This window comes from Numenius arquata, chromosome 1 (assembly GCF_964106895.1).
Source record: "Numenius arquata chromosome 1, bNumArq3.hap1.1, whole genome shotgun sequence".
In the NCBI taxonomy this organism is placed as follows: Eukaryota; Metazoa; Chordata; class Aves; order Charadriiformes; family Scolopacidae; genus Numenius; species Numenius arquata.
The window spans coordinates 69,200,063-69,765,907 of NC_133576.1; the positions used below are offsets into that span (position 1 = coordinate 69,200,063).

At 39.8% G+C, this 565,845-nt stretch overlaps 7 protein-coding genes across 8 annotated transcripts; 2 read left to right on the top strand and 5 right to left on the bottom strand.

Annotated features, from left to right (window-relative positions):
• Positions 1-8,572: 8,572 nt before the first annotated feature.
• On the bottom strand, positions 8,573-83,569 carry VWA3B (von Willebrand factor A domain containing 3B). Its single transcript, XM_074152505.1, has 28 exons — positions 83,530-83,569; positions 81,705-81,923; positions 79,734-79,828; positions 77,122-77,372; positions 75,000-75,159; positions 70,868-71,037; positions 62,534-62,658; positions 55,723-55,839; positions 52,844-53,040; positions 52,172-52,326; positions 50,251-50,389; positions 48,697-48,828; positions 45,461-45,559; positions 42,993-43,175; positions 41,413-41,540; positions 39,702-39,877; positions 38,930-39,067; positions 37,769-37,808; positions 37,492-37,648; positions 33,022-33,140; positions 30,139-30,189; positions 27,728-27,947; positions 21,731-21,851; positions 20,730-20,854; positions 19,527-19,664; positions 18,908-19,005; positions 13,934-14,175; positions 8,573-8,811 (listed from the first exon to the last, which is right to left on the bottom strand). The coding sequence occupies exons 1-28, from the start codon at positions 83,567-83,569 to the stop codon at positions 8,573-8,575; spliced, it is 4,074 nt and encodes a 1,357-aa protein (XP_074008606.1).
• Positions 83,570-126,086: 42,517 nt separating this feature from the next.
• On the top strand, positions 126,087-229,066 carry TMEM131 (transmembrane protein 131). Its single transcript, XM_074159905.1, has 41 exons — positions 126,087-126,246; positions 147,699-147,760; positions 160,418-160,458; positions 166,627-166,695; positions 175,787-175,910; positions 177,346-177,462; positions 178,273-178,395; positions 179,110-179,190; positions 181,334-181,484; positions 181,600-181,656; positions 182,568-182,629; positions 187,960-188,068; positions 189,988-190,096; positions 190,922-191,075; positions 191,177-191,347; positions 191,669-191,779; positions 191,866-192,000; positions 192,453-192,557; positions 193,927-194,013; positions 198,378-198,530; positions 198,695-198,770; positions 198,872-198,989; positions 200,942-201,080; positions 201,192-201,301; positions 201,697-201,763; positions 202,698-202,849; positions 204,152-204,294; positions 205,451-205,637; positions 207,158-207,343; positions 210,827-210,985; positions 211,535-212,130; positions 216,520-216,695; positions 217,934-218,061; positions 219,469-219,593; positions 220,212-220,370; positions 221,127-221,301; positions 221,646-221,767; positions 221,870-221,966; positions 223,068-223,165; positions 224,287-224,450; positions 228,004-229,066. The coding sequence occupies exons 1-41, from the start codon at positions 126,087-126,089 to the stop codon at positions 228,298-228,300; spliced, it is 5,655 nt and encodes a 1,884-aa protein (XP_074016006.1). The 3' UTR covers positions 228,301-229,066.
• Positions 229,067-246,240: 17,174 nt separating this feature from the next.
• On the bottom strand, positions 246,241-379,528 carry INPP4A (inositol polyphosphate-4-phosphatase type I A). 2 transcript variants are annotated; one of them, XM_074149348.1, is made up of 28 exons: positions 379,432-379,450; positions 372,138-372,275; positions 326,903-326,962; positions 303,201-303,263; positions 300,750-300,968; positions 299,861-299,905; positions 298,242-298,360; positions 298,010-298,126; positions 296,890-296,969; positions 294,153-294,264; positions 293,091-293,181; positions 292,293-292,440; positions 288,014-288,144; positions 287,551-287,655; positions 286,624-286,732; positions 284,926-284,943; positions 282,122-282,305; positions 279,414-279,632; positions 278,133-278,271; positions 274,414-274,446; positions 269,984-270,156; positions 268,383-268,506; positions 267,416-267,542; positions 263,948-264,088; positions 262,482-262,579; positions 260,749-260,861; positions 260,239-260,393; positions 246,241-249,263 (listed from the first exon to the last, which is right to left on the bottom strand). In XM_074149348.1, exons 5-28 carry the CDS (start codon positions 300,853-300,855, stop codon positions 249,131-249,133), a joined length of 2,820 nt encoding a protein of 939 aa, XP_074005449.1. In that variant the 5' UTR covers positions 300,856-300,968; positions 303,201-303,263; positions 326,903-326,962; positions 372,138-372,275; positions 379,432-379,450; the 3' UTR covers positions 246,241-249,130. The 2 variants fall into 2 exon arrangements, with proteins under 2 accessions (XP_074005449.1, XP_074005457.1); XM_074149356.1 differs by lacking the exons at positions 246,241-249,263; positions 284,926-284,943; positions 372,138-372,275 and having other exon boundaries at positions 259,628-260,393; positions 277,998-278,271; positions 379,432-379,528.
• A 7,055-nt stretch (positions 379,529-386,583) lies between these two features.
• On the bottom strand, positions 386,584-389,915 carry COA5 (cytochrome c oxidase assembly factor 5). Its single transcript, XM_074149369.1, has 3 exons — positions 389,814-389,915; positions 389,297-389,380; positions 386,584-387,284 (listed from the first exon to the last, which is right to left on the bottom strand). The coding sequence occupies exons 1-3, from the start codon at positions 389,913-389,915 to the stop codon at positions 387,243-387,245; spliced, it is 228 nt and encodes a 75-aa protein (XP_074005470.1). The 3' UTR covers positions 386,584-387,242.
• Positions 389,916-390,062: 147 nt separating this feature from the next.
• UNC50 (unc-50 inner nuclear membrane RNA binding protein) lies at positions 390,063-395,401 on the top strand. The gene is made up of 6 exons (XM_074155216.1): positions 390,063-390,144; positions 390,691-390,974; positions 391,872-391,992; positions 394,215-394,354; positions 394,431-394,532; positions 395,095-395,401. The coding sequence occupies exons 2-6, from the start codon at positions 390,695-390,697 to the stop codon at positions 395,229-395,231; spliced, it is 780 nt and encodes a 259-aa protein (XP_074011317.1). The 5' UTR covers positions 390,063-390,144; positions 390,691-390,694; the 3' UTR covers positions 395,232-395,401.
• A 4,699-nt stretch (positions 395,402-400,100) lies between these two features.
• On the bottom strand, positions 400,101-478,623 carry MGAT4A (alpha-1,3-mannosyl-glycoprotein 4-beta-N-acetylglucosaminyltransferase A). Its single transcript, XM_074169021.1, has 16 exons — positions 478,449-478,623; positions 474,820-475,134; positions 449,882-450,049; positions 447,174-447,314; positions 445,031-445,164; positions 431,285-431,331; positions 430,575-430,688; positions 429,888-429,963; positions 428,856-428,970; positions 417,827-417,957; positions 417,068-417,175; positions 416,473-416,666; positions 404,335-404,413; positions 401,980-402,046; positions 400,928-401,040; positions 400,101-400,793 (listed from the first exon to the last, which is right to left on the bottom strand). Exons 2-16 carry the CDS (start codon positions 474,911-474,913, stop codon positions 400,767-400,769), a joined length of 1,608 nt encoding a protein of 535 aa, XP_074025122.1. The 5' UTR covers positions 474,914-475,134; positions 478,449-478,623; the 3' UTR covers positions 400,101-400,766.
• A 17,106-nt stretch (positions 478,624-495,729) lies between these two features.
• CRACDL (CRACD like) lies at positions 495,730-520,595 on the bottom strand. Its single transcript, XM_074156938.1, has 10 exons — positions 520,529-520,595; positions 519,394-519,556; positions 516,382-516,517; positions 515,883-516,047; positions 515,184-515,252; positions 511,734-511,964; positions 507,957-509,574; positions 498,589-498,788; positions 496,700-496,835; positions 495,730-495,875 (listed from the first exon to the last, which is right to left on the bottom strand). The coding sequence occupies exons 1-10, from the start codon at positions 520,593-520,595 to the stop codon at positions 495,730-495,732; spliced, it is 2,931 nt and encodes a 976-aa protein (XP_074013039.1).
• Positions 520,596-565,845: the final 45,250 nt, after the last annotated feature.

Below are 565,845 nucleotides of genomic sequence, written 5' to 3' on the forward strand. Positions count from 1 at the left end.
ATTTATGGCTACAGTATTCATGACCACCATATCGATACCCTGAATCACTGGATTTTCCTCCAGCTCAGCTCAGTTAGATGCTAAATCGATATCCTGGACACACACATACTCCTCACCAAGTGTTTGCATTTAGATTTCAACTCTCAAACGAAAATTCTCAAGTGTGGGTCTTACCACTGACTTGGCTAACTTTGTTTTGTATGGTTTTGTTCATAAAAACCCATTTAGGTCAAAAATGAGACACTTTTTTAAAGCATTATATAGTGATAAGTATCAGGTGAATATTATGGGAATTAACAGAAGTCATGTATATTTGTCTGGGGGCCCCAAAGTTATCTGGGGCCACTGCTGGAAAGATCAAAACTGCAATGCCATTAGGCTCAGTATTATATAGCTTATAAGGAGCCCTTGTAGAAGTATTCATACTTTAATTCAAGAAAAAAAGGCAAAATCACAGTATAAGTGCATGTAGATACAATGTATAATAAAAGAAAACTTTCTTATTGATTACCTACTCCACCTCAGCCACTACGTGAAAATTCTCACGTTTGTCTTTGCCAGTTTCTGGGAAGGAGTGGAATGGACCTCTCAGCTTCTCCCTGACTCCTTTGAAGTTAAAAAGCGCTTGCCAAAGCACATACAAACCACATACACACAGGTTCACATATATACAGGAACAAAAGTTTCAGTGGGAGACACAGTCAATGGTGGGAGGCGAGGAATAATGTGTTCAGTGCTTTGGAATGCTCTGAACTTCAAGACTTTTGCGGTCAGATGGTATGGGTTATGGTTAAAACTGGTTAGACCATTATTTGAATGCGCTGATCTCTTTTTAAGCAATACAGAGTAGGTGGGCTTGGAAAACGGAGAAAAATAGACCACAAATTACTAGTCAACCACCAGCTTGTCACTATGAAAGTTCCTCTCGGTGGACTAGATTCCATCCTGCACAAAGTGTCACATTTATAAGAGGGAGGATGCCCAAAATGCCCACCAACTACAGAAAACAATGGGCCTTTGCTCTTTTGTGCCATTTGGAAAGCACATCCTCTTAAGCTTTTCTCTTGAGTGTAACCCATTTCTCTGTGGCAGTAAAATACACAATCACCTCCTGCTGCTCTTACAGCCAGAATTAAGCAGAAGATCTATGGTACAAAAAGGAGAGAGAAGAGGCAAAGAAATTTAATTTTGACAAGGAAGACATGAAGGAAGTCTATGTGTAGCTTTTGTGCTCGGGATGAAAGCGCACGGTGACAGTGTATAGCTGCTCTTTGACCACAAGGGCTGGCAGAGCTGCATGGGACTAGCAAGCACAGCACCACTTGTCCCAGCCAACGCTAACATGGCTAAATGCATTTAGCCATATATTTAATTAAGAGAACAAACAGACCAACGCTCAGCTGCCAGCACTGCAGGCATACTCACAATGTAATTGTCTGAAAACATATTTCTAAATTCATGTGCCAAAAAATATTTAAGCACTCAGTACCAAGCTGTCAAGTTGAAGCGCTGCCTCTTCCTTGGCAAGGATAGGTCTGAGTTTCCTTCGTGCTGTAAAGCAGCTGCATAAAAGCAGGGTTGATGGCAAACCTTGGCAGGAACTTGCGAAACATTTTTTCTCTGCTGATAAACCTCTTATAATATATCCACAGGCAAGTTACATATGACCCCATGTCACCAGTCTTGATGTGAATGAAAAACTGGCCAGTAAGTACCTCAATATGCTTCTGCTCAGAAAAAAATACAGATACCAAAATAAGTACTGAAAGCCGTAACACCCTGCCTTGGTATCTAGTCTGCAACCATTCTATGACTTATCTATTCAATCCAACAGCATCTTGCCTTTTTATGGGTGACTCAGATTCAGTATCCATGACCTCCTACAACAGCAATCCCTACAAAAACTTGCCTAGCCCCTGTGCTTTGTATACTTATTTGTATATTTCTATTTTTTAATACTTTAGTACGCCTAGCAAGGGCAAAGCTCTTTCAGTTCAAGGTGACTTTCATGTTAGATCAATGAAAACAACAGGAAAGAATAAACAGGCAGCATCTGTGGGTGGTAAATGAATGCAGTATGTGGGAAAAGACTTTCAGAACAAAGCCAGGCTCTGCAGACAGGCAGAGAAGATGAAAAATGTGAAGAATAGTAGAAATAAACCAAAACATTTTCAGCTATATTCCCCATCTGTATTCGCTGCATTGCCTGAATTTACTCCCAACACACATTTCTTGGTAAAAGATTTGGTTTTTGCATTTTAGCCATGGAAAGTGAGTAGATTCACAGTATGTTGTCTCAGAAAGAGCATGGGGAAATGGTAATCCTACAGATTGCTGGTATGTAAGGACACCACAGCCCATCAGAAATCACCACTCATAGAATCATAAAATCATCTAGGTTGGAAGGGACCTGTAAGATCATCGAGCCCAACCATTAACCACACTGGCACTGCCAAAAACACCACTGAACCATGTCCCTCAGCATCCCATCTACACGTCTTTTAAATACCTCCAGGGATGGCGATTCAACCACTGTCCTGAACAGCCTGTTCCAATGCTTGATAACCCTTTCGGTGAAGAAATTTTTCCTAATATCCAATCTAAACCTCCCTTGGCATACATCCTTTTGGCCTATTGCTTGTTACTTGGGAGAAGAGACCGACTCCCATCTCGCTACACCCTCCTTTCAGGCAGTTGTAGAAAGCGATAAGGTCTCCCCTCAGCCCTCCTTTCCTCCAGGCTAAACAACCTCAGTTCCCTCAGCTTCTCCTCGTAAGACTTGGGCTCTAGACCCCTCACCAGCTTCATTGCCCTTCTCTGGGCATGCTCCAAACATGTTCCCAGCAAACACAGTCCCATTTCACCTCAGCAAGCAGGGAAACTAATGTCCCACAGACCAAAGGGCCCCGTACTGCAGAGCTAGACCCTGCAATAGAGCTGGTTGGAGTGGAAGAAGAACTGGGCAAAAAGAGCTGGTGTTTAGTTTAGGCCACAGATGTGTTTGTATTTGTTTGCTTCTAACCTTTTCTTTCAACCCTTTAATTAGAAGACCAAGCTTACAATGTGCTGAAATCAACCTTCACATGGTTTTGCCCTTCAGCATGTTTTCTACTAAATTGGAACCTTGGTACTACTGAGCCCGTTTGAGGTGTGTCTCTCCAGAAGCAGCAAGGCTTCCTCGGCAAACCTCATCTCGTGACTTGGTCAGGGACAGCACTTGCTTAGTGCTGTTGGCCTGGCTCCAGGCCCAGCGTGAGGAGGACTGTCATTGTTAACTGCTCGGTTTTGAAGAGTAGCCAGCATAAAAGCCTGCAACCTTTTCTGCCAACCACCCCCTCCTCCCAGGAGAAGCATCTCACAGCTGGGGGGAAAACCTCAGGTTTGATGCTAATACCTCCATTTATCAACAGTAGGTAGTTACAGGTGACCCCAGATGCACTTGGAGCAGCATGAATGTGTGATTAAGAGCAGCTATGTGATTTCTCATGGTGTCGTTTATCAAAGGACTGAGCCCTTTGGAACTCAGTTGTATTTATGCAGCAGCCAAGCTAGCAGTGTTCTCACTAGGCAAGAAAGGAATCACAGAATCAACAAAACACTTAGGTTGGAAAAGACCTTTAAGATCATCAAGTCCAACTGTAAGGAAATAGCCATGGAGGAAAAGGTCCTTTGCATACCTGTGCAGATTGACTCAAAGTTTCCTATATAAACTTTTTTCCATGAAGCTGTCCTTATACACGGAAGATAGGACATTGATCTGATTTCATGGTTCCACAACAGAGTAGGAGGTTACTGATGACTTTCTAAAGGAATTAAATCTCAAAAACTTTTCCACTTCCTTCAGCTGGTCTCATAAAAGCCTTTACACTCATTTCCCCTTTATCCTCACTTCCCTTGGACCTCAGGAGTTTCATGATCACACTACCAATATGACAGTTAATTAGCAGGTTTTCTCTTCCTACACCTTTCTTTTGCTCAACTGAGCAGTCCCATATGAAAACATCTTCTTTACTTTCTTATGCAGCACCAATGAATGCATGTAATGCTGAATGTCAGGGGCCAAATCCCAATCCCTGGAGTCCGGAGTTTGATCCAGCATGACAAATACAGGTGGGGGCGAATATAACTTTTTGTTGTTGTTGTTGTTTTTTGTTTTTTGTTTGTTTGTTTGTTTGTTTGTTTTATAGGCTATTTTTCTGTATCAAAAAGAAACAGAAATGTGGAGGGAAGTGAATAGGGCAAGTACCATCTCAGTGGTTGGAAAAGAATCACATAGAAGAAGTCTGAGCACAGCCTTGGCCAGTCCCAAAGCCCACCACTGCCAACTTTGTATGAGGCAGTGCAAGGAACCAGCAACCTGGATTTTCAGTGATCTGGTTATGCTCTGTTGACAGAGCCTGAAATTAGGCCGTCCTGGTCAAGCTCAGCCATCTGGCAAATCTAATTGGAAAATTCATCTTGTTGACAGACCACTAGAATAATAGCTGCCTCTTTAAAACAGAGCAGTGGAAAGAAGAAAGCATATGAAAGTATAACCTTCCTGGACATCTGCAGCATGGTGTGGAACTCAGGACAGAGCTTGTGTTGTACAAACGGACCAATAGGAACATTCCAATGAAAAGAATAAATCATCCTGACAATCCCCAGGCTTAACACAAAGCAATGCAACAAAACGTTTAACCAAACTCAGGCAGGAAAAAGGTTTTGTGGGCCGCAGTAGGGAAAATTAATAAATGTGCACCATGACAGGTGCTTCTTGAGGTCAGACTGCGTGCCCAGAAAGGACCAGTGAAATGGATCCTTAATAACAAGTGAAAAGGGAACTCATTCATCACCATCCATATCTCTATAATATATCAATCTTTAAACGTAGCTTGTCTAAGGACCAACAATGATTGATGATCACCCTTTATGCAGAAGAGAAATTTGCCATTCAGACTACCTGTGCTGCCAGTTTTGATCCTGTGCTTGGTTAACCTTGCTGTTTGTATTTCTCACAAAGTTGTATTGCACCCAGTGGAATGCTAAGGGAACTTCAGACATTTTTTCAAGGGAATACCAGTCTTTGTCACTGTGGGGTGGTGTACAATCTATCTGCATATAATTGACCAATATGTACTTGCAAAATTAGCCCACACTCCAGGTTCAGGTCATTGGAATTGCACACATTCAGCCTCAAATACACAGTAGTCACAAGAGACATAGGTGAGATGGTCATGTCAATGCTGAATTAGTCTGATTGAGATGTATCTTCTTCTCTAAAAATGTGAGCTTGTAGGTTCCAAAGTTCATGCGATTGAAAGCTGTACTTGAGGGAAAAGTAGATTTTCTGTTCAACAAACTTTTCATTGAGATGTCTTTTCTACCCAAATTTATAGGGCTTTTCTGTTCATTGGTAGTGCCATTTCCTCCAGAAAACCAAGCTGTTCATATCCACAATAGAAATACTTCTTCCCAGCTATCCTCGCTTAAAATTTCATGGATGCTGTGGTATAATGATATCACTTCCAATTTTCCCTCTGGGTAGAACAGATGATTCCCTATAACAGTGACTCCCTATAACCAGTGACTCTGTGTGTGTGCCAGCACCATTTTCTAAGAGAAAACTCCAGAACATCATGGAGTAAGTAAGGAGCCTGAGCTGCAGAACAGAAGGTAACATGAACTACTCCAACTGCAACTTCCAGAACAGACCATTTCAGAATTACAGTTTTTTCCAGGTTTGAGTCTTCCCTAATCAGGCTAGGCAGAAATTTCAACAATCTCTCTCACATCCCATTGAAGTATCCTGGCTGCAAGGTCATTCTCCATAAACTCCATAATTCTCCTTTACTAAATAAAAATATCTGTATGCCTTTTTTTCTGCTCCACACTGAGACAGAAACAGGTATCAAAACCCTCAAAATTTTCCCAAAACTGATATCTCAGTGTTGTCCTGGGAAATACTTTTCTGCACAGACAGTGGGTAGGATTTTCCTGGCCAAGTGTACACCTGAACTAGCTGCCTAGAGTAGGCACTTGTAATATGCCTAAAGGAAGTGCCCGAGAGGAGATGTCTAAAATATATCCTCAAAGACTCTGTTTGCCTCCATCGACTACACAAATACAATTTTTTTTATGTACTCTCTCCTGAATGATGGCATGAGGCTATTCTCATTTCAAATTAATGGCTATTAAAAATGTGAAGCACAGAGCGGGGCTTGAGATTTTCAGTGTGCTTGTATATAGAGGCACAGCCAGTAGATCGAGCCCAAGAGAAGCAGGGTATTAAGTATGGTACTTGTAGTTCTCCTACAGCAGGGGACACCCATTCATCTGAAAATGATGAAAATAACCTTCTCCTCCTCTGGTAGCTCTTTGAGTTTTGGGAATAAGCACCACAAGCAGCTTCAGATGTTGTCTCCACACTGGCCTCAAGGGAGACTCTACCAGCTTTGCAATAAACCAAACATGATCTTCCTGCGTCTGTAAAATCCAAACAGAATGTTTCACGCACTCCATTGTACTGGGAATCTACCGCAGAAGAACAAGGTATTAGCAGCATAGAAAGACCTTTGGTGGGAGCTGAGCATTTCACGGTGTTTGGAACGTCTTCTGTTCATTGCTCTGTCTCTATTAGATGTCAGGGCCAAAAAGTCAATGTTCTTGCCATCATATGGTTACATCATGTTAACTGAAATATTTAGAGTTCAGGAGAAGTGTGCTGCACGAATTAGAGATCCCTCATTGAAAGAAGACACTTCCTCACTATTATTCCAAATGGACACATATACATAGAAAGACCATAAGAGAAGCTGTATGGTAAAACGCCTGGGTTCCAACCAACCCCAACTTAGAATATTCTTTCTTAAGCAGAGGAAATGTCTTCTGTATTTCTGTACCACTCATTTTGCCACTGATGGAAATTATTTCCCCATGTATCTATGCAAAAGCCTCCCTAACAACATCCAGAATTCTATTCTCAGCTGCAAGAGATGTCCTTGGCTCACCATATCACTGCCTGTCAGGGCCCTAGAGTCCCTGGGTACAGCTGGTACAGCTATTACAGCACCCCTGTCACTGCCATTTGAAATCTGCAGTAACGACGTCGCACTCTAGGCATCCAGAGGAGCCAGGACAGCCAGACACTGTCTTGTAAGGTGAAATTGTCTCTATTACTCTTTGTTTAAGCATGCAGCAATCTTTAATATTTGTTAATTCATTCAGAAAGATATGTGGAACACAATAATGAAGCAATATTAATCTAAGAATAGTCTTAATCTGAAAAAGACATCTAAAAAGAGAGAATCAAAGTGTGGAGGAGGTAACAAAGGGCAAAAAAAAAAGACCTGAGATATTACTGCTACATCAAAGCAGAAGAATATCCTCGCAGTCAGATCCAGTTATAAATGTGTCATTTATCTGAAACACAAAAAAAGGTCTGTGATTAAATTGGCTATCGTAAAAGCTGGAATTCACAGAATAAAAACGTACCACTAGATTACAATATATACATGTGTATACATTTATTGGCCACCTTCTGTTTCTGTTTGGTTAAGTGTATTTTTTCAACTTCATTTTACCTCAAATGTAAAGATGAATACATACCTCTGCCTGGAAATTGCATGGGTATCTAAAGTCAAGCTTGTGAGAATCTTTAACATCCAATCACTTTGATATGCCAAAAATATTAGGAATCTATCTTCACCTTCCTAACCGAAAGCCCTAGACAACCATACAGTTGTGTCACTACATCCACAAGTCATACTTTGGTTGAGGTGAGGATATAAAGTGCTAAACACACTCCATTCTCCCGATTCTTTGTCATTTCAAATGTCATGTCTTGGACAGCGAATATCACATTAAATTTGTTAGAGAGAGAAAATGAATCTTTATTTGGATTTTTTTTTTTTTTTTTTACTGGGTTCAGTCACCTATCTGTTATTTGGGAGCTAAGGGTAAAGATGCTTCTAAACGTGTCTAGGTGCAATTCCTGCTTTCATTTATAGTACCATAACACTGAAGCAATTCCTCTGCCTTCAGAGTAGCCCTGGCTTTACATCCAGTATCATAGAGAAGAACTCAACCTGTGGTCTAACCCTGTGTTACTAAAGTTAGTCTTCAAGGGCAAAGCACCTCATCTGTGTTCTCATGGGACAGTCCCCATCAGTGGAAAAGCTTAAGACAGATACATATAGAAGTCAGCACCAGTGGAAAACCAGGTAGGCTCCCTGCAACAGGTCTTCCGAGATTCCTGGCAGACTGAGTCTGTGAAACAGGAGTTTTGGAAAAAGGCATTTCATAAGAAAGGCCAATGGTTAATAAATCAAATAGGTCTACTGCAAAAAAAAGGATACTCAGACAATACAATTTTCCATTCTCTCTTCTAATATTGATACTTTTCAGTAGAACAACTGAAATTCTGACACTGCTTTTCTTTCATACCTCCAAAGAAAGTCTGCAAAATCATAAATAACTTAGCATTAACTAGCCAGTTTATTTTTTATTCAAGAAATAAAATTTCAGTTACAGGTGCTAAAAATCTTTCCTATCTGCAGCCTCATCCGTTCCTCACAAACTCCATCACGCACCCTTAACGTGGCTTCCTTTGCTCTGCACTGTGCTGCTGATGCTGTCTTGCCAATCCTTGCTGCTCAATGTTGACTCTAATAACTCTGGTGATGTTGCTTTTGCCAGCCTCCGGAGACTTTTCTACAGCTGGACTGTGCAAGCAACTGGGATGTTTTGGTGAGCTGGTAGCTGAAGCGCTCAGAGACTGTGGAGTTTGATGCCTTGATGAACACCAGGATGATGAAATGGAGAATGAAGATGCTAGGAGAGAACAGATACTCTTTAGTTAGAGAAAAAATTAACCCACCTTGAGTGTAACAATTCAACACCACCCCAACACACACCCTGAAATTTATCATGGAACAAATGACTCCATGAGTATGGCAACAGAGCAACAGTGTTGTGTAAAGAGGCTTTTCACCGCTTTCCTTTTTGTTCTCATCCTCACAAGTTCAAACCAGTCTCCTTTTAAGTATTGCCATTTTCTAAGCTTGTAGCTGTTGTTATTCACATGCCAATCTTTGTTCTTACTCCTCCTCAGGAATCATCTTTTGGCCACTGGTGGGGACAGTATCCAAGCTGCATGGACCGCTGTCTGACCCAGTACAGCCATGCTTATCTTCTCTGGTTTGCTATTAACAATACTGTGTCACTGAAAAGTCACTTTTTACAATCATATCAAATGACACCACCAACTACTAGGCATTCTTCTGGCACAAAATTATGACAATCATAATGAATGATTGGCAAAAAAAACCAGAAGCTGGAGGAAAAATGAAAGAGAATAAAATAGGAAGAAACAAAGTAAACAAAATCATATACTCTATTTTGCTTCATGTATTTCTTTAGGGGGGACTTGGAGGCTTTAAATGATCATATAAGGAACACTGGTGTAGTAGAAAACAAAACTGTGGGAAGCATCTGAAGAATAAAAACATGATATACAGGGTGGGGAAGCAACAACACAGATTGAGTACATAGAGAGTATGAGATTTAAGTATGCTTAGTTTTAGGAACGTTGATCATTCATAGCTACCACTGAAAACCCTGAAGCTGAGGGTTTAAAAATCAAAAGCATGCCTCTGAAATTTGTCTCACACATGCATAACAGCAGCACTTAGATGTACAAAAGGAACATTCTGACTCTTCTTGGGCAACCTAAGAGACAGGAATCTGGAGTTCACCTGTGTGAGGGTCAGGAAATTTCTTGTCTGTATCCTATAAGATGACAGTATCTGTTTGCAGTACAAAAACATTGCTGGAATAAAATACTGAAAGGTATCGTGGCCATAATGCTACCTTCAATGAAATGAAACATGCACTGTTAAATGAGTGTTCCCCATCACACACAATTCACTGTTTATTTTCTTTACCCACTGCATGTGCCCTCTATGTACATTCCCAAGATGCTGAAAGAAACCATTCTGGACAGAATTGCCCTTCCTCTCCACCCTCAGATATCTCAACAGATGCCTTCTTCACCAATGGAATTGCACTTTCTTCCCTTGCACGTCTCCATGTTTCATTCATTATGGGGAAAGAGACAGTAAGTTTAAAACATTTTCCTCTTTCAATAAGTGGAAACCCCGACAGAAGAGAGAGTCATTTAGGCCAAGTTGTAACATGCTATCAACAGAAAAACAAAAGCTAAATCTGGAGGCTGTTGGGGAGCCCTTAACAACACACAGCTGCAGTAAGTAACAGATGCAAGCATAGCTGAATTGACATCAACTGCTTATTAAACAAGCCATGACCAACAGATGGGAACACTGCTTTATTATGATAGCCTTCTCCAAAGGCTGAATGAACTAACTGGAAAATGAGATTGGAAAACAAGTGGGTGCTAAAAATGTGAAATCCTACTGTGGGAAATACAGCTAAACCACTAGACTGCCAGGTGCCACAGCTGTTACACTCTTGAACCCTATTCAGAGGAACTAGATTTGCCACAGAAAAGGCTAGAAAATTATCATTTTCAAAGGTCTCCCACCTACTCCACAGTGGCAGTTATAGTAATTATCAGTGCAATTACTTCAAGTTACATCTTATTAAAAATTAAAAAGCAGATTTGGGCTCTGCTAGCTATGATTTGCTAATGCATCAGGCAATGCAGTCTATCACTGTGTATCATACATGTACTTCACTCTGATTTTTTTTTCTGATTTAGTTTTTCACTAGATCACCATTATGGAAAATCAGCAAGGAAATCATGTGAAATGAACATTGATTTCAGGCATTACCAAACAGAGGGAAGACTAGAAAGACAGGGAGAAGAATTTTTCTATAGAAATAAATACATCGTTTTTAAAGTATCTATAAAAACAATGATTGCAATAACCAATGACGGATTTAAGTATTGATGATCTTGTTCAATCTAATAGTATTATTCAAGTTATTTACACAAAGAATCATGAGCCCACTAACAGTCAATGAGAATTTGCCAGGACTTCATTCACTCCCTTATAAACATACAGAGCTAATACAATAAGAGCAGCAACCATATACATTAAAAAATAATGTGTTAAATATAATAGTTCTGGAATAAATAAGACAAAATTACACATCAAAACAATAACGAAGCCAACATATGCTAACTAGCTAACACAATCACTAAATCTTTATTCACTCCTGTTAAAGTTGTTTCCATGAGTGGGAACAACAGGAACAGGTTGCTGATTCCTCCTAACAACCAGGAATATTTTAGTTGAGCACAAACCAAACCACAAACATTCCAAAATGCTCCATTATTTCATACAGGACTCACAGCTCTGTGGAAGTATAAGGCTTCATGTAAATACAAGGCTTCATCAACCACCTATATAAGAGCGATGTAGCTGAATCCACATTATCTAGGGGAGCACAAAAATCCATCTCTATATTGGACAATGGTCATTCAAGGTCAGGAGTACTTACTTCCTCACTTAACAGACAACTGTTATATGAAGCCAGCAGAACTATAGGAAGAAGTGTTGATTAACACATGGAGTAGTTACAAAACACAGCCCAATCAGCTTATTAAAAAAATATATATTTATCTGGAGAGTTCATAAGAAGTGACAAGACAAACCTTTGGAAATGAAATGTAGAAATTGCTGATGGCATGGAATGCTTTTAACACATTACACACATACTAACATTCACAGAAAACTATTGTGCATAAATATGAAGAAAAAACCTTTACTTCAGGCAAATAGATCACGAGTACTGAGCTTTTTTGAAAGTTATTCAGGTACTAGATATTACAAGAAAGAGAATATGTGAGAAGATTATGCATCTTTCAGATAAAACATTTCCCAGTTTTACAGACTGCTTTTAGAAATCTTGAAGAAATAAGTATAACCTAGTTACTGTAAAAGATATTTAACTACCAAAGTTATTAGTTTTAACTGTTAATGGTATTTATAGGTATTCAGAACATTTCTCCGAGATGCTGACTATTTTTAAAAAAATCTGCCTTTGTTACAAATACTCAAGAAGTATTGGAAACAACTACAACGAAAATCAGGTAAGGGATCACTCTGATGAACATTTGTGTGTGCAGCATACGAAGGGCAATAATCAAGATTTCAGGGTTACGTAGGTGTCTGAAGATGAAAACAGGGTGTTTCAGCTCATAAGTACTTCTGCAATTTAGGCTCCTGACTTGAATATCCAGCCTTCTTTGAGCATTATGAAAACTCCTTGAAGGGAAAGTGCATTACTAGGTACCAAAGATTTTCTATATCTTGTCCATAGAGACTAACTGAACAATTCTATGGCACAGTAGAGCTTTCCAACACCTCACTCATGCTATTCAACACTTATTCATATCGATATAATTAAATATGACAACTTCTGAGGGTAAGTGTTAACCTGTATAGGTGAATCTCACAAGCCTGGTCCACAGCACATATTGGACTGCCAGGCAGTAAGTGTAAACTAACAGTTCATACTAGACTTGAACCTTGAGCAGAAGGAAAAAACAATGCCAGGCAAATTTGTATTCTTTACTGTCTTCACCCTTTAAAATTATGTCCAGTATTAACACCATTAAAATAGATGTGTGTCAGGGGTCAAGTAACACATTCGATATAATTTACAAAATTATATACACAAAATGCTATTAAATACTTAGCATAGTTTGAAAATGGAACAAATATCACCCAGAGAGGGTGCACCCAAATACACAATCACATACAGAGACTGGATAGTTATCTGACAAAACTCTGTGAGCATGACCATACAGTCTTATTTAACACCTCCATCAGCTCTCTGACTTTCCCTTTTCTGATAAAACACAGAGGACCTCTAAATGAAAATACATTTAAGCTTAAAAAAAGTCATATCCAAAGTGCACGGTGTCATCAGAAGAGGACAAGGTTCCCTCTTTAGTATGTTTGACCTGCATACCACCTTGAAGTCTTGTTAGAGTCTCAATAGAGTACTATGAGATTATTTGGTAAAGCTAGGCAGGATTCAAGTGCTAGATAGCCACTGCTCTCATTTAGTATTTCCTTCAACCTGCATGGAATCAGTAACAGGACTTGCTGGTCACATTCTGACCAGGCCATTCCAAAAATGCAGTGGCACCATAATACCCATTATAAGCAATGTAAGTGGAATTTGCAATCTTTAAAAGATGAGTGAGAACATAGAAGGAAAGTTCAGAGGAGCCAAATCAAGTTGATTGACAGCATGATGACTGAGTGAATCTATAATTCACTGCTTCTGGAAGTAAATAATTAATGCAGATGTTGAGAACATGTTTAGTACAAGGAGATACAACTAGCAGGTATGGAAAAAATCTTGTTATCTTTCTACTGACAGTAGGATCTTTAAAATGAAGAGTTGAATGTGGCATGTAATGGCATACCTACACTAGCACAAGTCTCTGCTGCAGAGTGACAGGGAGCGTTAATACTGATGTCAGCTTTAAATAAGCTAGCTCAGACACTAAAAACTCTTTAACCTCTGAAGCATCAAGCTCTATATGCAATAATTCAATGCCTGCAATATAGACATACCTTTAATCTAATAAGTAACAAACAGTAGAGGTCCTGGAATACATATTCTCCTTTCTAGCAGGTACTAGGGTTGGTGTTACTGCATCTTTGTTGCTACTATAAGTGTTAGGGAAATTAAGACAGCACATGCTGGAACATGCTTTATTCAGTTCTTTCCTTTGCTGTGGAAACACATGCTGAGAATGATCAGTGTGAAGAATGGTTTCCAAAGGAGGTGAAAGAACCCCATCACAAAGGACATGTGAAAGCATCCAGAAAAGATAATGCAGAACCCTTGTTCCTTGTGTGGGGATAAACCCAGGCCTTGTGTGGGGATAAACAAGGCCCACCAGAACTGTTTAATCCATAATATTTATGATTTTCCAGAGCTACTTCTTTACCTTCAAATTCTTTTTCATTGCTAGACAGTGAATTTCTTTCTCTCTCTTTTACTTTCCTTCTGGAGACAAACAAAACATCATCAGAGTCTGACATCCTCTCCCTGGGATGTCTTTTGTCTTCAGCTCTTCTCTTCTTTTTCTTTTTTCCCTTATCTTCTTTCACAATAGTTTCCTTTGCTTCTTCTCCTCCTTCATCTTCCACAGATGAGTGAGGATAGGGCTTTGTGGTCTCTCTGTCCAGGCTAGAAAATCAGAGAAGGAAATTCACTAAGCTAAAAGCGCACATATCATATACTATTTTAAATCCTTTTTTATATGACATAGATTTCCCCTTTTCCCACACCTCCCAGTACTAACAAGGGAAAGGCTTATCACACCCTTGACCATTTGACAGGGCTATAAATGTCTTACAATTCAGCTTCCTTTTTATTTATAAAATAAGTAAAGAAGAACCTAAAACACAGCATGCACAGTTTCACTCTCTTATTTCTGTAGGTACTGTATATCTTGCTAGCCTATTGCATACAATGTTTCCTCTTTAAAAAAATCTGGATAGTATTCCTGGTAATCTCAATTCTAGTATGATTCAGCAAGAATTCATACCCTTAGTATCCTTCATAGACAGTCCACCACCAGCCCGCTCTTAAGATTTCTAAAATTTGTAGAATAGTTATGAAGCAAAACACAGTTACAGATGTCTCCTTTCACTGCACTAAGGCCCAAATTATCAGAAGTGCTTTGGTACCTAAAATTGAAACAAATATTTAGGCACCCAGCTTTACTGACAAGAGAAAGGCTCCTAAATACCCTTCTGTCTCTGGCCCCTAGTTCTGTCTACCTCTTATGGCCCCAAAAAGATTTGGGCAAAAATTGTCTTTTATGGTGTGGACCCAGAGCCTGTGGTGTTTTACTTTGCATATGGAATTTGTTAGTTACATTTGCAGACTGCTTGTTCTGCCATAAGTCTTTCCTTCCACTGTGATGGTAGGAAAACACCCCAAACAGATGTTAGCATCCATTATTAAAATTATGAGAGCTGCATTAGTACCTCTAATGATTAGTGGATGAAGCATGACCCCTAGTACACACCACTTAAACATCAAAAGACAATCCCAAAGAACCCAGAGCTAAAGATTCAGCCAAAGTATTGTAATACAACATCTGTGTGCACTGTGGACCCCTTGGCAACAGGGGACCCTGGGCTATCCCTTTTACTTTTTAGTCGCTTACTTCTACAAAACTTAGCACACAAAGATTGTATCTTTTTGAGCTTCTAATATCGCATTGCATTCAAACTTCTTGTTTCCTTTCAACTTTCAAGTGTTGTTTCTATCAACAATATCAGCATGTTCTTATTATATCTGCATGCACCAATGAGCAATATGCTGCACTGTTCCCCTCTGATAAGTATGATATAGAAGGTAGGCATCTATTTTAGAATATAATAAATAATAAGTTTCAGTGCGAAGCACACTTCCATTTCCCCTGAAAGGTAGGACCTCTACTGGAAACTCCAATTCAATCTGGGCTGGAGCATTGCCATAGAATTTCTAATACTCATAACTGATTAACGTGTAACGAATGAAACAGTTGTTTGATGGCTTTAAACATACACACCTCCTCACAAAAGCAAAACAATCACTCAACATGGCATACTGGTTACACAAAGAAACAAATATAAAGTAAAATCATGGACAGCACCAGCTTTTTATGATGCAGCCACTGAGTCAATGCCCAGAAGAGGACATTATGTATGTCTATGCGATACTAAAGTGACACGTTAAGCAGCAAGAAAGAAATGAGATTTCACTTTACAAGTACATGGCTTTACAGAGAACTCAAAACGTACCTGAGAATGTTACAAGCAGAAGATAAACATTCTGAATTAGTAAATGCATTGTAAGGGACTGTATACTCAAATCTTACAAAGCCATTTACTGTAAAGAGTTACAGATCCAAGAAGTAGGAAACTTAAAAGACTCTTAATTATAAAAGCTCTATAGCATCAGGCTTTTATTGCTAATTCTTGAAAAACAGACTAAAAATTCAGCAGAACCAGATATGATACATAATGTGGAAAAATATGAAGATAAATATATTGCAGTAGATGATAAAGTTGGGAGTGTGAAAAAGAAGGTGCTGTGATTCTGGCAGCAGAATTGTGGAATACTGTGGATCAGTAGTGATCACCAAGGTTTTTATTGGCACACCAATGCACTTCATCTGGGTACCTGGGGATTAGGCCTATGTTGCCAATATGCTAAAAATTTCTATTTATGTAGTTTATCCTACGCCAACAGAGGACCCTGGGAATCCCAAAGGCTCAAATATGTCTAGTTCAGGGCTGTAAGTGGGTATCTAAGTTAAGAGAGTCTCAGTTTTACATGCTCAGCTCTCTCTGTCATTTCTTATTAGCTGTTTTACACATTTCATTGCACTCTGGGCTATAAATCTCAACATTCAGTATACATCCATGGAGCCAAAGCATCTAAATTGCATTCTCAGAGCTGCCAAATGCTCAGATGTTACTGCTCTGAGCCCCATGTCGTTCCTTTGTGTATCTGGGCCTTGGTGTCCTTAAAACACTAGCAATCAGATGCAAGTAACAGCATTTGAAATAGCATTGTTTGGAGGCACTTGTTCCTTTAATGGGGGTAATGTGAGGACAATCTGAATAGTGCTATCCTCAAAAATAGAGACATTTTGCAGTAAAAATATTGTCATTTCAAATATGGTGGTTTGTTTCTAAAATCTACAACTGCTGCAAGAAAAACCAGAAATGATGTAGTGAAAACTTCAGACATTAAAGCAAGTGTAACACATTGGTATGCTCAATCAGTGTGCTTGCAAAATTTGTGCTCTATTCCAGGTCATGCTAGAAACTGTTTTAGTTTGGTTTAAGGGGGATAAAATGAATGCCTTAACTGAGAGTCCATTATTTTGTGCTGTGGCAACAATATTGTCTGGAATATTTTATTTAGATTTCATTAATTTCAATCATCTGCTATACAAATTGGCCAGTGCATTTATAACCAAATCAGTGTTTAATAGCTGGAAACACTTTCTAGAAATTCACATTTAATATGACTTGAATATGCAGTTTGACATACTATTTTACCTAGAGATGTGCCAGATTTGATATCACTTCATCTAAAATTTAGATCTAATGAGTACATTTATTTCTCGTTTGCAAAAAATTAATGCATTCATTTCAGTCACTTCTCCAAAGAATTCCTCTGTTTGCCAGTGAATAACTCAATTTTCTCATCATTTGTACTAACAACAGTAAGTCATCTTGCCAATAAAGTCTGTTTGGAGAATTAATATTAAATTTGATATTAAAGCACTCAGTCATGAAAAAAAGCATGTAGAATAGAAGCCACTCTTATTGTTTATGCATTTAGTCACATCTTTTCTTAATAAGGTACTTCATTTAGAATATAATCCAACTCAGTGGAAGGGAAAAGCTTCCACTGATTTTGCTGGAACTCAGCTCAATTATATACCTGCCTGTTTTCAACTGGTTGTATGTATTAAGTAGGAAACCATGGTCTTCAGGTTTACTTTTCAGTGAAAAGAGGCTACTATCACATAGGTGATCTGGCCTGGAAAAAAGGCATTGATGCATTTCCAGACTTGGAATTCTGCTCAGTTAAGTGGGGGTATCCATTTGTTTATGTGCTGTGGCTGCAAACTGGCAGAAGAACAAGCTACAAACTGTGCTGGAATCACTATTAGAAAATGCGTGGGAAAGAGGGCTTGAATCAGTGTTGCTTTTTTGGTCCATCATTCTCAGGTAATCCATAGATCAGCCCACAACTGGTACACTCACCCACCATTTTTAGATATAATCTTTAACACTGATCATCATATTAGAACATTTCAATAAAAACAAAGAACTTCTGAAATTGCCTTTAAAGGTGAGATTTGTCCTGTTTGTGCAACCTCTTGGGAATAAATCTCCCATGACAGAGATTATACAATTCTTTGGCAGTGATGCCCATACTATGTTGACATACAGAGAAGAGGAAACCCTTCAGTCTAGAATCCCCATGCGATGTCAAGGCAGATAGAAGTTTCAAATCAAAAGTATATGTTTTCTCATACAAAACATGAAAATGTATAGCTCCTTCTGGGAAAAGGCTATGGATGATAAAGGTTTACATGCTTCAAAAAATAACCACACAAATTTGTGGAAGAAAAATCCATCAAGGCTGGCAGAGACTCCAATTCTGCTTCAGAAAATCCTTAAATCACAAATTGCTGGAGGTTAGGAATGTATTCTGGAGAAATATCACTAGATGATTATTGTGATCTTATTCTGCTTCCTAAGATCTGTTGGTGCTAGCTGTCAGAGTTTGTTGGTGCTCTGAAGGTTATCACAATCCAATGCTATTAGAACTTAATACAAGATGAAAACATAATCCACATTCACTTGGAACCATTGCACATTCAGCACACACTTCGCATCGGAAAAATGTTACCCCTGCTGTACGTAGTTCTGCAGAACTTAAGCAGGGGCTCGTATTTATCCTACATGCTCTCTCCCCATCATTCCCCAGATTTAAGGCCCGTAGAAGATACAGTATCTTAGAAACAACTTGCGATTTAATGTATAGCTTTACATCACCATGTATATCTTAACAGAAAAATAAGGTCTACAACAAATAGAAAGCCCGTCTCCCCTTTCAGCAATCCTCTAACAGCTTCCTGTGGCTAAGCTTCAAACCATCACATCCTACCAATGTTTCCACAGTGAAAACAGGGCAATAAATTGCCATATAATAAAATGGTAGGACAGACCATTAATGCTCTTCTAATTGACATGCTTGTGGGTCAAATCCCTTGGTTGCATGTATAGAGCAAGTCAGTTCACAACAACTAGAGTACTACATACCAAAATCTGACAGCATAATGCAACATTTACAATTCTCATAAAATAACTTTTATAAATTTACATTCAAGCATACTCACGTCATATAATCCACCATCTGCACCATTTTTATATACCGACAGGAAAAGGCATACTTTGTCTGGCTGATTTTAATAAGCCCACTTCTTACACATTGTTCCTGCAATAACACAATCAACATTCATCTAATTTAAATCTAAATCTCAAAAACAATGAAGATACATATGTATAAAAAGTCAACTTAATGTTACTATAATCAACTTCTAAACATCAATGATAAAAGTTTCAAGTGCAAAGTACATTTTCTTAATATGCACTATGAAAAATATAGTGAAATTATCATAATGGCTTACAAACAAACATACATAATGAAATGAACTGAAGACTACACTGAGTGTGATAAAACACCCTGTGTTTCTCATTTTGAGCAGCATGGAGCTTGTGAAAGCCACCAAATGTATTATAGAGGAAAAACCAGTATGATTTAAGAAAAAAATATCCTACAGAATTCCTGGTTCATGTCTGTTACAAGAGCTCTTCATTGAGCCCTCAAATCTGGTTAGCTGGAGACAGGGACTGGGACAGTGTGCTTATTAGCTTGGAAAATTATATCTGCCTCATCAGAAACAGAACAATGGTCATACCATTGCCAAATTGGTATCATCTTCTAGGTCTACTTACTTTCCTGTTGTTGAACATCAGAACTGTGTAGAGTTTATCACCTGGTTCCACCCTCTCTGGCGTTGCTATGACAATGGCAGGTGCATAATATTCATTTCCTGTCTGTGTGCCTGTTCTGGCAAACACATAGTCTCCAACCTGCATACCAGGAAAGCATCGGTTTGCAAGAACCGTGTAACTTGTAAGTTTTACGAGACATAAAAGGTAAATACAAAGATGTTTTTACATGAATCACCATTCTAACACGTTCCTATGCTTTAATATGGATCTCTAAAAGAAAAGAATAAAAATTTGGTCCTTGCATGTACTGATAACTCACAATTTCCACTGAATTCTGGCTCAACTACAAAGTCAAACTGAATGAGGAAAGTCTTACAACTCTTCATTCCCTTGGACTTTGCGCAAATTTATAAATTTTTAGTAAGTTTTTAACCAACCTTGGGAATTCCAAAAACTGACACAGAAGTCACAATTTTCTATCAAATTCTGCAGATCTTCTCTAGAATTAAATTCCCCCCCTACAGAATATCAGGAACTACCTGATCCATATTTGCCTTCATTTCAAAGGGAAAAAAAAAAGCTTTAAGGGTAACAAAACAGTTATAAAAATGCTTTTTGTATTCAAAACAGATGAGTGAATTCTGTACCCTTTCTGTATCCATCATCACTCTTCTGTGTAAAATAAGAATCATCTGAAAAACCAACTGTGATTACAGATAGTCAGCTGATAAATTTTAAATAAAAGTAGAAATGGAATATGAATTAATTATTTTTTTCATTACTGTTATTTGCCTTAGTATAAGGTTATTTGCTGGATTTAAAATATTCTGTGAAAAACAAATGCTTATAACCTGCTGCACATCACATTATGTGTAAAAGGCTCTCCTTGATTTGTAATCTACGCGCTAGGAAACAATCATTCTGCTCACCTTTCTTCTAGACGTAGCCAGATATTCATTTTTTATAAAGAAAATAATATAGACTTCTACTAAACAAAGGAGTAGGACTACAATGAAAACAAGCTATAAACAGTTGAAAAATAACATGTTGAAAATGGTATGATATTACTATCACTAAAACCTCTTCTTTCAAATGAATAGATGCATTTAAAATATTTAAAAATCTATTCTTTATTCCATGTGTGACCAAATGAACAAAATCTAAAATGCGTATTTGCTGTCATAAAAAAATACAATTTTTCACCTGCAGATATGGGCATGGCATAGCACCTCCCACAGGTATGGTGAATTTCACAGGTACAATCCAGGTCTCCCCATTGCTGAAGTCAACAAGTGCACAGGTAGAACTGATATTCTTTATCACTGTTCCTAAAAAACAACACAATAAAATACTCAAACAATTTTTCTTTTATCTCTTGTGGAAATTGTTTAAAGATCCTATAGGCCGTGACACATCACTGAGGTCAAACGTGTCTATAATATACATTCTCCATTTTCATTTAGCTAGGGCAAGCTGTGCTAGGGCAATAAAGAAATTTGTACCTAAAAAAACCACAGTCTTAGTAACCATTATGAATAATGCCATGAAAATAAAATGAAGAATCATTTTCAAGCCCAGGTCTAAAATCTGTAAGCTGATCAGGTGGATGACTGATGACATAATGAAACTATTATCACAGTTAAGAATATGCAATTTTAAAAAACAAACAAGTAAAGGTAACACAAAAATAAACACACACACACAGGATTATTTTTTTTTCTTTGTGAATCAACAGGACACAATTTTACCTACTAATCATTCTGGCCCAAAACTCAGCAAAGAGGCAGAAACATTTAATGAATTCTTTGAATACACACAAAGACTTGGCTTTTGCCAAACGCTCAACAGAAACATTCAAGGGAGACATCGAAGAGGGATAGATTGATACTCTCGGATACTCAGTTACTTATAATCATAGAATCATAGAATTGCCTAGGTTGGAAGGGACGTTTTGGATCATCTTAAGGATTTCCTTCTATACTCTTCTTATATAAATGTATCATTGCTTTCTCACTTTACAAAATGCAAATCTTTTTATAAAAGTATATATGTGCACAGAAAAGACATATATTGATTTTTCATGAATATGCACATGTAATATTAAATCTGATTAAGGCAGAAGTAGTTAATTATGACCAAAACTAATGTTTTATCAGTATTAAGAAACTCTAAATAATATTTGAAATGTGGACAAAAATATATACCTGGATAATAAAATCCCGTGACGTCTGATCTTGCAATCACCTTTTGCCTTTTGTGAGCCACAAATACTTGGCCTTTTTGTCTTTTTTTAGACTTTGACTTCACAGTTTGTTCTTCAGGACCCTGTAATTCGATACAATTATTTTTTCCACAACAACTAAGCCAGTCACCCTCAAACTATCTTTTGGAATTAACTAATTAGCTAAAAATTTAGGCAAGGTAATGTTATGACCCCTGTCAATAATTCACAGTAAACTGGAATTATTTTAAACATTCAGAATAATTATAAAGAGAGGAAGTTATGTTACAGGAAGTACTTATGGATAAGATAGTCTAAGAGTTTTCACTATAAAATCCTGTTTTACGTGGTCATAACAATACCTATATTTTCAAGTGTTCAGGCAGGAGTTCACTTACATGAATTATAGCTCTGGCTGCTATTTTCCTAAAAAAAACATTTTATAAAGTTGTACAATTCATATTCAAGGATGAGGTTAGGAAAAATCGATTGATTTTGCAGAATAAGTGAAGGTGCTACACACATCCATTTTGTCCAGTTAGGTGGGTCTTCACAATAATCTTATTTTCATTAAAAGTACCTCACTGTATGGAATAACTGATTAAACAAATCAAATACAGAACCAAAGAATTTTAAAAAAAATCTTGGAGTGTCTAGAAAAAATGTTTATTTACAAGCTATAAATCAAAAATTAAAATTTTCAGCCGTTCTAAAACATTCCAGCTTAGCAAAATATTAAACCATGTTTTCCAGAGCTGCCACTATCCATCATTCTGCTCTACTAGTTTGAGTTCTTCATACCCTAATTCTCCTCTTTGGGGCCCAACTGCCCAGACTACAGCTCCTGTAACATACCACAGCCGCACATAACACTGGAGCTTACTGCTGAATTGCTCATAAATAAGTCTGGGGGACCATGCACCAGACGGTGAGAACTGAAATACCAATGGGGCTCGCTGTATGTGGACCAGCTCAACTCCTAGTTGAAGTCAGTGACTGCAATTAGTAGTAACTGAATGAAGAATGCAAAAAGCACCACAGATCTCACGCAACAACTGAGGAAGAGGGCTGTGGGAAACACAGTATGTGAAAAATAGTTCAAGACTGACAAATCCCAAGTGGCTCTCTGTAAAAATACACTGTCAGGCTTTCCGAGCTTCTGCGTACTTGACTTTACATTCACCATATTCTTTTACCTTAAAGCCTTTTATGTCTCGCACTAACATTGTATGGAGTCTCAGTGTTATTTGCCTTTAATGAAATCATGTTCCGGAATCCCTGTTGCTTTGTTTTTTCTTTTTTTTAACAAGAAAGAATTTCTTCCCATTCACGGCATCTCTCTTACAGGAAGTTTTGAGACAATCAGAATATTGCACGCATATGTCAGAATGTGAACGAATATCTTACATTTTGTTTTCCTGAGAAAATTCAGAAAACTGATGATATAAAAACATTTTCTTTCTAATATTGAAAAGTCTCTGAGTATTTTTATAAGTACATTTTAATAATCTTTGAGAATAACACTATAATTTATATTTACCACAACAATAGCAAATTAATTCTAGAAAAAGTCTAGTATTGTCTGCATACAGTTCATAATAATATTTCTAAATATAAATAATAAGCAAATTCAAAGCTAAATAAATAAGTTTCCCCATTAATTTTTAAAACACATATTTATTAGCCTATTACCTCGTAAACAACTTGGAAGAATCCATCTCTTGTACAGTTCCTTTGAATGATAAAAACACACAGCTTGAAATCTCAAACTTTTACACAGATCTACAGACTGTTCTGAAAAACAACCATAACTCATATGATCCTAAAACCCCCTGCTTGCTAGGGTATGTATGACCTGCTTCCTTGTCTGACGATATTTTTCTTCCTAAAAAGATGTATTTGATTTTGATACTTGATTTTCCCTAACAGTCAATAATGATGGAAAAGATGGGAATAACTTTGACTAAATTGTTTGTTCCCAGTTTCACTATAACTACCACAAACTCTTCTCACACACAAAAATCACAAACAACCCTAAAAAAAAATAAGTCCTAAAAATATGTAAAACACACACACAAAAAGGCAAAGAGATATTTTAAATGGGAGATATGTGAGGGTTTTCTAGTTTATTCTTTACTCCTATAGAATATAAATTATATCAACAGTTCTGTTTTTAAACTCAGTCCAAACCAGAGGCTCTTCATACCGCTTAACTGACTGCTTGAAGTACAACCTAACAAAGGCTGATTTGAGTGCAAAGACTTACATCTCCACAGACACAAAAAAGGTATTTAGGTAAACCATTTACTTAATTCCTCAGGCTCCAAAGGGACAGCTGCTGCTGAATATTTATTATCAACTAATTTGTAATGCTTGACTAATAACTTGGGCAACTTCCAGCACTCTGCTTTAATCCAAATACTAAAGACGGCACAGGCATCCACAATGAGGATGCCGAGTCCTGCAGAATTCAGATGGCTCAGAAATATTGTCTAAATTCAAATCCACCTCTCCTTCCTCTCACACAGCCTTTAGGTGTTCAGTGTGATTGTCACAGACACTGTCAGAGTGCCCGTTTCTGAGATATTGTTCTCCAGTATTTTTATTACTAAAGAGCCCCGTCTGATTCTCAGGGATTTTCACCCTGTTCAGCTCTGCTTCTGTTGAAAGCAATGCATTAAACCGCGTGAGGTGAAGGAGACTTTGTTTCTCCCTGCCACTACCTGCTGCATTTTAAAATTCTTTTTCAAAGGGATTACTTTTTGCATTTTCCTACTGTGAGTGAGAGTACATTGGAAGACTATCCACAGATCTCCATGTATCTTGGCTCTGACTTTGGCTTTTCACAACCCTGATGCCTCCAGAGCCAAGAAACCACTGATTTTTCCAGGCTGTCAGTGCCAACAAGCTCCTTCTGTCTAAACCACAGTCCACTTTTATGAAAGTCTAACTTATTGTAGCTACACACTGTTTGTCCAACAGGTTACTTCACTGATGACGATGGAAAATTTGACCAAACATTTCTAGGTAGTTATAACTTTTTTGTTGTGGTGCTATTTGGCATGCTTGTTTTGCCTTGTCTCCCTAAAGAGACACTAGAACAAAGACATGGAATGCCAAGCTGTTTAGGAAACATAGGAATGCAAAAAAGGTATCAACAGTCAGCGATTAGTGATCCTTAAACAGTGAGGAAGAATGAGGAGTGTAAGAATTAGGACATCAGGAAATAGAAGAAACCGCCAAGGGAGATCCAGAATTTCTGTTCTTTTAAGGAATCAAGTCTCAGCTATAAATATTTAATTAGGAATAGTTAAATCAATTGTACATGAAATGCATTTTTCAGAAAGAACAGATTCAATGAGCCACTAGAGGTCCCTTTCCACCCAAATAAACATGCTTTACAAAACATGTTATGCTTGTTAATTATTTGGTACTTTTATCACATGGTGACCATTCAACGGGATCACAAACAAGTATAAGCCTTGCACATTCCAGCTCATCCTAAGGGAAACACAGTACTTTTAAAAGTATATTCTTGATGAGTGTGTATCCTTAGCAATGAATATGGCTTTATCTCTCTGCAGAATCTGAAATCCATTCATATGCAGAAACAGAAATATTTAGTATGATATTAAATGTTCTCCATCCCTCTCAAAGGCCAGATTGTGACACTTAGGGAAAGAAATATTTTCGATTAAAATGTTACGGGTATTAACAGAATGCTCCAAACTGCCCTGGAAGCTATCGTGCTTGGAGAGCAGTAACACCACGACCCTAGTAGACCTAAGGTGATCTAATGAGAAGTGGATAGGCGACCCTGAAAAAGTCATTTTACTAAGTGACATCTTGTTGTAAATAGCTTTATAATTCAGTGAGAAAAAACATAATGTGAAATTACGGTTGACTGTTATGCCTGACAAGTTCAAAATAGAAAACAGATACAATATTTTAAGTCAAAGCAATTACTTATTAGAAAAAACAAACAAACAAACAAATAAAAAACCAAAGTAAATGATACATTCCTCATTTTTAATATCTTTAGAGGAAAACTGAGTGCCACCCTGAAGAGGAAGACTTTTCTTAACCCATGCTTTAATCTGTACAGCAAAACGAACTGAGTAAACTAAGTAAAATATGGGCCTACAATTAGCCCTCCAATTAGGTAATCATCAACGTTCACTGTTTTATATTTTGCGTGATAATAACTAAATGCGCTTGCTCATTTCCCCAAGCATTTATTTCTTTTGCATCACTACAGGTCTTCAGTTCATCTCACTGCCCTGTGCAGATGGATGTCTACCTACTTCATCCTCCTCCAATAAGGCACTGGCACACCCTACCTTCCACAGATATGTGCAAACGTTAACAACCTGAACACAACTCCCAGAGAAGGTCAGAGGACTAATTCAGTTGTAGGCTTAAACAGAAAGCTCCCCTAGCAAGGACATCCAAAAAGGATTACTAATTCTTTTAAGAAGTTGTGAAGGTAATTAGGAAACCTTAAAAGCTAAAACTAAAAACTTAAAACCTAACAACTAAGGGGTTTGATTTTGAATTTAGTAAAAAAATTAGCCAGCAATTCCAAATTCTATGCTTTGTTGCATAGACCTCCAGGATAACTGTGGTTTTTCTACCATCTCACAATGACGATTTTCAGTCAGTGCCATACCAGCTACTTCCTTGCTGTAATGTATTTCAGCTGGCAGTTTATTTTTTTATACGCATTCTGTAGGCAGAAATCACAGTTGGGAAAACCTCCAACAGCATTTTTAAAAGGCTCCTCAGGTTTTTTTTCTGGTTTTTTTCACTGTTTTTTCTGCCACATAAACAGAATTCTAATTACATCTGCATTTCTGCCTCTCACTCTTAAAGCCTTTCAGTTGCAGATTAGCAATTACTGAAGATGGTGCACTGATTAGGCTCCTAAAGCAGGTTGACTCAGGATAAGTGATTGCACAATGTTAATCACGTCTGAGAGCACACACTGGGCAACAGTAAAATCACAGTCAACAAATGAAACATGAACATGTTTCTGCTGCTCTTGTATTGGGACATTATATGGCAGAGGTAAATCAATAATCAAAATAGCAGTATGAGTAATGTAATATTTTCAGACTAATGTAAAATTAATCAAAATCATCTGGTTTCGAAGACATTAAAATGTTTTCAAATGTACATTCTTAGCGGAGGAAATTCTCCAATGTTACAGAAAACTGAATGTGAACATGCCCATAGGAATTTATTTTCATACACGGCCTGCGTTATCATAATATATTCTATTCAATTTAACACAATTTTTTTTTTTTTATAACTTCTATCATAGTATGTAAAATGCTACAGCTCATTATGAAAACTATTGCTGAGCTCGATGAAAAGAGAGGCATATCTTAGTCAAGGAATGTCAAATAAAACAAAAGATTGCCTTTTTAAAGAATACTGGCACATTTCTAGGCATGACCTTCCAGGTAGAGTATATAGATACTTGGCAAAATTTACAGTTGTCAATTCCAATTGCACATTCCCATTCATTCCCGAGAACTCACAACGTTAGTTTGTACTCTGTTCTTAGAAGAAAGATCCCACGGAAGATTACAGCGAATTACTCCAACATTACAAGATCTTTTAGTCTCATTTATCGGATATTAACCCAACCACAAATCTTATACCATAATTGCCTTTCATATATCTCTTCTTTCTCTTATTTCATGTATATTTCTGCTGTCGTTGCAGAGTAGGTAAAGATACCTTGCTCATATTTGTTTCTAAGAGGCTGGAGTTCTGTGGCTCTCAACACCAGAACTTTTGCTTCCCCAGTACTTCCAAAAAGTCATTGAAAGCTTGTTCTCTTTTTAACTACGTTCCTTCCTCTATCCATTTGTATAACAACATCATGCTAAACATTTAATTTATCAGCTACTACAACAGAACAATATTATTCCAGAAGCACATACTGAAGAGGAATATCTGGAATATCTATTACCTTTTTATTGATCCTTATGTGTGATTCCAAGCTTTTCTCTGTTTCCTTTTTGACAGCTTCCTGAAGATCAGAGGCTTGTTGTATATATGTTAATGCTGCCAGTATCTCATCTTCTAACAACACTACATCTTCATAGGAAATTGGCCATCCCAAATTCTCTAAAGCCTCCAGCAACGCTTCTTTATGTTGCATATATTGGACTGGCCCACGTTCTTTAAATCTTTAAAAAAAATAATAATTTTTTAAAAATTAGTAATCACAAGTAGGAAAAAATTCAATTTTGGCAGTACTTTACAAATAGAATCACAAAGCTTAAAGGCAGAATAAAACATCAGATTCTTCTTGTCTATCTTCTGTATACCAAAAGTTCTTGTGTTTCATCTAGCTACCATCCAGTCGTGTTTAGTCACATCTGGCTTAACCATATCTCATGGAAAGACATCTACAGAGCAATTCAAGTAGCTGAGCATAGATGCCTGCTGCCATTTTAGATGTCCTAGAATATGTGAAGCATCAATAAAGAACTTGGAGATATGACTGGGAAACTATGGAAATCCCTGGCCCTTCTGGAACAGCAGCTAGGGTGAAGTGTCAAGCATCTAAACGCCTATTAAGTCCTGATTTGCCACATCACTCTTGACTGATCACATTAAAAAAAAGATACAATCTCCTGCTGTTTATTCCTCTGTCATTCCTGCACTGCTCAATTTTCACTCAATGATCAGGAGTTCGCTTCCATCCAGGGTTCAGGTTATGTCAATGTCCACTGGACTAAAAAGCCATTTGAACCTACGTACTGAAGGTATTTATACACAGAAAGGTGAATCAGATACAGTCATCTTGTTGATAAAACCAAACTAAAACCCCCCAGATCCAGAACAGGTAAAATTATTTAAATTTTGAATTGGAAGTAACATACTTCTTTCTAGTATTCAAATCATTCCTGTGGCTCTTCTCTACAGCTTTGCCAGCATTTAAAAAATGTGAAACCTAGACCTGGAGGGAGTATTTAAGTGTCTGTCTTGCCAACACATACAGCCATGGTGATGCCTACCTCGCTGCCCTACTCTTTGTCACTGCTCATCTCTCTTCTCCTCTAGGAGCTGCTTTGTATTGAAATGACACTGACTGGTATAGTTATTTACCTAGATTTTGTTCTCTGAGTTAATTATTCATGTATAGTCAATGTCAAGTTAACCTGTCTTCTGGGTTGGATCTCTCAACCGTTTTGAGCTCAAGCACAATATTACCACTTCCCTAGTAAACCTGAATTTCCCTAGTATCTGACACAGCCTTTTAATTACACACTAGTGAACCAGAGACTCCTCAACCAATTCTTTCAGGACTCCTGTGACCAAGTTAATAGACTTCACTACCCTCTCCCTTCAGATTATTAATGAAAGTAATGTTGAAAGCATGTTATTATTCTTTTGTAATACACAAACATGATCAATCAAACTGTAAATTCAGAAAAGAAAATGGATCAAATATTTCAATTTCTACGTACCAATATTAACAATTTTAATATGCCCCTCTAGCAACAGATTGTACAACTGCTAGGACTTTTTTTCCTTACATACATAATTGGCTACATAATTGGCCATACATTACCAACAATACAATATTTTGGGTACTACCTTGTCAACTTTCTATACTCTATAACGCATTGTCTATCAACAGACATCTATTTCCTTTTTCCAATTATATGCTGTTCTTTTCTTCACCAGCCTTCATTTCCTCTCTGCACCAGAATGGGGTTTTAGTTCTCCTTACTTACGATAGAACTGTGTATTTTTTGCTCATTAGCTTAGGTCTTCTTAAAAGCATTCTACTTTTCATTCCCTTTTTTCTGCCTAGAATATTTCATGCCAATTCAGTTTTCATTAATTGATCTTCAATGTATTCTCTGAATTAAGCAGACACTAACTTCACTGATGTCAGTCCTGTTTATACAGCTGCTAGTTTTCTAAATCAATATACAGAAACAGGCTAGTTAAAGTAGTACAAACCTCCAATGTGATACACAGTTCCAGCAAATGCTGTAAAGGCGCTTATTATACCTTTACAAAACAGCCACTGAAGTGCTCTTTACCAGATGAGAGATTTACTTTGATGACAAAGGTAATGACATACTGCCCTCCCAAGGCCCTGCCACTTAATGCTGATTAAGAATAGACCAGCACCATTCAAATGGAATGCAAGCCTTTTCCTTTAAAGTAATGAGCACCGCAAGAAGGACGTCTAGAATTTAATATTACTCCATATCACAAATACATTTTTGAAAGTAAGGTACAGTTCTGAAATATTTGAAAATAAAACCAGTTGGTTGCAGAAACAGAGTTAAAAAAGTATCAAATATTTATGACCAGCCTTTCAGAGGTAAGTCAGAAAACCAAAAGGTGCTAGCTTACTTGTCTCTTTCCTCCTGAGATAGTGCTCTCCAAATTACTAGATTTAGATGCCTATTAAAGAAAGCAAAACAGTTTTTGAGGGAATGCAGTTTCTTGTGCATCTGATCATCTCAAAACTAGCAAATAAACACAGTTTCTTAAGATATCTGCACTGATTTGTATTCCAAGAGCTCTGCATCATCAAACGGTATCCTTATCATTCAGCTATGAAATTATCAACTGCAAGAGAAGATGGGAAAACAGCATCTTCCATCAAGTAGCAACATGTCTATTTCAGGGTCATAGAAGGATTAATGGCAATCACTGCTGCTTCCTGCCAGGATTTTCTATGGATGATTCTCTTCAGCACCAGCAAGATAAATCAAATAACAAAACTGCTTAAATGCCAGTTAAGCTAAGCACAGTTCTTCCAATTAAACAGTTTCAGAAAACTAGCTTGAAGACACATGGAGAGCAATGCTAATTTTTAATCTTTTTCTCCTAAAATAACCCTTGAGTTGTGCTGTTCAGGTTTCTACTTCATTAAACTCTGGCTATGAAGAAAAACTTCCAACAGGAAAACAGAAGTGATTATCCCAAAGCAATGCAGTTCTGAGATCTTTTAAAAGCACCACTAAACTTTCTGCTTTTGCTTTTTAGACATAAATTATAAACTCTTACTAGGTCATCTAGCTTACAGTTTTCTCTATTTATTAACATCTCAAACAATTAAGCCATCACTCAATTACTTCATTTCATGCTCTAAAATAAACCTCTACCGATGATCCTAATTGCTGTAATTATTGAAAAATTGTCAATCTTCCTTTGGAAATACTAGAACAAATGAATTGTTTGGAAAAATTCAGATTGTAGCTATTAGACTTTTAATAGTCTTTCTAGATTTACTATTGCATGTACAAAAAAGCTCATTAACACCAGACTTTGAATATGAATTTCTTGTTGATTCATTTTATCTACTAGAAACCAACCCCCAGCATTTTTAGAATGTAAATTACTTCTTTCACAATCTGCAGTCTCAGCATGCTTCACTGCCTATTTCATACTTCTAAATGTGCACACTAGTAACTAATTCATTTGTAAAAGCCTCTGGCTATACAAGTTCATACACATTTTGAGGCTTCCAGTTTTTCTCCTTCGATATTAGATATTCTCTTTGTCAGAGCACAAAATTTCTGCCCTTGCCACTTTTTACATTCTTATCTGATGCTAACATCAATCTACGCATGGGGAAGATATTGTCATGATTGCTTCTGTTCTTGAAACCTGCATGCCCTGACGTATTGCCTCATCTGTAGAGGTCAGAATAAATTTGGGACCAATCACCATTCATAAAGCTGAACTGCAGCCTTTGCAAATTCCATTACTGGAAAAAATACTGTGGCATTTACAGCAAAATAAATTTGACTGGGTTGCTGTTTCACATGTAAAGGAAAATCAATGAGAAATCTTTTTTACATTGTCAATTATAAGGATATTCAGGCAGATCTGTCTTCTATACATCTTTTTCACAGAAGTAGGGAACTCAATCCTACTATTGTAAATATACTGATTCATTGACCTCTACGGGTAAACATAAGTAAACCATACTTCCAATCATCAGAGTTTTAGGGAGACTGTGAAAATGCTGTCAGTAGAAGATCATCAGAGTTTAACCAGAAAACACTTTTCTTTCCCTCAAAATTGAAGTCAATAAATGTAAAATATTCAATGGTACGACACAGCAATGAAAAATTTGAATGTTTTTTTCATAAGTCACCATCCAAAATATACCACTTGAACTTTCTATCAAAATGAGAGACAAATCCAGATTTCTATGAGTTTTTCATCAGCCTGATAATAACAGTACTATCTCAGTGACAGAGCACACAAACCCAATAGATTTTTCTCCTGTGAATTCCAATTAGGAATTCCTATACCATTAGGTATAGGAAGCAACATTTGCAAACCATAATTCTTGATTTTTACCACAAAAGATAGATACATTTAGAAATAGGAAATTGGGAATGAAAAAGAGAGCTATTACACGCTTTAAAAAGAACTGATATGATCATAGAGCTACAGAGGAAAAAAACCCCCAAACCTTAGAGGGTTTCAGTGGAATTCATCAAAAAACAAAGACTAAACACTTGTCATCAAGGGGTTTTTGATCACATACAATAATTATATCTGTAAATGTTATTAGAATACAGCCTGAAAGGATATCTCATTTATTAAAACAATTGTAGTCAAAGCTCTCATAAGGTTACTGAGTGACATTAGTAATCAAATAATTCCATTACTTCAAAATAATGCACAAAGTTAGATTAAGGAAAGAAATAGCTTAGAGATATAATGTCCTTGTCCTGTTTAATTCTGATGTGCTTTTACCAACTTTTAATTAATAAGCTCAATGCATATCTTTCTCAAAAAAAAAAAAAAAGTAAAATAGTATCTTATAGGTGCCTCAGTTACACTCTTGCATCATAGTTAGGTGCTAGGCAGCTGGGAGCAAAAAGCAGGCCACTAATTTAAATGTCAGTCTATGGATCTAGAGCTTAATTGAAAGTTATAAATCTGGCTAGTACTGTATGTTATAGGGGGATTCCTCCCCAGGTTTATTCCAGGAAAGTAAAAAAAAAAGTAATTTATTTTTTTGTCATTGAACAAACATAATATGAGCAATATATTATTTATTATCTCCTTGACTGTTATCTGTTTTTTTTAATTCTGCATGCTTTTTTGAAGAAAATAAAGGTTTCTCCTACAGGTTGATGGTGGATTCAAGTGTGTCAATGAGCAGAATTACCAGTATTGAGCAAAGCATGTGTGAGCAAAAACCCCCTACTTAAGAAAAAATCTGAAATTAGACTTCAAACATCATAAATTTCTGATGAGTAGACTTGCCTTTCATAGGATTTAATTGCTTGTTCCAGCTTCTCTTTATAGGCATCAAGATTCAATGCCTGAGGATTAATTAGTGTGATCTGCTTCTTGTCGTTGCTAACGTGGGCAAATGGTAACATCTATTATACAATAAAAGACAAATACTTCGTTTATCATACCACTTCTTCTCCATCAGAATAACTGAATGTCCATGAGTCCATGTCCAAGAATCAGAACAGACAGAAGGATCACTGGAAGGCTGCAGAAAGAAAGATCTGAGCACCCTAAAGAAATGTCAGAATTAAGACATAGTTTTCAGCCTGTTAATAAAATCTTCTGAAATTATACAGAAGTTATGCAGAAGTTGCAAATTAATACTCCTAACTACTAGTTAATTCTAACCAAATTGGTACTGTCAAAAAAGTCACTGGGTAAGTCAAGCGTAGGTCAGAAGGGAGACAAGCATGTCTAGATCATGACCATATTGCAGATGGTATTGCTTTAAAACAGCATTGTCCTATACTTATTAGCATCTAATTCTAGCATACAGGTGTGATAGTTACTAATTTAAAAGTATTCAATACTCTTATTCTGGAGGACCATATTTTCTATAGAATTAGAGTACTAAAAGTAGAAAGAGATGTTCTTCATCATCACACTGATCACTAAAGAGTGAACAAGGTGGATATTGCTCACTGAAACTAGTCTTAATTAACTACAATAACACTTAGGGATATAACCCGGTTGGTCAGAATCAGGAACTTCAATACCTTTCCAATCTCACAATACAGCATCTACATAAGTCAACTTCATTATAAAACAGAAAGTCATACACTTAAAAGTAGATCTCCTAAAGGTGGAGAAAAGGGTACAAAAGGATGACAGAGGAGAAGAAAGATTCCCTCCCATTTCTAAGTCCAAATCCCACTATCATTCAGCCTCTTAAATTACACAGCAGTTCCTATAAGAAAAGCTATTTTATATATCAATGTCCTGATGATGATTATAAACAGAAAAAAATCCAAGAAAGAAATGGAGAAGATGGAGAACGTTACTCTCCCCAAAACTGTCTTCAGTACATATGGTTGAGTGCAAAGCTTCTCCAAGTGCCTGTCTGAGATCAGGATATAGATGACAAAAAGATGGATTAGGTTCAATTTAAATTAAATTAAACCCCTTGTTGGGGGAATAAGACAAGCAGTCAGAAAATAAAACAACAAAAAGACTTCTTTAATTGACAACGTTTTTCAGTGATGTTTTATTTGTATTTGAATCATTACAGCCTAGCTAGATTCCAAATTAATGCTGTGTGAGCATTTTTTCAGGAGCAGTGGTGTGACTTTATATTCCCCTCTCTTTCTGAGGACGTCTTCTCTCCGATTAATAAATCTGTGTCACATCAGTGCCAGACCACATCAAAGCTCCTCATAGTAAATTAATGTTAAGATCACTTAGAAGCTAAAGTTAATGGGAACATGTCAGTGGAGTATTTTGCCAAAGACAGATGAGGTAAACCTCTGCCCAGAACTGTGAGCCATGAAATCTGGCTACCTGTCATTTCTAGGTGGAGTTTGAAAGCTGAAAGGGAAGGAACTGAGAGTGCTTGTCTTCTAGTTCCATACTGCCACGGTTGTTGTCTGCTAAGTTACTCAAACCAAGTTTATAAAAGTTCAGCAGGGCTTTGTAGAAGCTCTATCCTACGTTCCCTTACGAATTCCCAGAGTACAAACTATCATTTTCAAAATTAATATTTAATACAGTTTATAAAACACTTTGAATAGAATATGAGGGGCAGACAAACCTAAACACATTGTTACAGTATTGAAGAATAAAACCAAATTGGAATATGTTCTTAGCAAATAGAAAACTTGAAATATTATGCACACTTTGAGTGCAACGAAAACTGCTCACAAAGTAAAATGAAATTTGACAGATTCAGCTTGAAGAAATCACAGGGAAGCTTTTTTAGTGCCAAAGTGTTTTGTCATTTTTCTAAATCAAATACTTAAACTTTCATATCAAAAGAATTCACTTGTTTCAAAATGGCTCTTACTTCAAAACCAAAATTTCAGATTTTTAAAGACAAAACCAAAGCAAAATAACCCTAGAAAAATTTTTCTTCTTTTAGATCAAGCAAGATGTTTTGGTTGGCTGAATCTGAACTTGATTCTTCTGAGCAAAGTGTTGAGTCAAAACTCCATGTCTTGCGAAGCTATACTTAAGATGCCACAATCTGCAACAGATACTCAGATGGTTCTATGGGAAGGTTTGCTCCAAATCTACCACAGTGCAATTTAGACAAGCCCACAGACCAATTTTTTTTCCGGATAGGAATCTGATGGGCAGTTTAATGAATTAACCTCTTTGAAATAACTCAGGTGAAACTGACAGGTCACATAGAACTGACATCAACAGATCAGCCTCTTGTTAATGAACAGTTGTCATGGAAACCTTTTGCTTGCTGCATCCCCAAGGTGAGACAACTGCTCATAGCTACTCCATCATAACTGCTAGCAAAGACCGAAAATAAAAATTTTACTATCCCCAGAGAAGCAAACAAGGCTTTCTGCATTCCACAATAAGAAAACTAAGATCTCAGAAGGAAGAATGCAAAAACGCCTGTACATTTATTATCTTCAATGAAGTCTTCTGAAGTATTGCAATAATCAAGATTCTTAATTAATTTGTTAATGTCTCATATTCAAGGTCTGTGTCTAGTCCAAGAACCTTTCTTCTGCTTTTCCTTGATATGCTGGCATGAGGCTTGAGGGAGAATGGGTTCCATAGCTCATAAATTCTACTGGTTCTACTTTGTGTGTAGCCCCCAACCTTCTTTTTCCTTTCAATATCCTGCTTCACATCCAGAAAAATCCATACTCATAGAACAATAAATCTCCACTGCCTGAGAAACTGAGTGTCTCTATACAACTAATGGAGATTAGCAGGTACAAAAAAGTGGTAAAAATGGTATATTACTTCGTGTTTATATCCCCAAATCTAAAGAAAACCCATGGATCACTGTTCAGATTTTGTACAGCAGCTGTTCATTCTAGAACACTGAACTTAATTCAGGCCTGAAATAGACTACCATAAGCTTCCATGAACTACTGTTAAAAATTACCTGTATCGCCTGCTGAACCATAGCTTTGACTATTTTCAAAAGACCATTATGTTATACAAATAACTTTTTTTACAAATAGCAGGGTAAATGCAGCTCAGGATTGTTGGGAAAGGATTCGAAGATGTCTTCATTTAGAAACACAGCAGAAAGAACTCTTCTTGGTAGGACTACTCAGAAGAAAATGGAAAAAGAAGTGTCTGTTCAGAAATCAGTCGTAAGAGTTATGTAAAAGTCACAATGTCTTTTGTTTAACATTTCACTTAGAGTAGATTGTTTTGTACAGTTTAGAACCATTGAATATCTGGTTTTTTTGAAAAATGGCTATTTTACATCTGAAATGTTAAATTGTACAATTTTTAATGCTTTAGATACAAAAAGCCATCTTTTTATAGCATACAAAAAGCCACCTTTTTATAGCATACAAAAAAAATCACGCTTTAAAAAAATACTTAAAGATCTTGGGTTTGACTTGCTTTTAGTAAACCAGAGGATCTGGTTTTGCTTCCACAATCTGCATGCTATAGCAAAAATTCCTGTTCCTAAATTTAAAAAACAAACATGAAAACTTTAAAATGTACAAAAGTGTACATCTGTAATAAATATTTTACTCCGCTGTATATCACATTCTATTCTAAACCCCTTGCTTACACCTTATTATTTAAACAGATGCTGTTTAGCTTTTACTTTGAGTATTGTTTAATTAGTTTTAATTATTAGTTAAAATGAGATGCAGCATATTCATAGGACTTTCATAGGATGCATCACATAAGAAGAATAAGAGCAACTTGCCACAAAACGGATTTCCTTTAAATGGAATGGAAATTAGAGCTTCATGATACACAATTTATCGTGAATTTTGCACCTCCAGAATCTCACAATAGTCTACACCTATCAGAATTAAATTCTAATTACTGAATTTCAATACTTTTCAAAAGGTCTTAGCGGACACATGTAAACCTTGAGAATGCACAAATCCACAAACTGCACCTGCACAGTTTTCCAAATGTCTTTAAGGACCTAAAATACATACTCCAATGACTTAATACATATCAGTAGAGGCTGTGGTGCTCATGAAATTGCTGAACACCTGATGGCTGCACACTGCCATCAGCTGGTAACTGTGAAAGAAAAATATACAGTTCTAAAACTTAAGGGTAAAGTCTGCAAGAAATGCTATTAACTATCAGTTTTATCTTCTTACTGATGCATGAATGAACATTCAGATATGCATTATACATTTAGTGCACATCAACCATCTACAATGAACACTAGAGAATGCAATTACGACATTTATAGAAATGAAGTTTAAAAATCCTTTTGAAAAAAGTACCAAGTTTTATGTTTGCTCTGAAATAGTGTAAGAGTTTTACCTCATCAAATACTTTAGAAACCACATGCTTGTCCAGAACTGGGATGAATTTGGTACCACAAGGGACAGCTGTAGGAGCTAAGGCATCCATGATGGTGAGTCGCCTAGCAACTAAGCCATGAGTCTTTAACCAAAGAGCTGAAGGGATATCTAGAGAACTAGAAAAAAGAGACTGTAAGATGTAATACAAGGTAGAAATACATTTGAGAAGTTTGAAATTACTGAAGAAAAATATAAACTATAATTTTTGTGACATATCGATATATGCATACACATACCTTTTAGATGTCCTTTTCACAGCTTTCTGCATTCCCAGATCTAAGATAAAGCATTTACATTTCATTGTCTCACAGTTTTTGTGCACACAACAATATACATAAATAAGCTGACATATAATAGCATCTTTTTTTTATTTGAGTCTACTAGCATTGTCACAAAGACTACACATTAATGTCTATTCAATTACTAAATTAATCAATAAGAATTATGTCTCCTGCATTTGTGCTTGATCAATAGTAACAGTGTTACTATACGCCTCATGCGTCCTAATTAATCAATGACAAAATTTATAAAATAGGTGGAGAATAATTTAATTTAAAAAAAAAACCTGACCTTTGTATTTTTTTATTTCTTACAACCCAGAAAGAAAGATTAACCAGTTTATTCCCTAATTCAAGATATGATACCAAGTACTACCAGGAGTGGCTAATTTAAGGTATACCACTATGAAAATTTTTATAAAAGGTATATAAAGAACTAAAAATAAGACGGTGAAATATTTAAAAAGTCAAACATCTTTAAGTACCATAGGTGAGGTTTTACAACAACTTAGAGAACCTACCATGAAGTTCAGAGCTGCATTAATTACTGAGAGAAATTAAAACTATCTGGATGCGTATACAAGCCCCATTGGAGATACTTCTGTCTCTACACGTGTCTGTCCCAGAGAGCATGTTTTTCGCAAGTCTAAGCATATTAATAAAGTGCAACCTGTCTTACATTGGTACCACATAATTAGAACAACCAGTCCCAGCTTTAACCTCAACAATGAACATAACTACAAATTACTACATCACAACAATAATCTATTACTGTAGAACAAGAATCTCAAGATCCATTTATTCTGTTGATAAGAAGCAACTTGATATCCTTTCAGCAGTCTTAAGGCACGACTGTATCACAGCTGCTGCACACTGTGGACATAGTTAAGCTGTTGTAAACTGAATAGTTTGGGCACTGGCAGGAGTCTGGCCACAGCTTAAGGACCGTGTTACAATACCCTCCTGCATGTCCAGCCCTCTGCATCTTTGCTGCATCCCAGTCCTTTCTACTGCAGGTCTTGCATGGTTATGCCTCAAATGAGATGCCATTAGTTACAAATGCAGCAGGAGAAATGTTATCGTCTGCCCCACCCAGAGCTTCCTGTTATGTCAACTTGCCTTTGAAAACAGTTGTACACTTCACATTCTTTTTGACAGAAAAACTCTTCTTTTTAGGAGCTACTCCTTCCTCTGGGCTTTCTTCCCTAGATTTCGCACTATGGCTCAGGATTCGCAGCAGACTTGTCTTTGTATGCTCTGTAGGTGTTGAAAGGGAAAGAAAGGAAGAGCTAACTTACTGCTCAAATACATGCCTGGGATTTTTGAGTTCCTCTTTGGTATCCAGTCGCAATTTTTAAGGTACTGCCTACTCAAGACCTCAAATATAAAATTACTTCAGCACTGATTTGTACTTTGTGCTTTCCCAGGGATGAAGACTTTTACATCAGCTGGGTAAACTTGGTTTCATACTGCCTACAAAGGATACTTCAAGAGAAATGTAGCGTTACAGGTGTAGTAAGTTAAATATTAGCTCAAGTAATGCTGTAACTAGTGAAACATAGATCAGCTCTTCGTTCTTCCCAATGATGTACTTATTTAGAATAAAAAGAGACAAGGGTTTAATATCTACTGTTAAAAAACTATTTACAGAGCTTTCAAAACATTCTGTCAAAATGGTTAATATTTCATTTGTCTGATTGGGTCAAATGAGTAAGATGCCTGAAAAGAAAAAATGAAGATAAGTTAGTTAAAGTTTCAGGAAGATGGTTATTTAAATCATCAAAGGCTTCATTTGTTCCTGCAACAAAGCATGCTTCTTGCTATTTTTAAAAGAATCTTTTCAAGTTAGTGAATACATTCTGCAAACAACTACAGTTCATTCTAGTCTTACCTGCATATAAAGCTTTCTTCCTTCGGGCTGGACTGTCAGCGGTGGTTTGCCCGGTTTGCTGATGAGGTGTCAGTGCTAGCTCTTCTGAGGCACAGCACGGCCTACTGCTAAGAGCAGTACTCAGCTCTTCAACGTCTTCGGTTTCACAAGACACAGTATGTTTCTGTTTGTGATTACTGATTGTAAGTGACAAAAAGAAGAAACAAGCAAGAAGATATTCAAACATATATCGCTGGTTTACAAAAAACAGTAAGCTTAAGTCTTTTGGTAATTTAAATACTCATTTCAAATGCTTCCAACAGTGGAAAAATATTTTCTCTATTATCCTAGTCTGCATTTCAAAAGGGAGTTCAAAGGAGGTTAAAATATTCTTAGTTTTTTAAACTATTTAAAAGTTGTCTCTTAGTCTATTTAAATGATGTTGATTACTTTTAAGGCGACATCCTCTTATATTTTAATAAGGTTAGAATGTTCTGTAATAGCCACTTTGAATCCTGGGGGAAAGAGTAAATCTGTCATCAACAATGAAAACACACACACATATATATGCATATATATATATACACACACACACGTAGAAACCTATGTCCCAGCATTAGTAAAAGATAAAATGTGCAAATTCTGAAATAAACACTCATACACATTTTTATACTGAACATGCTACCTGCACTTACACACATATGAAATTGTTCCACAGCACTCTCCATTTCCAATTTACTTTGTTATTTTTAATAACTTTATTTTAACTTACTGTTTTTAATAAATTTCTATCTTAAAAATACTATATATTTTAATGTACTTTTTTGCTTTTGTACCATGACTGCACAGATAAGGCACAGGACAGGCTATTTTTTCATTAAGGTTGTGCTCCTGCAAAAATTGCAAATAACTTCATGTCTGAAGCTACTGTTTGTTTCTGTTTCTTCCCCAAAGAGAAACTCAGTATATTCAGACATGCAGAAAACTTTTCCACAGTGGCTTAGGAGTCTGCCTTCAGTATGTTGTGGAAGGACCTCTTTTTGAATAGTCATTCTCGGCACCGAGAGATTTTCAGCATGTTTTTCAACTGATGCTGAACATGAAACTATTTTTAATTATGAGATTACTCACCTTTTGATAAAAACCAAGGATAAATATGAGATGAACACATAGACACACTTTGTAAAATCAAAAGTGTGAAAAGAAGTAAGCTCAATTTCATTTATGGTGATTGCCACCTTTTAAACAAATACATTTGTATGTAATTTATGTTTCAATTGGCATATCCAAATGAGCAGCAATTTAGTCATGAAGTACCAAGTCAGCTCTATCAATAAGACAATTATTTTTTGTGAATTCTCTAGGTCAGAGGGAGCAACTTAACTTTACTTTAGCAACTTTACCAGAAAAACATTTTTACCTCTTTGCTTTATTTCTAATAATTTGAGACTATTGAGATATTTGAGATCATTTTGTTTCAGGCACCACAGTATTGCCGTGTTTTTCCAGATTTTTCTTTTTCCATTACTGTAACTGTTTAAACAAAAATAAAAATAAAAATAAAAATAAAAATAAAAATAAATAAATAAATAAAACAACAACAACAACAAAATCCCCAACAACCTTTCTTTTTAAAAGAGGAGAATGGTTAAAAATGCAAGACAATGAAAAAGGAGCAATGTAACAAGCAGCTCCTATATCTTATTAACATAATAGCAGTATGAGGACATACTTATTCTCTGGATCTTTTTCTCCATTATAGCAATCCATCATCAGACATTTGGCATGAAAGGTCTTCACTGTCTCTAGGTCTCTTTCTCCTTGTTCAATCTCTCTTTTCAAAAGATGTATGTCTTCACTCTAACAAAAAGAAAACCAAATGTTTTATTACAATTACTCCTAAACATGTTTAATTTCTGAACTGGAACTATGCAAGCTCTCATAATAATTTTGAATATGATTCAGTTAGGACAGGTGCATAATTTTGTATACTTTTCAGGTAGTCTCTCTTCTTCCTAAATCAAATTTTGATTTGTTCACTTTCTTTATGTATGAACAAACTTACAGAAAACAAGATTAAAATGTGCTTGGCAATACAGCCTTTCAAATTATTCTTCCTTTTTAGGAAAAGGATGAGGATTCCCTAACAAGCCAGTTACCCCTTGGGATATGAACAGCCATATTTCTGAATGATGCAATGAGGTCAGTAGCTCCCCTCATTCCAAGCAAGTAAGCAAATGAGTAAGCAAATAAAATACAAGATATGGACACTACAACTGTTTTCATGTCATTCTACAGATCACAGCCGTATCACATACTGTCCCTAAAAAAATGGGAAGTAAAAACCATACTCTTCAAGTAAACATTGGAACTGACTGGGCATCATTTGGACTGCAGGAGAAAACACGAAGGAAATTCCAGTGATGATCCCTTTACAACTCCCACAAGGCCAGAAACCTGGAGATGGACAACACATACTCTGTCTCTCATCTTTCCAACATACGCAGTGTCACACCATCCACATCAGCAGAATCACTGAAATTGCCCAGTACACTCTCTGGTTGTCTTCCAAGAACTGGAGTATTTTCACATCTTCCTTCTGATTGGTGTCTGCAAAGTTCTAAATTTCCTGCTACTGCCTTGTTCCTGGTTCTTCTCATTGTTCTACTGCCACCATTTCTAAAATTTCTGGAACTAATTAACTGAGTTTTAACTTTAATCAAAAACAAGAATATGCTTTAAATGGGTGTTTCTGTTACTCTATTCAGAAATTTCCTATTGGGGATTGTTAGATTGAGCTGCTTAGTCACACTTGATAGGTCACTTCTAGTCATTTTACGGATTATAAATCTCTCCCCAGTGGCTATTGTAGAGGAAACTTCTAGCAAAATTCATAGAATCATGCATTCATCTCATCATTCAAGTTCAGTTCTGCATTCTCTCATTTATTAACAGAACACAAACCATAGTTTCATTTTAAACAGTAACATTGCTGAGACAATAGAGATCACATATGTTTCTTCCAGGGCTGAATTTGGTCTATATGTTTTTTTGGGTTGGAGGCAGAGGGAAGCAGTTCTGCAACAGTAGCAGTACCAATGTATGTTTCGTGATTTATTTGGGTATTTTTGTTGTGGTCTAATAAAATTTCATAAGCAAAAAATGGCACACATTATTTTCACAACTTCAAATCTGACTAGGATTAACAATCTTTTTTTAATAATCTATTGTAACATGAAATCACAATAATGCAAGTCCTGTGATTCCTTCAATAGCATGAAGAAACAAACACATTTCTTTTCAAATACTCACAACAATAAACTCTGCAGCATCAGGATCAGTCAAATAAATGTTGTAATAATGAAACCGTCCCCCTGCTTCAGTAGATAGTTTGTATAAAAATTTATTAGCTTCTGTATCATCACAGTTGAAGGATACAGTATGGATGGGAATATTACGATGAAGCTGGACTTGAGCCAGAATTATTTGGGGGGGCTGAAAATGGAAAAATGTATATTAAACATGTGACATCTAGAAATGTATTTGTCAAAATATGAAGAATTTGTAAGAATCTAAACAGTCATACTGTTGCTTAGAGACAGATACAGATCTGTTAAAGGCATACATTTTATATTAATTGCTATTTCATAATCATATAAAATGACCTAATTTAAAATTTACTTTGAAACACTGATAATGCTTTAAGGCACAGGATACTCTAATAAATAAAATTTAAATGATAATATAATCAGTACTCTCTGTTTCTGAAGTCTTATAGGAAATTACTGGAGTATAGGAAATTGAACTACTACATTGGTGTTTAGTATCACTGGATGTATATAACTGAATATTTTTGGATGCATGTAACTGTTGCTTTTTTTGTTAAACTGAATTAGTTCAATGGTAAGTTTATTCAATACCAGAAAACAAAATAGAGGCTGAGAACTTAGGAAAGCTAGTGTTCTTCCTCCAATAAGTAAATTAAAATTAGGTGAGGAAGTAAAAGATCTACTATGTCTAAAAGTTTTGAAGGATCTGGTAGAAAGAAATTCTCTAACTTCTGACAACACTTTGGTTGTTCAGAATACTGCCATAAATCTTGATAAATTTAGCTTTCTGCTGATATTTGCAATATATTTGGTTTTTGCACTTTAATAGTTAAAAGCATTCTTGGTCATTTCCTCTTTTTCATCTAAAAAGTATAATATAATTCATAAAAGCCATTATTAATTAGGAAAAAAGAAATGAAGTGTTCATGAATTTCTAACTTTAAAAAAATATTAGGATGAAGAATCTGCATAAGCATATGTTTAGGCAAATTATTCTTTGATAAAATATGAATATACACTCCTAGCTAGCAAAACTGTGAAACAATGCAAAGATTTTGATCAGTTTTAAATTGAGTTTTAATGAGTGACAGTCAATAATAATCAACTTGTCTTCAGAAAATATCAAAGATCAAAACTGAAATTAAAAACAATATTAAAAGATATAAGTCAAAGTTTCTCATCTGCTGATTTAAATCAGGTTTACATTTTGATATTCAAATGACTTCGAAGCATATAAATCCACCCTTCCTCATGGGCCACTTTCCTTTTATCAAGGAAAACAGAACAAAAAGAAAAGTGAGCCTTTATGACTTTTCTTCCTTATCAAGATTTAAAGATATTATTTCTGAAAGTTTATACTTCCTGAATCCTACATTTATTGTATATGCTTCAGTAATTAATTTTATGAGCCCTTCAGCCCAGCTATTTACCTGTCAGAGTTTTGCTGCATATCTGCCATTACAACCAAGCCAAATTTTCCATAGCAAATAAAGTATTCCCAGCATACCAGCTAGTTTTCACTGTGCATTACAGCTTCTAAGCTCAGTTCTACCTAATTTGCATCATTGTATCTGACCAACAAGTGGGTTTTTTCCAGTTTTTAGTTGGTATTATATAATGCAATACAACATGAAATAGTATCATTTTAAGCCACAGCAACAACTCATTTGATTTTATTATCCACTTAAGCACTTGAGACTTAAAGCAACTCCAGTTCTCTGCTGCTCCAGAATTGCACCTACATGAGATCAAATTTGACTCATTAGGATAAAAATGGAACTTGGTATCATATGGAGACCTAATGGAACAATATTAATGGTAACATCTTTATATGAAAATAATTTAAATTAATAATTAGGCCCTTACTCCTCAAACATGACATAGCCTTTGCATAAGCTTTGCAACAGAATGTAGGAAGGTACTTATCTATAAATTTGATGTGTTCTTTGGGGAAAAATGTTGAACACACACTTGGGTTTTGTTTTTTTTTTTTGCTATCAATCATTTTCTTTTTAGGTTTTCAAGCCATCATACAAGATTGCATGGTTTTAATATTTAAATCCAACCATATCATGGGACCATCATTGTTTTCCGATTTTTAATTCATGAGATTTTTGTACTAAGTCAGGGAGATATTTTATTTAACACAAATCCTAACCTTGATACTAACATACAGCTTTAATGTTTAATCAGTTACCAGATCTTTCAAATAATTCATGGTAAATGTCATGAGGTATCATGCACCAAAGACTAGACTGTGGGCAGAGAGTTTTAATCAAAACCCCTTCACAAACAACACATACAATTCTTCACATACAATTTTTCAACATTATGACAATGTCCGAGAGACTCAGCTCTGCAGGAATGATACTCATCTCATACTTCAGTCTTCTGACACCATCACTGTAGCACCACATTACTGCATTTTCTATTTTCCCCTTTCAGAAATACCTGGTCAGGTCTCCCATCAGTCAAGAGATAAATAGCCTGAGTGTCAGTATCCGCAAAAGCAATCTGGAGAGCTTTGAGTGTATTTGTGGAACTTCCAGCCTAAGAAACCAAAGAGAAAAAAATAAAGAAATAGTTATAAATACTAACAGTTCTTTGCCTCTGTTCTTAAATTCACATGACAGTGTACTGATTCAAGGGATATTACAGCACTGAAATGAGTAATAAAATGGTGAAAATATTTATGTCACATAGCTAGAAAAATCAAATCAAATGTCAAAGTAGCATAAATTGGTACCAAATTGGTATTCAGTGCTTATGGAAACACACATAAGCAAAACACTGGCAACAGAAATAGGAGCTGTAAAAGCAAAATCAATCACTAAAAGACTATAAATAGATTGCAAGATGTGAGATAAAATTTATTCGTTTATATTTCCCCACTGCTGCTCCTGATAGCCAACTCATCACACTCCCTTGAAATAGATATTTTACTTAAATAATTCAAAAGGTCTACAAAAGAGTTGCACAAGTTTATTTCTCAAAAATAGATAAAGAACTTCCTGGTTTTCCAAAGACTTTTTCCAGACTATCTCCCATCTACCCCCTCAGCACATCAGTGTAAAAAACATTTATTTTTTAGCACAGACATTTATTTTTTAGCACAGATGTTAGCTATCACAACAAAACATATGCAGTAAAGCAATATTGTGCCCCTTAAAAAATCATATTTGAGTAATACTAACATTTCTCCTGTGTCATTCACAAACTTAGTGAACATGATCTTACTTCTTTTTGGACTAAATGCAATTCCACACTCACTGAAATGCATTTCATGGCTTATGGGAACATAAAAACTACAGTTTACATCTTCAGACTTCCACCTTTCAAAAATTCAGTGTACAAAACCTTCCAAATTTAGGGAAAAAGCAAGGTTTTATCAGTATGCAGAAGTGTTTCATCAAGTCTTAGTCTTAGCCTTTCAATGGGGCCAAAGCAAAATCCGTGAAATGGTATGAGTGTGTTTTATGCTAGTGTAACACCCTGAGTACCAGTCTGGAAGGCAATGAGGATTGCAATGGTGTAAGTAAGAAGAGACTCAGGATCTACATATATAATGCATTACAGAAAATAAATATAAATCACTAACATTGACCCATATGTGCAAAAATATGTTTGGAGATAGCACTATTTTTTCAGTCCGATTAATTGTGTTAAATCTTCCTCCAATCCATCCCTCCAGCAAACACTTCAATTAGAAGGGGCAGAGTAAGAAAATCAGGTGAAATGCAAAAGGAGGTGCGCTCTGAGAGTGACTCCATATGGCTGTGTAAGAATATATGGGCCAGACAACAAGACAGTTCAGATGCTACATATTCCTATCTTCTAATCCACAAACAATCCTTACTAGTACAGTCATAAGAAATAACTAGCCTGAGCCATTTTGTTTGTTAAATATATCCAGTATTCCTAATGTTTTAGTAAGCATTATAAAGTTTTAGGCACACATCACTCATTATGTGTAAATTGGCCATCAATAATGGTACATGGTTTTGATCTGATTTGAAACAAAACAACTTCTTCCACTATATCATGAGAAAACACTGTGGATGCTGATGGTGTGAGGGAAATAATTATGTACCCTATGATAAAAGCTGGTAATTTTAGATTTCTCAGTTGTGATTGTTACAGATGGACACTGTTTTTATCAGCGTTTTAAATAAAGTTGACACATTTCAACTACATGGCATAATCACCCCTAAAATTTTAAAGGTTATCACCTCTAAAGGATTTTTAAAGAACAGTTAGTTACTGTTTATAGCTCAGCTTCCTTATTCAACATCCTGGAACCAACGTGTATAAAATAAGATCAAAGGATCTACTCTGATTAATATTCCAGAGCAATCCTCTGTTCATTTCAGCTTCACTGTAAAGCCAGCTTTCTGATCTCAGCCTTATGCTTGCACTGCTTTAAACAGACTAAAAGGTCAGCAGCAGATGCCAACCCCCCTCAAAAAAGTAGCCTGTTTTTGTACCGTTCTCTGTACCATTTCAGATGGCTAGATCTGAACATAGAAGGAAATTTATAATCAACAATTCACAACTTCATGAATAATAATGAAAAAGGCCATTCCCAAGTGCATATACAAGATGGTATCAAAGTATAGTAGTTCAAAGTATTATTGAACTTGCATGATGCTGTACCATGTATATGGCTTAAACGGAGCCAACTTTTCAAGTCTGAAGAAAGGCAGTAAAATTAAGTTTACTAACCTCAGTTATAAGTATTCACCAACTACTCAGCGAGGCCACGCTAATACTTTCTTTTCTCCATGTGTTTGTCTGTTAGTACTTTCTGAGAATATCAAGTTATTTATCTTGCTTTGTAGTCTCAAAGGTATTCCTTAGCTTACCTAATTCCCTCATCCTCAGGAGCTTCATGATTAAGTTTGAGGAAGAGCTGTCGTAATCCTGAGGACTTTTATTATATAAACATGTTTCTTGTGTTAGAAAACATAACATGGGATATATCTGCACTGTTGTATGACTGATTTTCAGTCCTGTGCTCATAACATTGCTGTCTACATTTGACACATTAACTGGTCCTAAAGCTGCTGACAGTTACAGTCTAGTGGCTGACTGTGGCTAACTACCAGCATTTCTACTCTGTTTCAGGGAAAAATCCTCAGATTTTGGCCACTGTCAGAGAAAGAATATTGGGTAGACAGACATTTGGTTTGAGTATGGTTGATCTCATGTTGCTATGAAGGGTAAAGTCAGCAGTCTATCTATGCACCAAAAGGGACTAGAAATGCTCCTCCAGCTGGCTGGCACCAGTTTCCTGTCCCACCTCTGAACTGTAAGCCTGCCAGTGACGGCCCTTGTCCACGCAGCATCCCTGCAGCAAGAGTGACAAATTTAGATGCAGGATCTGAGCACTGTCATGGTTCCTACAGAAACCAAATTGGACGAAGTTTGCATCATGACTACTAAACATAGCAGGCTGCAAGTTGAATTAATATGATCTTATAAACAGGTCCACAGTCAAAGGATTATTATACCTGACAAAGATAGTATGTTTTACTCAGATCTGCTAAAGTCTATACACATCATCTATATTTTCAGCTTACTCAAGTCAAATGCTTAGTCAATCCAAAAATAGCCTAGCCATACAGAAAGAGAAGACACAAATATAACTTTGTACAAACACGCTTTGTGATAATTAGTTTCCATGTTACCTCAAGCCCTTTTATCCAAAGCCAAGCATCTTGCAAATTCTCCTCATTAACTTCAGCAAGTTTCTCTTGCCATGCCACTGCTTGGGCACTAAATTTCACAAAGTTAAATCTCTTTTTGCATCTCAGTTGCTCCTGCAAGAGACAGCATCTGAATTTTGCTCAGTGTTAACAGAAAGAATACTTGTATCCTGAAATACTGACTAGTAGGAGTTGGTTTCATTAATATATAGTTGATTATAAGGTTACAATAAGTTATGATAGCATTCAGCTATGGCATACAGAGAGACATACAGAGAGAGAGGCAATTACTGCCTGCAACTATTAAGATTACTTGAATTTCCCAATGTGAGTTCCCATTTACTCATCTTTCTCAAACTACTTCAACAGCAAATATCTAGGAGGGCAAGAAAGAGAGAGATGAAACTGGGTATGAACAGTGGTATAAGGAAGTGATTATGACTGCTGACCAAAGGAAACTGAAAGCAGAATCAAAGTAAGATATGTTTAGAGGAGGAGAACAAGAATCAAATGTAGAGCACTGGCAAAGGGAACTAGGACAGCAAGAGAGAATTAAGTTAAGAATTTGCTGAAGTTGCTTTTGGACAGAAGTTATAAGGAGGGAAAGATTTGTGCAAGCTAGTACAAAGTTTCAGAGCCTGGAATCTTTGCTTCCCTTTCATCACCATTTCTGTGCAGCTGCCCGTGAAACCTTCTGGCACAGTACCTAATCATTTTCTAGTGCTGATCTGGCCTAGAGGACCACACCATACTACATCCTATCATTTGTGCACTTAGCTCAAAAAATCTCTGTTACAGTTTCACATTTTCTAGCCCTAATAATGATTGCTATCAATGCCAGACTGACGGAATTTCTGTCAGTTAGTCCTCTCAGGTCTAAAAAAGTTAAGATTAATCATGTTTTAACAGTGCCTGTTTCTCTCAAATATTAATGTATGCTTATAATCGTAGATTTCTAAAACTAGGTGAGACAAATCCTATCTGTGGTGTGTCTCCCAGTACTCTGCTTTTTAGGTACTTCTGCACTTTGCAAGTCACTTTGCAACGTTCTGAGTTACTGTAAGATGCAAGCAAGCTCAAAACATTCTACACCCTCTATTGTGAAAGCATGAAAGCGAATCTAGAACACACATTACAAATCACAACATGCCAGTGAAACTGGATGGCACTGCTTAAAAATAAAAATGAAAATGCCAAAAGGTGTTTGGTTGCATAGTTTTTTGGGGTTTTTTTCTATTTTTTTCTCTTAGTTTTTTTTAGGAGGGAGATGCCTTGAGGGAAAGAAGAACTACTTAAACTTTTTTAATTTTTAACATTTTCTCCAGAATTTTTTCAAATGTTTGTACAAATAAGGAAAAAAAATATAATTTTTTAACTGAAAAATGAGCACACCAAGAAAAATAAAAATATTTTTATAAAGCTGCTGTTTTTTAAAAAAATAATTAAAAAACAAAAAACCTAGAGTAATAACCATCAAGAAAAGACCAGCCTACTCTGAAATGCTCCTCAGTCATCAAAATCATCACTTTATCACACCTGTATGAGCTGAAATATTTTCTCCTTCACCCATGGCAGCTTATCCTTCATAGACTGGGATGTATCAATAAGAATATAGACATCATCTTCAACCATATTCCCAAAGAGCCCTCTGCTTCCTTGTTGAAGCCACTTGATCCTGGGGGAGGAAGAAAAAAATCAGAATCCAGTCTGTAAGATCTTTGGAGCTTTGCATATCAGAATCTAGCAGGAAGGATCTTTTTATCACTGCTGCACTTCTTACTCTCTTTCCCTAAGCACCTGTTACTACTCACTGTCAGAAGCAGTATATTGGTGTGGATGAACCAATCCGCTGTCACTACATAACAACACTTTTATTTTCTAATTTCAGTAGGAATCTAGAGACAGACAAAACAGACAAAGCAATACAGCACCTTTATAAAGCCAATTATTAGGTAGTTTGAGCTGGGAAATCCACGAGGAAGTAACTATAACTATTGCCCCTGTAACTATTCTCCAGTCTGAACTTGGGAAATCATTTAAGCATATGCTAACATGCTTCCCTTTTGAGGGAACTGCTTGAGAACCTATTCTGCAAGGAACTTGAGCACTTTGAAGAGTCTTAATATAACACAGATGCTTCGATGTTTTGCTGACCTTGAACCTTAAATACAGATTTGTTTTACATTTTAAACAGGATTTACGCATGCCTGCCAGTTAAATACGTGCATCCATACTGCTGTGTAAAGAACATTTCCTCAGTAATGGCTGCAGCAGGTCCAAATCTGATTTCCCTTGAGAATCATAAACTACTTGTCTACTGTGAAACAGAGACATTTAACAGAGAGAATATAATGGTCCTGGGAAAAATATTACTCATCTCCACAGAGGTTTAAAAAAACGATATCACGGAAATTCAAAGGATACTATTACATTTGCTGCTGATAGTCATTTTGCCATTAGTTATATCCCCCAAAAGTGTTTGATGACATCTACCAAGACTTTTTACCAATGAGATGAACTATTCAAAACAGCAAACCCATAATCTTGGCTCAGATTTGAAAAATACAGTAAGATGAAGGTAAACGAAAAGGAGTAACAAAATTCTGTTTGACCTTGCTAAATGTATTCAGGCTATTATACTTTTGGTAGAGAAGCAGCAATGAAATGAAAGTTCGCATCCTGCTTTTTTCAGTGAGACACCTCATTGTCCTAATATACAAAACAGAGGACAACATTTATTCTTCATTTCGGTTCTACAATATCCATTTTGCAAGTTTCCTTCTTCTCCTAATGTAGATATGAAAGCCAAATTACTTTAGGGCATCTTTAGGACAGATGAATCAGATCTTCAGATTGCCTATTTTTTTGTAGATGTCCTACAAAACATAAGAGTGTATCTATACAGCTGCAGAAAAGTAAACTACAGAGCTAGCTAGATCACTGAACTTTTGATCATACACATTACATAATAGCTCATGCCCCGAGGCTGATCTAGACTATTCAAACTTGTCTTCAACATAAAATTGCAAAAAGGGTAGATAACCAGTAATGGTATGAGCACAAGCCAAGCTGTGCTACTTGTTGTTGGAGGTATCACAAGCTATCCTAGGTACACAGGATGAATGTTTACCAAGTTTTATTGATGATTCTAGAAGTTATCTGCTACCTTATGTCCCAATGCTTTTTGGCACTTTCAGCGGTATTTCAGTAATGTGCAGACTGACTTTCACATTTGTGTTCCAGAAGGAGAACAAAAGACAAAACTGTTCATTGGTTTTCTTACATGGCTACTAAGAAATCCTACCTACAAGATTTTGATCTAAAAAGGATTTCTGGCTTAGCACTGCTAAGTACTGGCAGTTGACCAACCACTTCAGCTTATTATGACAGTAAATGTCAAACATTTCAACGTCAATGTAAAATAATACAAACTGATTTTGCATGACAGAACACTAACCTGCCTTCCACTTGTCTGAGAGCCGCCCTCATTTTCTCTTCGTACTGCTTTAACTTTTCTGTACTAACATATACGTGAACTACAGATCCATCTTTCCAGAAGGTATGTACAAACTTGTCACAGTATTTTGCATGAATTACCTTCTTCTTTGTCTCCTACAGCCAAGAAAGACACATTTCATGTTCCAAAACACATTTTGCAGTGCCTTTAATATTTGGCGAGCAAACTTCAAAGGTACATGCTTGTTGCGCACGAACAGGTGCAGAAATAGACATGGAATAGAGTGGTCACAGAATTTGCTCCTAGCAAAAGTCAGTATAAACTGTTTTTATTCTTGTAGCTACCAAGAACAAAAGCTTACCAAACAGTGTAATTGTAGAGCTTCAGAAAAACAAATAGAAGATAAATGAATCCAAATTCAAGGACCTGAAAACACTGGAGTCGCAAACATTTTTCTAAAGAAAACTGAAGATGACAAGCAATAAAAGCCCTTTGAAACAGTCTTATTTATGACCATCTTTGTCTCATTCCACTAATAAGCTGATTTTAACAAAAACTACAAAACAACGGACCATACACTTTATCATAAATTCATCTATCAGTCAAGTTTTCAAGCCTTAAAAGAAAAAACAAACAACTGACTGGACGTGAGGGAAAATTAACAATACTCACAGCATCAGTTTGTGAAGATTCATCCTCTGGTTTAGTTTTTATGTCAACAATCCCATCTGCATGGCGAAAAGTGCAATCAGCAAGTGCATCGTACAGTGTGAGCTTCTGAGCTTTCAAGCCATACTTCTGCAACCACTTCTCAGAACTCAAATATTTGTCAGATGTGTGCTTTTGTAATGGATGATTGGTTTTCGTTGCTAATAAAGAAAATAAAACAAACAAAATCTCCTGTATAACACGGTTAATTTTGGATAAGCTATTTTCAAAACCAGGAGTTTTTGAAAACTGGAGTTAACATTTTCAATGTTGTTCTGTTTGCACTGACAGCATTCGAGTGAGCAGATATTCTGACTAATTTTTAATATTCTATACATTCACTGTATTTTTTTTTCTTATCAGACAATTCTTTGCAACTAATTCCTTTTTAACTAGGACAAACCCACGAGAAAGAGAGTGAAGAAGATAAATAGCTACAGGATCAACATACAAAAGGAATATTCTTATTTGTTGAATCACAAAATGCCAGAAAAGATTCCCGTATAAGATGTCTAACTTCAAGGAGAATCATTTGAGAAAATGAAATAACACAAGATATAATTGAAAATACAGTCGAGAACACTGGTTAACGCTGCCATTGGTCTTTTTCAGAGAAGGCCATTTAAAGTAGGAGGCAAACTACAATGTCTTTGGGAGAGATTTTACTGTGTTTCTCTGCAATATTGCCTTTTTATATGCTGAATATTGCACCATGTATCCCAAGCCACAAATCATTTTGTGTACCATCTTAACATTTTCTCTAGTTCTATACCCTCCTAGTATTTTTATTTGATACTGAAAGAAACAGGGGTTTAGTTTTTTTGTCTGATATGGTATGACTGTTCTCATGTTTACCTTTTTATGTCATATTGTCTTAGAAATTTTCGAAGGACCATCTTAAGGTTGGGCACTGCACATTTCTGGGTACTGGATACAGGGCTCAACACTCACTCATGGCTAGTTCAATAAATCACACCTAAACCAAACGACCCAGCACTGGGTCTCACAGCAGGGTGACTTTATCTTGTCACACTTTAATTTTGGCGGACCCGGGTGGTATAAATGTCTACTCTGTTTAGATGCAGCTACACTGACAACAGTACTGAGGTCCTGAGCCTGTAAGCAAACCTATGGAGACATCTGCTGCCTTAACACACACAGAGATCAGCCAGCATCAGGGCAGGTGCAGGGTCAGAACCTGTTCATGTGGAAACATTTGCTTTCTGATTGCTTGTGGTCCTTAGAACAGCCAGTGTGGCAAGCGTCACAAATGCACTCACATAATTTTGAAAAGAAAACTGTAGTTTTCTTTCTTCCACGTGCTTTATGTAAAAAGTCGTGTTGCAGTTAAGGTAACTAGTGCATTAGCTGGAAAGTCAGCAGAAAAATTGTGTCTTTTTCTCTGTTTTTTCTCCTGCAGAACATTGCAGTCTTCAGAACAAACTACATTTTGCAGCAGAGCATTTTAAACAGATCAGGAAGGCAAAACAAGGAAGAAATGCAGGCAAAGAGAAAGACTGCCGTTATTTGGATCAATGGGTAACAGTGAAATAATGCTGAAGAAATGACAAAAGAAATCACGCTGTAATTTAATTTCTTTTAATTTATTTATGAAGTGATTATGTATGAAGGCAAACACTAAAAGAACACTAAAGCTGCATAGTCAGGAACACATAAATAAACACTGAAATTAGGGCTGCCCTTGCAGCTTTACTGTGGTCTTTTTGTTGATATGCATTACGGTATAGCTGTTTAACTTCATATGGGAAGTCCCGGTAATTCAGAAGATGCTATTATCAGTGTAAAGAACTGTATTATGCCTTCACAGAAGAAAAAACCTCAAGCTTAAGTCCTTCAGAGTTATGTTATTGACAGATGTGCAAACCCAGCGCAGGCAGCTTCAAACCTTCACCATCACCACCCTAGTCACACATCTCAACACACCGCTGAGAGTTCAAGTGACTGACAGAGGCACTGACAATCATAGCTATCATCCTGAAAATCTACCCCCTCAGTTGCAGTCCAACATTGAAGCTGCCTAGACTCTTCAGATTCCTAAGTTTTCAGTTTTTAAGTCTTGTCAGTACGATCACTCTGCTCCAGACCATGCCAGAGCACCTCCATCTTAGCAGGGCTGAGTAGCTTCTCACCATTCCCTGTTTAAACTTTCCAGAGATTCAGAGATCAGCTATGCTTCTGCCTCCAATAGGCCTCAGTCCAATCGATATGCACAGAACAACAAATGGATCATGTTCTAGGCCAAACATAATGGTGGGAACTGTTAGTTTAATGAACGAGTGTGGGTGTTCCTCCATGTTTCTTAACACAAGAGTTGTCAGAGCACTTTTCCAGAATTGGATTCAGTCCTTTACCCTTGACTAAGAGGTCAAACCCACACTTCTTCCCTTTTAGGGGAATGAACTAGCTACCAGGTTGGAGGCTATCCCAAGAAGACCATGAGGGGAGAGATGAGGTACTTACGCAGCACTGTGTAGAATGAAATTAAAGATTGACTGGCTGAGCCAGAGAGGGAGAGACCACAAAAAAATTAATTTCAATATCTTGAAATCTAGGCAATTTCTAACCCTAGTCACTGTCGAACTGAAAATGATATGTTTCAGCCTTAGCTGTTAAAATTCAGCAAGCCTAAGCAGTAGTAAACAGAGATTTGTAATGGAAAGTTTTAAGCAACCCTGAGTTCAGATGCCAAGTATAGGTGCTACCTGTATACAAACATTTCTGAGAAAGTCATCCCCAAATTGACATACAATCAAAACTGTTCACAAATAAAATATTGATCATGACTATAACGGTAACTCTCTTGAAAGAAACATAAAATATACCGTCTTGAGAAGCAGGCGGGTCAGATTCTGATAAAATTTTCTGAACTTGTGTCACTGTACTCCTGGCTTCTTCCAACTCCTTCCAGATCAAGAAGACATCCTCACGGACACCAGCTACTGCAAAAATAATAATAAAAAGAACTTGAAATTTTGAGAGAAGTTCTGCTTTTTATAACTCCTCAATTGCCACAAAGTCATTGGGTTCATGCAGATGTTGCCATATAACCTTGTTTTCCTTAGGTCCCATTGTAGTGACAAGTGCTGTTCTTTGATAGACTTCAAAAAAGGGCTCAAAGCTGGCACAAGGATATAACAGGTGCTTAGCCTGGTGGAAGCAACCTCCAGAGTTGGCCACAGATTGTTCCCACAATGGAAGCAAATCCTTTTTAACACTTTCAGATAATAATAAGGGAACTCCACAAAGAAATTCACATGGTGTACCCTGGAATTCATTGCAAGACCTTGGCTCCAAATATCAGACCCAACTTTTAAAATTTAAACATACGATATTTTCACTCTTTCAATACCCTTAAAGTACATAAATACCTTTATTTAAAATTAAATCTTCTTTTCCTGAAAAGTATGTGATGAAATTTTGTTAAAATAAGTTTATTTTCATGTTAACAATTCTCAACAGTCATAAATAAATGCTAAATAAAATAAAATAAAATGTTTTACTATCAGGCTATATTCTCAAAAAATTGGAAAAAATCCAAACCTGGAGTTGATAAAAGGTTTCTTAATCTCAATGGATAAGTTTGTCTTGATTTAAAAACTTAAAATGTGCATTTATTTAGTAGAGTAAGATTTTTAAAATTTAGGCACCATGTATACCTAAACAGTATGAACATTACTAAAAAATGTGTAAAATTAGGTTAGTCTCAGAGTTTAAATTGCAATATAGGACAATACAGACACCCTGTGTATAGTGTTACAGCAAAAATACAAAAGAAACTGAATCATGAGCTATCCTAATCATAAATGCGGATTACAGCCTACTGCAGATTACAATCTATTACTGAATTGCACATAAAGATGCTGAACAAGGCAAACTGTATCTTATCATCTAGTGGTTCAGTTAATATACATTGGTGGTTCACTGTATAAAAGATAAGACATGCAAACATGTCTACTGAAGTAGGCTATCAGTAAGCAAACCAACCTGATCATTTTGTTCTTTGATAAACTTCCCTGAAATAATAATATGAACATTTTACAAAATAACAACTCAATTTTAATTGTGAAATGCTTTTAGTTTCCAAGAAATATTTTGAAATACGTTATTGTACACTGCCATCTCCTGGGACCTTCCTGCATTTCAAAAACATCTGTTTCAGCCATTAGGACAAAGATCAACATTCCCCAAATCATAAAAAGCTTTTGTAAAGCAGATAATTCCATAACATAAAACACAAAAGGGAGAAAAAACCTCCGTTTGTTATCATTACCTTTCAAGTTTAAGAAAAGTATTCTGTTCAAATACTTCAGAAAGAAGTCAACTTTTCTTTTATAAACAATCCCCCCCCAGAAATGTAACATATACAAAATCTGAGCGTTGGCAAAATTCCAGAAAGTAGAGAGCTAGAGATTTTCTGATGAGTAGTCAGCCATTGAATATATATAAACACACCTGTTGACACAGTTAAAACCACAAAACACATGCATTCCTACTACACATGCACATATTTCTAAGTTTAGGACTGTTGAGAATGCAATTCCAGTGGAGTTGTCTCCAAGTAAATCTGGATATCCTCCATAAGCTATCACATACTGGAATCCAGATTTAATTTTATGAACGTTTTTAATGTTATGTTTGAAAATATTGAAAGAAGTATACATATTTCAACTACCTTTAAAACAATACTGATGATATTGTTGTGTTGGTTCATTTCCCCTTAAACTGATGCTATGGACTCATCAAATGCACAGGATTATTGTTACTGTCCCCAGTAAGACGTGTATTGAATTGGTACTACACAAGAAGGTATTTTTTTCCTTATTTGTGCTGCAGCACAGCAAAGTAAAACTGCATTCACTTTCGAGGCAAGTATGTTTGATGACGCTTATTATACAGGACAAACGCAGGCATCAGCAACTGCACATTTTGAAGGTCAAGTTGCTTAGAAAACCTTTTAGCTGCCAACAGCTTTTCCTGGATTCAACTGGGAGAGCAGGTTGCAAGCAGTAACAACTGAAGTAACTTTCTCTCTATATACCGGAGGCTCACCTCCGCTTCCTCCACCTCGGCCTCTTTTCCTCTCCAGCTAAGGAAGAATGGCAAGAAAAAGATGTGGCTTTTGAAACTGAGCCCCCAAACTCAAAACAGACATACGCATACAACATATAGTATCTTCCAGGTGTAGTTCTCAACCTCCGGCCCGTCCCTCAAAGTGCATCAGTGAAAAATGACCAAGAAAGCACAAACCTCTCTTTGGTTTAAATTCCCTGCCCTTGCACCTCAGCTGTGCCATTCTGGGGGGGCCACCAACAGAAAAGCAGCTGAAATCCACCACCCCCCTGGGGGGTGCAGTCCCCAACCGCTCCAGGCCCGCTGGCTCTTGCGCTCCTTCAGGCACCCGCGCACCAGGAAAAGATGTCATCTTAAACAAATTCACTTTATCCCCAGAGGCAAAGGGCCCTCTCAGTCCCCCCCGCCATGAAGTATTCGCCCCAGCCACACTGGCTGGCAGTTTAACGGCCACCGGGGCTGAAACCCTGGGGAACCCCCCCCCCGGTTCCGATTCGAAAGCCACCACATGGCAACAGCAGGAGGGCGGCCACCAGACACGCATGAGGGAAGCGGCCTTAACGCCCTGCTGCCTGGCCCCTGGCTCCTGTTTCAGCTCTCGCAGCGGCCATCGCAACCCAGCAGAGCACCTCACACCGGGTAACGCTTCAGAGAGGTGCCCTGCCCTGGGTTAAATGGCATTTCTGCTCTGAAGGAAGGGGGCTCTGGAAAAGAGGAAGAGGATGGGGAAGGGTGCGGGGAGAGCCTGCAGCGAGGGGCAGAAGGATTTTGCTGACACTGGCAAATTGAGAAGCAAGATGTGGGTAGGCCTAAGCAAAAACACAAACACACTTGCACATGTACACGGAAACTCATAACTGCCCTCATTTCCATTTCCCAGTTATTTAACGCTGTCAGGCAATCTTAAAAGAAGCAGCTTTCCGCACCTACCTTCCAGCAGACAAACTCATCCAGTTTGACAAGTCACTGTAACTCATTTGATTTCATACTCAAGATACAAAACCTGCTGAGGAAAAAAGCCCATACACAAAAAAAAAAAAAAAAAAACAAAAACCCTGGAAAATCTACAATATCTTTGAACCATCAAGCAAATACCAACGCAAAAGCAACTCATGGAAAGCAGAAGCATATCATACTTCTCTGATTATCTGACTTAGACCGTGGAAGCAAGGGAATCCAAGTATAATGGAATAAGATCTATTTTAAACTTCATTTGCCTGCAAGGCAAGATGGGCAATTTAATTTCTTCATTGCTGGTCCCTTCCTCAGCCTCTATGTGGCAGCAGAACATAGCAATATTCCCTCAAGCGTTGATTTTTAAAATCCCCACTTAGAGGGGGGTGAACGGAGGGACAAAGGAGCACAGGAGGGGAGTACGCAGCTTTACCTGCGTACCTGCCAGGTCAAGCGGCACTGAAACTCACTGTAGCCCGCTCCTGCCCCTTTCCCACTGGGCAAATGGACAAAGCAAATGAACTTTGTATACCATGTGGTATTGCAGAGCGGCTGTCTGCAACACTCTCTACACATTAGCAAAGAGATTTGCCAGGCCAAGGTTAGGCTGCTAAGACTAGACAAGGCACATGCAAGGAAAAAGTAGAGGTCATGATCTTTGCTATAGCTTGTAGGCAAAGCAGCTACTCTGAAATCATCATCCTGGCTTTCCGATGGGAAGGTTTGGTCTCTCCCACGTCTGTGTACATAGTTCATTGACTTCAGTGACATAGAGGAGGCTGGAGCTTGTATGCTTCCCATTTTACACACAGTAACCTGAAGTTTTCCCTGTGATCATAGGTAAATGTGGAAAATCAAGTACACCTAAGAATACAGCTTTACACTCTTCACAAGGAGGTCAGACACATCCCTCTTTGGATTTGTCAAATGAGTCAAATCCTGATTTCAGTCCATTTGCATTTTCTTTACACATACCCTTCCACCTATTCCAACACACACTGCGCAGAGATTTACTGTTGTTTCTATTTCAGCCAACAAGGACTCATTATTCATTTCAGGATCTAGTTCAAAAACGTCATTGCTTTCCAAGCCCTGTTTATCACTTATCTCCCTGTCACTCCAGCAATGACACAACTGTGCCCCTTTTCCTCAAGAACCTTCTTCTCCACAGCTTTTACCATCACTTGCCCTCTATATCTTCAACTTCCAAATTAAATTTGACCTCCCTTCTGCTTATAATTTTAACTACATAACAGGATTGCTTAATTCTGCAACTTTTTGCAGATGAAGAAGCTATATGAAGAATGTAGGCACAAGTGGTAACAGGATAATCAGTGCTAGATGAGGAGATATTACCACATTGGTGAAATTAGGCTTTATGTAAAAGCCTTAAGTAAATCTGAGTCTGCCATCATAAGAACCTTAATTCTTTACTGGCTTACACCTTTTTTGATCTCGAGCACCCACTCAAAATGAGTGTAAAAAAAAATTCAAATTTGGCAGTTTCTCACGCTTGCTTTCTAAATGACTGCTCAAGATGCAAAACAGGGGAGAATGGAGCTCTTATCTGAAGTTTTAAATAGTTCACTTCCGACTTGTTTTGGTTAAGCAGATGAAAAAGAGTGAACATGAAGATATTCTGTATTTGCAAAATGCTGTTATCCAGTGGATACCCAGAAAACTATCAGATGTCCTTAAAATGGCTTTTCCAGTCCATAAAGCATAATGATGAGTTTCAGTTTCCAGCTGTTGCGTTTGTGATGCAAAAAGAAACATAATCAAAATATTCCTGTGCCTCCCCTTATTTTCAAGAAACACTACATTTGGAAGATTCTCTGGTTCATTTTGTATTCATTTCCTTGTATAGTTTGTGTCAAATATCCAAGAACCAGTTTCAGAGCCCATTAGTGAGTAATCAACACTTTTATTTTTATTACCTTCTACACCCTTGAAGGAGTCTCTGAAACAAGAGACATCAGACACAGACCAGAATAATGTCTCCAATGTGTTTTCTTTTCTGAAAGGACTTTAGATTCTGCATATGACTGAAATGCTCCGATTGGCTGACAGTGATGTCACGACTGGGCTTATAATACCCTGTAAATGCAGAAAGCTAATTGTGTTCCTTTTTAATGTGTAAATCCTACTCCATAATAGCAATAAGACACAACAGACAATGCACTTCAAGGAGATTACTGCCCTTTTGAGCGATTAAAGCTATTCAGCTTTCAGCTTTAGAAACAGTGGTGAGGAAGTAATTTCAGTCATGCAGGAGCTCTGGGCCCATCTATTGACACAGGCTGGCTGCCCCAGGGGGAAGAGGAAGCCAGCTCCCCCTATGCACACCCCCAAACGGGGTCCAGCAAGGAAGCACTCGTAGCAGACTGAAGGCAATCATTATACTGCGCTGAATTAGTATGAAATGAGAGACAGAGTTTTGAAGCATTCTCTGCTGTTGGTTTCTAAACCCTGAGTGGGTGAGGCTTGAGTGTCCCTTCATGAAGCAAAAAAAAGCAGGTGATACCTCCCTCTCTTAATTCTTGCCCCCTAGTATGGTTCTCTCATACTGTTACAGTCACAGCCCTAGTGAAGGATAGGCTAGTAAACAAGGAACTCAACTACAACCCAGGAAATATGGGACAGTTAGTCCAGGATTGACAAACAACCTTTGGTGAGTCACTAAATCCACCTTATGCCATACATTCCCTAGCAGTAAGAAGAGGATAAAACCGTTCTACCTCTGGGGCAACACTAATGCTCCCCAGACATTAGAATAAAGAGGTCTTATGCCTCCTGATATTTAAAAGAAACAATGTTTTAATTTAACATCCTGCTGATAAAGATATCAGACTTGACACACACAACTTCACTTCACAGCACAAGCTGATCTCCTCCCGACCTGGCTGAAACTCCAGTCCAGTCCCACTGAACAGTAAGGCTGACTTATCCCAGAGGAAGTACCACTGTGACTAATAAGAAACACACTGAGGGCTTTCTGCCCAGCTCCACCCCCCAGTAAAACTGTTTCTTTCTGTTATTTGTTTTCTCCTGAGTTTTTTTTTCATCAATTTCTGCCCCCTTCACACACACACACCCCCACACACCTATTTGCACTTTCTTCTGTATGGTTATTTTACTGTGCTCGTAGCCTGTCTTTATGACAAATTCAGATCTTGTGAGAAGGAAGTCAACCTCATGTGGATTTAATCCCCTTATATTACATATGAACTTGGCCTGTATTGACATGGCTGTTGTATCAAATGGTCTTCCACATTATTCCTCTTCCTTTCTGCCATTTCTCTCTACCTTTCCACAAGGTCACTGGCATAAGCACACCAGTACCATTCTTCATGTCCCTAAAGAAATGTTCTTCTCTGTTTTTTCACTTCTCTCAATTCTCACATGCACACCCTTATTCTTTTCACTTCTCTCTTTTCCTTTCCCTCTCCTTCCCACCCACAGAATTTCCATTTGACCAGTCCTGTTGTCACCCCACCCAAGCCTACAGAAGGCTTCTTTGATTTTACACTTAGCAAGTTCCTATATTATATTTCTATTCTGAAATCTCACTGAAAAAATCAGTATCATCTTGGTTTCCATATTGTCTACCTAGTGGCATTCGCCCTCTCACTTTTCTGGAATTCAGGGCAATTAGACTTTTTCCATCCTCTTCACATTTTGGTGCAGGTCCAGTAGCATCTCTATAGTCACTCTTCTCAGCAAAAGCATGGAATCTGTAATACAAAATGTGTTTTCACCAGTACGTAAAATACATAAATACTTTTCTAATTTTAACAAGATGTATGTCACACATGCAAGATCATAGTGGTGTACAACTTCAGAATTATTTATCTATGCAATTCAACTACAAGAACACTCTGAATATTATCAAACCTCATATATGCATTTATGTACATTCTGAAGTCTTTTCATGAGAACATCCTTTCAGTTTGGTATCATTTACTCTGAGGCACCTTCCTTTTCATTCTCCTGGAAATCTATTCTTAATTAATGCTTTTAACATGCTGAGCAAACATGTCATTTGAGATGTCTGAGATGACACTAACACCTTTTTATCAGATTATCCTCCCAGTTGAAAGCCTAACAGAAACGTTTATTTCATTATCGACATACAAAGCAGGAAGTCAAACAGACAAGTCAAAATAGAGAAGCTCTCAGAGCAGGAAAAAGATGCATTTCTAAAACAGAACTACGCTAGAAAGAGTCTCAAGTCATGAAAAGCCCATGAACTTGGCCACTCCTATGGGAAAACTGACAAACTTATAGACAGTTATTGGGCAAATACCCACCACCAAGATATTAATTTGCCCAATACCTCTCTGCACCAAAGCTAGACTTATGCAAAATGAAGATAGTGGGAATCATACCAAACAAAGTGATTCATCTCAGCTCCCTGCCACAACCCTTCATGCCTCTTTCTCTACCATACAAGTGTATGGGAGCACCCAGCCAAACCGGTTTCGGAGCACAATAGGTGAGATGCAGGGGGTTGTCATCCGACTCAGCTTCATCTCCGCCTTGCCTTGTCTATGCAGAGATAACTTGGGGGGAGCTGCAAAAACGGCTCAGCCCGGGGTTGTCTCAAGATTGCATCACAATAAGAACCGAAACCGAATGGAGCCTTAACTCCCTTAACAAATAAAATGCCCTGAGTCCCATCCCACCACTAGTCCCATGACTTTGAGTGCTAGACATCACAAAATTGGCAACAGAGACTTGGCCATCGCACCACCAGAGGTAAACATCCCAGATAGTGTAATCCACTCAGGCATAATCCTGCACCCCCACAGAATCAGGAAATATAAACCTCAAGGTTTGAGGAGGAAAATGGGGGGTAATCTTCCAACGATACAGCTGGCCTGTAGGAGATTCGTCCCCCCCCTTGTCCAGGACGCTGTACAGGGTAACTTCCCAGGGATTGAGCGACCTTACCTGAGAGAAAGGGTAAGTGATAAAGAAACATACGTATGGTATATGGCATGCTATTAAGATCGTGATTTGTGCACTCTTTTAAGGTATTAATATCTAGCGCGCTTGTGGTTTGTGTTGTTACTTTTCGGGATCACTTGTAGGTTGCAATAGTGTATTCCGTGAATTGATTTTAAATTGCAATAGTGTAATCGCCATTGTACACATAGAACTCGCAATAGTGACGTATTGGACCTGTGAGTGAAGTCCAAATAAATTGTTAATTTGAACCTCTCAGTGAAGTCCTTTTTCCCGTTTCGTCACAAAAATGGCGCAGCGAGCAGGGTGTATAATGGACGAGCTATTGCAGAAACATGGTTGTAAACCTTCTCCGGCGGATAGGGAGAAGGCTAAGAGGTTGTGGAAAAGTGAGGGGAAAGTGGTGGAATGGGTAGAGCAGTGTCAGAAGGAACAAAAGAAAAAAGACGGAAAAGGTAAAGGTGTTCTGTGTACTGTTTTTGGAGCATGTTTAGTCTGTGCACAGGAGGAGGCTGTTAAGAAAATGGTTGTAGCTAACTCGGAAGCAGACGCGCTGACTAATTGTAGTAAAAAGGTGTGTGAATTGCAAGCTGAAGTTGAGGCTACCAAAGCTGCTTTAGAGGAAGAACGAAAGACAAAAGAGGCCTTAAGGGCCCATGAAGGACAATTGGAAGTTGAAAACATGTTTTTGAAAGACGAATTAGCTGCTGAAAGGGAGAGGAATCGGAGGTTACAGGAAAAATTAGATCTTTTGTTGTCAAGTGCTCCGACCCCCTCTCCCACCCAAGTCAGGAACTTAATTATGTGTGCCGACCCTGATACTTGGGACGGGGACATCTGGGGTGACCCAGATGTGGAGCCCGAGGGGACAAGTAATATTGAAATTCGACCCCTCATTAAAACGGAGGTGCAGTCAAATGATAGAAATGATCGGAGATGTACTACAACACGTATCACCCCATGGTCCGGACCCGAGCTTGCCCGAATGCAAGAGCAATTTTCACGCAAGCCAGGGGAAAGTGCAACTGAATATTTATGGAATGTTTCGCTAAAAGGAGGCGATCGTATCTTGCTGAGTGAGGAGGAAGCAAGAGGTTACTGGGGTCCTGGCGTATTTCTGGATAGGGGTCCGGTAGGGGATCAACCCTTAACACTTAGAGTCGCCCACTGGGCAGGGGGGATAGATTCTAGAGAGCGGGGCGAGCCACTGGCTATTAAAACTGCTGGGCTGTCTGGGCTAGCTGAGTCCGTACAAAAGGCTGCCTGTATACAAGCCATGTATGAGCGTGGTGAGCAGGGCATTCCCCTTGCCGCTCCGGTAGATCCGGTCCACCTTAAACCATTGATTAGAGGTCTCCCTGATTCCGTGAAAATGTATGTGCAAAACCTAAAGGAAAAGATTGCACAGGCAATTAACCATAATACTCGCAACCCGCACCAGCGGCAGCAGCCTGTTTTGACTTGGGGGGAACTATTACAAGAAATAGTGATTTTTGGTAGAGACATGGGTTGGTTAGAGGAAGGCTCACATTTACAGCGCCGGGTCCGGCGGGCACAGTTTGTTGGGCATAATAATCCTCGTCCTCCCCGACAAACTAATTCTCGCTTTGACCCCCAGCGTAATGAATTGTGGAGAAAGGCTTTAGCATTAGGAATACCCCGATCAATGTTACATGGGCAGTCCACAGAGAATATTCGTATTATGGTAAACCTGGTGGAGCAGCCTATTAGCAAGACTACAGAACATACTGATACTGCTAAAACACAGAGAGATAAACCCTCTGCTCCTGCGAATCCTTTCTCAGATTTAAGGAAGGATTTAATAGATCTAAAAAACTAGAAAGCGCGGGGGGTATTTTAGGCCGACCCACCCGCGTAATATCTAACTTAGAATGGCCTAACCATTTAAGTGACCCACATATTACTTTAGCTACTGGCCCCAGACGAATACCTGTAAATTTTCTAATTGATACTGGAGCTCAAATAAGTGTCATCACTGAAAAAACAGCAAAAAAGTTAGGTTTAGTCCCCACACGGAAGAAAATAAATGTAATAGGAGTAACTGGAGTCCCTGAAATCAGACCAATTGGTACGGTGTGTGTCTGGCTTCCAGGAGAAAACCGAATGACTAAGATAAAAGTAGTCATCGGTCCTTATCGTAATAACATTTTGGGATTTGATGTATTAGCAAACAAAGTCTGGAGGTTGCCAGACGGGACAGTGTGGAGCTTTGGAGCCCCACCATGTGAAGTTCGGTTACTGGAGACAGCCATTAGACTGCCTCCTTCCCAGGTAATGAATGTTAATCAATATCCACTACCAGCCGCAGCCAAAACGGGGATCAGGGAAGTTATTAAAGACCTGGAAGCCCGTGGCATTATAATTAGGACACACTCACCCTATAACTCCCCAGTACGGCCGGTACGTAAAGCGGACGGTAGATGGCGACTCACAGTTGACTACAGGAGGCTTAATAGCAATGCAATGCCCCTTACGGCCGCTGTTCCTAGCGTTGCTGACTTGGTTACCCAGATTCAAGCTAACCACCACACATGGATGTGCACATTAGATGTTAAGGACATGTTTTTTATGATTCCTCTTCAGGAGGAAGATAAACCTCAATTTGCATTCACGTGGGAGGGAGTGCAATATACCTTTAATCGGCTCCCACAAGGATACAAACACTCTCCCACTATTGCCCATAATGCATTAGCAAAAATATTGAAGGAGATAAAAGTACCAGATAGGGTAAGCATGTACCAATACATTGATGACATCTTAATAGGTGGGGACAATGAAGAGGCAGTCAGAGAAGTGTCCAGTAAGGTCTGGGACACACTGACTTCATTGGGATTAGAAATCCCTCCATCCTGGTCAACCAGTAATGGTCAAAATACCTCAAACTGGAGTTATGCCCCTGACATTGACCAATCCAAGGGGATCACATGCATGGGAAGCAAAAGATAACTCTGACCGCATACGTCGAATAAGTAGTAGGTGGATCATACCAGATTTTTAACTGACTCATTGTCGATCATATATACGGTCGAGCAGCACTTTTCCATTTGCTTGCAGGTGCACCTCAACAAAAGGAGGGACGAGGAGTACGACGGGGTGGAGACCTAAGATGCGTCGACCCGAAGTATGAACTGTGCTTGCATGGAGTGGACAAACTGTGCAGAACTTGAAAGTGGAAAGTTTTTTTTTTTTTTTTCTGATCTTTGTATATTTGTTTTGATAAGAATAATTTTGGTTGTTTGTTAACCTAAGTTTTAATATTAGATGCTGTATCATGGCAGTGATTGTAAGGCCTTTTGTAATAATAGTCATTAGCTCCATAATAATCATAGGTATAAGTAGGCAATCTGGAATATGGAATAGACAGCCTCGGGCTTTTGAACAACATGTTGATGGATCCCCAATTATAAATCACGCCGAACCAGACAATGTGATCTATAAGATGATACAAGGCTTTGCCCGCATGCTTAATTTTTCTCATGTAACTACCTGTCTGCCTCTACCACATACCCCCACTCAGGGGCTCCCCATAACAGCTCTCCCCGTGGATATGGGTAAAAATTTAGACTGGCTCTGGAATCAAAATAAGTCTATTATTTGGGGTGAATTTGAATGGAGGTGGCCGTTTAACAATACACTAAATCGAACTTCTGTTTGGAGTTTAAACTGTTCCTATGCCCCTCTTTGTCTGGACAATAAGACTGTGGGATGTAGAGGTAAACAACCACAATTCTTCCAACAGCCGTGCTCCAAACACCCTTGGGCAGATACGCGTTATGGGGAGAAACCGTACTGGGGGAAACGTTTAGTCCTGAGGTATGTGGAACCGGTAAACACCCAGTGGTGCTTTGAGTTTCCTTCAACACCCAGTAATTCATGTACATGGTTCAATGTAATGCAGGGGCCACCTGCTGATTGTTTATGGTCTCACGTCCATGAGGAGAAAAGAGATGACAGGAAGGATTGCTATCCATGGAGGTCTCAACAAAAGACCTCTACACAACCCAGTGTAAAAAGCCCACTGTGGAATTGCACAAATATTATCAATTGTACCACTGGTGGGAATCTACAAAACAGTTGGGTGTGGTTAATCCCTTCATTACGGCATTTAATTAGTGTTGCCTGCTTATGTCAAAATTACACAAAGCCATATCCTCCAGCAATGGGGTGTAACACCAGCATAAGCTATAAGGACTTAAAATATTCAGAAAAATCCTCTTGTCGGATCCCTCGAACCATGGGCAATTGCGATGACTCACCTATATATGCTCCTCGCCAGTTAACTTGGATATGCTCAGATGGGACTATTACAGATATGTTAAACCCTATTCATCCTGGTCTGCAATGTACTTTGGGAGTACCATCATTATGTCCTTCTTACTACTCTGAAAAATTTATTTCTCAAGGACTGTGGCATCCCCGTACTAAACGAAGTACAGATGGTACTGGTTGGACTGTATCCCAGAAATTAGCAGTATGGGCGGAAGGATTCTTCGGATTAGGAATAGGTCACCTTAGAACTAGAATTATGTTGTCCAATTTAACTGCACAAGTAGAAACTTTAGCAAACCTTACTAATGACAACTTTGAATTGCTCAATGCCCAAGTGTAAGCTGTTTCGAAAGTTGCACTTCAAAACCGACTCGTGCTAGACATGATACTACTCAAAGAACAAGGAGTGTGTGGATACCTAAAGGCAAACCACAAACAAGAAGAATGCTGTGTCACAATTCCTAATGTGTCACTACCTCTCCGGGAAAACCTCCAGAAGATGAAGAAGATAGCTGAAGTGACACATGAGCTGCAGGACCAAATGAAGGACACTTGGTTGGGAAATATTTTCGCTAAAATAGGATGGGTATTTACTGGATGGATTACTAACTTGTTGCAAACATTGTTTGTTATCATAATTTGCATTATTGTAGTATGCATTGCCATTAGTTGTGTCAAAAGAATTATTGTAAAATCTATCTCTCAGGTAAGGGTCCACCTGGAAACTGGGGAATACCTGCATCTACTTAAACACTCAGATGAAAATTATACAGACACATTGGGTGATGATGACATATCCGTGGTGGATCTGTGACTCAGGTCACGGGGTGGAATGTATGGGAGCACCCAGCCAAACCGGTTTCGGAGCACAATAGGTGAGATGCAGGGGGTTGTCATCCGACTCAGCTTCATCTCCGCCTTGCCTTGTCTATGCAGAGATAACTTGGGGGGAGCTGCAAAAACGGCTCAGCCCGGGGTTGTCTCAAGATTGCATCACAATAAGAACCGAAACCGAATGGAGCCTTAACTCCCTTAACAAATAAAATGCCCTGAGTCCCATCCCACCACTAGTCCCATGACTTTGAGTGCTAGACATCACAAAATTGGCAACAGAGACTTGGCCATCGCACCACCAGAGGTAAACATCCCAGATAGTGTAATCCACTCAGGCATAATCCTGCACCCCCACAGAATCAGGAAATATAAACCTCAAGGTTTGAGGAGGAAAATGGGGGGTAATCTTCCAACGATACAGCTGGCCTGTAGGAGATTCGTCCCCCCCCTTGTCCAGGACGCTGTACAGGGTAACTTCCCAGGGATTGAGCGACCTTACCTGAGAGAAAGGGTAAGTGATAAAGAAACATACGTATGGTATATGGCATGCTATTAAGATCGTGATTTGTGCACTCTTTTAAGGTATTAATATCTAGCGCGCTTGTGGTTTGTGTTGTTACTTTTCGGGATCACTTGTAGGTTGCAATAGTGTATTCCGTGAATTGATTTTAAATTGCAATAGTGTAATCGCCATTGTACACATAGAACTCGCAATAGTGACGTATTGGACCTGTGAGTGAAGTCCAAATAAATTGTTAATTTGAACCTCTCAGTGAAGTCCTTTTTCCCGTTTCGTCACAACAAGAAACATTCACTTTCCTTTTATAAAGGAGGTAAAAACTGCCAAAAGAAAAAAGGATGGTAACCGGCAACGTACCTGGTATCATGGAAGTACCATGGCTCTAAATGACCACGATCATTTCAGACACACATCAGACGAGAGCAAACATAACACTTTCCCACAGTCTTGTTTTTTGGCAGACGCTCCATCTCTTAAAAGCTACTTCTAAACACAGATGGCTATAAAAAGAGCTAAGCAGCTGCCATCTTACCAATTGCTTTGCTGTCATTTGGAGATTTCTACTGTTGGAGGTCTTCCCACTCTTGCACAAACAACAGTGAAACAGAAAGAGCTAGAAGCCATTTCACAGCTCTGTAACTGTACAGTGACTTCTGTTAAGCAGAGAAACACCCACTGACTCCTATTGCCCTCCTGCTGTTCAGCGTGAGTTTGGTATTGTGGGATTTGGTGTTTGTTCATTTGTTTCCCTTATTTTGATATCAGAATCAAGATTAGTTTTATTATCCCATTCTACCGAAGGCTGATTCTCACTACATGACTGATTCCCAGGATGCAGTAGCCAACAAGCCATGTGGAATATATCAGTTTCCACCACCATACCAAATAGATGCTAGAGAGCATGGTACAGAACTGAATTTCCACACAACAGGGCCTGATGGATAACACCACATCAATTTTCCATTGTTCCAGGAACTGCCCACGTAAGACAGGCATTACCTTTTCAGTACATGTCTTTATGGCATTTGATCCAACAAAACTCTAGATCCTTTGCTGATGCCTGTGGGTATCACCAGAGTACAAAGCAATACAATAACAACTTGCTTCAATTTATATTGTGACCCTGTGACTCTGTTTGAGTAAGTCCTGCATTTTAGTCATAGCTCTTAAGACTATTTCCCCAGTTTCCCCAGATCACTTACTGACCTGCTTTGTCTCATTTTCCTCATGAGTAAAACAAGGATTACATTCAGATATCTTCAGATACCATTCCTAACAACAAAGCACTTTACAAGTACTTAGATCATTACTGCGCTGCTTCTTTGTCATACCTGCCAGAGGCCAAGTGGCTCAACTCTTTCAGGAAAATAATAGTTTCATCTTCCCTAGCATTGAAAGATACCGTGTTGACCGGACAGGGGCCATGAGAAACCTTCTCAAGGAGTAGCTGCTTTGTGTCCACTGGAACATCACCCACAGCAAAGTAGTAAACAGCTTCAACCTGTCATTAAAGAGAAAAAAAATTGGGAATTGGAAGACATTGTTCTACATAGCTGCCTGGTACTTATTCAAGTACTGTCCTGTGCTGAGTACTGGTATTTGGTAGAACCAATGCATTACTTGGGCTATAAGATTTTCAGATCTTTGGTTCTCCCGCTCATTTATGCTAGTAATTCAAATGAAGTCCACACAAAATTTCCTGAAGTGAGAAGATAACCTGGCCCACAGCCCCTGGATCTGATTCTGCCCTTTCCACAGAAGTTAACTGAAACCAAAGAGAGGTGTAAAGAAGGACAAACGTATTATTAGCCAGGAAAAGGCTCTGTGCCACGCTCCAATTTTATGAAGAGAGATGCTACGTTGGTGCCTTGCCAGGGCTGAAAATCAGTAGGAACTTATATACTAGACATACTTTTACTGGCTGTATGTATTATGAGAGAAGGAAAGATTTTTTTGAATGCTACTGCTGGCATTTACAGATAATTTGGTTTTTTTATACTTCCCAAGGCAGAGGAAGCTTGACAGGTTTATTATGACCGCACACACTTATATTCTGAAAATGTTATTGCAAGAAGAGAGAGAAGCTGAAGAAATGTCCTTTAGTTATTGCTTGAGTATTACATTATGAGGAATTTGATGTTACTTGCACTTATCCATGCTAACAGTCCTCATGGGGATTATGCTTCTTGAATCTTTACCATCATTAAAAACAAATGAAACGACATCTATCCCATGCTGATGTTCAAGACAGTAAGTATAGCTTATCAGTCCTATGGCATGGTACATACCAACTGATAAGTATCTGATAAATAGTGGTTTAACTGAAAAACTACACTCAAGTATGACTAGGAATCCTGGGACACGCACCACAAAAGAGAGGACAACTATTTGAGTCTGGGATAGCATTGAGGAAATGTTTCTGCACCCACATAATTTCATGCAGTAGTAAAGCAAATTCAGTATCACCTGAAAGTGAGTTCATGCATTTCCACTACTGCTGTTGATATTATCTTTCAGCTCCCTGAGGCAACAGACTGGCACACGAACATCTTTTGTCCAGTTTGTACTTGAAGCTTCCAGACTGTAGACTCCCTGTACTGTCCCACATCATAAGCACATTGATACAAACTGACACGGACTTCAGGATTTCAAGCTCTCTCCCTCCTCTACCTTTTGCCACAAATACTTGGGCTAATCCTCAGCAGTGGAAGACGCCTCTCCCAAGCAGCAACCCAATCTCAAGCTAGACCAGACAAATTAACGAAGCAGCATCTTGCCACCTCAGGCTTCCCTTGGATCTTGTAGAGGGGTTGAGACACTCTGTGGGGGAGGCAGGGCCCATAGTTGCAGACCACACTTGCTTGAGAGCAAGCAGGTCTGTGGCCAGCCAGGTGTCCTGGCATCACTGTTAATACTAGACAAATACTAAGGTTAAAGAGAAGAATGAATGTGTTTCATTAAAGTGCAAGATTAACAAAATAGTTCTTATCTTTGGAAAAAGATGCACAGAAACATAATGAAAGAACTCTTGCATCCATCTGTGCTTTAGTTCAGTTTTACAAGGTTCCCTCTCTCTTTCATCCAAATAAAAAGCCACCTGAGCATGCACACAGCTCTTCCAGCTGAGACCCAGGCCTTGGGTAATGCCTTGTTTTCTTATTCCTTTTGCTGAAGAGGCTCCTGAAGTGGGGGAATGCATGCATATTACACAACCACTTTTCCCTGTGTTCCTTCAGATTCACATCTTCTCCCCCTCCCTCCTAAGATTGCCAATAATTCATAAGCTTGATATTCAATAAGTATATCAATTTTCACACTTCCTCCAAAGGATTTACTGCCTGCCTCTGCAATTTTTGAAATGCTGATGTTTCTTGGACATAGCTGATGCAGAATCAACTCCTCACAAGAAAATAAACAAAATTGCTAACCACAGACAATTCACTCTACTTAACTACAAAACCAGCAATACCATGCCACAAAGGAAATGTTCCTTACAGATTAGTGGGGAAAGGTTAAAACCTTTACATTTAGTCCTTCATATTTTGAAAACTATAATTTATGCAGCCATCTAAACAAACAAACAAAACTTCATACAAGAACAGGAAGGAGAACAACATGAACAGCTCCTCACAGTCTTTACTTTGGTGGGGAGGTGTGTTTTGGATGGGTGACCCACACTTTGCAGAGTAGCACCTGTAGAGAACTGCAAGTTAAACACTGCGAATGCATCTGTGGCAGGTAGAACTCAAAGGACTGCAACCTTAGCAGAGTCATCTTGAGCTTGGGACTGACAGGTCATGAAGAAAGGAAATCTAGGCAGTTACCCCACATGGGAGGAAAAGCTCAGCTAAAGGAATGACAGGAAGAGCCAAGTCTATGGAAAAAAGAGCCATTGTTTTGGAGCAACTTCTGTTGATGAAGCCAGTTCTGAGGAATGAGTCATTTATGACTCTTCAGTGACTATGCAGCTTTTGCTTAGGACTGAATGGGATCTCTCCCAGCCTCCAGTACAGTGAAGCTTGCACTCAAGTGAACTGTCAGTTATGAATGACAATGAATCATAGAATCATAAAATCATAGAATAGTTTGGGTTGGAAGGGACCTTTCAACGCTATCTAGTCCAACCTCCCTTGCAATGAGCAGGGACATCTTCAACTAGACTGTATTCAGGAGTAATTGAAGTTTGTTTTATCTTGAGCATCTGCCACAACTGACTCCACAGATTACCCATTAGCTCACCAATGTACAGAAAAAAATAACAGATGTCTCACTGTTTGACGGATTTTAATTTCTGTTTATTCATACAGAGACCCACCAGCTTCAACAAGCCTTTTTTTCACCCAAACAATACTGAAATCTAAATACAGTCTTTTTTGTTTCCCACCAGGAAATCAGTAATATACTGCAAATTGAAAATGTTAATAAAAATTATGAAGGAGGCATTTAAAAAGGCAGTCATAAAAAATCTCATTGTTGCACAATTTGTTCCTCACCCAGTTCCTTTTTAATATCAGTTTCCAAACATCAAGGTTCATCTGGATAAGAAACAACCAGCACAGGGAACCAGAAGGAAACTCAAGCCAAATTTACCTTCTCCTTCAAACAGTGTATCAGAGATTTAAAAAGGAGTTTGGATTGGATCTGTGCATAGCTGTGGATCTTAATGGCAGTGAAAACCAATGATTCTAGTCCACACACAGTAGGCCAGATTCTCCATTAAATTTGGGTGCTGAATTTGGGTTTCAGTGAACTGAAACCATGTACGCTGTAAGCAAATTTCATAAAATATCTCTTTAACAACACAAGTTTTACGTGACTAGCTGAAATGATGGTATATATGTTTTAAATCTTGTGACTCTGCTATAATTAATATAGTAATATGGCACTTTTAGAAACAGACAGAATTTAATTGCAGCAATACTGTGCATGCTTTGTCTTTTTGTCCAGGAAAATACTCTAGCTATAACCTGGCTGATGAAAAAGGATTTGCATATCCCTACCATGACTTAATGCTTAAATAAATCTCTGTACTTACTATTTTGGATTTTAAACCTAATTTTTCATGAGCACTTTGGATACATAATGAAATAAAAATGGTTTCCCTGTCTTCAATAATGTTGATACTAGCAATTTCCTCATAAACTGGAAGCCCTGAAAAACATATATGGCAAAGAAAGTGGAAGGGAAGATGTTTCCTCTTTCCATTAATGACTGAATATGTAATTTGTTCTGTGTACTCTAAAAAAGAAAATAAACAAGTTTCTGCATTCAAAATGCAGTACATTTACATAAACAGACCATCAGTAAACATAGTATGCAGCTACACTTGGGGAAAAAAAACTTTCCAAATGCTGTCATTAATATTTATCTTTGCAATATTCATCAGGGCAAATCACAGTAGCCAGTCTGGCACTGAATATTCTTGGATTTACTTGAGGCTTCTGAAAAGATGTATGAGCTTACCGCCTCATCACTCATGGCTTCCAGCAGGGCTTCAACAGAGCTGGTATGGCTGGCAGCTGTCACATGGTCCAGCTTCCAGAGCCACGTAACAGCAGACTTTACAGTATGCTCAGACACAGGAGTAGATTTCTGTTGCCACTTCGTAAGATCCTGAGCAGCCCTGAAAATTACATTAATTATAAATCAGGAGTAGTGAGAATAATGCTGGCAGAGTAAGAGAGTGGAGCTCTGCTATTGCTACTATTGTTTCTATTCTTAAGTAATAATTACAATAAACCACAGATACTAAATCTAGACTTGCAATAGAAGAAGCAGAGGAAAAATGAAACCACTAGGAAAATAAAACCCTTAGAAAAATGCTGTCATTTTATTAAGAATTTTTTTTGAGACAACTGTTTCCAAAACAGGGTCAAGTGAGCTAAAGTACTTTAAAAACTGTTCCTGATTCATGTCTCCAATTAACATAAAAACACAATCAGGTTTTTAAATACGTGTATGAAAAAAAACTGGCTTCCGTGGGTCTCTTTCCACAACTTGTTGCAGGACTTTTTGTCAGACCATTTTAATTGACATGCTTTTTTTGTAGTAGGGCTGATCTTTATCTACCCATCAAAATAAAATTCATGATGCTAAGCTTTTTGATATTTTAATTGATCAAAGGCCTTAGTCTTAATGGCAGTACAGAAGTACAAAATATATGAGCATGTATGCCTGTGCATACATGTACATAAAAAGACAGAAAGCAAATAAAAAAAAAAACTGGTTCAGGTATCTGTGACATTCCATCAAGCACTATTTTGAAGATTTTCCTGCAAATCTAAGAGACAAGTAGGTTTTCCAAGATTCTTCTAAGGTAATAATTTGTATGCTATATTGTCCTTTGTCTCCTTCCTGCGCAAACAAACAAATCGATGAACACAATTATTGTGCCTCAAATCTGACTTGGCTTTGTAGATCACTTTTAAAGAAAACGTTTTATGTTCTTCTCAAAAGCTATGAAAGTTATCTTCTGCTTTTCAAATCTCAGTTGTATCACAAGCTAGAGAATTAAGAAAGGGCACCAGAATCAAATCTGTAGGACAAAGCGTGGGTAAAACAACTTTAAGAATCACAGCATAGTTGCAAGTTATCATTGTGGAACCAATTTTAAAATTGTACAACCTAATTTCTGCATCATTTTTTTTCATAGTCACAAAATTCCACTCATCCGTCCAAACCCAAGCTTACATGTTCAAACCTTTATGCATATACAAGAATTTGCGCAGAGATATAAAAATTTGAATAGCTGCTTCTATTCTTCTGTTTGTAACTAAACCCAAATTCGTTTACTCATGTTAGGGAACAAGCATTTGTCTTTTGTTATGGAAATCTAGTATTGTTTCCTAGCTCTGCTACTGATTTCTGTGACCATGGAAATCTATAGAAATACAAATGACTATGCCTGTGCCTTTGGCACTTGGGGGAGTGTACATTTAGCTGTAAGGCAGGCACCTGTAATGCCTAAAGACACAAGAATGCCTAGGCAGCCAGATGGGACCTCACTGTTTCACTCTATAATACTTAGATGCCTGAAGAGCATTACTGCCATTGCAAAGTCCCCCTTATCTTATAGAAGGCATATATCAGTATTTGGGTTCTGTTAGTCTTTATCTGTTCTTCAGGGTAACAATGGTCTTCTGTCAAATGGAAGTAGCAAGACCAGCAAGATTGTGGGTGAAATTTGGTGGAAAATCTATAGATATTACCATGAAATGAATCACAACAATTTTCCCTACAGAAAGCATATTATTCAAACACATGTCTATATGATATAAGACTCCTTTTTATTCTGCAGCAACAGACAGACATGGACTTCTTTGTTAGCCTGGAGAAGAGAAGGCTCTGGGGGGACCTTATTGCAGCCTTTCAATACTTATAGGGGTCTTATAAGAAAGATGGAGACAGATTTAAGGGCTGTAGCCCCATCCCTGGAAACATTCAAAGTCAGGTTGGATGAGGCTCTGAGAAACATGATCTAGTTGTCCCTGCTCATTGCAGGGGGATTGGACTAGATGGCCTTTAAAGTTCTCTTCCAACCCAAACCATTCTATGATTCTACAATTCTATGATTCTCTCTGCTTACCGAATGAGGTTGAATTTGGCAATTTGGGTCACCTGTTCCACAAGTACCATAGAAAGTGCATCCCGACACAGATCAAATTCATTTGGAGATGCAGTGCCAAAATCCAAAACAATGACGATGCACTGTTCTTGAATCACTCCAAATATCTGCCGGCTCTCACTGTTTAACCATTCCATTCGCTGCTTATATAGCTCAATAGCTCCCATTAAACAATCCACAAAATGAAGAATCAGTTCTTTTTTGGCTGTCAGCTTTATGTAAATAAGGGAGAGAAAGAAATTGAACATCAAAACAAATAACACAAATGCAGCCCCAAGCTTAGCACAGCTGCAATAGCTGGTTCGCAAGTGCCAGATATGCCAGCCAAGGTAGCAGTGAAAACAACCCATTTTCTTCCACTATTTCAAGAGCAAATACTTGACAAACACATCTAAGCTATAGTAGAAAAGACACTGCATTTTGTCCTAATTGCTTTTCATAATCTTTTTATACAAGCATGGGACAGTGCCAATGGGCTGTCTGACTTGTCTGTCTCAAGACTGAAGCAATTAGAATGAGCTGAACACAGGCTAGGATGTAGAAAGGGCTGCAGAGCAGATGGGGGAACAAACAAGAACACAGAAACTTTGTACCTCCTTAGACTAGAATTTTGACTGGCTCTTAAAATTTTGGTCCCCCATACAAGGAGCATAAGGTTTGGTTCTGGGGCACTTCAATCTCCACCTTGTCTTTAGCATTTGAAAGGAAAATGTAAAATGTTTCCCGCCCAGCATTTCAGCTTAACTATTTGTGGGTAGGTGCTTAGGCAAATTTAGTTCAGGCAGCTGCAATCAACAACTAAAACATCCTATACCGTATCAGTAAAATAACAAAAACCTAGATTCAGGATTAAAATGAAAAACAGCCAACCCTCCCTATGAATATATGTATATATGTTCACCATGCAAAATGATTTGTGAGTTTAAAAATTCACTGCAGGTTGCAGTAAAGACATTCCCCCAGTTCCTTTGATCCATGTAAGCTAATTTACTGGCTACCTTCTATCTCCAGCTACCTTTTCAGGACTGAGTACAAAACCTTGGAGATACAAGTGTATTTTAAAAAGAACATTTGTCAGGAAGAAGATATTTTGTGTGTCAGTCTGCACACTTATTCCTCTAATTTGTCTTTTTCTCTGTTCTTTAATGTCAGCTAGGACCCTGTAATGTGCCTCCCAGATACAGAGTCTCAGGCTGCCTGCCAAAGCAATGTAGGCCTTCGAAGGAGCACTTAGAAAATCTAGTTTCCTCCTATGACAGCCAGACTCATACAAAGAAGCTTATTGCACTACACCGACCAAACTCCATCTTAAAATAAAGCAGTTTTCTTGTACCACGCCTTCACTTGAAGCTGCCCAGTCCAGATTCCCATTTCTCTGAGGGCTGGAAAACTTCTGACTGTCCAGCCTAAATTTATTCATGGCAGTTCATACCCATTTATTCTTAGACTAGCGTGCCTTTTAGCACAGAAAACTTTAGGTTTTCCCTATCCCTGTAATTTGCCTTTGTGTAGGCATTCAAGAGCAATAATGCTACCCTTTGTCAGTCTTCTTCAGTGTCACATACATCAACATCAACTAAGCCCTCATATAAGGTCAGCACTCCACTGCAGTTCATCCTAGTAGCTCTTCTCAGTACCTGCTCTGGTTTTAATTGCTTCTTCTCAACCTGTGGTAACTGTCCATAATATTGTACACGGCCTCCTAAATAAGATCTCACCAGATCTTGAATAGTGCCATTGCTACCTTAACGCTACCAGAAATGTCTTTCCTACTGCTCCCAATGTGCCCTAAAAGATATTATGTAGATATTTCATATGGAATTACTGGGGAAAAAAAAAAATGAGGGGAAAAGGCCCCCTGAAATGATTCTTTTCTCATTTTTAAGCCTTGTGCCTCAGAAGTGGCTCTGTTTATCAGAAGAAAATGACAACCCATTTGTTTTGTAAAATCCTTTATGAATTAACTCTTTCCCCTCCTCGCTCACATGTGTATCTCTTCAATCAGAATCCATCCTCTTAACAATGGGGCCGCCAGCAGCTGTTGCTAAGACATTCCTTAGAACATGAGCCTGGGCAGAGATCCAGCTGGCTGTCTCTATAGAGTAGGCTGAGCCTTTTGTGACCCGCTGGCACTAAGAAAAGCAGCGCTTTGCATTGGCAATGACAGCGCATTATGTCTTCTTATTTCAGCATCCCCGTTTGTTTTATTGACTACGATTTTATTTTTTTTTTTAACTCAGCTGAGCATCTTCTTTTTAACTGTTCCCTCTTTCAACACAGGGTAAATGTTGCTTAGAAACTACAGTCTTGTCTGGGAAGATTTACTGCAATGCTGCACCAAGGCAAGAGCGTAAGACTTCGCAAGGAAAAAAAAAAAAAGCTATCTAGCTTCTCTACCACTGACTGTCGTTACCAGCAGTTTGTCAAAACAGAAAAAGATCACGAGATAAAGTTCTCACACAAAGAATATAAGTATTTAATGCCAAAGGGAGACATTTTAGTCACATCATTCTGCTACAGCAATAATAAATTCTAAGTGCACAGGGAAGTTACCACAAGTCAGTCACACTTACATTATACACGCTGCCATCTTGCGCTCTCTTGTATTGAGGAAATAGACCATCCGCATACCGAGAAGCCACAAGTTTCCCCAAAGTGGTCACATAATCTACAGGAAAGGTTACAAAAGATCAAGTTGCTTATCATAAGGATTACTTCAAACAGGTATTTTTCAGGTTGATGCGCATAACATCCACCTGTGAGGTACGTGCATCTGTACTGAACTCCAATATCTAATTACATTTTTGTTTTACATTGTTTTCTGACTATGTTTATGTTGGGGCCCTAAGGGCACCAACAGGCCTTGATCGTCCAGCCATCACCTGGGGTTTCCACCCACAGGGTGCTTAGGCCTGGGCACCCAGTCTTTGCTTTAGCTGTGTGGTGGTAGGCGTACCTGTCTCAAGTTCTGCTAGTGGACCTCTCTCCTGGATAGACCTCTCAGCCCCATCTTACAGCCTTGTCTCCAGTTCTGTTTCCTGGATGTGGCTCTTAAACCTATGTTGTGGCCTTGTCTCCAGTCTTGTCTCTGGCTGCATCTCCCGCTGCTCCTGGCTGGACCCTAGACCTGGTTCGTCACATCACCTTGCCTGGGACTGTCTGTGGATGCTGTTAGCAGCACACTGCTCTGCTTGTGATGCTTGGATACTGCAGGACTGCATCCTAGTCAGTGAAGGTACTACCTGGGCTGTGGTCCCCCAGGGGCTCCTGGCACACTTTCCCCCCATGGAGCAGCCCTGCTCTTGCTGCTCCCTGCCAGCTTAGTCAGAAGTGGGGGAAAACCCCACATTTAATTACTTATAGGCCAAAAACCTACATGGGTCTTTAATAAAGGAAAGGTTTAGGCAATTAAACTTCTGTATTATCCATTTACCTCACGACAGGACTTGCAAATATTTGTCCATCAAACAAAATACAAAATCTGGTACAGATAATGCTGTCCTCTTACACAACTAAATGGGTGCAGAAGTGGGTGCAACTAAGGAAAAGGTTGCACTCTGCTCTTTCAGTAGCTAGAAATCTTCTACAGGATCTCCACTGATAGGAAAACATTAGGGGTGGGAATATTTAACGTCACAAAGCAGTTATTCTGTACAGCATGCTGCCCTGATAAACTAGTACATACTGCTCCTAAAATTACACTGTAACAACGTTAACCCTGCTTAACAGCTTCTTCATCTACAGCATACAGGATTTCAGGATCTGCGCTGTTGATCTTTGAATGACCCATGGACATGAGCCAGCCAAAATCTTAAATTATGCAACCTAGAACAATTGCAATACATCACAATTCCTACTTCTCAGGCAGCAAGCTCTTAAAAGAAAAGAATATCTTACCATGCTCTGCAAAGCACTATTATGGCAGTGATTAATAATTATTAGCAAACTCTTCCCCTCCAGCTGTCAGATAACTGCAAAAGAACATTTTTCTATAGTCTGACTTTACATAAAAGCAGCCTGAATTCTAATCAAATTTAACTGTGTCCTTAAAGCTGGATCCCTGGAAATAATATACTATTCCCAAGCAGACTGGCTAGCCCTGATGATCAACTAGTAGATCACAGATTATGGTATGGTATGCCTTATATTTGCCATCTAAAAATGGACAGAGATCTTATGGTTTTATTTGCAGGAAAAAAACCCACAAAAACTAAGAGCCTCAGTAGCACAAGTTATTTCCCAGCTATAGCTAAATTTGAGAGGATTTCGACTGGAGCCTAGGGTAAAGCAACAGTACAGTTGAGTAAGGAAAGCCGTTCTCAGATCCTAAGTCCTTCTCAGATAAAAAGGAGATGGAGTTCCTCAGTTCTCTGTACTAGCAATGTCAGCAACTATGGATACAGCTTCCCTTTCTGCCATTATCATAAGATAAGAGACAATGTGAAAATCTCCTCTATGTACACTGGGGTGCAAAATGAGCATGACCCTGAAGACTATTCAGGGTTCATTTTTTTTTGTTGTGTTATTATTGATTTGTCTTATACCTTTCCTATGCTGGAATCCAACCTGTGACAAAATCTGGGATAGGGATAACTTCTTTCTTTTGAGCCCATGAAGCTGAAGCCATTTAGAAGATGAAATGAGGGTTTGTACATCCATGTCCCACTGACTGACTGTGAGTCTCCTTTCCTTCTCTTTTGATTTCTTCTTCTGCACCCTGTGGGAATCTTCGGGATCTCGTCTGTGCTTTGAATCAAAGGCAACTGTTGCAAAGAGAAATAAGGGAAACACAATGCTTAACCAAAAGATTCACTTGAATTGTCTCTTTCCTCTACCTGTATTCCGTTGTACTCTGTACACAAACAGCTCGCCTCTTCTTTTCTTTTGTTACACTGAACAATGTTCTTAATCTGGAAAGCTGCTCTCAGTCCTACACATCTACTTGCTGTTATGTCTTTTTATTCATCCATACACATTTACCTTCAATTTATTAAAGAAAATGTCTCTTGTATGCTGAAATTCAAGCCCTGAAAGCTGAGTTTGCCAAATGGCAATTCTTCTGTCTCCTAAGACATCTCTCCTAAATCTTGGGAATCAGAACTCCTAACAGGCATTCAAAGAGTGCCAGACCATCACTATATATGCATTAGAAGCATTATGCAATAAACAAGGATTCCTTAACAATTATATGTTGAACTCCTACCATGAGTAATTAACAGTGTCAGCAGCAGATCCTGACTTAATTGCAAGGCTGGTGAAACTCCCTCTCCTCACACCATTTACACTTGGGGTAAATGGTGGTTCTGGCAGTATCTGCTCCATGTGCATGCGCAGGACATGAAGACCCAGTTTCATTTTAAGTTCTACAGAACAACTAACATATCTCAGCACCAATGCATAGTTGGCTGGGCCACTTGAAACTGGCCACAGAAACAGCCCAGAGCCTAGAGTGGCTGAGGCAGAAATGGAAGTGATGACAACAGTAATGCCTCTGTTCCTCAGCACAGAGGTTCTAGGACAACTTTAGTATTTCCTGTTTATTCCCAAAATACTCTGCATGAGCTAAACTGGCTCTAGTTGATTAAATATCCATGCTATAGCTAAGTTTATTTTCATGGACTTTTGATATTTCTGTCCATTTTCCCCAGCATCAACATTACTCGGAGTATCCCAGTGCCTCATTGCCCATATACTGTAACCTGGCTGTAAATCTACCACATGGATCAAACTGGTCCAAAATACAAAGAAGGGTACTTCTGTCTTTAATGACAAAAAAGTAACATTCAGTCTAGTATGGAATACAATCAGAAATGTCTGCTAAGATCAAATATTACGACAACTGACCTGGTTACAAAGAAGGTTCATTACATAGACTGTTTCTCAGTTAATAATACATAAAGAAAATGAGACTGTATCTTCAGAAATCATCTCTCAGTGCCAGTTGCCTTCTATATGGTGCAGGTTGGCACCAGCTCTTTCACACTCATCAGTCCTACAAGCAGGGCACTGGGCTGGCATACCTGTAGAGGTTGGCATTTTACCAGCCCTCCTCCTCTGCTCAATACAGAAGCAGCAGTGACAGATGTGAGCTCTAGAGAGAGACAGGTGAAGGTTTGCAGCTCTTTGAGCTTTGTATATAGTCAGGCACTGCTTATAGTCATTTGAACATTCATTCCCAGTTCTCTCCTCCAAAAATGCAGAAAGGCCAGCACAGCACCCCGTATAGAGCACAGGTGAGAGTGGCACAGCTTCAGCTTCAGAATGGCTTGTAACACAGCTAGGAATGTACACACCACAATGCTGCAAAGGAAACTGGAAGTTATCCAGGAGAACACAGAAACCATGCAAAAATAGTCCTGAAATACTCACAGTCACCCCAGGCAAGTCTCTTAGATGGATTGCCAGTCATGATAGATCTCAATTGGCAGCTCCTCTTTGATTTCTTCTTAAAAACCTGAGGAATTATTATGTTTTAAAAAAATTAAAACTTTCCCATGCACACATCAATATGAACAGGAGATCAGCTCCACAGGCCTAGGCAATAATAAACTGAAGAAGGTTAAGATCAAAATTGAGGAAAACAATATTATAAATTAAAAACAATAGTTGCTCCCCATGTCAAAAAAAGCTGAAGTCAGTTTTGACAGGGAGCCCCATACTCAGAAATGGAAAAGTGGGAAATCGGTAATGTGTTTTCCCTTCCTTCCCTCTAACTTATCATAAAAAAGGGTCACATAGATAAAAAAGTTTCCACATAGATATACTAGAAAAGTGAGTGTGGTGTTTGGGCCTGCTATTAGCCAGCTGTATTATATTCTATTATTGCTTTGCAATATACCTTACCTTTGCTATAATCCAATTTATGACTAAACCTGGGAGTATCTGAGACACAATTTTGTGAAGAGATTCATAACTTTGCCTATAAGTCTACAAGATGATTCACAAAGAAAAAAAATTATGTGTATACATGTATGTGTATGTGGTGTAAGACCCAACTGTGAATAAGATACAACATATGAATAAAAAACAAAACACCAGACATAGCATACATTGGCTGACTGTATCACTTTGAGACATGGTGTTTTGCCACTTTGCAACTTATTTGGTCCTTCTTTTAATAAATAAGATGAATGAATGAGGGATATTTATGAATCACTAGCAGGCCAGCTGCTAGCTATTGTCATCAAGCAGTTTTTCCTACAGGAAAAGCAAAAATGGGATAAAATAATAACCCAAAGACTTAGCCTCCTCCCTCTTTCTTTATTGCAGAACTAAACATGCTATTTATTCCTCTTACATGGTTTTAAATACCCTTATGGGAAGATATAAACCATTCCAGTCTTTGTCCTGCTCATGCAGAAAGACATGAACGGTGTGAAAGGCAGGGAGAACTTTAAAATAACAGGACTCCGTTCTCACCCTAACATCCCAGGCATTGCTCAGATGTCCCCCAGCAGCATAACCCCTGAGTAGCTTGGACTTGGCATCAGCGCAGCCGAAAGGAGCCCTTGTCCCAGAGGACTATGGCAGACAGTGCCCATAGTGAGCTGCCACAGCAAGCCACCGGACCCGTACCATTTCTCTTGGGCTGCAGAACTAGTGCCACAGCTGAGACATTTCAAGCAGCAGCCTGCATCAGAGAATGAATCCCAGGTGTCATCTCACCTTCAAGGTGCCCAGGGGGTGTGGTGACAGGATTTCCCTTGGGATAGCCTCCAGCACCAGCCCGAGCCACTTCAACAGCACCTGGACCTGAAATGATGATGCTGCACAAAAAGGAGCATTCGAGAGGATACAAGGCGACTTCCAATGGAAACAGTTAGTTTACCTCAAGTCTTGGAAAGGCAAGCAAGTCAGAAACGGTGACAGCCAAGATAACTGTCAGCCCAAAGCCTGGATCAAAACAGGTTATTTTTGAAAGGTGAACAAGAGTTCATCTGGGCACCTCTACCCTTCCGCTCTGGCCAGTGCAAACAATCTGCTAAAACCTTCACCCCCCACGTGCTTTGAGGTTTTAACAGATTTTTAACAGTGTTCGCCAAGGCCATATGACCCGCCTTGTCCTGACACATGGGAATGCCTCGGGAAAGCCCACGTGCCTTACAACCACCCCACGCCACCCAAAGCCCTGAACACCAGGTGAACGGTGCGTGGAGGGCAGAGGTGGCCAGCTGCCCGCTGCAGGGAAGGGGCAGAGAGTGTCATTGGCAAAAACCACAGGGGGGTGGCGAGGAAGAGGGGGGGAGTAGGACAAGGCTTGACCTGCCGCCGGGGCCACCAAAGGTGAAGCGCGTCCATGCCACCCACATAACCCACATGTCCCCAGATAAACTGCATGGAAACGGGCGGGGAAGGGTAAACACGGGCCCCTGGGGTGAAGGACTAAGGGTCCGTGTCACACCCCCCGAACCTGCCGGCCAGCGCCGGGGCCGGGCGGCCCCCGCCCGCCCTCACCTGCCTCCGGCCGCCCCGACGCTGCCGCCGCCGCCGCCCGCCCCCGGCATGGCGTCGCCGCCGCCCCGCTGTTGACCTGGAGACCGCCCGGTTGCTACGGCACGGCCTCGTTGGGGGAGGAGGAGGAAAAACGAGTGGGCAGAGCGGCCCGAGGGCGGCAAATGTTGCGGACGTGGGGACGGGCGAGGGCTGGGATGCGGGGACGCTGCCGCGGGGAAATACGCGAGGAATAAACTCATCGCCACGACAGACGCGACAACGACGATGCGCGTTCCGTTCTTTCGGAGCCAAAAAGACGCGAGCCAACTCGTGAGAGTCACAGAAATCTATATATAGTGGATCCGAGTGTTCTGGTCTTGTTAATTCTTAATTTAGACCGAGCCACTGACAGTATTTATACAAAGAGCAGCCACGTGTCCTTTGTTTAAGTCAGAGGAGCGATACGCACTGCCGGGGAATTGCTGTGCTCCTGGAGAAGCCTAACTAAAAATTATTCTAGTGTAGTAATTATTCTATTTGTGTAGTAAAGTACACAAAAAGATGTGCATCATAAACCTGAACTTGATGTTAAAAAGCTCCTGTTGATGTCGAATAGCCAGAAACCCAGGTCTGTATATGCAGTCTTTGTAAATGTTTGTGAGCATAAGAAATAATAGCACTGAGCTTTGCACTTTCTCTGTTTTGCTTTGGTTTACTACGCAATCAAAAAGTAATAAAAGATCGGTCACTTTATAGGATCAACTGACTGGTCTTATCTACGTATTGATGTTTAGATGGAAATACACACCGCAGGCACAGACGGGGCCGTCCTGCGGCATGCCAAAGCGTTGGCTTCAGCTCTCTGAGATGGCTTGGTAAACAGAGATAGGAAGGAAAAGTTCCTTATAAGGCGTGTGGTTGGGATGGAGCTCCAGCTTCTCGTACAGTTGGAACCGAGGGTTTAAAGACTAGTCTAGGCATGGCAAATCATTCGGGATTGCACAACTGTTCCCCTCAGGTATAGAAAAGGCATTTATTTCTCAGGCATGAAATAGTTTCCCATTATATCATTAAAAACAATAGGTACTGAATGTTCTCTGGATACTTCAAGACACCGCGACTGCCATAGCAAAGCTTCTTTAGGGACCCATATTTTGGGAGGGGGGCACTTTTAAAAATTCTCTTGAAAGCGCGAGTGCAATGGATTTATAAGTAGGTGCCCAAAAATCAATATAGTTGATGTCCTGATTTGTTTTGCTGCTTCCAGCAATGGAAGTTTTTTATCAAACACCTAAAATGCCTTACTCTGGTAGCTTTTTCTGCACTGTACAGAACAAGCCCATCTATCCTCGTGCCTAAACATCTGTAAATGTAGTAATTACAATTTAAAAAAGAAAAAAAGATTATATGTGCATAACTTTCTATGCGAAGAGTCTGCCAGAAAGCTTCACTCTAGGCTTGGCTACGCTAAACAAGAAGTGTTGCAACGAAACATTCCTTACAATGCTTTGAATTGAGGCGCTTGTACAACTGCCTGACAAGCCCAGGGGCAAAGGCTGGCAAATGCAAAGCCACTTCTAGCTCCCACAGGCTTCATGATCAACTGGCTGTGGTCTCTTAGGTAAAGTCCTTAGGAAAATAAAATGCTCTCTGCACATCAGATAAACATTGTTCCTTGTTCATGTGGAAGCCCTGCCTTGGCCACTGTCTGCCCTGCAACTCGTGCGGAAAAAGAGGAACGTATTCTCCAGATGCTGCCTGCTGAATGAGGCAAGGCTGAATAATAAAGGAGGCGGGGTTCCAAGTAACTGGGAAGTGGGAATAATTCCATGTACAGGGATGATAAAAATAAATCTTGAGCCATTCTGCCGTCTGACCTTTAGGCTGAATGACAAAGTGATATTGAAGAGTGGAAAGCACATTATTATGTCATTCGTTAGAGAATGCATTGTAACATGAGCCTGAGATTGCATTAGCAAGTATGACTTTGCCCTGACTCTATTTCACCTATCGATAAACATATTTGATCACTTTTTCTTATGGCTAAAAATCAGTATTGTCAGCATTTCCTCTGTATTGGTGCTTACAACATGAAACTGTTGGCTTGGTTTTTATGACGATTCTTTTTCAACCAAAATAAAAATCCATCATTTTTCTGTCTTCCATTTAAAAGAAAAAACCCAACTCTTTAGCATAGTCTCGGTTTTTTTTTTAGATCATTAAAACTACATTTAACATAAATTTGCAAAAGTTCTTTATCCATGCAAAGCATTGTACATGGTACATCCAATCTAACTGCTCTTGTATTAAGAAAGAGACAGTCTTCTACAGTGGTACTTAGTAAGTAAGGATTATTGCACTGATGCTTATGGCTATGATAGTACCAAGAATGGAGCTTCTCCAGGAAGTTTAACGCTGTCACACATCCTGCCCTGTGGTGTCATGCTTCCTGTTGACTCCCTCTCAAAGAGAGACAGGAATCAGTGGCAAGGGGTAAGGAAGAAAACAAAAGCAAGTTGGATAGAAGCTGAGTTAATGCTGTCCTTACTAGACACATTTTTTACACTGATTGTCTAAAAAAAAATTGCATACACCTAAAAAACAGTTCATCAGCACAGGCACAACATAAAAAGCATAAAAAGAAAGCTAAAGAAGTGGAATATTTTAAATACTCCTTTCGTGCATATATTGTTCTCAGCTTTCAAGAGCCTCCTAAAAAAATTTCTTCATCGTATATCTACAGAAGTCAGAGGTAAATGAGTTAGCTGTAGAAGAGCTGACCCTGGTATCAGCAGTGTTGTAGCAACATGAGTGTGGGATTTCACCTGTTCCTGCCTAGAAGGCAGGCAAATGAAGCAGGACACAGCATTGGCCAGAAAAGCTGGATTTGTACACTTACTACAGACAAGTATTTTAAATTTCTATATATTTCTTAAATTTTCCTTCAGTTATTTAAGGTATTCCTTAAGTTCTGCACACCGGAACTGTGCAGCCTGGAGCCTGTGATTGACTTACAGCCCACAGACACCCTAGTCTATCTAATGTGAACATAGAAAGAAGTAATCACATTTTTGGATGGGGACGTTCTAGGGAGGTGGCATGAAATTAAAAAATAGGCACTGTGTAGTGGGAGAGTGGAGGATAAAGGGAGCCATGAGAAAGGGCAAATGGGGATAAACTAAAATTTTAGGGGGAACAGCTAGGGACAGGAGAGGGGGCTAAGAGATATGTGACGTGCGAGGGTAGGGAGAAGCAAGAATTCAAGCTGTGTAAGTGAGATCTGCTTTAAAGAAGTTGGTACACATAATAGGAAAATGGGGAAGGGATGGACTGGCATGGTGGAAGTGATGTGTACAGGAATTTTTTACCCTTTGCCCCACAATCTGCATAACAAATTGGATATACAGGGTAGACTGTGAGTCCCATGCTGTAGGAGCACTGGACTGGAGGAGGAAAACATGGGAGTGGGAGGCCAATGCCACTTCACATAGGTCTAACCAAACTGTAATAGCTGTAGGACTAAACTGTTAGCCATAGTATAATAATAAAAAGCTGGGCATCTCCTGTGAATGTCTAGTGCCCGTGTTTAAAAATCTACTTTCAGGCCTTGAGGAGAGAGTCACATATCCAACAGAGGCCAGCAACTGGTTGTCTTCAACAGCCCACCTGTGTTTTTTGAGTTGTGCATCGCTTTGCTACATAGTCATCCTCTACTGTTTCCGGAATCTGCCATGTGCAGTCTTGCAAGGATGGTTGCTGACAATGCATGTACTATTCTGTGGCTTTTATTTTTTTCTCTTCTTTTTACTTTTCTTTAGGTCTATACTTAACTGGAAGGAGTAAACAAACTTCTCCATCCCTGCAAGTTTCTGTCTTCCAGTTACTGCAGGTAGCATAACCAAGGTGCTAATGGGGATGAGCTTGTCACTGAAGAAGCAATGCTACTTGTGACAGTGCATAACAGATCAATCAGAATTTAAAATTAAAATTTAAAAATAAATAAATAAGATAGCAGCTCCATGACCTTTGTGTTTAAGACAGGGGCAGCACATTGAGCTTTGCCACTCCCTGGTACCCACACAGTGTTTGTGTCTTCTAGAATGGAGGATGAAAGATACAAATGGTGCTGATTCCTCACTGCCCTGCGGTGATATTGCCTTACCTATATCACACGGATTTCTTTCCAGGTAGCCTGCTTGCACAAGCACAAAAGCATGCTGGCAGGCACTGTGCCCGTACTGGGAAGACTATACTGAAAAGAGGAGTATGAGGCCTAAGCTGCATGTAAGTGATTCCCGTTTGCCTCAGCAAATAAAGGAGAGGCTGTCACAGTCCTTGTTCTTCTCTGAGTCCACCGTCAGTGGATTTCCCCTTTCTGGAGTCACTCTTGTCCTCGAACTGAGTGGTTCTTTTTACGGGGAGTGAAAAGAAGGGGAATTGGTTTATGGTTCCAGTGAAGAACTGGAAAAGAATGCCTCATCGCATTGCCTCTGTCCATTGTTTTCCGATCTCTGTCTTTCTGTTCCACGATGATTTTTGTTAACATGAAAAGAAAATCCCTGCCTGCTACCACAAACATCTGCCCACTAATATCTTTTGGGCTGTGAACTCCCAAGACATAGTATATCCACCTTGGAAGATCTGGAAAGTGTTTTGAACATCATAGGCACTGGTAGTCTAGAAATAGTTTAGTGAGAAATGAGGAAAGCCAGAACAGGTAAAGAACCTGGGAAGCTTATAGAGCAAAAATGAGAAAGTAAGGACAGGAGGTCTTCCCAATGCTGGTGCAACAGGCAAATGAAGTAGACTAAACTAGCCATTAATAATTTTAACTTAGAAAACACAAGAAGGTTCTTAAATGTCAGAACAGTGAGGACCTGGAACAGACTTAGAGATGGAGTATTGGTGGGACATAAGCTGTTTTTAAGATATAGGTGGATATCCAAAGCATCAAAGTGACCAAGAAGGTCCTGCCCAGTCATCTGTTCTCACAAGTACATATGCAAAAATTATAAATGCAAGATATAAAACAAAAGAGAATAAAGAGGAGTAAATGGAGAGAGATGAAGAGTCAGAGAAGGAATGAATGTGTAAATTAATTTGCATTGGAGGGGAAACTGTCAATAGAGGAGCTGGAATAAGAGCAAGTAAGACATTTATTAAAATTCCCTTTGGGTTGAAACACTCAAACACCAGCATAGAAACACCAAATGTGGAGAGACATTTGGGGCACAGCTCATACACGTATACTGACAGCAGAGGCTTGGATTGTTTGGGTGCCAGAAGAGTTCAAAAATCTAACAAAACTACTGCAGATACATTTAAAAGCTAGATGGAGAATGAACTGTTTCCTTCAGTAAGGGAAGGTTTGGCTTGTCGTAAGCACTAGGGAGCAACAGCAATAAGTCGTGCAGTGGTTTGTGGAAACCAACAGATTCAGTGTTGGTAACTAATAAATGACAATTGTGCAAATGAAATGAGTGTCATCAAAACCACCGAAATCTTTCTGGCAGCATCTGGTGTAAAAGGGTAGAGGGAGGTCATGTATGACAAAGCTACATCAGAGTCCCTGGGATTACAGCCAGGTTGGAGGCTATTTTTTTGATAGTATCTAGAAGCTGAATTCAACTCAAAGGACATTCATTTATAATGAAAACAGCCTTTATGAAAGTCAGGTATTTTTATTTATAAATAACTAGACCCACACTGCATCCATAGAAATGTAGCTGTGCCATGATCCTGCCATTCATACTCAAATGCATGCACAAGGAATTCTGGGTTTGCATTTTATTTTCTTAAGTGTTTGCCAGGGTGCTACATATATTTCTATCATGTTGTCTGCCTTCCATAGAGAAATATGCATTCCCTAGAAGTCCTTTTTACAGTGACTAAGCCTATGAGACCAGGGAATGTCGGGAATGCCAGAAAAAAAGACCACTTATTGTTAAAAACAAATACTTTTTTAAAGAAGTTGCCCATCTTGTATAGCAGATAATGCAGGAACTTCACTGCAACAGCAAACCAAAGTGGGTATGTTAAGATTTCTAATCAAGCCTAGACAAGTGCTATTGTAATATTATTGTATTACTGCCAAAACTACAGCAAGGGTGGGGTAAGAGACGCATCAACTGAGGAAAATAAGTCCAAGTCCCTGAAGCAACGGCTGCTGCAGGTGGAGGAGGCGTGAGAGTGAGCCAGAGGCAGCTACAGATGAATGGAAGCACAGCAGGAGACAGAGGAGGGGAATCCAAAGGAATGGGAGCTGCCCCAAAGTATCCTGCTGCCGTTCTGCAAGGTATACAGTATTAAGTAATAATAAATTCAACACTTTAGTGTACAAATGAAAAGCCTACACCAGTAAACTGCTGCAGTGTAGACCAGACTGGGTGTTTTACTGTGGGCAGCTGTGAAAGCAGCTTTTTCCATTTTGTGTAAAGTTGATCTGGACTCATTTGCTCTTCAACCAGTAAACATACAGCAAGGGGCAGTGCATCAGCTTGAAAAATTATTTAAGCTAAATAGTATCGCTTTCTTTCATGCATAGTATTGTGGTGTTATTAAAAGGGATAATTGGAGATGAGAATTGCAGGTGGCATGCTGCTGGCCACTTGGGTTCACAGAAAGGGATTTGCCTCACGTGACTATGAAATCTCTCATGTCATCTACGAAACGGGTGATTAACCAGAGCTAGTCACCTGGTCTCCTTGACGAGCCAGTGTGAGAGATGGGTAGCCATCTCCCCTACCCATGTATGCTCTGGCTGTCCAGGCTGAGCATGCCAGCTTGCACCTCTGCCGAGCAGGAGATGTTTGGGGTCTGTCCAGCTTCAGAAATGATGTGAATGATGGACAGGTGTGGTCCCACCAGCAGGCTCAGGCCTGCGCTGGCAGCCGAAACAAGACACACCTTCACGCGTCTCAGTGAGAGAGGAGCCTGTTTTTAGGCACAGTGGTCTGTGGCTCGCTGTTTGCTGTGCTCCCACCATTTACAGCTGCCCCAACCCTCCATAAGGCAGCAAGGGAGGTAGGACTGACAGCTTGGGTGAGGGCCTTGCAGCTCTGATGAACCTGAGCTGCTGGGGGTTATGTGCCAGAAGGAAAAGTCTCAAAGCTGACTCCTAAATCTTAAGCTAAGATTGCAAAGCTGGCAGCTAAAAGGGGCAAAAAAGATTTGTTTCCATTTGTAAATGCAGCATCACTCCAACAACAGTCACTGAGACATGATACATATTGATCCTGAAAGCAACATTGATACCCAGTCACTGTGTTTATATCTGTGTTTTGAACAATAAATGAATTGCTCTACATTCATTCATGCTAAGGGTCATTTGGCAAAAAGAAATATATCATAGACGACAATTCTTTACCCAGCAGGATGTACACTGGACAGTTATTTCATATAGAAAAAATATCTAGTGTATAATTTGCAAAATGTAGAAGAATATTTAAGGATTGGCTTTCTCTTCATTGGCAGATATGCAGCCTTTTCACATTATATGTTACATCAGGTTCTACTGAAAGGAGACTTTAAACCTATTGATGCTACATTTTAAAACATTTTCCTGTCTTTTAACAATATAAAATAGATTTGGTGTTGATAAAACCCTGCACAACAGGAAAATACAGGAAATGAAACATGTTAAGCAATTGACATGTTTTTCAGCTTTTATTTTTGATATATTTCCATCTTACATTTGTGATGGGCACGTTGCTTAGAATATTTTTAGGCAGGACTTTTTGTTAAATAACTTCATCTCTCTCCTCACTTTAAAGCCTTTTAAAATACTCTACTATCACTGAGCTCATTCAGAAGAGATCAGTAACCTCAGTGCATTGTAATTATTTTTCCAGTCCAAGCACAATTGAGATAATACTTCTCAAGTCTGAATAACTCTTTGCAGCATATTTTCGTAAATACTCTATGGAGTTAGGAAATAATTCATAGATAAGAACTTTCATGAAGTACTTGCTGACATTTTAATCCCAAGTTGTCACTATGGGCAGGACATGCCTCTTAGAGATAGCGCAATTGGGACATTGCCCAGGTGATTTATAACTTGGCCGCTGTTCCTCCTTTTGGGATTGTCATATGATGTCCGTGAAAATGACAGTGACACTCGTCATTCTGTAGTAACCACCAAAGAAGCTGTATTTAATGACATCTGCACCCACAGTCCTCCAGGTGAGGATTTTGAGTGCATGTGGGTTTAGCACAAGGAAAGAGCCAGAGAACTGATGCTGGAGGGAATGTTTTATAGCATCAGGGAAGTGCATTTTGTAAGGGCTTTGAAAGGCGATTAATAGCATTAAGGCAAAAAAAAAACCAAAACCAACATTATGTACTGATGGTGGAACCTGCCGACTAGGCTTTTTGTTTTAATCAGTGCCTTTTGCTGCCTTCCACCCTGGCTGACAGCTTCGTCCCACAGAGCAGGAGCCGGGATGTCGGCTCATGGCTGTCTCGCTGCACGGCTGGCAGGAGGTGCTGATACCGAGCTGAAACCAATTCGCTCCCTGCTTTTGGAAACCAGATTCATGGGTGTAATTATGCTAATCAGTGGAGTTATGCCCCTCCCACTTCTCCCATCACTTCCAGCGGCAGTACTTTTATTGTAATTGAAGTAGTATTATGTCACATTAATTTTAATTTTCCATAATACCCCCTACAGTTGGTGTGTGTCTTCATAACTCAGGCCCCATTTTAGAGATGACTCACATAATAGTCAAAGTTATTAATTTATTACAAGACTGCCTGCAATCCCAATTTTTACAGTGTTCCTACATTGCTCACAGATTTAAAATCTGGAGCCACTCATATTACTCATTTGTCAAGCAAAATAATTGGAAGCGTTAGTGTAACTCTGTTTTATAGGGCCCCGGGCCACGGCATTACATGCTGGAGAGTCAGTGGAGACTCTTGTCCCATCTGGGTGGCTCGGAGCCTTCGTCTGGGCCAGGAGGCACCTTGCTTCATGAGCAGTCCCACAGGCCTCGATGGAGCGACTCTGAGGAACGCCTCCATGCCACATGAGTCAGGACACCAGAATGTGCCCCTTAGGTGCTAATTAAGGTCCATTTCACGCACAGGAATATACTTCCAATTAACATAGTAGCCCTGGAATGTGTTGTGGGATGTGGAGAAGAGCAGAAGCTATTGCAGAAAAAAGGTAATTGGAGCGTTTAAATGACAGGGCCCTCGTGATTAGTCTTTGTCAACGTATGAATTATCCCACAATAACCCAGCTCCAGGTTCCAAAACAGATGCTCACATGAAGGTTCTTCCAGGACTTCCAAGAGCTGGGCCTCAGAGCAGTCCAAAAATCTGAGGAAATCAGGCTTTTTTGGTTTCCTTGCTTTTGAGCTTCCTACATCACAGCATGGTCAAGAGCCAGAGCTATTGGCTGTTTGAAGACCTTAAGAAAGAATTTGTAAAGGACAAACAAATATGTCATTCAGAATGCTGTCCTGGAAAAAAAATTTGAAAATCTCCTTCCATGGGAAATCTCAAAGTTTATTTTTTTGTTTTGGAATGACTTTTTATTTTGGAATTTCACTTGGAATAGAGATTTGAAGAGCCTGCCAATTCAAGTCTCAGTTGTGATTCAGCTGTTACTCATGCATAAAATCAGTAACTTTATGTCCTGTTTCTTAATTCATAGAAGTTTATACTCAATTTATCATTACCCTTTCTCATCCTTCCTCAAATAATATGCAAAGCGCTATTCAGGAAAGAAATAAGAAGGAGAGAGAGTTTGTCTGAAAGACTGGTGACGCCCAGGATGTTCGTTTTCCTATGGAGAGCTGGTATATTTTGCTTTTTATTCTGTTGTGCTTAAGGAAATACTGTAACAAGCCCTTCCATCATTTTGCACCTAAAAGCTGTGAATCCTGTACCAAAGATCCACTTCAACAAGAAAACCTGTGCCATCAGGTAATCCCCAGTATGCCCAGGATACTTGCAAACAATAATCACATCAGACTACCTTTCCTGCAGCTACCTCCATTGGCTTCAGATGCAGTTAAATTGTCTGTCTTGCAGTGGTCTTGCAAAGAAAATTTATTTAAAGCTGTGATTACACACTGTGTCCACAGTTTGTGGTCTGTGCCAGCAAAATAAAGGCTCTCAACCTAAAAGAACTTTTTAAGTTTAGCCATAAAAAGGAGCACCAAAAGCAGTTTAAGTTGTAGCCAACTAGGAAAAAGGGTGTTGGCACCTACAGTTCATATTCTTCTTGCTAAATCATTTACTTTTACAGGTATTTAAACAAGCACACAGTGACAGGTACACAACAACTTTTGAGTAGCTTTGGGTTTCTGATATTGTCATGTGACAATGGTAAACACAGAAAATACTGTAGCCTCCAACAGCAAACAAGGAGCTCTTTGAGCGACCTGCTACAGAAAGCCCTGCTCTCCCTCTTTCGGCTTCTTGGTAAAGAGTCTTCCCAGAGACTCCATCAGCCTTCCCCTTTCAGGTCTTCCCAAAGCAGACTCAAAGAGACAGAACAAATCTCACTGCTGTAACAGCTCCTGTTCTACCTTTGGACAGAACGCATAATATGCAGTACCAGAATCTTGCCCCAAAGTATCTGGTTTTGAAAAATATTACCAGCATCCTGGAAACCAGAAGCCAGGATGACCCAGTCTTTAGCCTTGGTTAAACATGTTGAACTGAGGGATCATGACTGATGGGCTGAATGAGAAGAGCCCATGAGTCCAGAGCAAGATAGAAGCACATTTTGTCCCCTCTGCAGTTCACAGACTTTGATGGATCTGCACATGGCAAGTAAAATAGAATTATTTTGTGCTGCTCCAACAGTCTTCTCTTACGGTTATTTTGATACTATACTTGCTTTGCTTTACCTTGTCCTGTAATTTCCATCACTCTGAAGAAATTCATACTTGGAATACACAACTATATCATTGGAATTTTTTGGGAAAGGAAGAGACTGAGGCAGCTGGCAGAGGAGGGCTAATGGTTTTGACAGACAGAAAAATGCTTAAGTCAGCACAGCTTATTGGCATCTTCAGGTACTTCACTATTTGTATTCAGGGAAGGGCACACTTAATTTCTTCCTCCCTGTTTTTTGCTTGTTATTCAGTAAAATATTCTTGTAATAATAAAAAATGTCTTCAGCATATGCTTCACTAAGTGTATATATTAATCACTTCAGCACATATGTAAAAACTTTCCAAATAGAGATGGACTTTTCTTAAACAGGTCTGTGAGAGGAAGGAAAAGTCACTGTAATTCCATACATGAAATTTAGTTAGTCTGAAAATACAACCTGGAGTACCGATAAGGATTTCCCTGTCTCCAAAAGGAACTCAGACTTTCTCCACTGTATTTTTCACACCCTGTTCCTTTTAGAGTCAAACCCCAGTGTCTTGTCTACACTACAGAAGTGTAAATGTTTAACTTTACAGTATATACAACTGATAAACAATCAACTTTGTAATTTAGCTGGTAATAAGAGATGAACATAGAGCCTGTCACTTTTCCTAATTTATCTTTTTGAGGATCAGCTTTTAAGTACGAGCATTCATCATAGGTATGCAAAAAGGATCCAAACTTTTACTGAGAGTGTGTTATTCTTCTGGTTGAAGATTAACTCAGCCATAAGCTCTTTCTTCCCTGAGAGAAACAGCTTTCAGATTTTTGAAAACATGCAAAATAAAGCTCAGCAGCTATTCTTCTATTTGAACACCTGCTTTACTTTTCCTGAAGCTAAAGATTATTTTGCTCTGTAAGAAGAAAGTATTCTTTGTTTTGGCAGCCATATACATATATAGCCTTGAAATAATTTTGATTTGATTTAATTTTGATTGTAATTTTAATTTGATAGTTTAAAATATAATAGAAAAGCAGGCTATTACTTCATACTTCTGCATATATAAAAATAACATTATATGCATGGCCTGGTGTATGGCTTGGCTGGTGCTAACGTTCAGAAAAAAACAGTGCAATGAGAAACACGTGACGTACATGCAGGTGCAATTCAGATGTTATTCTTCATCTATTGTTGTTGACATCACACAGGAAGGAAAGGAATAAGCGTCAGGACATTTCTATGCAGAACACCCAATCCTGCTTTTCTCTGTCCCTCTCAGTAACATGGAATGAAATGCACTTACATTCATCTCAGGCTGATGTCAGATTTACTCTCCAGTTAATATTTGCAAAGGGCAGTAAAATGGAATATGCTAGACTAGGGAGCTGTAGAATATTCTTATTTATTCATTGCCACATCTGTGGCAGCCTTTTTGAAAATTATTCATCAAACTATGCATTTATAATTATATGGTTATTAATTACAATGGCAGAGGCCTGCATGTTCTCTTTTGTTACATTTTTTTGTAGAAATATGAAAAAAATGTCCTTTTTTTTATTATTTCCTTTTTCATTGGTGTTAACATTAATGGTTTTCTTATGCTATTGCTCTCTCTCATCTCCATATACTCAGTAAAACTAATGTAAAAATGCACAGCTCTGGCAATTAGTACTGATAACTAAGTTCCCATAAAAACACTTCTCAGGCAAAACTTTAAGGAGTGCAGTAATAGGTTCATTTAGTAAATACCTAAGGAATTTCCCAGATATTATTATTAAGATGTTACTATATTTTAAAGTCAGCTAAAATTCGCTTGTATGCTCTTTGTTGCTTTCCCTTTTGATTTATTTTTTTTTAATGATGCACACTCGAACTATCAGACCTATAGAAGTGATAAAAGAAAGCTTTAGAAGAGGTTAACATTTGGGAATGAAGAACCTAACTATTGCAAACACATGATGCATATTATCTATTCCTGTAAACCTTCCTAGTTGATCAGTCAGATGAAAAACATGTGAAAATGTAAACGGGAGTGACTGCCAGCATTCCCATGACACAGAATAACAGCAATATGTAAGAATCTGCTCTGATGGAAGGCATTGTGTTTGGAAGATGATTCCTGGTTTAATTTTGAGAGGGGAAGCTGGGTCCACGGCCCATTTCATTGTATTGTTAGGAGCAGTTCACCCCTCTTTATTCTGTACAGAGAGTTTGTCCTCTACTACCATCAGTTTCACAAATGGAGGGCTGCAGGAACTGCAGTCATTTCTGAGATTCACTACTGAGGGTAGGCAAGGATAATGAGGGCTGATAGAAATGGCTGGAGAAAATGGCCAAGATGTAGCAATTTAACAGACTGTATATAAAAAACAACTTGGCACTTAAGAGCTCTGGCTCTTGGCAATTAGTGAAAGTGCAAGGTGATTATAGCTCTGTTATGGCAGAGGTCTTCCCCTCTCAGTACTCCCAGGTTACCATTCCGCACTTTAACATACCTGCAGCACTGCACAAATTACCATCCTTTGCTAGGAAATCCCTTTCATTTGCATCGAATTAGGTCATTGCCCAGTTGAGTTTCCCACAAGCGCAGGAAAATGCATAGATGCTTAGAAAAAGAGGGAAAGGAAGCTTTCCATTTCCCAAAGAAGCAGAGGCGGGCAAGTAAAATGTCTGAGAAATGACACTAAGCATAAAACAACCCCGCTCTTCTACTTTTAACATGTTTTCTTATTCCCGCTGATCAATGCTGCTGCTCAAAAGATAATCCTGCTCAATATAAGCATAGCCGCAGAACCAATCGAAGACAACAATATATATACAGCTGCATATTAAAAATGAGAGGCAGAGCAAATTTAGCCGTAATTAAAGTACAGCATAGCCTCACAAAGGTGGCTTCATACATTAATACAAGCAGGAAAGCAGCTACGGCTCGCATCCCTCTGCTGCCTGCCGAAGCCCTGGGTGTCGAGGTGGTGTTGGAGGCAGGAGTGTAGGAGTCCTAAATAACACTTAGCTCCTAATCTTGCCACAGTGCTTTACAAACATGAAGCTAATCTCACGGCAGCATGGGGATGTAGGTGTTATCTCCTTCTTCCCAAAGTCAAATGACTCGTGTAGCCACACGTGGAGTCACCAGGGCAGGGCCAGACAGAGAACACAGAAATTGCTGGGTTTTTTGCATTATCCCAATTGCTCTCTATTGAAACCATCACTAACTGCAGACCTAGTTTCTTTCCTGAGAAACTAAATGGCAAAATTCACCCTGAACGCCATGAATGCCAGACAGTGCCTTAAATGCAGCCCCTTCAATCCAACACTGAGGAACATCTAGCATTTAAGGATTATTTTATTGCTAGTTAGGGCTTGTTGCCTACTATGGTTTCAACCAGGCTTTCCATCTCAGACTGTAAAACTGAATTCCTCTGACTATCTGAAACTGGCAGTGGCACTAGCTAGTTTTACACATCAGAAAAACCTATTTTCCAGCTGGTTTTGCCAAGCAGTGAAGTTCACCAGCAGCAAAATGGCTGCTTATGTAATCAGCCTCAGTTAACTGGGGCTGGGTGTACATATTATTATTTTTAAATATGCAATTAGCATTTATAAGAACCTCCCACATGTTGCACTTCAGTTGCCCTTTGTAGATGAGACTCTAAGAGAATGAGCCCTGTAGCCGTTTTGGAGAGAGAGACACTGTCAAATGTAAAAAACCTGTAGCAGAGTTTCTTACACTTTTAATGTAGCACCTGTTTTACAAGTGCGTCCCTCAAGCTGTTAAACAGCAGCTGTTTTCTTACAGGCACCACAGCAGAAGAGGGACTTGAAAATACATTACAGGAAGATGTGGTGACCTCAGGGGGGCTTCTTCCGTGCAGAAGATGATGCCACAGAGGAACATGTTATGGAGGGAAAGGAGAGAATAAGGTATCATCACAAATATCACAGATAAAAGGGCTGCAAGAAATGCATCCTACTGACATCAAATCTTCATTTTCCTGACAGGTGTTTGCCTGTTAAGACAGGAATATTTGTTGATTTTCAGTTCAGTTTAGAGTCGGTGAGGTCTTCTTAGCAAAAGCTGTAGGACTGGCTTGAACTAATACATTCCCCAGCCCAGTAGCTGTTAACTGAAGCAGAAAATATCTCTTGGAAAAGTCTTCCATTAGGATTTTGAAGTTACTTGTGAAGGAGAAGAAATCTTTGGCAAGTTGTCCAGGGGTTATTTTCCTTCTGAGTTAAGACAGTCTCAAAGATCTATCGGGACCAGTCTGGGATGCTTGTGCAGTCCTTTAAGCTTGTTTTTCACACTGCATCCTCCTTCTTGCTTATTACTCTAATGGCATTTTCATAAACATTGTGTTTCTCTCAGCATGTTCTCAGCCTGTAAAGACCTGTACTGGGCAACTGTCATAAATGACAGGACTGCAGCTGAAGACAGCAGCAATAATATCAGGCTCTGCATACAGAGTCCTATTTTTAAATCTTTCTTTGTTGAGAGGGGAGGGGGTTTCCTGTAAGTGTAATGAAGTGGTGGTTGGCTGCATGCTACAAATAATTTCTCATGCAAATTTTACCCAAGGTTGTGTGTAAGCTTCTCTTATAGCCTTGAATGGAGAAAGTAGCGTCATGCATATAAGGACAATAGTTTATTTAGAAAAATAAAATAAAATAGAAAAAATAAAGTGATATGCCAACTTCACGACAAAAAGGATAAAATAACTTTCTCCAGAGAAATAGGCATATGAAAATAATGTACCAAAAGCAATTTGTGCAAGACAGCTCTAATCCATTTAATCCAGAATCTCTAGGAATCTGTGGGAACCATCCCGTAGCCATTGGTGTGCATGGGGCCAGGCTCAGGCGTTTCTGAACAGCAGCTACTGAGAACCTCAACTCTAATCCTGCTCCCCTACTGCAGGAGAGCAAAATCTCTGTAGTTTACTATAGCACAGCAGTGAGATGTTCACATCTTCAAAGTTCTGCAATAAGCTTCCCAAGACATTATTATGCCGCTCAAGAAACAGTGGGAAACAATACTCTAAAATAGTGTTTAATTTAATCATTGAATCTTTCTGCTAAATACAATGACGAGTCAGTTATTCATGATTTACTCTAAAAGTGGATTAAAATATGCCCACCACTGAAATCAAAACAAAGCTTCTAAAATAATCTCAGTAATAAACAGTCCAGTCATTTCTTTTGGGTATGAAAATTTATGTGCTGCCGTCAAAAAAATTATTATAAAAGTTAATTAGCTCAGTACAGTTAATTGATGTGCTCTGTAGCATCCTTGGAATTTAAATTCTGTAATTTTAAGTCATAAATTAAATAAAATTAAGAAACATACTTTAATTCTTAATCCCATTAAATTTGCACTGTATTTTAAGCATGAGCGAGCCTGAAATTCACAGTAGACATTTAATGAATAATGAGAACTGGAAGATATAATTTGTCATAGCCACAGAAAGAGATTGGTAAAAACCAAGCCTGACAAGTTAATTAGAGAAGTCTGAATATACTGGATGGTAAAAATATTTTCCAGCATTTATGTGTTGTTTTTTTACTTTAAAATTTATTTTGGCATCTAGAAAAAAAGCAAAGACAAATAAGAAAATCTACAGCATATGGAATTACAAATCCTGACAAAAATGTAGTTAAATATTTGATGCCTACTGGATGCAATTCTTCAGGCTTTTTATACAAAATTTCCTTCTCAGAAAACTCAGCCAATATTTAAAGGCATATTTTCATAAATGGCTCGGCCTTACAACCCTTTAACCTGATGAGTCATTCCAGATCATGCTAAAGCTTACTCATGAGGAAGAATGTAATTTTCTGACCTCACAAAGTATGATGCAAACTTTACTACCATGAGTGAGAAAACTAAGTGCAGTATCAGGGTGCTGGAATTTCTTGCTGGAAGAGACGGAGCTCTTGTGCTCCTTCATGAGTAGCTCATGTTCCCCACTGACTACCACCTCCATCCACATGAAAAACTGCTCAAGTGGATCAAGTGCTTGCAAGTGCCAGCCATAAGTGTATTGTCTCCTAAAGGACCTAGTCTGGCAGCATGCTGAGTCTTCTCCAAACCAGCTATGTACCTCCAAATTTTTACTAAGATTTTTTATTAGCAGGATGGCATTGCCAGTGACTGCCTTCCAAAAAATGAAATCCTTTTCTTCACAAAGATCATGAGATGTTTTTGTCTCTCTCTCCCTCCCTCCCTCCCTCCATACAAATAGACAGATACACATGGACACACCCATCCATACAATATATATACATATACCTGTGGGTGTATGGGTGTATGCATGTGTATGTATGTACACATTAAAGGTGGGTTTGTTTGCTTTCTCTTTTTTCAGGCTTCAGGAAGCCTGCGGTTTCAAATACTTCCATGATGGCTGCCAACATCATCCTTTGACAAGAGGGGATGGACAAGAGGGAAGAATCTCATAAAATCCCAAGACTCGGGACACTGGAATTCAAGATAAAACCTTGTCATTCGTAAAGAACCTGTGAACATTGGCAGCAATTGAACCAAGCCCACAGCACAAGTTAGCAATGGTTACATGTTTTCTCATTTTGAACCTTTGTATTTTGAGGTATATTTTTGCTACTACAAAAGAACAGCTAGTAAGAAACTTGGTATTTCTGTGACATTAAGAAACTGTCATAATTTAAGCATTATTGATCTTTCAGAATAATAACTACCTACCAACTATTTCACCAAAAATAACATTTTGGTGCAATTGCAGGTAAAGATTTGACCCCTGGCCAGTGGTTTGTTATCATACAGCAGAAGGTGACACCAGCTGGCCACATCTCTAGTAGAACCGCGTGGCCATAAAACCTCCCTGCAGCTGTTGTGTTTGCTGTGGACCCTGTCCAGATCTTCCCTCACAGCACAGAGGACATAACAGAAAATATATTGCATCCCAGGATGCTCTATTCTATAGATAATTTTTCTGCTGCGATCAAGGCTGACAATGAACTCCAATGTCTTTTCGTGCTCTTTCCTTGTAATAGTTCCCTGACTGCAGATGAGGACTCTTCCTCCTGTTTCAGAGGAGAGACTACAATGCTGGGGAGATGAGCAGTACTTTCTCCACTCACACATGCGCTCCCAAGGCAGAGTGTTTACCCCCTCTCTTCTGCCACGTAACAACTAGGGGCTGCATTAGTAAATAAAGCAAGCGCCAGGCCTGGAATGGGAGGTTAATCATCCTGGAAAGTCAGCAGTTTTAGTCATGGTGTAAAATCTCCCGTGACGGCATTCCATTCTGAAACCTGATCCCAGAGAGAACAGCTTACAGAGCTGAAGGGATGCCAGGCAATGATCTACAGCCCTGGCCTTCCTGAAATGTATTCCTCCCCAGCATCTGTAAGCTGTCAAGTCATCTGTGTAGTCCTTACGCATGTGTAATACATCCTTGAGCCATGACTTTTCTCCTGTGGTTCAAAGCCGTGTTTTCATGTGGCTCTGAGTGCTTCAACTATGCACAACGTTGGGATGGGATACAGGTCCAAACAAAATAATATTCTATCGGCTTCCCTGGTCTTGGAGGATAGCTTATGTCCTGCTTGGCTGAATGAATGGAAATGTTTGGGAATCGCCCTCAACAAACTTCTTGTAAGCTGGAAGTCTGAATCTTACAGCTAAATCTGGGCAATCACACGATTATGAGCGTAATCAGGACCATACATCTTACGGATGTCTTCAGCAGTTTCCGGGAAGTTTAGATCTGTCACAAGAATTGCAAAATTTTTAAAAACTGAGTACTCTTTCTGTTCAAACCTGTTATTAAATAGAGTAAAATTGTTTCTAGCTAAATAAATCTGTAAACCTTTAATGATTTGGGGGTTTTTCTTCCAGATTTTGGAACCAGCAGTGGGGGAAGGAGGGAGAGAGAGGACTTCTCTTCAGAAACCTAGGCATTTAGACTTTTACCAGCATTAATCTGATTCCCATAGAAATTGTAGCCTAAATCATAAATCAACTAAAGTAAATGAAGTCATTTTCATAAGAGATTTTGGTGCTGAAATGTTTGATCTGTGTTTGGGATGGATGTACCACGTTCAGGACTTTAAGCCAACCTCTGGAATTAATGTGCATTTTTTCCATTTGAGCTGTTATGCCACAAATTGAATGTCACCGTTGCAATCACAAGCGGCACAGAGAGAAAAGCAGCACTCAGAAACCGAAAGTAGCTCTTCTGTATGGGATGTAGCTGGCTGCATATAGGAAAGGCACGACTGTCTCCAAGTGCCTTATTTCCTGGATAAAGGTGGACAAAAATGTAATTACTTTTGTGACTTTATCAAATGTTTTGAAAGGCTTTCTAAGGATAGCACTGCTTATAATAGCATTTTGAAATGCCAGCTGAAGGCAGTGCTGCTAGCAAGGAATATCTGTATCTTATTGTTCCTTCTTTTGCAATCTGGTTACCAAACCCAATACTGAACCTGCTGTGGTTTCCCACAGTTGTTGATCCTAGGATTTAGACATAAGGTACACCTTTAATTACTGATATAATTATTTCCACCAACGTATGGGTTATGTTGTAGAATCCCATAAACTACATAATTGCCTACAGGTAGCATTCATGTCATTATCCATGTATCATAGGCACAAAACCACATGATCTTTACTGAAGAAGTCCTTAGTGTCATTTCTGTACACTTCTCTCCAGAAATTCTCCTGGAAATGCCCTTCAAGATTAAAAAAGGTACAACTTTTATTTGCCGGCTTTTTCTTGACTTCACATGGAACCAGTGACTGCCTCGTCTAAAAGCAAAGCCCAGCCCTTACAACCAGCATAATTCCTGCTCCACATTAATTCTCTCATCTCCATCAAGCATTAGGGGTGGCTTGTCAGAGGTAGGATCATTCTGGGTTGCAATGATAATTCAGGGAATTTTCAGCACACAATGATATTTGATTTTTTTTTTCCTGAAAAAACAGGCAGTGAAAGGTCACCTTACATTCAAGGTTGCCCTACAATTTGGTAAATATGGTAATCTGTCTGAAAAAAAATCAGCTAATTAAAATGCTGTCGGTTTTCTACTGAAGAGCATATTTTCAGTTTGATCAGCATGATGGCCTCCCAGGACAGATAACATATACTACTTGGCATTTACATTAGGATCTTCCCTTCCTCTTTCTGAGATTACTGAAAACTTGACATGTCTACAACATTCTCTGTAGTCTTCAAAAATTATTTACAGATGACAGGAAGGGATCTGGTGGCCTCTCATATTTGTCTTGAGTCTTTTCCAATTAAAGAATTCAGGCAGCATTAAAACTTCAGCTTTATCTGCTTAGTCAAAAAAAGCCCGTGATCAAAAGCTGTTCAGCAGCCAAGCACAAAAAGTGGTGGGACAATGAAGATATGGAAAATCATCAGAAGAAGATGAGCAGAAAGCACAACTTTGTGAATACCCAGAAAAAGTTGATGTCCCTGTTGTAGCTAGTTTCCTCTTCTCCACTTCAAATAGTTGTATTTAAGTGATTTCTTTTAGCATTTTTAAAACATAGGTGGTTTTATTCTTCATTCCTGGCTCCATAGGAATGGAACAGATTGAAGAACTGAAACACGTATGTATCAATCCTTCAGCAACATGAAGCATTTAGCTGCTTATTGGTTTCATATAAGTGTCTAGCAGCTGTAAGAATGAGTAAGAAGAGCAGTCTATGATTGATCTCATTATCACCTTAAAAAATAGTTGCTTTTATAGTTGGGTCTTGTTTTTGCTCATATAACCTCCTGGGTTCCTCTTTCATCAGAGACTTTTACTGATAAGAAAAAGTTTACAGTATGCTAGGAAAGAAGAAGGCACTTGGATTGATGGGATTAGGGCTAGTGGCTGCCAAAGCACCATCTCCCTGCTCTGCAAAAGGAAAGCACTGGAGTCCCACCACAGGGATGGGAGGAGCAACACCACAGTCCCAGAGGAACAGCAGAGAGCTGGGCAGATCTCAGATATCTTTGGCAATGGGGATCAATAACTCTCATCCTCAGAATGATGGAAGAAAATTAAGAAAACTGGCCTTCCTTCAGCAAGAAGGGTACAGGCACAGATAGAGGGGTCTCCGGCTTGCATCCGGTATTTCTATTCATGAGCCCAGAAGGCCCTGCTTACTAAGCATTTCCCTTCAGGGAATGAAAAAAGGCAGAGCCTTCTGCATAGAGCCTATTAGACCACACTCACTGTTTAGAGCCAACTGATACCCTGGGAGAAGAAGAAAGCATTTAAATATCTGAAACCATCAGAGTGAGGACTGTATAAGAGAACAACTATGTTATCAGGTGATGGCATATGCTATAATTGCTAGATCGTATTGAAATGACATTCAGCAGCTGTTATTTTACCAGCATTACTAACTCTAGTTCCCCCATAGACATAAATGAATAAAAAAGCTGTCTGCTGCCTACAAATCTGAGATCACAAGCCACAGGCCTCAGAAAGGACATTTGCCCTAACTATCTGCATTTTATTAAAGTGGTAGATATACACCATAAATAAAACAAACTAAAATACTCATTTGCTTGGCCACTAAAACTAGTCATCAATATGCTCCTCAAAGTATGAATAGAAGTTGGAACTAGATGATCTTAAAGGTGCCTTCCAACCTAAACCATTCCATGATTCTATGTGGACTGATGTCAAGTGAGTCACAGAAATAATAAAACAATGTTGTTTATCTTCACACGTCAGTCGTTGTGCTATATGAAAGTCATTCTACATCACAGAGCTTATAAAGTTAAATGAGATTGTACTGCCACAGTAAGAAATTATTCTAGGCCTTTCTTTTCTGTGAAGAAGTAAAAAAAAACAGAACAAAAAACCACTATGCACAATTCTAATGTTAATCTTCATAAGAACATCTGTTTTACTTGAGACAAAGTCTTCAACAAATGTTTTATTTCAAAGGTATTGGTAACACACCTGGATCAGTGCCTTAGATTACCCCACTAATCTTTGACCACACAGTAACCATAAACCAGGTTGGCAGAGGTATGAGTCAATATTCCTTCACTCTGACAATGAGGACAAGACAGTTTGGCAAACTGCCTTGGTTGCTGTTTGTTTACTGAGAAAAGTATGTTAGCAGCAAGCCTGGTCACCTCAAAGCAGGACTCTGCAGGTCTAAGTCTCAGTTCAAGGGCCAGATTCAGGCTCAGAACAGTCCTGTGAGTCTCTCGTCATTGCCTTGACTTAAGCCTTCTGCAAGCAGTCACAAAATCTGCATGGCTTTAACTCAACTACTATATTTCTGGCAGCTCAGTTGCCTCTAGGTTACAGCCCCCAGTCCCTGCTCTCTCCTAGGTAGGTGAGAAAATAAGTAGTTTAAAATGATTAGGCCAGACAGCACCTCCTCCAAAAGACGGTGCTGTATTTTATTACTAACATGCTATGCAGCTTTATACTGTAATTGCTGCCTCTGAGCCAGCAGCAGTGAAGGAAGGCAATGCTGCTCCCCGCTCTGGGCACGTTACTGCCTTTCCCTGGTAGCCTTTGCATACTTCGCACCCACAGCAGTGGGCTCAAAACAGAAAAAAGCATTTCTTAGAAGAAATCTATTGGCCTTGAGTAGGAGGGCTTTCCAGTCACTGAGCTAATACTCTCTGAGTGTAAAGGGAAAGCAGGACAGCGTTTTGACAGTGCTTCTGCATGGCAAGATCAAAGACTTTTGCCACAATTTTTAATGTGTAGGCTGTGCATCTTGCAAAGCACAGTCTTATAAAACTTTTCTTGATGTGATGGAAGGAAAAAAGCAGAAACGTGGCTCCTTGGAAATGCCAAATAAAGAGCAAACTGAAAAGCAGCAATAGGGCAACCTCCACACAGGCGGTTATTTGCATTGAGGAAGCTTTTGCTGGGGGTTTCCCTCTGCTTCTGGTCAGAAGATGGTTTAAATGAGGCATAACTTTGTGTATTGAATTCAGAATGAGTAACACAGGGAGACTGTGTGCCCAGGGGGAGGCCATCAGGAGCCCTTGTATTAACATTTACTTTGAAAAGAGTTTGCACAAAGGCAACTCATAGTTTGTTAGCTGAGGAAGATATCACTGATAATGCCCTGGACAGGCTACTGACCAAGTTCTAAACACTGAGACAGAAATTTAGGGTGTTTTTTAAAGGTATCAGCTGTGAATTCCCAGCCTCAGGGTGAGTCATTTAGACCAGATGCAGCATTTCAAGGAATCATTTCTAGTGAAGTGACTGAAGAGTTGGAGGAGGCCCAAGTGCAACGCATTCACATCCCATGGGTCAGATGAAAGAAGCTGTTTCTTAAGGGGTCCTGGGCCAGATGGTATTTGCAGATGATGTAGAGACAAAGGCCAAAGGGGGTGGAGTTGCCGAAACTGGGGAAGCCTCATCCAGGAAAGCAGGAGCTGCAGAGGTGTTGGCACACAACGACCAGAGCAACGCGTGTCAAGAGCTGTCCAGGCACCTGCTGCTCTCTGCAGAAATCAACAGCTGAAAAGGGTTATGATTTGGTGAAAATACAATCCATGAAAAATACTTAGGAGCTAAAGGGGAAGAACTTATTGCCAGAATAACATTGGGAGCTACTAATGATTGGCTGATGCAGACACCAAAAAAAATTCATTTCCTGTCAAATTTGGTGTGTGTGAAAATTCAGTGGATTATGTTGTGTGATCAGTATTTCTATTGCTATTGTACTGAGAGTTGCCTTCATCTAGGGACCCTGGAGGGGTTCTGGGCCAGTGAAGTGAGTAAACGTGCTCTGGAGCAGAACTGAACCCCTCCACAGAAAGCTGGCAGGAAGAGACATGGCTCCAGGGACTTCTTTGGGCTTCAGGTGCTTCTAGAATGAGTATGGAGTGACAAAGATTAATTGCTCCCTGTGATAGCTCTAAACTAGGTGATTGTGCAATGGTATGCCTAAGTGAACCTGTTGGAGTATTTGAAAATACAGCTGACTACAGTCAGGTTTTCTCCTTGTCAGGACGCTGCCTCACGCAGCATCAAAAGTTGAGCTCTAAGTAAGAATAAAAAATGTGATTGACATTATCAGACCCTAAGGACAATAACTAAGCATGTCATGTTTGTCTATTTTTGATAAACATGTCATGTTTTGTCCCAGCATGTCATGGTAGAGAAGACTGAAACATTTGATAGACTTCTATGACGGCATTACAGTGTTGGTGAATATGGGAAGAGCAACTGACATCATCTACCTGGACTTCTGTAAGGCATGTGACACTGTCCTGCACAACATCCTTGTCTCTAAATTGGAGAGACATGGATTTGATGGATGGACCACATGGTGGATAATGAATTGGCTGGATGGCCGCAGTCAAAGAGTTGTGGTCAATGGCTCAATGTCCAAGTGGTGACCAGTAACGAGTGGCGTTCCTCAGGGGTACAAACGGGGACCGGTGCTGTTTAATATCTTTGTTGGTGATATGGATAGTGGGATTGAGTGCACTCTTAGCAAGTTTGCTGACAACACCAAACTGTGTGGACTGGTCAACGCGCTGGAGGGAAATAATGCCACCCAGAGGGACTCGGACAGGCTTGAAAGATGGGCCCGTGCAAACCTCATGCAGTTCAACCAGGTCAAGTGCAAGGTCCTGCACATGGGTTGCAGCAATCCCAAGCACAAATACAGGCTGGACAGAGAATGGATTGAGAGCAGCCCTGAGGAGAAGGACTTGGGGGTGCTGGTTGATGAGAAGCTTAACGTGAGCTGGCAATGTGCACTCAAAGCCCAGAAAGCCAACCATATCAAAAGAATGAGCTGCATCAAAAGAAGCCTGGCCAGGTTGAGTGAGGTGATTCTGCCCCTCTACAACACTTTGGTGAGACACAGCATCCAGCTGTGCGTCCAGGTCTGCAGCCCCCAACATAAGAAGGACATGGACCTGTTGAAGCAATACCAAAGGAGGGCAATGAAGGCCATGAAGGTGATCAGAGGGCTAAGGCACCTCTCCTATGAAGACAGGCTGAGAGAGCTGGGGTTGTTCAGCCTGGAGAAGGCTCCAGAGAGACCAATTCTGATATCTGCATTCCAATATCTGAAGAGGGCCTACAGAAGAGATGGGGAGGGACTCTTTATCAGGGAGTGTAGTGACAGGACAAGGGGTAACAGTTTTAAACTGAAAGAGTGTAAATTTAGGTTACATCTTAGGAAGAAATTCTTTACTGTGAGGGTGGTGAGACACTGGAACAGGTTGCCCAGAGAAGTTGTGGATGTCCCATCCCTGGAAGTGTTCAAGGCTAGGTTGGATGGGGCTTTGAGCAACCTTCTCTAGTGGGAGGTGTCCCTGCCCATGTCAGGGGGGTTGGAACTAGATGATTTTTAAGGTTCCTTTCAACCCAAACCATTCTATGATCTCACTTTTCTATAAATTAGGGAAAAATTCACAGAAGACAAAGACAAGACTGTAATGCTCTAGTACAACCCATTTTTCTTAAACTTGCAAGGGTTTGAGCAATGCAACTGGTGTAGTATCAGGTGACATACCACAATGTGCCCTTACACCTTTTTTTTTCCTTGTCACAGTGGGTAACTGTGAGGGATTACATTGGGTGGTGGAAAATGGCCTGACCGCATCTGCATCATCTTGAACTTCCCATACTGCAACAATTAAAGAAAAAAAAACCACCCCCAACAACTTCCCCAATAACTGAGTCAAAGCTTTGCAATAACTACAAGAAATGCAATTCAAAACAGTGGCACACTTTCCTGCTGTCAAGAGCAGAATGTCTTATTGGTCTTGACTGGGAGTCTGGGTCATCCAATTACATTGACACTGACAAATTAAGAGCACAAACCACCAAAAGTTCTGCAGAGCACCTTTCATATTCATGCATATGCCAGAGCTACTTCAGAGGATGATAAATTATCTAACTCAAAATATGAAAACTGAAGACACCCAAGAAAATCCACAAGAGAAATATCCAGCCCAGGCCAAAAGAGCTCTGAAGCTTTTTTAGAAGATTATTTCAGAAGGTTTAATTCGCATGGGGTGTCATTGGCTTCTGCACTGAAGCCTTCAAGAGACAAATTGCATCCAATGGATGGGCCTGGTCAGCAGAACAAGCATTTGTGTCTCACCGATAATCTAGAATGAATAATGTGGGGTATCTCCCAGACTTGAGCAGGAAGTTCCACACTGGAGCCTGCGACAACTGGTGGGCTTCCTGCAACCACAGAGATGACAGCAGTGACCAAACTGCTAGTATTTTCAAATTCTTCCTAAACAAAATAGGGAAAAGTTGCATGAGGAGTACACAGAATGCCTGATGGTGATGCTGTATGGTTGTCTTAGTGGGAAATTGCTGTTTGTATTACGTCACACTTTTTAAGTTTGACAGGTGAGGACAGGCGAATGTGCACTGGGACAGAGCTTTTACTCACGGTGTTCCTCTAAGTCTTAGACTTCTATGTGTGAATGATAAAACAATCTAGTAGAAGACAGCTTTACATAGATAAAACAATGTCTATTATACAGTTTTCCATGCTAAAAGTATTCCCAAGATATTTGCTTTATTCCACATATGGTCTCGGCCAACTGAGAACGCAACAACAGGAGTTTCACCGTACCCCATGCAGGCTCTCTTTGAGAAGATCAGTCCTGTAAACTATAGGATCTGTGTGTGCAAGAACTGTGCTTTATGATCATATAACTACACAGATTTTTTATTTATTTTTTGAAAGTTCAGACTACAAATTGACACTGTTGTATAAATAAAAAACAGCCACCTGAAATAAGGCCTTATCTATCACCACTTGTTCAGTGAGGGAAAGCAGCACATCTGGTCTCTTATCCTGCAGCTGCCTGGCTGAACAGAGCTTGGGAGCACTGAGGAGCTACTGCTGCCTAGGAGGAAGGGAGTGCCTGGCATTACTCACCAGAAACCGGGTCTGAATCAGTCCATGGAGTCCTGATTCAGCAAGTTAAACATTGGTGTGAAACAGGAGATGAGTCCTCAGCACTGTGCACTGAAGTGGAAAACTCCTGGGAAACCCAAGGGCATGCCAGCCACGTGGCTCTGGAGATCCAGTGGGACCTGGGACCAGAATGGGTTATCTGGGTCTCCATTGGCCTTGATCTGGGGGTGGGACATTGATGTGCTGGGGGAATATGTGCTGGATATCCTACCTCTGGGGAGGGCAGTGACCCCACAAGGAGTATGAAGTGGCGCTGAGAGCCCATGGACAAGTTGAGAGTTTGCTCTTCCCCCATCTATTTTTGCTCACCCTGGGTAGACGATACAAAGGCTTACACTTAGGCCTCCCGTGCCTGAGAACGACTGCCCACAATTACGCAAAGCAAATGTGCGCTTGGGGAATGCCACATCAGCAGTCCTCCTAGGTTGCACGGAGGATTAGTGCCAGCCTGGTATGATATTTACATAAGAGGATTTGATCCGTGCTTCCTAGAGTGATTCACAGGGCTCTGCCCTGCTGGAGTAGCTAAAAGTTAATTCCTGTGCTGCTGTACCTGGTCCCGGTACTCTGCTTTCTACAGCAACTGCATAACAGTAATATTGCAGCAGGTGTTACAGTCCAATTTTAACACAGATATTTTAAATCGTGATTTTTGTTTTCCACATATATTTTCTAACTGTATTTTTTTGAGCTTACAAACTTAATTTTCAACTGCAAATCCTGCTTTCTTTATTTAGATGAAAACCAGAACACTAGCATTTAGAAATACAAAGTTGCCAGCACTGTTTAAACACCCTCCTTTTAAATACATAGGTTTACAAAAATGACACTGGTGCCTCTGTATTTTGAAGAGCTAAAAATGACACTGGTTTCAAAGATATGAAGCATGAAAAGAAAAGAAATGTTAAACTATACAGAACTCAGTTTTCACTGGTGCTCCAAAAACTTGCATAGCTTTCCATACAGGTAGCCACTAGGGCACCAACTTATTTTTCAATGATCAAATGTACTAACAAGTTTGAGAATTTCACAGTATGTCACTGTAGCACTAATTATGGTTTTTTTATTAAGGACACTAATTTCAAAAATATGGTTTCACATCTCTTCTGTTAAAATTTTATAGGTCTTCTATAGAAACGACGTGGTGTTCCCTCTTCCTGCCTTTCTGTCACTGTAACCATTATGCATCTCATTTTTCCAACTTTAAAAGGATCACAAGACTTATGAACTGCACAAGAATCTAAGAAAGCTTCACTTACCAATATTTTCAAGTGTTTTGCCTTCCCATGGACATGCAGGTAAATCAGAAGGGATGGTAAATAACCATGTTCCGAGCAGGATCAAGAGTTTAGTACTCGCAAATTCTGGACGTGACCAGCCCCCATCAGGCTCAGACTTTTGATTACAATACCAAATAATCTTTGCTCTCTATATGGCATGACTGCTGCTATGCAACATTTTCATGCAGCTTCATTGTTAAAATGCAGGTTATCACAGCAAGGATGTACTTTGGCAGCTAATTTGTTATCTTGCTTTGTTCTTTTTCTTCTTGCAGATTTATTTGTTTGTTTCATTTTTAAGTGTGGTGTGGCTTTCTGGATACTTCCAACACCAGCAGATGTTGCTTAAGGGAGAAGCTGGACTCCCCAGATCCATCCGCCGTCGTTGTTTGCCCAAATGGTTCTCTGGGGATATTTCTGTTACTAGTGTTTCCATGAAAGCAGCTGATGGCTGGCTGCACAATCCCTAGCCAGGAAGTCTCCTTGGCTGCTTTTCATCTAATCCCTTTTTTCTGACACGTCCACAGCATTGGTGGCCTACAAGGAGGCAGGCCTCCTTCTGGAAGAGCTATTGAGTTCACTTGAGACACACAATTGTGCTGTGTCAAAATACAACAAGAAGCAGAGAAATGTTGGCAAGAGATAATTCTGTATAAGCTATAATTAACATTAACAGGATGGTTTATTACCTAGTTTTCTATCACAGCAACCAAGATCAGAGGTTTTGTCTTTTATTCCCCTGTGAAAACCTTACATGAATCAAGTTGAGTCATAGTCAGTTTACAGATTTTCTGCAAGACTCCCGACTCCCTCCTACTTGGGTTTTGCAAGAACTTGCAAGTTCAAATTCAGCTCAGCCCTCCATGACCGCCTCCTCCCCATTCACCACCTAAATCATTTCTGCACAACTAAGTCTGGATTTTGTTGCTTACTGTCTGTTTTGGAGCCACAAGAAACCCATTTGTCTTTGAAAAGCTTAATTTCATTTCAAAGTAATTTTAAATATGTCAATTTAGAGCTGCTCTGGTTGTAATTTTTTTTCCCTTTGGTTTCAATATATTGTCATTTTTACATTTTGCTTGAACGATCCAAAAGAGATTATATACTATGAAATATGAAATTATGTAGAGTGCTAGCGCTGTTGTCACAAGAGCAGTTTGCTTCCACTGTGCAACAACTGCCAATTCGCTCATGTATGCATATATGGCTGCTGCAGAAGCTATCGTGAGAGCCAACTACTGCAACTAACCAAAAGTGTCCGTGCAGAGTGGTGCACGCAGTTGCTTGTGGTCTGAGCTAGCTGGATGTAAGCCAGACGGGTCTGGATACTAGGGAGCTGCACTAACCAAAAGCTCAGAGCTGTGTTGGTAAAACCTGCAGAGAGAGTGTTTATAATAAATGCGAGCACAGTGTCACACCACTGAGGTTGCAGTTTTCATATCAGAGCTGGCCTGCATCCTGGTAAGCTCAAAGAGTTAAGAGTAGGCAAGCAACTCTCCACACCCATCCATGTAGACATAACCCCTAAAGCATGTATAAGGTCCTTTAATGGGAGTGCTTGTGGATGAGAAGCTCAACATGAGCCAGCAGTGCGCGCTGGCAGCCCAGAAAGCCAACCGCATCCTGGGCTGCATCAAGAGAAGTGTGGCCAGCAGGTCGTGGGAGGTGATTCTGCCCCTCTACTCTGCACTCGTGAGACCCCACCTGGAATACTGTGTCCAGCTTTGGAGTCCTCAACACAGGAAGGACACAGACCTGTTGGAACGGGTCCAGCAGAGGGCCACGAAGATGATCAGAGGGCTGGAGCACCTCCCCTATGAAGACAGGCTGAGAGAGCTGGGGTTGTTCAGCCTGGAGAAGAGAAGGCCCCAGGGAGACCTCATAGCAGCCTTCCAGCATCTGAAGGGAACCTACAGGAGAGATGGGGAGGGACTATCAGGAAGTGTAGTGATAGGATGAGGGGTAATGGTTGTAAACTGAAGGAGGGCAGATTTAGATTAGATATTAGGAGGAAATTCTTTACTGTGAGGGTAGTGAGACACTGAAACAGGTTGCCCAGGGAAGTTGTGGATGCCCCATCCCTGGAAGTGTTCAAGGCCAGGTTGGGTGGGGCTTTGAGCAACCTGCTCTAGTGGGAGGTGTCCCTGCCCGTGGCAGGGGGATTGCAACTCGATGATCTTTAAGGTCCCTTCCAACTCTAACCATTCTATGATTCTATGATTAATGTTCCAGAGAGCACATCAGTAGCAAAATGTTCTGTCTTCTTGAGGCTCTCAATTCTCCCCCCTGTTCTTTCTGTTAGATGAAATTCCACCTCCATCCATGATGCATGCCCAGACATCTATACCTCAGTTTGGACAGGCAGGGCTGACAGCTTTTGCATTGTTGATGGGAGAGTAGTACCTGGAAAAGCAGCTGCTTCTTACTAAAAACAAACTTCTTAAAGAAAATTGACTAGTTATTGAGGAGCCTCAGCTCAGGCTTCCTTGGTCCTCCAATGTACTGCAGCTCTTGATCCAAGGCAGCGCTGCATCTTTTTGAATCTTTTTGTACTCTGACATATTTTGGACTAGATGATCTTAAAAGGTCCCTTCCAACCTAGGTGATTCTGTGATATAACAAAAGACGGGGATGTCTCACACTCAGCCACACCTCAGCTTATGCAAACTGGGATTTGATAGACATTAGATACAATTTTGGAGGACAGTAAGACGTGCTAGCCCAGTTAGGATGAGCTTGCATTGGGAACTGCAGCCAATTCCTGAACCACCGGCTATATCCCGTTTGCGGGACTGCTCAGCCCTATGCTATTACCAGGCCTCTTGTTACTCCTGTCCCGTTCAGCTGGTGCCACTTCTGCTTTTTCTGCCCTGACAGATCTGGTTTCTCCTCTGAAGGGTGAAAGGGATGAGACAACACTCATGATCCCCCTACCTCAGCTCTGCAGATCCCATTCTCTACAGCACAAAAACAACATCACAGCACATTTTGAAATAACATGGGGAGGTCACAAATAAAAGTGGAACTGAGGGAATAGAGCCTTGAATGATCATACTAGTACAGTCTATAGACCCTGGGGCTGACCCTCACCCATAAATATCTCTGTACAGCTTCTTGTGGGCCTTTATTTCCCAGCATGAGAGATGAGATAATAAGCACTTGGAGACATGTTAAAGTGATGTCAATCAGTCCACAGCAATAACATACCAGTGAAGGTCTTTCCAAAGCTACAAAGCTGTACCATGAGAGTCTACCCTCGCTTTTGGTCTCATCTATTTTCTTTCTATTTTAACATGCAGAACTGAAAGAGATGCTTACCCACAGCAGCAAAGGGGAAGTCAGACAACAGTGAAGAGCCATCATTTATACACTCCAACCCAGAAACAGAAATGAAAGAGACAGCAGAAGACCAAAAAAGAAGAAGTGCACACACGAGAGCCTGTACCCAGAATGCCAGTACTAATGATAACATAGGCTACCTGAAAGGACAAGAAAATCCAGACATCCACCTACTCAGTCTTCATATCATGTAGCATATGACTCAGTTAAGATGGAGAAAATATCTAGAGCTGTCTGAAGGGCAAAGAGAAGACACTAATCATTGAACTATTCAAGCTCCTCCAGAAGCGAGATTTTAAAAAGACAAAGACGACACACAACAAGCACATAAAGCAGGAAGAAGCGGATGGAGCTGCTTTCAAATTTTAAGGCATTTAATCAAATTCGACCATCAGAATTTCATCCTGCCTCATCTTGCAAGTTGATCTCTGTGCACAGATGTCTCTGACTTCAGTCTTCTTCTTTGAGGACCAGAGGCCTAGGCAGCAACCAGAATCCACAGTGCCTGATGTGTGCTCTCTTTGCATGCTTCATCTATTGCTCTGTTCAGCTTGTGCATTGAAATCAACAGCACCACACAAAAATGCTCTCCTGTGCCATAGGGATATCTGGCTTCCACACGCATTGGCAGGTAACCTGGGACTGAATAAACTCTGGCCAAGAATTTCAGATGAAGGTGTCTGTGGCTGGGCTTCTGAATCCGCATAGAGACAAACGGACAAATGAGCAAGCATGCTGATCATTTTCAAATTGCCATGAAAATCGCTCACACTTCACCAGTCTGAATATTAACATCTTTTCACCCAGACATGGATACTCTTTGGCACTGACACATCATTGCAATGTTGTTGCATGTTCTCATCAGAAAAGATACACATAGCTGAGTATATCACCATTTTGGTAGAATCCCATTTTACTGAAAGAACAGATTTACAACGAAGTTTCAATACTCAGAAAAGCTTTAGGGACTCAAGAACGTAGTTTGTGTATATTTGGGTAAACAGGGCATTTGGTTGCTCAGCACTCTGTTCAGGCCCATTCATTTTCTATTTCTTCCTCTTTTCTCTGTCTGGCTAATGCATCAGTGGATTGTTTCTGCAGTCAAGGGTGGTTTTACTCTAGATGCCTCCTTTCCCAGCAGGAGAATCAATGTACAGAACTCAAAACACAATTAGCAGCTATCTAGCATGATTCTGTGGGTACCACATTACGATACCATTTTAGCAGTCTTGGTTTTCTACCAGGCTATCATAGAATCATAGAATCATAGAATGGTCAGAGTTGGAAGGGACCTTAAAGATCATCGAGTTGCAATCCCCCTGCCACGGGCAGGGACACCTCCCACTAGAGCAGGTTGCTCAAAGCCCCATCCAGCCTGGCCTTGAACACTTCCAGGGATGGGGCATCCACAACTTCCCTGGGCAACCTGTTCCAGTGCTTCACTACCCTCACAGTAAAGAATTTCCTCCTAATATCTAATCTAAATCTACTGTCTTCCAATTTAAAACCATTACCCCTTGTCCTGTCACTACATCTCCTGACAAAGAGTCCCTCTCCGGCTCTCCTGTAGGCTCCCTTCAGATATTGGAAGGCTGCTATGAGGTCTCCCCGGAGCCTTCTCTTCTCCAGGCTGAACAACCCCAGCTCTCTCAGCCTGTCTTCATAGGGGAGGTGCTCCAGCCCTCTGATCATCTTCGTGGCCCTCTGCTGGACCCGTTCCAACAGGTCTGTGTCCTTCCTGTGTTGAGGACTCCAAAGCTGGACACAGTATTCCAGGTGGGGTCTCACGAGTGCAGAGTAGAGGGGCAGAATCACCTCCCACGACCTGCTGGCCACACTTCTCTTGATGCAGCCCAGGATGCGGTTGGCTTTCTGGGCTGCCAGCGCGCACTGCCGGCTCATGTTGAGCTTCTCATCCACCAACACTCCAAAGTCCTTCTCCTCAGGGCTGCTCTCCAGCCATTCTCTGCCCAACCTGTATTTGTGCCTGGGATTGCCAAGTCCCAGGTGCAGGACCCTGCACTTGGCCTGGTTGAACTTCATGCGATTTGCACGAGCCCATCTCTCAAGCCTGTCCAGGTCCCTCTGGATGGCATCCCTTCCCTCTAGCATGTCGACTACGCCACCGACCTTGGTGTTGTCAGCAAACTTGCTGAGGGTGCACTCTATCCCACTGTCCATGTCTCCGACAAAGATGTTAAATGGCACTGGTCCCAGTACCGACCCCTGAGGAACTCCACTCGTCACTGTCCACCAATTGGACATTGAACCATTGACCACAACCCTTTGAGTGCGGCCATTCAGCCAGTTCCTTATCCACCGAGTGGTCCATCCATCGAATCCATGACTTTCCAATTTTGAGACCAGGATGTCATGCGGGACAGTGTCAAACGCTTTGCATAAGTCCAGGTAGATGACGTCTGTTGCTCTTGTCCACCAAGCCTGTGGCAGTATTGTCAAAGGCCACCAAATTTGTCAGGCACGATTTGCCCTTGGTGAAGCCATGCTGGCTGTCTCCAATCACCTCATTATTTTCCATGTGCCTTAGCAGAGATTCCAGGAGGATCGGCTCCATGATCTTTCCAGGCACAGAGGTGATGCTGACTGGCCTATAGTTCCCTGCATCTTCCTTTTTTCCTTTTTTGAATATCAGGGTTATGTTCCCCTTTTTCCAGTCAGCGGGAACTTCACCAGATTGCCACAATTTCTCAAATATGACGGAAAGCGGCTTAGCAACTTCGTCCGCCAGCTCCCTCAGGACCCGTGGATGGATTTCATCAGATCCCATGGACTTATGCACCTTCAGGTTCCTTAATAGGTCTCGAACCTGATCTTCTCATACTGTGGGCAGTTCTTCGTTCGCAGAGCCCTTGTTTTTGCCTTCCGTGACTTGGGCAGTGTGGTTAGAGCCCTTGCCAGTGAAGACAGGCAAAAAAGTTGTTCAGTAGCTCAGCCTTATCCACATCCTGGGTGGCCAGGTCTCCTGTTTCCTTCCGGAGAGGGCCCACAACTTCCCTAGTCTTGCCTTTATCCCTGACATATCTGTAGAAGTTTTCTTATTGTCTTTGATGTCCCTGGCTAGATTTAGTTCTGCCTGGGCTTTCGCTTGCCTGATCTGGTTCCTGGCCACTTGGATAGTTTCTTTATATTCTGCCCATTTTACCTGTCCCTGCTTCCACCCTCTATAGGCCTCCCTTTTGGTCTTGAGCTTGTCCAGCAGCTCCTTGTTCATCCACACAGGCCTGCTGGCTATTTTGCCTGACTTCTTTTTTGGGGTGTACCTCTCCTGAGCTTGGAGGAGGCAATCTTTGAATGCCAACCAGCTTTCTTGGGCCCCTCTCCCCTCCAGTTCTTTCTTCCACACTACCGGGCCAATCAGATCTCTCAGGAGACCAAAGTCTGCTCTTCTGAAGTCCAGGGTAGCGAGCTTGCTGCACACGCTCCTCGCTTTCCTATGAATCTTGAATTCTACCATTTCGTGGTCACTGCAGCCGAGGCTACCCTTGATGAGTATATCATCAAGAGGAGTCCTGTGTTACAAAGTTCCAGCATTGCTCAATCAGTGTGGAGTACGGGGGAAATAAATATCACGCACTTTGCTGTCACACCAAAATACCTATCAGCTACACCAGAAATTGTGCCAAGTTGCCAACATTGAGGAGGCTGGCAGCAAAAGGGGGCTGTATTGCTGCACCATTGGGGAATGAATCTGGAAAGTTTGGAGCATTCTAGCAAGGCATCGAACAAACACATGGTCAAACCAGAGCAGTTCCCTTCACTGACAGTAGCTGTGCACAGAGCTAACCTGGAGTTGAAGTCTTCTGCTACATTGGACTTTGTGGTGGGATTGAGCCCTTTGTGCTGTATCTCCCGTTTGCTATGTCCCAGCGCGTAGCACCGCATCTAAACTGTGTGGCCACAGTTCCATCTAAACATGAGGAGGAACTTCTTTACTTGGAGGGTGACAGAGCACTGGAATATGCTGCCCAGAGAGGTGATGGAGTCTCCTTCTCTGGAGACATTCAAAACCTGCCTGGACATGTTCCTGTGCAACCTGCTCTAGGTGGACCTGCTTTGGTAGGGGGGTTGGACTAGATGACCTCCAGAGGTCCCTTCCAACCCCATATCATTCTGTCATTCCGTGATTCTGTGAAATGTGAAGTGGTGCTCAAATTAATGAGTCAATGCTTATTGCATGCGACTTTCCGGGTAGGTATCCACAGCAGCAGTTCGCAATAGTGATACTGCAGCCAGCACTACTGCCAACAAAATACTGCATTGTTTATTTTATTAGAGGAAACCAGTAAACCAAAATCACACAGAGTGTCATGGTTTTTATCATGGCAAAGCTGAAAGCAGGCTCTAATTGGGCAAGTGTGTATCCTAAATGATGAGCCCGATGAGAAGGTGATCATCTCTTTCTCTGAGAAAGTAACTTCTGGATCATTACATTTAGTTCATAAACTGTAAAATTCTTAAAGAAATGAAGGATATCTTCTCTCAACAGGTTAACAAAAATTTTACCACGTACCTTGGATTCTAATTTAGGTGTATGATCATATGAGTGATTAAGTGATCAGAAAACAGAAGTAAAACAAATAATAAAAAAGCAAACTGACCACTATTTATCTAGAAAATAAAATCATTAACATGCTCTGGGCAATCCTGCTTCAGCAGGGGAGTTGGACTAGATGATCTTTATGGTCCCTTCCAACTCTAAAAATTCAGTGAAATTCAGTGAAATTAAGTAAAAAGTAACAAAGGTTCACTGAAAATAAATCTACTAGACAATCTTGAATATTAAAACACCAATATATCATACCTACTCTCTTTTCTTCATGCACAAGTTTCGCAATGCCACAAATAAAATGCTGGAAACAAAGCCCTCCAGTGACTTGAAGCTGGCATGGACAATGAAGTGGGGATTGTGTGGCGCAAACCCTGAGCCACTTGTCCTCATTGCAGGGTTGCCTTCAGCACACAGGTCCATCTGAGTATCAGAGCTGCAAAGTACAGGCAAGTAAAAGACACAGCACAGATCCACAGGGTGGTAAATCTGAGTTTTAGGGTGCTCAAAAATGTAGCCAAGTGATGCAAACTCATTTCGGCAGCTCCAGCTTATTGAAACATTTCTGAAGGGACAACTTTCTCCTAGCAGACCCAGTGCTGGTATGTGCATCATTTCTGTGCAATCCATCATAACGTCAAGGCAAATGAGGCAATTTAAGGAACAGCAGAAGAATTATCTGGAAGAACGGTTTTATAGAGAAAGGTTAAAAGAGCTTAATACATCTAGTTTTGTTAAAGCAGAGGTAGATGGAGGCATGTCTCCAGCCAGTAAATGCTTAAGTAATGCAAACCTTAAGGATGGAGGAAATACTTGTGCTTATACATATGGGAACAAGTAGGATTAAATTAAAAGAGGGTGGGGAAGGACTGAATGTCAGAAAATCTTGTTGGCAGTGAAGAGCAGAGCTTGTGCAAATTTTTCAGAGGAAGTGGTGGGAATTCTTTCAGTTAAGTTATTTAAAAAGAATTTGAAAAATACTAATAAACAAGCTACTGGGAGTAAGTCTGTATTAGCAGGAAAGTTGATTGGATGATCCAACAACTTCCTGTCTCCCCATGTCTTTCTTCACTTGGTTTATTTTCAACCAATTAAGCACATACAACATTTGGTAAAAGCAAAGAGAAAGTAACCTGGGGTACATTCATGACAAAAATCTCAATGCCAGTTTAAGAGACTATTTCCCACTGCAAGTTCCTGATCTCCCAGCAGAACCTAAGAAAGGGATCCCACGAACATTTCTCATTTCTTCAAGTGCAACATCACCTGGATTTGATCCATGTCCCACAGAAGAGGTAAGCCCCTGCAGAAGAGACAAGGCTGCTCAAATATCAGGTTATTGCTTTTGGAGTCTGTCAGGCAGAAAACCTCTAATGAGTACCAGCAGTTGAAGAGGTTACAGCTTCTAACTAACTGCTCTGCCACTCTCCCAGAAGTTTCTGCCTACATAGCGAAGGTGGCAGCACAGAAAAGACACATCTGTATTTTAGCAGTTCTGGTTCCTTGCCCAGAAAAAGATAAACTATCAACAAAGGTAGCTTCCACAAGAGTTGAATGCTGACACTTGGGGTGTGTCTAGGAGAAATACCTTAAACTACCGTAGCTCAGTAAATGTCACAGTCTTTAAGTACACACATTTCCACTGAAGACAGACAAGACTAGAGGTGAACCGACCATACCTCTTCTGGTATTAAATTTACTCTGCTTTAGCAATCATGCTAATGAAGTTGATAACAGCTGCAGAATTCAGAGTATGGCTCCCCATTTCAAAGTCTTTCTGATGTGTTCTCCAGTAGAACATGGCACTTCATCTTATGAGTCAGCTGTTGAATTTTATTGTCTAAGTATTCATGCAATTTCTGTTTATCAACACATTTCCATAAGAACTATATTCTATGTCTCATCATAGTTTATTATAAAAAGGTTTTTTTTCATATAGGAATTGTTTTTAAAAAAATTGTTCAATAGGCTCAAGCAATACTGCAATATCCAAATGTTAATATTTATATGCACTGCATGCATAAACCAAGCACTTGAAGAGCTTCAAACATGTATGAAATAATATAACCCAGATTAATTCAGAAATAAATTAACAGAATGCTTTTTGCTTTATCGTTTACAGACATTGGGCCATATTGCATTGTGTTTTCCTGCACAGAAAACAGTGGGAGTTCTGGACAAAGATGAAAGGGAGAATATGTACTGCAAGCTATTTGTTTTCTACAAATCTAATAATATCTTTTGAAAAAGACATTCTGTATATAGAACAATTAAAAATTACTCATATTTTAATGCTGTAAGGTTTTGCCATAATGGTAGGACGCACAGTTGTTCTCTCATTTATATCGTGGGCTCTTTTTTTTTTTAAAAAAAAAACACAGTTGGCATTTCCATTTTTACTCCGAGGCAGATTTTGCCACCCTTACATCTTAGCTTCATTAGAGTTCCCATTCATTTTAGTGGGTAGGATGCTCTACAGCATGAATTAGAGCAAGAAAGTCTGGCTGCTCAGTTGTGCAACACTGGATTTGAATTACGAGAAATAGAAAAGAGCTGACTTCTTTTCCAGAAAAGTAATGCGAGCACAGCAGAAGCCTAGTTAAGAAGGTAAAATCAAGATCGTACAGGGTCCGCTGTAATAATGAAGCAGCACTAACTGCTCTTTGTCTTTCTAAGTTCTTTACTTAGATTTGATTGTGCTCTTTGGTGTACATACCTATATCCCACAGAAGTCAACATGCAGGCATCTGCTCATAGCAGCGATCAGGCTTTATACTTACTGTGGTTTGGGCGGTTCTGAGGACTGTGAACAGACTCATGCTCCCAAGTCGCTGATTCATGTATGCCCTTTTTCAATGCAGTGGTCAAAAGATTATGCATTTGAAAAATTAGTAATTATACACAAGCCTTTAACTTGGTTTCTCACACGTCTTCTGGAAATCATCACTGTTGCTGGGGAAAGCTTCAACTCAATGTTTCTAATTTTCTATTTCTCCCTTGAAAACAAACCTAGTTGATGCTGTGGCCATAGTTCAACAAAACAACGGCATCCAGAACTTCAAAGTGTCTTCAGGGTGTTCTGACAGTAAAGAACAGTGTATGTTATGATTGTGTAAGAGCCATAATAAATGTTACTATTTTTAGTTAGGCCGTGTTAGTCAGTCCCTCAGAGACTCTCGATCTATTACACTATCCAAATCTGTTATGCTGTTGTGACAGCTAAAATTCAGCCACGTGCTTAAGCACTTCAAACCAAATTTAACATGTTGATCATGTTGGGAAACACGTAACGATTAAGGAAGAAAGCATGGGTGCATACAGCCTTTTACTCTAAAAAGCTAAGCCAGTTCATTAGTGAACGGAGACTATTTTTACTACACACAGACTTTTCCCTCTGCTGCTTTATTCAAGATGACTTTGGCAGTATCAGTTGTGATCTTGGACAGCCGATATCCGGAGCAAACTACGGCTGTCGTTCACAACTCTTTATTGGCAGCCTCACCACGCCACATGCCTGGTACCACAGCTCCTTTGAGCATTGGTGAAACGGCTCCATTTGCCCACTGCAACCTTGCATCAGCTTGACAGACACCAGCCTCCTACTTGCAACAACGTGTCTTCTCCCCCATTGCAAATTCACTTCATGCATTTCACAAAGGCTCTATGGCCACCCATGTTGCTGAAACACGTGGTGACAGGTCCGTATCTTTCCTCCAGAGCGGCAGATGCGTGGCATCACGCCCTTGCTCTAACACAGGGCCTCACACACCGCCTCAGGTGTGCAATACCTTGCTGTCCTCTGATTTTATTGCTGGTGATGGTGCTCTGTGGACAGGCCTGGCAGCTGCAGCTGGTGGGTTCCCTCACTGGGAGGGCTGCCGACACCCCTGCCCTGCAACAGCAGCACGGTGGGAAGATAAGGTAGGGGAAAAGGACGCAAACGCAAGAAAGTAACGTCCCTGCTGTGAAGCCGCTGCCCCCGGGGCCAGCGACGCCCGGCGCGCAGCCACTCTCCCGCCGCCATCTTGGATGCGGGCAGGAGAAACCCCCGGCACCCTCCATAGTGAAACAATAACAAGCGACACTCCCAAACCCTGCAAGAGACGGGGAAAGGACGAAAGAAGTGGGGCGTCCCCAGCGCGAACAGCCAGCTCCTGTCGTAAAGTCACATTTAAAAGAAATGAAACAACACGCTCTACAAACTCTCTGCCCCGGACAAGGGTAAAAGGGCGGCTTGCCCGCACTTAAAATGGCGCCGGCTGCCGCGCCGCACCGCCCCCCTGTCTGAGGGGGCGGGGTTACCGGGAGAGGGCGGACGGCCCCTCAGGCAGGGGGCGGGGGCGGGGGCGGGGGCGGGGGCGGCAGCGGGGCCGCCCCCCTGCGTGACCACACGTGTCAGGAGCGACGCAGCGCGCCGCAGGGGTGCCCCGCCCCTCTCTCCCTCCCCTACCACCGCCCCGCGCCCCGCCCCTCCCCGAGCTCCTCCGCGCGCGCACCGCGGCCCGGCCGGAGAGACGGCGGACCCGCACCGGCTGCGGCAGCGCGATGGCGGCGCGGCGGGAGGCGGCGGCGGTGCCAGCGGCCAGCGGCTGCCGCCCCGGCTCCCCCTTCCCCGGCGCCGGTAGCTGGACGGCTGGTTGGCGGGGCGCGACGCTGTGCTTGGCACTGGCGGTGCTCCTCCACACGGCCCGGGCCGAGAAGGAAGGTGAGACCCAGATTTCCTTTCCTTTACTGGCCTGCTCCGGCGTCGGTTGCGGGGCCGTTGCGGCGGTTGCGGCCCCGGGGGTGGGGGGTGTGTATGTGAGGCTCCCGGCCTCTCCGCCCCTTCCCCCCCGCCTTGGCGGGGCCGCCGGGTCCCGCTGCCCGTCGCGCGACGAGTCGCTTTCGCTGTGGTCCCCCCCGTTGTCGTCCCCCGGCCCCGCCGCGGCTGCCGGGGTGCGCCGGTGTGTGTGTGTGTGTGGTGGCGGGGGGGGGGAGTCACTGTCGTCGGGGGGAACTCGGTGGGGTTCCTCCTCCCTGACAGCGGCGGGGATGGAGCTGGAGCTGCCCTTTAAAAAAGGGGGGGGGGGGAAAGAAGAAAGGCTTTCTGGCGTGGAGCTGGTTTCCCTGCGGCAGGCTTCCAGGCAGGAGAGCGAGCCAAGCCAAACAGACGGGCAAACCTGCCTGAGAAAGGGCAAAAATGCCCGCTGGGATGTGACAGCGAGAGACCCTCCTTTCGCCTCCTTGAACTTTTGACAGGTGTCGGATGCCTTCACCGTGTCGATGGCGTTTTCTCCAAACTTTAGTGAAAGTCGGACGGGGACTTTCTAAGTTTTAGAGTCTTTGATTTTGGCACGTTGTCTTTTCATTGTGGTTTAACAAGGGGAAAAAAAAAAAAAAAAGCCCCGAGCGAAACACCTAAGCGTATTCTGTAACATTGCTGAGAACGGCTTTCAAGCATTTCCAAGGTGCAGACTCATGGTCTCCTTAAAAGTGCGTCTCTGTGGCAGTGTTAAAAAGCAGCAGATAAACGTAATGCATTGCAGAAGTTGGTGAAACAGATTTACTTCGACTGACGCGAGAATTTACTTTTCAAGCAAGTTGCTGCGCTGGAGGAGGGTATATTGGAAGGAGATTGAAATGTTTCGTGCCAGATGAGGTCCAAGAGGATGAAACAGAATAAAAACAAAAGAATAAAAAGGATATGGAATATGAGTTTAGCGAGGAGGCTGTATTCATGTCTCTGGACCAGACCTGAGGGAAGAATAAATGTAGATAAGCCTTTTGTTTCCTAATGAAAGGCTCAATTTGAGTGATTTCCTAGTGACTTGTTTTTATAAATGTGATGATGTTGGTATTAAGGTGATAATAAAATACAGTTAATTTTGAGTCACAGCCACTCTTGTTTACTTGACTTTGTCTTCAGAGAATTTAACATTTAGAAAACAGTGTGAAGAAGATACAATATCCTTAGAGTGATGAGAATTTGGAAGGCTGTCAGCTCGGTCTGTAGTGTCTTGAGGTACTAGAAAAGTTCAAATGCTTCAGAAATACCTATTTTTTAACTCTGATTTTGACTCCATTCCTTCATGGATAATAGTTTGTATGAGTTAATGAGCTTTATCAGTGATGTCATACACCGGTATGATGGAATTGATTCATACCTTCAAAGTTGTGACAGCTGGGGCCATGGTCTGGCTTTGTTCATTTGTGGAGGAGATACTGTTTTTTTCTCTATGGACTTTCTTGGCATTCCTAGATAAACAAAGACAGGTTTAGATTCACAGAGTTTGAACGGATGATTGAAGCCCTTCAAGAAAATGGAACAGTTTATACTGATAGCGTTTCCTTCTATTGATACAGTCTATTACTTAAAACTTATCCCAGCAACACTTATGTCGTTTTCAAAAAGTTAATTTGATTCTCATACAGAACATGGATTTTTTCAGTCTTTTCTGATTTCTGACACTCATTTTTCTTCCCAAGATTTCTGCTGCTCGAGTGTAGTTTATGAGTAGTGCATTTAAGCTTCCTAATACATCTTGGTTTAGTGTCTCAGGTTTGTGTTTGGTTTGGGGGTTTTTTTTGTGGTGGTGGTTTTTTTTTTTTTCCTTAGAAGAATTTGATGATGATCTGCATCTGTGGATCACATTGAAAAATGTTGTCTTGGAGTCTTCTTTTTGCTGAGTGCAATGCCTGTTTATGGCCCGGATTAAAAAACAGTGGTGTTTAAAGCAAGACGAGTTGGATAGTGACTTGTGAGATCCAGTCCCACTGAATTTAAACTACAATCTAAGTGCCAGTCTGAAGGGGCAGTAACTGAGCATAGGCGAGGAAGGATGGGTTTGTACAGTGGGCCTTTAGACCAGGATGGGAGCTCAAAATGAAATGCTACTTCAGAAGAAAGGAGGGGAGGGTGTTTCAGGCTCTATCCTTGAGCGCCTTAGCTTCTACCAGGTTGTGTCCAGTTAAATATAGTAAGGCACAGTTTGAAAAAAGATAATCTGGAAGTGAGGAAATAGCTAGGAATACACTTTTCATTCCCCAAATGCGGACATACATGTTTCACTACAGCTGCAGGAAGGAAGCTGTGGAAAGGAATTAGAACTGAGGTTGTGCATTCTTGCTCCTGTACTGTTTCTAAACTGCTGAGTCGAAGGTGACTGTAGTAAGACACAATGCAGTATATATTCCAGACAAGTTGCTACAGAAAAAAAGTTGATAGAAGCAGGTGCTCAAATGAACAATAGGAGTGAGAAGAATAGATCAGAATATCACAAAATAAACTGAAACATGAAGGTGGAGGACACTATTTTCCTCTTACCTTGCATGTACAGGAGGAAAAAAGGGGAAAGATGGAGCTGATGCACAGAAGAGTAATGCTGGTTTCATGCTTCTATGGAGAAGGAGCAGCAAGCAGTTCTTTATGGAGCTGTCATGAGTAGGAAGAAGACTGATGCTGGAGTATTCCAGATTGATGTGACTGCTTTTAGTCCCCAATCTTAGTTAAAGAGTTTGAGGGTAAAAATGTAACACAAACAGCTTTGCCATTTGTCTAACAGAAAAAGCGAAACTGAAATCATTTGTGTACACAAGCTGTAAATCAAACTCATGGGAAACAGTGATATTGCTGTACACTCTCTCTGTGCTAGAGAAATAGAACTTGTGGAAAATATCTGGTGTCTGAACAAATATGAGAGCAGAGAAAACTGCATGTGAACCAGCCAAAAAACCAAAAAACCTTATCCGTTTCAGACTAAACACTGATGTGTGACTTTTTTTTTTTTTTTTGGTTTAGCTGGGTGCCCATGTATTGCTGAGGAATGAGTAAGACTGAGAAGGTTGTAAAATTTTTTGTTTGTTTTTTTTCACTTAGGAAATCTGTGAACCCATAGCAAAAGAATGACATGGCAGGAAAAAAAATTCTGCATTCAGTCTTAAAGAGCCTCCTGCCAGCTAGGAGGGGCAAAAATAACTTAAAAGTTTCTTTTGCATATAGATACGATTGTCAGGCTTTTTGTGGGCTCATATTTTCTAGTGTAATTATTACGTTCTGTATTGCCACATGGATTGAGACAACTTTCAGTTTATATTTGAGCATGTGTGGTTTTTGTTTTGGGTTTTGTGTGTGTGTTTTGGGGTCTGTTTTTATTTTTTAGTTGTTGTTTTTTGGAGGGACATACAACAGCCTTCTGGGTTTCAGGTTGAAGGAAGCCATAGTAATGCCATAAGCGCCATGGTCAGTAAGATGTTTTGAAGACAAATGTCTAACATCAGTGTGCTTTTTTACCTGAGAACTGTTTTGTGTTTGTCCCTTTATTTATATTCATTTGTACTTACTTATATTAAAATATGTCTTCATTTTATATGATGATTTTTTTTTTTTATTTTTTTTTAATCACTTTTTTATTTGGCCAGCTGACTGAAAGCCTGTTGAGACTTATTTTGGTAGTTCTTTTACCAAAATACCTGCTCACAAGATTGGTGCAATTAGAGCAAGGTTGGTAATTAGGCTGGGTTCTATCCCTAACTGTAACTTTTGAAGTTACATCTTAGTGCTGGATCCGGGAAAAAAATTCTATTTAAGCATCTAAGATCTGATGCCAGATAAGTCAGTGAAAATGTGGAATGTTCTTTTTTTTCTAAGGCATGACATATTCTCTGCTAACATCCTAGAAACTAAGATAGTTACTGAGTGTAAATGTTAGCTAAAATAATCATGGAAGAGTTGAAGGGAGGTGTTGTCATTAGAACAATGCACTGGGATGCTGGAGTTCTGGTTCCATTTTTGTCATTCTGTCTAATCTCAGGCAAGTAGCTTTTCCTTTTTGCTTTTTACCAATATCTAAAATGGCAATCCTGGATACTTCATATGACTATAGAAAGTAGGCTAATGCTGGAAGGTGATGTGGGAGAAAGCATATATGTTCTAAATAACATTATAAAAAAACTCTTCACATATACTGCTTGTTTGTCATATCCAGCTGTCAGAGCTAATATAAAGCATGCTATCATTTATTTTAATGATAATGTTTTGACCCTGACTTAAATCAAAATGTGATCCAGAAAGAATGACCTCAATCAAACTGAAAACACTCTATCAGCTGAAGTAGCATGTCAAAATCATGAACAGTGTGAGGAAAACACAGTGAATGAAAATTGACCATGCTGTCTCACTGTGTTTTTGAAACTTAAGTATGGGAGAGCTGATTAGGTTTGCACTATGTCTTTGCTCTTGTGAATTATAAATATTAACCGTGTGTTTGGATTGAAAGGTCTCATACTTGCCTGCAGAATCTTTGGGCTAAACTAAATATAAGGACAAATTATAATGCAATAGACAGGAAGTTGAGACCCCATATTCTCCATGACCTTCTGTGTAACCTTGAAATGGTTGCTATTTCCTCCCCTGCATCTCACTAGCATCCAGTTATATTGCATGTGTGAGGCCGACTGAGGTACCCTCACCTGTAGAGGTCGATTGAAGGATAATATGCTGCACTTTACAGTCTTGGATTGTAAACTCTTGATGGAACTTGCTGTGTATTTGTATAGTGCCTAATATGATGAAGCCCCTCCAAAGTTTGCAGAAGTCTACAGGCATAACTTTATTTAAAGCTTTCAGTTGTGATTTTTGTGATTGACTGCCAGTATTGCAGTATGGGTTGCTTTGAGTCATTTGGATGCATTTGTGCATGTTAAAATTTCAGCTGTTTGCAGTAAAACTTGGACATTTGCTGTATGTCGCTTTATTTCAAAACCTACCCAGTTTTGTTCTGCTTAAAAGATACGTGCTATAATTCCGTAGTGTGATTTACTAAGTTTATAAAGAATATTTCAAACTGTAAACTTGGTAAATCACCTGGGAGTTTGACAGTGAACGGTGGATGGTTGTGGTTCACGCATAACGAGCAGTAAAAGTTGTCTGACTGCAGCACAGGCTAGAACCAGTTTGGTTTGTTCCTGTCTGTGGGTTCGGCAAGAATAAAAGTCAATAAAGATCCATTTTATTTGTCTTGCTAGTAACTGCTATCCAGTGTGGTGCTTCTGACTTAGTGTACAGCATGAACTTACCTGGGTGTAACAGGAGCTGCAAGAACGTGTCTTTTTTTTTCTCTCAAAGACAGCATTTGAAGTATATCTGCACTCCTCAGGGTAGTAAGTGGGGGTACTCAGGACTGGACTGGGTAATACCTTGAGCAGCCTGCTCTAACTGGACCGCTCTGACTAGGCAGATGCACTGGAGGCCTCTGGGGTCACTTCCAGCCTGCATTTTGCTATAATTCCAAAAGGTGGGCACACTGGCTGCTTATTATGGAATCAACAATGATTTGATCCATTCACCTGTGGATGTTGTTTTAAAAATCCTTTTTCTTTTTTCTAAAAATTTGTGTTAGTATTTCAGCATTTTTAATTATTAATACCAAGATTAAGGTGTGTGAATTGGCACAGGCAGAGTGCAGGAGCAACCAGAAAACCACAACTGAAATGCGAAGGGTAAATTTATTTTTGTTACCTCGCCAACTGGGGGATCTCCAAAGCAGCACCTGGGTAGAGGCACAAGCAGGGCTGCAGGCCCTGCAGAGCTTGGTCCTTGCTAGAGGATCACCAAGCCTGCTGGTTTTGCCTATATATTTGGGATTTGCGCAGGTGCAGTTTACCACCATGTTCTGTTCTTTTCCACAGCAGGCAGGAATCTCAAGTGTGTTTGATAGGGTGCCTCTACTGCTATCACAGGCCTGTGTTATCTAAACACAGATGTTCTACTTGTCCAACACACAAGTCTAAACAACAATTAGTATGATATGTGTTTTTTGACACCCCAGCAAGTCAATTGAGCATGTTTACAATCCTCCTCACTCATCTTCTGTTATTTTCCCAAAAGAGGATACAGAAATTTTCTTGCATAGGGAGTATATCAGTGCGTTGCTGCAACGGCCTTTATTTTGTGATTGACTTGTTTGACATTAGTAATCTAGCTTGTTAGTTTGGAAATGGGAACCTAGTTCAACTTTGTTCACTGTCACCCACCTTTCTTGTATGGAGAAATTGTTAACAAGCAGTCCAGATGTGGAGGCAGTAATTCTTGCCACCAGCTTCCATTTTTCCATTTCGTAAAGCGTGTAAACTGAAAACGTAGATGCTTGATTTAGGAAACCAATGACCATGAGAGGTATTTATCTTTCTAGTCATAAATACAGGCAAAGAATAATCCTGTGTCAGATACGGGTTTGTTAGAGGCAGCAGGTAAAATTTTAACGTGATGCAGGAGTGTTGGGTATATCTGTTTTATGAACTGTCTACGTGGAATAATTAGTGATTTGCTGACTGTAGCAAGGATGTGATGCAGCGTCTTCATTTAACACTATTTAAGTCTGTTTTTTACATTTTCTGATAAGCAGGCTTGGATAACTTCTGCGCTGGAATATTAAGGGGACTAAACCAGGATTGTGTGCACTCGTGCTCTCTCTCTTTTTAAAAACCTTGGATGTAATGGGGAAATAGCAAAGAGCTGAAGGATTGCAATGCAGTTCCACTCTCTGAAAAGGAGAACAAAAATGGGGAGTTTTACACTAGTTTGAGATTTTCCTGCTACACTTATGAGATCTGTCTTCTCGCTGAGACTATCATAAAGGCATTTTTAATACCTCTTCTACTGCCTGGCATCCGTAATGGTAGAGACCCATCCAAGAACAACTGGAGTTCTACTGTAGTTATTGAACTGGTTTTAAAGATACCTGAATGAAACTTAATAGAAGATGATGTACAGGAAATGAAACTATGTACTTAAGAGCTCCTTCTGTCTATGTACTGTATGAAGTTACAAAATGTCATTTAATAGGACTGTTTAGCTGGCTCTAATACAACATGCTTAGGTTTCTAAAGTTATTTGATCAATGTATCCATTAGCTATTCTTCATAAAGCAATCTGTCTTAACAACTATGTCTTCAGGCTTGTCTGAGGGATTTTTTCCAGTTGAACATCTAGATCTGTAGTTTTAGTCTATGTTGGACTGTACAGACTTGGTGTAATAGAACATGCACAGACTTTTTAAAATTACTTAAGCTTAAAAAGATCCCAACCAACCCTTGATTGTAGTTCTTTTTAAAAAGTTATACAAGTCAAGAAGTACAGCTAATAGTGGTGTTAAACAGGTTAAATCACCATTTGAGGGAGTCATGATAGAATAGGAGACGAAGTTGTAGACAAGCATGGTACTACTGATTTAAAGAATTTGAACACTTATTACCACTAAACTTCTTATATACCCATTTTTCATCAACTTGACTTTTTAGATCTGTAGATCTGAAGAAGAATGGGGGCCTTGTAGAAGAGGGTGGTAGCGAAGAAAAAAAATGCCTGAGAAAAGTCTTCAAAGAAGAGGTTTTTAAAGAGGGAATTTTAGTTTTTGAAAATTGAAAGCTTTCTCATTTCCTTACAGACATACTCAGTTCAAAACATCTCAAGGTAGTTTACTCAGTGTGAAATTGGATGGCTTCAGCATAGTTTGATATGACTGGCTTATGAAATGTCTTTATTTTTGTAATAGATAAGCTGCAGACTGAAAATGTCTGGCTCAGATTAAAGATGATAAAAGATAGAGTAAAGAAATCAGCTGTTTTTCATGACATCTGCTTCCAGTAGGAGATTTTTGGGTCCTCCATTTGAGATGTTGATATAGTATGTGAAGTGAATTTAAAAATTGGTTATCGAAATCATCTAGCAATACAGAAAAATTCTTAATGAATCGACGATTTACACCAAAATACCACAAAGATATTTGCACGTGGAATTTGTAGATAATGGTAAAAATTATCCAGGCAACTAGATAAACTGCAAGGTGTTCGATTTTGGTTTATTCCCAGCAGTGGTTTGTGCACTACCTCGGAGGCCGGTTACAGGGAATTCCTCCTGGCTCTGTTCTGGGACCTGTCCTGTTTAATATCTTTGTCATTGATCTGGAGTTGGAGTATACCAAGTCTGGGGAGCAGTAAGTATGCTCAAGGGCAGGGCTGCATTTCAGAGCAATCTAAACAGGACAGAGCAATGACCTGACAGGACCTTCATGAAATGCAAAAAGAACAAATTGGAGAGCCCTTCATATGGGACGCAACAACCACTTGCAGGGGATACAGGCTGGAAATGCTATATATGAGTCAGCAATGTACCCTGGCAGCATACAGGAGTGTAGCCACTAGACTGAACAAAGTGTTTGTTCCTGTTTACTCAGCACTTAATAGACCACACCTAAACCACTGCATCCTTTTTTGCTCCCTACCGTCCTACTGGAAGGCTGCAAAGATGGTTGGTGGGCACATAACCTGTGAAGAGAGGCTGAGGGACCCAAAGTTGCATGGAGATGAGGCTTTGGAGGGACCTTGTGGCAGCCTGCCAATATCAAAGTAGAGGTTATGAAGAAAATGGAATCAGACTCCTCACGGAGATGCATGGCAGGAGCCTGAGAGACAATGGTCATAAAGTGAAACAGGGGAAGTTTTGTTTTCTACCAGGAGGTGCTGGTCGGTGATGATCTGAGTAAGAAAGGCACTCGGACACTGTAAAATATGATTGAAAATGCTGTTTATTAGAGCTAACACTATAAAGAGAGAATAGTATAGATAATCTTACATCTGCTTTGATGCTGGGAGCTCTGAGTTGTGCAGCATCAAACAGGCCTACGGTCCATGTGCAACATTGTGCAGACCCCATCCATAGAAACGGTTATCCGATGTTGGTCCTTCAAGCTATTGTTGGATTTCCTTACAAGAAAACAACTCTATTCATAACTTCTACTGTCAAGCAGAAAGGATGCTCACATGAGAAATTCTAGCTGTATGGTTAGATAAAGGCAAGGCCACCCAGGTGGCATAATTGCTGGTACCAAGTGGGAGCTGCCTGCAGGCTCCTTCATTACATTGAGCTGGCTGGACTCCTCCTGCAGCCAGGGGGTATGTGCAGCACAGCACGGGCTTGAACGCAAGCCCACACATGCAGCACAGCACAGGCAAGGGCCTACTTAGGTTAGCTCTTACTTGGACCACTGACTCTGCGATGTATTATGGTCTTCTGGTCAGGATCACTACAATATTCTGGCTTGACATAATGAGACCATATTTCACCATGAGGACAGTTAGGCACTGAAACAGATTGCCTAGAGAGGTTGTGGAATCTCTGACCTTGGAGGTTTTCAAGGCCCAGCTAAACAAAAGCTTAAGCAACATCATCCAAATTCAGCATTCACTGTAATTCAGCAGAAGGTTGAAACGACATCTTAAGGTCTGTTCCACCCTGAATTGCTCTGTATCTGTGTTTTGGATCTGCCTTTGTGATCTTAAAAACTTGGTAGGAAGTTGTGATAACTTTGTCACAGCTGATGGGAATATCCTTAAGACAGGAGAAATCTGGGTTTCCACATAACTCTATGGTGAAATCAGTTTTATGGTAGTAGTAATTTAGATATAATTTGATAGAAGTGGAGTTGTAATTGGATCCAGGAAGTTTCACATGTTGCTGCATCACTGAAGAAATGTGATCATAGAATAAAAAAAAGACCCCGTCGGCCATTCCTTGTTTCTATAGTCATGCATCACATAAGCTTTATTTGTCTCCTAGTTTTCATTCTTTCTCTTGAAAAATTTGTTTCAACAGGAATATTTGTATCCCATCTTTCATGTGGAGGATAATATAGCCATGAGTTTCCATCTTGGCTAGCTTGTGGTAATAAGACAATAAATTAGATTGTGGTTGACATGTTAATATACAAGATGTATTAAAGTAATACTTATCAATCTGTGCAACTTGTGTATCTGAGGAAATACTGAGAGATCTGGATATTGACTGTTGCCAAGTTTGGCTGTTCCTTTCTTGCAGCAGGGGGGCATTGAGTACTTGATCCTTACTGGTAACCGTTTCCTTCTTGTATGTTTGCTTTGGTATTCTGGACCATCAAACTGAAGTTTGGTGTAACTTCAGTCTATGGAGCAAACAATGGGCAGTCTAGTGGTACCAGAAATGACCATTGTGTAGTGAGACCCTAACCCCAGCCATCCTGCTCCTTAATTCAGTGATAGAAAGCACTAAGACAACTCTTGCCCTCTAAGTTGCCATCTAAATATAAGATGATAAGGAAGGTGTGTGTGTGGGGGTGTCATGGTTTAACCCCAGCTAGCAACTAGGACTACACAGCTTCTTGCTCATTCCCCCTCTTGGTGTGATGAGGAAGAGAATCAGGAGAGTAAAAGTGAGAAAAGTTGTGGGTTTGATATAAAAACAATTTAAGTAAAATAAAAGTCTCATACGCAAGCAAAGCAAAACAAGGAATTCATTCCCTGCTTCCCATGGGCAGGCAGGTGTTCAGCCATCCCCAGGAAAGCAGGGCTCCATCACACTTAATGGTTACTTGGGAAGACAAACAGCATCGATCCAAATGTCCCCCCCCCTTCCTTCTTCTTCCTGCAGCTTTATATACTGAGCATGGCGTCTATGGCATGGAATATCCCTTTGGTCAGTTGGGGTCAGCTGTCTCAGCTGTGTCACCTCCCAACTTCTTGTGCCCTCCAAGCCTGCTCACTGGTGGGGCGATGTCAGGGGGAGAAAAGGCTGGGACTGCTTAGCTTTGGTTGTTACCAAAACCACCAGTGTGTTATAAACACCATTTCTCATCCTAAATCCAAAATGTAACACTATACCAGTTGCTAGTAAGAAAACGCTATCCCAGCTGAAACTATGATAGTGGGGAACTTTTATATTATGATAAAGCTGCTTTTATATTATCATATACCTTGTCAGTTGCCTTTCATGTAGCTTAACTAGGTCATGATCTGCCCAAATAGCATTAACTGAACTGTATTTTCCAAAATAATGAAAAGATTAATAAATTCCTTGGTTTTGGAGAAACCTGATTATATCTGATGCCGAAGGAGAGATCGTTTTCATTGACAGAGACTGAATCTTCACAGGTGAAGTTACTCTGCTAATTAGTACTACTGAATATCATTATCTGATGGAGAAAAGACTGAAAGAAACTTCAAGTTCATCAGGGAAAATTTGGTCAGAGTTCCAGTACTTGATGAGTCCCATTAATTCTTCCTTTGATTAAATTGAATTTCTCTAGGGAAGAAGACATTAGAGTAAGGCACTTGGAAAGTGAAAAAAAAATATATTTATTTAGCATTATTTAATTGTGGTTTAAAAGTATCTGTATTGGAAAAAAAACCTTCTAATGCTGAAGGGCCATTTAATCTAGCAAAGGTGTGCATATTTATGTTGAGACAGTGCTAGACATATCAAAGTAGAAATGAGAGGTGTTCTAAGTTGCAACTTAGTGATGTGGGGTGGTTGCAATCTTTAAATTAGAATTAGATGTCTCTCCAAAACATATTATATAGCTAAGCCTAAGGATTTGGAATTACTGGGTGAAATTGCGATCTGTGTGGCACAGGATGTCAACGTAGGTCATCATAGCAGTTTCTGAAAGATTCTGACCAGAAGTGATTGTTTATTTGCTTCTGAGGCATAGCTGCATAAATACTCAAAGGTATTTTGGATAGCCGGACTGCATTTCTGCAGTTTAACATACCTTGGCATTTAATTTCTAAATGCCTACTTGCACCTTTAATTTCTTACTAATGTTTTGGGATGTTTTCCCCAAAACTGGAATTCCCCTATTCTGTTTCATTCTTCTTGCCCTATATTTTATCTTCTTTCAGAACTTGCTGCAGTTCTTCTCCACCCATTTCTTTTCTGGCTTTATCAGACATTGCGGCCAGCCTTTTCCTGCTGGTTCCCACATGGCAAGTCAACAGGCTGCTTTGCTAAACAATCAACAAGTAGCATTACTGCCACATCATTAACATTAGGGCTTTAACATTAGGCTTTTCCTACCTTTTCTTGACCTTTGATCGTTGTATTTATAGCATTATCGTGCTGCTCTTTCACTTGTCCTCCAGGATTAATAGCTGTTTCCAGTGGACACTTGAGTGTTGCCACACGAGCATAGACAGGGTGGCGATACTGTGCTCCTCCCTCCCAATGGTTCTTCTCTCCAGTTGTAATTTAGTCTTAACCAAGTCGGAACTGTTATGCAGCAAAATCTAAACTGATGTGTTGTCCAAGTTTCCTTGTTATTAAAATAAATTCATGCAGTTCCACCCTGATAAGTGACTTAAAAAAAAAAAAAAAGGGTGGGGAGGGGGCATCAGGACAGGGAGGAGAGCAGAACTCTGTCACTCGGCCACTGTTTCCGTGCCATAACATTGGTTAAGATGTTAAGATCCTGCATCCTCTGTAGCTGGTAGCAAGGTAGGAGTAAGGACTGAAAACTGAACAATGTCCATAGAGCATAAGGTGTAGCTCTTATCTATTTGCATTCACATTACCAGAAAAGCATTTAGATGTTGGGAGGTATCTGCCTGACGCTGTCGTCTTCCCCTTCTGTGGGGTTTTTTGGAAACTCTGAAAATCCCATCCTCCTTCCTCTTTTCTACAGTGTAAAGAACAATTCTTGCTCCCTGTGTAGGTTTATTAAGGTCATTAATCAGCCTGGATGTACCTTCTAAGTAGGTCTTTGCACTGTGTCAGCACAATCCATTTTTTTGAATAAGTGGGTTTCATGGGTCTGTTCAGTGGCTAATTTCATAAGAGTGCAAGTTTGGAAGGCTGACGTTAACGGTAATAGTTACAATTATTGTCAGCTAATGCATTGTTCTCCTGAAGCTGCAGAATATATGATCTGACTGTCACAAGAAGTACACTGCATATTAAACGTTTCTATATGCTAAACAGGTTAGAATTCTAATAAGTCCATGTTATCTGTGCACGCATCAATTTACAGTGCAACATGAGTAGTAAAATGTATTGCCACAATTAGAAGTTTCTGATGTAAAGTTTGAGAACTGAAGTGTGATGAAGGTTTAAGAATAGTTTGGAGGGGCTGCTGCTTTCCCCCTGTCTCATTGCAGGAATCGTTATCTTGTTTTTGAGTCTAGTTCCAATTAATTTTATGTCTGTACAAGCTCAATAACAACAAATTTATAGAGGTATAACCTAATTTAGCGTACTGAAATTTTAAATCGGCATCATGAGAAAGAATAAAAAGGCCATAATTTGTATGGCACAAAGCCAGAAAAATGGATGCTATTTGCAGATGTTGGGTTTCTCTAACTTCCTTTTAAATTTTTCCCTCTCTCTAAATGATTTATGAAAAGTTTCCATAAGCGTCAGAAGTATTGTTCTCTTTGACTTAAAAATAACGTGCACTAAAGTTTTTCTCCAGATGAGAGATTTATTTTTCTTTTTTTTTTTTATTTGAAAATAAGTGTTCTCTTTGATACCCCCCCCTATGAAATTTTCATGAAAAAACAGAATTGGATATGATTTCCTGAGAAGCATTTTGGAGCAGTCAAATGTCTTTGGGTGAACAAATGGAATTACTGAAACGTTTAAAAGTAAAGCACCGACTTAAAGCAAATGTTTTTAATAGTTATTTTAGGAACTTTTCAAGTAGTATTGTATTTCTAATTTTTTTAAGTGAAGTTTTATGGTATTTGTTACTGCCATCTGAAATTGACCAAAATGGTCAAAGACACATAACTTTTTAAACTCTTACAAAAAAGTCAGACTAGAGTAAAAATTACTCTAGCTGAAGTAGATGAAAATGCAAATTTCCGTAAGGTAGAAATGCAGGTTGAGTACAAAATAAGCAGCTGAGAATAAAGGTATTCGAATAATGTGTGATACTTTTTTTCTGTCCATCTGAAATTTTCTAAAAAAATTACTTTAGATTAATAACTAAGTAAAAGCAGACTGCTACGTGCAGTATGTGTTATTTTCAGTGAGCTTTTTTTGTTTCTAGGTATGTTTCTGTAGTTTTATTGCAAGAATTTATCTATTACACAATGCATCCAATCAGTGCAAACTCCATAAAAGAAACCTTCAAGCAGTTGCACCGTCTTCTGAAGCGTGAAACAAATGTTGTGAGCCAGATGTGTGAACTGTGTCTTCAGGACAGAGACCTGCTTTCTTCCTTTTTCAGACTAAGTGGAAGCTTCATTGTCTGTCTGGGGCTTGTGTGTGTTCTGAATCAGAATTGTGCTGTCACTTTCTGTTTTGTGGCTGGCTTTAAAAACTGAATTGATCACTGAATTCCTAAAAATCTGAAACAGCCTTAACTAAGGGGAGAAGAGATGAGTAGATGAACACAATGTGACATCTTGCCTTACTAGGAATGGACCTTGCTGTGTAAAGAAGCTTGTCTTGCGTCTACAGTCAGAAATTACACAAGTAAGTTAGCAAAAGATTATAGCAGACTTAGTTGGGTAACAGTGTATACACTCAAATTTGTGCTGTTGTGTGCAGTAAAATGCAAATTATTTGACCATTTTTTCACGTGGCTGTGGAATAGCGAGTTGTGTTCTCAGGTATTCAGTGCAAGTGATCTACTGTCTCTGTTTAGCTTGTACTAACTTGAGGATAGGTAGGTGCATATGAACTTACTTGAGTGTGTGCTGTGTAAAGTCATAAAAATAATTCTTTATAATCAGTAGTACAGACCGAGGTTTTTGATGAAAATTATATCTTTTTGTTGTTTAGCTTAATATATTGCTTTTATGTTTCACATGATGATTGAAGTGCATTATCTAGGAATGTTTATTTCAACTTCAAAATGTAAACAAAAAATAAAAATTTGGCAAGCTGGCTTTTTTGAGGCATGATAGTTAGGAATTCTAATAAAGAAAAAAGAATGAATATGTTTCTGTATAAAAGGACTTGAAAGTAAGTTATTTTTGCATGTGATCCTTACTACTTAGTGTATATTTACCATCTTGGCTGTGATGACTCTTCCTGAGGTCTGTTCGAAAAAGGATTAATTTCCCTTTGTTATGGACTACCGGAAAAGAAACAAACAAATTTACTATGTAGGTGCAAGAGTATTTAGCTGGAAAGGAAGCCTGCTGGCTGGTAGTTCTCTCTTGGAGCCTCTTGCTTGAGATTTGCTGGCTCATAAGATAATGATCTTTTACATTTCCAGTGAACAGTCACCAGTTGGGACGCAGGCAGAAATTCAGGCTGATAGCTGCACCAGCTCATCTTGGAAACGAGCCTTTCTTTAAACAGCTTCTATTGTGTTGAACACTGAACTGGGACGTGTTTCTTGAGGCTCACCAGACTTCCATCTTCTCAAAGCCGATAAAAATGGTTGCTTGCATTACAGCATAATACCATGGGGGTTTTTGTGTGGTATTTAATTTTTTACAGTGTAGTTTTCCTTTCATAATAATGTTATTTTATCATTCTGTATCTACTTGCCTGTATTTTACATGCTGCTCAGTTTTCCACTGTTCAGGATGATTGAAATTGTGTGGTTGCACATAAGCAGTTAATTCATAGTCAAAGCTTTAAAACCAACTCGTCCAGTTTTAGTTGTGCTGTTTAACCAGTAGGGATAAAAATGCTGTAATTACAATTACATAGACAGAAGTGAATGACATTTAGCATATTGTAATTGGTTCATGTGGTTATAGTTACCTTGAAGTGAGCTTAGTCATTAAGACAAAGGGTTAGAAACGGGGCTTCTAACAAACTTAGTGTAAATTAGAAGAGATGTAAATAATCGGTCTGGCCCTACTTTAGTAAGTTGGGACACTATTTCCAGAATTTGGAGAAAATTTGTACACTAGATGATACTGGGTTGTATAAATACAGCTTATAAGAAAATTTAAAAATTGGTTTAGACAAGAGTTAAGGGAGAAAACTGGTCTTACAAGCACGTAAGAGGATATATAATGATGATTAACATAAAAATAAATGAAAGCGTTGTGTTTATGGAGTAGCTGTTCCAGAACCAAGTAATGCTTCAGAATAGTGTTTTTATAAGCATATATGCCAGAATACATTCCTATTGAAATTAAGAAACTGACAGTGGCTAAATGAAAGAAAAATTTGCAAAGCCACCTTAAAAATCAGAGCTCAGTCAGAGCAGGCCTCATAACCTGTGAACCATGGAGAATTTTTTTATCCTTGCACACCAAGAGTCTTGGCATATTCACTGGTCTCACATTACATGCAAATTTATTCTGTTATGTGTGGTTCAGGCACAACTGAAGACTGGTGTTGGCTAGAGTGATTTTGATAGTAAGTTCTGTTTACTTTGGAGAAGTGTAGGATTTTAACATTTTCTTCTTGTTACTTGATGCTTTATAGGTCTGTACTTTTCTTATTTTAAGCTAAAACGTAAAAGACTTGGACCGGAGACAATTAAAATAGGAATGTGTTTGAGCAAAATTTGGCTGCTAGCTATATAAACTTGTGAGAAGATGCTGCTTAAGCGTTGAAGAATTTAGGTGAATTCAGTATCTCTTTAGGCCACTATTGTTTCTAATTTTATTACTTTAGGTGTTTACCATCAAACCCTGTGATATTGTTGGAGAGGGCAAGGGAAAGCATTTAGAAATCTACTGGTAATAATGACTAGATAGTGTTTTTACTGTTCCAGAAAATTGTGGGTTGGGGGGCAGGGGTTATGGCTGTGGTGGTGGTTTTTGTTTTGCCAGTTTTTAAAGTGTTTGGTAAAGCTTAGAAAATGCTCTCTATAGAAAAAGGTGTTTTGGAGCAAGTGAAAAGACCTGCATTCATAGTCTTTTTCTGATATCTTTTATGGGCTTTTCATAGAAAAGCTGACTTCAGCAAAGAAGTTGTATTTTAGAGGCTGTGAATCAAAAACAAACAGAAAATGAAACTTACAGTATTTTTTGCATTTGCTGTTGCTTATATCACTCCTGTTAACAGTGATCTACTGCCTGAAAAGAGGAAACCAGGATATGCAAGCTAGAAGTTGGAAAAAATTGATTCTGAAACCACTTAATATCCTAGTAGTGAGAGTGACTGAAATTGTCATGGATTCTCATGCATCTGATAAATTTGCTTCTTGTGGGCACTTGGAAGAATAAAGGTTTTCTGCTGTGAGGGATCTGTCTATACCTCTCAGAAGAAAATACTCTGTTCAGCATAGGTGAGGAGGAAAGAAGACTGTGATTCTTCTGGCCTTGAAATCTGGAGATAAGAAACTTCATCCTCCTTCTTTGGGCCGTGAACATGCTAATGTTCATGTTAAAGTTTGACAAATAACTATTATAATCAGCCTTCAGGGCTTCAGTTGCCTGTAGGGTCAGGAAGAAATTATTTTTCTAACGTATAATTTGGCTTCTTGGCTGCTGATTTGTGCAGTGGCAGATCACGCTGAGACAGCTGAAATGCTTCCTACCCCAAGTGTTATGTTCTGCCCCTCTTGCAGCAGTTGCCAGTCATGTGGCAGGCAGAGGTGACTGAAATGGTACAATCATCACTTCTTAATTTGCTGCAGTTTACTATTCCAGAGCATTGAAGTATTGGCTACAGTATTAGACTGACAATGGAGCATGATGGTATCAGCCCGGACTTTGGGAAGAAGTTTTTCCAGGAGAAATTGTTAGGGACTTTGCAGAAACAGTCATCTTCCTCTGTAGCGTGGGGAATGGTTCACCTAATAAAGCATGCCCAAGTGATCTCATACTTAATTGCCTGCAAAGTCTTTTGGCATTGGTAATAACCTATTCTCTATTGGTGACATACATATTTTGTGTAGAAGGACAGAAAAGGCTATTTTTGGACTTGCACTGCAGAAGTTTGTGAACTTGTTTAGCTCAGGTAGTACAAGTGCAAATGGTGAGCAACTGCTTCTAATTCTGGAATGGGCAACTACCCAGAAGGAAGCATTCTGGTCTTTGGGCACTGTCTGTATTTCGCTTTGAAGAAGCTTTTGTCCTCTCTGTGGTCCACATTGGACAGTTTGAGGGCTGCTCTTACAGAGGATTTGGGCGATTCTTTATGACTCGTCAGTGGAGCTTTTTTAAATTGTAATTAGCTTTGCCTCATTTGAATGAGGTGACGCGTTGCTTCATCCTGCATCAAGAGTCTGAGAAGTCACTTGCAAAAACAAACTTTCATCTGAGAAAGGTGTAGGTATTTGCTTGTCGTTTCCTTGCTTTGATGAAATAACTGATAAAGTAGAAACAATGGCTTGAAAGTTAGTCTAAAATGAAGTAAAAGGTATAACCACAGAAACTTCATCACAGTCTCAGTTGAGATGCAGTTGCTGCAAAATGGCCAGCAGCCAGGCTTTGCAGTGCATCTGACTTCACCTGGCACTAACTGTCATCTGCTCTCTGAAAACATTTCTTAAATGATATAATGATGAATGGCACTTCTATTTAACAGTGTCATCCGCTCAAAATGTTCTGTAACATCTGTTGCTTTGTTCATAAGTTGCAACAAAGACGAAATAACTGAAGAGTGGCTGAGAAACTGTTTGGGTTTTACAGAAGGGCTGCCTTCATTCAAGCTGCTTTGGCAGAAAGCTTTGGCTAGTTTCTGTGAGCTGCTGTGTGTGTTATCCTTGTGGAGGAATTGTTGCTACTTTATGCTTTTTGTACCTACAGCATGTCATATTTAAAACGGGAAAAAAGCCTCAAGAAAATACTAAGAATTTGTGATTTGATACTCTTTTTATGTTTTATTGGTTGTTGATATATTATGAATATAAAAAGCTGATTTCTAATAAATTTTTTTGTTTGTGCCTGATGTCACAGTCAAGTTCTGCATCCAAAACAGAAAGGTAGAAAACAAAAAGAATGCCCCACCTCAGAGGTGCAGTTCCTTTTGACTGTTAGGAAGGTGTGCTCATATTGATAAATTCTTTTATTGAATTGTGATTGTTACACTTGCAATAAATCAAATACATGAGAAAACATAATTTCATTCTGGATTTCTCCCGAAGTTAAGAATTGAGAATTTCTTTCCTGTATCAGCTAATCTGTAATTTGGATTTTTTGCACAAGAGGCTAGACATGACATTTCTATGAAACTGGGATTAACTGTCATACTTTGCTTTTTAACCTAACATGTCAAAACTTCATTTTCTTACGTCTTGTGCTGCAATTCACTTAGTTCAGATTTTTTTGAGTGGTTTTAAAGACAAAATTAAACAGTGATTTGAATGTCTTACAGTGTCTTGGCAGTTAAATTGACAAGAATCCACTTTCTCTTTTTTTCTAGGATTAAACTTTAAACTGATAGACCTACTTCAGTAATTTAAGTTTTAAAAGACCAAATTTTTATAAGCTATAGGACTTGATCTTGAAACAGTTGTTTAAATGCTGTTTTGTTTTGGGTTTGTGTTTTTTTTTTTAATCTCTTGCCTTATGTTCTGTATAGTTCTTCAATATAAATGGTTGACCAAACCCCCAATTCTTGGGTTAAGGATCACTTTCGCTTGTTTTGGAAATCATTAAGATGATACACAAAAAAAAATTCACAATAAATACACAAAAAAAATTTCTAAAGTATTGCTGACATGACTGACTAGTACTGCTCATGCCACTGTTAATACTGCAGGCCATGCATGTTGTTTATAGTCTGAGCCCCCCCTTCCCCTCTGTGGTGCTTTTCACACTTCCACATGAGCTGGGCTGCTTTCTCAGCCTGTGTTACTAAACATTAGAATTTTGAAATGTGCTAGCTTGGAAAGTAATGGTATAAAATTTTGTTGTTTGGGGTTTTTGTTTATTTCTTTGACTTTTTTTTTTAAATACTGAAAGAGTCTTTTGGATGTGATAGCAGCAATCTTTGTTTTATGTTAACTTTTACTTTTGGTCACATGAAAGCAAGGTTGTGGAGTTTGTACCTTTTAGGAGAAGGTATCAAAATGCAGGGGGAGTTGGAGATGCAGAATGGGATGTGCAAACAGTGATATGTTAAGTAGGAGATTGCTTTGGTGACACCTCAGTCCGCACCCAAAATTCAGCCAGTGAGGAAATGCTTGGGACAAAAAAGCATCAAAAATAGTGTTACTCTGTGGTAGGTGCCTTTACTCCTGTCTGCCAAGAGTACTTTTTTTTTTTTAATTTTAGCTTTCTGAAAGTAATATCACTTTTTCTTTTAAAACATCATGAACACAAGTGGCAATGTTGGTGACCTTATAATAATTGTTCGTGGTAGAACAGTGACCTTCAAAGTGGGAGATGAAGTTTAAATCTTATTTTTCAGACTGGAATTCAAATTCCATCTTCCAGAAGCGCATATTGTGCTTCTATGTGCTGGGAAGTCTTTAACTTCTTCCTGTTGAAGTTGTTCCTCTTTGCAGATAGAGGGGTGTGTTATCACTCTCTCAACTTCATCTAGCTGAATGGTAAAGGCAGTCATGGAAAAAGGTTATAGGGTAGGGGAGGAGTTATTTGTAGGGACTTATTTTTTTTAATACAATTTTCTGGTTTGAGGTTGTTACTGCATTTTATCCTAAAGACCTGCTTTTGTGTGTGGATAGTCTTTTGGGGAGCAAAATTTAGACCTCTTCGCACTTTCTTTCCTCTCTAAGTTGTGTTGATTCTTGTACAGATTATTATATTTTACAGGAAGGGCAATGCCTTATTTCTTTGTCTTTAAAATAAAGTAGAATTCCCTACATTTTGAGAGGAACTGAAGAACAATTGCCTGACCAAACATTTGGAGGAAGTGAGTAGAGGAGGAATGCTTAATTTGAGGATCCTGTATGTGACTGAGGCATGAACTTTTCATCAAATTTAGTCATATGGTGCAAACGCTTCTAAACTGTTTCAAATTTTATTATGTTACTGTTAAGGTGGAGAGTTGTTGCCACAATGAGGATTAGGGAACAGTGTGCCCAAGGCTTTCTAGATGCACAGTAAAGATTTTAGGTGTATAGGTAAAACTGTAATTCTCTTTGTAACTGTCAGAATTCTTTGTGGACTTGCATGTATTAAACTCAGTTGTTTAGGTACCCAGTCAGTCATATTGGTTGAAGTACTGAGTTAGCTTGGTACAGCCAGTCTTTTTAGGGAACCTAGTAGTTATTCACTTTGGAGTTAAATATTTTTGTGCCAAAAGACTGATTTGTGAAGTGTGGTACTTATTAATATGCATATCTTGAAATTGGAGCTGTCAGAGGAAAATTAGTATCCCAGATTTGTGTTCGGTATTTTGTTAGACTTTGCACTGTTATTTTGGTTTGTCATAGCTCTATCTATAAAACAAGGTACAACAGGGTTTAGATGTTTAAGTTGCTCTTTTTCAATTTAATAACAAAATATTTTTCTGTTAAGTTACTTTTTTGTTTTTCTTTACAGCTTTCATCCAGTCAGATGGCATAATAGAAATGCTACGTTTTGATGAAGGAGACCTATTGCAGGTATGTAGTCTGAGTAAATCATCTGAATTAGCAATGTTTAATCTTCTTTTTGATAGCTGCTTTTTTTAAACTTTTTTTGGTGAGTGGATTTTTGAAAATAAGCAAGCATCAAACTTAAGTCCAAAAAACATTTAGACCTTTTAGAGTTATTTTAAACAGTATGCTTTGGTGTGTCCTGAGGTTCTGGTTCCCTGATCTTTTGTATTGGGAAACTGGTGGAGTTTACCACAGGTTCTGTCTGTCCTTTTTGTCCAGGACTTTTTTCCTCAGAAAAAATGGAGGATGCTTTGTGGTTAAGACTCACCTTGATGTAGAGTTGGGATGCAATTGGATAGCAAAACTAGAGGAACTGGGGATTGTTGCACGATGCCCAAAGGTAAAGGTAGCCCTTGGGACCAAGTCACCACTGGGGTTAAAGAAAGCTTAAATTTCTGCAGTGAGCTAATTGCTGATGCAAATACAGATTTTTTCAGGTCTAATGTTGCCATTCTTGTCAGCTTTCTTTTGGCATGAGACAAAACAGACAAAAAGTTAACTTTAAAGAATGCATGCTGAGATTTTGAGATGGTGGTAGTGGTTGGGATGAAATGCATAGCAATATGGAGTGATACTTTAGAGCCATGCAGTTCTGAAGTTCTGTTGAATAGAATTTCATACACATGGATTTTGTTGATTGTATTTATGTTGGAATATCTGTTAAAATTCTTTTATGTTAGTCCTGATAGTTGAGAGGGAGAAGGGGAGAATGAAGAAAGCAATTAATTGTGTAAATTATTAGAATATATGGCATGTGACTGTGTCTAACTTCATTAGTTACCAGTGCAGTGCTTCATTTACATTCCCTACCTTCTATGTAAAAGCTGTATAATTCTGGGCTCGTGATAATATTGCTTGTTTCAGATTTATGAACGTGTTTTTTCTTTTCCCCCCACCTACCTAAGTTGTTTGGGTTTTTTGTTTGGTTGTTTGGGGTGTTTTCCCTTCCTACACTGCATGGTCCTTAATGTAAATCAAGAATAACTTCCTGTAGATTTTAAGATGATAATGTATGAGGATAAGATCCTTCAAAACGATCTAAACTGGTGACAGAAAAGGTTGCAGTTAAAAACAAACAAAAAAACAACAAAAAAAAACAAAAAAAAAACAAAAAAAAAAAAACAAAAAAACAAAAAAACACACCCCACCTCCCAAAAACCCCCACCACCAAACAAGCAAACAAAAAAAGCCCCAGGTTCCTCATTAAACAGTTGTTTAGATGTCATGTGCTAAACACATTCTCATAATAGATATGTGTACGCTTATTTTAGGACATACTGAGTAGAACAGTGGAAGTTTTCTACATAGTAGTTACAGTCTTAATTTTTGCAGGTTTTGACTTAGAATATTTCTTTAACTTGCATGGAGATACCACATATCAGTATAGATATAAGAGAAAAAAATCACTGGCAATAATTTCTTTTCTTTTACATATTCTATTAGAGTATATTTTCTTCAATGAGTGGTTTAATAAAAATGAGAGCCAGGTGTTGGCCCATTTTTTTAGGATAAAAATTATGTAGTCAAATTCACTTACCTACATTTTAGGTGGGTTCCCCCCCGATTCTTTTTTTTCTTTTTTAAATTAAAATTAATCTTACAAATATGAAATTATTTATTTATTTTTGCGCTCTTAGTTACTGTAGTTCTCAGGACTAGAAAGTAATGGTGCTGCTGTGAACCACCATCAACAGTTCACATAAAGATGAAAAAGTAAAACAGGTTGCTAATAATTCCGGTTTTATTGCAAGATGCAACAGAGACAGGAAAATTAATTTAAATGTTATGGTGGGAGAAAGTCAAACAATTCTGCATGTTGCACTGTTGACTTTGCTATGCCTTGGATTGCATTTGGTTGCAACTTATTCTAATACACTGCTGAACATTTGATTTGACACAAAGCCAGAGAGACAAAACTTCTAATCGTTGGTTTATATGTTTTATATTATGGTTGTGGCTCTTAAGCCAAAAATACCTATGTAAGTGAAACCAGTTCCTTTTAATCCGAAAGATACAGCATGTTTTCTCTAGCTTACAATTTATTTGGTTTTTTTATTTCCCTGTAGATTTTTATATGGTGACCTCTTGTGACTACTTTCTGCAATTAAAAAATAAAACCAAAGCAAATATGTTTTATTGTAAAAACAGATTTACATCTTGTGAACAGCAGTTACTAAAGTTCTAAACCTACTGTAATGTCATTGAATGTTTCTCTTTCAGGCTTTCTGTAAGTTTTCACAAGTGTTTGTTGATTGTAGGTCATCCATCATTACAGCACAAATACGGTGATGTAGTAGTAACTCAGTGTTGTCTAATCTTATGTCACCTTCAGGTGATTTTTTTTTTTAATATAAAAAAATAACAAATTCAGTGCCTAAAGCGATTAATAATTGTTGAAGTGTCAAAGCCATCTCCAGTCTTGGTTTATTTCCCCCCCCTCAGATAATTTGGTATCTTTAAAGTGGAAGCAGGCCCTTTTCTTGTTTGAAGGTGTTGCTTTCCAAGTAAGACAAATAAAATGCTGAGTCTCACGTAATTTAACCAGTAGGGATTCCTGTCACCTCCCTCCAGTTAGAGTATATGCTCTTGATACTCTTTTTTGTATGTATTTGGACTACATACTATTGGCAAAACACTCCTTATGTGTTTCAATCTCATTTTTGGACTTTTGTTGTAAAAAATGAATTAAATGTGTTGGAAAACTGGGTTTAACCAGACTGACTTAAAACTGTTATATAAAGAGCATAAATCTTTTAAATATTTAAGTAAAAAAACCCTTGCATTTAGTAAAAGTAAACTGGCAATGAAAATTTAATTAGTTCATGCTAGTGGATAATGCTAACACAGTAGAGACTTTTTGTGTGTGGATTTCCAGTATGTGGATTAGAAAGTGCTACAGCATGTAGGTTTGCCCTCAGTCTTAACAGAGAAAAAATGAGAATTTTGTTCTTTAGCATACGTGTTTAGATTAAAGGTTTTTATCTGAATAAATTTATGCTACTTCTGTCCATGGATTAAATTACAATAATGATGGAATTTCCTAATTCTGTCTATTCTTCAAATGAATCAGTCCCCTTAAGGACTCGACAACTTTTTGAACTCTTCAAATAATTTATTTAGATCCTGAACATAGGTTAAGAATTGTATTATGTAAATTTTCCATTGCTCAATGTGATGTAGGGTTTGTTTTTTTGTTGTTTTTTTTTTTTTTCTTCAATAGCAAGCAATTTGCAGATGTCTATATAATTGTTTGGCACTTCAGGGTCATAGGTTTGTTGGGTTGGAATTGGCCTCAGGAGATCACCTAGTACTTTCTTCAGGTAGTGTTGTGTGTCGATGGACTAGCCTTGGCAGATGCTTGACTCTTCAGTTCTTAAAACCTCTAAAGAAGTAACTTACATGAGTTTCCTTAAGTACATATTTGTTTCATGCCTAAGCTGGTTTTGCTGCTTCTTTTTTCTCCAATATATATTCAGTTGGGGAGGACGGTGTTGGGATTTTTTTCCCTCTTCATGATGACAATTTTGTACTAAAGACACCTATATCTTCTCCATGCAAATTTTTAAAAACACCCTGTAACTTTCTTTACTGGATTTTTATATGTCTACATACTAGTTAAAGCCTAGCATTTGTTTGGGACATTAGTACTCTGAGGCTTTGCAAAAGGAGAGAGTAGTTGCTTCCCTGCATAATAACACTTGTTTTAGTAATTCCAAAATGAGTAGTAAATTTTTGGTGGCATCTTGTTTTGGTCCTATAGTTTGTATTTCAGTTTGCTCTCCAGACACATTGTTTTCTTTAGTGTACTACCACTTAGTTATTCAGAGTTTTCGATTTGAGCTCTCCTTCAGCTGAACTTTGCCTTGTCAGTGTCAGGCATTCTCTTCTGTGTGTCCTGATTATTTGAACCCTTGTCCAGACCTGACAGATGCTTCAAGTCCCTGAAGATGATGTCATCTGCAAATATTAGGAGTGCTGAAATAAACTACAACTGTACAACTGTTACTTTTAATAAATTATGCTTTCATGTTAAGCCAACATACTGGCTCACTTTTTGAGGACGGTATTTTGGAAAGTGAACAGTAAAGTAAAATTTATTTTTCAAAGCAAGGTTTTCATTTGGTTTTAGTTCATAAAGGACTGTTTCCCAGGTCATTCTATTTATTGTTGGAGCTCTTGCCTTGGATATCTAATGTTTTCCTGCACACTGTAGTTGGAGCCACTATTTTCAAGAGTGAGAGATCTTCTATTCAGACTAAGTATTTGGGAAGTACTTCTGCTTATGTAGTAGTATTTTTGAAGTAGCGTATTCCTACAATGAAAAAGGACAATGGTAAGACTCTTCAGTCCAATTCTCTTTAACACAAATCACTACAGTTAACTGTGCTGCAATAATCTTAAGTGTATGAAATGCTTTTCTATAGGTGAACTCCTAGAAATTATTTTACTGATACTTACTGGTTTTCGGAATAGCTAAAATAGAGGAGAAACAAAACCTGTGTGCTTATGTATACTTAATATATATTTACTGTCTTTGTTCATAAGCTGCTGCAAACTGCTCACAAAAGCTGTTAATGAGAATTATAATGGTCCTAAATGTCAAAGAGACAGAACCTTAACATGACTTGTGGTGGCTTTGCAACAAGAAAGCTACAGGACTGAGCTACAAGCGTGGGAGTCAGCAATGCTGATCTCTTACTGGAGGAAGTTCGGTATTTTCTGCATGATCTGTACTTCATTCCGTATCTTAACGGAAGTGACAATCATTTGGTTTTGATGTATCAGCATTAGTGTTTTCAGGGTGTAAAACTTAAATGTGGCTTATCTTTTTTTTTTTTTAAATTACCTCATATTTTCATATTGTATGTTGACTTCTGAAAGGGTTTTGATATGATCTCCATTAATATCAATATAGCCAAACAGCTAAGATACAGACAGCATGAGTGGGCAATAAAGTGGCTGGACCTTTGACCTCGATAGGTGTACTCTACAGTACAAAGTTCAGCTGGCAGTCAGTTACCTGTGATGGAGTTTGGTACCAAGGACAATACTGTTTAATGTCCTCATTAACAGCCTGGATGATGGTATAGAGATTACTCTCCCTAAGTTTGCAGATGCTACCAAATTGGGCAAAGTTGATACACTGGAAGGCAAGGCTGCTATTCAGAGGGACTTTGGCAGGCTGACAAGAGCCTCATGACATTCAGCTAAGGCAAATGCGAGTCCTGCACCTGGGAGAGAATAACCCTGTGTAGCAGGACAGGCTGGGCAGTGACTGGCTAGGTAGAAGCACTGCAGAAAAGACCTGTGGGGTTCTGGTAGACAAGTTGAACAAAAGTTAGCCATGTGCCCTTGTAGCAAGGCAGCAACTAGCCTACTGAACCGTGTGAACAAATGTGGAGCCAGGAGATAAGGTGTATGATTTCCCCCCACTTAAACATTTGTGGGACTGCGGCTGGAGTTCTGTGTTGGGTCTGGGCTACCAAGTACAAGGAAAGCACTGACATACTAGAGCCAGCACAGCAGAGGGATACCGGGATGATAAGGGGGCTGGAATGATTCTCACGTTAAGATGTGTTTCTTCAGCCTTTAGAAGAGAAGACAAAGGGGAAAACGAATTGCTATGGGCAATGTAGAGTTGACAAGAGCCAGGATTTTCGTTGTCCATGGTGGAAGAATGAGATGTTTTGGACACAATTTCAGCATGGGACATTCCAAACCCATGTAAGAAAAAAAGCTTTTAAATTTAAGGGTGATCAAACACTGGACCAGGTTACTCAAAGAAGTTGTAGGATTTCTGTCTTTGGAGATATCCAGAACTCAACAGCCCAAAGCAGTGAGCCACCTGCACTAACTGGACCTCCCCTGAGCAAGGATTGGCTAGATGGCCTCTGGAACTTCCTTCCAATGTGTGTGATTTTCTAAAAGAATAAAAGCCATCTCAGTTCATTGCAATTGATTGTGAGCAGCTGAAGTCCTGCTGCTGCTCAGAAAAAAAATTAATTTTCTTCTTGTACAGGAAGAATTGCCATCCCTAGGCTTTAGTTTAAAAAGAGTTAAGTGATGCCCAGAAGTAAGTGACTGTTTCAAAGCCAAGGTCTATAGCATGTGTTGCATCAGCTAAAGTCAACTGATGTTTTTGTTTCCTTATGTGAGTCTGGGTCATGAAAGAGCATGGCAAGAATGACTCAGTGCAGTCCACTTTCAGCTACCTTTCAGATTACAGCATTCATTTTTTTTCATTACCTTAAGCAAGATATTCATCATTAATTATGTTTCTTTTAATTACCTGACTTATTAATATAGAGCTTATGAATGCAGCAATGAAGATTTAAGCTGCCATGTACGGATCGATTTTGTAGCTATCTCTCAACATTTAATTGCAAGCTAAAAAGCACGTAGCTTTTCTACAAGAAGGAACCAGCCTTACTATAAAATAATAGTATGTAAAATGTTCTGAAAGAGTCTTTCAGACTGAAAGTTTTTTAAATTAATGTGGATACTGTTGTGTAGGAATACAGAAAGCTTTGGTTGTTGAGAATTTTGGTAACATAAATGTATTTGGTGTCTAGAAACCTCAAGTCTTGACTAAGAGGGCATCCCTTCTTTGTTCTCAGCGGTCTCCCCTCCCCTCACCCTCTCCCTTGTTTAAGGCTTTAGGTCTTTAGTTCAGGTGCTTAAACATAGGTGACCGGTGGTATTTTAGATGCCCTGGGCTGTCCTGGACATCTACGTGGATCTGGCAGAGATGGCACAGGAGAAACTGTGCCCTTTTGGATGTCAGTCTTAGAGCAGGCAGGTTGCCCTAGGATATTAATCTTAAGTGGCAGCAGATGCCTATGTTTAGATGACTGAATGTAGTGCTAGGTAATACGACCTCTTACCAAGAAGTGAAGAATAGCTATTATAACAAACTGGTGAGACATTAAAATTAACCTTTTTGTTGGTGGTGGTTGGGTTTTTTGGTGGGATATTTTGGTTTTGTGTTTTGGCTAAGGTTAACAACCATGGGCATGTCTTTAGAGTCAGCCTTCAGACTGTAAGGTGTGGGTTTTGATTCTCCATGTGCGCAAGATAGTTGTGTGGTATTGTTTCACAACTGTACTGAGTCTTTAAGGTGTGCTTTCAGGTACAGATTCTCTATGAAACTTGTCTCAAGTATATGACCCTCTGGAAATAAGTTGGTTTAAGTCTTGAAACTGGTGCTGGCTGACTGCCTTCAAATTTTTTTACTCACTGTGTGCAAGTTGTCTCAAGATCTTTATTCTGAAACCCCTTTGGTTTATTGTTTAATCCTTCTAGGGTTATATAAGAGATAAATTAAGGCATGCAACTGTTAGTAGCAACAACCTAAATGCATATGCTAACCTTAAAAAAAAAAAAATAAAAAAAAAAATTAATAAAATCAGTTTCCAAGACTTGAACGCAGCATTTTGGGTGGAAGGATAATAACCCCCTGTACTGGTAGAAGGGGTGATTTTTCCCTTTCTTGCTTCTTTTTCCCACTCAGCTGTATATTTTTACTGTTTATTTTGTGCTGACATTAGTTTTTGTTGTTAGGCAGTCAGTTGGATCTGGAAATTATTCCAATTGAATTTTTTTCTCTGTAACTTTGTTTATTATGTCTCTTGAAATATTAATAGTGTGCACATGCAGCCTCCTTGATCTGTAAATTACAAGGTAGTATTTTGTTATTTGTACTACTTCTCCCATACAGATAAGATATAATAAAATTTTTCTATAAATCATATTTTTCTAATGCTCCTCTATTACAGATGTATCCTTTACAGGAGAAAAGAATAAACTGTATTTATTAAAGAGCATAATTTTATTTCTCTTTACCTGATAAACTGGCAGTATTCAAAAAAAACTACACTTTAAATAGTGGATTGATCTGTTACATGGTTTTAGTTCTTGACATTTATGTTTTACAGGTTTATACAGTCACACAGGAAAAATAGCATGCCAGGGTGCAGCACAGTGGGTCCACAATTTTACTTGAAGATCAAATTTTTTGAAAAAGTATTTTGAATATGTAACTGAACACATTTGTATGTTTTTATTTACTACACGACTCTAAAGATTGACGTGTAATAAAAATGAGTGGTAATTATAGAAACTGCCACATGAGATTTATTTTTGGTTTAGTTCCATGATGCTATGGTTGATGAGCTGCTGAAGTTGGTATGCTATTTCTTTGCTCTTGGTTGACCCTGATTTAAAAAATAAATTAAAAAAAAACAAACCCAAACAAACCCCCTAAAAATACCAAAACAAAACCCACACAACAAAATACCCACAAAAAACCCCAAACAAACCATAAAGCAAACAACCCCCTGCTCAAAACACAAAAAGTATCAGTGAAATGAACTTATCATTGTGCTTGTATTTAACAGACATCTGAAAACAAAAGCCAGGCTTTCCCTTATAAGCATGACTCTGATGGATATTTGCTCTTAAATATATTTTGGACATATGATGTCCTGCCAAAGTGATTTGTGATTTAAAACTTTATGTACAGATATTAGACTAATATTTTCATAGCAAGAAGACTGTGTGATCAGCCAGATAATTTAACTCCCAACAGTTAACTACAACCATGGCCATGTAGTAGTTCAGCTATTGTGAATTATGTGGATTTCTATTTGTTTTTGTATTTTTCTGGAGTTAAATTCGATCTCTGGTGCCCTCTGTCTAAAAGTTGGCTGGGGTGGGGTATTGACTGCCAGTTATTATGCTTAAGAGCATCTTTCTGTACTGAATAAAACTTAATAGAACGTGCTCTCTTGTTAGAGCCAAAGCTAGTTGTCAAGGATGGACAGTGTTGGTAATGACTATTTTGGTTGCCCTGTCATAGGATTTTGGTTGCCCTGTCATAGGATCTGAACCTGTTAGCTCCATCATCTGACTGTCGGGTAACTGCTGGTAGTTTTTAATGTGCTTTAGTTATGTTTCTAAAGAAAAAAAAAAATTACTGAAAGGAATGTTGTATTTAATTGTAGCGAATAATGAGCTTTCAAGGACATTGGTAAGGGTGTTTATACATCTGTTAACTTCATAGAGTAAGTTTGGTTGTTGTGGTTCAACCCCAGCCAGAAGCCCAGCCCCACATAGCTCCTCGCTTACGCACATGGGGAAGTGACTTGGAAGGGTAAAAGTGAGAAAACTCATGGGTTGAGATAAAAACAGTTTAATGGGTAAGCAAAAGCTGCACATGCAAGCAAAGCAAACCAAGGAATTCCTTCCCTGCTTCCCATGGGCAGTCAGGTGTTCAGCCATCCCCAGGAAAGCAGGGCCCATCACACGTAACGGTTACTTGGGAAGACAAACACCATCACTCTGAATGTTCCCCCCTTCCTCCTTCTTCCCCCAGCTTTATATACTGAGTATGGCGTCATATGGTATAGAATATCTCTTGAGTCAGTTGGGGTCAGCTGTCTCAGCTGTGTCTCCTCCCAGCTTCTTGTGCAGCCCCAGCCTGCTCACTGGTGGGGTGGTGTGGGACATGGAAAAGGCTGGGACTTTGTGTGAGCACTGCTCAGCAATAGCTAAAACATCCCCTTGTTATCAACGCTGTTTTCAACACAAAAAAACACAGTACCATACTAGCTACTATGCAGAAAATTAACTCTACCCCAGCCCAAACCAGTACAGTTGTATAACGATATTTCACTGGAACACTGTCTCAGCAATTTTTGGTTATCTCCCTCCAGTAGTCAGGAAAATCAGTGTTGTGCATGCATAGCGTGGAAGAATGGAACTGGCAAAATCAAGGAGAAGAATGGCTTAAAATGACTGTGCTGTAGTAAAAAAGAAAGGGATATATGGAGTTGTTTGGTAGGGACAAGTAGCAGATTATTTCAGTTGGTACAGAAATCACAAAATGGACTTGGGTCATTTTTGGGTACATCTGCATTGCTGATTGTATTGCATAGATCTTTGGATTCAAAACTTCCTCATCATCAACACTTGGAGCATACCACTTGCTACATCAGAGATGTGCAGAAAGCTCACGAATGCTGAGCTCTACTGAGCAATTTGTCTGTTAGCCTAGATCAATGGTAGCTGGCCGTGGGGAAGATCAGCATACCTCTTTGGCTGCGGTCAAATAGCTCAGGCTCTTTAGTCCTTATCATCAAGCACTAGTCTTTCTACTGAGTAGGCTGCACAGCATCTCTTGCAGAGCTCTCAGAGCCAGGTGTAGTCTGATGTGTTTTTACAGAGAATGGGTACATCTGCAAGCTCTAGGCAATAGTTACAGAGTTTAAAATAAAAAATAAAATTGGAAAGGCAGACAGTGACTCATGGTCGTCAGATTTATGAGAGAAAAGTAGATAATAACAGTAAGCATATATAATTGTAAGTAGCTGTTTGAAGCTTATTAAAACAATTTTTAAAATGCTCAAGCAATACGTATTTTCCACAGAGCTTGTAGAATCATGCTCTTGTGAACTAGAGGAAATCATGGGCTTAATATTTTGAACAAGTGCTTCTAGGAAGTGTTAAGCCAACTTTTGAGAGCGTAAATCCTTGGATGGAGAGAAAATATTTTCAGCTGATTCACTTTGATTCAGTTTCCTGTCTATTTTTTAAGTTGAAAAATTAATGGGTGTTAGTTTAAAACTGGAAGGTTTGCTCTCACCTTTCCAGTTTGAGGAAAAAATAAGGTATGGAAGGCAGAGATCTGTTTTTTCTGATTAAATTCTTTTGGAGCTAATCAATTAACTTGTTAGGCAGTAGTTCCTAGGAAGTTTTAGATATAAAACATTTTGTATCTTAAGCATTTATCGATTAATTAAAACTGATTTTAAATGTCTTCTTTCTTAATTTTAATTGAATTTCCCTTCTGAAACTATTCACTATAGATTTTAAGTATTTGCTTATATCTTAGAAAATGGAGGGTGACATCAGAAATTAAGGAGCTGAACTAAAAGCTTATCAGTATGCCAGTAGTATGCCTTAGCTAGGAAAACTTAATGGAAGCATTTGCAAGCCAGTGTATTTTAATGAAAAATAAGAAGTGTCCTATTTTTCTAATTAAGATACAAATGTAATAGGTAAGCTTAAATAAAAGCTTGTTAAGTTTAAATGAAAACCTGCTGATTTTTAAATGATAATAAAATTGGCAATATAAAACAGCTTACCATGTCTCTTAGCATTCTGTTCAGTGAGGAAATACTGCACTGATCATGTTGTACTGCAAAACATAATTTCATGTGAATCCCTTCAATGTCCCTTTAGCGAGGGTGTCTGCCCCTTTATTTCAGAGGTTTTAAACCAAAAAAGCTAATTGATACTCTGCCTAGACATTAAAAATTGGAAAAAAAATCCTCAAGTTGCAAACAGATTAGTTTTATTTTACAATGATAAATACATTAGTAAATATAATAGTACACTTTCAACTTTCTTTAGTTTGATACAAATTGGAGGGTCAATAAACCAAATAATGCCATTTTAAATCTGAGACACTACTTAGATTTATAGTCCCGAATTGATCCTTGATATGAATCAAACATTAATGTTTGTGGATTAAGTGATATAATAATTATAATTATAAAATGACAAAGAAGTGTCTCCAAAATGCAAAATTAAAATTCCTCTAATAGAAGAATCTATATTTTAAGTAAAAATAATTTTCTTTTATATTTTTATTTTAAGAAAAAATACTTTTATCTTAGGAAAAGCAAAGAAAGAAAGCGTAACTTGTAGTTGAAATAGAGAGCAGTGAAGGACCCAGCCAAGGGACTTGATGTTAGTTCTGAAATGAGAAAATACGAAAAATTCACATTCCCCTTGCAAACAAACAACATCCTTATACCAGAGGTGAACTGTGTCAGATGAGCCAAGGTGCATCATAGACTTTATTGGACCTGTAAGCTTTCTTTCCACTCCCAGAAGATAAATATTTGTCTTGGCCATGATTGCCTTTAAGAGAAGGACTGAAATCCTCTATTTGATCCCCAAATGCTGTGGGAAGACAGAATTTTTCAAAGTCAGGTATGTTTTAACATTGGCTGTATCAGGAGGACTTTCCATACGCAGCCTTCTGAACCAGTTGGAATTTCCTAGACAACCTACCCTCCTTGTTTTCACGTAATTAACTGTAATGTCCAGCAGAGTGGTAGTAAAGGTATGAATAATAGAGCTTAGAAGATCATTAGCAGGGAAGGAGATGAAGTTTCCTAGGCAAATGGAGATAATAGCATTCTTTGTTTTCCTATTCATTAAATTACACTGGTGAGATAATTGCTTCACTGTTATTTGTTTTATATGCTTTCCTTTATAGTTTGTTTCTTACATCTATGCTAGGTTTTTCTTTTGCTCCCCACAATGTTATAATTTCCTGGACTTTTTTCCTCCTCTCAATTTTTAAGTTGTTAGGTTAATGTTTTCTTATAGTTGGTACGAGTTCCTGCCACTGGAGCTGACTGCAGTTCTGCAGGGCTGAACAGTCTTTTGGTAGAGGCTTAGTTTCTTTAATTGGAAAAAGCCAGTTTGCATTTTCTGTTCCAGATCAAAACTTCTCCTTCTGTCTTTTAAGATCTGATCTACCCACTTGTTCATGGTTGTTTTTTTTTTCCCCAGAGGGAGTATATAAAATTATTTTTTTTTCTTTTACAGACTGAGACAACTATAGGCCTCAGTTCATATCAACAGAAAAGGTAAGCATGATTTTCTACAAGTTTAATACAACCATTCTGTTGCGAAATTTGTGATATTTTTCATAAGAATAATAAAGTTTTTCTTAAACTGAGGAAATTTAAAATGTAAAACAGTTTTTAATATTGGACAGCTAAATCACTTCACATGTGGAATTAGAAATGAAACAATTTTTAATTCACTTTGTAATGTATACCACAGAGTAATTCTGTATAAATAAAGAGGAAGTAAAATGAGCCTTTGCTTGTAGATTATTTTTTTAATCGTTTTACTAAAGTTTAATTGAGAAAGGAGTGGATTTGTTTACTTGCTTCAAAAGTTCTTGGGGTCCTTTTGAAGAAAAACTTTATGATGTTACTTTCTATAGATTCTACTCCATCTGTCTGTGTATTGTCCCCCTCCCTCCTTGAAGACATAATCTGTTATCAAAGAAAATGCACATATAGTATCTGAGAAGGAAAAGAACCTGCTTCTTTTTTTCACTGGTCCCTACCTTTTCTCTGGAGACTCCTGAAATACTCATGTGTGTTTAATGTGTACATTGAACAGTAATAATGAAGCTTGTTTCTTACACAATAGCATTCCACAAACTGTCATGTAGAACGTAGTTATAAGATAAAATAAAAATAGTTTTTTAAAGATCAAATTAAAATTATGTGCTTGAAATAATTTGTTGCTAGGGGTTTTCCCCATTTTGCTATCTTAAACTGCTTGTGTGAAGCCCTGCACTTGTTACCATGTAGTGCACTCAGACCTTGCACAGCAGTTAAAGAATCTCTTAAATTTCATTATCAAACTTCTCTTGTATGAAAAATAAATAAGATGATCCTTAATGCTTCCAGAAGAACACAATCTAAGCAAATAGGTTACAGAGCAGTATAACTAATAGTAACTTCCAAAACGTCTGTTTCTGTAAGCTAGGTTGCTTAAGCTAAGTGATCATTGTGTTTTTCCCTGTCATGGTTTCTAATATTAAATCAACTGGACTTTGGGTCATTCACAAGCAACACGAGTGGTTTAAGATGCTAGTACCCCAGTTGTTGTTTACCTGTCCTTCCTGCCAAGGATTCTCTCTCCTGTGACAGAGAAAGTGAGTATGTGTGCCTGTGGCTCAGCTGCTGCAGTTCATGGTCCAGTCACTTATTTTACTCTGGCAGAAATTATGGGTTTGTACATGGAGCGTGAACTGGAGCTGTTGTGCTGTAGGTATTTGTTGCATTCTTCCATGAGCTGTTGGGGGATTGCAAAGTGGTCGTGGACAGGAACGTAAACAGCTGTAGCTATGTGCTCCAGTATGCCAGTCAGATTGCAAGTACGAAAGCATGAATTTAGGAATTACAACTGAACTTGGGAGAACCATGATTAGTGTATTTTATGTCTTGTGTAGAGTCAGACTTAATGGAGGTAGTTTAAATGGAATAGTACCTTGTTTAAATTGTTGAGTCTCAATGGCAGAAAGAAAGTGCCTTTATTGGGAACTAGGGATTGTGTGCAATTTTTTTGTTTCCCAGGAAACAACTGAGTTTGGTTTTTGAGAATGAGGCAATGGATTAGATGTGCTTCCAGGATTTTTTATTTTAATTTTTTATCTAAGACGACTGCTTTCTGTGTTTGAAATTTCAATGAGCTAGAGTGTGTTCTGATAAAACACTGGTTTACAGATTTGAAAAATCTTCAGGTTTGCCAGGTGAAATAGTCTGTTCCACTTCAGAGTGCTGACCTCTTTGGGGTTCAGTCACAATGTGATGAAGATCTGCATCACAAATGCCATATTAGAAAGTAAATACCAAATTTGCTTCTATCTGTTTCTCTCTCTGTGTCGTTATTGGTTTTACATGGGTCTTTCTTTCAAGTATTTTTCTAGATCATTTTTTTTCAATGGCTTTGTTAAAAACTTAAGTTTTCTGGTCCACATGCTTAACTTCTTAAATAACTTGTCTTTCATTGTCCTTATTAGAGCTTATAGTATCTCCTTAGTATAGCTTGCAGATATTTCTTCCCTATCTAGACAGTTTATTCAGTTCTTTGATCTGCTTTTTAACACTAATTGGAAGAAGGGAAAAGAACTAGCCATTTAATTTGTTTTGTTCTTGCCCATGGTCAGGTTACAGTGCATCTATTCAAGCTTCTCCCTGTTCTTTCCTCACCCTTTCCCCAGACAACCCCCTCAGGAAATGTTAGCTTTGAAGTTTAACGTCTGATATCATGAGTGTGTTTTCCTGATACAGGGTTAATGGCGTAACTGAGCCCATTAAAACAGAGGTTTTTTTAATGAAAAACTTTTGTTGCTGGTGTTTTTGTTCATCTGCATTTACAGCAGTGGGTACTGCCAGATACTGAAGTGTTCAAATGTTTCGTGGTGGTTCACTTTCTCACTGAGACTGTTTAATACCCATGTTTCTAAAGTAACTTTAACTGTAAAAATTTAAACAAATTTTCTGATATATGCAGCTCAGCCTTATTTTTAAATAATAAGTCATGGATGCACTCAGGGGAGTATGATTGGCTACTCACTTTTTTAGCCAAAAATGTTCTGTCTTTGAGGTGGTTCTTTCAAGGGCATTCTGGGACACAAAGTACCCACTGTGAGGTATTTGCCTGTTTGTCATTTTAAAAACTCACATGGTTATTTTTGGACACACTTTCATTTTATTTTGCGGTAATAGAAGTAACAAAGTAGTGGCTTTCTAAGAGTTTGTGTTGCTAAATAAAATCATGAGTTCTTTTGCTGTTTGGTGGTTTAATGTTGTCTTCATTTCTTGATGATTTATCACACAGGAGAGGAAATAAAACCCTTTAAATGACTAGTAAAGCAATGTGGGAAAAATACATGTGGAGTAAGGCTTAGATTTGAATTTTCCACAGTAGCAGTTAAAGATGGTACAGATAAGATTCCACAGAGCACAAACCTCCTCCAGAAATCCCAGAACAGCTAGAAAGGTAAAGTGAGGATACAGAGAAACAGTTACTGCCTAACTTTGCATAAATCTTTAAATACTGTGTTTGACAAGCATTTCTTCATCTCCAAATACAGAGATGTGCACAGATTATTTTAAAATTATGAATGTCTAGTACTCTGTGATAAACAGTAAAACATTATGGAAGTGCTGCAGAACGTCCTTAGACATCTCAGCACAGATGGACATCCATATCACCTACAGACTTCCCAGGCATTGATATTTTGGCCATCTTTATAACTGCATCTGTGACTAACCTTATTCAGACCTGAAGTTGCGCTTCAGTGAATTGCATCTGGTAGTAGATTGCTCCTGAGTAGCAGCAGTACAGTAGTTAGTAGTTGAGGTAAATGCCTTCTTACTTGGATGACAGAGTGGATGGTACAGCTAGGGTAATGATCATGTCAGGCACTGTGTGTAGTTCACTCTCAAGTCTCATTTTTAAAATCAAGATTCTTGTGGAAAGGAAAAAGTGTTGGGACCATGTTAAATCATTGCCAGAAACTAGTCATTCCTGAAACTTCATAAGTTCAGATGACTCCTGGCCAATTCTTGATCTGCTGGGGCTTGTGGGCAGATGTCAGTAGTCCTGTCTCATTCAGACGTATCTTTTCCTTTTCATGTTCTTCTTCTTGACTTTGAAAGTTAGAAAACTTGAAGGGGTAGGGAAAGAAAAATGTTTAAATTCTGATATGACTGGGAGCCATAGCTCTACATGCATACAATAGTAATTAACTTAAATGACATCTATGCTGTTAAGTTGCCCTACCCATGGGTGTATCCAGCCTTCAGTGAGCAAGTGCCCAGCAGAGCAGACATTATCATCTTTTTGTAAGTCTGCTGCAAGTTGACTCTTGTTGGGCCTCTCGGTAGGCAAAGTTTGGGAATTCCAATATTGCTTGTTCCCATTTGAATCTTGTTACAGTTGTTACTTTTATTATCATAGTTGGCATTCATTATGATGTAGCTGCCTTTACCAAACTTTAGCCATTTAAAATTCTGTGTGGTCTAAATAGCTATCCAGGGTAATATAGCTATGCAGGCTGAGAAAATGTTGCTTAAACTTCTCATAGATGTGGAGAACTGTGTATGTCCTGTTTGTTCAAGTTAGGTCAAGTTACTCTAGACTGTATTATCAATGCATTTGAAAGAAAGATCATCATTATCACTTCTGTAAATAGTGCAAGTATTTCTGATAACTTTTCTACAAAAGGAATTTATATGTCCTTTTACCAATAATTAATTGTCAATAGAAAAGAGGTGCTGGCTGACTGTTCAGAATTTTGAAATTGGAAAAAAACTGACAGAACAATTTTAAAAATCATTATTGAAGAAGAGTAGTTTCTGTTTAGTGTTACCTTGACAATGGAGGTACGTGAGCTTTTTGTCCTTTTCAATTTAAAAATGGACTCTAAATGTTTTTTAAAATTGGACCATAAACTTTGAAAAGTGAGATGATCGCTTTGAAGACGTATTGACTTGTTTTATCCTTTCAAAATATCACTACTAATGTAGTTTTCCAACTTTATTCTCTTATGTTCAGTGTCTCTGTAGACTTCATTTTGTTGAGCACTTGTTCCACAAGGTTTGGTTTTTAGCCTGAGAAGCTATACCCAAGCTCTCTCTTATTTGATAGCTGCAATGAGTCACAGCAGCACTTAATCATAGCGAGAATTGTAATTTTCTGTAGATCTGAATACAGTTCTTCTTTGTGTTTCTTACACCTTCAATTCTATTGTTGATATTCAGATCTATTGTAATCTGTATATACACACACATGCACATATGCACGTGCGTGCACACACATGCTTATATAAGTATACACCAAAGCTAACTGTACTATGCCTACTTTTGTACTGATAGTGTTCTATTATGCGGATAAAGCCATTTGTAATAACTAAGCTCTAAGTAGTATTGAAGATGTTTCGATGTCCAAACTTAATTTAAATCAATCAGCATGGATAGATCTCCCTATTACATGTGTATTATACCTGAAGTGTGAAGATTCAGTTGTGGAGTACTAGAGTGAATCATTGAGACATTGTATTTTTATTAAAAAGCTGTTGATTTATTATACTGTTGCTGTTGCCCAGATCAGTGCTATTGGAGAATACAGTTAAGGTTTCATACCCTATTCTTAAATTTTTACGCCTGTAATTAGCTCCTTCTTGAAGTAGTTCTGAAGTATAGAAAGACATATGAATTTGGTCAATAATTAGTTTTCCTGAAAGTATGCTGGATGGAATTAGATTGACTGAGTTCACTTGGTGGTCTTGAGCCATTCAGGAGCCCTTGATCTTAAGCCATTCTCTAGCCTTTCCTATTTATTTCTTTTACATTATTGTTTCCCTGTTTTATGTTTTATTTTATGGATACGATTTTTACTCAGCCCAAAATAAAGTGTTACTGAGTTACAGAAACACTTACATGTGGTCACAGTCATATCATTCTGAATATGAAAACTTTTCAGTCAATGAAGCTGTTTTGTATTTTTTTCTTGTAACTTTTATTGTAGGTTATTGATTGTGCTCTATGTAACTGTACTGGTAAAATAAGCAGCGGTAAAGAATGTTTCCAGATACTTCGTTGTTTTTGCTGCTGGATTGTTTGAGTATTTGAGTTTTAGTCTTCATCTACTAGCATTCTCCTAAATAGTTCCCAGTGGGAAGTTAGTAGAGGCAAAGCTAAGGAATGTTTCCAGAGCAGAGCATCTGTCTCCTGGAAATCGAGTTTTTAACAGTATAGACATGGGCTGTTTTCTCTCATGTGGCCTCAATATCATCAAATGGGTTCGAGATTGTTTATGTACTAGTATAGATGTAGCTAGAGAAACTCATAACGTATATGTAAATTACTGTTATACATTGAGGAAGATGTTTGGATATTGCTATGAAAGATGATATAAACCTGTTTAGCTTACTGTTTCACTTAGCCATCACTATATAGGGGAAAACTAACATTTCAATTATGTCCATTTCCAAGATGTGTTCTCTTGCATAATTTTTCTTGGAGACACTACATAATCATGAAGTGGTTGGTAAAATTACAGTATTCTGACTGGACAGGTTTGTCAAGCTGTTTCTTCTTTTGAATTACTTGCTCTATTATTAGTATTAATTAATGTTTTGCTAAGAAAGGGCAGTTTGAGATGGGAAGGGAGCAACAATGTATCATTTAACAGTATCTTTTACAGTGTCTTAATTTTTCTTGCAGTGTATCCCTATATCGGGGAAATTGTCGACCTCTCCGGTTTGAGCCACCAATGCTGGATTTCCATGAACAGTAAGTTGAAAAGTCTTTTGATCTGTTTACTTAGACAAATAGAAAAAAAAAAAAAACATCTCAAGAGCATTTAAAACTGATGGTGAAGGTTGTATACGTAAATTGCATCCATAGATTGTCCGTAGGCGTCGGTTGACCTACTTGTTCCAGAGAGCTGGTGTACTCAGTCTTAGACACATGTAGCAACCTATCAGCTCCCATGGTCTTGGTAGTGTAGGTACTTGCATTTAATTTTTAGGTACTCGTACAGCTGCTCTGTAGGGTGGAAACAGTTTTAAGTCTATAACTTAATGTACTGAGGTGAGGTTACCTTCTTGCTTGTGCATAACCCGTGTCAGAGAGCATCTATTCTAGCACGTCCATTTCGCTATTGCTTTGGTGGCAAAAAAACTTTTGTCGAACAGTGTCTGGGAACCTAGCTCCATGCTCCATGTTGCAGCTGGTTGCTGTTTCGATTCTCAGTAACGGTATGAATGTAGTGGCTCACAGCAAACTTATCTGTGACTTCTCTAAAAGAGAAAAGAAAGGCGGGAGGAAGGAAGTGTAACAATATCAACAATGTATCTGTTTGTAATCAGATCATCTGAGAACTACTTGTCTTAACTTTTCTTACCAGTAACTGGTTACTGTGTATAAGTAGCAACAATCATTGATTTTGTTATCAGTCAAAATCAGTTTCGACTTGGCGTACATGGATATGGCCTCTGTGCATGATTACTTTGACACAATGTAAACTGCACTGAGGACGTTTCAAACATTTTATTAGCAGTTCAACCTGGAAGTAAGGAAACAGTCCAGATGTGCTTTACCACAGTGTTACTTCCCCCATCCTCAACCAGCACTGCTGCTGGTGGAACAGCTGCTTTATTTACAGGAAAACCATGGATTATTAATAAAAATATAGTATCCCTTGTCTGTAGGAAAGACCATTGTACAGTACTACAGGGATGTGCAAGGAAGCTCCTGTGTATTGGTGTGGTGTATACTTATGTGTTTCTGAAAGCAGAGAGGCTGTAACTGTATATTGTTTGCAGAGACTAGTTTTCCAAAAAGAACCTTTATTAAAAACAAACAAAACAAACAAACAAACAAAAACCCCACATAATGCTACTAAATAGCAAAGCTGTATGAAAATGCCTCATTTTACAGAATTTGTGTTCAGTCTAAAAAAAAATTGTAACTTCCTTCTGAGTAAAGGCATAATAAATCACTCCGTCCCCTCTTTCTTATTCCTTCAAAATTTCAGAATCTCTAGCTTCCGATGTGTGTTTTTGTTGGTTTTGTAATATCAGTAACTGGTCCTAGGTAAGAGCTTATTTGAGCTTCTAAATTGAATAGTAAAGTGCCTAGTGGTAAGCCCTGCTCTACTGCATCTCTGCTATAACAAATTAGGTTAGAGTTAAAAAATTATACTGGCGATTGCAGTAGAAACTCAAACTTTTGAAGCAGTTTGCTCTTTGTTAGAGTTACTGTAAACTTACCTATTGATTTAATTTTAAGTGGTTTTCTCTTAAAATTCTAAAAGTTTTCATTTCATAGTAATTGCAGGATTTGATATTTCAAATGTATTTTATACACCTTTTTCTAATATGAATAAAGTGCTGTGTTAATGTGCTATGAAATATCTTGCTTTTAAAGGTCATCTGTACTTTGCATGCTTATCTGAAGAACTTTGCTTTAGAATTTCCAAAGATGCTTTTTTAATTATTTTTTTTTCTAAAAATAGACCCCAGACAGTATCATAAATTCTTTAGGCTGTTCTTCATTATATTTTGGCTTTTTATGTAAGCTGTTCTTGTCAGAGCTGAAAGCACTGAAGAAATAGTGTAGATCCAGTACACCGTTGAAGTCGTGCAAATCTCTTAAGAAGGGCTCTGTACAGTAAATGCAGAACTGCACTAGGGGATTGCTGCCTTCTGTCAGATAAAATAGGGTACCCATTTGTTAAATCTTGGTTCTGTTTTTTTTTTTTTCCTAACAGTATAATATATGATAATTAATGTATCTGTTGTAGTTTACATCATAATCTCAGGCAGAAATTGTCTTCTGATTTATTTAAACTTCAGTGAGATGTCAAAAGCAGTTTTAGAAAAGGTTTAGATATGGAGCCCTAAAGTTCAGTTTAAAATCTGTGCTTAGGCATTTAAATAAGTGAGCCAACTCTGAGAAATGCTGAGTAACTAAACCTTATGGTGGGAACAAACTGCAGGTGCCAATCACCTTGGAAGTCAGATTATGCAGATTTAAGCTTTTTGGCTTTTTTGCCTTTTAAATTGGAGAGGGTTTTCACATTCAAATTCTGGGTTTTCTTTCTTTGTTAATTATGGGCTTCAGGAAAGGCATAAAATGCATTTTTAGTTTCTGAATAAGTATTGTACCTAAGAGGTGTTTTGTGAATAGCTAGCACGTAGCATTTAGTAGAGCAAGCTTGTTCAAAATTCATGTTTATGCTGAGCTATCATCATGCATCATTCCTAGGCTAAAGAAAGTTGTGATATTTAATTTCAGTTGTACGCTAATCCATTCCTCGTGACATTTTTGGTCTACTAAGAGTGTGTGGGTTTAATCAGATGTTTCAAAAACACGCCATCTTGAGCAGCAGTAATATTTATTGAAAGTTATTTTATCTAGGGAGCTCAGAAAATCAAAGTCAGTATTAAGTTGATAAATAGGTGCTGTAGACACACTTCCTGTGCTCCACCTGGAGATGAGATTACAATGGCCTAATACTTCTGTTTTATAACAGTTAGGGGGTTTTTAATGCTGTTTTAATATAAAATAAACACATTTGAAGGCAATCCAGGTAATCTCTCATTTATCAAAGGAAATGTATGCTGCATGTTAGGATATGCAAATCTTCAGTTCACTTGAAGAGATCCCAAATGTTCTCTGTATACATTAAGCCTCTGGGAATGGGGTGGAACTGTTGCAGGTTCTTCTGTATCACTGCTCCAGGGGACTGCTTGCACTAAGTGGAATACTCATTTGGTTATTTAATGTGGAAGCCTCCTGCTTGTGTTTCTGAAGCAACACCAGTCTTCCTCTGGAGTGAATTCTGCAGTATGTTGGGTATTAGAGATTTGGGGCTTCAAAGAGAACAAACAAGAAAAAACCCTCCACCCGAAGCCAGCTCCACAACTAGCTGCCTTTATTCTTAGCTGCGTTCTGTTCCTTTGTAATCTCTCTTTGAATCTGTTACTCTCCCCTGTTGTTAAATGGGAACGGAATAATTGAGGTGTTCTAACACCACAAACAGTAACCATTACGTCGTCTTCCATAGTTTTGGGAGTTGGCTGCTCAGAGGCTATTTTGGCAGAACAGTCATGACCAATACGGCTTTCCGTATGAGACAAGTCTTCATATTGGAGCTCTTGCAAGTGGCCCATCTGGGCAAAGACTGAAGACAACTGTTGCAGGGCAGTTTATATTCAGCTCTTGCATCTGCTTTGTGGGAGAACTTGAATCTTCATAAATCTTGATACATTGCCTTCATCTGTGTTAATTCAACTCTGACTATATCAAAAGTAAAGTTTTTAAGTTCTTCACACTTAAATTTTTGGTAGAAGTAACTTTTGGTAATGGAGCACTAAGGTATTGAGTATTTTAGGATACTAGCACAACATAAGCTAGAACTGCTTACCATCAAAATTTTTAAATGTGGAATTATTTTGAAGATGAAGTTGATATACTTCCTCTTCATAGAAATGATTGGTAGTGTATGAAATTTTACTTCTAGCAAAAGTAGTATTTTAATCCTTGATCAACGTATGCTTCTGTGGTGAATGAAGATTCTTGCTTTACTCAATTTAAGCAAGGTCCCATTCTCTAGACAAAGTTTTCTTGTTGGTAGTTTAGCAAACTGATCTATTTTCTTCAAGAACTGTAATCTTCTAGCAGAAAGTAGGGGGCAATTTTAGCAACTAGAGAGTTTATCCAAATCACTGGTTTTCTTACATTTTAAACAAACAAATTTACAAATTGTGAAAGGATCTATAAGGTACCTATAATGTGCAGCCAAATGTTCTCATGGTACATTTGTTACATTTCTACTTGTGAGAGTCTGAGATTGATTTGATTATTTTCTTTCTTTAAATGTTGCAAAATGAAAATTTCATTTCCCTTGGAGCTTGCTAGATGTAAGAAACTGTTGACAGTAAATTGACGTTTAGTTCAGTTCTGCCCGTGGTTTTATTCACGTCATGCTAGACTGCAAAATGCTGCCAAAGCAAATAATAGTTTATTACACTCTTCATTCATTCAAATCACAGTTGGTGACATGATTGGATAAGACTCTGTTTTGTATATGGGGTTTTGCTAACTGTTTGGAAAAGGTATGGTTTGTTGTATGGGATCTAAGTTAGATTCCTACCATACAATGGGGTGTTTGCTCTGTTTAGTATGTTACGTGGACACTAACTTTTTGTCAAGTGTAATATAAAATAACTTTCTTAATTTGTGAAAGTCAGTGAAAGCTGGAAGCTGAGAAACAATTGCTCTATATGCTAGTACATATATAAAAATAAAACCATTGTCTTTTCTTTTGCTTTTCCGAGTTAGTGATGCATTTGCATTCTCAAACTTAAGTGCTTCAGTTACTCGAACTTCAGTTAAAGGAGCCACTTGCCTGTGTCACTCAACCAGTGATGCATATGGTTTCATGTGAAGGAGGAAGAACTCTGTAGTCACTAATTCTCTAGTCTTGTATACCATGCAGGCTTCCTTCACATAAGAAACTAGTATTTCCTTCAGAATGGGGTAAAAAGGCATTCCTTTTCAGTCTGTAGAGGTAACCTTGCAAGTCCAGCTTGTTTCATTTCATTAAAAGTATCTGAATACATTACAAGTCAACACCCAAGTTCTTATTGTTGAAGCACACTTTCTCTGATCTTCTGACTGGAGAACCGCCTACATTGGTTCAGGAAGTTCCCAAGCTGCATATATTTGGAGACTAGGAGAGTTTTTCTGAGCACCTGACTTTGTATGCTTTCCAAATTATTACACTTTTTTCTTTTAGGCGTCTGCTGTTCACTCCTGTCTGACACAGGATACTGATTTAGCCTACGTGAAACTTTTTATATGCTCTGTGGCAACTAGTTTTACAATTGTTTCAGCAGTTGCCAAAGATACCAAAATAAATAAATACTTAGGAGAAAATATATTTGTAAAACTCTCAAATTCATGAGGAATTTACCTGAACTGAATCTTAAGTATATTTATCTATATTCCCAGCATGCCGAAATCTAAGAGGGAAGCTTTTGTTTGACTTCAGTTCTCTATCCAGTCTCATAATAAAGAATAGGAGATGGAAGAAGAAGAATGCTTCTGCTGAATTTATATCCTTTGCTTTTCAGTAATAGATTTGTATCGGTTTTCATAAATCAAGTGAACATTTTACAGAGGTGTCTAAACTATATGCAGTAAGAAAAAATGTAATTACTCTTTTAAAAGGGCATTTTCTCAATCCATATTTGCTTCACAGTGAATAGCTAGATATTTTTGCAAGTTAGGTTTGAGCCAATAACTCAAGGATTCATCTACCCAGCTTTTTGCAGGATCTGGTTTCCTGTGTTAAAAAAAATCTGCCTCTTGGTCCCTAGAGCAGCAATGAATATCATTGCAAGGACATGCTTACAACGCACTGCAGATACTAACAAAGACTTTGGAAAGAATTGAGTTGCAGCAGTGAAGAACATGAACACAGGCTTCTTTACCCATTTGAACCTCACCCTTGTTAATTACCATATTCTCATCTAGGTTGTGGTATCTGCTTTTTTTATCAGTGTAGGTGGACCTAGCATTATACAGGGACAAAATCTTACATACTTTGACAGTTCATGTTTGCCCGAAGGTGTGTGTGTACCAGCTTCTTGCAGTGAAAAGTGCTAGCTGTGACAGCTCCAGGAAATTCTGCTGTAAAATTTGGCACCAGGTAATGCTATACTTGTGCAGATCATTGTGGCTTGATAATCCACAGCCTGGAGAGCATCCCATATGCGATTCTTTCTTGGGATGTAGGTTCATTAAAGGATGCCTGGTGCACACTGCTTTACCTGAATTTTACCATGTCTGATGGCAGAATAAACAAGTGAGGTTTGTCCTATTTCTGTAGATTCGGCTATGATCAAGCTCAAAGAATATAAAGAAAGCTGTATCTGAGCAAAACATAATACTGGACTTATGGTTTCAAAATCAGAATGGTCAACAAAACAGTTAAATAAAACATAGTCCTGGCAAGAGAATTCCCTTCTAGTGACTTCTGCCTTTATCACCTATAATTATACTGTGGTGGTTTAGGCTGGAATCTGAAGTTAGTGAACTGTGATGTCTGTCATGGCCGCTTCCCTACTTCTTATTTTTATAGGCTTTAGCCTCTCAAATATACTGTCTTATATTCTCCTCTTTTCAGAACTGGAAAAGCATGAAGGTCTTAAAAGATTGTTAATATTTGAACTGTTTCCTGGGATAATGAGTCCTACTTCCAAACTACCTTTCTGACACGAACAGGCTGGCACTTCAATATTACCAGTCCATTCAATATAGTTTTCTTGGCTTTGTGGTGTTTCCCACGTTATGCATGATAAAAAGTGTCTCTTAAGTCAACTCTGATCTTAGATTTTCAGTACACGGCTGGTTTCTCTGTAGAGAACCACAGGTGATATGCTAGTCCTGTCATTTGCTCACATGTAATACAGTGCTTAAAATCTACCTCATCTTCTCTCGCTTCCTGCTCTTGTGGTTGGTGGGAACTGTTTGGCTTGAGTCTTGTTTTCAGCTCTTAAGCTCCTTTTATGAAGGCTGGGTTTGAGTGCATTGTAATAGAGGAGGAGGATGGTTTCCCTGTCTTGGGGAGCTACTGAACATGCTCTGGGGAAGAGAAGTATCCAGAAAGTGCACTTTGGCAAGCAAAAGAGTTGCAACAAGATGCTGCTGGCAGCATGTCTTCCAGTGAAGAGAATGAGAAACTGCAGTGAGAACCAGGGAAAAGACAGCTGATCCTCAGGAGAAAATGAAATAGCTTTCTTCGGTTTTGGAGGAGTTGGACCATTGTATTTTTTGATGTTGGTAGAATCAGAGAGTACTTCTTCAAGGCACAATCAATTTATCTAAAAAATGAATTCACTGCAAAATTGCTGACAGTTACAAAAGCTTGCTTATGCCTTTCACAGTTACCAAGCAGATAAAATCCTCAAGCCCATCTGTACTGACGTCAGTTTGAAGCAGTGGGTTCAGCATTTGGGGGGTCCTGGTTAACTCCATAACAGCAGACACTTTTCTCAGTTGTGCTTTTGTGGGTGGTTGTTTTTTGCTTTTGTGTTTTGGTGTTTTTTTTCTTTTTTGCTGGGGATGGGGAGAGATAGGGAACTTTGGAGGGCTGGCTCTCATTCAAATTCCTCTGGTCTGATAAGCTTTTCCCTAGCAAACTGAAAACAGGTGTACAGGTTTACTGTTTGATTCCATTGATCAACAATGTAGCAGTTACAGCAGTTAATGCAAAACATCACAGCTGATAAACCATTTCCCTTTCTAATATCCGTGTGTATACTGGCAAAAGATATGAATATTCATATGTTATGGGTTAACCTGGTTTTATATGGGTTTTAAAAGCTGAGGAGGGAAATGATCATCTTTATTACAAGTTAAGTTGGAGAAGTCAAAATGACACTTTTTTGACAGTGAAAGGAGGATCAAGAACAAGTGTTTGCTGACGGAGACATGAAATTGGGAGGAATTAGCAAGCAAAGCAAAGAGAATTACAGTAGTAGAGTGCAGACATATTTTACTGTTAGTGATGATGCAGTTTATTTAACGCTCGTAATTGTCATTGAATTAACGTCATGGTCTTTAGCATCTATCTATTTAGCCTGTGTTTCATAAGTAGGAGGTTCTGTCTGCTACCGCAATCGCTTTCTAAATTGTGGTATAGTTTGATTACTGTCACTAAGTCCTCCATTCAATGCAACCTTTAATTTACAGCAAACTTATGTTGCTCTGTCTATTGAGACACACCCTCCCCCTCACCAAGTTGAAAAATGTGCAACTAGAATAGCACTTACTATTTGGCCTGTTAAAGTTAACTGAGGATGGCAGAACAGCTGCCTGTTACTGGTCATCGTCACTTCAGGTACTATGGATAGTAATTCTTATCAATACTATTGTGGTCCTTGCAATGTTTGGAGCAGGTGACATGGAAGGGAGTGCTACACAGAACACGTGTAGCCTGAAAGTTAAGAGTTAACTATTTTGAATTAGAAATTTAATTTGGAGCAAATTGCAATCTACATGCTTTATTAGTGCTTTGGTGCTGATTCTTAACACATATGTGTTAAAAGGCATGAAAAAAATTCTGAAGAGATACCAAAGTCTGAAAAATAATTGTTCAAACTGAAGCATTTATTGTCATGTCAGTGGTTGTAAGCAAAAAGGAAGAAGCCTAAAGCTTGTGTGGAACAAATTATTAGTGTGCTGTTGTTTAACTGTTTGACTTCTGGGTTTTAGACTTCTTAAATTCTAGAATTTATCTCAAGCATTTCTTATTTCTTTTCCTTAAGGTATGAATTCAAATGCAATATACAAATAAAATAGTTGTTGTTGTACATGTTTGTGTACTTCGTTCTGTAGAGCATATTATAAAATATAATACCAGAAAAATTCTGGGTTCTGGGGAAGACTACTTATAATCGATCAGGAAAAAAATTATGCTTAGACTTTTGTCAGTGTTGTGTTGATTATTTTAAGTTGCTGTGTGCAACCTCACTTAAGATAATTATTTAAAGGTTCTAGCACAGCAATAGAAAATTTTGCCTCTTCTGATGCTGAAGTAAAAACCTGAAAAATAGAATTTAATTTTAGAGGATGATACAATGTTAAGTAATCCTTAAGGAAAAGTAATCAATAAAATAATGGAAAAGATGTTAACTAAGTAATTCTTCAAGGTAGAATTTATATATGTTACTTGAAAAAAGATTTAACACAAAGTTCTCTTGTCAGTGTTTGTCACTGTTACGTTCCTATCTGATTTAATGGCATAAAGCCCAATGCTTTATTATCTAGAATTCTAACAGTTTAAAATATTTTCTCTCTGTTTTGACAGGCCAGTTGGAATGCCAAAAATGGAAAAAGTTTACCTACATAACCCTAGCTCAGAAGAAACAATTACATTAGTATCAATATCTGCTACAACATCACATTTTCATGCGTCATTTTTTCAAAATAGGGTAAGTTTTTCTGCTTTCTCAAAATGAGCTTTTTCTTCCCCTTTCCCACCCCAAAAGGGAGCTTGATCTCCCTCCCTTCTTTAATTGAGCTACTTACTGCAATAATTACATACCTAAAAGAATTAAGGTACTACAGTTCTTGATCTCATGTCAGTTTCCAAGCAAATTTGAACTGAGCACGGAAACACACACAAACCGTGTATTGTGGTTTGACCTGGCAGGCAGCTAAATACCACACAGCCGTTTTCTCACTCCCCCCCGCAGTCGGATGGGGAACAGAAAAGGAAGGGGAAAAAAGAAAAATTATTCAAAACAAATGATGCACAATGCAATTGCTCACCACCTGTTGACCGATGCCCAGCCGGTCCCTGAGTAGCGGCTGCTCCTTAGCCAACTACCCCCAGTTTATATGCTGAGCATGATGTCATATGGTATGGAATATACCTTTGGCCAGTTTGAGTCAGCTGTCCTGGCTGACCCTGGCCCCCTCCCAGCTTGTGCATCTCCAGCCTTCTTGCTGGCAGGACATGAGAAGCTGAAAGGTCCTTGACTTAGTTGTTGCTAAGCAGTGCTTATACTAAAACATCAGTATGTTACCAACATTATTCTCATCCTAAATCCAAAACACTGCACTATATTAGCTAGTAGGAAGAAAATTAACTCTATCCCAGCTGGAACCAGGACAGCCTACTAGAAGAAAAGGAATGAAATATAGGAGTTCTGACTATATTGGAAGTGTATACTGTAACTGACGGTTTAACAGCCAGTCTCCTTTGTTGCTGAAGTGATAAAGCGTACATTGCCTTAGAGCACATACAGGAACAAGCTGTTCTTATAATTTTTCTGCAAATTGTCCAGTGAAGTGGTATTAGTGTGAAGCAGTCACTCCAATGCATTTATGATTACTGCAATCGTGTTACAGGAACTTGCAAGTTAAAAATTATGTTGTCAGCGGGGTTAACTTTTAACCACATTACTGTCAGATATAGTCTTCTAGTTTCAGTTTTGTCTGCAGGGCCTGTGGCTTAGCAGGGGCCATGTAAACACTAAAACTTCAAAAAACCTGTCTATAAGCAACCTTTCCCACTTCTGGAAATCTTGTAGTAATTGTCTTTCTCCAATATTCTGTCCAAAATATTTGTGTGGTAAGCCGAACTCTTAAGTTCAGAATTTAACATTTAAAAAATGATTAAATATGTTCCTGCACTAGGTAATAGGTGTAAAATACTGGTATTTTTGTTACTTTATGCATTTCTATTTGTGTAAAACTTCTATTCATTTTTTTCCAAATCTGCAGTAGACTTTATAACTTCAGTTTTCTATAAAGAACACAAGGAGGTCTTCTGTAGCACAAAACCTGTTGTTCATTGCAGGGTGGAATGTCTTCAATATGGTTTTGCTTATTTCTCTGCTTGCTTGCTTTTATTTTTTCCAGAAAATTCTTCCAGGAGGGAATACGTCTTTTGATGTAGTCTTCCTCGCAAGAGTAGTGGGAAATGTAGAGAACACTTTATTTATTAACACTTCTAATCATGGGGTATTTACTTATCAGGTAAGAGAATTACAGTCTTTCAGAAGTAGTTGTGAAGTGTGAATCAACCAGAGCGGTATCTATTGTGGCATGTTTAACCATCCAAGGATATTTGCGCAATAGTGGTGGTGGGGTTTTTTGTCAGCCTAGTTGAAGAGGTTTCCATTCCTGCTGCTTGTTGTAACACAGCGGTATACAATTGTAAATATCTGTAGGGAAGTACTGTAAGCCAGGTGATGAAATTATGTAGGGTTTAAAATCCTCCCAACTTCTTTGCGTGTTATTTTAGTGGCTTATTGCAGTGATCTAGATCTGATCCAGTGGCAAGACAGTGTTACTCATTAAGCTGGCCAAAAAATTACTTGCTTGAGATTCAGAAAGATAAACCGAACAGATGAGAGAAATCCTCTTGTTGAAAGAATAAGACTCTTACCATGACAGTGTTTTGAAAACAACAACAAAAATGTTTCCCATAGGGATAGTCTGTTACATAACAGTATGTTTAAAGGGTATTTCACATCTTTTTAACCTTTAGCCGGTATCTGGTGTTTCAGAGTATCAGAAAAAAAGATGACATTTTGACTTCCTGTGTTCTAAATATGTCAGTGTAAGTAGTAGCTATGAGAAATGCCCTTTATCTGCAGACTAAACCAGCTTGTTTTTTATTTCAGTGCTTTAGCATGATACTGGTTTTAAATGTTTGGTTAGAAGTATGTTATAAAATTAATTGAAAAGAGTACTTGGTAGATTGCTAAAACTGACACGTATATGTTAGGTTCTGCAACCATTACATATAGCTAATTAAGTTTGTTTTTCTTTTTTCTGAACCAGGTGTTTGGCATTGGAGTACCGAACCCCTATAGATTGCGCCCATTTATTGGGGCACGAGTTCCTGTAAATAGCAGTTTTTCTCCTATAATAAATATACATAACCCTCACAGTGAACCTTTGCAGGTGAGCCTAAGAGAAAACCATTAAATGCTCATTTATGTTTATGATATTAAACTGAATTTCTGTTTATTTTGGTACTTCTTAAAACTCTGTTTGAACTTTAAAGCTATTTGAGGCCAAGTCTTTCATATTATATAAATGTTTTTTCTGTTTAAATGCAAATCAGTTCTAGAAATTGTAGATTATGCTCACAAGTCTCTTAATTTGCTGAATTGAGGTCTTACTGTGAAATTTCCATTTTTAAATTGGTCATAATTACTGCAAAATAAACAATTAAACTTCACTGGTAATTAGGAAAAATACTGAAGCAAACAAAGTAGAATAGATCTTGTGCTTTTAATCTTAGCTTCCTTCTGCTTGTTTTGCAGAGCATAAGGTGTCTCTACGGTGTACCCTAGTATGTAACACTGGCAAGCATTCTTATGTTAAGGCAGGATTGATGTCTATACCTGTATGTTGTCTTGTAACCAACAAGTGCGTGAATAGTCCACTGATATACATCCCATTCTGTTAAGTGATCCACAAGCTGTGAAATGCTACAGAAAGCACAAAGTGTAGCACTAGCAAATGGCTGTATCATCATTAGAATGTGAATTTATAAGATACTACAACGGTCACATAGTTGCTAACTGATGCCATTGCACCTTATAACACCTGATAACTAAAACAGGATCCCTTTAAAGCTGAGTCTTAACATTTTCCCATTATCCACCTCAGGTGGTAGAAATGTATTCCAGTGGAGGTGATCTCCATTTAGAGCTTCCAACAGGTCAGCAAGGAGGTACAAGGAAGCTATGGGTGAGTAGTCATATCTTGCAGCATTCGTTGTACTTGTTTGGAGTTGTTGTACTTGTACTTGTGTCATTGTATTTGTACTAAATTGGAGAGACGTGGTTTTGATGGATGGACCACTTAGTGGATAAGGAATTGGCTGGATGGCTGCACTCAAAGAGATGGCTTGATGTCAAAGTGGAAACCAGTGTTGTTCCACAGGGGTTGGTACTAGGACTGGTACTATTTAACATCTTTGTTGGCAACATGGATGGTGGGATTGAATGCGCCCTCAGCAAGTTTGTTGATGACACCAAGCTGTGTGAAGCGGTTGGCACTCTCTGGGATGCCATGCAGAGGGACATAGACAGGGTTGAGAAGCGGGTCTGTGCAAACCTCATGAAGTTCAGCCAGGCCAAGTGCAAAGTCCTGCATGTGGGTCAGGGCAATCCCAAGCACAAATGCAGGGTGGGTGGAGAATGGATTGAGAGCAGCCCTGAGGAGAGGGACTTGGGGGTGTTGGCGGATGAGACGCTGGATGAGCTGGCAAAGTGCGCTGGCAGCCCAGAAAGCCAACCATATCCTGGATATATCATGTTTCAAAAGAAGCCTGGCCAGCAGGTTGAGGGAGGTGATTCTACCCCTCTACTCCACTCTGGTGAGACCCCACCTGGAGTACTGCATCCAGGTCTGGAGCCCCCAACATAAGAAGGACATAGACCTGTTGGAGCAAGTCCAGAGGAGGGCTGCAAAGGTGATCAGAGGGCTGGAGCACCTCTCCTATGAAGACAGGCTGAGAGAGCTGGGGTTGCTCAGCCTGGAGAAGAGAAGGCTCAAGGGAGACCTTATAACAGCCTTTCAGTACTTATAGTGGACCTACAGAAAAGGTGGAGAGGGACTTTTTACGAGGGCATGTAGCGATGGGATAAGGGGTAATGGTTTTAAATTGGAAGACAGTAGATTTAGATTAGATATCAGGAAGAAATTCTTTACTGTGAGGGTGATGAGACACTGGAACAAGTTGCCCAGAGAAGCTGTGGATGCCCCATCCCTGGAAGTGTTCAAGGCCAGGCTGGATGGGGCTTTGAGCAACCTGCTCTAGTGGGAGGTGTACCTGCCCATGGCAGGGGGGTTGGAACTTGATGGTCTTTAAGGTCCCTTCCAACCTAAGCCATTCTGTGATTCTATGATTGTGCCATGGAAAATATGGTGTGACCTCCAGAATGGATTGGTTTGTACCACAGAAAGCACAGAGTAGGTGTATAAGACAGTCTGCACCTGTATGGATTGCATCCTGTCCAGTTAGCTTCATTAAAACATAAAAGATGGAAGCTGTTAACTGAAACAACGTCAGTTGATCCAAGGACTACTCAAAAAATCCTACTTTCTGCCATGTTTATTTGCATTTAAAGTGGAAGAAGTGCCAGGTTTCAAATCAGGGTTTCCTCCTTCTATTAAAAAAAAAAAAAAAGAAAAATCCAGTTCCCCAACCCTTCTGTAATTAGATGGGGAAGAATATGCAATGTTAGTATTTTAGCTATGGTTCTAAAGCTAGTCTTGTGTTGCAGCTGTCTCCAGCAAATACAGAAAGAGTTGTCTTTCAAACCCTGAGTGCAGACTGGAGCTGATGGAATAGGCTTGGTACAGAAGCTAAAACAGATTTTGACTTTTTGCTGTAAATTGCCTGGTGACTAATATATCAGCAGCTCTGAAAGCTTCTGGCTAGTTGCAGTTCTGCACTATTTCGGTTTGTGTTTAGCACTGAAACTGTATGCCCTGTGTCTGCTTTGGAGAAAAAACAATTAGAATATGCAAAAGCGATCTTTGATGTTACATCACTCAAACATTTTTATGAATCAATTATATTTATTGATAGATTCTGTCAATTTAGTCTGCTGTCTTTTTAAAACAATTTTAATACATAAAACTTAATCAAATGGGATGTAAAAGTCCTCTTGCCTATAGCTATTTTTAATCGGTGTCATATTAGATGATTACAACTACCCTTACAAAATTTAACGGTAACTTTAATAACATGCAGCCTATCTGTTACTGCTATTGCAGCTTCTTTTCTTAATACAATTGTACTCAATGCTTCTATTGTTTTGTTGTGTGCCAGACTTTTTTTATAATTACTGCACTCTCATAATGTGCTTTGATTGTTTATCAGGAAATACCTCCCTATGAAACAAAAGGAGTGATGAGAGCCAGTTTTTCTTCAAGAGAAGCAGATAATCATACAGCCTTCATTAGAATAAAAACAAATGCCTCAGACAACACAGAATTTATCATTCTCCCAGTTGAAGTAGAAGTTACAACAGGTTTGTAGAAGAGTGGTTGTTTTGTTGTTGGTGTTTTTTAAGTTATTCAACTTACTTAACTTTTAGTATAATAAGAAAATAATAACTCTTCCTTTTTTTTTTTTTTTCCTTAAAGCGCCAGGAATCTATTCATCAACAGAAATGCTAGATTTTGGTACACTACGAACACAAGGTAAACTCTCCTTCAAGTCTCTAAGTATTTATAAGGAGTATGGTGGGGAGAGGAAAGCCCAGTTATCTTTGTACTGTTCAGGGTTGCTTGTGGAATGATGCTTTTAAAAGCCAGACTTTCAAAAGCAGGATAACAGTGCACAGCTGTATTCACCTGCAAGTATACTTGAGATGTGTACAAGCAAACAGTAGTTTGCACATCCAGTAATAATTCTAGTACTAGCATTAGTCTTACTGTTGCACATGACTTAGTCTGAAAACTATTGTCAGTTTACTTCATTTGTGAAGCTTTAATAATTTTCAGATGCAGGGAATAATGGTAGTGTGCAAACTTAATCAAATTTGTTACTTATGATCTTTTTTTAAAGTGCCACTTACACATTTGAGCCTGACATTTTACATTTTAAATTAATATTATGTAGTGAAATAAAAAAAAAAATATGGCAGAAAGTAGTAAAACTGAAGGTATCTTTTGAAATTGTGAAAGGGACTCATTACTGAAGGGTAACTGTATATATGTTCTTTCAATTAAAAAAATAGCTTCTAAGGTACTTTTCCTCACAACTTAGTTAACATGTAAAGATTTTTTAATAAGATTAGTTTCTGCTGAATATTCGTGCATCTGGCAAAATCATTCATTGTAGTATTTTTAGCCTGTTCATTTCTTTATGTTTTGGAAATATGAGTGGTTAGCTGAAGCATGTAATACCTACTAATACACAAAAGTGCAGTTTTTAAGTGTGTCAGATTCTTGGGAGTAGCTATTTTGACTGGCTATACTATCATGTTAGTCTAACTTAACTCTGAACAACACTGGATTTATATGAGAAACCAGCTAGTGCAGATGACTTTGTATAAGGTTCTTATATGAAAACAGCCTAATAGCCAGGTGTGTTTTTTGTTCTTTAACAGATCTGCCAAAAATTTTAAATCTGCATTTATTAAATTCAGGAACAAAAGATGTGCCAATTACAGTAAGTTTTATTTCCTTTTAATTTGAAACTTTCTGCTTGGATATTCTTTCTCTCATAAAAATTGATCATTCACAGGTTTACCATGTAGCGTTCAGAATTAGAAGCTAGGTGATGTGTGACTGAAAACATAACTTAATTGTAAGACAAATAATCTGTATGCATGGTAAAATTCATTTGCTTCATAGCTTTCTTTGAATGGCTGTTTCAGAGTTTATAGGCTGTGCCTGCAATATCTGAGCCTCTGGAAGCTTTTATACTTGAGAACAGTAACTCCTGTTCAGTGAAGAGAGATTAATTGAGAGTCTATGGGATTCTTTGTCCTCATCACACACTCCATAAGAGTGTATAAAGTGGTTGCCCAACATAATCTTTTAAGATGAGCAAAGAGTAGCTTTCAAGAGCAGACTGTAAAATGACCCTTGTTTTCTTGAGGTTATCTGCTTTGTAGCTTGAAATGAGAAAAAAGCCTGCAAACACTCTAGAGCCCTTTCCAGTGAGATCACTGCAGCTGCATGTAAAGTGCAGCCAGCTTCAGAATTCTAGGTTTTGGTTTTTCTGCTTTCTCTTTTTATTACAGAATTTTGGCTCTAAGCAGTAGCCTGCCTTTGTTCATTCATACCTTTTTCCTGTGTAATTTTTCTCATTGCCCCCTATTTTTCTCACTACTTCCTCCTCCCCTTCCTTGTTTTCCAGATTTAGTTGTATAGCTAGCTATACCTTGTCCCAGTGCACTTCAAAAATTGTTGAAGTGTTGAAAAGAAACCAGAGGAGCCAGAGGAATGACTGAAGGATTGGCAAAGGTTCCTTACTGAGCTCTTGGAGAGCACTTCTGTGTTTTCAAAGCTTGTAGCTGTAACTGTAGGGAATAGTATTTTAATAATAGAGCTCTAACAAAAACTTAAAATAAGATACTGAGGAAACTGAGGCTAGATGAATTGCAACTAGAAACAGGACACATTTTTAGTAATGAGGATAACTTTCCACTGTGATAATAGTCTATTGCAATGCTTGTTAAGTTGTTACTTGCTAAAAATTTTCAAGTCAAGAGAAACTCAGTGTAGTGCAAACAGAATTTAATTCATCGAAGTCCTAATGCTTATTGCATTAATGAGGTCAGATGATCCTATAAGGTCTCTGGTGGACTTGTAAGCTATGAACCAGCTTCCATGGAGAGTTTTTACATATAAAAAAAAAAAGGACCTGTATATGATTTTTTTACAATCGGAGGGTTGGTAAATTTATTAAGTTATTTTTCTAGCTATGTCTGCTGTCTTATCATGTCTGTCTTCCTAGATTTGCTGGGGTTTTGGCATAGGGACAGTTTTTTGTGTTGTTTTTCGTTTGGGTTTTTTTGTTGTTTGTTGGGTTTTTTTGTTGTTTGTTGGGTTTTTTTGTTGTTTGTTGGGTTTTTTTGTTGTTTGTTGGGTTTTTTTGTTGTTTGGTTTCTTTTTAAAGTGTGTAATATACTTCCTGAGTACTATGCAAATAGCCATATATTCAAACCATCAATATCACTTCTAATATCTGACAGTGTAGTCCCTAATTCATATTCCTCCATTAAAAAAAAAGTTACCCTTATTTTTAAGGTATGGTTTTTGGACCATAGACTATAAACCATAGACTGCAGTCTAATGGAAGGCTATGATTTGATAACCATTATACATGTCATGACAGAACTTTTCCAGATGAATTATTCTTTCACAGTGTATCAAAGCAGTAAATTTGGTGGTCTCAAAGCTTTGAGGACTCACTTTTGCATTGATAAAGTTACCTCATAGGTCCAGATATGATGTATTTTTCAGTGTATCAGATACGCCACAACAAGGCAATTGTTCTTCTCATTAAGGCGCAGCTTTGTTGTGAAGTTTGTAATCTTTCTAGCATTTGAAGCACTATGTGAATTTCTGCTGCTGTGCCAGTCAAGGAATTTCAAAGTGGTAAGCAAGAGCACAGAATTTTTGGAAGGAACCTGGTGAATAGCTTTCTTCTAGGAAAGTTTGAGAAATGGAATTCTGACCCTTTAGAGCTAGGGTTTAAAAGCAGTGAGACAGAGTACTGTGACAAATTTCATCTTAATGTCAGAAGAAAGGCCAAGGCTATATTTAGCATATATTTAAGCTGGGTGCTGGAGGAACTAAATATCTTCAGGTCATCTGTGTGTGAGAGAGTGCTAATACTGTTGCCAGAGTTGTAGTTGTTCTGCCTTTAAGTACTTAGTCATGCTGTGGTCCGACAAATTGGTTGAGGAGAGTAAGAGGGAGTCACTTGACTTTTTTGAGTTCTAAGACTCTTTATAAAAACTTCCTTAATTGCATTTTGTAGGATTTTCTCCGTTATTAGTGAGAATCATGTTTATTTCATGACTGGATGAACTGTTATCATGCTGCAACAATTAAGCCATGCTGTCAAAAATCTAGTAAATGTAGATTGTTGAACACTTTCTTTTACCCCTTCTCTAGAATGAATATTTTGTGTTTCCTTAAGGCAGTTTAAGCCCATTTGATTGCTAAAAGCAGAGGCACACTTTAAAATTTGATCTCCTGATCGTGTGTGATGCATAAAGAACCAGGAACTTCAGGACAGCTGTGTATTGAAGCTGCATTCTATCAGTTTGAAAATAAAAAAATGTTTGTATAAGAAAGTATTTACTTCTGTTACAATTCACATACTTTAGAGCAGATATTGTTTTTCCTCCTGTCAAGCTGCAAGAAGGCGTTTATTTTTGCATTATGTTTTTGGCTTGCGCATTTGAGTGCAAAGTTCCCATTAGCAAGGGAAAGTTTCCTTAAAGGATTAAATTCTAGTAGTAGTTTATTCCATGACTGTTCTGGATGGTGCCTTATGGTGCAAATGAACTTTCATTAGTTAGCTGTGTCCGTGTTTAAGCTGAAGATCAAGTTATGACTGACAAAATGGTGTCTGTAAAAGCAACTGAAACAGTACAGAGGTGGTTCTGACACTAACTCAACCAGCCTTAGTCTGCTGCCTGTAGCCACAGGGCTTTTTCCTCTTGCAGCAGGGTAGCTGTGTCTTCACTACCTGTAAGCAACAGTCTACAGCCTGCTCAGTCTTTAGAGCAATATGCTAGGTGGACAAGACAAAACTATGTTCAGGAGCCTGCTGACAGGTAAACAGTATGGATGAACATGTGCCAGTGTTTCAACCCATACTCTTCCTCTCTTTAGTTCGTTAGAATAGGTGTAGTTCTTAAACCTTCAAAGTCTTTTCCAATAACTGCTGCAATAGCACAAAGCTTTCTCCCCGCTCTGTGTTCTCTCGAACGTTTGAGGTCCTTGTTTTCTGCTCTTATGCTAAATATTGAATGTGTCTTCATACAGCAGGGTCAGGAATCTTGCCTGGGGCACTGCATGGGAGAGCCATGTGTTACTGAAGCATGTCTATTTTAAATTCTTCCCCACAGAAGTTACCGTTAGATTTTCTGAGAAAATTGGTGTTACTAGATTCTTGGTAGAACTTATTTTGCATGTATTCTCATGGCCTGTCTATATTTGGTGGTTCTTAAGGCACATCTCAGGACAAGTTTTGCATGGGCTTTATTTGAAATAGGTTAAAATTTGAGAAAAATTAAGTTGAAAGGATTTTTAAGGATGTTTCTTTTTCCTTTAGTTGTCTTAATCCTGTATTTCCTTTTAGACTGTGTAATCAAGCAATAAATGAAAATTAAGAAATTTTCAACAAAACAGTGCTAAATTTCTTCCTTAACTAAATTCGTTATCTGTAGCCATTTTTAGTAAATATGTCTAGGTTTGTTACACTTGTGGTTTAAGAGATGCACCTCTGAAACCTCCCATTTTTCTGGTAACAAGCTGTCCTTCTGAATATTTCTGATTTGATTTACTATATGAAATCAGCATAATTTCAAGCTTAATAATTAAAAACCAGCCTTTTGCATAAAAAGAGCTATTAGAAGTTGTTATCCTTTCTGCCTTGCAAAAGTTGTCAACTTGATTACAGCTTTGGTTTTGTCTGCTTTAAGAGATATTTTTTATTTAAAGACACCTCAAGATCTCAGTTTTGTAGTATGGATTTCATTAGAAGAAAATAGTGATAATTATGAATTGGCTCATGAAGAAAAACAGCAAATATCTGCACCACGTGTATGCAGATGGTTGACAAAGGCCTGTGCTATAAATCCAAAATACAAAACTTCTAGTTGAGTTAACAGAGATTATTCATTAGCTGCAGGAGCAGCACTGCTTGTTTCCTCTAAGGATCACATGGACTGCAGAACTTCATTTTGTATGCACGATTTTATGGCTTGAATTTACAGTCAAGGACAGCTTAGCTTGGAAGAACTGTAGTTGGTTTGTACCACTAGCTGTCTGCCTTGCTCCTCTCTGACCAAGAAAGGCTCAGCTGCTTGTGAAGCAGGTGCTAAACCTCTGCAGCCCAGCATAAGGTAAACCAGTACTCATTTCAGTTTCCTTAATACAGCATCCTATAATTTGCAGTAGTTTAACAGCTGCTACATGAGCAGCTGAGCTGTTCTTACAGCAGGAGGAGGCAGCTGGGGAGGAGGAATCATGGCAGCCATCCTAATTTTAAGCAAAACAAGAATAAGAGCATTTAAATGCTCAATGCCTGGTTTCTTTCCATGGAATCTGGATAAAGAGTTTGCTAGCAATCTTTATAGAGTCTTCAGATGTTGACACGGAATCCATAATCCTGCTGCATAACAATGACTATGTCTACAAATCAGCTCTGGCTACTAACTGACACATTTGCTATGCAAGTAATGCCCAATTTACCTTTTCCATTTAGCTTAAAACAGTAATCCTCAGATACAAAAGGTGATCTTGTTAAATGTTGGTATATAATGAGTGTCATCTCAGATTTACAAATATATAGTTAAATTTATTTTTTTGTGTGGCAGCTCTGCAGACTTAGCATGGGATCAGAGACAAGTAGATGTCTGTATCGTCACCAGTAGTTACACGTCAGTTAACAGCTTTGTTAATGAGTGCACCAGAAACAAATAGTCTAGTTATTGTAAGCCTGCAGCACTAACAATGAAAAATGAATGTTAGTTTAAATAAAGCTTCTTTTCTACTTTATTAACGTGTTTCTGGCCATACTGTCACTTTATCCAACATTCTAAGGAGAACTCTCTGCCCGCTTTCCTACATTCTGCCTGAGTAACGTACAGGACCTAAAAAAAATTCTCTTATAATGCTGCTTTATTATAAGAAAGACAGACCTGTAAGAACTCAGCCAAAACTAGTTGAAGTTGTATCACTCTGAAGGATATGTGAAGGCACAGTGTTAACAGTGATAAATTTACGGGTGCTTCATATTTTGATTGTTTGCAGAGTGTTAGACCTACACCACAGAACGAAGCTATTACAGTACATTTCAAGCCAGTTACGTTAAAAGCCTCTGAAAGTAAATATACCAAAGTTGCAAGTATTAGCTTTGATGGTAAGTACTGCTCCTCTCTTCTTAGAACTTGTCAAGTGCTTCTTAGAACTTGCTGAAACTTCATGAATTATTTTCACTCTCTTAACAAAATGTTATTTGTAATTTTGAGAAGGAAATTGAATTTTCCTACCTGGAAAAGGATTATGGTTCTTCTAACTTCAGTTATTTCTGAAGGAATTGTCTCTGGTAGTAATCATCAAGTAACTTAGACTGATAAATACTGGTGAGAAGTGAAGGAATTCTTAATTCTTCTATTAAACATAAGCAGTATTCCTATGTTAAGGCACTGATTATTTAAAATGTATTCTTAGTCTAAACAGGCATCGAGAAATAGGATTTTTGAGAAATCCTAACAAACCAGGATGTGTTCCTCACAGTAATGTATATTAAAGGAGAGTATATCCCTTGGATTGCCCTTTGATCCTTCCAAAGTTAAAAAAAATTAGAGTCCAAAATCTTATTTCTAAAGAAACTACATTTTATGTTGGAATGCCTATGGAAATAGAACTATGTCATGCTCTTGAGAACCTCACTGTGAAAGCTGGCTTATTTTCTTTTGCTGTCTTGAATTCATATTAAAGAAAAAGGAAGGTGAAGGTGGAAAAACCTTTTACTGATACCTTTCCTACAAAGATATGTTATGTATGCTGATACTGGCTTTCATTTACATCTTTATGAAAGAAGTGCTTGGTTGTTTTCCTCCTACATAGTGTGACTGTAAATACTATGCTGACATTTTGTAGAAAGGCACCTCCATCTTTATAGAGATTTTAATCAACTGTCAGAATGCTGTTGACCTACTCAGATGTTACTGCTTTAAGATACTAGTTGGTGCTGTAAGTCTTTCTGCCTGGATTGCTTAAAAATGGAAGTTTAGAGATGAAATGTTCTTCATTTTAGAAGTTGTATGGATAGAGAGGAGAGGATTGATTTCTTTATTGTTATTTATTGATTAAGACTTTAGATACTTAACAGCTTACAGTTTGTAAGATGAGTGAAGTATTTTTTAGCCTATAAAAAAATCCTGAAATAGCTGAATTCTGTCAACCTGAGGTGTAATACGTTCAGATTTTGAAGCTGGAGAGAATGTGGGGGCCTACTGACTAACGTAAAGTAAATCTTGGAAGGAATGGTAGTTGAGAAAAAATACCCTGTCAAGCTGCTTAATGTGTTTAAGGGACTGACTTGGTGAATTCTTTTCCATGAAGCAGCCAGCCCTAAATATTTGCTGTTTCAGCTGTCCTAATACATGCAGGGCTTTATGGGGATGGTAGTTTCTCCTAACTAGTATTTGAATGCCCTGACTTTTCTGGCAATATTGCTACCAGGCTACCATTGCTTGTTCTGTAATCATGGAGCAGGCCTGTAAGCATCATTCTTTGTGCTTGTGTAGTTTGAGTTCTTACATGGATTCTGGTTCTATTTCTCTAAAGTTTGTCTTTGATTTCTTCGTTATTAAAATGTTCCTGTGTTCTTGGCCCAAAGTCCTGCTGGACTGGTAGTTCTAAGTGAGGAGCCCAGCCATCTTAAGTGTTTGTTCTCTTAGTGGAGGGATAGGTGTATTCCATACTCTTAAGTGGGAAATTCAGCTCTCTAGGATCTGAATTATCCTCTGGACACATCCAAGTTATTTATTTGACAGGAACAAGCAGGCTTCCCTATCGTAGATAAGCTTACTAACTCAGGCAGGTCAACTAACTGGTGTTAAGAGGGAGGAATTCAGAACTCAGATCTCTTACTTCCTAGACCTATTCCATGTCAGTTATTGAAATTTCCTTATGATCCATTTTTCTCTTTCATGATACTTCATTTCTGGGTTAGCTCTGTGCTTTTATTCTTCCACTCATGCTAGTCTAACATAATGGATTATTTTTTTTTTTGTCTGCTTAAACAAACTTCTTATATTCTTGTGTGTACAGCATCAAAAGCAAAAAAAGCTTCACAGTCTTCTGGGAAAATAACTGTTAAAGCGAAAGAAAAGAGCTACTCCAAACTTGAAATACCGTATCAAGCAGAAGTATTGGATGGGTAAGCTTACAGTAATTGAACATAGCTCAGAAACTAAGTGCTGTAAATTAGCTGATGTAGCAGGTAATTTAACCTTTTTAGGGGGAGAGGAGATATAAAGAGGTGATACCCAAGTTTTCTGAATCTGGAGCTCATTTAGAACTACAATTACTTGTTTGAATTTTTCTGGTTTTACACTATAATAGATGAGGTAGTCTTAGTGATGCATAAGCTGGTTTCAAGGCTCGGGTTCAAAGTGACCTTGGTTGTTTCAGAGCAGTTGAAGGCTGCAGATGAGACATTTTTAAAATGCAGTATTGGAAATTTTTCCAGTTTTGCATTTGCTGTTCTATCAGTATATGGAGTAATGGTAGAGAAAATATTCCTGGTTTTAAGCAAAATTTTGGAGCAACTGTCAGTGCTTCCTTATTTTTTGTTACTTATTTACAGAATATGGCTAAGGTGACTTTAAAATTATTGTTGAAATTGAGGTGCTACTTTATCAACAGAACTTACTGAGTATTTTAAAGGCAGCGAAACCAAATCTTACCTTTCAGAACTTTTTGTGCTCCAGATGCATGATTTGGTTAATCAGGAATATGCATGATTTGCAAACTGTCTTAATACTTCAACACTTCCTTTTAGTCCTCCTAGTATGCTGATTCACATATTTTCTTACCTCATTTGAATTACTTAATTATCAATGTCCCTGTAGTGATTATAATGAAGTTTCAGCATGCAGCGGGGTGCGTACGTTTTTTGCTGTTGAATGAATTCTAGCCTTTTGTGTAAGAAAAAAACTTTGAGGAAAATCTTGCTTTTTCTCATACTCTTTTCTTTTAATAGTTATTTAGGATTTGATCATGCTGCCACACTCTTCCACATCCGTGACAGTGCTGCTGATTCCGTGGAAAGACTGATCTATCTAACAAACACATTCAGTTTTGCAGTCCTTATACATGATGTTGTGTTACCAGAAGAAGCAAAACCAATGTTTAAAGTAAGCTCCATTTCGGTGAACATTTTTACCCATTAATAAATATTTAAATGTGCTGCACTTTATTAAATTGTAACATTGATCTTCATTGTTCACCGATCTAGGTCCAGAACTTCAGTAAACCAGTCTTAATTCCGCCTAATGAATCCAGATATATTTTTACACTTCATTTTATGCCTTCCACATCATCTGTTCATATAGATAATAATATTTTACTTATCACCAATGCTTCTAAATTTCACCTACCTGTCCGAGCATACACAGGATTTTTAGATGTAAGTATTTTCCTTTTTTTTTTTTAGCTAGTCTACTTAGAAGCAGACTTCATAGGACTGTTTTTAATTCTTTATTCTACTTCTACGGGAGGAGTTTTTTAATTTCAAAATGGTTTTACCAGTTTGTTCCTTAAACAGCTTCAGTTACTGCTGAAAATTTATTTTTTTTGTTCTCCTTAGATTTACATAGGAAATGTATAGAATGTTGAGATTGCCACAGTACTGCAGTATTAGACTCATTAATGCATTTGTCAATGAGCTTAGAGTTTGAGCACATTCTATATTTAATTCATGCTAAAATACCTTTATCAATCTTTCTAGTACTTTGTACTGCCTCCAAAAACTGAGGAACGATTTATAGATTTTGGCATATTGAGTGCAACAGAAGCTACCAGCATTTTATTTGCAGTCATCAACAGCAATCCGATAGAGGTAAGGATGGATTTATTTTTAGTTTGCCTTTTAAAAAATTTACATCAGTGTTGTTACTGAAAACAGTACCTTTTGTTCTTTTTAAGCTGGCTATAAAAAGTTGGCATATTATAGGGGATGGCTTGGCCATAGAACTTCTAACAACTGAAAAGGGAAACAGAACAACGATAATTGCAAACCACCATGAACTACAAAATGCCAGTGCATCCGATCAGTCTTCAGTAAGTAATCATTTGAATCCATTGCTTAAAGCTAGATTTAGGAGGGGGGGGGAAAGAGACAAATCTGTGCAGCTTCTTGTGGTTTTATTTTAGCAGGGGGGAGGAAGGATAAGAATTCTTAATTTTGGCTGAATTTGATTATGATAAAGTATGTAGAATTTCTTAAATTTATTTTAAGAAGCAGTATTATGTTCAGATTGGTTAGATTTTGAAAGGGGAAACTTAGATACAGCAACCCCCATGCCCTCAGGTGGTGCTCAGAAGAGTTGAATTTATAGATAATTCTTGTGTTAGTAACTTATGTGTTTGAATTTTTTTTTTTTACCACTGACAGTTCTTTCAACTGGATTTTGATTCAGTTTAAAGAAATAAGAGGATGTTGGGTATGTTTTTTGGTGAAATTTCTTTCCATTTAATGGAATACAATGGATGACTCTTTCTATCATTTACAGGTGATACTAGCATCGGGTTATTATGCTGTGTTTAGAGTAAAACTAATAGCGAAAGAGCTTGAAGGAATTCATGATGGAGCTGTACAAATCACGACAGATTATGAGGTATATTTATTGTATATTCATGGGTGTTGCCCAAATAATATATTCAATTTTAAAGTGCGACATTTTAGGAGTTGTATTAGTGGACAGATTGTAATATTACGGAGAAGTTGAGATCGGAAAGGACCTTTGGAGGTCAAGTTATCTCTCTGCAAGTTAACCCTGCATCAAACAACAGTAATGCTACTTTTGCTGTGTCTTCTCTGAAGGAATGAAGAATGACTTTCATTATGATTTTCATCTGGCTTTCAGAAAAATCTATTCAAATATGACATAATGCTTTGAGGTATTGGTTCTTCAATGACTGGACACATTCTCAAAGCATCAATGCATGGATCTTTTGGCATAACACATGCTGACAGTGTCCTTTTTGGTACATTTTTAGTTACTGAAATTGAGCTATAATTTCAGAGGGTTTTTTGTCAAAACCCAATGTGAAAGTTGTTTTGGAGAAATTGTAGTTTGCTGACAGTTGATGAAGCAGAGTTCTTACACTAAGATTAGTAAGGGAGAGAAGAACACCAGTTAATTCTCAACTTCACGTGTCTTTCCTGTTAATAAACTATTTTGCAGAAGAGAGATATTCTAATACATAGTGAAATCTGTATTTAATAACTCTGGGTGGTACATGTAGGGGAAAAAAAAAGGTGATGCGCTGTGCTTATGAAGTCAGGAAACTATACAGCTTATTGTGTTGTTCTAATGAAGCTACAGAAAATGGGAAATTCGTAATTTCTGCTAGTTATCTGAGATTTTAAGCTTTTTTTAATATGTCCATACGTGTATGTGACCCTTCAGTTGTAGAATCTGAAACGTTTCATTTTCTTGCTCGTTTTTACAAGTTATTCTACTTGTATTGGTAGCTTCAATAATACACAGAAAGGATCTCTTTGCCATCCCCTCCATGCTCTTTTTTCTAACTCTACATCTATCTCACGGTCTTAGCATGATTTCTCATGTTTTTTGAGAAGTTCAGTATATCCTCTTCCCTCATATTCATTTACTTTAAAGATGTTATCCTCCTGTTTTCCAACAAAGTAAGCCCCATTCAAGTGAGACCTATATAATGTTCCATAGGAGAAGTTGTATTTTAACTGTGCTTCTGTGTTCCATGTTGAATGGTGCTAAGTTTGACTGAGCAAAGGTGTGCTTCCTGACGATATGGGGTGACTGTTCTGAATATGATGATGAGTTGAAATCTTAATTCATGTCTCTATGTTTTAAATGTGTATATAAACCTGGACTACGTTAATTGTAGAATTTCAGGGGTTTGTTATTCTGTGCAATTTAAAAGCAGAAGAGATATCTAAAGGCTGAAATTCGAGGGGGATTTTTTCTGAACATTTCTTGTTCTTTCTTTTTTTTAATATAGATTTTAACTATACCAGTGAAGGCAGTGATTGCTGTAGGCTCACTGACATGCTCCCCGAAACATGTTTTTCTTCCACCTTCTTTTCCGGTAAGAGAGTTTGCTTTTTGTTTTCTTGCTGTGTTTTTTATCTGTCCTGCTCAAGAGGAATCACTGTCTTGAATTTTTGCACGTCAAATTGCTGGAGAGATTGTGCTACCAAACTGTTAATGATTCAGTTTCTCACTTTTTGGGGTTTTTTTTCTTCCCCGTATGTCCCAAGCATGAGTTACCCCTACATCTCCTCTACTGGCCGCTTGAATGGGATCTTGGAATACTGATATGATCCCAAACCTGATTCTTTGCAACTTCATTCTAACATAGCTGTGGTCACTTGGTTATTACCGTTTCATGTGCATTAGCACCAAGAGTAAGAGAGACATGAAATTGCACAAATGCATTTTTCAAAATGCTGAAGTGTAAAACCAAAGACAACAAAGTCAGCTAATAAAGTGATGATTTAGTATAAAAAGTCCTTGATCTCTGTGGAAGCATTATTGTATTGTTTCCACACTGAAAGTAGATCTTCTCAAGGGTACATGGTGGAGTACATGAACAGAAAAGCAAGAAAGCTATGTGGGCCTATAGCTCTCTGAAAAAAAAGCTGTTTTCATCCCTGCTCCTGCAGTAGCTTTTATTCAGTGAGTGCTGAAAGCAGCTGCTTTGCTCAAGGCTACAGACTCAAGCAGCAAGCTATTAACCAGATAATACTTTCTTCTCACTCGGCATTCAGCATAACCATAGAAGCATGGGCAGTCAAGGCATATTGATGTGGCAAATCGTTATTTCATTGAAGTCTGAACTTTATGTGACTTTCTGATGAGTGGGGAATTGTAATACGATAGAAAATCACAGGGAGAGAGAGGTTGAAAACTGGGAGGGGGGGAAGTAGCAAAAGCAGATAAAGATGGCAGTTTTCTGAAAGGATAAAACTTTCACCAACACGCATAGAGTTAATGGTTTTTATTTCCTTGTCTGCCCTGCATTGGCTCAGTCTGTTGTAGAGCACTGCCTGTTCTCACCTCCTCTTCTGATAACTCCTTAGAATCTCCTGCTTATCTTACAATTTGCATACTCTTAAAATAGTAATTTCTCACTGGCACTTTGTCAAATGCTTTACCTCATGTCTAGTAGATCAATGATAGTTTTTTGAAAAAGTAGTGCAGTAGGTCTTATCAGAGAAAGATAGGTCATTCAGCAGGGCTTCAGTAAATCATTGCTACATTTGCCCCATTATCCATTCCATCTCTCTTCTGATCTCTTACTTCACAAAGTTCTGAAGTCTTGCTACTCTTGAGGTCAAATGGTCGTGCCTACCTAATGGTCATTGCGGAGATCACTTGTTATTTTCTATCTTTAGGATCTATGTTTCCAATTTTACTGTGTGGTTTCACCATTATATGGATATTTATTACACTGACTACCGTATCTGTAACTTCATCTATAAACTGCTTTATAACCCTGTGATAAACTGAAATAACTTAGAGGTCTGTTTTCCTTTCTTTTGCAAAGATAAAGCAATTTCTATATTCTGTATCCTAATTTATATATCCTAATTCCTGGCAAGATCTTTGTCTCTCTTGAATACCACATTAAAATATTTTGTTCTATTTTGGGCCTAAAAAAGTAATTTATATTTTTTAAATCTCCCTTTATTTTGTTCTAACTGGAATGGCTAAAGAGCTTATCAGTGTATCTTGATTTTTTGATGTTTGTTTGTTTGCTTTTGTTTTGTTTTGGCAGGTACTACTTCTTGTATCACCTGCGTTTCTCAGCCTTTAAGGCTGTCATCATTCTTTCTCATCCCCAGACTGTTGTGATTTTTATTGCCTTCATGCTCTTTTCTAGTGATATTTTCACATAATTATTCATTCAGGGGACTTTGGCCTCTTGCATTTTGTTTGGGACTGTAGATTCAGATGTAATTATCACCTTTGACAAGATTCTACTGTTTTCTGTGTTCAAGCCCCAAGCTTTTCAGAGCACTCAGCTTCGCTTATTACTTCTGTTACTTGATCACTTAGCTCTTTTGATATTTGAGAACATTGACAGCAGACGTACTTTTCTTTTTTCTTGGATTCATTTCAAACTAAACTTGTGATCACTGAATTCATGATATTCTTGCATCTACTTGTTCTGTAATGCCTCCATTACTTATGAAAATAAGCCAAAAATAGCATCAGTTCTTCTTGTTTCAGTGTTTGGTAGAGAAATTTGACAGCTAGAACATCCAGAAGTAACTAGGCGCTACAATTTTAGTAACACTTGCTTTTCAGTTCATATCCAGGATATAATTCTCCTGCAGCTGCCTGGTTCCCAGTGCTGTCTGTCTCTGTTTATAGTTATAGTGTATTTGCACCTAGGTCTGATTTCTTGTATTCTGTCCAAGTTTGTCAGCAATACACTAACAGCATATACAGACCTTGTAAAGATCCGTGTCCTGATTTAAACAGATGTTAGCTGTGTTGACTCCTGCTTCATAATGGCATTTGTAGCTCACAGTGCCCACCTCTCAACTTCTCTGATCAAGGCATGAGGACATGTATGCTAAATAGCACTGTTCTGTTTTTCTTATTACTGATGGGTCAAGTCGTCTTCCCTTATCTCTTTTTTCATGCCTAAATGCTGCATAAGTGTCTTAGTAAAATACTGCTCATTTGTTCTACAGAGTTTAACAAACCTTTATCTTGCCCAATCGATGGCAGTTTGTTACTCATAGGATTCCATGGATGAAGCTCAGACATACCTCCTATTCAGTTTAACACAACTGTGCTGTTTAGAGATTTATTCTTGTAGTTTCTTTCTCCCTGCAGTTGCTACTGTTGAGACTCTTACAGTACGTGACAATTTCCTGAGGCCACAGTCAAATTTTGACTGCATTGCTCCCATCCCTCCACTTCAGTCTTTACCTTAGAGAAGTTTAAAAAAAGCTGAAAGTGTTGATTTAAGGCAAACATGAAAAACTCTACTCATGTCCTAGTCTCGGGTGCTTAAATTTGCTTGTATTTATTTATTTTATATAAATCTGAAATCTTGTCACTGGTCCCGAGTTGTGCTTCTTTGTTTGTTTGTTTTTATTTATCCTTTATTCTATACTTGTCAGGGTTAGGTTTTGAGATACGGTGAAAAATACAGCCACAGAATCATTGATTTACAAGTGGGGTCACTTGTAAAGAGAGCTTGAGCATTGTAATGATTCCAATCGTAACAAAAAATTAAACTACATGTTCCGTGCTTAAAAGGTGAAATAATGTTGGACTCGGAAGAGAAAGCAGGGTGTAAAGGTGTGGGGAAAAACTTGCACTGTTTTCTTGTTAAATGTTTTAATTTTAGTACCTGGTATCTTAATTTCATTGGGAGTGGGAGGGAGGGTTGTACACATGTTTTTAAATGCCCTCTGTCACCTGTAGTGTTTGTATTCTTGCAGCTTCACTGTTCTTTCAGGTTCTTTCTAATTACTAGCAACTATGTACTAGATCTCTTACAAGCAGGTTGTTCCTCTTTTGTAATAGGAGTTTCTGAAGTTTCCTTTTGCCTTTCCTCCTCTGGTACTTTTTAAACATGATTTGATTAAGCAGAACTGTTGTCCTAGCTCTTCAAGGCACTGAATCACAAAATCACAGCATGGTAGGGGGTGGAAGGGACCTTTGGAGATCATCTAGTCCAACCGCCTTGCCAAAGCAGGTTCACCTAGAGTAGGCTGGACAGGAATGCTTCCAAGCGGGTTTTGAGTGTCTCCAGAGAAGGAGACTCCACACCCTCTCTGGGCAGCCTGTTCCAGTGCTCTGTCACCCTTAAAGTAAAGAAGTTTCTCCTCATGGTGAGATGGAATTTCTTGTGTTCCAGTTTGTGCCTGTTGCCCCTGGTCCTCTCACCAGGCACCACTGAGAATAGTCTGGCCCCATCCTCTTGACACCTGCCCTTTAGATATTGATAAGCATGGATGAGATCCCTTCTCAGTCTTCTCTTCCACAGGCTAAACAGATCCAGGTCTCTCAGCCTTTCCTCGTAAGAGAGGTGCTCCAGTCCCTTGATCATCTTTGTAGGCCTCTGCTGGACTCTTTCCAGTAGTTCCTTGTCTTTTTTGAACTGAGGAGACCAGAACTAGACACAGTACTCCAGAAGTGGCCTCACCAGGGCAGAGTAGAGGGGCAGGGTAACAAAATTAAGGTGTACTTAATTTTGAAAGTGGGATGAGCTGTGTTTGGAAGCAGATGGAAGAAAGACTACAACTTCACAGAAATTTACCATGAAGTGTTACAAGTGGCATTTTTTTGAGATAGCATAGTTTAAAATCTCAATTTAACATTTTGGCTCTGTTGTGGTCTTTGCCTGCATAAATAAATACATATGGTAGGGAAAATGCATATCCTGCAGCCCTTTTTTTCATCTTTTCATCCTTTCCTTTTCTTTAGGGGAAAGTAGTTCACCAGAGCCTGAATGTTATGAACTCCTTTTCTCAGAAAGTGAAAATACAACACATACGGTCGCTGTCAGAAGATGTAAGGTTTTATTATAAGAGGCTAAGAAGCAATAAAGAAGATTTAGAGCCAGGAAAAAAATCAAAGGTTTGTTTATGCCTTATTTCTGCATGTTTACAAGTTCTCTCTTATATATAGCATATGTTAAGTTTCTGTCGTTGTCAGAAATTCTCTTTGGGTTTTTTTGTTTTCTTTGGTCATTCGATTTACTGTGCTGTTTCTTAATTGATACACTCTTATCTCTTTTACAGATTGCGAATATTTATTTTGATCCTGGTTTACAATGTGGAGATCATTGTTATGTAGGATTGCCTTTTCTATCTAAATGTAAGTAACATTCGACTTCATCATTAAAATCTTAAAAAAAAAGTTTCTCCTTAAGCAACAACTTTACTTGAAGAGTTTAAAAACCACGTTATTTCTTAAAGCGGAATCTAAAGTTCAGCACAACATAGCAATGCAAGAAGATGCATGGGATTCTGACTGGGATTTGCATGAGAACTTATTCAAGGAATGGACAGAAATAAAAGAAAACTCAAGCCATAGGTAAGTATTTTATCCCTGTTACTTTCACAGGCGCCTTAAATCAGTAGGTAATTCTGTGTTGTGTGCTTTTAAAAAATACAAGGTAAATAATATTGTGGTGCTCGTTGAGAGGGGGCTAAGGAGTTAGTTGGCCTTCTCTGCAAAACATTTAAAGAGAACGTTTTAAAAGTTACAAAACAGTTAACAATTTTCTCATGTCAACCACAATACTGAAAGTTACTATTCACTGAAGTATGCTGCAGTTCTTGAAAAGATGGCAACATCGAGGCAGTCTCTACTCTCCAAAAATTTCCAAAAATAGATTATACTGTTAGTGCAGTATCCCTGCTTAATCTGTTTTACAGTGTCAATATCCCTCCTAAGATTTTGTAAGATTTTCGATTGGTACTATTCTGACATTATTGCATTTCAGTGAATTATCAAATTGTCTGGTATTTTTCCATGAGATTTGCTAAATAAAGGGTGATTAATGATTGCTATTTTATATTTAGGAAAAAGTCAAAGTCTGTAGGCTGCTATATGCCTTCTAAACATCTGCCTTTTCATATGTAAAGTGATTTATTCTCCAGGAGACATAAGGTAGCATTAACAGCAAGTGTATATGTCTTTTGTGATGATAGCATCCAGACTACTGTTTCAAAAAAGGCATGCATATTTGTGGAGAAACAAAATGACTGTATGTAGTTAAATACAGTAACAAAAGCACACCTCCTTTCTCACTTTTTTGTTATAATGCTGATATAGCAATAACTCCTGAACAAATTTGATCTAAACAGAGTATCTAGCCATGTGTTCAAGAATGTCCTATCACATACAGTAAGAGGACGGTAAAAAGAGATTCTGTTAAAAACTACTTCTAAATAAGTAGCAGTTCTAGCTAGAATATACAGTGCTTTAATATTATTTAATATAATATATAGTTTAGAATATGTAATGCTTTTAAGGGGAGTTAAAATTAACCAGCTATCCAAGGTAGCATTCAGCAAAGGAGAAACTACTCCTTCTGGATACGAAGGGGTTCTGACTTGGTCATTTGGAGTCTCTCCAAAATACTTCTCTAGGTTTGAAGTCTAGCGTTTCATTTGTTCTGCTGACTGGAGAACTCAATACTGTTAGTCTTGTTTCAGCTCATGGTGGAGAGCTTGTAGGACAACAGGAATCAAGTCTGTTCCAGAGATTAGTTAATAGCAAAGAACTTCATTTGCTGATGGAAATAGTAGCTGGCACCAGGTGTGACTACTTCAGATTTTCTTTAGGTTTGTTAGATAGGAGTATAGGCACATAATCCATGTATCCATTGCAGCTAGAGCACACGTATAGGTTTACTGAACATTACACACGTGCAGGCACAATACATTTTCTGGATAGTGGATGTCTGGATGTTGTATTGGAAACAGACTGTATCGGGACCGATATTTTTCCTTTCTGCTGTTTATACCTTTGCAAATCATCAAATATATTTTGGGTTATTTTTCTTACTGATCTGAATCTCGGTTATATTCTCAAAATTTATTTCTACAATAGTAAGAGCTTTCCTAATGATAGATAAAATTTGTGTTTCACTGTCCAGAGAGCAGAGATTTAAGAGAAATGTGAATACCAAAAGATTTGTGACGCACTGCATAAATTCTACCACGTTTTTCTGCTCACATTTATCTATAAGTAGGTTGTAACAGAACTTGGAATGGATGGATGTTGACAACAATATTTAATAGAGAACATCTTTAGAATCTTTGGGTTGGTTTTCTATAGCATGTTTTATTTCTGTTGTGGTTTTTAATAGCAGTACATATGGGCAGAGCTCAATGGGGTTTTTTTAATTGCATATAAATACACTGTACCATGCTGTTTCTCAAACTTACATTGTTTTCAGGGTGCATTTAAGCCCTCTGCTTTTCCCAGGCTTTTCCTATTTTACTCCTGTAAAGCAAGTTTTATAACTGTTTCTCCAGACTGAATGCTGTATTTGAAGTAGACACAGATCTTCAGAAGGATGTCCGGTTGAAAATTACAGCAGAAATGTCCTGGCCTTCCATACTTAGTTCACCACGCCACCTAAGCTTCCCTCTTACCAATACAAACAGTTCCTCAGTAAGTTATTTTGTTGATAGTATCATTTTGTAGGGGCTGCATTTTAATAGATATTTTCTAATTGCATTAATCCTAATGTAAACTTTTTTTTTAAAAATTGTTTCTGAATAGGAAGAAGAAATTTTTCTAGAAAATCCAGCTGATGTTCCTGTGTATGTTCAGTTCCTTCCTGTAGCTATGTATTCTAACCCATCCACATTTGTTGATAAAATGTTAGAACGGTAAGTATCGCTTTAGAGTACTTAGGGCATTCTCACTCTACAGCAAAATTGCAGTTTTACAAAAAATGCATGCAGGATTTGGCAGCTGGGTTGGAAGTTACAGTGTTGGCCACCTCTAGAATTTGAATCATTAGGCCAGTTGAGAACTGAATCTAGGCTGATTACCATTGAATGCACATCTGTATTTGTTGCTAAGCTTAAAATGATGTTTACGTTTCTTCCTTAACTTGATGTATGAGGGGGGGGAGAACAAGAAAAAAATTAAATTATACTTTCAGCTGCATATTATTTGGGTCCGATCATAAGTTCTTGATTTGTGCTAAAATCTGTAAATGCAAGTATATCATTATCTTCCCTGATCTGGGGGGAGAAAAAAAACTGCATGTCTGTTTCAGGTTTAATTTGAGTAAGCCAACTAATTTCAATCTGAGGACTCTAGAGTTCCAGGTCTTCAGAAATTGCGTAAGTATTTCAATACATTCTTTAGATTTTTAAATTTAGATATTTTAATGTTTTAGTAAGAGTGCAGTCATACATGCCTTCAAGTTTAGGTATTAATATGTGGAAAAGTGATGCTTCCATTGGATATTTTCAAGGAAATGGGAAAAGAAGTATTTCTTTAAATGTAACAGTGTCACTTTTTCTGTATGTTTACATGATAATAGGATTCTAGAAGTTATAGAAAAACTGCATTTATTCATTCTCTTACTGATAGAGTATTCTTTTCCTCAGTATAGTGGTTGCTAGTTCTAAAATTAGTAAAGTATTGAGTTTTCCGTTGCTTCATTCTTCATTTTAAATGATTCAAGTTTTGTGGACAACTGTAAGTGTGTACTTTTTCATATAGACCATGCCACATCCTGAACACTTTCTTTTATCATCCAGTATATACACCTTTTCCCCTCCATTTGCAGTTTGTTTTAGATTAGCATTGGGATACTTGCACGTTATCTAAACGCAAACTTAAACTTTTTTCAGTAGTTCTTCTATTAAGCTTGCTTTTTCCCCTTCCCATTGTTAAAATATTTTTAGAATATATAGTATTTTGAAGATAGAAAATGTTACATAATGTTAATGCTAATTTAGTGTTTAAAATGCACATTTAAGAATTTATGAACTCTTTCTTCTACTGGAGTTTTACCAGATCCACACGGGTGTAGTTTACCTCAGTTCTGTCTTGCCATGTTCTTCCACTTTTTAATAAACCCAGATCGTTTACTAAGCGGGGAAATTCTTGTGCTATCAGACTTTCTGATTTTAAAAAAAGTATATGCCATTGGGTAGCACACTTCTCTAACAAGACCAATTTTCTAGCTAAAAAATATGACTTCTATCAAACATATGTAAAAATTTCCTATTTTTAAAAGTGTTACTTTGTTTTCCCCACTTTCTTAAGGTCCAGCCACTACAGAGCACTGTAGGACTTACAAAGGGCCTGGCTCGTCATTCGGTTTTAAGCCTAATATTAAAACCTGGTGAGAGAAAGTCTGTCAAAGTAAAGTTCACTCCAGTTTTTAATAAAACCGTTTCATCATTAATTGTTATCAGGTATGACAGATATTTCTGAAATGAGTGTGAGTTTTTTCTGATGTTTTTTGTTTATATATAAGATTGTACTTGTGATCAGCGTCAGTAAGAAACTATCGCTCTTACAAGAATAATTGTAGACTCATATGTGTCTGAAGAAAGATTTAATTGAAATAATTGTGATATGTTCTGCAGTAGTTAAACTGTATTCAGTACATACTTCCTAATAAAAATATATTATTACCTTTATGATAGAATCACATAGTAGTTTGGGTTGGAAGGGACCTTTAAAAGTCATCTAGTCCAACCCCCCTGCAACGAGCAGGGACATCGTCAACTAGATCAGGTTGCGCGGAGCCCTGTCCTGACCTTGAACGTTTCCAGCGATGGGGCATCTACCAGCTCTCTGGGCAACCTGTGCCAGTGCTCCACCACCCTCATTGTAAAAAATTTCTTCATTCTATCTAGTCTGAATCTTTTAGTTTAAAACCATTATTCCTTGTCCTGTTGCTACAGGCCCTAGTAAAAAGTCTGTCTCCATCTTTATTGTAAGCCCCCTACAGGTACTGAAAGGCCACAATAAGGTCTCCCTGGAGCCTTCTCTTCTCCAGGCTGAACAATCCCAGCTCTCTCAGCCTGTCCATGTAGGAAAGGTGCTCCAGCCCTCTGATTGTCTTCATGGCCCTCCGCTGGACTCCCTCAAGCAGGTCCATGTCTTTCCTGTGCTGAGGGACTCCAGAGCTGGACACAGTACTCCAGGTGGGGCCTCACCAGGGCAGAATAGAGGGGCAGAATCAGCTCCCTCGGCCTGCTGGCCACGCTGCTTTTGATGCAGCCCAGGACATGGTTGGCCTTCTGGACTGCCAGCACATATTTTTTGCTCGTGTCCAGTTTTTCTTCCACCAGTACTTGGAGACTTGAATTCTTAAATACATACTATGCTATCTTGAAAGTAGGGCCCGTAGTTATAGATGCCATGTGCAAAATCAAGCTGCAATGCAAGTTCAGTCTTTCTAGTAAAGAGCTCTATTTCACTTTTGTATCAGGTGTGATACATTGTTATGATGATGAAATATAAACTTTAACTAGTACTTCACTGGGTTTTTTGTATGCTATATTGTAATTTCTTAAGTTTTTGTCTTGCAAACACTATGTTTGAGACCCCACTATTTACATCCATATTGTGGGCAATTATATGTGGAACTGCTTATATTTCTGTCCACCAGATTTGAGATATAACTTTATGGTCTGTAGAGAAGCTTGCAGGAGCAATCCACTGCATAATCCTTTTATGTGTGTTTCCCCTTTTTTCTTTGTACACAGAAATAACTTGACTGTAATAGATGCCATAATGGTACAAGGACAAGGAACGACTGAGAGCTTGAAGGTTGCAGGCAAACCTCCTGGTGCAGGGAGTTCTTTACGCTTTAAAATCACAGAAGCATTATTAAAAGACTGTTCAGAAAGTGAGTATTTCTTGACTTACTGTGTGGAACAGAAAAGAAATTACATTTTGCATGTACAACTTGAAATGTGTGGAAATATTTTTCTCTTATTCTGGTGCTCCAGAAATTTGATTCCTTTAAATACATGAAAATTGCTTCTTCATTTAGGCAGAAAATGAAATATTTTACCTTTTTCATTTTCATGTGAAAATTGGGAAAGATGAAACAAAAGCCCTTCATCCACTAAAATTCAAGACAGAAGAGGGGAAGATCCTAGTAAATAGACTAGGATAATCTCTACTTCCTAAACTTAAGTCAAACTGGATCACAGGTGCAACTTTCTGTATATTTGTGTTTTTTTCCCCCCTCACACCTTCAGAATCAGTATACACACAACCAACAGGGAAAAAGGCAGGGTGTGTTCCTTGATGAAAATGAAATCCTAGCCAGATTCTACTCTGGAGTCAGAGGTTTTCTGCTCTGTGGCCCCAGGCTTGCTTCTGAACAGAGAGCTAAAAATACCTGTATTACCAAAGTAACTGGTAAAAGAGGTTTATCTGGTATTAAAATCAGCTTTGTTATTTTGCAGATTTCCAAACATATTTGTAAGGTGCCATGTTAATTATTATCTGAGATTATTCTGCTTTTTTTGAGGTATGAGTAAGAAAACTTAGTAAAGCTTAGTCATTACCTTTTACATGTTGTGGTTTAGCGATATTTTGGGTGGGTTTTTTTGCTAATAAGATATGTGTAGCTCAGCCACGGATTTTTTTTTTTTTTTTTTTTTAAGATAGAAAAAAAGGCTTTAATTCTCTTCATGCTAGGACTTTTCACAGAATACCACAACACTAAGCAGTACGTCAACAAACTTTACAGCTTAGATTAATTTTTATTTTTTTTTTTGTGAGGCAGCAGTGCTATCAGAGGTTTGGGGGTTTGTGGTTTTTCCCTGGTGAGTTAAGAGTGCTCTGGAATTGTGTAAGTGCCCTACCTTGACAGTGATGAGAACCTGGCTTCAGAGATCTGTTTCTGCAGGTTAAGTAAAGATTTCCACAGGACTCACTAGCCCCCTTTTCTGCTATTATACTGACAGAACTCTCTCCTACTGTAGACCGTGAATATAGTGAAGGGTATCTGTTTAGCTTAACACTAACCACTTTCTGCTGTTTCTTTCTAGAAATGAAATACAAAGAACCAAATTTCACACTGAGAAGAACATTTAAAGTGGAAAATACCGGGCAGCTGCAGATTAATGTGAAAACTATGGAAATCAGCGGCTATACATGTGAAGGATATGGATTTAAAGTAGTTAACTGTCACGAGTTTGCACTAAGTGCCAATGCCTCTAAAGACATTGTCATATTGTAAGTGTTTTTTCTTACATCTAAACAGAGTCTTGCATTAGGAGTTCTGTATACCTAATTCTGTTTCAGAGTTTTCTGTTGGTTAAATTCTGAGGTTTTTTACTTAAGCTGTGAGTGTTTTGGGGTTTTTTTTATCCAACTTAAAAAAGGAAATTTTTCTCTCTTCTTGAAAACACTATTTGATTTTTAAAAAACTTAAAGTTTTCATGACTTACTATCCAGTAAGTATAACTTACTGAGTTGCAATAGTGTTACTATATGTTTTTTTAAACATTTCCTTCATATTTGGGTTGTGAATGCACGAGATCTAGATTTACGTATGCTTTTGGTGCATTGCAGTATGTAGAAAAGAGCCTTTAGACTATGGATTATTATCATAATGCACAGCATTTTAGTCTTGAGTATTTTTTCTGTTGCCTTAATGATAATGATTAATCCTGTCAGTTTTTATTGTAAAAGATCTCTGCATCAAAACCTGATCTTTTAACAGTGCTTGGATGTAAAGTTAACTATTCGGAATATAATACCTAAGAAGTTGAGAAGATGCTTCTGCTCTATAAGAGGGTGTACAAGATATTGCAGGCAGTGAAACTTCACTAGTATTTCTGCAGCAGTCTTAGTTTGTGATGAGACAGGAACATAGTGGTGATGTTGAAAAGACACGCAGTTGTGACTTAAAGGTGAAGTGTTTAAAAACTTTGTACCTCACAACTGTTGATAACACAGGGATGTTTTAGCTGTTGCTGAGCAGTGCTCACACAGCCTCAAGGCCTTTTCGGTTTCCCACCCTACCCCACCAGTGAGCAGGCTGGGGCTGCACAAGAAGCTGGGAGGGAACACAGCCAGGACAGCTGACTCCAACCGATCAAAGGGATATTCCATGCTATATGACGTCATGCTCAGTATATAAAGCTGGCGGGAGGAGAAGAAAGGGGGCGACGCTCAGACTGATGGATGGTGTTTGGCTTCCCAAGCAACCAGTATGCTCAATGGAGCCCTGCTTTCCTGGGGATGGCTGAACACCTGCCTGCCCATGGGAAGCAGGGAAAGAATTCCTTGTTTTGCTTTGCTTGCATGCAAGGCTTTTGCTTTGCCTGTTAAACTGTCTTTATCTCAACCCATGTGGTTTTCCTCACTTTTACTCTTCTGATTCTGTTCCCCATCCCACTGGGGAGGGAGGGAGGGAGCGGCTGCGTGGTACTTAGTTGCTGGCTGGGGTTAAACCGTGACATGTGTATCAGGGATCATCTAGTATGAGATGTGTTAAGCATAGGTGTTTATGAACTCGGTCAAACACACCTTGAGGTATTTGAAAGATACTCATAAGTGTTTTAGGCTAATTACATGGATGATTATTAGTTGTACTACGTAGGGCTATTTGTTATAAATGTTTGATGGGCAGTTATGGCAGTAATTTGTGTAGTTTGTGGGGTTTTTTTAAATTTATGAATAATATAAATTATCTCAAACTTTTGTGCTGTTCATATGAAAAGTTCTAACGTGCTTTATGTTGTTTTCAGGTTTACACCTGATTTCACTGCTTCCAGAGTCATACGTGAATTAAAATTCATCACCGCAGGAGGCTCCGAATTCATATTTATCTTGAATGCATCCCTTCCATATCACATGTTAGCAACATGTGCAGAAGCGCTACCCAGGCCCAACTGGGAACTGGCACTGTACATAATCATCTCAGGAATAATGAGGTAGTGTGTGTGTGTTTTTTCTTATTGGTATATGTGCACAAACAACTGCTGCTTGCAGGGAAGTATATATATATTCAGAACATGCTGTAATTGTTGTGAAATAAACTGGGTGAGGTGAAAAAGGAGAAAAACATTAATAAATGCTACTATGGATTGAGTGTGAACAGTTGAAGGCTGAGGAATACTGACTTTCTGCTCAAAGTGAGGACAAAATAATATACTTCTTGCGTGGGCCTATTTCCTTAAGTGACATACCTACTCCTATTAACCCTGGTAATTTGTAGTTTTTTGATAAATAATTAAGCCAAACTTGATTCAAGTTACGTTAAAGCACTGCTTGCCGTGAATTCCCATAGAAATTTAAGCATCCTTCTGGAGTATTGTGCTGTAGAGAGATATGAAGCAGTGACTGTAATGAGCTTAGCAGATGCCTCGGATGAATTTAACTTTGCTGCCACTTGTATGTGACAGACAACTGGTGCTACTAATAATGGGATTTCTGAGAACCTGGAGGGCATTGTCTGCGGCACTGCACACTCGGAGGTTATGTAGTAGCATATTAATGCACTTTTTTCTCAGCAAAGCCGTCTGTTAGCTATGACTGGTTGAAATATGAGTTGAAAATTCCATTGCGTTTTCCTAGTCTAACCTCTACCCAGCTTTATTTGAAATCTGAGGTTATAAACAATATGTCCTTGCTCATCTCTTGGATGGGAGGCAATTTCCCCCACTGCCTTTATTCAGAGGAAACCCTAGCACAGAAACTTATCAGTAACAGCAAATGCTGTTTTTCCTTTTTCATTAGTGTTAAGCTTATATCTGAGTGTCAGATGAATTGCTGCTGTAGATGCCTGTGATGAAAAAGTGGTCTTTCTGTGTGCTGCAAATCCAAAGCATTATCATAGATAGGTAATATTCCTGCATTACGGAGTTTTTTCATATTAAGATACTGGCTCTTCCACGTTGCTGTACTATATTACATAAATGTTGTGTTATCTTTCCTTCTAGGGATTGATAAAAGAAATAGAGAAGATAAAGTTGCAGCCTCCTTCATTTTCTTTTTTTGACTCTTCAGCACTTTCCTAAGTAATGCAGTGTTAACTTAGCAAACTACATTTTCCTAAGTAGCAAGAAAATTTCTGTTACTTAGGAAATTCTGTTTCCTAACGAATATTGCATTACTTAGGAAAGTGCTGAATAAGTACTTAAGTGGTTTTCTTCTGTATGTTTGCTAGAAATTTATAAGCTTAGTTTCTCTTTAGTTTATTGACAAAGTGAATAATGCTTGTCAGCTTGTAAGTGTAGTTTGTGTGGATAATTTTGTATGTACTGTACTTATTGATTAGACTTTACAAAAGAATACAGAATACAAATCCTTTCCCTCACTGTGTCTTTTTCCTGCAAGTACAAAACATCCTTATTAGCAGCAAACTTGAGAAGAGTCCTAATGTAACCATTTCATAATATTCCAAGGATCCTGTGCACAGAGCGCCTCCAACTTTTAGGGTGCCAACACGTAGGGGTTTGCTAGTTGCCACTAAAGCAATACTCCATATTGTTGCAAATCTATCCTTAGTATCTAAGAATGAACAACTCTATGAGTTTGTCCAGTTCATTTTTTTAATATGGTGGTATTTATTGCTGCCTTCCCTAAATCACTATTGGTTTGGATTGCTACCGTACTTGTGGCTCCAAGTTTTGAAGTCCCACTCGATAGGATATGTGCAAACATGACAAAGGAGCCAGCTCTTTTAACAAAGAACTTTGCAACCAGGCATATGTGTGTGCCAGGGCCAAACCATGCGGGGAGAGAGGGATGTATGGAGATCATTCTTGGATGTCTGGACCATGTTACTCCCCGCTGTAGGATGTTCCTCACACTAATTTGTTTTGAAATTTAAATGACATGGCCACTTTAGGCTAGTTATATTTTTCTTTTTTTTAACAATTTTTTTTTTTAAAAAAGAAAAAAAACCTGAACTACCACTGCTCCCACCACCACACCAAAACCAGAAGGTACAGTTAAAAAGACCACAAAACAATATTTGTTCCGTTTTTCATTTCAAAGTTGGTATTCATTTATCAAAACACCAAAGTTGGCTTACATAGAGGGAGCAGAGTCCTTACCCAGAGAGTGGCTGAGGAGGAGAAGCCTTCAAGGGGACCTTTTGCTGCAGCCTTCCCTGTAGGACCTCTGCGGAGCCCAGCATTGATACCGTGAGGGGAGCTCCGTGGGGCTGAGGGGGAAGAGTGCCCCCAGCCCACCAAAACCCGGTGCCCTCCACCCTGGGTTTGTATAGCACCGTGGTGGTTGATAGAGATGTGATGCTCTTGTTGGTATCAGTCTTGTGAAATGCTCAAATAACATCAAAGATTACAATGAACAAGTGAAAGAGATTATACCTTATTCCTTATGTCCCAAAAGTAATTCCATTTTTGATGGCATGGGACCCAAGGCAACATTACTCTTTTGAGTAAAAGTTTGTGTAAACTTGTCTGAAAAAAAAAAAAAACAAACAACAAACTATTTCTTTAACTTTTCTATTGTTTCTTAACATCGTGGGTGAAACTTATCTTTCCTGCTTTCTGCCATCTGGTTATGCATCTAGAATACTTTTTAATCCCTGGGGTAGGGAAAAAAGCACTGATAACCAGCTATCACCAGCCGAGTTGGTCTCCAGAGTTGCTTCTAGTTTTGGTGACGGTTAAAAGGTATCTGGACTAGATTCTTTCAGCTAAAGTTAAGCAAGAGGTATCTTATCCTTTTGGGTCAATTGATGCTGGTTTTCATACATTTGGCTTAGAAAACCTGACAGTAAGAACAGGGAGGAGATCAGTAGCTTAAGTTGCTAATTTAAAGTTCTTTTTTGCATAAACTTCTTAGGGTAGTAGACAAGGCAAGCTTTAGTCATCGTCATTGTGTCTCCTCCCCCCAAACCTCCCACCTGTTAGAAGATGAAATCCATGGCCCTGTGATGAAGGTCTTTGCAGTGGTTTCATTGCTTCATTCAAAAATATAGTTCACTGCAGTGCATTATGTAAGTGGAGAACTCCTAAACACGGTATTGCAGCAGATGCAGTTAGTTGTAAAACTCCTTGAAATAATAGTCTTAAAATTTGCTTCTCCACAAAGAATTTAAAATACTTTTAAAATGGAATTGCGCCAACGAGCTGTGAGAGCTGCTGACCGCTTGGATGCCATTTTAATTTTTTTTAATTATATCCCTTTTTTTTTCCTTTGGGTTAATATTCCTCACAGCTGCATATCTCACTTGCATCTAACTTCCATTCTCAGTATTAGTGATGTATATATCATGCTAAACTTGTGTATTTTATGTTTCTATCAGACAAAGTTGTGGTTTGGATGCAGTTTTCAGCTTTTTGGTATAAGATACAAAGTTTTTGTCTTGTGTGATTAATTTCATTAACCTTAAAATGCTCAAAACTAAGAAATACTCAGATGACTGCCTCTCTTCTCTGCAGTGTTCTCTTCCTCTTGGTAATTGGAACAGCCTATCTAGAAGCTCAAGGAATATGGGAGCCATTTAGGAGACGCTTGTCCTTTGAGGCCTCAAACCCTCCCTTTGATATGGGAAGGCCACTTGATCTCAGGAGAATAGTTGGAATTTCATCTGACGGAAAGTAAGTAGGAGTTTGAGTTTTGTGTGGGATGTCTTTCCCCCCCTTCCCTTTTTTTTCTTTAGTTATAAAGCCAGTATGAAGGTGATACTGCTCTTCAGGCGAATAAATAAAGCTCCCCCCAGTTACTTATAAAAACATGGTTTGGATAAAAAGATGGATTTTGTGATTGTAGGGAATATTCAACTTCTGGAAAAAAAGAAAGAAAAAAAAAAAAAAAAACCAACCAACCAAAACCAAACCCTGTTTTTGACCAGGCCAGAAGTTCTTACCTTTGGTGTATTCAGTTAAAAAAAAAATATCTTCTCCTTTCAGTGTTTCTTCACCATATCTATTGACTGTCATTTTACTGCGTCTGTGTTCACACATGCAGTGAGCAAGTGAACAGGAAATGGTAAAGGCTACTGACTTGTCAGACAAGTTTTAGGCGTTTTGTTGGTTATACGCCAAGAACAGTGGAGTTCAAGGATTCTTTTTGACACAGCGATTCTTTTCTCATGTGGAAGAATGGAAACATTGTAGAGTCTATTTAAACACTTGTTGCTCTTCCAGCTTGAATGCGCTTGGATCAGATTCTAATCACAGTTCATCCAGAGGGATCTATGGAGCCGGCAGTTCGTCTTCACGATCCAGTGCAGGGAATCATAAACAATGCAATGCAACAGCACACCTTCACAGCAATAGAAATGCACCTGATGTTGAAAACATCAAATCCAAACCCAGTTCAAGCATACCTAATAGGACTTCAGCACAAACAGCTTCCATGCAGTCCGTGAACAGAGCGGGCCCCTTTACCTTGGATTCAGGTGCCACAGCTCAGAGTCACGCCGCGGGCAAAAGAGCCAAGGGGACGAGGCAGAACCAGCAGCCGGCACAGCAGCAGGCGCCAGCTTTGGCAGAGCAGCCCCTCCAGCAGCCCCCAGCATCCGGGCCCCAGCAGCAGGAGCAACAGACTGAAAGTTCTTTGCCACAGCTACCGCTTCTCAGCCCGCCTCACGCAGAGTGTGCCAGCAGCAGAAGACACAGCTCGGAGGATTCAGATCTCACTGGGCTCATAGAAACTATGGAAAAAGACTTTGACCACCCCGAATCCCCTTGCCCAGATGTGTTTACAGAGCAGCCCCCATCTCCACTAGCAAAAAACAAAGGTAATACAATTCTGCTTTTTTTTTTTTTTTATAACAGGATGATTCATTATGTAAGCCACAGAACAAGATTTAATTGACTGTAAAGGTCATGTTTTCATAGCGTGGAAAGTGATAGCGTCTCAGCTGTTCCCTACCCGGCTGTATGTGCCTGTGTCTTGAACACTTCCTTTCACAGAATCACAGCATGGCAGGGTTTGAAAGGGACGTCTGGAGATCATCTAGTCCAACCCCCCTGCCAGAGCAGGTTCATCTAGAGCAGGCTGGATAGGAACATGTCCAAGCAGGTTTTGAGTGTCTCCAGAGAAGGAGACTCCAAACCCTCTCTGGGCAGCCTGTCCCAGTGCTCTGTCACCCTTAAAGTAAATAAGTTTTTCCTCGTGGTGAGGTGGAATTTCCTGTGTTCCAGTTTGTGCCTGTTGCCCCTGGTCCTCTCGCTGGGTACCCCTGAGAAGAGCCTGACCCCATCTTCTTGACACCTGCCCTTTAGATATTGATAAGCATTGAAAAGATCCCCTTTCTTTTATGGCAGAGAAGTTCTCTGCAATGCTAGGTTCTGATTCTCCTGCAGAATTTTTGTAACATTTTGATGAAAGCAAGTGTGAACATTTATACATCTGACACCCTGAAGAAGAAAGATGCTTTTGGTTGCTACTCCTTTGCCTTTGGGTTGGCATCCATCCCTCCTCCATCATTTGTAGTTGGGGCTGAAGATTGAGGGAAGGAAAAGGAAGTTGTCCTAATGTATTACGAAAACTGAGACGGAGATAAAAGGGAGCAGGGGAACAGAGAGATGTCTGTAAACCCCTGTGGTATCATTTGGGAATGGAATTCTTCATGCCCAGACTTGCAGATGTGAAAAATCCCTGATGTCAGGTGGTCAACAAATTAACATATGGCACCTGTGTTTATAAGTTGCATTCATCTTTGCATGAGGTTAGAGTGAGTTTAAAATGTTTGTGCACATTTTCAGTTGTCGAATGCTTAAAATAATGTGTTGAATTTTGTACATTAGATAAATCGAGACATTTAAAACTATGTCATGTATTTTCCTTCTTATAAACTTTGTTAGAGTAGGACTTCTAATCGTGTTATTTTTGTATTAGCCATTTCACTTGTGTCCCAGAGTTATGTGGTTATAAATTTAATCTTAATGTGTTTATTTCTAAATAATTTTTCACTTTTTTCTAACAACAGCGTTGTACAGAAACTGTACTGATACGGTGTTGCTTATTAGAAATAGAGTTAAGAAGATGAACAGTGGGAAAGCATATAAATCATGAGGCATCTGTATGATCATGCACCACCAAAGAGGAAAGCTTCACTCTGTTAAGGAGTAATGAGCAGAAAGCTCTTAATTAGTTCAGAGTGGATGTGATGATGCATCTGAACTTTCAAAGTGGAGATTCTGAAGTGATGAGAGGTTTGGGGATCCTGCTGAAATAGGCTACTTTATTTCTGGGCTGTTTGGTTTTTAGTTTAGATGAAGGACTGTGGTTGGGGGAATTAATCCGAAGAAAATTATGACCAGTTTGTCAGGTATTCGTTTCATAAATTAGCTAACTGGTACTCCAGCAGATGACATGACTGTAGGTAGGTTTCATGAGCAGCGTCTGTGTTAGCAAATAGTGTAGTATTGGAACTCCAGAGAGCAAAAAGGCTGGTGGTGAAGGTGCAGCGTCCTCTTGGGGTGTGTCGGAGTGGATTTACAGTGGACCCATCCAGTCCCCATATGGAACGCCTGGGAGGGCTTCTGGAGCGCGTCTTCCATTTGTAGTTCAACCTAAAAAGAAAACAGCTGCCGCACTCAAGTACTGTGTACAATGCAGCTGCCGCGCAGCATGTGGGGACCACTGAGTTTGGTTTCAAAAGCATATTCCTGATGCAAATAATGTGGTGTGCCTGTGTTAACATTTTTTTTGTACCTATAGCAATTTCTAGCAGTCGGTGTATTTGGAGCTTGTCTTAGCAAACAGCTGCTTCTAAGTATTGCTAGACTTTTGATTACATTTTTTCAACTATACTTAAATCCATTTTCTTCAGATGGGTGCTTCTCTTGATTTGTCTATCAATTTCAAAAGCAATTTAAAAGATGATAAAATACTTAGTCACTTACATGGGTTCCATTTTTTGGCATTACTTTTCCTTTTTATAACCTTCTCCCAATTACAAATTCAGATAAATTCATATTTTTCCTCCTGTTACGGAGGCTTTGCATCACTTGGCTTTGACATGGGGGTATACTGAATATTTAAACATGCTCTGTACTGCAAAAGTTATTACAAATGGTACATTTTGCAATCCAGACAGTTTTCTTGACCTCTTCATCTTCTTAGATCAATAAATTGTATTTATGCGTGTAGACTTCTTTTTGGATTAGCTTTAAAAAAAAAAAACCAAACCCAATGTTATCTGTAAAGCGTAACATGACTCACAGAAGCTCAGCGCATCACATAAAACTTGCCCTTCTCCATTTGGCCTCTTTAAAAATGTATAACCATAGGGGAAGTTCCGTTATCTATCTGGATCTACATACACACACTGACATTAGTCTTTAGATAAATAGCTAGAGTGAGTCACAAACGTTTGCAGAAGCAGCAGCTTCTGGACTAAAACTGGCTGGCACAGTATCCTGTGCAGGATTCCCACCTTTATTGTCTTCTGTTTCAGCTTCCTAATACTTGGGTCCTAGCAGACCTGTGGAGGCTACATTAATTTTTGTTAAACAGCTGCTTTACGTATTTTTACACCATGATAGCATTTTACATAGATTTTTCTAATGAGGAACGATAAACGGTTTAGCAGTCCTGAATGTAGACTAAATTTGAAGCAAATCTTAGAATAAGACCTTCTGAGGCAAAGCCAGAATACTCCCAATAAGCTGGAAGCTGACCTTTAGAAAATTTCCATACAAAGATCTACTTGCAGTTAGACTTTTATTTGCATTCACACTAAAAAGAAGATTTTTATCTCCAATGTTTTTGTTGTGCTTGATACTAAAAACATGGATGTTAAGTCTGAAGAAAACAAAGTTTGAAGGCACTGCCCTTTGATGTATATCTAGTATTTGCCAAAATACTGACGGCAAATTTATGTTTTGGTACAAACTTTCCCTGAGGAACACTTTGCCAAATGAAATATGACAGCTACCATTGTCCTTCCAGACTCGATTCTGACCTGAGCTGGTACAAATCCCAGAAGAGGCTGAATCCACTTATTCAGCACGGGTTAATCGAGTCTTTACTTGAGGGAACTATTGCGTCTGTCCTGGGAGCTGGATGCAGGCACTGTGCAGCGTACAAATGAGAATGCTTAGTCTGAAGGGCACTATCTAAGAAAGATCTTATTGGTAAAGGGGTATGTTACATCCACTGAAAGACAGAAGAATATTGTGAATGCTCTCATCCTGTAAGAGAGTAACAAGAGGCGATGGTAAGATAACGATGACTCCACACACGCGCAGGCACAGTTTCTCTGCATTGATGCTTTTTGTGATAAATTTCTTATTCCCCGGGAGCCTAATCCTGCCTATTTTGCAAGCCAGGATCTCTGGCTTGATTTTGAAAGTTCTTAAACCTCTACATTTTGAACTTACACTATGCTATATTTCAGTTAGCCTGTAGAAATTGCAGGAAAAACATAATCAATTGTTCAAGTAGCATTATTTATTTATATGTGGATCGCTTCAAGAAAATTGATTAAAAATCTCCTGGAGTGTTTAACGCATTGTTTTCCCTACTTTGAGATGCAGTAACGCCTTAGTGTGTCAAGCCAAACTATTTTACACTCCACTTAGTGACACCTCTTAGAATAGTACACTCTGAAAGAATAAAATCTGTCAAGGGGAGAAAGTATACTTGGGGGTGAGATTTCTGGGTTTGGTTCTTTTACATCTTTGCTAGATAAATACTATTGGTGGTTTTTCTCATCCACACTAGTCTTACTGTTGGGTGGGTGTGTGTTTTTTAATCTGAAGAGCATGCTAATCATTTCTGTCCTTCGTTTGTTCAGATGATAAAGCTTGTACCAACTTCTGAAGTTCATGTTTAAATCTAGTCTTGTGCGGTGAAACTGTCAAATTGCATTCTAAGATGTTTAAATGGAATGCCAGGAACAGAGCAGAGAAGAATTATGGGTAGCCAGGTGCCCACCATCTCCAGGGAGGCAATGGAGGTAGGGCTCAGGAGCATAAATGCGATGGTGGAGATCAGGGTTCTTCAGGTGTGATGCTGTTGCTCATATTTGGTGTGAGGTGGTTGTTAAATGGTTGGTGTATCATAACAGATGATGAACTTGAGAGGCTTAATCATGTGTGTTAGCCTCTAAAATAAATTAATTTAGCCCACCTTGGAGGACTGCTGCTGGGAATCTGAATTATCCTTATCTCCCTAGGGAAAGGGAAAACGCTTCAGCGCAAGGCTAAGCCACAGAAGAAGCGGGAAGAAAAGGATAGAAGAGGGAAAGGAAAGCAACAGGAAGATGAACTGAAGGATTCCTTGGCAGATGATGACAGTTCTTCAACCACAACCGAAACCTCCAACCCAGACACAGAGCCACTTCTCAAAGAGGTATGGCACTGCTCATAAAAGGAGGCTCCTGTGTAGCTGGTGGGTCACCTGTCAGCAGGAATATGGTCTCTTCCCCTCACCCCTGCCTTTCCTATACTATAATAACAAAAAGAAGAATGTTAATTAAAATACATCTTTCCTAATCCTTGCCTTCACTTCTCCTCTGTAAAATTTGCTCCTCTCTGAGTGTGAACGTGCTTGAATCGTACAGTCTCAGGACTGACAGTGCCCGAGTGACTGCGACTTGAATAAGCCACCAGTTGTCAGCAGCATTGTGGTAATTGTTTCTCCGCACACTCCTTGCCTGTTCTATTTGCAGAATAAAACACAGAAGTATGGACACTAATTTTAGGTAATAATTAAGGTGCACGCTAAAACCGTGCATCAGTTACAAAGGGTCAGTTCACTGGTGGTAACTTGTCAGCAGGTAGTTAATTACCTTTGACAGTACCCCTACCTTTATTTTACTTGTTTGGCTTACATGCTTCTAGGTAATAAACTAAAGCTTTAACAATTTCTGTAGTGGTCAGGTTGTCACAAATACGATGTCCTAAAGCATGCGCTAGGGAACCAAACAAAGCAGAGGTAGTCTCAAAGAGAAGAAAACCAAGCCTGAATTTGGACATGTCTTAAATTTGAACTTTCGAAAAGATAAGGATTCTAGCTGGGGAAACAAAGAAAAGAAATCCAAGTAATATACTTCAAAAAAAAAGTCACCGTTTAGTAAGTTTCCATTTGAAAATCACCTTTAATTTTTCAAGATGGCTATTTGACAGTGTACTTGTATTCAGAAAGTCTTAGAAGCATGGTTAAAAAAAAATAAAAATAAATTGAATGGTGAAGTTGCTCATTTTTTGCTTTGTTGAAGAATCTGTTTTAGACGGTCTGGAGTGCGTACAACAGCTGCAGTATCGGTCTCCCTACAGAGTGAGCATCTTCTTTAAAGGAGACTCAGAGGCTGTGGCCTGAAGAGTTGTGTATTTGCAAACATCAGATCTGCTTGAAGTTCATTAATTTGCTAGGCATATTGATTGCTACTTCTCCAAATAGGAAAGAATAGATACCATGTTTTATAGGTATACTCACTAAGTAGTAAAAAGATACCTTCTGTGCTGCAAAAACGTTCATGTTTTCAAATAGCATTCTTTCCTCAGCCCTATTTATACTATGTATGTTGTGATGTAAGAGGGACTTTACTTTTCATGAATATTAACATGTTATTATAATGTCTTTTATAGGAACCTGAAAAACAAAAGGGAAAAGCTATACCAGAAAAACCTGAAAATGAAATAGTCCAAGTAAAACAGAAAACTAAAAAACTGCTAACAAGTATCAAGAAAGAAATCCCTGTAGATATGAAACCCAGGTAAGCATAACAAAAGTTTTTTATTAGAGAAGGCATCGTGCTTGAAGGGAAGATGGATTGATAAAAATCTGAGTGTGAGACTGTTGTGGCTTCCAGTCTGGCTAATGCCAACAGCAGATACCTTGAAGCAGTTTCCTCTACGTTCCTGATATCGGGGAATATATGAAGCTTGTAAATGACAAATTTTTTAATGGGAGTACAGTGCAAAATAAGAATTAAATCCAGAGAAGAAAATCGGGTTAAGCAATGTTCAGCTTTTTGTGACAGGCATTGCATACGCAAAATAGGGTTAATGTTTCTACAGGAGCTTGTAGTGGCAGCACAGGAAGCCGGCACTAACATGAGTGACTTTGGTTGCCCTTGGTGAAATTACAGCCTTTTTTGTATCATAGAGTAAGATCAGAGTCTTGGATGTGTTATTAAAGGAGGCTGCTGCTGCTGCCAGTCCCTTTCCCTTACTGGCAGGTGGCTGATTGGAGATGATAGAAAGGGAAAAAATGAAGAATCTTAGTCTTACTATATCTAGTGCATTCTGAAATAGTATTCTGAAATCAGATCTGTATCCAAGTGCCACAGAAGTAAACTACACCAAACTGAGGCGTGGTATATTGGCTTGCATTTTCCCTGTTGCTGTAAGTAATACTAGACTAACTGATATTAGTAGTTAGTATAAATTAATTTTCTTCAAAATATTTCTGAAAACGTTGCGTGGCAAAGTCTCCTCCTTATCTTATTTATTTGTACCATTATCTACTTTCCTTTATCATATAAATCACAAGTTCATTACATGCGACAGTGTTCAAAGGCCACAATGACAGCTTGTTTGGAATTCTTCCACAAGAGATGGGTAAAATAGTTCCTCCCTAGAAAGTTTTAGAGACATAATCAAATAATTGGAGAAAAAGAAGAGTATATAGCCAAATGAATTTGATGGTGGGTTTGAATAGTTTTATGTCATCAACTAAAAGATGATCCTGTACATTCAGGGCAATAGCGTATCAGGAGCATGTGATCTAACAAGAGCATGTAGGGGCAGAGTAGAAAAATGGCAGTTGCCATCTCTTGTTGCTTCTGTATAATCAAACAGGTTTTACAATCCTGGAGCTCCAGGAAGAAAGCTTCTTCTGGAAAGTGAGTGAGCTCTAATAAATGTGCAGAGCAGTGTGGGTAGAAAATGAGCCAGAGCTAGGAAGGGTGGAGTTGCATAAAGGAGAAGTACAAACCTCTGCTTATGAATAGCTTTGAAGACAAGCACAAAGTTGACATTAAAAAGCCACAGGAGACCAGTCTTCTGTAAAACCGTATGGCACATATATATATACATATATATATATATGTATTATCTATATATAATCTCTTCAGTGCTTCAGAGAGCTTAAAAATAAATGTATCTCTGTTTTCATTTAGTTCCTTGGAATTGTCTTATACTCCCCCACTGGAAAACAAGCAGCGCAAAACCTTTCCATCCAAGATACCTACACAGCACCTTTTGACGAATGGGTCTAAATCAAGAAACCTCCCCAAAACGAGAGGTAGTGTGAGGCTCTTTTTTATAAAAACCTCGGGAATTTTATTCGGTTGTTTGTAACCCCTCTTGAGTGCTTAATTCTAAGTCTGCTGTGAGAAGAAAACTGTTCAGTTTCCCATCCATGGACTTAGAATCATAGAATGGTTAGAGTTGGAAGGGACCTCAAAGATCACTGAGTTCCAACCCCCCTGCCATGGGCAGGGACACCTCCCACTAGAGCAGGTTGCTCAAAGCCCCATCCAGCCTGGCCTTGAACACTTCCAGGGATGGGGCATCCACAACTTCTCTTGGCAACCTTTTCCAGTGCCTCACCACCCTCACAAGAAAGACTTTCTTCCTTATATCTGATCTAAATCTACCCTCTTTCAGTTTAAAACCATTACCCCTTGTCCTATCACTACACTCCCTGAGAGAGTCCCTCCCCATCTTTCCCGTAGGCCCCCTTCAGGTACTGGAAGGCCGTTATAAGGTCTCTCTGATGCCGCCTCTTCTCCAGGCTGAACAACCCCAACTCTCTCAGCCTGGCTTAATGTAGTTAAGTCTGTTTTAAAAGTGAAGTAAGCTAAACAGGAAAAAAAAAAAGAAAAAAAAACAACTTGCTTTTCTTCTTTTGTTTTAATAGGTCCAAACAGTAAGTTAATGGAGAGCAGGCCATCAGTATTAGCAAAATTTCTCCCTGGGGGTTCTGGACAGGAGCTAGGAAACACCAGCAGCTCAGAAGGTGAAAAGGATTCTCCACCACCAGAGTGGGACTCCGTGCCTCTTCACAAAGCTGGCAGCTGTAAGTAATTGCTAGAGGATGACAGAATTAGTGTTCTGCAATGAACATCTGTAGGTAGGCTTGGTCTGTTTATAGATCTTCCTGTCTTTTTTTCACTGCGTAGTTGTGCTCCTGTTTTCTGCCGTGGGCCTCATTGATAGCATCTGGTACGATTGGGAGGTTTGAAAACCATGTGGGCAGAGCACGGGCTGTTCCACAGTTCTTCAGTGATGGACAGGATTCAGAAGCTGCTGGGGAGATTGAGGAAATGAGAATTACTACTCGGAAACAAAATGTATTTTCTAGAGCAGATGGGGGTTTTACTTGGTCAAGTCTGCTGCAGCTAAAGTTGAAACTAATTACATTATTTGTCCTTGAGAGGAAATACTGAAAATGCCTTAATGCAGTGGTTTGCGTGGGGCACTGATAAAAGCTTTTTGGTTGCGTTGTAAATCCCTTGTGTGGGAACCGAATCACCTTCCTCTTGGTTGCACGCGAACAGAGTCATCCCTCTCCACAGCACTCACTTAGAAAGGTTCTTTCTTCTGTGCAAATCAGTTTATCTCGATGCTTTTGTTGCAACATGATCTCTCTGAAAATAGGTAGTAAACCTGAATACTGATAGGTGAATATAGAGAAGGAGCTGCTTCTGCCATCACTGGGAACAGCCTTTGCCATCATCATTCCTCAATCTGAACAGAAAGGGTAGCAGAAGTTTGATAAGCCTTTATTTTAAAGTAAGTACTACAGGAAAGTGTTTTGTGTTTCTCTTTATAGCTACGGACAACCTTTATAAACTCTCTCTACAAACCCTGAACGCAGATGCTTTCCTGAAACAGCGACAGCCCTCGCCGACACCCGCCTCTCCGTCTCCTCCTCCTCCTCCCGCATCTTTAGCTTTTGGTCCACGAGGAGGCACTTACAGCAGCATCGTGAACAGCAGCTGCAGCAAGTGAGTCCAAATCTGCACCTCCTACTGATTTCCCAAGCCCAGAACGCTTGTGGAACCCATGTGCTTCACATGGTGTATCTTCCTTCCTCTCAGACCTATTTCCTCTTCCCATGGAAACAGCTTTTTTTGCAGATATTACTGTATATAACTTACCCCATGCTATTTATATTTTTCTGGGGTTTCTTACAACTTGGTAGATTGGAAAAATGCGCAATTACGTGAACTGTTGAGGTGGTGTTAACATTTTCATGAATGCTGGCTTAAATTGCTGCTTTTTTTATCAAACTGCTGAAGTCCAAAACCTTACTCTTTTTTTTTTTTTTTTTCTCTTTTTCTCCTTTAAGTGAAATGAAAAGCAAGCAGCCTAATGGTACCAAACATAAGCTGGCAAAGGCAGCTTCTCTTCCAGGCAGGAATGGCAACCCTACTTTTGCTGCTGTAGCTGCAGGTTATGACAAGAGCCCAGGTATTAGAACCATTTTGGAGTTCTAAATATTTTTGAATATTTCCTGAATATTCTGTTGGGTTTTTTTATTTTACTTGGTTTATATATTATATATTCTTGCAGGTGGCAGTGGTTTACCAAAGGTTTCTCCAAGCAAGACGGATGTTGCCAGCAATATCAGCATTTCCCACGCAGTTGTTGACAGTGATGGCTCTGACAGGTAATTTTTATATTCTCTAGGCAAATGCCTAGGCCCCTAGAAAAGAAGATTGTAAGCTGCGAATGGCATTTTGAAGGTAGTGACAGAATTCTATTTTGGTCCTATTTTTTTTTTAACTTTTCTAAAGTCTGAGCAAAGCATCTCTCACTTTGTAAAAAAGTTTAGAACTTACAAGTGACTCAAAAGTAGAAAGCAGGATGTTCTGGATGCGATGGGGGCTTTCACCCCCTCATTCCCAGTAACCCAACAATCTTGTGTTTCCAGGGCATCCAAACAATGAGAAATCAGCTTCGCTCTTTCAGTATTGAGGAATGTGAACCGAGGTCACTCGAAATAGTTTACAGGCAGAATATCTTGCTGTACAGCAGCATCTTTCACTCCCAGTTTTAACACTGAGACCACAACTATCACTGGGCTTCGTGTTACGAGTAGGAGCAAAATAGAGCTGCGCTCAGTTGTGTTCCCTAAGGCGTGCTGTCTTTTCTGACTTACTTTGGCGGTGCACATCTGTCTCGGTTGTAAAAAGCAGTAAGCGTCTGGTAACCTTTCTGAAATAAGAAAGAGACTTGAATTCAAGTTTCAGTACGCAAAGGAATTGCTTTTCGGAGCAAAGTTTGTGGGTGGGGTTTTGGTTTGTTTTTGTAAATGCTTATCACTGGTTCCAGTTAACTCATCTGTAGTTTCAAGAAACTTGCCCACGAGCTGGAGCGTGAGCACTTGTATCCCTTCTGAGTGGTTCTAAACTTTATCTGCTTGTCAAAAAAACCTACGCTATGACTTAGACCCTTTAAGTTTTCTTAAAAACTGACCAAAAGAGCTACTTTCAGGTTTGTGTTGGAGCTCAGTCTACAAATTAAAGAGCATTTTGTCTATAGCAGTGTGTTGCTCCGAGATAGGTATATACACAGGAAAATGGTATTTCATTGAAATCTTTTGTTAAAACAAAATTTAGCTGATTTCCTAACTCTTGATCACCGTTAAATATATACACACACATACATTTGTACATATACATTTGTGTATAGATCAGGAAGTTAATATTGTCGATATTACTGTGTTAATGAGTTGTGTATTGCTTTCCCATTACTCCATAATATTTAGTTCGGGTTTGTGGAGCCCTATCAGCAATCCCAGCAGTCCCGATTTCACACCTCTGAACTCATTCTCTGCATTTGGACATTCTTTTAACTTAACTGGAGGTGAGTTTTTGCGGGGTTTTTTTCAAATATTTTCCATATTCAAATGCAGGTAAAGAAATGGTGTGCCTCCTTTCTGTTGGTCTAAATACAGGCAGTGTTCCCATCCCTGCCCCCAGAAAAGATGACTACATAGGAAAGTGTGTTAAAAATTTGGTGGTGTAGTCTGTGTTTCAGCCCAGAGAGAGTTAGTGGAAATTCTTTAGAGTCTTTGTTGGGCTGGAAATATTGGTTTTGAAGGTTCTTTGTTTCAGAAAAATTTCTTGATGGCTTTTTTTTTCCTTAGTCTTCATCCCCTCTGTCGCTTACCCTGAAGATTTACTGTAGGTCTCAAAAACGTGCCACTGGGCCTGTGGTTTCCTGAGCGCTTAACGCCTGCATAAAACCATTGCCCTGGAACTGAGGCCCATCCCTCATGTTGCTTTCCTTTTGTGTTTTCCTCTAGTGTTTGTATAGCTGCATGGTGAACTGATGCATACCAAAATCAGCCATTAATTCCTGTATTTAAATATTTAGGTAAACTTTCCATAAGTAACTGTTGAGACGGGCCTTGATGCAGGCAGGCTATATTGTAGGGCACGGATCTGCACGCTTTCTGTAGGTTTATATACCGTGTTCGGAGATGTGTAGTGTGGTATTTCTTAAGGTGTCTGCAAAAGATGATAAGCAAAGCAAAGCTTCAAACATGGCATTTGCAAAATGGATTGTATGTCTACTGAAAAAGTTGTATGTCTACGGAAAAATGCTGGGGGTGTGCAATCAATAGCAGCTGCTGCTGTGGGGTTCTTTCATCTTCCTCAGCAACACTGGGCACCAGCAACTCTGAGGGCTGGCAGTAAGATGCCTGGGATCAGTTCTGTGTGCAGGGACCAGGCAAACCACAAGTGCTGGTGCTGCCCTCTGCTTCTCCAGCAGAGATGGGGTCTGGGCTGGGCACGTATCTCATACAGGGCATATGAGATGAGGTCTGTATTACTGTGTCACCTTCTCTAATCCCGGTTCTTGCACTGCAGCAGGACCTGCTAGAAAAACATGGGAAATTGCTATGAAGAGTGTTAGTCTGCTGTGGTTCTTGGAAAAAGACGATGCATAATGTACTCAGTCTTATTTCGTTTTATTTTTAGAGGTTTTTAGCAAACTTGGTTTAGCTCGATCTGCTTATGGGCAGGATGTTCAGAGAAACTGGAGTGAATTCAATAATGTTCCATCATCCATCTGGGATCCTTCAGCTACAGATTCTGTACCCTCCTGGCCAACAAGCTCGAGTTCCCCGACTCACACAACTGCAGTAAGTATTCACTCCTATTACAGCATGTTATTACTATTACCACCCATTTCTGCATCTGCCATCTAATTTCATTTAGACAATTTTTAAATTTGGGTGAAAAATATCAACTGAAGAATAAAGGAAAAGGGAAGCTACGTGTATTCATCTTTCTGTGCAGTTGAGTTGAAATGGCTGTTGGACAAAGAGCGATTAGTCCAGTCGCTTGCAGATGATGAATCCATGTAAATCTCTTCACATAAAAATACTTCTCACGAGAGCATCTTGCAGCACTTAGAAAAGTGTGTTCCATTCCCATGTGCTTCAGGATGGTGGAAAGAGCCGTTCTGTTCCTGTGCCATGGCTGGACACTGCTTCTGTCACTTCCAGTTTGATAGTTTCAAAGTAGCCAATACGATAACTTTCACGTTTGGATTCTGCTTCCTGAGTCCAGTGTTGCATCTACTTATAAATTAACAAAAGGTCAAAAAAAACCACTTATCTAAAAGTAAAAGGCCTCAAATGTATTATTTTCAGCTTAGGAAAAAAAAGCCCAAAACACTAAAAGACTGACCATAAGGTGAGGACTTTAAACTAACAACTAATTTTGATGGAGATCTAGCATATAGCCAAAGCTGGTTTTTGAAAAGCTTTTACACAGATTGTAGTACTTGCTCTGTCATCCTTGTGCCTCTCTATCTGTCAGAATAAAACTTACACCACAACAGCTGTCTTCAGTGCCAGCTGAAATCGTTCTTCATCTTGTCTTCTGAAAATGTTTCTGTAGTGAGTAAGAGGCAGTGTTTACTTCACCTGGTAGCAGTTCAGATGGAGTGGGGGGAAGATGAAGAAGGTCACACAGCTTCTTATAGACACACGCTCACCGATCGCGCCCTTGTCACGCGGTTACAACTGTAGCTGTAATGTCACTAAAACTACGTAAGGAGAGAGTTGCTTTTTGGTCACACGGAGGGCACATTTCTCAGGATTTATAGAAGGGAGGGATTGAGGACAACCAGAACAATCTCTCTAGCTTCTAGCCTATTTCCTGGGTGCTTCTGACAAATACCTGTAAGCATGCTTCAGGAAGCATCAAGACGGAAGCCAGACAAACGGTATAGAAGAATTGTCAGTCCCTCCCTTTAAGTACTTCGATTTTGGGGAGAGAAAAAAGCATTTTAGGAGGTTATTCAAGGAGAAGATCACTTAAGCAGCAGCAAACATACTGAAATGTTCAAAGCCTTTTTAATGATAGCCATTTTTTTTTCAAGTGCTCATGGTGTGCCAGAAGAGGAAAACTTGGCCATTCTTGCCACTGAACCTCCTTGCTCTAAGTGCTAGATAAGAGAGCAGGTACCACACCAGGGCCTTGTTCTTTTCTCCTTTCTGGCACAAGAGCCAAAGCCGTTCCTGCAAACAGCACTTGCATAGTGGCTTCTGTGTTATCCTAAAGTTTCTGGGGAGTTGATTTTGATCATCCTCCTTCCTTTTTCCTCTTGCTTCCTCATTTTATGCATAACTCTTTGCTTCTGTACTAAATTGAATTTGACTTCTAGGTCCTGTCTGCCCTCGGGCCCTGCTGCACTGCTGACACTTCTTCCCCACTTTCTTTCCAACCACAGTCCCTCATTCCTGTTTCTTCCATTTCCCTGTCTGTAGTTCTGACAGCCATTTTGTACTTCTCTCCACCAGCCTTGAAAAGGAATAGCAGTCTAACCCAGAGTATTATTCTCTGCTACTCCTTTCCTGGTTACTTCTACTTTTTCAGCAATTATCTATCAGGCTCTCCCAAATGTAGGAATAGTTCCTGGCGCTTGCCTGCAGGAAGAAATAGGGTGGACTTTTAGTGTGCTAGGGCTGGTGTCTGAGCGGCAGAATTAGTGTTTCCTGCTGTAGGCTTAGTAGTCCAATGCTGGTATAGCTTAAATATAACCATTTATTTATATAACAGTAATAAACGGTGACCCTAGTTTGGCTCAACTTCTCAGTGACATTGGAGAGTCCTAATGACGTTGGCCCAGTTAACCCCTGAGTATGCTCAAAACTCCTGTCCAACCCTCGGTGTCAGATTCTATGAGGACACTTTGGGTAGTGTGTTAGTGTCTGACCAATTTCAGGTATGATTAGACTGAGCACATCATCTTCATTCCAGGGGAGAAAATAAAAACCTGAAATTAAGACATTTTCAGGGTCCACCTTGTTTACTTTTCTAAAGGGATTTTTATTTTAATCTTCAGATGCAGAGTCCACTGATACTGGTTAACCTTTAGTGTGCAACCCTTCTCTGGAGATTTTCAAGACCCGCCTTGATGCAGTCCTCAGCAATGTGCTCTAGGCAATCCTGCTTCAGCAGGGGAGTTGGACTAGATGATCTCTAGAGGTCCCTTCCGACTCTGACAATTCCGTGATTCTGTGATTAGCTGAGGGCTGAGGTCTTGGGAATAGATGCCCTATTTGCACCCAGTAATCCAAACAAGGATGTTTGTACCTTACAGCACTTACTCAACAAGTCCACTGCCTTTTCGATGTATCAAGTTTACTGTATATTTGCAAATTGAATTTACAGCATATGTACATTAAATCTATTGGCGCTGAGGTATGTAGTGCGTTAAGCCTACATGTAGCAGGTTCTGTGCTAATATTAGCATGAAAGTTATGCTAACCTTTCTCATCTCCATCTCTGGCTGCTTCCGGGTATCACTTTCCACCACACCATGGGTTAGATTCCTCTGCCTGTTGCTTGCTACTGTTTGAGCTTTAAGAGTTGACACAACCTGGGCCTTGTTAATTTCTGCATGTGTTCTCTAGTCTTGCTGTACCTGTCCTATGCATCCCGAATGCATTTGTGACATGTTGTAGCACATCTGCATCTGCACCATGACCATTTGTCAGAGATTTCCAGACCCCTTGAATCAGGAGAGATGTATTGGAACTCCATGACAAATGGCCAGTTCTCCAATCCCCTCTCCCTTCATCTGGAGGACTTTTGGATGGGGGGAAAAAAGTATATACTGGGAATATGGGGAGGTACAGTGGGGCTGAACACAGGTAAGTTCATCCAAAATGTTCAATTTATAACAGATAATATGTGCATACAAGGAGATAAATTTGCAAACAGCTAAAAAAGGATCAAGGAACAGACTTTGCTGCTACCTTGAGTTACAACTTTAGTTTTGTTGTTTTTTCAAGATGTGAACCATGTTTATCTACCTCATTCTAACTAGTTTAATTAAGCTTGAGCTTTTTGGCCCTTGTGTTAAAGCTTGAATAGTAGAAGTGCTTAAATTAGTAATGGTGTGGGGATGTATAAGCTCAAATGAAAACATCTTAAAAGCCTGTAATGTAATTGCACTCTGCAGCCCATTCCATTACTAGATGTGTTTGGTGAGCGTTTGTAGGGTGGCTCCTCTCTGCAAACTGGAATAAAGGGAATTCAATACTGCCCGTTGCAGTGAAGACAGAAGGGGTTCCACAGCAGGCTTGCTGCTTCTTAGATACTTTTCTTTTGGGGTGCTGTAAACAAGGTGAAAATAGAGGTTGCCAAACTGCTACTTACCTGGCTTTTTCTTTACTGCAGTCGATCCTTGGCAACCCAAGTGGCCTGTGGTCCACCACTCCATTCAGCAGTTCCATTTGGTCAAGTAATCTCAACAGTGGCCTTCCCTTCACCACTCCAACAAACGCGTTGTCAGGCATCGATCTCATGGGTAGCGAAAACTCCTCGGCTGCTCCTCCTCCGCCCGCTGCCGCCGCTGTTGCCAATCCTGCTGAAGACATGGGACAGACCTACAATCCTTGGAGAATTTGGAGCCCAACAATTGGAAGAAGAAGTTCAGATCCTTGGTCTAATTCACACTATCCTCACGAAAACTGAAGTTAAGCAAAAGGAAAGAACTCTTATCCGGGTCATAATACAATTCTGAATGCAAAGTTTTGAAACATCATTTTCAGGCTCTTGCTGGTCATTGCTTTTTTTCTTGGCCCCCCCCCCCGGCCCAGCCCTTCCCTCCCCCCCAGTCCTGCTTTCATCACTTGCTCCTTTTTAAAGCCTGTCCTGCAATATGGTAGTGTGAGATTGCAGATAAGCTTGAAAGAGTCTGGGCGTGGTCACAAATCCCCAACTACAGCTCAAGCCTGTAAATCTGAACAATTTCACTGGTTTCACATTTTACCATCTGCCGTCGTTATTTAGGAAAAAATTTGAACTATAAAACAGTCCTGGCATGCAATACTTTTATGAAAAAGTACCGGTTTGGGTTTTTAAATTTTTTCCAGTATTATCCTCCAAGTTCTAATTTAAAAATCAAAAGGCACTTTGTGCTAAAATGCAGAGTATTTTTTTAAAATAAGGCTGTCTTTGTTAACACAGGTTCTAAGAATGTAAAAAAAAAAAAAAAAAAACCAACAAAAAAACCAACAAAACCAACACAAAACCTTAAGAGCAAAATGGCTGAATGTAAGAGCATTCTGTTGAGACTGTAATACACTTTCTGTGCTGTTTGTACATTTGTAAACCTGAATGCATTTTTAAGTTGAACTGAAATGCACACAGCCAAGACTTGTGGAAGAGACAAGATACCTTGTGCATTTCTTACAGATACAACTTTGGGTTGTACTTTAAAATAAATACTGCTTTTTTCAAGATCTGTCTGCTCTAATTTTGTTCTCCTGGCATTTTCTAAACTTGTGCATGCATGAATCCACTCAGCGGTGATAGCCTTCAGGCCAAAATCTACTGCATACAGGACCTATATTAACAGAATATAGAATATCACCCTGCAGATGAAACGTGGCTTCTCGACAGTGTTGGTTTGTGTAGCAGTGGGTAATCAGAAATTGTGTTCAGGGTTATACAGTGCCACCCACTCGAAAATTGGCTGGATAGCAAAATGCTGGGAAAAGGTCTACACTGTTTAAGTTTCCAAGTATCAGGCATAGTAGCAGCTGCTGCTGTTTATGCTACGCCCATACCTTTGTAACACTGTTCTTGTAGAGGTCTGAACAAGAACTTTACTATTTTTAGATATGATTTATCTGTCCCTTTAGGGTGTCTGTTTCCCTTCATTAACAGTAAGGCAAGCCCCAGTGACTACATATATTCATCTGAGCGAAAGCCAGGTAAAAATAAACCCTTCCATTACAAGAAAGCATTAACAGACACTAGCAACAAATTCACTTATGACTCAGTGGCACTGCTTAAAAGTTACAGCAGCAGATTTTTATCAGAATCCATCCTTTAAAAGAGTAAGAACTCTGTATTTTAGTTAAAGCCTTTACATTACAGGGAATAATGTATGCAACAAAATATGAGGGTTAAATAAGCAATTGAGACTATGACCACTTTCCCGGCTTGCACTATGTGAAGAAAATCTCTACAACTGTCAGATGGCTGTCTTCTTGATGCCACCAGCAGAAGCTTGAAGATACAGATCTCTGGAGTAAGAACCTGCTGGAACTCCTTTGTTCTTAAAATGTGGGTATTTCTAGAACCATGCATGGCCATGAAATGTTCGACTTGGATTTGTATGCAATTTCCTTCTGAGTAACTGGGCAAACAAGTCTCCGACTGCATGCAAAATAAAGAATAAGTAGTTAAGCTGCTGACATGCCAGGGCCTGCTTCTCTGTGAATGGAACTTGGGAAGATAACTAGCAGTAACTTCAAGGTGAAAGGAGCTGCTTAAGGTAATGTGCCACCTCTTTTTCCCAGCAGGTGTTTTATATTAGAACTTATTCCATGGAGGATAGAAGCAGAAACAAATTCCGAGATACTAATAGTCCTCAGTGGTTTAAGCAGTTGTGAGGACAGGAAAAATTTTCTCCTTTAAAAACATTTGTGTTTGAATAAGACAAGGCAACACACAAGTAATTTAGACATTTTCCCCAAAAATGTGAACCGTTCCCTTGTGTTAGTGCAAATAACCACTGCCACCTTTAGAATATTCTCAGTTCTTGCTTTTGAAGAGTTTCCTCTTGAGCACCAATTAAATATTACTTAAATTCCAAGGATGAAACAACCTGAACTATCAAGGTCTTTGACACACAGTTTTCAATTTCCCAAGAGAGGAAAAAGCCTGTCCTTCTCCTCAAATTTATAAGGAAAATGTCCTAGGCCTAAAGACTTCCTACTTCTGAGTGTCCCATCTTCCCTCTACTCAAAGGTTATTTTGTAGAGCACCTTCAGTCTGCTCTGCCAAGTTAAAGCAAGCAGAAGAGCTGCCTTAAAAAGAAATTCTAATTGTAGTTGGCAGAATTTAGGTGAAATAAAATCTGGGCAAAAGTTAGGTGTTTCTAAAGAAACCTCTGTATGTACAACATGGGTTTATGCTGGCTTCTCCCTGAGGTTAGTCACTCTTTACATGCATTGAAAACACTTTTAAAATTACTGAAAACAGGAGGGAGTGATGAGCCAGAAGCCTCCTCAGGCATCACGGGATAATAGCGAAGACAGACCTCTTACGAGATAAAAAGAAAAGAAAACAAAGTTTTGGCAAAGCACATGTAAAGAAGTCTTAGATAAAAATCTAGATGGGGTTGAAAACGCTGTGGCCTATTGGAAGGACAACTTACGGTAAAAGAACACAGGGAAAAGTAAGGTCAAAAGCTCGGAAGCAAGGGTGGGCTGTGTTTTCCAAAGCAGAATGAACAAGACTGAAGCTCAGACCACGAGAGAAGTTCCATCTCGAGTAAAGAGACTGGAGGAAAAAAAAACAGCTTAAAGCACTGGGAAGACAGGTTGTCCTGGAAACCAGGGAGACCACAGCCCTTCTGATAATGTAAAACATTTCTTCAGAGTAGCGTCAGGGCCAAACTACCATGAGTCAGCTCTTTTCTTCCAGACCTGGAAGCTACTGGGAATAAAGTTCCCAGCAAGGAAGAGAAATAATTACTGTTAATTTTGGTAATTATTTTGGTGCTCCTAAAGGGCAGTTCTATTCTGCCAACTCTAAAAAATAGACTTTAAAAGCTGAAAAATTTCTGGCTTGTTATTTAAAATCAGAAAGCCTGAAGTAGGTTACGTGTGGTCTTAACGTGAAATTAATTTAATAGCACAAGCTCTATTTCAAAAAGCTCTTGAAAGGCATTAGAGATTTTGTTAAACATATCGGAACAGGTTATAAAATTCCAGTCAAAGGACAGTGTTTATTTCACAGATATAGAGACACTTGGAATGAACGAACATGCCAAGGAACAGGTCTGGGCCCAGCCCTGGCCGTGGCTCTGTCAGCAGCTTGGTCACTGCCATGTGAGAGAAATACCAAACTGGGGAAAACTCTAGGACGACGTAGGATGCGGAATGTGAGCAAACAGCAGATTCTCAACACTGGAGCATCACAGCTAAATTGTACTGAAGTTGTCCGCTGCACTCTAGCTGACCATAAACTGTCTGCCTAACCTAACGAGAGGTAAAATTAAGAGTGCACAAGTGTTTTACCTTCATGGGGTAAGAAGCTGTCTTTTACTGAAATGACACCTGCGGTGCTGTTTTACACTAAATATAGCTTTGACTGTGCCTTGCCTGTTTTCCCAACCTCTAATTATGAGCAAGTTCTCTGAGCTTCAGTACTTCAGCCTCATGAAGCAATGACAACTGCAGCTCATGATGAGTCAGTTCATTAGAAGAAAGCCACGCACTGGGACTGGAAAGAACCCAGCTTCTACTGTATGGTTGCTGTAACTGGAAGAGCATTCAGTCACCTCATTTTAAACAGGTTCTGCTTCAAAGCTGAGTATTTTGCCCAGTGTTTGTTTTCATCTAACACTGGTCAAGGATGGACTTTATGGTCAACGGGTGCTTTAGTCACATAAATACTAAAGCAGTCTTCAGGATGACTGGCCCAGTCCTCTGAACACAACTGCTAACCATACTTACTACTGCTAGTTTGCTACTTAGACACTGTGTGATCCAAGAGCAAGTGGAGCATGAGAGCAAAGAAGAAATCAAACCACCAGAAAGCAAAGCCACAAGCATCTGCAGGAGCCAGAGAAAATATAATAAAGCACTAGCCTAAACTCTGGAAGACTAATGAAAACTGAGAGTCTTAAGAAGCAATGAAAACCCAAATATCACTATATTTACTGGAACATGAGGACTGTCATGTTTTGGAGCAGAACTGTGTAAAGGTACCTGCTCAGATCCAAAAACATCAATTGGATGAGTTGACCTTAAACAGCAGATTCTGTGGTACCAAGACAAATGCAGAAAGTGGAAGGAAGTGTCAAGAAAGATTTTATGGCCGCTTCCTAAGGAAACCCCCTTGAGGTGTTTTTGTCAAGCTAGGATCATCAAATAGTGGTTCTTCAGGAAGGACCCTGTATCCGAGACCTGACTTCACTCTCTATCTGCCTACTGTGAAGCAAATGTTTGAGTCAGAGTGTCATTAACACTGGATAGTATGGGAGCTTCAGGGGGTATGCTCTGTTTCTCCTGAAGTTTTACAAGATAACACTCAAGTAGTCCTTGAGTGGCACTGAGAAGCGAGTGGGACATTCTAGCACTGCGATAACAGGATTCACATGGGATACATGCCAGAGAGTACTTAAAGGAGGTGAAGCAGACTGTCCTGGAATCCAAGCCGGACTCCCTTGCAAGCTGTGAAAAAAAATCACAGTTCCATTACTTGCTCTAAACAAGACAGAAGATCTGGAGTCTGGCATCCTACAAGAGACCAAAGGTATTGGCTGGGGAGGTTGCAGGGGGAGAGATAGCTATCCTCTAGGAAAGAGGTACAGGCTGTCCATTTTATAATTCTGGGGCTAATGAATTATTCCCATGGAAAAAAAGTAAATAAATAGCTCTTTTGGGAAGTTTCCTGGGCGTTTTTTGGTATGGGTCCATGGCAGGATGAAGTCACTTGTGGTGTTTTGGCTCAGTTACAAGGAACTTCCTGGGAAGCAAGTGTACTGGGAAAGCAAGCACCTGGAGCAGTTTCTGCCTTGCCCAGTATCACTCACTGGCACATTCTGGAGTTATTGTCAGGGAGGATAATACTCACTGGAGAAAGGCTGTTAGCCTAATTTATGGCAATGTAGAAGACAACAGAAGCTAGGGAGGATGGCTCACTGCCTCTCAAGAGGGAAATGCACAGAAGCTGGAATCAGATGAGCAACTGAAATGCTCCTTCACTGGCTGTTGGCTTTCTGGAAGGGGCAAGGACTTCAGCCCCTTCAGCTTTACATTGCCCATCCTCCTAGTAAAGCCTGTCCTTATTGGTCAAGTTAATTACCAGCAAAATCCTGCCAACATTGAAGAATTTGGCAATGAAGAATGAAGAAAGTCCCTATAAACTATGCAATGTTACATGAAATGGGTATGACGCAGCTTATGGCTCGCAGGGAAATTCCTGTTGTGCTGTATAAACTAGGAATCTTTTGGACAACAGTAATTTCAAGGAATACTCATTTATGTCTCATTCCAAACCAGCAACACAGAAGTTTCTTCTTATGAGCTTTTGATGCAGGTCTAACTGCCAAACCTTGCTCGCATTTGCCTGCCTGTCAAATTCTGTTCTATGGCTGAAAGCTCAACCTCCAATTCAAGGGAGGGGTGGGGTGTAAATTCAACAGAGCTTAGGAAAACATCAATAATGCCTTAATGCTTCAGTTAAACTAAACAAAGGCCATGGTACAATGGAATATCTTAATTCTTTGAAATACTGAGGGGGGGGAAGAAGACATAAGGAATAAAACACTTCAGCTACATTTAGAAAGTTAGTGACAAATTCAAAATTTCATGTATGTGTGAGGAGCAAAGGAGGGAGGAAAGATGGGATAAAAGAGGGTTCCTATCTTTGAAGAACCAGAAGCTGAGTTCAGCTGCTTCAAAGTCCAAAGAAATGCTCCAGAAGGGTAACTCATCACAGCTCCAACAGAAAGCAAATGTCCATGCTACAACAAGTGACACACATAATGTCCCACAGTAACGCAGATCTTAATTTCAGCTGTGGGACCTGGGCACTAGCTGTGACCTGAACCCAGGGTTCCAGGTACATGGAATGAGAATGAGGCGCACTGTGTGCTGACTTAGTGTCCTTGCATCGATCAATTGCACACAAAAATCCATATGATGCAGCTATTAGAAAAATAAAAACTGAATATTGCTGAAGTCAGCAGGTTCAGCACCAGAGAGCTTCCAAAAGTGGACCGTATTTGTGCTGGCTTTGTTTTTAAATGGAGCTTCCTTGTGAAAAGTCACTGATTTGGTCTACACAGCAATATCAACTCATAGGGGAAAAAAAGGCTTTCAGGAATTCTGGTTAAATCAGCAAACTGGAAAATACTTCTCCTAACTCAATAAATTTGAGTAATGCCATTTCCTCTCTCTGCACAGTGAAGAAGGCGAGTCCTGCTATGTAGATAAACAGCACCCCTCTGTGGCTACAAGCAGCATTCATCACAGCAGTGCCAGCCGCCCTTCAAATTTCCTCTATGATTTATCCTGAAACTTTGAAAAAAAATCTCTGCTATAGTAGTAGCATTTTGCTTTAGCAAGTTGTACATTGGGAAAATTCACACACACCCCCCCCGCCAGTCTATACACCTATCATTCCTCAACAGTAATGTGCCAAAAATGCTAAATCAAGAGGAACTGGAAAGTTCTTCCAGTTCAGTAATGAAAGTCCACAAATCAGGGCACCCTCTTAGTCATATCAGGCTTTGCTTCTCTTCAAGCATAGTATTACAACATGCTAGACTAGCCTAATGCATTCAAACTATTTATTTCCTATAGTTATTTTAATATTTTTTCATCTACAAATGAACTACTTTTCTTTCTTTCCCCTTCTACATGCTTTCAGTATCTTTTCTTCTACATCTGCTCACCTAACAAAATTATTTCCCCAATACTGAATCCTTTTAACCTGTGATGTTCAAGACGCTCAGCTCCTTCAATTCACACAGAACTTTTTTACAACTAATTTCTACACCCCCTTCTTGAGGAATTTTATGCAGTTATTTTGTATTTTTGTTCAAATCTCCACCACACTGATTTCTTCTCTCCCTTCCCATCTTTCAGTCCACCTTATCCTTGTGAAAGGCCTTTGCTGAGCCTTTTTCCGGAGCTCTGCATTCTCTCCCCTTTGAGTATTTCAGTTCTTACTGTTTGTTCTGTCCCACTAACTAGTTTCAATATTAAAGCCCTGCCGCAGCCCTGCTCTCTTCCAGATTGTATTGGGAGCCTTGCGGAAGATGTTGTTTTCAAGGAGTTAGTGATGTTGGGCAAGCCATGCCCACCCTGCTGGGCCTCCTTCTTCAGGACAGAGAAGCCAGTACGTTGGCATGAGTAACCGCTGTGTAACCCCATGTACGCAGCACCGCAAGGGGACCTGCTGGAATGCCCTACATCTGCAGGTGTTGTGCTCTGGTGAACATCATGAAAGAGAGGACAGGACACTCCTACCTGCCAGGAGGAGATAGATGGGTTTGTTCCTTATACAAGACAAAAAGCACCATGGTGCATGGTGTGGGAGGGGACTGACTCTTCCCAGGGAGGGGATCTGCACTGCCTGCATGGGAATCCGTCTGGGGTCTGTCCAATGCTGCATGGAAGCAGGGTTCCCAGCACCTGACGGGACATGAGTTTGACCAGCTATCTATATTCCTCTTTTTATTCTACCTTATCAAAATGGCAATGTTATTACACTATGTGCTGTTGTGCCTTACTGAGATCCGAAAGAGAGCCGTGCCTCCCCCGTGCAGAACTCAGATCACCATAAGTGACCTACATATCAAGATTCATGAATAAATGTTATCATAGAATCATAGAATGGTTAGAGTTGGAAGGGACCTTAAAGACCATTGAGTTCCAACCCCGCTGCCATGGGCAGGGACACCTCCCACTAGAGCAGGTTGCTCAAAGCCCCATCCAGCCTGGCCTTGAACACTTCCAGGGATGGGGCATCCACAACTTCTCTGGGCAACCTGTTCCAGTGCCTCACCACCCTCACAGTAAAGAATTTCTTTCTTCCAATCTAAATCTCCCCTCTTCCAATTTAAAACCATTACCCCTTGTCCTGTCACTACATCTCCTGACAAAGAGTCCCTCTCCAGCTCTCCTGTAGGCTCCCTTCAGATATTGGAAGGCTGCTATGAGGTCTCCCTGGGGCCTTCTCTTCTCCAGGCTGAACAACCCCAGCTCTCTCAGCCTGTCTTCATAGAGGAGGTGCTCCAGCCCTCTGATCATCTTTGTGGCCCTCTGCTGGACCTGTTCCAACAGGTCCATGTCCTTCCTCTGTTGAGGACTCCAAAGCTGGACACAGTATTCCAGGTGGGGTCTCATGAGTGCAGAGTAGAGGGGTAGAATCACCTCCCACGACCTGCTGGCCACACTTCTCTTGATGCAGCCCAGGATGCGGTTGGCTTTCTGGGCTGCCAGTGCACACTGCTGGCTCATGTTGAGCTTCTCATCCACCAACACCCCCAAGTCCTTCTCCTCAGGGCTGCTCTCCAGCCATTCTCTGCCCAACCTGTATTTGTGCCTGGGATTGCCACGTCCCAGGTGCAGGACCCTGCACTTGGCCTGGTTGAACTTCATGCAATTTGCACAAGCCCATCTCTCAAGCCTGTCCAGGTCCCTCTGGATGGCATCCCTTCCCTCCAGGGTGTCGACCACGCCACCGACCTTGGTGTCGTCAGCAAACTTGCTGAGGGTGCACTCTATCCCACTGTCCATGTCTCCGACAAAGAAGTTGAACAGCACTGGTCCCAGTACCGACCCCTGAGGAACTCCACTCATCACTGTCCACCAATTGGACATTGAACCATTGACCACAACCCTTTGAGTGCGGCCATTCAGCCAGTTCCTTATCCACCGAGTGGTCCATCCATCGAATCCATGACTTTCCAATTTTGAGACCAGGATGTCATGTGGGACAGTGAAAGTGCTTTGCATAAGTCCAGGTAGATGACGTCTGTTGCTCTGCCCTTGTCCACCAAGTCTGTGGCAGTATTGTAAAAGGCCACCAAATTTGTTAGGCATGATTTGCCCTTGGTGAAGCCATGCTGGCTGTCTCCAATCACCTCATTATTTTCCACCTGCTTTAGCAGAGATTCCAGGAGGATCTGCTCCATGATCTTTCCAGGCATAGAGGTGAGACTGACTGGCCTACAGTTCCCTGGGTCTTCTCTTTTTCCTTTTTTGAATATCAGGGGTTTGTTCCCCTTTTTCCAGTCAGCGGGAACTTCACCAGATTGCCACAATTTCTCAAATATGACGGAAAGCGGCTTAGCAACTTTGTCCGCCAGCTCCCTCAGGACCCGTGGGTGGATTTCATCAGGTCCCATGGACTTATACACCTTCAGGTTCCTTAGGTGGTCTCGAACCTGATCTTCTCATACTGTGGGCAGTTCTTCATTCGCAGAGCCCCCGTTTTTGCCTTCCATGACTTGGGCAGTGTGGTTAGAGCCCTTGCCGGTGAAGACTGAGGGAAAAAAGTTGTTCAGTAGCTCAGCCTTATCCATATCCTGGGTGGCCAGGTCTCCTGTTTCCTTCTGGAGAGGGCCCACAACTTCCCTAGTCTTGCCTTTATCCCTGACATATCTATAGATATTTTTCTTATTGTCTTTGATGTCCCTGGCTAGATTTAGTTCTGCTTGGGCTTTTGCTTGCCTGATCTGGTTCCTGGCCACTCGGACAGTTTCTCTATACTCTGCCCAGTCTATCCATCCTTGCTTCCACCCTCTATAGGCCTCCTTTTTGGTCTTGAGCTTGTCCAGCAGCTCCTTGTTCATCCACACAGGCCTGCTGGCTATTTTGCCTGACTACTTCTTTTTTGGGATGCACCTCTTGTGAGCTTGGAAGAGGCGATCCTTGAATACCAATCAGCTTTCTTGGGCCCCTCTCCCCTCCAGTTCTTTCTTCCACACTACAGGGCCAATCAGATCTCTCAGGAGACCAAAGTCTGCTCTTCTGAAGTCCAGGGTAGCGAGCTTGCTGCACACCCTCCTCGCTTTCCTACGGATCTTGAATTCTACTATTTCATGATCACTGCAGCCGAGGCTACCCTTGAACTTGACATTCCCCACCAGACCCTCCTTGTTGGTAAGGACAAGGTCCAGCACAGCTCTTTTCCTCGTTGGCTCCTCGATCATTTGAAGAAGAAAGTTATCATCAACACACTCCAAGAACTTCCTGGATTTCTTGTGCCCTGCTGTGTTGTCCTTCCAACAGATATCGGGGTGGTTGAAGTCCCCCATGAAGACCAGGGTGTGCGAGCACGATGCTGCTCCTATCTGTCTATAGAGGGCCTCATTCTCCCTGTCACTCTGATCTGGTGGTCTGTAGCAGATCCCTACTGTAACATCACCTGCCCCTGTGCTCCCTTTAATCCTGACCCATAAGCTCTCGGTCGGATCTTCATCCCTCCCCAGGTGGAGCTCCACACACTCCAGCTAGTCGTTGACACAGAGGGCAACACCCCCTCCCCAACTGCCCAGCCTGTCCTTCCTGAAGAGTCTGTAACCCTTCATTCCAACAGTCCAGTCATAAGAGCCATCCCACCACATCTCAGTAATGCCAATAAGATCATAGCCCTATTGATTAAAGAAAAAAGCACATATTTTAAAGCAAAACCCACCCTAGGTCTAAGCATCTTCAAAGCTTCTGCCTAAGTACTGCTTTTCTACTCAGTTCTCACCCTGACTGCTGGCTTAGCTCATCAACAATCAACCGACAGCATTAACACAGTGCCCAGCGCCTGCGAGACACTGAAGTGGCACTCGAGTATTAACACTGTTGGATGACCCTGAACCACCCCAGCATGCCCTCACATGGTCCTTCTCAGTCTCTGCAAGTGCAGACTTTGGACTGCCATGGAATCTTTCATGAGGTTGATAGAGTAAGGGCTGGGACCAGAACAGCGGTTGACTCCTCTCAGTCTTTTGAAACTACCACGAGTTCAAAAGTTTTCCTTCCTCGGAAAAGCTGCCCACTTTTTTAGTAGCACCATTCAGCAGTTTTGTATTCTTTAAATAACTATCAACCTTGATTTACAATATTAAAACAAGAATAATGACCAGATTACTCTCTATCTAGATCCATAGTCTGACAGTAGACAGGAATGTATCAGTAAAATACAAAAAAAAACCCCAGCTACAGTTTGTTGGCAAGCCATTAACTTTCTAGTTAACTGCCTCCACCATAACGGCAAACTCATTATTTAATTTAGGTACTCCATGCATAAACTGCATAAACCTCATAATCCTCATTCTCTGAGGACTTAAACCATGGGAGCCCAAAAACAAAGAAAGAAATGAACACCCAGAGAAGGGGAAGTAGAGACTATGTGACACAATGGAAAGCACCATAACGGCACTATATAAATTGTTTCAGAGCTAACACTTCTGACGCAGACACTTACGAAAATACAAATCGTAAAAAAATTGCAGAAATACACTTGGAAATCCCACACTATGTTTATTCTGTCCTTTCACAGTGATAAGGTTAAAAGCCACTGTCAAAGACAGAACTTGAGGCTGGTTTTTCCTATCACAAAGTAAAGATATTTTTGAGGTTCCTAATTTAGGTTGGTAAGCCTCCAATCTAGCTGGCTGCCCAATCTTACCTATTAACTGCCTGTTAAATTAAGTAATTCTCAAGGCACCTAGAACTACTTCTGTGCCTGCCCAAGCAGGACTTGGAAAACAAGCTTTTCTCTGACCCCTGGGGAGCCCCACCAGTACCAGAGCTCCTGGAGCAGACAAAACACCAGCAGAACCGCACTGCTCATGAAATGTAAACCTAATTATGAGAACCCTGTACCCGGGGAATGTTTGGAATTACAAACAAGAGGCTGCTTTCTTGCATTCGCCTCAAACTGTGAAAAACAGGTAGCTAACCTAGGTTAAGTTCACTCCAGGAAACAATTTGCACCTGGAAATGACCCCTAGCACTCAGCCTGCCTGTCTTAGTGACAATCCCTCATGGCAAGATGACAAATCACTTGCCCATCTCTCCACCTGGTAAAATCCCCACCAAGTTCCCACAACCTAAACCAGCAGCACTTCGCCACCTTACTGGAAAGATGCATGCCAGATAACAACACATGCAGGGAAAAAGCCATCTGATGCTTCTGGATTTGTCTTCCAGGGATGACCAGGGGAAAGGGAGGTACAGAAGAAGAAAAGAACAAGAGCTCAGTTTTCAGCATCCAGTGCAACCAGCTCATGCAGCGGAGCTGCAACAAGGATCCGAGATTGGTGCACACTGGTCATTGGGTTCCTTGGGGCTGCAAAGCAACAGAGAGCAGAGGGTGCAGAAAGCAATCGAGGACCCTGTCCACATCTGTGTTACTTAACTGGGTGTGACAAATGCAGCTGGGGTAAGGCTGTGGCTGCGCCTGTGAGGCTAGAGGTACAAAGCCCTCTCTCTTCTCCCAGCTCTGGGTGGGAGAAGGAAGCCGAGACCAAGGTGAGTCTCAGCGATAAACTTCCTGATTAGCTACTCCCAACGTAGAAAGCCTCAGGAAGCTCAACACCGTATCAGGCAACAAAGACACCTACAAATTTGGGAAGCTATAGGTGGCAAGCGTCCATTGTGGATTTAGTCAAAGTGGCTTTTGCAAAGCTGTACTGATCAGAGCCAGAATCTGTAATGTGCAAGCACTGCGGAACCAGCACACACAGCTGAGGATGAAATGTGGATTTTGTGTGCTGAGCCAGCCCATGTTACTGTACAGAACCAATTCAGATACACATAGTAAAAACATTCTCCATTTTCCTTTTTTTGCTTATGAGGGAAGAAGGCAGGACAAACAAATCTTTGGTCCTCCTTAGATGTGTCTTCCTCTTCCCCTTCATAACATCTGATAGTTCTCATTTCCCTTGTGCTTTGCAGTGCATCCAAAGAGAAATGTTCTCAAGTGCAGAGGTACAGACATCTGGAGCTGAATTACACTAGCCTGACACAGGGGGAAACCAAATCCCACACCTTCTCTTTGCATCAGCTTCTTGGGGGCAAAAGTTGCCGTCAGCTCTGCAGGCAGGCCATGACACTGTTGCCATGGAAAAAGACAACTTAGGGGATGCCACTTTTCCCGTTGACTTGGGAAATCCAACCAGTGCCTCAAGAAGCAGCTGCCAGTCGGCTGCACCACGCTGCTTTGCGCCACACCACCGGCTGCTCCTGCATGCTTACCTCCCACAAGCACTGTGGTGCCCACTGCCCCCTCGGCAGATGAGGGAGTACACCTGCATTTTCTGAATTACTGCTGAGCTGGTGAACTTTCTTAGAGGAAAGGAGCTGCGACTGAGGAAAATAAGGCAGATGAATTTTTAGTAGCACTGCCATATTTCAACTCAATAATTAAATGCTTCTACCAGCTAATATTTCTCAATAAGCTTTAATCTAGATCTTGCCATGAACCATGTCTCACAGTGGTGTTGCAGTTATCTACTTCCAGAGTCGACTCCCACATAGGTATTGTAAAGCCTTATTTTCCATACAGAAAGATCACTTTTTTTTTTGGAATATCTAGAGGTTTCATGAAAGCATTTCAAACCTGACAAGGAACTGAAAAAAGTCAGATACACATCTTCAGCCATTTGCCTACAGACAACGAAGTTGTGGATACTGCCACAGCATTTCAAGGAACACCCACTCTCTCAGACAACTAAAACTAAAGTTGATTGAAAATGTAACTTTATGTGCAGTAACCAAAAGTCCTGTCCAGCTTATAGGAAATTTGGTCAAAACACAACATGAAGAACATGCAATAAAATCTTACAGTTTTTAGAATGACTGTAACAAATGCTATTCAAGACCTGATTGATGTCTCTCACGCATCTGGGATAGATCCCTTCATGTTTGTTACAAACCTATAACATGAGGGCGTTTTAGCATTTCCAGAGCATTTCTATAGCAGCAGGTACTCTCCAGGATTTCCATGTTTGATGCCAGAGCCATCATCTGCCCAATACCCACATCAATCAGCCACAATTTAATAAACATTCTGAAATACCCCCTTTCTACCCCTCATCCCCCCCTCAAAAAAGCAAATTATTTTAATCTTGCTTTTCAGGTCTTCTGAAATCTGCACTATTTGCAAACAGCAGTATTTCAAGTCACGGCTACAATTTAAGCAATTTGTAGCCAAATATGAATTTTGCTTCAGCTACTTGGTACATTTCTATTTGTGTGCTCGGTTACAGCATCTAACTAATCCTTACAAGTACCCTGGAATGGCCCAGAGACTCTGGTTTACAAGAAGCCATTTAGGTAAGGAGAACCGAATTGATGGTAGACTGATAAGCGAACAAAGGACGGTGGAAGGTGATAAGTGGATAAAGGCCACCTGGGGGGGTGACTGAAGAAAAGAAGGATATGGACACTAGATCAAGAAGACGACCACCAGGATGGTTTGTAACTACTAACATTAGACAGTAGATATTAGCAGAGACTGTGAAACAATGTATTGTTAATTAAAGGTTTGTGTCTTTAGACGGTCGGGAAGAATGTGAGCTCCAACTTCTCAGCCAATGAGAAGAGAGACAGGTATTCAGGCGGCCGGGAAAGAAAGGTATAAAATATCTAAAAAACTAAAGATGTGTGTGCCTCTACTTTGAGATGCACCCGATTCAGCGCTGCTTCGTACAATAAACCTTTGCTCCAGTGACTTCGTCCTCTTTAAAATTTTAAGTGTGAGCCGGTGTTTCTCACACCCCCCACCCCCCCATCCAATCACAGCATGGCAGGGGTTGGAAGGGACCTCTGGAGACCTAGTCCAACCCCCCTGCCAGAGCAAGTTCATCTAGAGCAGACTGGGCAGCCTGTTCCAGTGCTCTGTCACCCTCAATTGTGGCATACTTCCAAACTCCCTCCCAAAGGTTTTTGCCGGGAATCCCTGTGAGGTTCCAGCAGAAAAGGTTTCTAATGATGCTGATGGGAGCACTAAGCAAACAAAACCATTCCCACCCCGAATCACCAATTTCAGCCACAGCGTAGTTCCTTCATGTTCCAGGTAGTACCTTTCCCATCGGACTTTTAACTTTTCAACTCTATAAATAATTGAACATTCAGTGAGCCTGATGGGCAGTGACTGACTCCAGCCTTAGTGATTTTGTCTGGGGTTGCAGCTCCTGTTACTGTTGGAGACATTGGGAAGGCTCCTCCACCCTGCTCCCTCAGGAACAGTCAGCAAGCTTAGTGATTTGGGGTTAGGCACAAAGTGATACACCTAAGTGATAAACAGTGCAGTATCTCAAGTATTTTGACCACAAGGACCAAAATTTTACAATAAATTACATTAGGAGATGTACAGTATGTTCCTTACGCTGTAAAATCTGTAAAATGCAGATTTTCAGAAGTTTACATTCAGAATACTTAGAGTATATGCACAGATAGAATAGCCACCACAAAAAAAAAAAAGGATTTATTGATGCTGAAGTCTGTGCTGAATAAGAAAACATCCAAAATCATAGGGCCAGACTGGCAAATAACATACAACTTAATATTGGCACGACTTAAGGAAAAAATAGGCTGCTCAGCAGGGATACCAGGCTCTTATAAGCTGTATTTTCATACCATCAGCTGATCATGTTGGACACTACTATGTGAGTAAAAGAGACTGCTGTTAAGCTTTCCTATTCATAGCCTGAAAGTCTTGTATTAGGGAGAGCTATTTTAAACAAACCCATATGCATTTAGCAACAATATATAGATACAAAATTTCTGAGGTGGGTCTTAAAAACATTTAGGAATTCACAAACTGGAAAACCCTGAAAAAGCATACTCTTGGTCACCAAAATTACCTACAGTTTCTTCTGATGAGTACTCTTTTTGTAGTTTAAACAAGTGTTTTGTTATTTTTTATTCTTCTTCGTTTTCCAATATATCTCGTGCATGTTTTTGTGTTGCATCTACTAAAATTTATTCTCTTTTGTCAGAGTACACGTTTCGAACTCTTAAGATGTTACATTTGCGACATCAGGTAAGCCTTTCTGGAGTGCAGTCAGTGCCCGTACGCAGAAGGCTGTACCTGAGCTTCAAGTCCTGCCTGAAGGCTGTCGTACAGCAAAAGTGATGGCAAAGAGATGGAAGGAGCGCTGGTTTCACACCGAAGCACACGGTCATCGCTGCTCCCAGCAGCTCCCCACGGCATCATTGTCCTGTGTTGAGAGACACAGGACTAACTTTTCTTCTAATGCTGGGGAAAATTACACTTTTAGAAGACTCTAGTGTCTGAATTTGTGAAAATATTTACTTTATAGCCAGCCAGGCTCTGTGGGATTCAAGGTTAGTGTTTTCGAGCCTTGCCAGGTGCAGGGACAAGGAGGAGCAAGGCCTGGGCATTTGACCCAGGCTGGCCAACAGGAGTGTTTCATACCATGAACGTCACATCCAATATAAATTAGAAAAGTTTGCTGCGTAGCGGGCTCTCTCCCTGATGGCGGCGGTCCGGACAACTCCTTGCCCCAGTGCCGGAGCCCTGAGGCCTTCCCTTCCTCCTGAAGCCATTGCGCTCCCAGTGTCCGATACTTGCTGTCCACTGCTGGGAGTGCACAGCTTCCTACTGATATAGATGGCTGAGTATAATGTCTGTATATCTTATATCAGTATTGGGATTAATACTGGTTCTTTAGTATTATTGTTAATTATTTAGTCTTAGTCTATTAAATCTATTTATACTTCAACCCTTGTGTTTCTTTGTGTTCCCCGATTCCCCTTTCCAGGTGGGGAGGGGTCATCCGGTGATAGAATAATTGTCTAACGACAATAGATTGTTATGGGTTCTCTCAAACCATAACAATCATTTACAACCCATGGACACGCGTATGCCCTTCATATAGTTCCACAGGCAACCTGGATTCATGGTGCCTTGGGTTTAGAATGGAGTAATCTTTATGAAGTTACATACGCCAGCTTCAAACAAGTGACAATTTCTCTAATAGCTCAGAATGCCTTTTAAAGATGTTAAACCTTCAACCGTCTTTTAAAAACCTCACCTTTTTAAATTAAAAAGAACACCTGTAGATACTTTTTTGACACCGATTTAAAAACAGATACAGATATGTATATACACACACATGTATGTATATGGTTTTTTGCACTTGTAATTTAGGAATTCCCACCTGTCAAGCATCTTCTTTTTCTGCATTCTGAATGAAAACAGCGCAAGTTTTTTTTTCTGATACTGTGTTTCTTTCTGCGTAACTAGAAAAACCAATTCATTAAACACCACCTGTGGTCCTTAGTCCTCTTTCATGCAGATAAAATTGGCAGTTCTCAAACATCCAGTGACAGTAGAATTACATTTTTAAGTTCTAGTCTTCGTATTTTATAAAAAACAGAATGCTCTGGATTATTGTCTTCTACACTATTATATAAAATTTATTTAACTTGAAATCAAAATGACGATCAACAATGACAACCTATCCCTGCTGAATTTAGCACAGCCACTAAAGCTGCTGCAGGGATGAGTCGGCTGAAGGGGAAGCAGCAGCAGAGAAGGAATTGTACTAATGGAAGGAAGAGTGAAAAACAGAATGAAGCTCAAGAAGGCCTTGTAGCTACAAAGATTCGTGGAGAAAGTATATAAACTTAAAAAAAAAAAAATCTCATACTGCTGCTTTGTTTAACTGTTGTTGCTCAATGTATAGCATGTGGGACAAACTAGTGCCTGACAACTATAGAAAATAGATAGTAGCTGTTTAGCAGGGTTTAGAAGTAAATACTTCCTGACTTGCATATCTGTGTAAAATACCTCCATACATAACTTAGCTTTCCTTAGATTCTCCAACAGATAAAGCGTATCGAGTCAAGGAACCTGAAAGTGTTTATTTCCATTTACCACAAACGCATTAAAAGTAAGCCACCATTTGTTACTCTTGTCAGTTCTTTATTGGTTTTCATCCTAAAGACTAGCACATTTACAGCATACATGGATTGGATGAACTAGAATATATAAAACAGTAGCCATATGTTTATGATATATTAATACTGCTTAAAAACAAATAAATAAAAATATTTCAATGCACAAAGCTTGGCAAATACAGTCGTGTTGGGACAAAACAGTGTTGTATTATACAATAATTTTTACATGTATAAATGAAACAAAAGGCAACTGTGCTGTAGGTACTTTCACAGAACATACACAGAACATACTTGGCAACAGTTTTCTTTTTTTACCTTTGTATGTTTTATAATTTAAAAAATGTACTCAAAAAAGAACATTAGACAGAACTTCATTTTACAGTAATCCTTAAATTTTTCCTCTCCTGTGCAACAGAAAAGCTTACTTCACCCTTGTGAAGCGTCCTATGTGGATTTCAAGTTTCACAGTTTTTCTTTTTTGATGAACTGCTCGAGATCTTACTGTTCATTACGCCCTTTAAACAAGCCCGTTGATGTGCATGTACCAACAATGTCGTGTATATAAATGTTAGCTGGACGACAACGTTTTACACAAAAGCATACTGAAATCAGAATATTTTAAACAAAATAATGCAGTACTTGAGACTGGTATTCCACCACTTTAAAAAGGTGAGCAAAAACCATGCACATACAAAATTCAGCAACTTTTCCTGATTACACTGGTATACAAAATAAATAAAAGATCACTAAGCTCTAGAGTAGATCTAACGATTGTCGGCCACAGTCTAAGAGAGTGGCCCTGTTAATTGTTACAGTAGACCTCTTGTTATTTTGTTGTGAAGCTGAACATCGGAAGATTTTTAGTGTAACAATATAGGACTTAAAATATAATTAACTATGCTTGAAATATACAAAATAAAATTATCAACTCATAAAAACTAAGGGATATAAAGAGTACAGTTTATACAAAAATAAATGTAGCATTTAATAATGGGCCAGGGACTGAAGGTTGAGCAGAACTAATGGAGTAACATGTCTAAAGAGATCCCATTGAAAAGCTTTTCACCGTGCATTTGTTTACATATTAGCAAAAAATAAAATAAAATCAACACTTGTTTATTAATTGGCGAACAGGGTTTGTAAAATTTCCAAGGGACTGTTCTACTGTAGATGATTTGTTCAGACCTGGGATAGGTACAGTGATTTTGCACAGAATTCAGCGGTTTGTTATCCTAGAGAGACTGAAATAATGGTAACAACCTGGTTCAGCAGAAGTCTCTGACCTGGCTTTGTGACATGCTGCTCGGTGTTAAACTGCAACAAGCAAAATGCAAAAACTGCTAGACCTGTAACCCCCAAACCTGCATGGGAGCAGAATGAACATGACTGATTGATAGAGCAGTGACAGCACAGACAAACATCAGTGAGAGGGAGAAAGAAATCAGAAAACAGCCATATACTTACCTGGCTGTTGCTACTCTCACAAAAATAAACGGGCAGATTTTTCTATTCTAAAACTTATATCCTTGGAAACCAAGAAGGAAAGGGCACATTGTGCTGAACGAAGCTAGCTAGAGATGACTTAATCCTGTTAGAAGTTGGAAATTAATGTTTAGCTGCTTTTTAAAAGGTATCTTAGCTTCAAAGGCATTCTTTGGGAGATTATTTCCAAGGAGATCTGTTGAACCTTTTTTATCAAAAGCTATCAAACCGATCACCTTAGTCATAGGCTAGAACACACCTGTGGTTCTCGCGCAATAGCAGTAGCACATGAGCAGTTCCTTTCTATCAACACGGGGCAACCCTACCTTCCCCAGAAATTCCTTGAAAACAGTCATAGTTCCCCCCGGGATTCTGAACATCTGCCCAGGTAAAATGCAAAGGTAAACAGAAGCCAATTTTGGTTATGCAGTAACGGGGATGCATTGGGCACTTTGGGCATATTTGTATTGACATACAGAATTGATATGGGGAAAAAAAAAATCAACACCAATCAAAAAAATGTAACCCTGTGAGATACTAATGCTTACAATCCAGAAGCGACATAAAAAACCACGGGCAAAAATGTGTTAAATAATATACAATACCATGGAACATACTGAACATGTCACGTGCAACATTAGCAACTTGCTTGTTGCACTTGCCGTGTAGTAGGGAAGGGCAGGGGGAGCTCTTGCTGGCATTAATGGTTAAGCATCATCTTGTTTCTGAAACACTTTTTAAAAACGGTTAAGATGTGTGCCCAAGTCCTTACCTGCCAAAAATGACAGGAATTGGTTTTATTTGGACAGAACTAGAAACCAGACCTCATATGCTTGGCCTTTTATGCATTGTTAATTTCATATATGAAGATGGCATCCTATATACAGTAAAACAATTTATACTCCTGGCTTTTATTGTGCTGATTTTTTTTTTAAATTTCTGTTTCTTGATTGTGACAATGCGCTCTACAGTTATTAGACTGTCTAGGACCCAATCCGTTTTTTATTTACAACTTTTGAGTTTTACTCTCGGTTTTAAAAAGTTTATGAAAAGCTCAATCTCAAGTCAACTCAGTATAAAAAGATGTTATGTGAAACAGCTGCCTAAATGCCGTTCCTAGAGTCCTTGCCCATCCAGGAGGTACCTAGCTATTTGCATATAGGTAATTATTAAGTAGCACAATATCTGTTCATCTTACATACACTGAAGGCTATTTAAACGGGCAGAGTCATCACACTATTCTCAAGCTAAGGTGTCAGAATAATTGTTACTATAGACTCCAATTCTGTAACATGCTCTGTATAACCTAGTGAAATGTACAAAAAGGTTATTTATCTGTTCTGGATGACAAAATCATGTATTAATCTAGAGCGTATCCACATTTTTGAATGGAACAGCAATTAAAGGACATAGTATGCTTATGTTTCAACTTTTCCATAAGTTCCTTCTGGAGGCCTGTAATACTTTGGGAAAGCCTTCAGTTGCAGGGAATTAAATGCATACTTGCGACATCCAACATTCTTCATTGTATTTTCTCGCCGACAACCCTCACTGGGGAAAAAAAACAAGCACAAAAAATGACAGCAGTAAAAAGGAAAAAAAAAAAAAAAGACTTAAACTAAGATGAAATGAACTGGTTATTTTATAGCATTAAAAAAAAGTTGCTTATATTTAATGAGCGTTTAATTAATTTGCCACTGCAAATATTAAAAATGATGACTCATCATACAATGCTAGTAAGAAGCACACAGAATGGACACATGCTATGTCTGATTGCTAGTTTTGCATTTCTAAAAAGCAGCAGCACATCTACTGAAAAAGTTCTTTCACGATGGTTTCATGTATTTCAGGGTACACTGTTGTGGAGTTCACATGCCGCTTCATTGCACAAGGGATCCCAAGAGATTGCTTAAAAGCAGTTCTGCTAATTTATTAATATATTAAGCTGAAAAAGAAAAACTGCTGATCTCTCAGTAAGAGCTTTAAAGCAATTTTATTGTTCCCTGTATGTCAGTATTATCAGTACTTACTTAAAGATTAGAGCTGATACAAAAATAATTACTTTCTGGTTATCTCTGCATGCATAAATTGACTTGAAAACCAACATACTCAAAAAAAAAAAAAAATCTTAATCATGAAATAGCAGCTTTGTGTGGGTGCAAAAAAGATTGGCTGGATTGACAGTCATCACCCCAGTGAAACAAAGCTGTGCAGAATTTAATTTTTACCCAATGTTTTGGTGCAACTGCCCCACATTACAAAGAGGTTCTGCGCTACAATAAAAAACTACTCCAGTTATAAGGCTTCTTTACACTTGTAAATGTACTTCAGAGTTCCTTTGATTATATCGAAAAACAGACATACAAGGAGGAAGCACTATCTTTTAAATATATATTATAAATCAAATCAGGCTTGCAGGAGAATATCTTTCCCTGATAGAGAACTGAAACCTAAACAATGATTAAATATTAGAACTTCATGGCAAAGCGTACAGTACACCATCTGATGGTGGAAATGTCATGTTATTCCTGTCTTGGAGATGGCTGCAGGATCTATCAGGCAAACTGGGATCATCTGATTCACAAGGAGATTTTGGATTCTGGGTCAGTTTGAAAGCGCTCTCTTCTTACTGACCTCACTGTTCTTCTAATTTTGGTTAATTAAACTGACTGTAACTGTGTTCTTTATGTACCATCTAGCTTAACTTCATAAAACACTGTAACTTTTTGCTCTAAGAAACAGTTTAAGTAAGTTTGAAATTTGTCTCCAGAGCACATTCTGCGACTGCCTTTATAGAATCCGTCGTATGTGATGACACTGGTTTATCATTGTTTTGTGTTTTACAGAAACCCCCCTAAAGGCTGTTGCAGTCAAATAGATTTATCAAAAAAAATGCACAAAATATAGTTCAGAGTATTAATAAAACCAGTAAGTCTAAATAGCATACATGGGATGCCAGATGAGCATTTTCACTCGGAAGTGAATCATTCTGTTCATAATTCATTCCACTGCATCTGGTTATTGCATATGTCCCTCTATGGCACAGGGAGGCCATAGAGATGGTGGCAAAGATTTATTTCACACACCATTTCATGTGCCACGTTTCTTCTGCTGGAAGCACATAAGCAGTATGCACTACAGCATTTTAAATCTGAATGTCTGAACAAAAGCACAGACCAAGCTAAAAAAGAAAAAACAGATGAAAACTTGTCCCCACCAAAGTTTAAGGAAAAAACTACATTGTTTTCAAAAAGCCTGGGCTTTCATTCTAGATGAATTTAAGGGTGGTCCCACTGCAACCCTAATGATAGTCATGAGTAAAGCCTTCATGCTTTATTTAAACAGATTAATAATCTTGGGAAGTTCAGTGGAAATACACCTACTAGAGTTACTTTCACATCTTGTTAGACTGAACCAGGACAGTCACCACACTGCAAGAACAAGGCCACAGTCCAACCTGACATTTGTTTACTTTATAAAAAGGTAGATTTTGGTACCCATAGCAAATGAACCAGTGTTAATCAGAAAGAAGAGATGATTTGTACGGAGACACAGTGCTACTAGACATCAGCACAGGCCATGGATATGTCCAATACCATCATACCATGATTTAAAATCTCAGCAGCAGCTAGGATTTACCTAAATTCGTTACAACTTAAAATAAATAGGACACATGCTTCAATATATATATATAAAATATATGTCTTCTGTCTTTTTTTTTTCTTTTAAAAACAAAATTGGAAGAATAGTGAGGAAAAATACCAGAAGATACTGTACTGTACAGTCTGATTTCATGAAGACAAAAATATAACCACATACTTTTTTTTTTTCTTAGTTAGAATATTCACCAAATTTAGGATTTAATTCTTGTTTTTATTCTAACTGTACTTTTTTCTTTTTTTTAAGCTTACTCCTCAGAAGCTTTCAAATTCCATTAAAAATTATAATAAAAGCTATAGCTACCTATGCGTTTTGAGCAAGTTAATAATAGTAGAAAATAGAAATCACAGTACTAGAAGAATTCTCCTCAGAAGCCCAATTTCTGTCATCTCAGGCACCAAGCGAAGTAAATCCCTTCATGAATTTAGCAAAGTACATTAAATGAGGTTAGTTTTTTTTTATCAGCTATTGCTATTGACAAGCTCTGCCAGACCACTGCATCAACAAAATCTTTCAGTTTACATAGGCCTCCCCCAGTTTGATGTCATATATAAATGATGATCAAATTTCATCTGCAATTATTCTTTGTTACTAAACTAGGTAAGCCGCTTTAGTCTCACCACTTAAATAAATGTTAACTTACCATCATTCCTTTATCTCTAAATCACTATCAACATCATAGTTTATTAAAGCTGTCCAACACTTAAAAATGGAAAAAACAGTAATATTTAGTCTAGTGTAATTGAAACAAAGCCGGATGGAAAACCTCAAACCCACCTACTAAAGGAGCTGATACCTCCCTCTTCTTGCCTGAAACATTAAAGACCAGTATCTTTAACCTCTAGGATGATAATGACCCTGTTTCAGAGTAAGTTCTATAACAGAGCACCTGAAACAGATCATTAGCAGGCTAATGCTAATCACATCCTCTTCCTAACCACAAGTCACTCTCTTCATGTCTTTAATACATTACAAAATGCAGATCTACAAACAGAATGAAATAATTCTGCATGCAGCGCACCGCAAGTTGTTTTTTGAGTGGGTACACTAGTCTATTAGAACATACTTAACCATGAGAAAGGAACAAGACTATGGTTTTACAAACTGTTCAGTAATGTAAGTTGGATATTAGGCTTCGAAATGAAGGTAGAAATTTTTATATTTCTTTAAATAAATTTCTTACAATTTCTTATAAACCCCACCCATGTTTTTGTTTTTCTCTTCATACCTCGTAAAAATGAAAGGCAAGATTAGCATACACCTTAAATATACAAAAAGATACAAATTCTTTTCAGACAGAGTTCCTTTCTCTGGAATACATGAAACAAGTAACACAAATCTGTATTTGGTAAGAGATCTTCAGGCCGGCTAAAGTAAAGAGGTAACAGGCCAATGTCAGACTATGTTACAAGCACTGAAAGCAGAACAATAATTTAAAGTTTCAGTACAATTCTTTTTGATAAAATAATTTGATGTATATTTACAGTTTAGTACAATAGAAACGTAAAATTGTAAGGCATAATAATAATTCTTGGCAGACAATGCTATGACACATTCCTTTGTCCAGCAGGTACCAAGTGGCAACACACATTCAAGCACTTTTTTTGTTTTTGTTTTTTAACCTTATCTTCACTTGCAACGTAATCTGGCCACCAGGTATGCTATGCTCAGAAACAGCCACACAATCAGTAAATTGGGGCTGAGAGCTAGTAATGGAATAGAGTAGAGGAGGCTGGGATCTAGTCTGAAATCTCGGATGGGCACCAAGCCACTCAAGTTCTTCTGGGTGACTACCTCCCGTGTTCCAATGCTGTGAAAAGGAAGAAGGTTGGGAGGAGGGAAAATCAAACAGAAAGGAAGACAGACATGCAAATGAATGTATAAAAAGAGATGGCAACACAAGGTGGTCAAGAAAATGAAAAAACATGGAAGAAAGCACAACAAAACCAGAAGATGAAGTAAAGAAAGCGTGGAAAAACATCTCAAAAATATGTATCAGCACAATTACAGAAATAAGGAGAGGGAAAGAGAATAAAAGAGAAAAATAAGAAAGAAGTACTGTAGTCTACTGAAAATAAACACATGTAGGTTGAACATAAATGGTTTTCCATGTTCACTCTTTCAGATTACCAACCAATAATATCCCATGCTGCTCTGCCATGCTTCCACATGCTGTAAAGAAGTGGAGCTCTGAAAAGCAAGCTGAACATGAATAACCATTGTAGTATTTGACCCTTTCAAACATCTTTCCACGTAGACTGCAGTGAAATAATTTAACTTCTTGACTGCCTGCTGAATATGTAAGCAAAAAACCCCAAACCACCCACTTATCCTTCTGCTTCAACATGAATTCAAGCATGTATCAATATCCTTTGCAAAATGCATGTTTCTGAAGTGCCTCAATATATGCATGCATCTCTTTATGCCCCTGCTTCCTCCATTGCTTTGAGCACCAAAGGCCTACAGTGAAGAACACCTCTTCAGGCAACCTGAGGCTTTGTAGTGTGGTGTTTCACTTTGGATCACTCTTATACCCACTGCAGTTCAACTCTATTTTTAGTTTACAAAGCAACAACTAAATGCAACCTGTGAGCCTGATCCTGTTAGAACAAGTGCACTCACTGCATCCACAAAAGGTGATACATAACCTTGCTGGTTGCGTAGCAAGGTTAGGGAACCAACAGACAAAGTCTTAGAAGATATCAGAGATACCCTGGAGGTGATGAAAAAGAACCTTCAGATGCTGACGACACTTCAAGTCAAATGGAATTACGTGGGCAGACAACTAAACCAACTGTATTTCTCATCTGGATTAACATATCCAAACTGGTGATCAAAATAGGTTTTCACTCCTGGTGCCTACACTGGATGGTGCCTACAAATCCCAATTATGTTTGTAGCAGTGGGGAGGAGGTGTGTGTGTGATCAGGAGAATCAGTAAGTGGAAAGTTAATGCTGACTGGAAAGTGGGGGATAAAGGCTCAACAGAATAGTCCGGAGGAAGAGCAGTGTTTTAGGATATAGATAAGGAAGTAAAATAATGAGAGAGGGAAAAAATGAAGGAAGGCTCAAAATGATGAGATGTTATGAACATCACATGCCACATCTCTACCATTAAAAATTAGTATCAAGCTACTCAATTTTACACAAAGACATATGCACAGACACATACAGTGGGAATGGAGGCAAGAGCTGGAAAGTGCTTTCCTTGTCACTGTTGGCCCATGTAGATGCTGCCACCCAAGGGGTGAAAAGTAACCTTTTGGAAATACCAAATATACCAAATTGTACAGTGTCTTAAAACATTTGTCAGCAGACTACCTCTAGGAGAGGACCAGGGTAAGAGACACAGCAAATTCCCTGCTAATCCAGCTTGCATATGGCAATCCTCTCTGCAAGGAGCAGCCACGGCTGCCCTGTGCTGGACACAGCTGGTTCCAGCCAGCTCAAACTGACCCACTGCAAGCACAGCTGAGCCCCTCAGGTATGGTGGTGGTGCGTCAGGGAAGGTGTGAGTAAGAAAAGGCAAAACACAAAACACTGCATGGCAGTGAGGAGTAATGGGAAAAGATGTGAGGAACAGCCCTGCAAGCACCAAAGTCAGGAAAGGCGGGGGACAAGGTGCCCCAGATGCTGGAGCAGGGATTCTCCTGCAGCCACGGAGACGACCACGGTGGATCAGATACCCACACTACAGCCTGTGGAGAACCTTGTACTGGAGTAGGTGAATATTTCTTGAAGGAAACCGGAGGTCATGGAGAGCCCATGCAGGAGCAGGTTTATTCTGAAGGACTGCAACCGTGCGAAGGACCCCCGCTGGAGTTAGGGAAGAGTGTAAGGAGGCAAGAGCAGCAGAGAAGAGCTGTTATGGACTGACCTCAAACCCCCATTCCCCATCCCCTGTGTGTTGCTCAGAGTGGGGAGGAGGTAGAGGAGTTGAGAATGAAGGAGTGAAGTACTTGGGCCTGGGATAAAAGGGGTTTTTGGGGAATGCGTTTTAATTTTTGTCTTCATTTCTTACCATCCAAATTATTGGCAATAAATTAATTTCTCTAAGTTGGGTCTGTTTTGTCTGTAACAGTAACTGGCAAGGGATCTCCCTGTCTCTACCAAAAGCCACGAGCTTTTTCATCGTATTTTCTCCCCGTCCTGTTGAGATGAGGGAGTGAGAGAGCATCTGGGTGGGTGTCCAGCAGGTGGCCAAGGTCAACCCACCAAAATTTTATTCCTAAAGCTGATCAACCACTGAAGAAATGCAACCAAGCTTCTTATCATGGCTGTTTTATTGCAGTGAGTGGCCATATCGGAACATGACTGTCAGAGCTTTATCATGTAGTCTTTTTAGCAAGCACCATGGCAACTAGAAGAGATTATTTCCCTCACTGTTTCCAGCTGCTTTTCAAAAGCCCCTATCAGAGACAGGTCTTCTCCGTTGGCTGAACTGCTTATGTCGCAACTTTCTAATTGGTTTAATGAAAATGAGCTGGGCTACCTTGAACATGTAAAGGATTTTGCTACCTAGGCTACTTTTGACTGAAACTGGATTAAAGCATATTCACACAAACTGTCTTCAATAGTCGGACCAGCTACCCCCAGGGTGTACAGCCTCCTGGGCTGGAAGATAAGGGTGGAGAGCAGAACAACCCCCCTGTAATCCAGGCGGAAGTAGTTAATGATTTGCTTATGCACCTGGACATGCATAAGTCCATGGGGCCGGATGGGATTCACCCAAGGGTACTCAGGGAGCTGGCGGGAGAGCTCACCAAGCCTCTCTCCATTATCTATCAACAATCCTGGTCAACAGGAGAGGTACCAGATGACTGGAGGGTGGCCAATGTGACGCCCATCTACAAGAAGGGCCGGAAGGAGGATCCGGGAAACTATAGGCCTCTCAGTCTGACCTCGGTACCGGGAAAGATCATGGAGAGGATCATCTTGAGTGAGCAAGCACAGCAAGTGCAGGGCAACTGAGGGACCAGGGCCAGCCAGCATGGGTTTATGAAAGGGAGGTCCTGCTTAACCAACTTGATCTCTTTCTATGACCACGTGACCCGCCTTCTCGATTTTGGGAAGGCTGTGGACGTTGTCTACCTGGACTTTGGTAAGGCCTTTGACACCGTCCCCCACAGCATTCTCCTGGAGAAGCTGGCGAATCATGGCATAGATAAGTGTACTCTTCACTGGGTAAAAACTGGCTGGATGGCCGTGCCCAGAGAGTTGTAATTAATGGGGTGAAATCCAGTTGGCAGCCGGTCACCAGTAGTGTCCCTCAGGGCTCAGTTTTGGGGCCGGTCTTGTTTAATATCTTTATTGATGATCTAGATAAGGGGATTGAGTGCACCCTCAGTAAGTTTGCAGATGACACCAAACTAGGTGGGAGTGTTGATCTGCTTGAGGGTTGGAAGGCTCTACAGAGGGACCTGGACAGGTTGGATCAATGGGCCAAGGCCAATGAGATGAGGTTTAACAAGGCCAAGTGCCGGCTCCTGCATTTCGGTCACAACAACCGCAGGCAATGCTACAGGCTCAGGGAAGAGTGGCTGCAAAGCTGCCCAGCAGAAAAGGACCTGGGGGTGTTGGTGGACAGCCGGCTTAACATGAGCCAGCAGTGTGCCCAGGTGGCCAAGAAGGCCAACGGCATCCTGGCCTGTATCAGGAATAGCGTGGCCAGCAGGAGTAGGAAAGTAATCGTGCCTCTGTACTCGGCCCTGGTGAGGCCTCACCTCGAGTGCTGTGTTCGGTTCTGGGCCCCTCACTACAGGAAGGACATTGAGCTGCTGGAGCGTGTCCAGAGGAGAGCCACCAAGCTGGTCAGGGGTCTAGAGAACATGTCATATGAGGAGAGGCTGAGGGAACTGGGCATGTTTAGTTTGGAGAAGAGGAGGCTGAGGGGAGACCTCATTGCCCTCTACAACTACCTGAAAGGAGGGTGTAGAGAGGTGGCTGTTGGCCTCTTCTCCCAAGGGAATAATGACAGGACCAGAGGAAATGGTCTAAAGTTGCGGCAGGGAAGGTTTAGATTAGGTGTTAGGAAGAATTACTTTACTGAGAGAGTGGTCAGGCACTGGAACAGCCTGCCCGGGGAGGTGGTAGAGTCGCCATCCCTGGAGGTATTTAAGAAACGTGTAGACATGGCACTTCAGGGCATGCTCTAGTGCCTGAGATTGTGGGTGGGTGTGGTGTGTGGTTGTGGGTGTTTGTTTTGGTTTGGTTTTGGGTTTTTGGGTGTTGGGTTTTTTTTTGTTGGTTGGACTCGATGATCTCAAAGGTCCCTTCCAACCAAGAAGATTCTGTGAATCTGTGAATCATCTCCACTGGCGTATCTGACAGGACAGCAATCTGGTAGGGGGAGGGAGGGCAGGGAGTCACAAGTCTAGTGCTGCGGATGGAAGAAGCTACGTGATCCAGTTGGACTTCAACTCTTGAGATGCCTTTACTAGCCAGGTAGTCATTTCCTCTGTAGCTTGTACTTCCAGACGTATCATCATGATTTTACTGTTTACAGGCTGTGAGCTGCCATATATCCGATTTGGGACTGGAAAAGCTGCAACTTATTTACAGAAAAGTGAGTTTATTCTAATAGGAAATTTGTTTCTAAAGTGAAAGCCGCAAACTTGTACCTGTGAATTTCTACAAGAATCTACAATGAGCACTCAATGTTCTCTCCTTGATGTCCATGCTCACTGAACATAACCATCTCGGATACATAATTATCACAAGACTAGGAAGGAAAGGAAGGCCCTAAGGTTTCCACCTCTGAAGACCAACATAACATAGAAGAAGAGGGTGCTTTCTTCATTTTTGAAGAACAGTGTAAGCAACGATGCTTTTCTTCTCTGGAAAGTTACCAGCAGAAAAGAGATGAAATATTTTTGAGTCCCACAGCTTAACAGTACTTCTTCCCTGTCCTTCCAACTGCCCCAGAAACTTCAGAATTCTTCAAGACTCAACCAAGCCTTCCTTTTCCAGTACAGTTACACAAATAAAAGACTCAAGTTAAATGTAAAAGCAAGTTTTCTGAATGCCCTGGAAGTAATTTATCTGTCATCGAGGTCAGGTCATCCTGTCCCAGCTGAAATGGTGCGGTTGGACTCCTACATATTTGTTCTTTAATCACTCCTATCTCTCTTGTTCAGCTTTGTTAATTCTGTGCCATTGTTCCTGAGTAGAACTGGCAAATAATTTTAAAAACTCAACCACCTAGCCCAAAGAGCAATAAGGAAGAAAGAGTGATGGGCTTGAAGAATGGTCTAATCTTAGTATTCCTTCAGGACTAGTCAGTATTTGTTTTGCACAATCTCTCTCAGTCAAAGATTTAACAGAAGAGAAAGTCATGTCTTTTGCCTCTCAGAGCAAGTCCCTAATGTTGCTAGAACATATGAGCCAAAGGTTTTGATTAAACTGGCCCTCTTCCAATATCCCTGTGTAGGCCAACATAAAGCAATGCGTTTCTTGGGTCAATATTTTATCTGATCCTGTGTTATATTAAATCGATAGTCTGAAGGTCCAAAACAATGTTATTATTAACCTCTGTCTCTACTGTGTCCAGGACTGCATTAAAAAAGAACTAGATTAACTCAGTAATTAACTCAAAGAAAGTAACAAGATTCACAGTATTACACCCATTCAGTTTTTATTCTTACTAAATAAACAACTGTGCAACAAAGCTTTCTTTCAGATGTCTAAGTCGACAAGTTGCATAATTTAAATAAAGCTATTTGAGAGCCACTAAGCTCCATTTTAAGTTAATAACTTCTCCCTCACAAAGCTGTTCCATGTTTTCTTTCTACTATCAAAGTTTAATTAGTCTCTGAATGCATTTTTCTTGTACTGTACTAACTCTGTAACAATGCAGCAAAAAGTGCAGCAAAAAAGTGAAAATAAAAAGGTCCAGTGACATCCAATTAGATATAGATATAAAATCCAAATCCTTAGTGTAAGAAGCCGTAAGTGCTATTATATGAGACATTTTCCTTCTAGGTAACTGAAGAGTCAGAAAGGGTCAAACAGCAAAAACATACAGAAAGGATAAGAGAATTAAACACTCTACAGAATTTGGTGAGAAGACACACGGTACAGTACATTCGGTAAGAGTGAATGTTGAAAAACAGGACTGAACAGCATTGTTGAACTACATTGATAAAGACTAAAGCTAGATTTCTTATCCTTTCTTTTGGTATGTGACTTACGGAGTTTTCCAGCAGTGCTTGAAACAAGGCATTGAACAACAGTAAACGGATTTTCTTTTTTTTTTTAGTACAGTATTTAAACATCTCTGCTGCTTCAGAATACAGAACATCATTATATTGATACGACAACAGCACACTGACACATTGTGATGAAATTTGGTTGCTGTATTGTGAAACACTCGTACTGACACTTCGCCCAGTGAGCAGTGTTTCATTGCTAAAGAAGACACGTGGCAAACCAGTGCAAACTGCAGGTGTCTCTGTTTCCAAGAACAAAAGACAGGTCATCCCTGAGAAATCTGTCTGATCTAGAACTAAGAAACCTAGCGCTATGATAGTTCAGGTAACCTCATCATTAAACAACTTTCAAAGAAGCACCAGTTTCCTGTTCTGTAAGCTCAGCATTACTTGAAAACCCATTTTCACGTGCTTCTCTGAAAACTCCTGATTCACTACTGAAAACTAAAGCCCATCTGATACAAACCTGGTAACAACCAGTTTTGGCATATGCAACTCACTAATACGTGCAAGGGAGGGATGAATTCTAGCAGCCAGTTTTGCTGTTTTCTGACTTTATTTTGCTTTTTTTTTTTCTTTTGATAGAAACAGAGACCACTGTTCCTCTGCAGTTTGCATGGTGCCTCATTTAGGAATAAGTGACGCAGTCAAACTCTTACCTCCTCATACACTCCAGAGCCTGGGTGAAGACCTGTGGAGCCATTCCATGTTCATGCTGTAGGATCAAACACTGCTCTAGGGTGACCGACATGGCAGTCCTATCCTTGGCACTTTTACAGCTTGTAAATCGAACACCATTTAGTCTGCGGCATATCTAGAAATGGGATATACAATTCATCATTCCTTCCTCATGCATAACCTTCTGTCAGATAACACACCTGTACTTCTCCTTAGAGAGACACAAATGCTGTGTAGGACTTTGATGTCAAAAGTTGTCATCTTTGAGAGAGCAGAACTTCATTGCATGAGTTGTAGGGAAAATACTGTTGTGGAAAATACATTTTATCTCCCCATGTCTCATTCTAGATGAGGTTTAACCTGGCAGCATTTCTAAGATACATGCAAGCAAATGAAGGAATTCAAACATATCCATAATAAAAAAGGGGAAAGTACATATGCATACAGAAAATCAACTAAACTATGCAGAGATGCTCCAGATTAATAAATACCTCAGCAGCTTGCCAAAGGATATCAACATTCTTATTTTTCCTTGCATGTACATTTTGCCCCAGAAATCTTAACAGTTCAGGCAGGCACGTCTGACTACGAGATCGAGGTAGACCTATAAAACAAACAAAACAAACTCCATTTCTTTATCTGTATTTAACACTTTCACAAAGATAAGTTACGTGGAAAGTGTTCTTACATGCCTGTTGCAAACACAGTCATGTTTTTTTGAAACTAGGAAAGCTTACAACAATAAATCAAATTCTTAATTACTTAGTACCATCAACAAAATAAATTCAGGTTTAATTAAACTCAACTGGAAATATACATTCAGGGGCTCAGAATCTGACAGCAATATAACAACAGAGTGAACAAAGGCAGCATGACTGGTATAGTATCTTGGTTTGTATGTCACAGATGTACTTGCTTTCATACACTGTTCAGCACTGTATATAAGCATGTAACTGCCTGTATTTTTGCCCCTCAGGTGCTAGGATATCATGCATATCTCTCCATAGAAACTCTGAAGATATTTTATGTTCTGCTCATATTTTCAATTTTAAATTTGCAAGCTGGCCAGTGTTCAGTTACAGGAAACACTCTCTTCAACCAAACAAACAGTTTCAGGAAAAAAGGTAAAAGATAAAAGGTGACTGGATCAACATGGTTTGGGGATGAGGGAAGAGACTGAAGTAAAAGAAAAGCAAGCAAAATCCTAGAGGAGAGGAAGAAGCTGAATGAGAACTATTGTTATGGAAGACTAGACAGAGACATAAAGTAACAGGGAGAAAACAGAACAAAAATTGCTTTATTTTTGAACTTTACAAGAAAGTCTGATGCTAGACTACTATATGATAAAAAATTAAAATTTTACAGCTAAAATTTCAGAGAATTAATTATGCAGGATTACGAATTCCTGGAAGGAGGGAAACAGCTACTGCTCTGAGCTGCATCAAAAAAAGTTCAAGGTAACTGAAAGTACAATAAAGTACTTTAATAGGCAGAATTCTTACCATCCTGCTGCATGTTGCTGCATTTGTATTACTGCAATAAAACTGCAATTGTGGGACCCATGAAATTAGCTTACAAGAAATTTGATACTAATAATAACAAATCAATGAATTTTCACCATTTTTGTAGTCACATGTAAATAACATTTATGCCACTGCCTCCCAAAAAACAGTAACAAGCAAGAAATTTTCCTATATAACCAGTAAAATTCAAGCTCGTAGCTATTGTCTCTCTTCCAAATGCTAGACTTCTCTGTTGCTGGCTGCAGATACAACAATTACAGGCAAATGCCAAAGGATAAGCAGAGGGAAAGTGATTAACTTCCTAAAAACTGGCAGTTGCTCTCTGTGCAGGTTATCATAAGTCCAGAGAATGTGACCAAAAACTGGACATAAAAGTGCTGCTGCTATAACCTGTCACTTTTATGCCTTCCCCTCACAGCAATCTAATTGCCTAGCTGCATGTTTATACAGCACAAAATGCCACTTAGAGATGTAAAGTAAAAGTAAATTAAAAAAGGAAAGTTAATCAAACAGACCTTTAAACCTCTTGAATCTGCTCTACTTAGTACTAATGTACTAAAATAGAGTTGCATCATTTCTTGGAGGTTACTAATGCTGGCATATCGTTAACATTAAAAAAACTGACACGAGGCAAACAAATGAAAAAATCAGCCTGAATTGTGCTGTTCAGCCAAATTTGCCATTAATTACCAAATACTTACAATCATCAGGCAAAACTTCTTTGAACTGCTCAAAATACGAATTCAACCGCACTAAGCTTTCCATGTTAATTACTTCTTGTAGTGAAGTGTCTCCAAACCTTTAAAAGGTGAAGAAGGGAACAGTTATACCCAAGGTAGAACGTTTCTCGTCTTCTTCAAAACAACTGCACTTGGAAATACGACTACCAGAAAACAGTTTGAAGATTCATCCCATGACATTCCTAATCATTCAAATGCAGAGTAAAGTGTAACAGAGAAGTGTTGTAGTGATTCATTACAGAAAAACAAAATATGTGAGTGTGAGGGGAAAAGCGTGAAGGAAGGTGAAAGAAGAATCTTGTAGAAAATAGTATTTAAAATGTCTTGGCTTTTCTTTGTCTCTTTCAATATTAAATACCCATCTGGTAAATCATTTTGCCTAAATTCAACCTTTTAGTAATGGATTTATTACTTTAGTTCATAACCCAATAATAAACATAACCTCAGTAGGTAGGATTGAGAACTTTGACTTCAGATATGTAAATGAGAAATATGGATCTAGGAGTAATATACCATGAATGTAATAAATATTGTCAACAATGCCATGATTCATCTCATCTAACTGTAACTACATACATAGACACGCACACAAAGTGTTGACGTCTCTAACTATGTTAATCACCTCAGGCTCCCTTTATAGGCAACAGAGGACAACAGTAACTGCTGGAATGCCTTTGTTAGACTTTTTTCTAGCTGTCCACCATCATACAGTACACTTTACCCCAGTACCAGGGCTGCTGTCACAACACGCATGTGCATGCACTGGAGTTCTGCATTAGAGCAATGCTCTGTCAATGTATTCTTTACAGGTTATGGCCATAACAGAGAGAAGCTCTAGTGGCTCTTCCAAAACTGAACAGTTTCCCTAGCAAATATAATTACATAATATATTTTTCAGCTTTCAGAGAACACTGTTCCATTACAGAAGTACTGCAAAGATACGTTAAAAAAAGGTCCATCTAGCCCATTATCCTGGTTTTTGACAGTGGCCAGAAGAGGGAGTGCATGGGAGAGTGCAAAACCCAGAGGGTAAATACACAGCAATACTCAGAATGATCTTTCCACCTCTAGTGATCTGTCACTCACAGAGGTCTCGAGTCACAAGCAGCACCTGTGTTAAATAGCCCCTGGCAGATTTCCTCTTCTGTAAATTCACTTCTGAACCACATAAACCTGCTCTAGACTCAACGCCATGAGATAAGGAGCTCCATAACTGTGTCACATAAAGACACACAGTCTTTATGTCTTTATGTCCTTTTGTTTGTTTTGCATTTGACAGCTTCATTTAGTATTCCTTTGCTTGTCTATTGGAGAAACTGAATCACTGTTAGTAATGCAACAGTGCAACTCCATAGAGACATACTTCCCTCAGAACAGGAGATTGCTGAACTGCCATTAAGGTTGAGCTTGCATGACTGAATACATACTTCTCTGCGAGGGTTTGCTGCTCATTGATTCCCACATTGAAAAGAACAGGCTGAACCCTCAGTAACATGCCACTTTGAATCTCTCGCGGCAACAAATCAAACAAGGCGCTTGGCAAAGGGATCCTCACATTAAATCCATCACTGCAAATAAATAAACAGCTATTAGACATAAAGATCAAAAAGCTACACTCTGAGAACGTGTTATTTATGTAAAGAGGGATAACATTTAGAACATAATATGACTATTAAAAAATAAGTATCAGTCAAAACTGAGGACTTCAAGGAACTGCCACAGCTTGCTCCTAATCAGAAAAGCTATTCTAGTTCAAAAACAAACCTGCAGCAACCTGTAATGTTGATTTTACATCCTCACGGACACTTCAATCAGATCTACCAATTTCCTGACAAAAGCTGATTTTGCTCTGCTCATTAATACTGCACCTCTTGTATAACTTGGGTAGGAAAAAGTCATATTTTGGCATGTTCCCATCTCATCAAGAGTAAGCTAGATTTGATTATAAAGTGGTAAAGGCTCATGATGATGCATATGCATAAAAGGATACATTTTTGGACACGGTCAGTAGTGCTGACATTTCTGAGCAGAAGGATAGAGGCAATGACAGTAGCGACCCAAGCATAAATTGAAGGGGGAGCTAACAAAAGCACTGATACAGAAACTTACGACTCAGACCTACAAGCTCTTCCTGCAGCACAACAGGTTACCTTGGGTCAGCTGAGCTACCGCAAAGAGCACTGTGTATGCTTTATCTCATGGCAAATGTGAGGTAATGCAACTTATCGTATAACATCGGTGCAGGCCAAGGTATGTCATATTACCCTATGTTGGAACTGCCAAGACACAAGCTATCGTGGTTTGTGTGCTGGGTTATTAGCAGCCATATCTTGGTGTTACATCCAAGGCTTTACAGTGCAGACCTCTCAAGTGCAGCAAAAAACCTTTGAGAAGTATATAATAAGGTAATCAAAATTGGTCTGTTGCACATTTACATTGGATGGACACACAAATCCTATGCTATGTCTGAAAGTAAAAAACCTATTGTCACCTCTAAATGTAAAGCTTCCAATAGTTTGCACAAAAATAAATATGCATGATTTCTTTCTTCTTTTTCTTGAGTAAAGTCTAGACACCAAAATAATGAGTAATAGTATCAGATCTGAAACAAATGAAGACTGGTTTCCTGCTGATTAGTGTCCTATAGCTGATGGCAAGTTTCAACTAAATATTTTCTTTGAAAGGGATTTTCTGTCAGCCATTTCCACAGCTCTCAGCAATTTCCATAACGTACATGACTGTACTACAGAACTCCTTCAGCTAGGGCACATTTAATTGCCTGTGAACCTTAACTTAACAAAGTTCCTCTAAACATTTTTATCTTAGAGAATTCTAGGTCTTTATCAGATGTGGACAAAGCTGGGCAAAGCTCCAGTTGAGCTTGGTACAGCACACTGTAATCAAATAAGCTTTATTTCCTCCAGAAATCCAATCTGAAACTAAAAGATTCTAAAGACTCTGAAATAAAGAAACATTAAACCATCGACTTTCGTGAGGCCTCTGTCCTTCCACAGCTTCATCCCCATCTGTGAACTGGCTCCCCCTGGGCAAGAAGTCTATTGCAGGGGCCCATCAGCACCATGTCAGAAACCAGAGCAAGGCCAGCTGATAAGAAGGCTTCAGCATTCATAATGAAGTGTGACTCTGTTGTAAATGCTTCCCATTGTAATAAAGCTGTAACAGATCAGTCCCACTCCACTTTATGTGAGGATATGAATGTTTGTTACTTCAGACTTTTAAAACAAAAATTGCTTTTAAGCTCAAACTTGAAAATATCTGTTTTTTTCAGACAAGTGGCCAAACTGAGCAGCAGTCTGGTGTTTCACAAGCATCTGTAAGTTAAAGCCAGCTTGGCCCTGATAGTTTGGAAATTGATCCTAAATAGGCCTCACCCCAGTAGCAGCCCGTCAACTACCTGATACACGTTCTATGTCCCATTGTGCTAATTTCACTGAATTTCACTGAATTTTTTTAGAGTTGGAAGGGACCATAAAGATCATCTAGTCCAACTCCCCTGCTGAAGCAGGATTGCTTAGAGAATGCTACTCAGGACTGCATCCAGGTGGGTCTTGAAAATCTCCAAAGAAGGGGACTCCACAACCTCCCTGGGCAGCCTGTTCCAGGGCTCTGTCACCCTCACCGTGAAGAAATTCTTTTTCATATTCGAGTGGAACCTCCTATGTTCCAACTTGTGCCCGTTGCCCCTTCTCCTGTCACTGGGAACCACTGAAAAGAGTCTGGCTCCCTCCTCCTTCAACCCACCCTTGAGATACTTATAGGCATTAATAAGGTCTCCCCTCAGCCTTCTCTTCTCCAGACTAAAGAGTCCCAGCTCTCTCAGCCTTTCTTCATAAGGGAGATGCTCCAATCCTTGAATCATCTTTGTTGCCCTTCGCTGGACTCTTTCCAGTAGTTCCCTATCCCTCTTGAATTGGGGAGCCCAGAACTGGATGCAATACTCCAGTTGTGGCCTCACCAGTGCAGAGTAGAGGGGGAGAATGACTTCCCTCGACCTACTAGCCACACTCTTCCCTATGCAGCCCAGGATTCCATTGGCCTTCCTGGCCACAAGAGCACATTGCTTGCTCATTGTCATTTTGCTGTCTATCAGGACTCCCAGATCTTTCTCTTCGGAGCTTGGCTCCAGCAGGTCCACGCCTAACCTGTATTGGTGCCTGACATTCTTCTTGCCCAGGTGTAGCACCTTACACTTTTCCCTGTTGAACCTCATGAGGTTCTTCCTTGCCCAGCTCTCCAGCCTGTCCAGGTCTCTCTGGATGGCAGCACGGCCCTCCAGGGTGTCAGCCACCCCACCCAACTTGGTATCATCAGCAAACTTGCTGAGGATACACTCTGTCCCCTCGTCCAGGTCACTGATGAATATGTTGAACAGGACTGGACGAAGTAATGACCCCTGGGGGACACCACTGGTTACAGGCCTCCAGCTTGAACCTGTTCCATTAACCATTACCACCTAATGGTGGCCCATTAGTGGCATACAGTAAAGCACTGACCAACTGATCAACAGCAGTGAATTTCAAACAATGAGATCAGCTTCAAAAGTCAGTCTTAAATTTAAAAACAGCACTAGTGCTCAAGAAAAGACTGAATACTTCTGGCTTATTATTGTGGAAGACTAGGTCAAGACAACATTTATTCATAAAACAATCCTGCCATGGTTTCAGCCTTGACATATATTTCTTTTCAGCTTAGCTCCCTGTAAAATGAAACATCAGTAAAAACGAGTAAGTCCACTTCAAAGCATTTCTTTGAAGTTCTTGGGAGAAAACCAGCACAGTACAAAAGCACGTAATTCATCTCAAGTGCAGTATCACTGCTTCTCCCGTCCGCAGTCCCACTCCACTTCCTGCTCCCTCCCCCTGCATGTTTTTTACCGATTTCCAGTGATGACTGGCAGCATGTCAGTAGATGTATTTGATGTGGCCTGAGTTACTTTAAAGGTTACATTCCTCAAGTCCATGATTCCCAAACTCATGTCCTCCAGCATTGCCAACTCCTCACCTAAATCAAGGAGGAAAAAGTGAATTGTAATCATTAGTTGTTACATACAACTTCCCTTTATCGATTTGATGATGACTGTAGGTCATCACTCTCATAAAAAAATTCTATGGATGAAGAGGCTCTGGAGTCCAGGCCTTCACCTTGACCTACAGACTACAGACAATATCATGATTGACTTTATGAGTTTAGCAAGTTTAGAAAACACCAATTCTCTAGCATAGTCCAGACTACTGTTCTTCAAGTAGGTTATATGCTGATTTTCCAATTTAGATGATGCTAGTAAATACTTCTCAGCATTGTCATAGCCATGATATCCTTTCTCTTGGAAAAGTTACAAGATATTCTGGATTTGTACAGTAAAGCATTCCCTAATTAGATTCCAGATGGCTGTTCAGACACAGGAGTGAAACACTTTCGCGTGAAGTACTTTCCCTTTTTGTGTTCTCTCTTCAATCTCACTTCGTACTGTAGGATAACAGGAGATCCAGAAAATTCAAAAAACATACTTTGGGCAGTTTCTCCCAGCTTACCAGAACTTTAATCCACTTCTTTTCTGAAAAAAATTGATCACTATGATATGTTTTCATTTTTTAAAAACCTTTGACATTATATTATAATGCAAGTACACTTTATCTTTTAGAAGTAATTCAATGTGAAGAAATTCAGAGTTGTTAGCTAATTAAGTACTCCAGATATAATCTGGTTTTGCATTTCAGTTTTCAAAATCATTTTGTAGCTGAGCTGCAGATTGTCCCAAACACTCATTTTCTGCTGTAGCCAATTTAATGAAGAATTTGCTGACTCGACAGCTAATACCACCCACTTGCTCTTTGCCTTTACCATAAGTGCTCAGCAGGCTCTCAAACTGCGCCAGCAAGCCAATGGTGTAGAGCTGTCTTAGAAATCCATCATCATGCAGGCAGTTCCTCAGCTTGATAATGAAGCCACAAATTAGAGCTGTAAGCTGTGGGAGAGAAAACAGACTAGAGTGAAATGATTCAAGACAAAAAAGGCTCTTCAGCGCCAAACGGAAACAATATCACATATAAGAGGTGCCATAAAATCTGTCAGACTGATGCTCTTTTCCCTAAATTCTTCTTTTTCTTGCAGCTGAAGAGAGATAACCAACTAATAAAAAACCAAAACCTTCATAAAAACAGATTTAAGGCACCCTGCCTCCATCTTGCAAGCTCTCCCAAAATGGGACTGCTGTTCATCTCACATCTATTTGTTTTCTGGAAGCTATCACTTACATTAGGGTCTACAACTTACAAATTACAAAAAAAGTCTCCTTGGAGAATTGTTTTAGTTACAGATGGAAAAGCAGCATAGCTAGTTCCAGGTCATGAATTTTGATAGTATGAACAAATGATATTTTGTTTTAAAATGGCATTTTAAAAAAGCTTAAAAATGCAATACCTGTTTGCTTTACGCAAAGATCCAACCTCTAGTGTTACAAGATATTCAGGACAAGGTCCTGAAGACCTAGTACTATGATCAGTACTAAGATCTAAGATTAGTACTAGTTTTAATTCACTCTGTCAACAAAGGAATTTCCCAGGTGATTGTCATATGTTATGCACACAGATATATGACTTTGCTACAGAATTAAACAAAAGGGAATAATAAAGTTATGTTTAGGATGGGTAAACATAATCAATGCACTAAGTTTAAAATTTATCTGCAATATGAAGTGGGTTTTGTACAGAAAAAAGCCCTTAATTTATCTTTATGAGATATTACATTTTGGGACAACAGCCCTACCAAACAATGTCCAATACATAAGCTGTTTGAAATAAATAAATGAGATACTGATTTCACGTGCAAGTAGACACACTACAGAAGTCTAGTGGGCAGAAGAAATGTAGAAGGTTTTTTTAAGTGCAGACAGCCGTTCGTCAGTGGCTGACGCAAGAGACCCAAGCAGGCTCAGACACAGAAATTCTAGGAAAAAAACCTAACCAAACAAGCAAACAAAAAGCACTCGTTTCTCTCCCTGTAGCTGGACTTCTCTCCTTAGGTACTGCAGGTCCTGTTGGTTTTCTCCATGCACAAAACAACAAAAGGTAACCAAGGCAGTACACTTTCTGTTCATGGGTTGTTTTTTCCCCCTCTTTCACATTTTAGTTCTGGTTTTAGTTTAGTGCCATTGGAAGGCAAAGGTTGTTCCTGTAAACAGCAGTATATTTTCACTAGTTCTGGGATATTTTTTTTTTTTAAATAGAGGACATATATCCAAGGGGACACTGAAGTTATATATTGTCAAATGAATGTAAGTGACCAGTAAGGACAGGATAGCACAGCCTGTGAGAGGAGATCACAGTGTTAAACCTGAGAGCAGAATAGGTCTGAAAAATTCTGAGAACAGTCATCTCTTGTATTTCATATAAACCCCACCACATGTTGAAGTGCAATTAAATCATGCATATATGCTTGCTTACAGTTTGGCAGAAGACAACATCCCTGCGATACTGAAGGCTCAGGCAGAGCCCTATTGTTGGGGCGCTGTCCTGCATTAATAAAAAGACCATGGCTTTCTTTGCCTTGTCACTCATCATGGCTACGCAGTCTGTGAGTGTTGTCAGCAGGGGATAAAGAGCTTCGCTCCATTCTCCTGGTTACAAGAAAAAAATAACAGCACTATAAGTACTTTATTTGAAACAAACAAACACGCATTAAGAAACTTCCTGTTGCACGTCAAAGCTCTTGATAATTCACATTTAGAGCCTGTTTTATTTCGGCTGGCTGGCTACTCCGTTCTTGTTATTAATTAAATAATCTTACAGAGTGGTTATCGCATGAGGAAAACATGGAGAATTTTACTCTGTAAGGCTGTTACGACTTTCCCGACCATGTAATAGCTCCCAGATTTGTGCCCACAGAACAGGCTACACAATAGCTGATTTGGAAAGTATAACAAGATGAATATCTATATACACAAGTGTATATCACTGCCCGTGCGTGTTCAAACACACCCTTTCATAGTGCACACATGGACAGACAGTATGGAGTCCATTGTATAACAGAAATAGAGAACATCTGCTTAGCCATTTCTGTCAATGAGATTTCTCCCAAATACCTTGCCTTTTAATATTTTGTGGACCCATAGGTGTATCATTCAACTGCTTCACCATCTTATTAATCCTTGTTGCACCCCAGTGAGGTAAGAATAGGAATAATAGGAATAATAAGACAGAGAAGTGAAAAATTCATGGACTACTCTTTTAAGTGACCTCTGTCTGCTGAGTGGCTTTGAAGGCTTAGAGCTAGCTAGCAAGAAACACTAAATATAGTGAGTTAGATGGGAGTAAGCCAGGTCCTTGGAGGTAGTTCGGAGCTTGACTTCCACTGAAATACACAAGATATGTCCCAGAGGGACTCCGTTCAAGGTCCTACACAGGAAGCACAGAAATGAAACTGGGTTGCCAAGGTCCTATTTTAGTAGCCCAAACATGGTGCCTCCCTAAGAGATTGCTCTGCCTTAAAATTCCCTACAAGCTCAGTTTCTTTTCTTTCCTTCTTTCATCATTTGTCTTAATCAACCACCAATTTTAAAAACCCATTTCCATGACTGTACGAAAAATAATTATACCAAAATCCATTCTCTCTGCAATATAAAAAGAAAACAGAACAGTGCTTTGGTTTTGCCCTCCTTAACAAAGTTGAAACAGAAGAACACTTCACCTTTTAAAGGGAAGGACAATATGTTTTATTTTTAAAAAGCACCAGAGCTCACAAACAGAACACACAGAACCGCCAGCCCAGTTGGCTGTAGGAACAAGGCAATGTACAGATTAGAACCTGCATGAATGAGACACTTCAAGCCCCTGAAAGGAAGTTATTTGGGATTTTGACTCAAAGGCAGGACTAAGAGCTAGTAATAATAAACATTTCTTTGATAACTAGCCAAAGAAGGGAACTTTGGAAGTTTGCTAACAGAAACGTAACTAACAAGATTAACAGACCTATCCTTTTTACTTTAGTTCTATGCAGTAGATAGATAACCTAATAAACTACACGCAGGGGAAGTTGTTTGGCTCTGTTCCATTGCCATAAAAAAACACAGGAAACATGAAAAGAACAGGCAAGGAATTACAGCTTTTCTTTTATATTCTATTAAATATTTTCTCTCAAAATAAATCAGATGCCATGACATGGCCCTGTGAACAGTTAAAAAGCAAAACACAGATGATACTAACAGTGTTTCTCTTGCTGCACTTAAGAGCTTTTATATAAACAAATGAGAATGACAAAAAGAACTGAAGAGATCTTCCAGCACATCATCATCATCTCATTGCCTGGATATACATATATATATATAGTTATTAACTCAGTGGAGATTTAAAAGTGTAGTGTGCCTGGCAGCACTTCATTTGAAAGATATGTTTATCTGTGGTAATCACAAAGCATACTGGTGGTATATCAGCCTGCCTGAAGATAAAGCAATTGTTTGAAGCTTTTTTTCTACCAGTACTCACATGCAATGCAGTGGCTCATCTGGGGTAATGAGGAAAAAATCCTCTGTGCTGTGTATTTTCTTGGTTTAAAATTTTGGCCATGAAAAAAAAAAAAACCAAACCTTGTCAAGTCTGCAAAATTCTAAATGTTTTTTGCTACCTAGTTCACAGAGGTGTCACCTGTGGTCTTTTATTTTTTTTAGTCAATGGTAGTTGCTATTAACAATAAACAAGAATAAAAGGAATTGCACTCCCAGGCTCAGATCAGGTTGCAACATTTCACTGGCAGCATTTCAATAAACGTGAAAGGACTCTAAGTGTTCGACTTTCACCTGGATTTTCCTGTCCTTCTGTCTTCCCCTCATTAATTTTCCTAGCAGAACTTTATTACTGAAACTATATTTTCTATCGTATCTATCAACGGCACCTTCAAACACCATGAGGCACTAATTCTTATGTGAAATCTACCCTGAGCTCTGCTGTTATGTTCTATGAGATGATCAGACTCAACTGGGCAGATCCATAGGTAGGATGACTTGACGTAGGGCTTGAAACAATGAGATGCAACAAGTTGTTACAGATTTACAACAGCTGGAGACCTCGTGCAAGCTAGCTGTTGGTATGTCTGGGACACAAATCCCGTTTCTAATTCATGTTAAAAGTTATTCCATTTAAAAACTGGCATTACACAAACCAGCAGGATGCTTATAATTTGCTTTAAGTGCTTTATATTGTACAGCAAGAGACAAACCCTCCTTGTACAGCAAGAGACAGAGCCTCCACTCTGACAGCTACAACTGAATTCTGGCTGGTAAATAAGGGCCCGTAAGCCTTTGCTATTTTTCTTATGACTGCTGCTGACCACAACCTTAATGTACACTTTGAAATGTGGCATTTTGAAAAGGGGTGAAGGGGGGAGCGAAGGAGGGAGGGACGCTGGGAAGGCCTATAAGTTCACATAGTGGGCCTTCTCTCACTATGTACTACTGACTATTTTATAAAAAAATAATGTCTTGTTAAGAGAACCTAATACATAAAGCCTGTATAAATAAAGGACATAAAATCAGGCAGGAAAAGGTTTTGCTTTTTCCTCCCTAAGACCAGAGCAATAAAAATATTATTAAAATAAATGTCCTCCAGAGCTTTGAAAAGATATTTTTAGTCTTTTTGTACTAAAAACCCCCTAACATTCATAAATCAAAGTACTGGGGATCTGCAGCTGCCCTTGGTTTAGGTCAAGGTTGCAAGGACTGATGATCTCTAAAAAGAGATTTATTAAACAAGTGGTAGTTGCTTAGCCCTGATCCAATAAAGTATAATTGGTAACCCACTTAAGCACACAGTCAAGTCACATTTGGCTTCAGAGGGAAGCAAGCATTAAGTGCTTCACTACACTGCAGCTTCAGCCACTTAAGTTTAAGATGCAGTTTTGGGTATATCTGGGTACCCAGTTGGGGTGACCTGACTGCTTTTAATTACTCTCATCTTAAAAATATATAAATATTATTCATTTATGCACCACGTTCATATTTTGCAAAAACTAAAGGGATGTTCCAAGAATTAAAAACTTGTGGAGTATTTTATTGTTTTAAACCATTTTCTCAGTGATAGAAGGAAGCAGGGTGGATAGCTGAGAAGAACATTAATATACTTTGTGAAGATGAAAATCATACCTGCACCGAGGCTTTATTTCCCATTTGTTTCACTAAACCCAGGAGCCCATTCTGTAACAGTTCAAAGACTGATCCTTCACTGAACTCAGATAAAATTGCTCTCAAATGGGAGAAATTACAGCCATCTAGCTGTGAGAGAGTGGTATTACAGAGGCGTATTATTATTCAGACCTTGTAAATGCAACACAAGTGTGTGGAACTACAAGGACAGAGGAAAGAAGGCTAACAGTGGGATGAAAGTCTCCTAAATTCTGTGTTCTGAAGCATTAGATTTGCAGTGCCCAACATTGCTTTGTGTGTACCCACTACAGAGATTTTCCATCATCGTTGTTGACTGCTCCTTGTTCTGCTCGAGTTCTCATTCAGAAAGGCCAGCTCAACAGCACATATAAAAGGGTATGTCTGAAACGTCTGAAATGTCAGACTCCCACAGATTTCAGTGACATTTGGAAGAGGCTTCAAATCATTGTCACCTACAACAGTTTGCTAAAACACATCAACTGGAGAAACCAAAGAGACCATGAACAAGTGCTCTTCCATACCTGGACATGAGAAGTTACCAGATACCCCCATGCACTATTATTTAGGAAATAATAACTTCTCAATATGTTTAGGTAACTCATGTGGTATCGCGCTACCATTTCAAAATGGTCAAGCTTAACAGCAAGGCACTTGTTCAGTTCTTATTATGAACAAACCCCTGCAATTTTCAGAAGAAGCAGAAGCCATGAATGCACATACCTGGGCCAGATTCTTCCGGAGTGGGGCTGCAATCTGCACAGAAATGGAGGGGCAACATGCATGATTAAGGAGCAGCAACATAGTCTAAACATAAGCAACTAAAATGTTCAATGCCAGGGTTCTCAAACACTTTCACTGAGTGAAGAGGAGCTCAGCAGAGACACTGCTTTGCCTGCAGGCACCAAGGGCATGGGCTGTCTCCTCCACTCCACTGTCTCTGATCGGAGGAACGCCTGGCTGGGGACTTGGAGGAAAGCCAGTACCTGCTAGCTCAGGGGCTCTCTGTGGATTACCAGCAAGTGTACTGTCAATCCCCAGCGATCCACAGGGCACAATTTGAGAACCACTGGTTTCGTGCAATTATAGAATAAGCTGGCAGTAAGGCTGCTAAACAGAAGAGCAAAAGACTAGCAGTAAGTTCAGTGCACTTAACAGAAAATTACATTAAGGCACTCACGAGGCAAGAGTAATAAAGAAACAGTACTTTGCTATCTTAGACAAATTTATGTTACACAATTTCTGAGATAGTTAACACAAGCATTAAATTTTATATTAAGGGCTGAAACCTCACCAGTGAAGCCTGTGACTGTTCCACACTGACTTCAATGGGAGGAACAAGCTGTCAGATGAACATACACTACAGTGCAATCCAAACAGTAAAAAAATAATATGCACCCTGTTATAACAAGCCTTGCATTAATGAAAAGTAATTTATTAAGATAACAGGATTTAAACTTCTATTGTTTATACCTAGATTCACTAGTCAGTGAATTATGAATTTGAAAATAACAAGAGAAAATACCAAATTCAATTGTATGCATTAGGACAATCAGCTGAGCTAGACAATCCGAGATAAAAACCTCTCAGTAAATTAAAACTCATCATGTTCATTAAAGAAGCTATATGCCCCCATGCAATTTTAGTACCTAAGCCGATAACAAAAATAAATGTTAAAAGAATTTCTTAAATCTCCCCTCTACTATTTCAGGCAGTATTTTCTTTCACAAACATTCATTTCTGGAGAGATCCTCTAATGTCCTTCAGTAACATTGTACTGTCTCTCTCTTACGAATTCTGGAACTATCTTGGTTTGCTAGTTTTTACATCGTTTTCAAAAAAAATTCTGGCTGCACTCTGCTCAGTGTCATCTATTCAAAACTCAGAATTACTAACAGAAAAAGTGTTAGTTCTTTGAATACATGACAAACAAAAACTTTAAAATTATGTGATTCTGAACTTAGGCAAAGGATCTTCTTTGTTCCTCAATTATTCCCATGATCAGTTGTGGAAAGTGACAGTGAAAGGCAATTCATAGAATCACAGAATGGTCTGGGTCGGAAGGAACATTTAAAGGTCAGCTAGTCCAAATCCCCCTGCAATGAGCAAAGATATCTTCAACTTGCTCAGAGCCCCATCCAACCCGACCTTGAATGTTTCCAGCAATGGGGCATCTACCACCTCTCTGGCAAACCTGTTTCAGTGTTTCACCACTCTCATTGTAAAAAATTTCTTCCTAATATCTAGTCTAAATCTACCCTCTTCTAATTTAAAAACATTTAACAAGCCAGATTTGGTGTGGAGTCAAGGAAAGTAACTCAAGGGGGAAATACCCACTGATTTCAGTAAGATAAGGGTTTTTTCATAGTATTGAACCTGTTCCTCTGTCAAAAATACTGACCATTATTTAGGAACTCCATCTGATGAGATGTAGATCTGATCAAATACTCAGCTTACTCTGGCTTACAATAAATTTCCCAAGTGCAATTCAAATTGCTCATTAAGACCTACAAACACTGTTTGCCCCAGATACCTAAGAAACAGGATTCTCTCTACAGGATTTTTCAAGTAAAATTCACCCAACATTGGTTGACAGTCAGATTTCAGATCTAGTCTTCACACTTAGGTAGCACTGGGAAACAAGCCCCTTAGCTATAAAACTTGCTACATTTCTTGATTTAATGTTTCTATTCCAGGTTCTGTGGATTAAATGGAAAGGTTCTTTCCTATTTTGGAGGAATTGCAGGGAAACGTTACGGAAACTCTTGGCACAAACAAAACCTTTGGCAGGTAAGTGCAGCTAATTCCACTTTTATATAGCATAAGTGTCAAGATCCAGCGTATATTTAAAAGATTGACTGAAAATTAAAGGAAATTATTGTTCTAAAATGCTTTTAGCGTCAAATTGTCTTGGGAAAAGCTTCTGGTATCATCCACCAGAGATTTTTTTCTATTCTTTTTAATATTAAAAATCCACAACTTTTCATCATTGATATGAAGGTGCATTGACGTTTACTGATAAAACTTTTGTTTATGTGTAAATATATATAAAACAATGTAAATTAGCTAGCAAACAAAAACATTTAAATGTACCAAACTGGTAGAAGAAATTTAGTCAAAGATTAATAGAGAACACATTCTGAAACAAGAATCAACTCTCCTGTTCCTTAATAATACACAAAAATGTCAGTCTAATCCAGAAAAACATGGTCATTTAAGACACTAAGCAAATCATACATAACACGTACAAAGCTACACAAAAATATATTAACATTTATTTTAACTTCCTTCTTGCTTTCTTTTTCTTAAGGTACTGCCTTCAACTGCAACATTAAAAATGGGATGGACATGAAGTCACAGACACACATTAAGGGACAAAGGGCCATCAAACGATAAGACAGAACAGGAAAAGGAAATGAAAACACAAATCTTCCTAGAGCTTTTTGTGAAATTGACAAATCTTTCTAGAGCTTAGCTTGGCACACCTGCTCTATAAAGTGGCTAAATTATAGCGACGACATGCAAAGAATGTGGCAATAAATCAAATAAGTACATATGTAAATTAAATAATTCTGAATTTTAATGCACGGCTGCAAAACTGTCAACCTAAACTGATAAGGATATCTTTCATTCACATGCTCATGGCATTATGCCAGATTCACTCCAGCACCCACTTTACCTCAAATTTTGGTAGGATTATTCCACTGAGAGCTTGCACTGCCAATTCCTACCTGCCACCTACAAGAAGTCTAACCAATCAAGTGCCTCAGCACCACAGCTTTTGACAGTTTGGGCTAAAATTTGCTTTAAACTCCAGCGGTTTCATCCAAGTTCAGCTCAGACTAATGGGACTTCTTGGCTCCCCTCCTATGCTTTGGCAGCCCAGCTGGGACCATTAGTGTTGCAGTAGTGCCTGCACTTCCCTCATGTTTTATTCATCTTTTATACAGGTTCATTGTAATAAGCTTTGATTGCTGCAAAGAAGGTGAAGCCAACAGAAAAGCTACCAGAGGTGGTGTTTGACATACGCTACCTCAAACACCTGTTTTACCAGCTTAAAACACCCAGCGTGAAAACCAAATGCCACTGTCATCAATGGGTTTGGCAATGATTTCAGTGGGATCAGGATTTCAAAATAAGTAATGAGCTTAGCAGCTCGCAGTACACCACCCTGCCTTTCTGCCTGACATCAGTGCTTAACATCACTGCTGAACTAAAAACACATGGAAGGATGTAACAAAGGCTTAGGAATGATGCCAGCGCACAGCAAGAGAGCAGCAGTGAGAAGCAGTGTCTGGCATACGCACTTGTCTTTCTGAGAGAATGGCATGCACAGGATGGTGAGGATGATGGTGGTGGTGAGGATGATGAAGGTGGTGAGGATGATGAGTTCTCATTTAAATCTTCTGGATTTATCCAGTAGGCACGAGTGTCCCGATTACCTTTCTTACTAGTACAGCTGATGTCGCACTGGAAAACATCTTCACAGCTGTCACTTTGCAAGCGCTCCTTCTGGAGAAGTTTGTCCACTCTCTGTATAATACACTCCAGACTTTTGTCAACATTCAACCAAACTTTCTCCTTAAAAGAAAACATTTATTTCTCAATTTAAAAAGACATTGGGTAACAAATCCCTTAGCAATGTATTTCCTCCTGCAAGTCTAGTCACAATTTCTCTGCAAATTTTCCTCTGGACTATCGCGTTTACATTTGTGCACACACAAACTCTGGATATACAAATAATGTATACCAGCAGGTTGACAATATGTAGCAACGTGACTTGTGTGATAAATTGCAAAGCTATTTCCTAAGTAAATTTGCCGAACAATTTTAAGTGCTGCTTCCTGCATTATTGTTCCAATTTCCAGTCGGCACTATTGTTTATTCTTGAAACTCATGTTTGACATAATAATTGTATACAATCACACATCTTTTTTCCTATATAACTCAATGAATACAGATGAAATTACTGTATTGTATTGCTATCTAAATAACTGAATTGGCTTTATTGATATCTCATTACTGTGAGTTTGACCGTAAGCCAAAGTATGCCAAAACAATTAAACTAGCTAGGATCCATTTCCAAAATGAACTGGATCTCCTTTCTAAATTGATACTTCACAATATTAATAATGGTTTTAATTAATCTTGACTATTTTTGAGATTTAATTCACTTCTGTTTATATTACACAATGACAGAATTTCCACAGCCCAATTCTCATTTCAATTGGCAGGCTGGTAAGAAAAAACATTTTAATTCTTTGTGCAAATGGTTTTAAAATGCTGTTTGTAATCAAAACAGAGATGGACTGCAAGTTCTAAATATTTAGATGAGAATAAAAGTCAGGAAGGCTGAATTCTACAGCTAACACGCAAAACATGCTTTATCTTGGAGAAGTGTAAGAGCCCTTTGTAATATGGTCAGGTTTTTTTACTTTAAAAGCTATTTACTTTCCCTTGGAAGTAGCTTCAGAAAAGCCATGCACCTACTGTAACAATCTTCACTATTTAAGAGATCCAGAATATTAAAGCCTGTTTGTACCCCCATGCCAAGGAGTAACTGAGCACAGGATGGGGGGAGTGTCATTGCTAGTTGACCAGCATCTCCAAACTACTTATCCTATGCATATCTGGTGAGTAGTTACAGAGCTTATAAACACAAGAAGACATCAAACAAAAACTAAAAAGAAGAAAATATTCATCACTCCACTAAGCAAACATACCCATTCCTCTTCATGCCAATCCACCTGCAGAGAAGATCGGCTATTTCTTCCTGTCCATCTGGCCACAAGTGTATCTTGATCATTCCTCAGCATCACTTGCTCCCCTTCTCCAGAGGTTGGAGATGCTTTTGAAGCTATATAGTCTGGCCTTGCAGCATTAAGTCCATGTATTGAATTTGCCAACAGCTTGCAGTCACAGACTGTGACAAGTTGCCGGGTCTAAAAAGCAATAAATCCCCTACATTGTAACACCTTTTCATTATTCTGTACACAATTTATACTGTATTCTTTCTCAGAAAGAAAAAAAGAACTCGCATTCTGTAAAAGAAACTAACCGTTGTTTAGGAGTGTCTAAGGTGCCTTTAAAATCATTTTACAGAATGGCCTTAAAAAGCAATATAGGATATCAAAACACAAATGGTACATTCCCAGAGTCTGTACTACTATATGAGCTTCACAATCATTGAAAACTTAATAAATGTGCGATTCACCTTTATTTGCACTTCACTTTCCATTCATCGACAGCTTAGAAAAATGCACAGACATTTTTATACCCCACACAACAGTTGCCACACCAGAGAGACCATACCTAACCTCCACCATTCTGTCTAAAATTACAACAAGACCTAAGAGTAGGGCTGAAGATATAACCCACTAATCAAGGCAACTTGTTCCCTATCTTATTTAGTGGTGTTGTATCAAAGGATTTCTATAAGTTATGTGAATATGAAAAGTACCTGGCCTACATGTCTATTAAAAAAACCCAACCAACAAACAAGCCCTTCTATGTTATATATACACGTTGTCCAGCTGTAGACAATCCCACTGATCAGTTCCACACACTGTATTCATTTAGAGTCAATATTATAATAAATAATACATTTACATGGGGTCACGTTACTTTTTGCACTCTACAAAGTTGTATCCCCTCCACTGGGAAAATTTATGGCAAGCTGATTGGCCATTATTGTCATTTACAACCTTCAGATCTGCTTCAAGGACCAAAGAGATCAGTAAAACAGTATTTGGTTTTTTTGTCCCTGTAAATAAGATTCTGTTCAGTGCAGGTCCAGTCTGGTTTCTCTTAGCATCCATCAAGAAATAACTAATTCACATCACAATAATTCAAGCACAGGCTTGAATTATAGTGATGTGAATGTGTAAACTTTATTCCTTATTTCACCAGTGGAAAACGACAGAATTGTTTCATTTACTTAAGTTTTGCCCAGTTGCTGCTGCTTGACAGAAGACTCGGGAAAAAAAGCAGGTGGTTATGGAAAAAAAGGGTATGAAAGAAAGCGAAGAATGCATATTTCTGAAATATGATGAATGAATACAAGGAACCAGAGGACATTGCTCTCTACTGCACTCTCAAGAGGAGATGAAGGCAAGAGTGTGAAAAGTAGGAGACTAAATAAAAAGCAGCAAATTTTAAAGGCTGGTCAGATTTGACTTTTCTTTAAGACTGTACATGATACAATATGCTACTGAACAAGGTAAAATAGATGTTTCAAGAAAACCTACTAAAGCTATAATCATAGAATCATAGAATAATTTAGGTTGGAAAAGACCTTTAGATCAGCAAGTCCAACCGTAAACCTAACGCTACCAAGTCCACCACTAAACCATGTCCCTCAGCACTACATCTACATATTTTTAAATACTTCCAGGAATGGTGACTCAACCACTTCCCTGGGCAGCCTGTTTCAATGCTTAACAACCCTTTCGGTGAAGAAATTTTTCCTAATATCCAATCTAAACCTCCCCTGGCACAATTTGTCGCCCTTTCCTCTTGTCCTATCACTTGTTACTTGAGAGAAGAGAGTGACCCCCTCCTTGCTACAACCTCCTTTCAGGTAGTTATAGAGAGTGATAAGGTCTCCCCTCAGCCTCCTTTTCTCCAGGCTAAACAAATCCAGTTCCCTCAGCTGCTTCTCATAAGACTTCTGCTCCAGACTCCTCACCGGCTCTGTTGCCCTTCTCTGGACATGCTCCAGCACCTCAATGTCTTTATTGTAGTGAGGGGCCCAAAACTGAACACAGTACTCGAGGTATGGCCTCACCAGTGCCAAGTACAGGGGGACAATCACTTCCCTCATCCTGCTGGCCACACTAATTCTGATACAAGCCAGGATGCTACTGGCCTTCTCGGCCACCTGGGCACACTGCTGGCTCATATTCAGCCACCTGTTGACCAGCACCCCCAGGACCTTTTCTACCAGGCAGCTTTGCAGCCACTCTTCCCTAAGCCTGTAGTGCTGCATGGGGTTGCTGTGACCCAAGTGCAGGACCTGGCACTTGGCCTTGTTGAATCTCATACAGTTGGACTTGGTCCATCCATCCAGCCTGTCCAGATCCCTCTGTAGAGCCTTCCTACCCTCAAGCAGGTCAACACTCCTGCCCAACTTGGTGTTGTCTGCAAATTTACTGATGGTGCACTCAATCCCCTTGTCCAGATCACTGATAAAGATATTAAACAGAACTGGCCCCAGTACTGAGCCCTGGGGAACACCACTTGTGACTGGCTGCCAACTGGATTTAACTCCATTCACCACAACTCTTTGTGCCCACCCATCCAGCCAGTTTTTTACCCAGTGAAGAGTACACCCATCCAAGCCATGAGCCGCCAGTTTCTCCAGGAGAATGCTGTGGGAATACAGAAAAAAAAATACACTGTGCTTCAGCGTGGAAATGTATTATTCTCCTACCTTGTCTGCTAGAATGGCAAGTGTTCTTTCAAGGCCATTAGCTGATCTATCCTTGGCAGCTCTTGAGAGCCTTTCTGCATAGTAACTCACTTGCGTTTTCAGGGTGTTGATCTGTGCAATAATTTCCTTTGCTCTAACAATGTCCTGTGGGATGTATATTATAGATTGGGAACCTGTTGAAGTGCTGAAAAAGAAAGACTGATTTTAGGGGAAAAATTGATCTAGAGGTATACACATTACAGTAGCATGCTGGGGAATTAATGGCAGACAACAAAAATTTACCTAAGATAGCAATCAACAGTGAAAGGCCAGTGGGCAATTGCACAGCAGGAACATGATCCTAGAGCCTTCTCTGCCTTTACTGAAAGCATTCAGATGCAGATTTACTAATCCCTTACGCAAAGGGACTGTGGGCAGAACTTGTTTACCAGAGGGACAGTTTTGCTGTGGGGAATGTGGATGATAGATTTGCCATCAGAGACAGAACCACTGTTTGCAAAGACAGCTTGCCCCACTCTCCCTCTCCTTACAACACAGATGCTTCACTGAGGCCTGGTTTACAAACCTGTTTTATCACATAGCTACTAGCACCATGAAAAGAAAATCTGCACTCCTTCTAACACAGAAATGTCACTCAGATCCGTGATGCAAACACTGGTATTAACAAAAAATCCTTCTGCTAGTATATCCCTTCCTCTATTGCAAGCCTGATTCAAGCTACACCAGCAAAAGCATTCTTATGATACATAAAAAACAAAGTATATCTCCAGGCTAATCCAAGGACTCTGTCCTTGGTGTAGCTTCTGTTAGTACACACTTCCTATACTAAACAAGGATAACATGATACAACTCTCCCTATTATAAACTCAGCTGTAACAATATAAAGTAATACCCAATTTTGGCCTTTTCCAAACAGTAAGGGAAATAAACGATACTACTAAAACTTTATATTGGGATACTGCAGCTCCACTAAGACTGCCTACTTGGCAGTGGAAGAGAATAGTTTATGTCCTCTAAGTTTAGATGTCTACAGAAGTTGCTTATCCAGCCCAAGACAGATGCTTGGACTCTCTCTGTAACTACTGGAGAGAGAATAGAACTTCTAAAGGGTGACTTAACGCTACCTGAGAAGAGCTGTTCACAAAAGCTGCCTTTTACCTTAGAAAATTACTTTTAAACTGAAGTTGTGCTCTTAGTCACCTATTTGGAATCAACCAATCAATACTCCCTTTGCCAGGCAATATGCTTTTTTTTTTCCTCCCAGTAAGAAAGCTATACAAAGATCAGGCCTTTACATCAGCTCCAGCTGTGGTAAGTATTCATGACGTGGTATCAAGTGTTCATGCCCGTTCATGACATGGCATCAAGCATGAGATAACACCAATTGTATATTATCTTAATTTTATTCATTTCCAGTCATGAATGGCTTCAGCATAGTAACAGCATACAAGAACCTAGTGCTTGCACCAATCTCAGCACTGTTTGATGGACACAGCTACTCTGAGAGACTACATAGAGAGGAGTTTACTTTTCAGGCACAGTTACCTCAGATCATGACCTCTGATGAGTGTGAATTCCTCTGCTACCCCTAGAGCAATGCTGTTAATTTCTGCAGTGTGTCTGTGAGGTAAGACAGGAGGGTTGCATGAGGCATGCTTTAAAATCATTGCCACAAATACCAGTTCTTGTCCCTTAACTGATATTAAGGCAAGGGGGGAGCTTAATCCCAGTATCTGTCTGAGCTCCATTACAAGAGAAGATGCGGGATTTGTTTTCAAAGGATACAACACAGAAGTGATTCTTGAAAGAGTTTCCTTATTTGTGTCCCTCTGGTCACCCACCTGAGTGGAGCAGAGAACAACCACTCCCCAGTACTGCTATGCCATACAGCAAATTAATCTCAGGTTTTAGGATTTTCCCTGTACATGACTTGTGCTCTCTATTGACCAGTGATCTTAGTGACAATTCCTCTGAGCAATTTCTTTCCACGACAGTGTGGTTAACATGCATAAAGACGTATTTGGCAGGAAAGGCCATGCAACATATTGAAATCTGATTTAGAATTACTACTTTTTTTTTAATCACAAACATTTGCTGGGATGATCGGGGGAAATCTATGGTGTAAAGTCCACATATATTTGCTTTCCAACCTGCAATTGCTTTTTCAAATGAACAGCTCTCATTGCAATATATCAGCAAACTGTAAAACAGCCTTAAGCTCTCAGTGAATTAGGGGTTCAACCTTTAATATGAATAATTTAGAGCAGAACTGCGCTGTTGATCCATCAATTAATGTTTCCTTTTCATAGCACTGAATATCACAACATGAAGAAAAATAAAAGTTAAGTGAAAATGCTTAAATGAAGACACAGTTTACAAAAATATAAACCATGCCCGATCTACCACCATAAGGATTTAAAAATATGTAGAGTTATCTTAATTATCTTCCATCTCTGGCAGAAAGTTTCTCTCTCCAGGCAGTTTTCACTGGAAATAGCAGAGGAAAAGATATAAAATTCTTGTGTTCTGATCTTCAACTTTCTAACTTATATGATCAGAGAGAGCCAGGAAGCTAGCTGTTCATTAAAAACAAACATTGCAGATGAAATTCATTCACACATCATGTTCTACAAAGCAGATACAATTACTTAGAGCACAATTAGGGATATCATGATGCATGACATTAAAAAGCCCTGCACACTTTAAAACACACCAGATCTTTGCCAAAGAAAAGAAAGAAAAGAAAAATAAAACCCAAAGAACAGAAACCCTCTCTACAGAACTCTCAGAAACAGAAAACTCACCAACACTCCTCATAACTGCTAAAAAAACAAAAAACCAAAATAAAATTAGCAGATTGTTAGCAAATACCAAAAGCAGAAAACAAAACAAAGGATGTTTGGGGAAATAACTTATTTGAGTCATCTTTTCAACAAGGCGGGTACATAACGATTAAACTTGTAAGCAAAAAACCACAGATTGCCAGATGCCCATGTGTTGTTCCGGGGAAATGTTGTGGATGCACCAAGCACAGTTTTGCCAATGAGAGGAGAAAGAACTGAATGATACCTATGTCACAATGAAACTGAGAAGATGGATCTCACAGTTCTACTATACTGACTTTTATGATAACATAGAAGTACTTAAAAGGAAAGTTATTCTTCAAATGTTGAACCTGCAGTTTTCATGGACCCAGGAGGAACAGTTCTGCAAAGCTTAGAGGAAAAGTACTGGATAGAAATTAAGCTCTCCGATCAGCTTAATTATAGGGGAGGAGGGGGAAGGAGCAAGACATGGCAACTTAGATATTGCAGGACTGAGGCCCACTTCAGTAGCTAAGCTGACAGAAGGAGGTTATTTCAGAAAGTAATAGTGGTATCAAAAGAACAGGAAGGGTGAGCCTAGCACACCAGTGTTTCCAGCTTCCTCTAGTCCCATCCTAGTGCACTCTGTAAGTCAGGAATAATCACACTAGGCATATTTTTGCACCAATCTTTTTATCAGTAAATATCTGACCGATATTCACAGGATGCCTCTATTCACTTCTCCACTGCCAAAATTAATTCTGCAGTTGGCAGAGCCTGGTTCCCACATCACTCCGTCCTCCCATCAGCTCCAAATCCTACAAACCCTTTCTTTGGAAGGGTGTTATCAAGGTCTCCTTTTCCCTGGCTACAATGATTCCTTGTCCTGCTGCTCTCATTGTTCCTTAAATTCTCCATACTGCAGGCAAAGTAATGCAGACCCAGACAGCACTGTCTCTTCCTTGGGAGTTGGACTGGATGCCATGCTCATATGCCCTTTAGCATATGTGACCTTCCCAATTTCTGCCCCTTCCTCTAGTACACATGGTTGCACTTCCAGAGAGGTAACTAGACAGTCCATGAAGACAGGACTGTGGAGATCAAGTATTCTGCTTGTAGAGCAGAGTGAGGCCAGATTCGGAAGCCAAATCCATGCATAAACCTTGAGGCAATGCAGAAAAGCCTCCAGCAATAGTCCCAGAACTAAACCCAAGTTGTCAACAAGGAATTTCCCTATCAGGCACAGCCGTTCCATACTAAAGAGAGTTCAGCAACAGGACCTCGAAGCTGCAAGAGGGGTGAAAGTCTCCTGAAAATAATGGGTTGAAAGAATGTTGTAGTGCAGCTGAGGAGGTTCTACAGACAAATTTCCCAATCCACAATTAGGCAGAACCCAAACCCAACACCTAAAATAGCTAAACTAAATGAACCAAAAAGTATTCAGGAAAATTAAAGATTTCATTAAAAAGACTATTAGAAAGAGCACAGCAGTAAATAAAAAAAATGTTAATATAAAGGCAAAACTGTTTTGCCTCTTCTTCTTTGGGAAAAAAAACATGGAATAATCTTCACATTGTATAGTAGAACTATTGAATGAAGTGCAACAAAAACATAGAATGGAGTGATTTTCCAAATCATTGAGCATGGACCAGGAGAAAAAGGCATGATAATAGCTGACACAACAACATTTCTACTTACTGTTTCTTTGCCTCTTCAAATTTATGCAGCTTTTTCCGCAAGCCACCTGATTTAAAGCCTTGACAATGAGCTGCTGGTGCTCCTATGGTGACTATGTCGTAGTTCTGATCTGGGATGGATAAAAAGGACTTACAAATGAAAGCGTGTCATCTTTAATGTGGACAAACAATTGTGGAAATTCAAAAACTACTCTGAAAGTAATTTTTTGTAAAACTTTGTGCCAATGTTTTGAAGGACATGGAAAAGTGAATTGTTTTAGAGGCCCTAGAAATCCATCAAGTACTTTTGAGGTGAAAGAACTGTACTTGAATGCAGGTCCTGTGTTTTTTTAATCTAGAATACTGACAGTGAAAAAGAAGCCTTGAACATTGGTCTTTACACAAAACCTGCCATTACTGGAATCCCTCACATTGATATGTGGCAAAAGTGTGTGTCCAATTGTTAGTGGGAATTACTGTTAAAAGAAGGGAAAATCTAAATTATTTATGAAGAAACAAGCTTGATGTGAACAAACTGGTGTGACTTTGCATGACCATACACAATGGTTCCAGAGAAAAAGCGCACAAGCTTAACAATACAACAGTCAGAACCTTTGCTATTCTGCTACAATTCAAAATGACTGGAAGGGACACAGCAGCTTAATCCAATATATTCCCTAGTACAAAGGCAGACTTCTGTCACCTAGGGTACAGTTAACTCCAGAACCAAGCTTTGTCACCGGTAGAATAGTGATAATTATACTTACACCTCTTCTTTCACAAAGAGATTTGGAATCCAAGGAGAGAAGGTGCTCCAAAAACTGCAAGTAGCACTAGTATTACAGAGCAATAGCTTGTAGAAACTTCGCTAAATGGTTGAGGATGGAAATCAAAAAATTGAGAGAAAAGTAACAGAATAAGGTGAACAAAGAGAGAAAGAAACAAATACCTGATCCTCCATCATCCTGGACTCTCATTCTCTGTATATGTAAATTCGTAGGAACAAATTCCAATTTTTTATCAGCTTTCAAACTACTGGCTTTAAATGAAGGACCTGAGAAATGCAGGAGAAAAGTAAGTATAAAAGCCCTTTGCTTCTGCTTATGCTAAAACATTCAAGGAGCTTCATTCATCATTTGCTATGTGCTGAAAGTAAAGCAGAGAAAAGAAAAATCTTTCTGTTACTGTTCATAATTGTTCTCTACTTTTAGGGTAAAATAAGAGAATTAATAAAGCAGAAAAATATTCCCAGATCATTAGAAAACTAACTAACAATAAATATAAATAAAGAAAAGACATCTAAAATTAGTATTTTTTTACTCATCAAACCAAAACATTCTGGGTTCCCAACTTCAGAGAAGCCCTAACAGTCACAGTTGAGAAGTATCATGTTATTATGAAAAAGAAATTACCTTTATACTGGTGCAGGTCAGTTAGATTTTCCTGATAAGTTAAAATAATTGTTTGGTACTGAGTAACTATTTGTCGACGAAGGCTTTCCCAACAAGGAGACAGTTCTCCCAACTCTTCTAGTTCACAAACCCTAGGAGGGGGGATGGAAAGGAAAAAGAGAAGTGTTTAATGCTCCATTGCCCACTTGACCAAGAATGAGTTCCACATTGTATCTATGTAGCACCATCCTTAACTGACACATTCTCAATTCACTCTGGTCTACCTGGTCACCAGACTGGGAATGCTTCCAAACATACATCCCAAAGCACAGCTGTTGAGCTCTATCCCCAGGTACATACATTCCTTACAGGCAGAATACACTGTATTCCCCTAGGAGCCTCAGGTGCTGGTAAAAACCAAAGCTTCCCACCTTTCTGCAGGAGTTCTCAAACTATATGATGATTTGCAAATGATGGGCACTATCATCATGTCAGGTGACTTAGGACAAGGAGGACCTTTTTAGGCTACTGCACTGAACTTTGGTGGCTCTCAAATTAAATCGGAACTGTGACAGAGTTTAGGTGGGAGATTATCACCTCTCTGACATTAGGTGCAAGGAGTATCCACGCTGGCCCGGTATCTACACAACAGTTTAGAAGGCCAGGCAGGGAAGGAAAGCATCAATAAGGGTTTGGAGAGACAAAAGATGAGCCAACAAAACCTTCATCTGAGATTCTGGATTTTAGGCATTCAAGTTTCACTGTAGGCTGAATAAAGGACAACTGGGTACCCCTAAATATGAACAGGAAAACCTCTGGCTTCCCCATTGCACCCTTACTGCTAGGTTTTCACTCACACATGGCAATCCTGTGTTACCTAGTGCTCCCCAACAGCACTGCTGAGAAAATATTCAGTGTATTTCATGTCATGCTTGTATTACTGTCTTCTTGTATTAGGATATTATTTGGAACAAAGAAAGAAGGGAAAAAGTAAACAAGTCAACACCAGACACAATTCAACAGCACATTACCCCAGAAAAGGTAGAAAAATAATCTGTCAAAAGAATCCAGCAATTCTTTTTGCAGTTCTCCCAATATCCCTAATCCATAGTTTTAATCAATTGTCTGTATATAATTTAAGACAACATTTCACAGAGCAATTCTCACTCCACGCTATTTAGGATATTATCAAAAGGAAGCAAATTTCAAAGAAAACCCAAGATTTCCAGGATTTGCCAATAGGCAACAGTGTAAACTATATTTATCAGTGAGTTAGAAAAAGACACTTCTAATTTCATTTTGTAAACTGCTTCTGCATAAGATGCTGTTATGACTACCTTGACAAACTCCCTGCTGAAAACTAGCCATCTAAGCCCAGGTCTTCCTGAAGTGAATTCACAGCTTAATACTTCAGGTTTACTTGTTCGCTGCATACGACTGAGACAGCAGGGGATTTCACTGAATTTCACTGAATTTTTAGAGTTGGAAGGGACCATAAAGATCATCTAGTCCAACTCCCCTGCTGAAGCAGGATTGCCCAGAGCATGTTACTCAGGACTGCATCCAGGTGGGTCTTGAAAATCTCCAAAGAAGGGGACTCCACAACCTCCCTGGGCAGCCTGTTCCACGGCTCTGTCACCCTCACTGTAAAGAAGTTTCTTCTCATATTTGAGTGGAACTTCTTATGTTCCAGCTTGTGCCCGTTGTCCCTTGTCTTCTCACTGGCAACCACTGAAAAGAGTCTGGCTCCCTCCTCCTTCAACCCACTCTTCAGATACTTATAAGCATTGATAAGGTCTCCCCTCAGCCTTCTCTTCTCCAGGCTAAAGAGCCCCAGCTCTCTCAGCCTTTCTTCATAAGGGAGATGCTCCAATCCTTGAATCATCCTCGTTGCCCTTCGCTGGACTCTTTCCAGTAGTTCCCTATCCCTCTTGAATTGGGGAGCCCAGAACTGGATGCAGTATTCCAGTTGTGGCCTCACCAGTGCAGAGTAGAGGGGGAGAATGACTTCCCCTCCACATATGGATGTGCATGCCATAAATAATTAGGTAGTCAAAATATCCCCCCGGTTAGATGTTTCCTTTCAAAGAGCTCTGTCCCAGGAGAGCTTTATGTAAGAGACAGCAGTTGGGATTATCCAAGGACATTTTAAAAGTCACCAGATGTTAAGATAGAAGCAGCTGTGCTTGTGTAGTTGTCCAGCATTCCTCTGGGCTGGAGCACAGAGAATGGAGAAAAGAGCACTTGGCCAAATCTGAGAGATTCTATGAATACAAAGTGTGATTGTGCATGTCATTGAGGGTCACCTCAACTGAACAAAGAGAAGGGAGTCTTTCTCGCTAATTACAGAAAAGTCCTATTTACCTTTGAGCCAAGCAATTCAGACCATAAAAAGTCCTATTAGCAATCACCTGAGTTGTTTATTTACCCACAACTGTATGCAATATGTATCCATTGATCTCTATATAATTTTAGCAAGAGCCTCTGAACAGTCACATTTCATGGCTAATGCCTTAAAAAACTTCACTGTCCACAGTTCTTACAGAAACCCACATCCTTTTCCCCCAATCACTCTAAATTGTGCCTTTACTATCTTCAAGTCCTTCAACTACATCAATCGCAGACTGCACCTTATGGATAAGCTTGCCAAATATTTATATTATTATGGCTGTACCTCATAATGAATAGGTGCTTTTAAATCTACTGTGAGGAAAGCTGTAGAGAAACGAAGATCTAAAATAAACAATGAATAACCCATTTCTAAATGCATAATGGCATATCCCAAGCCCCATCCATCAAAGTTGTAGCAGGACATCTAGGCAAGATACAGCATTCCCTCTCTAGAATCTAAGATCTGACTGTTCTTACTAAGTGCATATAATTAAAAAACAAAATTCAACAGCAGCAAAAAAAAATTAAAATATCAACGTGAACTTTGGAAACCCAGCCATGTCATGCATTAGTTTTTCCATACATTACAAAAAGTCACTGCCATCTTCCCCTGAGAATTTAACATTTTTGCAGAATATGAAAATACCTGAAAGCACTGTAGACTACTTTTGCCTGCTAATATGGATTAAAATTATTTTCTTTCACAAAAGACTTTGGGACTTCTATCCCAAAGGTACTGAAACATATTGATATAGGATAATGAGAACACTAGATAGTTTTACTTTTAATTAAGGTCAGACTTAGCTAGGTCTCTAGGAGTGGATTCAAACACAGCCAAAATAAAACCCAAATAGTCAAAAATACAGCTAAAATTCTTTTACCATCCCAATCTTGGCTTTTATAAAGAATACACAAACCATTATGTTTGCAAACCACAGCCTACAAATATAGGGAAGTAAAACTCATAAATGAATACATTGCCTGGAAGAGAGTTAATTGCTTCAAAAAGAAGAAAATTCAGAATAGACCTACAAAATGCTTAACAGATTTCTTTCTCCCTCCCACCTCCTAAAATGAGAAAAAGTCATTACTGTCCTACACTGTCTCATTTTACTTGCTTTTATTCTGTTTGCATTCCATTCAAAACTACTCTTCTGACTCTCAAAGCCATCTCTTGAGTGGAGTCAGTGCTCATCATCTGTGTTTGCTTTGTTTTCATAGCACAGAAGTCAACTGACTTTTTCAAAGTTCACCTTCAAAGTGATTTAGATTCTTCTTCTCTGTCTGCTACTTTAATTACTCATTCTGCTCAGCTGGTTTCTATGTTGTCTCTGTTCCCTTCTCAAAATTCTCAGCAGCTGGAGTTATTACTCTTTCATTTATGCTGTCTCATCTATCCAGACATCCCCCCACCTATGAAAAGTTGAGATATGTTTTATTTGTAATTCAACTTCATTTTTCTCTTTATATTAAAAATAAACTATGTTTAAAAAATGAAGTGTATTGAAGTATAGAAATTATTATAGATACAAAAAGAAGTAGTATTCTAATGAGCTGGTCCTAATACAGTCACACGGCTATGGAATACTATATTCTGTGGCCTTATCAATAGTTTTGTGAGAGCAACAGATAACCCCTAAGTGCAGCTAACTGCAGTATGGTTTTAAGCGTTCACTATGCCAACAGTTGTCTCCCATCAGCACCTCTGTATGTTACCATACACTCAAGCTCAATCTCTATACTCTTGACGTGAAATCTTATTCACTGTAACTGTACAGTCAGCAACTTGCTGCTTTTGCTATTTTTTTCTCCGGTGCCTCTGTGCATTAACACAGATATATTCCTTGGTAACTCAGTAACAGCCATATCACTACTGTATAACCATACATGTAAACTGGCTTGAACCCACCTTGCTGCATCTTCTTCTAGAAGAAGCTTCACAAATTGCCTAGGGATGTGCAGCGACAGGATGCTCTCAGCCATCTGCTCCAAGATTCTCAAGTGGTTTCCATCAGTGGTTGGGAAGCGATACATTCGGCAAATGGCGCCACCAAACACTGAAGAATTAAAATCATGTTATTTAGGCATAAGGTTTGAATTAAAAGTGTACAAAGTCCCTCCTTTTAGAAAGTAAATGGCTTTGATTCACTAATGTGCTGTAACACACTGCTGTAAAGATTGGGTTGAACCAGGCATCAAAGTCTAGCTTTCCAATTCTGCAATGACGGTTCTTCCAATGTTTGCAGGAAGAGCCTCCAAACGACTAAAACACTGGTAAGGAAATTAAATACATATTCAACTTTTTTAATACCTTTTTGTTTGTTTGTTTTGTGCATTTTCCTCTCATACAATCATTTGCAGGAAATCTAACCTTCAATAATTTTTTTTTTTTAAAGCAACTGCTTTTCTCTGTCCCTCCCATAGCCCCACAATGATTGCTTAGGAACAGACTAGCAAATTGCATGGAAAATTTTATACTACAGTCAACTTCATGACAAAAGTTTACTTCTGCTGTTTTCACTGTACAAAATAGTGCATATGATAAAATAATTTATTCTTGTATGACCCTCAAAGGGCTGTTCAGTCAGCAGCCTGTTCCTATTCAAATGAAACATCTGCCTAAATGCCCTGGGGCCAAAGGCAGACAGCAGGAGATTAGCTTTTACTGATGCCTAAAGCCTACTTGTTACAGCCCACAGCAGCTTACCAGATTTCAGTAGTGCATCTTTCCGTAATGAAGCATATTTAGATCTGATTCCTAAAGATTCTGTTAAACTTTCATCAACTGGCAACACAGTCTAAACAAAAACAAAAAACACAAAAAGTAAAGAATAAAACCTCACTCCCAGGGCACTATGCAGTGATGATCCTATGATACAGACTTCAACATAATGCATGGTTAAAATAAATATTTCTAATATGTTTACTGTGGACAAAAAATACTGCAGGCTGAAATAATAAATCCACTTAAACTCTCCAACGTAAGCATTCCTACTTACTTCTACTGCACAGTTCAAAATTCTGTAAACATATTTATCCAGCCCTTCAACTACTTTATGTTAGCATGGCTCCAGAGTCCTTAAAGGTACTGCACCAATATGTGGCAGCTACAAGTCTGGCTGGATACTAAATTATACTAATCCACATTGTGACTGTGATACACAGATATGAGTGCAATTATCACCAGGCTATTCAGAACATAAGCTTTACATAATTAAGCATATGTCTAGGCTGAGAAAGCACTATAAATATCTGCTCTCAGACAAATATTTAGGGACCAGGAAAAAAAAAAAAAATAAAAAATCCAGTATTCAAGTAACGTTCAGTTTTATTAAAATCTTTTAAGTTGCCTGTAAAAATTCTGGAAATTCCCTGAGCATCCCCATTTGCTGAGTGCAACCTTCAAATTCACAATGTTAACTGGAATACCACATCTCTGTGAAACTGGTCATCAATGCACCAAGAGCACCAACATACAGTACCACAAGCCTATTCTGATGAAGGGCATGAGCACCTGAAGCTAAAACTTACTCACTGCAAACTAAAATTTTCCCGACGAGTTTTAACCTCAAAAATCAGCACCAAGAGTTCTACAAAATACAAAACCGCTTCGTTACCATTAGGCTGCTCTTTACAGTATTTTGAAATTGTAAAGCGCTACTAAATATCAAGATGCACAGGAAAGTTGACAGCAGATATCAACCTAGCTTATTTCAATGCTGGCAATAAATCTGCATTTTTCTGAATTTGATACAATGTTCATACTCACCCTTCCATTAATTGTATCGGGTGACCTTGTCACTGGAGGTCTTTCATCAGTTTTTTCCTCCATTTGCCATCCAATAACCGTAATGTTACCTACACGGTCACTTTCAGCCGACCTGCAACAAATACTCTGCGTTGAGATTTTTTTGGAGGTGGACCTGTTTATCAACAAGGGAACACTTATAAAAGACTATTAATCTTCAAAATTAATGAACATTTAAAATAGGAAGCTTTTCAACTTCCTTTTACATATTTTTATAATGAGTTACTCCAACAGGAAAATGCTCCCCTCATTCTGCAGGGATGCTGTACAGACCTCCTAATTGAAGGCAACCTAAAACTATGCCTGTGTTTCAACACTTCCGTAAAACCAGAAAGAGTTCAGATTTTACAATTAGCCTGTTGTAGGCAAAACCATCTTAAATTGCAGGCATTAACAGGGAGCAGATAATTGGACATACATCCACACATGCATGTGCCTGTGTGTGTGAATGTCTGAAACCGAACTTTCTAACTCACAGTCCATAGCCTGCTACTTCCTAGCTGCAACTGGTACAGCTGCAACTGATAAGTTTTGATTATGCATGGACGAAACAGAAGTAGCGCATCCCAAATCTTCCACTTAATAGGGAAGTCAGTCAAGGCCACCAGTTAGGAAGCTGATCACATCTTGTCCTTCTGCAGATAGACTATTTAGATTGGGAAAAATGGGGGCCTGATATTTCAGAAAGAAAAGCCGATGCTAAAAAGAAGGATTCTGAAAAGTGGTGTAGGAAGAAGAAGGTGAGGATTCTCAATGGTGGAAAGATCCTTGATGTGAGGAAGATCCTGAGATCAGGAAGCTGCATGGAAACAAACGCCAGAGATCCCCAGGGACCTGGCCACTAACAGCTGAGACAGGTCACTAACAGCTGAGCAGTTGCACAGCACAAACTGACACAACTTTCTGTCCCACCTTCCCAGACCAGTAGCCATCTCCCTGCTGGGGAGGGAAGCCGAGACCATATGAACATGACTGAGGGGGAAGTGAGTAAGTCAGAGACAGAGAATCAAGTGAGGTAAAAGCTCTAATCTTACTGGTTTTTAAATACACACCAGTACCCAGATCTACCACAGCTGTCCTTTTTTTCTGCCCCACCCATGACACACAGTAATTTTGGCAGAGACTTTTTTGTTATTATTTTAAGATAGATTCTAAATGGTATTTTAAGATTGTTGTTTACATGTAAAGATATGCTGGGACAACTAAGACAAAAATAAAGTCTCTGGAACAGACAATACTGGGGAGGCAAAAGAAATAAGCACACAAGATGACTATAAGAATAGGTTTAAGTATGCAAATCATGCAACATGTTTATAGACATTACTCAGCATCCATCTTACACATCTGACAGGTTACGTGACAATCAGAAGACATGTATGTATTCACACACAATTGATAATCAGAATATACTTGATATCAAAACAAGAGAGTTTAATAAAGTCCATTTTCAACTTAGTCATGGAAGAATAAACCTCACAGAATAATCATGTCTAACACAGAACAATGAAACTCCTGTCATCCTCCTCTTCTTCATCTCCCTCAAAACACCCTCATCTTCACACTTATGATAAATTAAGACTACCTTACCCATCATCAATGTCAATCTTTTGGTGCCTTTTGTGATTCATTTCCCTCATCTGCTCTCCCCTGTTAAATCATGTAAATTTTTTCTTTACAATGCACTGTGGAAAAGCTGGAAACCTTACCCATCTCTTCTCTTAGCATGAAAAGCTTTGCCCATGTTTTGTTAGTTGTGTCTGGGCTAAGAAATTTCTGCGAGTTTATCATAGTGACTGTTTCCAGTGCTGATTATACTGATACCAATACAATTTTCCTCAGTCTCTCCGATTATGCTTACCCCCTTCAACTGACTTGCCCGTGCCTTCTCTAACAGGGTTGCCTGTCCTACTTTCAATACATACTACTACAGTGTGTATTTACATATCAGAGCTCTCTCCTTAATCTCACTTTGCTTTCTTCATTCTTCCCCAACCCTCTACTTAACTTTGTTTCACAGTGGCATTCAAGAGTGTGGTTTGATTCCTATGATTAGACCTTATGGACTGGCATTAGAGTCACATCCTCTTTTTCATTCCCTCCTGAGTCACGTTCCTTCCACTAAAGTTTCTAATAAGAATTAAACTAGGAAATTACAATCAATTTTGCTGTAATGGGACTCCTTCTATTCCTAGTGCATTATATTGATAAATACGCGATTTAGCAACAGATCACTATTTAGCAACAGATAGGTGGTGAAATAATAAATAAAACCTAGATTTATCTAAGCCAAAGTATTCCAAATAGCTAAGATAACCCCATTTCAATGGGTTCCATTCTCCCCATCACAGGCTCCTTATACATCAGCACAGTTAAAAATACCCTATTTTGTCACTTCACGGACAAATATGCCGAGGTGATAGGATGAAATACACAAAAATTAAATAGGCCTTGGCAATACTTTCTTGACGTGTAGAACTAGAACCAATGTCCAACACTATTCACCACTTTGGAAAGGTCTTGTTCTACATGTTTTAATTATCACACAATATAAAATATTTTTTCTTTAACAGTGGCCTGGAACTAAAAAACCAACCAACCTAAAGGGTTTCACCACATCTCACAGACAGTTTTCATCACATCTTAAGCATGCTTTCAAGAGTTGAGAATTAATTCCTGAATGGAGGAGAATATTACAAACCTTAGTGTTAAGTGCAACCTGTGATTCTTCTCCTGAAGAAGTTCTTTTACAGTGAACATCCCAGAACCCAACAAATACATCTGAAAGAAGATGAGTACCAGAATTTTAATTATTTACCTTTACAATGAACAAAGGCTTTGTCCACAGCACTTAAGCCCAAAATACAATTATTATGCACAGAAGTCTGAGAACAAAAATATAATTACATATGCCCGTACATAACTAATTAAAACCCTTTAAAATTTAATAAATTTGGTAATTTATCAAAAATACTTTTTCTAGTGGAGGACAACAAGCATTTTCTTTCACTAGGATTTGAGTGGAAGCACCCTTAATATATACAAGCGTAAACCCAGCAACACAGGAACACTGAAAGCAATGACTGAAAGGGGCTCAAACTGACTAGGTCAACACTTCAAAGTCCCTCCTGACCCAAACTTGGCTCCTCCTGAAGAGCTTGCCTCCTCTGGAGATATTCCTTTTTCTCCAGAGCCTCCCCATGAAGCACCATACAGAGAGGGACAGTTCTACTGCCCCTGAGAAAGCCATGGAAAACCAGACAGTACTCTGGGCAACAGTATGAGAATAAATGGCCTAAGCTGCCCACAGATCCAAGCAGTTACATAGGAAGGCTGGTGCTTAAACATTTTTCAGTAAGGAAACAAATCTTATCCCTGAACAAAATCACTAAGGTATCAGGGCAGGGCGATTTCTGGAATTTCGCAGCTCTGTTGAAAAGGACTGTTTCATTATGGGCCAAATAGGCCCAAAATTTTGGCACAGGTTAGAGGCCTCAGTTAGGAGTGTTGGATCCCATTCATTATCTAGTTCAGTAAAGAGATCCACAACATAAGAGAACAAGTGACAGAACCTCTTAATTTAAGTCAGCAGTTCCCAAACCTGATGCAGACAAGCCTTGTTTGAGAAAATTGGCAATGCTCCCCACTGTGCCAAGTTCATCTCACAGCATTTCTGTACCTCCTTCCCTTACCCATCTTGCCTTCTCTGGGATCAGTGCTGCTACCCCTTTGCTTTCTTCCACAAGTTACTAGTTTTATCTCCTTGCCTCGTTTCCTTGCTCCACACTGACTGGGCAGGCAACAGAATAAAGAAAACTTACTGTTCCCTGAGATCTATCTTTGACATCATATACGGAGAGTTTGATTTGTGTCATCTGATTGATAAGAGAGTCTTGGAAAAAGGCAATGCTGCTTAGAAAGATAGGATTACTTGTTCCCTGTAATCACAAACAAAAAATGCAAAAATTAATGCAAGGTGATATTTGTTAGGGAGAAATGTTTCCTGTGTGAGCTTCAATTTTAAATCTACTCCAGGAGTACCTCTCCACTTACCTCAATAATTTCTGTCTGTGCATGCTTCGTCCAGAATGCCTGAGGAGGTGTAGTTACACTCACTGCTACAAAACTATTTGGTTTTCGATCTAGCGATGGAGTTAGCAGCTCACTGCAAGCTTTAGGTATGCAACAGAGAAATAAATTTAGATTCAGGATCTTTTCCATATTGCTGTAAGACTACGTTTTTATAAAAGCATATTATATACCCTGAGAAATGAAGCCATGAAGGGTCTAATACTCACTCTACCACCACTCTATAAAGGTAGACATCACTCACCTTTGTGCATGCAAACAGTAAACGTGCAATCAGACCAGTCTGGCTCCAAGCTGTAGAGCTGTAATTTAAACTTGTTCACTACAAACACCTGCCTATCCACTCCCCCGGCACAGCTCATTAGAACAGCGTACATGCATAGGTTTTCCTCTGGGAATCTCACAAGCACGGCTGCATTTGATTTGAAGTCACACTCTATTAAGCCCATTACCAAACAGCATTTTGCCATGGAGAACCAACAGAAGTGCTTGAACATCAATCAAACAGCACTACTATGAGGAGAACTAGCTTGTAATTGTAAAAGGACAGCAATTTATTTCTTCTAAAATGTTATTGTGAGTTTAACTGCTGAGAAGGGACTACGGTGAGTAGGAAACAACTACCACAAATTTCAGTGAGTGACTCTACACAATTACATTAAACTTCAGAGCCAAATTCTGTGTAGCTAGATACAAGTAACTACAGTGTCATCTGACTCTGCTTCAGCTAGATGCAGAAAGTTAATTTTGAAATTTACCTGGGCAAGCAAAATGTTTGTGTAGTGTACACTAAACAGCTTTGCAGTTCTAGATATTTAAATATTTTCAGATGAATTAAAAAGTACCTTATTCAGCTTTGAGGAGTTCTTGTTAAGATTATTATTCATAACACAATTACATACATCTGATAAAATTTTCTAACTTTTTATTTCAAACATACTGTTAAGCACACAACCTTCCCAACATTAGTCCACTATTAAGACAAGAAAACCATGCTGCAGTTGAAAATGTGGACTGAATTTTCATGAAGAAAATATTTTTCATTTATTCTTCAAGTGAGGTGAGTCAATGCACAAGCTTTTTGTCCAAATTTAACCATCTCAGGAAATAGGTCACTTTTGCATCTCATATTATCACTTGACAGCAAAGACCACAGGAAAGAAGGTATATGTAATAATTAGTAACTTAGAAAATATTCTGTCCTAAAATGGTATTTCCAGCAGATCTTCAGTTTGCTTGAAGACCTGAATTGCTGATATACTGAGATTGAAGACAGTTTCACTCTATCTTCACGTAAAAAAAATAAACATTTTAAAATAACACTCACATAGCAAATATTTAATATTTTATAGGACAGATGTTTTAATTACAGACTTTTAAAAACATAACAAAATCAAACTGCTGGCTGCTTATCAAAAGATATTGTACAGGCAGCAAGAAAACTTTACCACATCTCCATAAAAATTGAAGCAAAGTTTCAGTCCTTACTATGTGAAAGGCACTTCAAAATCAACAATAAAAAACCCACACACATACTCAGTAGCATGTATCATCAAAATCAGCATAAAAATCACTAAGCCTACCTAAACTGAACTCTAAAATAGGCTCATCTGGATCCTGAATGTTTCCTGTAAATCAGAAAAATTAACACAAGATTAGCCAAACATTGCTGTCATGTGAGTCCTTTCCTGAAGTTGCACTCACACAGAGAAAGAAATTAAATTTTACAGAAAAAAATAATATTTTTAATTTAAGGATCCATGACTGGTATTTAAAATATTTATTAGCTGACATTTGGTCTCTAAAAATGATTTGAAAAACCTGAGATGATCTCATTGTATAAAACATGTTAAAATATGTAAAACTATGCAAGATTATATGAAGTATGGGAATACAAAATGCCAAATCTCAGTAGAAAACAACAGGATTAAAGCCACTTAGTGTCTGAGCCACTATTAACTCCAAATTATTCAATCAGATATATCTCCTCTGTGATCAGTGAACAGGGAGAAGTTTGAAAGTATCTGTCTCTCTCACTAATCAAAGAAAAGCCTCTGTGGGTTACAATCCTAATTTACCCACCATTAAAGATGAGAGAGATAATTCTCAGGTCCCTGAACTCTCTTGAAAATTTTATACAATGTCAAACAAGGAGGTTGCCAAGACTCTTCCTAGACCTTGACATTCTTTTGTTGTTTTCTTCCCCTGTTGCTTATTTTTGACTGATAAATATAACTGCACAAAATGTAGCTTAATTTTTTTTCTTCCCTCTCCGATTTTAATGTTTTGTCTATTTTAAAAATGGTAAGTTTAAGATTTTTTTAACTCTTTAGTATAATTCCTTTATCTCATTCTCTCCAGGTAATCAGACACATCTAAATCTTCTAGCAATTAAACAAAAAAAACCCAATATTAGTGCAAGGTAGATTCTGAAAGTAGCAATACAGCAATAGCCGACATGAAGGTACATACCTGCTAGAGAAAGGCCTACCATGTCAGAGGTGACATCAATGGTGGAGGCCCGTTGCACAGTGCGGGATTTTGCACCATGGCGGGGACTGTGTTCTCTTGCTGTCATTTTGTCATGAAGAAGCCTTCTTCTCTTGCTGCTTGGCTTTACTGATGTTTGTCTTACAGAGTAGCAGAATGCAGCAGGTTGTCTCCAATTGCTATTCCTCTAACATTACCATGCTAAACAATAAAGAGAGCAAAAACATACATCAAAATTTTAGGTCACTATCAGCTACTGTTCTTTTTAACAGCAGCAAACCTACTGTCATAAAATTGCCTCGGGTCATTCAAATAAAACACTCAAAGCAGATGCAATGTGCAATAACTCAATTTGCATGTACATCTGTAGCATTTTACTGCAAATTGTTGAAGACTGTACCACATGCAAGAAAGGCTCTTCTGTCAGAGAATGGAGGTTGAGAGAGACTCGTTAACAGACCAGCTGCTCTTCTCCTTTGTCTGTTATTAAACCATCCTTAATGAAGTTTCCTGGTTCTCATAATCCCTGGGGAGCACAAGTAAATTTGTCAGATGGGGACTCTGTCTGCAGAGGTACGACAAGGGCTAAGGACAAAGGGACAACGGGTCGGCAGAAAACAGAACAAAAGGGCAAGAAATGTTGTTAGTGTCAGCACACTGTGTCGTTCCAGGCTTTACTGCTACGAGAAAGGGATATTGAAAACTATAAATAAAACCCACTGGGTCAGAGTGAGGCTGAAATTCTGGGAGGATGATGTAAAAAAAAAAAAAGGCAAAAGGGATGCCTGCTGCTGTGTCACATGGCAGTGTCTGTGTTTTTCCTTCACTTTATCAGTGAAGTGAACTTTAACCCTACACTTTATCAGTCTACAGAAATCCATGACAGTTGTTCTTACCCTTGCTGCCTATAAAGTGAAATGTTACGGTAGGAAAGAAACACACAGCTTACAGAAAATTTGGTTATGTTGTTAAATGTGCTGCTTTTGGTTCGACTGGTAAATTTGAATGTTCCTTCTGTCAGCCACATTAGCACTGCAGTTATTGAACTTCTATATTTGTTTTATGCTATTATGAAGGCCTTCAAAGGAACATTCAACCTGCTTAACTTAAGTCTCTGAATTTAACTAGTCAGCATCTCCCTCTGGAGGATTTCAAAAGAATCTCCCTCTCTCCACAGGGAACTCAAACATCTTCTTAACTAGCACTGGTTCACTGGACATCGAAAATTCAGAGGCAAGTTAAACATCTAAGACAACTGAATTGAACACAACCCTGGCAATCTACATGAGCTTAGGAATGAAATTTTAAATGGGGAGCTCATTCTAGGGAAGGAATTTAGGCCGTGTCTACCAGATGGGCCAGTCTGTTGCTACTTAGAACTAATAATTTGTCTTAGTGATTCAGGTCAGGTTTATACACTGTAATGTCATAAGCCAATTCCAAATAGTAAAAAACAGAATGCTTGAGTGGAAGAAGCAGAATTTGAGAGCTCTGAACATCCTATCCCCAAAAGCTTTGAAACTCAATGACAGCGTACAAAACAACACCCTGTTTATAGATACAAATTATGACAGCCAAAAATTAGGCAGTTTTCCAATTCATACAGAATCACAGAGTAGTTGAGTTTGGAAGGAATCTCTGGAGTTCATCGAATCCAACCCCCCTCTTCAAAAGCAGGGTCATCTAGAGCAAATTGCTCAGGACTGTGTCCAGTTGGTTTTGGACAAAAGTTGACCTCTCTGGCTAACCTGGTTGTTCCAAAGTTTGAAAAGCATGGGGGTTTTTTCCTTCCTTTTTTTTTTTTTTTTAAATATTTTTTTTTATTTTTAATGTTTAAGTGATTAACTGGCTAGTGAAACACCAGTATTTCTTATATAGTACTGAATGTCTTCAGATTTTGTCAAATAAAACTTCTATCAAAATTCTTTGCCAATTTCCAAGCCTTTCCATTCTATTTTCTTCCCCTTCTTTCAGCAATAGGTTTTCCTTGTTTTATTCTTTACGTAACATGATGTTTAATGGTTTGTAAGTCCATTAAACCTAAATGTCTAATGAAACAGAACACCTCCAAAATGCACTTGCAGAGAATTAGACAGGATGCTATAGTCCCTTCCCCGAAATCCTACAAATACCTTATTAGAGAATAACTAACATGTTCACATAGGTACAGGTCAGACAGTAGTTAGGTTAAAGAGCCCAGTTGTTTTTCAGATAAAATCTCTGTAGCTGCTGACATCCCTAAAAAGGGTCAATCCTTAAGGAGTTAAAATAGGGACAGGTATTTTCTTTGCTTTTTAAATATTTCCATTTAAATATTACTCAGTGTAATAATTTTCCAAGTCTCTCTTAAGTTCTCAACTATTCATTTAAATTGCAATATTAATTTCTCACCTAATGATGCATTTTTAATTTACTGGCACTAATCATACTTACAGAGGGCTCTTTTCCTCATGTATGGAGGGATTTTGCATATCGTAACGTCAGTTAAGTCCACATCTGAAAAATTAACAAAATAATCAGCATGAATAATCAACCTTTTTACACAGCACAAATCACAACCAACAGGCAGGTATCATTCCCAGATTAACTGTAAATTTAACTTCTGATTACTAGCTCTCACAATAAAGTTTTCTGAAACTAGAAAAAGAGTATCATCCTCTGCTGGACCTCACCCAGCACTAGTCATAGCAATAGCCAGTCAGAGCAGGAGCACAAAGAAATCAGCTTATGCTGAAAAGGACTGACTTCAGGTCAGCATTTAGTGAGTGGGTAGAATAGCTGTAAGAAACATGCTAACGTGTTTACTGAAAGGTCTGGTGCTATAAAGAAAAAGGAATGTGTATGATATGTTTAGTATGAGACAGCATTTGTTACTACGCTTGCTTTTCTATAGTTACACTTTCACAATCTTGCTGTTTGGAAGTTATAACTGCCACTGTCAGGAGAAAAAAAATCCTGTGTCAAAACACAGAATTTCAAAGGATCAGGATGTAGGGCTCTTTCTCCACTGGGTGCAATTGCTATGTGAGGTAGGCTTCTACGAACAGCTAGCAATAAGCAAAAGTGACTTATTTTTAAATCTACATGTTAACTGAAGGTTTGTATTTGCTAGTGGTACCATATCATTCAAGTACAGTTGCCTTTTAAGACCTCCCACGCATGCCATACTACAATAAAAGAGATGGGAAAGTCCAGTCTGAGCTTTTTGATTTAATTGCCAGCCCTACCAATTACCTCAGACTGCTTAAGAACATAGGTATGAGCTCTTAACGCTTATGGAAAGGGTTTTATCTCATCTGAACTGCATAGGAGGCAGGTATCTGATCTCAACTCACTGCCCAGGTTCTCTGTATAGTCAATGGTGAGATACAGGCAGTTCCAGAGAATGAGTCACCATTTTCCAAGGTAGGTGGGATGAATCACCCCATGAAGATACCTTTCTCTCTCTCTCTCTCTCTAATTATAGAAAGAATTTACAAGACTGGCTTAGACCTGATGCTGCAGCTGGGCAAACTGGATCCCTCCTACAGTTGTGCTAGCTCAGGCAGGGATGACTTCCCTCTATTCACTGCATAGCCTGACAGACCTAAATGACAGCTGCTCTGATCACTCTCTTGAATTACAACCACTTCAATCATTACAACTTTACGATCATGTTTTTGATAGAAATCAATGGAGGTATGATTCCTACCAAATTAAACCACCAGATAGTTTCATTAGATGCTATAAAAGGCTGGTACCACTCCTGCAGCCAGCAATCCCAGAAAGACCAATCTTTCAGCAATTCCAGCATCCCATCTCCAAAAGTTGTTTCAAAGAAGACACAATGAGCTTTAATGACCATGCTTCAGGATCTGAGGTGAAGTTCTGGATCAACCCTATCACTCATGGCTGCAGAAGCCACCCAAGTGCAGAACATAAGCTGACAGGACAGCAGCTCGCAGCGAAAACCTGATAAGACTGACACTGAGTAAGAGCTATTTTTTTTTTAGCCTCACAAGTACTTCACTTTTCTTTGTCATTTAATGAATGTCCTGAATCTCACACAGATCACAACAATTGGAAAACTCAGAGCCATGGGCTTGACACCTTGAGTCAGATTCTTTCTTCCAGTCAAACTCATGGGGGTGGCAACACAGACTAAGCCTAGTGCAGATCCACTGGTTGACAAAAGAGTTTCATTCCCCTTTAGTTACCCCATGACCTAGGACATCCCACTTACCATGGCCCTTCGTAAGGCAAAAGAAAGTAAGTAGTGCCAGCATCCACTTTTGCCTCTGACTGAAATGACCTCCCCACCAAGAATGTGCTTGGCAGGTGCTAGTCCATCAGCTCCACAAAGAGCACATATTTCCCCCTTCTCAGCGTGCCCCTTAAGTCTAGGTTTCCCTCACAAGCTGGTTCAATATTCCCCTCTCCCACTGACCAGAATCTTGATTACCAAGGACAAAAAAGTAAGTTTTCCCTGAAGAGTCTTCTTGTCACTCTCTGAAGCCCTCATCAGAATTCTGAGCAAGTGAGTGACCTGGGCATGTTGAACTGGGCATGTTTAGTTTGGAGGAGGCTGAGGGGAGACCTCATTGCCCTCTACAACTACCTGAAAGGAGGCTGTAGAGAGGTGGGTGCTGGCCTCTTCTCCCAAGTGAATAATGACAGGACCAGAAGACCAGACGGTCTGAAGTTGCAGCACTGGAGGTTTAGATTAGATATTAGGAAGAATTACTTTACTGAGAGGGTGGTCAGGCACTGGAACAGCCTGCCCAGGGAGGTGGTGGAGTCACCAACCCTGGAGGTATTCAAGAAACATATAGACGTGGCACTTCAGGGCATGCTCTAGTGCCTGAGATTGTTGGGTTGGGTGTTTTGTTTTGTGGTTTTTTTGGTGTTTGGGTTTGGTTTTTTGGTTTGTTTTTTTTTTGTGTGTGTGTATGGTTGGACTCAACTATCTCAAAGGTCCCTTCCAACCACGAAGATTCTGTGATTCTGTGACCTCATCAAGAGCAGGGAAAAGTCTTCCACAATAAAACAAAACACAAGATATAATGAATGTATTTGTGCACCGTGGAAAACCCCAAATGCAACCTTTCAGTGATATTTAGATAAAAGGCCATTTCAGCAGCAGAAAGTAGCTTTCTTTCTCTTTGCTTTTCTGTCCACCCTCTCCCACTTAGTCCCACTTAGTTATAGAGAAATCTGTAAGTTGCAAACTTCTTGACCCTTCCCCGCTATGAACTTCAGCAAACTCAATTAATCTAAAAACCTAATTTTATCTCTTTAACATATTTGAGTACTTTTAATAGAAAACTGCAATTTAGGCCAGTTAGTTCTCTGTGCAAATTAAGACTATTTGTCCATATTCACAACTGAAATACAATTAGCATTCTACTAACTTAATGAGATATCGTTTTAATTTCACTTGTCATCGCAACACTTCTATTTCTTCATTACTCCTTCTTTGAGCACAAAAATATGCACACCCGCAGGTGGCAGTGAGCATTTGTAACACACATTTGCTAACTAAAAAAGAAAAAGCGCAGCTCTGTTTCACTTTTCAGAACAACTTTTATCAAGTTAAGTACAGCACAATGGCATGGAAAATGATAAGTCTTGCTACAGAGCAGTCCAACCCTGTCAGCCACCCACATTGTTTTACCAACAGAAACTGAAACAGCCTACAAATGGTCTTTACCCTAAATTAATCTTTACTCTCTTCACAAGAAACGTGCTGGGTACACCATGAAGTTTCCTGTACACGGGATGACTTCTCTCCTCATCAGCCAGGGTTCTCACACTATCTATACAGACATGGAAAAGCCCATAAGAACAGGGGTCATATTTTCTGTTGAGAAGTTTGGACTAGAAACACATTTCTGCATTTGATGGTCCTTTCGACACCCTCCCAAAGCCTGCCTCTTCTAAAGCTGTCTTTCATCATAATCACGCTGCTCACAATGCAGAAACAACATTGCTCTAACTGGAAAAAAACAGAGATTAACCCCCTCTCTGAGCTGCTCCTGATGCAGGAAAGGGTGGGGTAGGTGAACAGAGGTAAAAAAAAAAAACCACAAAACCACCCTAACAGTTTATGATCTGAAATGGAGATGAACCAGGAACACCTTAACATTTGCTAAAGATTTCATACTGCTGTTGTTTACAGACAGATGGTAGGAAAATACCCTCCAACATACAGGCAATGAGAGACGGGAACCACAGAAGACACAGAGGGATAAAAGCACTGAAACTAGACCTGTAATCGGAAGTTTTGGTCAAGCCTGGATTACAACAAAAAGTCTTGGGAACTACGTGGTCTATCTGCCTATAATACTCATCCACTTCACAGACTAATGGAGCACTAATTAAAGCTAGTGTATTCTGGTCAAAACAACCCAGGAATCACAGGCTACTGCTAGCATTGTCTTCTATGTGTTTGATGGGATCCCACATTCTGCTCTGAAACCACTGAGCTTCACCTGTACAATGGGACCGCGCTCCAGGGTCACAGTATAAACATTTGTTTACTTTCCTGACACTACATTTTCCCACATGGAAGGGATGCTTTGTTAGGTCACAGGCACACCAGGAAAATCTCCCAAGCACTCTTCATTTTTACATGGCATTGCTCTGACTTGGCCTGATTCCTACGCTTACTGTTTAACACATTTGTATAAATTAAAAATACATAGCAGCATCTGAGGACAAATAAGAAATGCGTGAATTCTTTCTCTAACATACATGTTTTCAGTAAGACATAACTAATTGACTCAGGAAATGAAACAATGTGAAGTATTTAGAAAATTTAAAATAAATGCTAGTGTGGGAGTAAAATTCCACAAAGGCTATTACCAGGATTTAGGCAGCGTAGCAAAACTGGAGTCTTATGCTATTAATACAAATCTGCTGATGCATATTTCTCCATCAACATTTGTTTTGTACTCCCGAACTGTGTTTTGTGTGTGTATTTCTGATCCACGTATCTTGTTTTTCCTACACAGTGCATGCCTAGACTATGCCTAATGGCCACGATACAGGTTGTCTTTTTAAATGAAATAATTCTTTTTTGGTTCCAGATATCTGATTCCTTTGTGCTGGAAATAAATTCTTCTTCCTGGAATATAAAATTATTTGTTTGCCCTGATTTTTCTAAATCAATGGGAGAGAGGGCTGTTGTGGGCCAAGATGCTGACTGCAAGGCTCTTTCCTGGATTCCTTTTGGGAGTCATGCAAACAAGTGATGGGATGCTGGCAGTTTGGAAGCACAAGCATTCAACTCCACAGAGGCCAACAACAGTCTACGCTTCCCACCATTGCTCCCATTTTAACACCTCAGTGGGACAGCTGTCCCAGTGAAAGGAATGGGCAACGAGGATGATTAGGGTAACGAGGGTGATTCAAGGATTGGAGCATCTCCCTTATGAAGAAAGGCTGAGAGAGCTGGGACTCTTTAGCCTGGAGAAGAGAAGGCTGAGGGGAGACCTTATCAATGCTTATAAGTATCTGAAGGGTGGGTTGAAGGAGGAGGGAGCCAGACTCTTTTCAGTGGTTGCCAGTGACAGGACGAGGGGCAACGGGCACAAGTTGGAACATAGGAGGTTCCACTCAAATATGAGAAGAAACTTCTTTACGGTGAGGGTGACAGAGCCCTGGAACAGGCTGCCCAGGGAGGTTGTGGAGTCCCCTTCTTTGGAGATTTTCAAGACCCACCTGGATGCAGTCCTGAGTAACATGCTCTGACATGCTCTGGGCAATCCTGCTTCGGCAGGGGAGTTGGACTAGATGATCTTTATAGTCCCTTCCAACTCTAAAAAATTCAGTGAAATTCAGTGAAATTCAGTGAATCCTTTCTCATGCCAATCCTATCCTGTTAACTGTGGGTTAGGAGTAAGATCACCCTGTAAGATATAACAGGGCGGGGAGGGGTGTGTGGTGTGTGCTGCTTCAGTGTCTTGACAGTTTCTGGATATTTTCATTGACAATCTGTTTAGACAGCATGCAGACCCCACTTTGCTGGCCGTGTCAAAGACTTCAAACTCATCCAGAAAACCCTGACCAGATTCCTAGGATCTGGGTTAAAGCCCCACAACATTTGGTTTGCTTTCTTTCCCAAGTTGTGAGGAGAAACTATGGAGTTTCACACAGGGTTCTCCACCAGCCAGATAAAGTCAGATGTGAGCTGACATGACAGCCAAAAAGGAGTAGGGCTGGTAGGCTTCAGGAAGGATGGATTGCTGAGCTGCTTCTCAAGAAGTAGTAGAACTCAAGACTAAACGGAGCAAAATATATTGCTCATCAGTTGTCAGCCATTAGCTATGCCTCAAGACAGACACTGAAAGAAGAGATAAACCTGTTTCTGAGTGGGCCTTGAGCAAGATGCAACCTTTATATATTCAAAAATGCTTATACATTCAGAAATTATTCAGGAGTACAAGCACTGGGAAAAAGAGGAGACTCCGGGATGACTAAAGGGGCCGTATTATTCTGTGTTTGCATTGCCCAATGCAGCAGGCACACTCTGAATATGCACATGTGCTATCCCAGTTCCTCCCTGTGCCCCATACCTCCCTCCCACGTGCACACACAAATACATACACATCTTCCCAACCCTTCACAGCAGCTGTATTCTGATCAAGGCCAACGAGAAGAGGAAGTGGGAAATTAAGTGACAAGAGTCTGAGATACACTAATTTTTCCAAGCTTTTCTGCTATAGGCAAGGAACTGCTGCAAACACCTCTCTTTCAGAAAAGAAAGCCACAATTTCATTTCCCAACAAAGCCAGAAAACATCAAAAAGTACTTTTTCAGATGTCTCAGAATGTCACCATCTGCCCATTGCAAGTCACAAGGAAGAACACTCTGACACTCTTCAAAAAAACGAGGCTAAGGCAGTAACTTCAGAGAAACCGACATTTCTACACTTCAGCATCAATAACAATAGTTTATCTTTAGTGACTGTGCTGACGAGAATTATCAGCAGTAGACAGCACATCTAGAATTCAGGTAAGAAAAAGGAAACAGGAAGATGTAAGCAAGGCCCAGTGAAATTGTCCATAGAAAGCTGTAATTGTACCAGGAAAATAATTAACCCTGCTGGCCAACATATCCGCTTATGTGTTACCTGGATTTGAACAGAAGGTACACTTCACATTTGCAAAAAGCAAAGTCCACATCACGTATAAATGGAACTGTTGCTAATAGGATCTGCCAATACCATTCACTATATGAATTCTTAACTTGTAGCAGAGCTACTGAAACACAAACATGTGGGAAAGATTACATGTATTGACAGACTTGGGTCACTTTAAAGCATAGTGGAAAAATATTTGGAATATGTCGAAACTTGTCATATTTGGTTGCTAAGTTTAGAAGGCCTAAATCAGTAGAACAAAACTGGAATAAATAGAGTACGTGACCTATAAAAAAATAGATCATAAGTGGCTTGCATGTCTTTGAAGTGACCTCATAAGAGGAAATCACACCAAATATCACTGAAATTTTTCTATGAGTTTGATTAGAAATCATTCTCTGATGTAAGATCAGCAGGTTCCTATTAGAATATCAGATTTCAACAATTGTCTCCTACTTGTGAAAATTCCCCTGAGGTTTCCCAGCTTTGATTATCAGTGTGAAATACTATATTCTTTGCTGAGATGTGATTGAACAAAGGATCTATTACAGAAAATAAATGTCTTGTAGTGGATATTATGATGCTAGCTGTAAGACAGAAAGCCCAAAGATAAAATAAAGTTTGGAAAGAGTAGCTAAAGGTTACTACTACTGTGATTGGTTTAATGTGTAAAATAAGCGAACATACGAACAGCCATGGGCAAATAAAAATGTTGCAGATACTTACTTAGAAGGTTCACATCTCCTCACTTCAACGTATTACTGATTAAAGTAGTCTGTTCAGACAGAGGAGGTAGCAAGTACATGTGTAGCCGCAGTATGCACTGTGCAATACTTTATTGTGCTATAAAAACATTATTTTCTTTCACTCTCATCTACTAACAGACCAAGCGTAATAAACATTTCAGTCCGAAATTCAGACGAAAATTAATACTCCTATAGGGTATGGCCACTGATTTCTGGAGTCCAGGGCTTTTAAAAACAATTTTCAAATAATTGTAACCTCAATCTACTGGTTTTCAACAACTAGTACTGATCAATCTTTAGAACTGACGTACTTTAGTGGGCTTCAAAAGTTTATTTTAAAAAATGACTGCAGCAGGGATGGTAACAACAACCACAAAAAGATATAAATGCTATGCAAGGACAAAGGGCATATATTAGTGCTGAGTTCCTTGCAGCACAAAGTGTTCAAAAATATGAGCTTAAATGTCAGAGTTTTGACAATTCTCCAAGCACTAACATGCCTTACAAAACTGGTGTGTTACTACAGGCCAAGTTTATCTGAACTTCACTTTTTTTAAAAGCAAATTTCGCATGGATACAGAAAAGCCTGCAAATATGAAGGATGCATCCCAAATTACTTTCCGTTCTTGGAGTTCATGACTAACTCACTCTCATGACTGATATATTTGACTCAATTTTTACATGCTGAAGGCAAGCAACAGTGACATCGGCTTCTCCTGCTAATTCTTGGTGCCTCCCACTACACCTTATCAGAAATTCATAAGCGTGCTGCCTACTTCAGTAGTCAAACCTCCAAGGCAAGGCAGCAGAGATTATGTTTCTGCCCACAGCTACCTGTCCTGCCTTCAGGCCCAGATGAGAACAGGTACCTGTGCTTCAGCCACACAAGTATAGAGCCCACCATCTCATGAAGGCCCCTTTCAGCAACAGGTTAAACTTAAAATACTGAACTGCATCTCAGTATCGGCACAAGTTCCTACATCCTCTGTCTCTGCTAGAGAGGCAATACCTTCCGGCTAAAGGGTGGGACGAAAAGTTGGATGTTACAGTCTGGATCAGAGCAAAAGGTTAATCAAGCCTGGAGTCCTCTCTGACAGCAGGCAACCCAAGAGACAAACAGTATAATGAGCAGTATTGGTATTTTGTGGCATCTCCAGGTTTGCACTCCCAGATTCAACTGACAAGTATCCTAGGAACTTTCTGAGCTGGGTATCACACCCAGACCTCCATATTTAACAGTTGGTGGTAACACGATAGCTAATACATTACCAGAGTTCATTGTTGGCCCTTGCAGCACTGTTACCCTGTAGCTCTGTAATACCATATTACCATCACTAGGGACTGGCCATAAGCCTTGTAGGGGGGCTTGCAAACCCGGATGACTTAGGCTTTTCAGGCTTGCTTTGTCTGAACTTATCTTGACCTGCCTGCAACTTTATTTTAGCCTGCAATTAAACTTGATTTAGTTGTAACAACAATTTTTCCAACTGCCCAGATGCCTGTGGCAAATTTGTTTTTACTTTTGTTTATCTTTGCATGGTACCACCATCCCTTTAAAATTCCAACACAATGATGTAGTGTAGAAATATACAGGCTTGGTATGATAGCAGAGGACTTGAGAAGTGGAGACACAGGATGGAGAGGAGTATGAACGCAGGATAAAAAGAGATAGGGTACAAAGTTGATGCCTGGAGACACTGTGGACAGCTCACTTGCAGACAGCTCACCCATGGTCACTTAAAGAACTGCAGACTTGAGGCTGGACAAAACTAGTTTTAGAGGTAATAAACAGAACAAAGAAATAGTATCTAACATGTATGTAAGGTACCACATATTGTAAATTCCAATGTAATGTGGAACTGCAGACCAAAGAAGAAAGACTGAAGTTTAAAAGCTTGATGGCAAACATAAAAATGACCCCAAGTGGATACTAGAGTGAAAAAGAAGAAACTATCAACATAAGCATCATGTTCCTCCCATCAGCATCTGAAGTCCTTTAGATGCTGGTAACTGCTGAAACACCTCCACATCCCCAGTACCAGAATGAATTCACCTTAGGACCCAGAGGAGGATTACAGCAGTATAAAGAGGTAGACACTTTGTAAGTTCAATGATTTTAATTATATTGTTATTTATTGAGACTTTCCCCTGTACAGAAGTATTCCTTCTTTTTCTGTAATTATTAGATCTGAACAAGCTTCTGGATTAGACTGTAAACACTTTAATTATAATAACAACAACAACTTCTTGCCTTTAGATATGTGTTTCATCTTTGCCCATAAAAAAAGATTTTAAGTGTAACAGCACAGATGTGGAATTTAGTGCCACCCTTCACTGTTTACTTGTACTAGCAGATGCTGTTGTCATCTAGTGTTTTAGGAAAGAAATTTTTGAACAGTTGGAAGCACTAATTTTACTGTTTCCAGCTTTTTAAGGTCATGCAGATCTCATCTCTACAGCTTCATTTTGAGAGTTTTTATAGACTGAAGATGCAAGAATGAGAGTTAGACATAACATTTTCAGGACAGTTTGTGATCACTGGGATAACGTCTATGCTCCAAGCACAATCTATTTGCTCCCACTGAAAACATGAAATGATCATCTGCCCACAGTGATATCACTGTGAATCACAGACATCACTGTAATGTATCTTCGTCAAATAATTTTAAAACAGTAAATGTCATAAATCTAAACTTTTTAACTGTTTGAAGTGAAACAAGCTAGAAGTATGACAAAATGAAATAAGACATTATTAAACTCTTATACCAATAGTTTTCAACCTTTTCTCATTTGAAAACTCCCTGAAAATTTTCCACTGGAAGAACCCTTTGGTACAAGCTAATTTAAAGCTACTGATCGTAGGCTTGCTTTCCTCAGTCACTTCCCACCAACTTATTTGCATAGTTCATGGACAATTTAAAACCACCAACTTAAACATTATAAGAACCAAATAGTTATGATTGTCAAGACTATTTTTTTTTCATTTTACATTGTTTCCATCTGCTCATAACTACACAAATTATTCACCTAACATTCTAAATTCTTCCATGTTTGGTCTCAATTTAGAAGTAAATTTGTATTCGGAAAGTGTGAGCTAAAGCCTTTCTGGGCATTTTCCAGTTCTGAAGAGGGAAAGTCTAATAATAACTTGTTTATCCAATTAAGAAAAAAAAAAAGTAATCTTTTGCAACAAAGAAAATAAAAACAAATTGAAAGTGAAAATCTACATGGCGAAAAGTTCTTTATGAGGTATACACTTACAAAAAAAAAAAAAAAACCAAACAGGCAATTTGCTAACCCAAATAAAAGTGAGTTAAAGAAAAATCAGAGCCTGGCATTACCATGGGGAATGAAGCCAGGGACCACTGGTTGACATGCAGGAGACTGGCACTCAATCCAATCCCTAGAGATCTTTTAATACTGAAGCAATAACAGTGTCAAATCCCTATGAAAATTCAGGCTACTAAAGGATGATGCAGAAACAGTGGTATTAGCCTGCATTCAACAAGCACTTTGTTAACTCTTCCATTCTGAACAGCTCTGTGGCTAAGTATCTGAGGGATGGCTCTGTGGTAATACACACACAGATTTTAAGAACTTCACAGACAACCAAAATCCAACCAGCTACCAAATCACATCCTTATCTTGGCTATGAAGTTATCCAAGTGCTAGACAACCTCAGGTATGCAGCCCCTTTATTGGTTCACACTAAGGAGTATGAAAGCCACAAAAATACTGTTCTCTACACTTCTGCTGTACTACAAGTTTTTATGTAACCTAAGCCCCACAAGTAACTTAGCTAATTTAAATGATTGATATTGTAAACTCCAATCTTACAAACAGATGAATGTTTTCAGAGATCCAGAGGGGGTAAGAAGGTATAGAACTTTGACTGTGCAGCCAGGTAGAAGGTGAAAAAGTTAACATTTATTAACATTTCCCTTTCTAAAATATGACCACTATACAAATGGACAGTTTTGCTTGCAGTTAAACTGTCATAAAAGCAAACATAATGAAACTGCAGCTATATCTGCCTTTTACAACTGTAGGTAAAATTACATTGCCTGGGAGTGGACAATGGTGGCATCCAAATAACTACTGTTGAAACATACTCTGTTTTCCTCCCCAAGTCACTCCTGCATAAGCAAGAACAGAGTTTGCAAACACTTATCCAAATGGAATTTCCTAATGTGATCTGTCATATTGTAAAAGGACTCTTTAATCTGCCAGAATTACAGATCAGACTGCAGGAGTCAATAGTGAAAGACATGCTATGAATTTTTCCTCAGTTCTGGGAAAGCCATGACCATGTGGTAATTGCTGTGTCTCTTTTTCAGGCACCTCTACAACCACAATCTTTTCAGCTCTCATGTTCAGATTTCACTAATATGAAAACCGACCTCAGGAAATAAGATATCTTACTCCTTTTCTGCTCTATGATTTCAAAGCCAAAATATTAAGTTAAATATGCCAGTGCCATCTCTGTAGTGATGGATGCAGCTGGACATAGAAAGGATCTTTCCTATTCTGTGAGGCTCCTATTAAGCATACTGATTTTGTCTAGTCTAATGAAAGATGTTTTGTAATGGATGCCAAACACTTACTGGTGCTTCTGCAGAAGGGAAAAAAGGACAGTTTTTAAACAAGACCAAGAAGAGTAGCTCCAGATGACTAGAGTTGCACTAGAAAATTAAAAACTGCTTTTACTTTAAGATCTGAAGAAATATCATGATAATCTTTTTGTCTGCGCTTGCCTCTTCCCTTCATTGCATAGCAAGATATCCAAGCTCTCAACTACAGACAATCTCAAGTACTAACAAGTGCATTTCTCCATAAAACTGAATAAATATCAACAAACATATATGGTAAAATACAGTCACTTAAAACCACTCATACCCAATGCTCTGGGTGTCTGGTTTGTCCATGGGGATCCATAACCACTGGTCCCCAAGTCACTTTTTCTCCCAGCTGTGCTTTCTTGAAAAACCAGTCCACAAGTACTTTTTCTTTCCATTTTTCCTCCTTCTGCATCAACTACTATCTGAAAGCACTCCCAACTTTCATTCTCAGAGAAATAAAAGACTGTGTGGCAGGGTTATTTGACTTTATAACTATTACTTAACCCATCAAAGCAAACGGGTCAACACACATAACTGATTGTTTGTCTGAGGATAAAATGCACCAACAGGCACCATACAAAACAAAGCTGATTTGTCATACTTACGAATCCAAAATAGAAAAGGCTTTTCTTCCTGTTATAGTATATGGATTTCAAAGCTGATTCATAGAGAAATACCAGGAAAACAAACCAGAGAATATAAAAGTTTGCAATTCAGAAATGAAATGCTACCTTTCAAGCTATTACTAAGTGCTACATATGTCTGAAATGTTTACAAAAAACATTCTTTCAGAATTTCTCTTCAACAGCCATTCAAGTATACCGTTTCATCCTTGAACTTGCAAAGAACTCATCTGTTTAAGAGTACATCAGTTAACCTAGAATATTTTGTGTTATCTCCTACCTTATTGTTCAAGAGATTAAAAGTCCCCCCAAACTCCATTTTCTGTTTTTACTTAGCTCCTATTTATATAGCCTAATAAAAGCAGTGATAACTTTTTTTTTCACTAACAATAAGAACATGAGAATCACTTATATTGATAAATAACTGCAATTGTATGCTAAGCTTAAACCTTCATAGACTGGCACTTGAAAATACTCATAGCTCTTCTGATAAATGTTGAAAAAACATCACAGAAAAATCCAGAGAACCAAATTAAACTTTTATTTATTTATTTTATTTATATTAATCTTTATTCCCATTACCAACAGATTATTACTGTTATGTTCCAGTCACTAATTTGACACACTTTCATCTTGGTTTTTACCAGTCTTCTTTCCTAACACTGTTAGTTTATTTCTGTAAGGAAGGTGTTCATTTTTTTCCTTTCCTAAAGGTTATTCATTTTCTTCATAAAATAGTCATAGAGTTCCTGTATTAGCCTGGGCTTATGCACCAAAATAAACAGAATACAGGGAATCCCAGTTATTTAAGGAATCATAGAATCATAGAATCATAGAATGGCTAGAGTTGGAAAGGACCTTAAAGATCATCTAGTTCCAACCCCCCTGCCATGGGCAGGGACACCTCTCACTAGAGCAGGTTGCTCAAAGCCCCATCCAGCCTGGCCTTGAACACTTCCAGGGATGGGGCATCCACAACTTCCCTGGGCAACCTGTTCCAGTGCCTCACCACCCTCACTGTAAAGAATTTCTTTCTTCCAATCTAAATCTCCCCTCTTCCAATTTAAAACCATTGCCCCTTGTCCTGTCACCACTCTTCCTGACAAAGAGTCCCTCTTCAGCTCTTCTGTAGGCTCCCTTCAGGTATTGATAGGCTGTTATAAGGTCTCCCCGGAGCCTTCTCTTCTCCAGGCTGAACAACCCCAGCTCTCTCAGTCTGTCTTCATAGGAGAGGTGCTCCATCCCTCTGATCATCCTCGTGGCCCTCCGCTGGACCCGTTCCAACAGGTCCATGTCCTTCCTGTGTTGAGGACTCCAAAGCTGGACACAGTACTCCAGGAGGGGTCTCACGAGCGCAGAGTAGAGGGGCAGAATCACCTCGCGAGACCTGCTGGCCACACTTCTCCTGATGCAGCCCAGGACACGGTTGGCTCTCTGGGCTGCCAGTGCACACTGCCTGCTCATGTTGAGCTTCTCATCCATAAGCACTCCCAAGTCCTTCTCCTCGGGGCTGCTCTCCAGCCATTCTCCACCCAACTTGTATTTGTGCCTGGGGTTGCCACGTCCCAGGTGCAGGACCCTGCACTTGGCTTGGTTGAACTTCATGCAATTTGCACGAGCCCACCTCTCCAGCCTGTCTAGGTCCCTCTGGATGGCATCCCTTCCCTCCAGCGTGTCAACTGCGCCACCGAGCTTGGTGTCATCAGCAAACTTGCTGAGGGTGCACTCTATCCCACTGTCCATGTCACCGACAAAGATGTTATGAATAAAGGTTTTCATAAACAAAGATGTTTATGAATAAAGGGGTTAAAAATACTTCAGGAGTGTTCTCCTTTAGTTTCTGTGGTAGTTTAGCTAGAGAAAAAGTTTCCCCTCTCTCTAGACTGAAGACAAGATCTTTACCCCACACCTTAAAGCCCAATGATGACCTTTAAAAAAGGAAAATCAACAAAAGGTAGCTCACAGTGGGTGCTCTCCCTCCCACCACCCATAAAAATCACAGTTGGTGCCTTGGTTCAAACAAGATTAGCTTCTTAAGTCAAGCCTTGTTCATCAAGTGCTAACAGTCTTCATGGAAGACTATGCTATCTGTCTGCATTAATGGGAATATTTATTAAATGGAGCCTGTCTCCCTTATGGGATGAAATTAACAAAGAAGAGATTGCCAGCTGAATAACAAAAAAAACCAACAACTCACCCAACATCTGAAGGTGGAGATCTCCAGGTTTATGGAATGAAGCTCCCAACCAAAGCGGTGGAAACCCCGCTATCCAAGATGTTTAGATACTCTACCAAATATGTAGCTTTACACAGCTGGAGTCTCCTCCCCACAGCCATTTTTCTCTACACTTCCACTTTGAATGTTTGAGAGTATTTGGCAGCTGCCTGGGACAGGTCCAAAAACCACTTTATCCCAAATCACAGCAGATTTGCCTAAAGGAAGGTCACCAACATGAACATGCACTATCACGGTGAAAATGCCTCCTTTCAGAAACACCAGATCAATGCTCAAATGTTCCACTAAAAATAGCTTGGTCTTAACAGCTGAGCAACACATTTTTATTCTTTTTCATTGTTTGCTCATGTTAACATGGGCAAAAATTCAACAATAAAGTACAGTTTCAGACAGCCTATTTTTTAAGTGCTTTCAAGGAGAGTAAGCTCTCATAAAGGCCTGAGCCACAATACATCTTTTAGACTACCTCATCTTTGTGTTTTAAGACATTTCTGGGGTTAAAGCCTAGCAGGAGCTCCACTAAGATTTTTTTTTTTAATATGGAAATTACAGAAAAATCTTGAACATAAATATTCCCAAATGAATATATTTTTGTTTCAAAGCAAAATTAGCATAAACACTTTTGAAGAAGAAATTAATATTCTCTCTGTCATGCTTGCCTACAACCTCCCAGAATACCTTGGCACATTTTATTTTTAGTTTTTATAGCATACAATCTATCCAAACAGAAAATACACTATGAAAAGTATCATGACAGAAACGTTCAAGTAGGTTGAAACAATCTTCTCTCTTGTACTGCATACGGTTCAGCAGAGATACAGTTCACATAGACCCTATTTAATTGTACAAAAATATTTCATTTTTTATTATTGTTTAAGAATCTATGTGAACAAATCACAAGGACAGGCTTTACCTTGACTAAACACCATGCTATGAAAAGGTTAGGCAAGATGTATATACTCTTTGGATGGGATTCACTTCACTGAACAGTACTGAAGTTAAGCAAAATAGGCAACTAGTTAGAACTGAGTACAGAGGGATAGGAACCTTCAAAAGGTAATTCTTTCTGACTTTTAAAGAGCTATTTTAAGAGACTATGAAACAGGATTAAATTTGCACTCCAGCACCTCATGCTTAATAACGATCTACAACAGTTCTTGGGCAGAGCAGGGAAGTATTCCAAACCTGACACTATTCTTCATTTGGCTCTTCATTTGCACTTCATTTCCTCCATCCCCTACAAAAAAACCAATTGTTTATAGGACAGAAAGGTTTGCTAGAAATTCCTCTATTTCTTTTTCTTCCTCAATAGGAGTGCAAGATGCCTTTTTCCTGAAACTTAGAGGCAGAAGTCCCTCCCTGATAATTTTTTCTCCTCCAGAAACCTCTTCAAGTGACATTCTTCCAGTTTTTATGGGCATCCTTTTAAGTGACAGCCATGCAGGCCTGAGATGCTCCAAGTGTTGTCTCTCAGAAAGAGGCTCAGACAGATTGTCAAATTAAAACCCCAGTTTACTAGCCAGTAAAACATGACTTTGTACTAAATAAAACCCAGAATATAGAAAAACTGCCAAACCTAAACTAGGACAGATTCTGTACTTAACAGAGTTGACTATGACTCTAATAAACAACACACCTGAAAAAGCACTCACACATTTTCACTCTTATCTTCTCAGTCCTCCCTCCTTGCCATCCATCCTCTCAGACTGTCATTCAAAGCACTGTTTCCAACAGAAAACCCCCCTTCCAAACTATTGACAATTCAGTCCATAAACAGTGTTTTTTCTTTACTCTGGCAATTTTCCAAGTAAGGACTGTGAGATCATCACATAATTGTTTTTACCACAGAACAATAACTACTTAGTACCACTATGTAATGATTAATTAGGAAGCAGAAAAAAAAAAAAGAAAAAAAGAGAAGTCATACTATTCTCTCCTGATATTCTGCTAGGCACTTAAAAACCTCAGAAACACACGCTAAGCACTTATTAATAAACAAATAACTAGAGAACTAAATATAGCATTGCCAGAAATACATTAAAAAGGTTTCTCATTGTGGCATTTTCCTCCTGTTATTTTACAGGTAATTCTGATAAAGAATGACCCGATGTCTTAATAGCTGATAAAGCCATTTAGAGCAACTCAGGATTTGCAACAGAGCAGAAAGCACATTACTCACCCTTGCTGAAAGAATTAGCTCCTTTTCAAACCTGGTGTTGGGATAAACTAGCATCTAGGCAAAGGGCAGTTCTTCAGGAACACACAGTTAAAAGTTGAAGCATTTGTCAAACTAAGGAGATATCTGGGGCAAGGGCTGTCACTGACTGTAAGTACTGCACCCATCATTTGTCACTATAGACACATCAGGGGTCTTCACAATTTTCACTTCAGAGCAAGCTTTTCTCTCACCGGTCATGAGTTTGCTGCCCAGTAGTCTGCTTCTAAGAGTGTCTTTGTCATAAGCTAAACTTAACACGCTTTTGTCCAGCCCTACAAATTCACTTGACGCCTCATTTATCACACAGCTTTCCCTATGCAGTGCAGGGAAACTGCAGGGCAACGCAGTAGATAGCAAGTCTCACACTGTATAGGAGTGATCAAAAAGCACGAGCTGCCAAACAGCCTAAGTCCAAAGAATCCAAGCAATCATTGCAAAGAATCCAAGCAATCATTGCTCTACATAGATCTTTAAGCTCTTCCTTAAACATACATCAAGTATTCTCCTACTGACTACTGTCATATATCATGGGATTATCACTATGCCTATTTGTGTCGGTTAAATATTTCATCTATATGCTAGGCATACACACAAACTCCAATCACTAAGAAGCACCATATACTCAGTTCACGCCACCTTTAGAGCATACATGTGGACATTTCTGTTTCTGTATCATAACCTTCCTACAATACCACACCATTACACATATACTTTCATTAGTCCTCTGATGGACTAGAGACATCCTGCTTGTTAGCTATCACCTAGCTGATACCAGTCATATTCCAAAGCTCCCCATGACTCCAGCAGCATAGCTGCAGCAATTACATTTCCCATTTTGCTAGTCTTCCTGACGTATCCAACACAGCTGTTTCAGTCTACTCTTGTAACATATTTCCTTTGATCATCCCTGCAGCTTTTCTCTGCATCTGATACATACTGAGCTGAAGTTTCTTGGATATTTCAAGAAGTGTTGCACATTTATTCCAGATCAGGTCCCAGCCTGGATGCACCCAGATGAGGTGCCCTCCTTCAATTGAAAATACCTCTCCTGACACTTCCCTTGATCCCATCCATCACTTTCATGATGGGGTCAAACTGACAGACTAGAGACAAACTCAAACCCACTTACCCTCACATAGGCCTTTCTCCTTCGAAGTGTCCCATTGTTGAACTCCCTGTTTGTAGGAAAAGTTGTTGCACTACTTCCTAAGCTGAGGCTGTAGGACCATCCAATTTCAGGCATTCAGCACAGATGCCAGAGTCACGTGCCTAGGCTCAGTTAACAGTCAAGAGAGAGAGGCAGGAGTTGGGTGCCTAATTAAAAATCTACCTCTTTCCACTGATTATATAAGAATTTAGACTGCTAATTTTGACACCAAGGTTAAACTCAGTAAGTGAATTCCTGCCAGTGTGTGGCCTGACACTTTGCTGTGTTGAATTCCACCCCTTTAGTATTACCCAATTGTACAATTAATTGTATAGTAATTCCATCTAAAACCGTATACTGGAAATTAATGTCCTCCTCCCATCAGCAAATTTCAACAGCCTGCTTTCAATACAGCATGACAACAAAATCAACTCGACAACAACAAAGCCTCAAGAAAACTAAACAAATCAACTCCCAAAGAATAATTAATCTCATATCTACCTCCTGTTGTCTCTATTTGTGCCAGTTCTTTGTGTTTATTTACACTGTTCTTACACTAACCTAATCTTCCTCCACGTTGAACAGTAATTTTGATGCAGCACCACGTTAAATGGTTCAGTAGAATCCAAAGAGACCAGATCTAGCACATTTTTTCTTTTTCTAGAAAAACTACTTTCTTATTAAAAAAAATACTAGGTCAGTCTGACATGACCTGTCTTAGCAAAATAGATTGTGTTTCATCCTCCTTCCACTCTACTCCCGTGTCTTTAATTATTCATGCCTTCAAAAATTTTCTAAGGTTATTAAAGTCAAATTAACGAGCCTGAAGTTGCCTAGATGGCATTTTTTATTTCCTTAGATATATAACATTCAATAGTATCAAGTAATAAAAATCCTCTAAAAAAATCTTAGTAAAGGATCTATAATTACACATAAATAAAAGGTACATTTAAGAAATTCCCAGTTTGGCAATTCACAATACAGCAATTTAAAAAGTCACTCTGACAGTCAGAAAGTCTGACTGCTTTCAGAATATGAGAGATGCAAAAAACCAGATGCTTCTTCTAAGATTACAAAATGCTATGTGAAACAATATGTAAAATGCCCAAGACTTCCTGAAAGCTCCCGAGACCCCAACACCACAAGATATACAGCAACATATAGCTAGGGCCCTTGTTTAACTTGATATGGGAAATCGTAGTGTGACTCTGAGACGCTTCTGTTATACAAGCCTCTTTAAGAGCTGCTCAGTACCTTAGATTCCTATCATTCAGTACAATTTTTTATATTCACAAACAGTTGAATATGTTCATGTAGACTTTCTGATTTGTTGGGTCACTCAAGCATGCTACATCTGGAAAAGTTTTTGTGCTGAGGTGAGGTGGTAGAGTCTCTGGAGACATTCAAAACCCGCCTGGACATGTTCCTGTGCAACCTGCTCTAGGTGGACCTGCCTCAAAACCCTCCTGGACATATTCCTGTGCAACCTGCTCTAGGTGGACCTGCTTTGGCAGGGGGGTTGGACTAGATGAACTCCAGAGATCCCTTCCAACCCCATATCATTCTGTGACTCTCTGAAGGGGTTCAGGTGCTCAGTGTCTACAAAGGACTTTTACTGTAAGAGACATCTGAGTTCAGATTAAAGACACGTATTTGAAAATTTTACCTCAGGTATTTAAAGTCCATCTGCCCTGCCATCCCAAAAGTTATGAAAAATCATGCACTAAAGCTAAAAATAACTTGGAGCCTTTTCTGCTGTTTAGTCTGCAGAGACCAGCAGGCTAGCAATGCCCTAGTCTGAGGCATACTACCACTGCAGATTTTTGCCTTTTATTACAGTGCTTCAAGCTATTGTATTCCACCTGGCCTTAGAGACCATACAGAGAGTTGGCAAGGGTTTGTACTGCACAGTCCTGACCTTTTGATGTGTGGAAGTCTGGACTTGAGGACCTGCATGGTCACTCCCTATCTTACCTTCCTAGCTATATGAAAAATACCCCTGGAAGTAGGAAGTGATCCATATGCAAAGTTTCCAAGAATGAAAGTAGGAAGGCAGGCAGCTGGTTTTGAAGGTTGGTTTAGACGGTTCAGATGTACAAGTGTTAATCCTCTCAGTATGTTTTAGTGAAACAATTATTCCTGAAAGCCCCATAATGATTCTGTAGTAGTTCATCTATGTATCTCCCAAGGATAATGCTGAGATTATTAACAATTAGGTACTGGACATTTTGTAATTTAAACACTGTAACAGCATCATAATTAAAATGCGAACACAGGAGTAAAGTGAATATATTACTGAATTGAATGTTAGCTTGGATAGGATAATGTTCCTAACACTTTAAATGCCTTGATGTAAGAGTAACATTTAATTCCAGAAATCCCCTTAATTTACTCTTGTGTTTGCACAGAACATAATGCAGGTTAAATACTTGTAAAAAAAGAAACAAAGTAATAACCCACAGATTGTTGTAATCTCCAGACAGTTAAAACAGCTGAAATTCTGCTGCCGCCTTCTCCCTGACTGTGTCCTCTACAGATGTTCTCTTTAGCTATGTACCATCATGTCCTCTTACCCTTCTTTCTGTCCCTCTCCCTGCATTCAGGCTCTACTCAATCTGATTATGCCTTCATTTAAGATATTATTCAAACTCAGTCCTTCATCTTTGTCTTCACTGCTAAAGTTATGGTTAACTCTGCAGACTAGAATCAGCAGAGTCAGAAAAACACCAAATGGAATATAGAATATTATTGAAAGGCCAAGTGTCTCACATTATGCAGTAACTACACATGTAGTTACACAATTATACATACCAACCCGGCACGGTGCATGCAATCGATCTATCACTAAGAGGATGATGAACGTGATGGTCTAAGAAACAGGATCACTGCGTATTTAACACAGCCATGCATTGACACATGGCCTGCTCTGCATTTTAATATGCTTTACAAACTGGCAAGAAGGGAAAAGCAAGAGGAGAAGGGAAAAGCAAGAGGGGAAGGGAAAAACTAGTGAATGATGGGTTTTGTTAAAAAACAAACTGTAAAAGCAGACAGCAAACTTGCAGTAAAAACTAACAGCAACAATTATAAAGCAGTTTGCTGTGCTAATAGCAATTACCTCTCCTTAGTCAGTCACTCATGCGGTTTATCCATTCATCAGCTATACCAGTATGTGCTTTAGCAGGGCACATTTCCTGGAGAAGTCACCCAGAGAAGTGACTGAAGAGAAAGCAGGGACTGCTACTTAAAAGGGTGCCACTGGAGATAAACTCCATTTTATACACACACAATAAGGAGCCGCAATCAAAAAAAGTTATGTGGAGCTTTACATATGCAACACTGAGTTTGACTTTTAATGAAGAAGCCACTAAATCGAAATCAGTTGAAAGAAAATATGCACCAAAATACCAAGCAAGCAGCCAAACAAAAGTGAGTGGCATTCTCTTCTCTTTCTTTCCTATATTCTCTCCAGACCTAATCTAACACCAAGCTTCAAATGAGTAGTGGGATCTGTCTATATGGAGTTGATTGCACAGCCAGGGCCATATTTAGGAAACACTTAATTAGGATGATATGCTATCCCTGTAGGGGAGCCCCAAATGCTGTTTTCCCCCTCTATTGTTACAGATTTCTTTGAAAGTGTGGAGACAGACCCCACGGGGGAGAAGACATAGCTGTCTTGGGGAAGAATGACAATTCTTTTTTAATTTCTTCAGCGAGAAGCAACACTGAACTGGATGGAGATGCAGGATTGCCCCAGGCATATCCTTTCCAATGCAGACAATGATTAATAGAAGAAAGAAAGATAGTATGAATGACTAGAATTACTGCAATTCCTTTTAAGTCACAGTAAAGCTAGCTACAGGATCCGGCAACACTAATTTGCTGCTGGCAACTTCATCCCTGCCTTCTTGGGATCGAGAAATATCCGTAAGTGCATGCCTGATTCCCAAGTTATTCTTCACTGAACGGTTCAAGATGGTGAAAAGAAAAAATTACACATAAGCCCCCAGAGCATCCTGTTGTGCACTGTATTCCATTTCACCCCAGTTAAATAATCCAGTCCATTGTATCAAGCACTTGTTTTAATATCAGACGTAGGCACAATCATGGCAGCAGACCTCTCAGGACTTTTCAGTAATTGATCCTCAGACTGCATTAAGACACACATCCGATACGAGAAAAGAAATGCTGCATGAGAAAGTACATTTGCTGACTCTGTCTGCTTGATCTTATAGACGAGCTTGTTCTCCCTTAGCAGGAGTTGGGGAAAAACATCTCAGAGAAGTATACTGTTCACTACTGACTCTACTTCAACATTCATTCTTTCCTGAACTCTGTAAAAGGGCACTGAGGGCTGTCAGAGATAAGGAGACTGAGGGTTCCCCCTCAATTTCTGCACTATTATTCACATGACCATGTCACATGTGACCATGAGCATCACGCTTTATCTCTCACTGCCTCCTATTCCCAGACCAGCAAAACCTGCCTCTACCAGAAGACTCAATTTGATTGGCATCTGCTTCATACTGCCTTGCGGTTAAGGCCATATCCCACACATCACCAGCATGTGTGCCACAACTTCTCTTACCCTCTGAAATCCCAAAAGCCAGGTGCAGCTGGTCACCCCAACATAATGGCCCATGAACAGCTGCTCCAGCCACAGGAAGGAAGAGGAGTCCTATTACTGAACTTAGCTTGGAAACAAGTGGGGAAGAGTCTTCTCGCAACAGTCTTCTGCTAACAGGAACCCCACCAGGACACGCATTCATCTCTCAGGGCCTAGTAATGTGACCATCAGCCTCTGCCCTCTGCCACATTACAGCACATGAAGTAGCTCTTTCACTGTGGAGAACTAAATATTTGACAAATGTTTGTGAAGTGTCCAACTTCACAAACAAGGATTCAGTTCCCGTCCTGAAGGATATTGGTCTATGCTACAGCAATATTGAATTACAACAAAGGCAGACCTGCTTTTCTCCATTTCTGTTGGCTCAGGACGTTCAAGGGAGGAAAATTAAAGAACCAGCAGTTCTTTACAGTACCAGTACCGGTTTGCTTTTATGGTGGAAACAGGTGACAAATATCGGTCTTTCAGCATAGGCTGTACTTTAAATTTCACACTTTTCCAGAAACACATCACTTGTTCAAAGATGAACAAATCACACTGCCCCTAGCTAATGACCTACCTGAGCCTCTGTGGACAAGGCACCCAATGATAATAAAAACCCTCTGGCCATAGTACAAAGCATAGGGTAAGCATGCCACCAATACTATAATGTGGGAACTTATCAACACTGCATTATTTCTGAAGCTGAAGTTCCTTTTGCTTTGTCTGCCTCTAATTTATTTAATCTTTGAACCCTTGCATTCAGTATCCACAGATCATCACACATTATAGTAGCAATCACTAAAATTATATTACCTTACTCCATCTTTCACTGATGAAATTCAGCATGTGCATCCAGTTCTTTTTTAATAAAGCCTGAAAGACACAAAAAGGACAAAATGTTTCTGACTGAATGGATACAAATAAACAGGCTAGTAGTACAGGAAAAACATTTTTGGGGAAAGTAATAAATACGGGAACATTTTAAAAAAATAACTAAAAATCTGTAAAAAATGCAGACTGTTAATATTTTGTAACAGCTCCTTTACCATTTGAAACGGAATCTGGACTGTGGATCAGTTCAGAGGAAAGAGAACACAAGAATAAAGCCAAAAGAGAAATTTCAGAATCAGGTACTGTTACTGTAACATTTTACACTTAAGGACTGTGATGTGTATCTCCCTTCTACTATATTAATGAAAATACAATGCATTTAATGAAAATAATTTTCTATTAAATCTGTAAAAATCTCAATGCAGTTACAGTATAAGAAGCTCAATAAAGTAGCTACTTCATGTCACCAGCAACAATCAAGCTCTCTCCCAGCACAGCTTCTCAACTCGGCTACCTTGTCTTGTCCGCTTATTCCAGCTGCAGTCAGTGCTGGGGTCACCACATGGCACTGCAACTACTTTCCCAAGAGGATGCTCCATAAAACAGAAATGCTAACAACTGAACCTAGCCCCCTAAGCAATTTTTACTTCTTGCAGATCCAGACTGAATTCAGATGCCACTAGCAGACAGATTCAAGAGTTTCATTTCTTGCTGCCGACACCCATAGCTCTTCCATTGTGACATGGAACATAGTGCCCTTGGCCATACCAATATCACTTATCACACATAAGCAATAGGCATCTTAATGGTTTTTTTCCCCTTCAAGAAGTAAAATCAAGACATTTCCCAGCACATTTTATCCCATAAATCAGTCAGTCCAGAATCCTTATCCAATTTCATTTGTCAAACAGATACACAATCCACATGGCACGAAAGTAAGGCAGCTAGATATGAAGGTTAACTTTAACCTGAAAAAGCCACGGCTTTCTTAGGCATGTTAGAAATCTTTGACAGTGGTACCACAAAACTGTGCCAAGGCAACAGGTTCCTACATGGAGAAGATAGTTCCCTAGTAAACATATAGACAGGGTAAATACATAAACATACACAATAGGATTAAGAAAGCTAAAACTTTAATTCACAGAAAAATATACTCATCAGTCATAAGCAAAACCTCCCTTAAAACATGAAATTCAGGGAAAATTCATACATAAAGCAAACTGTTCAGAGTTGTGATGCAGTAATTAAGATGCAATTCATCAGTTTACAGTGCTGTGAGTAAATATTATCAACTATCAAAGAAGAACCAAGTCTGAAGAAAAAGAAATAAGATGAAGTTAAAAAGCACTAAGACAAAATGACACACTACAGACTAACAAGAACTTCCGCAACAAATTGGGAGTTTATCAGCTGAGAAAAGCCAAGAAGAAGGAAGACCTCTGTGTCACACAATGCAGCCACAACAAGGGCAGATACTGCATTAGGATATACCAGCCAATGTGCTCTTGTCACTATAAACAGCAGCATGGAGACTGAGTCAGGAACACTGGCTACAACAAGCTAAGTACTGCTCATCTCAGTCTGTAACACATGTAGAGAAAGGCTTATGAGGACAACCAAAAGCCAGCCTCCTCAGAGCAGCCCAAAAAAGTGCTAAGCTCAGCAAAGTGGAGCCTGAGATGGGTTACAATTTGCTCTCCAGAAATACATGACGAAGGCTAAACACCAGACAGGTGAAAAAGCTTTAAGATCAAAGGGAAGTTAACAAAATAACTAACCTAACTGGAATAACAGCAACCAAGAAAGCTAGTTTATCCAAGGAAAAAGTTGGTGTCCTTATAAAAGGAGCATTATGCCACCATTAAGATTAGACTTAACAACTTGGGAAACTCCATCCAACCCTATGCTTCTATGTACTCATCAGCAAAGCATCTAAAATTTCTTACAAAACAATACCTCTTCACAGAAGTGAAAGTTGTTCAAGTTTTCTTCTCCTTTCACTGTCCAGGGTGAAGGCAGAACAAACTTGAAGTTCACTTCTACGACTGTCAGTTCAGATGAGAAGTTACAACACATTTTACTTACCCTGGCTTTTGGAGAGTTCCTCAAATGAGGACAGAGACATCTGACATTATGTGGAGCTCTTTTCAGGGTTAAATGTGATATATAATAGTTTTTGGCAAAGTCATTTACTATTTTAAGTATTTTTTATTTTGGTAAATTCAGTGCAGGAACAAAAATCTTCAATTTGGTATCCTTTATAACTTACTTAGTACAGTTATTTTTTCTTTTTTCATTCTAAAAGCAAGGCACGTATTGTGAAAGCTCCCAGGCACCATGAAAACTACTCACAAAGCAAGTCACAGCCAGCCACAGTCACAAGATCAAGGTCTGATACAATGGACCTGCTACATTATAACCCCATAATATACTGCACCACCTTCAGGACATTTAATACAAATACTTAAACCTGGTCAGTTATTATTCATTTCACTTAAAATTAAGAAATTGAAATGGCAGAGATGATAAAGGAATCTAAAAATCCCATTTACGATACTGTGACAAAAAATTACTAGTTCTGTCGCCACAGGCAATCCCTTTCATCTCTGTGGCTTAGCTCACAGGTCTGTAAAATAGAGACAATGCAACCTAGTAACTACACGGAGCTTCTCTGCTGGGAAGTTATATTGGTACCTTGCTCACTACCATCAGGAAGTCACACCCATTTTGCCAAGCAATGCTAGAATCACACAGCTTAGCATCATGTGTTTTAAAGTCAGTCTGTTGGTGAGATTTTTAGAAAAATACTGCAATTTCTACCTACCAATCTCCCAGCAAGTTCTGCCCTCCTGATCTGCACCCCATTCTAAAAGCAACTTCGGTTCTGCAACTACATTTCTAGAGTCTGCCTGTAAGTTCTCCTCTTTGAGACAATCACATTTCTTAATTGCGCTCCAACTGTGCTTTGGTACCTGATTAAGAACCACTAAAGTGCTACTTTAACCATAAAAACAATACAGAATCACAGAATGATAGAGGTTGGAAGGGACCTTTGGAGATCATCTAGTCCAACCCCCCTGCCAAAGCAGGTCCACCTAGAGCAGTCCAGGCAGGTTTTGAATGTCTCCAGAGAAGGAGACTCCACCACCTCTCTGGGCAGCCTGTTCCAGGGCTCTGCCACCCTCAAAGTAAAGAAGTTCCTCCTCCTGTTCAGATGGAACTTCCTATGTTCAAGTTTGTGCCCGTTACCTCTTGTCCTGTCACTGGGAACCACTGAAAATAGACCGGCCCCATCCTCTTGACACCCACCCTTGAAGTATTTATAGGTGTTGATCAGATCCCCCCTCAGCCTTCTCTTCTCCAGACTAAAAAGACCCAAGTCCCTCAGCCTTTCCTAGTAAGGGAGATGCTCCAGGTCCCTAATCATCTTTGTAGCCCTCTGTTACCTCTCCTTGAACTGGGTAGCCCAGAACTGGACACAGTATTCCAGATGGGGCCTCACCAGGGCAGAGTAGAGGGGGAAGATGACCTGTCTTGGCCTGCTGGCCACAATCTTCTTGATGCACCCCAGGATGCCATTGGCCTTCTTGGCCACAACACCAGTAGTACATCCCCAGAGTCCAATGTCACTTGCATATGAAAGATTCTAACCAGGCACCAAATCAAGCCTCTCTTTTTCACCCTACATTGTATAGTTTTTAAATTATACTGCCCTGTAATAGCAGTAAGACCATGGCAGAATGTGGTAATGCGCTACTGCAGGCCACACCAAAGCAACAGCTTCTTGGCATGTTTTGCCTCAGACCTGCATTAAGAAATGATGATGACAGAAAAAAAAAGATTCTTCAAAGACTATAGAATATTTTTCCTTAATTAAAACCATATAGAAATCATTTTGCAATTGACTGATGATGGCAGTTCAAGCCTTAGTGCTTGCTGCCAGATTTGAAAAGCCATTCAGATCCTTCACTGTAAGGAAATGATATATAGTGAGATACTTTTTTTTCTCCCAATTGCTTGTACTTGCAACCAGGGTTACCACACAAATGGTGGAGAACTCCACCACCATAGTGTCTCTCAATTAAATCTGCCACGCCATTATTCCTAAATACTGCAGAAAACGAAGCATGTGACACTATTCCCTGTGGAGAACCCTGAAGTGTGATACAAAACAAACTTAAGCATGACAGGGGAGTGTACATGCTCCTAATGAAAATCCCTTACTTTCTCCTCTGCGCTCCCTTCTTCCCTCTTTCTCACTCACTGGAGAGCAGCTAAATCACTCCACAGAGGAACAAAAAACCAACCCTTTTCCTTTGCCATTAATTGTGGCGTCAACATCTCTGAAGAGTACCTGCAACCCATAACACCAGGTGTGATTTTGTCCACCAATTAAACAAAGAAAAACAGAGCTACTTTGCCCAGTGGCTAGCTTTGATACCTTTAATCTAGGCACAGTCCAACAGACATTCTATTCCCATGTGAGCTGAGCCAATCTAAGCTACTGCCTCCCATTGCTTGTCCTCGTTTTTCCCTTCCTCCTTATCTGTCAGCAAAACTGCATTTGTTGGTACAACCTAAAATTCTTGTTCTTCCATAAAAAACCAACAAAAGCCCAACTCCCCTCCCCCGACCCCCACCAAATACTTGGACAGAAAAAAAAAAAAGAGCAAACAGAAGAGTTTGCAAAAGCTACAATTCAAATCAAAGCACTCTGACAGAACCAACCTGGGGAAGAACTATATTTGTTGTTTATGCTGGCAAATTTGAGGAGCAGGAACCTCTGCAGTGAACAAGCAGCTAAGGATGAACCACATAACAGTAGAGCTGCAAACTAATGCTCATTCAAAGCTGTTGTCTGACCCAATGTAGCTCAGAAGACATTTCCTGTAAATATATTTTTAAGGCTCAAGTTTCCAATAATCAGCAAACAAACCCAGGCAGCACATTCTTTTTCTAGGTCAAGATAGTTATGACCCCTGCTACAAATCTCAAGCAGACAGGAGGTAGAATATACTCAGTGTACTGCTGTGCTCTGTCTGATCTTCTCCTTTGCCTTGTGGCAAATAAAATGTAGCATCCTTTAAACTTTTTAATAAACTACATATGATTTCCTGAAGTGTTCTCTCATATACTCCACTTTGAAATACCAGTCTTGAGGATTTTAAAGAACATCAACTCTCTTCATTCTGAGCAAATTATAACTGTGATCAACGTGGCAACTCTTCTGAGGTCCTAACTTACACAAGATGCTGTCACCATCATAACAAAATATGCCTCAAAGAAAAAGAGGAAACTTGCCTTGTCTTGATCTGACTTCCCTAGAATTATTTCAGATTTGCTTGCATTATGTATGCAACCTGTACTTTCACATTAAATTTTCAGCTATTTTCAGCTCCTGCTTGAGAGGAAATAAAACACACATGTGACTGTATCACTGGCTGCAGCAGTGCTTTAGCATTCCCAGTGCCAGGCTGTGTTCCTGAATGAGTAACAATTTCTTGTTGGGCAGAAGCACAGCCACAATTTACCTTGCTCTGTACCTGATTTTCATGGAAAGAAAACCATAGTACACGCCAATACCTCCCCAGGTTGAATGAACATGGAGCCAGAACACACAGCATGCCCTCACATTAGGTCTGTTCCTCAACTTCACCACATACACAACACAAATCAGTTCAGCTAAAGACTGCTGCCCTGCAAAATGGGAAGCAAGAAACAGATTACAAAATACAAAAGTCTCAAGGTCAAACTGGTTTGCACAAGTAGATCCTGTATTTCACATTATATTATAAATATTAAGAAGCAGCCCTGGTTTGTTACTACAAGCATGTTCAATCCAACCCTTTACTATGTGCTCACGCGGAAGAGATGAGGTGTATGAAGAGCACCCAGGATGATGGTGAATCAACTTGAACAGTTTTGTTATATTATGACAATAAATGAATGGTGTCCAGTACCTAAAATTCTCACTCCCTTCTTTCATTCAGTACATTAGTGTCACAGTAAGACACATTCTTCTTAGCTACTGAATGCCCACACACCCGGGTCTTTTTTTATTACAGGAGGCTATGCTTTCAGGCTAAATAATATTCCACTGTAAAACTAAACATCCAAGTAGTAATGGGTGGAAATTATCTTCATGCAGTGTAACCAAATGACAATTTTATGCAGGTGTTCAGTTTACACAAATCCCTGAGATGTCAACATTAAGATGGGTTTTCCTTCTAGGGCAATCCACTGCACTGATCTTGTCATGCAGACATTTTATGGACCCTCAAATGCAACCTGAGAGCTGATGCAAACTGGGACACTGGGCACTCCAGCCATTAAATGTGCAGCACACTGTGGGAAATCTAGGCTGCATTATTAATTTTTGCATATAAATAGTCACACGTTTACTGTGAAGACATTGTTTTCTTGGGTCCCAGAAATATGAATCACAGAGGAATGGGGGGAAAAAAAGTGCAAGTTGTAGGGAAGTTGAGAAAGATGTCATACTTTAAAAAAAAAAAAAAAAGCTGCAAAATATTACACTCTTCATCTAGCACAGCCCTCCCAAATGCCTATTTGCCACCTCCATTCTTTCTCTTAGAAGCCTTTTAGAGGTTTGCAAATGCTACTAGTGACAAGTAAGAACTGTGCTAAGAAGCACAGAAGGAACGACTCTTCCCATTTATCCTGTGCATCTTGCTCATGACAGGAAGAGGTATCAAATCTTCACACAAATTGAGTCAAATTACTAGCGAGTTCCTGTCTGCTACTTATCACAAATATAATATCAGCTAAGCAGATCTTCACATTGGTAAGTGTTCTGCCCTCCATTTGTCTTTCTGCTAAATTTTACATAAAATTGCTATTTAAAGACAGCCCCACTTTTTAAAGAAGCAATTGTTACGTGTGACAAATTGTTTCTACCCCTCAAAAAAATCTTACCAGTGGCCATATGTGACATTTTTTTATTTTCCATTAAACGAAAGGTTGTGGGGATGTCTGCATATCTGAAATATAAATCCCACTAATAAGCACAGAAAAGAATGTTCAGTTCTTCTTGAGCTATTAGGAAATACTTGCATCCCACAAAAAAAGGCAAAGCATTTGCAAGGTAGTCAAAATTCAGACACCGTGAGTGTTGAAGCCAAGCCCTTCCTTTCCTCAGTTCACATACACACACATGCTAGCAGCCTCCCATCACTTCCAAGCACAAAAGCAGCAGCTTCCTTCAAGTGCTCCCTGTGTAAATGGAAGTTTATCTTTCCACATGCTCAACCAGGTCCCCTCATTCACTGTTGTCTGTGCCCTGAAGGTGCTCAACCCCTTCCCCTAACCCCATGCACTGAAATGACACGGCATCTTCAAAAGGCTGTGAGAGAGCTCTTCTCCAAGGGGAAAATCAAAACATGTCAACTGCCCCATGCAAAATGGGAACACCTCCACCTTCCTCTCTGGGGCATGAGCACCTGGCAGAAACAAGACTTCCATGGCAGAAGGGGAGGAGAAGGGGGCTGGATGGCAGGGAAACTGTTGCTGCCTCGGCCTCCCACCTGCAGGCATTTCTGCCCTTCACAATCCAGCCTGCCCACAGGCAGCAAAGCCACGTCTCGCTCTGCCTACTCAGGCCCACAGGAGCTGACTGCTGGGTGGCATTTGCAGTTTCACTATGGAGGAGCACTGAGATAACTTATTCAGTCTCTCTCAGACCGTATCAGTTAAAAGGGCAATAATACTCATGTGCATTCAATTGTAAGAGATGCTGGTAAAAGAGAGGCAACAATAAAGGATATAATTTAAAGGATAAATAATAAAGGATATAGCAATAAAGGTGACAAATTGAGGTTGTAGCATAGGACACAATTCTGTATTTCACTCTGATCCCTCCCGCCACGGCTTTGTGGAGCTCACCAAAATAAGCCTCTCAAGCACCTCTTGCAACAGTAGCGGTGGTTTCACTCCAGAGACCACATCGTCAGACCATGGATTAAACACTGTCAAACATAATGCCCTTCAATTCAACTCCTATTTCTTACTTTAATCCGTAACATTGCCCACACCCTTAAGTGGCTACTTCCATTCACCACGTATTTTAGTGAAAGTGCTATTGTACAAACAGTTTGTGAACATTCAGTAGAGGTGGCAAAGCCCTATAGGGTGTCTCATAGGATCCTCTATAAGACACCACATCACTTCAAGACAAATTTAGGACTAAAACTTAAAACTTTTGCTTCTGACCAGTAACAAGCAATACCTAGTGTTGGGAAAAAGCAAATAACATGACAGTATGAATGCTTACTCACACTATGTTATAAATTCTAAAAATGGCCAGTCTGCAAACGTAAGCACTCTCAACTTACTTTCTGATGTAAGATCAAAAGAAATTTCACTGAAATTCATAAATTTGAGATCAAACTTGTTGTGATTCTCTTCTATTTCCCAGTTGAACTGCAGACCTCATAGGAGGTGAAGAAGAATCCCCTCTAATTCTCCATTAGTCTTTCTTCCCAAGGTCCATTTCGTGTCTAGTTTGCAAGTCTGCCTCACTGCATATGTGCCGGCAAAGTCACTTTTCCATGCAGCTTTTCTGTGTAAAATCGCTGTCCTGTAGAAGTATCAGTGTTTTTAATATGTTTTCAGCAATGAGTCTACAAACCTATGGGACAACAATTAGAACTCTTTCTTATGTAGAAAAGTACAGCCACAAAGGCCACATTCTTCCTATTACTCACTACCTCCTGTTTACCAAAATACAGTTGAAAGTCATCCACTTATCTCGGGAACAGAGAATAATTTAATGAACTTTTCCCAAGCACCCACATTTGAGGGAGAGTTTATAACAGAAAGACCTCATTCTAGCCAGCTCAGCTGCATGCATTTTTATGTCATGTATTCACAGCCACAGTGCTTGTATTTAGTGACGGTAGCACTCAGGATGCAATCCTTGTCATACAAATCCTCCATACTAACACACAGAGCTCAAAAGAGCTCTTCTTGCAAGCTTGTCTGAAACAACAGAAGACACTGTAAGCATGGTATTATTTTTTTCACATAGTTCTATGTGCATTAAAAGAATCAACATTTTACCATGTTGGTCCATATATGTCCTCAGCAGAAGTGAGACAGAAGAAATCTTCTATAGCAGTTTGTATTTCAGGAATCTGGAGCTTAAAATACACTTACCTATCACACACAGGGAACCTGATGAAGTTACTGGCTTCTTAGTGCAATCTAGAATATTGCAGTGTCGTCTTCTTTTTTTTCTTTCTTTTCTTTTTTTAAAAATCAGATTTGATGCCCAAATAACCTGCAGAAACGGACATGCTCTGATATTCACCTCTACCTGTAAGCAACTCTGCCATCTGGCACTAGAAAGTATTTATCTAAAAAGTAAATCTGAATTAAGGATCATGAACCCACTCCTTTTAAACTGTGTTTCACCTGAACACACAGAAGGTCAAATTCACAGTCACGTGAGACATCAAACCTACCAATTCAGTACTGTTCGTTTAAGCCTACACAGCAGACTCGGAGGTATGCTGCCGCTTTAAAAGATGAAGCATCAAACTGAAATGAAAACCGAGCTAATCCCAGATTTCTGCATCCCTATAAAATACAGGGAGAATTCAGACAGAAATAACATGCCATCGTAATCCAGGCCATAATCTCATTTAACCAGAGCAAAATGAACTATATTCATCCTTACACTGGCTCCAACTCCAGAGCAGGGAAGGGTGACTATAGTCATGAAGGACTAGTCAAGTGGAAACACAGACCCTGAAGACAAATGAAAGGACCATCATTGCTGTATTCACAGTATAGGCTGCACCCTTTACTCTTTATTTACACTAGCACATGCTCAAGAATATACACAGGTTTCAACAGACAAAAATTGAGACTGTGACTTTTTCTGTGTGATAAAAAACCTCATACAGTGCAATAAGGTGGGAGCCCCTCTAACATTTTAGGCCTTCCCGGGCAAACAGGACGGTTCACCACCTCCCTCTGTGTCCTCCTGCTTGAACTGTTCCAGGATTAAGTGAAGAGCTTTTCAGGACACAGTATAAACAAAGATTTAAGAGTTCTTTTCTTCTCCTCTTTAAAACCAGGTGAAAAAATCTAATCCAAACAAGAATACTCATTCAGAAAACAGGAAAAGGGACAAAGCAGATGCCCTCTAGAAGTATACACATACAGAAATAAAAGACCCGCTAAACAACTGATATAAAAATTGACATTTCTAAAAATCAGGCAAATAGAAAGATGAGTTCTCTGACAAACAAGATGGTCCAGTATTGCAAACAGTGCTATTCATACTGCTCACATGCAAGGATTTTATTCCAATACAACTCCAGTTTCCAAGGGTTTATTTCTAACATGCAAAAAAAGAAACAAAAACCTGTAAAAAAACCAACTCAAACTTTTCCCCTCCCTCCTCTTCAAATTAAGATTTGAAAACAGAAATGCTGTGTTGTTCTGTGACACAAGGATGTACTACATAAACATCAATATACTGCTGCTTTTTCATATACTGCAATGTCTAATGTCAAATAGCAAATCACCATATAAAATATGGCAAACATGTTTTGTGAAAAAAATAATTATTCAGTGCATGGACAATCTTCCACTCTGTGTAAACATCAGTTATTTGATACAGCAGAGCTCCATCTTGGGTTGATCATTAGGTAAAACTGTAATACTATCAGAAAATCACCCATATTAAGGATGATTCATGTAAATGAGTTTCAATAACAGGACTAGATTTCCCTTAAGTTCTTCACCAGCTGTTTAGCAAGGCTAGCTATAAATCATTGCCGATGTAGCTTTTGTGTAAAATAAGAGAGTAGGTGCTTCCTCCTACTGAAGGCCTCAGAGCTTCAAGAATTTGGGAGAAATGCTTTAATTTTCTTCACGCCCCTAACTTCTCCACTTACTACCCACAGCAACAGCTGTGTTTCCTGCAGAGTCATTTCCCCCTGCCACGGCAGGGAGAGGTAGAACAGCATGCACAAGGACGATGCCACTGCCTGTTTTGAAACTTCTGCTCAAGGACTGAGGAAGCAGAACATGTAAGAGACCAGAGCTGATCCAGCAGCATTGCTTCCCACATGCCAGGAAGGCAAATGAAGGGGTCAGAATAACACAGTTACAGCAGGGCCACAAAGGAAGCCACAGAAAAAAGCAGAAGGTATTACGAAGGAAGAAACAAATAAAAGGACAGCTCAACACCCCACCTGTCGTTCACAACACAAACAGCACAGAAGCAAAAGGGAAGAGCTGAGTTACATGAGCTTTGCAGCTTTGCACCACTTAAGGCTCGCCTAGGTGGAAAACCTACCAAGGGGAGAGAATCATTAAACAGGTTACAGTAGAACAGCTCAAGTGAGAATGGAAAAAGGGGGCTTAAATTTCAGCAGGAAGTCCGCAACAGCTTCAGTGAGGGCAGAGATGACAAAACATGGCTCTGGAGTAATGCAGAGACGAGAAAACCAGTCATGCAAGCACCGGTGATGTCCTGTAGGTTAGGAACAGGAGGGCAGAACACTGAGCTGGGATCTTCTGCTTGGGTTCACTGGAGATAACAAACCCATTTACTACAGAAAAGAAAGGCCAAGGAGATCATGAACTCTCACACTTCAAGCCCTGCTGAAAGTACCAGTGAAACCGCCCTAACAGCTTGTGCCGTATGTTGCCTTTACGGCCTGATGCAAAGCCAACTTAAAGCAACAAAAAATAACTTTCAGGGTGCCTAGAGGGCAGATTTTAACAAACCCTATTATACCTATTACAAAATCCCTCCATAGAAGGATCAAATGCAACTGCTTCCTTTGTGCTTAACATGGTTATGATTGCTTCCCTGCACAAATATTTCCTACCTTACCTTGGCTGTTTTAGTTGTATCTTGCTAATATATCTAAAAGAAGGTGTGTAATCATCAAGACAACATCACAACAAATCATCACTAAAACTGCTTTAGTTCTTCGCAGAAGCCTTCAATTCACATGAAGCAAACTGTCTAGCTATCTTGCAAGGCTGGGATTCTTGTTCTTTTTTCAGTTGACGCTCTTTTTCACTTAGTGGCATTTCAGCAGCAGAAAGAGGGACATAGCAGGCAGCATGAGAACGAGATGAATCAGAGCGAGTTCTCTCTGGTGGTCAGCATTTGCACAAAGTTTGTGGACAAGTAGGATGGAGAGGCTGTCTTCAGGGTTGTGTTGAGTCAGGGACTGTCATCCTGGTGTTTAGATGTTAAGCATGTTCTTGAAGTTTCTTTTCAAAATGTTAACTGTTAATTATTTAACTGCACTCACAATGAAAGAAGAAATTATAAATAAATAAAGAAATTATGTAAACTCAATTGAAGATAATTGAGTTTTATTATAATAAATTATTTGTATAATAATAAATATTTTTTAATAGAATTCATACTCTAAATGCATACACGAAGGCAAACACAACTCTGACACAGTCTTAGAAATGAAGAAAAAAAAAAAGAAAAAAAAAAGAAAAAAAAAAAGGAAAGAAAAAAGAAATTAAGATAAATTCATTACTGCAGTTCCAAAACAGAATCCCTAACCTAGAAAATCTCTTGTGAGGAGTACAGCAAAGGCTCAAGATTCAGTGGGTTCTACATGAGGATAATAAACAATACCAATCTAGCCTACACTAAAATTATAGCACCAGAGTGAATAAAAGAGCAGTAAAGCCACTATAAAAAACTGTTTTACCCATTCTGCATATGTCAACACTAACTAGAATATGTCCCACTTTTTGCATATAACCAATTGTCTGAACAGGACATCTACATATGGGCTTTTATTGGCACAGAATGAAAATGATCCCAATATCTGGAAGCATCATTTAAAGTATTTGAAGAAACTGTTTACATCCAGGCATTGCACAGATCATAGCATGCGCACACTCCCAGCCTGAACGCTGAAGGCAAAACAACACTGATTCTAAAGGTAAACAATTATTTTGCTATTTCTAATGCCACTGTTTTGTATTCTATTAACACAGAAATATGTAATTCAGTAAATTTAGTTCTAAGCAACAACTAGAGAACTGCAGTGCTCTCCAAAGAACAGAGTTGTTTAAAAACTAGTTGTTTTCCTTGACCTACCATCTAGCAGCACTGTTTCTTCGAAAGAGGTCTTCTGTCCTTAACATGGCTGCCATGCCTTACATAACATCAATGAATGAGAATATAGTTATTTTGTTTCCTAGGACGTGCACTGCCCATTAGCCATATGATTCTCCATATGGCGCTGCAAACAGTCGAGACAAAGCTTTGCAGTAACGCAGCTCCAAAGATCAGCGTCCTCTGAGGATATGCAGCAGCAGAAAGAGACTCAGCCCTCACAAGCTCCGATTTCCCTTTCATATCTTTCTCTAGTAAATAACAGGCATTCTTACCTTAAGAAAACAACAATAATAATAACGGTGCTCAGTAGAGCCTCCTCTGTTTCGTCTGTGCTCGTAAAAAAATATCTTGGCGCAACTGTCTGCTGCAGCAGGTAATCAATAATATAACCTGCTTCTTCTGTCGCCAGAGCTGCTCCATCTGAACGCTAGCTAACGTGAACACTGTCAGTGTGAGTCATAGCAGTGACTCAGAGCAGATGCAGAGCTGCAGGAGGAGTTTAAGTTTCAGGGCTTCCTCTCGTTTGCTCGCTCCTGCTCTCTGTGGCACAGGCACGCACACACTTGCCGCCAGTGTGCCTGTGTATGCCTGCAGGCTGCCCCAGCTTTTTCTTTCAGCAGCAAGTTTGATTTCATCCTCTACATAATCTTGCTTGGTTTGGTTTTTTTCCAGGAAGGCAATTCTGTTTCTTTCTTCACTGTAAATATACTTATGTTGAATGCAAAAGCTTGCTCTGCAACCCAGGTCAATATTGTGGTATGCCAGGTGGTGTGCTACTACAAGATATCCGTGGGCTCACACCTCTTATCAAGACTAGAGGAAGAATTCAAATACCCCATGAAAGATTCTAAAACAAAAAGTATTGTGTTAGGGCAATATACCTTTATTCATCACAAGTTTATAACAAAATGCCTCCAATTTCATTAAGTACTCTGGGGAGGACAAATTTGGTCTCAAATCCGGTGAGATAAAAGAACTGTAGGAAGATGAGATGCACATGAGCAGAAATCCTATGTAAGTGACACCAGTTTAGCAGGGAGAAGTGCCTATAGGAAAAGAGCATAGCGCATTACAGTCAGGGGCAGTGCATTTAGGTCTAGAGTCGAATTCTGACAGCCTCCCCCACAGCTATCCGTCTCACTAAGCACTGACTGCCACAGTCAAAGAACCTATTTGATCACCTACTTATTTCCCAGGCTTGCCAGACTCCCCACCACATACAACTGAGAACAGGCATCATGAAGCCAAAGTTAGGCACTTAATGTATTGATATGCACTGCTGTACTGATTACACTTTACTTCTGAAAGTCATATTATACTAAACAGTTGCAGTGTTGAGTAAATCCAGCCTTCAAAAGAAGCAGATGAAACCCTCTACTATAGAGCCAACAGGTCAACCACAAGGAAACAAACCATGGTGGGATATTCAGGACCTAGTGCTGACAAACAAAGAAGGACTGGTGGAGGACATTAAGGTTGGGGGCAACCTTGGTTGCAGTGACCATGGAAAGACAGAGTTCAGGATCGTGAGCAGTACGTGCAAACAAATAAGTAGGACTGAAACCTTAGACTTCAGGACGGCTAATTTCAACCTTTTCAAGAAACTGCTAGGAGAAATCCCATGGGATAAGGCTCTAAAAGGTAGGGGGGCTCATGAGAGCTGGTCGATATTCAAACATCGCTTTCTCCAAGTTCAGGATCGGTGCATCCCTAACAGCAAGAAAACAGGCAAGGGAAGCAGGAGACCTGTGTGGTTGAGCAGGGAGCTTCTGAAAAAACTCAAGTGGAAGAAGGAAGTTTACATTGAGTGAAAGAAGGGTCTGACTGCTTGGGAAGATTATAAGAATGCCGTTAGAGTATGCAGGGATGAAATGAGGAAAGCCAAGGCCTCCTTGGAATTAAAATTGGCAAGGGATGTCGAAGTTAACAAGAAGGGCTTTTTCAACTATATTGGAGGCAAAAGGACAACTAGAGGAAATGTGGGCCCACTGTTGAATGAGACTGGTGCCATGGTGACAGAGGATGCAGAGAAGGCAGAGTTGCTAAATGCTTTCTTTGCTTCAGTCTTTACTGCTCAGGCCAGCCCTCAGGAGCCACAGAATCTGGAAGAATCAGAGAAAGACTGGACAAAGGAAGCCTTTCCCTTGGTGCAGGAAGATGAAGTTAAGGAGCAGTTAAGTGAACTGGATACCTACAAGTCCATGGGTCCTGATGGGATGCACCTGTGAGTGCTGAGGGAGCTGGCAGAAGTCATTGCTGAGATGCTCTCCATCATCTTCAAAAGGTCCTGGAGAACAGGCGAGGTGCCTTAGGACTGGAGGAAAGCCACTGTCATCCCAGTGTTCAAAAAGGGCAAGAAGGAGGACCTGGGAAACTACAGGCCAGTCAGCCCCACCTCCATCCCTGGAAAGATGATGGAACGACTTGTTCTGAGCGTCATCTCAAAACATATGGAGGAAAAGAAAGCTATCAGAAGTAGTCAACACGGATTCACCAAGGGGAAGTCATGTCTGACTAACCTGGTAGCCTTCTATGATGGCATGACTGGTTGGATAGATGAGGGGAGGGTGGTGGATGTTGTCTACCTTGACTTCAGCAAGGCTTTTGACACACAAAGTCTCCCACAGCATCCTCATAGGTAAGCTTAGGAAGTGTGGATTAGAGGAATGGACAGTGAGGTGGATTGAAAACTGGCTGAAAGACAGAGCTCAGAGGGTTGTTATTAGGGGCACAGAATCTAGCTGGGGGCCTGTAACAAGTGGAGTCCCCCAGGGGTCAGCACTGGGTCCAGTCCTCTTCAATATATTCATCAATGACCTGGTTGAGGGGATGGAGAGTACCCTCAGCAAGTTTGCTGACAATACAAAACTGGGAGGGGTGGTTGACACGATGGAGGGCTGTGCTGCCGTACAGTGAGACCTGGACAGGCTGGAGAGCTGGGCAGAGAGGAACCTGATGTACTTCAATAAAGGCAAGTGTAGGGTGCGGCACCTGGGCAGAAATAACTCCATGCACCATGTGGGGGGCTGACCTGCTGGAGAGCACCTCTAAGGAGAAAGACCTAGGAATCCTGGTGGACAACAGGATGACCATGAGCCAGCAATATGCCCTTGTGGCCAAGAAGGCCAATGGCATCCTAGGGTGCATCAGGAAGAGTGTGGCCAGCAGGTTGGGAGAGGTTATCCTCCCCCTCTACTCTGCCCTGGTGAGGCCCCATGTGGAGTACTGTGTCCAGTTCTGGGCTCCCCAGTTCAAGAAGGACAGGGAACTGCTGGAGAGGGTACAGCAGAGGGCTACAAAGATGATGAGGGGCCTGGAGCATCTCCCTTACGAGGAAAGGTTGAGGGACTTGGGTCTTTTTAGTCTGGAGAAGAGAAGGCTGAGGGGAGATCTGATCAATGCCTATAAATACTTAAAGGGTGGGTGTCAAGAGGATGGGGCTGGTCTTTTTTCAGTGGTGCCCAGGGATAGGACAAGAGAAAACGGGCACAAACTTGAACATAAGAAGTTCCATCTAAACATGAGGAGGAACTTCTTTACTTTGAGGGTGGCAGAGCACTGGAACAGGCTGTCCAGGGAGGTGGTGGAGTCTCTGTCTCTGAAGGCATTCAAAACCCGCCTGGACAAGTTTCTGTGCAACCTGCTCTAGGTGGACCTGCTTTGGCAGGGAGGTTGGACTAGATGATCTCTGGAGGTCCCTTCCAACCCCATGTGATTCTGTGGGATGAATCAAGAGAGAATTGTCAAAAGAAACTGCTGGCCCAAGGAACAATGACATTAAAGTGTGTAGACCTGCTTAACAGTCATTCATACAAACATCCCAGATAGTTCGGGAAAAAGGCACTTGGTTTATGTCAAAGCATTTACAGCAGAACATCTTTCCTCATACTTAGCAAATGTCCAGCTGGCTATTGCCCAGATAAACATTTGTGTTGAGATTTCTCATGGAAAAGCTAGTATCAAAACATGACTTTCATGGTTCTGTGGGTTTTGTCTTTTTAAAGAATTCCTTCTTTTGCAAAGTCCAATCAAATGAAAAGTAAGCCCACCCATCCAATCCACGTATGTGCAGGGCAGTGCTGTATCTGGTTGTTATTAAAGCTGCTGAACAAACTTCATACTATTGATGGTGAACGTTTACTGTCTTCGTTTATCTCAAAGCAGCCAAGAATACTGGCTTGGCAGGGATCAAGAGATGAGAAGGAATCAAGCTGAACAAAACAATCCTTGAAACATGGTCAGGGAGATAACATAAACAAAGGGCATAAAGAATAGGTGGTGTTTACGAAGGCACACTGAACTAAACTTTTTCCCCTAAGACCACTAGTATCCTATCTATCAATTGGAAAATCTTCTGTTGAATCCCATCCTTTCCCCCGGTTTACTAATGACACTGAATCTTTGCTCCTGTCAAGCTTTCAACGCTTTATTTTCATGTCTTAAATGGTTGAATAGGCAAAAGAATGCTGAAGTCCACAGCATGCCTGGGAAAAAAACAAAACCCAGCAACAAAAAAACAAACCAAGATCCCCGAGTTTTCAAACAGAAAACTAACAACAAGGCCACAGTCCAAATGGCACCTACGACACAGGCACAGGGGAAGACAAAACTGGAAGGTACTTGAGTTGGGGTTTTTTTTTGAAGGGAGATGGTGGTGGTGTTTGTCTCATTTTAAATGTATGGCATGCAATTGTATATCTACATTCAATTTTGTGTTGCTGTCCACCTAAAAGCACAGATTTGGATCAAAGATGACTCAAAGAGAAGAGCTGTTAAAGGCCTCAAAGAGATAAAACACACCAACAGTGAGCATGCACTGTGTAAAAAGCTGAGGCACATACTTGCCTCAGCTGCAAATGACCTAACCTACAAATCACAAGTAATCTAGCTGCTGTAGGCAACAGTTCCGTGTTGCCTAATTTATCAGCCTCCTTAGCTGGACCTTCTGCAGTAGAAAGGGTTTGGATCTCGGGTCTAAAAGTAGGAAAACCTGAAGCTTCTGACTCCAGCAGAGGTAAAACCCCCAAAACTTTCACTGACGTGCACGAAATCTTGAAAAGGAATTTAGAACAGGAAATTAGTACTAAACACTGCTGCAAGAGATTTTGCATTAAAAGGCAGTGTAGACTATTATACACTCTTTAAGAACTACACATAATAGTTTTTCTTTTTTCTCCTGTAGGAAACAAACAAACAAAGGTTTTTCTACAGTACTTACTCAACATGATACCCCAAAACATGCTAGGCTAAAGAACCCTGTTCTTCCTCATCATCTCCCTGTCTGTGGGAATTTGTTTTTGGGGATTTTTTTTTTTTAAAAAGTAATCATTATGCCAACAGTGGTGGAAATGGTTTCCCACAGCCTTTTCCAGGTTGTCAGACTCCATATTAACCTGCTTTCTCATGAAAGGTCAGTCTAGTCAGATTGTCCTTGCTTTTTTCTTCTTAGCTATACTGTTCAAGGGAACAAAAAAACCCAAAATAAACAAAACAAAAAAAAAGCATTCTTTTTCTTCAAGGACAGAGCTGGCTCCCAAAGCAACAGAGTAACAGAAGCAAATTGAGGACCGCTGCCCGTATCCACAGTAGTGCCTCCCCCCCTTTCCCCCTTCCCCTTCCTAGGCTTCCAGTCATCTTTCCATCAGCTGCATACTCTGCTGCATCCTAATGTTTTGTAGCCTTACTTTTCTCAGCCCTACAGAAAGATGGTAGTTCAGAGATACTAATTTTTGAGGAGCACTGTTGCAGTTTTTCCAAGACAAAAAGCAGAGCACATTTTCTGTCCAGGCTCATGCTCCCTTTATCTTTGTTATGGGCATTACGGTACTTTCCAAAGGCCCTCACCAGTGAGCAGCCAAACATGGAGGTGAGCACTATGCACACACACAATAGAAGAGACCCACTGTAGAAGGCACACATATGCTGAAAAGACATACAGGCAAAAAGTTGAGAAGAGAAATATTTTTGCATCATCTTACAAAGCACAAGTGACTGGCTTGACCAAGGTTGCTCCACATGCAAATGCAGAAACTAGATTTCAGTGTCTTGCTGATTAGACCATTGGATTTCCCTTTTGGTGCATCTCAGTAGTAGGTTCATTTCTTCTAGCTAATTACCTTTTGTAGGTATTTTGATATGCTATGACAAAAGCACTGTTTGCTTCTCAGGAAAAATAAAACTCCTGCTGGGAAAAGCATCAGCACCAGAACCTTTATCCTGTGCAGACAACCAAGAGAGGAAGCCACACATGAAAGCAGAGCCTTAGCGATCGAGTATGGGAGGAGGGAAGAGGATGCACTTATTCATCACATTTATCTGAAGGGTTCTGAAGATAAATAACAGGACACAATATAGCAGTTGAACTTTTTACCATCACTACATCATCCACCAATGTCTCAGTAGCATCTTAAACTCACCTCTACAAAAGCAATTAGCAAAGCAACCCACAAGAGGCTGTGGAAAACAGTTTCCACCACACAAGTACGTCTCTTCACTGACATCACCTCAAGTTACTGCTATAGCTATGACCCAAGTAAAATATATTTTTGATTTCTCTGATAGCAATTCAAAGCTACACATCCTGCACTGGAAAGAGACTAAGAAGTGACAAGCTGCCTGTAACACACTGCATGGAGATCTCAGAGGGAATTACTTGTGCGCATCTAGTGAAAACGCACAAGACGACCTAAATGCCCATTTCCTCTTTATGGTCTGTTCTCAGCAGATGAAACAAGAGACTCTGAGAGATTAAGATCACATAAATCAGCCAAAACACAACAAGAAAAATGTATCTCATAGCAACACAGATGCACTGACCAGATGAGAAAGTAGTTTACAGCCAGTGCTGTAGCTCCTGTGTATAAAGACATCCATACATTTGCTGTATGTGAAGGCTTGCTTGGATAAGAAGGATTCCCCAGATTGCACTTGATGTCAGCATAGTGTCAGCTGACCTTTTGGCAGCTGGCCTGCTCATATCTATCCACTTCTGTTCTCTTTTTCTCTTTAATGCCAACATCTGCCCATGTTTTGCAGTGACGGAAAAGGTCAGTAAGACCCTAACGATACATTAAACCTGATAATTAAGTGATGCACCATTTATAATGACCATGTGCCCAATCTCATTCCCCCTATATTCAGAACTCTACTTTTTCCTAAAAAAACCCTATATACTGCAAATGCAGAAGCATCTGTAATCTCAAATCTTATGTACATGCCATAGAGATCACTTTAGATAACAGAGAGAAAGCATGTCAGAAAACACCTGGTCTCTCCATGCTTTCAAGAATATTAAAATTGTTCTATCAACATAAACACAAATTTCTTATTCCAAACAACCTTTACTTTCTCTATAATGCACAACTACCTCTCTGTTTCAAACCAGCATGCTTCATTTTCTGCACTTACACAATAATTTCAATTTAATATTGACCCGTAAGTCCTAACAAAAGAGACATCCAAATCCAGGCGTAAATTCATTTTGAGGCAAGCATATTCCACTGCATGATTTAAACATTATGGTTCCTTGCACTGTCTAACACAATGCCATGCACTCTGGTGGGAGTTGTCTACATCCACTCATTTTGTTCATTCAATGCACTCTATACATTTTCTGAGTGAAGTTTTCCCTGTTGTCTTCACAATGCAGATCTCATGCTGGTCTTTGTGACCTACAATGGGTAGGTTCTTCAAATGCCTCAGAAAGAACTATTGTCAATGCTGGAGAAAGTGAATGCAAAGACTTACTGTTTTCTCAGTACCATCTGCTGCACTGGGTAAACTGAATCAAAAACCAATAAAACTGAATGTAAAGCTGGACAATTTTGATGACTATTCTGCAACATTTCTTATAAAATTTACTCCTCATCTGCATGAAGAAAGAACAGCTGCAGTGCAAGATTTCTGTGTTTGTACAACAGATTTCTCATGTTTTGTCTTGTCTTCTCAACTCATCTGTACCCCTTTGCAAGTTAGCCAGACCCTATTTTTAGCAGGGAAATCATTTTCTGATATGTTCATCATTAGTAAGATCTTGAAACTGCCTACCTAGAAATGTTTAAGGGCCTCCTTCTCTTACTCCTATTCTTGGCATTCTTTGCCTTTGCCATGCAAAAAGCGTCCTGTTGTTAGTAGAGTGTAATACAACACTTCACAAAAACCTAAGAGGGTCCCTGAATGTATGTTAACCAGTAACAGATCTAATAAAAAGAAAAGCCATAGTTAAAACATTTTTCTTCTTTCTCTCTCAAAATTCTTTATTTCTTCTTTCAAAATAAACTATGTAACAACCCAATCAGAAAGAGTTCTCTGCAAGCTCACAAAGTCGCTATGTGTGAATCCAACCTTTATTTGTGGTACACTGTAAATTATTCCCCAGACTAATGCCACCAAGTATCAACAGGACTGTTCAAAGGTTATAGTACTGTACATGTTGGATTATGTATAAGAATCCAGACCACCGGGAGCTGAGACATGAGGTGGAAAAGCTTATTAACAGCATTGATAATGGAAGTGTTTCCTTCATGATTAATCAAAATTTTGACATTCAGAACTTAATTGACTCCAGATCATTTGGGATTTTTCCTAAAATTAGGCCATGGAAAAAGCTCATAAAAAAGTAGCACGTCAGTGTTTTTAACGTGGCTTCAAAAAATCTTAATGTCAAAGGCTACATGTCTTATTCTACAAACAGTCAACTACAAACCAGCAAACCTACACAGATAATAAGAGAAGGCAAAAAATACAAAAAATAAGAATAGGTCCAGAATCTCCTCATTAAATAAAACATTTTCTTTTTCTTCAGGTACACAGAAATACAGGCTGGCCCAAACAGACCTCTATGCACCATTTGTTGTCACTTCTAACAGTTATGATGGCTTTTTCCATGTAACTTTTGAAAGATCAAAAGTGTTTGCTTTGTTTTTTTTAAAAAATCAGTTTCATTTGTGTATGGGTAATCCAGAAATATGCACTGATATATTGCTATATACATTTTCAGATTATTTTCACTTCCTAGTATGGTAAAAGGTCCATTGCACGGGATGTCTTGGGGATTAAAGGGAGACCAGAGATTACAGATATTTGCATCATACAGTGTTTTGGGGAAAGACTGAGTCCTTGAATTTAAAAGGAATAAGACCAGGCAGATAATAACTGAAGACATTGCATCATTTGATTACCAGGTTTAATGCATTATTAGAATCTCATCAACCTTCTCTAACAATGTTTGTCTGTCTGCATTAAGGAAGCATGACTACTATTAAGGAATTATGATTAAATTGAAAAACATTGATAATCATGCTACTTGAAGGTATTTTTTTGACATCTATATCCTATGATTCTACAAAGCCTTCATCCACTCAGCTTCCCATCAAATGTGTGGCATACTTTCATTCAGTTGTTCAACAGACCCATCTAAGTCACCAAGTCATTCCAGCTATGCAGAAAAAGATGTGCATAGCTCCGCACACAACCTCTTGTTTATAGTTCAGTTCCACCAGCCTAAACTGGTAAGATTGTTGGCATCATCCTTTTATGGCAGTAAAACATGTATTTTCATTACCCTTCCCCCCCCTCCCCGCCCCTACTTCCACCTTCTTCTAATTCTGTCTGTGATGTATTTCAGCTGTCCAGAATTGATGACTACTCCTGCACTTGCCTGATGAGGCTCACAGTGGTCACAGACTATAGGGTTCTGCCACCCACCGCTGGGAGCTGCAGCTTCCCTTCCCAGCCTACCTGGGCCACAGACCCAAGGTTTCCTTGCCATGGAGATTAGTTTGGTGAAAAGCGCAGGTGTGTTGGCATGCATTTTGCACCTGAGAGAGTCAGGAGAGAGAAAAAGCATGCACCCACAGATTTGGGAAACAGGTCATGTTATCCTCCTTACTCATTCTCCAGATCACCTTGCAGTTTTTAACCCAAAACAGAAGGCGGCAAGGCTTCCCTCCCCCCAGCTCATCAGTTTTGGATTTTGGGGGGGGCATGGGACTAGATAGTTGTATTTCTCATTGTTTTGGGTTTTTTTTCAAATGAATCTTAAGCTCTGATTAGCGCACTAAATATTCAACAAGCTTTCATTCAATGTATTGTTAAGTAATTTCAGGATAATGCTTAGTTTTGGAAGGAAGATATCCATTTATCCCCCATACAAATCTTGTGAGGTTGATTCTAATCAATGTAGAACTATTTAAAGAACTATTTAATAAATTAAAGTCACATTGCTAGAAAGATGTGCTCCAAAATATATTCACTTTTGCAAGCTGAGGATTTCAAACACTCACGGAATGATTTTAGAGATAAAGAAGACATACTGAAAAGAGCTGCCTATAAATACAAGATCACCAATACAAGTGTAAGTCAGCAAGAGCCATAAAGACAAGCAGTGTAAAAATACTTTTTTGATTGCCATAGTCCAAAATAGCTTTAATTCTCTGTTAATTTCTCTTGGGAAAAACAATTCTAATAACCCTCCATGAAAGGGCTCCTGAAATAGAATACAGTATATTCATCTTTGCTGATTATATCAAGATTGAACAGAAGCACCAAACTGAGCAAAGAGAAAGAAGGCAGAGCCTTTTATCTGTGTCAGTTCTTCAAGACAATGAGTAAGAAATTCTCTAATACAAAGAATAGTCATTTATAGCTTCAGAACCATTCATTTTGCTTGAGAACCACTGAACTGTTTCCAGCTTGGTTAACTACTGCACAGTACCGGTTCAGCGAGGAAATCACAAGTAAGGGCAAATACCAGCATGGAACTGCAGCTGACGTGAACCAGGCACAAGAGGGTATGGAAACTACATGAACCACACCCCCAGCTATAGAAGGACTCTTAAAATACACAGCCTGTAATTCAGCGTAACAGCTGTAGTTAAGATGGAAAAGGAAACAGACACATTAAAATTAAAGGAAGACAAGGAAAAGCTATCCTCACATCAAACCAGTTTCAAAAGTATGGGTGTCTTTCTTTTTACAGTGGGTCTAAAAAGGGTAAGATGCAAGCAGCACCTGTTAGGCAGTTGTTTTAAATAGCCTCCCTTTTTTAGGAATTCGCATAATAGGCTGAAATCACACAAATACTGGCCAAACACTATTTCAAAAGGACCTGACGCTTTGTCAGCTTCATATAAATGAGCTTAAAGTTTATTTTTATAGACTATAATTTAGGTAGCAACTAATCAATACAAGCCTGGTTTTTTTGTACAAAAATGGTGCACATTTCTTCTACCCACTCCTTCCCCTCAGTTCTTCCTCCCAAAAAATAATTGATTGCAGGTTCAAAAAAATATGATGGAGACCTGCCCGAGGCTTTTTACAAATAGTAACAAACTTTGCATGAAATTGGTAGCAATTATAGCTTATATAAGAGAGTGAGAGGGAAATAATGATTTTTTAACCCACATAAAAAGCTTTCCACACAGGAAAGCAACATATTTTTGGTATCTTACTTGTGATCTTTTGTTTTGTTTGTTTTTAAGAGAAGCCTTTTCAGCTTTACTACTCCAATGTTCCATATCACTATGGGCTAAAACCCTGTAATTTAGGTACTAAAAGGAGGAAATATGTAGTCTGTAGAGTTAAGATTTTCATTGAAAAAATCTCCCATTAAGGAAAAAAAAAAAACTAAATCCCAAAGGAAAAGTGGGAACTTCAAAAATTGCATTAAAGAAACAAATCCAACTCTATTCTTTCCTCCTACAGATGCAGCCTGCTAACCAAGAATAAAGGAATATTTAAGAACATAAATTAAAAAGTTGTGGCTTAAAATTCTGTAATGCCTCTGATCTCTTTAATAGGCTGAAAATTATTACAATCATGCATACTCCTTATATGCAACATGGAGGCTGGAGAGACTACATTAATAAGAAAGGCTAAAAGAGTCAGAAAATGCACTGAATCCTCTACTTTCTCAGAAACAAGAGCGGTAGATGTTGATTCAGAGCACCTAAGCTAAGAGGAGCTAAGTTGCTAAACTAGGTGTCAGGAATCACCTCTCTGAAGGCACTCACCTCTAAAACCGTGGATGGAATGAAGTCTGCTGGTGCTAATATGCCCCAATCAGGCCTAGCAACAAATAAAAAAAATCTGCAGAAGATATACAGAAATGCTGCAGCAGCTTAAGTACTGAAGTTAAATAGGGAGACTATCCAGTAAGAGCAGAGCTCAAAATAGAACATAGATGGGAAGAATTTGGCTGTGAGGTATGAGACGTTTTTAGAAGACGACAGACAGAAACAGAAAAATGTCAGAGCTGGGGAATCAAGACTCACATCAAGGCAAAGATCGATGTTACCATCAAGAGGATATGAGTTCCAGTTAATATACCAACCTGAGAGCAGGTCCTAGTGCATAGTCTTGAAAGGAGAGAAGTTAATGGCTGTGGTGGCTTGCTAATGAGGCAAACTGGTTTAGAGAACAGGAAATAGAGAAGCGATGGCAAAACTGCATGGCAAGTCAACTTAGGGGAAAGCATGTCAGTGCAAGTCAAACAGCACAGTTAACTGTATGATGGAGAAAGATCCAAGGAGGTAGATTCAGGAGAGGAATGATTCAGGCAAAGACACAGGCACACATTTGTAAGCTACAAGAGTGAGCAACCTGACTGACAGGCTGCTCAGAAGCAAACACAAGAAAATGAGATGCCTGGGGAAGCTGTGACAGTAAAGGGAGAGGAGACAAAAGCACCCGGAAGGCATCATGAGGAAAGCTTTATTTGGCAAGAAAAACAATGTTTGTCAAGTCTCTGGAAAAAACACCAAAACTTTTTCAGCTGTTTTGAATTCAGGCAGAAAAGATTTAAGGCTGTTAAGACTTTGTTGTATTTCACCGCGCTCATTCACAGCAGTAAGGCCTCTTCCACTGACACAGGTGTCCGAAGAGCTGTGCAGACCTCTGCAGGTTTCAGTCTGGAAAAAGGTCCTAATCACATCTTGACCAATGGCATTTTCTGATGTGAACCTACCACTCCCTGAAAGTTCAAGTCTGACTGGCAGGAACTGGACTAAGACACTAAACCATACAGCTCTATTATCAGAGGCTTCAAAAGTCATTCCCACAATCAAGCTCTCCTTGTTCAGTGGACTAACCATTTACCATCATGCAAAAAACTCTTCCATCAAAGCGAGTGCCACTTAACATGAAATTTAAGGTTTGTTTAGCCTCCTAAATGCAATAAAGGCAATAATAATGAATGAAGGGAAAGTAGAACCATTCAAGTTTCCACTGCTTCATGGACCACAGATCAGAAACTCCTGGCTTGCCATTAAGCAATGCTCAAAGGTTTGGCTACTGAAGCTGCAATGCAGAGCTACGCAAATCCTCCATGACCCCTGAGCATGCTGTAACTCAGTTACACAAAACACATGACACGTTGAGCTTGGATGCTGTTTTGGGCCACCCATCCCTGAAACTCCTGGGCTTTTGGCTCATTACAGAAATACTCCTTTATAGTCACTACAGCTTTCTCCAAGTGTTGCATTGCCAATTGCCGCTAGTGCCATTTTTTCAGAATTGTGTGGCACTGACAGAAAAAGCCAACATGAAGAAAAATATCAGTCACTCCAGAAGAACACTGTGCAGAGCCTCCACAGGATACTTTACTGCATAGGCTGCAGGCCTGGAAAGGTACCATGGCAGTTTTGGCCTCCAATACTGCAGATGCCACACATCCACAGAAAAAGGAAAAGCGGTCCTGCAAAGTTTAAGCCTCCTATGTTACTCTACTATCAACACCCTGAAATTTATAATACAGCTGCCTGAAGCAGTTGCCTTTTACTGTCCTCTTTAAGTCTACACACTGCTTTTTATACTATCAGGAGTAGCTACCAAGTACTGGGTCTTTCTGAGCAGAAGGATGATAAATAGAGCAGGAAGGGATAACTAACAGGACTACTTCTTTACATCTTGGAAGTTTTGGGGGCTGTTCATCCTCCTTTTTCATCAGAAATCTCCTACTGGTCAATTTTCTCACACTTCAAAGAGCAGTGGAGGAAGGCGGGGAAAAGGTAGATAGAGAGCAGTATTATGGTATTTCAGACTCAGCCTAGTTTCTACAAACTAAAGGCAGTAACAGCTGAAGTACAAGACAAATGTGGTGTAGATGCAGCACTGTGGAGAATAAAGCACCAGTCAAAATGAAAAACTGTCTTTAGCTCATGTAACAGTCAACATACTCCAATTTGTGTACCAAAGCAGACCAGCCCCATTTTTTCAAAATAGCCTAAAATTAATCCCAGCAAGGCATGAGCCACTGGATACCATCCTTAGCATTCAATTTGGGAGAGCAATGGGAGCAGCTGGTGCAGAGCAGGATGTCTCTAAGCTAATCTCTAAACTGCTCTCAAGTCCCAGAGTGCTCCTACTATCATCTGCAAGCACAAAAATAAGACAATTCAGGAAATTACTGTTACTCCTTTTTCCCTCCCCTTAATCTCTCAAGCCTGAGAGCTAACAACCCTAATAAGAAAAAACAAAGAAAAATAAAAAAACCCAATCAACCCAAATTATTTTTCAGATAAGCAGTTAAACTGGTATGTCTTATTTTAGACAGAGATAATACAGTTAAACATCCAGAGAGCATTCAATCTCCTGGAAAATTTGTATCATGTTGCCACTTTGAACAAACAAAATATAATCTATTTTTGCAGCATACAGACTTACATATGGATGCTAAAGAAGGGTAATACTTGCACGCTTGAGGCTGATTAAAGGAAATGTCCCACTCACGCACACATGAACCACAATCAAGCACTTACCTCTCTTCACAGGTAAAAACACAAAATCAATCAGCTAGTTTTTTAGTCATTTCGCTCTATTTTGCCAAATCCACCTGCTTTGTCACCCTTCAAATGATTAGAACAGAGCTGCCACAAAATCATTCAGAGCTAATTACCTACCTGAAAAATATGCCTATATAGGCAGGCATAATTTTTAGAAGTAAAGGCAGGAATGTTTTTCTCCCGGCATTTTTCTAAGCTATGTAAAATTTGTGCCAAAGAAGTAACTCTTGTATTTACAAGAAATCCCTTAATATATTTCTTGAAGAAATGTTACTTAGAACACCAAGCTACACAGACTAAAAAACTGGAATCCTTTTAGATTAAGGTCAGCAAATACAGTGAATACATTAACATGATAGTATGAAGGCACAGACCTAGCCATCTTACTGCACAGGCCCATATTCATTCACATCTGGCTTAATACTACAGTGAGAAACTGAAGATCAAACCAAGGAAACGTATGTTTGCAAAGAAAATTAAGGCAGAAAAAACCCTTAGGATGAAACTACTGGGAGAAGCATTCTGTTGACAAGATATAGCCTGTTATTTTGTTGTCCCAAGGCTGGGGGCAGGGTCATAAATTTTAAAGCAGCTGTGGACCTATATAGCATATCAGGAATTATAAACTGTGTGATATTCAATGTTTTCCTTCAATGCCCAATTGTTAACATTCTAAGACTAGGTTAAAGTCTCAGGTCTGACTTCTAAAACTAAGTAACCATCACCGCAAATCTTTGCTCTTTCATGATTTAGCAGAAGGAAGTTTGAAGATACGAACCACAAAAGTTCAAGTGCTGGCACTCAATTAGAAGGACCTCCACCCTAGGATTATTTAAAACCTCATAAATGTTTAAACCTCGCTTGAATAGTACTGGCAGCAAGAAACTGCACCCAAACCTGCTTCCATTTGCTTGGACTGGAATACTGCAGAAATATCTAGCCCAGGTTCAGTAGCAGAAAGGAGAACCCATGTTGCCACAAGACATAACCAAATATTCTGCTCCTTTTGAAAGGAAAGGAAGAGGAAATGGAGAAGAGCAGACACAGAGTAGCTGTCACAGGTAGCTGCTAGCTATCCTTCTTGAACTGACAGAAGACCCATGAAACCTGCAGCCACAGTATTTTAGCCATGGGACCGGAAGAACCAGCTAACCCAGTGAAAGACCATGACTTCTACTTGCCTATTGTGAATGCCTTCAACAGGGCCATGACATCTGAAACAAGCTTGCATATTGAGACATGAGAAAGTGAAGAGCTACTAACACCACAGCTTGCTCTTCACATGAAAATGCATGTGATAATTGAAACAGGCATATAAAAACTCACTCCTACAGTATGTCAGGCTAGGGCCTAACCATAGAAATATGTTCTCTTTTTTAAAAAAATCCAACAACCAAATAAAAGTAAAGCTTAGTTCAGTGTATTAACATTGTAATATTAACTGTGTATGGCGCAGAGTGAATCGCAGCTTATTCTTTCTAAAATATGTGATGCGTGATGCCTTTTAAAAGACTATTAAGGGCCTGATCAAGAATAGCAAATGCCAAAGAGCAGATACAACTAGTACTTTCTATCCAATCCAAATATTATTCTATAAAACCAACACTTTTAAAACAGTTGGGTTTTTGGGTTTTTTTGTTGGATAGTTGGGGTTTTTTTAAAAAAAAGGAATATTGGTTAGAGTCAAAATAGCATAACACAAATCTCAGACACATGAAAAGCACTGATGCAAAAGACAGAAATGCCATTCTTGGGCTCAGAAGACCTGCCTGTCACAATCAGATAGTCTACATTTATGGCTATAAAGATAAAACCTCAGGATCGAAGTACTGAAGTTTAACAAGTTATAACACATCAGCTGAACCACAGCAAACACAATGCAAAGTCACTTAGCTTAACCTCATTCCACAGTGAACTAGACAAATAACCTTACATCTACAGCGAGCTAAGTATATGCCTGCATAAAATTACTACAATATGCTGTTAAACATCAGTAACAGGGTAAGGAGTCTGAAGTCACTGACCTGAATAGACAAAATCAGCCCAAATACATCTTTGACAAGCTAGATTACTTGCAGATCAGGGGCTGCTGAAGCCACAAAGGAAGAACACCTTTTGACATATCAAGACCATCCCTGCAAGAGACTGTTGCATAGTAAATATGAATATAACAGTAACACATCCAAAGAAGTCAGTCAGGAGATAGGTCAGTCAAGGATAAAAATCAAGATTTACTACTCAGAGGTTTTCTAATGAAAATTATGATTGCTGTTCACTGCCACTAATCCACCACTAACACTATGATCAGAAAGTTATCAAGATGACAGCCTCATAAATAAGGTAGAAATTTTTCCCAATTAATAGTTCTGTAGACATATCAGTGATTCTTTGGACTTCTCAAGTGGTTACATTAAATACATTTCCTAGGACAAGTTTCCTACACTAAAAACTAGTAGATACTGTAATAAAACCAAGAGTGAGTACTGCCCTAACTTTTAACATTATTTTAGGCAGTCTATACGGGACACCATCCTAAATTTTCCGTATGTCATAAGTACTAGTAATGTTTTTTGTCTCTTGGCAATGAAATTTTGCTTTTTCTTTTCCACAACCATGGAAAAAGTGAGCTGGTTCCTTCCATAAGGACAGTGCTTTTCTCTCAGAAGGGCACCACCAACGTGAGACTTCCCCCTAAAAGGACACAGGCATCTCCCGTGCATTGCTACATTGCAGAGTGCTATCTACTCAATTACTCTTGTCCTCTGAGCCTATAGCCATACATCCACAAGCAAAAGTACTTCCCCTTCCCCCTCCAGGAACTCCTTTCAATTTGTTGTTGAAAAATGATCAAGGACAAACTGGTTTTCCCTAAGGCTATAGGTAATTTCTTGAACAGAAGTTATTTAAAACACTGACTCTAGATAGATAACTCCTTACTCTGCAAGTAACTTCACCAATGTCATTAAAACTTGCTCAGCACAAGAAAAGCACCAATGCTTGACTTTAAGCTGTTTTCAATATGTAGGACTGGGTGACACACAGGAGTAATTCAATTTCCCAAGGCAGGAGTTTTGTGCCTCTGAGCCCAGCTGCCAAACGAAGAGAAGAAATCCAATATGCGTTATCAATCATGAGTGTCTCAAGTGTTTTGTGCAAATTTGTCCCCTTTAGAAAATGGCAAGGAAGCACTAATCAATAACCATACATAACTCTGAATGTTTCACTTTGTGTATAGCTGAAACATTCTATTTAGCAATGATTTAAAGAAAATAAAAATGCCAGAGAATCCATGGGCATACAAGGCAAATCAAAAGGAGAGATCAGCAAAGCTTAACACATCTGTGACCACATTTCTGGGTTTTTTTGACAGGTATAAGCAAAAGTGACAGCAAAACTGGAGAACCTCTACTGTAAAATGTAGACTACTTAAGAAATTCTTCTTAGCAAGTGTTTCCTTGTTTCATGCTTAATACAGCAAAACGACTTTGATATTCTAGTGGCACAAATTAAAAGTATTATGAAAATAAAAAGTATTTAACTTGGCAGAGACCCCAGGTTCCTCTGAATATATCTGTTGCCCTCAGAGAGCAAGCCTCACATCCTGTCTGAAATCTGTCACTGTTTTCAACCTCCATTTGCCTCTGGCTCGCACCTGTTATCCCCATAACCCTTCAGCAGAAAGAACTCATGCCACTAATACATAATTTTTCAACTACTTGTTACAACACTTTCTAACATGCCTACCTGTAGGGGCCCAAGCAAGTTTGTTCAAGCCAGAATGGTACTGGTTTCACCAGTAAAACCTGCAGGAAAAAACAATGAGTCAGTCCTTCACTCCCACCCTACTTCCAACAGCAGGATCATGTCCCTCAGAGCGCAGACGACTGGGTTGAAGCCCAGATAAATACGAGTGCACTTATAGCCTTCACAAAACAGTAATACTGATGCAAACAAGAACATCCTGTTTCAGCTGGTTTCCAACAGTTACCTAAAAACCTCTTAACTTTGCTTAAAGTACGCTTAACTACCAGTCTTGTATTTCGTCTTCCAATTAATCATCTCTCAGTTCCAAAGGTCTGCAAGTAGAAAGGAGACACTGAAGCTAAAGGAGGGCTTTTCTATTCCCCAAAGAAGCAACATGCAGCCACCCTAAATCTCATCTGCAAGAGCTAAACTTTTGAGACACTGTTGATGAACCAAAACATGATGCTATTTCGTTTAAAATAAATTACTTTTTTCATCTAAAACCAAAGAGCTACAAGTTCTAGCAGTATTTCTGGTTTCTGTACGTTGCTTGTTATCTTTCCTGATGTTTGCTTGTCCTATTTCAAACTTCTTGGCATTTACATTCCAGGAGGGAAGAACAGCTCAGTTAAAAATTACTTTTAGTGCTCCACTATAAGACTTTTTTTTCATTTATGCACACTGAGGAAAGAAATACACCTTTTTTTTTAACTGTGAATGACATGTCCTCTGTCTGTTCACATGATTAATTACAAATTATTTCCCTCCTCCTCACTTTGAAGTTTCACTACCTTTGCAGGAGCAGTTATTATACAGTAAAATCATTCAGATGAGAAATTCAGGTAAAATGCAAATCCTGCAACCAAACACTGTACTTAAAACAAAATAAACAGCAAAATGGGTATAAACAAATACTACAAGACTTTTCATCATTATTAGCTGTGAAGGTAAAAATGCACACTCCAAGGGTCAGATGCGCACTGTATAGTTTTGTTAGATTGCATGGTTTCAGAGGCAGAAATGTAAGGCTACAGGACCGTGACTTAACACAAGAAGGTGGCCCTTTCCTGTACAACAGATGATATCTGTCTCCACCTAAAACAAGCGAGTGTTGATCTTGAGACTTTTAGGTTTAATTGCCTGTAACAACCACAAGCAGTACAAACCACAATAGGAAGTCAGTTAATGAACTTGCAACAAATGTAACAATTGCTACCAAGACAAAATTATGAGGCTGTTTTAAATAACAGTACTCCTTCCTTCCTGCATTATTTTAATTTTCTCCTGCTACAAAAATTTACAGAAGCTTTTTTTTTCCATCTCCAGTCTCTAAGTTTTTCACAGAAGTACAGGTCTAATCCACAACCCACTGATGTCAGAGGAATAGACAAATAGGACCATAAAGAGGAAAATATCCAGGTTGTAAAAAGTTTGTTTGGACTGATTTAGTGTCTCGCTTTAGCAGTTTGTAATGACACCAACAAGAGACAAGAACAAAGACTCCCTGAGCTGAAGACTTGGCAGGTATCATAAGCAAAGACAAGGATGGATTTTGTGTAGCCTTCATTGTCTGTGTATTTATCATCATGAACTCCATTCACACACTGCAATCTATTTTTGCCCCTGCAACAAAACAGAACTTGAATTTCCTCTTTAAAAAAGGGAAAAAAAAATAATCAAATAATATTACCCAACTTTATCCTATCTGCTCTTACTTACAAAAGTTTCTAGTTTGTTGTCCCTAGTTACCTGAATACACAACCTGTACAGCCATAAAGCCAAATTTAGGTGGTTTTGCGTATATGCAATTTACATGCATATCTAAGTCTGTATATTTGTAAATGTTTCTCACCCACAGATGTGTATAAAAACACCTATTCTGAGCAGAAACCCAACTACAGATGTCTCATTTATTTGCTCTCTCTGTGCTCATAGCCAAAAAGTAATAAATGTAGGTTCCCAGAATGTTATCTTAAGCAAATCTGTCATTACTAGGTCAAGTTCAAAGAGGAAAGCAGCCAACAGGTCAAAAGAAAAAAACCCATAATATTTTGATTGGCCTTTTCATTGTTTTTGGAGAGCTCCTGAATAATACACTGTACAAGAGACAGCTACCAATTGTTTTCTGTTTCAATGACATTAAAAGCCAATTTCAAGGGTAGCAACAATTCTGTCCATCAAATAAACTAACATAATAATTCACTGTCTCAAGTTGTGTCCTGTTTTATACTTCATTTTCCTTAAGCAATAAGAAAGCACTGGTTTTCATTTCTCATGCATTAATAAAATTCTCTGTATTAAAGCTTACATTTCCATTGCATGGGAAAGAATACATACTTTTTCCACAGCAAGACCATTATTGATCACACTGTAACAATCAGCAACTGCCATACATTTCATATCCCTCTGTAAAACCAAACTTATGTTTAAAACACCTATCAGCCTCGTTCAACTGTTCAAAAAGAGACAGCTGACTAAAAAAGCACCCGGCATGATAATCCAAGAAACCCACAGTCCACATGCAGCACAAGTTCATGTGCCTGTGCTGGATATGTTAAGGACCAGAACTAAGAGAAACGCTGAACACTCAGCCCAGTACCACAGTGCTTCCTTATGAGGCTGAGAGGTCTCCTCTTGCATGGCAGGGGGTCCCAGACTGGGTTCTGCCCACCCAATACTGCTCATCCCTGCTGTCAGCAATCACTTTGGACAAAACCAGAGCTAGTAAAGGAGAGGAAAGCCTGCACATTCTAATACAGGTACAGACTTGTAATGAAAAATCAACAAAACTACCCCAAAACCTCAAGAACTACTACAATGTTTGTGCTTATACTTCTTGGGAAATTCTAAAAGGACTAGAACTCTCACCAGTCAACAGCCGCATATAGCCTTTTATGTCACCCTCCTATGAGCTGTGTCGCATTTTTCCCTTGTGATGCAAGCAGCCACAAATAGATGTGGGAATTCAAAAATATTAAATTAGTTTTGTGGGATTTGTTTTTTTTACTTAAAAAGGGAGGAAGGATGAAAGAAAGGGAAAAAAAAATAATCATACACTGCAATTCATTTAATTACATTTAGAATTGTCGGGGGGGGGAGAAAGAGAATATTCTGAACAAATTTAGCAACTGAAACAAAGTCTGGAGTTTTGCAGCACAGCAAAATAAAAACACACAGAAATACTGAACTGTCCCAAAGCCAGAGCACAGGATGTGTGTTTACTTTATGTAGACACCATCATTGCAGACAATAGACATTGATATCTATTAATTAGACATGGGAAGATAGTTTTTCCCTTCTATTTGATCTACAGTCACTCAAAAGAAAACAACAATGAATCTAACTAGCACACAGATGATGTTGCCCCTTGCTTTGTCTGAAATAGTTTACTTATCCTTCATCAAGTAAACATCCCAAGCTCAAATATATCTGGCTAAAATGTATTTTTATATAAACTCCAGAAACATACTGTTTTTCTTGAATATTTTGTTTTTCACTAACTATAAAGTCAAAGAGAATCTGAAACCACAATCTGAAAAACAAAGATTCAGGAATTTTCTAAAAATATATGCGAAAATGGTAATTTAAACTAAGAAAAGAAATCTCTCCAGACAAATATTTTCCTCACAAAATAGAAATAAGCACCCTGCCGTACTTACTGTTGGTTTGTTTGTTTTATAATTATAAATTTGAGCAGTGAAAATAAAAAATAGAAAGCTTCCTACATCTACTTTGTGAAGAAAGCCCCAGAGAGACAGATTATTTCCATCTTGAGATCACAAAGTATTTCTATTGTCCAAGACATTATACCTTGATTTAACAATTAGTGATTTGAAAGTTTTTATTAAATAGATGATTTTTACTACTGTAACACAGGCAAAATAATATCGAACTTTCATTTATTGGAGATACGTTAGAAAACAGAATTGATAACACCCTTGTCACCAGTTAAGATTTCAAGTTTTGCTGCCATTTTAGTTGAGAAAACATTTTTCTCCAAAATCTGGAGCATACAATTGCTAAAGAATTTGGAAAGTTTGTGATATCACAGGTAGCACTGAAACTTTGATTCAATTAAATATTGATATTTCAATTGATATTGATCTCAAAACTTTGGCATACAAATGCAAAATTCTATTTCTAACAACAAGACTGTTAGCTACGAGAAGAGTGAAACATTAAACAAAAATCTTAGGAAATATATGTCTGCACATATAAAAGCAATCACTATGCAGTTTCCAGACAAAATGCGAGGTGAAAAATAAGTGATGCACCATTGCCGCTAAAAGTAAGAAAAAGGATATAGTAAGCTTTACAACTTGAGCATGTGTCCAGAGAAAAATGTACAGAATTTTTTTCACATAAATGTTTTCAGGTAGGATTAAACACCGCACAACATTTCACTTCCCTGTTTCTTGTTTAGTGAGCAGAAATAGACTGCTTTAAAAGTAGAAGCAAGTATCCAAGTAGAAGACAAATTTTTTACGTTTTTCAAACAAAGCTCTTAGTCTGAATAAAGGAAAAAGTTTAATCACTTTGCTCAGTTAAGCCTCTACATTTAAGAAATATTTCTGGACAGAAGCTTTGCAAATGATCCTTTTAATGTTTGTATGAAACCAAGGTGATCTAAACAAAGAGGCTTTTTTTCTCTGTAGGCGTCTTTTTTCATTAAAAACAGGCCTTCCAGTTCAAGACCTGGAGTGTGAAGGAAAATATGTTGCTGTTGCTCAAACTTTATGCACTATTTGTTTAAGACATAATTCCTCTGAGCCCTCAAAACACCTGTCAGCAGTTCAAACCTGCAACCAAAAAAAAAGAAGACATTCACAAACACCTTCAGGCTCGTAAGGGGAGACCTGGTTTGCATCAGAGCTGGCACAAAAGCCTTCTGCAATGGACAATTAGCTTACACAGGTAATAGCCAGCCTAAAACCAACAACAACAACATCCCCCAAGATACTCATTATGGAGATAACACTTCAAGTTTGAAAATCCTTGTGGATAAGCATTTTTATTGTGGTCTAGTAGCAAACATTTCTGCTGTGCACTTTGCCTACAGCCCAACACTGCCCTGGTACCTGTTCACACTGTGAGTGGCAGAAAGCGGGTCTCCACTCAGAACAGGCAGTCCCCTGAATTGCCTCAATGCACAAATAGCCCCTGCCCTTCCCCTCCTATTCTCAGCAAAGGAGAGACAAAGAAGATGAGGGTTCCCAGTACTGACCACTACAACTAAAATGTATGTGCACCCACAAACCAGGCCCACTGCACTTTCTCCCCGCCACACAGGCTGCCTTGTTCAGCTGGTGTTAGTGGAACCCTACAGCTGTGCAATTACCACCTCACTGGGCTAAGTCACATTTCTCCACTCAGCTCTAGTGCCACAACTCAAACGGCTGATGCGACAAAAAACCAGCACCTGTACCAAGTTATAAATTGTTTTCAGCAGAGTGCATGGCATTCTAGATTCCAGCTACAAATTACTATGTAGAGCAAATTACCATGCAGGTGAGAAGTTTCTTCTCGTACATGCCCAAGAACCTAAAAAATGGCTCTACCTAAACTATACCATAGCAGTTCCCTTTCTGTCCTGCACTGGTCCATTTGTGTCTCTAAAAAAGTCTCTTTTACGATCAGATCTAGACAACCACTGCTAATGACTCACTGAAGCACCATTACTAATCTGGGATTTATGCCATCATTTTTCAGTCAAGACTGATTAAAGAGATTTGGCAATACTGCAAACATAATTCAGCATCTCTGGCACTGTTTAGAAAACTGTGATCACAGCTTCACATGAATTAAGACTGGTGGCCATCTGCAAAATTTCATGCTAATGCATCCAAAGAACATATATTCAGCCAGCCATTTGAACTGTGGGTGAAAGATGAGTGGGAAAAGAAGAAGATAAGATCCAACACGGTATGATTAAGCAAATACTCTGTTCTAGGGAGGCTATAACTGCAGCATTAAAAATAGACACTTGTGCAATGCTGTCTGAAGTGTTGCATACACATTTTATAACACCAGAATACTTTTATATTAACAACAAATTAAAAACCAAGATTTCCATTAAAATATAGACAACTGATTTTGATACATCACACCTTAAAACAATAATCATTTAAATGTGTTATCGAACTGCAACAGTGTTTCTCCCCCCCACTTCCTCTTTCCTTTTGACTTTGCCTGCAATCAGGACCGCGATGCCAGGAGCAAACTCACACTGCTTCAAGCATTCTTCTGGCACCAAAAAATGAAAGCAGGGTATAAAGTTAATTAAGAGCAAAATACTGAAAGCTGTGGCATCAGCAAAGTGAAGGTGCAGACAGCAGCAGATTTTCCGTGACTGTATTAGAGAACTTGTGTCTGAAAGCCAACATCTAGCGCTCTGAATATGGAAATTCAGTTAAAGCCTAAGGTCAAACTGCTGCCAGCAACAGATTTCAGATTCAAGCAGATGGAAGAGAGAAACTCCAGCTCCGACAGGTAGGGATGACTGCTGCTATGTGCGGCTACACCTCTGTTTGGAGGGACTTCACACAGTTGTTAGCAAATCCTTCTCAAAGAAAAAGTAGGCCAGCCAGCCTGACGGTGCAAACAAATGACAGTATCACATTTCCAAAACCTTCCAATGTGTTCCATGTCCCTCTCACCATCTCCCCCACTACCACATTTTCCAGTAAAAATCATCTTCATGGGGACATCACAGACCTCCCACTCCGGTTTCATTCCCCTCCTGTTCTCCAGAAAGGACAACACTCCCTTACTACTCATCTTACAAACTTTGCTCAACATGTCTATCATTTCAAGGATTTCCAAACTGGTCATTACTGCCACTTCTCTTCTTCAGTGTAAACCCTGCCCTCATTTCCACCCCTGCTAGCACCAAATACTGAATGTTGCACAGGAATTAAGCATCTGTTAAATGCGATGTCATACACACGCATCAGTACCAAGAAATCACTTTCATGACAGAAGAGAAGGTGTCTGGGAAAGGACTTCCTTGAGCATCTGAAATGCATTGAGCCAGAATATCAGGTCTGAATAGCATATGGACAAGTTTCTTAGTGTAAAATCAGAGGGACAAGAGCAGGACACGTGCCTGAAAGGCAACAAATGGTTTTAGCAGCGCTGCCACAAGAAGAGAAGGGTTATCAACCATGCTGGTATTTTGGTAAACATGGGCACATACTATATACACAAACAGGTTGCAGTCGTGCTTTCTCACACAAATCTTCACTAAGTGTTATTTAAGAATATTCAAACGAGTGCCCAAAACCATGTAAAAATGTAACAACAAGAGTACCCAACTATAAAAAGGAAACATGTAGCTTTATCTTCCTTTTCAACCTTCAGCTACCTTCCCCTTACCTTACTCACAGTGCCTGCTCTCAGCCCTGTGCAACACATCATTTAGAAGAAAACCAGGTCTACACCCAGATTACTTCCAACCACATGTACCACAACAGGAAAACACAAGTATATCCTGCATCATTATATCATCTCATTCCTGTCTGCAAACAATAACCTCAGACAAAGGCAAGTCTCCAGTACAAAGTATCTCCACTAAAAAAAGCAAACAAAAAAACCCCTTTTCCCTATGGTTACCTACCTGCGCAATGCATTTAAACACTATTAACGAAAGCCTTCCTCAACACACTCCCACTCACCTTGTAAAGGGGTGCAACAGCTGTTCAGAAGTCAACAGGGAGGCAGGTGACCGGACGGGGAAGGGGGCCGACTTCCATTTGACAGCTTGGGAAGTCTTATGCTTTAGGAAGGATGGGAAGCAGCTCTTCAGAGACAGAGGCTGTTCCTCCGCCAGAACCAACTCTCATGCTGCCTAGTCTGAAGGAGGATAGAGTTGTTTCTTACTTGTGGGATATGTCAGCCTCTTCTTTTGGTTCAGTAGGAAACAAAAAAACCCTTTATATCCAATATGCTGCAATACTCAGAACTACCTGGCAGAAAGGACTACAAGCCAACATTTTAGTAATGCATCAAAGTTCCAGCTTCAACACACAACAGCCACAAGTGTCTCACCTTAAAAAAACTATCCTAACCAAGCATCTGGTCAGAAGTAAAAAGCTGCCCATTTGGGCAGAGAGAGAAGAAAGTGATATGTATCTTGGAGCCGACAGAAACAGGAAAGATGAGATCATGACAGCACCGATGATAGGATAACAAGCCATTTCCTTGGTGTCAATGGCTTGTTGAAGACATAGTCAATTGAGCAGCCATGGTTTTATTTTTAAGTCATCTTTCTTCCTCTCTGGAAATGAACTACATTTGCATATCTCTTTCTACCCACAGGGTAACCATTAAAGAAGTTTTTATATTAGTAATCTCCATCACTGAAATCAAAGCATCTGAGAGTATTTTAGGATAACCACGTAAAACGAAATATTATTTCTATATGCGTCGACTGCAATTAATAGTTTTCTTTGATTGAGTTATCTGTAGTAGTCAACGTGGGAACCTCATGTTTCACTTCCAGGTTTTCTTTTTTCCTGTTATGCTTTAGGAGGCTGATTCTGGAAATACAGCAAATTCTTGTCACTTAAAAATTCTACACAGCCTCTGTACTGGACCTTCTAACTCACACCTTGAAGGTGCTCCTTTCAAGCATTAGTTCAGTATTTTCAAAATGTATTGTGTAGGGGGCTGCTTCTCCTTTCATTTTCTTTCTGAGAAATGCAAATCTCCCAATTTTTAGACTTTTGGGTGCTTTCACTTTCTGACTACTAATTCTGTTAATTCAGTGGTACCAAAGTTCTCTCAGAGTTCATAGTTCCCCTTCCTTGTTTTTTTCTTGGGTTGTTTGTTGGGTTTTTTTTTTTCAGATCCTGCTTTTTGCAGTTCTCTAAGTTATGTTCTCATGATCTTCAATCATAACTCCAGAGGGTCTTTCATTATCTCCGTCCCACCAACTACAACATAAAAATAATGACAGATAAATTACAGTTTCCCTATCTTTCCCATAAATTAATGTCAAGATCTTTTAAAGTCTGTTTGCCTAGAACTCATGGCTTTTCCCAATCCTGTCAAACTTTCACAGGCAGCCCATGCCTCTCAAATTGTGCTTTGCAAGTGCCCTTCCTGTTCAGGTATATCTCTTGCCACCTTCATGGCTTCAATGTTTCAAATGGTCTCAATTTCAGTCTAATCCTAATTTGCAAGCAATGAGAAAAAAGGGGCCAACAAAAAAAAAAATCCCATTTCCTTCTATTTATGGAACTAAAACTTTTTTTTTTTTTTTAAATTCCCCAAGCTCTTGACATTTTTTAGGTGAACTAAAGCTTTCCTCTTTCCAGAGCTACATAACATTACCCTCCCTAGAGGCGTATGTCTTCATGGGCTGTCCAACACCTATCTGCTAAACAATAAACCAGAAAAAGAGAACAATATAGGTGGATTTTTACCACTCCTTGCCTCCTCCAATCCTTAGACATCACAGTTTAAATTAGACAAACTGTTCACAAATTCTAATTTATAACTCTCAGTATCAGGTCCCAGACGGAAATTACCAGGCTACACTGTGGTCTTAGAACCTCAGCATGCTTCTGGGAGGGCACTCTTCATGACAGGGTCACCGCACTAGCTACAGGAGCAGTCTGAAATGAAATGCTTCCCCTGAAACACCTGGCTCAAAACCTCCAGCTGAGAAACTGTGTAGCTCCTGATACCACTCTGCTGTGGAAATACCACAAACTGGACTTGTTTGCACTTCACCAATTCTTCACTTTCTAAAATTTCCAAGTAGATGCAATACATATCGATACTGATGTCAGCATCAAACTGGCACCTGGTGCATAATTTTGCACAATGAATCTGTAAGACAATCAACCATATACAATTACACAAATACAGATGACTTTAGAAGCCCATATAAAAGTGGGGTTTGGCCATCCTCATAACCACTGTGAAGGGCCTCAAAAGAAACCCAGAAACACAGAGATTCTGTAGAACCTCCAACAATTTTTCCCTCAGGAATCACTGTTCCTTCTGTTTTACCCAAGTCTCACAATACTTAGCCTTTTCCTGAAAAATCTCAGGTCCCTGAAGCATGTATCACACATAGGAAAGGCAAAACCTTTCACCTTGTCAGTATCAGAACAGAGCTTGCAAACATGTTGTACAAGTCAACTCTTAAAGAGGGCAGGACACCTGTTAGTTCTTCAGCACCATTCACAAACACAAAAAAATTAAAGACATGAGAGGTTTCAGGAAGAGCGGAATGTGAGATGACCACACAGCATACTATTTTACTCAATATTATTGAACATCAAGATTGGGAGCTATCCTAAAGCTCCCAAAGCCAGGAGACAAAGATGAAGTCTATGGCAAGGATTATTTCAACCACCCTCATGATTTTGAAGGCTTCTTCTGATTTCCAAATGCCCAAGGTCGATAATACATTCTCTGACACCCTTTTTCAACTGTTGCATGTAAAAGTTAGGCCTCATGACCTCCTTTGTTCAAGAGAGAACTACTCAAGACTTTACTTGAGACATGACCACCATGGCTTCTCCTAGAAGAACCTTTCACCAAATTCTAACAACCAGTTACAAAGAAGCATTTCCCTTCCCCCTCTTATGAACCTCACCCATATAGCTCACCAGGTACCTGTCCCAAAAGCAAATTTGCAGAAGGAAGTAGGAAATGGGAGGGAGAAAAAGGTGCATTTACACCTTTCTAATAAATTTCTGCCCTCAGACTGAAAGCTCTCAGGAGAATCCTTGCAGAAGAACTACTGTACCACTGTGTCTCTCTCCAGCCCCTATCTGACAGACAGTGTGGAAGGGAAGGCAGGTTCCAGTAACTCTGGAGGTAAACCATCCTGCTCACAACACGTCAGTGGAGGAGACTATGTTGTTTGCTTGCCTCCCTCACACAGCAGCAGATACCCCAAAAGCAAAAACATTCTGGGGATTTTAACACTCCAAAGCTAGGCAGATGTTCAAAGCAACACCGGACTGCTACAGCAAGATGATAATCCAACAGCCCTCTGCTGTTCCAAGAGTAAGAACTAACATGTTACCTTCTGAACTGCAGTACCCTGAGGTATGGGAAACCAGGCCAAAAACATACTTTTATTTCTTCAGAGCAACAGGAGGGAAACAGAACAAGGAGGCAACATAAGAGAACCAAAGAAATAAAGAATTTCTATTCCTATGCCAGGTATCTCGCCTCTGAAACCTCTATGTGAGACATGACATTTACATAACAAAACACTAGAAGTTTTCACTGCTCTTCCTGAGAAGGGAAATCTCACTAGAAAAAAAACTGATCCTCATAATTTGTTCCCCACTAATTGTCTCTCCCTATACCTGCTTTCTGCTAGGACTGGAGAACAGTCTTTTTAGAGCAGCTCTCAGTGTCTCCCTGTGCTTAGCAGCTAGTCTAATTGCTGAGCTGCTTCTACGCAGCAGAGCAGAAGCCTCCACTCCACCAGCATTTCTCCTCCCAAGGCAATATTACCCTGCTGAGAAGTAACAGGTATTATGCACCCGCTGAAAAGCAGCACAGTACACATACAAAGAACCAACAGTAAGCCTGTGATGATTTCTAATGGCTTTATTTACATCCCACCAGTCCATTTTTAGTAGCATGCTTGGTTTACCTATGAGATTTTAATACAATTGCTCAGTTTACATCCAAGCCTTTCTGACAGCACCTGGATATTTACCATTCTAACTGGGCTACTTATGCTATACAACAGAACTGCTAAGTATTTTATGTAGGCATGTTCTTTCAATATATTAATTAGATATTTAATCTGAAATGTTCTCAAAATCTAATAGAGCACACACATCCAAAACTCTCACTGCAGATTCACTCACTAGAGGAGCTTTCAGACAGATTTCTTGACTGGCTGTATTTTGCTGTCCCCTCTTTATTTTATAGAGTATATAACCTTCTGGTCATAACAGATTGCTTGCTCCCAGCTGGAAAGCTTCTTGGGAACACAGAACTGTAACGTACCATTAATATATTAAGTACAGAACATTTCAGACACCGTGACGCAGAAGTCACAAAGAAAGATAGAAAGCTACATGAGAACCTGATGTAGAATTAACAAGGCTTGTTCCATATCCATCCCTAGCTCAAGTGAAGCAGTAAACCTACAGCTCATGTTGGAAGCCTGTGTCTCAGGCACTGCTACTATAGCCATTAGTACTTCTAGCAGAAACACAGTACTTACTGATGCTTCTTGGAAAGGATAATTTTATTAAAATATAGATTGGGTCAAACTAACAGGAAAAAACCACCAAGTAATGCAGACAACTTAGATGGCAGCACGTATACATTTTGAGTTAGTGCTCAACAAATGCTTCCTCACAGTTGTCGGGGAAAGGTACATTGCCTGGGGAGAAAAAGAGTTTTGGTATACATCAAACCAAAGATGCATTTCAACATTTCCATAATTGTTACCAAAAGGGGAAGAGTAGGAAAGTCTCTGTTTTCATTGAAAGTAGTTCCTTGCTACACAAGATTTCCCCCATTTTCTAATGGACAAGTCATTTTCATGGCATCACTAGTCCCACATTGTTTTAAAACTCTTACATGCCACTGCATGCCAAACATTACGCTGTTTTGTCACTGCACAATAGCTGAGATACATAGGTTCACATAAAGTGAATGAACAGTTTGTAAAGCTCCTTCTCAGCAAGAGAGGAGCAATCAGAAGGGGGGAATGGTAGCATCGCTACCCATAAGTATGGATGCTCACCATCACTTCTTGAAAGACTGCTGTTTTCAGTTGCTTACATTTTCCCAAAGTGTGTGCCCAGAAATTTTTCATGCTGTTTTCCTCAGACTGATTTTTAAAAGAATAAGCATTAGTTTCAGCTAAAACAGTTCACTTACTGCCAATAGTAAGGGCTAAAGGAAACATGTTTTGCATAAATTTTAAACACACCAAAAATTGGCAGTCTTTTCTTTCTATCCTAATCCTTTAAAAAGTCACAGTAAACACAGATCCAGCAGAGATTCACACACAACTAAAATCTCCAAAAATGCCAACAAACCAAGTACTACTGATTTCCACATTTGATCTACTGCACATGCACTGCCCTACAGGCAGACTCACTGCTCCAGCCCAAGGGGTTTGGAAAACAGTCCCTTTTAATAATCATTCAACATCAGTTTGGCTGAACATTGAAATGGGCCAACAGAACCTGTTGGCCCTCTGAAGCCTTCAGACCAGGCTTCAGATCAAAGAGCATGGACAAGTAGCATAAGGAAGAAAACCAAGGGGGCAACCTAAACTGGTGCAAGGAGTCTGGGAACCGGAGAGATACTGGACACAGACTTCAAGGGAGAACCAGCCTTCTTCAGCAGGAAGAATAAAATATCAACTACCTTGGGGTGTCCAGCTCGAGGCATCCATGATTCAACTTTGGAAGTATACAGTCTTTTACAGAATATATGCAGAAATAGCTGGGAGAGCTTAGCAGTTCTGTAAAACTCAAACTAGATCTTAAATCAGACACCCAAAAACTGAGAGATAATGTACTGACCAATGGCAAAAGGACAATTTTTAAAGACTTGCCTTGCACCACACAGGAACTGTGGGGAGTGGTAGGGTTGTGTCCCAGGCCTCTGGAAGGATGCAGCTCTCAATTAGAAAACAACCTTGCCCTCCTCTTCCTTCTATCTCCTGCTTTGATTGCTGTATAACTTCCAATTTCTGCAACAAATAAAGCCATTACACTCACTGACGTCCTTTACTGCACAATTCATCCCCAGATTAGGCCCCTCCTGTGCATTAAATTCAACACAAAAAAGTAGATCATCTAACTAAAGATTTAGCATAATTGGAATCTGTGAGGCAAAACTGTGGTTACATGGATTGCTCTTTTAAGACAGCTATTTTGTCAGCAGTGTGGGTCATTTGTGGTTTAAAATGTTGTCTTTGTGCCTAAAACTGTCTTGTTTGTATAGGGCAGCATTGCTTTCCATTCAGCATAGAACCAACAGCGCCAAACATTTTTCCCAATCCCAGAAATGATGACAGACGGTCCACCCACACTTTGGGAGCAAAAGTTATGATCACTAGAAAACCTCAAAGACCAGGTTCATCCATGTTTCTAAAAGTATGCGACTGGACAGCAGAGCAAGTCACGAGTCCGCTGGGAGTTAAGCATCACATGACACTACCCCCTAGCTTTCAGCTGTGACACTGACTTTTAAACATGGCTAGACTTAATTGACTTTTCTACTGATATTATCTACTGCTCTCATACTAATTGTTGCTAATCTGTCTGTGTGATGCTCTACAAATTTGAACTTTGAAAAGTGACCCATAAAAACTGGAATGGATAAAATACCCACAATATAATTCTCTTGTGCAGATAATGTCCATACTTACAAAGCACTTGAGATGCTCTACAGACTTCTGGATCTGGACAGGAAGACTTATCCCAGATTTTACATTTTATATGCAGCATGTTCCACATAACGTAACACCATTTTTTAAACAAAAGCTGCAATGTTCAGTAAATTCTGATATTCACAGAACTGCTATCAGAATTAGCAGTAACAATGCACTAATATTTACTGCTTTATGGTAAAAATATCACAGAAAAATGGCACACTGAGTTTGGCAAGTAACTCTGGTGACTGAAGATATTACCACGCTGCTGTTCAAGTTTACAGCCTCCCAAGCAAAGTCAATGGACCAGATCAAGTGAACATTCTTTAGAAATGTCAAACCAACAATTTAAATTAAGCTGCTGAACTTTGCACTAAAGTTGCTGAAGCGCACGCACACATTTCGTTCCTCCTGCCCTGCTGTGGGAGGCAGTAATTTCCAGACTAGTGAATGTAAAAAGTAGCTACAGGATCAAAAGAACTCTTGGTGGCAAGACAAAATGCAGCAAGATGCACAGAGAAATCCAGGTGGGTAAGGAAAAAAAAAAAAAAAAAAGAAAAGAAAAATACATATCTTTGGAGGGTCTAGGAATAACTACTTTATTCTGAGCAACACTGAAAAAAAACCACAAGTTTTTTTTCGAAGGAGTGCTATGAATAATTAGAGGCTTAGCAAACTGTGAAAAACTATGCACTTAACACTGGTCATCACAGAGAAAATGTAGAAAAAGAGCTAGAAAAAGAACAGAGGAGATTCCAAACAGGCAAGTATTTTTAAGACACCTTATACAAAGCAACTTAATTCTGAAGTCTTATTATAACTCTCAAAGACTAGGCAATTATTGAAAAATTCTTCTAAAGCCTGAATCCAAGCTTCAGACTGCCAAGGGTTAAGGCTTGAAACAAACACAAACCAGAATTATAGAAAGATCCAATGCCTAACCCTAGTAGTAAGCCCAGCACTGCCCTTTCCCCAACACAATAGATTTAACAACAGAGAACAAGTGGAAGAACAAATTCTCAGCAAGTCTAGTATCCTCTGTGCCTCCACTGTTAGCCATAATTTCCACCTTAGAGACATGTCCTACTCATTGCAAGGAGAAATTTGAGGCACCAAATTCTTTCTAAGCACAGTTCATTTTGCTTGTACGTGCTTCTGTAGCTGGAAGGAAGTTACAGAAAACTCTGTGATATGGCAGGCTACCACCATGTAAAGAAGCTATTCAAGCACAATTAGTCTGGACTGCTGAGGCTTGTAAAAAAGGAAGGAACTGAGCATGTGCAGAGGCACTCACAGGCACTGGTTGTATTTGTAGAATTCTGTACAGTTTGCTACACTGTTAGAAGGGTACCTTAGCTATAAACTGCCCCAAGGAACCGAGGTGCGCTGTTTCCAAAGATCTGCAACATCTGTACATACATGCTTTGCATAATTAGTCATATGGTGGAAAGAACAATTACTGTTGTAAAAGTTTAGATTGGTGATAAACCATATTATTTTCCTGAGCAAGACAAAAATAGCAATGCTTGTGAGAGCAGACAACCTCTTAAAGCATCTTATCTAGCAATGGGAGTCAGCAGCATGCAAACCCCACAGCAGGCCTTTTTCTGCAGGTTCTTATCTGGTGTGGCACAGCCCCTTGCTTCCCATATGCTCAGGTTCAGGATGCATCTGCTAGGGAAGCCCAGCTCTAGAGCCTAGCCCTTGCTTTTGCATTCTCCCCAAGCACACCCCAGCTGGAGCTACAGGCTCAGAACTCCTCCAGTTTTTTGCAGGAACTATAGTGCTCCACTGGCAAATGCCATGAAATACAGATCAGAAACACACTAGATGCATTTTCCATCACTCTCTCTCCATTTTCCTGTATGGGCCGTCTACTCTCTCATCCTCCCCACTCTTTTCCCTTCACTTTCCCTCTCTATATCCACACTCCTTTTCTCCCATGCTACTCCCTTTCACCTCGCTCAGTCATCTCATCTCCTCCACAAAATCTGTTCTGTCTGCAAAAAACTGGAAGAACAGAGCTGTATTTAGAGAGCATCATCTCTCACACAACAGGCTTCTCTGTTAGCATGGCAGAGCATCTGGTGACAAACAAGATATAGGCCTTCATGACAAGATACAAGGCCTCTGGTGGTAGGACAAGAGGAAATGGCCTCGAGTTGCGCTAGGGGAGGTTCAGATTGGATATTAGGAAAAATTTTTATACTGAAAGGGTTATTAAGCATTGGAATGGGCTGCCCAGGGAAGTGGTTGAGGCACTATCCCTGGAGGTATTTAAAAGACGGGTATCAGAGTTACACTGATGGCTGGACTAGATGATCTTAAAGGTCCCTTTCCAACCTAGACAATTCTTTGATTCTATGAGAAATAGAAGAACATCAAAGGGGTGACACTCTCATGAGTGGGCCAGCTCTAGGATGTCCGTGTCTTCTTCAAAACATCTTGCTGATTTCATACAAGGTTTTAGCAATATCTCACTGCCTTATGCAATGAGTACTTTTAGTGAATACAAACACACATTCACAAACCTCAGCTGCAGATAAATCCCTGGTGATGTATTATAAGCTGCACAGAAAGCCTCCACCTAAGATCAAGATCTCAACTCACCTGGAGATAAGGGGGGAAACTACATTACTCTCTCGTATTTCATCAAGATGGTTTTAGCTAAGTTAGGATGAACCTTGGTACATCAACTTCCCTATTTACTATTTCTTGCATATTTAGTAAAAATATTGTAAATTCAAGAAATTCATACTCTGTGGAAGTATAAACGGCCAGGGACAGCCTTCCTGCTGAGTGAATATACTTTACTGCAGCTTTCTAATGTTTTTTTTTCAAGAAGTGCTAACATTTCTGCACAGCTCGCACCTCCCCTTTCATCTGCAAGGCAGAAAAGTGGCTGGCTCAACGGGCTGACAGAAGCAGGAGCACAACGTCCACCTGTGCTGGGTGATGCAACGTCATTAACCCCAGTTTCTGAAACAGGGAAAATACAGCAGTGACTGCCAGGGAAGTCTGGGAAGTTTGCCTTCCATTATCACATGCACACCTCCCTTACTGTGTGCCATACAAACCACAAAAACCGGCTATGACCCTACCACTCTCCTGTACAGCCAAGACACACGCCCTCCTCTCAGTCATGTCCTTAATTTACAAATGTTCTTGTTATTTTCCTTACTTCACCTCATCCTTGCTTTGTTCTCAGCCAGCTTTGCCCTGGTTCTTCTTTGATTTTGCCTCGCACGCTGCCAATCTGTGGCAACACTTCCCTTACAGTAAGCAGACTACTACAAAGAACGGAAGGTGAGAAGCAAAGGAAGGAGAGCAGTAGCAGAGGGAAGTAGCTGTGAAGCGGGAAAGGGAAAATCCTCCTGCTGTCTGAAAACCAGGAGAATCAACTTCATCTACAGTAAAGAGCTTATCATATTAGGTTAAGCAGCAGTAGTTGTGATTTAAACACATTTGAGGCTATGCCTATCTGCCTGACCGATGTGGATGAGGAGATACACCCCAAAGCTTTCTTCTTCCAAGGTCAACAACATTTTCCAACAACATTTCTGCAAAGGATGTCTGTTTGAGATTTAGGTAGATAATCCAACAATAGGGAGGAAATTCAGTCTGTCAGAAAAGAAACAGGAAGGGAAGTGACAAGCAGAAGCAAAGACTGCGTAAGATAGAGCTCTGCTGCCTGCGTTATTTGATCTCCTACCTCTCCTTAAGAACAACAGATAGAGGTTTCAAACTTCATCTCCAAGCAAGGCAATTACTCTCTACATTCAGGCAAGAAATGGAGAAGTTTTTTCAACAAAGTAATCTACAAAGGGGTTCCAAGAAGTATTCTTATATTCTCAAGGTGCATCTCATATACTAGCAACTAGGTAATTGAAATTTTCTGTAACAAAGTACATGCCAGAAGCCTGAATTAAATCTTAACAAGGAAACAAGAACCAAAAGGGGATCCTTGGCCTTCTTATTTTCCTTCCTAATTTCAATACAACAATATGGAGATTAAGGAGCCCAGAACACACAGTAAACAGAGCAGCCATTTCTCCTAGCAGTCATTTCACTCCACAGGAGGCACTTCTTCCATTTAATACAGCACCTGTGCAACCAGACTGGACTTGAACAGGTCTAAGAGATGGCTATAAGGACGTTCACCCTTCAATGTATCTGAAATCTTGAGACCGAAAATTCTACTGCCCTAGTAGGGGTACAGCCTTCTGTCTCAACTGACAGTGAGACAGAAGTAAGTTAGTTTCTGCAGAGGTGTGATCACTGTCTTCAGTAACGGAGCCAAACACGCTCTGAACATAATGTGCCTCCTTTGCTGCACTTTGGCGGGGTTCTTTGTTTCTCCATGGATCCCTACAAGTTACCACCCACTATAGATTAAGATAAAATTAGCTCATTAAAAGTAAATTAAATCACAGGCGAAGTTGTCATGTATCAAGAAGAATGCATATAGCCTAGATATGGATACTTGAAAACTGCAATGAAACCACGATTTGGTAACAACTTGGTATTGCCAGCAGGGAACAGTGAGTAAAAGAGGTCACAATCACCTCACAGTTTGGAAAGAGCCAGAACTTCTAAATTTAAGAACACTGTATTTCAAGTTCTTGCCAAAAATACATATATTCTCCTCCCATTTGCTCCCATTTGCATTGAGAATCAGAGAGGCTTGTGAAAAAATTGGCAAGATATTGCATTTTCCGAGTTCCTAGAAGCAAGTACCCCATTGAATTAAAAGCTTCAGAAGCTGGAAAAACCCTTAAGTTTTTAACTTAAGAGCTTTTGAAAAAAAAAGCATTAGCAAACGGTGGTTCAGGGTTCTGCTACCTCATCTCCCTTGCTATAGAGTTTGAGGGGATGCAAACTCACAAGAGCCTCTGCTCCTGTAACTTAGAAAGTAACCCAGCTACCTCCCCAGCTAGCTCTCTACTGCCCAAGTAGCCAAGCTCAACGCTACAGACTTCCGCAGAACGAGCGATACTAGCCTGCAGATGGAGAGCTACCGTCAACACAGTGCCTGGCTGCCCAGGCAAAAGCCTCTCTAGCGTCTATACAGCACATGCAATCCAAGCTGAGCTTTGACCAGCATATATTGACTTTGCTCATTGTATGGGGATAAATGTATGCCACTGGCACAAAGTTACAAGTTCATTCTTGCACTGCTCCGTCAAAGCCACGTGAAACAGATGACGGTGCATCAGTACTGCAAAGGTAGCGCAAAGATTCTGCTGTATTTCACAACCATATTCTAGCTTAATAAATGGGCAAAAATCTGAAATATGCACCAAAATAAACATAAAATCTGTTTCCTTTTAAGGCTTCTCAACATGGGAAGGGAATCATAAAAGTTGGTCTGGAATAAATTAAGGGAGGTTAAATGTTCTTAAACATCCTACCACTATCCACAAGCGCACTTTGCTCCCTAAGCCCTCTTCAATCCCTATTCCCCAAACGATGGCATCACTGCCAAAAAAGCAGAGCTCACCAGGGAGCACGGGTGCACCACGCATCACCAGACAGCAACCACGATCGCACCCTCCCATCTTCACTTTTTCACGCTTCTGCTAGCAACCCCTGAAGGGACAATCCCACCTCAGGACGTGGCCTACTGCCCACACAAGTGTTTCCGTGACTCTTTTTGAGTTTGAAAGCGTGCAGGTGTGGAGGATGCAGCGCTACTTATGGCCCCAACCACACCACCTCACCTCGGGGCCACCCTGCCACCACAACCACAAACACGGCAGATCACTAAATTTCTCAGGGACGCAGGGCCTGCCAGCCCCGCTGTTTGGCAAACCCACGCCACAGCGCAAAGCCGTAAAAGAAGCGTCCCGGCTAATATTGAAAAGAACAGATCTCATAAAAAATACCTGGAAACAGGAACGCGCAGGAGCTTTCGAGCGCCCACTCAAATAACAAATTAAAAGCAACATCATCCTTTTTTTGACGGCTCGCTTTTGCATCTCTTCCCCCGACAGCTGTTTATACGCCCTTATTTATACCCGGCACGGCTCACGGACGCTCAGGACGAACCTCAAGAACAGATAAACGCGTAACAACATACCCAATAACGCCGCCAAACGCGGCACCGCGCTGCAGATGACAACAACAGAGGACCGAAACCGCGCCGCGGCACGAAGCAAACCCGGCCGCCGGGGCCTCTCCTCCCCGTCACCGAGACTGGGGCTCGGCGGTGCGCGGCCCGGGACGGGGCGCTCTCAGCGGCGACGGCTAGCGAGTAGGGGGTGGCGGCGCTGCCCCTCGCCCAACTGCCGCCCCCCGCGCGCGCTGCCACCGCTCCAACCGCCGCCCCCCCCGCGCGCGCCCTGCCACCGCTCATGCCAGCGGCGCCTCCCGCCTCAGCCGTACCAGAGCCGGCGGCCCCAGCGGCGCGCCTTCCCCCCTCCGGAGCGCGGCGGCGGAGGGGCAGCTCCCCGGCTGGCTCCCCCTCGCTTACCTCCGCAGCCCCGGGAACCGCCCCGCGACAACCGCCGGCCCCGCACCCCGAGCAGCTCTGGCGGCCCGGAGCCCGCCCGCCCGCTCGTGACGGCACCGGGAGCGGCGGCCCCGCCCCGCCTCTGGGCCCGGCCCCCCGCCGCCGCCGCCGCCACCGGCGGGCCCCGCTGCGGGAGGTGGGCGGGGAGGAGGGGTACGGCGTGTAACGGGGACGGAAGGCGCGGGCACAGCGAGGCTGGCATCGCCCTCCCGGCGGGGCTGAAATAAGCCGGCTTTCAATAAGCCTCCGGTTACCCGAGGCTCGCCTTCCGGCCTCACAGCGAGCAAGCCGCCTGATTTTCGTGCTTTGTCATCTCCCACTGCAAAGGATGCAAAAAAATACAGAAACAGGGATGCTCTTGTACCATCACCTGCAGCCAGGAATTGGGGATTTCGAGAAAGAAGTGTCGTGAGAAGTTGCCACATCACAGCTATGAAGCTGATTCGAGACAATAATCCGGATTGTTTCTTTTACAATAAAGAATGTCAGCACGTTTCGTCCATTCATCCTTAGTCATCATCCACTCTTCAAGTTGCTTGATGGCTGGCTCAACCAGTTTCTTGAAACTGCTGTATAGCTGGAGTCTGGGCACCATTTCTTAACCGATTTCCATACCGCGCTCCTAACAGTGAGGGATTTAACTTACCCCAGCAGCGTTAAGTGTAATTTGAAAGAATGCAAGAAGGCAGCCCAGTCCAGCCCTGGCTCAACGTATTATTTTTAGAGGCTGCGCAAATGCCAAAGAGCAGACAGGTTACCCAAAAGACGCCCCACGGGACCTCCCAGGAGGTTCATGAGGGGCGCCTGCGTGCAGGGAAGACGCTGAAGGAGGGAATTGGTGAGACACACACAGACACACTTATCTGGATGCCTCCAGCCAACTGTATATGATCTGCAGAGGATCGCTGCCAACTACCAGTTGAGTCAGTCCCAACACCACTCTAGTGTAAGAATTTTAATTTGCCTATTGCAGTTCCCCAGTGCTGGAAGCTGCCAGCTCAAGTCCTCAATTTGATCTGAGTTTGGATGGAGAAGCCAGGAGACGCAGCCTGAATTTTTCATTTTTCTTTCCACCTGTCAGTGGTGAAACTCCATTTTTAGCAGTGTGACAGGACTGATCCAAGCACTTCCGTTTCAAAAAAAAAATCAGAACTTACAGAGGAGAGCTTATTTTCAATGCCTAGTCAAACGTGATTTTTAACATTTATCTTTGGTCATAGTTTAGCACAAAGGTAACAAACCATGCCATGTTTTTAAACAGAGACAGAAAATAGGAGCTCCTCTGCATGCCATGCAAGTTTAAAGCCACCCTCTCATAAAAATATTAAATATACTTGGCCAGAACAGGCTAGAAAGCAAGGCGACACTGTCACTAGCACCCTTCAGTTTGAATACAGAGTTCGACAGGGTTAAGAAGCACAAAACATTGTAGCTTATTTGTAGCTGATGACAATTTTAATAATCATCAACAATAATAACAACCTTTTAAAAAACAGCAGGTTTGGACAACTCCCCACCAAGGGTCCTGGAAGAACAGTGTTTACCACTGATGTTCACCCAGTAAAATGAAACAGCACTAAACCCCAACAGACCCGAAGGCGCGTGTGTTGCACCAGCAACGAGGAAGGACATAGAGAACAACCAGGTCACTTGAAGGCAGAGCACTCTGGGTCAGGCAGGGAGGAAAAAAAAAAAAAAAGAAAAAGGAGAGAAAAGCCAACGGGGTAGGAACAGACAGGGTGGGCAGGTTTTTCCACTTTCTTCATTTTTTGGTAAGATTACAGATTTGTCTGATTAAGAAAACCTAAGTAACAAACCTCAAAAGCTAATTGTCAGAGGGGAGTTGTATTTGAGCAGAGGTACCTGGAAAGCTGCCCTGGGACCACTACCAGGTTTAAGACTACTCAAGATTTTCCTGAAGAGATGTGGAAGCATATACAAGCTCACTGCTGATCGTATTTGTGGACAACACAAAAGCTGGCACCATGGGAAACAAAAGAACTGGGCCATCACGTAAGAGTTCTGGAACAGCTAATAAAGCATACTGTTCAAATTTATTTATTTTTATTATTATTTTATAGCCAAATCTCAGGTTATACATCCAGAAAAAGACTACAAAGCTGAACCCTGAACACTGGGAAAAGAGTAGACTGAAAAATTACTGACTCTGAAAAAGGCATCAGGGTCATAATGGACAAGGAATTGAACATGAGATCCCAACTTAGTACTGTAACAAAATGTGACATGCATCTTGGATGCACAATCAATAGCATACAAAGAAAGAAGAGGGGATTTTATCCACTTACAGATCATTGAAAAAACCCGTAACAAGGGTTTATCTCCTTCTTAAAAGAAGATTACAAATTTGTGAGGAAACTAAGGAAGAGACAGGCATAACACAAGATTTTAGGATGTCATCCAGGCATTTCATCAAAAAAGAGAGTGGGTTTTTTTTTAGTTTTAAATGCATTCTGAGAAAATACAAGATACTACTGAGCTCTTTTGCAGAGCCATCCCCTCCCATTTTCCTGTAAGTGGAAGCTGAATTCAAATTCTAATCACAAAAGAGACACGCGCTTTTAACAGAGGGATTACTAGCTATTGAAATATACTATCAGATGAAGACGTAGATTACATTTTATGCCTTTCTCTAGCATAAAAACTTAACCTTCACAGGAGGTCAGACTACATGAAGGTCGTTAAACTCTCTTACCTTAATTGCCAATATGAAGCAGGAAGACAGGGACACCTCACTGGACATCCAGTCTCAGCCGATGAAGGGCTTTATGTGGCCTCTGTCTTTATATTGAGCAATGCAAAATTTTAGACAAGTGATAATCAGTTTCTATTTACCCTCATCTTCCCCACTATGCTAGCAATCCCATGACCTAGAACAGATTTCTTCTCACCCAGATTTCCAGAAACCAACCTGCTACAGCCAGTAGAGACGTACAGCTGATACAAAATCAAAAGCCTGAGACAAGCAATATCTAACAAATATGTACCTATGTACCAGCAAGGCTTCAAAACTTTCCCCACCAAAAAAGCCTTTAAAAATTCCTGCCATAAACTGACAGAAAATTTCTATATTCCTCATACTTCACGATAACAAGGGACAACAAGGTTTTACAATTGCACAGTTTATCATTGGAACTTATGAACCACAAACCAATTTCTATATTCACTATTTTTTCCCTAGCTCTTTTTAAAGCAATAGTAGCAATATTGCAAAAACAGTTTTGGATATCTAAGTCACAGAGATTCACTTGTATCATTTCCTCTGTTACTAAAAATCTTTAAGAAATTCTATCTTTCCATTTCACCACAGCCCATTAGTACATACACGCAAAGAAAGAATACGGCACATGAAAGCTTTCATCAGGACAAACGAACCTCAGAGTGATATAAAAAGTAATTTCAATGTTTATCTACTGAAATACATTATTATTTGAAATACATCACTTGCTACTGGTATCATTAAGCAGCTATCAAAATTATAATCTTGTTACTTCTTGTTCTTCTTTCAATGTTTAAGGACATTATTAATCAACCTACTGTAAATTCTGAAAACAAAGCTTAGTCCACTTCAGGAAGCTGCTATGTTTACAGAATTTTCTTCCTACAGTGACTCAATCGAGTCATTGTTGAGTGCACCACTTCCAGAAATAACTGGTTAATAATTTTCTGAAGATACCTGCAGCAAAACCATGCCAGAAACAAACAATTCAGCATGCATGTTTGGAAAAAGAAAATGGAGAAAGGATCTTAAAGTTTTTGGTTACTATTCTGTCAGTTACAGTTTATGATGGAAATCAAACTCTGTCATGCTCTTCAGCTTAGGCAATGAGATACATTTAGAATAAACACACGTATTCTAAATGACTAGATATCAAGTGCTAAGGCAGCATGAGTACTTGTGAAATTTGTCATGTCAACAAAGCGGCTATAGTCTGTATTTCTAAGTTTTCCAACCAAAGGCTTAACAACAGACACTGCTCACCACCTACATTCTGTGGCTGCATTTTTAGAAGCTGATTTCACTTAGTGCTCTTCTTATGAGTAGGTGTCAGTCTAGTTTGTTCTAGGCTTCCACCGAAATAATATTATTATTTTAAAAGTTTACTTTGAAAAGCAGCATATCATCCAACCTGCTACTCCCCAGAAACTTGAAAGTGAAGAGAGAATACACAACCAATTTCTTATGCCAAACAGTGAACAATGAAGCTCTTTGTAATACGAATGCACACATTCCAGAAGCAAAAAGCTTTCAAAAGTTTTTTGGCTTTTTTTTTTTAAGATGCTTTGTCTTTCCTTTTTAGAGGCATAACTTAAACAATAAATGCATGCATACTTGTTAAATGCCAACCCCTTTATCTCATTTTTCAATAGTTGTACACATGGGCCTTCATTAAACAGATTCTGCTTACACAATATGCCTATCGCTGCATACTAACTTGAAAGAACAGAGTTAACGACCTAAAGAATTTTCAAACCAGAGTAAATGACTGTGGCCTATTTTTAATCGTAATAAACATGTGAGTCGTTCTGCAATATGTGTTTACAGCTATGTAAATACCGACATGTTTGCAGGATTGGACCACGGAGAGAACACGTTAATTGAAGAAACTAGATGCGGTAACACAGACAGATCCTAACACTGATGGAGCCATGTGAATCTTGACAGCTTTCAGCGCCCTTTGATTCTGCCACCATGTAAAACAAATGGGAGAAATTAGAGCAGCAGTGAAAGGTTTTTGCAAACCGGTTTCTTCCTGTACTTATTCAATACAAATTATTAGCACTGTGATTTGTGATTCTAAAGCCAGTAAAAACCTTTTGGTGCCATTTCAACCTTTTGTCCTCAGCAGTCCAATTTCACAGATTCAAGTACATTACATGTTCACTCTTGCAAAATCTACCATAGACCAGAAATATGTATTTTTTAATAAAAGCCAGCGGTGTAGCACAAGGCATGAGACTTAAAAATACCAATATATTAAAATAAAAACATTCTGTATATTAGGAAAAAAGGTGGAATCAGACACACAAATTTATAGTGCTTAGGGCTTTCCATTAATGAAACAAATCATTTTTCACACAAGAAACATTAATAGCTCTCAAGTAGGACAGTGCTCAAAGTCCCAAGGCAATTATATAATAAGTCATTTTTAGACAGAATATTATGTTATGCAATATTGGAAGTGAACAATGATAGTCTCTTGAGCAAGTCAGTATTTTGATACATATTATATGTATTTTTATACTGTCCTAGATAGCTTAGTAAACCATTAGGAAGTTTTGACACTAAGACTCTATTGGATCAAATAATACAGGTATTCTATTAAATTAATTATTAAATCCTAAATATCCAGTAGCAAACACTGCATTTAATTTTAATACTTGACCTCCACTGGATCAAGCCAATTACTAAAAATAATTTTAATTGGTTATCTGTCTATGATCTGTTAACTGTCTGCTCCTTCCCAAAAGTGGTTCCTGCAGCACCATTAGTTGAGGCTTAGCGACTATTGCTGAAAAAGGAATAGACCACCTGAACCATCAAGCCTACGGTCCCTTGCGGCAGGGCAGACCATGGAAGAGCCCTTGACAACCAAATCCACGCGCTATTCCCACTCTTCTCTCTAACTGACATTTAATTACCTGCTAAGTACCTTCAAATTTATTTTTACTCCTTTTTTTAAATTTTTTTCTCCCCATGGAGACGCCTTGCGAGTAATACTTTGAAATTAGAGTGCTAAGTAAAGAATACTCTTACAGACATTACATCAATTTATCACTGTAGTATACATAAAGACATAATATAGTAACTAGGCTGTGGAAAACAAAGGATGTTTACAGTACTTCAACAAATGAACTAGATTTCACATGATGAACAGAACATCAAAATGTGAAATTGGTGTTGATTTATGATTGCAAAAATAAAATCCTACACATATAAGGAATATAAACACACTTTCAGTGGTCACAGAGCAGTTGTTTAAGACAGACAACTAAATAATCAATATGCACTCATTCACTGAAGTCATCAATTTTACCAACAGTGAGCCTTGCACGCATCTGTTCAGACTAAATGTAAATCAGCCACATGGCTACAAGCTTTAGCCAAGAAAAGAAGTTATTACGACTCTCTCCCCTCTCACTGTTTCTTAATCTTGTTTCTAACCAGCTTGTCTGAAGTTATTTGAGTTTCTGCATGTAAGAGCTACACTACCATTTATTTCTTAAAGGCTTCAAAAGGCAGAGAAGAAGATAGAAACACTGAAGGAAGGAAAAAGAAGTATTTTTCAGGAACGAGTTCTTAAACAGAACTAGTAAGTACTGGCCACAGTCACAGTCTAAGCACTATTTAATGCTTGTTACTCCCATGAATCCCGCTTCCTTACCAGGGTGGGGCCCTAGAGACTAATCGGTAGACGTTATTTATGTCTCAAAAACAGTCATACTACACATAGATCTGCCACAGTCATCCTTGAAAAAAAAGGAAAGCAAAACAGTATTAATTGTATCTCTTACCTATTAATTTCTTTGCTTTTTCACTGCAGCTGCTTTATGACTTATGACACTATATAAAACTTGACTTAAGCACAAAAAAATTCTAAAGGAAGAGATAGTTTTAAGTAGACAGCAGAAACAATTTGAAGGAATATGAATGTCAGTTTGAACATTTTACACCCATAAATGTAACCAAAGAATTCAGAGAGAAGTGACAAAGTGAAAACAAGAAAAATGCCCACAAAGTAAATTTGTGGAGCACAATTTCTGATAAACACAATAAAGTCCAGATCATCATCCCTCATTTGTACATATGTTTGGATTAGTATTTACACATTTGCTGGGAAAATAATGCAGGAAGATCATCCAGGGTCATCTCAGAGGAACTTAAATGCTGTTGTACATACTTCTAGAACACAGTAATAGCAGCCATGGTGCCCTTAACTGTTGGCCTGAGGAATCCTCTCCTCCCTTGTCCAAAGATACACGATTAGCTACACCTTGGCATAAAGCTTTGAAGTCACTGACTAGAATAATGCTGTAATTCTCTTGTACTTGTGATGATACAATGAGAAGGCTGAAAGATAAATCAGACGTTTTAATTTAGAGCAAACAAATTTTAATCTAGTTGTTCAACAGGAGCAGAATGTGTTAATTCCCATGTACATCAGTCATCACATTAAAAGGAATTGGTAGCAAGAAGAAAGAGACACCATCCTTGTACAGGTGGCACTGCAAAAACATTGCCACTCCTACCTATTAGTGCAGGTTTCTTGGGTGACAAACGTACTGAGGAGGAAGCAGCTCGCACATATATTTCACAACCTTGACCAACTCAGTCATCTCTGAAAAGAGCACTACTTGAGGTATCCTCTGGGATACCATCGAATGAACCCTGTTCCGTATCTTGTGCTATTTGTAATAGTAAAACATGATCAGAATCAGTAAAAACACAAAAGACAACTTCATTTCAAAACAGAATGATAACTTCTGCAGCTTACTCTGGATTTTACATATTTTATTTCAAGTGTGTGACAAGTACCCATTTTGGCCAGAACCTGCAGTTTTATGCTTGCCTTCTTTTTAACATTTAAATGCACATCCAGGTGAATCTATCGGAATACTCAGGAGTAGACACCTTATAGGAAAATACTGCATGAAAGGATGCAGCAGATACAATCATCTTACTTTAGTCTCTTGTTTTGCTTAAAGTGCCGATGAACCCCGATTTCCCATGGCTGGGTCTCTTCACAAGGACTTCAGTATCCCTTCCTTCCTCGGAATCTTGCCCTGGTATCCAACTGAAAATTGAAGTCAACATATTAAAAACATACATTTTGCAAAAAGAAATATTTTATAGAGTTCTTATGCATCTTGGCACTTTGTAACATCAGAAGAAAGCATAGAATAAAGCAGAAGTCACTGTAAAGAAAATTAGTGATGTAGCCAACAAGTCATAGGGTTCTTTCAAGGAAACAGACATTGTATTACCTTAAATCTCACACAGAATCAAAATTATGTGATAATTTTATGTGAAATAAACAGCGTAACACCACAAATGACAAAACAGCATACTGGGATGGCAAGGAACACATAAAAAAAGGTAATGCACATCCTCAGATTGGGTTGAAGTGGGAGTCACTGCAAATGTCAGTGAGGACAGGGATAATTTAAATACAACAAGTGTCTGAAAAAAATATCACTAAAAATTGACATAATATTCAGTTTGTAAAAGTCTTAGTTTCTTCTTGGCGGTTACAAAAAAAGCAATTAATGGAAGGCAAAAAATGGCAGTAAAGCTGAAATTACACCTATCATACAGCTCTTACTGAAGCCAAATTGCAAGTTCTTTCCTAGTGCAGCAGAAAAAAATACCTTGACCTTGGGAGAATTCTTCTGAATTTAGATAGTCAGTCTTGAAGATGGCAGTTACAAATTGCAATTCAGCCATATTCAGATATTACATTGAGGAGGTATCTTTTACCTCACCTGACTAACCCTTTTTCAGCATTCTGAACTGCAGCAGCATTTGTAAAGAGCTAAACTGCAAGATGGCACAAAATAACCAAGCAGCTTCCACTTTAAACCCTGTTCCTACTTTAATATCTGAAATGTACTAAAGTTTATTCCTCTAATAAGAGATTGTATTTCCTTATAAAAAAAAGCAGCATCTAGGTAAAATCCCTAACGATTTTGGCATATTGTAAGTTACGTCTGCATTTAGTGTCTAACTTGTTTTTAAATACTCTTTAAGCCTCACCATTATACCAAGTAGCAAATTTGGCAGAGAACAATTATTGAAATTTAGAGTTAACGGGACAAAAAAAGGTCATTCTTCAGCCTTAAAATTTGGAGCACTTAAACAGAATCATACAAGTGCCAGGCCTCTTCCTGCATGAAACTTAGTTTCATAAGGCTCCCTTCACAATCTACAGCAGAAATACAGGCCCATCATCTGGAGATACATATATTACTACCACGTCAAATAGGTATTTCAAGCATGAAATACACAGCATTTTTTCCTGTCCACAAAAATTATTATTTGTCACTTTATGGATTAATACAGTTTGTATAGGAGAGGCACAAAAAGCCTCTATGACTTAAGCAAAAATACAGAATGGAAGAAAAATTTTAGGTACTGTTTCAGCTGTATATTCTTCATTGTGTACCACATTGGCTAAAAATAAAAACGAACCCTGCACATCTTAGCTATTTTTAAGTGTTATGGAAACAAAAGCAAGACATTTCTGAACAAGGAACTCCTATCAAAATTGGGGAAACTTTATCTAACTACATTTTTACAACTGGCTTCTCACAACCATATTTGGTAGCTCACTATAAAAAAAAAACCCAAATCGTTCTTTATCATGAATTCAAGTCCTCCAAGAAAACTGATGAATACCAAGAAACTTGAAGTACATAAGAAATCTCATTCAGTAGGTCACCTCTTTCACTTAAATGTTCTTTGTTGATAGACAAAAACTAGCTTGCCAATATCCTACAACTACCTGATCTACTAATATTGTTTGCACCAAAGCTTTACTAAAAAAAAAAAAAAGGTAAAAATACCTACCTCATTAATATGTCATATGCTAAGCCTAACTGAATTTAAATATGCTTTTTTTTGCCCGTCTTGTTCACACTCTCATGAGAACAGTGTACAACATCCATATTTTAAATGGAATTCAAAGGCAAGACCTGTTCTGCTTAATGACATGGGTTTTACTGAACTAAAGTGGCTTTCTTCAGACAACAGGGAAGAGGACAGAAAGCATCCAGGCCACTAGCAAAAAAACACACCACAAACACTTACCATTGATCTTTTGCATGCAAAAAATGTCATTTGCAAACTCCTACAGTGTCCTTCCCTCAAGCATTGCTTAGGGCTTTTGTTTTCCTGTTAGATGAAAAATAAAGCATTAAAACCTTAAAGGATTTCCGCAGCTTGTCAAAGAGACACCAAAATGCTTCAAACCAGGTTCACTGGGGATTTTGCTGTGGCATGGCGACTTGCGCTTTCTTCTGAAGTTATAATTTCTTGACCTGGTTATAACACCAATTAACAGGCTTGAAAGGGATGAAGTAGAAAGGGCCGGTTCAGGCCAGCGGGAGGTCGCCGCGACCCGGCCCGAGCCCGGGGAAGAGCGGGGCTCTCCCCTGCCAGAAGACACCCCTCACGCCGGGAAGGGCCGCGGGTGCCGCCTCGGAGGGCACTTTCCCGTACGCCTGGCGCACCGGGGAGCGGGCCTCGGGGCGCGCTTCCCTCAGGATTTGACCCGAGGGAGACTGAGGGCTACGGGGCTCTCTGCCGGGAGGGCGGTAGCGCTCACCTGCAGGACGCAGGGGCTCTCCAGCAGGCACTGCCGCAGATCCTCCCTCACCCCCCCGCAGGCCCGCCCGTCCTCCTCCTTATCCTCGTAGTACTTAGGCATGACGGCGAGGGCCGGCTCTACGCCTCGCTACGGCCTACACAGCTACCGCTACCCGTGGCCGCCGCCATCTTGGCGCCCGGAGCCCTGCCGCCGCTTCCGGCGGGGAGGGGAAGGAAGCGGGGCGGCACCGGGAAGGGAACCGGAGCGCCTGCGCCAACGACGTTGCCGGAAGGTGGCGGCGGCGCTGGGCGAGGCGGGGGTCGCGCTGCGCTGCGGGCCGGGGCGGCAGGTGAGGGCGTGAGCCCGGCCGTTGGTGGGGAGCGACCGTTGGGAGGAGGGAAGGAGGGGGTTCGGCGTTTCCCGCTGAGGGGGTGGCGGCGGCGGCTGTTTGTGGGGCGGGGTGTTAGGGTGCGACAGGGGTCGCTTCGGGCGGTGGGTGTCGGGCTGAACGGCAAAGCGGTAAGGCCGGTAATCCATCCCTTGCCCTGAGCTGCCCGCTCCGGCCTTTCGCCTCCTGCGGAGCCCGTCGACCCTTAAGGCCTCGAGTGGCTTTTGAAGGCGGGATGCCGGGAGGGAGCCCCGCGGGGCTGAGGAGATGGGGCCGCGGGCCTGGGACAGAGTTGACTCCTCCAGGTTCCCCGCTTGTCGCCTCCCCGGCAGTCAGCAGAGTGGCTGCCCGGCCACGGCGGACTCGCCTGTAAGTGTCATGGGTTATACCTGCGCGTAGTTTTTTTGTAACTTCGGTCTTGCAGGTGTGGCCTGTGTCCGTGTGATTTTTATTTTTAGTCCTCGTTCTACGCAAAACCAAACGCGTGTCTTGAAATTCCTCCTTTAGCAAAATGCTGCCAACCACTTCAGTCAATTCCCGGAGCCAGGGCAACGGTGTGCTGAGCCCCAGGGATGCTGCGAGGCACACAGCTGGGGCAAAACGCTACAAGTACCTGCGGAGGCTCTTCCACTTCCGACAGATGGACTTTGAGTTTGCTCTTTGGCAGATGCTTTACCTCTTTACTTCACCACAGAGGGTTTATAGGAACTTTCACTACAGAAAACAGACAAAGGACCAATGGGCGAGAGATGATCCCGCTTTCTTAGTACTTCTCAGTATCTGGCTCTGCGGTGAGTGCCGGGGAGTAGGCAGCATAAAAGAGAGGGAGGGAAAGCTTACGGATGAATATTGTGGCCCTTCTAATCACATGCCCACACACACACACAAAAAAAAGGACCAATCCATATGGATCATCTTTTTATCAAAGTAGTATACAGGAAAACGGCCTAACCTTTTGGAAGGTAAGGTGGGAATTAGAAAACAGAGGAGGCGTAACTAATTCTATATAGTCCTGAATTAGTCTCTCTATTGCAACTCATTTTCTATTGCATTTCAGACTGTGTAGTTCCCTGTAACTTAAGAAACAGTAATAAAACCCCCTGCCACACAGTAATGATTTAGTTAATAAATACTGAACATGTGTTTTGTCTGAACTTTACACACGAAATACTGTTTTTACAATAAAGACCCTAGTGAAATTCTGTATATTGCAGAATTAAGCTATAAACAAAGCATCTCGTGTAATTTTTAGATTGAAGTGAAAACACAGTAAGAAGCATTATCTTAGTCTTCCGTTATGTAGCACATTGCTGTTAATAACATCAAAATTGTTAACTCTGAAATAAAAGTACGCATCACCGCGTGCATGGTTTGGGTTAACAAGGAGCTTTTATAAAACAAAATTCTATTGTAGCATTGTGTGAATTTTCAAAAAATCGTTTGGGCAGAGCAATACAATTTGCTGCTATATCGTTAAGCCCACATACAGATGAGTGTTCTCCAGTCTGTGAAAGGGATGATATTATGAATAAATTGCATTATACCCAGTATTTTGTGGGAAAAAAATGATCTGTTTGACTGAAGGTCTCAGGGAGAAAAATAATAATAATAGTCAACAACACATATTGATCTAAGATCTCATGCTTTCTTTTCCACAGCTAACTTTAATTATCTTTTTCTTCTTTCAGTGTCTACTGTAGGATTTGGATTTGTGCTGGACATGGGTTTTTTTGAAACAATAAAGCTGTTACTTTGGGTTGTATTCATAGACTGTGTAGGTGTTGGCCTCCTGATTGCAACTCTGATGTGGTAAGTAGTGATGTCTGAAACCGAGCTCAGTATTGCTGTTCGGACACGGATAGTCCTCTGCTGTTTGCAAGAAGCTTCGTTCTCTGTTTGGGACAAAATTATGAAACATGTATTAACTATAGGTTTTGTGCTGTTGTGGTAATTGTTTCAAAATATTGCTTTGCTTTTTTTTTTTTCTTTACTATTTCCTGCAGAAGATGAATGTTCAAAAAGTCTGTATTATGAGGAACGTTTCAGCTTGTTTTCTTTCTTCTTGAGCTGGTTAATCTTCAGCAATAATGCCATATCAAAAATGAGGTGATCAACAAAAAAAATATTCTTCACTCCTTATTTTGTTAGAACAGCTTAAGTAAAGCTGTTAAGTAAATCACCTTAAGTAAAGCTTAAGTAAATCACGTGAGGATGATGATGGGCATCAGTAGGGCAGTATACAATTGGCTCATGCTTCTTCCTGCAGATTGCAGCTATTTCCACCACGAGCAATGTCTGTTCTATTTCATGCATGTTGCCTTTGTTGCTTTGGTGGTAGTCGCTGCCAGTTTTATCCTGTAATGTCCAGAGACTTACAGAAGGGAAGAGGCAGTAGTGAGTCAGATCATAACCCGGATCTCAGCACGTTACAGATGTGTCCTGCCAGCAGCACGGGAACCATGAAACAAGTCACAGCAGCAGGACAGGGAAGCCACAGTTTCTGCGCTGTGGCAAGGGGAGGGCACCGAAGGAATTATTTTTATTTTACCAAGAACTTAAGGAAGTAAGGGCACTTAAAAAGAGTTCTTAGTAATGGAGCTGACATCTTAAACTGATGCCGATCGTAAAAGAGAGAGACTCCTTTCAAACAGTGACCTCAGGAACTCCTGCTTGCAATTGCAAAATTCAGGATGAGGCACACTGAAGAACTGTAGCTGATAGACGAAAGGTCCATCTGACCTACTCCTGTCTGGGACAGCAATCCATAAATTGTTTCGGGAAGAGCATATAGTAATGCTTCCCTCCGTCCTCCAGCAATTTGTGACTCTGGATGCAGTCTGCTGCACCAGAAAGACTTCATCATCTGCTGATTTCCCTCTGTCCTTTACTTAGCTTCCTGCAGGCCTAAATACCAGTTGCCTGGCTCCAGTTTGGTTCAAGTCCCTTCTTCCAGTGCAGGCTCACCTTTGTTTTCAAAAGCTCCCCCCATTCCTAATGAGTCTAAACCCCTTCTTGCCTTGTTTCACCTTGCACCCCAGCTCTGCCATTTTCTGACCCTGCCCTTGGCACAAAGCGTACGTCAGGGGAAACTACCATGAAAGCTCTGGCCTCTTCACTTCTTATTTCTGAGCATATATTGACTTCTTCTATTGACTTCTCTTCTACTACATTGACTTCCCTTCTATTCGTAGGATGAGGGGTAATGGTTTTAAATTGAAAGAGGGGAGATTTAGATTAGATATTAGGAAGAAATTCTTTAGTGTGAGGGTGGTGAGGCACTGGAACAGGTTGCCCAGAGAAGCTGTGGATGCCCCATCCCTGAAGTGTTCAAGGCCAGGCTGTATGGGGCTTTGAGCAACCTGGTCTAGTGGGAGGTGTCCCTGCCCATGGCAGGGGGGTTGGAACTAGGTGATCTTTAAAGTCACTTCCAACCTGAACTATGCTGTGATTCTATGATTCTTGTTCCTCTTCTAAAAGGGATACGTTTTCTGATGTCAGCAGAACTTCAGCTGAAGAAAAAAACTAAGTCTCAAGTCTTGTTCTGTGGACTGTAACAGCAAGCAGTGCGCGTTCTGTTAGCGCTTCTTTTCAGTAAGAAGAATGGGCTCATCTCAAGAGCGTGGGCTTGCCCTCCTCCTGTCCTTGCGGGGCACTGGTTCTGTAGAGCAGAAATGAGCCATCTCTGTGTGAGGTGTGCAAGCTCCTTTCTGAAGTCAGCTCCCTGCGTGTACAAACAAAAGTGGCACACTGCCTGAGAATTTGTAGCTGCGTTGATAAATTGTATCTGTATGTATCTGTTTCTGTATTACCAGCAGTGTATTTTAGCTGCTCGGGGGAATGCAAGGAACGTAATTATACTTTTAACATAAATGTTTTAATGATAGCCTGGTCTGCATAATTCTTTTCTCCCAGATGCTTTGTCAGAGTAGAGAGTTAGGATCACATACGGGTTACTGTCTCAAACCAACGTTTTTGCCACTCAGTTTCATCAGTTCACACTAACAACGTTCTCAAATACCTTCTCATGGTAGGTTCATTTCTAATAAGTACTTGGTGAAGCAGCAGAGCAGAGACTATGACGTGGAGTGGGGATACGCCTTTGATGTTCATCTGAACGCTTTCTATCCACTTCTAGTCATTTTGCATTTTATCCAGCTGTTTTTCATCAACTGTAAGTAGAATATTTTGTGCTTTCTGCTTCAAAATCGTGCTCTGTCAAAACAGCTGAGAGCAGTTGTCTCTTTCAGATGTCATCATATCGGACTCTGTCATCGGGTATTTTGTTGGGAATACATTATGGCTGATTGCAATTGGCTATTACATCTATGTGACATTCCTAGGATACAGTGGTAAGTAACGGCAACTTCTTTTCTATTTGTTTGACTAAAAAACAAGAGCATGATTTCAGTCTCTTAATTTGATCTTACTCTATTAATTTGTAAAGCAGAGGCTTAGCTGGGGTGTTGAAGTAATTCTTTCTTTGTGGTAAAAGAAGTTTGATAGAAATTTACCAATCTGTGTTTCCAGGTGGGTGGACACCTCAACCAAAGAGGTTCTATTCACCATACCCACTTCCCTTCTTGTATTAGACCTGTAGCACCACAGCTTGTTTTTCTTGTTCCTCTAGAAATCTACTTCAAAATGTCATCATCAGATAAAAATTCTATTGCGAGTTTAACACTGTAGTTGTAGGTAAAACAATAGGTTTCCTATACCTATACCAATTAACTCAAGTACTCTTTTATCTGTGATAATAGTAGGGCTAGCGGGGCAGAGATGACAAACCTGCCCTTCTAACAAGGCTGGCAGAGCTGTACTATTTTTTCTTGCTTTTTCCTTGCCACTCTACATGAAGCAGCATTTTTGAAAGAGCACTACTTCTTACTTTTTTCATCGTTACTTCTTTTTCAGCGTTGCCCTTTTTGAAGAACACAGCTATTCTTTTGTATCCCTTCGCACTTCTCATCGTGCTCTATTTGATCTCATTAGCATGCGGATGGAACTTCACCAAGATGCTTTGTTCCTTTTATAAATACAGAGTGAAATAAAACCAGGACTTCATGTATGTAATGTTTATTTTGTTTTTATCTTAGCTGTCTTGGCAGTAAAGAAAAAGTTAAGAACATTTTGTAAATGGTTGTAAATTTCTCTTTATTGTAGATAATTGTGTAAAAAAGTTTGAAGTGTCCTTTTTTTTTATTAAAATATTTACAACAGTAAACACGTTAGCAATTTTGTTCAAATACTTTTGCAGTACATTCCTAAAAACAAGTTACTTGAACATCTCTGTAGCTTAAATTTAACTGCAACAAGTCTATTTAGCATAACTCTTACTGCAGGTATTTTGCACGTACTGGCATAAGCTCTACGTTATGAGGGTCTTAAGTGACACTGAGAAGCAGTTTTATTTAAGAATAATACTGGAATACCTTGCCTTTGGGACGGTGTGAAAGTAGGGATCTTCATCGTGTTGCAACGGTAAAGCAACAACTGTCTCTAGCTACAGAACTGTCCCCTCCTTTTATGAAAGAGCTTGAGAACGGATTTATTTGAATAACTACTTCAAATATACATGGACAACTCTGGCACACAGAAGAAACAGCGATGAAAGGCACAATTAACATGACCCATATCAGGTTTCCAAATATAGCAGCAAGTTTTTAAACCCAATCTCTAGAAGTCCAGTGGGTATTATTACATCCACCGCTATAAGTGACAGGTTGATGAACATGGAAGGGAAGTACAAGTAAAGTTTGGCTACAAGGGTGGGCTCGTGGCGATGCCTGCAGCTGGAAAGTCCACAAGGCGGGAGGATAAACTGACTGTCACAAACAATACCTTCCAGAAAATGAAGATGACAACTTTCCAAAGCAGAATGTTCAGTATGAAACATGAGCGCTAAGATTCAGTTTCTAAAACAACGCAAGAGTAAACTGGTTACAGTAAGACTTAATATTTCAATACTAGAATTTGATCTCTAAGGAAAAACTATATTTATCTTAAAATACCAAATATGCTGGCAGTGCATCTTACAGTACTGTGTGTTTCAGCCACTGTTAAGGCTTGAAGAGAATCGTGTTCCCCTCTCAGCAGACACTGAGCAACGTTCCCCTTTTAACAAGGAAAGCACCAAGCTGCTGATCCACGGAAGGTGAAGGATTCCACTCAGGCCCTGCTCCCACCCTGGCTGACAGCCTGAGCTCCCGTCCTGCAGGCAGCTGCGGCCTAACCGTGCACCTTGTCCCCTAACAGGAATCACCGACTTCAGTTCAACAGTAAAAATACTTCATATTTGGCGCCCTATGGTGCGATGCCCTCAAAATCAATGAAGGACTCGGGGCCTGCGTACCTTCCCTTTAGAGATATCGAAGTTTGTCCCCCTGAAAGAAGGCTTCACCGTTCTCAAAACTAAGTTACTTTAATTTCTAGCTGCTCAGAGCAGAAATCAGCAAAACCCTTAAGAGACCACTAAGGTCTGAAAAGTGACACTCAAAGACTAATTAATCAGGTCTGCGCAGGGTGTGTTTTTTACATCAGCAATCAACGCTAGCCTGAAAACACCAGTTGTTTAATAGCTTCTCAGCATTATGCTGGTGATTGTAAAGATGATTTAAAAACATAGGTTTTTTGTTTTCCCATTCTACTATAGTTACTTGCTTTAGCTTTTTCAGAATACATCCCAGTAAGAACAAATATAGAACCTAGGGTTAATTTATTTCAGGGGAGCAAGGTTGGAAGAGATTTAATTCTTTCTTTTCCCCTACAAAACTAAAATAATATTTTCCAAGTTGGAAGCAAACTACAAATTACTACAATACTTCATTTGGAGCAAATATTTTCAACAAAAAAAGCCCCAGAGATTACTGAAATGACAATATACTTGGGAAAAAATGAAGGAAGAATGTTACACAGTTGTTCAAGTTTGCCAGAGACTAATGGCACTCCAGCCCACTCAAGGAATCGTGTATCACGTGGGCAAAGTTGCTTTGCTCTAAACTGACTCAAGGTATTTAAAAACTGCTTTTGAAACAGGTAGGCAAGCAGCGATATGACAGGAGAGTCCAGTCTTTTATTGGTCCACAAATCATATGTTTATCTGTTTGAATTTTTCTAAGCCATCTTTCAGTTAAGAAAAAACAAAACTATCTATAGAAATATTTCCTATCAATCCAAATAAATGGCTGAGATGCCTGCAAAAGTGCAAAGCCACATACAGTGCTTTAGAAACCCTCTAAATAAAAAAAAAATAAAAAGTGCTAATTTGGGATCACATCCTGTTCACATTATTTACAAAGTTTCCAGCAAGACTACCCACTGAATGAGCAAAGCGAGATTATACTGACTGTCTTGTGTTTTCTTGTCCAGAGCAACCCTGATCCGCTCAGAAAAGCCAGTGCTCATATCAGCCGCTCTGTTTGGCATCCACTAAGAAGCTATGAATAATTTGCCCAGATAATGAAGGTTTCTGGTAATGCCTTTGGTTTCACAGAAGCTCTCTTTTCTGAAGCTTTAACAGCATCACAAGGAGCTAATAGGATCGTAGGATAACACAGTTTATTTTGAAACACTTTCCATTATTTCATTAAGATTCAGTGGCCTAGAGGGGATTTTTAAGGCCACAACAAAAATAACTTGAACTTAAATACATGTAGGAAAAAAATCCCAAAAATCAGGTAATAGGTTTAAGATGCCAAAAGGAACTGTTGTGGTAATACTGTAACTTACAGCTGAGACGTGTAAAGGACACAAGCCCTGGAGTACACCCAGTCATACACAGTGCCCGAGCTAATGATTGTTGAGGCAAACAGCCGAAGCAGTCTTATTTCACCATAATTCCAGGAAGGAGGCGTGCACCACTGACTTGGGGATTGGAATTTGAAAAGTAGAAAGCCCAAAACAGCTATATGCAGAGATAATTAAATAGAAAATATTTTTGCTGCTTTTTCTATATCTCAGCAGAATTTCCAAGCGAATTTGCAGTACTATCTGATTACACCAGCTCTGAATTCACCTGAATCTACAAAACATAATTTGTATTAATGTGGCACATTTATTTAGAGAGCCTATAAGCTCAGGAAAATGTAAAGTGTTAAAGCAGCCCAGAGTATTTCCAGCCCCTGATAGCACAACGTAATAAAAAAGCAACAATCTTCAGAAAAAAAACCCTCACATATTTTACCAAGCACTAGTTCATTTGTTGTCTTTGATAAATTTCATCTCAACACTTTTAAAACTAAATATACTGTTAACCAGAATCCTGCAATCAACATGGTAAGGCCTCTATATATTTAGATATATTAGCAATGATTCATCTTAACTACTATGAAACATCAGGAACAGTGATGCTTTGAGAATAAGCACACAGCTTGCTTAAATAAGTGGTACCAGTAAACTTTTGAACTCATGGAAGATGAAAGTCGCTGTCAGCAAAACTACTTATATTAAGAAACTGCAATACCTAACATATTTCTGCAATCTAAATTGTGATAAATAGCTATAGTTTAAATTACTTGCATCATTCATTCGCAGGCACAGCTGAGAAGAAAACCAAAATACTTTCTTAGACCTTTGCTAGCTAACGTGTGATAAAAAGCCACTGCATGGTGATAATCTGATGGCGTTATACATGTAACGAACTGGGCTGTGGCACCACAATAGGTTAGGCTCACTTAACCTAGTAGTTAAGCTCTTAAACTTGAATATTGCTGAACTGTCAAAGCTATGACACCATTTTCCAAGAAGGCAGAAGAAAAGACAGGTTGACTCTATATCCCGGCGGTGGTGGCTTGCAGTACTGAGGAGTCAGGTTTAGGCTCCTCCTCCTTAAAAATATGTCGCGAAAAGAGGCCAAATCTATTAGTTGAACCTTCATGCTGGAGATACAAATTCAAGATCCCTGCTGTAGATCAGGGATGCCACAACAGGTTTTGCGCATCTGTGCCCTGACCACAAAGATGCTGGGGATAACAGAGGGGTTTCTTCCACAGGGAAAATTGGACCAGCTTTTAAGATGTCCATTCCAGGAGGTCGGTTCATAGCACAGCTGAGAACCCCCAAGCCAGGGTAGATGCCTCCCCTCCAGTGTCAATCAGGCACTTTGTTCCTATTAAAGAGAGGAATTTCTGCCTCTCTTCTTCCTGACCGTTTCTGACTGGGTGACCTCAATCTTCCCATGCCTGTGTCCTTACACACAAGCACCTAAGCAGAAGGATTGTTAAGAGCAGCGGCAGCATTAGTACTGCAACAATTCTGCTCCAGATTTAATCCAAATCACTTTCTGTTCCTGACCGAATTTCTGATTCATTTAAGTTCACTGTTGTTTCCCTTGAAACGAAAAGGCAGGGTACTAACTTGAGGCCAAATTAACTGTTAGTGCAAGTTACTACACTGATCAATAAAGGGGTGCAACTGAAACCTTGTTCTTGAACAATGGAAGAAAATAAAAATAAAGAGCAACTACTCACTGTAATGTATCTAAAAATAAACACTGCAATAACAGAACTTTTTAAAAGGAGACCTCTGTGGATCAAATGTATCTAATTACCATTAATTCTTTTGACAAAAGATAAGTTCTGTCACTCCAAAGCAAAGCTGGAGAATCATTTCTTTCAGTACGGAAAATGAATTTGTCCAGGCTAGGAAATGTCTACAAAGATTTTTAGAAAGAACTGTTTGGAATCGAAAAAATTCTTCTAAAATGCAATGGATCCCATCTAAAATCACTGCAGATTTAGTTCATAATATGAAACAAGACATTTCAGCATGCTTTTTATGTGGCTACAAACTGTACATAGTAGAATTTCATAGCCCCAAAGAATAATGCTCTTCAGAACTCTGTAATGCCTCTGAACATCATTCAGATTCTGTGTACAAAACCACATAATTTAGAAACTTAATCTAGGTGTTTTTTTTTTTTTAAACATGGCAGTATATTTGAAATATGGTATTAATTTATGTTTGCATCTCCAAAGAAAAATGTAGAAAGATAACTTAAACTAGAGAATTCATAAAAAAAACTATATCAATTTAAAATTTTACTGCATAAAAATATGTACTTCTCAAATTATTTTAATAAATTAAATATCCCTAACATTTTTAATATATATCCCTGACAGTCTATAAAAGAGGGTTCTTGTTATAGAAAATAAATGGAACTCCGAAAGTACCCCCTTCATAAAACATATTTAACAATAATTATATTTTTTTTTTCTTTCTTCAAGGAATGTAACAATATGTACAACTTCTCTATATTACTATACTATCAAAATAGTACAGGTTAAGCGTAGCAGGGTTCTGTAACCGTAAGATGGTAAAGTCACATTGAAGTGGAGGACAACTTAGGCCTCAGACGAACGTTATCAGTGTGGAGCATCAGTTTCTGGATGGATCAGATAAGAAGGGGTAAATACAATCTTCTCATCTACAGTAGATTTCACAAGAGGTAGAGTTCAAGTGAAAATGAAAGAAATTTGGAATAAGGTGCATGCTCAGTATTTTCAATTCGTGACTTGCTAAGGATGTCAGAATTTATAGGAAAAGTTTTCAAGGATTCTTTCTTTTTCCTTTAAAGCAGATTTCCATGATCAGTTTGTAATCTTTTTAATATGAATCTGAAACAGAAAATAAAAAAAAAAAAAAAAAGGAGTCATGTTTTAGGGTATTAAATTTCCACGCGTCACAACACACTGGCAGAATGAAGAAATCTCACATTTACCGATTTTTAAAAGGTTATACCTACTCTCACCTCATTCAAAATTGCCCAAACTGCTGAATTTTGTATCACAGAAAGCCGGAATGATGAAATAGGGTTTAGGCTGGGGTCAACTGTTCCTTCAGCTACACCGTTTTCAAATTTCCCTGCAAAAGAAGCAAAAGTATATTCTCAATTAACCCCTGTTCAACAAACTAAAGTATAAAATCTGTGTCCAGAGAAATGTATCTGCGGTATCACAATTCACAGGTGAAACCTATCACTGGTGCCTGTAGAGTTGATGGGTATTCCCAAAACAAAAAAAGACAGTCAGCGATTTTTGATATCAGATTCAGCTTTGCAGCAACAAACAAGATGGGCTGTATCATCAGAGCACACTGATCTGAACAGGATTACACATAAGAATAAAAACTTTGGAACTGTCTAAGGGTATGAGCACCTCAAACTCTGGGAAGATTTTGGCACAGGTTTTCACTTAATATCATGGAACTCAGCGTGGAGCCCCTGGCTTATGTGTTTTCAAGGAGGATTAAGGACAAGGGATATAATTTCTGCTTAATGTATTCCAATTTAAAGGATCTTTAATTATATTAGGATGACTAGGAATCCAATTTAAAAGCCCAGTTAGACTTTACACTTAAAACATACACACAGCAACTGCAATTCATTAAGACAAAACCCACTTGCTTTCATTACAACAAAGATGCCCAACCTATGTCATCCAGCAAGTTAAATACAATCCACAAGTAACATTTCTCCTCCTTGACAACAGGTATCCTGGCACTTTCCCAACAGCCGCTTGGCTATGGAAATGCCAATCTCATCCCATGAGAAGACACCTGATTTTCTGTAGGGTGGGTTCAAAGCCAGGCCAAGCATGCAGCTCATGCAGAGGCACTCATGCGGTCACAGGACAGAAGAGATGACCTCATACAACCGAGAAATGCCTCTACAATAATCTTACAATTTTACAAGGTCAAAACTGAATGATCAAAACTCAGCTTTAGGTTTGTTTTGGTTTTAATGAAAATGTTTTTTAACTGTTGCAGTAGTAACAATACACATTTCTTTCCCCTGGGACGTACCTATCCTGAAGTAACCATCCTCTAAACGTTTGTCTTTGGTTTCTTTGCTTAATACCAGTTCTTCATTCTAGAAAAGCAAAGCATAAATGACATCATCTATTTTGACATATGACTTTGCCAGGGAAAGACAAATGTGTGTGCACTCTTGTTATATATTCAGCATCCATCTTTTCTAAATAATTAGGAACCAGTCTAGAGTAGTTATTTATAGCCTTAGACAAGCCAACACAAAAAAAAAAAAAAAAAAGAAAAAAAAAAGAAAAAGAAAAAGCAGCAGTGTTCCAGAGCGGAACAGTATTTGGCTTCAAAGTAGAAAAAAGAAGTACTTTAAGTGCCCCACGTAACTTCCGCATTAACTGCCACGTGAACAGAGTACATAGCAGATACTCGCACACACAGTAGAAGAAAATCAAAGGCAGGATCTTGCCACCTTTTCCTATGGTTGAACCAGAGATTTCTTTCAGGACAAGTGAAACTTACAGCTTACTTTTTGATGTAAGAATTTGGGCGAGATGAAAAGCCAATCACACCAGCAAGGGAAGCACTGCAATTATCACTGCTTCACTAAAAAGGGACGGGTATCAATAAGTCTCCTTAATAAGCACGGAAAAATGAGATTGCAGACCAGAGCTTCAAAACCAGCTGGAAAATTACAACCAGAATCACATGATTCAATACTAAAAGACCCAATGTAAGAATTTCCTAGGAATCAATTAAAAATACTTAACAAAACAGGAGATTAAATCCTTTTTTTTTTTTTTTTTTAATTCCTACTTTCAAGGGAGGCTGCTGACAAAGTGGTAGGTCTTTTTAGTTTGGGGGTTTGGTTGGGGTTTTTTTTGGGGGGTGGGCTGGTTTTGGTTTTTTTTGCTTGGTTGGTTGTTTTTTTTCAGTATGTTGCTTGAGTCCCAGACAAATCCAGCCTGGGGCACTGTGGTTTGTAAGGGTTGTTTTTTGTGTTTCTGAACTCTGCTTAGGGAGGATCAGGGTTAAAGTACCTGAATGGGATTCCAGCTCTACTGAAGTCCACGGTGGAGAAATCATTCCCTCAGGACAGTACCTATCATTCTGCAGCTGCTGTCCTCATATTGGTGACATTTTCTGCTGACACTAATGGCTTAGGAATGGGCCAGATGCAGAATTTCCTGTTTACCTTTCCACAAATTGTGTCAATAGCAATGGAAGCTCAGTAGCATTATTCCTTAAGCGATGCTCCAGTTTGAGGGACATTTCACAGCCAAGTGTAGTCAAAAGAGATTCTTGATGCACATTTTTCCTCATTATCTTGTGCATTGTTGTGGTATCTAGGGCCCAGATGAAGTAAGGGCTGCTGCTGGTTTTGTGGTTTAATGTATTTCCAAAGGTCTTGAGAAAGAAAACCCATAAATCTTATATGATGATGTACTATCTCACATATTGTGTTATATAATTAGAATCAGGCTGACAAACTTCTTTTTAGGGGTGAGGGTGGTCAGAAACTCCTATTTTTGCTTGCTCCCAGGCAGGCAGACTGCAAGAATGGAGAAGTGAACTCCTCCATGACCACTTAACTTTTTTTAAAATTTGGAAAAAGAAACAAAAAAAAAAAAAAAAGGAGATTCATCATATGGTAATTTAGGCACAGATTTCAAGATACCCACACCAGGTGTATGGGAGAAGATAGAAATACTTTGCTATTTTAATACTAAATAAACTTGTCTGAAGTAGTATCAATACTCTGACAGAGTTTTGTGACATAAATGATTAGCTATCATATCTAGTTGAAGAAGACGACCCCATACCATCTATCTTCAAGCAAGAATATACTTAAGATAGTGTCGTGCCCTCCTGAGATAAAACTCAGACTGATTTAACAAGGAAAAAAAAAAAAATATCAGTAATCAGGAGAAAGGAACACATTAGATTTAAAAGTCCAGATATTTCAATATCCGGTAAGGTTTGGATGTGTGTTGATTCCTGAACCAAGACTTTATTACTAAATCAAAGAGCAGACTGATTTAGCTTTTCCTTTTTCCAAGATACACAGGAGATGAAAGATTGGTTACTGTTTTTTGCTTTAAATAGTAGCAGTGAATTGGAAGCAAATGAGGTTGATAACCTCCAAATTACCAACACTTGTAGCAGACTGCACTCTGAATGAACACCTGAATAGTTACAATGGTTTTCTGTTAATAGGTGCAATTAAAAAGAAGAAAAAGTATGAGAGCATTAGAGCATCAAGATCCTACAGTCAAAAAAAAAAAAAAAAAAAAAAAAAGAGGCATTAATGTCTCCCTCACCCTTTAAAAAAAGTCAATAAAATTAGATTTTGCTTTTATCTTATAATGGAGAACACACAAATCAATACACTCATACCTGAAAAGGCAAAACTTCCACAGTTGTGTTTAGAAGTATGTCTCCTGGATGCTCTGGATTGCCACTGTGAAACAAGTACCTATAAATGAAAAAGGAAAAATAAAAAAAGAGTCCACATATATCAGTCAGAATTAGCTATGTTAGCATCTCACATGTTAAAAGTCACATTACAGATGTTACAATGATAAACATAACTTTTATACTGAATTTACATTAGCTGGCGATAAGAAATGAAAGATCATTTCACATACTACCTTAATTGAAAGGGCTAAAGTTTTGCATTTTTTTAAAGAGCAGTAGGGCAATATTTTGCTTAGAAAGGTACTTTTCATAATCTGGTTTTGACATTGCATCATACAAAGTGACCAACGTTGTAGTCACTGTTGCCTGGCAGGCACTGGTATCACCCCCAGAAGCAGGAGCCCTGCCTTCCCTCAGCCACTCCCCAGCGCTCCCCATCAGGCACCACCCCCTCCCTTGTGCCCACACGATGAATCCCACAGATTCATTCTGAACCGGTTTTGGGAACTTAGCCAAGTCAACATTTTGCCAGGCCAGTTATCCCCAAGACCAGCTCACCACTCTGGTTCATTGCAAAGTCTCATTAATGACTGTGCCAGGAAATCCCAACCCATATCCCCGCTCTACATTTTACCCAAATTCAAGTACATATTCCAAAGACAGATTTTTATTTTTATTTAACAGAAGCTTATGTTTTCAGTGTGTATACACACACAGAAAAGGACCTTTTTTTTTTTAAACACATGTATAAAGTCCCTGTTATCCTCATAGAGTTGCACATTTAATGTATTTTTTTAAAAATGGAACAGAATAAATATGTTTAAAACTGCATCAAAACCATCCCTATACATATCAAGCAGTGAAGTGCAAGTGTTCAAATTCTAGCTGCCCACTCTCAAAAGATTTTGCAGTACTACACATGTGTAGATGTTACAAAAGACAGTTTACTTCTCCTTTCCTTATATATAACGCAAACTTTATATTCTTTTGAATACGTATTATGTAAGCAAGTAACAATATTTTTTACCACTAGGTGGTATCAATGCTTGAAAAATTGTTCATTTCTTACCATTTTTTCTAGTGGACCACAGAGTTTATTCAGATTACTGTCAAGAACTACCCAGATATTACACCTACTTAGATGCCATTTTTAACAAGCCTATTTTACTTTTAATATGTTTAAATGAATATGTAAAAAAATCTATCAACATATTTCAAACCTTTTTTTCAATTGGAACTTAGAGAAATTAACAGCAAGCACCATCTTCGACATTAAATACATCACCAGGCAGGAACAAAATTAGTGTAGAAATTATCACTTGATTAAAATTACAAACATTAGCTCAATTTGAAATTTCTTAAGACTTAATTTGAGATGTAAATTCCATTTTGTCTTTATCCAATAGGTCTGAAGCCAGCTATGTATTTACCATTAATCTATATTCCATAGCCACAAGACAAGATATAACAGAAAACAGAGCTCTCTGACCCTGACTTAGAAATGTCTGTGATTTCAAAATGATAAAAATAATTAAAAAAAACCAAAACACAACAAACTAACAAACACACACAGATATAAAACATTTCTTTCATCAAGGCCTGGAAAAGGAGTAAAACCACACATTCTGATATAAGAAAGCTACATTGATTTCTATTGCAGTAATGGTTTCAGAAGAACTGGACAGATTGAACTGCAAAACAAAACTCGATTCAGCAAGCTTCAGCACAGTTTGTGCTTCAAGAAAAATAATTTCCCCACCATAGTTTAATGTAAAGGTTAGTTAATTCTAAAGTACACAAGCTACCTAAAACATCCACAGTTCTTCCAAGAAAAATCTTGTGACTTTTTCTAAACATTAGTGACATCCAAAAAACCCCAAAGACTTAATTATCCTTTCTAGGAAGATGCCTTTATTGTACGTTTCAATAATAAGCAAAACAAAACTCTTGGCAAAGCTGACCAGAAGACTAAAAGTATATTCTGCTGTCTTCTGACGTAGCACATCTAACTTGCCATCCTTTAGTCTGTCAGATATCCTAATAATTTCTGGCAATTTTTCTCTTGAAAACACTGAAAATTCTAAGGAGTCTTATTTTAAAATGTAAGTGATCAAACACTCGCATCTAAGGTGCTGCCATCAAGCGCTCCAACCAAACCACAGTGCTTTTCCTTAGTGCTTTCTATTTCTTATTTCTGAGAAGACACACCTAAAAAGCCACAAAGAAACTGCTCGTGACCTGTGATCACTGTGCTCTCAATGAATGATTACGGGTTTGGGACGTTTGGGTGTTTTTCGTGGGGTTTTGGGATTTTCTTGGGGGGGGATGGGGAGAAGAGGGAAGGGAGGGGAGGGGAGAGAAGGAGTGGTGTTGGTTTTTTGGTTGGGTTTTTTTTGAGGGGGGTATTTATTTATTTGGGGTATGTTTGTTTTTAAAAACAACGCTGCACCCATACAAGCATAGTCAACCATTTCTCATACTGTGCTATCAACTTTGGAAACTGAAGTGTGGTTTCCTCCTCCCAGCAGTTACCAGCCCATCAGGGCAACTACTTAAAAGTTGCCACCACACCAAAACAATTTTTGGAAGTAATTGATAAAATCTGATTTCCAGATTCCTATGTAATCAAACCTGTCTTTTTAGTGTTTTCTATAACTGTCTACCCATTTGCACACACATATGTAACATGCATATGTTCCACCTTATTGAAAAGTATGTTTAGAAAGGGTTACTTCTATATCTGAGCCTTGCTTGAACACTTGACAGATAACACCTACTTACACATAAAAAGTTACACGATTAAAAATAGAAGTACGACTATACATACACACCTCACCATCTACGATCAATCTTTTGCTTAGAAATAAAATTTACAAATTAAAAAAATTATTTGAAATAAAATTTAATTTACAAATAAATAAATATTCTACAGGTCCTAAAAGAAGTGCCATTGGCTGTTCTTTTGTAAAACTTGGTTCCCTGACATATTGATATATCATAAGTTTTCAAGGTTTTCAGACTATGAAAGATTCCTCTGGATACAGGGACTGAAAGACACATTAGTAGCTGTGCTTTTAGCCAAGTTATTCTGACATCTGTCCTGGGATTTACACGTGACAGTCCATGTAAACACGAAAAACATACTTTTTTTTTTTTTCCTTTTTTTTTTCCTCCTGGATAACTGATGTTTTTCTTAGGATGGGATCACTAAGATATTCTTGTCTACCTGCTGCTTAAACATAACACTTTCTGAACTATTCTTTCCAACTAAAATTCTGAAAGCCATAGAACTTTAAATATAGTAATCCCAAACAAATACAAATTCACCTGAAGTTAAACACCCCCCTACTATTACCCTATGGACTATTACTTCACAGCTTTATTACAAAATACAGACATGGACACATTTGGACATTCTTGATGGAAGTCATCAGAAAAAAGTAATTCTACCTTACAACTGGTAGATTAAATACTAATGTAACTGAACTTTGGGGAACCTTTTTCTCTGGCAGTATCCTTTTAAAGATGCACAGGTCAAAGATAATAACTAGTTACTGTAGATATTCAAAACCAGAGACAACCTTCCCCCATGCCAGAAGTTACTATGTATACGAACTAACTTGCATACATTCTGGCCAGTGCCTCAATCTAGTATGAGAGGAATTATGTAATAACATTTAAAGAGCACTGAAGGTTTAAAAAATAACCAACCAACAAAATGGAGCAAAGTCAAAGCTGCAAAGAAAACTTCCGTTGTCACTTTCAGTGCCTTGAGTATTTACTCAAATTGAGGGTTTGACTTCCTCCTGTGTAGGTAGGTATCACCTATAAAATCAAGTCAATAGAGGGACAAAAAAACCCGCAAAAACCAGTAAGCTGAGACAAATATTCAGAAGCATCCTAACACACAAAGGGAGAGGAGGACAGAAGCATGATTATCATTAATATGCTGACAAAAGATATCACTGGTTTGCCAGTGCAGTTAACTGTTGCAGTACTTTAGCAGCCTACGCTCAGATTCAGAACTACCCTAAGCAGAGGGCACCTGGAAAGATTCTCATCTTTTGTAACATCCCCCAAAAGATGTGTATAAATTAATATATTTTAATATATAATATATTATATAATATAATATTAATATATTAATATATGACCTGTGCTTTTAGCTTTAATACTCTGAATAGCTAAAATTTTCCATCTTGCAGCATCGATCCATCTTTCAAAAAGAACAAAACAACCTCAACTACACACACTGCTTTACTCTCCTCCTATTTTGCTTAAGAAGGAAACATATCTGTCTTCTTTTCCTCACATCAAAGCATAGTTAGGCCCAGAAAATTGTTATTCTCTCTATTACCTAGTTTGTTTTCTTTTAGGTATTAAAAAAATCTGTCTTACTGTCTTTTGTATTTTATTTAAATAAATAGAAATGCCAATTTATATACATATATAGAAAGTGTGATTCTATGCATTTTCTATTTTGTTGAGCAATTAAAAATTAGAACACACAATAACTTAATCAGTAAATTACGGCAGCTTTATAAAAGGAAATAACATACAAAAATTCTTTTAAAAGCACAATACACATTCACCATCAATATATTCAGGTTTTGTTTTGGAGAAAACAAAAGACATCTCACAATGCTAAACAAATATTTTAAGAATCTATTTATGAACATTGACTTTTGTGCTCTGTAAACAACAGGGATCAAATCCTTTTCTCTACGTATTCTCCTTAAATCTCTTTTTAGCAATCTGGTATATTTTAGTATACCCCATTTTCAGAAAAGGAAAAGAGGTAGGAAGGCAAAGAGGAAATGTTTCCTTCCATGTTTGAGCAAATTAACCATAGCAACATACAGCATAATAGTTTTTAATTCTGCACAACATGGATTTCTATAAAAGCAACATTCAGTCAGCAATTTTTGGCTCTCTGCAGATGCTGTCATCCACTGTAAGAGTCATTATTCACCAATTCTACTCAGTATTTTTGATCACTGGATGCAAATGTGGTAAAAGAAATCTAATCTACCTCCTCTCTGTCATTTTTCCAGAATCCTTACGAGGAAATGTTATTTTTCTGTCACTGGAAACCAGCACTAACCATACATTATTTCCTTGTGCAAAATATAAAAGGAAGACGAATAATTTCTTTTCCCTCTCTCAAGCTCAATTTCTTCTCCTATCCTTTATGCCTCTTACCCACTCTTTTGCCAAAATTGCTTATACTTCAAAAAAAAAAAAAAAGCTTAATTCCTCAAGTTTCTATATATACACCCACCAAGTTCTCACAGTAGGTAAGCAATCTAATGGGAGCTTTTCTATCTTCTTGTTATAGTTTCCGATTTGGGAAAAAAAAAAAAAAACACACACACACAAAAAAATTAACTTCTATGCAAAATGCTTGGTAAGATTTCATTTCCTCTGCCCAAACCAGCCCATATAAACTGGGCTGCATGCTTGAGAGCTGCAAGTGATCAATTTCCCATTTTTACAGAAGTGCCAAACCAGCACACTAAAAGGAGAGAACTTTCTCATGTTTGTCAAATGACCCCAAAGTAGCCTGACTGAAGAGGCGATGGGGGAATTTTGGGGAGTGGTCTGAGTCATTTTTATCCAACACGCACCTAAGAAATTAATTTTCTCACACCACTTTAAAAGTCAATCTAAATCTTTTGATAAGGTTACCCATACCATTTCCTAACTTTCTTCAACTGTGTAATATGTGTAGAAAACATTTAGCTGGGTAAGAAAATCTTATTGCCAGGTCTACTCTTGCTTTCTGTTTCCCAGTGAGGACTATGGGATCAGCTTTCTAAACCTGCACTGTGCTCTCTGGAGTATACACACATCAACTGTAATAAAAAAAGAGTTTGGCATTAACTTAACTATTTTTCATTTTTCATTTTGGAGGTAGTTGGGTTTTTTGGTATTTTGTAGTTGGGGGTTTTTTTGGGGGGTGGGGTGGGTGAAGGGGTGGGAGGGTGTTTATTGTCTGTTTGTTGTTTTTTAAGGGAGGGGCTGTTCCGTGTCCTGAAATCTCTGCTCTTCTCTAAGGAATTTACTCATTTTTCCAGCACATCAATATTAGTTAATAGGCCTTTATGTTCTTGTGCAATGTTACTTCTGGTGAGTTTTTAATCTAATGAAATATAGAAAGACTTTGGGTTTTTTTTTGTTTCAACATGTGTATATGTGCGTGTGCATACACAAACATTTTTTTTTTGCCCCCAGCTTAATTCTCCAGAAGCACAGATTATAACTCCATTCATTTTCTTAAACATAAACATTTGCCACCATTTGAGATGCACTTGGGTATGGGACCTCATCACAGTCTGCAATTAGGACATCTCAGAGACTCAAGCCCTAAATCAGGTGAAGTATTTTAGGGTCTCAAGTGGCATTAGACACCTAACGTTTAGGCAACAGCATTAAGCCTCTAAGATTTCTGACTAAGAACTGTAAACCCAGGAACACTGCCAAATACACAAATCCTGAATATTAGTGCCATTAAGGAGGAAGCAGCATGTCCTTGGCTCAGGCAGCTCTTTTCTTCTGTCTCCCATCCATACTTTGGATTTTATTCCACTTTTCATGTGAAGTTCTTGCCTCATTGTTATGGGCAGAGTTCCATGCCTGGAGCAAACAGCATCAGTGGCTGGGAGCCTGCCTGCCAAATCCCTGCTGTCAGTGCATCCATTTGAGGATGTTCTACTCATTAGTACAGAAGCTTATGTAAACACAGAAACCAAAGCCCCAAATTCTCTTTTTTTATATACACTAAAAATATGATCCCACCTGAAATATACAAACACCAAAACATTTAAAATAATAAATTAAGAAGAGAATTTCAAATATTTCCTGTCAACTGACACCATCATTAAAGCTTAATAAAATGAAGATGACTATTAAACTTTAATAACCTATATTATATCTTTAGAATCAGAACAAAGATTATTTCTAAAGCATACACTACATGCGTGCGCACATATGTGGTTCTTCAGCTAAAATTGCCCCAGAAAGATTGAATGTATTGCATTGCGCTGAAGGAGAGTTTCTACACTGAACAGTCATTATGAACAAAGAAGACATCAGTCAAGTTACCGCTGTTCTAATCTAAAACCCAAACAATCTTGCAGTTCCCTACATTTTAAGTGCTTGTTACTGCAAAAGCAAATGATGAGAAAGTTCCACTTCACTCCCAGTTTTGGAAATCTTAGAAAGCCTGTTTTTTTTCCTTTGTAATGCATTTCATCTTGCTTATCTCTAGCCACAGGAGGACTTGCATCCAATAGGATGGATAATTAACTACATTTTATATACATACATGACCAACTACTATGATAACTTTTTTTTGTAACTTTGGTGTACTTAAAAAAAATAAATTAAATTCCTTCCCTAAGTTTTCACTGGCAGAGAACCTGTTTTAAAAGCTATGTTTACTTTCCTTTACAATGAAATGGCAGTAATAACATGCAAGCAACTGTCACTTTTTATGCAGGTATTTTTCAGCACTGTCACAATAATTTCAAAGCAGACAAAGTAATATATATGTTTAGTTACCAGGAGCCCAACAAGACACTCTTCACACTCAATACATTGATTTTTCTAGCTTAAATAGTCAAATATCCATTTCTTGCATGAGTGGGAATTCTATGTTGTGAGAAGATGCCATAGGAAATGTATGCGAGGTTAACATCATATGTTCCCTACGATTCTAGGGTCAACAATATGAAAAATTAAATGAATAGTCTCAAATTCTGCACATCCAGTATCTATGTCAATATCAGAACACAAAGCAGTAAATGTAATCTACAAGCTGGTTTGTCAAAGTATTAAGATTTCAGTTTAAAGGTGAAATTTCAGTCAGCAAGTTCCACCTCATAAAATCACTTTATTAATAATACCACATTCGGATGAATACCCATAATTTGCTAAAAGAACAACACAACTATGGGGCAACTACAGAGTTAAAAGCAGTGCTTGGGGTGGTGAAAAAATCCCAAACAAACAAAAACCAAATAGGCCCCCAAAACCCAAACTCTGCTAATCCTTTTGAAAATATTCAAAGTAACACTACCAGGCAGTTACATAAAAGAAAGGATGAGCCTCATATTTTAAAAATATCAAGCAAATTTAGATATATATAATGGTGAGGCTGGGGTGGGGTTTGGTTTTTTGTGGGTTTTTTTCCTTTCCACAGTATAAAATATATCCTTGTCTCTTCCTGCAGCAGTTTTCTTCTTTTTTTTTTTTTTAATTTGAAAAGCAACAGTAAAACAAACCTGAAGCCCTTTTCATAAATATCCATTCTAAATTCCTACTGCAGAAAAGCTGACAAGTGTAAACAATCTAATTAAAACAGCTATAGGTTATATGTTTCCAAGGACTTCCTCAATGTAATTAGGGCATGTGTTATTTAAAAACAATATTTGATTTGTATCAGTTACATCTATAGGGAAGACTCTGAAACTTAGGCAGTCAAATAAGAGATAGTTGTGAGGATGACAGACACCAGAATCACTTAAATACTGCAATGGAACATCTTTCTGGGATGCGTTTTGTTGGCTTTTTTGGGGTTTGTTTGGTTTTTTTTAAACGAGGATCACATTCAAAGTTTATTACCTCTGTTCAAGATTCACTACTCATCTACCACTACTTCAGAGCTTCCTACCTACAAAAAACCCTCAAACCAACATTTAAAGCTCTTCACAAATAAGTTGTCAATTCCTCATTGACATCTCTGAAGCAAAAAGAATAACTAGTAAAGAAGTATTTTGAATCTGTTACAGTGATGAAAATGAATTTACATTCAGTGCTAGCATTAAAGTAATAATAATGTATGCTTCATAAAGAAACTCTTAAATATAACTGTCAGTTTTAATAATTAAATGTATGCTTGGAACAACAGTGTACATACCAAGAGAGCAAAGTGGATTTCAATAATTATATAACATTCTAAAGGGAACAAAAATCCAGTTTTTCTTATCTTTACAATGTAGGCTGTTTTGAGCATTAGAAAAAAGTCCATCCATTTATTTAAAAAACAAAACAACACAAACCAAAACAAACAAACAAACACAAACCCCAACCAAAAAACCCACTCAAAACCAAATCCCACCTTCAACACTGCTGTGCAATCTCTTTTTATAGGAAAGTTTGTGGATCTACTTTCATTCTCAAGGATACGCTACTGAAAGAGAGGTATGTATCTTCTTATTGCAAAATCCTAGCTTACTATTAAGGGACTTCAGTGTTGTGGCTGCAGATCTGCTTGGAAAAAAAAACTAAAAAGGTTCAGTACAAGAGCTGTTACTAAAATGAGCATTAGACAATTTCAATTTACACATCCCTTTCTCCAGGTATGGTTTAGAACAAGCACCGTCTATTTGACTGTTCAATATTCAGCAGGGATCTGGCAACCAAGTCTTGCACAAAATAGCCACAAATACTACTTTCCACTCAGTGAAGTGGGCTCAGTTGTCACTTTAAACTCCTAAGAGATCCTTGCTAGTGTTACCCCTGACAATATTCTCAAAACTCAAAAATGAAGTATTTAAAGACTTAATGAAAGCTAATTACTGAACTGCTATACTTGGCAGAAAATTTAAATTCAGTTCAGCAAGATGTTTGGCATGGAAAAATAAACTATAGGAACAAGTCAGTGCTCTGTCACAGTGTAACAGACCTGCCATTCATTCAGAGTTGCGGTCAATATTTCCATTAAAAAACTTGTTTATCAAGATTTTATTATCGGAGTTATTAAGCAACTATACCTCAAACTGACTTGGCAGACAAAATTTTCCGTAAATTCAAAGAGCTTCTCTATTTTATTTTTTTTCTTAAGTAAAAGGAAAAACCTGTTGCATTCCTTCACAAACACAAGATGGCTTTCAAAACTGTATTTCCACAACCAGATATATACCGCCACCAGCTAAGTCATGCTTATGCTTGGTCCATTTTTCCTTTTCTGTGTTTCAACCAGCAAGTCACAGTTTTATATTCGACTGCTTCAGCAAGCATCCCTGAAATATCAGGAAACATCATTGCTCCATTTGCCCTTCACCTACCAAAATCTGCTGCTGCAACTAAGTAGACAAACAAAAAGAAGTCCCCAACAATTTCAAATTACATCATCTGTATCCCTAATCAGCCACTGACTTCAGAAAGGCAAAATACAGCATTTTTGAGGACACTGTGGCTATAGAAACTAAAATCATAATAAACTTTGAAATGGATTACAATGATAGCTCAAACAATGTTAAACTCTGAACAGGTAGCATCATTTCTAATTGGTGGACTTCCTTTGCGGAAACAACAGAATACAAGATGTCCCCTTTCTTCTAAAACTAAAATGCATTTCTTCAATAAATAGAAATAACAACAACAAAATAATCCCATCATCCTCTACCTCTGGGACTGTTCTTAGCACAGCAGGTAGACATAACTACCTTAGGCCTAGCTACGGTTTCTCAGGGCACAACAGTGAACGCTATCTTCCCACCTTTTCCACATATAATTAGTACTTACTCCCTCACCATTAAGATAATACATATCAAAAAAGATTTTCTTCAGACCTGGGCATGCTATTTTTCAAATAACCATGCTGACCTATGACACTTGCTAGCAATGCTTTCCAAAATTGTCATTGTGCATTTGACTCATCCCAGTCCACCCAAGATCTACATTTGCTGCTTACAGTTACCCTATTCATAACATAAATAACATATAATTCTTAAAAAAAACAAAACAACAAAAAAAAATCCAACCAAAAAAAACCCATACAAACCGGGCAATGTTTACTTCATAACTTTGAAGAGGAAAATTTGATCAAAAAGAAACTAATTAATTCATACATCTGAGTTGAAAAATATGCAATTTTTTAAACTCTTGGCACAGGATAAAAAAAGATTCTGCCTTTAATTCAAGGAGGTATGGCAGTTATATTCCTCCACACATGCATCTTGGAAAGCTAACCAGGAAAGTTTTTTAAAGCATAGCAATCAACTGAAAGAGTAATTTGACATCTCAAATGACAAACTTGAGTTTCATAGGTCAGACTAGTTTGGAACAACATAGTAACAAGGAAACTACTGATCCTTGCTGTTGTGCTAAGCCAAGGTGAAGACTTAGACTTTGATTATCTACTAAGGCACAGAAATTGACTAATTGGATTCAGTTCTGGACTGCAAAAAGGACTGCTTCACAAGAAAAGTATCCAGTCAAATTGATCCAAAGAAGCTTTGCTCTACCAGACTATAGGTACTCATCTCAAAAGAACACATAAGTTATGTGAAGAAAGGAGAAAATGAATCCACTAACATAGCAACACTTAAACAGACACTAAGTAAATTATTTATTTTATAAGCTTTGGACTACTATGTTGGCAAGACAGTAAAAAGCAAAGCAGCAAATGAATCTCAATAAAACTAAAGGATGACTACATCTGAAGTGCAAACTCTATTATCCTTATTTAATCTGACTAATAGCTAAAAAGAAGTCACCTTTAGTCTAACAAATCACAGGTATTTGTATTTCATGGGCAACCCACCCCCTTTTTTTTTTTGTTACATTTTAATTTTTAAAAACAGGTCATCTTGGATTCTTAGCATGGTGACTTTTTTCAAGCCCTAAAGCTACGTCTAAAAAACATTACCCTTCAGAGTTCCCAGCTTTCAGGTCTGGGGACATCATGATATGCTCCAACAAGATTTCTGATCTGGACAATCAAGGGACCGAGGCTGCAGGGCACAACATACTGTACCACATACCATGCTGTACAATTGCTCTGTAATTAGAAGCAGACCAACCAAATACAAATAGAATCAAATTGGCTTCTTTTAAAATCTCTTATGACCTGCCAGAGAAGCAATGGTTTTGAATTGCATTTATCAAAAAAGCTCTGCATTATATATATTTAAAAAAAAAAAAAAAAAAAAAAAAAAGAGCAAGACAAAAATTACAGTAGTGAAAGAATTAGAGGGAAGACACCAGTGATCATAGTTTCAGCTGAACTCCAAAGACTCTACGTCATTTCACTTTAGGTTATAATGACAGCCCCAATTCTTGGCAAACAAGCAGCTTTAGATATGAGACCAAAAGCAAATAATTACTAACCTTTCTACATTGACTGGCTTGTCAAATTTAAATAGAATATAATCCCCAGCAACTGGTGTGACAGCCCAGAAAAAATCTTCCCCTACGTAGGTTTTTTCTAGCGTATGCCCCTGGTAGACTTTTAAAGATGTCGAGACCTCTGCAGGTGGATTCACGTGGATTTTATGCAGCAATGGTTTCAGGAAGTCTTTATCCTAATTGAAAGAAAGACAAACATCATGCTGATCAGATAACCTGTTTTATTAGGTTCTTCTCCCAAGTGGTTACACTTAGAATAAACACTTGCACAAAGTGGAAAATTAATGCATTACTCAATTTTAGGTGTATCAGAACTTGTACTAATTAATAAAATGAACATGCCATTAAAGTAAAAAAATTAGAAAAAATATCCCCAGCAAAAAACCACAAAAATAGGCTGGGGTTAGCACTTGTTATACTTGATAGTAACCAGTTTAAATCAGATTTCATTCCAACTGGAGTAATATACAACATGCTTGAGAATGCCAAACAATAAAATGCCTGTTTTCTCAAGGCTACAAAAGGTTTTTATTTAATAATCCTGCTCTGGAAAGGAAGGAAAATTTTAGCTACTAACTGTGAGTTTCTGGATTTTGCCTGCTAGAGAGGAGTGGAGGCCAACGTGCTGGAAAAGAGAAGGCCTGAAGCGTATCCGTAGGTTAGATTTCTGTCGATCACAGTGTTTCTGAAATAGGGGTGGGAGAAGGGGTAAAAAAAAAAAATAAAATAAAAAAAAAAAATCACATTAGTAAAACCAACACAAAGTTGCTGAGTTTTTACTGCAAGTATGTGATGTTACATGGACCAAAAGGACTCAACAAGAACCCAGACCTATTTATCCAGTTCTTGCTTTCATTCCAGAAATCTACCAAGGCTGCTGTGCAAATATAATACTGTTCAAGGTTCTTGCACAGAACCTGTTTATTCAGTCTTTCAGCAAGGGTGCTAATTTAGCAATGAAGGACCAAAATCCAAAGTTTATTCCTCATTTGGAACCTTCTCTATGACTGTTATCCAAGCAGTGGCATTCTTCAGAGCCTCAGTGGGTGTTACGTGGATTAGTTCATTTCAGGACTGTTACACACAGAAACAAACTGGACTTTTGCTTTTCATCCTACTGCATCCATCTCCAAAACCTCAAACAATAACAGTTACAATGCCTCTCAGAACTGTCTCTCTGAAGTCCTTTTCGAGATTAAAATCTTGGTAGGAAGAAAGACGTTTTCAGGACATGCAGTAACCATAAGACACAGTAAGCTAGTATCCAGTTTGCCAAAACCACCTCATTCACCATCATGAAAACATTTTAGAAGTTTTATAATAAAAATAAACTTACAGCATCTTTCTCAGGGTTACACACTTTCACCCAGAGGATATGGTCCAGGAGCCAATCAATAGGTTTCTCCTTATAAAACATAAATATGAACTCTACAATAAGAGTGATATCTGGAGACTGGAACATTTTACCTGTGATGACATTAAGAATAACTAGAGTTATTTTAGATTAAAGATAACATCGTCTTTTGAAATCAGTGAGACAATAGATGATAAATTTGTGCCAAGACAAGAAATATTAACAATGAACAACTTGAAATCTCAGAATCACAGAATCTTTATGGTTGGAAAGGGCCTTTGAGATCATCGAGTCCAACCAACAAAAAAAAAACCAAAACCAAACCAAACCAAAAAAAACCCCAAACAACAACAACAAAAAACAAAACAAAACCCCACAAACAGACACAAACCAACAATCTCGGGCATGAGAGCATGCCCTGAAGTGCCACGTCTACACGTTTCTTAAATACCTCCAGGGATGGCGACTCCACCACCTCCCCGGGCAGGCTGTTCCAGTGCCTGACCACTCTCTCAGTAAAGTAATTCTTCCTAATATCTAATCTAAACCTCCCCTGCCGCAACTTCAGGCCATTTCCTCTGGTCCTGTCCTTACTTCCTTGGGAGAAGAGGCCAACAGCCACCTCTCTACAAGCCCTTTCAAGTAGTTGTAGAGGGCAATGAGGTCTCCCCTCAGCCTCCTCTTCTCCAAACTAAACATGTCCAGTTCCCTCAGCCTCTCCTCATATGACATGTTCTCTAGACCCCTCACCAGCTTGGTGGCTCTCCTCTGGACATGCTCCAGCACTTCAGTATCCTTACTGTAGTGAGGGGCCCAGAACCGAACACAGTACTCGAGGTGAGGCCTCACCAGGGCCGAGTACAGAGGCACGATTACTTTCCTACTCCTGCTGGCCACGCTATTCCTGATACAGGCCAGGATGCCGTTGGCCTTCTTGGCCACCTGGGCACACTGCTGGCTCATGTTAAGCCGGCTGTCCACCAACACCCCCAGGTCCTTTTCTGCTGGGCAGCTTTCCAGCCACTCCTCCCCAAGCCTGTAGCGTTGCCTGGGGTTGTTGTGACCGAAATGTTATCTCAATGCTATTAAAACATTTCAGCTATGAAAAACTAAATAAACAATTACTCAAATAAGAACTCATTGTCATATATCCTGGTGCTATCAAAATATTCAATGTATACTACAACACAGTCTCCTTAAGAACAGAAATTGTCAGTCTGCAAAAATAGAGAAAGAAGAGTTATGGATTCGTGTCTATTATTCTCCATGCCACCTGTAAAGCTTCAAGCATCTGAGACAAGGAGCTGTTGCAAGCGTTATCTGCCCAATCACACAATTTCAGCTTTTGCAGGTACAAAAAGCAGAGACGGAACACCTACCACTAACTCCAGATCCTTCTGTGCAGGAAATCAAAGGGAAAGAAGGAAGCTATCAGAATATAACCAGAGACAACGCAACTTAAAAAAAGAGAGACATCACATACCAGCGACCAGAGTTTTTTCTGAAATGCATAGACCATCAGCAAACTCATACTGAGGGCACTTCCAACCAGCCACATTCAAAGCATTCAGCTGCCTAATAGAAAGCCTAAGTCTCTCCCACAAACAAAAACTGCAGAACTCCTTCACCAAGTACTGCCATGACTTTGGGGTTTCCAAGAGAGCATATTGCCTGGTCAAGTACAGCTAGACTTCTGGGTGGCACTGTGCTACAGGATTCTTGGGAACCCTGCAAACCGTGAGGCTTAAAGGAGGCCTTGGCAAAAGAAGGAAACTTAAGTGTTGATAAAGTCTATTTAATATCAACAAGAGCAACTATTTACGTGGTTGTGGAATACACTTCACTGCCAGTACAGCTGTCTGATGAGAATGGTGGCCAAACCACTGGTTTATTTTGTTAAACTGAATGCTGCACTTAAGAAAGGTGCCTTCTATGAAGACATTGCTGCCACGAGCAACATGTAACTGCGAGTGGGACAGTCCAAGGCTGAAGACAAGTGCTTGTTGTACCAGGGACTGAGTGCCAACTGAACTCCCAAAGGCAGTTCCAGATTTGAGGGCAGATTCAGAAAACATCATCAGGTTTGCAGATGAAGTATGCCTCTACTTCGCTTGGCTGCAATGGAGGAGGTAAGGGAGAAAGACATTACATGACAACAAATCTCTTCAGAGGACATTGGCTGAAGTGATTCAGTTCTGCAGATGGTGCTGAGATGTGGGCAGTGCTGACCTAGGCATGGGCTCCTGGGGCACGTATGTATTAAAGGATCAGAGTCCAATTGATGCTCTTCTCCAATGCAAGTCTTCTGCCTGTCCACACTTTTATAAAACACACTAACACACAGTACTTAGGCAGGTGAAATGTTGGGGGTTTTTTCCCCTTTTAATCTATGAGGCCTTCATAGGCTTTTTAAATAACAAGTTCCAAAAGTAGCAGAGGTCCTAGTATTTTTTCCTTCCACATTTAGGAAGAACAGCTGGAGTAAACATTAAGAACAGGTTCCTCTCTGAGGTGGCAAAAACACTTCCCACACTCATCAAAAAATGGGATTTGGTTCTTATCTTGAAGAGGACAAAATTCTTTGGAAAGACCACTAACGAGCTATATAGGCTAGTCTAGATGACAAATAAATAGGGAACAATGTTTTGTATGAAGCTTAAAAACTATGAGCAGAATAGCATGCCACTTGAGCAGGTGGCTGAGTGGAAATAAAGAAATGGTGCAAGCAGTCTACCGTATTTAGCCATTAAGGAGGATGTTCACATTTATATAAAACAGAAGAGAGGATACAGATGAGGTATCACGCTGAACCAGTACTACACAAAAGATAAAAAGTTATCTAGTCTAGAGTGATTAGGAACATACATTTCCACTGTGAATGTACATGTGGACTGTCACTCAGAGCCAGACATTCAGCTGCTTCTGTTTCTTTTGAGGCTCGCTCAAGTTTGTAATTCATAGAATATTATCACAAGGTAGCATTAAAAAAAAAAACACACAACAAAAAAAAAACCCAAACAACAAAAATCCAGAGAGCTGGGAGTTCAAAAGAGAGATGGAAAATTTCTCTACTCAAACCAGTCATTGAGCCTGGCATTTTATACAATATCTCAGAGTAGATATACGAGAGTATAGCAACGCCAGGTTGTTATCTTACATATATTAACAAGGATATTTTTAAGGGAAAGCATCAAAGTTGCAGGGGCCCTGATATGCGTGCTCTGACACTGGCAGGTATCTGACTCTTATGTATGGAGATTTGCTTTGAGAATGCCAGTATCTCAAGTTACAAGATCTTTATTTTCTCAAAAAGAGGATACCTAAAGGGCATCATCCTTTCCAGAAAACAGGTCTGATACAATCTCGTTTCCTTATGACTTGTATGAAATTGGGTAAGAACGTAGCCAGTGGAAAATACTTATTTTGGAATTCTGAGATGAGTGTGGGGGGGTCTGAGTGAGGCTACATCACGATGCAGTGCAATAAACATGGAAGAAACATCTGACAAAAGTCCCAATTATTTCATCTGTTGGAATGATGCTATATTCATAAAGCAGACCACTCTCATAGTAGGGTGGGGACGTAAGCATGGTAAGAAATTAACTAGTCTGACATTGCTCAAAGTTATTCCTTACAATAACCTTGAATTTGGCTGTTTATATAGCAAAAATATTGACATTACTTGTAAGTGCCTGTTGCAATGTGGTACTCAAATAGTTATCTCCACTTGAAAATACTCTGTAACTAAAATTTGAAGCTCCCACTAAGCAAGGGACAACTTCTACTAAATTAGGGAAAACTGCAAAGTTTTCTTCTTTAAAGACATAAGCAAGATATTATGATTTTTTTTTTATTGTATACTGATACTATTTACACACTATATTGTTGTCACATTGTTTAACATTATTTGTGGAAGTAAATATTTAAAAATGGGTAGGAAACAACCATATGATTTGTACAATGTTGTGTAAAACATTCATGCAGAATAACAGCTCTTTCAGCCTGTCACACTTCCAACTAAATGGGCTCTCAATTTTCCTGGTGATTCATCTCTGCCTACTGCTTTCAATAGCATGGGGCAGGAGAACAGAAAAACAGGAGAAACCCTAATCTAACATCAGCTGAAAAATGGGACTAATCAGATGTTTCTGGGATGTTTATGGAACTGAAACCATCATTTCTAGATGACACCTGCTGAGGTAGTCTGTCAGTCACATCTACTTCCATAGGAAGTGGACCTTTCCAAGTGGTGTCAGAGAGACACACGATAGCATGCAACATAGAAGACCAAACCATCCCCACATTATCGCTCCAATCTCAATGGAAGCAGACCGATTGAAGAGACAGTTTATCCTTTTCCAGGAGGTATGCACTGTCATGCTACTCTGGAATCCTTTTCTTCTACGCAAGGACCATACTGTACATTTTTTCCTTTGACTCGCTCATCTTCTGAAGAACAGAAGGATTACAGTCTTCAGTTGTCATCTATGGTGAAGAGACACTCACAGACCATGTCACTTATAACCTGAATGTTAAGGTACAGGGTCCTTACCTACAATTAAATAAGCAGAGAGTAAGACTGAAAATAAGAGTAGGCATTTACTTTTTTCCCTAATTTAAGTTATTCTGATTTTACCTAAAATAGAAACAGGATATCAACAAACAAATTATTTACTTCCATATGGCAAACTTGTCTAGGCACAGAGGCAATTTCTTCTGGGCCTAGATTGGCATATTACTCTCAAACATGCAGTCAACCACCTCTGACTCGGGGGATAATCCAGCTAACATGATGTCATCACAGGACACCAGGAAAAAAACCAAACAACGAAAAACAAAGAAAACAAAAAACCTCTGACCCATCCAACTGCAGCTAGTCAGAATATGCTAGGTAAGCATCAGCTGGCTGTACCTACACTAGTGTCTTCAGACCCAACTAGCCTCTCTACGTTATACTGCCCAGCGCCATGGAAGGGTCCAACAGCCCTGAGAAAGCCTTCTCACTAATTCGTAGTGATCACTGGAGCAAAGACAAACAGGCAACACCCTGCTCCTGAGACAAGCCCTCATCTCCCTTCAGTGACAAAGGACAGACATTCACATACTGCTTGCTGAAATGCTGTCACCACCTTCCACACCCAGCTGGGCACAGCCTTCCCCCAGTTCCTTGCCCTTCAGTATAACACAGCATCCCTCATCTATCACTTCTATCTCAGGATATCACCAGGACAGCATAGCAGTACTGCCATGGATCAATATCCCCCATTCCTCCCCTAGAACACTCCTCCTCCAACAGCTCAAAAAACAGGTCTCTACAGTGAAGTGCCTGGTAAAACAGGTCTTCAAATCTCTGGACCCCTGACTGTAGCCACAGCTACTCCTTGTGATGGAAAGCAGCCCAGTACAACTCCTACTCCACAGATTCGACAGCCCAGCCCTTCTGAATCCAAACCAGCCAAGCCCTTGCTTATCCTGTCCTCAACAAAGGCAACAGGAGGAGCGTGGCTTCCCTAGGACGTAGCCATAGCCCAAGAACAAGAAGTAGCATTTGCCAAGGTCCTGTGGCCTCCTATGCAGCTCCAGGTGAGGAAAGTGCTGTGAGCCATGGAGCCACTGAGTTGCCATTCGAATCCAGCCTACAGATTGCCCACTGGCCATCCCCAACACGCAGTCAAAAATCATCAAGCCAAAAAGAGACCTCAGCAAGAGCTGCAGTCAGCACACACTGCATCAAACCGAAGACAATGTGAAACAGCTTGAAGCAATGGCTCATCCTCCACCGTGTTCATGCCCTTGGTACAGTGCATGAGAACAGACATAAATCAAGGAGACTCTGGTGACAAAATTTCAGAGGTTCCAGATTCTGGGTGCATGCAACCTACCCTTGGAAAGAAACTTCAAATTAAAAAAAAAAATTTTAAAAAGACTCAAAGGTAAAATCTTGGTCCATAAATCCCTAGAGATTTACAAAATGTGAAACACTTTCGCCATATTATTTATCTATATTGATAAAAGTGAGAGCCAGGACTGAAAAATAAATATTGTGGAACATCATACACTATTTATTGTGCTCTGCCAAGACTTCTATCTTATTTTCAGTCCATTTAAATGTTATCCTCAGTGTACTACTCTGGTCCTCTCAGTATTTTGTTGGCAAGTACAATACACACACAAAATGAAAAACTTTGTTTTCTATAGTTCTCTGAACTGCAAATATCTAAATCATTCATTTGCATTCTTCTGCATAAGCATCGTGTTAAATGTATTCAGTCTACACCAACAATTTTATACCTGCAAGCACATATTTAACTATAGTTGAAGTTGTTCAATGTTTTGTCTGTTAATGATATGCAAATTACTGGCATTAAAACCAGAACCTCTTTGAAGTTATTTAAATTTCAAATATTTCACTTGATCTACTCTTCCCCAGGTTTCAACTATGTGGACAGCTTGAGAAAAACTGTAAATAGAACAACTTAAAATAATCAGAATAACAGGCCTTAAAACATCAGGGCACAGGAAGGTTCAGAGAAACTGTGTAAGAGAAGCAAAAGGCCGATTTCAGACTGCTCCATAAAAGTTTGTGACAGCTGACATAGCCACAGCACAGAGTATTGCAGATCCTCTGGAAAACACTTCAGCTTGCAAGCGGTTGGAAGACAAATCAATATTTCTCATAAAAAGCTCGTAGGACTTTCCTATGTTTTGTCAGGGACCACAGTGCAAACCAGAATCCAGAAGAGCAAAAGATGCATCTCCTTTCCACAGAGCTTCTTAAGGGAACAGCATACATCTCACCCATTATTTATTAGGTACTTGACAGCACTTCAAACTATGCTTTCAGTATTAAAAAAAAAAAAAACCAAAGAAAGCAACTTCTGCTCTGTGACAGAGGTGACAGAATTCTATAATCCTGCTGTCAGCCTAAATAGCTGCATTTGCCACTTCCTCATGTAGTACTTGCATAAATTAGATTTTCAGTTCAGAAATACACTGTGACAAAAAACATTTTTACCTAGCAGAACTTGCAAGCTGATCATGGTTTCCAATAGCTTACAGCGAATCAGCCACACCTTTCTTTTTTAGATATTATTTCTAAATCAGTAGCATCTAGGCAATTCAATGCTCTTACTTTCTCTCTTAAACATCTACACATAAAACTCATCCTCAGTTACAAACAACTAACTTTTGCTTTTCTCCATAGCTATCCGCATTACCAAATTACCATAGCACCAGTCAGCATCAAGATCCACAAAGGGATAGTAGAGATGAAGCAAATCTACACTACTTGCATAAAATTTCTATGCAATATATGGTTATAGCACACCAACGCATCTCAAAGTCAGAAGTTTCAGTCACTTTCATGAATTCTAATTTTTCTCTCAAAACATAAAAGCAGGATAAGTTGGGAGAAAAAAAAATCTAATTTAATTTTCTAGGTAGAAAAGCAACATTAAGATGTGTAGCCATAGCTAAAAGCATCTGAAATTTTACTTATGTAACCTAATTAAAAGGAGGCAAGCAAATATGATACAAGGAACAAAGAACAGGGATGCAAGCAGCAGGAGCCAACAACTAATTTAACTGCAAGTATTTTCAGAGCCTACACTCAAAAAAAAGCATATAGACAGTACAGAAAAGCACTTTAAAATATTTTTAAACAGCTGTGCAGATGATTAAGCCTAATCTCATTATTAAGAAATATATACCTATCCCTTCTGGCTTAGACACTCTGCCCTCTATAGCAGCACTGAGAACAGAAAGGGGTATGAAATAATACACACAAGCAGTAAGTGATCTGAAATACATCTGAATGCCGTAGACACTGTATGTCCTAAACTGTAAGTTGGTTTTACACACATTATGACACGTCAGCCTTACAGAACTGCAATTTGTAAGCGAGTACTCTACTACTTAATTAAGCAAATGTAGAATGAATCACAGAATGATATGGGGTTGGAAGGGACCTCTGGAGATCATCTAGTCCAACTCCCCTGCCAGAGCAGGTCCACCTAGAGCGGGTTGCACAGGAACTTGTCCAGGCAGGTTTTGAATGTCTCCAGAGACTGAGACTCCACCACCTCCCTGGACAGCCTGTTCCAGTGCTCTGCCACCCTCAAAGTAAAGAAGTTCCTCCTCATGTTTAGGTGGAACTTCTTATATTCAAGTTTGTACCCGTTACCTCTTGTCCTATCCCTGGGCACCACTGAAAAAAGACCGGCCCCATCCTCTTGACACCCACCCTTTAAGTATTTATAGGCACTGATCAGATCCCCCCTCAGCCTTCTCTTCTCCAGACTAAAAAGACCCAAGTCCCTCAGCCTCTCCTCGTAAGGGAGATGCTCCAGGCCCCTCATCATCTTTGTAGCCCTCTGCTGTACCCTCTCCAGCAGTTCCCTGTCCTTCTTGAACTGGGGAGCCCAGAACTGGACACAGTACTCCACATGGGGCCTCACCAGGGCAGAGTAGAGGGGCAGGATAACCTCTCCCAACCTGCTGGCCACACTCTTCCTGATGCACCCTAGGATGCCATTGGCCTTCTTGGCCACAAGGGCACATTGTCGGCTCATGGTCATCCTGTTGTCCACCAGGATTCCTGGATCTTTCTCCTCAGAGGTGCTCTCCAGCAGGTTAGCCCCCAACCTGTATTGGTGTATGGAGTTATTTCTGCCCAGGTGCCGCACCCTACACTTGCCTTTATTGAAGTACATCAGGTTCCTCTCTGCCCAGCTCTCCAGCCTGTCCAGGTCTCGCTGTACGGCAGCACAGCCCTCCATCGTGTCAACCACCCCTCCCAGTTTTGTATTGTCAGCAAACTTGCTGAGGGTACTCTCCATCCCCTCAACCAGGTCATTGATGAATATATTGAAGAGGACTGGACCCAGTGCTGACCCCTGGGGGACTCCACTTGTTACAGGCCCCCAGCTAGATTCTGTGACCCTCATAACGACCTTCTGAGCTCTGTCTTTCAGCCAGTTTTCAATCTACTTCACTGTCCATTCATCTAACCCATACATCCTAAGCTTACCTATGAGGATGTTGTGGGAGACTGTGTCAAAAGCCTTGCTGAAGTCAAGGTAGACAACATCCACCACCCTCCCCTCATCTATCCAACCAGTCATGCCATCATAGAAGGCTATCGGGTTAGTCAGACATGACCTCCCCTTGGTGAATCCGTGTTGACTACTTCTGATAGCTTTCTTTTCCTCCATATGCTTTGAGATGACGCTCAGAACGAGCCGTTCCATCATCTTTCCAGGGACGGAGGTGAGACTGACAATGTAAATTACTTCTATAGCCCAGGAACTTCATACAGAATTTACACTTAAAGTGCAATTAGGACTGGAGCTAAAACTCTAACCCCAACTAAGCCCACAATTTAAGTTTAACTGTTCAAAATAGAAACAAAGCCTAATCAGATGCTGGTATTCAACCAGTCTTTGTAGCCACAGAATCACAAAGAGCTGCGAGGGGCTCCCCAACAGAAGAGACAAGTCTACTTAGGGCAAAATCTCCAGTAAATTTTTTTAAACGCTTATTTCTCCATGATAAGCAGCTCTGTTTCCCATTTCTCCCTTTCACCTCTGAGACCACAAAACCAGTCCCATAACTATTTCAGCAACAGCGCATCTCTGTTTGTAACCCAAGGTGACCAAGCAGATCGGTTACGTGGCGGCCAGAGAGACAAGGAGACTTCCCTCTACCCATTTCCTCTCCTCTTCCCCATTGTTTCTGCAGGTTTTCTGACAGGCAAATGTATGAAGTACCATTTTGTACCCTAATATAGCATGTTTAGGAGACAATTACTGTTTTCCTTTCTACTCAGTGAATCTCTGAGACCTTGAAAGTCAGGGAACTATTGCCTCAGCAGCACACCTGATACTGAGCTGGAAACAAGATAGTACTTGCATCCACACAGTGCCAACCTCCTCATTTCTGCAATCTAGATCTATCTCCACTATTTGCAACCATTATGGGTCACTGAGCTAAGAACAAAGCTGTTCTCTGCAAAGTACATCCAAAGTAAAAACAAGAGAACAAGAATTTCCAAGAGAACGACAGAACTCAGGACTCAGCTTTATCTGTTACATGTAGGATTTTCTTCCTGTTCCAAGCTCAACTTACAACCTTTGCATTGGAGTCATTTGTGTTGACTACATACCGGGATCTCCACAGTCTGATTTAGCTTTTCTTTTTTCCTTGCATATCTCCAGCTTATTGCTTTTAAACAGATCATGACACATCACTGCAGTAATGAAATAACTTTTTTGATCTGTAAAATCCCTTCAAAACTTCTTTTTCATTGCTTTTCCGTTGTCTAGTAGCTCTCAATAAAAACAAATTAGCGTAAGAGGAAATAACCATAAAGTAATTTCAACCATGTTAATCAACAACAATCAACAACAGCCAATCCACAACAGCCAGAAACGCTGCATTAGCTTCTCTCACTGTTGTTCATTGCAAATGACAGATAGACTCTAACTACATCTAAGACAGAGCAGACTGTCATAACTTCTCCTCAATGGAGTAAAAAGGTGGCAATAGAACTGGCTTTGCAACCAAGACAAAGAGATGCCTGCTGATTCTTGGAAATTTTGGCAGAAACACCAATTAAGTTGTTTTAGGTAGAGTTAGTGTTCATGCTTTTTTCTTTTACTTCAGTCAGTTGTCTTTTGACGACATTTTTGTTTTAATGGCAGTTAAATTCAAAATAAGTCATTGCTTGCAGTTTGACTGCTAGTATTTTTATAAATTAATTAACTTTTTGTTATAAAAAGCCCCCTTTTCCAACAGTTTGAGTTTGCCTCAGTTTTAAAAAGTACATGAAAGAACTGGGAAAAAAAAACCCCAACCATGAGTTAAACCAGAGTTCCTAAAAAAAGCCAATGAATTTCTACTTCTTGGCTCATTTCCAGTACAAAGGAGTAGCTCTGAAGTCAGATCACTATTAATTCACAGACTCTGAGGATGAATGTGTTCTTTCAAACTACTAAAATGAACATTTTCTTACCAATGAAACCCAGCTGAGAAAATTCTAGAATCATCCAATCTTCAGAAGCGAGCTGAAGTGCAAAATTTTTTATTGTGCTGAAATAATTCTGCTTGACAACGATGTCATCTTCAAGCTAGAGGAAGGTAGCAGTGGTATCAACATAAATAAAAAAAAGTACCAGCAAAGCAATAGGAAAAAGTACAGCTAAGAAATACTGATTTACAAGATATTGCTAACACATAGCCATATATTTCTAATGCAAGCACTGCTATAAAACCTAGATGCTACAGCCAAGAATAACTATTGTAGGCATCACAGTCTGTCTATTTGTGGAGAACTAATCCAGAATCTTTCTGTAGTAAGAATTCATAAGTGTATCTTAACTTACTACTTGAGAACTTTGCTTTTCTAGCTTCTCTCTTCAGAGGAAAATCATCCAAGAAATAATGTTAGATTAAGTGACATCATCATTAGAACAAGTAGAATACCTGCATCATTTGTACACAAACGTGACCGTTTACTCACACACCTAACAGCACTGAAAGAATTTCTCCTCTGAGACAAGACGCTAAGAGACATGCTGTCTATAGAGGTGGGATTCATTTCACCTGGCTTTAGCTGTCCAACAGAAGAACAGGTGCATCATCCAAACCAATCACCTAGTCCGGGCAGCCGAACTGTCAAGATGTGTCCCTTTAATTCATAGTAAGTGCAGGCCACTGCTTTAAGGATCCTGCTGCTTCCATCCTTTCTCCCAGCGCATTCATGCTCTCCCCCCTTGTGCTGGCACTAATATTTCTGCGACTGCCTAGTTTCAAAAAGACCATCTTGTGTTATTGGCTGTGAAGCTTCCAGGAGAGCTTGCTACTTCAGAGACAGTGTCCTCCACAAGTTACTTCCTCATATACCATAACCTCTGTACTTAATGCCCTCCTTCAACTATGGAATTAAGTTATCTCTGTTCTGTATAGGTCCTTCTGATGTGTCCAACAGCATAATTTCTGGAGACTCATTTGAAAACTTGTCTCAAAACAAAGAAGAGAAAATTACCTGAATGTAATAAACCCCCTTTTTCTGGGCATACATCATAAGAAAACAGTAATCCAAGTTTTGTTTTGTTCTCCATCTGAAATTAAATTAAAAGCTTAAGGATTATGAAAAAAAAAAAGTTATTTCAATACATGCTGGCAATGCAAAGTAAATCTCACTATGAAGAATGACACATATTAGTGAAATGTTAGGACAGCTGCTTTTGGCATTGTTCCCTCAGGAAATCCCTCTGTTTGAAAAAAAGGAATAAAGCTTTTGCCTTATGCTTTAATACAGACATAAAATTGAATCTGATTTTGTGAAAACTACCTGACATTTCACTAAAAACACATATGCACTTTAAATGGTAATTCAGCAGGAATTATTGGGTTTTACGCTGTATTTCAGGAAGAAAAATAGTAAGGAAAAAAAACCACCACAGCAAAAAACATCTATCAAGTCTCAGTTCTCCTCCCAAAATTTAACACTAAATAAATTCAACCAAGCACAGCGTTAGGCTCTTATCATCTACAGAACAGCATGCAGATAGGAATGAGATGGATTCACAGAGCGCTTTTAGCATCCCCACACTTTCAAGAATTACAGTAAGAAAACATTTCAAGAATTCACATCCCACTTGCCATTTCATAAACAACAAAAGTGTAGGTGTGGGAGGAGATGGGAAAAGATCTGCGGTAATAAACTAACCTCACTCTCTCTTTTGAGTCTCCAAATGTCTCTTTCAAGTTTGTCAAGTCAGGATAGTAAGTTGCAGGAGGGGCTATTACTTCCACCAAGCCAGAACTGATCTCTGTAGAAAACCTGTAAATAGAAACATCCTAAGTCACCTGAGAGATTCTGAGTTCTGGAGACTTCCTCCTTGCTTTTCTGTTGGTACAGTCATTATGTCTGGTTACAACAATGACTTACTCAAACGAGGCATGTAAAATAAAAGTAGTATAGAAAAAAAACAAACTGTTTTCCTTAGCGTCATCTTCAGAGCAGTATAGCCTCTTGCTGAATAATCAGAATCCTAACTAGATTAAAACCACTTCTTTTGCCTTTCTGTTTTCAGAATCTAGTGAGCTTTTCCCCCTATAGTTCTCATTGAACATATGGAATAGAAGGCCCTAACACAGATGTCATAAATTTCCATTCATGTTAAACCAATCCCACCTAAGTTGCACCAAATAATTTGATCTCATTTATTGTTTTACAATTTAACTGACTGAATCACTGCCCCTTAATTTATCATCTATTATTTTGTTGTTCAAAAATCCAAACCCCCAAGAAACAAAAATGCATGTTCTCATATTTCCAGAATACTTTTTATTACTTATCACAACCTGATTTAGGAAAAAACAAAAAAGCAAACCCACCAATAAGCTAAGAAGTCCCCCATTAAAACTACAACTTACTCTTTTTCCAGGCTTGCAACGACACTGTTAACATAATCAAGATCAGTCTAGGGAGAAAAAAAAAAAACCAACATAAAAACCAAATAGAATACTTAACAGTTTGGGAGCTACACTTTAAAAGAACCCAGTAAAATAAACATTGGAAATAGCTGTACTTGAAAATCAATTTCAGCATGTAAGATATTTGAGTAATATAGGAACACATCATACACATAACTATATCTTATGTCTAATGGGAGAAGAAACAATTAAGTTTTGTAAACAGATGAGAATATTTGCCTTGTATCTGCAGACAGTTCTAATCCAACTGTTGATATTTTCTTGCAACCTCTCATGCTCTCGATCACAAAACGATCACTGAGTGTTTGTGTAGGAAGAGCTTTGCATTATTGTTAGATAATAATAATAATATATATTAAAATATTACCAAGGCAAGCTTTCTGGAAAAAAGGGCATTGAAAACACACTCCACACACTTCTTTCAAAAATATATCTCCTAAACTTTGCCTCTAAAGCACGAACGCCCCAACCACAGACAGCAACGAATATGCTGTTTTCCTGACCAGGGTTGCTTTTTTTGCATCACAGATTAAACTTGAAGGACTATCAATCTTATAAATCACCTAGTTCTTAAAAATGCACAGATTCTAAAAATTAATTGTTGGTTAAAAATATAAATTGTGACATTCTGGAAAAGTCTAGATCACCTAACTTGCCAGAACTGGAGATTATTCAACCTATTCACTTGGTCGTAAACATGCATCCCAGGAAAAGAGGGTTTGTGAATTCATAAATGTGACTGAAAATCCTAATCTTTGTTATACTTACTAATCTAATAACTTGACATACTATTTATCAGTTTTCAAAAGAAAATTTACAGTCTATAAATCAACTCAGACTCTGATGGCTCATGAGGATTCTACAGAAATAGCTGCCTTTGAAATGCTGGAAACAAAGGAACAGTTCATACTTTTTCTGATGAATTTGTAATGCAGATTACCATTAAAGGATTATACACACAGAGAATAAATCCCTCCCAAGCATTTCTATAGAACTACTAATCTTGTTTGATAAAGGTGCTTACCCTTTGATCTTGAAAAAAAAGTCACCATTCCTATTTTTAAAGATTTATTTTTATGAAATCCAACATAATCATACCAGTGACGCACACGTTTCCAAAAAGGACAACAGTGAGTTTCTTCCAAAAGCAGGTTCTAAATACTACAAGAACATGTAAGTAGAAAGCATTTGTCATAAGTTTTTCATACATATTTTCTTCATAGGCACTAGGCCACTGCGGGACAGAAGTTTAATAAGCAGATAAGCTGTTCACAATCTAAACCTCATCCTGCAGTGAGTTCCACACAAGCAGACTTATGGGTCCATACCGACCTCAATATATCACCAAGTCTTTAAATACACATAAGGATTGTTCATGAACAGTTTATTACTAGAATGGAGTTTAAGACATAACTTCTGCTGTGTATAACAGTTGCCAATCAGTGACCTAGTGAATACCTAAAAATAATATTGGTATATCCATCTTTAACTGAAATATTTTTTTTCTTTATTTTTAAAAATCTTTTAAACACTAACATTACAGAAATTGTTGTTTAGTCGGCATAGGAAAAAAATCAAACAATTTGAATTTCCAGTTGGCATCCCAAACTCCAATCACCCAGTTTAGCATTAATAACTTAAATACTTGTTAAACAGTGCATACTGTAATTACATAGCAAAATGTAAGTTTTATATATATATATAAATGTATATACATAGACACAGAGTAGAAACACAGCTAGTTTCTATACAATATTCCAGACATTAAAATAAATGCCAAACTTCACCCCAATTGGAAGCATATATTTGGTCACAAGACCGTGCCTAAGTGCAAGTCTCTTTAGAGCAAACATAGTTTTGATCTATTTTGCAGATACAAAATGAAGCCTTGCTAGTGCTTTTAAAACTTTACACACTTACACAGAACATATCACAATCAGAAAAAAAAAAAAAAAAGAAAGTCTGAAATAAGAAGGTTTTTTTCCCTACTTCATCTTAGTTGTTTGTGTCCTTCATGCAAAAGGTTGGCAGTTTCCCAGCCAGAGCTGCAATCACAATAGCTTCACATTAAAGAGATGTAGCCTGTAGACTTCCAACCTCATATTGCAATCTATGCTGCTGTCACACAAAGTCAAGATGGTCTGGTCTAGCTGCACTGAATGCAAGACACAGCAAATACCACTGCTGGTAATCTTCCTTCTGAATCAACAATCACTGCATCAGCATAGTGCAAAAGAAGATGCCACTTTTAGAATGAAAAAACCCATTGAGATTGAAAGACTTGATGCCATTTTTCACATGAGCAAATGCACTAAAACCTTCATATCCTGCCATTTTTTCTTGTATTAGGTTCACGTGGCAAGGTTTGGTGGGTTTTTGGGGGGAGGGAGGGGGCAAAGGGGTGGCTTCTGTGAAAAGTTGCAAGAAGCTTCGCCCATGTTCAGTAGAGCCTATGCCAGCTGGCTCCACGACAGACCCACCACTGGCCAAGGACGAGACAATCAGCAACAGCGGTAGCACCTCTGGGATAATATATTTAAGAAAGGGGAAAAGTTGCTGTACAACAGCAACTGCAGCTAAAGAGAGGAGTGAGAGTATGTGAGAGAAACAACTCTGCAGATGCCAAGGTCAGTGAAGAAGGAGGGGGCGGAGGGTGCTCCAGGTGTGGGAGCAGATTCCCCTGCAGCCCATGATGAAGACCACAGTGAGACAGGCTATACCCCTGCAGCCCATGGAGGTTAACAATGGAGCAGATACCCACCTGCAGCCCATAGAGAACCCCACACTGAGCAGGTGGATGTGCCCAAAGGAGGCTGTCACCCCATGGGAAGCCCACATTGGAGCAAGCTCCTAGTACGACCTATGGACTCTCCAGTGAGACAGGAGCGCATGCTGGAGCAGGTTTGCTGGCAGGACTTGTGACCCCGTGGGGCACCCATGCTGGAGCAGTCTGTTCCTGAAAGACTGCATCCTGTGGAAGGGACCCACACTGGAGCAGGGGAAGAGCCTGAGGAGTCCTCCTCCTGAGGAGGAAGGAGCAGCAGAGACAACATGTAATGAACTGACCACAACCCCCATTCCTCATTCCCCCAAGCTGCTGAGGTAGAGAAAAAATTGAGTGAAGTTGAGCCCAGGAAGAACGGATGGGTGGAAGGAAGGCGTTTTAAGATTTGGTTTTATTTCTCATTACCCTTCCTAATTTGATTGGCAATAAATTAAATTAATTTCCCCAAGTTGAGTCTGTTTTGCCTGTGATGGTAATTGGCGAGTTATCTCTCCCTGTCCTTATCTCAACCCAGGAGCTTTTTCTTATGTTCTCTCTCCCCTGTCCAGTTGAGGAGAGGGAGTAATAGAGCAACTTCCATGGACACTTGGCATCCAGCCAGGGTCAACCCACCACAATTTCTAAATAAGCAGTTGTATTTATATCTACCAGCATCATCTGAGATTCAGAATCAGGATTTCAACACCAAACTCTTCCCCTCAGGATAGCAGGTTGCCATCTTTCCACATCAGAACTTGAAGAAGCAACCAATTCCTCTCGTTACCCAGCCTAACACTAAGTGGGATCTTCACCAACACCCTTCAGCTGTGGACATATCCCAGGAAAGTGGCACTTTTAAGTTATTTATTTCATGAGGTTGTGTGAAATATGAGAATATGTAGTAAATTTGATCAAGCTGTAACTAACCCCAAGGAAAGAGTTAACTATACAGAAGTCTTTGCAGGGTAACAATGGAAGGAAATCAGGAATAGCCAGATAATTGCTCTAACCTAAGGATCTTCCATGCAGTATCAATAAATTCAGCTAATAACTGAAGTGTGGCAGAAAAAAATAAAAAAAAGAATATATTGTTGACCAAAATCTATTCTCCATTTTTGAGGAAGAAGGCATTTACTTCCTTGCCAAATAAGACCTAAGGTCCTCTTTATCAACCTACAGGACATGAGACAGATGAAAATAATTATGAACTGTATGAACTATACCTAACATGAAGGAGTAATACCCTTGTCTTCTCCAAGAACCTTAAACAGGACAAGAAAAATCCAGATTAATCAAAAGCAAGTCATCCATGAAAGACAAAGCGTAACTGTTCTTCAGGCTTCCAGCAAAGATCATCTGATAGATACCAGGTTGACTTTCGGGCAGCTACAATGAACTTCTGTTTCACAGTATCAGCGTTACTTGCAATTATTAAAAGGAAATGTCACTGGTGATCCCAACCAAAGCAGCACAGCCTGTAAGACAACAGCTATAAATGTTTTTGTACACCAAATCAGAAGGCAATAACAAAACCAGAATTTTTCCTTAGTAAAACTCCTCAGGTTGAAGATCAAATAATCCCTAGGAGTCGGGGTCCAAGAAAGAAGCAAAAATGAACATTTTAAGAACTAATCCTTTTGAAATTATTAAATATGAAATTGTAATAGGCCACAACCAAAAGAGTTAACAGTGCCAGTCACAAAGCTGCATCTTATCAATGTATCACATGGAGTCTTACAAACAAGTTTGTCCTGTTTGGTGGATCTCTGGGAACTAGTGAAAGGCATAAGTAGGGGTGGTTTTTCAAAATCAGCAGTTTAAATCTTTCTGTCTGTTCTTTCTTCCTAGTCATATGAAATTAGTGATCTCTGAGAGAAAGCAAGAAACACTTGGAGTAAGACATTCTTCTTTTTTCATTCATACCAGATCAAACCAAAGATTGAGCCAGCTCAGCATCTTGCTTCCAGCAGTCGCAGCCATTAACAGATACATAGTAAAGAATAAGAATAGAACAAGCAAACACAGTACTCCCTCCTGCTGCCATCCATGCTCTGACTACCTTCAATTCAGGTTACTTCCTGATACAGATGTGATTTTGTGTATTTAATATTCCTCACTAGACTCCTCTTCAAGGTACCTTGCCAGTATCCCCTTGAGCCTATCTAAACTTCCACCAAGAAAAGAAGATTTTAGTGTATGAGATCTACGGAGTTTTTTCATGTTCACAGGGTTATGAAACATCTAAGGTTGTATGCTTCCATCAGCAATTTTGATGAGACACACATATAGAGTGCTTTCATGACTCTCTCTAAAAGAAAACTGAGAGTCCGTTGTGGAACAAACTAAAATTTCACAGACTGTCAGTGAAATCAATTTCTAAATTTCCTCAGGTTTTATAAGATGGTGCCCTACAATTCTCTACAGTACAATTCTCTAGTTCAGGTGAGGCTGCATTTCAAATTTGCAATTATTCTAAGGTTTGCCTGAACAAACATTGTTATTCGTAACAAACACACAAAGAACCAGAGCAGCAATGAACTTTCCAATCTTTTTTATTGATTTTTATGAGTGAGTGTGACCATAGGAAAGTAGTAGAATGTATTAGCTAGCAGAGGTTAGAAAGTTCTGATTAACAGCTAGCCAACTGTCAGAAAAAAACAAGATCCCTACTTTTAAGAATCAGCCCTTTTGTACTGTTAAATCCTACCTACTTCATACCTTCAGGCATGACAGAAGGTGGACTGTTTTTCAAGATGCGAGGAAAACCATGGCATTTTAGACTGAAGGTCTATTTACTGTCTTGGCCACAAGCAGATGCATAGGAAAAAAAACGATGCAATCACAGAATCACTGAATATCTCAAGTTGGAAGGTACCCATAAGGATCATCAAAGTCCACCCCCCTCCTCCTTGCAGGACTGCCTAAAACTAAATCGTATGTCTAAGAGCATTGTCCAGATGCTCCTTGAACTCTGACAAGCCTTAGTGCTGTGACCACTGCCCTGGGAAGCATGTTCCAGTGACTGACAATCCTCTCTGTGAAGAACCTTTTCCTAATGTCCAACCTGAACTCCCCCTGATGCAGCTTCATTTCATTTCCTTGTGTCCTATCACTGGCCACCAGAGAGCGGAGAGCAGCACTCCACCTCTGCTGCCTGCCTTGAGGAAGTTGTATCCTGTGATGAGGTCACCTCTCAGCCTTCTCTTCTCCAAGCTGAACGAGCCATGTGACCTCATCTGCTCCTTGTAAATTTTGCCCTCAAGACCTTTCACCATATTGGTTGCCCTCCTCTAGACACACTCTAATAGTCTGATGTCCTTCTTGAGGCACCCAAAACTGCATATAGCACTCAAGGTAGGGCTGCACCAGTGCAGCATAGAGTGCAATAAACAGGGTATGTATAGAATGAACTTTCTTTCCCTTCATATACCTCCCAGTTCTCAGTAATCAACAGTTTGTAATTCCTAGGCCTGACTGTTCAATAGCTCCTCCTGGATCTGTTCTTTGCGAATTTGCCTGATTCATTTCAAAACCCATTTACTCACTTGTATTTCACAATATCCAGTAGCAACAAGGTCCACAAATTAACTATGCATCAAGTGAAAAATACTGTCTTTGTTTTAGATTTTGCCTCTTCATTTTATTTAGCAGCACTTACATTGCATCTGTATCACCATGTCAAACTGTGAATTGGTTCTATCCACATACGTAAAATCTAAATGAGTAAAACAGTGAGCCCAAACAGGGCTGAAGCCAGGCTGACAGACAGGCAGAGCAAGCACACAAATGCTTTGCATCGGACCATACAAGACATGGTCTTGCACTCTCGCAGCGTCAAGAAGACATGGTAATGCTAGAAGAAACAAAAATAGTCTTGCATTTCAGACATCTACATTCCATTGTAAAGCATGAGATTCTCGTCCCTGCTTTTATTTCCAGCCATACCCCTCCTGTAACAACTTAATCTAGTGATAGTGGATACATTACAAATTAAGTCTTCCTTAGTCTGCCAATAAACCCTATTCTTACTTCAATTCCCATGACTTGTCTACCTGATATGATCAGAAGTGCTAAACACTGGGCTATGGCAATATAAAGTGCTACAGAATGGCAACTGCTATGAAAACTTAGATTATATGCGTCAACATTGGCACCTGGCTAGTGAAAAAACTTCATTTCCACATTAGGTTCTCCAAATGGGATGGAAAAAAAACAAAACCAAAATCGCAAAAAAAGCAAGTAAAACATGATGGAAAGCCCTGACACAGTGCATAAGCAATGTAATTGTAGCATTTTCTTGTTCTGGAAGTTTGACTTGACAACCTTAGCTTTTTTTTAAAGTTAAAATTTTCAAGATGCATATTGAAATGCTCTGCAAAATGTACAAGTTTTCAGCAGTTGATTCTGATTTGAGCAGGGGGGTTGGACTAAATAATCTTCTAGAGGTCCCTTCCAATCTCAGATCTTGCCTTAACAGACCAAACCTCTGTTTGGATTAAATTTCTATTTCAGTGGTCAAAAAGAGTCAGTTTCAGGAAGAGAAGCACAAATAGAAGCTAAGATAGCACTAAAATTCCAAAGATTTCCCCTCACCCCCAAGCCACTAGGAAAGGAAATTAAGATGCAGAATATCAAAATACTACAAATTCAAGAGGAGAAGGTACACAGAAAGAGGGGGGAAATTCAGACGTTAACTGTACAGTACATTCTAAACAATGTGGTTTATCTAGGCTGTTAGATTATCCAGCTCTTAATTCTTAAAAGATATCTAATATAAGTAAGTCTTAACTTATTCAAGAACATCTTCCAGAAAAAAAAAAAATAATCCCTGGGAAACAACCATGCTAATCTGCAAAGTGTGGTCATTTCATTGCTTACTAATTTCTACAATTTTATTTCATCTTTCATCATTCCTGTAGAATGCAGGTGGAATAATTTTACAATGTATTTTAAATAATAACAAACAATGCAAAACTGAACAGCCTCCATAAAAGGCAAAACAAACATATATTTTCCTTGAAATGGTGAGAGTACATATGAATATAATTAGCTATATACAAGGAATTAAAATTCGCATTAGAAAAACAGCCACTAAAGTGGCATTTGGACCTATTTTTGGATATTTATGCAGTGAAGAAAAAGCCCTAAGGAATCAAAATGCAGCAGTGGCTTCCAGTGGTTGCAACAGTGTATGGACATAAATAAAACTTGGGGAAAAAGGTAATATCTGTTAGAGTTCAACAAATGAAGATGAAAAAAAAAAAAAACATCATGAATACAGTGTCTGCTTTCAGATCTGAGGCATCTCAGGGAATACATATATAAATACAGAGAGCATGAGATTAAGACATAAAGCAAAAAACAGGAATGCAGAATACTGTCATAACATAGCCTGCTAATGTTACATAAGCAAAATGTACCCTCTGTGTCCTACATGAGCTAATGACTTCATCCCTCTCTTACTGGAAGTCCCCGCTCTATCACACAGGTAAGAGATACCTTTCTCTCTCCAGTCATTTCTGTGATTAACCCAATTCAGTTCAGGACGGGATTTCATAATGCAGAGCCTTTGGCAGCAATAGCAGGAATCCAAGTATACTCTTGTGTCACTCCACTCTTTGTTCCTCTCTACCCTTGCATCCTGCATGTCAGCTCCTCAATCGTGAGGGCATACATCCATATGGATTGTGCTGTGAACCACAGCACAACATCAAAGAACTAGTTTAGCTTTTAAGAAGGCCAGACAGAACAAAAATATCAAGGCACAATTCAAAACAGGACATTCAGATGCAAGTTATAGTTAGTATCATATAGCGTTCTACTAGTTTTGTGCGCATTACAGAGGAAGCCTGGTTTGTAGAGTCTGAAAAAAAGTATCGTGTGTGGCCTGGCAACCTGGAGAAACTGTCTTGTCCTTGGGTAAGTCTGTAAATTGTTGAAAAGGTCTAGATTGTTTTCCAGAAGATAGGTAGTTGCTGTGTATGGTCAAAAGCACCCTTCTATGATACGTGTTACATATTTGGAGGACAGAAGGAATTTTTCCTCATTATCTTTCAGCAAAGGCAGACCACAGCAGCAAAATTTGGTAATGCTGTCCAAAACTCAAAGTGTCAATTCAGTTAATCATCCAGGTATGACGTCACCTGCTACAATGCTTCTGAAATATGATTATTAGTGTTACTTTCCATCTCACAAATACACTAGTGCTTACTGAAGAGATCAGACACAATTCTGGCTATCAACAGATGTTCTCTTACCAGAAGCATCAGATAGTTACTGTAGCCCAGGTCCATCTCAGCAGGTATCTTATGGATAGAGAAGTATTTCAGTCATTCAAGTCTAGGGCTTAAGAAAAGAGCAGAATCCTGAATTTTATCTTCGTGCTGAGATACTAAAATTGTGTCAGGTACATGGAAGTTCTCAAATCCTGTCAAGGATCTTTTCTGAGATTTAAGAAAGATTTTTATCACTGGTTTAATCCCATATAAAGACTTTCCTAGTCACTGCCATGAAGAAGAGTGTAAAATGCCACGATGGTACCCAGTATCAGCAGTCCATACTCTTTGGGTTCCAAAGCTTAGCTCCCAAAGAAGCGGGGATTGCATCAGCAGCTTAAGTATCTCAAATTCTCACTGACAGCCCAAGCTACCCTTCCAGGTATAAGAGTTGGCAGTATATCCAGAAGCTGTGCTCATTCTGATCAGTTTTGAGTGAGATGTCCAAAACAAAGGCTATCTATGTAGGCTTTTAAAATTACCTGCTGAAGGTAATGTATCATTTGGCATAGCAGCCTTGTCTAGCTTTAATATATATATATTTAAAAAAAAAAAAAATCAAACATATGTATGTATATGCTAAGATCTACTGGTCTTTCTCCAACTCGAAACACGCAGTCAGATCTTTTGAAGACTAGGAATACATTCTCCAAGGCAGCTCAAGGAAAGGGTGCCTCAACAATTAGCAGAAAGAATGGAACATCTCTGTAGCCAGGATGATACTAACACTAGATGATCTCTAGAGGTGCCTTCCAACTCTGACAATCCCGTGATTCCGTGATCCAGATTGAGAACAAGAGACAGAAATACTCCTTTGTTTTCCATCAAGAGATCTGTCGATCAAAGAGATCTATAATTCAGGCCCAGAGCAGGAAAACGTGAAAATACAGGCTTGTTTATTTTGCTGGAGAAGCTTTCCATACTGCACTCCAACGTTAATACATCCAAAAAAGGTTCAGCAAGGTTTGATCCAGTACGTGCACTCAGTGCTTAATTTGCTAAGACTTTGCTCATATCAGGCCACAGGATGGTACCTTGCTGGGTCCCCGTGTCACACTGACCCAACCAGTACTGACACTTTCCCAAAGTAATAAGAAAAAAAAAAAAAGATTCTCCACAAAAGGACAGAGAAAATGTTGTTGAAGATTAAATTTTTTTAATTTAGTAGCCACCGTTTACATAAAGAGACGATACAGTGACAGTAAAAGATATTCAAGATATGCAAGTCTTTCTAGCCTAAAGTGAATTGTATGCACATGAAACAACAGAGTAAAATTTGAATAAGCAATATCCAAGAAAGTGTAACACACGGACTAGAGCTCCAAGAACAAATGGTTGGTCAATTATTGCCTAGTCAGATGCAATCAGTAATGTTCGGAATTAGCAAAATGCTTTTGCATACCTCTAGTGTCTTCTGATTCTTACTGAAATGATTTGTCTTTCTGATATTTTTGGTCAAATCAAGGGCTTATAGTCTTTCCAATATACACTGATTACTGTTTGTACAAAAGACTGTGCTAAGTGCAGTCACTGATTAATGAAGTGGACTAACAATAATTTGTGATATATTTAGAACAAGTCTAAGATGCATTTTCTTCATGGCAAATGAGATCTCCCCACAGGAAAAAAAAATAGTTGTTTAGATAACAGAAAAGTATTTTAATTTCTCTCGTATTCAGTAGTGTGTATATATATGTCTGTTTTTCCACTATGATCATGTGAAATACTTCAAAACCATGTCTCCCATATTAATTACAAACCCTAATAAAAATACTAGACAACCATTTTAATCTGAAGTTCATAGTTTTTTAAACCTAGAGCATATAGTTTATTCTGAAAGTTCTCATGCAGAGCAGGTTTATGAGATCTGAATTGCTTGTTTCAAGTCATCTGATGAGCCTATGAACTAGCTACATAGCGAAGGGGAATAAAAAGATTTTTAAGTATAGCAGCATAATGATTCATGCCTATTTATTAGTCATCCTAATGAATACCTGCAAATTATTCTGCAATAAAGTTATTTTAACAAATTGGAGAATACAGACATGTGTCAGTTAGTGGGAAAATTGCACAGTTTACTGTCAAGCAATTCTAGTAATCATTTAAAATGATGATTAGATATCACATCAGCTGAGATATTTTAGAATTCCTTGAACTTCCAGTATGGAAGTTTACTGTGTATAATTACATTCCTGAGAAATATCCATACAGTAAATAAATATGCAGATCTCTGTTTAACAACCATAATGCATCTGTACTTACTAACTCATCTATTTACACCTGTTTGTGTTGTTTGAAGGCGGCCATTAGGCTTAGTTTTCAACTTGTTTTCCAGTAAAAAAACTCAACTTTACAGGAAAGGAATAAATTGAACTGCTAAAAAAAAAAAAAAAGGCAGGATTAAAAGTTTTTTAGGGTGCTTAGCAAAAAGACATTACAGTCCATGACTTCGGCTCCCAGCAATGTTTCTTGGTTCAAACTGTCAACTTGATTTCTCAAGTAAAGTCAACAAGAAAATACTAAAATCCTTTTAAAATACCATTTTTCTTATAACTCTCTCAAAAAAGTGTTTTTGTAAAGTCTTGCACTTTTTTTTTTGTGTTGGTACAAGCTATAGACAAAGCACAGATAATAATTTTAAGCTTATTAGCAAAATTACCTAACCTCACTGGATGCCCATTTCTTGCTGTACTTAAACTGCACAGAAGTTGAGTGGAGGTAATTATTTTTTTTCCAGAAACACTTTCCCATCATTTTTTATACAAGCATAGTTGGTCAAAGTTCTAATGTATTTTTAAATAAGCCTTCATTAATGCACACATGTTAATGATAACAGCAGTCCAACACATTTTAGGCTAGGAAACCCCACAGGCAAAACTATTTTGAAAGCTAAAGCCCCTCCTTTTGTTTAAGGAGAAACAGAAGTCCACCAAGGGAGTAGCCCTTCTTTCAAATAGCCACAGAAAATGCTTAATAAGCATCTTCATCTTTCCATCTTGCAGAATGAAGCTGAAATATACAACATGTCTCAGAAAAAACACCGCAAACAACCATGCACCACATAGGGGGAAGACATGAAATTTGGATGGAGTAAGGAAAAAGAAATGCAAATATAAGGAACGGCTATAACAGGACAAAAATGTAAGCTTAGGTTCTTCAAAATTTCCCAGACATTCATGGCTTGCAGTGCCCATAGCAGATATATAAGCACATAGAGCTGCCCTCAAAGAGATAGATACAGAGGTAAGATACAGAGAGTAACAGTATCCCACCCCCGAGCAAACCACACCATGCTCCTCAGGCATAGAAACAAGAGCTCCCATGTTAAAATGTTCAGTTTTTTCACCGTCACTTTTTCAGTCTCATTCACAAGATGAAAGAGTATCTCACACTACCTCAAAGGAAGTTATTTAGCTGTGGAAAACTCAAGTATAGCAATATGGCTTGTCTAAGGCAACAAGAGAAACTCGTGCAGTTAGGGACAGTGCAGATTCTCTTCACTCCTATTCAAAGTTTTTCAGAAGAGAGAATCCAATAATAATACACGGTCTTCATAGCTCAGACCTCTTTAAGCAAAACAAAATCAAACTTCAGTTTTAAATCTTGAAAAGAAGCCACACTAAAAGGCAATAAAATTACTCCAAGTAATACAGTGAAGAAAATTCTGGCATTCCAGTATTTCAGAATGAATTCTGTTCTCTTGATATTCTCAACCAATGGATGTTTTAAGAGCAATTTATATCAGAAAATCATAAGTATCAGTTCTCAAGTACAGGTAAAAAGTTTACAAACTTTTCAAGGAAAGCTTTAACATGTGCTGATAATAGAACTAGAAGTATGAAAATGCCTATCTGATTTTCCACTGATTTCATCCCTGAATGGACACTGGCTCACAGGATTAAAACCATTTTCACAGTTATAACTAGAGGATTCAAATTTTCATCTGTGGAATTCATAAAGCACTGTTTCAGTAGAGCACTACATGGTTAGATTGGTGAACGTCGAACATATATATATACACACACATTTCCCACTCTCCAAGTCAGACTTGAAAAAAACATACAGACCGAAATGAGTATATGCCATTCCCAGCAACTAACAGAATTAATTCTGAAAGCATTATATCATTTTCCTAAATGCGATTTCCACTAAATCAGAGACAAACCAATCAAACTGTCCAACTGAACACTGAATTAATCCCTGGAGAAGGTATGGGCTTCTTAAAATCAGTAACAATCTGTGCCTAACATTTCAAACTGCAGCACTCAAATGAGGAAGGACTAAGCAGTAGCATGAAGAGAATGAGAAGAATCTTCCCTACAACACCAGAGTACCTTAGCTGTTATTTTGATGTTGAAGAAATAAAGTAATTAGCAAATCTCTGTCACTAGATATAAGCATCAAAAAATTTGCAAAATAACCAGTCCACTGAATCAGTGTTTTCTATTCTCTTGATAAATAGAAAATAGTTCTTGTCAGGACAGTTTCTCTCAGAAACACAAGACTGACACTGTCTCCTTTTCATAGAAGACGACAGTCACCTGTCTATATCTTGAAGAAAAAGTAGATCCTCATCAATTACTGAAAGGAGTGGTACTTGTAATTAAAGGCAGTTTAGAAATTGTATAAAAATATTTAAGTGATTACCTCTCCTATAAAGACAACCATAACACAATCCAGTTTTTCTTCAGGGGACAGCTTATCAATAAGGGAGTGGAGAGTTTCTGTAAGGTAAGACTTGACTTTTCTTTTCACTGTAGGTATTCCCATTACAATGGAAACTGAAATCAAACAAATCAGAAATGTACTTTCAGTGATTTCATACACAAGATAGAAACCAAAAATCTTATTTCGTAATAAAGCACTGCTTAAGAAATGCAAAGAGTTAAAAGATGGAGATAACAGTAACTAAGAATAGTTTAAAAATATACCACCCATCATCAGGAGCATGATTAACATAATCACCACCAATACTCACAGCAAATACAGCAAACAAAAAAAAGTAATCCTAGACATGTCAGGCTATTCCATAGGTAATAATCAACAGACATGGTATTAATCAGATAAGATGTACCAAGACTTACAGCGTGATTAAACTCCCTAACTTGGTTTTATTTTCAAATTGGCATAACCATTCTTCACAACTCAAGTACTTGACTTCTCAGAAATCATATTCTAAAATCACACTGCTGAAAAACACACTATTACTTTCCTCGTTGGGTTCTTCTAGAAAAACAGGTCCAGGTCATCAGGATTGCTTGGAAATTCCGCACCGAAATCTCTTATCCCTGCTAAAAGCACCTCAAATGCTTTTAATTTGGGGGTAATCTGGCCCCAGCTACAATGCTATTAACATCATCTTTCAGCTGGCCATTTGACTCCTGTGTCCTTTAACTTTCCCACAGTCTTTCTTCTGCACCCCACTCTGTACCCAGGGCTGGCTACCTAGTAGGAACACAGCAGATAGCAGCAGGAACACAGTAAAAGGATAAAGCAGACTTCATGAAGTCAGTACCAGCATTCTGAGCCATCTGTGTGAAATGATTAACCACATCATAAATATATAAAATCAAACAGCTATTAAAAATGTTGTTTATCCTTCCTTATAGAGCCTGTTTTGCCTAGCAACTACACATTAAGAAGCTCTGAATTTCTAAAACAAACACTCAAAAAAAGCACAGTGACCAGAAAAGGGGAAGATGGGAAAAATAATTTTAACTCGGAATTTCCTCCCTCTTTTAACTAAATAAACTGGATTCCAATTCCTATTTTGTAATTTCAAACTTTTGTCATATATTCCCAGTGGGATATAATATAGGCTTTACTTAAAACAATAAAGGAATACGATCCTTTTCCTTCCTGAATAACAACATCGAAATAAATGGTGTTTATAGTCAGAAAAATAACACTATGGCTTGAGTCCATGTATTTGTCACACAGGCATGCCGTCTGTTAAAAGAAGGAGCAATCGACCTTACTGAAGTAACTAAAACAACTACAGGCCAGGAGTAACTAATGCTTCTTTGACAAGCAAGGAAGGGGAGAAAAGAAAAAAATTAGAGGCCTAGTGGAGACATTAACAGAAGCCATTCAAGTCAGATGGCAGACAGAGAAACAAGGATGCACTGGTGGGGCCTTCGAGCTTAGAGACACACACGCATGCTTTGAGGTACTATACTATTTATTTTCTAGAGCTCCAAGAGTGAGATTCCAGAGAGATATCCTAATGACCGAAGCTCAGAATTTGTGAGGATTAAAAAAAAAAAAAGGGGGAGTCAACACTATTGCAGCATAATACCGATTTTTTCCCCCCCTTCAACAAATGTCCACATTTTATCGATGTAATAATATCTGATTATCTTAGTTCTCCCAACTCTAAGTTATACATTGAAATATATTGTTCAAAAAACCAGAAACATCAATTCTAAAATAATTATATCCATGCCTGGTTGCCCCACAAATCTGAAAAGCCAAAGGGATATGTCCATTAGCAGTTCAGAATCTGTAACGCTTGAGCTTTGCTCCCTTCTATTTAGTTACAAAAAAATTAATCCAAACTAAACCCTTCTTAATGTGTACCTTAACATGGCATGGGGTATGATTGAGATTACGTAGAAAAGAGAAAATCTGAAGCCAAACTCCTTGCATCTTGGGTTCAGTGCGAATTCTAAGAGATATTAATATCACGCAAGTTGAATGAGATGTCCTTGATCTACCAAGTAATGCAGTAAATTATATTACTAAAACTAGAAAGTCCTACAGATATAAAATAAACATCATATCAGCATACCTCCTGTCCTTCCAAGGCCAACCTGCACAGAAGGTTGAAGGCTTCCTTCATTTTTCAATAAATGAGGCAAATGGTAATAGATATTTGGCACTTGAAGAGATTTTCTACTTGTTAGCTCCTTTAACAATTTCAGTGTCTCATCTGCAAACATACATGAAATCAGTAATGCAGAAAACAAATAATATGAAGTTTTATGCAGTGGCAAACAGTACAAAATTCCAAGATCATTCCTAACTGAAAAACAGAACAAACATTGCATTTCACTGAGGCATTATATCTTGTCTATAAAAGATGACTTTTCTCATTTTAATTTTTTAAATTAACGATGGCCGAGATTATTTTCCAATCAGTAACCTTGCAACAGATGTAATTAAAACTTACCTGATCACATAAGACTTAGTGTGTAATCACAGAAGGAAAGAATGCTCCATTTATTTAGGGTTTGGGATTTTTGGTTGGTTTTTGTTGTTTCTTTTTCCCCGCAATGAATCAAAATGGGAGGTTTATTTACCCAGATTATTTTTTACTTACACTTACAGAGCTTATCACCACAAAGTGATGCTACCACAAATAACTTTTCAAAGCTACAAATACATATTGGAATACACTGCACATACAGATTCAAAACAAAAAACATCATTAAGTATACAATTGAGATTTTTAGAATTTCTGCAGTAAAATAAATGCTAACATGAGTTTAATTTAGTCCATTAAAGTACTTAAAATAATTCTCTTTCCAGAAACTGCCTCTCAGGATGTCCAGGTGGCTCTCAAAGTTGCAAATAACAGTTTTAAAATTCCCCTGCTGTGCATATTGATTTTCTTACATCAAGTGTGAAAACAACTCTTATTTCAAATGACAAATAAGAGAGCATATGGACCTTTGAAAAATTATGGGCTTCATAATATCAAGTTAGGTAAAAAACTGTACTCAAGGTTTCCAAGATAAAACTGAATAGTGAAGAAGTGAGAAAAGTAAAGCCATAAATGTCATTCTTCTCAGATTCTGAGTGGAGCTTCTACCAACATAGAAGGGTTTTGTTATGGGTTTTGTTTGGTTGGGTTTTTTTAAATACATATTTTTTTGTGAAATTAAATTCCTGATCACTTATAATCTTTAAAAAAGCTTTGTAAATAGATGTCATAAGTAGAGATGCTTATTTTGATAGATTCCAGTACAGGCACATCTTACTTCTCCTGCTAACATTTCCTTTAGCTTCAACTTGCAAAAGCTGGAGTAAAAATTGTGTCAAAGTATGACAGCTCTTTGTATGAATGAATAATGAACTACATAAAACAATCTGGAATTCTTTCAGCTTCAAAGACAGCAAATACTACATAGTAGTATGTATACTTAAGTATATTAAACAATAAAAATTTATCTAATACTAAGTTCTCAGCACAAAAGCTCAGGAATTAAGACTTCAGCTGACTTCCCCTCATGGCTCCACATGGAAGAAAGAGGATGTGCCAGCTGGGATCCAGACACAGTAGAATGTTAAAAGTGCGAATCAGCTGCATCAAAAGAGACTAACTCCCTATAACTATATTGTCTATAAGCAAAGTAACTTCTTTTTAGAAATAAATGTGCTAATAACTTAATCATAAACCCAGTATCAAAATTACTTTACTTCCTCTACTGTTGTTCACTTTACAGAACAGGAAGACGAGTCACAGACTATGTTAAATGTAACCTTTATCCACATCATTCCTGGAGACGCAGGGAACTGTGGAGATCAGGTTGGATAGGCCATTAGTGTCAGACAGAGCAATTCATCATTAATATCAGCACTGAGGACCTATAACAACCACCCCACCCCCCACCCCCCCCCCGAAAAAAAAAAAAAAAGTTATGGAAAATAGTAAGCCAAAGCACAAATGCAAGTAGACAAGAGATTCAAAAAACTTGATCCAGTTTTTTGACTTGCAAAACTCTTTCCCTCATTAGGCCAATACAATGAAATTTCTGCAACCTAACGAATCAGACCTCTCACCAGAAAGTTTATATTTGTTATTTATTTTCCATCTAGAAAAATCAGAGTGATTAAGGCAGTAATAGTGTGATTTTAAAAGTTAACTTCAATAACCTGGTGAGTAGTGCAAAGGCATTCTCAAATATTGCCAAACACAGCTCCCTGTAAAGTTGAGCATCTGCCTCCAAAATGAGTAAAAACTTACAGAAGATTTTTCCAGTTTACCATTTAATCACTAGTTATTAAAAAAGACATTAGTTGTACATTTTACAAATCATCACCAATACCTTAGCCCTTATGGTTTTAGATCTTCCAGTTGACTTTTAAAGATATTTTAATTGCTTCAAGTTCATCATTTCTTCTGTTTGCTCACCTTTCCCCTCAAGCTTTAAATCCCCTCAAGTGATTTACATCACTTTAGAAGTGATGTAAATTATTGTCAAAACATATTCAGGATGTTAAATATGTAACCAGAAGTTCCAAACTTTTGGAGCTAGTTGTGGAATAAGTATTCAGTCTCTAAAGTCGTAAGAATGAAGAGTAGGTGAATCATTAAGAATAGAAATTGGAAAAACCAAAAAAATCCCCACCAGACATAATGTATTACAGATTCTTTATTTGCACCACTGAACAGTTTCATTTGGCTTTCCTGGTATTAATTTCTTATTCTATAGTAATAACAGGAAATATTAGTAGTGCAGAGTTATAAAAAAATAGTTCAATCACAGTATGTACCTGAAAAATTATTCATTGCATTCTTACTCCCATTTGTTTCTGCTACTGCACGCCTGAACTGCTCCAAGATAGCGTTCAGCTCAGAAGAGCGTTGCAGAGTGCGATGCTCAGCTATACGAAGACGTTCCTTCAAAGCATGAAATTCCCGTTGATATGCAATCAACTTTTCTAAAGAGAAAAAAAGATCATCCTGGTTATTTTTGGAAACAAACACCTACAAACAGATCCAACAAGGATCAGGGACTGCTCAGCTATGCAGCATCTGAAATCAAATCAAGAAGGGCACAGTCCAGCACAATCCCACCTGAGTTAGGCACCTTAGCATTTACACTGCTTTCCAAGGGAAGAGGAAGCTGCACCAGACACTGATGCAAAGCAGGCATTGAGGGGGGTATGCCCCTCATCTTAGCCACAGACAGGGGCAACCTTTGAGTTCCCACTACTCAGCACTACAAGGCAATTCTGAGTCTTTTCTTGGAACAGAAGCCCACAGACCCCTTCTTTTAAGAAGCGTAATAGCCTAGGTTATGCCTTTTGAGAGCCCTCTCTGAATACATTGTTAGAATGAGTAGAATTTGACAATATTTCAGACATACTAATTTCAAACCCAAGTTTTCACTTATGGTATTGTCACCACCTGCAAGAACAAAAATTTTGATCAAAATCCTGCTAATGTACATACAGACATGTATTCTTTGAAAGGAGACCAAAAGGGAGAGGGAAACACCAAAACTCATTTGCTGATGTTGCGTATGCCCTTGCCACACAGCAAAGTAAGTATCTCTGGTCTCTGCATCTTTCCTTCTTCTTAGTGGTCATTTCCTTGAATCTCCTGCTCATCATCATTGCTTTCCTTCAGCCAATCTACAGATACGGACTGGAGCATCTTAAGTTATTTCAAACCTTGCAATCAATATTCCAATCACATAGCTGTCATGCATAGACATATCTTTTTTGCTATTTACCTATCAATTCCTAGCCTTTTAGTACTGCAATGGTAGGGAAGCAGAAGTTTTGCAAGCAATTTGAATCTCTTCCTGTTGCTACATTACAGTAACACATGAGGCAAAGGAATTAGTCAACCTTCCCTTGTTAATAATGCTGCATTTCCTCCAACTTCTTTCAATTTACATTTATTTTCTTTTTGGTAGTTGGGATGTACTGTTCTGATTATGTTTAGAACACATAATTAGCTAAAATGCCCTCTGTTTTGAAGACAGAAAAATAAAAACATAGTTCACTACCTTTTAAAAACATTTCCCTTGCCAGCCTTATTTTCCTTTTTTCATTAAAACCAAATGGTTATTGCTTTTGTGCCAACAAACCCAGAACACAAATGCTGGCCCACAATACAATGCTAGGCACACTACACACTGACAACTGAATCCAGACTGCTCTTTGAAACAGGACTTGGTGCTTTAGTCAGCAGTATTGAGAAAGCCAGGAAAATTTTCTGGAGTTTCTGGCATGAACGATGTTCTTACTTGCCAATGATAACCCAAAGAAATCAAAGATTGTTTGGAACCATGTCTACTAGTTACAGTAAGGTTACAAAACATTTTAACAGCTAAACAAATATAGAATTGTACTAGTGTAGAAGCCACACTCAAGTATGCGAGTGATATTTGCTCCCCAAAAATGAATGGGAGGTAGCAGCCTATATATATGTCTGTTAATTTCTGTCTAAACAGGGAAGAACAGGTGAGCCACCAAAGGGCGTGCAAGGTTTTATTGAGGGTTTCTATAGTGGTGGATAGGCTCAGAAGCAGCCTGGAGCACCAGGTCTCCCTTCCTATCTTGTACCATGAAGAAAGACAAGAGACAAACTTTGGTACTTCTGTTCTTCCTACTTGGAAAAGGCTAAATCTGTCTGTGGCAGAGTCTGCATTTCTCCTGGGAAAATGGCGAGAACCCTGTGGAACCTGTGGTTCAGACTTCAGCACCTGAGGGAGGATGAATTCAGGTCTTCCTCTCTCGACTTATATAAATTCTTGGCAGAGACTATTTCTCTTCCTACACTTACTACAAGATAGCACATCACTCACAGTACTCCGACAATTCTGGTGCTCTAAGGAACAGCAGAGGCCTAGAGGGAATAATTTACTTTGGAATACGCCAAAGAGTGGAGAACCGCAATAGTTCCCTGCCACCTCCACCTAGCAAACTCCATAATGCAAAATCAGAAATATCTTATTGTGAAACTCAGCTCGTAAACAGAGATTAAGATTCTTCTGCCTCCCTAGTTCAGGTAGGTAATACAAAAATGGGAACTACAGGAACCCTTGTAATTCTCAGCAAATTAAAACACTGTCATAAAATCACAAAAAAAAAATAGAGCTCAACTGAAAAGGCGGTTTTATCACATGAAGAAATGAAAACTGTGCTACCAATAAAAAATCCCTTACTGAGGAGATGACACTTTCAGAGGAGGTAGCTGTTACAACGCTTTTAATTTACAATATAATACAATACACCCAAAATTAAGAAGGTAATTACTTAATTTCTTTCTAAAGAAATTTTAAATTATGCATGTAGAAGCAAACTTTTATTTTCATAACTTATCATAGCAGCTTTTGAGCAAAGAACATAGGTTCCCAACTGTGGCACTGTAAAATTTTTCCCAGTAGAAGTATTACAAAGCAGTTCAGTCCTGAGGCTCCCAGTGAACAGTGCTGGTATTGCATTTATGATAGTTGAGGCCTCAAAAGCATTAATTCCTTTAAGAAATACTAGTTGATTGGTTCAAAGCAGTCAGCTTCTCACAGTTGCTTCAAACAGATGTCTAGGTTAAGGAAGCTGCTCTAAAAAGATAAGTAAAGTCTTGAAGCCCATCCTTCAAAAACGCATGACTAGTATTTTTTTGTTCAGTCACAGGATTTTTCAGCCAAGTAAAACTAGAAAATGCTAACATTACAAATATAATCATATTTTAAGTCAACTACCCTTCAGTATTTTTCTAGTTATTTACATAAAATGAAGTAAAAATAACATTCTTTGCAATAACCTAAGTCATTTAAAACATTTATATCTCTAACACCACCAGAGCTAGCACTTTTCATGTATTTGGAGATTAATGCATAATTTGGCCTTTTGGTACTTCTTTTATACTATGACTGCCTGTACTTTGAAACCAAGCAAATTAAATTTAAATTTCTAACTGTTATATCTTTGGCATACTTGCAGTACTTCAAAGCCTTGATCAACTGCTCAGATACTTATTACTTAAAAACAAACAAAAAACCACAACAGCAGCAACATCAAATTTCATCTCATAATGAAAGGCACTTGCAAAGGAGAAAATACTTCTTAGGCTCTTACAGTACCACCAATAGCAGTCACCACCTGTCCCAGACTTTAGAAGAGTAAGCATCTCTTAAGGCATCAGAAGTTTATAAATATTTTAATTTGATTTTTCAGAGCGCTTGACTCCTAAGTACTTGGGAATGAGCCTACAAGATTAAGGATCTATTTTTATTTAAGCTTTGACTTACCTCAAGTTCTGCATTTTCTCCCTATGCAATAATTTGAAAGCTATTCTTTTCATCAAAAAATCAGAACTTTTTGTGGAGCACGTTACTATATTACACAAAAAACCCATTTATGTTTTAAATTCCACTTCTTTCCTCACAGGGAGGAAGGAATGAAAACTTGCAAGCGACTGTAGAAGGTTCTCCAGAAATTCAAGGCAGTCTTTCTCAAATATGTATGTATGATGAAAGGCCAAAGCTGAATTATAGTTGAAACCAGCCAGTGCTGCATCTGACAACAAGAAGGGCTTTATTAAGTACATTAATAACAAAAGGAGGTCTAAGGAATACATTGGATGCTGAGCCAGGAGAGGTTTAGATTGGTCAGGCAGTTGGACTAGATCATCATTGTAGGTCCCTTTCAACTGAGATATTCTGTTCTATGACAGGCTGACTTGTAAGCATTGTATATATAAAAAAGTCAATAGCATAGGCAATATTTTCAAAACACGTTTGACCATTTCGTGTTTCATTGTTGAAAGGTTTCTCTAAAACTGAAAGAAATTGAATGATTTCTTGTCAAAAAGTATGAAAACACTTTTTTTCATAACTCTTACAGTAAAAAGAAAAATACTGAGCCTAAAACCATAAGGGAAAAAACAGTCACAGAGATCAGTGGTCACCATCATGAAAAAAAGTTTCTGTTTCTACAATAATATAAATGACCTTTCTTCTTATGCTGAAACCTAGAGCAATTTAAGAAATTAGAAGAAGGAATTCAGGCAGTAAGTTATTTGCCTTATACAGCTGTTGGAAGAACCCCAAAAATATCTGTTCTCTGAAAAATAAAACATCCCTCTAATAGCAGCTGTAGCCAATATCAAACATATTTGGTCTCCAATAATTTCAGCATACAGTCATATTTTTATTTAAGAATAATATGCTATTTTACATTGAAACGAGAAGGTGATGCTTTTCCATACTTCACTCTGGAAGCCAAAACGATCAAAGAAAAATAAATAGCCCTCATACTTCAAATGAAAATAATTTGTTAAGAAATTACTTGAAAACTAAAAACATTAATTCTTTGTAATTTTCTCTTAAACCCGAGTAGTTTCAGTGAAACTCCAGAAGTTAAAACCTAAATATTTTAGCTGGCTTGACGCTGCACACTTCTTGGAAAGTTAACACTATGTCAACTCACTCAGTAGTTTGTTTTCTCAATGTCTTTCCCCTTGTTGCAAGATGTTCTCCTAAATATGCAGAACCTAGAATTTAAACAATCTCACTTGAAAGTTGATGCAGTATTTTGAAAATTAAAAATTCAAATCAAACTGTGAAGGTTTTCAAGTTTTTGACCAGAGATGGAATCTCAACTCTCAGCCTACTCTTCCTTCTCTGGGTTATTTATGGTTCCCCCCACTAAACAACTGTTAAAAAACAAGTCATTCCAAAGAGACACCGTTAGCCTAAGTTACAAACTCAGTCCATTCTCCTTTTAGCCACAGACAGCCTTGATTACATTATTTGATTTTTGCTCCAAATTTAGACAGCTCATAAGCCAAGCTTTAAACCAGATGACAATTTCTTAAGCTCAACATGGCGCTTCTGAACATCTTAGAATACATCTAGTTTCTTAGGTTTGGGTCTTGTTCTAGTCTAATCTGTTTATGTACTTCAACCCATGATTTTTTAAGAGCAAAGAGCTTTCCCTTGGGATAAAAAAGGGCAGCAAAGGATCAAGAAAATATGCTGTAGTTTGAATTTACAAAAGCATTTTGTAGATAAATGCAGCTCAACTAAAATAGCAAAAGAAGTCTGAATTGTAGGTAAATTACCTGCACTGGCAAAACACCCACTGTATCGTAATTCCAAATGAAACACATACAGAACAACAAAATGGCAAAAATACTTTGGAAACACAACTAAAGCAATTCTATGGCTATTCAGGTTCAGTGTCATTAGAAGTCATCAACAGCTCCTAGGTTTTTGTTCACATTATAAAAGTAACAAAATGAAATTTTTTAATGTCCCAAGTCTGTCAGTGTTTAAGAGGCATTTGGGCAATGCCCTTAATAACGTGCTTTTTAACTTTTGGCTGGTGCTGAGTTGGTCAGGCACTTGGACTAGATGATCTTTGTAGGTCCCTTTCAATTGAAATAGTCTATTCTAATATGAAAACTATGTGAGGAAACTACTTTGGGTACACTTTTACATTGAGTACAGACATCTATAGAATCAACGAAATTCTGCTGCCTCTGACTATTCGAAAGTTCACCATAAACACCCACAAAGAAAACAGAGATGGGTCGGTATTGACAAAAGAACCTCTGCACCTAACCTTCAATCACAACACACTTTTGAAACCCTTAAAGATGTGCGTGTTGCCATTAATCTTAAAACACAGAAAATACACTTGAAGAAAATTCCTGATCAAGATACTGGTACTATTAAAGCAACAATCACCTGAAAATACTCAATTCACTATTTAGAAGTCTGAAGAACTACTTAGATCCACCAGTGGGATTGCAGGTGCAATTTAATATTGTTGAGAGCATGTAAGTACACAACAGTTTTGACCAAAGTTGTATATATGCTGATATATAATTCAGAAGATTTTATTTACATATCTTAGGCAACAGCAGAAGAGGGACACGTATTTAGATGATATGCATACGCATCCATCTTTGTTAACATTGCACCAGGGAAAGGACGTACAGGCCTTACAGAATCAGAGATGTCTCGTGACCCTCTAGAGATGCCTCTCTCAAGAAACGGACTAAATTGCAGAAAAAGGAAAAGGGCCAGAAGCTGTCTAAAAAGGGAAATCTGCATTTCTGGCAATCTCTGCAAAGTTTCTGACTCTATGTAGGCTGCAATGGCCATATTATGATAGTCTGTGACTTCAGTAAAAACCCTGCCACTCTCTACAAAATGAAAAAAAAAAAAAAAAAAGATCTGTGGCTGCTATGGGATATGCCCATCCTCCCACCCCGCTTTTTTTTTTTTGGGTGGTGGGGGTGTTGATGAAAACAGAATTGCCTGAAGACCCTTACAAACCCCAACAACATTTCAGCATTTCTCAGTCAGTACTGCCATTCTCCCTCAAGGAAAGTCTTTTACTGTCTGCTGAAAGAAGCACCACCTACAATAAAAAAAGCACTACGAAAGCTTTGCAACCTGGGTTTTATCTTATCAATCAAGCAGCTTCACAAATATGTTAAGTCACAGGCCATTTCCACAACTCAAAATAGAACATACTAAACTAAGATGACTGTATTTTAAAGAAAAAAAAAAAAAAGCAAGCTATGATTTACCCAGGGGCTCTACGGTGGTACAGTTGGTTCCCTCCAAAGGCAGATACATTAGACAACAAGATCAGAAAAAGCTTTGTGACCTTCCCATATCAACAGCAGGCAGTTGAGTCTTCCTTCAAACCGCAAATCAACTAAATACCTGAAGTGATGGATCTGCCACACAGAGAAAAAGGTAACCAGCCACAGACTTGGCACTCATGAAAGACAGCAAGACAAGTACAGAGAGCTTAGCTTTACCACATTGCAGGCCTGATTTATATCTCCTGCTCTTATCCAACTGAACTCTTGGAACCTCTCACCCTCTTTGTATGTTAAACAGAAACAGAAAGAATTGACTGCTGTCTGACGCACAGAGAAAAACTCTGGTTGGCAACAAAGCATTGCACACAAATATTCAATTAATAAAACGGGTAAGAGCAGGAACAGATACCTGATGTGGCAGGCCCTTTCCTCTATCCAAGAGAATATTCAAATCATTATTCAAATGAACAGCTTCTCACTGCCAACAGTACTAAATTCATCGATGCAATAGTTAAGTTTATGGCCCATCCTAGTGACAACCCTTTCAGTTTTCTTCTTCCAACCCCAGGGTTCCCTCCTTTAGACTCTCACTCAAAACCAACACAGCCTGCACCTTCTCAAAAAAAAAAAAAAGGGTGGGGGGCACTTCAGCTGAAGGTTCCACAGCAAATGTCTCATTTTTGTGCATACTCTGTTAAAGAGTTATTAAAATGCCATTAAATAAACATTTGAATCTGTGAGAATACACTGTAGTAAGTGCTAATTCAGGCACTTTTGTGATTAGTTATTACACAACTCGTTTACTCCCATTATAAAAACCCCACAGTATTTACCATCATGCCATAGGTCAGAGACAGTTACAAGCTTCATGTATTAATTCATTACACTTGCATCAAGGATGTTGATCAATTTACAGGTTGATACAAAATAGAGGTGTTAATGGACAGAGATCTTCCACACTGAGATACAGAATCAGGGGATGTGGCAAGAGCATGTTACTCTTCAATAAATTAGGGATTTGTCAACATGACAGCCAATTCAACCTAGCATAGCTTTTACAAGATGTTTCTTTGTTCAGCTACATAAGGTAAAAAAATAAGTTTGGCACTTCCCCTCAAATCATTTCAGATGCTTTATGTGATCCATGAAATCATGGTATCAAGTACATCAGTATCCAGTAAGCCATGACAGTACCTGCACTGACCTGCACTTCACTCCCACAGAGATGTACACAACATGTATTTTTTAGACCATGCTTGATCCATAATACCCAAGGACCTTAATCTACCACATTTCTAGTATCATCTGATCAAAGTCATCTTTGTCCTTCAAACACAGATATGCTTTTAAATTAAAACCCTGCTATGCTAATGTGGCAAACTAAAGTATTTCCAATGTCAGTCAAAAAAAAACAAAACAAAAAAAAACACAAAAAGACTGAATTCCTCTAGTAAATCAAAAGGAATCCTTACTACAGTAGTACTTCAGTAATTTTCAACTTCATCTTAAATCTGACACTTTCTTTGACAAAGGCTAGATTTCTTATTTTGCATGGGTTTTGCAAAATATAACTGTAAATACAATTACCTGATAATGTGATACAAAATCCTGCTCTCACTGCACTGTACAATCATCCAGCACCCACATAAAGATGCACAGACAAGAAATACATAGTGGCCTTTGCTGAGGAAATACAAACATTGCTTCCATTGCCCTGTGGAAGTGACTCCCGAGCTCAGAAGATATTCAGAAGGCCCAAATCAAGCACTGCATTCTCAGATGTCTGACTTGAGAGGCGAGCAGAGGAATTGTCAAACCAATCACACAGGCATGGCCAAAAAGCTCTGTCCACACTAGAGAGATATCAAAGATGCTCCAGAATCCACCTGTGACATCTAGGCTTATAAAAACAGCAAAACATTGTAACAAACTGAGGTAATTTTGTCAAAGTGTCAAAACCTGTACATAGGCACAAATCATATTTATAACCAGCAATGTTAAACAGTGAAGAGTAAAGAAGATCTTAACAAAATTTGTCCCACAAAATTAAATCTCAAGTGTACTTACAAATCCGACCATGATTTTGTCTCAAAATTGCCCAAAAACTGATATATGGTGTCCTTGAAATGTTACAACATATTAACATGGATGACTACTCCCCATAAGTTAATTAGCTCCTTGCTCTTAAGTGAAATTAAAACCTTTTATAAGCAAGTTATGATGAGTTATAAAATCTGAAGCAGAAAAGTAATCAACCATGCAAATACAGAATAAAGCAGTATACTGCAAATGCTAACAACAGACATGCTATAAATAAAAGCTCTTAAGAAAACTGCTCAAGGTCAATTTTTATCAGTCTTCTTTGAGCACTTGATCCTGTGGGCCTTTTTTGTTACAGAGTTTGTAGCTATGCCTATTCATAAAGCTATTTTATTATTCTGAAGGGATTAGAGAATACACAATTGTTTTATAAGTATATTATTCTATGGAATTAAAGACAGTGAGGTATTTATATGCGAAAAAACCATCCTACTAATCATGACAAAACATCTTCTGCTTCATGAAACAAACAAAAAAGGTCTTGTATCAGGATTTAGAAAAACAAGTGGCCAAGTCATTCTTTTATCCTTAACCTTGTTACTCAAATTGACAGGTCACTTCAGCAATTCGGTATTTCAATCTACCAAAACAATCTGACAGAATTACTGTTTATTGCCCTTGTTTTCCACATAGAAATATACCTATTAGGACTAGAAATATTTTTAAATATGCTTATTTCAGGTAGCTTTCACTGGGAAGAACAGCTTGAGTCAAGGTTCTGCAGGTTTTCCTAAATTTATTTTTAAAAAATAACCCAAGAATTATAATTTTTTTATTTTTCATTGCAACTTGTTCACATTTTGCACTTCAAGGATCTGTATAAACAAATACTGTTTTTTGTTCTCTCCAATTCTAATGCACTAGCACAAGTCTGAGTGTTTGCTTTGAAACTTTCAGGACCTGATCCAATCTCAGTCCAGATACTTTTCTTTAAACATTCTTTTGCAGCAGGAGCTGAAGCTGTTTTCACTAAATTTTTTTAAAGCAATCTGAATATGATCCTTTGTAATATCAAGTAATACAACCTTCCTATTTTGAAATGTAAATTTCAGAATCAATTTACTTGTAAACAATCTTTTGAAAAAAGTAAACTCCCCTGCTTTCTCAGAGATTCCACATATACAAAGCAGAAAAATGAAAGTACAAACCAGATCAGACTCTGAGAACCGACTTCCTCCTCCATTTTTTATCTTTAATATAAATACACTAAAAATGCTGCACCTTACCAATCCAAAAGGAAGCATGTAGTACTACATTGTGCAGGCTTGGTTTGTTCAGTTTGTGTTTGGTCGGGGTTTTTTTGGGTTTTGTGTTTTTTGGTTTGGTTCCCCCCCAAAAAAGCTACAGAATAAAACATTTTCCTAGAGGAAAAACAACCCTAAGCAATCAGAAAGTCAAAGAAGCCAAACTAGAGCTGTGACAACTAATGAATCATTTACTTAAGGAGTATTTTAATAGCTGGATAGAGCAGCCAGGAACAGTTTAAAATGTCTCCAGATGCAATTGCTCACCTTTGCCACAGTATACAAATTGTTCAATACAGAAACGTCACAATTTAGAAAATTTCCTATACAGTTATAAAACCCACTATCACACCACTCTCAAATCTCCACTGATGAGGGCTGACAGAGGGTCTGAATGTTCCTTTGGACACAAGGAATAAAAAGAATAATACATCAGAAAATCCAGACACCCACGACTAAGGAGGTCAAGTCAACAGAAGCATATGGTGTTCTGTCTGTGCATTGGCTTCAGACAATAAGGATAATTAAACACATGATTTGTTTGAGAAGAGTTATTGGCAACACTTGAGCTGAAGGTCGTCTTTAAAAAAAAAAAACAAACAAAAGAACAGCAAGCTACAGTGATGGAAAAAAAATAATAAAGAAATCTCACATTTGCAATTTCTTTGTCCTGATCTGACTGTTCACTAACATTCACACTTTTTTGCCTAGGACACAACACTACCCAGGACTCTATGGATGAATGTAGTCCTCAGGGGTTTTTAGTTTCCAGCTATTTGGTTTTTATTTTATTGCCAGTGCTAAGAAGCACTGTCAACTCTGCTGGAATTTCTTCTTTAAAGGGAAAGTGATATAAAAAGGTCACTGAAATCATATGCTAAATCAGTTCCACAATAAGCAATCATCATTTAACACATCTCTAGCCCTGAATAGAAACACTAAGGAATAAATAAAAGCTTCATAGATTCCATTCCCAAAAAGCAAAGCTGCACAAGGAAAATTATTGCAACTTCTCTTGTAGACATACATAGCACAAAGAGTTCAATTTAAGAAATTAAGAAAAAAAGAGCTCAGCTGAGTATGTAATCCACTGAATTCATGTAATTTGGTCATCGACTCTTTACAGTGTCAGAAAAAATTACCTTCAAACAACCTTCACCAAAACCCTCCACTTGGATATTTCCTACTTGCCTTGCACAAGACTCAAAGCATACAACAGTGAAAAGAAACTAGGAAATGGTCAACAGTAACATCACAGTATTACTTCAAAAACAGGAACACAATTTCCAGTGACAGATTGTACAAAGATCATTATGTCACAATTATTTTTTCGAACTAACTGCCAATTAAAAAGCCACACTACAACTCTGCCTAAGATCTTATGCAGAAGATCTACCGCTCAAGCAAGCATGAAGCTCCAGTTTAGGCAAGCATTACCATCATAGCACTGAAACACACTTTATTTTTAAGATTCAGGAAAGGTCGGTATCTAGCCTGCATATTCTTGGCAATACTGAAGAACTAAAGCACATTAGCTGGAAGAAAGCATTCCCATTGCATTTTTTTATCATATTAAAATAAAACAATCCATTGTACATTTCTGCAGGAATGCCTGCATTAAGTATACATATTGCATCCATTTATTGTATTTGTTTCCTCATTTAGTTTATATGTGTTTGTATATAGTTTATTGCTACCTATAAACAAGAATATCTTCTTAAAACTACATAATAGTTAATTATGTTCATTTCTAGCAAGACATATGAAATAAGCTGTAACCACTTATGCTGATCCTAGCAGACTGTGGCTTCCTAATGTAACTATCAGCATCTGTGTGGTATCATAATTTCAGTATTAAAAATACCAAAATCTAACCCTGGTAAAACACAATTCTTTCGAACCTGTTTAAGGAGAACAAGAGGCAACCCCTTCACCTGAAATACTCATGGATTTGCTGACAGTGTAAACAAATGTAATTACCCTTTAGGTAATTCAACCCCTTACAGTCAGTTTGACTACAAGTCGTCTGTGAGATCTCATGCTTCTCCTCAGATCTCAATCAGACAGTATTTTCAGCCACTTTCTACAAACAAGCACATATACCTGTATTAAGATATCAAATCAAAATATTCATACTATCTAGTGGTCTCAAATTTCTGAAGGGTTTTTACTTTTTTTTAAAATGAAAATATTTCCCTGCATACCACCTTTTCATAAGCAACTGAATTTCTAATTCAATTTACTAAAATAGTGTTCTCTGCTGTAACAGAATTCATGAAAATAGGGTCTTTGATTATCTTTGTTATTGATTTGAGAAGTTAAAACCAGAAAAGAGAAAGAGAAAACAAGTTTCCATAAAGCTCACAGTAAAAACATTTTTGTTGAAAGTGTTTATTATCCAAACAAGGGTGCACAAACAGTAAAACAACTTTCCAAATCAATTTGATTCAAGCTTCACAATTCAAGCTTCAAGCTTCCTCTAATCCTGTCACTCACATCTTGCACATAACCACTCATCAAGTGAGCCTGTATTCTACACTTCATCCATATCTTTTACAGATCTGATGCCCCCACATCAACTTCTTGCTTAAAAAGCTACAGTTATAGCTATATTTTAAGATTAAAGAGATAAGGCTTTAGCCAAAGGTTGCACATATTATTCCTTGTATTCATGATGTGCACACACAAGAAAATTCAAAAAACTAACTGATCTGAAATGAACTTACTTTTTTCCCTTCTCAAGCTCTTGCTACACCAGTAAACTGTGTTGCTGATGTAACACAATGTTAACTAACAGCTGGAATCAAAGCCAGCCAGTGTCTCCCATAGTGCCCAGTGTTGAGGGATCTCATGATTCAAAGGATAAAATAAAAAATCTTGGTTAAAAATTGAGAATAAGGTGCAAGTTTAGTTCTTTTCATTCTGGAAACACCCAAAAGTCTTACATAATAGCCATAATTCAGAGAATATTGATGATAGACTTTAATACTAGTTAGGAAGAACATTATAATACACACAGATAGGTCTGCATTTGAGAAAAAAAAACAACCAACAACCCACAGAATCAGGTACAGCTTGGAGATGACCATCATGCTAATCAATACGCAATTGTGAGCACTACTGTATCTCAAGCTTGTAATTATGGCATTATGCCAATTCACCTCTAGCTGGACACCTGAAACTCATTTAACCTCAACTCTAGCATGGTCTCTATGTATCATATTTGCTTTATCATCATCTCCCAGACAACTTTTATATGAATAAAAAGAAAATTACTTAAAGGGTTAAAAAATCAAGGAGGGGAAGAGGATGAACAGATATATTTGTTTATGTCATATGCAAATGATAGAACAAATAACATACTTTAAGAGATCAGAATTTAAATCATGGTAAATGAAGCCATAAACAGGAAAAGAATGGTCTAGAAGCAGCAACAAACATGTTTTCACAACGTTAGAGAAGGCACTACTTGGTTTCGAGTTAGACTTGACTAAGGCCACTGGAAGACATCACACAGTATAAGAAGCCAAAATATTTTTTGTTGGTGACAAGTACAGAGTCTCCAAAATACTCAAGTGCAGAAAATTAGTATTTTGGTTTAACTCTCCCAAATCACCATGTTAGGAAAATAATTAAAAATATGTAATTATTACACTACTCTTTCTCAATATTATTGAACATTAGTTTGTGATGCTACAATGCCACAGGGATATGTGGTTCCATTTGTATTTCAAATGGGTTAAAGCTTCTGAGTAGAATTAAAAATTTCATATTGATCTCCTGTAAAAAGGAAGCAAAGAGTTTATGGAAGAATTAGCACAGCATAGGAGTTATTCCCACAGAAGAAGATGCTCAAGAAACATCATGTGGCTATAAACCACATCTTAATAAAGATGAATTGAAATAAAGTATATTTTGATTTTCCCTTACAGGAAAGACTTTGGTTTTTGCTGAAGATTTGTTCAAAAAACTGTTTTCATTACAAAAATTGTATGTAAAATTCCATTTTTAATTTTGAAAGATCAAAATTGATACAGCCATAGGATAGACGATAGGATTATGTCATTATACTGCAGTATATAAATCAATCTGCTATAAAGCATTTTTTGAGAATGAAGGGTAGAGTCAACTGCGTCAGCCACCAACTCTTCAGTTACACTTGAATAGCACCAATGGCAACACCTCCTTTAGCTTCACAGATTTCCACATTCCATTTCTGTTTTAAAAATGCATCTGTAACATCTCAATAAAAAACATAGCAAAGTAGCCATAAATGCCTTTTTTGTTCCATGGCACATTTAATGATGACAGTAAACATGTACAAACAGTAAGTAAGAGGCACCACAAGATCGGATACAGATAAAAGCAAACAGCTTAAGCACAGATTCTTGCCAGACCCAGAAGGCTATTCTCCAGTAATTCAATAAAGGACCAAGTACAAAAACACACCCACAAACACCATCACAAGCAGTTTGTTCTACTAAACCAGCAGTATCATGAATAATCAAAATCTAATATATACAATTTATGTGTAAATGTCTGCTTCGGTTTTAAATAAAACAGCTCTCTCACCTGGCACTCTGGTAATTTTGTACGCCTAAAGAGAGACAAGATTCTGGGGTGGGGAAGGAACACCCAAACCCTTACATAGATACTGCATCCACACAAGTTTCACAGATTTGTTTTCCTACAGCTGTTTCCACCCCTTCTCACTTACAAGGACTTTCATCCCAGTGGCTCCAGCTCTTCCCCAAGACTCCCATCCACAGCCCAGCACCCTCCACTCCTCTGCCACTGTAAGCCCAGACAGCAGAACCAGTGTTTGACCCTTGACACAAAACTCCTCACGCCGTCCCCCATGCATGTCTTTCCATACACATATTTCTTCCATGCATTAACAGCATTTGCCTTCAACCACTAGCTAGGCAAAAGACAGCAATGCTGCAGCTCGGAGCTCTGCACCCATTGTGTGGTCAGCAGGAATATGAGCAGTGACTGCCCAGGAAGCAATGGCCAACATGACTGCTAAGCTCCAGCCCTTCCCTCCATGGGGCCAAGTGGAGGCTCTGTCCCTGTCCTAACAGCCAGTTTCCTCCAAACTTAAAGGAATGTTACAGAAATACAGTGTTACTGACAACACCAAATTTGATCGAAGTGAGGAGGACAGACCAAAAAAAAATAAAAAATTACAAAGGAGTGACAGAAGGAAAAAGAGGATACAGCAGCATGTCGTAAGGCAAAAGAAGCTGCAGTGACATTTCAGCTTTTGAAAAAAGTTAACCACAGCCATCCTACGTTCATTATCTGTGTCAGTTTATTGATATGACTGCACCAGAGAATAACTTAAAGCCATTGGTACTGAATATATGAACATACTGTGAATGTCCTAGCATCAGGTTTTTTCCTGCATGACTACAAACTCTCAACTTCACCCAATTCAAATCTTTGATCGCTGCAATCTACGTGTAGCTAAAATACCACAAAACCCAATGCAACTCATCTCTGGAGCCCCAAAAAACAAGAGAAAAAGAAGTCTTCCATTCAGTTATAACTCATTCCAAGTTAAAAACTTTATCAAACTAAGTTAAATACAGTTAGATTTAAAGCAATGTATTACAAATACAGGGCAACGCATTAGTCTCTTTTTCAGTGTCTCCATATAATATAAAATTGCACATTTATTGTATACAGTTGCTTTCTCAGTAACGTAGTGTGGAGGAGGAGAACAAGGGAAAATGAACTCTGACCTAAAAAGGTCATCTCTACCTACAAATATGTCTGTCCCATTTACATCAGAAGAGAAAACAGTTATTCTACCACATGGGAGTTTCAAGAAAGGTCTCCCCTATTTCTATCTAGAGGCTCCCTGATCAACAGATACATTTATGCAAAGCAAAAATTTTTAACCCTGACACTTTCACGCACGCACACTCTTCAACACGTGCAGCTCTATACATCCTCCAGAATGTGACTCGCAGCACATATGCCAACCAACTGGGCAGTAACTGAGTGGGTGATCTGTCTCAGATATCCCAAAGGCATGTGGACTATTGTGCAATTGCTCACCAACTACTTATCACAAATATGCACTTACATAAAACTTCCCAAAGGTGTCACTTACTGTGCACACTTAAACAATCTCTGTGTACACAATTAGGATTTCTGGTCATGCAGTAACCTGGTCAGCAACAGGATGACTGTGCATCCACCCATGCAGAGTTAACAGGCTCTGCATTTGAAGGATTTCCATCCAGGCACAATTTTCATGAAGAAAAAGAAGTCATGTCCAGGAAAACCCAGGTGTATATACCCTAGATCTTCTCCTGGAATTACCATATTGTATGCTTACATGCTGTTGAACATTCAGGGCTCAGATTTTGAGAGTTAAGATGCTATATATTCTCAGACAGATTAACTCAGCTACAGACATATGTGGCAAGGAAAGAAAGCACACAGGAAAGTAGAACCATGACACAGAAAGAAAAAATAACCACTCAGTTCTTAGAACCTGAAAGCTCCTGAAAACTTTAACATGATGTGTTTCTACCATAAAATTGTCAGTAACTCTGTTGATTTCTGTATATGTAAATCAAGCCGCTCTTACTTTACACTATTCTTTTCCCTCTCCTCAGAAACCAATAAAAGATACACACCAGGAACTACAGCAAGAATAGCTAGCTTCCTAAATTAAAATTAGATTAGTAACAGTAGATCCACAGCCAAATGTTTAACATTTTAATACATTAGAAGAAAATTAATCTATCAAAAGATAACAGGTCAGAAGAATGCTACCACCTCACAATTAACAAGGCTATTCTAAGAGCTGAAACTTTTACAAATTCTTACTAGCTTAGGCACAAAATTCAAGCACTGCAGAATTTTGATTATTGTTTCCATACATGCTAGTGGGTTGAGGTGCTGAGGTTGGGGTTTTTAATGTGACTTGACAACTGTTGAAAAAGCTCTGCTGCTGAGAACATATTCTTTCTAACTTGTCCTCTTTGCAAACAACTTGGGATCAAAGCTTCACAATGCTTGCACTTCACAGCAAATTAACAACAACCTTGTAAGTCAAATGTGATGGGATCACATTTCTTGTACGCAAATCTTTCTGCGACAGTACCTCTACAGCTTGTCTCTAGGGGTGCGCAACTAAGTACAAGGGCTGTTTATTTGCACAACTACTTTACTAGTGATTTGTAACGGAAAAAAGATTTAGTTCAGCCCATTTCTGAACTGTCTGAGAAAACGTACATATTCACAGTGCTGATATATAAGACCACAACATATCTGTGGGCTACAATATCAACATTTATGCATGGTAAGCATAGGAAACTTTAAAATCATTTTTGAGCATAAGATAGTAAAATTAAATACTGCTGCAAGCTGAAACAGGTTTTTCTGTTGTTTACTGTTAGATAGATGGGTGGCACATATGTGGGAAGCATCCGCAGGAATAGACAGAAAGCTGCATGAAAGCCAAGGAGACAACCAGAAAAGCAGCTGGAAGCACAGCTCTAAAAGACTGTCTGGAGTAATTGCTTTTTAGGCAGAGATTATCTGGAATAAAGCCTTGCACTGCGAGTGAGGAAACCACTTTCTATTCACTTTCTGCCATGTTCAGGAAAACAAAACATTATAAACAAAACTAAACTGTAGACTTACCAGTATCTCATCCTAAAAAGAAACAACTTAGAGAATTTTAATCCTCAAGATTGTATCAATAATGGGAAAAGCTTTTTTTGTTATTGAGGCAGCAAATAAAGTCATGACGTCAACTACCTGGACTAATGTGAAGCGTTTGACACTGTCCCGCATGACATCCTGGTCTAAAAATTGGAAACTCATGGATTCGATGAATGGACCACTCGGTGGATAAGGAACTGGCTGAATGGCCGCACTCAAAGGGTTGTGGTCAATGGTTCAATGTCCAAGTGGTGGCCAGTGATGAGTGGTGTTCCGCAGGGGTCAGTACTGGGACCAGTGCTGTTCAACTTCTTTGTCAGAGACATGGACAGTGGGGATAGAGTGCACCCTCAGCAAGTTTGCTGACGACACCAAGCTCGGTGGTGCGGTTGACACGCTGGAGGGAAGGGATGCCATGCAGAGGGACCTGGACAGGCTTGAGAGATGGGCTCGTGCAAATCACATGAAGTTCAACCAGGCCAAGTGCAGGGTCCTGCACCTGGGACGTGGCAATCCCAGGCACAAATACAGGTTGGGCAGAGAATGGCTGAAGAGCAGACCTGAGGAGGACTTGGGAGTGCTTGTGGATGAGAAGCTCAACATGACCTGGCAATGTGTACTGGCAGCCCAGAAAGCCAACCACATCCTGGGCTGCATCAAGAGAAGTGTGGCCAGCAGGTCAAGGGAGGTGATTCTGCCCCTCTACTCTGCACTCGTGAGACTCCACCTGGAATACTGTGTCCAGCTTTGGAGTCCTCAAAACAGGATGGACATGCACCTGTTGGAACGGGTCCAGCAGAGGGCCACGAAGATGATCAGAGGGATGGAGCACCTCTCCTATGAAGACAGGCTGAGAGAGCTGGGGTTGTTCAGCCTGGAGAAGAGAAGGCTCCGGGGAGACCTTATAGCAGCCTTCCAATATCTGAAGGGAGCCTACAGGAAAGCTGGAGAGGGACTCTGTCAGGAGATGTAGTGACAGGACAAGGGGTAATGGTTTTAAATTGGAAGAGGGGTGATTTGGATTAGATATTAGGAAGAAATTCTTTACTGTGAGGGTGGTGAGGCACTGGAACAAGTTGCCCAGAAAAGCTGTGGATGCCCCATCCCTGGAAGTATTTAAGGCCAGGCTGGATGGGGCTTTGAGCATCCTGGTCTAGTGGGAGGTGTCCCTGCCCATGGCAGGGGGGCTGGAACTTGATGATCTTCAAGGTCCCTTCCAACTCTAACCATTCTATGATTCTGATTGTAACTACTCTAATGAAGACAGTTACTAGCTAGCAAGAAGTTAATTACACACTGGCTTACAATCCATTGCAAAGGTTTCTTAGTAGGCACATCTCTTATAGTAGGGTATGAGCAGCTGTGTCAGATGCAACTTTCTTTCCCAGGTTGGCTAAATTATTCACATGATAGTCTGCACAGGAGCAACAACCAGCATTTTGGAGGATTCATGCAAGCATAGAAGACAGGCTGAAGTATTAAGAGAAGCCACACAGAGCCAACGTATTGCCTTTCCCCAGCTCTGAGGACTGGGCCACAATCAAGATCAGTACCTCAAGATGTTGGCTGAGTCTGGTCACATTAAACGCTCTGGTAGCAACCAAATTTTAGAATCCCGTAAATTGTCATGCTAACCTAGCTAGCAGGTTACAAAAAAAGCAAGGGAATAAGGAGTGCTGCAAAAGCCTCTTCGATTGTGATTCTTTCCACTGCAGCTCACCAAAATCACTGGCGTCAGAGAAGTTCTGCTGGAACAGGCACAAGACAGACAAAGATACTGCAGACCTAAACACTGCCCACCTGAACAGCTGGCATATATACATATTCTGCTCAATTCACCTGGGACAGCATTTTCACTACCTGCACAGGACCCTCAGTAACCATTCCAATCCTACATTCTTGATTGGCTTTATTGAAATTCAACTCCTATTTTTAATATCAATAAGTTATACAATTCTTCCGTTTTGGAAACCAAGCTTGAAGTGTATTTTAGCTAAAGGCCAGAGTATTGTTAATGTGCTGGTGTTAAAAAGAAAAAGGAAACTCCTATTTCCTTTGATTTTAGCTCCTGGAAGATCTGCAACAGAATTTCCAAAAGGAAACCAATGCTTCCCTTCTATTTAGCAGAAAAGAAAAAAAAGACCTCTTTTCTCCAAACAAACTGGCATAAATTGTTACATGCACTTTTTACTTTAGCATCCCATCCCTTTCCCTGCCTCCACTCTTTCCAGTTTGTAGTCCATTTAACTGTTTTGGTTGGTCAGTCCCAATTCACATCAGTGGGAAATCAGCACATAACTCTGAAAATCAGAACATGCAGACTGTAATCAGCATTTACTCAAATAACACCTTCTCTTAGGCTCAAAGCATAAAGTAAGGTGGGTTATGGTTGCAAAATAGCAACATGTATCTCTCAGATTTCAGATCTATTTTTAAAGAGACTATTTGCATAACCACCACCAAGCAAAAAAAAATAAAAATAAAAAAATATATATCCTGTCCTCCTTGCCCTGTTTCCTCCATGGTTCTGTAGGAGTCTTCTCCCTCTAGGAATTAATATTCCTGGTTCTCACTCCAAAATTTTCCACTGTTGGCTGAGGGTTTTTGTTTTAGTCTCAGATAGGTTTTCTTTGCTTGCTGTTAAGTTTAGATTTTTCAGCACTTATGATGATTGTGTCTGAGAAACAGTGCAGTAATTCTAATTTTATGGAAAAAGTCAGAGGAGAAAGAAGACAACAGTTTTATTATACAGCTCAGGCCATTTTCTCTCCAAATGAGAAAAAATGTCATGCTTAAGTCATGATGGTTGGAGCTACTGTTTTAAGTATGAATGAATATTCAGCAAACTAGAAAGCTAGTTAAATATCTCAAAAGTCCTCCTGGGGGTCTTCCCCTGTGAATTTAAATCAGTACACCAAAATAAGCCATCCTCATACAGTGAGGAGGTCCTACAGTTATGACCACACCCTTGGATGAACTGAAAAACAGAAGCTTTTTCAACTAATTCTTCATCCTTAAAGAAGAACATGTTTTACATGGTGAAAAGATGACATACACTACTAATTTCAGATTGCTCTGAAACTGCATAGTTTAGGCATTCCTGAAGGGTTAAGTTGCATCAGAGTTTCACAATACATATTCCATACACGTCCTCACCACTTCAAGTAGACAAATGCCTTCTAGAAGTGACACAATACACTGCCAACTACTGTCTTTCACCAAGAACAGAGAACACATACTTAAAACAAAAAACTGCTCTGCAGTTTTTGGGGTGGGTTTTGGGTTTTTTTGTTGTTTTGGTTTGTTTTTTTGTTTTTTTTTTTAAATCAAAGGCGATAGGATAGAATTGGAATTTAACATGGGAAGCAAGTGATGAGGTTGATGAATGCTTCGCTGAGGAATGTCATCCTACCGCACCTGCCCTAATTCAGTAAAGTTATTTACCTTCCTTCCCAATTTGCATGCTAACGACAGGCATCAGGAAGTTTGGCGACTGAAGAAGATGAGGTTCTTGAGCACTATGGAGTATAATGCTCTTCCTGGAACATTATGTACTCAGACCACTAGTCACATTGAAGATCAAAGCATCAAGATTATGCTCTCTACATATCAACAACAGCTTTGATGTAATTTTTGTGACTGGTGTAATAGCTATGCAGTACTGTTTTGTACTGGTTAGATCTTCTTAAGAGCAGTGCCTTTAGGATAAAAAAAAAAACAACTAACCCACTCCATTTCTGTAGCTCACAAATGAGGTGGTGAAGACCTGTGATGCTGAGCAGGTCAGTAGTACCAGAAAACATGTTTCAGTCAAAAGAGATGGTGTTAAGCATAAAGTTATCACTTGTATAAGAGCTCAGTCCTAGGAAGAATTCAAGGACATCTTACAGTGAACTAACTGTGAATGTGAAGTGACTGCAGATCCTTTAAAAGTGGTCCATCTGTGCACCAAAGTAATCAGCGTTTTGGTAAGATTTGATTTCCACCTTTTAATTAATTCATGCTAACCATAGCACATTTTTAACTCCTAGAAAGCAGTCTTACAACTCTTCTTCATTAATCCCACAAGAGAGGTCTTTCCCAGGTGTATTCAGGGCTTGTACTGCTTCCTTATAACTCCAGTGCTTCTAGACATTGCATGGGGTCCAGAAAGCGACAAAGATCTTAGCCTGATTTTCAACAACCAGAGGTATTTCATTCAAACTTCTTTAAACACAGTTAACTTTAAAAGCAAAACTGTGTAATTGGCCATTTCTTCCAAAGAGCAATATCTGCCCCATAAAAGGTTATTTACATAATCAGACCACTGGGTAAGCTAAAGCCATGCTGTGACGGCACTTAAGACAGTATTTCCTTCAACTTGTGACAGCTTCTCAGGATACCCTTAAAGTTTGTAAAGCACCATTCTGCAGAGACAAATTTTTGCGCTTTAAACTAGCACTAAAGCCTGCATCACTTTGAAGTGCCTAAATCCTGTCCTGCATAAACCAGGACTAGGTATATTTACTAGAGGAAGATATGATCTACAAAAATATCACAACATTCCAGTCTTATTGCTCTTCTACAAACAGTTCTGCACTTTAAGTAACAGTTATCCAAGATCTTAGTTCCTCAATTAAAATTAATCACTCGAAAACTGGATTAGGGTTGCTAGGAACAAGGCACTAGGCTTCTGCTTTTAAAAAGCAAAATTTGTTTTAGTTATCACTGAGAAGCTAACATTTGGGGGGTTTGCTTTTTCTTTTAAAAATTGTAAATAGTATTTTCTTTCCAAGCATAGATTTAGTTTGTTGCCCAAAGACTGACAAACATCTACAAGAATCTAGTACATCATATAAACATAATGAATAACAAAAGATGATCAGAGTATGTGACACCCAATATCCTTTCAGTGAATGGGAACAGCAAGCACTGTATTTGCTTCTGATTGAGCCACTCACAAATTTGTAATGAAAATGTTATCAGTTAAGATACCATCCCACAAGGTTTACTAAGTAAACACAAAATTATATCAAGCTGGAAAAAAAATTCTTAATAAACGTATATCATTAGTTTCTGAACCTTTTATATTGGTACAGAAACATCTCTGATTGAAAACATGGTACTAAGCGAACTCAAATCTGTTTTGGTTTTATACAACTTATGTTTAGCATTTTATTAATTTGTACAAGTTAAAAAGTAAAATTTTAAAAAATAATATCCCGTGTATAAATTTCTCTTGAAACAACACCTCCAGAACAAGTTATCTAGACTATAGTTTCATAACCATGATTTACGATTAACACATTAGTGATGTCTTGTTACACTGATTTTTATTTAACAAATTACCATCTTCATGCTCAACAGCAAGATCTGGAAGAAGATAAATGCAGAGCTTTTACAGCAACATTAAGAAAGCATTGATTCTAAGCGTTCAGATGGAAAAAGTATAAAAAATAGAGCAGTCTGACCAACAAAAGCCTAAATTGTAACCAAATGCCATATATATTAGTTCTCTCCAAATAGCAGATTTTTGTTAGTTTCTTTTAATGCAGACTTTTCTTTGTGCTACACTTTGACAAAAGAGAACAAGACTTGTAAATCATGTCAAGTAAGAAAGAAAAGAAGCATGAGAAAGAATTTCATAGATACACACCTTTGCTGAAGTGAAAGCAAAATTCTTATGAGATTCTTCAGCAAGAAATGAATCAGTAACATAAATGTAACTAGAGAATGTGGTATTAGTCAAAATGAAGAAAATACTACTTACAGTGTTATTCAGATATCCTTTTCTTGTCAGTATTTGGCACATCTATGTTTTTGTTGTCCAATTAAAAGATCTATATATTACCACAGCCTTGAGAACCTGACATTTTTCCTGCTGTTTACATTGAGAAGGCTAGCCTACCAACCAACTGCTACAGCAGAGATAACACCACAAAGCATCTGCTTCTCCTATAAGTGCCCAATGGGGAAAAAAAAAATTCAATATGCCACAGAACTCATCTGCTTCTTTTATACTTAAATAAGGGTTACAAGTTGGCTCTGCTACAACAGACAGTATTCCTGGAAAACTTCTGCTTCCTCTTATTGGACCTGAGGCGCAACTGAAGATAATATTGTCAGCAGAACAGTCAGAACAAACCATGCAGCAATCTTACTTAAGATACAATATGTGTTTTTAAATTACTTGATCTCTGAAGGACATAGTCTACTATTTTTCAAGAGATCAAATGTTTATAAAGAAAAAAAAAAAACAACAAACAAACCCAAAAACCTTTCTTCTTCTAGAAACTATTCCTGAACAAGTTTGCTTTACTGAAGGACAAAACCGAAACATCTTACTTGCAGTAAACAGTCCTGACCATCAGAAAAACTGAATTTTCCAAGGTTCATATGGAGTGCAATAAGATCAAAGATAAATAAAAAGGTAAAACTCTATTACACATAGCAGTTACTTGATTATTTCTTTAGATTGCTTATGTTATGATAATAGATGCATTTCTCATTATCTGGTCAATCTACTCATATTACTTTATTTCTTATATCATACTCTGACAAAACATATTTTACATTTCATTCAAAGACAGCAAGACAAGTCTTTCAATGATGTTGATTGGCAGTTTGCCACTGCCATCACTGAATCATCAGGGAAGACAGGAAGCAGCACCAAAAATAACATTCTCCAGCCAGGTCCATTGGCCATATGTTACAAGGGGTGAAAGGGGAAGAAAAAAAAAAAAAAAAAAAAAAAAAACAGGAAAACAACAACAAAGAAGCAGAGGCCATATGTTTTCCCAACAACTATAAACCAGGAAAAAAAAAAAAAAACAAAACCAAAGCACAACTATTCAGCCTGGACCAACCCCTTCCTCCAACAGCAGCATTTAGGTTTTTTCAGGTACATTTTTTTTCTTTTTAAATCAGGATCACTCTAAGTTAATTTTCCTGAACCTACTAGCAAGTGTTTATTCATCACCAAGGCAATACCTTCTGGAGCAGAGCTAGTCAACAAGCAATTTACAGAGTGCTAACATATAGCAGCAATGCACATGACTGTACTATTCATTCCTCTGCCATACAACCACATGAAGGTCAATTTGGTTTTGTAGCCTTTTACTTACCTTTCCCATTTTGCCATGCAGTATACCAGGACAAACTGAGGAAAGTAGTGATGAAAACTAACACGGTGGCCACAGTTCCATTTCGGAGCCTCATCTCATTTCAGCATCACACTTGTTTATGTTCTATTAGCGATGAGGACCTATCTGTTGGGCTTGCTACAATGAAGTCAGCTGAAGTCCACCAGCAGCAGCTGGCCAGTAGCAACACAAAATGTAGCTCTCACATATCAGAGGTATCATAAATCAATCCATTCCAAACTGTTGCAAGCTTTCTTATAGTTCTCATAAATTAAACTTCTCTTTATTCTTCTAGTCCTGTTTAAAGGAAACAAAATTTTAACAGATTATGCCAAAAATATTTACACGAGTCCCCCACGTACCAAAACACAGTAAAGAAATACTCCTATATGCTCATTAGCGTGGCTTACATGGACATCCCTTGCACTGCCTCAGTCTAGGCTCAGAGAATAGAACTTGTTAGATTAATTTGTCCTTTTTCTGTTAAAACCACTCATATCTGGAGGAGCTGTATATCACATGAACTTTGTCATTAAACGACAAACATACACATCACCAACATTACAGTTTTTTCCTAAACTCAAGGCAAGATCATGTGTCACCTGTCAGTAATGAACTGATAAAAGAGTTGTTTTCAGGAAGCCAGCAACTCAAGACCCTACTCTTAAAGTACGCACTTCAACAAAACCTCTCTGAAATCAGCGAGGCCTAATGTAACTGCAGCAGCAGAACCACCTCCAGCAAGCTGAGAGAACAGAGCCTTAAACAGCATTTACAGACGTGCATCACTCAACTTCCTCTGTTTGATACTTGAGTATTTGATCCATCTACAACCATTTTTTTTCCTAGTTTAGCTGCAGCTAAAGCACAGACTACGGTCACACATGCAGAGATGTTCAATCTATACCAACTGGCAACAACGCAAAAGCCCCAAAAAATGCCATGATATGACCATATCACTCCCATCTCCACCACACAGGCACAAAGATGAAACACAGAAGTTACCTACAGTTCAGTTTTACCCCAGATGAACATTCCATATCCTGGAATTAGAAATCCTCAGCTGGCCAAACACAGCCACCTTTTAACCACACTGCCCTAACTTAGCAAGACAATATATCAACCAACTTTAAAAAGGAAGGGGGGGCAGATTTGTTTTTAAAGTGCTAAATCATCCTTTATAGTAGCTCAAACGTTAACATTTGACGTTCTTTTAAGGCACTGCCAGTTCTTCCCCACTATAAACTACATCTGATACAAGTATGCTACCCAGCAATAAATAACTTGCTTTGAATTTTACTTGGAAGCAATCTCTGTCACACTCTCGCCTGGGTGCGTTTAGAACAACAGACAAAAAATACTTTTTGTTATTATGGTACCAAGAGATTCCAGTCAAATCTGAACTACTCTTCCCAAACTCGAATCGCAGAACACACTACCTTTAACCGAAAAGCTTGAAAAACAACACATAACTAAGGGGCATGGTTAACAAATAAACGGAAGAGAGCAACAATGTTGCAGAAATCCATGCTCCTGCATTCAACACTTGGTCACAACATCCAGTGTTTACTACCTTCGGACTCCAATTACCTCACATATAATGCTAATAACATGCTCTGTTTTGAGGAACTTTACACATAGATAGGTTTGTGGCTTTAAACATTAACTCAGAAATCACTTCCTAAGAGAAAGGAAACAAATGCAAGAACATGGGAAGCAAAGCAGACAGTAAAATTCAGTAAGAAACAAAATAATGAGCAGGAATGGAAAGAACCATGGAAAGCCTTACAAAATGAGAAACCTGAATTCAATGCAATGAAAGATAAAGACAACTGAGAGACCTATAGAGAGCTAACACAGGCATGCTAGGAAATATCATCAGCACCAGAACTTTAAATTGGAGATGGACATAATAAAAGCCAGAAGGGTAGGCAATAGTATTTAGGTGAGAAGTTAAAAGCCTAGGTGAACTTTAATAGCGAGGAGAGCCATAGATCTCAAAACCCCAAGGTTTTGTAAGGCCTGTCTACATGAATTCAGGAAGTTGAAGTGATTGCCAGACTACCAGAATAAGTGACTAGGATACCCATAAGGTCAATGACACTAACAGTTTACCACAGCATAAATGTCCCTGAAGCAAGGATGCTTAAACTGTAATCTACAGTTACCATTATTTTAGCAGTAGTTGGATCTCTCTGGAGCTGCTCAGGTGTGCACGAAGGACCAGGCTGCAAGCTAGACAGATTATCCCACGGGGGGCAACAGACAGCCGGTTCGACATGCAAACAAGAGAGGGCAGCCAGGAAAGTAAAAATATCATTTGACAATGCAAGGAAAGTGAACCCCTTGCCTTGCCAGAAAATGTGGGCATAATTTTTACATTTACTGCAATAAAATCAAGATGTTGTGATCAGGGCTTCTCACTGTGCTATTTGAATCCACAAAAAATGCAGCCTGGAAGATCCAGAGGAGGAAAAAAAAAAAAAAACCACCACAAAAAAACACACACACCACAAAACCAAAAGCCACCCCCCCCAAAAACCCGGCAGCAACATGATTCAATTAGCGACGAGCACTGAGCACGCACAAAATCGTGTCAAATTAATAATTATCATGGTTTTGAGTTGGCTGGCTCCGCTCTTATCCTTCTCTTGTGGTGGTGTACCCGTTCCCCTTAGCAGAGGCACCAGCAGCTCAGCACTACTGGGATGATTATTCAAGCGTTTCACTATACCAAACTGCACACACCAAGGCCAGGCATGAACGAGAAGCCCTCCCGCTTTTAAAAATGCGGATAGTTAAACCAGCAGAAACCCGTGCGTAGACGCACATAAATTATTTAAACACACACCCACACCCCTAGGTGGTCACTTTAGGTTTGCTCAATAATTTACCACCGAAACGCTTCAGCAAATCCCGTCACGGGCGGCCGTTAACGGCCGTTACCTCAGGCTCGCCGGCGCCCTGCCATTTCGCAGCCCCCTCAAACCCACGGAAGGGGAGGCGGGGGGAGGTGGGGATGGAGGGTAGTAAATCCGCTCCCTCCCTGGAAACCGTCCCGAGTTAGTCGGGACCTTCCCCGGTGTTTCTCAGCCCCGGCGGCGGCTATTCAGACGGGGAATCGAAAAAAAAAAAAAAGCGAGGCGGGGAGATAACGCACCAGCTCTGAGGGAGGGGAGGGAAAGCGCCGGTCCGGGGAGCGGCCGGGCGCATCAGAGGAAGGTTGTAAGGGGTGGGAACGAAGAAGGACAGGAAACACACCAAACTCTGCCGAACCCCCGGCACGCAGGGAGGAGGAGGAGGAAGGGCGGACAGAAGGAGAAGGGGCAGCAGCGCTCCACAGCCGGAGAAGAAGGGGAAGCAGCGCCCCTCTGCCCCGGACCCCAGCCCCACGGGGCGAAGGGAGGGGGCAGCAGCAAGCCCTCCCCTCCAACCACCGCCACCAGGCAGGTGCATGCGAGCGCAGAAGGGTGCCTGCATGCGGACGAGGGAGCAGGACGTCCCCCACAGCCTCCCGCCTGCCCGCCCTCCGCCGACACTCCTATCCCCGGGACGCGCAGGGGAGGGTAAGGGGGAGCTGGGACCCGGGGGCGGCTGCTACCCCTCCTCACCTGCGCGCGGCGCTCCGGCAGGGGGAGCCGCGAGGCGACGGGCGGGCGGGCGGGCGCGCGGCAGCTGAGCGACTGTGTCGGCTCGCGCCGGGGCTCTCCCTCGCCCTCACCCGCCCGCCCCTCGTCAGCGACGCAGCCGGCTCGCGCAACCGCCCCCCTCACCACCCCCCGCCATGGAGCCGCACCGGAGCTCCGCCCCGCCCCGCCCCGCCCCGCCCCGCCCACTCTCGCGGAAACACCGCTTACCGGACAGGCGCCCGTCCCCCGCCGGCTGCCAATGGGCGCCGCCGCGTCGGGATGCGCCGCTCATTGGCTGGGTGACCCGTCGCTCTCTTCGGCTGCGGCTATAAATAGATCAGTCTCGCGAGGCCTCCTTCAGTCGCTGCAGCAGGACCTAAGCTGGAGGGGGATGTTTCAGCGCTCCTCTTTCCTCCGTGTATCCTCTTTTTAGGTTGAGCTTTTTGAGGATTATTGTTCTGGAAGAGTCCTAAGAAAGGCTTAGCTGCTCCATTGCTTGGTTACTTGTTGCCCCGTGGTCAGTTGCAGGATGATCATCTCTCTGGTCACTGTAGGGTCAAGCCCCTGGCCTGCTGTATGGGGGTGTACCTACGCTCCTGAGAGGAAGTTGAGCTCAGCAGAAGGCCTCTCACACCGCTTGGCAGTGCCAAGCGAGTCACGTGTATCGCTGCCAGGTGCGATGTGGTTGTTAGGGGATGATGAGAAACCACAGTGGTGAAGTTTACCATTGAGTTTCTGTTGAGCTAATCATCTCCTAGAGCTTGGTTCAAGAGCTGTTTGAATTAAAGAGCAGCTTGTTGCTTTCACGCCGGTTAAATGAGCCCTCTGTCCGTTGTGCCGTTCACAAGCGTGGCTGTGAGGAGAAGGTTCACCTTGCAATGTGTGCTGTCTGAGAGGCTGTTAAAGAGGTAGAGCTTTGGAGGTGTGAAAATGAACTCACTTCCCTCCAGAGGGTCGTTACTGCTGCGTTGCGCAACTGGTGAAAGAAAGTCAGTGGCAGCTTTACTCTGTGGATTCATTATTTAGGGTTGTGATGTTTCTGTTCTGTAAGTAATCCCCTGTCTTCAGTGGTTCATTTCATGTGTTCCAGGAATTTAATGCATGTTTTGGAGTCTGAAAGCTCCCGTTAAAATCAAATAGCACCCTCGGGTTAGGAGGATCCTATCCACCTCGCAAGAGCCATGCTCTTACCATTTGGTTCTAAGAGTTCAATTCTTTTGATTGACTAGAACGCTTCCCCTTTTTTTTCTCATCTTCCACCTAATTTAGACAAAGTCTACACATTTTTAGTCCTAGTTAAGGCTCTTATGCTAGATATAATGGGATAGTTCTCCACTAGAACTTCATAAACTGTGCAAAAATCTTACTAGTTATTCTGTCTGAAGAGTGACATATAACTCTCCATAGATTATTTTTTTTTTAACCAATGTGTAAACACATTACAGGATTTTTGCACATTTACAGTAGCACATTTTTGCACATACACAGTAGCCCTCAGAGATTTTGCTGGCTTTCTCAAAGATTGCAAAGAGGGGTTGGTGGCAACTCAGGCAGAGTGCAAAAAAGAAGCTCAGGAGTAGTTTGCAAGGTCGTGACACCCAGGCTGTTCTGTGATTTTATTCATTGAGTGGTGAGAATTTATTATGTAAATGTGTGCTTCAATCCTCCCTTTTATAAAGAAGTGGAATGAAGTGGATTTTTTTACTGAAAAACAAATTCAGCACAGTAACTTTCAAACAAAAATTTGCGCATACACATCCTCACACACATATACAGCAGAATTTTTTGTAAAGGTCCCAACAAGCTAAAAACATTAGAGGCGCCATTGTTTGCCTCTAATAGATTAGTGTTGCTTAGGGATATGAATTTTTGCATTTCTGCGCCGGAAAAAAAACTTGCCGGAGACATTTTCACATAAAAGTCCTTTTGTCGGGAGAGCTTAGTCTGCTGAAGAAAAGTCTCAGTTCCAAGATGAGTTTAATGGCAGTTATTACATGAGGACTGTCTGAGCCTTCCCGTTTTTTGTTCTTTCCCTGATTGAAGGTTTGCATTAGGAAGGTTTACCAACTGGACCTCGACAGTACCCAATTAACTACTAACTTCCCTAAACAATAGAGTAATTGTAACATGGTTGTTTCTCAGTTCCTCTGACATCTTCCCCTGAAGTTAGTTTCCTGAGAAAGAAGGCAAAGTTCAAGACAGAAAAAAAATAACAACATTGCCCTCATCTGACCTACTACAGCAATAATCGAATGCCTCTTGGCATATTCCTCTGCTTGGTACGTGGAAAAACCACATGGTGAAGGAAGATGCTGCAGCTTCCAGAGAAAAGGAGTTGGGGCTGTTTGGCTGATCCACTAAAATGTCACTTACTTCTAGTGAGGGTGGCAGCTTCTTTTTGGACCTGAACAAGATTTAATGCCAGCAGATTTCCAAATTCTTTCTTCCCGCTGAGTTATTCTTTCATCCTGCAGCCACTGCTGTTCAACTGGAGTATCAGTTTGAAGTTGGAGAAGATTAAGCACTTCCAAACACTTAGTGTTCAAATGCAAGTGTTAAGGTGCAAATGCTATAACAACGATAATGGGGGAGATGTAGGGGGAAGAAATTGTTTTAAAAACATGGGAAGTTTAAATCCTTATTGTTCCAGCTTTGGTTGTTGAAAAAAAAAAAAAAAGACCAAGGAGCTTGCTATTCTATACCATCAGGGAAAGGAAAAAAACCACCAAAAAAAACCATGAGAGAGAAATGCATAATCATATTTCGACAGAGGGAAGATTTCATGCTGGGAAATTTTTGCTAAGGTATTACCTGAATGTCAGAGTAAATGTGAAGTGGCAAAAGATGCTCCAGGCCTGCTGTAATTGCATGTATGCTGCAGTGACTGTCTCTGGCATGTCTGAGCCGCTGATTTCTATAGGGCTGTGCAGTTGTTGTCATTCATCAGATTTGGAGCTCGTTTTATCCGGACCCTTTTCCTGACTCATTCAGAAGCACAACAGTGGTGTTGTCCTTGTGCTTCGCTATGCTTACGTTCTGGGTTTCCCAGGCACCAGAAAGGATGCAAAAAAGGTAAAGGTGCTTGGCAGTGACAGCAAAAGTCTTCGTGGTTGCTCGACTGAAAAATGGCAGTCTGAAAATTGTCTGTCTCCTGACTGACAATTGAATCCTGTCTCAAAGATGGAATTTATTCCCAGCCTGCCACTAACCTTTATTTTTAACAGAGCAAACGCCTTAGGACTCTCAGTGCTTGTACCTCCATTTCGCCCCAGTTTTGCCTTTTTCAACTGTAAGCCTTTCATGACCGAATCATTTTGCTAGCTGAGCATCTCGCTCAGTGAAGCTGTGTATCTGCTGGGTCTTTGCTGCACTCCTATATCAACATTAAAAATAAAGAGAGACACAAATACACCCGGTGTGTATCAGGGAAGGATTGCCAAAGGTTGCCTGCTGCCCCTGCAACCAGTCTGTGCCTCAGGCTGCTTCCTATGTAAGGTCACGAGCCATCCCTGCAGCACATGGCTGGTGAAAGGAAAGGCCAACTCCCCTTCAACCACCTTCTTGCACCTGCTGTGTTGAGGAGCCAAGCCTCAAGTGGTCTTCCACCAAGAAGACTTGTGGCCCTCACCTGGCACCAGTGAGGCGGCAGGGAAGTAGAAGACCATCTGAGGGGAAGGGAAGGAAGAAGGGACTTTCCCATCCACTCCCTGTGACCAGGTGAAATGGTGTATGCGTAACAATACTGAAGGTTTGCCTATCTCACACACAGGTTTGATGCTCTTACAAATTCAGATCTCCTTACAGCTTTATAGGCACAAAGTGAAACAAATGCTTCAGTGGCTGAGCTAGTTTGCAAAAGACAGTTTTTGATTCATAGTACCGTAAGCTTATTTTATACATGAAGCTGCTAGACGTGCAGTTCATGTATTAATGGGTGGCTTGTGTAGCACCTGTTGTAGTGCTAATACTTAACAAATAAAGAGATGTAGAAAATTATGTTAAAATATGATTGTAGATATAAATGCTTAGTAGCCAAAAAATTTAGGTCATCATTTAGGTTATCTTTATTCTGCCTTTTCTGTGACTGCATCATGAAATAATCTGCTGCTATATGTCATGATGGTGTTTCTCCGCGCACAGCTGTGTCTCACTCAGAAGTCAGGTGTGATGGTGCCATCCTTTCCAGTAGGTAAATTGCTGGTCCACTTTAACAAGATAAAAACTGAGGTGGGAGAGATCAACTATTCTGTCCAAGAAGTCTCTCAGGTAAGCAGGATCAGTGCTTCATGCAAACTCGTGTTTCTCTACCCTCACCCCCACATCACTGTCATTTCACTTGCTGTTGGAGGTTCTGTCTGAGCCACAAATGCCTCTGCCATATGCTCAGAGGTGATGAACATTTATATTTATTCATCTCCTCCTGGAGGCAGAGGCTTTTAAATGCATTCCTACTATTGCATAAACATAAACTTGGAAACTGTGAACTTCATATTGTGCCAATATTGCTGATGGTAGCTGGGGTCCGATGCCTGGCTAAAGAACAGCCAGATACATTTACTATTGAAGAGATAGTCCAAGCAAAAGGAAATCATGTTAAGAATTAAGGATTTGGATTGCCAGTTCATTTTCTACATGCCTGCTTCATGGTGCTCTCTCTCTCCTAATTTTAAAAGATGGAAAATTTTTCAGGGAAGTTTTGAGAACTAGACATTTGTGAATTGGACATCTTCATCGTAAACAAAACATTCTGAGAAGATGTCTCATTTCACTTACCTTGCGGTAACCTGGTGGTTGCTCTATCGACGGCAGAGAAGCTGCAGTTGAAGGAAAGCCTGAATCAGGCCCTCAGCAAGTATAGGTTTCTGAAGGGACCCTTTCCTAGCAAAAATAGCACAGGTCCAGACAGCACAGGGAAGGAATCCGAGTCAACTTGCAAAGGCAAAAAATAATGTGTTTTAGAAGGAAGGGTCTCTTAAAATCTGGTACGTTGTCTCATTGGTAGATGAAGCTTTGAGAGGGACTGTGACTCCTGTATAGCTCTTATGTTGTGCAGAATTGCTACGAACTCTAAAGATTTTCTAGCTCCATCCACTACAAATATCCAAACATTCAAGTAATGTACACTTAAGATTCCAGCATATTCTCCAAAGATGTGGAGGTTTGTAAAACCTGAGCTAAATCTGCATAAACAATGCAAATCTAAATTTCTGGCTGCCAAGAAACACAGACTAAAACTTTATCCTCCAGACTTCTGGCATGGGCTCCCCTGCCAAAGAGTGGGCTGGCCACATTTTAGTCTTTGCGTCATTTCCTTTATCTCACCTCTCTTCTTGTCTCGGTCAGCCCGGCTCTTCCTCTTTAATCCTTCCCACAGGAAGGCAGGGTTGTGCAGGACATGGTTCAATCCACTTTGTTAGGACCAGATGTTAAGAGTCAAAACTGGGCACCAAACTGTTGGCTAAAATCCAACTCTGGGGCAGGTAACTCCTTCCTGTTCTTGCCCTGTCACCCAGGAGATGTCTGGTCAGTGGGTGTCTCCTCCTTCCACTGAAAGGCAGATTTGGACACCTCATGCAGACCGAACCAGAATAAAGTGATTGCTGCCACATCCCTTCACTTTACTCTCTGTTTCTGAGGGAGGTCAATAGCCTGCAAAGAGCCATGCTACGGCCAGGGCTCTGCAGACAGAGGAGCAAGGGGAAAGCTTCCTGTGCTTTCTTGTGCCAACTTGACATCTTTCTTCATAGAGGGGGAGCCCTAGGTGAAGGACGAACTTGGTGCATGTTTTCTGCTGCTTGAGACAGCACAGGGCAGGGGATGAAAATTCCTTCTCCCAACAAAAGATGAACAGGGTGTTTGGTGGCAACAAGTTAATAGATGGGGTTGTTTACAAGGACGGAGCAGGCTGCCTCTCCATCAGTTACACTGGATGTATGGCCTTCTGCATTCATTCTTGGCAAACTAATTCCCCGTCAAAACTGTATGTTAAACCTGATGCTCAAGGTGATGGTTGGGTGAGCATTTGCACTAAATGCAGTCATCGACTGTGGCCCACCAACATTGGAGTCAGCATCGCCTCAACGGCCAAAGAGGTATAGCCCTCATTCTCCTACCTTCCTTACACAGCACCTCCTGCTCTGATCCTGCACCACTCTCCTGTCTTCCCCGACTGCTTTGCCTTCATAATCCTGTACTAAAATTGTGAAGAACAACCAGAAACTCTTAAACCAGCTCACACCGGGATGAAGGGAAGAAGAAACATATTCATGAGTGCCTTGACAAAGCATGACCTTGCAACTTCTGTCTTTCTGATCATGTCCAGTCCCATCACATTAGATACAGGTAAAAAGTTCAAATCCTGGGTGCATCCCTAATCATTGGTAAGTGGGGTTTTGGTCTCCCCATCAACCTGCCCTTTCTAAAGTTTACCCTGAGAAACATATTCACTGTGCATGTCATTCCAAACTGCAGCAGGGCCATGGACAAGCGGGCACAAATCCACTCCATGGAAGATGAGAGCTGTCATTTGAACTCAAGGTATGTGCCAAAGTGATTCTGTCAGCAGCTGATTTGGGGCAGGGAGGGGAGAGAGAAGGAATAAGAGAATGGTATCTTTAGACCCCCTTGCTCAAATTACTTATTGTACATATCACTAACCTTAACTTGTATCCCCCCGAGACATGGCAAGTGTCAAGACAATCCCTGTGACCCTGTGAACGCTGCAGCACTGAAAATAATTATCAAAGCCGCTCTCCATTTAAACTAGCAGAGCTGTTGCTCTGCTGTAATGAAAAGATCTCAGCTTCGCCCTATCACAGCAGGGCCCCAGGCTGTATTAAGTCATCCTGACCAGCCTTAAAGGCTTCAGTGATGTTTCGTTCATTTAGAGCGTTATCTTTTTGCCAATTTAGAATCCCATCTCCTCCCCACAAAGCAAACCTATAGTTATCCAAGCAGCAGTGGGAGGATGGTAGATAGCAAGGAAAACACAGATAAGACAGGAGCATTCTTCACAGCATTCAGAAATAATGAGTACAATTTCCCACCTCTTAGGACTTTTTAGACCAAGGTTTTAGGAAAAAGGAATGAACCTCAGTCAGATGGGAGCCCTTACTTTATATCTGCAATAACGTGTAAGTAGCAACAAGCTAGGCACTGCCGCAGCTCCAACAAGCAACAAAAATGACAGTAATAATATAAGAGCTTTGGGACTATTAGATAGCTCCATCCCCCAGGAAGGACGCTGAGGACACACATTTTTAAGTGAAACGGTGTATTCCTTTCTTCACAGATTCAAAAGAAGCTTTCGATTCCCATCTCCATATGCAAACTAGGTGTTCAGCCTCCTCTCAATTGCATGCAGATTACTCTCCTGGCACACAAAGGGAAAGCAGCAGTTGAAGAGCAATGTGTTGATATTGTATTTTATTCCCAAAAAGTACTTTTCAGAATGACAGCTCCCGGTGTGATCCCACGTGCTGTGCAACCGCGTGGGCAAATGCTAATTCCACCTACGGAACGCGCAGGTAATGAGAGTGAATGGGCCAGGGGGTCAGGAGCATACAGCAATCAAAGCCGTTAAGTACCGCTGGCAGCCAGAGCACACTGAGCAATTAATAAACTCACTCTGAAGTTTGTAACATGTCAGTGATGACGAGTTTGATAACTGCAATAGCTGTCTCACTAGCATATTGCATGTCATGCATACTATTACTGTTACTCTTATCCTGAGAGAAACAGAGCTGTAACAAATTACAAGACTGACACATGCAGAGGTCCTTTGGTTTCTAAGGTGATTACTCCTTAACCCTTGGTTACAGAGTTACGGCACATGTGTACTGACATGTTCGAAGTCAGGCCTCCGGACAACTCGGTGTGTTTATGGATAATTAAACTCTAAAACCACCAAGGGCTGGGTTTTGTCCCTGACCACCAGAGAGGAAAGTGCAAGGAGACGGTGGAGAGCTTCACGCTGGGTGGAGACCATCATGTTGGGTGCAGGTGAAGTGGGGTTGTGTGGAAAGCAATGGCTTTCCACCCTGTCTCTCCCACGCTGCAGGCTGTGTCACAGCCCACAGCCCTACTTATTCCCTCTCCATTGAGGTGAGGTTGCCAGCTGCAGGAGGTGAGCTCAGGGCTGGCCTTGCTCCTTAGGGAGCACAACTGGGATGGCAGGTGGTTCTTGTGGGAAAACGTCCCACCTTGTCCTGCGCCGAGTGTGGCTGCAGCCTGGCCCTCAGCCTTGGTCTCGTGCTTGTCCTGTTTCATCAGAATTTGTTTATATTTTTTAAATCACAATAATACCATATCTGCTGCTAATCACAGCTCAACAATACTAACTCAGTGTGCAAACAAGGCCATCGTCCAAGTATTGTTTTGCATAACCAGAATGTGAACATTTGCATAATGTTTAATTATTTAGCCCGAACATAAAATTTGTCTTCCTCTCAAAAACATTTTTATGAAATGTCTCAATAATTAAACACTACTATGTTTATTAACAGCAGGGAAGATTCATAAAATGTATTAGTCAGAAAAAAGCAAGTAACTACATCTTGCTGCAGTAATCAAAATACACCACTCCCAAGTAGGTCCCCAAGCATGGCAAACACCAGCATGAGCTCCTACGTGCAACTGAGCAGAATATGATTAAAAGTGTAACAGTTCAGCGGCTGTACCTTGGAAGGGTCAGGGAGACAAAATTCGATAGCTTAATTCACTCATTAATCAATATATACAATTATATTGAGTCAGCTGAAGTGAGCCCTGTGTCTATGAAAGGTAGAACTTGGGGTCAGCTGGAGGCCCGTGTGTGGTGCCGCAGCCTGGGGATGGCGTCTGCCGGCTCCTGCTCCCCCACGCTGCCCACCAGAAGGCAGCAGGACCCACGCACAGGGTGACTGGTCCACGTTTGCACCTCTTGTGTGGGACCTGGGAGCAGGGGTGGGGTGGGGTCTTCATGGATTCCCTCTAAGCACTTCCTAAAAAGGCTGAAAAAAAGTAAAATAAGATTTGGAAAAGCAGCCAGAAGCGCATAATAAAGACATCTGCCTTGATGACATAGGAAAGAGGTTCCTCCTGAGAATTTCTGCACCATCACTTGCTGATAGGGAAGAGGGGCCAGCCCCGACCTCAGCTATTCTGGTGTGTAAATAGAAAAATTCCCATGAAATGAATGGTCAGAGTCTGGGCTGAAGTTGCTGAATGCGTTGGGGATGTCCCCAGCACCCGGAGGTTCTTTTAAGCAAATATAGCTGACAGGCTGCAGAGGAGGAGACGGCCACTGTCTGTCACACACTGGAGTCCAATTTGATCAAAACAGTTTCTGTGCCCACCTGTAAAAGCTCTAAATTGTATTCAGTTGTGTGAAGGGAAGGCAGAATTCAGGACCAGAAATTGGAGTAATCACTTCTGTCCTGGGAGCAAGCATTTGCCTCTAAGATCAACTATTCTAATAATTTGAACTTACTAGCTTACATAGAAGAATAAAATTCAAAGGTTATTTTATTTAGGCAAGATGGAGATTTTTATTCTCTCTTTTAATTTCAACTTTATACTCCAGTTGTGTTTCAATAATGTTACACAAGAAATTAAGCTTGTGTCCTTCTGCCCTCTCTGAAACTCCTCTGTTACTTGCTAACAAGGTTTCCAAATTACTCGAGCCAATTTCTGACACATATAGTTAAGAGGCTCCCTTTTTGTCCATCAGTTATGTAAAAGCACCTCTTCTCCTCCCATATCCTTTGTGTAACCTCTCGGACTCACTCGGAGGGTCACTGTTTTGCAGCACTGCGCCAGGGGTCGTGTCAAAGAGGAGCTGGTGAGGGTACAGCTGACTTTGGTAGATAGATTGGAGGAGCTGTTTGTGCAACTGGGTAAAGCAAATTTGGGAAACCAGCACAAGTCTACCTGCTCAAATAACCACCCTCTGCTTTCCCCGCATGAAAAGTAAGCCCACGTAAACGAGCTCTGACAGCGAACGCTGCCTTTGTCCTAAGCCAAAGCAAACCCCTCCTTCCCGTCCTGCTTTAGGGAAGTAGGTCACAGTAAAATCTGCCTCCCCCGATCTCCTGTCCACGATCACAAGGTAAGATAAATTACATCCTCAACAATGATGGGGGAAATTGTGGCATGAAAAGGCAATTCAAAAGCTCAGTGTCTCTCCGGAGAGCAGCTGACAGCACCATCCACTATCAAAAATGACTTGCAACCCGCTGCCCCAGGCTGCTTGCGCCCTGCTCTTTGCTGAGGGACCGAGCTCAGTAGCTGGATTGGATGTTGGAGAAGTGCAGCCACCCTTTTGGCGGCTGGCAGCCCACTGTGGGCTGCTTCAGCGCACTGGGAAAACAAACCAAAAATCACAGAGGAGGAGGAAGCGTCAAAGAAACTGGGCAGTGAGAATTCTCTGCTGAACAGGAAAGGTTGCCTCTGTTATGTCAAATTCCAACTTCTTTTTCCTTGTGTTTTCCAGTGGGTCCTGTGAGCGCTGGAGTTACTTTGAACCACCACAGAATCACCACAGAACCCAGGGGTTTGAAAGAACCTATGGGTGAGCTTTGCAATGCCACAAGGATGGGCTGCGGGGAGTGACTCGTACTTGAGAGTCTTTTTTTTTTTTGTGGTTCAAAATAAAGGCATGAACCAAACAAAAGGCTTCATTAAGCAAAAAACAATCCCTTTTGTGTACCCCAGGCGAGTGCTGCAGGAAGAGGCAAAGGAGTTAAAAGAAGCCAACCCTTGTTTAAAGGAGTGGCCAGATGGGGAAGATGATGTCTGTTTTGCCTGGACAGGCTCAGGGCCTTATTCTTCTGCCTTGTCTGCAGGCAGCCTGCCCATCAAAATTATCTCCTGTGCCGAGTGCAGACAGGACAAGCCAACAGCTTATTAAGGAGTCTCTGTTATTTCCGCTGAGAAAGGTGGCTTTTATTTTTCTGAAGGGTTATTAACTGAATTCTTCTCTTGTCACAGCTCTGGGTGTTTTCATCTGCTCTTTCCAGACAGTTCTGCTTGGTTCTTCGATGAAGGCAATGCTTTGGAGGGGTTTATTGATAGTCTAGTTACATTTGGGGTGGGAGAGGAAGGAATAAAAATAACATGGGAATAGGATTTCTTTGGGAGACACGATCACCAGAGCATGACTTTGGGACAAACTTGACTCTGCGGTTCAGAGACTTCCAGTTTCTGATACGGTGCTGAGATCTTTACAGCTGCTTGGGCTGTCACTCACAGTGGCTGTCACAAGCAGTCCCATGCCTGGAGTTGGAGCCCAGAGACAAGTAAATATCACTGCCTCACCTCATCGTGGTCTGATACCATCTGCTGGTTGGGGAGGGCAGCACCAGTCGTGGTTGGCAATAGAAGGGTCTTGCCGGATTCCTCTGCCTCCTCGCCATCTTAGATGGGGCCATGCTTTTCCGTGGTCTGGCCCAAGAGCAGCACGGTGGCCCAGTTGCCTTGTTGTCCTGGAGATGCTGGCACGGGTGGCAAGTGACAGTGTGGAAGCCACGTGCTGGCAATCATGACGGGACCCACTGGTGCAAAGTGCCATTTTCCAGTAGACAGTGAACAGAGATCTCTTTCTTTTTCCCTTTTTTTTTTTTTTCTTATTAAAATGTTTCTCAGGCAGAGTTGACTTTCAAAGGCAGGGTAATAAATTACATGTCAATTCTAAACTTTAGAAATAAAACCATATTTTGGAAAAAATGGCAGTGCGTTAAGAGGCCCTTAGATACCACAGTACCTGGCTCAGCATCCGTGAATAGGCTTCAGTGGAATTAGGAGCCTGCAACATACACCGTTTCATATGCAAATAAGTAAATAAACAAAGCAAAAAGAAATCAACAATGAAAGTACTGGGTGTGAAGGTGTGTGAGATGGAAGGAACGAAAATTGTCCTCTATCACTTTGCTGCTGTAAAATCTTACAGGCTCTTAGCAGCATTCCTGAGTTCTTAAGAGAGCGATTTGGGATCCCAGAGAGGGAGATAGTTCAACATTTTCCTGAATGACCTCCATTTAAGCTGCCTTAGATGAGCTAGAGAGGTTTTCTTCTGGGAATGCAGCCAGTGTACATAGAGAATTAGAATCTGTAGGTGAAGCGAAGGCGCTGCAAGATACCACGAAGGCAGATGAACTGAACTGTGTGAATGCGTCCCGGCAGTCTCCAGCTTCAGAGTAACATGGGGCAGAGAATTATCTGGGAGTAATAATGCATAAAAATCTTCAAGCGGTATTTATTGTGTGAAGTCAGACAATAACAGACTCCCCCCCTCAACAGTTCCTGATGCCTGTTGAGCAGCTTGGCGAACATCGGGAATATGTGAGCCTGAGACCTGTGCCCGCTTGGAACCGAAATGCCTTCTCCTAGGAGAGTTAATCCCATTGCAGCCACTCTTGTGCTGGATCACACAGGGTTACGTCCTGTCCCCCCCCGGAGTTTTATGAGACATGCAGCACTGCCCAGTGCTCACAAATGACTTTTTTTTTTTTTTTTTTTCCTTTTTTCTGGACTCTGTAACAGTACAAAAGTTATCTTCTAACCGCAAACACAAAATCCTGTAATTAAACCTTTGTTACCCACAGCAGAGTGCTCATCATGTATACAAAGCAAACATTTTGGCAAGTTTATTATGCTCCTCCAGACTAAGAGGGAATTAATGGCATTGCAAAATTACAGCAAGCTGCTTGCTACGCTGCTGCTGGATATTTTCACTGGCAACAAGATTTTATATTCCGCTTCATCATGGAAAAAAAAAATACAACAGATTTAGTAAATGTTTTTACCGTCATAGGCAACACAGTGCAAAACACTATCAAAGTAAAGGCCAGAGGGATATATTGGCCTTAAAAATTTATTGCACTTTGCTGTACATTAAAAATCATTTTGTTGTAATTTTTTACTTAAAATTACTGAACATTGGGAGGTAGCTAATTAGGATAATCCGAGTAGTAAACTGCGTAAGTCATCAAACCTAGAGTTTTTGTGCTGGAAGACGCCTGATACACAATTTCATTTGCAATTGTGCGTGGTCCTTCACCGCTGGGAAGGACAGCAGCTCGCAGACTGTCACTTTGCTCATTAAACAGAAAGGTAAAGATGTACCACGCAGCACTTCTGGGAGAAACTCTTCTATTTTTCGAGTCCATTTTGTTGTTGTTCTGTGAGTGTAATTCAGGCTCTGTTCGTTTATGTTCATGAGTCACAAACACAGGGTGAATTTTTACATTTTATTTCACTGTTAGCTATTATACCCCAACAACACGCATTGCAGCTGCCTGAGCAAAAGAGATCAATCAGCCTGAGTCAGTCATATTGCGTCTCTGCTGGAAAAGCGCACTGACGTCCTTAGGAAAGCTGATCAGATGTGAAAGGTTCTTTGGATGGTATTGAGTGTGAAACCTAAATCACTGTTCATACAGAGAAGAAAAACATATTTGTGTTTGCATCTTCCCATTGCCACAAATGAGCCATTTGACCAAAGAAGAATGCGCGGGCTCTGAAACTATTTTCTGCCTACCTGTTGACAAGACAGCTATAGCGAGACCTACTTGCATGACCCTTTGACTCTCAGAATGAAGAAATCTGGGTACAGACCAATGCCATGAAAAAGAAAAATTCCCCCTTGTCAGTCAGATCAGAGGTCCAGGGAGCCAACAGCCTTCTCTTGCACAAAGGCCTGGGCCATTGGCAGCAGAATATGAAGTGAACATGACATGAATAAGAAGGAGAATATGACGAATATGACACGTTCATCAGTCACATGGCCTCAGTCACACGTTCATCAGTCACATGGCCTTTCACAATCTCCCAGGCCAAGGCCCTGGCTTTCATTGCGAGCGGCACTTGATGGATTTTGTCTTCCACTGATTTGCCTAGCAGCTTTTTGAAGTCATCTAGACCTTTGGTGTCGACAGCCTCCTATGGCAATCATGAAAAGAAGAACATCACCACTTCTCTGAAACGTATTTTGAGATGCTTAAAATTCCTCCATAATTACAGCAGAATTGGTCAAGATCCTGAGTTTGTTTCATGTAGGTCTGAGCAGCCTGTGGGGCTGCAGCCCCATTACCTTGGAGGTCAGGTGAAGGTTGTTCATGGGCTCATAAGGCTCTACAAAACCAGCTGCCACCGCTCACAGCAGTCATTTGCACCCGCTCAGTGCTAAAAACCCAAGGTGAAAGAAGCCACTGGTAACCCTAAGGCAGCAATACCTGGACCTACGCCTATAAATACCAAATGGGTGGGTGTCAAGAAGATGGGGCCAGTCTTTTTTCAGTGGTGCCCAGTGATGGGACAAGAGGTAATGGGCACAAACTTGAACATAAGAAGTTCCACTAAACATGAGGAAGAACTTCTTCACTTTGAGGGTGGCAGAACCCTGGGACAGGCTATCCAGAGAGGTGGTGGAGTCTCCGTCTGGAGACATTCAAAACCCTCCTGGACACGTTCCTGTGCAACCTGCTCTAGGAGGACCTGCTCTGGCAGGGGGGTTAGACTAGATGATCTCCAGAGGGCTCTTCCAACCCCATATCATTCTGTGATTCTGTGACCACATTGCAGTCAATCGCAAAACAAGGCTGACGTCTGCCCCACACTTCCCACCTCAGCATGGTCCCAAATTCAGATCCCAAATGCTGCATGAGAAGTGGGGCTGCGCTCCGTGAAGAGCTGATCCCCCCTCCCCTCCTCTCCTTGACGGTTCTGCAAGGGGGACACACGGGGATTGTTCTCCTTGAGATTGTGCAGGTCGTGCCACAATATGTCCGCCTTTTGTCTCCGTTATTCCTGAGCATCCATCTATGAAACACAGGAGATAGTCCGAGAGATTTGTACTCTTCCCCATACGGCTGCAGAGGTCATGCTCCAGAAAGTCGGTCATGATTCAACACAGTTTCAATCATTTTAAAGAGGGAGAGAATTGTAAGGAGACAGACCGTACCTTCAATTACATTTCCTGAAAACACTGTGCTCTTTGCATGGACTGGCAATAATTAGAGAATACAAATTTGGTCTTTTTTTATATATAATATTCCTTTAATACAGAAAGGTGGGTTTTTTTACCTTTTTACAAAAGGTAATCGCATATCTTAAAATTACACTTTATGCTATTTTTTTATTAGAGAAAGGGTGTTTTGGAGAGAGAGGGAGTTAAGACGGTTTTTATTGTACCTGAAAAATGTACCTATTTCTACTGTAGGTCCTCAAGTATGATTTGAATAGCCCCAAAAAATCACTTGAGATTGAGGACAGTTCACGCTTGCGCATGGGGCAGCAACTTGAAAGTTGTTCACACAACCAACCTCCGGGCAATTGAGCCCAAGGTTGCGTGTCCTGTAATTAAGTTACTATTTCTGTTGTGTATCTGCTTAATAGAGAGCTGTCTTGCCACTTCTCATTTCCGAGGGGACGTCCACGCTGCCTTTTGTGATCTGCATAAAGGAGAAAACCCTGGGCCAGCTGGCAGAAACCAGTTTGCGTGGGGACCGCTGACAGCTACTGTGATGGGCTGGAGCACGTCCGTCCAGTGGCCGCATCAGGCCTTCAGCAGCGATGCAGGCTGACTGGCTTTATTCAAAGCCTTTGACATGTAATATAAAACTTGGTTTTTTCCTCCTCCTGTTTTTTTGACAATGAAAGACGACCTGTCTGAAAACTGTTATCAGTGTCTCGGATATTCACATGTGCCAACGCTCTGTTGCTTTATTCATTACGAAAAGCAGTTGTCTTTACTGAGGGAGCTACCTCCTTTGAGAAGAAAAGATTTTGAAACTGCAAATGCAGGCATCAGGAAATCCTAGGTTTCCTAAAGTCTCCCTTCATTTTTTGCAAAAAGAATGTTAATGCAACAAGAAAAACAAAAATCGCAAATATATACATAAATAAACCCAGGGCGTGCAGTGCTAAGGTAGCACTTCACACCTAGAACCATAGAACTGCACAGGTTGGACGGGACCTTTCAGATCGTCTAGTCCAACCATCAACCTAAACACTGAACAAAACCATCACTAAACCGTACATACACAAAGTGAAATGTTTGTCTTAGCAGTGGGGCATTTAGTTTCAAAGAAATTAGCTAATGGGGTTTGTTGTCAGCTTCTTTAAACTCACGGGGAGGTCTTACAATATATTCAGAATGATTTTGGTCAATAAGCAGAAATAATTTCTCTTGTCAAGTCTTGTTAAATGGCTGAAGGTGAAGAGCCTAGGACACTTCCTGAGCAGGAGTCCCAAACTGGTGGGGGAGACACAGGCCGATGAGCATGACAATCTTATATAAAGGTAGTAAAATACAGAGATGCTATACATTACTATTTTTTAAATGAGAATAATTAAGATTATGTAGGGGGTGATACGTGAAGTTGACACTGCAAGGAAGTTCACAGTTTTTCCCAGCATTTCAGTTCGGACTCTAGCTGAAAGCTTTAAAAATCTTATTTTTTAACTAAATTCATGCTGTCCTATCTACCTATCCCATACCATCCTCCTAATTGAGAATGATGGTTTCACACGAAGGAAAACCGGTTGCAACCAAATAAATTCAGGTAGGAAAGCAACTGTGAATGCATTGATGAGCTTCCGACTTGCCGATCAGTTTCCTTACTGCTCGCCTGCTTGCAAACACGGTGCTCACAGAAGGAACTGAGGAATTTTTATTCGTGGTCACGCATAAATGTGTGTATTTGTGCCTCGTGAAATGTAACCCAAGCCCAGAAAACAGACCGCTTGGCTCAGGTAGGCAAACACACAGCTCGGGCACCGCGTTTTAATGGAGTACTCACTACCCACTATTCATGAATACCCCCACGGTCCAAACAGCTTTGATAGGAAGAATATCAGGCGATTCCAGCCAAACACATCGACAGAATGTTGTTAGTGCACAATTTATACATGGAAGCAGAGAAAACCATAAGAAATAGAAGTTTCCAGCAACAACAGAAGTTCAGCAAAGTTTAGCAAAGATCCTGTTTGGATGCAAACGTCATTAAAAGCAGAACACACGGGAAACACATAAGGTAAAAGTTTTATTTTCCAAAGTGTAAGTATTTCCTTAGCATAATTTAAGTAATCCGTTGCCATTGCAATCCTGATTGCTACAAGGTTGAAGGTAAACTTTTTGACTGCACCTATTGCACACTTTCTCCACAGCTGTGTAATAAAACCCTTCTCCTGTATCAAGAGATTGTTCACTGTGATTAGCTGGTCTGTAGAAGTTCAGTTAAGTAGGTTGACTTCATTATGAAAGATGCTATTTGTTTGCATCGTTCTATTTTATAATCTGTGGCATATCACTCCAAGCTTGCGATTTCTTTTTGGCCAGTTCCATCCACGACGGCTGATCCGGAGCAGCGTTACTGGCTTTCTTAAAGTGGCTTATTTCCTCTTTATCCACCAGTGCTGGTGTCGGAGTTACTGTGAATAAAACAGAGGAACATTTTACGTTTGCGTGCTGTGCAGCCCTACAGCCTGGCTCTTTCATTAAAAACTTCCCGTGACTTGCCCTACCGCAGAAAATCTTTACATTTCGCTTGGAAGCTTCTTCTGCACTACGTTCCTGAGGCAATAACCATTCCGTGCCCAAAAGAATACAGTCTTTTTCTCATGAATAATATCTTTTTGGTCCCTAAACTTACCAAAACCAACATGATGACCTGGATTCCTTGCCATACCCTGTGTTAACACCCAGGCCAAAGAAGAGAGAATCTTTTCATTACCGAGAGTATTCATTTGTGAATTCCTCCCTTACCCAGCACCCCTCACTCACAGGAATTTTTTACCTTCCAAACTTCTGCCCTTCTTTCAAATTTTAATTTACCAAAGAGATCTGAAGTCGCTGTGGGGGGACTGATGGGCAGACAGTTTGTGATCACATCATTCCGGCTTGCCAAGGACACCACATTAAAATTGACAGCTATTGAAAATAACGCTGCATGCATTTCACAATTTACACCGGGGTAGTGCATTTGGGACCCCGTCCTGTGAAATGGCCTAGCGCTCTCATTTCACATTTCTATCAACACGAGTTTTGACTACTCTGTTATCAAAGTGGTCAAAAGAATATGCCACCAAATAAAACCCCAGAGGTGAGCGCTGAGAAAACAGTTTGCCCTTGCTGACATGGGGCTGGGGAAGAGATTAGGATCTAGCCCCTATTCCCTTTCCAGCACACTGAAGCAGGATTTCTTCTGACAAGGTTGTGAGATAACAGCCTACATTTCAAGCATTTTATTTCCTACCAGGGACATAGTGTGACAGGGAAGTGGTTCTCGGCAGCAGCTCCTTCACTTCGGACTTTGTCTCTTTCCTCTGTTCTTCAGAAGTGGTTTTAGGTGCCAAGTGTGAAGGTTTGTTCCACTGCTGCTTCACTGACCCCTAGGCAATAGAGAGGGATAAAATCCAAGTAATGCAGAGAGAATGAGACCAGTTTGGAAGGACACGAGCAAAGGGAGTGGACGTGGTGCCTGTCACGGTCCAAAGATCACATGTGCTCATCACAGATTGGTCCCAATCCTCTCACTTGAGCTGACACCTGTTCAGAAAGCTCCAGTGGTTTCATGTTAGAGTCCATGATACTCAACTTTACAAATTAAAACAATCCCTCTGTATCTGTTATTAATAACGGTATCTATGAGTACGTTATTATAGTCTTCAATGCAACTTGCATTCCAAGCCCTTTGCACACCTCTACTAACACAGGAATAACATTTAGGATATAGGATTTGGAAACAGCCTTGTTCTCTCATGTTTCCTTTCCACCTCCCAAATTTTGTAGGTTAGGGCACTGTATTTTTGGGTGGTTGACGGTAAATGGATTTTCCATAAAAAAAGAAATCGAATACATCTTCCTGTGGATTTTGTTGCCAGTATCAAAAACTACCCTGAAGTGATTAGTGCCTGGTGCCATGTGGGAGAAGGAGAAAGTGGGAGTAGTACAGTGGCACCAAGCCTCACACGCTGCAGTCAGGAGCATCTTGGCAAGTTCCTCTGTTAGCTGATATAGAGAAATAAAATGCGTGGCATGAATTTTAGGGAACTTTGCCAGCTAAAAGCTGGAGTTTCCTATTCTGACACAGAAACTGTATTTTGGGATCATTTAAACCCTTGGTGTTTTAAGCGCTATGACAATGTTGTGTGTTTTTGCAGCTCGTAATCTTGCCTAGACGTTTTATTAGGTATTATTTCTTGTTAATCTAACCACTGCTATTTTTCATCACCTAGAGATCTTCTTGGATTCCAGGATATAATACAGCTATCTGGGTTTCTAACAGTACCATCTGAGGCAAGAAAGTAGGCCATTTGCACTGGGAATGCTACGCTGGTATAGGACACACACGCTCCTGCATCAGTGCAGGGTTCTTGCTGTGCAGGAGGTGATAGAGGCAGCACTCGCCCGCTGCTGCCTCCGTGAGCAAGCCCAGTAGCAGGGAAGCCTTCTTAGTATTCTGGATTAATGCCAAGCGCTTCTGCTGGCACAGCTCTGTCATCGGGGAAGATCCCTTGCTACAGGTATCTCCCTCTTTTGCATGGGATCTTTGAAGAGGCAGCGTCAGCCCACACTCACGGCACCACCTGGGCACCCGAGTTATCCATATACAGGGAACCAGAATTTTTATCTTGGCACTGTCTGTAAGTGCAAAAGTTATTTTTATTCTATTTCACTTCTCAAGGCTCTAAAAATTGTTACCTAGGAGCTTCTGGGACCGAGCTGTTCATTCAGTGTTAAATCAGTCAGGATGCATAGGAAGTTCAATGAAATGCTCTGCTTAGAAGGATAAAGAGACTGTATTTCCTCTATATTGAGAGAGATCTGAGACTGTACAATTTAGCTCTTCTTTGGGGGTATTTTAGCATGCAATACACACAGTAGATCTGGTAAGTGTGTATTAGGCACCCAACAAATTTTACACACCTCGCATAGTTCCAGGATTTCTTGGAGATATAAAATTACATATCTGAACAATCAGAGGATTCTGAATCTAACACATTTCCGAGAGCCTTTGTTACTTATGACTATGCTCATTAAAATATCTGTAATCATTACAGCATGACTGGTAATACAGCAGTAGATCCAAAGAACACTATAAAAAGGTGATACAAAAGCATCACAAATTTGTATTATAAGTACCTCTGTTCGATCCTTCTCTTTATTCTGTTTCTCTGTATCTGACTTGACATCCAGAGCCACAAGTTTTTCTCTGTCGAGTTCCTGCTCCTGCTGCACGCCCCTCTGCTTTTGCCTTGCTATGGAAATCCAGGCTGGCTCTGCAGGACTGTCGGGATCTCTTCCAGAGTCTCCAGCAGCCATGGGGGAAGGCACGCTTCTCTCTGTTGACAGATTATTTATGTACATGGTTATATGAAAGAGAGTTGTAATTAGCTTCAGCTCACACTTGCTCGATACGCTGATGGGTCCCAGGATGTGTGCCCAGCCTGGGTAAATAGGAATTCTGTTTAGTTTGGTCTCCAGAGAGCAATCTTCCTGTGCTCTCTGTCTTATGTTACCATTCTACCGGTGCAAAACCCTTCGCATTTTTGTTTGGCTGGAGTCGCAGTGTCACTGCCCTGACGTGAGGGAGCATGAATCAAGTTTCACTAATCTACCCATTTTCCAATGTCTCCCCTTCTGCTCCCTCCTCCCATCTGCTTCCTGGCTCTTAGGGACAAGCAGCAGCCGATTCAAAGCTGGACACAGCTGGACCACGCTGTGGCAAAGGCAACCCCCACACCCCCGGGGCCGTGGCTGCCCTCGGTTCCCGCTCGTCCCATGCCCAAGCAGCAGCAGCCGATGCCTTAGGCTGGTTCCTGCCTTTCTTCCACCCCTTTCGGAGCAGCCTCCCTCACACAGCCCCTCGGTGCCGGCAGGTGCTGTGGGTGACTGAGCACAACAGTCTGTGGCATCTGAACATGCAGAAATACTGCAAAAACCACAGGGTTAATTCACCATCTTTTGACATGAGGTTTACTTTGTCTTATCCCTGCCGATGCCGACTGAAACGTCAGTGAGACAAGAGGGAAAAGAACAAAAGCCCTTCCTAGAATAAAGGGTCAAAAGTGCTACCCTGCTGTCTTCACAACTGCTACCGAGGGACAGGCAGCGCCCAGAGGGATGGGGAAGTGACATACCCTCTATTCAAATACTCTGTGAAGGGAAATCCTGTCTATACAGTGAGCAGAACTGGATCAAGAGAAGAGCCTTAGCTCCTCCGTTGGCTCCAGCCCCCACTTCTTCATTGGCTCACACTGCCCCCAAAATTCAGTTTTCCAACTAATGTGGAGCCTCCGTGTGGAGGAACAAGAACAAAAACAGTACTAACACCCTTAGAGCCATGTTAGAGCCATAAGGAAAGATGATTTAACCTTTCCCAGCCATTTTTGGCCACTAATGTACCCAAATTTATGGAAAGCTATTTCAGAGCAGAGTTAAGCTTCTCATCCTCAAATCACGCATTGTGCTACTTTCCCTCTTCCACCCCCCGTTTGTATCTGTGCATTGGATTATTTTTGCACACATAACAGAACTTTCTACTTGCCTGTAATGAAAACACTCTTTTCAAACTATGTTTCCACTTTCTAAAGATAACTCTGATTTCTATTACTGTCCTGCAGTGTACCCACAGGCTTTCCAGCTTGGTAATACCTGCAAATGTAATAAGTGCACACTAAATTCTGTCACCCATGTCCTTAAATATACTGAATAGCGTCAGACCCAAGATGGCCACCATCTAATATGACAGTGAATCACTAGTTGGCACTCAGTAGCTTTGCATCAACCCAATGAATAGCCTCAGCAAGACTATATTTATAGGAATGTCATGATATTTATAGCAATGCCCTGTGATATCAGTTATCACTTGATTTGACTGCTCTTGACCAAGCCATGTTGGTTGGAACTTATGTCTTTGTTATCTTGTAGACATTTAGAAATAGCTCAATTATTCCTTTCAGTATTTCATATCAAGTGGTGTATAACACCCTTTCTCCCTCTCTCTCTTCTCTATCTCACCTCCCTTTTCAAGAAGTGCGACCTTGTCTTCCACAGTTTGCCAAGATAACCACTAGCAGCTCAAGGACTCCTAGCCCATCTTCTGTGAGTATCTTAGGACAAAATTAGGGTCATCCTCAGTAAACCCACACAGTTGAATTGATGTGATAATTGCTAATGCATCTGCCACCACATTCTCTCTTTTGCTTGTAGGCCATGTCCTTGAATCCATCTGCACCTTCTTAGGTTGTGAGCAATTTGGGCAGGACCTGTTAGTGCATTGCCCAGTAAAGCCAGGTGCCACGCTTCATCAGTTCCCAAAGCACTACTGTGATACACAGACTGACTGCCACTACCGAAGGTGATGGTGATGTCTAGTCTTCCTCAGAGGTGAGGGTCCCTCATGCAGCACATAAAGTAGCTTTTCACTTTAGTTACCTTCTATCTGGATTAGTCAACTTGTTTTCCTAGCATCTTGTAATGAATAACCATCCAACCAATAGGCTCAGTATTATGAAGATGTTTCCCCATTGAAGCCTCCCCATGCCCGGATAGACTCATCCTGTAAATCCATCCCATCAAACATACCCTTTCCCCCAACATACACGCCTCTTCTCAGCCCAAGAGAAGACTGGGCTGCTTCTTTTCTGGCTGTACAGCTACAGACGCACTACCACACACATCCTTTTCCACCACCTTTTTACCTTCCTTCACTATCTGTAACCCTGAAGGTCCTTTTCAATCCACCCACCAGCTTTCCCATGATACAGGGAACCTGGCTTCTGCCTTGATGTTTCTAGTGATGTACTTAGTCTCTGTGATTCAAAATCACCCCTTGTGTTTTGTCCCGTTTTCCCTGTCACACCGCAGGAGCTTTCTGTAAACACCAGCTGAACCACACATTTCTCTTCCTCTGCTCCCACCACGTAATCAATACCGACAAAATGACTGCTACGCCCAGGCTTTATTTACTGTGCTACGCATAATGGTCTTATTGCTACCTGTGCTCCTGTTTCTCTGTCATCCTCATGGATTTAGGATTCATCTTTCTGTTATTTCGATGTGCATTGCCGAGCACAGCAGGGTTCCCAGTCCCGCAGTGATATGTCTGGAGGCCACTATTATAACAATGTTTTTCATAAGGCAGATACTCGTAACGAAGGCATTGTGCGCTTTGGCTCTTCAGACAGTTCTCCCTGATGAGACGCTAGACATCCTAGTCATGCCCATTAGAAGGTAGCCAAATTAGAGCCAAGTATCACCCCATAAGAGATGGTATCAGAATGCTCCTGTGATAGAAGGGAATAAAAGCTCTTTATCATCATCTTTAAAGATGTTATATGTATCTGTGCGGGCCTGACTTAGGACAGCATAGTAGTATCACCTACAGAGGATCAAGAGCTGATCTGCTTCTGGGAGGGGCTTTCTTGTTTCTTCAAGCAATTACGTTCTGCCCTTGTTCGGGTGAGAGTCCTTGCTGCAGAAAGTCAGGCAGGCAGGAGAAATGCCTTCTCTTCAGCAAAAAACCATCAGATGCAACCCCTGCAGGATTTGCTACCTCATCCGTCAGCTAGAATTACTGTAAGGGGTAGAAGAGGTGCATTCACTATTTATTATCTTCCCCATTGCCCAGAGGTCCTTTACATCCTCCCATCTCCAACTAGAGAAGATTTCTTGGCAGTATACATGCACTGTTGTTCCAACCAGAAGGATGAAAAGTGGTGAAGTAATCCAGGAGACAATACGGTGAAGTAAGTTGGCAGTTTAAGGTGATTTGAGACTCTCCCATGAAGCTCTCGGTACCCTGAGGGGCACCAATAGGCCAAAAGCTTTCTCAGGAATTGACTATTCACAAGAGAAGTGCTGCTTGCACATCTTCCTCAGTTCAGTCACTGTCTGATCACCTTGAACAAGCCCTCCCTATCTTATCTCATCCGGTGATGAGGTAGTCCGTGTGCTTTTACAGTTCACCACGTGGCAAAGCACAGTGGTGGAAGGAAGGAAGCAGCTAGCCAGAGCGGAACCAAAAGTATTCAAAAGCGCCATCTAATTCCTGCTTCTACTGCATGTCACATGCACAGCAGCTAGCACAACTGTTCCCAACTGGTAAATGCCACTTTTAGGGAAACAAAATAGTATGAAAAGTAAGCAGCGGCATCCTCCCTCGGAAGCTGTGCGAGTTCGACAGGCCACAGCCACCGCAAATGCCCCGTGTTTCACTTCTTCAGTAAAGCAGAGCTCAGCCTCTTGCTTCCGTGTTATACTCGAGAGATTTTCTGAGTAAAACTAAAATCTGAACCATATTCTTCAGTTCTTAGTACAACATGTTATTTTAAACAATATGCTATTCAGCTTGTTACTTAATAACTTCATAAGCTAATAAAGGATATTGCTGGCAGCAATTTGTCTCTTGTTCACTCAGTTTTAACCTTGTGATTGCATCTTTCCCTGGTTTCCTTGGAGCTGGCTTGGCCTGAGGCTTTTCAAAAGACAAGCGAGCCTCTTCTTCTCCTTGGGATAAGTCACCAACAATGGGAAGATACCAAGTCAGAACTTGTCAAGCTGCTCTGTGCATAATGTCACCATGTATTAACGCTAGCATTTAATGTAGGCTGCTGGGGTCTTCTGCTGTCATCTGAAACCACACCCAGAGGCTGCTGAAGCCCTCCCTTCACGTCCTTTCCCACAGCCACCCAACACACATACCCAGTTGCAAGACCACCCGCTCCGTTTGTGTTCTTCACCGTTTCTGCAGCTTCCAGACTGACCATCAAAGACAAGCCCCTGAAGCCAAGTGTACCACAGCCACCTGTTCCATTCCCTCCCACAGATCGGGATCACCCCAGCTCTTCTCTGCTGGGTCCCTAAGGGGGGGAATTCCCCTGCTGCAGCCCCATTAAATGCAGGTATCTGTTTCCTTCAGTATCTTACTAAAGCAGCTTTGTTTTTTCATTTATTTATTTTTTTTTCTCAGACTAAGGTTCTAATCTTATAGATGAAATTCTTCTGCCTAGATATTGTAGAAATGAATGTGTACACTTCCCATTGATAGCTGGATATTATCTTTTAATCTGTGTCAAAGTGGTTGTGTGAATAAGAAGATGAAGATAAATCATTGATCTTTACGTACAAAAGGAGATCTGTGATTGACTTGTTATTGTGCATTGGTTTATACACACATAGAAAGGGAAATACACACCTATTTCTGTCTATTGACAGACAGATACACTCAGTGTATTCATCTGTATGTGGGGGTGCCTGTGCTGCTTATATGGATAACCACATTAAAGACATATTGAAACATTACCCTGAGATTCAAGCATTGATTTTTTCTTTTTAGAGATGGCCTCCGATATTGTACCCATTTCCTTTAAATCTAAAAACCTTTGTGTGCACAAAATACAGCAGAAGCTCTTTATAACATTTAAATCTCTTACCTAAAAATGAACATCTTATGCCTGCAAGGGCTGCAAAGAGTGGTTACTCTTGCCATACAGCTGTGTGGGCGAAAGGTCTGAGGCAGAATATTAGAGCCTTTTGAAAGTCATACCTCTAACAGGAAGCAAAGCTAACTTGTGGATTCCCTGTGTATTTTAAAAGCAAACATACTCAAAACTAATCCAAACAACTTTACACAAGGAGATAACACCCCCCGTATACAACAGTGTCATTGTTTTATAACATTGCCTATGCATGCATATTTAATTCCACATTGTTGTATCTTTGCTCATTTATAAAACACCAGTTATTTTAAGAAAGGCTTTACAAATGCATGTGGCGTTTCATATATCCTGGCCTACATATTTCCCTTTGTTTATTAAAGCACTACGTGCATTTGTGTCAGTGCACACACCCAACTCCTTAATTTCAGACAAAGCTATTCTAAAAGATTCGGCTAAGTATTTTTGATGTTTCTCTCTTCTCTAAGCTGCTCTAAGAGGGATTTGACTTTTGGTTGGATCTATACTACCGATGCCAGGAGAGTCTTTTTGACATAAGAAAATGCTATGTTTGCATCAAAGTCTATTTTGCTGCTGGAAAACTGCCATATTGCAAAATAGCCCGACACAACTGAAAAAGAAACTTCTTTGGGGAAAAAAAGACAGCTGTAGCCAGGACAGCATTAAAGCAATGTCTTTTTTGTGTAGAGAGAAACATTTCTCTTGTCATTTCAGAGCCTATATTTGCTAGACAATACACACCAATTTCATTCACTGTTACATTCACTGTCATTACCTGAGCTCCTTTTCACTACTAGAGCATGTCTCCCCACTACAGCTCCTCAGCTGCTGATTTTTATATATCCTAATATGCACATTCACACAGGTATCGCTTATGGTTTTGCTCTTGTAATAACCTGTTTGCATATGTTAATTATTCCTGCCCTTTACAGGATTTATAGCAAAAGGTATCAACGCCGAACAACAAAGACGTGTTGTCTTGCAAAGACTTCTACCTTTATTTCAAGAAACTTAAAAATTACCCCTTCTGAGGTGACTAATTTCACACAGTCATTAAAGAACCACCTTGCAGCCTGACAGAGGCCAAGAAATCCCCCACTAGTTCCCCAGAAAACCCTGGAGAGCAGGAGCATTGCTTTCGCCTGGGTTGGTAAGCCAGCATCCCACCAGCTCTGCCGTTGCCTTTGGTACCAGGAGTGCTGAAAAGCTAAAAATTGAACTGAATGAACCAAATCGCTCCTGCTCATCCCATGACACAGCAAACTGACTTTTTTGAGATGAGCGTACATGAGAAGGGAACTGCACCCCCTTACATCAGCATTTCACAGCTTATGTTCTTGTTCAGCGCAGGGATTTCCTAACATGCAGTGGGGAGAAGCTCCCTGACAGCATAAAGTGTTTCCTGACAGCGACCGCAGCTCTTCCAAAGGGCTGATGAATTCAAGGACTAGGATAAGGAATGGATGCCTGCATTAAGGGCAGCTGGATGAAAAAACAAGTGGGGGTTGCAGCAGATCAGGAGGCCAGAGATGGCTGGCAAGCCACGTGATCCACAAAGGGCCATGCCAATCACGCTTGTCAGATTTCTGCTGCTGGCAGTTGCAAAGACACCCTCCCAACTCACTGGGCTGAGGCAAATGTTTCAAAAAGCTTAAAATGGCATTTGGGCTGGGGTATTGCCTCGCTAAGCCTTCATTGCGTCCCATGGCTCTCCTACATCTTGGAGAGGGGCATCGCTTCTAGGGTCACTGTGAAAATCCCCCCACCAAGGCTAGTGTGATGCCAGGGCCACCAGGTAGGCACACCTCGTTCATCCATGACTTCAGGTGGCCAGCTCAGGCTGAGGTGACAACTTAGCACAAGGAGGTGCTTGGTCAGATGCCTAAGAAGAGCCTGCAGTGGGATAGGAAGGACCTCAGGTGAGTTTGGAGCAGACTGCTTTGTATTTAGAATTAAACTCTTTCTGAGTCCAGGTGCACCCACATATCAGAACCCATTACAAAGCGACTCAAAGCTGGAAATACAGGGAAACCGTGGCAGCTTTGCTTAAGGTGACACAACAAGACCAGCGGGGCAGTAGATAAAGAAGATGACTAACTACCATTGCAGGCCAATCCGAACCACCGTGTTAAGCAACCCCAGGCAATACAGATTTGGTGTAATACTGTCAGGTGGAGAGGAACATGTGCAAAACAGGGCTCCTTGACCTGCAGCTCCACGTTCAAATTCCAGGTGTGTGCACCCCTGTCAGGGGGACTGGGGCACAGCTCTCACCTGCAGACCCTATTTTGCAGAGGACAGTCCTGAGCCTGGGAGCAGGAGTCTCCTTCACCCCAGGGCTGAGAAGCCAGAGGAGAAGCCTGGAGGAGAAACGTGCTCCCTGGCTCCATTTCTTCTCCTTCTCCTGCCTCCAGTACTCACTGTCTCCCTCCCCGCTCCAGCTGCAGGCACCCTGGGACTCAGCAAGAGGAAGGGGAAAAAAGGCTGTGTTCAGGAGCACTGGTGTTCCCACTGCTTTCCTCTGTCCTCTGCCAGACCAACCCTACTGTGTGCTAGGTCTTCTCCTCACTTGTTCCCAGTATGACTCTCCCCAAAATCTCAATCGATCAGAGATTTGGCATTGCTAAAAATAACCAACTACTTCCCAGGGCAGGGCAGAGGGGAAAAATGCCTTTAAAGGGAGCATTGGGATGATATGAAGGGAGAGTGCCTTGTCCGCATGGTGCAGGGAGGCTCTGCCTGGACAGCTGTGGGAGACTCTTCCAGCTGTGGAAGCAATAAATCCCCTCCTTTATTGCCACTGGGAGAGCAGAAAACTGTAAATGTGGCCAGAGCCCTGCAAAAGTATCTGCTATACTGCAGCAGATAACAACTGGAATCTGTTGTCACTCAGGGCATCAGCAGGTTGCTTCTAGGGCCAGGAAGAGGCTTTTATCACCCTACAGGACAAGTGGCCTGCTACGTCCTGAGGTCTTCTTTTGGGTTGGTGTTCCCCACTCTGATGCTCAGATACTGACCCCAACCGGAGAAGACCAACCATGGAGGGGAGCTCTGCAATGGCACAAAGAAACCTTTTCATTTGCTTGGCCAGGGTCTCCTCCTCACATTCTTAACATCAAACCCGTGACCAGACAGATTCAGGGCAGGGAAGAAGTTTCTCCCACATATCAGAAGACCTAAAGATTTTTTTTTCCCCTTTTGGCTGTTCTCTGAGTGAAGAGCAGAGGTCTCCTCCTAGAATTGCTTGAGCGTACTTCACCTAACTTGTTTACTGTCATTGCAAAGACCTCAGACAGTGGTGCCACTTCCCGTCTTTTCTGTTCTCTGCCTGTAGCACACAATGTATTAGTCTCCAGAGGACTGATTTTTTTTGAAACTCTAACCCAACTATATAATACAGACAACAGGGTGAAATTTAACAATCTGCAGTAGACACGATCTTACGGTCTCTCCTGGCTTTAAACTCCAGGAAGCTGCAGGGTAGTTAATTTTTGTTTTTAAACAAGGAATGAGTAATGATAAAGATGGATAAATGAATAAGCAAAGCTCACAGGAGACAATAAATAAATGGTGTGTTGAGCGTGCCAGGCAGTTACTAGTATTTCTGCCTCAATGCTATGGTGAAAAAGAAGGGCTAGAGGTCTGAGTCACTCATCCCACGCAGGGCACTCCACTTAGTATGTGCTCCTGGCTTTTGAATTGCCATACAGCAGCTCTAAATGGGGACACTTAGTGGCTTGATATTTCTGTTTCACAATACTTGCTAACGCACTATATTTTTTGAGTGTCACTGAACGTCCTTTAAACAATGCCCTGATATGCAAAAATCACAGGCAAACCCATCTTGTTCTGCCTGCTGCTTCTTCCCTGCTGTCCTTCTGATAATCTTTTCGTCAAGGGAGAACCAGGGAGCAACATCACTGATGGCAGAGCTGTCAGCTTGTGCTCACCAGTGTTGTGATTGACACAACAGGGCTGCCTCACACTCTCTCACAAGTAAGGTCATTCCTTGGAGGTTAAGGTAACTTTTTAAAGTATTTGGAGTCTTACCAGGCACTTTACAAGGATTTGACTTTTTCTCCAAGTCTCTGTCTTCATTTCTGGATTCAGGAGGGTGAATGGCTTTGTCCTGCTTCTCCTTGTTTGCAGTAGTATTTGGAACGGTTATGTTTTGCAAGGCTGGCTTTTTAGGCAATGGAGGTTTGCTACTAAGCTGTTCAGAGGACTTTGCTTTGGGTTTGATCTTTTCATTTAAAGAATCACCAATATTTGTATCAGCCGTTTTTTTGATCTGTGCCTTATCAGCTCTTAGGAAGGAAGGCAATCCCTCATTTTCTAAATTAAACTCTGCACTGTATCTTTTAATCTCTTTTGATTCTGGTGATGAGTTGTCTCTATATTTCAAGGACAGTGAGGTGGATCTAAGTTTCACTTGAAAAGGAGTTTTATCTTCACAGCTTGGCTGATTCTGAGATACCATGGAAGAATCGCTTGGCACTGGCACCGTGTCGACAGTCAGAGAAACGCAGCCAGCCAAAATTTCTGTAGGTTGGCCTGTGTTCTCAGAGTCAGACCCTGGCAGCAAAGTCTGCTTTTTGTTGCTGCTTTTCTCCTCCTCCACATCTGATCCCTTCTGCAAGTCTTCTTTCCACTTCTCGTTTCTTGAGGAGACCTTTGCTTTGGACAGGAAGAATCCAGTATTTAACGGGCTTTCCAACTCTGATCTTTCTGGGAAGTGTAGGCTTCTGGTCCTTGGTCTCTCCCGTGCAGAGGAAACAGAAAACTTTCTCAAGGCATTTAGTCCATTGGCTACTTTTTCAGCTTTCTTCTCCAAAAGTTCCTCCTTGTGGACCACTGGCTGACTGTTCTCCTTACCAGAAGCAGCTGCCGCCTCTTGTGCAGCCTTTGTTTTCTCTAGAAAGCAGGAAGCAGATGATCCCATCTGTATTGAGAAAGCAGGATGTGAAACATGGACCGAGTCCGTGGGTTGGAAAGCACCTATGGAAAATTGCTTGCTGGACTCTGACAACAGAGAAACCTCTTTCTTTGCCTCTTTATTACAGGCCGTTTGCACAGGTATCTGAGCATCCTTCTGTAAATTTTCTTCTGACCCTTCCAAGCAAACAATACTGTTCCTACCAATTGAAATATCTTCTTCAGATGGTATTTTATTTACTGAAAACACAGTAGGAAGCTCCTGATTTTCTTGATTGAAAATATTGATTGACACATCGCTCACTTCCCCAGACAACAGAACTGGTGTTTCTGAGGAATCTTCTTGCTTTTGTACGTCTCTGTCTGGACCAGAGTAGGAAGAAGTTGCAGAGTCTTTGCCTTCTAACTGCAATGGGGACTCAGACTTCACACATGTCTCCAGTGTTGGTTGGCAGCCCTCTGGTTTATTCTCTGGTAGCAGGACTTCCTGTACAACAGCAGACTCAGAAGTAGGCTGAGTCATCACTGGTCTCAAAGCAGGGGGAAGGTCCTCAGGCATTCTGGGCTTTGGCCAGGAAGCCACATCCTGCGCTGCAGCTGTGCTGCATGGCAGTTCTTGATTGCTGGGTTTAAATACAGCATCTGGCAAGTCTGTCTGCATCTCCTTCTCATCATCCTCTTCTTCTTCTTCTGGGGTACAGCTCAAATCAGTCAGAGATTCAGACTGGGTCCTCTGCAAGAAAGAAATTCAGAAAGCTCCATCACCATGTACAGATTCACTTTTTTTTTCTTATTCATCACTGCGTTTACAACCAAGATCTTAGAGAGGAAGGCAATAGTTGGCTCCAATGCTGAGCTCACTGTTTTCTTAACCTACATACTGGATGATTTTTTTAGCTAAGCAGATCATGGAATAATGTATTTAACCAATATAAAAGCAATAAGTGACACTTCCTTCTGCACAACTAGTGCTTTCATGCCTTTGTAGATGGGAAGTGCATCAAAACAATGGCCACTGGACCGTCCTTGGCACTTGATTCCCCAGAGCATACTGGATATGTTGTATTGCTCTTGGGCAAAAAGCAGCACTTGAAAGAGAAAAATCTGTCCCTTTGTATTTTGCTACTGCATACTAGCATTAAAAATAAAACAACCCATTCTTGCATGACTCTGAAGAGGGAAGGATACATAGAAGTAAGAGCAAAAACCTAACAAGTCCATCCGGTTATGAAGCTCTATGCCAGCTGAGTATCCACCCCCATATGGCAGTCCTCTGTCTAATCCCACTGCCAGACAGCATTACAGCCTTGCCTCCTTTGCGTAAAAGTCTTCTTTTTCTTTCAAGAGTTAGACTTTTTGATAAAAGTTTATAAGTGCGTGTGTAGTTACCTGTGAGGTCTTGTGATTAAGTTTCAGGTAAGGACTGGCTAAATACACAGGATTATTTGAAAGTACGTTATTAAGCTGCTGAATAAGCCTTTTCATATGATGCCTGCATTAGCTCACTGATTCACTGTAGTTTTTTGGGTAAATATATATTTTGGATGCAGGCCCTAATTCTAAGAACACAAAACTTGCACTCTGAAGATACTTTTAGGGTTCTTCCAACTTCTTGTTTTAGAAGTGCAATTGCAAAGCCAGAGCTGCAATGCCACCTGCATTCACAATCCATATACACAGCAACATAAAAGCAGAAGACATCAGTTAGCCAGAAGCAAGGTGCATGGGCAGAGTCAGGCAGGAAAATATTCAGAATTGTACTATCGAAACATGTGAACACCCTCCATGGAAAACCAGGAGGGCTCAGTCATCTGCCTCAGTTTATAGGCAGACCGGACAAAGCAATTGTATTTCGGTAACGATGTTACAATGGAAGAGGAGGTTCGATCAGTGAGTTATTGCTTTACATGCTTTTCTAAATAACTGGCCTCATCATTGTGCTGCTCACAGCAATGCTCTACGGAGCCCAAAGATCGCTCACAGATTTTGGAAAGTACAGAATATCAGCTAAGTAATATTTAGAGATAGAGGGAATAATATTCCTGGTGTTAAGCAAGCCAATTTAATGGCTTTAATGTATTTAAAACACTGAAAGAAACCACAAACAATAAAGTGCCAATACTGTAGTAACAGCTGCAAACTTTAGTTCTAAAAAGAGAAAGAAGAAAAATAAGCTATGCCCTTCATAAGATATGACAAAGAATCAGATAAATGGTGTTTTAAAAGGATGGTTTAAAAAACATTTTTTAGATAGCATACAGTTTTTAAGAGGTTTTTTTTTTTTCCTGTGGATACTTGTTTTAAGTCTCTCTAGTGCACATAAGCATAAAGAGTTTACAAGTTTTGGGGCAGGGAGACAGCTTAATTCTTAACAGTCCTAATGTACAGAATTTGGCTCCAATTAATAAGTCACAACTTATTCTTTCTGTACTTTTTGAAAATATAAGCCAAATTATATTTGGAAAATTAAAACAGCTCCTCCATCAATACTCTCTCAAAGACTCAAGATTTTACAGGATCTTTCAGACCAGGAAAAGTACTCCAGTTGATCAGAACACTTTCCCAAAATATTTTTTTAAGGAAGAAATTTAAGCAGTCAGCCCTAACTTCTCCATCACAAACAAGATACTAAATTGTACTGCATGGTAAATTTAAGAATACATTGTTACATAAACTGCTTCATCAAGAGTTAACAAGTAATCTCATAATATTTAATCTGTTCTTAGTGTCTACTCCGGATACGTACACTCATCAAATAACAGCTATTAAAACCCAACGAAATATCCATGCCGCAACCTGACTTTTCTTATCATATCTGAGTTTGAAATACAAAGTCCAGTAAGAACTTTCTGGTTTTGTGTCAAAGGTGATACTGTTTATTTTCACAAGTACCTGAGAAAATCTCCTCATTTTACTGGATCTCTGGTTCCGGGGTTTTATTAAAAGCTTGTGTCTAGCAGCAGAATTATCCAAGCAAGAGGAAAGCTCAGGTGGAGTGTCAAAATTGGCTGCAGGCGAGATGGTACTGTCAGACATCTGGGAACCTCCAGCTTTAGCACTACCATGCCTAGGGAACAGCTGACCATCTGTGGAGGGAGATCTAGAAGGAGGACCTAATGTAACCTGAAAAAAAAAACCAAAATCCCCAAATAGAGAATCAAACAAAGAAACAAAGCCATGAAAATAACAATTGTACAAATAAGGGGCCATGTTTATTGGCATTTTAAGGTTGCCTCTTTTTCTTTTTGACATCTCTTTAAAATACATTGCATTTCCTAATGTTGCACATGGAGTACTGGTGTCAGCAATTCTGCATTTTTAGCTGCTTAAATATCATGCTATACTGTCCAGAGGGAAAGACCAAGTCACATTTAACTAGAAGATCTAAAGCACACAAATACATGGCCAGCATGTTCTAGAAGACAGATTTATGAAGAGTACTCAGTTCAGAACCTAAAGGGCCAGTTTCCTTTCTGGTCTGTCCTCCAGCAGCTGTGTCTAGGTTCCTATAGCTTCCTATACGTCATCAGGTCCCTTCCAACTCTACAACACCCTCCTAAAGACAAAAGAATCAAACATCAATGGCATTGACACTTAAGTCGGCTTGCATCTTCTCCTCATTTACTTGTATCTGCAACATAACTAGGGAGTTTACCTGAAATGTAAAATTTCATTTGTAGATTATTCTGGGGAAGGAAACAATGGACAATTCCTCCTAGAGGCCAATAACCCTCCCAGAAACAACTCCTGAATGCTCCAAGGGGTGCAGTACTTTCACAAAGCTGGAATCCGCCTTGCCTTTGTGCTTCACCAAGAACTACCCTAGTCCCAGGGCTGATGCAAAAAAGAGACTAAAAAATTTATGAAAAATTACTCTAAAAAGGGCTCTCCCTTTCACTTGGATTCAGTTTTTGCAAACAGGCAAAATGGTATTTCCAAACTATCTGTCAAGGCATTAACATGACCTCTGACAACTCGTGACAGCACTCCCTTTGTAGGTTTGAAATTCTGGTTCATTTCATTAGAGGAGCTTTCCTCCTCTGTCATGCTTTCTTCTGTGGGCTTTCTTCTTCTTTCTTTTCTTCTTCTTTCTTTGGAAATGGTATTTTACTGAGGGGGGTGGATGGAAGAAGGGGAGGGCAGGAGAGTGTTCATTTTATTTAGGGAGGGAAAAGCATCAGCGTTTTCTTCAAGTAGAATTCTGCATTATGCACTGCAGCCAAAGCTGCTCTGCAGTGTGGTGAGGGCCCACTATGGCTTCCTCAATGGCCAGGGGAAAACTCCCATTGATTTTAGCGGAGGCTGGATCCACAGCTTCCGACCATGGTTTCTATTTAAGGAAAAAAAAAAAAAAAAAAAAGGTAGCTCAGCCATGCTGAATAATGGATGCTTTCATTAATTTTCACTCTACAATATCTGCAGTCTAGTACTCAAACATGACTAATGTACAACAAACGATACGTGGCTGCATTATACATTAGTACCTAACAGTGAATACATTGACATTTCAGCTCCATGATAAAGATGCAACACATGTTCTCTTTCAAGGCACGTCATTATTTGCCTGCCTTTCTTCTGGCTTCTGCTATTCCTCGAGAACTTTGCATGTCTTCCCGTTGGCAGTGCTCAGTGTTGGCCACTATGCTGGAAAATCAAGAATCTGGTTTGTTACTTAAATTTTAGCAGCCCGAGTGAATGCCAGCTCTGAGCCGGCTGCAGAAGTTGCCTGTCCCATGAAGTCTGGCTCTGGTGAAGCCTGCTGGAGGAGGGAACGGCTGACAGACACCCTTTCTCCAAATCTCATGTGCACATGGCTCAGTTGTCCTTCAGCTGATCATGCTGGGTGGCACAAGGTAGAGGGCAATGAGGGAGCCCCATCCCCAAAGTCCAGATGGGACAGTTGCAGTCCCTTTCTCCCTTCTTCGATCCAGGAAAGCTTCCAAGACGCGGCAAGGTGTCACTGCTGTCCAAAACCTCAGGGCTGTGCTGTGCAAAACTCCTCAGCCCTGCGAGCTGGTCTCCTCAGACTTCTAGGAGCAGGGCTAATCTCTCTGAAATGCCAGGTAGTAGACCCTGCAGTTTGGGAGGAAAGCCTTCAGATGGGGCTACTTTCAGGCTGTGCTCTGAAACTGGACGACGATGAAGAGAGCTGTGAGCTAAATGATGGGGCATGTGGAAAAAGCTGAGCCACCGCATAGTCACCACCACGTCTCAGGAGTCAGCGAGTGAGTCAGAGTGATGTTAATGGAACAACAGGGAGCCATAAATTCTCCTTTAGCAAACATGCATCTGGACTGGACAAATTTACAGTGAGCCTATACCCATTTTCAAGAAATACCTTCTTCCCACGTTCTGTTATTTTTCTTTAAAAGTATTAAAATTTCACTGCATAAAAGCAGTTTTTCAAACAGCTTCATGTGGAATCTAACAAGTGTGGCCAGAAATCTCTGCTGAGCCCTGCTGCAGCTGGCCTTGAAATATATTTTGCATCATTACCAAGGAACAGTGAGCTCAGGACTAGGTTCTCTATTTCCTTTCTGCAATTCCCCTCCACCCCTCCTCCTATTTCTAGGAAACGCTCTTCCCTTTACCCCCTGTGTTGTTTCCACCGTGACTCCAGCTGTGGACAACTAAAAGGGACTCTTCAAGAGCCTTTCAAAACCGCCCTTTAATCAGCCAGAACGGCTGGCTGCTGATTGAAGAAAGCCATCTATTTGCCTGTACTCAAGTCCTGAAAACATCACTTCAGCAAAATTCACAGCTCATGCGAGCTCACGTGGCCAGAACCCGACTGAAGGCTGAATCTCAGACACCTAAGCAGCAATGTCAGCCACTGTCATCAGGCAAACACTTTCTGTATCAGTGCGAGGTGACCTTGTACTTAAAGCAATGGGATGGGCAGATTTCAGAGGGTCTAGATTTTGTTCACAGCTCTTCAACAAGCTTCCTCACTTATCCTATGCATGTAACCCAAGCAGCCTTTACTGCAATTTCCCCATCTTTAAAAAAAGGGATACAATTTCAATGTCTAAATCTGGTTGGCTGTGCCTGGAGATTAAATCACGTCTATAAAGTTTGCTAAAGGTTGTAAGCTATTCTAGAGGGCTTAATTATTATCAACGGGAGATTACTTGGCGTCAGAATTATGTTGATAAATAATCATAACTACATTAGAAGGACAAGCATTAAAACAGCAAAACAAACAGGTAGGCATGCAATTACGTACATACAAGGGGTTTTTTTTGCAGTAGACGGGCAACAAAGTAATATTTATGCCTTACATTTATTTAAAAGACTATTATGCATAATTGTTTGGCCCTTAATACATTTGGCAGAAGTTACCTGTTCTTCTTCTTCACTGCCTGTTCCAGCTAAACTCAAAGAGCTAAGGTGCTTGTGAGAGTCAGAGAACTGTGGGATGGAATGAGGAAGAGATTCAGTAAAAGATGACAAACAAGGTGGATATATTCGCAGAAACCATCTACACAAAGTGCACACAGATACTGACAATGTAAGTTGTTTTTCTCTCTAGTCTTAAGGATTAGCAAGGACACTGCAAACATAAAGTGTAAGACAAGCAGATAAAGAATGAAATAATGTATAACAAAACTATCATTTAAGAAGAAAAAAACAGTTTCAAATTCTTTTATGTTTTTTTTTCTGATGACAGCCTAGAAAAACATTAAAGAAGAGAGCTCTCTTATCAGCACATTCAAGGGAGAATACAGATTTTTCAGCTTTTTTTTTTCATGCCTGGCAGCTCTCTATAGTTCTTAAAAAAACCCAGCATCCCCATGCACGCACACAAACACATCCTCTCCTTCCTAGTTCTGCATTTTCTGGCATGATATTTATATTTTAACAGGAGCAAAGACTCTAAGTAGCTGTTTATACAGAGAGATAGCATTTTCCCATTTCAAGTAAGGTATTTCAGGCACAAAGTAGTGATACATATAGCAAACCAAGTAATTTATTCTGCCTTCCACACATAGGTAAAACAACTCATTAAGACTGATTTTTGTCAACACCAGAACTACTCACTCTAGTTGTTGTGCCTGAATATAAGTTTTCATGGAGCAAAGACATTTCTGGAGGGCTCCTGGGTAATCCATCATCTTCAGAACTGGTCCCAGCATCCTCTGTTCGCTTTGCATAAAGTCCAAATGGAGGTGGAGGTCCCAATTTCATGGTAGGCTGGAGTTTCAACTTCAGCATGGCATAAAATACATTAGTACATGATAGTGATGGAGGTTTCCCCAGTACATTTTTAGCTCAGGTCAATGAGTTACTATGATCCATAGCAAAGGACATCTCACTTCAGACGTTCTCTTAGGGAGCCAAGCATCCTATCCATTTTTCAACTATCATTTAAGTAGAACCAAGATACGATACTGCCATCTAATTAAACGCGACATTTAACGTAAGCTGCAGAGATACTACTTACTAATGAAATGTTCACCCACAAATATTATCCCAAAAAATCAAGCCTGGAAAGACATTCCGTCTCCTGCATTTGAAAAAACTATGTTGTGTAAATTACCTGTAAAGCTCTAATCCGGTCAGAAATGTTTTCTTGAGAAAACACTCTTACTGGCCTTGCAGGTTCTTGCCCAGTCTCAGGGATGAAAATGCTATCATGTGACAAAGCTCTGCTTCCCATTATGCCTTTATGTGTCCTGGAATAATACAACAAATGAGTGAAAACATACAGACATTTTTTGCCAGTCCTATTACTCTTAACTCAGGTGGTCTGTTGAACACGAGTGGAAGATACATGTGCGCAGCATACATTACACATGAGATTACAGACTTCAACATGAATACAATACAGTCATACAGGCTAATCTAGGTAACACCTTTAAAAATCAAACAAAAATTTGCAAATGCTGTTATCTGTCACGTTAACAAACTGAATTAGGGTTAAAAAGGGTTTAACCCTGGCAATTGAGTAGTACTTTATGGAAAAGCTACTGCCCCTCGGCTGGAAGGCAGCAGCTGAGTGGCATGACAGTGGCGCAGGCGAGCCCAGGTGCAAAATGAAGGGAGTTCACATAAACGAGCCTGTACCTGAGATGGACTAACTTCTTGCTAATGTGAGAACATGTATTGCAAATGACTGACCATTACCATATGAAGAGTAAGTACCTTTTACTAATAAAGGCTGTGGTACAGCATTTAATGTATCTCTGCCATGAAGGTCATCAAGAAAAATATTCCAGGCAATACAGTTCTCACATAGAATCATTTGCATAAATCCTTACAAGGTGCTTTCAAGGTCCCTGGGATTTTCCCTTATGAGCCAGGGGGACACATTTTTTCATGGATGCTCTTTGTGGGCTGGTGAGAGGAAACAGGAGATGCTCAGTGGATAGCTTCTCTCATATCCTGTTTCCTACTTTTGACATGGTATGTAACTTCTTTTGCGAATGTTACATGTGAGGCATGAACATCTTTTTTCCTCATTGGAATGGTACAGGAGACCCATGGGCAGATAGAGAGCTGCTAGGAAGTTTCTTGTGCTCATTTTCCTTAGCTTAGCCCATAGCCTAACTGAGCAGGGACCAGGAATGCATGCACATGGCATTTCTTCTGGGACTCCTTCTTTTAAATTTTTTAAATAAGACAGCTATGAAATGGCAAACCAGAATACAGAACTGTTTGGGTCCATATAACTATCGAGTTAATTGAGCAGACATTCTAGAGAAAAAAAAAAAAAAAAGATAAGAACTGGGTATTTTTGGATCTCAAATGCTGTCATAGGGACAGTCAGGAACATAAACAAACATGGCAGAAAGTAACATTTTCCTTGTAATGGCTGCTATAAATATGTTTGATAAAACAATAGCAGGAAAAAGTTGATCTGTATTCCTGCTGCAGAAGGAAGGAAAGCCTGCTGCTTTTGCTTAATGTGTTAAAGACATTAGAAGAACAATTTATCTAAGTGAAAATGTGATCTCTGCAATGCATCCAAGGTCAGACAGATCTACAGCAATTTGCAAAGTGCGTGCCAGTCAGGGCTGCGATGGCTGCTCAACTCACCAGCATTTTACAGAGACTGCAACAGCAGCTAGATAAGCAGCGTTGCTACACGTGCACATTTATCCCAGCGTGCTACCTTTGCTTTCTCTTTCTAGCAGACACATACCTCCCAGATGTGCAGAGGAGGTAGCCTAGATGCCTCCTCAGATTATGAGTGCTCAAATTAATTTTCCTTCCTTTCAAGGAATTTCCTGGTGTTTGTCTGTCTGAACAAATACTAACAAACAATAATGTAACAACCCTGCAAGTAATGGCACAGGAACATAGCCAAACCAGCCAAAGATCGTACCCACTCTGACATGACCTTGTTTAGTCGGGCACAAGGGAGAGAAAATCTGATCATCCATGTCAAACAACAGCGCTGTAACCCACTGTTAGACCCGGTGCTGCCTGTCCGGAACTCCTGGGGCTTCAAGCTGGACTAATATTACTATTTCCAATGCCACAAAAGACAAAAAAATAAATTAATAATTTCTTTTGGTGTTTGGCGCTGCCTGGTGGCCACATTGTATAACGTCGTTTCAAATGGCTGGGATGCTTTGCCTTTCCCATCCCTGGGCACAGCAGCATCTCCTCGCCTGAGGACCAAGGAGGCTTGTTCTGAGAAGCACATCTACCAATGCAAGGACTTGCTTTTTAGGCAGCCAAGGGGCTCTTCAGTAAATCTCTCCATTCAGGAACACATTTGAACTTTAGACAAGGTTTCTCATGGTTACCTTTCAGTCGTGGGTAACATTTTTGGCAATGCCTGAACAAAGACAGGATTTTCAGAGGCAGACAGATACACAGGCTGGGATTCACCTGATCTAACTTCAGACATTAAACTACAGGTATCTACATTCGAGCTGGTCACCCTGGCTCTCTAGAAATAGACACTTCTAGAGTCTGGTTCATCTGAACAACTTCAGCTGTCTACACAAGAATGATACGAGTTTTCTTAGTAATGTTGACTTCTCTCTGCTGATTATAAAAGGCAGATGGTGACTAACTTAGATGCAAACATTTGTCCCTTGGTCAGACAAATCCCATGTATACAGAGGAAATAAAGGCTTCACGGCTTCTGGTTCCTGCTCATTTCAGTTGCAGTCACCCCTTTATCCCTTCCTTGCTTTCAAAACCTGGCATAAATGGTTAGGCTTCTAAATTTCTTTAACAAACCTTAGCAGATACATCTTAGAGGCACAAGACAATTGTGGTAAAATATAAGCTGAGTACCTAATTCATTTTTGAAGATGAGATTCATTCTTTTGAAAGATTCATTCTTTTGAAATGATAACCCAAGGCTTATTGATGGTTAAATGAAAACATTTTTAGTTATTGTTTCTTGCTGCACCCCATCCAATTCCCTTGCGATTTGCCTTGCATCAGCCATTTCAATTTGTGCTTTCCTGAAAAAGCCAACTGTTTGAGAATGCAGCATTCTGAACCAGAGGAGGCAATTTTTGGGTGTCTTTAATCTATAAACATAATAGCAGTTCTGTATTTGTTTACCAGCCACAGTCCAAAGACTTACTCGAGTTCATCTTCAGAATCATAATTAATGTGCATGTCGTGTGAGGCTGCAACATCGCTCGTTGACTGGAATAACTTCAGACTGCTGCTCCCAGAAGATGTCTCTTTCCTTTTCTTTTTAACAAAAAACTTTTTGAAAGATTTAAACTTTGATTTTTTCTTTCCTAAATGAAGAAACATAAAGAAGAAACATAAAGAAGATGCAACCAGCAGCATTTGCAAGTTTTTGGAACAATAATAATTCCCTCATAATTTCTTCATAAGTGGATTTTTTTCCTGGAAGAGGCAACGCAGTCTGCTCTTGCAATAATGTATTTTAAGACTACACTGATAGCATGAAATTACTATTATCTTGGAGAATGGATTGCAATGTTTATGACATATAAGAAATAACCTACAGTGTAGTATCTTTCCTAATAGAGTTTCTACATGCCTCTTGAGATAATTAGACTGTGAAAAAAAACTTCAGTATTAACAGCCTGCGATATAGAGAAGAAATTACAACTTGGAAACCCACTGCCTTTGTTCAGCAAGCTAAATAGTGAAGATAAGGACAACGTCGTTACCAAAACCAATTTAAATGTAGAAAAGGCTTACTTAGGTGGAATGTGTAGTGTCAGGAAGCTAATGCTTTTATAATGCCAGTTTTATAATACATCCCAGAATATTTTGAATGCTAATTATGATACTCAATGGATCACAAAGTATTAAACAAGAAATCAAGCAAAAATCTTGAAAAGCAATGCTAGTCTGCTCAGTAAGGGAAGACCTGAATTAGGATCAGTTGCAAGCTCCGTGAAGAAACTACTTGAAATGATATCAGAGTTTTGCACAAGACATCCCAACAACTTGTGCCTGTCCCATATAAGCTGCACGATAGCACTGTGAGGCATCCCTGTCAGTGTTTCATTTATCACTGGATCTTGTTGGGTAAAAAAGTTAACTTTGTCACAAGATGCTAGAAAAATCTTATTTCAAGCCTCTGAAAATGTCAAAAATATAACAGCTCTTGGAGACAGGAGGAGAGAAAGGGAGAATGCATTCCCTAAACAGATTCATTTCTGTGATATAGCTAAGGCATTGAAGCTCAAGAAGTCACAGCACTTTTCATTCATGGGGGAAAGGAGCAATTCTACCTGAATTGTCCTCTCCATCTCCTTCAGTCTCTCGCACCTTAGGGTCCATTATCCTTGAGGAATTCATGTGACAGTCGCTAAAGGAGGTAGAAAAAGTGTCAGTCACATCAACAAAATAACAGTACTTTGGTACATATATGTATACACACAGACCGACAAGTTACTAAAATTTAAAAATATAAAATACTATATGTATGCTTTATATATAAATACATAGACAATGTCTAATATATGTATTATATTTATATATAAATATGCATAAAATATAAAAATATCCCATAAGAAGCAGCTTACTAGTCTAAGGTATAATAAATTCCATAGAATCTTTCCACTTTCATAAGACAATAGTACATTATGGTTTAGTTAACCGACTAGCCTCTCCTGACTGAAAATTGAGTTTGATGAGATTCTCAAGTGCTTCTAAAAGCATGCATCAGAGGAGGTGGGCTTCTTGGACTATCCCTCTCTGTGCCTATTCAGGACCACAGACAAAATGTCTTTGTGATAATTACAGCATTTGAGTAACATACAAATAATTTTTGGAAGCAAAATACCACTTTGCTCATTAAGGTTCCTAAATTAAAATATATTTCCAAAACTGTACATGTACAAGGCCTGAGGATAGAGTATCTGTAATTTAAAATGCGTTTTCAGAGCAGTAGTCTATTTGTGCTCTCTTTTCTTCATCTGGAAAACCATAATTTCTAGGTCAAGGCAGAATAAAGTCATGGATGTCATTGTCTGGATGGTGAGTTAAATGCTGTAGAATAACTCCCCCCATCAGCCAGACCCACATGCTGGTTGTAAAACACCCCCTGCCACCAGCCATCAGGAAACCAAAATCAGAGTTAGACACAAAGATGAGGGAGAGCAACTTTTGGTCAAGGGCATCTGCCTTATGTAGGTAGAATTAGGAAGGAAACAGCCCTAGATAGGAGCAGACTTGGACATTACGATACCTATATTTTCAAAGTAAATGCTTGATGGGAGGTAATAGATAAATACGTATTGTGTGCTGTGACACATCTAGTTGATTATTAAACGGGCTCAGGGTGTTGCAATAGCAATGGCAGGAGTGCAAATCAATACCTTTAAAGCCTCAGCTATTATATGCATGACCTGTAGCATCTATAAGCTATATGCAACCAGAAGTGGGGTCCTACAGTCTCTATATATAGATGCCATAGCTCAGATCCCTGGCTGTGGCCCACCGGCACAGCTCCGCTGCATCCAGCTGCACTCAGGTGAGGGTGTATTTTTTTAATTGGAATGTTTATATGCCATACTTCGCCATTCTGAATAGGAAAGCCACTGGGGGATAAATACCCACATAATGGAGATGCTAATTTGAAACATGCAGGCAAGTATAAACACATTCCCTCTGGCAAAATCCAAGCAGATAATATATTACATTTCTGACAATCCAGAAACATGTTGTTGTCCCATCTCAAACCTTAGCAGCCCATTTTCTAGAGAATAAGAGAGATTTATAAAAAGGTTAGCTCAACCATAATGTCAGAGAAGATTTGTGTGACTGATGTGTGACATCTGAGGTCATGAAGAGTGTTTCCACTGGGTGTGCCAAACATTTGGGGACAGTAATAGGTGACCAGGGGTGTGGCATACATCTCCTCACTTAGGAGAAACAGAAAGACACTGAACCACTATGAGCTCTTTCCTTGCCAGCCATGCGTCTTGAAGCAAGGTCCTCACACAGCTATTCTTCAGGTCTGCCATGTTTTTGCTGTTTCCTAAGGTTATTTTAAGAATTACTGTGTCCTTCCAAAAAGTGCCCAAGATCTGGTGAAGGTAGCCTGCCACTGCTGTGCTTTTGGGGATGTCTCTTGCAAGGGTCCAGCATCGGGCACAGCACTGGAGCCCTGGCTTGTGAGAAGGACCCAGGTCCTTGGCCAGGTGCTACGACTGTTGCAAGGGGTCATCCCTGGATAGCTCCCCCGTGTCACCTGGGGGAAGAGCTGCTTCACTGTGGCAGAGCTGCCAAAGAGATCCAGGCAGTGTGAATGGGAACAAGGTCGTCTGGGTAAGATGACTTTGGAGTGAAGCAGAAAGCAACCTGAGGTAAGGGTCAGAGGTGCCTGGGGTGAAGGAGACACTGGGCACAAGCACCAGTGGCCTCTGCCTCCTGCACAGGAGCCTGGAGGCTCTGATGGCCCCAGCAGGGATGTGGTTATTTCAAACAGCAAATACGGTAAAAAGAATCCTAGAAGCTTGGGCGAGATGAGTGATATTGTTTTCACAGTGGGGGGACTGTAAGGCTTTTACAAATATTGCTGCATCTCAACGGGGCATGCAATTACAAGGACTAGGGAACTGCGTGGACCTTTCACTGCCCAGAGCTTGCGAGTGGACACATCTCAGGTTTTCAGTTCAAAAAGCAAGTTTCCAGCCTGAACCCAGGGTTTGATGTGACTCTCCTGGGCCCGTGCTGGCTGATGTGCAGGAGGAGGAGGAGGTGGTGGTGGCAGCCCTTGCCACTATCGCTATGTTGTGCAAACACACACTGTGACGAGGACCATGAGGCACGGCCACCCGCCCAGCACCAAGGCTACAGGAGGAGTTTTATGGCTGCTGTTACCAAGGGGAGATTTGTTTGTGCCAAGAGACAAACAGGCACCTGCCTCCTTAACCTGAAGACGGCAGAGGGGGGCGGCAGGTGGCGGAGAGGAGTAGAAGGAGCTGCAAAACACTTGGCAGGCGGTACGCTGGTGGCCAGATTTTCAGAAATATGCTCAAAAGTCAGACTGGTTTTTAGCAAACCTTGATTTTAAGCAAATACTGAAGCTGAGACTTAGACACTTTCTTGAGTGTTTTGCTGAGTAACAGTTTCCACCGGAGCAATATCCCAACACAGCACAAGGAGATATTGGCCCCCACTGAGCATCCGACGGCTGCCAGACATCCCTCTGTACTGCTCTGCAAGTGGGGCGCTGCCCCACTTAGGGTCTAACCAAACCTAGCTGTAGGCAATCACATTCATTTCTACCTTAAAATTTACAATGACATTTTTATTGACATGGGGGAAAGATGTTTTTCCTTTTAAACACTTCCTTTGCCAAACACTGTTAGAGAAACACTGGTTTTCACCTGCTCACCACCCACCATGAGATAACTCTATTTTCTTTCCCAAATATATAAACTCAGAGAACTGTTCTATCTATATCTCCCTTTTTTCCTTTCGCTATAATGTATTTTAACAATATCTTTAGGCAGGTTTTCAATCTTTCAAGCTTTTTCCTCAACGTCTGTAATAAAAACCTCCAGTAATAATACATCCATCGTGGGAAAGATTCGATTAACACATGATACTTAAGAGCAGAAGGAAAAAAAAAAAAAACAAAAAACACAGAGGCCAAAGTTTACCCTTTGTATGACTATAACTGTCACTTTCCTGACATAAACAGAGATTTCAGTGTTTGCTCTGGAGCTAAATTTTATCTTCCTCAAAACTTTGCTTAAAATCGATAAAAGCCTACAAGTTTAATAGCTGTGCACGAAATGCTGACACAATCAGCAGCTTTGAGTCGGCATCCACCAGCACAGGTGCTATTCAGTGCCCACTTACACTTGGATCTGGAGGCTTGGCTGCGGAGCAGGGCTGCTGAGCTTTCTCGTTTCCAGTTTCCCTAAGGATCTGCTGAAGTCCATCACTCAGTTAAATCACCCTGTGATCTGAAGACTCAGCAGGATTCACATCCTAGAGGAGCGGTCTGCATTGCTTCTCCTCTGTTAGCAAGGGCAAGATTTACCACACCGCTGGCAGTCGTACTCTTTTCCTCTTTCTTTTTCCTTTGCATTTTATGTGTGGTTCTTTTCACAGCAGAATACTAGAGATACCTGGCTTATCAACTTATTATGAGATTTTATAAGCCCAAAGTGTCTGATGATAAATTGCTCAATACTACCTGAGCTTATAACAGTATTTTTTCTGTATTGGAATTTTCCCTGCAGAGACTTTTTCCACTTTCCTTCTTCCTTCCCATGGCCTTTCTAGAAGAGCTAAGATACAAGAAATACAGCTGAGACTATGTCAGGACAGAGAATAGAGAGAAAATATGGCAACACAATGGGTATTTATTCCCCTTCCTATCCCTCCCAAATGTCAGTACGTTCAAAAGTGTATATCCAGAAAAATCACAGCTGAACTGAAAGACACCAATTTACACCTTTTATTCCTGTGTTGTATAAGAATATTCTATTTCTAGTAGACAAATGCCAGGAATTAAAGTGATCTAAAAAAATATGAATTTAGGGAAATTATTTCACATGAGAGGAAGACCTGCCCTTTTCTCTCTCCAATATCATGATATGCACTAAAATTCCTACTGGTATTACACAGCCTTGTGGAGTTGGAAAAGACAATGCAGGAATTCTGGAGATATAAAGAAAAGCCAAATACTCACAAAGACTCCTCTAGCTCAGGTAGCAACCAAGCTGAAAACATCCTAAATACCAGAGGTGAAGATTGAGGCAGCTTTTCCTCATCCACCCCCTCTCTAAGGGCTCAGACCTGAAATGAAGGCACCATCTATGGGCCATGCAGCCTTTCTCCTGTCACATGGACTGCAGAAAAGGGACACCTTGAGGTTTCCAGAGGGAGCACACCCAGGGCGCCCACCGTGATCCCCTGCCAGCAGCAGGCGCACCAGCAGAGCTTTCACACCTCTGGAGATGCTCCAGCTCTCCCGCATGGGCATTAGCAAAAGCACCACCCGGACGCAGCCCCATGACACCATGCCTTGGCATAGTGGAGGTCCAAAAGCCTGTGTGATCACCTGCATCCAAAGCCAAGGTTTATCCCTGTAACTAGGGGAGATCATGGGCTGAAGACATTGCGCAACAGGGTGTGGTAGAAGGAAGCGTAAAGGAGCTGGGTAACGAGCTTGCAACGAGGAGGTATTCACAAAGCAAAAGAAACACTGCTGTTAAACACGCATCTCTGCTCAGACCTTCTCCTACTAATACAGATCCCAACATCACCCTGCTTTTGAGCTCTCAAACCGCTTTCAGTGCTCCCAAGTGATAACACTTGAGCCTAGCCAAAACTAAATCTCCCACAGCGTGCCCAATTATAAAATCCTTTCCAGAAGTCATCCATCATCTTGAGCTTGTGTTACTAAGATAAACCTCTCCTCTCCACTCCCCCTTTTGCAACAGGAGATCTAGGAAGCACAGTGAAGCTCCCCCCTGAGCTAGCACGGCACATATGAGCCCAGGTATTAGGATTGTCCACGTGAGTGAGATGCAGGTCTTCGGGAATCCAATTAGTTTGTATAAACACATCCAAAAGCACACATAAAGGGACAGGAGAATTTGATAACAACTGTAACACTATTTCCAAAGCCATACATCTTCCTGTTCCAGACCTACTCCAAAGGAGTACAGATTTCACTTCTCATTCAGCCTCCAACTTTTAAATCAAATGAACAAATGCACCTGAATTCATGCTTACATATACACAGCCATCCTAGAAGCTTTACTGGGATCCCAGCACTGTGACTGAAGGGCCACCTTGCCTTTCTACCATGTCAGCATCTATACAGGATCTGTACATGTTCTAGCTGTGTCCCCACCCTTTTTGCATTATTAAAAATAATTTACCCAGAGAAGATACATTTTCTGAGAAAACTGCACTGTTCTCCTCTATCAAATCTATATAAAACGTAAAAGATAAACTTCACGCCAAACCAAGAAGAAAAATACCCTGTCACTCTTCGTATACAACTTTGCTTTTGGTTTTCAGAGTTGGGCAGACGATCCTCTCCTTCCATTTTGTTCAAGTGTTTTGAATCAGTAAATGTATTACTTTGCAAAGTCTCTAACTTCATGTGTTTTCTCCTTGTTTTAATAATTTAGTGTGGATGCTGTTAGCACCTACTTGTTAACAGTGACTCATGTCCATGGGGACATCAACTTCAAAATGTAGTATTTTCATAAAAGGTTTGCTCTCTAAAACATGACAGTTCTCTATCCATCTTCATCAGTCTCACACTGAACCTGGCACACCTTCCTCATCTTTTTTTATCTGCATTATTGGTTAATAAAAGGTTTTGTTTCTTTGCTTGTGGCTGATGTTTTTCTCCAGCTAGCTCTACCCTTGCAGTGTGCTCTCACGTTATTGGAAAATCTGTATATTGTGCAACCACAATGGTGTGGTGAGAGCCTGTGCGCCACTCCTCATGCTCAGAGCAAGGCTGGCTGCGAGTAGCTTTGCTGCTAGCATCCTCCCCCTGGCTGCACAAGTCCTAGGCCAGCATCCAGGTGAGAGCACCCAGCCTGAACACAAAGTCAGCGCCCTCCTCTTTAAAACTCTGCCTTTTAGGGATCCTCCCATCCTCTTCCCAGTCGCTGTCAAAAATGAATAGAGCCACCTGTGAATGATTTGCCCTTTCTCTCAGAAGTGACTAACAAAAGTTAGTTGCACCAACACATAATCTCTTCCAATGCTGCTCTTTGTGCCAGACTTTGCTATTCCTCCACCTCCAACATCAGTGGAGGTGGATTTGGAGGAATAGCAAGCTGTGGCAAAGGGACCAGCTACCTATAACTACTGACACGCCACTGTCTCTCTACAGCAGCCTTCTCCTTTGCAGTACTCTCATCTCTCACTCAAATCCCTCATTGCATACTGTGTAAACATAAGGTGGTGCCCGATGTCCCTGTGATCACTGACTGAAGAGACATCAAGGGATCTCAAGTAATGAAATACCTGCTAAAAGGAAGATGGGAGAGGGGAGACAGGACACAGCTCACTGCACAGGCTCCCCTTCCAAGCCTTTGTGCAAACAGGGCAAGACTTGCCACGACCAGCATGTCAGACTTCGCAGGCTATGACAGGGAAAACGGAAGAGGTGGCAGGTGTGTCTTCCCAAGCCTTTCAGTGGGTTTTCTGGGTGTTCAGTTGTCTTTACTTGCCCCTTTCACTGCTGTTGGGCAGCACATGTTTTCCTTTGCCTAAACTCCTCCCTGGTGCATCTCTCCCTGTTATTCCAAAGACCGTGCAGATTCTAGAGTCGGATCCTCACCAGCCCTTCTGCTGTGCCCCTGCCAACAGCACATTCCTTTCTCTATTACAAGCACAACGCATTTCTAAAGGACGAGGATGAAAAACCCTTCTTTCCCTCTCTTTTTTTTCAAGAGCTGATAGACTTTTCTTCCCCCATTGTTTGTGAGAGAAATGAGAAACACTCCATAAAATAAACATGCCTCCCAAACAGCTTTTGAAGAGTGAGTTTTTTGATTTGTTTTTTTTTTTTTTTTTTTAAAAAAAAGTGCATTGCAACAGAACACAGAAACATAAGAGGTCAGAAGGCACCCAGCCTGATGTCCTGCATTGTGCAGGGAATAGGCTGTTCCCTAGAAGGGTTAAGGCAACTCTGCTTCCCTGACAGAGCTCAGTAACTTGGGGCTATACACCTTGTTAAAGGTCGTATTTTGTTCACAGGAATAGCCTTAGCTTGTATGCTTTCTTTAAACAAAAAAACCCAACAACAAAGTAAACCAAAGAACTATATGAAAGAATTAAAAGGGAGCAGGGAGGAGCTTACATTGGCAAAAGAATAAAGCAAACTCATGTGAAATGTCTTATTCCTATGGAGTAACACCTTCCTTCTTGCTTTCAGTTCTCTATTTTTTGTGATTTAATAGTGGAGCCAGGAGATCTATTCTACCAACACAGAAAGCATTATTATTAGAGGGCTTGTTAGAGTAATAAAGCCACATTGGCTCTCCTTCTTTCTCAGCACACAAGGATAATAAAGGCATAGCTGTTTTACACAAAGACACAAGACCTCCCCTGGCCGACTCCCTACCAGAGATCCTCTGCTCTACGAAGGAGCACAAACAGCTTGACAAAATACCAGAGTTTAAGGCTTATATCAGCCATCTTTACTGATAAAACCACAATCTGTATTTTAAACTTAAATAATATCAAGTGTTCACATAGACTGCTTTGGATAAAAATGTTCTGAAGAAGTTAATCTTTTTTTGCACAATGGCAGGCTAATGTCACTCAGAGTCAAGGGTCAGTAAAGTATTAAAAATTCACTCTGCCTCTCCTTGAAAAGCAATAGAAAAGAAAGCAAAATGTCTTGCTTTAGTTAGAACAAAATTACATTTGATTCTACATGTCACAGTTGCAATTATTCTTGAATTCAGCACTGGGAACATTCCGTAAGCTATTTCACAAAAATAATTACACAAGGTCTTTTGGTATTCAGAATGAGTAGAAAAATCAACTTTGTTATAAGGTCTCAATGCCTTTAAATTCAAACATAACAGGCTTTCATTGATCCTTCCTTGCTTTTTGGAATCATAAATACAATAAATTGTCTATATACGTACACACACACACACTCTTACGGTGTGGCAAAAAAAAGAATAAGACTCGCCTGGAATCACAGCAAGCCCTGAGGAATGGTGCACTTACATCGGCTGCCCCATCAATTAGGCTAATGTAAGGGTATTCTTGTACAGTGCAGAGGTTAATGGGAGTTCAAGATGCAGAAAGTGTTTAGCACTACCCAGTATGAGATTCTTATTTAGCTTTATCTGCTATTCAGAAGAAAACTCAGTGGGCCAAGTTAGCCAGACAATGAAGGTAATTGCTAACATCAGAGCTGAATGTGGCCCAATTTTCACCCATTCTGAGCCCATCTATACTGCATGTGGTATTTACTTTCAGCTGCATAATGTGTGGTGTAGTCAACAGTGTCGTTTCAACAGTTTTATTAAGTTTCTTTAAAAGTTAATGACAAATCTTTTCAAATGTCAGGTTAATCTGAACACGGAACATACCTATATCCCAGGCCTACTTCCAAACATTTTGTCATTGATGCGATGAAAAATACAGTCCGGTTTGCCCAAACACAAGTAATGAGGAAAGTGCATGAAATAAAGAGATTAGGCCATGCTTTACCAGGTTCCTCGGGAATTTCTGTGCTGCAAGGATGAAGTGATTGGGATCATCTATGAACCATATGCAGAATAGTTTTAATATTGAATATTCAAAGTAGAGAAAAAAGAAAGAAAGTAGGGAATGCAAAGAGAACAAATTAAATATTCTAAGAGAAGTCTGAGTCCTTCCAGGCAGAGATATACCAGCCTACCAGCTGAGAACACAAGCAGGTTGATTTCCAGGAGGTGCTCATGGAAGGTGCCATCAGGGGCCCTCAGTCCTGAGCAGTGCCTTGGCTTTGCCTCATTTCAGCCCACACCACTCTGCCGAACTGGCTGCAGTCGTGCGCTAACCTGGAGTCACCTCGGATGCAGGGATAACAAGAAGCCATGTCTCCAGCCCAAGGACCGGTCCCCCCTCCTGGGTCATCCTAGCACAAAGAAGCGGTGAGGATGGAGTGAGGTCCAGATGGAACTGCAGGAGGGAAGTGGGAGGTGGTAGAGAAGGGGAGCATCTTCCCCTGTATTCCTTCTGCAATGCTCTGACTGCAGACTCAGTGGCCAGCTTCTTCCTCAACATCCACACAGACCATCCAAGAGGTACAGCCACTGTCAGTGCAATCTCTGAAATTTCCCCAGGGAACAGTGCTCACATATTTCAGCAATAACTACTACCTTGTAAACACATTCCACATTCCTGTTGCATTAAACCCCACAGGCCAAATGCAAAGCTGAATGGCCTCTTGTCTAACTGTTGTATGAAGCTTGCTCTGAAGCAGTACGTGGCAGGCTTTTAATTGGGAAGTACCTTATCTAGCTTCCATTGACCCTTCCTAATTTAGTCCCTCTTGGCTTTCAGTTGATAATAATTTTTTTGAGCCCAGGTAGGAGAGAGATGAGCCATGGGCTCCTTTCTCTTTCGTCCACTCGAGTAACACTCGGATCACTTCCAGAAAAAAGAGCACGAGATTTTTAATGCAAGGTCACAGCAACACACAACTACTGCAGGGGTTTCAGGTAGGAGGCCAGTTAAGTTGGGCAGTCTTCCTAACCCAAATAATTTCTTACATGAACAGGCTGGAAGGCTACTTTCTGACCATGCCACAATAAACAACATTGCTGATGAGTCCTTTCATCTTTGCTTGGAATCTTTCTCCACGGTCTATAAGAACACCACAGTCAGGATTTCACAAATGTAAGAGCCCTAATTTTTTGTCATTTACTCCTTCACGACATGTACTTGGAAACTTTTCATTCTTACTATCCATTCAGGACATATTTGTTATTTTGTGTTTGAAAGAGAGGACGTGTTTTCCTGTAGCTCCTCTCTCCCCATATACTTGCAGGTCTGTGCTCAAACCATGCTCTGTGCTCCAAAACAAGGATATGAGCAAATGGAAATAACTGCTGCTTGCTCAGATTCTCATTTTACCCTTCACTCCTTCCCTGCAGCAATAACCTCAGTGAAAATAACCTTTGGCAAGTCACTCTGCACATTTCACCTCCAGTTGCCACTTCAGACTTGCAGACTTTCGGAAGTCAATACCTCTGAACACAGCTTAATAGATTTCCCTGCTGCCTTGTCAGAAATCCAGAGCCAAGTCTCTACTGTGTCCTACACCACCTGCACAAGCCCACTTGTTCCCTTGGGCTGGGAAGTAAAAAGCATTTGCATGTGCCAATTTGTCCAGGGCATGTGTGCTCATATATTCAAAAGTTTATAGGCAAAAATGTCACATGCAGAACAAAATGAGGAGAGAAGACTGGAGAAAGTACAAGAAAGGACAGCACCAAAGAGCTCAAACCTTCCCTGACAGTGCTTTGTAACACTAAGGGATAGAGGCACAGGGAGGGCTCCTGCTCCTTAGCTATCCAGAGCAGCAGAAGAATACGCTGCCAGTCACAGTGTCATACCAGTTGTGCATCCTCTCTCATCTGCAAAGCAGATGGATCCAGCCCTGACATCACTTTCATCTTAAACTGGGTGCAAGAGCCCAGGTGATAAACATCACTGGACGATACTGCTACTCCTTAGGTTTAATTTCCTAAGGAAACAATATTTATGTGACTGCATCATGACGCTGCCACTTTACTTGGAGGTGGAGAGAAGAAAAGAGAGTGGAAGAGGCAGCTGCCAGCTTTTGTGGCTCTGAAAGACCCGAGATCCAGACCTGTCCCTGACCGCAAGTCACATGGGACTTTCTGGAGAACATCATGGCACTTCCAGAAACTGTACTAACAAAGGTACAGTTGTTTCCACTCATACCACTACAAAGCCTACTATGATGAATTTATGCTGAACGAGTTCATACATATACAATGTTGGGATGACAGCCAGCCTACAACTTCAAAAGACTCTCAAAAGGGGGAAAAGAATTGTTGGCACCTGCATTTTATAGATGGATATAACAGTATGGAGAGATTAAATGCTTTTCATTATGTCCTTCAAGAAGCGTCTCTCAAGAGTAGGGACTAGAGTGAGCCTGACATGCAGAAGCAGTGCTCAGCTCCAGGCTTGTCCTTGGTCCAGCTCTGCTGGAGCCGATGGCACAGACTGAGGTGCCCTCTCTAGTCCAGGGCCCAGCTCCCCATGCTGCAGTAGAAAGCAGAATGCAAAGGGAACTGGATTCCACTCCCTGGATCTCCCTTGGAAGGGGTCCCACTGACCACTGGTGGGGAATACACTGAGAGAAATGTCCCCCTTTCCCACATCATCACTCGCCCTTAGTCTCTTCTCACTTCTGCCACTGGGGCAGAAATGCTCCCTGTTCCCCTCTGAGCACTTTCCTTGTGAAACCCCTCACTGTTTTAAGATCCCTCTGGCAGACAGCTCTCATGTGCACATTTGTTCCTGGCTGTATCTCCCTCTAGGCAATGGAGAAAAGATATTCAGATATTAATAGGTCTAAATCGCCTTACTCTGAGGAGACACCTCTCTGCGGAGGAGAGAAGGAAGCCAGGGTTACTTAGCAGCTCATGGTTAGGTGCTTTGCATTCCCAACCCCATTGTCCTACCCCATGTGCCAAGTAAGCCCCAAAGGCTACATAGGAACCTGAAAATGATGTTTAAAAGGGGCAGAAAGGAAAATACCCATTTTGGGACTTATCCCATTTGTCCCCAGGCTCCCTTCTCTGAATACACCATGAATGTTTTACTTCAATACTCAAAGCCTGATGAGATGCAGGTTATTAATTTATGACTATGACAAGATTATTATGGTTAATTTAACATGTGCAGGCACTTAACTAACTACTGTTGGGAAATATTTGTCATTAATTCAAAAATTTCCTGCCTGCAATTTGGCAGACACAGTGTGAGCTGCAGAAATCCAGCATGACATAAAGAGCTCTCATCTGCCATCACCTTTACACGTGACTGTAAAATACTTGAGCTCTGCCTGATTTAAATAAGCACAACAAAATGTACTGCAGCATTCATAAATTAAAAGGCATTGGCATTCAGATGCTAGAAAAATTTAACTTAGGAGTATGATCCTTCAGAAGTAGGAAGAGGAGCAGAGAGGCACACAACCTCCCCATGAAGAGCAAAAGGGACACCATTGGGAGAGAGGGTGGCAGAGAAGCATTCCTAATTAAAGCTCGGAAAGCAAAACTATGTGAGCAAAAGCTGCTTGTGGTAGGCTTTCCTCCTACCTCCTATGGGTCTGCCATGATCCCAACAAAGTCAGGTGGTGCAGCATAAAACCACTGAAGTGGTTTCATTAAGGGGCAACCTGTCTCTCAGGCATGGCACAGCCCTCCAGGGCTATCCCACACCCTGCCCTGACCATTCCTGGCAAAGGAACTCCCCACCTCCAACTGCTGTTTTGTTTGCTTTCCCAGGAAGGCAGGTGAAAAATCTGTGTATACAGAGCTAGTTACAGCAACAAATCCTAATTCATGTCCAAAATGGCCAGTCTCACGGCACCTTTGAAGGGTCCTAGCACTTCTTGGCTTTTTCTGATCCCTTGGGCAGGTCCAAAGTAACAGAAGAGATGCTCAGCACCCATCCAGTGTCTTACATGGTGATAGGACTTTTGAAAACACAGAGCTAAAGAGCCTTTGTGGGCAAAACGATTTATCACTAAACTATCAGATGCATCCAACCTATCAGCCCTTCTGAGAACAGAGGCTCCATGCACTGCTGGGCTTTTTTCAGTTCTCTCACACAGTGCAGTCTCCTGAGGAAGGGCATGCTTTGGTGTACACCAAATCTTTGAGCTTTCATACAGGTGTTTCAAGATAAAACTTGGGAACATACTACCAGTGGGGACTTCCTGAGCATTCAGTCCCCTGTTGCTGCTGGCAAACACTCCAGTCTTATTTTGACAATTATTCAATTTTCAACGTCCCTTTGGCTGAAATGCTACTCCAGAACTTTGATGGATAGAGATTCCCAGACTAAACAGCCAGTCTATACCTGTTTATTTTTGTGCCAATCTGATCCTTTCCTTGAGGCAGCTTTTCTCTCCTGCCAGGGGTATTTAGAAAAGATGGCTGTGTCCCCTTTCAGCCTTTATCTGTGAAGCCAAACAAGCCACAGAACCTAAATTTCCTCTGAGAGATAAACTCTCCATTCTCCTGGCTCTTCTACTAGCCTTTCTCTGCACCCATCCCACTCCAAGCTCACTTATTCTGGCAGCCAGATGCCCAGAACCAGACACTGGATCCCAGGTGGCTTCTATATCTAGATGACACAAAGGTCACTCTTGGATTTAAGCTTCCCAGCTCCCTGCCAGACTTGCACAGGTTGGCAGACAGGCAGAGAGGAAAGCATTTACCTTCCACCTCTAGCTGGCTCTCTGCTGCAGAGTCCAAGGACATGTCTGAGGCATTTGCTATCAAGAAACAATTCTGTGTAAGGCCTATGTTCCAATAACCTCCCCAGACTTGGCTCTTTCCTGTGTTCAGCCACCCAGATCACTGATGCTGGCTGCCAATACCAGACTACAGAACCCATTCCAGCTTCTTTTCAAACCCTGAAGCCTCAACGTACGCTCCCTTGGCTGGACTCGCAAGGGCCCAGCCATCTGTGTATCTGCAGAGTGAGTGCCTCTGGTGTAGGTGTAACAGGAAAATATTTAGCCTTTTACATGCAGTTGGCAGATGTACTAGCTCAAGCTTGAGGAAAATCTGACCCTCTTTGCCGAGGGGCCTCCTTCCTTTTAACATTTTTTTCAGACATTTAAATAATATTTGTGAGTCATGGCAATGGGTAGGGAATGAGATGTCTAGCAGAGCTCCCAGCTCCAGCAGAAGAGCGTTACTAAGAGGACACTACAAGGCTTTGTGAACAGAAGAAAGATCAGGGAGCGCTGGATGACTTAATCTCTCAGGTCTCACGCTATCCTCTGAGGGTGTTGCTTTACTAAAACAGCTAGATCAAAGTGACTAAAGAGGTTTCTGCTGTTAACTGTCTCCTGAAAGTTGTTGACCTTGAGACCGGAACAATTAAATGAAATGTGAAGCACCTCCTCAAACAGATATTTCTCCTTCTCTGTCCTACATCACCTAAACACACAGTAGTGTGGAGTTACACACTTGCGAAAGCCTTTTGTAATAAAGAACATCCTGAACTGCACGAAGATCCTGCCCTGGTATGGATTTTTTCCTCTCTTCTTAAGTGGACACATACACTGTGGGTCCTAGGAACAGATGTATGAGCTCTCCCATATGTATGATACAGACAAAAAGCTTGGGATATCAAATTAGACATGCACACTTTGAAAAGCAGCCGCTGTATCAGGTATGCAATTTGAGACTCTGGGAATTGTTTTTCTGAATACCAAGTGTGGAAAATATCAATTGAAACTGCACTTACTCAGTCTCTCTGAAGAAACCAGCTCCTGAATGCCTTAGAGTCAGCAGTCAAATTAAACAGCTTCATATTAGCGATAATTAAAATATCCGGCTTAAAAAACAATACAGTTTTTTATGTCCCTATTCAAATTGCACCACTATAATACTCCTGTGCAAAAAAACTACCAACATGCTGACAGTGTACCTGTCCTAGAGATGTGCAGCCAGATCTTTGGTTATGTCACTTGGCAGGCTTCTGCTGAAGTTAATTGGAGCTGTGCCAAAACGTATCACTGAAGAGCTGGAAAATACCATTTATAGGCTTTGGAAAAAGGTAAGTTAAATAGGTTGTACGCACCTGGAGACATTCGTTTCCAAGTTTTTCAAAATATGAAAACTGTATTTTCTGTGAGGAGTAGTCCTTCAGAAAACTATCATGTCAGCCCTGTACCAGCACTAGATACAAATATGCTCTGGTATAAATCCTACTATCTCTGTTATCTGTGAGTAAAGAGAGGCTACAGCACAAGGAAAACAATTCTTTTTTCTTTTTTTTTTTTTTTTAGAACAGCACATTGCTTTAATTTTTACATTTATCGAAGGGTTTCTACTTGTAATCTATCAAAGGAAAACAAAACGCAGTAACAAATCCCATTGTGTTACCAACCAGAGGCAATGATCGCTGGCCTTTGCAAACAACACATAGTTAGAGGGACTTGCTGTTTTCCATTTTGTAAATGTGCTACAAGGAGCCAGTTGCAGCGAGAGCATGGCAACCGGTAACTCTTGCTCACTTAAGGATTTTTCATTAGGCAATTCTACAATAAATTAACTAGAGAAGTTTAAAGGTTGTTTTCAGCACTTTATAAACAGACATCACAAAGAACAAGGGAAGACAGTTCATCTTTCCACTTAACTTTTTTACTTACCATCCGACGAAACTTTAATAACTACAAAGGCAGGTCAATGCTCCCACAACTGAATGTTGTGCATCTGTGTAACCAAGAAACGCATTACACCTGTAGGAAAACAACCTTTAAAGCACCTCAGACGTAAACTTTCTTCAGCTGCTTACCTGCGTACGCTCCTGTTTGCCAGATTCAATGTAACACAAAACGCTACCGGTGTTTCAAAAGGGATCTGTCACCTTGCCAGACATTTAAGCGGTACCAAAAAACAGCAGAGGCACTTTCAAGTTTGCATGGACGGTTCTGCACAGTCTCAATTTGGTTCGGCTTGGACAGTGCACCCTATGTCTCATCAGCTACCCAGCACCGGGCTACGCTCTGCTTTCCCGGAGCACGAGTTATTAGCGCTGCCCCGATCCCTTCACCAAGTGATCCCCGTATCTAACGCCGAAGGAGTCGGACAGAGGAGAAAGCACCAGTATCCCCCAGTTGCTAGGAAACAAGCAGGGAGATCCTGACCTGAATTCTTAGCAGAGGCTGATGTTGCTCAGGAAGCTTAGCTGGGTCCTGCCTGGAAAGGCAGGGACATGCCGAAAAGTTACTCCTGGTTTTGCAAAGGCCGCTGCGTAGCACCCTCCAGGACAGAGGGACAGCAGCTGAGCTACCTTTATGCCGAAAAGGCACCTGATGTGAAAAACGGGAAGCGCAAGTGCAAAAACGGAGGGTGTATTTTCTATTCTTCATACCAACAAAACTAGAAAGTTTTTTAACCTTGAAATAAGATCTTTGTTTTTCAAATTTGGTCATTAGATAAAGTGGAAGAAACCATCCACCACACAGTCACAGCACTAACAAATGCAGTGGCAGAATATTAAACATATAAAAATCAAGACATTAAGATTATCCCAGACATGTGCCACAAAGCATATTCTAAAGCCAAATTAATAACATAAAAACCTGAAGAGAAGCAAATCAGGAACATTAATGATGATACAAGAACTCCGCATTTTCTGACCTTTTAAATATTTTAAGTTACTGCCATGCCATTGTATTAATTACCCTATTTAGTTTCAACCTCCTCAGTATGCGTTTTCTAAAAGATGAAAAGTAAGAGCTGAATTAGACCTGAAGAGCTACAGCACCTCTGGGTCCCTTACATGGGGTACACTGGCCCTAGTTATCCTACACGGTGAAAAGGAAATAATGACTCCTCAGATGCAGCATAATATAAATGGCTCGCATGCCCAGCATGGCTCCCGCAGGCAGATGAGGGGTGTTGGTGCAGAAACAAGTCCTTCCATTCCAGCCGGACGCTTCCCCATCGTATAGGGGCACATTCTGACACGTGAGCAGCTCCCTCCTTGCCCAGGCGGTCTCTGCCAGTCCCGGACAGGAGTATCTGTGAGGACCCGTGGCCCAGCCGGGGCAGTAGCTCCAGTATCACCTTTGTAGGGCAGGCACACTCTCTGTATGAGAGATTTCAAGTGGTTATACCTACCACCCAGCCACCACATGGGCAGAAACTCTTTAAAAGAGGGGTCTCGGGCACAGGGAGGCTTGCCTATCGTGTCTAGAGAAGTCCAGCTACGACTTTAAAAGGGAATTACTCCACAACTCACGATAGCTTTTTATCTGTTAAAAACAAAGCAATGTTTTAACAGCAGGGAAATGTACACAAGTGTCTTCGTAAAAACGCCAGACCATCTCAGCTGTGCAATGGCACACCTAAGGTTTGCTACCGATGTGTATAGTGTATCCCCAAAAAGGCTCTCTGTTTGTTATTACGTACAGCCACATTCAGTGGCTCGATAAAGCTGTGTCCAGGTTTTAAAGAGAGTCACAATAAAAAAAATCTTCATAGATAACCAAGCAACATTTGGAGGAAACAAAGTGAAAATTTAAGATGTTATATACTCACCTGCTGCTAAATAAAAGCTGATCACATAAAAGAATACTGAGTGCAAGTCAGAAATCACAGCGCTGTGCAGTGCAACTGTATTTTAAGTAGTGCATGTATTCAGAAACAATTTTCTTTAGGAAAGGCCATCCTAAAGGTACCATCACCAGAAGGCAAAATGATGCAAAGAATCTACTCATAGAAATATTTGTATTTTAGACAGTGCTAGATTCATCTTTTACTATAGGTTCTTCTGTTGCACACCAAATAGAGTGGATGTCACTTAGTGCATTTTTTCCTACAAATTCTTCCAAATGGCCTTAAAGTTCAGCAACACAGCAAGGTGACACTAAATAGCAGGAAACAGAAAACAGAGAAAGCTTGGCAAAAGGAAAGGTATGGCAAATGCAAAGAGAATGCAAAGAGGCAAATAGAAATTTAAAGACACGAGCATGAAGATTTGAGAAGAAACGGAGAATTGCTGAGTCTGAAAGAGAAAAAGGAAAGGGAAAGCCTTTCACAGACAAGAATTTCAGATGCGAAAGGGGAGGAGGAAAATGAGAAAAACACTTCTGGATTTTTCTGTAGACAGACTGAAGGACATTTACCAGGACTGTCACGTGAGTAGAGAGCCACAGAAGGTACTTGGTGTTGAAGACAGTACTTCAGGTAGGTGGCAGAATTCAGTGATCTCCTGGCCACAGATGAGAAAATAGCTCCGTCAGTGATTTGTCACTGATGCTCTTGGCAAAGTTGCCAATTATTGTACAGCCATTCATTTTTTTTAGGTGTTTTCACAGCATTTTGGTTATGCTTGAAGACTCATGAGAAGTTTTAAACTTCTACTGGGTAGAAGAGAGGGTGTGAGTGGTGCATGGAGCGGAGTGATAGCAGGCAATAAAACAGTGAGAACCGCAAAGTGATAAATCAGTTTTATATAAGAGTGAGCAAAAGGATGTAGACAGGAAGAATGCTGCTGGAAGAGAAATTCAAGGGAGAGCCCAAACTGGGCACCTTTCTTCCCTCTTAACATTTCCTCTGGTCATGTCTTGAACAGCAAGAATGGGCAACTAGTAAAACCGATCTGGGTGGGGTACAGAAAAGCCATTCCACAGTGTTAAAAATAACCTGTCACATCTTCCTACTGTCTAAACTGGCGTAACTCCACCAGCTTCATTTTATGCCAGCTCAAGATCTGGCCAAATGCACTGAAAAAGGTGGCAGTTCCTCTTACATGCTTCACTTTGCCTGCGGGCAGGTTTCAGTGAGGCACATGTCTATTCCAGGGGAAGATACTTCATGAAGGATTTAATCTTCCTGATGAATACAGAAGGATGATAAAGTACCAAACTCATCAAACACATCTTGCAACAAAATACATTGTTAAAAATTTGCTTTGCTCAGCTATGTATTTGTAAAACAGATAGTTTGAAATTGCCCAACTTCAACCACTGAAAGTCAAATGCTGCTGTGCAAATCTCTCAGCAAAGGTATAGTTTTACAGTAATTGAGATAGTCCGTAATCCGGTCACATCTCCGCATACATCAGTAATACAGTACCGAGAAGTCTCCCAGTTGTTCAGATGCAGAAGGAGCTGCGTGAAGCATTGATTCACGCTGATGAATTGTAACCAAGCAACACTGCCAGCATCCCTCCAGCCCATTGTTCCTCTGAGCTGGGGAGAATAGCAGCAGAACAGCACTGAAAACCTGCCAAACTCCGGCTTCCCCAGTTAAAGGATACCATCCCTCTAATGCTAGATAATGCTAGATACAGCAAATCCTTTAACCAAAATTTCACAGAAATAAACTGTTACTTCCCTCTCAGTAAAAAGATAATGACTTGCCTGAAGGCAGTAAATGAATTTCCTTGTGTCCACGACTCTCTTGCAAAGAATCCTTACAAAAGAAACAGTTCAAATTTACACAAAAAGTGCAGGGCAATGAATTATTCATTTGAGCAGAGGGACAGAAGTACTGCCTTTTTGTTAGCCTGGCTATTAGACGCTGAGGGAAACTAAAGACAAGTTTCTCGGATACAATACCTAATGAGCAACAACACAGATAAGATGGAACGGGAGAAGATATTTGAAAAATTTGTTCACTGAGAGTTGGCAACCGTTTTCCACATAAGTGTCTGAAACCAACAACGTACAAAATATAGCTACATCACATTATCGACATGAACCTTATTATCAGAGGCATTAAAAATGACGTTACAATAATGAATTTTTTCCTTATTGCAGGTAAGTCTAAGTGGTGGGATTATTTGTTCTGTTTAATGCCATAGGCCTAGACATCAAGACCAAAATTCCTTGAAAAATGATCCACTGTTGCTTTTCATGGGAATAAGACGACAACACAGTCTGCCAACAAAACCGTCAGTTACTAGAGAACCTGAATTTTCAAGATATGCCAGTCTCACTATTTTACCAGGAAAAAAAAAAAGCACATGTATAAGCTAAACATAAGACACAGAATTTACTTGTTCTTATAATGCAAAAGACAGGCTAGCAGCTGTGTGCATTTCTCAGAGTATAAAAAACCAAAGCACTGACCTGTAAAACAGAAATAGTAATAACATCTGCTAGACTTCTGGGCTCTGAAATCACATTCCCTGAGAGCAAGTTTCCAAAAGAAAGGCTGAGCAGTTATGTAAGATACCATTTCCCTTTTCAATGAATTGTGCTTCTCTTTTGAAACTTAAAAGCCTGAGTGCAAAACCACATACATCTCTCTTCTCTAGGAATAAATGTAGTAGGGCAAAGTAACAAACAACCATGGCTTTGGCATAAGAACAGATTTATCAATGTCTTTCAGAATTTGGGATATATTATTAGGATATATTGCTTACTCCCTGCTCTTCCTTTTAGTTCTTTTCTACAAACCAGGTTCTTAGATGTGGTCTTCTCAATCCCATCGTGGGGGACTACGCAGCCTTGTATTTACTACTCCATGTGAAGTATAACTGGGGTCTTACACAGGCAGAAATAATGCTGCTGCTTAGGCTCTCTCTGCCTGGCAATTCAGGGTCTTTCTTCTAAGTCTTTTACACCACCAAAGGTTTTGACACTTCACAGAACTTGTTAGAGGGTCAAAGTCTGCTCTCCCATGGCATGAGTTCCCAGCAACTTCCTCTCAGTTGTGAGCAGATATTTAAAGCAGAACTTGGTCTCATCTTCTTCCTTCCCCTCATATGTTTGCCAGATGGCTTTATTTAATGTCTATTCCCAGGATTGGCTCTTAGATTGATTTTTTTCCTCTACACTTGCCATCTGCTGGTCCAAACAGCAAAATGATACACTTGCTTTTCAACCTCACAGCATTGATTCATTCTTGCTGTCTACTTGACATCCAAAATAGTCTGGATAAGGTCTCGCTCCACCAACAGGAATTTTCTCCTTGTGCCTTTGAGAGCCATTACCGCAGGAGCAAAGTTGAAAGGGGGAACAAAGCACAAAGCCAGAGTGAAAGACAAGTACCAAGAGGAACTGAACCATGTTGTCTTGATGACAGAAAGTGGTCTGTGTCGTGGTTATCGCCTGGAAGCAGGATTTGCTGCCCCAGCAGTTGGTGTTTTGTGGCCTCATACAAAGAGAGGACATCATGTTGTGCAGTTGCTAATGGCAGAGAATTGATGGCAGAGAATAGCACATGCCCTTCCAAAAGATACAAATGCTTTATGGAAAAAAAAACTTTATGCTTTGGGAGGACGTATTGACTTACGTCCTCCAAATCTTTTTTCCAGGGGCTTTGGGTACCACCTTGCTCTTTTCAGTGACTGCTTATGGGGACTCCAGTGAAATAACTGATGTGAACATGGGTACCATGCCCATGCCATGCGTGGTACACAGCCTGGGCAGCAGCACTCCAGGGGAGAGAGAGAGGCAAGCGACCACTGGTCAGCCCAGAGCTCTGGCAGCCAGGACAGGGACCTGAGAAACTGCAGCAGCAGCAGCTGGCTGGGAAGGGTGTGAGGAAGAAGACAGTGGCAGCACAGAGGGAGAAAGAAGGGAAAGGTGCCAAAAAGTCTTGCTATGACCCCACCTAAATGCCTAACGGCAAGGTATTACTGAGCTGCCTGAATGTGCATGTTTTACCCATCTTGTTACTTTACACTCAGAATTTTTTAGAGATGATTCTGTCTCTTGAGTGTTTGCACAGTTCCAAGCACAATAGCTCCTTGTGCTGGCTGAGTCCTTTGAACACTACGAGAATACAATTAAATAATAAGAGCAGTAAAAAGCCTGGTGCTATTCATACTTGAGAAAATCTTGCATGGCCCTGGACAAATCATAGCCACAGCAACACTCTCAACAAACACACTTGCTAATCCTCTCATTATTATTGTTACTTTCCCTTAAAGGTATTTTACAGACAGAAAAAAACATTCCTTTCATGAAAAAATATTCATTTCATTTCATATCTGAATGCCACAAAAGACCAATAATTTATCCAAAGAGTCTAAGTGAACAAAACCTTGAGAACTCCTAGTTCAATGCTTAAATTTGCATATGCACTTGCCTTTTTCTGTTTCTCTTGTGGTTTTGGCGGCTCAGCTGACATCCAAATAGCCTGCCTGCTCAGGTTTGCATCACATGGTGAAGTAAGAGGGAACAGCGCGAGGTCTGCAGAATCTAGATCTCTTAACATTTAGATAAATATTGATACAACAGACCTGGTTCTACTTCTCCAGAGCTTCCCACCTCAGTTACGAAACTAATAAACCCATTCCAGCTGTTCAGTGTCCTTGGTCTCAGCAGCTCTGATCCAATGCCCATTGAGGCCAAAAGAAAGGTTCCCCAATTACCCAATGAGCGCCAAATCAAGCACAACTGGACTCAATGGCGACTGAACAACAAGATGTATACATTCTTTTGCAATGCAAATTCCTTCGCTACTGAACTGTATTGCGCTGATCCACCTGCTCCAGGTCTTCGTGTAATGCGATACTTCATACACCACCCAGCGTTCAAGGGAGTGGTGCTGAGAAACAGATCTCTTGAAATTCCCAAGCTGCTTTATGTACTTCACGTTAGTGGTTCATAAAGAAATGACAACCAGGCTTCTGGTTGTCACCATCATGAATGGAAGGATAAAAATTCAGTGACAAGTTATGAAATGTTACATCTGCTTGAGGAGGTAGAACAACCAGCCAAAAACGTGTCACAGAACAGATCTAGCCAGATCCAGCACAAGCCAGGTCTATATTTGAAAGCTGCACTGGTGCAGATGTTAGTAGGTGTACTGAAGAAAGGACAGGAAGACTACACCACCAGTCTGCATATCCATGGTAACCAAGAGAGGATCTCCTGGGGAAAGGAGTGTTGAGACGGGGAACAAAGGAGTTTTATTCTTTTCCTCTTTCCTATAGGGCTAAACAGCTTTCACGTTATATAGCAAGATTACTTAGATTGGGGCCGTGTTCACCCCCGGATAACAATAGCCATAAGGAAAAAGAACAATATGGGTTCATCAGTCCTCACAGGGCTTATCTAGCTTGCACTGTGGTCCATGTCTCTGCATGTTCACAGCTATTGTTCCACCTAGGCTAAAGTTGATGCAAACACACCCAGTCACATTACAGCCAAGCCATTATAATATACACAATACAGTACAGTACACAAGACATCCACTGGTCGGTTGGAGCACGCAAGCTAAAGAAAGAAACAATGGCCTGCTATGCAGCTATCACCAGACAGTATTTAGGTACGAAGTACCCACACAGCTCATGTCTCTTTGTGTATATGAGTATGTTCTGAATACATTTATGATGATGTAATTGCATCCACTCTAGGCAAGGTTTGACAATCTTTACTGTGTTATAACTACTCATAAAAGTTCTATTACTGTCAAAGGACAATACCCAGGGAAAGAATGAGCTACTGCATAAGCAATTAAATGACTGGGATCTCCATACAATGCACAGTGATACCAGCCTCCTCCCGCATGTGCCTACTGCATTACTCTAATGACCCAAAGGGAAACCCCTGGATCTCCCGCTCCTCTATGTACCCCAAACAACCTTCACAGAACCACCATCTCTCTCCATTCCCTTCCAGTTATCATCAGGGCAAGAGGTGGTGCTGTGGCCAACACTGAGCTGAGCCCATGCAGACTGGCTGCTGGGTACCTGCATGCCAAAATGCCAGGCAGGAAGCCAAACAAAACAAATTAAACAGGCACAGTCTGCACTATCGCTCTGAAATAGCAGGATGAAAAATTATTACAAATACAGTTACTGGTAATAATCTCCTTTTCTTATTTTCCTGCCCCTGCAACAATTTTCTGCTTATTCCACCTGTGAGTCTGACAGCTCTCATGGTCCATTTCTCTGGCTCATTCCTGGTGACATCAAAAAGAAAAGGGGAAAGAAAGAAAACAGAGGTAGTAAAGCTTTAACATACTGAAAAAGCCATCTGAACATCAAAACAGGAGCAGAAATGCTCCTCCTTCTTTTTAAATAGATCTTTTGTTTCCCCACTATACTATCTACACGGTATTTTTTTAATAGTCTGTTCTAAAATTAGTTGGGCATCTCCTTGTTACTAAGTATTGTATGATTTGATAATCATACAGCAGAGAAAAATACTTTCCTAGTCCAGAATAAATTCTTAAATTTTAAAGTGTCTTTAAGAAAATGGGGCTTAAGCACCTTTTTTTTCGCCAGTGACATATAAGCCCAGGAAAAAGTAATTTTCTCTCTACTTTAGTTGGTTTTAAAAATCTTGGAATTGACAGTTGTATGTAAACAATTTACACCTTCACCTTTACAGCTACATAAAATCAGCACTGACTTACGCAGCACACAATGTCCTTATTTCTTGATTAACTTCCCTTCAGGCTTTCACTGTTAGCCAGCGATATTTTATTAGAGCTGAGAAAACAGCGACACTTGTATTAATTTCCTTCATTATATTCAGTTGCTTGTAACTTTGGCAGGTGGTGTAACTTTTAGGCCCTTTGAGTGGGAGGGCAAAAGGGTGAATAGCCTGTGACTTAAGTCCACCCCACATGCAACAGGCAGGTTACAGCTGCACAATGAACCTTGGTTCTGACACACTCAAGTTTGTGCTTTGACTCAGTAAAGTAAATAACACTTTTTTCAAGCAGCCTGCACAAAGCTGTCAGGGCGTTCTGGTTTAACACACAGCACGTTATCAGACATTACACATCCAACACAATTAATTAAAACATTTAAAAGCTGAAGTGGTTTCCCCTGGTATTTGACAATCTGCTTTTCATAAGCAAAGTGGCTGAGAGTTTAATAAGAAATGTCAGGAAGACTCGTTCAAATTTGAAGTTCATTTTTATTATGGATCTTTTCATGTAAGTAGACTACTTGCATATTCCTGTCGCAGCAGCTCTCTCACCTACACTAGCAAATGGCTTTTGTTTCCTTACCCTAACCAATTACAGCAGATATTGTCTCCAGATCACTACATGCTGTACAGACCTGTTGTGGAATATAATATTGTAAATGATACCACAGCAAACTCTTGGGCTGAGCTAATACGAGCTCTCAGCTTTAGTCCAAATTTGATAGCATAGTAAAACAGTTAGGATGATGCTGAGTGCTATTGTAAATTCCAGCCCAATTCCATCCTGAAGAGTGGATGGAGAAAATAAAATGGTGTAATAATTTATAAATACTACAAGAAAAACTGTACATTGGTCAGTTTTATTTTGCCTTATGCTTCAGAAATAGAGTCTATTAAAATAACAACTATTCAGATAAGAAAAGCTAGTAGGAAATGAGGCTTTATATTGTGGAGATACTGCTGATAAAATTTAGTGCTGTAGGAGACTATTTCATTGGAAAGAGAAGTTGTAAATTCATTTCGTGGAGATGGAGCCAGGAAGCCCATGCTGGAGGCTGCCACCACCATCAACCAGAGTCCCCATGAGTCCAACAGGAAGGTTCATACTGAGATGTACCTATTTGCATACATGGTCCTCTGTTATAACCCAAATTATTGTTGTGATTGAGCTAAACCTTGTAGCTTTCATTCAGAATAAGACTGCAAAGCAGCTCAGCTGGTTATTAAACCAGATAGTTGAAGCAACATGAATAAAAATTACAGAATTAGACTTAAAGGTTACAGCCTAATTGCCAATAAAGTAATTTATTTATTTTGTTTTGACTAAGAAACTTGCTACACCAGGCTCATTGCAAGAGCTACAGAGAATTTCTGCAAAGCTTCAAGAAAACTGACCAAAATCCCTTTGTGTACACATGACAAACAATTTACAGTGCTCTCTGCTCAGAGTCATTTGGCATCAGCTTCACATGACCAGCTTTTACTAAAAAAATCCTTTCACCATGAGAAAGGTTGTTGAAACAGCCTCTTTACTCTAAAGCAGATAGCATTTCCTTAAAGCACTCCACAAGCAAACCCTCGTATGCTTGTGTTAACAGTGCTGAGTTACACAAGAGATGGTAACCAGCTGAAAGAGCATAATTCTGTCAAAACAGCAGGTCAGCTAGCACTATCCTTCTGTATACTGCAGACTCACTGCAAATGTCAGAGAGGAGCCAGACTGTTTACTTGGTTCAGATATCTCTGAAATGGACCAATCTTCAGTCCCATAAAAACTCTGAACTTCCTTCAAACTGAACCTTGCCTGTTCAAGGGTTGTAGCCTACCTGGGGATCCTGGAATATCAGATATGCAGTATTCAATTACTACACACCTGTGATTTCAACTTGTTTCTAGGAAAAAAGGTCTTTCTCCTATCGTCTCCCACCATGAAATTTCAGGCTAAAAAAAAACAACAAGAAAATTAGTAACCCAAGTTACTGTTATGATTGAGTTAAGCATTACTGAAGCAATGGGTATAATTCAGAGCAAATGTAAAACACAACAGAGCTTCTTTATCCAAGAAGATAAAGAGAGCAGCTGAACCATCATCTGTAGAGGCATGACAAGTCCAAAGAAGCCAAAGGAACGTCCCTTAAAATTGATATCTCAAATGCAGATATTTTTCAGAGATGTTTGGGAGGGAGGGAGGCAGGGGAAACTCTTGTAGGAAAAACAACACAGGAAAGACAACAGAAAGCTTGAGAGAGAGCAAGAACAGTTGCTGGGAAAACTTCCCTGAAAAGGCCTAATGACAGAGGACCATCTCACTGATTGTGGAACAAAGCAGGGAGTGATGCTCAGAGAAGCCTCCCTCCTCCTAGTTGAATGCTACTTTATCCACGCAATTAAGGTTTGGGTTGTTGGGTTTTTTTGTTATCAGGATTGGATCTGGCTTCATCACCAGATTAACATTAGTTAAGACTTATTAAAAATTGCCTGCTTTTGACAGCCTGAACTCAAATGAATCCAGGGTCACAACCCCAATTCTGACCTTGCAGCAGTTCCTTGTTCTGTCTTGCCCAAGCATAGTTTTATTTATACATGCTACTCTGTGTTCTCAAGTGCCTGTGCAAAAGTGGATGAAGCAGCAGTTTGAGTAGAGTTTTTGTTGATTTCTTTCACAGCTGTGGCAAGAATTAATAATGGTAAACCTGTCAAAAGAAGCTGGTGAGCCTGTTCTACAACACAGAGGCCACAGGCAGGAGAACAGCTACGCACCACACCAACCGGACCCAACACCCGCTGGAGCTACTAGAAGGCTCCCTTCTCCAGTGCCAAACTCCATCAGTCTTTCACAGAAGCCAGTAAAGCTCCTCACTGTATTCTGCAGCCCAGCTTACCGGACACATTACCTTCACACCATCATGGCACCCATGCTCCTTGCGACACATGTACAGGGGAAGCAGGTACCTGAGAAATTCTGATCAGCAGACAGAAGAGCAGATTTCCTGAAGTCTCTGAGGCTTCTCAGCTGACTGCAGTATGTGCGATGGTTTCGCAAAACTAATCAGTTGTTTCAGAGAAGCATGAAACTTCTGAGGAGAACGTGTCAATTCATTCACGATATATGCTCCTCTACAAATATGCAACACAGATTGGAACTGACATTTAAGATGACCCACACCCTATACAAGCCTCACAAAAACTGCCTAGTTATTCACTTTTCCAGCTTGGCAAACTAAGCCTCCATACTCAGTGTCAAGCTAAAACATTTGTTAAAATAATTCTTGGCATCCTTCCACTCCAAACAAATTCATCAGACAGATATTTCAACTCATTTTTGACTCAAGCAAGCAGAAGTAGGGAGGTACAAAAGCAGAGGTATAAAAGCCTTCATTAGCTAGAATATGATTTTTTTTTTTTTTTTTTACACCTTTTTCTTCCACATAAGGATAATGGAAGGTTTCGGCTATTTTTTGAGGTCACTGTCTCCAATTAAGAGTAACACATGAGCTTTAAATAAATCAGACAACCGTGGAACAATTTTAATCCCTGAATGAATAAATCCCTTGGGGGACCTGGCTGCAGAGAAATCAATGGGCAATTCTATTAAGCCTTAACAGAAAATAAGGCACAATCTGGCTTCTACAGTGAACCTCAAAGCCACAAATCCTGTCATAAGAATTTATCAGATGCGTGTGATCAGTCATCAGTGTACAGAGCCCGATTATACCCAGAATGTCTTCTGCTTACAGCAGCTGTTGGAACAGCATTGTGGAAGATCATCTTTGGGCTAGGGGCTATAATCTTATGGGGGGAAAATAAGACAGTAATAACCGTTAACTGGGTGAATACTCATTTATTCCAGGGAACTCCTACCTTTATCAGCACCCTGCTGCCCACTGACCTTACCTCTAGCTCAGAAGTATTAAGTGCCAGCTGTGGCTGTGAGAAGCTCGGCATTTGCTCCCACAGCCTTTCACAAATGACCTCTCCTGCCCTACAGACTGGAAGTGCTCTCTCTAACTGTGGGATCAAACAAATCATTCATACTGCGCTACAAAAATACACCACAGGCTGGCACAGAAAATAGAATTGTGTTTTAAAAATGAATAAATAAAAAAATAATCAAAACAAAAGAGGTGATTTCCTCTCCCCACCAATACAACTAAACCCACACCTACTGACATCTCTCAGGTTAAGGACAAAATCACTTTGCCTGGTATAGTTGATACAGCCTAGCCCACATATAGGAGCCTCTATGGTATGCCTCAGGACGCATCTGCTCTTGTAAATGAAATGCTCTCAGTACTCTTCTATGGCACTGGAGCCAATACCTTGAAATCAGACTTGCTAAACTCCCATGGTCCTTGTAAGAGGGTGACTACATCCACACTGCTCGTTGAAAAACATCACCAGCCTATCTAACAAGGACGGTGTCCAGGGCTGTTCTAACAACCTCAGAGGGTAGGTGCTCAGTGCCTGACTCAGGAACGTTCCCTGCTCTGTTCAGTAGAACAGATGCACCTTCCCTGTCCAGTTACCCAAACTGTTCAGATATGGGGCATGTCCAACATGCATGACACCTGCATCAGCTCACAGAACCATATTTCCTTTCCTTGAAACCAAGCCATGTGAACAAGGTGAAAATAATACACATACATACCCTACTACCCAGACAGAGCTATGATAGAGATGTGGCACATGGGGTGCTCAGAAGTATTCACTCCAAGCACCCACTGTTTAGATATCTAGTTCTAGAGAGTCAAGCTTTCAGAGCCATTATATGCTTAAAGATAGAGATGGGAGCCATCACCTCTTGCAATGAATATGAATCATTAACTGATAAGATGTACAGTGGGATTTCCAGGTTAGGTGCCTCAATCCTATTGCAGTTGACTGGAATTATATCCCTGAAGATGTTAAAAGCCTCTGTGTAAGAGAGATGCATCTGTTATCCCTTGGCACCCAAGTACAATGTCTCTAACCCATTTTGCTAGCTTATGAAAGAAAGAAATACAGAAGTAATACTACAAGCATGTGCTTTCCTCCCTCTCCTGGGTAAGTAAAAAATATCACCTGCATATTTCAGCTTTGAGATCTTGCTTCAAATCTATCTCTGAGCAAATAAATGGAAGTCCCGTGAATGCTGCTGAGGTAAATTTCAACACTGCCTGGTAGCATAAGACAGGCAGAAAAAGTTAAGTAGTTTAATTCACACTGGTTTGGCATTCTGTCAAAGAGGTTTTGTGGAAGTAATTAAAAAAGGGAACCTGAAGTCATTAGAAAGAACAAATAATTTTCACAGTGACATTTCACTTTTTTACCCAGCATCCTTTCACTGATGCGTGTTATCCAGAATGCTGTAATCTGCACAATCAATTTAAAACACCAGTATACAGTTATCACTTCGCTTTAAAAAAAACTAAACTAGTAAAGAATCACAGCACTCTTCATCAGTTGCTTCAGCGGCAATTAGATAAGCTGGCTTTACAGTCTGCAGCATACTTTCTTCCTACTTTCATCTAATAGAAAGATGTGAAAAAGACCTAGGCTATAAGATAAAAAAATCATACATATTGTCTACTGTAGCTCCCATTATTTTCAATCAAATAACCTTTGAGATAAGTACATATTTGAAGTGAATATTTGAGAGCAGGAAACTGGAAACTATCTTATAAAGCAGGTTGGTAAGGAAGAAGAAACCCATGGACCAGATACAGTCTATGACTTCACTTTGATGATTTGGGGCTGAGTGATTTTGGGGGGGATGCAGCTGGGCAAGAAAGAAAGTGAATTTGTGCCCTGCCAAATGGGTCTCACAGTTCTCCCTAGGCTGTGGGAAAAAAATTAAATTCTCATTTCTGCTATAAAGCAATTAGCACATTAGGAGAAAATGACAGTACACACTGACACAAGATTATATGCCACATTATCTGTTCCCATAAACCTTAATGGTAAGTAGGAGGGATTTAGGAGGGACAGAATTAAAAAATGTTATCCTCCTTATTGTAACAAGGACTGTCTATTTTTCAAAATTAATTTGCATGTACTCATGTTTGGAAGCCAAATTTAAGACACCTGAAATAGGCTCCATTTTCATAAACAATTGAGCGCTCCTCTCTGAAAAAAAAAATAAAAAATAAAAAAATCAGTCTTTAGAGTCCATCTACCTTCAGTGTCCCAAAGCCACCCAGGAAAATTCAGAACACATCACTGAAATACACTAACTTGTCCTTCTTCAAAAGCTCCTTTTCCAAATCCTTGGAGAATATCACTGCTGAGGATAGCATTTTCTTTTTCATGCTTGGATTATGTGCCAGCATAGCATAATGCAGCTACCACTGCTGGCCTGAGTGAACCAAGCAATATACTGAGAAGGAGGATCTCTGCAAGTCTGCATGTTCATTCATGCTTACAAAACTCAGAACACACACAGATTTAAGAGATTGATTGACCTGTTTTAACTGTTTGCTTAAACAGTGATCAACTCCAACAAGCTTCTCATCTGCTCTTTTTGATTCACACTCTTTTGTATATTTGTTCACGACACACTGTTCAAGTAACTAAGGACTGATCTGTTTGGCTAAAGACATCAAGGAAATTCTATTTTATTATGATGCTGCCACCTATAGTCTTTCTGAACACCACACTACCCCTGCAAAGTTTTGATTGTGATTTAAATTTATTAAAATGACATTGTTTATCATTTGATAAAACCCTCCACCACCAAGAGAAACATGAAATAAAAGGTTTGGGGGGACAACCTTTTGTCATCTTTTCTCTGTGACTTCCAGTCCCAAAGATATTCCCAGTTCTGCCTGCTCTGATGTTCTCTGATGCAGACTTTGCCGTGAGCAGGTCTGAGAAGAACAGGTGACTCTGTGGTGAATGCTAACCAAACTAGTCTGAGCAGGTACTTCCAAAAAACAGAGAGCATGCCCGAGCACACTACATAGCCAGCCTACAGTGCGGAAGACAGGGATGGAAACCAAATCTGAAGTTTCGGTGAGGCCAAATGGAGAACTCTTACCGGCTACTTCTATACGCACTTCATTTGTGCTCTACTTCTGTACACTAAGTACCACTAAGCAGTGACATTCTTTTTCTTCCTCTCCCAATGCTTTTCTGTACAATAATTTTTTTAAGCTAACATATCATTAAAGTCAAAAACTGACCTCTGATGAGACCAGACTTGTATGTCTTTTTGTTGCAGAACAGCACACAAAGTGATGCAAATTCGGAATCTCTCCGCATTGTAGTCTTACAAGCAGAGACCTAAGCCATATGGATGATTTGCACAGCGTTCCCAGCTATGGAACTGTCAACTCAATAGTGATGCATTAAACGCTGTACCAACTCAGAAGGTCCGTAGCTGCAGAAACTAGCAGTTCCTTCTTCTTCTAGGAGTGGGAGTGGTTAGAAGGACAAGCAGTGTGTCTGTACCTCCATAACCTCCAATTTATCCAAGCACCTATATCTCTCTTGCACATTTCCACGGTCAGCTGATACAGCGCAACCCCTGATTGTGCCCAAATCCCTATACCTTACAAAAAGCTTAGTGATACTGATTCTATTACTAAGGAAGTAATGTGACAACTGTAAGATTTCAAGAGTTACTAATTTTGATGGCATGCAGTGCCCTTTTAGCTACACATCTGAGCTGTTCTTTAAGCTCCATGTTATATATATATATTGTATTTACAGCTTCTTTCTTCAGTTCTAGAATATTTTCCATTAAGAAGAAAAAAAAATCTAATCGAGTGTAGAATCAAATAGACCCCATAATTCTAAAATACAGGCAGCTGATTGCATTGTATTAGACAATGAGTTGGAAGATGAAGCTGTTCCTTTGTTATTCTATTTTTCTTTAAATAGCGGAGTTGCCAAAGCTCATGTGATAAAAGACGAATGACATGGAAAAAGAAATTGGGTAATCTTCCCATCTCTCTTATCACTTTTTAACACAAAGGGGTAAAACTGCAACTTGCCTCCCCTGCCCAGTACATTCATGTTCTACAGATAAAAAAAACAAGGAACAGTGAGTTTTTAGCTTTTCAGGGAGCCAATATCAAACAACGACATTCAAAATACATTGACTTTCAAAAAAACCCCACAACTATTTTGCTGTTTAAAAAAGCAGAGCTATCGTGTATTTTTATCCATAGAATATAATAAACCATTTATGGGAACTTTAGCGCGCTGAGGCACTTTTTATAACTGTGTGTGTACTCTCAAAAGTGTATCTCCCTTGTAAATTCAGACTTGTGCATCATACCTAAAACCATAAGTGTATCCATAAAAGAAAAAGCTGTACTTCAGTACAGTCAAAACATTTTCCCTGAAGGATTCTTTTTAAAGCTACTTCTGTCTTAGCTTAGCAACAGACTTCATCAGAAAACCAGCTGGTAGAGGACACCACCAAAAGTACGTGCCACCACGTACACACGTGGGTTTCCCATATTCCCAGGGCTGACTGAAGAAGTCTGCTCTGAAGCAGCTGAGAGCACAGAGAACTGCGGGCCTGAGAATTCTGGGAAACAAAATGTTCTGGAGGAAATACCACAGAAACGTGTCCTGCTTTATCTCATTGTCTTTGAACACTGACAGACAGGCTAAAAAATTGTTTGCCATAACTAAATACTCTTGTAATTACACTTCACTAGACTCTTTCAAGGTCATGACGAGTCAATGGTGACAAATTGCTAAGAAATCCTACTGTCTCTCTTATACCTGTTTTGGCACATATTTCTCAAAGTCAGCGATTCAATTTTCCTCTTGAATTCTTTCAAAAATTGTCAGAATTTAAGGCATCACCAATGCATAGAGTGAAGCTTGCTCCCAAGGTATGTTTCAAACATGCTCTACAAAGGTAGATACACCATCTGCTGTTTAAAAGGCTCTAAGACAGTTTTCTGTTAGTTAAATTCCTTCAACTACTGGATAAGTGACTGCTGCCAAGAGGAATTTTATTGGCTCCAGAGTAGGCTATACAGAATATGGGCACCAGGAACAGAGGGACTTGCAAGAGGTACGAACACAATAAAGTGTTACCCTAGAAATAAAGAGAATGATTATTTAAGTGTCAGTTTCATTAAAAACTTCGCGGCTGATTGTTTTTGCAGAAACATCTAATACGTTTATGCTATATTCCCAGACTGCTGTCTGTATTTTCCCAGGTGTCGACAGACCAAATTGCTTATTTTTGAACTGCCAAGATTTTTAGTGTCACCCTGTTATAACTCAAACAACAGATGTAGGCATTCTACACTCAGAATTCTACAATGTACGATGTTCACACTTTATAGACACCGAAATTAACGTACTCCAGAATTACTGTACTGATTGCATCATTCACTTTTATACCTAATTTTAAAGCCTTCCATTTTAAATGTATTTCAGAGCAGCCAAAGACCCCCTTGCCTATTACATTGTTTTACACTTGGTTTTATCCACATCTACCTGCAAAATGTTAATCTAATTTGATGCTGAATTAGCAAAATCTTTCCATTAATGACTACATGAGATCACACACATTTAATGAGCATGTCTTCGCTTAGCCCTCTTCATGTGGGGTGACACAGTGAAAGAGGCTGCAGTACTACACTGAGAAGGTGCTGGGGAGGGACGTGTGCCAGTATTGGCCTAGTCAAAAACATATACTTAGAGGACTCGACCTTATCAAACCCAAAGCTGAAGGATGGAGGAACAGAATTTTGAGGGAGTTCTGCTGACTTTAGGATGAGTAGCAATATGCAGAAATGCTTCGCTACAGATAAAGCCACCTTCCTTAAGGGACAATTTTGTCTATGAATGGATATTTCACTATAGCAAAATGGGTAACTAAATTGTCTCCTTCCCTGACCTTTTTGCATAGCCTCTTTTCTCTTTAATAATAAAGAACCATAAATCTCTCAGTAAGAGAAGACTGTATATTTAATATCTCGGATACATTTTAGTGGTTTATTATTTAATTTCCATGTCTCCTGTGATTATTAACTGTCTTTCAAAGTATGCAAAGCTGGGAAATGAAGTAGCTTTTTCTATTTGAGTGGATTACAATCTTGGCATGTACAGTCTTCGTTCTACTGCCTTCCAACAAAGATTTCCATGTTCAAATAGATGTCCTTTAGTATTCTGGACTCACACAAACCAGACACAGTTCATCGGCACCTACAGTTTCAGAAAGTCACTTCTAGGCATCTGAAAACCTAAAGAGAAATGAATTGCACATTGCTGGATATATACTGCATTTAATGAGCCAAAGCCAGTGCTTGCTGTTAAGAAGCAAGACCTCAGAGGGCAAAAGAACTGACGCACTCCAGCTGTGCAGGGCACTGGACAAGAGATCTGTGAGACTAGTAAAAACAGCCTTAGGAGACACCTTTTCTTTCTGCACAGCGAGTGCTCTGCAGGGCCCCTATCCACGGTGTGGTTTGGTTATAGTGCCCCAGCCAGAGACCGGTTGTGCTGGCAATGCGCATCTGAAACCAAGAGTGGAATGGCCAGGTGATCTATGAGGCAATTTATTACATTTTCACACAAACACAGGGAGAACTTGTCTGCATCATTAGACATCGATAATTTCACTTTAGTCCTGCTTAATTGGAAATGTAGCTTTGCTACTGCAATTAATATTTGCCTGAGACATTTCCATAATTTAATCATATTTTCAGTTCCTCAGTAACAGTTCAGTGCCAGTCCCTGCTATTGTGGAGATCTTCCTTTCCTCCTCTTTGGTACTCTTCTGTCATGACGATAAATACTAAATGTGCCAGCCAAGTAACCTACAGCTGTAGGTGTCCTGCACAAAGGGATAGCAGAGCATGTCAGTACTGCTACAAGGTCGCATGTGAGTAGAGCCCTTTTCTCTGGTGAGCTCCATAGCAGGCAGGATGCACTGATATTCCTACTCACTACCTCAGAAGCAACACTACTGCAGCAAGGTTTCTGCCCAGGTTACTTAATTTTTTTCTTCAGGAGAAGAATCAGGCTATATAAATCCGCAAGCATACTTCACGCTAAAGAAAACATTTTTAATTAAAACCACAGTAGAACTAAAGTTCATAAGGTCATTGTGAAAGCAAGGAAACAAGACCTTCTACTCTCTATAAACTCTGACGTCTGTACATAGACAAATTAATTACCCATCCCTGCAACCACAGAAAGTTCCTACTTCATCACCGGATCAAGCTAAATGCACCTGCTCCCTTTTCTTTAATGATAAGCCAACTCCTACCACAGAACTGCCTTCTTTCAATGATTAAAGAGCTACAAGGCAAGAGTCAGTAATAATGTCACTTTTTTTCCTTCTGTAATCTAATCTTTGCCCTGTAGAAACTGCTGATGAGAGCTCGCTTCCACTTAAAATTTACATAAAAACAATCCATATCACGTTGCATGGAAAAGGACCGGTGCCCCAGTGTTTATTGGCACGGCGATATGAGGAATGAGAAATTACTCCAATGCAAGGATGATACACAGCCTTGCATCAGTATCAAACAGGCTTTGATGCATGGTTACTATTTTTGGAAGCTAATGATATGTGAGCGATAAAGCAAATGAACTTTTTAACGATGACAAATACGGGAGAATATACAGCGCTGAGTGGAGAACATGACATCCAACTGAAGAAAGATTTATGGGAGCTAATTATGGTATGTTAGATTTATAATGGAAAAAGAATAGAAGAGGAAAAACTTCTGGAAGATCTTGTGTGTGTCAACCTGGAATAACAATTTACCTTCAGGCAAAGGATGTAACATATAGTCCATTGCACGCTTCTAGCTGATATTTATACTGCTTTGGTATTTATATGCATATAAAGCCTAAGGCATGCGTTATTTTATGCAATTAAATACAATTAGCTATAGAAAAAAAAAGTAGGTTTTTAACTAGCATGAAAATATGCAAATAATTAGTGCTTATATTGGTGTCAAATATATGTGTATTTTTTTCAGTTAGTTATATGGGAAAATTGGTGAAATTATGTCTTCACAACTAATATAAATTTCATTGCACTCTTAAAGCTTTTTTAACTAAGAGATTCCCATACGGTGACCTAAGATCTATCAGTCGCAATTAAAATTCAATACACTAAATATACTATTGACAGTGAAGTTTGTCAATAGCAGCCAATACAATAATGAGAAAAACTGACTCGTGACATTTCAAGTCTCATGTCCAAAAATACAGTTAGGAGGGGAAGAAGTCAACACATTCGAGGGTAATTTCAGGCCAAAGGATCTGTAAGCATTTTGTGAGACGCCTGAGGAATTGGAGAGGAAAAGCCACAGCCTTCGGGGTAAGAAAACACGCCTGCAAGCTGAACTCGCCCTTCTCTGGAGACATTCAAAACCCACCTGGATGCGTTCCTGTCCAACCCGCTGCAGGTGACCCTGCTTTGGCAGGGGAGTTTGGACTAGATCTCCAGAGGACCCTTCCAACCCCTACCCTGCTGTGATTCCTGAGTGGCGTGGAGCCCGTGGGAGCACAAAACTGTTCACCTCCATCTTATTCACACCTTTGATAAACCCCCGCTGTCCCGACGGGCGGGCACCTCCGTGGCTGGCGGCCCAGCCTCCCCGCCCGCCCCCCGACGGCGGCGACCGCCACGGCTCCACCTCAGCCCGACGCTTGGCCAGAGGGAGCCGCCGTGCGGGGGCTGCCCTCGCCCCTCAGCCCCGACGGGCTGAGGCGGGCGACGAAATGCCGGCGGCGGGCCTGAGGCGAGGGGGGCAGCGGGGGAACCCCGCGGGCGGGCTGAAGGGAAGGGAGACCCCACTGGCGCCCCCCTCCTCGGCCCAAGCCCGCAGCAAAGGGCCTGCGGGGATGGAGGCCGCCCCCCGCAGCGTCCATCTTTGGGCACCTGCCGCCGCTTCCCGGCGGGTTCCCTTGCCTCCCGGAGGGCTCCCGCTGCTCCGCTAAGACTCACTCACATGCTGCCGGCGGCGGGGCTCCGCGCTGCCTTCACTCACCTGGGACCCGTGCGAGGAGGTAGGCGGCAGCCCTCCACCGCCGGCCGGGGCACCGGCAGCCCGCAGGCGGCTGGAGAGCGGCGCCCGCGGCTGGCAGCGCCCGGGAGGCGGCGGGGAGTGAGTCAAGGCGGCACCGGCCCATCCGGGCGCGCCGCGCCGGAGCCGCTTGACCTGCAGCCACCTGCACCGCAGCCCTACCTCACCCCTCCTCCCGGCCCAGCCCGGCGGGCCCGGCAGCCACCTGCGGCGCAGGGCCCGCCTGCAGCCGCGGGGCCAAAGGCGAGGCAAAGGCGGCGGCGCTGCCCCGGGAGCGGTTGGGCGGGCGGGACGGGGTAGGCCAGGCCAGGCCCCCGCCTCAGGCCGGGTGCCTGAGGTACGACGGGGCTGAGGAGAAGAGGGCGGGCCGGCGACAGTGAAAGAGCTATTTCACCACCCGAACTTTCTGCCTGGGGTTTTCTTTCCCCGCCGCCTAGCCCTTAGCGGTTTGAGGTAGCCACCGGCCATCTCCAGGTGTTTGGGTTTTTTCTCAAGCGAGTTAAAAACCGTAGGGGTCGGGCGGGGTAATGGCAGCGTGTCGCTGCAGTCAGGAGGTACATCTGCTGAACGCGGGTCAGGCCCAAATTAAAAATCGGCCAAGGTCCTTACAGCAGTATCAGAGCCAAAGGTTCCACCCGCAGTTGCTTGCTGCTGTGAATAGGTGTACATTTGGATATTCAAACAGCGTATTTGAAGCCTAGGTTCCATCCAAGGGGCGAGAATGGAAGGCTGGAGGAACTGGCTGGAAGAATCGACAAAAATAACATCAACGGAATGCTTTCCCGCTTTATTTATTTATTTATTTCAATAAATTTCTCTCAAACTCGTTAAGTTCTTGTTTCAGCACATACACAGCATCTTTGCCTCTACAGAGGGTCTTCTGGTGTAAAGTCAGTGAGCCTGAGGATGGCAGTTTTGCATAGAAAACACAGGTGTTGCCTGAAAAAAAAAGAAATGCCGCGCTATGCTGCGTCGCAGTCCAAGGTAAAAATGTTAGAATGAAAAATGCTGTGGAGCTTGCTCGATTCTTACGGCAGTGGTAAGGGGAGCAGAAATGAAAACTGGCACGCTCAGCCTTGGAATGAGCAATCATTTCAACATTATTTCTAGAGCAGCCACTGTGGGTCAAAAAAGAAATTCAATTATAGGTTTTATTTCTGTTAAGTAGCATTGTTTGTAAAGCACGTATGCTATTCTGGCAACAGTAATTTTATAAAACATGACTGTGTGCAGGAAAGACATACAGTGGTATAAAGCAAATCTGGGAAGCACATTGTTCACCTGCTAGGTTGCACTGCAGCTCTGACAACAAAGAAGTTTTCTGCTTTGTGTACTCGATATAATTACTTTGGGTGTAGGCTGCATTCAAGATAAAAAAATGTTTGTTCTTCTCCCACCTCAGGAAGTAAAAGCACTGGAAATGCAGTGTAAATGAAAAGCACAAGCTAGGAAACTTTAAGCTTGGACTTTTGCATCTGCTGAAACAAATAATTCAACTGCTTCACGGATTTTAATAAAAGTCAAATGTGAGAAAATCAAATTGCAATATATTTGGGAGTCAGGTCAAAAAAAATCCATTGGATGGAGACATCATTTCAGGCCATGTCTTACACATAATTTTTAATTATAAGAAAACTTTGTTTTCTCAAAGTTTATTAATAAAAATTCTGATCCTCGTAATGAAATAAGGATATATATGTTTTGACATAGTCAATCCAGTTCAAGTCACATGAAAACTTTATCCATCTTATCAAGCCCTTTTTCTTCTGTGTGGAAAGTGTCCAAAATGTAAAACTCACTGTGAAATACCTCTCCACGTGTTCAGATAACTGTGTATGTTAATACCACAACAGCTATGTATGATTCATTCATCTTTATTTCACATACTCCCTCTGCTGGAAATTAATGTGAAGGTTCAGTGGATCAGAGGGAAGATCACTGAGAGTGCAAGATACATTAAAAAAACCTCCTGCTTCTTTTAATAAAAAAGATCACACTTCTTTACAGGCGCTTCAGTCTGCATCAGTAAAATAACTTGTATTCCTTGTTGCAAAGCTATTGGTAGTGAAATCGCGAAGACGTGGAAAGAGGACCTAATGCAAATTAAGTAGTTAAATATTCCATGTAGACTTATTTTATATGCATTCTATTGTATCATTTAAGATCTTCTAATATCAAAGATTAAATAAATATACAAAAGCAAGCGAGTAACAGAGCTGCTAAAGTACATCTGATCCTGGCAGCAATGTGGCTGTAAAACTCCATAGCCTATACAGATACCAATGGGATTAGTTGGTCTCAGAGGAAAGGAGGGGGATAAAATAAAAAAACTCAGCTGTGAGGAGGGAGGATACCAGAAGCACTGAATTCTTTCTTCTACAAATGCTGTAAACATTTGCTGTAAAGTCATGCTCAAGTAAAATATCTCTACTGATTAATGGTGACAGTTTCCATTGCTGTGAGTAAGCAAAATCAGTTGGAAGCAACTCCATAACCAGTGGCTAGAAATTAGAAAAATACTGCTGAGGAAAAGCATGAAAACCTTTTAAAATACCATTGGATTCTTTGTGATACAGAAGAGAGAGAATTTTAGAATTTTAGATAGAAGAGAGGAACTTAGAGTTTAGAGTAGCTGAGAACAAGTTCAGCATGCTCTTATTTCATAGAAAACCACAAATTGTATTTTCAGGTTTGTCTATATAAAAATGTTGTGGTAAAAGGCAATTAAAAATGTATACAAATTAAGTATAGCATTGTTTGCAGTTGCAAATAAGTGTCACAAATGCAAACAAACAAATAGATTTTTGGTGTATGTTTCTTTCCAACCAAAATACTGTAATAAAGCAACAACAAGAAAATCTCCCTACCACGAGTAACCCACATTATGAGGAAATAGATACTATCACAAAACGCGTAACACATTTCAGTTTGGGCACATTCAATAGTACTTCCTGGGTTTTGAAAAAATTAAGGTGTGTTACAGATTAAGAGCGTTTGCAACCAAAAGTAAAGAACTGTAAATACTCTGAGCTTATTATCTATCTTTACTTAAGAACGAAGCGGAGTTTCCTATTCAGCGACAGTCTGAAGGTTTTTAGAATATACTATATTAGAGCGATACATACAATTCCCAACCAACACACACTGTTCCAAGTCCTCTTGGGCTATTACTACAGACATTGCCGACAAGCAGGTGTTTTGTTAAACTGAAAAGTATTATTTGCAAACCAGCAAATTCAATTAATTGTTTCATTTTTTTCAGTCTTTCAGTTTGTGACTTTGCATTAGGTCGGGTGTAGGGGAGTTGCCAATACAGTGACATTGCTCTCTGAATATACTCACTTGAATGAATTGGGTTTTTTAATCATCAGCAATTACATTGCAATTAATTGCTGTCAGAAGTCACTTGAAGTCTGTATCCTATCACCACTGACAAAAGTTCCTTTGGTCCCACCCATGACCTGATGATCCCTTTGACAATTTGCCCACAGAAAAACAAAGTTCTCATTTTCATAACATTTTCTACACAAAGGCTGATCCTAATAATAAAGGCTATAGCTTCATCAGAGTACTCTACAACAAGTAAATTTATTACATCTTGATACTTATAATCTCATATTCCCTTAATCCTCTCTACTTAAGATAAGAATTTTAAAGTCCAAATTGCTTAAGAATCTTGCACTTTTATGATGTAGGGGAGCCCCTCCTTACTGGCTTCTATATGATCTTATATGGAAAAGCTATCATTATTGCAACTAAGGAATTTTATCTTAGGACATGGGCCTCTGCACAGTATATCCACTCCCAAAAAGAACGCAGTTTTATCTACTTTATGTTCATCTAATCTCTCTTTCTCATCTTTTAAATTATAGGGTATTAGTTTTATAGATTAAGATCACATTTCTCAAACTTTTTTGTCATCATCTTCCAAAAAATCAATACGATTCAAAAAACCAAATCACTTTCTCATCTTCTGGGATGATGATATGATCATCTTCTCTCCTCTGGGAAAAGTGTACTATATGCCTTTTAATAAATGCATAACGGTTAATATTGTTCTGTTTGATCCTACAGTCTTCATTACTTGCAAGTAGTCCCATTAACACTGGTGATTGCTGAAATGACTTCTGTGGCTGTCCCCCAAATAAACAGTGAAGAATCGGGACCTACAAATTAAAATCAAGTCACCTGTACTGAAAAATACTGTTACTCTTATGGAAGATAACCCTAGAATTTATGTTACAGGTATATATTTATATTTTACTTCTTTTTTTTTTTTTACATTATTCATCAAAACGCCTTTTACAGTTTTTTTACTTGTTTTACCTGTTCCTGAAAAGAATCGTATCTACATAGAATCATATCTACAGCTTATATCAACAGCTTTTAAAAGGCAGTTAGGAGCATTCATATGGCTTATATTGTCTTTAATCGTTACTCAGATGTGAATGTTACTGTTTAGTAGTCAGATTATTGCAAACAAAATCCATATGAAGGAACATACATGCAAGATGCACATTTAAACCATTATAACCAACGTGCCTTTGCTTTCAAAAATAAACTGGAGACCGTTTTTAAAATTCTTTTATGAAGACAGCAAGAAGGATGAATCCATGGAGAAAATGGTTAATTTAATGAATTAAACAGGAATTACTTCTCTATTTCCAAATACAGAAGTATAGATTTGCCAAATGATTTGTAGGAGAGAATTTTACATTTTCTCTTGCATTTAATGTGTGCGAATATAGAACACAGACAAATGTTATGACATAAAGTGCAGAAATTCTGAGCAAGTTTAAGTGCGAATAATTATCACCAAACAGTACTCACTCATATTAAAGAATTTTAAGTAGAAACTGTGCAGTTTTAATAAAACTCTTAGAAGTTGAACACACCTCCAGTACATATGGAAACATACAAAAAAAATACATATCTTCGTAGATGGATATCAAAACACTGGTATCTGCTGGCATTACTATCTTATTTATCCAAATTAATAAGTCAGCCAGGTTTGAAGGGGAAAAAACCCCATCAAACTCTTCCTATCTTGAGATGGCATAGCATTCTCTCAAGCATAATACTCACATAGTTCAGCAAAAATACATCCAAATTGTAACACCTGAATATAGACACTTTTTTCCCCTCAGTAGTTTCATATTGTTCTTTTCTTTCCCTTTTTTCAGTTATATCAATAACCTTTTAAAATTATGCACACTTTTAAAATAAAAGCACACTGTCAGTACAGTCGATGGAACTTGTGGGGTTTTTTTCTGTTTACCGAGATGGGCCATCTCACACAGTAATCCAAGAGCTGGGAGAGGAAGCTATTCTGACTGATTTCTTTCCACTGAATCACATTAAGAGTGACGAAATACCTGTGCAAGCATTTGTGAAATAGATTTAATGAAATTTAGCATTCAGCAGAGAAAAAAATCATAATTAAATGAGCATTAAACTTTAACTCTCCAGATGGTGTGCAGAGTCTTCACAAGCCATTGTGAATATAACATTGTAAGTCCTTGAAAAAAGAATTCCTAGAAATGAAATCTGTTTCAGGCTCAGTGAATACAGCAATACTTTCTGATGTTTCTGTGTGCAAAATGTTAAAGTTTTGATTCTGAAAGCACTTTGAGGAGGCTTCCCAGTCAATCCAGATCATTTTAAGGATTAGATTTTATTGCACAAAAGTGCTATAACGTGCATTGAAGTGAAAGGCAAACTTTGGACTCCTATCACTTAAGAAAATCAGACAGAAAATGTCTTTCCTACTAGGTCTGCAAACAAACTACCAGGCACATCCTTTTCACTTTACTGAAACAAGGAGTTTGGTGCAATAAAGACAGAGAGAAAGATGGAAGAGTAAGAAAAAGTTACTGTCCAATTTACTTCTGGTAGCACATTCTCAATAAAATAAAAAGGTGCCCGACTGCCTCATCTCCCATCACGATCTGTCTGCAAAAATAGCATCAAAACACTGTAGAGGAGAAAGGGTATTAATAGTGATTCCGGCACTGCTATCTCTCTACTTCATGTATTGCAGAGTCAAACATCAGCTGTGGAAGAAGCCTCTCCACCAGTGAGTAGTTGTTTCTACAATATCTTTTTCAATCCCTGGTAACTTGTCTTCCAGAAATTGAAAAATTACATTTCACCCCCTGGAGGACTATTTCTAGTAATATTCTGCTTTAAATCCAACAGGAACTTAGACCTATGTCATGTTTCATCAATTCCCCATATATCTATTTTTAAAGTCTTAATTCTGCTGACGTTTACACCCAAATATTTGCATTGATATTCTTCCTTTAACTCTCAGGCCATATTTCACACTGTTTTTTCTTTTGTTCTGGTCTGAATGATTTTTTCTGAATCTTTCTAGAGTTAGCTGGGAGGGAAATGATTTCACCATTCATAAATATTTCAGACATTTTTCCTATTCCGTCTTTTTCTTGATACAAACTCCAAGTTTGACATAAAATCTATCAAGAACTTTAGTATCCTGGACATTAGAGCACTCACGCAGACATAGGTGAATCAAATGTAAATCACTTATAGAAGGCAGAGAGATCCAGATTCAGATCTCTGCTCTCTCTCAGGAAAGCCTTCTCAAACAGGCTATTTTATTCATCACGGTGTTGCTACGCTACACAATCCTGATGAATTCTTTCCAGCTAAGCTTTTAAAACATAGCACAGACTGCCAAAGTTTCAGTTTTTTATTGCACAGGGTTTTTTTAAATGTAAACAATACCAAATCATTTAGTAAAAATAAGTAAGTAAGTAAGTAGGCCTGGAGCAACCCTAGTTCTTCCCACTTCGCCAAAAAAAAAATGTAACAAAGAGCTGGATGAGGAAAAAAGTTATGAATTATATTAGTATCTTGAAAACTCAAAAAGAGAAAATAATTAAGCAGAAAAAAAATTGAGTTCATTTGCACTCAAAAGCTACATTGATTTAATTGAGAAAGATTTAGCTTAATCCAGCTGAAGATTTTAAGCAAACCAAGTATTTATACCTGGCTCACGCATTTCCTTTTTAGTCCTTATTTAAACTCACTGTTCCCTAGGAATGTGCAAAAGCAGATCATGCCACATAAGGCCAGCCAGAAGAAAAGAAAAAAAAACAACCAGCCAAACAAAAAAACCCTACAAAACCAAAAAGCAAACAAGAAAGGAGTTGAATTCATAATCTAGTTTGTAGAAGATTATTCTTGATTTGGTATTTAGCCAGAAGTTTACTAATTAGAAAGGAACTCTATCGCCCTGAAAAGGGAGTGCTACAAATAGAAAAAGCACCATAATCATTGGTATTGGTGTGGTGACTACCCTTTTCTTTATACCATATCAAAAATAGAAGAAAGCATTATGGTAATTAAAAGTAAATTAAACCGTTCCTAATGATACAGTGCTTATTTCAACAAATATCAGAGCTATGCTGCATTCAAGACTAAGGAGGAGTAGACGTGGTTCTATCAGCGGAATGAAGACTCCCTGTACCTTGCTATCAAAGACTGGCAATAGCTACAAAATCACTGTCTTGCACAGCTGCGTCTTCCTACTAAGGGCACCAGAATCAGCTCACTGACCCGAAGAAACTTGTTTCCTACTCTTAGGACCTGTGTACTTAGAGGAGCCTTTGATAACAAAGATTAATCAAGTGCTGAAGGAAATAGTCTCAGTTAACAAAGTCTTAACAAAATTAATCTTGGAAGTACACAACCATCTCAAAAGCAGAAATTATTTCCTGCAAGTCATGAATTGAAGCTTTTTCCCCCCCAGCTGGCAATATATTTTTTTTAATGCATGCTGCCATCAAGCTACCAAAAAAGTGTGATACAACAAGCATGCAGCTACCAAAATATGAAACTAAGCTGAAACTGAACTGACAGGGGAGTAGCTGCATATTATGGAGGCTCCATTTCACTGATTGCTAAAAGGAAAGCTGGGCTTGCTCCTCCTCAGGGTTACAAGCATTTGAAGGCTTTTAGA

Bases quoted from the DNA above. Each gene is read 5' to 3' on its own strand.
- VWA3B (XM_074152505.1), bottom strand. From the start codon at position 83,569: ATGACTGGCAATCCATCTAAGAGACTTGCCTGGGGTGACT. The intron at 77,373-79,733 runs GTAAGTGTGACT...ATTTACATAAAG, and splicing joins AAGATGGCAGCGTGTATAAT to CTGACAGCCAAAAAAGAACT. The intron at 20,855-21,730 runs GTATATATTTTT...GTTGTTTTTTAG, and splicing joins CACGGGATTTTATTATCCAG to GAACAGTGATAAAGAATATC.
- TMEM131 (XM_074159905.1), top strand. From the start codon at position 126,087: ATGGCGGCGCGGCGGGAGGCGGCGGCGGTGCCAGCGGCCAGCGGCTGC. The intron at 192,558-193,926 runs GTATATTTATTG...TTTTTAATATAG, and splicing joins AAATCACGACAGATTATGAG to ATTTTAACTATACCAGTGAA. The intron at 224,451-228,003 runs GTAAGTATTCAC...TCTTTACTGCAG, and splicing joins CCCCGACTCACACAACTGCA to TCGATCCTTGGCAACCCAAG.
- INPP4A (XM_074149348.1), bottom strand. From the start codon at position 300,855: ATGACAGCAAGAGAACACAGTCCCCGCCATGGTGCAAAATCCCGCACT. The intron at 294,265-296,889 runs GTTTGTAATATT...TATTTGTTGCAG, and splicing joins AGGTTGCACTTAACACTAAG to GTCGGCTGAAAGTGACCGTG. The intron at 270,157-274,413 runs GTATGTGCATTC...TCTTGTAACCAG, and splicing joins TCCGGAAGAATCTGGCCCAG to GAGAATGGAGCGAAGCTCTT.
- COA5 (XM_074149369.1), bottom strand. From the start codon at position 389,915: ATGCCTAAGTACTACGAGGATAAGGAGGAGGACGGGCGGGCCTGCGGG. The intron at 389,381-389,813 runs GTGAGCGCTACC...TTCATCTAACAG, and splicing joins AGAGCCCCTGCGTCCTGCAG to GAAAACAAAAGCCCTAAGCA. The intron at 387,285-389,296 runs GTAAGTGTTTGT...TTCAATTTTCAG, and splicing joins TTGCATGCAAAAGATCAATG to TTGGATACCAGGGCAAGATT.
- UNC50 (XM_074155216.1), top strand. From the start codon at position 390,695: ATGCTGCCAACCACTTCAGTCAATTCCCGGAGCCAGGGCAACGGTGTG. The intron at 394,355-394,430 runs GTAAGTAGAATA...TGTCTCTTTCAG, and splicing joins CCAGCTGTTTTTCATCAACT to ATGTCATCATATCGGACTCT. The intron at 394,533-395,094 runs GTAAGTAACGGC...CTTCTTTTTCAG, and splicing joins GACATTCCTAGGATACAGTG to CGTTGCCCTTTTTGAAGAAC.
- MGAT4A (XM_074169021.1), bottom strand. From the start codon at position 474,913: ATGAGGCTCCGAAATGGAACTGTGGCCACCGTGTTAGTTTTCATCACT. The intron at 447,315-449,881 runs GTACATACTGTG...GTATGTTTGCAG, and splicing joins TGCAATGAATAATTTTTCAG to ATGAGACACTGAAATTGTTA. The intron at 430,689-431,284 runs GTAAGTTGTAGT...TTCTATTTACAG, and splicing joins GTTGCAAGCCTGGAAAAAGA to GTTTTCTACAGAGATCAGTT.
- CRACDL (XM_074156938.1), bottom strand. From the start codon at position 520,595: ATGAATTCCTCAAGGATAATGGACCCTAAGGTGCGAGAGACTGAAGGA. The intron at 511,965-515,183 runs GTAACTTCTGCC...TTTTTTTTTCAG, and splicing joins GCAGTGAAGAAGAAGAACAG to GTTACATTAGGTCCTCCTTC. The intron at 509,575-511,733 runs GTACTTGTGAAA...TCTTTCTTGCAG, and splicing joins AAATGAGGAGATTTTCTCAG to AGGACCCAGTCTGAATCTCT.